The sequence below is a fragment of the Malaclemys terrapin genome, chromosome 10 (assembly GCF_027887155.1).
Source record: "Malaclemys terrapin pileata isolate rMalTer1 chromosome 10, rMalTer1.hap1, whole genome shotgun sequence".
Taxonomy (NCBI): domain Eukaryota; kingdom Metazoa; phylum Chordata; order Testudines; family Emydidae; genus Malaclemys; species Malaclemys terrapin.
Window position 1 is genome coordinate 54845068 of NC_071514.1, and position 568048 is coordinate 55413115.

The following is a 568048-nucleotide window of genomic DNA, read 5'->3' on the forward strand; positions in this document are numbered from 1 at the left end:
GAAATCACTTTGCCCACCACTGAACTTCAGCCACCTCTAGGGTGGAGCAGGGCAGCTGTTTAACACTGCACAGCAGCACCACCCAACAGTTCACAGCAGGAAGCAAAGAAGAATGTTGTCTCCAAATTGCAGCAGGAAGGGAACTGGAGAGGCACATACGATAACTAGAGCCAACTGAAAAACCAAACTCTGTGCCAAAAATACTGCCCTTGCGGCAGTGGTTCCATTTGAAACGGAGCCGTTTGACATTTTCTGCGTTTCCCTCCCTAATATTTCTATTGGAAAATATTATTGAAACATTTTGTTTGTTTGGAGAACCATTTGGCCGACGATTCTGGGGAAAAAACTATTTTTTTTAAATGGAAAAAAATTGTTCACAAAACATTTGGCCATTTCTTTTGCTCAACTTCTCTTTTCTAAACGTGGCCATTTTTTCATGGAAAACCTTTTTGCTGGATACCTTTGGCGCCGCTCTAATACTCCTCCGGGGTGGAATGTGTCTGGCCACTTAATCAGCCCCTCCGCTCGCGTGATCTGTGCTGGAGACCCCCTGTGAGACACGTGCTTAGGGAAGGTCAAGTTTTCTTAATCTGAACCAGCAGCCCAAGCTCTGCGAGCACCATCCCAAGGCACAGGAGCTCGCCGGTCAGACCCCAGTTTTGCCATAGAGCAACCTAGGCCAGATCTCCCTATGCCTCAGTTCTCCACCTGTCAAACGAAAATAATAGCCCTGGCCTGCTTTATAGTATTGACTTGAAGGGACGAGCGCCCCCAGTGGAATAAGCCACAGTAGATGGTGTACGCCAGGCCCAGGCCTGAGCAGTGCTAGGGTCTCAGGGCTTGGTGGCGGGGGGAGGGGAGGCTGGCAAAGGTTTAACAGACCTGACCCTTGGTGGTACGAGAGCCCTGGACTTGGCATAACCCGCTGCCATTTTGTGTTCTTCCTACCATAAGCTGAGAACAAGAAACCCACATAGTCAGAAAAGAGAATGTGGCCTTGCTTAGGCAGCCAGACCAGCAGAGCTGCAGCTTTGGTTAATCAGCCTAATAAGTGACAGCCATGAGAATGGGAGTGTGACTAGCTGACCTTGGAGCTGGGTGTCTGACTGTTACTGTTGTGGCTAGAAGTTGCTTTGCAGATTAGTAGAAATGATGAGGGGTTTTGTTTTTTTTTGCTGTTGCTAGGGAAATAGCCCATTAGGTGTTATTCGGGGTTCTTCGAGTGCTTGCGCGTGTCCATTCCGCATTGGGTGTGCGCACACCGCATGCCCAGTGCCGGCGAGTGTTCCCTCAGTGGTAGCCGTCGGGCCGGCTCAAGTGCACTCTGGTGCCGCTCGCTCATGCGCTGGTATAAAGAGCACCGCCGGCCCCGGACCCTCTCACTTCCTTCTTACCATCTGTGATGGTTGCTGGAACAACTCCTCTTGCTTAGGCAAGGAGTATTCAGTGGTTTTTCTTGTCAGCTTAGTTTATTAGTCTTAATATAGTAGTAGTATAAATAGTGTAAATAGCGTGAGTGTAAATAGCCCGCCTCCTTTAGTGGAGAGGGGCTCCCTTTGCCCCAGGGGCAGGGCATGCCTTGGTCCCCAGGCGTCAAACCTTGTGCCACCTGTGGCAAACCTATGCTGGTGAGTGACCCATGCGCCAGTTGGCCGAAGTGTCTGGGAGAGGCTCACAATCAAGAGTGCTGTCAGATCAGTCGTACGAAGAAAGAGAGAGGCTAGACTGAGGGCTCTCTGAATGGAAACTGCTCTTAGACCGGTGGCGGAGCCAAGCCGCTCGGATTCAACACTGAGCACTCCAGGACGAAGTACCCCTCCGGCACCGCGTGTCTCGATGCTGTTCTCCAGCTCCGGTGCTGAGGAAAAAAACCTCCGAAGGAGCGCGCTGAGTAGGGTTACCATACGTCCAGATTTTCCCGGACATGTCCGGCTTTTTGGGCCTCAAATCCCCGTCCGGGGGGAAATCCCAAAAAGCCAAACGTGTCCGGGAAAATAGGGACATGCAGGGCCGGGGGTGCTGGGCCGTGGCCCGGGCCGGGCCCGGCTGTGCGAGGCCGGGGGTGCTGGGCCAGGGGCTGGGGCCGGCGGTGCTGGGCCGGGGGCCGGGGCTGGGGGTGCTGGGCCGGGGGCTGGCGGTGCTGGGCCGGGGGCCGGGGCCAGGCCGGCGGTGCTGGGCCGGGGGCCGGAGCTGGGGCGGCGGTGCTGGGCCGGGGGCCGGGGCAGGGCCGGCGGTGCTGGGCCGGGCCAGGGGTGCTCGGCTGGGGGCTGGCCCGGGGCCGGCACCCCAGGGCCCAAGCCGAGCCAGGCTGGAGATGCAGGGGCCGGAGGGAGCCGCTCGGTTGGGGGAGCCAGACTGCTTCAGGCTTCCCGCAAATCAAATGTTCGCGGGAAGCAAGGGAGGGGGCAGAGTTGGGGTGGGGACTTTGGGGAAGGGGTAGAATTGGAGCGGGGCGGGGGCGGGGCTGGGGGCAGGGGCGGGGCCCCGTGGAGTGTCCTCTTTTTGGACACTCAAAATATGGTAACCCTAGCGCTGAGGGAGGCCCTGGTGCTGAGCGTGCAGTGGAGTGCGACCCACGTCGGGCCCCTCCTCCAGCCCCGGTCCCTTTTCACACTGTCCCTGCTGCTCCTCAGTCCCTGTGTCCTGTTTAGCCACTTGAACCGTAGAGTGCTAACCATTTTGCGTGTGGGTGTCTGTGGGAGTGGTGGAAGCTCCCACAAAGTGGGTGGGCCACCAGCACCCAAACTGTGGCCCTGCCCCACACTACCATTCCCCTTGAGGCCCCGTCCCTACACCACCCCTTCCCCCAAGGCCCTGGTCCCTGCTCGCTCCTCTCCTCCTTGCTTGCACTTATGGCCAGTAAAAAGTAATGGGGGCCATGGCCCCCTGGCCACTCCTGTTCCGGCACCCCTGGGTGCCTCCATGCCTCCCATGCCATCCTTACTTCTGCGCTGCTACTGGCAGCGGTGTGGCCTTCAGAGCTGGGTGCCCAGCCAGCAGCCGCTGCTCTCTGGGCACCGAGGTTGGGCTGCACAGGGAGGTGTTTCTGAGCCCGGGAGCTCCACCAGACATACACCTGAGCACCGTACCCATGGGAAGGGGGGATCCAAAGGCTGGCCTGCTGTAGCTCCAAGGGGCATTGCCCGCTCCCTCCCAGCTGGCCAGGGGTTCCAGCCCTGGACTCACCTGCACTCACACCCCCCCCCATGTGTGGCACTCAGACGCCCCCACACACACCCTGCACTGTGCCCTGGGCTGTCACCCACCCCTAAGGGTGGCCCTGTTCATGTGAATTGCACCAGTAGGAAAAAAACCCAAGATTTGAGAGTTCTATCACAGGATCCTGAATGAGGCTTAATTTTACTTAGAACTCACGTCTCTCATGATACATTTGTGAGAGATGGCATGTCTGGAAGTGTCTCTGCCCAGCTGGCGCTGGTGTCCTTGGGGCTCAGGGTCCTACTTCGCAGTGGGGTCACCGATTCCTCCCCATCACATCCCCCTGGTCATGCCCAGAGGCTGTGGGGCCCTCCCTGAGCTGTGAGCCCCTTGTGCCTCTCCAGCAATCTGGGGGGGGGGGGACTAACATCTTGAGGGGTGGGGGAGAGTGGAGGAGGGGGAAGTGGGGTGAGAGAAGCGGGGGTGGATGGGGTTGTAGGAGCCTGACCTGTCCGGTGACTCGGGGGGTGGGGGAGCTGTGCTGGGGCCATGCCCCCAGAAGCTGCACATGCTGGTGCCAGGAGGGCCTCATATGGGACAGGATTAGTCAGCGCCTCATTTGTGCCAAGTCAAACAGGCAGGAACGATGTGGCTACACCAGCTGGTTGGGCCACTCCCGTGTGGGCCGGGACGCTGTGCACCCCATGCTGCTCTCTGAGCCCGCGCCTCCCGCTCACTCGCGCCCTGGCACGCTCAGCTCTCCTGAGCGCCACGAGACATGGCGGGCACTGCTGGGCGAGCCCAGACACGCAGAGTGCACCTGATGAGCGGGGGCGGGGGGGTACACACAGGGGAAGGGAGAGGGAGGCACACTCGGAGCGGGAAGGACACACTATGGGAGGGAGAGCAGGCAGAGCAGCATGGTGCCAGTCTGTGGGTTCGGGGTTGTGTCCTGCCTGCAGCTACCAGGGGGGCTTTCCCTCCTCAGCCCTAGCCCCCCCCACCTGTGGCCCCTGCCCCAGCTATGTAGGGGAGGGCGAAGTGGGCGCCTTACACACATACCTCACACTGACCCACCAGTGCCCTCCAATACCCAGGGGCCTGTGTACTCCATTGTAGTGTGCCCTCCTGCATGGAGAGCCGCGGGGCGCTGACTTTTCGAGAGTCCCCCCCCCCCCCCCCATGCTGTTGGGCGGGCTGGATAGCCATGGGCTGCCCTGTCTCAGCATTGGGGGCATTGGGGGCATGGGAGGCCTACTCTCCAGCACTGGCAGAGATGGCACCAGACACCCGCTAATGGGGCCTTTCTTCAGCGAGCTGCTTCCTGCCCCGGGGCCAAGCTGGTGCCGCAGGCTACCTGGAGGGACAAGGCCAGCACGCCTGGCACCTCCCTGCCTAGCCCCACTTGGGACACTGAGCTGGGGAAGCTCCTGGACCTGACCCATGACATGGCCAAGGGGCCGAGACTCCTGAGTGATGGAGGGGCCCATTTGTGTCCCAGGCAGCCTGGCCCCAGGGCTGGCTCAGCCCACAGCCTGCTCCCCCGGGCTCCCTCTGGGCCCTGTCTCTGGAGAGGCTCCGGCCCAGTCCAGAGAGCTGAGCTCTCCAGTGGTGACTGGAGCTGCCCCCCACCCCCGAAACGACACCTATGCTGCCCGTCTCTGCTGGTGCCCCTCAATCCTGACCCTCATCTCCCCTGCTAGTCTAACCCTAGGCTGCCCCCCAGCTCCGCCAATACCCCTGAATCCTGACCCAGAGCCCTCCTGCTAATCTAGCCCTGGGCTCTCCTCTGTCCCCAGCTCTGCCCCTCAACCCTCACCTGCAGCCCCCCCCCCATCCCAGCCCAGGGCTCCCCACACATACAGCTCAGCTGCTGCCCCTCAGGCATTACAGGCAGCCCCTCGCCAACCCCTGCTAGTCTGGACCAGGAGCTGCCAGGTGCGCAAAGAGATGTGGGTCAGCTCCTGCTCACTGCTCTTGGTCCCACACTAAACCCAACCCCTCAAGGGGAAGGGGCTGTGCAGGACCCCACCGCGCTGCCCTGCGTTAGTGAAGTGGGGCGGGAGCTCAGGTCGGCCCCAGTCCCCAGTGGGATGTGCTCTGTGGGGCTCAGTTGTGGGGACTCCCAGCCCCATTCCTAGGCAGGGCTGGCCCAGCTAGTTCTGCCTGCTCTGCTGGGCTCCAGGAAGCAGCGCGTGAAGCTCAGCCAGCTCTTTCCTGCAAGTAGCTTAGCGTGACATTGCAGGTGACACGCTCATGTTCCCGGCCCCCGTCTTCTGCACCTGTCCCACAGCCCGGCAGCCAGGGGGTTAATCTGCCATTGTTCAGTGCCGGTCACGCACTGGTTGAAACTGCCAGCACCCACCCACTGGGCTCTGTTCCCGCTCGCAGCCCGCGCCTTGCAGGCCCGTGCGCTCGTGCGTGACATTCACGGTTACTGCCTGAGTGCAAACATGCCACCCACATTCCACCTGCCAGCCCCATGCAGTGAGCCCAGCCAGAGAGCCAGTCCACACGGAGGGCAGGGGAAAGGGCCCTACAGAGAGCCTGGGGGTGGGGGGAGGCCCCATGGGTCTAGCTGGGTTACAGCTTCCAGCACAGGTCCGTTATGAGATCCCCATCCCTTGGCAGAAGGGGGATCAGGTACCCCCATCCCACACACACACACTCCTGGGTCCCCAGTGCCCATCTGCCCAAGGGGGAACTGGGTATGGACTGCTCAGAGGAGGTGTGAAGGAAATGTGGGGCCCAGGCTGGCCTATCACAGGACCTCGGGCAGACTGTCCCTGGCAGCACGTGACCAGCTTGGGGGAATTGCCCCTGTGTAGGTTTGCGTGCCCCCCTGCCCCACAGGGAAGTATGGGGAAGGCCCAGCTGGGCAGGGCAGTTCAAATCACTGGGTGTGGGGAGCTCAGAGGGCCCCACAAGACAGCAGGTTGGGCTTCATCAGGCCCCACAGGGGCACTCGCCGCAGTCTGTAGGTTCTTGTGCCCAGAGCTCTGGGTGCCATGGGTGGGTCTGTGCCCAGCGTTAGGTGCTGAGATTTCAGCAGGGCTTGTACCCCCTTAGCCCCCCGCATGCCCAGCCCTGGCTCTCCACGCGCCTAGACTCAATCCAACGGATTATCAAATGGCACTGAAAGCAGAGATGCCCTAGCATGAGCCCCCCTATCAATGGGCGGGAGGCTGGCCCTGAGCCTCATGGAGGGAGTTTGCTGCGCTCCAACACCCCCAGGATGGGCAGGGCACCAGGCATGTGCTGGGTGAGGCCTAGCGATGGGGGATGCATGTCCCATGCCTGGGGCTGCCAAGGGTCCAGCACTTCATGTGGGCCGATGAGCATGGCAGCCCAGCCACGTCTGCTGCAGCCCAGTCGCAACATCACGCACTCAGCCATGGGTGGGTCTGTGCCCAGCGTTAGGTGCTGAGATTTCAGCAGGGCTTGTACCCCCTTAGCCCCCCGCATGCCCAGCCCTGGCTCTCCACGCGCCTAGGGACTCAATCCAACGGATTATCAAATGGCACTGAAAGCAGAGATGCCCTAGCATGAGCCCCCCCATCAATGGGCGGGAGGCTGGCCCTGAGCCTCATGGAGGGAGTTTGCTGCGCTCCAACACCCCCAGGATGGGCAGGGCACCAGGCATGTGCTGGGTGAGGCCTAGCGATGGGGGATGCATGTCCCATGCCTGGGGCTGCCAAGGGTCCAGCACTTCATGTGGGCCGATGAGCATGGCAGCCCAGCCACATCTGCTGCAGCCCAGTCGCAACATCACGCACTCAGCAGTGGGCAGGGTCGCTCCCCCCAGGCTGTAGGCACAGGTGTTACCAGAGAAGAGGCAGCAGCAAAGAGGGGGAGAATGGGGACAGGGGGCAGAGTGTGAAAAGGGACAGACTGGGGGGCAGTCACCCTAAACCTCAATCCCTCAGTGACCCCTCAGACACCCACTGCCCCCAGAATTTCCAGATCAGGCTGCGCCAGGCTGGCAGGGTAGGCAGTAGGGTAGCTTCCCAATGCCCTGCAGGGACGCAGAGGGCCGTGTTCACCAGGGCGGTCACCCATGCCCTCACCAGCAGGTACAGGTATGTGTCGGTTCATTTCAAATATGCAAATCAGCTCATTAAATTATTTACCTAAAATATCACCCATGGCACTGCCCAAAATGTGATCGCATGGGGCACCTACCTAAGCCAGCCCTCAGCCGGAGGGGGTGGGGGGCAGTGGTTAGAGCGGGCAATGGAAACAGCCTAGGCCAGTGTGATAAACCTCAGTGGTTCAGGAGGCAAATTAGCGCTCACCATTACCCAGAAGAGCCCCGGCACTGTGAATTCATTGTTTCTGGCACTCTAGCGCTATTCCTATTTAACCAGCATGACGGGAAATAGTGCGTTTCTGTATAGAGAAAGATGTCTCTATTATTCTCACAGCAAAATCACTGACAAGGTTTATTATTTGATCAGCTACAATTGGTTAAATTATATAGTAAATGGCTCCTGATTGGTTAATAACTCTGATCAGTTAATAATTAAATCACACAGGGGTTTAATATCATGGGCTGCACAGCGCAGCAGGAGACACATTAAGGAGCCACTTGAGGCTCGTGCGCCGCAGTCTGCGGCTCACTGGCCTAGGCCATCAGCCTTGCTAAGCAAGCTCAGCATTCCCAGCAATCTGACCCCAGCCAGCGCCCGCCCCAAGCCCCAATCTCTGTTCCTAGCCTGGCTCTGGGGACCCCTTCAGCAGCCCGCCCAAGTGCTGAGCCTCCAGGCTCAGCCCACTTCACATTGTGCTGAGCATTTGCTGATCAGCCCCAGGGATGGGGCGAGTGAGGGGGATTTGGGGCAGCGCTGCCCAATGGTGAGAGCAGCCATTGGCCCCCCCAGCTCCAGCCGGCTGAGCCAGCCCCACCACTCAGGGACCCTGCTAGCTGCCCTGGGAGGGACTCTGAGCCAGTTCCGGCTCATGCTATTCAGCCTCCTGCTTTAATTTACAGCTCCCAGTTTCGAAAGGCCGTGCCCACTGGGGCTATGCGGGCACAAGGGGCCTGGGCCGCTGGGCGCTTTGGCTTATGTGGGTCAGTGAGCTGTTGACTCAGTGACCCAGACTAACGCTAAGCTGGTTAGACTGAACCGTACTGTGGGGAGGGGCAGGGAGAAAATAGGGTTTTGCCTCTGTCCTGATTCCCATGGCATTGCTGCCGGGCTGGGGGTGGGGGAGACAGATAGAGCATGCAGCAGGCAGGCTGCAGCTGCAGCTCGGAGGGCACTGCCAGCTGGACTGAGGACAGCCCCAGCCGGATTTTAGCATGATAACTCTCAGAGCAGCGGTGCCATCTCCCGCAGCCCAGGGGCAGTCTCTGTGTCATGTCCCTCAGCCTGGGGGGGTGAGCTGAGTTGGCTAAAAGGGCCAGAACCCCCAGGAGGCCCCTGCCTCTCCCTGGGCAGGCTGAGCCCAACTGCCCTCTCTACTGTGGCATTGACACTAGGCAGAGCAAAGAGCTCTTTCCAAACTCCTCCTGGGCGGGCTGGCACAGCGACCCAGGCCCTGCACCTCCCACTGGCCCGAGCAGCCACCCCATGGGTTGAGCTTTCAGTGACAAGCCCCTTCCTCCGGTATTACTCCCTTCCCCTGCATCATGCCCCTTGCTGGCCATGGTCACCCTGAGTGGCCCTATGCTGTGCCCCAAAGAACTGTGGGGGGAGCAGGGGGCAATGGTGCGGAGCACGGCCCCAGCGAGGTGCCCAGATGGGTTTGAAATGGACAGTGGCTTTCGCCCCTTGTACAGAAGGGGCAGATGCCCAGGCAAGTGTGATGAGGCCCCCAGGGCCTGGCACCTGGTGTAGCCATGTGCCCCTGGGCAGCCTGAGTGCGAAACGCTCCCAGCTCACACCTCCCCCGCACCAGGCAGGGCAGCACCCAGCTCAAGCTGGTGGCACAACAGAGGTGCCAGAGTCACAGCAGGCTGGGGAGGCCCGTACCGTGCAGGCTTGTGAGGGGCAGGGTGAACTGTGTGGGGCCTGTGCTGCCCAGGGCTGGGAGCCGGGACCACCCAGCCACTGCGCAGGAGGCAGCTGTTCAACTCTGCTTGAAGGTCCAGCCTAGTGCTTAGCACACAGAATGGGGTGGGAGTGGGAGGATCATGGGGGCCAGCAGCCACCTGGCTAAGCCTGCCTTGGGCTGGGTATGGCGGTGCCAGGGCTCTGGCTGGTCAGTGCGGGGGGAGGCTCAGAGAGGGAGGTGGGGCTGGGGAGCAGTGAAGGGGGAATGACCGGAAGCTCTCTATGAGGAGGGAGGGGCTGGACTCCACCTGGCTGGAGGTGCTGAGCACCTGATTGCTGCCCAGACGGTTCAAGCAGGGTGAGGCCTGGCATCCTTGGGACACAGAGGCTCCTGGCGTGTTCACATCTGGAACGGGGAACCCTGTGCTGGAGGTTTGCACCCCTGGATGCAGCAATGCCCATATTAGCATCAGCCCTTCTCGCCACACCGGGCGCGCTCAGCTCGGCTGCCCTGCCACCTCCTACCCCGTCGGGGGTTAGAACTGCCTGGCACACCGATGGGCTGGTGTGTTCTCAGCCTGGCATTAGAAGCCGTGCCGCTGTGTGCTGGGGGGCAGCCAGGCACGATCCCAGCACATGCAATGGGCCATGAACTCTGAAACTGAACGCCATGCTGGTGGAGGGATCCATTTTTATTCTTTTTGTCTTTTACAATAAAAAAAAAAAAAAAAAAACCACCAAGGGAATTAGATGCAAAAAGCCACCCGAGTCTGAGAGTTCAGCATGCGGCTTGTCCCAGGAACCTCAGTGCCATGCCAGGCCCGTTCCCTGCACGCTCAGACACTGGCAGGGACAGAACACACTGTCAGCAGCGCCCAGCGCGTCATCCAGGGAACAGGCGCTGCCCGGTCCGTGTCACTTTGGCGCAGGTGCACTGAGCGCTGGTGGAGGGTTAGTCTTCGCTCTGACCTTAGCAACACGTATGTAGCTGTTTGCATGACGCTGTGTCCGAGGCCCAGGAAGAGCGGGGGATGCGAGGATGTGGGTGGAAGTGGGAAACGTTAAGTCAGACTCTCCTGACACGTGTGAATGTACATGTTTACAATTTCAGCCAGGTTGCAGGGCCATTGCAAGCCCAGCGATTTCAGGCTAAAGGCTACAAGGACGTGCTTCAGCCCGGCTCATTTGCCCTCCGGGTGCTCAGGCACGGCTCCCACGAGTTTGAGAAGACTCCACAGATCCATTGAGATTTTGTGCTTTGTTTTCTGTGTATTGCACCTTGAAATCTCCAAGAACGCCTGTGTCCTGGCCCTGCAGAGCTGGGCTGCCAGCTGAATCGCTGTATGGGGGGGACACAGCCGCAGCCACACGTTCTCCCTCTCACACCCTGCTTCTGTTCCCCCTTCATTAGGGATGTAAATATCCATTTAAAAAGTTAACCGTTTAAATGATTAAAATTAGGTCACTGAAACTGTTAACCAATAAAAGGGAGAGGGGCTGGGGCTAATGGGGTGCTCTGGCTGGCTGCCCATGGGGCTGGGGCTAATGGGTAGGGTCAGTTAACCAGTTAATCATTTAGTATTTTACATCCTTACTCTTAATACCATTGTTGAGCTAAGGATATAACAGCTCTAAGCCGATCATCCTCAACCCAGCTCCCACCTCCCTCCGCACGTGGGCACCTAGGGCCCTGGACAGGAGCTGGATCTCCCAGGAGCTGTTGTGTGAGGCCACCTCAGCCCCAGCTGTGGGGACTGAACAGGAAGGCAGTTCACGGTAAGCACTAGGAGCTGGCAGTACCAGCAGGGTCAAGCTCTCGGACCCCTCACCGCCACTGGCTTTAGCGTCTGTCTCTTTCGAGCAATCCTGCCCCCTTCCCAGCCGGCAGCATGGCCCCACCGGCTCCAGCAGGTGGAAAGGGGACCTGCAGCAGCAAGAGCCATGTCGCCCCCCGGCATGACTGTGGTGTTTCCCAGCCTGGCAGGGGCCACAGCTGCAATTGCACTGTGGGTGGTGCTGGCCCTGGTGGTGCCTGGGAAAGTTCAGCTCAGGGCATGGGGGCAGCTGTGATCATGGACCCACCAGGTGCATACTTGGTCAGTAAGCCAGGTAGATGACAGTGCTTCACCCCACCTGGTGGCTAGCCTGGAGCTCCCTGCAGCATGGGCAGGTCCCTAACCGGCCCCATGTTGCCACCATCCTCATACCTCCCAGCGGTAAGATCCTTGTCCTGCATGCTGCTGGCACTGCTCGGTGCATGGCCTCAGGGCTGGCAGCGCCATGGGACATCTGCCCAGTTCCCAGAACGCACCATCTCGCAGAACTGCAGCACGGTGGCAGCAGGGCCCCCCCTTCGGAGACTTTGCGAAGTTCCCATCTGCCCCAGTTACAACCCAGGCTGGCTCCCCATTGCCACTTTCTTCACTGTGTGGCCATCCCACCATGCTGCTGCGCCCTGGAGCAGGGCATGCTGGGAGCTCGGGCTGGCCTGTAGCCCCACGGGGGCTGTGGCCAGTGTAAACTCAGGCTCACTGCAGTGCCGAGGACTGCACTGCCCAGGCCTGCTGTGGGCTGGCCCCTGCCATCCCCTGCCTCTGTTCACTAGATTACAACATGAGCCCCGCAGCCAGCCTTGGGCCAGCCTGGGACATGCACGCCTAGCTGTGTGCTCAGCTGAGACCACAGGTGGCTCAGAGAGATACTCTGCTGAGGTGGGGCAGTGCCAGCCTGGCCCTGTGGGGCAGGCTGGACAGTAACAATGTCACTCACATGTGTGTGACAAGGGGGGCCAGCATCATTCTCCTCCTTTCACAGATGGGGAAACTGAGGCACCAAGCTGCACAGTGCAGGATAACAACAGAGGTGGGAGGGAACAGGACCCAGCTGGCCCATTTGCCTCTGCCCCTCGCTGGCTCCCTGCTCCAAAGGGTAGCACTGGCCACTCCCGAGGCAGGGTGACCTCTGCCATCTTCGCCCTGAGGGGGAGGGGAGGCTGCCATGCCTAGCAGCCAGCCCAGATGAGGCCCAGTGATCCTGGGGAGAGGCGAGCAGTGAAACTGGCTGGGGCCCTGCTGCAGAGCCAGGTGCTTCCCTCTCAGGCACAGAGCAGCCAGCCCTGGCTTGGAGCCACGCAGCCACGGGAGGCTCCTTTGGTTTGCCTGGCAGACCTGCAGCTCAAGGCTCAGCTACCACAATGGGCAAGTGCAGGAGGGGATTTCACTGCTGGCTCATGCCCCTCCCTGGCTGGGCATCAGCAGCTCCCAGCAGGAGTAGCGGCCGGGTCTCTGTGCCACTCGGCGAATACCTGGGTCCTAGCAGCAGGCCTCACGCCATGGCATGGCTGCTCCCTCCTAGCCCCTCCCTCTGCCAGGCTGGGGTGATCCCAGGAGAGGCCACTCCCAGCCCAAGGAAGTGGGTCACCCAGAGGGGTGTTGCTGGGGCAGGCTATGCAACTCTGGTGCCAGCTCTTCCCTCCTGCCCTGGGCCGTCCTGTCGTGTTACGGGCACGCCGCCATTCACGGAGCTCCCTCCAAGCCTCCTGTCCACCCCTTCCCCTCCCCTCCCCCACAGCTTCTTCAGCTGCCTCCCCAATGGTCCTGTCTCACAGCTGCTGCCCCCTTGCCCCCCCCCCCGCAGCCTGGGGGCCATGATGAGGCACGGAGCCTCCTGCGGCTCAGGGTCAGGGTCTGCCCTGCCCTGCCCTGCAGCAGTCACTGCCCAGCCGAGTCGCCGGTCTGGGACATTACAGCTTGCTGGGGTGTGGGGGGGGAAGAGACAGACTCCTAATGTGACCCCTGCCCAAGGGCTCAGGAAGCCACAAGCACTGGCAGTCAGGGAAGGACAGGGCCTTGCCCATAGAGTGCTTGGGAGAGCAGGAGGGACTCAGCCTACTTTCATGCCAGGGGGTAGGAGAGGGGCAGCAGCCCCAGAGAAGAGAGGGGGATCACATGAAGGTGTCGACTTTGTCCCAGGGCTGAGTCTCGCTGAGGAAGCCATCACAGAAGTTGAAGCCCTGCTCAAAGCCCCAGGGGTTGCCGAGCACCTCCCCCCTCGCCTCCTCCCAGGGGTGGTGGGGGGTGTCGGCGAAGGGGGTGAAATCCTCCCAGTGGGAAGCCCCTGGGCTGGGGTGATTGGTAGCCGGGGTGCCCCACTTGCTGGCAAGGGGTATGTACCTGCCTTGCATGGCGAGGTCCACCTCTGTGGCCAGCGAGCTGAGCGCTGCGTTAATATCCAGGTCCTCGAAATTGCTGCCGTTTCCCCGTAAGACATCGTCAAAGGCATCGGCCCAGTCAAAATTTCCTCGCAGGGCTTCTGCATCTCTGCCACTAGAGGGCAGCAGAGGGGACTGGGCAGTTCTGGCTGCCAGGCAGCTGCGCTTCGGCGGAGGGCTGGGGGCATCCAGCAGGGGGCAGCATTGGCCGTGCTGGTGCAGCGGGCGGTGGGCAGCCTGGTGAGGGGTGTGCCCTGGCTGCCCATCCCCCAGATGGGGCATGGGGGACAAGAGGCTGCACCCTGCCTCCAGGGCAGGCACGGCGGGGCGCTGCCGTGGCAGGCTGTAGGGCACGGCCGGCGGCCGTCTCCGCTTGAAAACACCATTGACGAACATATCGGCGTACTGCGGGTCGATCTCCCAGAAGCCCCCCTTGCCTGGCTCGTCCTTCTGCCGCGGCACTTTCCGGAAGCATTTGTTCAAGGACAGGTTGTGCCGGATGGAATTCTGCAGCCAAGAGAAGGAGGAACAGGCCCATGAAGGACACGGCGGCAAAAAGGGGCCAGCAGTACCTGGGCCTGCTGAGCCCTCCCAGCACCTAGAAAGTGCGTAGCATTAGCCCCACTGGACAGATGGGGCAACTGAGGCACTGGGCATTAAGGACCATGGGAGTTAGGCACCTAAAGATCTTTGAGGATTTGGGCCTAAGTGACTCACCTGGGAAAGAAACTGGATCAGAACCAGATCTCCTGACTCCCAGTCCCAACCATTAGCACCGTTTACCCCACCTAGCAGTCCCTTCACCTCTCCATGTCCCACTAACATGCATGGGGTGGCCCCATATCCCTGCAGGGTTGCCAGCTTTGCCCACTACCAATATCCAGGCCCCATTGTAGAGATGGGGCCAGCAGAGTAACATACATGTAACTCACTACGTGAGTGTCTGGGGCTGGGGGCCAGGAGATTCAGGTGCTATGGCCAGGCGAAGGTCTCAGTCACGTGCAGAGCAGAATCTCTGCTTTCAGTCCCGGCTGGGAAGAAATCTGTCCGGAGGGCGACCAACGCGGGGCACCTGCCGGAGTCTGCTGAGAGCCTGACCCCGGCGCTCTTTGAGACGGGAAAATGCCCCGTGCATCTCAATGGGGCCTTAATACCAAGCCCCTCTGCTCTGGGGGCTGCCCTGCAGAGGCTGTGCTGGAGCTGAAGCATCCTCCACCAGTCTGAGCTGTCCCTTAGCCTCCAGATATGGATACAGGGCCCTTCCCTGCCCCCCTGACAGGCAGTTCTGGGCCGAGTGCAGAGAAGGGCCTGTCCACTTGAGGAGTTGAAGCAGCCTTGGTCCCCGGTGCAGCGACACCTCCCCCCTCCCCCACTCCCCCCCCCCCCAGGGCTATGCAGCGGCTGTTGTGAAGGCATGGGCAGGTCCTGAACCAACCCCCCTATGTCACAAACAGACCCATCCAGCTGAATGGGCCACAGACGCTGGACTGCTCTTCCCTGCAGCTGGGCTCAGGAGCAAAGGGTGCATGGGCTGCAGCCAGAGAGATGCCCCGTCCCAGAGCTGCCCCCGGCACCTTTCTGAGCTTGAGGCTTATAAGACAACCACTAGCAAGCTAAGGTGCAGCCTGTGGGGGCAGCGCTGGGCTGGACATGCCATGTTGGCAGCAAGGGCTCTTTGGGACACACTGGGCAGGTGTCACCCGCAGTCTGCCCAGCTCCTCTCCTGTGACACTCCAGGCGTCCCAGCAAAGAGCCCCTGTGGGCATAGACACCATGGACTAGTCCTTTGTCTTTCAGAGGGTCTCTGTCCTGCCCCAGAGAGCCGGCTGGACAGTGCAGCACCCGCTGCAGGAACACCAGGGGAAGGGTCGTGTGGAGCCAGGACTGTTCGGGAAAGGCCAGGAGTGTGGCTGCATGGGCTTGGCTCCCCTTGGAGCCGGGGGATGGCTGGGCTGGAATTAAGCTGCAGCCGCCAGGGGGTCTGGCAGCAGCCCCGTGGATTAGCACTACTTAGTCCAGCCTGCCCTGACGCTGCCCAGCAGGCGCACGCGGCCTTGCTGTGTTGCTAATGGGGACCTCAGCTCGGTCTAAGAAGAATGTGTGTGGAGGGGGGAGGGGGGGAGAGAAGCTGGAAAACATGGTCCCAAGTGGCTCCCACACCCAGACGGGAAAAGACACCCACTATTTCCGGTGTTAGAATCACAGGCTTTTTCAGCCAGTCTCACGAGTCTTTGGGACTGGTGCGATGGTGTCGAAATGCTTGGGGTGGGTAGTATGGGTGCCCAGAAGCATTACGCCCTCTGCTTTCAGCTCCCAGGAGCAGGGACAACACGCCTGGGGTCAAATCTGCCCCTTCCTCACTTGTCAGCACGCTCAGAGACCTGCCAATGCCTCCTGGGACCTCTTCACGGCCCAGAGTCCTCCCTGCCAGAGCTCAGGTGGCCCCATTAGCAGCCCTGGGTCTAGACACACAAGCCAGGTTTGTTCATCCCCTGCTCTTTATCCTTGCTATAAAGGGGCTTTTGATGAACCCAGGGACCCTGGCTCTTGGACCCCCCCCCCCCACTTCCTGTCACTTATCCCTTTGAAATCCCAGCAAGCTCCTCTCCACACAGCAGAGAGTGGGGACGCGATTCACATGGCCATGACGAGCAGGCAGAGCTGACCTACTGAGCAAGGAGACTGCTGGGTAGGTTTGCTGGGAGCTCTCCCACAGCTGTGACCCGCCCCAGAGATGGCTGCATTTCAGTCCCAAGCAAACACCCTCTCTACCACCTGCAGAGTGAAAGGCCCCATAGAAACAGAGGGTGGATGAGTCACCTTTCCAGTATCCCCCACTCCAGAAGACACCTGGTGGAGGGGCAGCCCCACAGCTAAACACGGTGTTTGTTGGGGTCTTCCAAGAAGCAAGAGAGAGAAAGAAAAACAGTGCCCTGCGCTCCCCACCCTCACCCCTCAGCACGCGCAGTCTTGATGGGAGTGACCGAGGCAGAAGGAATCAAATACCACGGCTCATTTATCAGCCTGCGGAGCCCCGGTCCTCGTGGTGACAGACGGAGGCCTCCATTGTCCATCGCCTCAACAGGGCCGTTAATTATTCAAGCCACCGACTCACCTGCCAGCTGGGCTCAGCATGCCGGTAGTAGCAGAAGTTCTCCATGATCCATCTGTAGATGGCTGACAAGGTGACCTTGGCCTGCTTGCTGGCCCGCAGAGCCATGCAGATAAGGGTGGCGTAGGAGTAAGGGGGTTTCACCCCAGGGTTGCTCTTGTAATCAATCTCTGCAGCGCCAAGGCCAGGCAGGTAGCTGGTGCCAGGGGAGGTGGCTGCGGAAGTGGGTTTGCCCAGACACGGGGGCATCCCCTTGGCCGCAGTGTCTCCTGCTGGTGGGCTGGCCGGGGCCTCGGACCCTTGGAAGAGCTGCTGGGGAGGCTCGTGGAGAGGGTGGCTGGGGACAGGTGGTGTCTCCGGATCAGCGGTGACGATGGAAAAGTCTTGGAGCCACTGCAGGCTGGTGAGGCTGTCATCCAAGGTCACAGCCCCACCCACATTGTCCCGGTCCTCGGGGTGCAGCAGCAGCCACTTCTCCTTGAACCGGGCAGCGATGTCGGGCGAGACGAGGATGGGCATCCTCTGCGGACACGCTCCCTCCACTCCCACTGCAGGGCAGAGCAGAGGCACGTCAGCCATAGGCCAGCCCTCTCCCATGCCCTGCACAGCTCCTTGTGAGACGCACCCCAAGGGAAGACAGCTCGGGGTGGAGGGAGGAGAGACCCAGGCTGCAGGCATGGACAGCTAGGGCCAGGGCTTCCAGGAGCTGCTGGGGACAGCACAGCCATCTGGATCTTTCCCTGGGAGCACAGCCCTTCTGCCAGGTGGAGTTGGCAGCAACCAGGGGTCCCTCTTAACAATGAGACACAGAACTGGCTCGAGCCCCAACCCAGTAATCAGGGAAAACTAAACACCCCCCAACCCCGGTGCCTCTAAGAGGCAACATCGCCCCACTCACAAGCGGAGTCTGTGCCTAGCGGAGAAAACGTAATCCAAGGGGAAACTACCACAACTGTGATTTGAACATGTCTGCCCATGAGCAAAACTCCCACCCCAGAGTACAGGCAGTGCCCTTTGCCTCCGTTTCTCACCTGGCGGTGTGGAAGTCCAACCAACAAATGTCCCTGTAACATGCCATCCCCACCGCACCTCACTCACAGCTGCTGTCCTTGGTCAGCAGAGACCCAGAGTTCAGGGGTGCGTTCACATGAATTCACCTCCCACCCAGGGTTGGTGGAGGAAAGAAACCTCAAGCAATGTTCGTCCGCTGTACCTGGCCTCTTCCCTGTGCCCCCAGTGCTCAGTGATTTCAGCTCTCAGTGTGGGAATCTCACTGCTACAGGCTGGACAGCACTAAGACCTGATTAGCAGGAATTTCAGCTCTAGCGACCATTAAAAACAAAAGACTCTCAGTGGAGCCTGATCAGTTCTGTGTTTAAACAGTGGAGTGGGGCAGGTCACCTTAAGCAGAGCCAAAACCTACGGGCACAAACTCCTCCCCTCTGCTGGCAGAGGGCATCCAAACCCTCTGCTTAGTGAGTTCAGTTGAGGGTGACCCTCCCTCAATCAGGCCAGGCTATGCACAGTCCTGCTGCCCTTCACTCATACAAGGATAATGTTTCATGAGCCCTGTATTCAGCATTAAAGTGATTTGTACCCCAGCACCAGCCAGAACTGATAACTTGGGCAACACAGATAGACAGATTGGGTGTCTTCATGTTAATACAGTCTGGCCCTGAAGCCCTCCACCCCCAGCTCATTACCAGGTCTCAGGGGAGACCTCAGTCAGACCTTGCTGGAGGAGGCTCCAGCACAATATAACAAGCATATCTGTGGCACCTTCCAGCAGGGACCTCAAAGCATCTTCCAACCCTATGTTATCATCTGCATTTACACATGGAAAACTGAGGCAGTACAGGGACCTGCCCAGGGAGCGCCAAGGAGAAGGGCAAGGAATCAGCTGGTTCTCACTCTTGGAAAATGCTCCCTCAAATGCACATTCCCCTTTTGTGCTGAGTGAGCGCAGCGCCCAGGCTTGGAGTCCCCTGCTCCCCAGCCCCATGGGCTATGGACGGAGCCGTGCAGCCAGCACAGAGACAAAGGCCGAACAGTTGCCACCTGCAAACAAAACAGAATCCACCTGCTGCGAGACGAGTTACACTGGCACCTGGCTCTGCCCTGCTCACCTGGGACATGCAGTGTGGAAAACAAAAGTGCTGAGGAGGCCCCCAGGGAAGCATTCTCCTGTTACCACAGGTGGCCAGGTGCTGCCACTAAAGGGCTCACGTTGATGCTCATTAAGGTAGTGCACTGACAGACCGGGCGTGCTGCACAGCAAACGGGGAACACAATGCCACTGGGGAGGGCAGCCCAGGGTGGCCCCAGGCGCTAGCAGCTTGAGAATGGAACAGCAGCCATGTGTGTGGCAGAGAGCCTGGAGAACCAGACCCATCGCTAGCCGCCTGGCAGGCTGGAGCAGTGGGAGGATGGGGCAGCTCAGAAAGTCCCCTCTCACTCAATGGCGCCTGGGCTCCTCAGCAAACCTTACAGCAGGTAGCGCCAACCTGGGGCATCTACAAGAGGGGCCCTTGTACTCTATGTCCGACACAGCTGGACCCACAGCAGGCTTCATGAGAGTCCCTGACTGCCCTGCATTCAGGGGTTACTGCCACCTGGGAGGCAGGGCAACGTCAAGCATAGCCTGTTACAGACACGGAAACTGAGGCACGGAGCTAGTCTCTCCGGGTCACGCAGAGCCAGGACTAGAACACAAGAGTTCCCGGCCAAGCCCCAGACCCTCTGTCGAAGGCGATCCCCCCACTCCCCACCCAGGAAGGGGATGAAGAGCCCTCACAGCTCCTAGCGTCTGAGAGACCCCCTCTGCCCCAACCCACAAAGCGAACACGACACTGGTTAGAGGCACGGATGCGTGCGGATCCGATCGGATCCATAGCTCCAGTTCCTGGGGCCTCCAGACAGAGCCAGCGTTGCAAGGCCAATCCCCCGCCCCGGGACCTGCTCTCCCCACCGAGCCTTTCCTTTGGGGGCAGATCAGGAAAAGAGCCACGTTCAGACGAGATCCAGATCCAAACCCGATGCCCGCACATCTGCCCAGACCCATCCGATGCGCTCGTCGCGTGCCTCGCAGCCTGGGTGCTGGGGAACAGCAGCCTCTTGGAGCAGTGCCCGAGCGGGGGCCTCTGTTCCTCGAACTTGCCAAACCCAGGGTTGAATCGCAGAGGACTAACCCTGGAGAGGGGCGGGCGGGAAGACAGAGCCGGGCGCTTGCAGGGACAGCGGAGCTCTTACCTTTGCAGAGAGGTGCGGGCTGGGGGTGGCGTCCCCAGGGGGGCACCTGTCTGAACTGGTACAGACACACTCCGCGCCTCCTGCTACCGCCCCATCCGCCCGGCTGGCCTGGCAGGGCGCCCGCAGCACCTTTTGTAGGGCTGGAGGGGGGCCCTTTAAACAGATCCTGGGCGTCTCATTGGCTGCTGGTGTCTGGAGTCCCTTGTGCCTTCTGGCCAATGAAGCCCGGAGGGAGGCTCCCAGCCCGCTCAGCAGTTAGGGATCCTCTATAAATTCTTATGCTAGACAAAGAAAAGCGCCTTGATTTGAGGGGCCGGGAGCAAGAGCACAATTTGGGCCTCCAGACCATGAGGTTGGACTAAAGCTCAGGAGATTTTTAGAAATCCTACATCTGGCTTCTTCTCCCCGTTGGTCTCCTGGTCTCTGAGCCTTTGGGGGGAGGGTCACGTTTTCCAGCTTTTCTCCACAACCACCAGGGCTAGGAATGGATTTTAGAATACAAGCTGAGTCTCACATCATCACCTGACTCCAGGAGCCCAGGCTTTAAGAAAAACACCAGTTGTTGGGAGGCTCATGCTGAAATCGCCAAAGCTGGCCACCTGTGAAACTAAGGAAGAAGGGAAAGCGTCTTCTACATAGGTCCTTTGCCAGTGGCAAGGATGAGTCCGGCTTGCGTGGGAGGGCGAAGGAGTGGTGTGAGAGCTGGGGAACGAGAGATGTTCAACCACCTGCAGCTTCCAGAGCCTCAGGACCTCTGAAGATCAGCCCTTCAGAGGAGGCCCGGAAAGAGCAACACCAGCTGCAATGCATGTTGCAGCTCACAGAGCCTCAAATCCCAGCATGCAGCATCCCATATGGGCCAGAGCAGGGGCCATGGAGACCACAGGCACAGCTCCAAGCATGTGGGATGACAGAGGGTGTATATCCCACCCCAAATGAGGCCTTTGTGTTGCATGCCAGATGAGCTGGCTGCTGGCAAAGGGCAGTGTGACTGTATTTAAATGTGGCTCCTTCACCATGTTCCATCCACAGACAAAGCCCATGCTTTGAAAGCACACTATAGCTAGGGAAACTGAGGCATAGCTTCGGAGGGAAAGCTACTTGCCCAAGGTCACAGAGCAAGTCCAGGACAGAGCTGGACTGGAACCCAGGAGTCCTGTCTCCCAGTCCCCTGCTCTAACCTTCCATGAACAATGACAGACCCCAGACTTTTCTCAGCCCAGTTTAAACACCAGCTACAGCATTTCCCTCCCCATCAGATCACATGGTCCAGTCCTTGGATGTTATAGGTCCCAGCATGGTCTTCGGGGCTGCAAAGCTTGGACACCTTAGCCTCTGCTTCAGCACTTCCCCTCATCAGTCAGATAAACTAAACAGCCCCAGCCCTAGCTAGTCAGAGGCCAGAGAGGGGAGGTGCAGAGGGGGTCTCTTGGAAGGAAAGAAATCAAACTGCCTCAGGAGGCACCCACAGGGACCTCAATGCACGTGTACGCACACACTGCTGGCTCCCTCCAAGTCACACTGTACTTAGAGTCTTCTATTTACACCCATTCCCTGGTGAGCCTTGGCTCTGGAGCAGAGTAGGGTTAGACAGGAGTGCAACTCTGCCTGTCAGCTTTTATTTGACCCAAACTTATTGGAGCAGCTCCTGGGGCTGGTCCCAATGCCCGACACATTCACTCTCCCGTGGAGTCTAGTCCTAGTCGCTTCAACCCCAATATTCCCCTCTCTCCTCCCCACCCCAGGGCCTCAAAGGGGAGGCCAGATGCTGAGCTTTGGCCACCAGAGCTGAACTCTGAGAGCCACCAACAGCCAGCAAGGTCTGGGGAGAGGGAGGCAGGAAGGGGGCCTGGGCCAGGGACCCATCACCAGGTCACCAGTTCTGACCTAGCCCAGGTATGTTGCAACTAGGTGTTGTTGGCTTTCCAGGATGTAGGGGGAGCTCATGGGATGGGAATTCACCTCATGCTCTGCAGTGCTGGCACAGATGTGGCCAGGTATGCTGAAGGGCTTGTGAGATGCAGGGACAGGGATCACGCTGGGCTGGAATATGCTGGTGATTGAAAGGCTTTGGGTGTTAGCTGGCAGAACCCCCTGCCCCGCCCCATCCTGTTTGACTCTTGGCCTGTGTAGACTGCCAAGGATACCAGCAGCCACTGGACCTACAGGTGACCAACACTGGGGCCCCCAACCAAAGCTCTGCCACAGCATCCTGGGGACCTTTCTGCAGCCACAAATTCATCCCATGCACATGGGCCTCCAGAGGGGTACGTGACCCCTCACCCACGTGCCAACACACTGCTTTTATGGCTGTCACTTGTTAACAGGCCACCCCCCTGGCATACAGGCCAGTAGACATCACTAAACGTCCTGGCTATGGTGGGCTAAGGTCAGATTGCACTGTGGGATTTTGGGCTGAATAAGGTCAAGGTCTGAGTGGGAGGCAAAGAGCCATGGCCCTAGAGAGATCCTGGCAGAATCTACTACCTGCATCCAGGCAGGCTGAGTGTTAGGTAACCAATTCCCTTCTGCAAGAAACAGGCTGTGGAGCTAGCCCCCGAAAAGAGCTTGTGAAAATAAAGGCGTTTCCCGTGTGGGATTTCAAACAGTGTTCAGAAATCCAGACACTCAGGGCACACCGCAGGCTGAGCTGGTCTAGGGATACCTGCCAGACTGTGGTAGGAGGGGAGGGGGTCAATTCCTGGTGACTGTGTTGGCCCAACTCTGAAATACCTGCGGTGCAGTGCGTGGGTCACTCATTCCTCTCAGCACTATGGGAAGCAGCAGGGGTTGTTGATCCAAGGCTCTGACTCTGGGCGTGAGAGGTGCTAGAAGAACCTGCACAGCAGTTGTGATAGTTGAAGTCTCAAGCAAGTTTTGCACTAAAGCTTCATGGCTCATCACCAAAACCCTTCCCCAGAGAGAAAAGGCCAAAGCCCAGCACTTCAGTGCCCTCGGGCAAACATAGCACTGACTGCTTAGAGGTACCTGGTTCAATCCTGACTTTGGCAGGCCCATCAGGTGCCTTTGCCAAATGAGGCCCTTTTCAATGAGGACAGCTTCATACTCAGCTCCTAAGCGCACTCCCCACTTTGTGAAATAGGGAGGGTAAGGAAAGAGCTTCTGCCCCTACCTGGGGGTGGAAGGAAAGGAATCCTTATGGCCAACCAACCAGTTGCAGGAGTGCTCTAGGTGCCTGGCTCTGTGCCTGCTGCCTGGGAGATGTGGACCCTTTATGTTCCTGTGGTGGGACAGGACAGTTCTCACCCCTCAGGCAGGAAGGGGTTACAGAGCTCAGCTGGGCAGAGTCAGCCCCAACCTGGCACAGGTGGGAAGCCTGTCAAACTTGGAGAGGGGTGGCCCTTTAAAAGGGAGGATCCAAGCCACATGCAGGGTGGCACTCAGAGAGAAGAGCTCCCTAGCCCAAGGGGCTGCTTACCAGGATGTCTGAAGAGCCTCTGCTGCCTGCATCCCCTGAAGTAGAGGGACCATCCTTACTTTGTTTGGAACCCAGGACCCTCAGCCTAGGTCCTCAGGACAGGAGGGGTCAGGGAGTCAGGCCCCCTTCCCAGTCACCCCTGCTCTCTTACCTTTCAGGCAACTGCTGGGGGAGCCTGCACTCTTTGTGGGCTCCAATGTTGTTTGGTTTGCCCTTGCTGGTTTTGGACGGCTTTACTCCTGGAAGGGGGGCTGCCATCTCCCTCAGACCTACAGCTGGAGAAGCACACTCTAAACTGCAACATCTATAGCCAGAGAGGGATGTCTGGGACAGGCCCACCTTCACCCCATGGGATGCCCTCGAGGTACAGCCTCCACATTTCTATTCAGAGAAGGCCCTGGATGTCCTTGCTTCATCCTGTCACTCCTTCACTCACAGATCTCCTCACATCTCTGCTTACAAAGGGAAGCCTAAGGCTTTGGCAGCAAATGCCAGGCAGATATTAACATGCTTTGTGTGAGCGGCCATGGCACAGCTGTTTTTCAGGAGAGGGACCATTCCTCCCAGCTGGACTCAAACCAGAGATCTAAGGGCATCATTCCAAGTACACTACAGCACTTGCGTGAACCACTGAGCTATTGAAGGGCACCAGGCAGGGGAGCCCGTATATGTGCCTGTGCAATCTCTCCCCAGGCAGACTGCAGGCACCTTCTCTTGGTTAAATGGAGTAACTAAAGAGGGCAGTATCATCCCAGTGTCGGCAGGGCACTCTCCCCTACCCCGGCCCCCTACTCCCCCCATCCCCCTCAATCCCAGCCATTTGAGGGTTGAGTCCCACAAGAACCTCTGAAAGAACCCAACAAGAGGGGCTGAGCAGATGCTATCAACAATTTGGGCACAGAGCCAGCTGATCTGGAGACACTTCAGCCACGTCTGGCGCACCAGGGAGCTGGAGCTGGGCTTTTGCCTCTGATTTGTGAAGGAAATATCCACCTCAGTCTCCTCTGCCTCCAACGTTTTGATACCAACGTAGAGAAAGGAGCCTGTCCAGTTAGAACAGGCAGCTCTAGTCATACCCTTCCAGCACCACGATGTGAGCAAACAGGCTGTCCCCATGGCGGGGTGAACAGGATGGCTGGAGCTTTCCCACCTCAACTTTGCAATAACTGAAGATGGGGGGGCGGGGGGAAACCTCTGAAACCCCCAGCCAGGAGCAGACATCCACACCCCAGCATCTGCACAGCGCTGTCCAAGGTGTACAACAGGAGCGATGTGCTGGGCTGGAACAGGGATCTGGGGAGAGGGAGGGCAGCCCTCCAAACCCAGCTGCAGTCCCAGATGCCCATCTCGCCTTCTGGACCCTCATGTCTGTCATGTATACCAGATGTAGACGCCAGCTACAGAGCTCGCTCACTCCCCGGATGTGTTCGTCCCCAAAGCTTTGCCAGGGACAGCTGCGGGGAGCTCAAGTAGGATATGTTACATACAGCGCCACCTAATGGCTGAACCGTATAATGGAGATTAGCGGCCAGACCCCGCGGACATCCCCCACAAGACCCAGTTTTCTGCATCCAGCTACTTCCCCCACGCCCCAGACACCGCACAGCGCCCCTGGATTACAGTGCGGCCCCCCCAACCCTTCCCGGGGTCACTGTGCGGCCCCCCCAACCCCTCCCGCCCAGGGTCACTGTGCAGCCCCCCCCAACCCCTCCCGCCCGGGGTCACTGTGCGGCCCCCCAGCCTCTCCCACAAAGGGTCACAGTGGCCCCAATTCCTCCCCCATCTTCTCCATCCAGGCGCACTCGCTAGTAACAGGCCCGCGAGCTCAGTGAGTGACCGCCCCCCGCGTGACCTCGTCTTTCCTAGCTGGGATCCCCTCCTGTTGCCTGTTCTCACTGCCCCACCTCTTGGTCCCAGCAGCCAATCACGAGTGTGGGTAGCAGCCAGTGGTCACGGGGAGGGCAGAGCTAAAGAGCTCCGCCCCCGCCTGGTCAGCTGTGCCTGGGAGTGAAGAGCCCCTGCTCGCTCTGGCCTGAACCCAGCATGCCGCGCGGCCGCTCCTCGCGGCCCGCAGCTTTGATCTGATTGGCTACTAGGGCTATTGATAGCATTACAATGCCCGCCTCCTGGGAATGGCATTGGCCGGATTGGGTGATGGCTGTTGCATTGGTGTCACACGCCGTGTTGTGATTGGCTGGACGCGGACAATGGGCTCGATGATTGGCTGTTGCAGGTGTGGCCCCGCCCCGCAGCGCTGTGATAGGTCAGCGCACACAGTAGGGTTGGCCTCTCTCTGGTCGCGGCTCCGTGTGGTGATGGCGGCTCTGACGGGGAGCGCGGGCGCGGCGGGGCTGTTGCCCTCCCTCTCGGTGCCCGGCGTGACCGAGCTGAAGCCGCTGAGCCGCTACGAGGCCATGCGGCTCGGGCCCGGCTGGAGCCACTCGTGCCACGCCATGCTGTACGCGCCCAACCCGGGCATGCTCTTCGGGCGCATCCCGCTGCGCTACGCCGTGCTGGTCAGCGGGGCCTGGGGCGGGCCTCGGACGGGTTCCATGGGGCGGGGCCTGGGGCTGGGCTTGGGGGCTGGGGCCTAGGTCGGGGCCGGTTGGGCGTGGGGGGAGCCGGGCCTGGGCTGGGTTTGGGGTTTCGGGTAGGGCCTGGGGCGGGTCTGGGGTCGGGAGTGGGGAGCCGGGCGTGGTTGGGTGGCGATTGGGGCCTGTGGTGGGGAGCGGGGAGCCGGCCTTCAGGGTGCGGGAATGCCATGAGTCTCCTTGGCGGGACGGAGAGCTGGGACCCCCGCTCAGGGCTAGGGCTGAGGTCTTCCCCGCGCTACGGCACCAACTCCCGGCGGGCTGCCCGTCGCTACCCAAGCACAGATCTGCTAGTTGTACCCTGCCTGGCCGTGCCTCGCCCCAGCAGGGCGTGAGCAGCCGGCCCGAGGACAGCGGCTGACCCTCTTCCCCTACACACCACTAGCCATCCCAGCGTGTTTAGCAGAATCGCCCTAGGCCTGTGGATTCTATGCTGGCAGCTGCTGAAGAATAGGCCCTTTAATCCATAGAGAGAGGATGTGTGTGTGCATGTGTCTTTACCTAGTGTTATATGGCCCATATGGCGGTGAGGATGGCTTTGCAGACCTGAACCTCTGCAATGCTGTCTGCCAGAGTTTGCAGATGGGGTGTTCCATTGCCTGTGCTGTCGCACAGGGTTTTGCTGAGCAAGAACGAAGTGAACTGAACAAGACTGGCAGGTTTTGCTGTTGCTCTCCACAGTGCTGTAAGTGACATTGAAACTGACAAGAGTCATGTCTGTTTCACTCCGCTGCACCTTGGGAAGGGCTGAGCAGAGCCCGGAGGTAGTCACTGAGAAGGATCAAAACCCAGCTGTAGGGGAGGAGCAGAGCAACAGAAATGCCCCCTTCACAGCAGCCTGCAGAGGAGAGCTCAGTCTCCCTTCCTGCAGGTACAGAGGCTGGAGCTTCAGATTTTTCAACCATCCACTGTCTGAGGCGGATCCAAAACATGGAGCTCCGAAACTGGCACTCCACTCCTGGACAGTAGCTAGGAGGTGGGGACTGAACGTGCCCCTTAAGTTCACCAGTGGCTGTGTCTTTTCTGTGTATCTCTGGTTGGTAGGCTTGGTCCTCTGGCTGTGAGGTGCCTAATGCACTTGTCAAGACTTGGGGCTGGCTGCTTGCAGGTCACCTGGCTCCCAGCAGTGGCACTAGGCTGATGGGATTCCCTTTTAGGCTCTCCATATGGTCCAGTATTGATGTGTCAGGATTCCCCAGTACTGCTTTGCCATTCTTTGGGTATCTCATAAGAAGGCGACCCCCTGGAGGCTCAGCTTCATCCTGCGGAGAAGTAGGAATGGGTTTTCTGGGGCTACCACTACGTAAAAATTGGAAGGGTAGGCAAAATTGGAGGGGTAGGCAAACTGCTCCTTTACCAAGGGCAGCAGGATTTTCTGCTAAAAATGATCACCGTGAAAGAGCTGTTTGGCCTTCAGCACTTATTTCCTAGTGAGATGAGTGGGGCAGTTCACGCCACTCAGCTACAAAAACTGTCTGACAGCCCGGCACCGGGTCAAGTTCTAGGTTTTCCTTCACAAAGGCAATTAAAAAAAGAAGCTAATAGTGTGCCGAAGCAAATGGGGCAGTGGAAGGGGGGTACAATAAAGCCTCAAACCTCTCTGATTAGGGTACAGACTGTCTTGTGCCTCACGTGCTTTGGCCCCTTTGTCTTGGAGAGGTTTCCTGTGGTGGTAAGTGTCCAGCTCTTGGCTGGGGGTACCCTCTCCTCTCCCACAGGGTCCCTGGGGCTATGTACTGTGCCCCATTAACGTAATGCGCCTCTATTGCAGATGCAGATGCGATTTGACGGACTACTGGGCTTTCCTGGGGGGTTCGTGGATCGCCGTTACTGGTCCCTGGAGGATGGTCTGAATCGGGTGCTGGGCTTGGGTTTGGGCTGTGTGCGCCTGACGGAAGCTGATTATCTGTGCTCGCACCTGACAGAGGGGCCACATCGCGTGGTGGCGCACTTCTACGCCAGGCAGCTGACCCTGGAGGAGCTGCACACCATCGAGATCTGCGCGGTGCATTCCCGGGACCACGGGCTGGAGGTGGGGTATTCGGAGGGGGTGTCTGGAAGCTCTGAGACTTCACATCATCGGGGAATGAAACTTCCCTCACTAGGCGTGCTGGGCTGCTATCCATTGCAGCTGGGCGGGGGAATGCACCGCATTTAACAGCTACCAGTGGCGACTGGCGAGTGCTACGCACTGCTACATGGCAATCCCTAGTTGTGAGTCCTTGCCCTTCACTAGGGAGTTGGCAAGGACGTGGTAGCATAGGGAGGGCTTTGTGCTGCACTTTGAAGGGGAGTCCTGTTTGCTTTTCAGTCATAAAGATAGTGCCTCTGACATGGGGGTTGGGTGAACTTTAAGTAATCCTCGGCTCCGGTGGGCATCCTGTGAGGTCTGGATGTGTTGTCTCTGACTGGAACTGTGATCTTCTGTGTGGCAGTGCCTTGCTTTAATCAACAAGGTATTAGGCCCAGCTTGGATTGCACATAAGTTGGTAAGAAGTCAGAGAAAGAGACATGAGTTTCTTTCTGGGGAATCTGGTGCTACAGGATTCTCTGGCAGGGTTGGTGAGCTTGTGCCAGGTCATCTAATGCCCCTGATGTAGAACACAGATGGTGGAGGACCCTTTGTACAGCCTGGGTACGATGCTGTGATCTGCCAGGAGTGATGCTGCGTGTGCACTAAATGTGACCCTGGGTTGTGGCACCTGTTGAGGGGGACATGGAGCCACCGCATTCTTGCAGAGTGGTATGAAGGGCAAGGCATAGACCCAGAACATAGGTCATTCCTGGGGGCAGTTGGTGGTACACCTGGGGTGTTGGGGGTGTGGTGGTGGTGGTGGGGAATGGTAGGGAAAGGTGGGGTGGTAAGCTGTGGTGCTCCTACTGGGAGATGGGATGGGATGGAGCAATGGGTAAGGTGTGGTATGCTGGAGGGAAGAAGTGGTCTTCATTTGGGTCGGGGGGGGATGGGTAGGTAGGGTGGGTGGTCAGACTGGGGCTAGAGTGCTTGTGCAGAGGGTATGTGGGGCATCACGTGGGTTTGGTATGGAGTAATGGGCAGGGGTGTGGTATTCATGCTGGGGGTTGGGGGGGTTGGATGTGGCACCTGTGCTCATCCTGGGGAAGTAAGAGAGGCTGGCATGGGGAGGGCATGCATGGTCTGGGTGCTTGGGTGTGGTATGGCACCTTCATGGATCAGGGTGGCTGGTGGGGCTTGTGCTGAGGGTGGGCTGAAGGTGCAATTTGTTGTTACTGAATTGCTTGTGCTGTTGCAGGTGATGGGAATGGTCCGTGTCCCCTTGTACACCCAGAAGGACCGCATGGGTGGGCTGCCGAACTTCCTGGGGAACTCCTTCATCGGGACTGCTAAATTCCAGCTGCTCTTTGCCCTGAAGGTCTTGAATATGGTGCCTGAGGAGAAGCTGGCAGAGGCGGTGGCTGCCACCCAGAAGCAAAAAAAGCCGGCAGCTGTGACGGCCAATGTGACGACGGCAGCTGTGACGGCCAATGTGACGACGGCAGCTGTGACGGCCAATGTGACGACGGCAGCTGTGACGGCCAATCAGATGGTGGCTAAGCCAGCAAATGAGTTGGCAAATCAGCCTTTAGCTGTGGCAAAGGCTGAGCCAGCAGCAAAGCCCGCGACTGAGCCAACAGCAAAGTCTGCGACTGAGCCAGCGGCTGAGCCCATGGCTGAGCCAGCGGCTGAGGCTATGACTGAGTGATGAATTTTTCTTTTTCAACTTGGTTAAAAATGGGTAAAGAGACTAGAGACTTTCTTCTAACTTTCCAGACAGTCACTGGCTGCAAATGCTGCCCAGGTGACTCCACCTCCATGCTCCTCAGGTGGGATGGGATTAGATTTGCCTGAAGCAATGGAAAGCTATATTTTGTAAGGCCCATAAACAGTACCAAGCTTTCCAGATATCTCTTAACTGCCCCCCTCCGGTGTCCGTGTGCTTACCCGAGGACTCTCTTAGAATGCTTTAATTTACAGGGATGCTCTGCTCCATTCAGGTCCCAGCTTAGGTATTGTTTTAATGAACAGAAATGTTACTTTTTAAATTGTTCCAAGGAGGGTTTTTAGACCCCTGCTGCAGTATTGTGAACCCAATCACAGCTGTGTTGGGGAAGGGATGGGGGAATAAGTGAACCCAATTGAAAAGAGGCATGTCTGCCAGCTGTAGCTCCATGCCAGGTGCACAAATGAAACTGCCTCCTGTAGGAACAGTCCAGGGGTGCTCCTAGTGTTCCCAGGTTTCATGACTTTGGTATCACATGGAAGAGTTTAAGGTGGCAGCTTACCTGGCTAGTGGCAGTTCCCAGGTGGCTTTGTTGTTGGTGCCCCTGTGGGGTGCAGAAAGATGGTGTGTGGCTTTGCATATGGAGAGTTGGGGGAGCAGGAAAATGAAATAAATGGCTTTGCTGTAGTTGTTCGCTGTTGGGATCTTTTCTTTCGTATAATGAAAACTGGAGAGTAAAGCTATTCCCGCTAGCACGCTTTGAGTGGCTGTACACATTGGTGTCTGCATCTACATGGAATGGAGCAGCCAGCATTTGACTGCCGGGAGCTTCCCTTTGCTGAGTTGCCAGGTTCATAAGAGGTTAGTAACTTTTGATTTCATTGTAAGGTGATCCTGGGCTTTGTGCCCCCTCTGACAATAGTAATAGCACTTAACGGGCACCTTTCCTTTTTCCACTGGATTTGCCATTTTCAGTTTACCCTTAAATTTCTCACCCCCTTTTCCTTTAGTCCACCCTGGGCCACAACTGTAGTTCCCTTGCTCACTTCCAAACTCTTAGGTGGAACTGGAGCAGTCCTTGTTTGGAAATCCACAAGGCATCACCACTATAGGTCTGCTAACATCACCATGTCTGTGCTGGACTGTGGTTGCCACTCTTGGACCCACATACTGAATTCCTTCCCCAATACGGTTAGGAACTGTTCCTAGGCCTCCGCTTTGGCTGCAGCCAGTGCCTATGTCTCGTCTCTGTCTCTGGGGGTTGTCTGGAGCTATCTCAGTGGCCATGAACCACTGTCAATGTCTCGTAATTTGGTATTTTCAAAGAATTGCCTTCTTTGCTTCTGCGTAACCATTTACCAAATCCTTGCTGACAGCATGAGTTGCATCCAGAGCTTTCCCTGTCAACAGGAGAACCAACCAGATGGTCCCCTCCTCCTGTGGCCAGGCATGTTATTTCCATTCATTCACACCTGGCTCTGTCGTCTCCCTCTCAACAGATGGGATAATTTCAGCTCTCTCTGCACCATCCTCCAGCAGATTCTCACAGCCTTGCAGCCCAACCTTGCCCTACGAAGGTTCGTAGGGTGCAGCCTGATGCTGCCATATCCACGTTTCAGGTACTCCTACCAAGCCCTTTGCTTTGGTCACTGAACAATCACTCTGAGCCAAGGGAGTTCTCTAAACTGAGACACTAGCTCCCCACTGTGGGCCTGTCTCTGTATCCCTCTTTTCCTGACAGCTCAAATTGCTGTAACAGGATACTTGAGGCAGGCTTCAAACCCAAGAGTGGCCAGTCCCTCACTTTCTTCCCATTAATCCTCTTCTCCACTCCCTCTTTCTCCTGCCCCCTCTCCCTCTTGAAGTGGAAGATGGGTTTCCTCTAGCTTGAGAGCCAGAGTCTGACCATCTCCTGGTTTGTGCCCCACCAGGACATCCTACTGCTCACACCAAATGTCACCAAGCTGTTACCTGGTGGGCCCCCAAGATGAGCTGATCAGCCCCTCCACTTGTTCCAATTTCTACTCCTCAGGCTTCTGACTCCAGTCTCCTTGTCCAGTAAGTTCTAGTCCCACCTGTCCAGACTGTCTTCTCCCTACTCCCAGTCTCCTTGTCCAGTCAATGTTAGTTCCCTCTAACACCCTACTCTACCTCCTGCCCCATATTCTCCATTCCCCCAGCTTCTCATTCAATCTGTGCTCCTTGTGCCAGCCACTCAGTACTGCACCTAGCTCTTTGTCAGCTCCATCTCCCCCACACTCTGCTGGTTCCCAGGCTCCTCATCTGATCACCATTCCCTCCCCTGCCCTACCCACTGGCTTCATCTCCCTCCTCCCTGGCACCCAACCTCCAGACCCACTCTCTGCTCCCTGGCTCCTTGTTCCATCTACTCCCCCGAGTCCTCCTCCTGCAGCACCCTAGGTCTGCTAGTCACTTTGGTGTTTCAGTGACTTTACAGTGCCTGGTTGCCAGTGAGAGTGGGCAGGGGATGGCACCTAGCACACAGGAAGGACCGCTTCTCTACTCTCTGCTACCTAGCCCCATTGCCGCCAGGAACAGCCATTACAAGGAAAACTTGGCTTTGCTCCCATAGCCCTGGGCTTGAGCATGTTCAGTGGGGCTGTAGGGTTGGTGCATGCAGTCCGGTTGACATTAGGAGCTGGGAGGGTAGGGAACATGCACTATAAAGACAGTCTTTGGAGATATTTTCTCTCCAGTGTTGGTCCCAGATATTAGACAAAGTGAGTCACATTTTATTGGACCAACTTCTCTGGAGATTTTTGCAGTTAAACTTTAGCAAGTCTTCACAAACCATGGGCAAGCTCCTTTTCCCAAAGGCTTAAGTGGCCAAACCTGGGTAGATTTTCACAGATAAAGATGGGGGACTGCAACTTTCACAAAAATCTGTACTTTTCTAACATTGAAAAACAATGTTTTGCCCTTGCCTGCTTCTTAGAGACAGCTAGAATTAAAAAAAAAAATAAAATCACCTGGTGGCAGACAACCAGAAGGGAAATGTGGATTAGTCAATAGTTTCCCCTGAGAGATGTTAACTATCTGTGCTACAGCGGCTACACTACTTCTGGCAAGAGAGGAGCTTAGGTCTAGCTCCCCTGAAGTCACGGCAGGGCCCTTAACTAGATTGCTTTGGAGACTGGGAAAGAGGTCAGGTTAGCCTTAAAAATCATCTCACCACAGCCCAGCAGAACTGTATGTAATTTCAGGGAAGTCCCTATTAACCTTGATCACAATAACAATCCTGGACATTCTCTACACCCTGTGTGTCATCTCCACGCATTACAGTGATAGGTGTCACCCTATCAGTGTGTCCTTGTAACCTGCCAGATTCATTGCTATAGTTACATAATGCCAATGCTATGGGGCTACAATAACTGGCAGCCAGCAGGGCTGCACTCAGGATCTGGTTAGTTCAGATTGCTCTGGTGAGGCCTCACTGGAGGTCAGTGACAGCTACAATGGGGCTGAAATAGAGGCAGAAGCCTCCTCCCATTACATGTGTGCTGGTTAGGTAGGGTCAGCAAGGGAGGCTCCCCTAGGTTCTTTAAGGCTATTGGCTATATGTGCTCTGTCAGAGAGAGAAGATGGGAAGGTCCTGAGGTAAAGTGACATCAAGTATTACATCAGCCAGCCCCAGGGAGCTGGAGAGAGCAGATGCTGGGGTTATGCTTGCCCAGGAAGGGGGTAGTATGACTTCCACATATGATACCATCCCTCTCCCCTCCATCTACATGAGGTGGAGAGGCAAAAATAGGGGCAGCACCAAGGGATGTGCTTGGAGCAGCAGTAGTGAGATGCTTCTGTCAGTACAACCCCCTTTTAATGCAGGCATCCAGAAAGTGGTGGGGAGGAGAGGGTGAACTATGAATCTAACTACCCCCCTAGGAGAAAAACCTGCTGATAAAATGGTACAAATGGGCCTGATGATGAGACAGAAGAGCTGCTCTGCAGAGAGCTCTGACAGTGCCAAGAACACTACCATATGTCACTTCAACCAAAATTCATAGGTGTGGAGGATTGTGCTGACCCTGGGCAGGGCTCTCCCCAGCCACTTTCTGAAGGGAAATGACTGTTCTAGCAATAGGGTCACTGAAGCCTCTCAGCAATGCTCCCTGCTAGGGTTGACTGGGGCAAACCTTGTCTGGGAAGATGGCCTAGCCTTCTCACCCAGCGCTCCAAGAACAGCAGCTGCTTTTGGCCTTTGTCACCTCTGTTTATGGAGCACACTGTAGGGCACTTGCCATTGGCAAGAGCAGCAGTTTAAATCCAGACTTGTAGTTGAAAGCAAGCAGGAGAATCACAAAAGAAAAAATCATTTTAATTAAAGACATTTAGAGAGACAGGCTGACTGTGGCAGCAATATGCTCTTCAATAAATACAAGGGACAGGAGGGTTGGACAGGGTGATGTGTGGCTGACACCTTTGCAATGAGGACAGAGTTCATAAAGGGGTGTCGCAGGTGGGACAAGTAGCTTGGCTCCTCTGGACGTGCTCCATTGCTGGGGCATTGGGCATTAGAATAGACAACAGCCACAGGTACAGAAACAGTTGGAAGAGTTCAAACCTAAGCCCCCAGGAAAAACGATTCTGTATTGTACAGCCATTTCAGAGCGATAGTAAAGTGCAAGGAAAACAAACCCAATGCACACTGAAGCATGTTTAGCGACTAACTCCTCAAGCACTTTTTAAAAAATGAGCTACATAAGGGGGAAAAAATACAAAACCAGTTACTGCAAATTAGGTTAAGATGCTTTGAGAGAAACCACAGCCTCTCCCTCTGGAGGTGAGAAAATGGAATCTGCCAGCAGCCACTAGATCAAGGGTCATTTACATTGGTATAGTCACTGTCCTAAATACTACAGTGTAGGATACATGATTGAGAGCTCAAACAGAGCATCTGGCTAAGTCTGCTTGGGCAGGGAGCCAGGCTTGAGTAGGTACCCCTATAATTTCACAGCTGGGAGTCTCTATACAGCATTACCAGGAACAGTTTCAATTGGCAACTCCTTTTGGCCAGAGGCCTGGGCCAAAGCAGATTGTCAATGACTACTCTGCCTGGGAAGATCACTGGCACAGAAGGGAGCATTCAGGGGTTTTTCCACTGGGGACCCAACTCGTACAATGGGAAGAACCAACAGGCCCCATCTAAAAGCATGTTGAGAATAAAGCCATCTGTCACACGACTGTGAATGGCAAGGCCTCTCCACAAAGGGTCTATAATAGGAGTTCAAGCCAATCAGACCCCATCTCTCTGAGTGCCTCTGTGGCAGCCCCACAACTGAAGGATTGTTGGTGATCTTACTGGCAACTAGAGAACCTGTTCCTCTGTAGCACATGCTAATACAGTGGCTGCATCCCCAACAGACTGATCACTCCCCCTTGTGGTTCCTGTGTGTATAAGAGCAGGCTAACTCAGCCATGTGGCCCTGCACTTCTTTAGTATTAGGGCATGTGCATGGGGATAGGGCAAGGGAGTGAACAAGGAGGTTCCACAGGGTAACTTCCCCTCCCCAGGAAAAGCCCCTCAGTCCCAGGTTGTCCACATTTCCTCCACATCCTGCCCACAGAGGCTAGAGAGATTCCACTCAGGCCTAACCAGGAGCAGTACAAGTCTCATGGCAATCAGGAGAAAGCTGCATGGCACCCACTCTAACAACCCAGACAGCAGGGTGCCAGTGAGGGGCAGATCCAGTCTATTACAGAGGTCTCCAGTCTCCTCCCCCTCTTAGCTCCCATACCACCAACAGCACAGGTCCAACAGGGGAAGCAGGATGGCGTTTCCTGGCTAGAATGCAGATGGGCACCAAAGGGAGAGGAAACCTCAGGCTGCTGTAAATCAGCCTGAGTCTGGAGGGCTGAGCAGATCAGAGGGAGGCTGCCCTTCCCATTAGCATAGGGATGTACCCCACAAGGACTGCACCCCTTAACATCCCATGTGGCCCAGCACCTGAGTGCATAATGAATACTGGGTTAGAACTTCTTTACACTGATAAAATTTGCTAAAAGTTTCTGTTGGATGATTAGGAAACAGATCTTCCTGCCCCGCCCCAAATACAGAGCACACTGGTATCCATACCAGGCAGGTGGGCCAGGGAAACAAGAGAAAAAACAAGGTGACGTGAGAACAAGGCTGAGAAGTTCTGCTCTGGGGAGGTGTCAGCCCATCCCAAGGAAACAGGCTTGGCTCAGAGTAGCCCTTTTAAAAACCCGCTTCTAAGCAGCTTAACAGTCACCTCCTGACCAGCTACCAGCTGGATCTAAGACATTTCAGTGTCAGGAGGAGAGGACTGTCATGTTGCCCAGCCTGCTGGGTGGGGTGGCTCTGGCTGCAGAGCAGGGAGTGCACATACATTTGCAGAGATTCCATTCCTCCCTGGAAGGCAACTTCTTTGCAAGAGAAGGGCCCCCCAGCCAAAAGACTAGGTAGACGTGAGGTACATGCACAAAAATGAAGCACAGCTGGTGGGGGAGGAGCACTGATTCTCAGTCTAAATGGGTGAAGATCATCCCATTGCAGGACCTGGTGAGATCACTGCATGGCACTGGCTAGATCTCTTCTCCTCACTAAGAATGGGGGAAGTTTCCCCACAAAACTCTGGCCCCAGCCCATGCTGGTTGGTCACTGCCCTCTTTCTCAGGCAGGGGCTCTACCTGCCTCACTGCACTGAATTAGACACACAGCAATGGCTGCACAGCCCCAACACCAACCCATCCTCCAGTTTCCCCGCAAGGCTCTCTCCCTTTGAGTCATTAGCCTCCTTCAGTCCACGTGATCTACACAAAGTGAAGCCTCCATTTTGAAGCTCAGCCATTTCCCCACTGCACAGCAGCAGTTTATACATCTGTCCCAGCTCCACACCAGGCCCATTCCTGCTCCACACAGGGAAATCCCAGCTATCCTTACACACTATCGCTCTGACTGAGAAACAGTCTCCTTTGTGATAAAACAATCTATTCCAGCAATATAACAAATGAAGCTGCGTGTGTCCTGCTGAGCTGGGAAATGAACAGCACCTTCAACAATGATCCCCACCGCTGCCTCAAGGCAAGTCGCACAGCAGCATCCCAGGGCCTGATTGAAAAAGCTTCCTGGGCTTGGCTCCACCCCACATGGGACAGGGTTACAGAGTGCAAGCTGTATTTGCAGCACACATTCTGTATTAAAAACGGGCTTCTCAGAGCCTCCTGAAAGGGGGGCGGGGCTGCTAAGACTGTCCTTTATCTAGAATGCTGGCAGTGCCAGGCAGAGGCCCCTGACAAGATAGGAGCTATTCCCACATCACTTAGATAGCAGCTGGCATGGTAATAGCAAGAGGATAGTTATCCTCTACAGTTAGACATTGACCTGTCTTTAAGTGATATCTGGAGAGCTAATTCTTCCAGCAGATTTAAGTTACTTTCAGAGGCCAACTTTGTGCTGTAAGATCCCATCAGTCCCTGTCTCCGTAGTAACCTCCTAGTTACCTGCCACCCGCACTGCCAGCAGCAGGATACAACACACCAGCTTTAGTTCAAGACTTCCTTTGCCAACTCCCAGTTTCAAAGTGGGCACATGAACAGTGGGGATGGGGATGCAGAGCCAAGGGGGCACAGCCTCCGCCAGGGGACGGGGCTTGTTGACAATTGCTGGAAGGAGGCCAGGTATTTACTCAGTGTATGCTTTGCTCCTATTTGCTAGCAGAGCCGATGGGACAGCACTATTCCAATGTCCTGCTAACACTCTGGTGCCCCTCCTGTGGCTATGGAGTCTTTTTCCACACTAATTCAATACGTGGGGAGATCTGGGGCCTTCTGCCTCTTGAGGAGATCAATGTTTGGCAAGCTCCACATGGGGAGACAAGTGTCCTGCACAAGTCTTGTGCAAACAAAGCAAGCATTCCACTGCTGACAGTCACGTTGCAGCCTCTCCAGGGACTTCAATACCAGACTCCTGGCACGGACCCAGCAAGGCTGCCTATCAGCGCACCCCCTTCACACCTCTCATAGCCTGCAGTCTCTATAAACGCAAGTGGGGCAGCAGCTAATTTTCTTCAAAAGCAGCGATCTGTGAACAAATCTCATTCCTAGACAGCCTGGGGGAGTTAACTCCAGTTCCAACAGCAACAGTTTAAGGGAAGGGAGGTGGCTCACTCTTCCCTCTGGGGCTCCAACTACAGGAATAATTCTATACATCTCCCCCACTCCTATCCTGGTGAGCTCTAGCTCAGACTCAAGGCAGAAGGATCTATACAGTATATATATATATTTCACTATGAAACAGCAATTTCAATCCCTGTCTTCTACTTTAGAGCATCATGAATCAGATGCTTCTTTTTAAGTCATGGGGTGATGACTCTGGGCATATCAGCAGCAGTTTCCTTCCTGTGAGTGGGCAGGAGTGTTACCAGTAGCAACACAGACTCATCAGCAGGAGCATGGGAGCCCAAGAGAAAATGTGCCCCATTTCCATCTGCCCTTGGACTGAGAGGACATGGCGGGCCTACTCCAGCCCTGGCCCTCTGATGTACTGTGGGCTCTAACATGGTCAGTGCATGTTGATAGTCTTATCGTGCATTCCTGTCATTAGCTATGCTATGGCAAAGCAGATGACTGCATCCTTGTCCATCTCATGTACAACTATGTGTATCTACGTGAGTACTGGCCAAAAGCAAGGAGAGCGGGAGGGGAGGGGAGGTGTAAAACACAGAGCTGTAATGGGAAGGGCCACTTGCCTACAGCACAGTGACACCCCTTATAAGACAGCAATGACTGTCAATCCACACAGGATTCCTTGGGACTCTGGGCCAAGAAGATGGCAAGTCAGGGCTGCAACAAGTCAAGCATATGGTCTGCCAAATCTCAGTCAATCCACAGCTGAGTGGTCAATTTTAAGAGGCTGGGTTGTTGATAGGAAGCCCGCATCACTGGAATCAGTACAGAGCCAGATGATTCAGGAGATAAAAGGGAAGAATTATCCTATTAAAGACAAGAGAACAGTTGTCTGAAAACAATGGAAATGACAGGACAGACATTGTGCTTTACAGAACAAAGTGTGACCTCCTGCACTGAAGAGCTTACAGTCAGACACTGGGGCTTTGTGCATTTGAGCCAGTGGGAGGAGAATGGGGAGTTTACTATTCTGATTTCCAGACCCTGCGGAACCGGGGGGGAGGGGGGGGCGTGCGCAGGGGGGCGCACAGTCTCAAATGCTCAGGGCCCAGCTGAGCTGCTCTAAACGCTCAAGGAAAGGGGTCACCTGCAGCAGCAGGAGATTGCATTTAACAACATTCACTGGGCTCAAATAAATTACATCAAGTTAATTCTTGGGGGGGGGGGGGAATCAGGGCCTTAAGTCAATGGGCATTTGCCATCAACTGTAGCAGGAGCGAAGTCAATAACAAAAGAGGCAAGATTATTAAATAGTTGCCAGTGTACAGCCCTGCACAGAAGGATCCCGGGGTGCAACGCTCTCAGAAGCTGGGCTCTAGCCGTTTCCAAGAGGCTGAATTGTACGTTGAGGCTGAATTGTTGCAGTGAACCTTGCTTGAGGCATCTTGCCTCATGTGCCCCAGGCGCTACGGTGGGTCTGTTATGCCACTGGCTTGTTGCAGTGCAGGACTCCAGAGAGAAGATAAACCCCATTCTCACAGCTGCCTACCTCTCGCTTTGCCGACATCCTCTGACTGGGTCACGTTGCCCGGCTGTATTCAATGCCACTCTTTGCGGAAATGCCAGACCATGGCAGCAGGCTGCGGAGGAGACTCTGGGCTTGGCGGTATATCCGGTGAGGAATCGAACATGGGCTCAGGCTGGCAAGTGTTGAGCCAATATGCTGTAGGTAGTCAGTGAGCCTCAGTTAAGGACAACAGGGACATTTACAGTGAAACGTAAGAAAACCTAAAAAACACTGTATTGACAGCAGCTTGTAGGACAGTAGTAGGCAATGAGAGCTAGGCCAGGCAAAGCAGCACTGGCCAGCTACCTGCCCTTCATAGCTAACTGCTCAGGTACAAATAAGCAGGTCTGTACTGCACAGTAAGAGTAAGACACTTTGGGAACATTCCTTACAATATGCCCAGGAAATGCTTTAGCTGAAGAATCACTTTAATTCCACAGCACTTCAGCTGCTGGAGCCATGGACCGTCTGGCAGCACAGACATTTTGATTGCTCAGCTACAACTACATGTTACCATCAGGGCTTTGGAGCAGAGTCCGGAGCTGGAACGTGGAGCAGCTCTGGAGCAGTGGAGCTGCAGGTTTTTGCCTGGAGCTGGAGTGGAGCCAGAGTACAGCTCCAAAGCCCTGGTTACCATTAAGGAGTTAGGGAGAAGGGACTGCTTTACGCTCCCCCCTGACTGACTGACCTGAAGCATATCCTATAATTTAGTTTGTCATCTCTGTTCTGTACCCACCCTGCCTCCCTGAAGAGAGTGTGAATCCCTAGAGCCGTTCAGAAGAGTGGAGTAAGATACCTTACTGAATAGTATGCTTCCAGCTGCATTTGGAGCCCACCACCCCATTAGCGTTGGGAAGGTTCCACTGCATGACCCACAATAGTTAGCAAGTTTCTGATATACCCAACAAAGGGCAGACACTGCCTGTCTTGTCTGGACAGAAGGAGAACAGCTCACTAGCCCTTCATATCTGAGACCTGACTTCAAGTCCCCAATCACATCAGTAGTGAAACCATTTGGAAGGCACCTGGTGGAAGCCACCACACAATGGTGCGGTCTCTGCTCAAGCGGAAGCCAAGACCGGATCAGATGATGATGCTGTAGGTTGGGATTAAGGCTTTGGATACTAAGTGTTGCTAGCACAGCTATGTCAGCTGGGAGCGTAGGGGGTGGGAAATCACACCCTCTAGCCAGTACAGCAATGCTGGCAAACCCCCCAGTGTAGACATCACTATGCTGACTGAAAGGTGCTTCTGTTGGTATAGCTATACCAGCTCCCCGAACAACAACTGTTGGTTTGTGCTCCATCTTCACTAAGGGGCTCTGCTGGCATATGTAGTATATAGGAGCCCTTAGATACATTGACAGAGCCATGTGGGGAGCCCGGGACTGGAATAGCAGGGGAGGAGCTGCAGGTCTTGCCTCAGGTGCAGTCAGCAGAGCTGTGCTGAGGGAGTTTTGCACAGTGCCCATCCACACCACACCTAGTCCTAGCTAAACAGTTGCATTACCATCAGTCACCCAACGTAGAAAAGATATACACCCCTAACCTCACAAGAGACATGTACTGTTCTACTGAACGGATCCCATAGCACCCTTGAGGAAGTCAGGCACGAACATGTCTAAATCCAAATCTCCTCTGGAAAGCAAGGAATCCAGATCCTTAAATTGGGATCAGTCAATTGCAAACAGACTTGCTTTGCAGGGTTTGTTTTAACCAGACACATGGTATTTGGGATATCTCACTCTGCAGCTAATCAAGTCCAGGGTAAAGGATATAAGATTGTCCAAGGAGGATGTCCACCATTGATGTATAGAACATAGGTGAAGCCGTCTTTGAGGACCCCTCTGATAGAATAATAATAGGGCAGGTAGTGGTGCTGTCTAAAGTCTCTATTTTCATAGAAGTTAATTGCCGTGTTGTTGGTGGTGAGGACATGCAAGTAGATAGCTTTACAGTGGTCTTGGGCAGTTGTCGATATATGATCCTTCAAGCTTTCAAGTAAGAGGGAACCTATCAAAGGAAGGAAGAACAGCATTACACAGAGCAGCAGCGCTCTTACTGGGACAGGGTGGAGAGTGTAGTCAAGCCTCTGCACCAGCCATCAGTGCCTCTGAACAAAGCTCCTAGACTAAATTCCCTGTAAGCTGCACAACCACGCAGCAGGCTCCCAAGGGCCACGCAGACAGGCGGGGAGAGGTGCCCCTCGCCTGGCCAGAGGAGCCCCTCCCCCAGCCCAGAGCTGCTGCAGCGAGAGAGGGCTAGGTGAGTGTCCTTTTTCCCCCACTGCAGCCCCAGGGCACCCTGCACCCCAAACCCCTCATTCCCAGCCCCACCCCAGAGCTTTCACCCCTAGCCACAGCCCTCACCCCTCTGCACCACAACCCTCAGCCCCACCCTCAAGCCCCCTCCACACTCCAAACCCCTTGGTCCCACTCCCACAACACGTCACCTCTATATTGTTAGAGAACAAAATTCATTGCACACATGGATGTAAAAAATTAGAGGGAACACTGTTCTAGAGAGACAAGGTGGGTGATGTGATATCTTTTATGGGACCGACTTCTGCTGGTGGAAGGGATAAGCTCTTGAGCTACACAGAGCTCTTCTTCAGGTGGCAACGCTCAGTGTTTTAAAGTCATTTTGAAATTGTAAAGAGCAAAATGCAATTGACAAGCAGGTCACATGCACTTGTCTTGCTAAACTCTAGCTAAAAGATAAGGGAGGGCTTTAGCTCCCCATCAGCTCCTGGGAGTTTGGCTCCAGCCATCTAGAATCTTTCTTCTGGCACTTGTCAGTGAAGGGGCACAGTGCATGCACTTGGCCTTGGGAGACTGGGTCTGGAGGTTTATCTGAGCAGTCAGTACTGTGTGCTGGATCCAGCTTAATGTGCCTTCCCACACGCCTCTAATGCTGAATATCTAGCCTTCGATACGAAGAGGCTCCTTTGACCTGTAGTGGCTTCTACTGGTTCTGTACCCCTATGGACTATTTTAGGAGACCTAAGTGCCCCAAGCCTCATACGAACAGTCCAGGATACAGTCATGGGGCACAGCTTCCATGCACGATTTCCAATGTGAATCTCAGATGGCCACGTTACAATAACTGAACAAAATACATTTGTCCAAGTTAAGCTAGCGTTAACTTCTCCCATCAGAAATACCACTGGGCAATAATAAAGACATGATTCACTAGTACATGTTCAAACACATGGACCTCATTTGTGCTACAGTTTTACAATCCATGTGTAAAGAACCACATAGTGAATGGGATTTTTCAGAAGTGCCCAAGTAGTTTAGGAGCACAAGTCTCATTGAAAGTCAGGACTTGTACCCCTATGCCATTTAGGTGCTTCTGAAAATCCCTACCCAGTACATAACATTATCTCCCCCCGCCTAAGTACAACAAGGCCAGCTAAGGATGCTAATATAAAACAACAGGTCTCTTCTGGTCCTACACAACAGGTCATCCAGTCCAGCCCCTGGCACTGAGGTGGATTAAGACAAACCAGATATCAGCAACACAGAACCTGGTTTTGGGAATTCAACGTGGAAGAGTATTTAAATATAGAAGCTGCATGGTAATTTCTCTCCTGTGTACCTGGAAAGATAACTACTGCATTGCTAAGACTTTGCACACTTTCCCACCCATCCCAGGAAACCTAAATAAATAATAAAATAAGAGCAGTTTAAATTCTCAACAGTGTGTCGCATTTGTCTGCATCCCACACTCCATCCAGTTCCCTTCTAGCTTCGGGAGAAGAAAGAGCCAGAAACTGAAGCCAGGTAGCGTCTGCTGTAGAAATCAGAGCTCCAATAAAGGTGGGAAATGCCTGGAGCAAAAAGTCGCCTGCATGAAAGATTTTGCTCTTGAGTGGAAATGGAAGAGCTCTTGGATAAGAAAAGAAGAGCTCTCAAAACGTCAATCCCTTAAATGTTATGTAGCTCGAACATTTCAATGTACTATTCTGTAATAGCTATCTGATCCTGAACTCTGATCCAAGGCGATGGACGGACTTTAGAGAGGGTCTTTCAGAAAAATGTGTTATTAAATTGGGACAGAATTTAGGAAGTGCAAGAAATGTTGACCTTAATCGAGAAACTCCAGCAAGATACACCAGCCAGCTGGGGCATCTGAAGGTGACTCTGAGACCTTCTTATGAAAACAGGAGACCCCTCCCTTTACCAACTTCCCTGAATTCCATTCTCAGGATAACCTAGAGTCTGTCCCAAGACAGCACTTGAACCAAGGCTTCAGTTTGGTGCTTTCCCACATAGATCACAACCCAGATCATTTCTATGGCATATCATATCAGCCTGGGTCTGCAGCTCTGCAGATGTGAGTGCTCAGGGGAGGGCAATTATAATCCTATCTACTGAACAGATCAAATAAATCAAGTCAAGTCTAACATGTTCCCAGCTGCACAATACCTTAATGTGGTCACTGCTACCAGACTTGGCATTGTGTCCCAGCTGCTAGTGTTTGAATGGCACATTTCTTTCTATGAATTGGATGCTTAAGGACAAGGATGGTACATGCTATCACACCAGAAAACTGTACTAACCTGTTCTGTAACTGCTGTTCTTCGAGATGCGTGCACATTTCCACTCCACTCTTGGTGTGTGTGTGTGTGTCCCATGGACAGTTGTCAGAAATTTTTCCCTCAGCAATACCCATCAAGGAGGCATGAGTGCCCTCTGTTGCCATGTATCATTGCACGAAGGTATAAACCATGGAACAGGCCACAAACCCCCTCAGTTCCTTCTTGCTGGAAAACTCAGATGCAGAGGGATGGGAGGGCGGGTTGTGGAACTGACATGTAGAACATCTCAAAGAACAACAGTTACGGAACAGGTGACTAAAAGTGAGGTCACTAAAAGAAAAAACTATGTGCATTCCACTCTTGGTGGCTCACAACTCATGAAATCAGGAGGGCAGATTAGAGTGTATCTGAACAAGAACTGGAGGACAATTCGTCCAAATATGGCAGAATACTGATTGATGGCATAATGGGATGCAAACGTATGCAATGAAGACCATGTTGCCACCCTACAAATGCTTGGAACTTGCACCAGGAAGGCCACAGAGAATGCTTGCAATTTTGTCAAATATGCTGTCACTCCATTTGGCAGCATGTCAGCCAAATCATAGCACAAGCAAATACAGGAGGCTATTCAAGACAAAATCCACTGAGAAGAGAGTGGGAGGCCTTTCATCCTGTCTGTGACCACCACAAACAGCTAGGAAGACAAACGGAACTGCTTGGACCTGCTGAGGTAGAATGCCAGTACTCTCCTGACATCCAGAGTGTGCAGCTGTTCCCCATCAAGGAGAACAAAGGCAAGGCAAGTAAATCACTTGGTTGATGTGGAAGTTAGAAACCCACTTTTGACACAAACTTTGCATGAGGACGTGGGTAAACTGTCTTAAGGCTCAAAAGGAGTCCCATAAGTTTTGACAACACCAAGTTTAAGTCCCATGGAGAAACAGGATCTTGTACCTGAGGATACAACTGTTCCAGGACTTTCAAAAATCTTATTGACATCTTATTAGAAAAAAGAAAGTGATCACCAACCTGACAGGGGAAAGGAGAGAGAGCTGCTAGGTGGACTTTGATAAAATTAACAGTCAACCCTTGCTGTTTTAGGTACAGCTACGCCAAGATATGTTGGATTTTGGCCAAATTCTAGACTGTCAAGTCCAGACAGAGAAATGGCTCCACTTTGGAGAGGTAACTAGATCTAGTAGGTGGTTTCTTACTATTTAAAAGCACATCCTGAACCTCTTTTGAACACTACTCCTCCCTAGAGTCTAACCATGGACCATCAAGGTTGTTAAATGAAGTGCCTGCAGGTTTGGGTGGAGCAGGCGACCATGATCTGTGAAAATGAGCAGGCTTTTCCCCTTGATATGGAATAGGAAAGCTATCAGACTGGTGTCAGGCTTTCAACTTCCTGACGTTTATGTGCAGAGTCAAGTCCTGTGTGGACCATACACCCTCGCATTTGCAGGGAACCCAGATGAGCTGCTCAACACCCAGGGAAGACACATCCATCACCAACATCAGTGGCAGCTGATGGTGGACAAATGGAACACATATGTATATGTTGACAGGGTTTGTTCCCCAATCTACAGGGTAAAATATGAGAAGGCACCCTCACCACGATGTTTAGAGGACAATGGCTTGGCGAGAATATGGAGGACAGCCAACTTTGTAGATGCCGGAGATGTAATCAGTCACACCAGATTATGTAAGTGCAAGAAGCCATATGCCTAAGAAGCCTCATACAGTTGAGCGAGTGAACCTTGAAATCTAAAATAATGGATCAAATTGTCTGAAACTTTGACCTTGGAAGGAAAACTCTGGCTTGAGCTGAGCCCAATAATGCTATTGTAAATTCTATCCTCTCTCCAGTTCAGAGGATAGGCATCTGAGTTGATCAATAGACCCAATGCATTGAAAGTTGACTGGATACAAGAGACGCTGGACAGTACCTGAAACCACCTTTCACAAGCCAGTCATCCAGGTAAAGACAGACTTGCACGTCTTACTCCTGGGGTAATTCTGTGCCACTGCACCTGCGCAGAATTTTTGTTTCCCCCCCACAGAAAAATGAACGACAGGGAAGCCACAAAAGTGGTCATGTGACCCTCCCCCGCAGTAGGTTTTGAGTGCCCAGGGCAGCCAGTAAAGAGGTAAATCACTGTGGGGCAGGGACGGGACTGGGGACATGGCTGGTGGTTCCTACCTGAGCTGGGCTCAGCTGCTAGTCCTGGCTAGGCCAGGACGGACAGGACTTCCTCTTCCCCTGCATGGAATCTGGGGCTGGATCAGACCCTCCCCCCAGATTTCTTCCCCAGCTGCAGGAAGCTCTGCAAACTCTCCCCCCTCCTTCCCAACAGGTTTCCTGTGCCCATCAACATGCTTGTTTAGTGCCCCCAGGGTGCCTAGATGGACCAGGAGCTATTGCAGAAGAAGAAAATCAACTTGCACCTATAACTCCTCTTTTTGTCTGTTAGGTCCTGGTAAGGCACAAGAGTAGGGTATTGATGAGACTGCTGAGGATGAAAGTGTTTCCTTGACAGGCCAGAAGTACACATACCAAGGAGTTCAGAGTCATCTTGGAGCCGTGAAGTTTATCATCTGTCTGCATCAGGAAGAGAGATGACCCTTCAAATGGCAGGTCTTGAATAGTCTGCTGGACTTCTTAGGCCAACCCCCAAAAGTGCAACCATGAGCACCGATGCATGATGATGGCAGAGGCCAGGGTCCTAGCAGCCAAGTCAGCTACATCTAAACCATCCTGAAGTGAAGTTCTTATCACTAACTTCCCTTCATTCATCCACAAAAGGAACTCTTGTTTAGCATCCTCAGGCAGTTTAGCCTTAAATTTCAGTACATAGTCCCAGGTGCTAGCATCATATCACCCTACCAAAGCCTGCTGGGTGGTGATTCTAAGCTGTAACCCCAACATAGAACACATTTTTCTACCAAATAAGTCAAGCTTTTTGGCGTCCTTCAACTTAGGGATAGTCGCCTGCTGCCCTGGCGTTCCCTCTTGTTGATAGCTGAGACTACGAGGGACCCAGGAGGGGGGGTGGGAATAAAAAATACCTATCCTCCGCTTGTTTTTATGTGGGAGGGGAGCAGCAAGACACTGTGGTTGGGAGACAAGAGTCAGAAGATGAAGAATCACCTTCTCCTGACACCTGCTGAAGATTAGTGTCAAGAAACTGGAGATAACTGAAGAGAAGCCATCACCACCATCTTTCCTCAATGGTACTGACAGATAAGAGGTCCAGGACGCAGGAGATTGATGGTCTGCCAGTACCATAGGAACAATCTCCTGCACCTTTGGGGACACTGGCACCAACAAGCTCAACAAGTTCCTCGTCCCAGCATATGCCTCTGTCATGGATGGTAACAGAATTGTCTTTAACTGGTGTGCAAGAGACAAAAACAGTACTACTTTGGGCCCCAGACTCAACGGTGCCTGCCCTGGAGCCAGAGTCGATGGTGCTCTCTTGGCTGATGAGTGAGAGGAGGAAGGCTTCGATTTTTATTGCACCCTACTTGACCCTTTGTCCCCTTGCTTGGTGGATTTAGGAACTGATGATCTTCCTCTCCCAACAGCCACCGTGGAAGCCTTATGTTTCTTCCCAGCCACCAGAGAAAGTGAGCAGTGCTAGGACTCATCCAACATTGGAGGTGCACTTCTCTCAGAAACCAAAGCACTCAGTACCCTCACTACCCAGAAAGACTCTGAAGGTCATTTCAGAGCAGCCTACATCAAAAGAAACTTCAATCTGGCTTCTCTACCTTTCTTGCTCCTTGCCTTGAAGTCCTTACAAAATTGACACCGACCCCTAATACGAGACTCACCCATATACTTTAAACAACTAGAGTGTGGGTCACTCATGGGCATTGGTTTAGAACGGGGTGGGCAAACTTTTTGGGCCACATCTGGGTGGGGAAATTGTATGCAGGGCAGGGGTTTGGGGTGCAGGAGGGAGTGCGGGGTGTGGGAGGGGGTGCAGTGTGCAAGAAGGGGCTCAGGGAAAGGAATTTTGCCAGAGGAGGGGTGTGGAGTGCAGGAGGGGGCTCAGGGCAGGGGTGCGGACAGCGGGAAGGGGCTCAGGGCAGGGTTGGGGTGCAGCAGGGAGCTCAGGGCAGGGGATTGGGGTGCAAGAGGGTTGCAAGGTGCAGGCAGGGGGCTTAGGACAGGGAGTTGGGGGGCGGGGTGCAGGAGGGGTTCGAACTCCGGCCCGACGCCGCTTACCTAAAGCGGCTCCAGGGGCCAGGGCAGACTCCCTGCATGCCTGCCCTGGCCCCAGCCCCGCGCCACTCCAGGAAGTGCTGCGGCCCTGGGGGAAGCGGGGTGGAGGGCTCTGCATGCACTGCCCTTGCTGCGCCTCCAGGTACCTCCCCCAAAGCTCCCATTGGCCAGGGTTCCCCATTCCTGGCCAATGGGAGCTGCGGGGGGCGGTGCCTGGAGGCAAGACCAACGCATATGGAGCCCTCTGCCCCTCCGCCCGAGGGCTGCTTCTGAGGGGCTGGATCCAGCCCACGAGCCATAGTTTGCCCACCCCTGGTTTGGAACAGGAAAGACAGGCCTTGAAGCCCAGCGACTGAGGTATTCCTTGGTCCCAACAATGGAACCCCAAATTGGGGAACCAAGAAAGTAGTAAACTTTGGTTAGTGAAAGCTCTAACACTAAAGCCCATACAAACAAGTAACTATAACATGCTGAGAGTACTTATTAAAGCAAGACAAATACATTCCAACAACCGTCATGGGCAGTAAGGAGGAACTTACTTACCCAGTGGGGCTGGGGCAGCTCCCCCGTTTATACCTGCATGCAGTAGCGAGTGACAGCAGGGGAAGCTTGAGCTGTCCCAATACCAGATTTCCCCCAGATACCGCTGAGGGAAAATTTTCCCACCAGCTGTGCTCACTCCCCAAGAGTGGAATACACATGTGCAAATCACTTGAAGCAAAGCGTTTTATCTGGCCTTGAAGCATACATTCTGCCACATCAAAGAGGTAAGACTTGTTACTCTAGGATTTCCCCATGGCAGTGAAATTGTTGTGCTGTAGCTGGGGTTCACACTGATCACTGCACTCACTTGATGGACATATTCTGATCCACATTATTGTGCTATTTCTTGAATCCCCCTTGTTTTCTCTCCCCCCCCCCCTTTTTTTTTTTTTTAAAAACAGCTGGAGAAGATGTCACACATTTGCAGCCTCTGAGGCCAGTAGTTCCCCCCTCAGAGCACAACACAGGCACAGTATGAGCAATGACAGTGCCCGCTCCCTCTCCCCCCCCCCCCCATCAATATCAGCATGCCTGAACCCCATCCTGGAGGGACCAGCTTTGTGGGCTTGAGGAGTTCTGCCTCCATAGTCATTCAGTCCACAGCAGATCTGCTGGCACTGCTAGCAAGTTTGATAGTTATGACAGTGTTTTCAGCATGGTCAGCTATCCACTGCGAATGGGACTGAGATCTACCTACTGTTTTCAGAGGCCACTGAACAGCCACCAGATGGTAAGGACTCTCAATCACTGTATATGCAACAGTGAGCTAGTGTGATGTAATCTGTATCCTATTTCTAATTCTGTAAGACATGACAAGTTCTATACAAGCTTAGCATGCAAGCTAGTCTCTGAAGTGGGCAGAGTCAAGACATTCTTAGTTCTATAAGCTTCACCCATATACCAAACATGAGTCACAAGGGGTAAATAAACCACACAATGGATTGGGGCTCAGCAACAGACATAGAAAAGCTATTTAGAATGTTCTTACCTATTCCATGTTTTCTAAATTCTTTCACCACTCCTAGACTTAAAATGTAAGCAACTTGAGTATCAACCGGAAAATTGGAAGCTAGAATATCTCCATCCTGAGTAGAGACATGACAAAGCATTTAGTAGGATACATGTGTATAGCACAGTGTATAATGTCAAAACAAAGCAAGCATCTATTCACAGAAGAGTTTTCTTATCCCAGGTGCCTTTATGGAGCTGTTGGAAATGGGGAGATAAACACAGCCCCCTAAATGGAGGAAAAGGAAAGAACCTGTTTGGGCTGGGGGAGGCGTTTCTGCTATTTTCATATTTCTTGCCAGTTGGGGGATAGTAATCATTTAGTTCCTTTAACGTCTTCCACTGTTAACTAAACACACTTGTTTCATGTTTAGTCGTTTACTGAAAGGTGTTAAATGGCATTGTGGGGTTCCATGTTTGAGTGTCCAGATCAAAGATCCGCAGTTTACCAGCTAGAATGTGCTTTTTCTGCCAACTCTTCATAAGAATGGCCATACTGGGTCAGACCAATGGTCTATTTAGCCCAGCAGCCTGTCTTCAGACAGTGGCGATCCATGCCCTGTCGTCCACTCCCAGCTTCTGCAAACAGACTCTAGGCTTTGAGTCAAGCTGGGATCTTCTTTCTTACACATCAACAGTAATACAATGTTCTACAGGCCATGTTATGCCCTCAGTAACCAACTGGAGCTTAGTAAAATTAACTGCTGGTGGTGAATTTGGTCTTTTGACCGCTCAAATGAGTAGCCAGGCAATGAGAGAAATGGGCCCCAGAGCAGGTAAGCGTTTGGGGGTATACGCACATCTCATCTTAGACTATGGTTGCCTACCTCTTTATGCACTTTTGTTCTGCTCTTTATCTCAGCTACTATCATTCCCACAATGGTGCCTCTGTAGGTGGCTCCAAGGGAAAAGAACTTCTTGTTGGAAGTGATGTCCTGATACCATGAGTCAGGGTACCTGGGAAGAAAAAGAGCAATACCCATGAATGCTTAGGGAACACACAGCATTTCAAATTGAGCCATGAGCCTGCAGTCAGGCCACCCTGTGGAATCTGGCAGGGTTACAGCATAAGCTGGGCCAGAATAAGACTTCAGTGGGAGACCTGCAACAAACACTCAGATGCTGAAGGAAGTAGTGCTGGCAGTCTAGTAGGTGTCACTCTTCTACAGGAGTCATTAGCCAGGGCCGGCTCCAGGCACTAGATGAGAAAGCACGTGCCTGGGGCGGCACATTGTAAGGGGCGGCACATTCCGGCTGCCCTGCCGTGGTTTTTTTTTTTTTTGCTTCGGCAGCCCCCCCGGACTTCCACCTGGCTCCCCACGCTCTGCTCCCAGCCCAGCCCTGCAGGGGCACGGACCCCACCTGGGGGCGCAGGAACTAGCAATCCCTGCCGCTCACCATGCCTCCGGGCTCCCTGGGATGCGCCACTCCCTGCCGCCTGCACCGGCCTCCGATCCCCCGCCACTCTGTGCCTGGCCCGGCCGTGCCGCCTTTAAAGGAGCGGCTGAGCCAGCACCTCCTGCAGCCCCCGGGGGCTCTGCCTGCCCGGCCGGGAGAGACACCCCAAGGCGGGAGGGGGAAACCCTCTTGCCCGGCTGCGAGTGGGCTGCAGCACCTGGCTGCCCATGAGCGGAGGGAGCGGGCGGGCGCCGCCCTTCACCCCCCTGCGAGCCGCCTTGGCCGCCCTCCATGCGCTCCCTGCGGCTGCCATTTTTTTGTTTGTTTTGTTTTTTTTGCTTCGGCAGTCCGGCAACCTTTTTTTTTTTTTTTGGGGGGGGGGGGGGGGGGGGGGGGGCTTGGGGCGGCAAACAAGCTAGAGCCAGCCCTGTCAATAGATATCCAAGCTAGGAAGTTTTGTTGATGCAGGGAATCTCTTCTGGATGGAGTTAAAACTAAGGCCTCTGCATGTAATCATTAAAGATCCCATGGCACTTTTTGTAAGGGTGTGGGTGTTAACCCAGGTGTCTGGACCATATCCCAGCTTGGCTAATTTCATTCTATGCTATCAGTAACCCGACTGACAAGGATTCCATCCTTTCTTGTGGAAACATGACTCCCACCTCCCTCCCCCCAAAAGTATTCCCTTTAAAGAGGCAGCCCGCTCCAAGATTTCCCCCCTTTATTACAAAGCTCCTTGTAAGATGCCCACCGTTCCCTTGGTGAGGGCTTTGGGATTCTTTAGAAACAAGAGAGTTTATCTGTTTCTGCTGTTCATTCTCAAGACCCCCGAATTCTGATGGACCATTGGCAGTGCTGTATAGGTGACACAGGAATAGACAGGCAGTGTGTGATGGTCAGGACTGAAGTTCATCGGCATGTGGGGCACCTGTCACAGTACCTGCCTATGCTCTCAGCTCCACACTTTCACACTAATTGTTTAGACTGTCTCTCCGTGCGCCCCTTCCACCCTCCACAAGAGTGTTACATACTCTATTGGGAACCAGTCACCGCAGAGCTGTTTCACCACATCTATGTCATCGTGGCAGAGAAGACGCAGGTTTATGTCACTAACTGCAGTTGGGGGCACCTCCTCTGTCATTCACACCTGCAAAGGAAAAGGAAGCATATTAGGAAAGATGCACTGGAAAGCTTCAGATTTGAGACGTGTTAGTATCTGGAAAAAAGGCAACACTGGGGCTAGGGGGAGTCTTCACTGCCAAGCAAGTCATTCTTAGGCCAATCTGAGTTCTGTATGGCACAGGGAGATAAAAATCATGATTTAAAAAAAAAAAAAAAGGGGGGGGGGGGAGTTCCTCATTTAAATTACAAGTTTTTCCTTTAAAAATAATCTGTTTAAAATTAAATCTGACGTTAGTACAAAATATGTTAAATAAAAAAAAAAAATGCTGAATCCATGAGCCCCCACAAAAAAAGCTTTGGGTTAAAGGCTGCTTTTCTATATAAAAACAGAATTAGGGGGAAAATGTTCAAATTTGGAGGTCACGCTTTATAACTATGGCACAATAGGTCATGTACTGTATTAGGAGCTTGAGCCTGTGGAAGATCCAGGCCCGTGCTACTGGATGCAAGAGACTTGCAAAGTCATCACAGCATTGAGACCCAGCCTCTAACTCCAGGAGACACCATCTTTGTATCTCATCAGGATCATCCACTGAGCCCACCTGGGTGATCTCACATTCCTATGTTATAGCTTCTCCGTACCTGAGCTGTGACTGGCTCAGTTCTCAAATTATTAGTTTTTATGATTCCACTCATCATGGATACTTACTCTAATTATGGTGTACCCTCCTAAATGGCAAAAAAATGTATCAAATCCAGTGTAAAGGCTCTATTTAATTGTAAATTAACATGTTTTAACAATTCTCAACCAATAAGAAACACCTTTCTTTAGAAAATAAAGGAAGTACAAATGGAAATATTGATTTAAATCATCAGTTTTAATCAAAGTTTCCACTTAGTGATTTAAATTAGGATTTAAGTGACTGATGTAAATCAATCCACCCTGCAGGGAATGTTTAAATACAAACCTTGACACCCTCTCTTCCCACTCCAGAATCAGTGTAATTATAGAAAACTTTCATTATAGTTTTGCTATGACAATATTGTCAATGTATTTAAGTACTAGGGAATAAAGCAGCCAATAGGTGGCAGAGCAAACACACACTGGTATGCACAAAGGAAGCAGAGCCAGGTTACACTTGCTAGTCAGAACAAGTGTTCTCTACAAGATGCCAAGTGGTAGGTGGCCTAGAGCACTGGCTTTCAAACTGTGGGTTGTGACCCAGTACTGGGCTGTGGAATGTAAGGCACTGGGTCGCGGCGGCTCTTGTCAGCACCACCGACTGGGCCGTTAAAAGGCCCATTGGTGGTGCTGCCAGGCTAAGGCAGGCTAGTCCCTACCTGTTCTGACACCACGCTGTGCCCCGGAAGCGATCAGCAGCATGTCTGGCTCCTTGGGGGTGGGGGAGGGGAGGTCACGGGGCTCCACACACTACCCCCATCCCGAACACCGGCTCCACACAGGACTCCAAGCTGGGGGGTGGGGGAGGGTGCCTGCGGGCAAGAGCCGTGTGGAGCTGCTTGTGCATCTCTGCCTAGGAGCCGGACCTGCTGCTGGCCACTTCCGGGGCACAGCGTGGTCCACGGTGCCAGGACAGGCAGGAAGCCTGCCTTAACACCCCCACTGCGCCATTGACCGGGAGTCACCCAAGGTAACTCCACGCCCCAACCCCATGCCCCAATCCTCTGCCCCAGCCCTGAGCCCCCCCCAAAACAAGAGCCCCTTCCTGTACCCCAAACCCCTCATTCCCAGCCCCACCCCAGAGCCTGCACCCCCAGCCCAGAACAATGACCCCCCTCTCACACCCCAATCCCCTACCCCAGCCCAGATCCCCCTCTCATACCCCTGAACCCCTCATTCCTGGCCCTCACCTCTGCACCCCAACCCTCTGCCCCAGCCTTGAGCCCCTCCCACACCCCAAACCCCTCATCCCCAGCTCTGTTGAGTCGTGGGTATCAACAATTTTCTTCAACTGGGTTGCCAGAAAAAAAAATTTGAAAACCACTGGCCTACAGTAGTAAACAAGTTATGAGAAGCCAGAGAAACAACAGGTGAATGAACAGCAACTGTTAATCTGAATCCCCACAAGCCACCTTTAGTTATAAGTACCTCTGTTGGTCCCTCCCCTCTCCAGGATTCTATAGCTTCAGAGTTTTTCCCTATTACAGCAGCTCTTAGATGATCTGTGGAGCTCTCGGTCACAATCAGGAAGCTTTCCTTAGGACTTCAAGCAATGCCTTCTACTAGTTGTAATCCAATTCAGGACTCTCAGGATTTCCAAATGCTTGTTTGATGAATACTCAAAACCAGCCAGCTCCCTCTTTTTGTCTGGTGCTTCTCTGGGTCAAATTCAAGTGATCAAATATCAGAACACCAGAACTGGAAGGGAAAGCAGTGAAGGACATAATGGGGGCTGCAGGCAACCTGTAAAATCCAGGGGTATGTCTACACTTGCAGAGTTTTAGCTTTGGTTTGTGTACTCACTTAATTCCTCAGGCGTCAGAGTGTTTACATTAGCAGCACTTCCATCAGCAATGAGCAGCAGCAGTCTAGGGCAGCTATCCCACAGTGCAGCTCTCTCCAGTTTGAGGATGGGTCTTGTGTGAAGGGGACGCAGGTGATGGGGGAGGGGGAGAGAGAGAACATCCTGGGTCCCTGCACAGCCTCCTCTCCCCAAACACTGATCAGCTCCAGTAGTTCAGCATTGCTCCAAGCAGGGAATCATTTGCTCCGTGGAGCAGGCCTTGTCACCTGGCCAGATAAATGAGCATTTGCCAAGAATACAGGAAGGGGATTTTCAAAGTTCCCGGGGCTTTACAGGGGGAGGGGTCGATGTCTGTTTACCTGCTGAGTTTCACTGCACAAAGTCATTGGCAAGTGTAGACGCTCCCATGGTTTTTGCACAAAAAAGGGACTTTTTCTGCTTTAAATGGCAAGTGTAGACATGCCCCTAGAACAGGGGTAGGCAAACTATGGCACACGTGCTGAATGCGGCACGCGAGCTGATTTTCAGCAGCACTCACACTGCCCGGGTCCTGGCCACCGCTCTGGGGGGTTCTGCATTTTAATTTAATTTTAAATGAAGCTTCTTAAGCATTTTAAAAACCTTATTTACTTTACATACAACACTAGTTTAGTTATATATTATAGATTTACAGAAAGACCTTCTAAAAATGTTAAAATGTATTACTGGCATGCGAAACCTTAAATCAGAGTGAATAAATGAAGACTCTGCACACCACTTCTGAAATGTTGCCAACCTACGCCATAGAGTCAAACAGATACACAAAACAAAGGGGAGTAGCCAAGCAGCCACACCCATCACACTGCTGTAAATTTATTTTCATCTGATCTCTCTAATCCTGTCCTACTGACTCAAATTGCCCTCAGGAAGGCATAGAGCTGGAGGGGAGTGGTGGTGTCCACCAGAGAATCTCTGTGTCAAGACGGTCTATAGCTACAGCATAAAATAGTCTGAGAAACCCTGTCCTATGGACTTCGATGTTTCATGAGCAGGCCCCACACAGAACTACAGCGCACACAGATTCAGAATGAGCAATGAGACAAGATGCAGACACTCAAGCCACTGATTGCAGTCACTCCACCCATCCATCAGATGTCATCCCATTAACTTGTTTGAGCCCAGTGATAGTGTAAAGACCAAAAACCCCAACTGCAAGACAGAAGCCCTTTTCCTTTTGTCTCATGGCTTTGATTGGTTACAGGTACATTACCACAGGTAATGGTATAGAGAAAAAGGTTATCTTTAGAAAGCATGGAGTTAAGTATAGGATTAGAACAAGGTACCCCAGAGACAAAAGCATCCCGGAGTCTGTATTTTGTTTTGCTGGAAATAGAATGACCACCATTAACCTTCTTGTACTGGGCTAGTCCACAGCACATGGTAGTTCAGTAACGAGGAGACAGATAACAAAACCAACTAATACTAAGAATCAGGAAAATTACTGATCAATCTGTAACACTGTGGGAAACCCAGGAGGATCATGCTCTCACATTCATAGATTTTAACGCCAGAGGGGACCATGGGATAATCTAGTTTGACCTAACACCGGGGTTCCCAAACTTGGTTCACAGCTTGTTCAGGGTAAACCCCTGGCAGGCCGCGAGACGCTTTGCTTACCTGAGCATCCGCAGGTATGGCTGCTCGCAGCTCTCAGTGGCCACAGTTCACCATTCCTGGCCAATGGGAGCTGCGGGAAGCGGTGCGGTGGACGCTCAGGTAAACAGTGTCTCGTGGCCTGCCAGGGGCTTATACTGAACAAGCCACGAACCAAGTTTGGGAACCCCTGACCTAACATTATCTTGATGATATCCCACAGAGGGAATCCCCAAAGCAGAAGGCTATGTCTGTGCTTCCCCAGCTGGGCCAGCAAGAGCAGAGACATGATCCCGCCATCCGGTGTGTTTCTCCAAATGAAGAGGTGTTTGTCTCACAGCCCTATGCACAGAATGGGTACAGCCAGAGCAGAAACACGAAGTGTCCCCAACCATGGCTCAACCACAAATTGGAGGGCTCATCTCTTTGGCAGAGAGGAGAGTACATGGTCTAGAGTCCATTGATCCTTGATGCGTCTGCTAAGAGGGGGCTAATTCAAGTGTGGTTTTTGTAATGTAGATATCTGTTTGATCGGAAGTGGAGAGAGGCCAAAAAATCATTTTGCACAGGCCACTGAGCAATCTTGGTCAGTTATACTGCTGCAGGAGGTGTGATTACCAACTCTGACAATTTTGCTGTGAATTTCACAATATTTGGTGTTTTTCTTAAAGACTCAGCTGCCAGGTTCATATAACCAAAAATCTCCAAATCTTTCAAAAAAGCTTTTAGCCCTCATATTTAGAGAAAAGCCAGGAACATGAAAAGAGTACAATCTAAATGCTCAGAAATCAGAAGACCAAAGGGGGGGGGGGGGGAAATCCGTATTTTTTTTTTTTTAAACAAAGATTTTAAACCCAGTTTTCTAATTTTTGGAGGGCTAACTCATGATTTTTGAATGCTTGGGGTTGGTGATACCAAAAAGAACAGTGTGTGAAAGCAAGTGCATAATCTACTGCTGAAGGGTGGGCTCTGCCCAATTTACAGGTGCTCCAGTAAACCTCTGATCCTAGTACTCTGAGAGGGAAGAGATTTAATTCCAGCCCATGCCGTGATTGTGCAGGGTGTATAATTTAAAACACTGTCATGATTACAAAATCACTTCAGTTACATAGAGCTCTCTAAGGCAGTCAAATAAAGAGAATAAAGCAATTGCAGCAATGATTTGGGTTTGAGCTGCTCTGACAGCGCATTCAGTGCTGACCAATTCTCCAGGGAGCTGGGAACAACACATTCCTTGAGGTCCTTGGGAACAATTTTGGAGAAAACATTTTCAAAAGTTGTGGCTGTAGCAAAGTATGCGTTCAATTCAACTCCCTGCTGAAGAGCCATTAAAGCTATCCAAAAATAACAGCTACAATCACAATGCAGAATATTTCCATGCAAAACCAGAAGATTCACAGGATACTTGGTCCTTGGAATACAGTGAAAAACCTGAGGAAGGGATACTGTTACTGATACTAATGAGAACAACCCTCAGCTAGGACCCTGACATTCTTCCACTGCACTTCCGCAGTCCACTGGCATGTTTCTGGAAGAGTACTTGGGAACAGTTGACTATACATCATTCTTCCAATAATATGGGGCTGCAGTGGCCTAGCAGACTGAGCACCATGCTGGGAACTAGGAGATCAGCCATTGGCTCATTGTGTGACCTTGAACAAGCCACAACACCTCTCTGAGCCTCAGATACCCCAAAATACAACAGGGATAAATGTATTTTCCTATCCTTTAAAATACTTTGAGATCCAAGGATGGTAAGCACTATACCAAACTACTGAGTATTATTTTTAGTGTTTTCTGCAGTTCTCACTTTTAAGAATAAAACTTTGCTAACCCTTTCCCCATCCAGAAAAGTCAGAAAAGCTTTCAACACTGGGGCAGTGTTTCCTAAACGGTGGCTCCATCAGTAGGTCACAGGAAGGGTCTTGGGTTGCCTGTCACTGCCCCTCCCATCACGTCCTGTGCATACCCCAGAAGTACCCTCCTCTGCCCTACCCCCACCCCAGCAGGGGCAAGAGGGGCAGTTTGACCTGGACCTCCACACTGAGCGGCATTGTGACATGGTGCACGGGGTTACAATGCCATTCAGGTTTGGCCCAGCTACTGCTCCATCATTCAGTCCCATACTTCAAGAATAAGAGGGCAGGTGAAATTAAAAACAACACATTTAAACAGATGAGAAACTACTTTTATGCAGCCTATAATTAACATATCTCAGGATATTAAAGGAAATAACTTAGTAAGTTTCAAAAGAGGATTGGTCACATATGAGCAGGAACAGCATAGCAATGACACCAGCTAGACTAACAACTACAAGACCCATCAAATCCTCAGACGTCATCAGATTACCAGTTGGAACAGCATTGTATTCACAGTTAGATACTTCGAAAGGTTTTACATCTACCTCCCATATTGCTATTATGACAGAAGGGACACTTGACTAGAAGGATCATTGGTCCTTTCTAGTCTGGCAGATCCTGTGCGTTTTGAAAGAGGACAACCTAACATGTCTCTGGGCCAAGATACCAAAGGTAAAAGAGATTAAGCTAAAGCAAGCATGGACATACTCCAATTACATTATTTCACAACATTCAGCAGCAGTCTCAAACGGAAATACTGTACAGTATTTGTATCTTATTACTACACCTTCTGGTTTGTGCTCTGTTTATGTAATTGTTCCCTGTGTATCTTGCCTCCTGGGAACTCTTGAAGCCAAGTTTAGTCTGGTCTGTACATAACCCTCAAGCTCCTTCTACAGCAGCTGGGAAGGGTTTCAATGTTCTCCAAGGACATGTAACTGGAGAGAAGAACAATTGTTTCCACTGGTGATGGGTCTGGAAATCCATAGGAAAGTATACTCAAGAAGAGCTACTGCCAACAAGGGAGAGAAATAAATAGATCAAGTTACCAGAAGAGGCAACTAAAGAAAAGCATGCCAGCATGATTTTGTTTTCTTCCAGATTAAATTTAAAAAATATTAACTAGCATAGAGCTAAGAACCAATCCCTGTGGAACCCTAATACACCCGCTCAATGATGATTCCCCATTTACAATTACATTTTGAGACCTATCAGTTAGCCAGCTTTTAATCCATTTAATGTGTGTCATGTTATTTTATATTGTTCTAGTTTTTTTTTTTTTTTTTTTTTTTTTTAATTAAAGTGTCATGCGGTACCAAGTCAAACGCCTTACAGAAGTCCAACTATATTATGTCAATATTATTACCTTTATCAACCAAATTTGTAATCTCATTGAAAAAGACAAGTTAATTTGATAGGATCTGTTTTTCATAACTGCATGTTACTTGGCAGTACATTACCCTCCTTTAATTCTTTGTTCTATATCAGCCCCTCCATTATCTTGCCCAGGATCAATATCAGATTGACAGGCCAATAATTATCTGGGTCATCCCATTTACTGGCACATTAGCTTTCTTCTAGCGTTTGGACCTTCCCCAGTGTGCCAAGGCTTATAGGGGGGGAAGAAGGGGGAAAAGAGGAACCACCACCATTAACAGTCCAACAAGCTCCTAAACCAGTTTGGATGCAAGTTATCCAGACCTGACAATTTTAAAATGTCTAACTTTAGTAGCTGTTTAATATCTTCCTGAGATACTAGTGGAATGGAATGAGTACTGTGATGTCATTAGACATTTCCCCCCTTCTCAAATACAGAACAGAGATATTTATTGAACATTTCTTCCTTTTCTCCATTATTATTGATATTCTACCATTTCCATCTAGTAACGGACCAGTACCATTGTTAGGATTTTTTGTTCCTAAAACTTTATCCTTAACTGTGCCAGCCATGGATTTCTCCTTATGCCCCTTTGCTTCCCTTATCAATTTTCTACAATTCCTAGCTTCTGATTTATATTCGTTACTCTCAACTTCCCTTTTCATCAACATTTTTTTGTTGTATGTCTGGATTATGCAGTTATGCATTTGAAAAAGACAATTAATTGTTTTCCTTCCCCTTATACCTTTGGGCAATGGCACTGATCTAAATTTTAGTGGAAGGGGCTTAATATTCCCCTAAGCCTACAGATGTCAGAAAGAGGATACAACATGTTATGGTGCCATTGAATTTTAAACAGAGTGCAGAAAAGCTGTGAAAAATACAGGAAGGGAAAGATCATGTGCATCTAAACTAATTTTATGCCTCCCCCTTCAGTGATATAAAAAGTTTAGCAAAATAACTCTGGTTTTAGGAAGTAGATTTTTGTCCCATCAATGTCCATTAGTTATAAGGGAACCCACCAAATAATTAATAAAGTAATTAATATATAAATAAATAAATAGTTGAATTTTATTTATTTATTTATTTAACAGGAATCAATTGCAGTTGGAGGGGGTTTCCTGAAGACAAGGTGATGGTGGCAATTTGCATCATCAACAGTGGAGAGGAAAGGAGAAGAGCAGCAAGCAGGGGGTCAGGAGATGGAGGAGAAGCATACGAGTCATCAAAGAAGCAGGAGCACAGGGATCCTCTGTAAGCACAACTCCCTGATCTGAACTATGCTGCTGCAGCGTAAACCCTTATTACAGCAGTGGAAGGGGTTTTTCCCCTCACTGAAGTAAGTCACCTCACCAAGAAGTCCTCCATTGACTTAGCTACATCTACAGTGGAGAGTTAGGTCAACCTAACTCTAGCACACAAGGTGTGAAATTTTTCACATCCCTGACCAATGTAGCTAAGTTTTAGGTGTAGACCAGGCCTAACAACTTTGGAAAAGTGGAACAGAAGTAACAGTGGAAGGAAATGAGGGTGGATAAAAGGGTAAAGAACAACTAGATTTCTTCAGATTAGTGGATCCTATAATTTAGGGAATGTTATCCTGATTTTCCCATGATCCAGCCATTCTGTTCTTATGGACAGTTGAATCAGTCAGTGCTACAAGTCATTCTCAAGTCTGGCACCCTCCACAAACTAAAGAATTACTGTGGATCTTCATTACTGGGCATGGCTGCTCTGGATGGGGAACATAACTGTTTAGCTGTTACCACTCAAGAAAGATCTTGGAGCCACCGTGGATAATTCTCTGAAAACATCCACTCGATGTGCAGTGAATGTCAAAAAAGCGAATAGAACCTTAGGAACCATTAGCAAAAGTATAGATAAGAAGACAGTAAATATCATAATGCCACTATATAAATCCATGGTATGCCCACACCTTGAACACTGCATGCCATTCTGGCTGTCCCCATCTCAAAAGAGGTATAGTAGAAATAGAAAAGATACAGAGAAGGGCAAGAAAAATGATTACCGGTATGGAGATAAAAAGACTGGGACTGTTCAGCCTGGAAAAAACAACACTAAAAGACAGATATGATAAGAGATCTAGAAAATCAAGAATGGTGTAGAGAGTGAATAAGGAAGTGTTATTTATTCCTTCATAGAACACAAGAATCAGAGGTCATCCAATGAAATCAATAGGCAACACGTTTAAAACTAAAAGGAAATATTTCTTCACACAATGAACAGTCAACTCGTAGAACTTGTTGCCAGGGGATGCTGTGAAGGCCAAAAGAATAGCTGGGTTCAAAAATGAATGAGAGAAGTTCATGGAGTAGAGGTCCATCAATGGCTATTAGCCAAGATGGTCAGTGATGCAACCCCATGCTCTGGGTGTTCCTAGAGCTTTGACTGCCACATGCTGAGACTGGATGACAGAGGATGGGTCATATGATGATTACCCTGTTCCGTTCATTCCCTCTGCAGCAGTTGGCACTCACCACCGTCAGAAGACAGGATACTGGGCTAGATGGACCATTGGTCTGACTCAGTATGGCCATTCTAATGTACAGCAGTTCACCCTTCCTTTAGTTTATCCCGCTTGTCCCTCCTCACTTCTTGTACACCATCAGGCTCAGCTAAAAATCCACGGAACATTTTAAGAGATATTCAAAAGGCAGGAGGAGAGTTTATGATCAGCTAAAACTGGTGAAGGGGACTTATTTGAGTTTGAGACAAGAGATATGAACTTAGTTATTCTCTTTAGAAGTGATTATTCCTTTCGAGAATCTCAGGAGTCTCCCAAGGCATGTCTACACTACAGGTGGGAGGTGTGACTCCCAATGTGGGAGGGTCGACTCGTGCTAGCTAAGCTTGAGCTGGTGCCTAAAAATAGCAGTGTGGACACTAAGGCACTGGCAGCAGCTCAAGCTAGCCACTCAAGTCCAACCCGACATGACCTCTGGGATCTGAGCATGGGTGCCTAGCCAGAGCTGCCGCCAATGCTGCAGCATCCTACTTATTGGAAGCTTCAACATATACAGAGTTAGTCAGTGCTTGACCTTTCTCTTAGAGATAGTTAATTTCAATCAGGATCGAGGCACTTGGGCTCACAGTCCTAGGAAACTTGCATTGCTTTACCTCTTCTCTGAATAAAAGCCTTCAGTGCTACCAAAACCAGTGTCTTTCACCAACATTAAAATCCCTACAAAACAGTTATACAAATAAGTAGCAGACACTTCTTTCCTCCTATTGCCCCAAACTCCTCTCTGCCAGCTCCAATTACAGTATGCACACAGCAGAACCTGGACCAAAACTTCAGAGCAGAATGCACAAAACCAGTCATTAACTCTCACCTTTGGTTTTCTTCCTGCCATGGAAGATCAGAGTTTGAAACTGACTTCAGAAGGATGTCAAGAAATACACATTCAAAAACATCACCCAATCTACACAGTAAGTGCCTCTTCACAGTAGTTACATATTTGAAGGCAAAACAATAGCCTTTAACCCTTTTTAGGCAAACCCCTGATACTTTGAACATTTCAAGCCTAGACTCCTTACACCAGAGGTGGGCAAACTATGGCCTACAGGCTGGATTCGGCCCACCAGCCCTTTTAATCTGGCCCTTGAGCTCCCACTGGGGAGCAGGGTCTGGTGCTTGCCCCACTCCAGCTGGGGAGCAGGGTTGGGGGCCGTTCCATGCAGTTCCCGGAAGCAGCGGCATGGCTTCCCTCCAGCACCTACGTGTTGGGGCAGCCAGGAGCTCAGCTCTGCACACTGCCCCCATCCCAAGTGCAGCCCCCGCAGCTCCCATTGGCTGGGAACTGCTGCCAAGGGGAGCTGCAGGGGCGGTGCCTACAGACGGCAGCGTGCAGAGCCACCTGGATACGCCTCTGCGTAGGAGCTGGAGAAGGGATATGCCGCTGCTTCAGGGAGCCACTTAAGGTAAGCGCCGCCTGGAGCCTGCACCCCTGAGCCTCTCCCTGCGCCCCAACCCCCTGCCCCAGCCCTGATCCCCCTCCCACCCTTCAAACCCCTCAGTCCCAGCCTGAAGCACCCTCCTGCACCCCAAACCCCACACCCCTAGCTGGAGCCCTCATCCCTCCCCCCACACCCCACTCCCCTGCCCCAACCTGGAGCCCCCTCCTGCACCCTGAACTCATTTCTGGCCCTGGCCCGGAGCCCACCCCCCCAACCACAGCCCTCACCCCCTCTCGCACCCCAATCTCAATTTTGTGAGCATTCATGGCCCACCATACAATTTCTATGCCTAGATGTGGCCCTCGGGCCAAAAAGTTTGCCTTGCCTTACACTGTTTTTCAATGGAGCAAAATATCAGTGCCACTGACAATGTGAATTATCTTCCTGTCTCATCTCTTTAAACCAAAACTTCACCAGCTCTTCTGCCCTGTGGCTACAGTTTTAAACTATATTACTGTTTAAAATGAAGTGAAGTGGTAGGTTCTGCTGGAGTCTATACTCCAGTAACATTCTGTCTTCAAAGCAGGCTGCATGTGGCATAACTTTCTGCTGTCCCACATACAGCATTCCCTCAGGGAATGATAAACAAGAGTCACTGAGAGGGTTTTTCTGTTAAATCTATTCTGGCTAGATGTGGAAAAGAAACGTACTTTGTGACAACTGGGTTAATGGGGGATGAAACAAGAGGGTCAGATTAAAGCCAAGTTTGTTGCACAAGGCCTGCCAACAAGAGGAGAAATTTAATGCCAAGGCTGAATATGGCAACTTTCCAATAAGTAGCTGCTCCTCCTCCAAGCCACTCATCATGTACGCTGGGCATGCTGGCATTACAAAATTAGAACAGGCAGTGACAAACAAACAAAAACAAAAAAGCAGCTAGTCTTAATCCAGTTAACAGTGCACACACTCGGAGGCTAGAACTTCATATCTGTTTAATGGGGACAGGATCTAGAAATTCAAGACAAACTCCTGAGGGATTATTTGTAGTGGTAGTTCTGGAGCACTACCTGTCAATTAATAAAATCCAGTCACTTAGCACACATGCCATAATAAGAGACACTGCCAAGTACTTGGTTATGGTTTTTAATACCTTGTTTGCAATAGCCTCCAAGAGGCTTAGAGAGAATATTTTCCCCCTTGGCAAACACATTCTTCTCCCAGATCCTGCATTTCAAATACAGTGTAAACCAAAATGGCTCCTCTGATTTCTTCCCTGATGGAGTTTTCCCAACATTAGTGATGTAGGCACAGTTCTGAGAGACTTTGTAGCTCTTCCAACACAGTAACATTTCAAAGAGAGTCTGGTACAGATTTGTGCCAGTGTCCCCAATAACCAGGCTAAGGGAGGAATTCAAAATAGAATGGCGATTTAGCTAGCTTTTAAAAACTGGATTATCTTGGTATTCCTACCTTTCCAGAAGAGTCAAAAAGACATTCTAGGATATCAAATCCCAGAAGCCTTATTGCAATTATTTGTATTTAAGGCATCACAGGATGGATGGTGCACTCCACATATCATCAGGAAACCAGGAATGATGTACGTAATTTAATGAAGGTTTTAGACTGTATTAAACTTTGAACTTTGCAGAAGTAGTATCTGGAATGCGAGAGAAGAATAGCAGAAAATAAAGCTAACAAGTTTCTCCAGTCTCTCTTCTTTATGATGTCCCAAACATAAAATCACAGAACTGGAAGGACTCATCTAGTCCAGTCCCCTGCACTCATGGCAGGACTAATTATCTAGACCATTCCTGACAGGTGTTTGTCTAACCTGCTCTTAAAAATCTCCAATGATGGAGATTCCACAACTTCCCTAGGCAATTTATTCCAGTGCTTAACCACTCTGACAGTTAGGAAGTTATTCCTAACGTCCAACCTAAACCTTACTTGCTCCAATTTAAGCCCATGGCTTCTTGTCCTATCCTCAGAGCTTAAGAAGAACAATTTTTCTTCCTCTGCCTTGTATCAACCTTTTTACATACTTGAAAAAAGTATGTCCCCTCTCAGTTTTCTCTTTTCCAGACTAAACAAACCCAATTTATTCAAATCTTCCCTCATAGGTCATGTTTTCCAGACCTTTAAACATTTTTGTTGCTCTTCTGTGGACTCTCTCCAATTTGTCCACATCCTTCCTGAAATGTGGTGACCAGAACTGGATACAATACTCCAGTTGAGGCCTAATCAGTGTGGAGTAGAGCAGAAGAATTACTTTTTGCGTCTTGCTTACAAAACTCCTACTAATACATCCCAGAATGATGTTCGCTTTTTTTGCAACAGTGTTACACTGTTGACTTATATTTAGCTTGTGGTCCACTATGACCCCCAGGTCCACAGTACTCCATCCTAGGCAGTCATTTCCCATTTTGTATGTGTGCAACTGATTGTTCCTTCCTAAATGGAGTACTTTGCATTTGTCCTTATTGAATTTCATCCTATTTACTTCAGACCATTTCTCCAGTTTGTCCAGATCATTAGGAATTTTAATCCTATCCTCCAAAGCACTTGCAACTCCTCCCAGCTTGGTATTGTCCGTAACTTTATAAGTGTACTCTGTATGCCATTATATAAATCATTGATGAAGAGATTAAACAGAACCAGACCCAGAACTGATCCCCGCTCGTCATGCCCTTCCAGCATGACTGTGAACTACTGATAACTACTCTCTGGGAACGGTTTTCCAACCAGTTTTGTACCCACCTTATAGTAGCTCCATCTAGGTTGCATTTCCCTAGTTTATTTATGAGAAGTTTATGCAGGACAGTATCAAAAGCTTTACTAAAATAAAGATATGATTTTATCATAAGAATGAAGTACTAATGGTAACCCTATGGGTGTTAGAGGTCAGTAGAGGCACTAAAGCTCACCTACCAAAGTTTGCTTTCACTGAAGCCCGCACCTCTAGTCTGTACAATATGGTGAAGATAGGCACACTGAGGCCTATGTGGGCTGCTTTGCAGATTGCCAACAGGTCGTCTCTGTGCTGTGTGCATAGAATACCACCACTGACTGGGTCAAAATATATTTATTTGTGCAGCACCAGTGATCTCAGTACTGAAGAACACCCAAAAGTAAACACAATCCCCACTCCAAAGAGCTAACAGTAGGCCTAAAAGAAATGTCGGACTGTTCCCTGATACAAAAACAAGCATAGGTGATTCGGTCTTTTTCATATGCATAATATTAAGTTGAAGGCACCTTGTCCTTCCACAGGCAGAGACAGATGCTTTGAATTCCATTGTCACAGCACCTCTGACTTAGCAACATCTGAGCAGTGTAATCTAGACTCAGACTTCCATAAAGAAGGTGATAATACTTCTCAGTTTAGATAATGATAGGAGGGTGAGGAACTCCAAATCTTTAAAGTGGTATTAATAGAAGACAACCTTGCAAGCCAAATGCTTTTTCAGTTTCTCTGCAAGATCTTACAATAAAATAATAATATCACACAATAAAAAACCCTTAATTTTTAGTAACAAGTAGCCAGCTAAAAGGTACAGAACAGAAGAGCTACTCCAACAATGGTATGCCAGAGTAACGTTTAATATATCACTGTATGATTCTTCACTAATTACCAGTCAGACAAAGACTTGTTAAAGAAGGAGTAATCTATTTTTTGTCGAAGTACAAATTTCTTGGTCAAGGTATTTAGTCAAGATGCAGACTCCAGAGAAAATAATACAAAACATAATAATGATAAGTAGTAAATAAAAAGATTTCACGGTCCATTCAAAAGCATTTGGCTGTCTGGATTTGGCCTGCAGTCTACCTATTGACTATCCCTGGGTTAAAGCATTGATTTGCAAGGCAAGACACAGATTATCTGACCAACTGTAACTAAAATCATCTACTTAAGATATTATTTTGGAACCCACCTGAAGACCAAGGAATCATCAGGGCTCTACTAGAGAAGAAGAGGTTATGAGATCTGATTAGTCCACAAGTAAATTCACTGGGAGAAGCTATTCCATACCAGAGGGCTCTTTAATCTAGCAGACAAGGCCAAATGAGATCCTATAGTTAAAAATTAAGTCAGTAACATGCAAACTAGAAATAAGATGCACATTTTTAACAATGAAGGTAATTAATCATGGGAATAGTTTACCAAGGATTTTTTCTGAAAAATATGCTCCAGTTCAACAACTGGTTGAACTGGATACAGGGATCACTGGGTCAAAACTATGGCCTGTGTGATGCAGGAAGTCAGACAAGATCATAATGGTCCCTTTTGGCCTTAAAATATGAGACATGAAGCTACTCAACCCTGCACAGGAAAGCAAAGACATGAATTTGAAACCCTGGAAATGGGCTAAGTATTCGGAGATGAAACTGGATGCTCGTGCAGAATGTATAACAGTGTACTTGCAGAATCCTTTTTGAATAAAGACACTCTGCTGATGCCAATGCACTGGACATTTTCTGTGCTGTTCAACAAGCAAAAGGGGGGAAAAATCAAATCACTGTACAATCCACTGCTAAAAGAAAAGCTGACATAACCTATTATTCTAATGCAATAAGAAATGGGAAAGCCTATTCAATATGCAAGTTATATTGTAAACTCTTCAGAACAGGGAATGTTTTTTTTTTTTTTAAATGCTGTACTGAAACTGCGTATGTTTACAGTGCTAGAAAACAGGTTGCTCTAAACTTCAAGAAGAGAAAGTTGCCGGTTATTCTGTAGATTTTCCAAGTCAAAATTGAGCAAGTCCCTCCCATCCTGGTGCTGGTAAGCACTATGCTGAAGTGCTATCTTTCAGATGAGATACAAAACTGAGTTTGACCTATTTTGATTAAAGATCTCATGACACTTTATGAAAGAACGTGGTGTTCACCTAACATCCTGCTCAAATTCCAAGTTGTGTGACTACCTTCTCCCAACTGAAACTTCCACCTGCAATTTCAATTGGACATGATATTCTTCTTCAATCCTTGTCCTAACTAGGGATCTAAATAGCATTTAAAAAAGTAACCATTTAAACTATTGAAACTATATCAGCTAAACGTTTAATTCTTAACAAGTTCATAATCTACCCCATGTATATATTATCTTTGTCAAGTGTCTTAACTGTCTATTTTTGTTATTAGTAACGTATAAAACCCACTTTTTTGTTTAACGTTTTACATACTATCCCGAGCCGTCCAAAACCACAAAAGGTCCGATTAGAATTTCAACTCTACTGCTGATTTTTGTTAAGAAAAATTAACATGTTTACATGCTCTGGTGTCAGTCTTCTGCGCAGATAATTAACAGTAAGGCCAGCACTGGAAACATGTTCTATAGCAGAGGTGGGCAAACTTTTTGGGCTGAAGGACACATCTGGGTGGGGAAATTGTATGCAGGGCTGGGGTTGGGGTGCGGGAAGGAGTGCAGGGTGTGGGAGGGGATGCGGTGTGCAGGAAGGGGCTCAGAACAAGGGATTGGGGCAGAGGAGAGATGCAGGGTGTATGAGGGGGCTCAGGGAAGGGGGTTGGGGTGCAGAAGGGGTGCGAGGTGCAGGCAGGGGGCTTAAGGCAGGGAGTTCAGGGGTGGTGTACAGGAGGGGTTTGGGCTCTGGCCCGGCACCGCTTATCTAAAGCGGCTCTGGGGTGGCAGTGGCGTGCATCGGGGCCAGGACTGCCCTTGCCGCGCCTCCAGGTACCTCCCCCAAAGCTCCCATTGGCTGGGAAAGGGGAACCCCGGCCAAAGGGAGCTGCGGGGGCGGGGCCCAGAGGCAAGGGCAACACACGGAGCTCTCTGCCCCCCTGCCCGGGGACCACAGGGACCTGGTGCTGGCTGCTTCTGAGAGCGGCGCGGGGCCCACGAAGGGCCGGATCCGGCCCACGGGCCGTAGTTTGCCCACCCCAGTTCTATAGGCGGACGATCCTGGAATGCACAGATATATGCATTCTAAGCCTTGGAAAATGCTGTGCATTGACCTTCCATCACGCCAGTGGACTGCATTCCAATGAAGGACAAGGCTCCCAGAAGTAATTTTCCAGTTTATTTTCTACTGCGTTCTCCTCATTGGTATAATCTTCACCTAAAAGCTTCACTACAGCACTCCTCAGTTTCACGCATTTTTTTCAGCACTGGCTCTACTGGCTCATCCAGTTCAGCCATGGCACTTGGAGGTTCTTCTATTTCTAACATCAATACAAGTTGCAGAAGCTTTGATTTAGCAGCTATCTGGACAACCAGCGATAGAAACTGCATGTGTTTATGCTGTGGATCTAACAAGGAGGCAATAAGTGCAGGTTTGGCAGTTATGGCAGGATCATTGGGTTTCATGCGATGCTCCAGAGAGTGACGAACAGCACCTTTGAAATCAGTGACCTTTCCATTTTCAACGGGCGCTTCACTTCTGAGGTGAGTTTGGATAAGATTAACTGTTCAGCAGACACAGCAGTGGTAGCGCATTTTAAAGTGGAAAGTAGCGATAAGATATCCTCTACTAATTACCAGTGCTCATCTTGCAGCTGAAGTGTTTGGGTATCAGATTGTTTTGTTACAGGGCTATCTGAAAGCGCAGCTGTTATGCCCACCTTTGCTCGTTGAGTCATATATTGAGCATGCCATATAATGAATTCTAGTGAGTTTTACATGATTGGATCAGGTATCAGAGGGGTAGCCGTGTTAGTCTGAATCTGTAAAAAGCAACAGAGGGTCCTGTGGCACCTTTGAGACTAACAGAATCTGTTAGTCTCAAAGGTGCCACAGGACCCTCTGTTGATGATTGGATCAGACAGTGTCACTTACTCTGAAGCTGTGTTTGTTTTCTTTGAGTGCTTTTGCAGCCACGGTGCTGTGGTGGCAGTGTGCAACTAGTCTACTTGCAGCTGCAACAGCACGATCCACACTACTTGAAGAAAACTCATGATTTATGGTTAGCTGCAATGTAACATACCTCCGTGTGTTGACGAGCACAATGTTGCTTGCATTATTGTGTATACATGCCAAGACACAGCCTGCCAGATCCTATCTTTCCACTGTAGTGTTTAATTTTTCAGCACGGTTTTCCGCTATACGTCATTTTGCCATATTTTTGGTTTGTAGAATCACGGATTGAATCTCCCAATTTTCAATATAATAGCAAATGACAGTCATGAAGCTTTCTGTAGTGAATGCTATCCAGCAGTCGGTGGTGAAAGCTACTTTAATGGCATTTTCCAATTTTTCCTGGACAGACTTCACACAGTCCTCATAGCACTTCTCTAGTCGCGAGGTTATAGTCTGTCTCACAGGCACACAGTATTCAGATTCTACCAAACTTAACAATGCACGAAAACCTGTATCCTCAACGACACTTACAGGCAGCATATCTGTAGTGATCATGGTGCACAACAACTCAGTTTTTCGTCACACTAGGTGTTGCATTTTCTTGAACTGACAGAAACAAACACTGTCAGTGTTGTTTGATTTTTTTACCTTCTTTTTCACATGAAACAGAGGGATGTTTCAGCTTCAAATGCTTCAGCATTGCTCCAGTGCAGTTTGCATACTTCAGCTCTGTCTTACACAGTTTACATTTAACTGCATCTTCTGTTATTTTTGTGAAATGATTGTAGGCATTACTCCTTTTCGATTGCTCCATCTTCACTATGGAAAAGTAGTTACCAAAAATCACAATAAACCTACATGATGCTGTTTGAAGGTTTAACGCTACCAAAGTGTTACATCAGTTCCATAGCAATGGTCCTAACAATGCAGAACCTAGTTCCATATACACTTTGAAATGGTACTGCTGCAGCGTTTCTAATGTGCACATTAGGTATTACAACGTCATGAAATTATTTTACCAATCTGTTTTAAAGGTTTACTGAATACATTAACAGTAAGACTGATACTTATTGGTTAACCATTTAATATTTTACATCCCTAGTCCTAAACTGTTGTAGCATTGCTGTGAACCATTAAAAAAAATGCAGCAGTGTACCCCAGATGGCTGCATTTCAATAGAGGGTGAAATTCTTGCATATATGTATAGATGTATACAAAAAGCACCTGTGTATTTGCCATATTAAAATACAATCATACTAAAAAACAGAACAAATGCAGTGGAGGGATCTACTCCAACCCCAAATCCCAGGCTCAGCAATGTCTGAAAAATTGTAAAATGCTATGAGATCCTTCAGACTGAAAGACAATAGACAAATAAAACTGCTTCACCTCAATATGGCCGGGGGGTGGGGGTGTGTGAGCCCTTCAGAATGAGAATATACCTTAAAACTTGTAGGTACTGCCTAATGTAAATTTTAAAAGCACAATATTATAGGTAAAATAAAGTTGCACCTTATAGCAGGTACCAAAGTATAGCCTGGTAATCTAGAGCAGCAAACAGTACTTCCAACCAGGAATCAATGTTTAAGAGTGACTATACAGGAAACAGTAGGAAATGCTTAGTTTAAAATCAGTTCCATCCTCTTTGCCTGAATAGTTAGCCATGAGACAAGGTGTAATTCCCTTTAAACTTGATTTATAGATCTTTTCTATTTCTCACACTAAAGTTTATATTAGACAATAAGGATTTAAGTTGTCACACTCATACCAGATAGACTAACACAGCTACCACTGAAACCTGTGTCAGGAAAAAAAAAAAAAAATACTAGGAGTCCTTGGCGCACGTTAAGAGACTAACACATTTATTTGGGCATAAGCTTTCATGTCATACCAGATAGCTAATCAATTATGAAACCGAACCATGGTAAGTAAAAAAAAGCCACATCCACTATCACAAACATTAAGTAAACAAACCCCTCTAGGGCAGGGAAGTAGTATTATTACCAAGTTTACAAATGAGGCAAGGCACACAGAAATTAGCTTGATTTTCTAAGGAACTAGACCACTGCAGTCAATGGGAGCTGTACGTGTTCAGCACCTCTGAAAATTGGCCCACAAGTGATTTGCACAGGGCTACATAGTGACTCAGTGACCGAGTTGGGATTACAACTCAGGCATTTCTGTCTCAAACCACTAAAGACCTGACCCACATTCATCAGCCCAAGTCTTTCCATTAACTCTAGATTCCAAGATACTTGTATCACAGCAACAAGTGTCCCAGTTAGACTAGGCTAGTTAATGCTACCAGAAAAAGCTTACAAATTACAGCAATAATTTCCATGAAATGGTGACATCAAAGGAGGAATGGATTCCAGGAAGTGTGTGATCCTTGAATTCTCCGCATCAGACCACTGATTTGATAAAATCTAGAAGAACAAAGCTGCCTGACAGGGGACTCTGCAGGGAATCAAGAAATCCCAGTGCCGGCACTGAAGACATGGGACTGTTTCACCACAGATGATTCGGAAGTCACTTCCTTTACCTCTTCCCACAGCACAAGAGAAACATTTGGAACCAAAACTAAGGGCGTGTGTCCACACGGCGTCACTCTCCCCGAACAGGAGCAAGGCACTAGAAGACGCGAGGTCGGTCAGGGAGAGCTCCGTGTGCAGACAAACCACTAAGTGCTTGGAAGCGGTGCCACGAAACCGCGGCGCTCCGGGCCGCCCCTTGCCCCGCAGGGCGGAGGGTGTGAGCGGCGAGGGACGCGCGGCTGCGGCGCAGCGGTCCGCGGGAGCACGGGCTCGGGGCCGGGCAGCGACCCCCGGGGCGGACCTCAGGGTCGCTGAGGCAGGGCCGAGCCTAGCGGTCCCAGCGGCCGGGGCTCCAGCTCCGCCTCACTCACCTCGGGCGGGGCGGCGGCTGCCTCGGCCTGCGGCGGGAACGCGGCGGCGTCACTCAGCACATTCCGGGCCGGCGGAGGCTGCGGAGCCGCCCCGAGGAACCAGCAGGAGCCGCGGCCACAGGCCCAGACACCTCCTCCCGGCGACCCCGCAGCAAGCCGCCGCCCCATAGGCTCCCCGGCCCCACGTGACACCTGGACCGCCGTCCAGGCCGGAACTGTTTGCGCATGCGTACCAGCTCATTCTCAGGCCCGCCAGCTCGGGTTGGCTAGGGGTCCGGCCAGTGCTGTGAGCGCCCCGCCAGTCAGAGGCGGCTGTAGGCCTGGGTCCGGCCCGCTACAGCACTAGCCTCGAGGCTCTGCCCCTATCCCCGGGGGGGCCGGCCTGAGCAGGGTCTGGTTCCACCCCCCGAGCTGCCACGTGCTTGGTTCGGGAGCTGGCCCTGGCAGGAGCGCTGGGTGCCCGGCCCTTGGAGTCGCTCCCTGCAATGCGCCCGGCCCCAAGCGGCTGCAGCTCACGCCTGGGCGAGGGCCCCGCCAGAGTGTATTTAGAAGGATTAGTGGTAGATTCTCCTTCCTGCCCCATTTAGTGCAACTAGCTGTAATTCGAAATCATAGAATATCAGGGTTGGACGGGACCTCAAGGATGTCATCTAGTCTAACCCCCTGCTCAAAGCAGGAGCTATCCCTAAATGGTCCCCTCAAGGATTGAACTCACAACCTTGGGTTTAGCAGGCCAATGCTCAAACCACTGAGCTATCCCTCCCCTCCCCCCCCCCCCATTTAGAAAAAAAATCACTTGTCCTCAGCCCAACTTCTTCTCAAATGAGGAATCAGTCCCTGCTGCACAGCATGAACTCATGACTTTTTACCAGGCAACAAGCTGTTTCCATATTTACTTACCTAAAAATCATGTTGGGCACATCTTCACTAGCAACGTTAAAGCGCTGCTCCCAGCGCTATAAAAACCCCACCTCTAGGGAGAGAATAGCTACCAGCACTGGTGCACTGTCTACACTGGCACTTCACAGTGCTGAAACTTGCAGTGCTCAAGGGAGTGTTTTTTCAAGGGGGTTTTTGCCCACAAAGGCTTATGCCCAAATACATCTTTAATGTAGCTCTTACATAATTCAGATTTCTCTCTAGGTCCAGAGACAAAATCATGCATTCATCTAGAATTTTAAGATGAATATCTCCTCTTCATGCCCATGCACTGAGAAAATACAGCCTGACAGAATTTCTCTGGTGAAAGAGCTGTGCTATTGGAACTTTGTAAATGTACCTTGGAAGAATTTATTACAATCACAAAGCTGACATACATAAACTCTTGCAGTGAGATAAGCCAGTGCATTTTAACTTCAACAGAGACTCTTTTACTAGGGTGACCAGATCACCCAGGTCAAATAGCAGGGGGCGGGGCAAAAAACAAAAAAAAACCAAAACACTCCTCCTCCACAAGCGCTGGAGGGAGGCCCGGGAGACACAGGGGGAGCACGGTGCCGTGAGTGAGAGTCCGGCCTGGCCCTGAGCAGGCAGGACTCAGTCGGGCGGTAGGGAGAGGAGGGGGGCGGCCTGCGGGGCCAGGTCGTGGCTGTTCTCCCCCCCGGGCAGTGGAACTCGGGAGCAGCCGCTGCTGCAGCTCCCACCCACTGCTGCAGGGGGAGGAAGTGGCTGATGGCCACACTCGGCGGCTGCGGCTCTGGCGCCCGGGCCTGCTGCGGGGACCCAGCAGCGCGCACGCTGCGCCCAGCCTCTGGCCAGTCGCGTCTGTTCCCCTGCGCCCCCCTACTCTCCCTACCGCCCGACTGAGTCCTGCCAGGCCGGACTCTCACTCATGGCACTGCACTCCCCCTGCATCTCTGGGGCCTCCCTCCAGCGCTAGTGGAGGGAGGAGGAATGGTGAGCCTGGGGAAGAGGCGGGGATTTGGGGAGGGAGGGGATGGAGTCGGGGCAGGGGGGGAGGGCGCAAGCACTTCCGGACTCCGGAGCATTTGCTTGTTTGTCCTATGTCCCGACCTAACATCGGTCGGGACGCGGGACAAACAAGCAAATATCGGGACAGTCCCGATAAAATCAGGACATCTGGTCACCGTACCTTTTACTAGCCACTTGCACCCCATAAGCCTCTGCTCCAGTAGCCATAGTGCTTCAAAGGTGGCTCTATGGTGATCAGTGCAGAGGTGTATGGGACAAATGACAGGATCCTATTACGAGTGAGCAAATGGGCAGATGACTATGGACGACTGCTAATAACAAAAGGGTCACCATGCACAAACTGAGCACTGCTGCTGTAAGCTATCTTGCTGGCTTTTCTAAGAACTGTGCAGATCACTACATAACAAACAGAAGATGATGTAAGCCCTTCCTGTGCCAGATGCAGTTTGATGGTGAGAGCAGCTGCTGTCACCATTCTACTTCGTCTACAGTAAACTTTGCCTTTTAAAGTTCAGCCACTGGCCAGAATGGTCCCCAAAACACAGCAAGAATCCATCATGCACATTTTGGTTTTGAATGGAGAGAGCATCACTGGATATTCTACACTTGTTGAAGACCATCAACAAAATTACTACAAACTTCACTGACATAAGAGATGTGTAAATATGACATGCCAACTGGCTTAACATAGGAACTAGAGCAGGGGTTCTCAACCTTTTCCTTTTTGAGTCCCCCCAACAGTGCTATAAGAATTCCACGGCCAACCTGTGCCACAACTGTTTTCCAGCAAATCTAGCAGATTAATAGCCAGGGCCGGCAATAGGTGGTAGCAAGCAGGGCAGTTGCCCAGAGCCCCATACCACGGTGGGCCCCCGTGAAGCTAACTTGCTCGGTCTTCAGCTTCAGTCCCAGGCTCAGATTTTAGCTTTCTGCCCTGGGCCCCACTGTGTCTAACGCCGGCCCTGCTCTCTGGTTTATTTGATGGCCCCCTGAAACCTGTTCGTGCCCCCCCCGGGTGCCCCAGACCCCTCATTAAAAACTGCTAGAGTATTTAAATTCCTTCTAGAACCATTTGACAGCAGCATGGAATCCAGGCATGCATCATCATGCTATGCATATCCAGGACACCCATTCTCAAACCCAAATCACCAAGAGGTAGAGGTTAATGGTCCCTCCACCATAACAAAAGTCCCCATTCATTTGGTAGGTTAATTGTCTGCTGACACCATCTAATTTGAAACTATACTCCTTCAAAGCCATGATGATAGAAAAGTTTTAAAGTGAGGTTTTTAATTTGAGTGTCTGAAATAGGTCAGATACACAAAACAAGAAAGAAATCCAAGAGTTTTAATTAAACAAAAAAAAATGGAGGCCCATCCTTGAGCACAAATTTTGGAAAACAGGGTGCAGACAATTTAAAATCAAGTAACTACAGGTAAAAACAAAATAAACATGGGTGTTACACATCAGGATTATCATCACCTCCACTTCCCCCTTTCAAGTAACCTTTCAAAGGAGATATGGTACAATGAGTATTGATAAATAACTTTTCATACTCCTTTATGCTCAGTAGTTCTTAGATTCAGGACCTTTCATCTTGTTGGAGCTTCTACCAAGTGATTAATTTTATCTTTCCAGGGAAAGAGAAGTAGACAAACATCAGGATTACTCTCCAGTTGTAATTTATTGAGTGAATTACAAGTGCCAAGCCCCAGCTTCCATCTCTTTGTCCTTTGATTTTAATGTGTAATTGGATAACTATTATTGCCACATGTCTCTCTGTCCATTAGCATGACATCTGAAATATGTATAAAGAAATAAAGTGATTGACTCCTAGAAAAAGGATGCCCTTGCTTTCTCCTAAAGCCAATGAAAGGGGCTTAGAGAATTGCATTATTGTCACTGTGCTAGAAAACGACCCAATTCTGAGTGGGGATACATTATATATTTCACGGCAGTAATATAGAAGACAAACATATTATCTTGACTAGAACACTTTTCCACAGAGTACACCATTTCTAATTAAAAGCCTGTGGTACTGGGAACCTACCTTCTCTGGAACAATATTGGTATGTATTTTTTGTGTGGCTGCAAATTAATTGCAGTAAAAGGTTAAACTGCTAAACATCAGTAACTAATTTGTTGCAGTAAGCCGTTGATCCGTTTTTGCCAACGGGCATTAGTTAGTGATACCAGATTTGATCTCTAAATTTCACAAATTTGTTGATTTGAACATGTGAAAAGGATATTCCAGAGGCCTACCAAAAAACCAAGGATGTTGCAATTGCAAAGGAAGTTCCTTCCTAGCACAGGCCTAATAAAAATTGGATTTGCTGAACACCATTTGAGAGATAAAAGTGAGGCAAGCGATCACTTCTCACTCTTTTCTTTAGTGGTTTCCTCTCAGAGGAAGTGCTACCCTCCCCTACCTTGTGCTTCAGAAGCAAGCATTCGCAGTACCAAAAATATACAGTGTACACACACTCTATTGGCATGGGTACAAACGTTTACAAAGAGAAAGAACAGGGGCAGGGGACTAACTTGCAAGTCTGGGTATGGTTTTCCTTCTGTCCTTCACAAATGAGAAGGAGCAAGAAAGTAGCTGGTCTCACTAGAGTCAGACAGATGTGTACCCGTGAGAAACACCAGACCACGAAATACAGTGGTACTGCTCATTAGATGAGTTATTTGATATTAAAAAACCCCGTACATTCCAGAGGGCTTGTTTTTTTCTTTCATCCATAAATATGGATTAATAAGAAATTGTCCATGTTTAGGGCTAGAGCAGCCTAGCATCTGCCTCTCCCCTACTCCTGAAGAAAGTCCATCTTTTAGACACTACACAACACAATATTAAAGAGGAAAATATGGTTCCATAAACGTTGGGTTTCCTCTGTAAGGCTTCCCCAGTCAGGGGGAAATGGGTGCACATTGTACAGTTTAAGTTAGGTTCTTTAGCGAATAGGCCTGTATGGGAAAGTCATGCCTGGTATAAATGTCTGCACAGGATGGGCTGGGAGTGCTGGATGAGCCGGATGCGCAGGCAACGCAGGGTGTGCTGCATGTGCAGGATAGCCCAGCGGAGGGGTGTGGATATGAGGATAAAATCCTGGTGGCAAAGCAGCATGGGTTGCTTGTTGCACTGGACCTGAAATCACCAGCTGGAGTAGGCTGTGAAAAGAAGATCCAGATAGATGTAAGTATTACTCCAATAATAAATTGTCCAAACAAGGAGCAGTTTGGTAGAAGGCCTGCTCCGTGACAAGAGTCACTAAAAAGTCCTTGCCAATGCGTAGCAACATTCATAAGCTCAAACACTGGAAAGCGCTTTAGGGAGAGAAGGTGGCAATTATGCTTATGACATCCTGCAGACTGATGTGTATAGTGCAAGGTACATGCACAGTGGTATTTTTCAAAGGAGCACTGTCCATGACAATCAACAGAGTTAAGTATTTTCAGTAATCCTGGTTGAACAGCTGGCTTGTCAAGAAAGAGGGGGCTCTGGTTACCATCTCTCCAAAGGGCAATGCTCTGTGAGGCTCTATAGCCAGGCTGCAGGAGAGAGGATGAGGGCTCAGGTTTCAGAGGGATGATAAAAAGGAGTGAGACTGTCAACGGTTTATATAAGCTAGGGTTAAATACCCAAAATCGGCAAGGGTTCACTTTTTAAAAACAAGCAAATGTTAAGGCCAACATTTTCAACCCCAGGTGCCTAAAGTTAGACTAAATCCGCACTTAGAAACCTAAATAGAAATGGCCTGATTTTCAGATATAGAAGCCTACCTTTAGACACCCAGGTTTTAATATTTTGGCTAATATTAAAAAGATAGAAAATAAGTAACGGTTATAACAAGAAACAAAAAACAGCACGGTTAAGCATGGAGTCTAAGTACAATAGGTGGGAATTAGGGATGGGGCAGAGGTAATTTTTAAAATTGCATTTCACTTTCACTGTTTTGTTAGTCTAATTGTCTTAATCCAGGCTCTCATCCTGCAAACTGATCTGCGTCGGTGGAGGAGCCTCACTGACTTTAATGGGGTCTGCCTGGCTTGGGGATTTGTACATATTTTAAGGCCAGAAGGAACAATTAGATCATTTAATATGACTTCCTGTATACCAGAAGTCAAACTATCTTGAATTATAGTTGGGAATCATTTAAGAACTTAATAGATTCCCAAAAAGCCATAATTCCACAACTGAGGAAGAAGGCTATGCTGGTTTAGAGGGGACGTGAAGGCAGTTATAATATATATATATATATAATAAAGGGAAAAAAGGGGAGCTTGATAGTAATGAATACAAATCAGAAGTTAGGAATTGTAGAAAAATGACAAGGGAAGCAATGGGACACAAGGAGAAATCTGTGGCCTGCAGAGTTAAGGACAATAAAGAGTTTTTAAAAAATGTATTAGGAACAAAAAGAATCCTGAAAATGGTATTGGTTCATTACTAGATGGAAATGGTAGAATTATCAGTAATAATGCAGAAAAGGCAGAAGCCTTCAATAAATATTTCTGTTCTGTATTTGGGGAAAAATAGATGATATAATCTCATCATATGGTGGTAACACTCCAATATCCACTAGTCTCTGGAGGATATTAAACAGAAGCTAGTAAAGTTAGAGATTTTTAAACTAACAGGTCCAGTTAACTTGCATCCAAGAGTTTTAAAAGAGCATCCTGACGAGCTCGCTGGACCATTAATGTTGATTTAAATAAGTCCAGGAAGTTCCAGAGGACTGGAAGAAAGCTAATGTTGTGCCAATTTTTAAAAAGGGTAAATGGGATGACCCAGGTAATTATAAGTCTGACAGCTGGACTTGTATCCTGGGCAAGATAATGGAGCAGCTGATACAGTAATCGATTAACAAAGAATGAAAGGACAGTAATGTAATTAATACAACAAATCAACACTTGTTCAGGGAAAATAGATCCTGTCAAACTCTTTTTTTTTTAATACATAAGAGAGAGAGATTATAAAGTTGGTTGAGAACGGTAACAGTGTTGATCTAATATATTTAAGACTTCTCTAAGGCATTTGACTTGATACCACACAACATTCTGATTAAAAAAAAATTGACTATAAAATTAATATGGCACATATTAAATGGATGAAAAACTAGCTCACCGATAGGTCTCAAAATGTAGTTGTAAACGGGGAATCATCATCGAACAGGTGCGTTTCCAGTGGGCCCCTGCAGAAATGGGCTCTTTGCCCTACGCTACTTAACATTTCTGTCAATGGCCTGGAACCATTTGCAGATGACCCAAAAATTTGGGGAGTGGTAAGTAACGAAGAGGATAGGTCAGTGATTCAGCACGATCTACATTGCTTGGTAAACTGGGCACAAGCAAGCTATATGCGTTTTAATATATCAAAATGTAAATACATACATCTCCGAACAAAAGAATGTAGGCCATTCTTACAGGATGGGGGACTCTATCCTGCCAAGTAATGATTCAAAGATATTTGGGGCCGTGATAGATAATCAGCTGAAAATGAGCTACCATTGTGACACTGTGGCCAAAAGAGCTAATGCCATCCTGGGATGCATAAAGAGGGGACTCTCCAGTAGTAGAGAGGTTAATTTACCACTGGTGTGACTGCTGCTGGAATATGGTGTCCAGTTCTGGTGCTCGCAAATGCAAGAAGGATGTTAAATTGGAGAGGGTTCAGAGGAGAGCCATGAGAATGATTAAAGGATTAGGAAAAACATGCCTTACTTATAGTGTTTGAGCTCCTGGAGAGTGTCTATTTAGCTTAACAAAGAGAAGGTTAAGGGATGACTTGTCACAATCTACAAGTACCTACATGAGAAACATATTTAACAAAGGGCTCTTCAATGTAGCAGAGAAAGGTATAACACAATCCAAGGGCTGGAAGCTGAAGCTAGATGAGTTTAGTCTGGAAACAAGATGTTAAATTTTTCACAGTGCGGATAATTCAACATTGGAACAATTTACCAAGGGTCATGGCAGATTCTCCATCCCTGACCATTTTTAGATCAAGATTGGATGTTTTTCTACAATATATGCTCTAAGAATTATTTTGGGGGTAGCTCTCTGGCATGTGTTAAACATGATCACAAAGTTCCTTCTGGCCTTGGAATCTATAAATCTGTGAAATTTCACGCAGTTGCCCCTGTTTTGATCCCCAAAACTTGTGTTTGACTAAAGCACACCTTCCAAAAAAACACACTCACATTATTAGCTCTTCAGGGTAGAGGTCTGCTTCAACAAACATGTAAGAAATGCCTTGAAATATGCATTAAAATAAATACAAGTTTAGAAAGGTCCCTTACTTGTTGTGTGGTAGCCGAGCGCACACTGTTCTCAAGTCATCTGAAATTCAAGAGGATAGAAAAACAAACAGTGTGGATAAAGCAAAATAAAAGATTTTTCCCCTCTACTCTTCATTCTGGGAAGTTTTAGTCAGATTTCATAAAATGACTAGTAGAGACCCAAAATTTCATCCTTTCATGCATAAGATATGTATAGAGAACATTTCCCTGTAACTTTTATGTCACAAACCATTTCGCACATCATCCACCTGCAGTTGAGCATTCTCTCACTTGCCTTATATTTAAGTTAAATGGACAGAAATTCACATCTGTTGCAAGGCAGACAAACCCCAGCACAAAATTCTCAGCGGATTAAACAGATAGAACTTTGCCCAACTGGGGCAGCCACATTGGCAACTCAACTAGAGCCAGGAGAGCAGCACCCAATTCATATAAGGGAAGACTGCTATGGTCATCTCATCTTTAACAAGAAGTAGAGTTAAAAATAGGAAGCCTGAACACTACATGTCCCATCATGCAATACTCCATCCTGAGCAAGACAAGACAAGGAATGGAGACTCAAAGTAGCTCTTTATCAAGTATTAGACTGCTTCAGGTCATGCTGAGATAGAAGACACATGTTTGGGAATGGTTCAGGCAAGAAGGAAGAGCAAATCTTCAAAATCCCCGTTATCAAAGGCTAGAAATTGGCTAGTTGTACTCTCAAGGGATTCCAATAACAGTCACAGGAAACAGGCAGCCAAGATGTAGGCAACACCAGAAATATCATTGCCCAGTGCAAAGTGGCGCTTACATTTCGTAAGGCACCAGCCTCTGCTTTTTCCCACTGTTGTACCAGAACTCCGCTTGCAGCCCTTTCTAACTGGTTTTCTAATTACAACTCAGGGGTGGGCAAACTATGGCCCAGGGGCTACATCCAGCCCTCCAGATGTTTTAATCCATCCCTCAAGCTCCCGCCAGGAAGGGGGGTCCGGGACTTGTCCTGCTCCGGTGCTCCAGCCGGGGAGCAGGGTCAGGATCTTGCCCCACTCCGCACAGCTCCCAGAAGCAGTGGCATGTCCTCCCTCTGGCTCCTAAACATATGGGCAGCCAGGGAGCTCCACACACTGCCCCAAGTGCTGCCCCCACAGCTCCCATTGGCTGGGAACTGCAGCCAATGGGAGCTGCAGGGGCAGCGCCTGCAGACAAGGCAGTGCACAGAGCCGCCTGGCTGCACCTCTGCATAGGAGCCGGAGGGGGGACATGCCACTATTTCTGGGAGCTTCTTGAGGTAAGCACTGTCCAGAGCCTGCCACCCGACCCTCTCCCGTGCCCCAGCCCTGATCCCCCGCCCATAGACTCATAGACTTTAAGGTCAGAAGGGACCATTATGATCATCTGGTCTGACCCCCTGCATGCTGCAGGCCACAAAACCGTCCCTACCCCTTCCCTTGACTCTGCTGTTGAAGTCCCCAAATCCTGTGTTTTAGTGACTTCAATTGGCAGAGAACCCTCCTGCTAGCGATCCCTGCCCCATGCTGCGGAGGAAAGCGAAAAACCTCCAGGGCCTCAGCCAATCTACCCTGGAGGAAAATTCCTTCCCGACCCCAAATATGGCGATCAGTAAATCCCCGAGCATGTAGGCAAGAGTCTCCAGCCTGACCCTTGTTAGCCATTATACTATTTACCTGCCATTGCTCGGTATTCCTTGGCTAATATGTTTTTCCATTAAACCATTCCCTCCATAAACTTATCTAACTTAATCTTAAAACCAGACAGGTCCCTCGCCCCCACCGTTTCCCTCGGAAGGCCTTTGAACTCCTCAGTCCCAGCCCAGAGCACCCTCCTGCACTCCCAACCCCTCATCCCCAGCCCCATCCAGAGCCCGCACCCCAAGCCGGAGCCCTCCCGCACCCCAACCACCAATTTCATGAGCATTCATGGCCTGCTATACAATTTCCATACCCAGATGTGGCCCTCGGGCCAAAAAGTTTGCCCACCCGTTATAACTGAACTTTATGTTGTCGTATCAAAGTTTGTTATTGACAAACAAGTGTGCTACTCCTTCCTTCCTCTTCCCCAGTTGTTACCTGGAGAGTAGGACACCAGTCCTGGCACTGTTTGTACCTTTATATGCCCCATTCCTCTGTGTACGGCTTCATTTACCCACCAAGGAAAGCTGCACCCTGCCGAGCAGGCTTGGAGGTGAAACGCTCCTCAAGAAGTATTTTAAGATTTGTGTTAAAAGACTCCAGTAACGGAATCTGGGACACCGGCTCTACTGGGGAAAACAGTTTCCAACCAATTTAACCAGAATCCTACTCTAAAGAACATACAGTCGTGAGGTCCTTTTAATGCTGCTTTAAACAAATTCCTCCCAATTCCATAGAAAACGGAATGCCCAAAAATGTGATTAGCAGCTATTTATACTGAATTCCCTTCCTCTTCTAGTATAGCAATCCCCCCACAAGATGGGCCAAGTAAGTAGTTAGGAAATAAGGAAGTTTAAAGGGACAGCTTTAAAAAAAAAAAAAAAAAAAAAAAAAACACCTCATGTTTTGGCTTGCTACTATTACAAAACAGACCTAAGATTACTAGAACTAAAATCTTAGAGAAAAACCTTATTTATAGTTGGCTTTGTGCACTTGATATACTGTGTACAGTCAGTGTAACAGGTGCTGAGAGGAGTTGGTCCAAGTTCACACAGGCGCCTCAGGGAGCAAAGGCTGTTCCCTGAACCTTTGGGTCTGGGTGAGATGCCCTGAGCTGGGGAAGGTTTGTTAGATTTCTGGTGTTATATTAACGGATGTTCTGTTATAAAGTTTGCTCTGAGAAAATGGTATGATTGGCTGACCCTGCATTTGGGTTGAATCACTTGACCAGCCATTTTTACTTTTTGTTTGTGTGGGTCTTTCAGACATTTTTGGGCCACACAAATTGGTAGGGGGACTTTAGTTCCAGTTATTACACCTGCCCCACTTTTAATACAGCTTTTAGAAGTTGACTGGATTTTCAAGTTGGTGTCTCTTTAATAAATTCACCAAGATTCCTTAACAGGCCTCAGATTTATAATGATCCAAATGCTTAGCTAATGAAATAAGTTTACCATCTTGTGCAAAAAGTACTAAAAATTATAGGCCAGGGGACATCAAAAAAACCCACCCAAACAAATCTTGCTTCTCCCATGATGAAAGACTAGAAATGTAGGCTTCAAAAATGTTTCAGCTAAAACCACCACCTGGATTATTCTCCATTTCATGTTTATACACTATGCTCTAGTTCATGGGCCCTCATCCATTGCAGAGAAACCACTGAGTTGAACAAACAGGATGCCGTTTCCTTTTAAACAACTGAAAATGTGTCCTTCCCCAGAGCTCCTTTAGAGAACAGTGGCCCTGCCAGAGATTGTGTTGGGAGCAAACCGGTAATTCTTTTCAGTCATATGGGCCCACCTACACAGAGCCACAAACTGTGTTTTTTCCTACTCTGAAATTTCATGAAAAACTGTCTCCCTGTACCCAGAGTCAGATATGGCAAATTTCAGAGTAGCAGCCGTGTTAGTCTGTATCCGCAAAAAGAAGAACAGGAGTACTTGTGGCACCTTAGAGACTAACAAATTTATTAGAGCATAAACTTTCGTGGACTACAGCCCACTTCTTATGCATCCGAAGAAGTGGGCTGTAGTCCACGAAAGCTTATGCTCTAATAAATTTGTTAGTCTCTAAGGTGCCACAAGTACTCCTGTTCTTCTTTTTGCAGATATGGCAAAGTAAGATTTGACTTCTTTTAAAACTGCAGAATCAATATACCGGCCAAACAGCAAACTGGATTCTACTCTGGCTCATGAATCAGAATTGTTTACTAACTTCTAATTGAAGTGCAGACCTCTGCCTCAGTTAATACTTTGAAGGCATGGGCTGTACAATATAACTCAGGGCAGAATCTTTATTATATATGATTCACGTGCTCACAAGAACCTGGATCGACTTTCACATTTCAGGGTGTTGGAAGGGCTAGCACACATTTTTAATGTATGTAAAAGGGCAAGTTTACCCTGGAGTTATTGGGGCAAAATTTACACACGCACAGCCATCCCCTCCCCATAAAATGGCATACTGTTGTAATGAGCCATAAATTCAATCTGTAACCCACCTAACCCTCCCATTCCAGCCACTCCCCTTCATGACTGTAGGGGTGCTAATGGGCCACTTCACCTTGAACAGTTCCTTGAAATACATGAGACACAAGGTGGGTGAGGTAATATCTTTTATTGGACCAACTTCTGTTGATATGAGAGACAATCTTTCGAACTTACGGAGCTCTTCTTCTGATCTGAAGAAGAGCTCTGTGTAAGCCCTCTAATATCCTGAGATCAATATGGCTACACCACCACTGCACACCTTGAAATATGTTAACTACTTATGCTAAACAATCTGTTCCACTTTGTATTTAGCTGTGACACTCTGACTCCTTTTCACAGACCCAACGAAAAGCCCTGTATAGTTTGAAAGCTTGTCTCTCTCACCAATAAAAGAGATTACCTCACTCGCCTTGTCGCTCTGATTTTCACTGTATCATTTTTCAAAGGAGAATCATAGCCTGAATCCTTCTCTAACCTATGCTGCAAGGATGTACTATGGACGGCTACACTGTAATTCTTTAATTTGACAGTTTTAAACCAGTTTAGGAAACAGGGTTTAAAGACATGTATCTGGAACCATAATTATCTAACTGTGTAGGACCTAAATCAGGCCACGGACCCATCATCTCTGGAGTGTTTTGATGTCAGCTGTACCATTCAGGCTCTGTTTATGGGCCCAGAAGAGGACAAACATACTCCCATGTCAAAAAACAAACTACAAACCATCAACACAGCCTGGCAGCAATGGTGCAAGTATGAATAGAATATTCCCTCCCAAATCCCCAAAGCAATAAGCTATCTTAATATTCCATAGCCCTTATTTTCATCAATGGTCTTTCCTTTCTTACTCTCTGTCCTGAGCTGTTTGCTACACCCAGCTTGTAGCTCTAACAATCTCTTATTTCCTAAGACTGGTGGAATATTTATTCTGTTAATGCATTTACCCATGTATTATCCCTCCCTCACCCAGGGATAGCCTACCCACATACTGGAGAAAAGTGATCTCAGGCCAGGCTCTTCACAAGCTGCTTTCAGCAACGTACCTCTAGTGCACAGCAATGCTCCTGATGCCATGGCCACCTGCAGAGCCTGAGCCAATCTGTCTAGAGCCAGTTCAATCTCTTTGGAAGCATTGAGTGGATTGAGTTCGTCAGACAGTCTGTTAATTTCCTCAACAAGTGGAACCACGTGGTCAAAGGGCACTAGACCCAGTCGGCCATATAGGTTCTTCTCTGTTAAGTGCCCCTGAAGCATCATGAGAACCTGTAGGACGCTTAGATGCAGTTTGGAATACAGCAGGTGGCAGTCTTTGTCAGCTCCAGTGGTTGAGTCCTTGGCAATTTTATTGGTGAGGTGGCCATTTGAGAGAGAGGCCTTCTTTTTTCTTTTGTAAGCCAAGGGGGCCTTCACACACCAACGGATCAGTCCAGTGAGGGGGGTGAGCTCTAAAAATCCTATTGGCAGGTTGGCTGCAATAGGAGTGTTTAAAAAGGTGATGAGTATCAAACGGGGGTCCTCAAAGATCCAAGAGACAACCATCTCGAGCAAGTCCGAAGGGGGGATGAGATCATCTGGAAAAAAATATGAGATACTGCTCAGCAAGTCCCCTTCTCTGGCATAGGGACAGCAATTTCATTCTCCTCCCCCTCTCCTTCATCCGTAAGTCTGGGCCCAGCCTCTGCTAAAATCTTTATTCATGCATCACTCTCTTCCTATCACAACTACTGCAATTCTTCTTTTATTGTCTTCCTAAATCCCAGCTATCTAACCTTCAGAATGCTAGTCAGATACCCTTACTCCAGGAAGTCTAGGTCAAATTACCACCAGCTCTAGTCCCTTCACTGGCTTTGTAACCACATCTGAACCTAGTTCAAGAAGACCCCTTCATTCCTTGCCCTTCATCAAAACCGTCAACAACAGGGCCAATCGTTACATGGACAGTTGTCTATTACAAACTGGACTGAGGTCACTCATCATTGCGTTGTACGTCTCAGCTTCCCACCCACACCAAAGGATAAGTGCTGCACCCAGCACCGTGTCTAGCAAAACTATGGTGCTGAATGCCATTAAAATGCCAATAGGTAGCTGAGAACACAAACATGCCCATAACAGCCAGCGGGCACTGCTGCATTTGTTTTGAGAAGAGAATGCTGCCTATTTGCAGTTTACCTGAAGAAAGGTCGTAGAGTGCGGTAACCGACGTTATAAACTGGCAGCAGAAGCGAGGACTGGCGCTGAATATTTGTTTCAATGTCTGAATGGAACCTGGCACCAAACAGCAGTAGTCATCCACTAAGGCACGGGCTAACCTCACAGAGTAGATTGCAGGTGTTCGCTGAAAGAGATTTGCAGTACCAAGTGGTGACAAGTACGTCAAACCAGGACATAAGAAATTTTGCAGAGCCCAGCCCATGGGGAGATGCAGAATTTTTCACTAAGGCTCTGTTACATGAAAGGGAGGGTAACGTCATTAAAATGGATACAAACACCATTTTGGAACAAGACAAACATTTTTTACCATGACCGTCAATTATTACAAACCCATCTATAAGCCACTTTTTAGCTTTACTGCAGTAGACTATAATAATAATTCTGTGCCAAAAAAACAATATTAAAGAAACACTATCAACTTGAAATCTACTATCTATTCTAGTCAAACACGATTTAAAAGGTGTTTCAGACACTACACCTGCCCATATCGCCCTGCCAGGTTTTTTTTATTTCAACTATTATGCTGCCCTATTTTCTAAAAATGTTTTCTCGTTCGTTACTGTATGAAAGATCGATCTGTAAACTGACCATTCCCAGACAAAAAATATTTAAGGTCTAGGGTACAAGTCAGTAACTGAATGGTAAAAACCTTCGCAAGAATTTCTACAGCTGGCCAAAGTTACACATATCTGATACTGAGCATGATGTTTAATCACCACGCTAACCTTTGCTCTTCGCATGAAAGTTTTCTACTTTTATGAACTGAGTACAGCAATGTCCTCTGTCCACTGCTGTCCTCTTAACCACAGTCCCTCACTTGACACTCCTCCTGATTCTGAAGACCACCTGGCCCAGAGGAAGAAAGCCATGCTCCCAGGGATTTCAGAAGGGGATCAGGATCAGGGCTTCCCTGCCTAAGGTTCTCAGGAAATGAGTGAGTGGGAAGCATGTGAGAAATATGAGGGCAGTTCACCAGGCCAGCACCATCCCTGCAATGTCTTTTAAGCACCAAGTTTTTAACATGGAAACCTTTATGTACTTAAGTGATCTGAAGGAGGCAGTGCACCACAATAAGCCACCCTCTCAAAGTCTCCTGCCACCCACATTACACCCCTTCCTGTTCCTGCAGCCTTTAGGAGACCAATATGGAGAAACAGTTACACTGCAGATCTTAGGGAAGTGGGGGGATTCCCCTCTGCTGCCCTTCTCCACTCCTCCCATCTCCCTGTCTGCAGAACAGCCTGCTTCTGCACATCTCCTGAAGGGTGCGGGAATGAAAGCTCACTCCTGTGGACCTTAGGAGGCACATCAGGGTGGGGCTCCCCTAAGGCAGACATTAAGAAATCCACAGGAGCAGGGGCATGAGACCTTGAGAGGCTTCGAGAGCCACGAAGTTTTGCCTGGCATAGACCTCAATAGGGAGAATAGTATCAGAGGGGTAACCGTGTTAGTCTGGATCTGTAAAAAGCAACAGAGAGTCCTGTGGCATCTTTAAGATTAACAGATGTATTGGAGCAAAGGCTTTCGTGGGTGAATACCCACTTCGTCAGACGCATGTAATGGAAATTTCCAGAGGCAGGTATAAATGGACACAAGTCAGATATCAGGAATGGCAATATACAAAAACCTGTAGAACACTTCAACCTCCCTGGCCACACAATAGCAGATGTAAAGGTAGCCATCTTACAGCAAAAAACACTTCAGGACCAGATTCCAAAGAGAAACTGCTGAGCTTCAGTTCATTTGCAAATTTGACACCATCAGATGAGGATTAAACAAAGACTGTGAATGGCTAGCCAACTACAAAAACAGTTTTTCCTCCCTGGGTGTTCACACCTCAACTGCTAGCAGAGGACCTCACCCTCCCTGATTGAATTAACCTCGTTATCTCCAGACTGATTCCTGCCTGCATATTTATACCTGCCTCTGGAAATTTCCATTACATGCGTCTGACGAAGTGGGTATTCACCCATGAAAGCTTATGCTCCAAAACATCTGTTAGTCTTAAAGGTGCCACAGGACTCTCTGTTGCTTTTTAGTAGGGAGAATGTCCCTCGCTGCACTGCCCTGTCGACTTTCCTAAGCTGCATGGGAGTCTGCAATTGGAGGGTCCACGACGGTTGCACTGCAGGTATGAGTTCTGTGAGCTGAATTCTAGAGCCCACCTCTCAGTACTAAACCTGTACTGTTTTGGCCACTAAACAGCCCCTTTTCTTCAGTTCACCCACTTGCACACCATGTTCACCTAGTCAGCTCTTAGGGACTGTACTATCCATGCACCAGCGTTACCTGCAGCCACGATGCAGCACATTCCAGAACAGGAACTCTGCACACAGCTACTGCCATGGAAACCAATTTTCCTAGCAAGACCATCCTGCCGTCATCTGCTTTGTTTCCTTGAGGGCTGAAAAGGGCTGAGAAAATGATCTGCCGGACTGAATCCTTGGTTTGCTCTTGGAAATAACTGCACATGATCTCAAGGAGTTGAAGCTCCTGAAGAGAATTCAACCTCTAAAACACAAAGCCAGAAAATAACAGAGTAAATCCCAATGTAGCATGTCCAGAAACAAAAGGAAGCATTATAAGAATATGCCTCTTTCTCCCTTCCCCATCACACTTCAATCTCCTGCTCGTGGGCAAGCCTGGCCATACTTCTCCATGAACTGCCTGTAGAACAGGGTACACACACTAACCAGCAATTTCGGGGACCATATAAATTCCTTGTCTGAAAGATCAAACAGCAGCAGTGGAGTCTGAGGGCTTCTGAGCAGTAGCAGAAATTCTGGCCCAGTATCACATGTGTAGCCTGCCTTATCACCTTTCAGTTCTTGCATCCTCTCTGGTACAGTGTGCAAATGCTTGGTTCTGAGACAAACATTACATTTACTTATCAAGCTAGAAAGTTTATTAATCATATTATTTGCAGGGTAATTGCATGGAGCTTGTTGTCAAGGCAAAGGATAAAGTCTAAAGAGGGACCCAAGAGAACTCCCAAAGAAACTAAACCAAAAATTAAAAAGAAGGTCTAAAAGTGACTCCTTTCCCTGGTTCTTCCAGTGCCTATTATCTTTCTAGGCCCTGATCTAGCACCCAGATCTACATGGGTGGACCCTTATACCTACATGTAGCCCCAATTTAAACAGTGGGCCTCTACAGAGATACAAGATTCCAGCTGTGTAGATTTGATTGCAGGAACAGGGCCTAGATTGTAAGTACAAGACAACATCAAAACATTACCGGACAATTCAAATGCAGTTGTATTTTTGCTCACAGGACCTGTTACCTACTTTAGGCTGGGAGTTGCGCTCTTTGGGAACCTGAAATATGAATTCTTCCAGCAACTCAATTGGGCCTTTGTCCACAATGGGAAGAGGTGCATTTTGGAGCTGACTGCTGAAGTAGATGTCCAAGTGATACAGCACTTCTTTGGCAGCACTCAGGGCATCCCGGCGGAGCAGGGAATGGCGAATGTCACTCATTGTGCTCCTGCAAGAAGAGAGACAAAAAAGTGATGAGTAAACCTCAATATCAACAACAATTGCATCTGTCTCAGTTCTTCTGCCTCAAGTGTTAGGCTCACTCTGCGGTCAGACAACGAACCTTGCCGTCTGGGTTAAAAAGTCCCCGACACAAGGAAATGAGAGGCTTCTGCTTTTTATGTGCTAGTTCTCTTGTATTTGCATGTAGGGACTCTTGAGCAGAACAGCTGGGACTTAGACGACAGGGGTCTGTCACCCTTTCCCAAAAAGCCTTTGATTTCAGTTTTCTTTGGCCCACACCTCACTCTACTTTTATTTGAGTAAACAAGCAAAGCCAAGAAACACAAAAGTGTTTCTCATACTGAAAGCATTAATGGCACTGGCTCCTGAATATGCTTAGGACGCTTGGGAAAACAATGAGCAATCCCTGAAGGATGTAGAATGAACTGCTGTCACTAAGTCAGTATCACAGCACAGAGGCAGCACATAGATATATATGTGCCTCGAATACAGCCAATTTGTGGAATGGGATGAGAAAAAAACCTTCATTGAAAACTAACCTAGGGCAGCACAAAAATGTGACCCTATGTATATCTGCAACAGTGGTTCCACTCGAAAAATTTATCAGACACCTAGCAGCCTGAAGCCTCTGTGTGTGGGGGAGAAGACCAGGACCAGTGGCTCCAGATCTCCTTCTGCAGCCCAGCACTTTCACAAACTGCTTTGGAATGAAATATACCTGGTTCTTGAATTTCACTGCTACAAAGTTCTAGAGAGCCACCGTGAAACTGATCAGTCATGTTAGCTTCAGTCTGGGCAGCTCTGCAAACCTCCCAGGAGCAGGCCAGGCCAGGAGCCCTGTCTGCAGACTCAAGATGACATCAAAGTGCCAGTTACACACAGGCCCCATTGGAAAAGTTTTCTGGGCAACTGCAAGGGCTAGGGACCTTGCTGGTAAATGAAAACTCAGATACTGCAGAAAGTGCTGGCATTGCCCCCCGCCACTGCCAGGGCCAATCATGTCAAAAACCCTGTAATGTTTCTGTGCCACCCCTGCCCTGCTTCAGATTCCCTACTGGGATGCCAAGCACAGCAGTGTCTCTCCAGCTAGGGGTAGGAGGCTAAGGCAAGGTAGAGCAGCATTGCGCTTGCTGGGCACAGTTACAGGCCCAGGTCATGGGTGTGTGATGCCCCCACGTTAGGAGAACAGGCACGAAACCTGCTGTCCCGTAGGTGCCCCCTCCCTATACCCAGGCCTCCGAAATCCCCTCCCCCCATATCTCCTCCTCACCCCGGCCCCCAGGTGCCTCTCCCCCATCCTCTCTCCGTTCCCTGCCCCCAAATCTCCTCCTGACCCCGGCCCCCAGGTGCCTCTCCCCCATCCTCTCTCCGTCCCCTCCCCCCAAATCTCCTCCTCACCCCGGCCCCCAGGTGCCTCTCCCCCATCCTCGGCCCCCAAATCCCCTTCCCCCCAGGTGCCCCTCCCCCGTCGAGGCTATTAGCAGCTCCCGGGAAGCCACGAGGCCGCCCCAGGCCCGGCCCCAGAGGCCCCGCGCGGCTGTGGGGCTCGGTCCGGGACTAGCTGAGCGCGCACCCGCTCCCGGCCGTACCTCCTGCCGGGCCCGCTCAGGCGGGCATATCCGGGCGGCCTCCGCGGCGGGGCCGGGCTGAGGCGAGGGGAAGCGGCGGGGCCTTCCGCGGCCCGGGGCGGCGCAACGCGGGCGGGCGACACGGCGGCCCGGCCCGGCCAAAAAGGGGGATGGTGCGCGGCCATCCGCCCACAGCGCCACCTGCTGGCCGCGCCGCGCGGGGCGCCCGAGAGGGGCGGGGCCAGGGGAAGAGTTTGTGGGGTCGAACCCGGAGAGAGGAGGTGTGTAGGGCTGGTGGAGAGGGTGTGTGGGGCCATTGCCTGGGAAGGGGAGAAGGAGGAGGGGCTGGTGCCCAGGGGAGAGGGAGTCGTGGGCCAGGTACACCTGGGGGAGAGGAGTGTGTGGGTTGATGCCTGGGGGGGCAGTGCTCAAGGGGCCAGAACCATGCTATAATGTGAGTGGGGGATGCACAGAGGGCTGGCAAGAGAGTGCTCTTTATTTCCCCTGTGCTGGGTTGGTGTTAGGAAGGGCTGGTGCCCCTCGTGTATGTGGGGTTGAGAGCAGCGGGGTGTGTCAAGTTACCTCCAGCCTTGGGCACTGCAGTGCCATGCTCCCTGCTGACTCTCACATGGACCAGAGCCAGCTGCAGACCCTGAGGCACCATAGGGTCTGTTCTTTTACGTTGCACATGAAAGTCAGCTCAGCTAACCCGCAGTGAATACTGCTAGTGTAGGGCCCTCCTCCGCTAGCATAGGGCTGAGCCATCCCCATGTCAGCACAGGGGCGCATCAGAGGTGTGGCTGGAGCAATGCTGCAAACTGGCTAATCTCAGTTACTGGAATGGCCCCTAGGAGCCATCGCAGCCCAGCCTAAATTATAGAAGCCCTGGGAGCGCCCCTTTTTTATGGGGTGGGCTGGGCTGGCACCCACCCAACCCCAGAATCCAGTGGCATCAAAAAGGGCATACAGCCTGCAGCTCAGAGCTGGTGCTTGAGGATTTAGTCAAGGTAGGATACAGCACCATTAGTGCTTGGATTGCAGGCTCTTCAGGATAGGAACTGGCTCTTTGTTATATTTTTACACAGTACCTAACACAGTGGGTTTGGGGCCTGTAGGTGTGACCACAATACAAATAAAGAATAATACGAGCACGGTGTTTACTGTATCACATATTTCTTGTTGTTAGTTAATCAGCAAATAATACTCAAACCTGCCTCAGTCATCACAGAGATACAGCCCAAGTGTTACATGCCAAAGCCCATAGACACACTTTCTAGTAGCTGTTCATACAACTTTCCTCTTTTTGAAAATGTAAAGGAAATATTGTAGCACCTAAAAGAACAACATCAGACCAATACAGCCAATTAATTAAATACAGCCCTCCAAGTGAGACCTCCAGGAAGGGTGGAAAGGGAGTTAGCCGGAACCCATTGCCAGAAGTAAAGATTAGCCTCTCTTCTGGGACATAGACCTCCCATCTCCAAACCCTGATGGCTTTCTGATCACATGGCCACTTCTTGTTCTCAGAGTGGCTCCTTCTGCACTAGCCTGTCCGGCTACCAGCCGGAGCTGGCTTTTGCTGCTCCTGGTGGAGTTGTGCTTTCTGAATTTGAGGCCAAGTATCAGAGCAGCCCCTGCTTATTTACAGCAGCTCCCCCACCCACACCCCACAGCCATAGGCGCGGCACTGCTTTCAGAATAACTACAGTGCAGAATGCTCTGGCCTCCCTGAAATGGCCCTTCCCATCCCTGGCCTGCGCCTATGCTGTCTGGATAACCCCTGTGCATCATTGGAATTCCTAGCTGGGGCCCCTCAGCCTCTTTCCAGGCCCATACGCCTCAGGAGTGGAGTAAAGGGGTCAGATTGCAGTTCATACCTGGGCACCCAGTGTCCTCCTTGGTTTTGTTCAGATATCTAACATTCTCTAACTTGCAAGTTGCTGGACACTCTTGTCCTAATATTTCTTCTAGTTTCCTTCTAGAAGCTTGTTAGATGTTAGCACCACTGGGGTGGTGCTGTGTCCCTAGAGACAGTGATCCTACCTCCCACCCACACCAAGATCTTCAACCCCATCCCCATTTGTCTTAAGACAAATGCAAAGTGCTCCACTTAGGAAGGAACAATCAGTTTCACACATACAGAATGGGAAGAGACTGTCTAGGAAGGAGTATGGCAGAAAGGGATCTAGGGGTTATAGTGGAGCACAAGCTAAATATGAGTCAACAGTGTGATGCTGTTGCAAAAAAAGCCAAACGTGATTCTGGGATGTATTAACAGGTGCGTTGTGAGCAAGACACGAGAAGTCATTCTTCCGTTCTACTCTGCACTGGTTAGGCCTCAGATGGAGTATTGTGTCCAGTTCTGGGCACCGCATTTCAAGAAAGATGTGGAGAAATTGGAGAGGGTCCAGAGAAGAGCAACAAGAATGATTAAAGGTCTAGAGAACATGACCTATGAAGGAAGGCTGAAAGAATTGGGTTTGTTTAGTTTGGAAAAGAGAAGACTGAGAGGGGACATGATAGCAGTTTTCAGGTATCTAAAAGGGTGTCATAAGGAGGTGGGAGAAAACTTCTTCATCTTAGCCTCTAAGGATAGAACAAGAAGCAATGGGCTTAAACTGCAACAAGGGAGGTTTAGGTTGGACATTAGGAAAAAGTTCCTAACTGTCAGGGTGGTAAAACATTGGAATAAATTGCCTAGGGAGGTTGTGGTATCTCCATCTCTGGAGATATTTAAGAGTAGGTTAGATAAATGTCTATCCAGGATGGTCTGGACAGTATTTGGTCCTGCCATGAGGGCAGGGGACTGGACTCGATGACCTCTCGAGGTCCCTTCCAGTCCTAGAGTCTATGAATCCCACAGCCACAACTTTTAGGTTACATCTACACTACAAGCTAGGGGGTGCGATTCCCCAGCTCATGAACACATACTTTCGCTAATTTTAATCGAGTTAGCATGAGTATAAATTGAAGTTTAGCAGCAATAGCACAGGAAACGGAGGCGCCGCTGAGCTGTGCTGAGTACATGTCCACTGGATTCATCCCACTTGCCCTTTTTGAATATTGGCACATCCAGGCTTCTGGAATTTTCTCAGTATTCTAAGATTTATTAAACATTAACATCAGCAGGCCAGAGATCTCCTCAGCCAACTCTTTTAGGACTCTTAGGTGCAAGATACTTGGGCCTGCTGATTTAAAAATGTTTATCATTAACAGATAGTGTTTAACATCCTCCTTGGTTACTAATAGACTGGAAGGTACTTCATCTTTGTGTGATACAAGCACATCATCCTGCTTCTTTTCAAATACAGAACAGAAATGTTTATTGAACACATCTGCCTTTTTTGCAACATTATTATCAATTTTACCATCTCCATGTAATTATGGGCCTGTCACAGGGTAGCTGGCCCTTAAAGGGAAGTTGGGCCAAGCGTCACCTGTGATGGATCAGTTACCTCCCAGCTGAGACTGATCATCTAGGGATCAACTGGTTATGAAAACCTGCAAGTGGCTTAGCTGGGGGTGGAGAGTTGCAGGGACTTGGCTAGCTTATATGACAGGCCCTGGAGCAGTGGGTTGCTCTGTAATCAAACTGGTAGAGAGCTGTAAAGAGTAGAAAGGCTCCTCCAAGAGAACTGGTTTTCCGAGCTAAAGGATTATTGATGTGCTGAATTGTGTTAATTAGAAGAAATAAAGTCAAAACCCTGAGAAAAGGGGCCTGAAACAGTCTCTCAGGGTGGGGGGTCAAGCCTTTCTGGGTAGTAGGGACAGAACAGCAGTCTGCAGGGTTTATATCATTGTTAAGGGTATATCAGCAACAGAAGAAATTCTAAAAACTCCTTATTGCTGTTAGCGATGAATTTTTCCCCTGATGACTTTAGCTTCCTGTATCAATCTTCTACACTTTATAACTTCTAATTTATATTGACTGTTATTTCCCCGTTTTTCCTTTTGTTATATATTGCTTTTTTAATTTCTATTTGCAGTCTTTAAATTGTCACTGAACTGGGATGGGTTTTTAGCCAAAGCTGTCCTCTACTGCTTTTTGGCCATTTAATAAACTCTTCCTAAAGCACTCTCAGAACTCTCAAATTTCATTTATATTTTTCTGTCTACATTTTTCTACCCAGTTAACTTTGCTCATCGTTTTCCTCTGCTTTGGGAAATTAGCCCTTTTGAAGCACGAAGTATATAATAACCATTTGGGAGTGGCCTTCATTTTTGCCTGTATTGAATGTAGTCCAGGCATGGTCCCTGGACAGTGGCAACCACCAACTTCCAGTCCAATGATTAATTCATCATCTTTATCTGTCATAATGAGGTTCAAAATGGTGAACTTTTTGTTGGAAAGTCATCCTCTGTTGACCCAGGCTGGATATGAATCAGTAACATAGCTATGAAAAGCTCCGGTTCAAATTATAATCATGCCCCTGTGTACTTTGCAACAAGCTGGGCCTCAATCAGCAACAAAGTCCCCAGATTCCTTTTCCACTAGAGGAGGCAGGATGGAAGTTCTGTGGCAGAATCAAGTCATTTTAAGCATGGAGGCTTATGGAATGAAACCTGACAGTGAATATTGCAGTCAGCACTGCAGACACTTTGTTACTTATCCAATGCAATTCATTCCATGCTACACCCACATTTTCAAAGGGCTGCAGATTTTTGTGTTGTCCTGGATCATGATCATTATTCAAAACTAACATTCCATGGCAATTAATGGAGCTGCTCATACCGCTTACAGCAAGTGTTGCCAGCTCCCTGGAAGCTCCAGCACCAGCAGCCAGCTCTGTGTTCTCTCTGCATGGTTGGAAGATTTTCTTCCCACTTGGCTGTTTCAGGAAGCATGCAATGCCCTCTAGTGGCACCAGTTTGCACAGGCACTATCACAGCCCAGCATCCTATTTTACATTCTCCTTTCAAAGTAGGATAACAATGGTGAACAGCGAGCAAGGGAAGTAAGAGCCAGATGATGTTCTCAAGCCCTGGCCTGAGTTGTGAAGAGGATGTAGGGGAGCCTTGCTGCAGCAGAAGCCTGTGACTCAGCCAAAATTCTACCTGTGGAACTGGGAAAGAGCGTCCTGACGTTGCAAAGAGCAGTTATGCCACCTCTTGCTGCATGTGCTCCCTGCTGCACTGGCTCTACTCTGCTGCCAAACAGAGGATCCAACCCCACCCTTGTGAGAAACTCACCAGCTGCAGTTCAAGGATGAAAAGCTCTTGGCAGATAAAGGGGTGTAAATAAAAGCAGCTGCTCCAGTCAGAGCGGCACTCACAGTGACCAAAGGAGAGGCAAAATGGGGACAGCTGTAATGTGGCAGGGCTGGGAGCAGTGCAGAGAAGCGACATGCAGAGCCCAGGGGAGATGAGTTCCATCATGTTGCATAACTGACCTACCCAGCCCAGACAAGCCTCCACAGCTGCTGCCCTCGGAGATTCCACAAGCTTGGGGGTGGTCCAGCTATGGAGGCATCTCCCACGCCCGAGGTGGTGGGGCTGTGGGGAGCTGCACCACATGGGGAGGCTCTGGGCCTTGCTCTGCTCCCACTCACATTGGTGTGCATGAGAGCACAGAGAGAAAGAAGAATCAGGTCCTGCCACTACCCAGAGCCTAGGGAATGAGGCCGGGGGAGGGGATAGACACATCCTCCGGGAGATGAGTTCTTTCCTGACCACCATCTCAGGGGGGAAGATTTATAAATGGGGCCATAGAGGCTGAGGTCTCCCTAGCTGACAGTGCCACTCAAAGAGGCATTTGGGGCTAAAGATTCACCCCTCCTCTAAAAAGTAGCAAGTGGGGAGGTTGGAGGGTCCTGGCTAGGGACCGGGGAGTAAGCAGCCTAGAGTTGCCAATTTGGGTTGGCTGTATTCCTGAAGATTTCATCACATGAGGTAGCCTTTAATTAAAGATTAATCTTTAATTCCTGGAGACTCCAGAACAATCCTGGAGGGTTGGCAACTCTAAACCAGCTGGGCTCTAGGTCTGCAGGCGTAGGAGTTGCAGGTGTGGGTGGAGACTGGGGCGATTGAGCCCCTTGAAAAGGGTGCAGTAGATCAGGTGGGCACCTGCCCCCTGAGTTCTGTGTAGGAGCTGAAAGGGATGAACAACCCCTCCCCAGCTGCCTCTTCCTGTCCCTGGAACAGCTGGCAAGCCCAAGTCCGCTCAATAGCTGCCAGAACTCCCCATGACTTCTTCAATGGGGCCAGGAATTCCCTGCTGGAGTGGGGTAAAACCTGGGAGGAGATGGGAATGCTCCGAGTTGGGATAGACTCTCCTAGTTTATTTTAGTGACAGTATGAACACAGTTCCTATTAATGCTTCTCACAAGGAAAGAAATGAGTATGTGTCTTATCCTGCCTTCACCTTCCACAGAGCAATAGTGGAGTCCCTATTGGATTTTATGGAGTCTCTGGCTCTTCTCCCTTTCCAGAGTTAAAACTCTGCTTGGGGTAAGATGTGTTATATATACACATTTAATTTCCTTTGTTGTTGATTGAGGTTTAGGGGCATAAAGAGGTATCAGTGGCAGCATCAGGCTTTCCCAAATGGAGCTCTAGTTCAGGGCTTCAGCTCTGTGTTGAAAACCCCCAGGGCAACTGCTTCTCCCCCCAGACGCTACTCAGAAGAAGTGTGCACATCTCTGTGTGTCTTACCGCCCCTCAGACATTCAAATTCTTTTACATGAACATGGGCTTGGTTTGCTCCCAGCCACGAGGTACCATGGAGCTGGTTTCACTCTGTATCTCTGGTTTAAACTAAGCAACCCACTTTTTATCCTGTTACATTTGGGAAGTGACAACAACATTTTCGAATGATTGAAATACTCCACTCATCTGCCTTTAACAGGGCATTGGGAAGGAAGCCTGGCTCATTCAGACTGTGGGGATGTTGCCAATCCTACACATTCAAAAATCATGTGTCAGGCCCCAAAATCTCATGAGATTATTCTTTAAAAATCATGAGATTTTTAAAGAATAATCAATGCTAGGTTCTTTCTATTGACGTTGTGATTTTTGAGCCTTCTGGGTTTGTGTTTTCAAGTTTTTCTCTGCCACCACAAGGGCTGTTGCTATTGATTAGCATCGTTTCCTAGAGTTATGTTGGACCCCATGGCTGCAGATATCGTTATCAACTCCGATAGGAAGAGCTATTTTTTCACTGAGCAAACCTTTGCTTTCCTGAAAATGACCATATGGAGCCTATACCAGCCCTTGAGCAAACAGTGGAGTCCCCCCTTGGCAAAGTCAGGACTTCACAAACTTTCATAAATAGGGGCCAGGGAACTTCTGCTTTCCGTGGGGCGTACGGAGCAACATCAAAGGTAAGTTGCACTTTCATTTCTTTCTTACAGATGTAGACTTCGGGTGTACCAACTAATTTTCTGGAGATCAGATTTTTCTCCACAGACAGTATCTAAGGCCAAATCTTCAGCTTGGGTAAACCAGCCAATTAACAGTCGTTGAGGAGATATATGTTTTCTGGATTATAGTACTTCCCTATAGGCCCTGATCCTGACCTCCTTACTTCAGTGGAAGTTTTGTACTGAAAAGTTAGGTCTGTATATTTACAGCACTCAGGGGGTGTGTGTGAGAAATTCACACCCCTGAGTGCTACAGCTATGATGACCCAATCCCCGGTGTAGACGTTGTTAGGTCAACAAAAGAATTCTTCTGTCACCCTAGCTACTGCTATGCAGAGAGGTGGATTCCCTACAGTGATGGAAAAACCCCTTCCGTCGCTGTAGGAAGCTGCTCCACTACAGTAGCACAGCTGCAACACCATAGCTGTGCCATTGTAGCACCCGTAGCCTAGGCATGGCCTGAATAAAGAGAGTAGAAAAGGGTGTGTAGCATTTCTCTTATATTTACAAACACCTTGGGTGAAATCCTAGCCCCATCGAAGTCAATAGCAAAATTCCCATTGATTCAATGGAGCCAAGACTTCACCCTTTATGTGTAAGAACCACGTGTACCATCTAGTGTCTTGGGACACCAATCAGAGGGCCAACACAAGGTGGTGGCAAAACAGTGGTGATCTTCTACTGAAGGTACCACACAATTGTCAGGATGGAAGGGTGCACGGGGAGGGAGCTCTCTTATAGAGGTGTCGAAAGCAATGACCTTTGAATGAGCGTGTGAGATATTTTAACGGGAGCATGGGGAATCATTCCCCTGACAGCTGTGTAGGTGGAAGTGACAGTGCTGGCATAGGGTGCTGGGGGGTATGGCTGGGTTTACTGGAGTCGGTGCATCAGGATTGGCTCCATGAATTTCAATGGGCATTTCACCTGTGTAGGATGTTCAGGGAATGACCCTGTGTTAATCCAGTGGCACAGGTGAACTGAGAACTGCACGGAAGTATCCTGCAGCATCAGCCAGCACTCCCCCTCCCACCCCCATCCCTCTGCTAAACAATCGAGCCTTTCTCTCGGGCTGAGTGACATTGGGAAGATGAATCCAGGGAGTCTCAAGGGCAAATGTTGGTGAGGGCGAACTCCAAGGAAGGGGGAATCTCAGGGACTGCTTTCAAGATTGTTACCTGGCACAGGTAACATGGCTGCATGGCACAGTGACTGGGGACAGGCGAGGCAGTTCTTACTGTAACTAACCTCTCTGCCAATCCTTTGAGGCTTTGCTTCCCTTCCTCCCTGCAGGATGGGGGCCATGAGGCCAGCACTGGCCTTGCTGTCCCTGGCCTACGTGCTGCACACAGCCGCCACCCTGAGAATCTGCGCTTTCAACATCAGGACTTTTGGAGACAGCAAGCTGTCCAATGAGACCATTGCAGGCATCATCGTGAACGTGAGTGCTGGGGGGTTGGGGAGAGGTCCCACATACCAGCAGTTCTTGGGAACTGGGGGTGCCCAGGATTCTATCAAACAGCTGGCCCAGGGGCTCTCAGAAGTGTGTTTTCTGTGGGCCTGGAGAGTATGCTATCACTTGGGCTGAAGGCTACTTAGAAACCCAACTGAAAGGGCAGTGGTGAAGGGCCAAATGCTGGGGTTGTTTTTCTGCATACTCCAGCCTGATTGGCTAAGACATGGTAAAGCTGGTTAGTGGCTCCTCCATGGTGGTTATGCCCTAGACCTCTCGGTTACAAGTGGAGACAGCCTATCTGAGCCCTGCCCAGAAACCCCTGTGGGGAGACACTTTCCAGCTACACTGTGCCCTATAACACTGAGAAGTGAAAGCAAGGTCCTGGATAGATATATAGATTGATCAATCATCTATCTGTAAGGGTAGAGTGACCAGATGTCCCATTTTTTGGGACTTTTTCTTATATAGGCACCTATTACCCCCCACCCCCTGTCCCATTTTTTCACATTTGCTGTCTGGTCACCCTATGTAAGGGGACTGTTGTCCCCTTACTAACACTCAGTGGGGGTGTTTTGGTTGCTAGCTCCCAGCACTAAAAGGGGAAGGGTCGATGGGAAATCAGGACCCTGAGACTGACAGTCCCCAGGAACAATGGGGAGAGGCAATGCTCCAGGTCAGCCTGATTGACAGGGTGGGCAGCTAATCAGAGAGTCAGGAGGCCAGGGGAATCCCATCCTCTAGGTGAGCTGCAATTGCCTGGGTCAGAGAGTGGGGCCAAGCTAAGGGGAGAGCAGGGGCTCAAGTTGAGCTGGGGAGCATAGCTGTGCCAGCCAGAGGGGCCAGAAAAGCAGCCCGGGAAGCAGAGTTACAGAAGCAGCCCACAGAGCAGACCTGTGCTGGGGGCAGAGCTGCAGCAACCAGAGCCAGAGGGGCCAGAGAAGCAGCCCTGGGAGCTGGAGGCAGAGCACCAGCAGTGCTGAGGCAGAGTGGAGCTAGAGCTGAGGCTGGGGCAGTCCGGAGCCGAATGTGGTGAGCAGCTGGGGAGAGCACCGGGGACCCTGGGCAGTGGGGCCAACACAGGGAGATGCCCCCAGCCAAGAGGCGGGGGCGATGCTGGGAAGAAGGGTCCTGCCACCTAAAGCCTGAGGGCGTGTGGCCACCACCAGAGCAAGTGTCCGACCCGCAACATCCCTGCAGCACAGCCAGGGCTTGAGAAGGAGGCCTGGGACTTGTGAGAAACAGACTGAACTTCTCTTACATTCCAGAGATGCTGGTTGTGATGCCCCTGTGCCACAGAGCAGGGTGACATGTTTTCCTCTAACCTTTCCCATTTTTTCCCCTTATAATTGATTGCTGTTTAATAAACTGTATTTACTTTGAACTGTATGCAATGATCAGTGGGTCAGGGAAGCATCCAGTGCAGAGAGCACCCCAGAGTGGGAACACCCTAGCCCCTGCCCTAAGTGACCACAACAAGGTTGGGGGATCAAGACCCCCAGGAATTCTGGGCCCAGCCTTGTTGGGGTTACGAGGACTCTGACACACAGGAGAGTGGAAGCGGAGCCCTCGAGGTCAGGCAGGCCTCTGGGTAAAGGAAGTGGGAGCGAAGACTCAGATCCTTTCGCTAGTCCACTTCACTGGGGTAATGTATAAGCCAGGAAAGATCCCTCCAATAGCGGGACCATTCCCCTGCTTACATATCTATCTGGGACCTTGGTTTCACTTCAGTGTTATAGGGGACTGTGTGGCTGATGACTGCCAGAAACTGGGATGGATCACTCAATAATTACCCTGTTCTGTTCATTCCCTCTGAAGCATCTGGCACCAGGATACGGGGCTAGATGGACCATTATCTATATCTATCTATCACCACTTCAGATTCCAGTGTTTTTAGAGACAGACAGAGGGTAACCCTGGCAGCCTGGTTGGCATTCCCCATGGCAGTGAAACTCATCCTCTGCAATCACTGCTGGGTTGGTCTCTGCTCTGTTAGGATCCTGCTGGCTGATTTCGAACCCTTCTGGAACAGCTGCAGTCTGAAAGCTGCCATTTCCTCCTGTTCTCCTCTGTTTCCCCATCTAACTCACCCCAGGGCTCACCTCTTTCCCCCCAGCTCATGCACTGCAGCAGAAGAGAGGTAAATACCCAGCTCAGCTGGTGGTTGAAGTGGCATGTCAGCCCTGGGGACACCACCCTTCTGGTGGCTGGCTGCAGCCTGGGATTTTGCTGGGTGTTCTCACTGATTTTCACAGTGTTTGTGCATCTCTAAGGGAAGCTGGGGAGAAAGGTGAGGGGTGTTAGGCACTGCACACGCAGCCTGCACCAGGCTCAGCTTCACAGCACGGCGCTTTGTGTTTCCCCCAGATTGTGCAGACATACGACATCGCTGTGGTGCAGGAGGTCCGTGACTCTGATCAGAGTGCCATCAGGAAACTGATGGACCAGCTCAACAGGTGCTTTCCAAACCTACATGGAAGAGGGGGAGGAGCCTAAAACATTGCTGTGGTCTGGAGTGTTTTAGAGCAGGTATAAACAAGGCCCCTTCGGGTGCAACACCCAGCCAGCCACACAGGGAAGGCTCCATTGCTGTCCGCAGCAGCTTAGATGAAGCGAGTGCTGGAGCTGTGGCTCTGCAGGTGGTTCTGGCATAATTGACTCAGTGACAGTGTCATGGGGAGCATCACTCACCACTGGTCCAGCACCTCCTCCTGGTCACTCTGAGGATTAGCTCAAGGCCAACACCCCCATCCATGGTCTGCACCCCTTCACTTCAGCCACAGTCCACCTGCAACCCCTCTTGCAGCATCAGGTACCACAGCATCTTCTTTGTGGCTCAGCCCTCCAGCCATATCACTATCTGGGTTCCCCCTTTCCAGAAGAGGTTTACCTCCTCAATAGTCCTGCCACTTTCCCAGTGGTGAGTGGAAGGACCCAGACTCACACTCTGCTCTGGGTCCCAGCCCAGGGACCCTCCAAACCACAGTCACTTACTGCATTCCTTTGCCTTTACTATCCCTACATTTCCCTGGGCCACTTCCCTGCAGCCACAGCCCCTTCCTCAGTCTCAGCAGCCTATCCGGAGCTCCTTCTCTTCTCCCCAGGTTCCTGCCTGCACTGCTGTGTCCAAGGTGCTACCAGGTTGCAGCCAACTCTAGACACAGTTCTCCCTCCTCAGGTTCCAGTCAGCTACTGACCCTGCTCTGCTCTGAGGTTCTTTTATATGGGCCTGCCAGTCCCTGACTGGCCACTCCTCGCAACCCCTCTCCTATTGGCTGCTTTTCATGCAGCATCCCTAGGGCTCTGTTAACCCCTTACTGGCCAGTCTGGGGCGAACACCACATCACAGACACCTTCATGGGCCTCTGGAACTTTTCACCACCAAAAGGCACATACACGAGACGGGACCTGGGGCATCCCTGCCTGGTGCCACACGCCGCCATTCTCACAAAGCGAGCATGACACGGGGTACAGTGGTACCAGGGTGGCACATTTCAGGGCAATAACCCTATATACAAAAGACAGCACAAACAGAGGAGCGCAGAACTCCCTGAGGACATCAGCAAGGTGCAGATATGGAGCAGGGCATGGTGCAGCCATTTACACCAGTGCAAAGTGACTGTATACACTGATTCTGATCTCACGTACTCAGGTATAAATGAGGGGTAACTCCATTACAGCCAATGGAGGCAATCCAGTGTGAAACCGGTGTGAGGTCAGAACTGGACTCTACCATATGGGTGTGAATTGGTGACCAGGGACAGGGGCCACCAACCCCTCAGGAGAAGCTTGTCAAAGGGGCGGAGAGGGTTGGAATGGGCTTGGGAAGTACAGCGGACAGATCTACAGCTTCAGGCCAGGGGTAATACGACACCAGCAAGGTCTGATTCTGTTGGTGGTCGTATGAGAGCTGAGGCCACCTGCAGATGTCCCTGACGTGGAGGGCGTCACAGGCGCTCAGGACCTCTGTGGTGGAGGGGTTCCCATAAGACCTCTTCCACTCAGCTTCCCAAGAACTCAGTTCAACTCCATTCCCGCCACTCAGGTCTCTTTGTTGGGCCTAAAGCGAAGCTATGCTGAGTTGATCAGACTCAAGTGGAAGGGGTGAGGATGGGGCGTACCAGTACCACCCATCCAAAGTGACCCAGCAACCTTCCTTTTTATAGACATGTACACATGCCATTGCATCACCCGTTTGGGGGACCCAATCCCTGTACAGCATGCACTGTCCTTGCACAACATTCTCTTTGCCTCAGCTCACCTTCCAAGCTTCGCTTACCCATTGTTATCTTGTCCTTTGTCAGTTGTTCCCTGAGGGTCCCCCCTTACTTTAGCCAGCACCAACAGTCTGTTTCCAGCCTGCTGCTCCATTTACCTCCCTAATCCTGTCTCCCAAGAAATAAGGCCTCACCCATGTCCAATTACTCATGTCAAGCCAGCCTACATATTGAAGGGGCCACATGGGAAAGATGCTCCCTGAGGCACCCCCCCTCCCCCAAGCCTGGCTTCCTGGAACAGAGTGGCAAGGGGCCTGCATGGAGGGAGATGTCTCAGCCGTAAAGCAGGCAGGGTCATTCCTACGCTGGCTGGGAAATCAACTAGGGGTGGGATGGGAATGGTGGGAGGTGGTGCAGAGCAGGGAGATGTGCTGGACGTGTGCACGGCCCTCCCTGCTCCGGCATTGGCCTCACTGCTGGCTTCTCTGACGCCCTCACTCTAGGGCATCTCTGCAGCCATACAGCTACGTGGTCAGCGAGCCCCTGGGCCAGACCTCCTACAAGGAGCAGTACCTCTTCATTTACAGGTAAGGATCCAGCAAACAGTCAGAGCTAGTGACAATACTAGGTGTTTTCACCTCAGGTGATGTCCAGGGCATCCCCCACGCTTTTGCGTCTCCTGCCCAGCCACTGCTGCTCTCTGCATGCAGGCCCCTGGGCTAGGGTTGCCAACTTGGTAATATTTAAAAAATGGAACCTCCCCAGCCCCGCTCCTTCCACTGAGACCACACCCTGCCCCATCTCTTCCCCTGAGGCCCCACCTCTGCCATGCCTCTTCCCCAAGGCCCCGCCCCTTCCATGTCTCTTTCCCCTGATGCCCTGCCCCTGTCAACTCCTCTTCCACCCTCCCTCCAGTCACTCTGCTCGCTGCTTTTCCCCTCCCACCCCTCTACCCGGGTCAGGAGGGACTCACTTGCTTTGCTGGTGCTTGGAGCTGCAGCCACCTGATGCAGGTAGGAGGTGGCCCTGGCTAAATAAGGGCTGATGTGGGTGATGACTTGGCGCCTACCCGGCCTGCAGTAACCAGACATTGGGTGTCCGGTCAGTAGATCTGACCGGATTCTGTCAGGTCCCCTTTTCAAACGGACTTTCTGACAGAAAACCGGGCACCTGGCCACCTACCCTGGGTGCACCAGGGCCCATCCCAGAGTGGAACCACGTGACTGTGTGTGCTCATTCCATCTCTCCTCCTGGCAGGACGGATATGGTGTCGGTGGTGGACAGTTACTACTATGATGATGGCTGTGAGCCCTGCGGGAACGACACCTTCAGCAGGGAGCCCTTCATCGTGAAGTTCTCCTCCCCCTACACAGGTAAGCGGGGCCCAGGGATCTCTCTGCCCTATGGCACTGGGAGCAGCAGCACCCCAGGCCATCCTGCAGCTAGCTAGAGAAACCCCTGCTCCCCCACACGCTGATCCCTCCCGCCAGGAAACAAAGAACATTACCATGGAGAGTTTGGCAAAGTCTTTGGGAATGATGCTTCAACTCAGAGACAGGCCTAGATCCAAATAGGGGGAGCGTGGGGCTGGATCCGGGCCTGGGGACTTATTCTGACTGGTATGTAGGCAGCCTGACCTAGTAGTCAGAGCAGCATCGGGCATCAAAGCCAGTCTGATACCAGGAGGTCAACATCTGCAACAGGTCCAGAGGGCAAACCGAAGTCTGGGGTCAGGCAGGGCCAGGTTACCAGGAGCTCATTAGCAGGTAGCAGAAACAGATATGGCAGGGAAAGCAGCCCTGAGCAGGAAGATCCTGGCTGCACGGGCAGTTTCCTGTTCCTGTGCTGGGTTTATATAGTTGCAGTGAAGCAGGGAGTCCAGGACTGCGCGGAGTTCAGTTCCTACTCTGACACCACTTAGCAGGTCAGTGGGGGGTGGGTTGGCGCTCACTGGTGCTGAAGCCCCCTGTGGACCAGGGTTCAAGCCCTGCAGTCCCCAATGGGTGTGGGTCTGGGTGCTGGCTTGGGGAGTGCGTGCCTGGGCTGGGGGTCAGCAGCCAGGGATCAGTTCAGCTCACTGTAGAGCCAGGTGCAGTTGGGACCCAGAGCTCAGCTTGGGGGTCACGGGGGTTCACCGGGCTGAGAGTATACCCACCCCTCCTCCAGCCCATGATCCCATTGCTCCTTGGGGTACGGTTTGGTCACAAGGCCGAGGGAGGGGAAGGGTGGCTGTGCCCTGACGTACAAACCCCACGGCAGCCATTCTCATGGGGGCTGAACTCAGAGCAGCTGGGGAGAAGCAGCGACAGTCCTGGCCAGTGGCAGCCCAGCCCAGAGACTTCACTGGCAACTAACCCCCTGCTCTGCAGCTTCCTTTGACAGCTGCTGCTTTGGCACAAAACCAACCAGGAGCACCTTTGTGAGTGGTGCTGACCCAGGAGGGCAGCGCCCAGGTGCAGAGGGACTGGGAGAGGCTAGTGCAGCTGACTGGAGCTGCTAGCACTGTGGGAACTGCCAAGAGACAATAGAGCGAGCATGAGTAATGGAAGACCCCGGTTCAAGTCCCAGTCCTGCCTGATTCTGAGTGGGAGGGGAAATGTCCACACGGAGAGCATGGTCTTGGGAACCCCAGAATGGAACAGTGCCGTGTGTGTGTGTGTGTGTGTGAGAGAGAGAGATAGCAGGGGTGATGGGTGACAGCTCTGTGTGCGCACAGAAAATGGCTGTCTGTGTAACTTGTGTCTCTGCAGAGGTGCAGGAGTTTGTCCTGGTGCCCCTGCATACACCCCCCAGCGAGGCTGTGGCAGAGATCGACGCCCTCTACGATGTCTACTTAGATGTCATTGACAAGTGGGGGACTGACGTAAGCAGATGTATCCGGGTGCAAACCCAGCGCCTGCCGGGTGAATGAACTCACTGGTGTTCCCTCCCCCCGCTTGTCTTGTCTGAGGCTGCTGCTGCCTGGATGGGATGTTGGCTGTAGAAGGTGCTGGCTAGTCTATTACTCATGCTGACCCCCCACTTCCAGGGCAGAGCCGCTCTGGCTGCCTGGGCCAGTGCAGGTTACCGGGAACAGCCATGCCCACTTGATGCGGCTGGGCACTGAGCTCTGGAGCTAACCATCAGGGTTCCCCTCTGGGGAAGCAAATCCCCCTTCGTCCATATCCACATGCTGATTTGTGTCAAACAAAGCTGTGGAGCAGAGAGGCCCATCTGCACTGCCCCCAACCCCTTCAGCCCTAGGCCTGTAGGCCTCAGAGCCACACCCCTCCCCATCACACAACCCCTCTGGGACCCTTGTCTTCCCATGGTCGCTGTTTGCTCAGCCCCAGCCCCACCGTGGGCAGAGTGCCCAAGGGTGGGGAGATGCGGGCTCCTTCCCACTTCTCTGCCAGGGTCTCATCACATGGATGGCGAACGAGGATCCTGGACCTGCTTCCAGCTAAATCGATGGGTTCTGCCACTCAGCCTGGACAGCACAGTCCCAGTGTGCCGATGGCTAGAGCAATCAGGAATGGGCTGTAGGCCCTTTCGCCTGCTGGCACCAGGTCCAGGGCAGTGGTGACCGAAGCCAGCTGTTCCCTGATGACATTGAGCCAGGGAGGTGCACACAGCACGTCACCCTAGGGGTGGTCTTGGTACCAGAGCCCGGGCACCTGCACTGTGCTGCCTCCCCAGAGCTGCTCTCTCCAGGGCAGGGCTGGGTACATCAGCAGGAGGCATGGGGGCCCAGCCTATGCTGCCCCTGCTCTGCAGATGAAGTGTCAGCCCCACAGGCTCAGGTCATTGCAGTGCCGGGACCTCACAGTGTACCTGAGCGCAAGGAAAGCCTCATGACCCCGGCCCCAGAGAAGACAACCCCGCTGTGCTGAGAAGGAACCAGCAGAACGGCGAGAGGGAGTGACAGACCCCCAGACCATCCTGTGTCAGCTCCTGCCCCTGCCTTAGCCACAAAGACAGCCACAGCCAAGGAGAGCAGTGGTTACCAGCGAGACAGCTTGTGGCACTGGCGGGGCTGCCTGAGACACTCCAGAGTGAAGGGCTTGGGGAGGCTGCCATGTGTGAGGTTCTTGCCTTGCACATGTGCTAGGTGTGGGGGTTGGTCTGGCTGGGTCCCCCCTCACTGGCACTTCCTTGGCAGAACATCCTTTTCCTGGGAGACTTCAACGCCGACTGCTCCTACGTTGGGCCACAGGACTGGCCTTCAATCCGCCTGCGAACCAGCGACGCCTTCCAGTGGCTCATCCCGGACAGTGCAGACACCACCGTGTCGTACACAGACTGCGCCTACGACCGGTGAGGAGAGCTGCTGCTGCTGATCATCCCTAGTGCCACTACTGTGCCTGTGCTTGGCAGCTGTATGGAGAAGCCAGGGCCGGCTCCAGGCACCAGCTTAGCAAGCAGGTGCTTGGGGTGGCCACTCCGAAGGGGGGCGGCACGTCCAGCTATTCGGCGGCAATTCGGCGGAGGGTCCCTTACTCCCACTTGGAGTGAAGGACCTCCCACTGAAGTGCCGCAGATTGCGATCGCGGCTTTTTTGGGGGGGCTGCTTGGGGCGGCAAAAATCCTGGAGCCAACCCTGGGAGAAGCCCAGGGCTATATGACCCAGGGGGGTTCTCGGTCAGCCCTTGGGGGTTGGGCCGGTGCTGAGGCAGATGGGCAGTGGGGTGTCAGGGGAGCCTGCGCTGCCACTGCCAAGGCTGTGTCTGTCCCACCAGCCAGTATGGGTTTCAGTCCCTGGGGCTGCCGGCCTCTCAGCAATGCAGTCACCTGGCAGGAGGGTACCTCATGAGCGCCACGGTGCCTCAGATATAGGAATAACAGCAGCCCCAAGAGACAGACCAGCGCAGCCAGTGTCAGCCCTGGGGACACCAAAAAAGGGACAAGGAGAGGGCTGCAGGTGGGCAGTGCCCTAGCACAGAAGGCCATCACTCATAGGACCACATCTGGGAATACTCAGAGACCACCTCAGCTGTGGAAAACCACAGCCTCTGGCACAGACCCCAGAGAGCCTGTCTGTAGTCCAGCCAGGGCACTCATTAACCCTGATTGCCATGTGCAGTGCTGTGGGCGTGCTCCCCACACACCCAGGTGCGATAGGCCGCCCCACTCTCTCAGAAGGTTCTGGAATCAGGTGCCACTGGAACTTGGCCCTGCATATGGCGGTTTCCTGTCAGTTTCACTTCCCCACATTCAGCTGTCACCTGCCTCCACTGAGCGCAGGTCCTGCACCAGATGGAGCTAGCTGAGAGCCCAGGGTTGCTCTCGGGGGTCTGGCTGCTGGGGAGATGGATTTCCCCCCCAGGACTGCACAAACTAAGCCACCCTGTCAGCTCCCCCCAGCACTCTCCCTGGCTCCGCTACTCAGGGAAGCTGGTGAGGAACCCCACCAGCAGCGCTGCCATCGCTGGCCCTGGGCTCCAGCCTGGCTCTGGGGCAGGCGAGGGCATTCCCTGCAGGGTGTGACCCTGAAGCCCAGCTGCCCGAGAAGTGCAGTGTTTAACCCTAGTCCCTTGTGGCGTGTCACAGGATCGTGGCGAGTGGCTCTGAGCTGCAGCGCTGTATGGTGGCCAGATCTGCCAAGGTCAACAACTTCCAGGAGACTTTCCACCTGCAGCGCGAGGATGTAAGTGAAGCTGACAACCTGCCTGCATGCACACAGAGCAGCTAGCTGTGAGCAGAGACAATAGCTGCTAGCTAGCCAGGGGACAGCGACAGCTGGTCAGGACTGGGGCCAAGCTCAAAGATCACTGCACCGAGCTTTGCAGGGAGTCTCCCAGAGTTAAAGGCTAGTCTAACTCAGCTACACTAAGGCCTGCTCTACAAACAGGTGTCCTGCTATAACTGTGTGGGTTTGGAGTGTGATTTTTTACTGCTGTAGTTACAGAGGCAGGAACTCGTGTGGATGCACTTATACCAATATAAAGGGGCTGGATAGCTTATTCCCCTTCCCAGATGGGAAGAGCTATCCCGGGGTAAGCACTTTTAGACCAGTCTAACTCCATCCACACTAGGGGGCAAAAGGGGTGCGGCTTGTGGGTGTAGACGAGGCTGGAGACCCTACAGGCCTGATTCTCCATTGTCCTGCACCTTGTGCAGAGCGAGTGCAGGGGCAGGGTAAGAGCGCAGGATCTGCAGGGCAGCCATTCACATGCATTTGACTATGGCGTCACTGACTGCCCAAAGGGCAGGATGACGGGACCCAGACATAGTTACATCGCCCCCTGGCCAGGACACAGCATTTCCACCTGGAGGGCCCTGCTGGCTCTATGCTGTACAGCTCGCTCCGCCCCAGCTGGTGGTGGCTAGTGGCCATGGACATTGTGTATAATTTCTTATGGACATTGTGTATAATCTCCCCACACCTGCAGTTAGCCCCTGCCATTGGTTAAAACCCCAGGCCTGATCCTGCTCTCTCACTGGGGTAACCATTTTTCTTGGCGGACCAGCTGTAAACTGGTATAGCCATAGGCGCCGATTCCGTGGGTGCTACGGGACTGGACCACCCATGGAAAAAAAATAGTGGGTGCTCAGCACCCACCAGCCACAGCTGTTCGGCGGTGCCCCCATTCAACTAATCCGGGGCACTGCCAAACAGCTGATGGAGATGCCGCCAAACAGCTGATAGGCGGTGCAGCCAAACAGCTGTTTGGCGGCTGGAGGAGAGTGGAGAGCAGCGAGTGGCAGGCGGGTGGGGGCCTCAGAGCAGGGGTGGCGTGGGGGCAGGAAGAGGTGAAGTGAAGGCGAGGTCTTGGGGAAAGGGGTGGAATGGGGGCAGGGCTTCAGGGCAGAGCAGGAGTGGGGGACCCCTTGGGAAAAATAAAAGTTGGCGCCTCTGGGTGTAGGTGAGAGAGGAGACTCTGGCTGCTCCTTTCACAGCGCTGGGGAATTAGAGGGTGAATTACACTGAGGTCTTGGCTCTCCTCTCGGCAATGCCATCCACTGCAGCTCATGCATCCTGTGCTCTTACCTGATTGGATGCCACCACTCAGGCGTCACGCAGGGGGCTCACTGCACAGAACCATTCAGCCCCTCGGGAGGCCATCTCCCCTGGGGACTGTGGCTGTGTTTTGTATGCGTGTAGGCTGCATAAAGGAGGCAACGCTCTTGGGGGCGCTGTGTAGGCAGCATGGCTCAGTGGCTAGGGCGCAGGAAGGGGCGTCGAGAGGCCGAGGGCCTGGCAGCCCAGGACCTTCTCCTTGTGTGGTTGGTTAGAGTGGTTGTGTGAAGTGACGGTAACACGCGCCAGGCCAGCTCAGGCTGGAAGCATTTTACACAATCTTTGCACTGGTCTGAATGACTCCCCAAGGCGCAGGGCAGGAGACAGTTAAGCCTTACGCTTGAATTGCATGGCCAAGTCTCCTCACCGCTCCATACCTCAATTTCACCTCTGTAGAGGGCTCTGAGCTCGAGGGAGGAGCTGTGGAGCCTTGGCTCATTCTTGCATTGGCCTCCTGTTCGGCGCGTGCTGCTGGCCTCGATGTCCATGGGATGAGCACAGGCCAGGCTTCCCCTGGTTTGCGCTCACGCTCCTGATGGGAATGCCGCCTGGGAGCTAATCTAAAACCATGCAGGGCACTGTCCTCCCCAAAGGCAGGGAGCTAACAGGAGCCCTGCATTTGACAACGAGTCACCTTGCATAGGAGGATCTCAGACCACCTCATTAATGTTAATTGACTCACCCTGGCAGAGCCCTGTGATAGGGAAGGTCAGCATTATCCCCATTGTACAGTTGGGGAAACTGAGGCCTGGAGAGGTTGGATGATTTGCCCAAGGCCATGCAATGAATCGCTATCAGGGCACGGAAGAGATCTAGACACATGCTCTGTCCATTAGCCCATTCTGCCTCCTGCTGCACCTCTGGAATTGCCAGGATCCATGTGACAACAGGAGCCATGACACGAGGTCATGGACAACCTGTAGCTGATGCCTGCTGAGCAGCCCCACAACTTAGGCTCTGTGATTTCTCCCGTTTGTGTCCAGGCCCTTGCCGTCAGCGACCATTTCCCGGTGGAAGTGACTCTGAGGGCTCGCTGAGGCTCACCTGCTCCTGCCTTGCTCCATCCCCTGCTAAGCCAGGAGAAGTAGCTACCAGCAAAGCAACTTCTACCACATTCATAGTCCCTTTGGCTGCTGCTGGCTGCAGCACCAACGCCTTCAGACGAGCTCCCAAGACTGAACCTCAGCATCTACGATTATAGCCAAATACCAGCCTCCTGGCATCTACCTGCTGCTCCTGGCACATCCTCATGGCTGGTCACAAACCCATCTCTCTAGGTGCTGCATCGAATGGCCCACCAGTGTCACTTACTGGGTACTTGGATAACTGGCACATCCATGCCATGCCATTGGGAGATTCGTTCATGCAATGTAGTTAGTAAGCTTTGAAATCTTTGGTCTCGGGGCATCCTGGAGTGTTATGCTGGGCAACAGGGCTGGGGGGGAGCTGATTTTGTGGCCAATGGGTATGTGCAATTGTCAAGGCTCCTTCCCCTCTCTGAACTTTAGGATACAGATGTGGGGGCCTGCATGAAAACTTCTAAGCTTAACTACCAGCTTAGATCTGGTTCGCTGCCACCACTCCCAATGTGCTAATTCCCTTCCCTGGGTAGCCTTGAGAGACTCTTCACCAATTCCCTGGTGAATACAGATCCAAGCCCCTTGGATCTTAAAACAAGGAGAAATTAACCATCCCCCCTCCTTTCTCCCACCAACTCCTGGTGGATCAAGATCCAACCCCCTTGGATCTAAAAACAAGGAAAAATCAATCAGGTTCTTAAAAAGAAGGCTTTTAATTAAAGAAAAAGGTAAAAATCATCTCTGTAAAATCAGGATGGAAAATAACTTTACAGGGTAATCAAACTTAAAGAGCCCAGAGGACCCCCCTCTAGCCTTAGGTTCAAAGTTACAGCAAACAGAGATAAACACCCTAGTAAAAGGTACATTTACAAGTTGAGAAAACAAAGATAAAACTACCACGCCTTGCCTGGCTGTACTTACAAGTTTGAAATATGAGAGACTTGTTCAGAAAGATTTGGAGAGCCTGGATTGATGTCTTAGTCCCAAGAGCAAACTCCACCAAAACAAAGAGCACAAACAAAAGCCTTCCCCCCACCAAGATTTGTAAGTATCTTGTCCCTTTATTGGTCCTTTGGGTCAGGTGTCAGCCAGGTTACCTGAGCTTCTTAACCCTTTACAAGTAAAAGGATTTTGGTGTCTCTGGCCAGGAGGGATTATAGTATGGTACACAGGAGGGCTGTTACCCTTCCCTTTATAGTTATGACAGCAATTAACATAGAATGAATGAGGAGCAGTTTTATAAATGCTTGATTGGCTAGAGGTCAACTCTCAAGTCGCGTGATATCTGCTGTTTTTCATAAAGCCCTAGCTCTTGGAGTCATGTGATTATAGAGGAATCTTGGCTTTCATTAAAAGGGCCAGGGTCCTGCCTTCATGCATGTGGAGAAAAGCTGGAAGATGTGATTGACCTCTCAGTGCTCAAACCCCACCAGGCCAACAAACGGAACCTACCACTGATTATTTTTTCTCTCTCATGATTTGGGAGGCCTGGCTCATGAACTCTGAACACTTAACATGGAACATAAGAATGGCCACACTTGGTCAGAACAATGACCCATCTAGTATCCAGTATCCTATCTTCAGACAGTGGCTGGTGCCAGATGCTTCAGAGAGAATGAACAGAACAGGGCAATTGTAGAGTGATCCATGCCCTGTTGTCCAGTCCCAGCATCTGGCAGTCAGAGGTTATGGGACACCTAGAGCATGGGGTTGCATCCGTGACCTAATAGTCATTGGGACCTGTCCTCCATGAACTCCGTGAACCTGACTGTTCTTGTAACTGTCTGTCTGCATGGAGTCATTCCCTACAGGACAGCGTTTGTGGTGGTGTCCCATCCTGATTTTGTGGCAGAGATTCTATTCTGTGTCTAATACTGCCTGCCTTTTATAATCCCCCACCTGCACTAATGACACTATGTATATAATATGGAATAATAAGGGGGAGTGCTGGTCATCTGCACTTTGATTCTATTACATGCAATCAGTATGTAATCAAAGGGCCCGGAGAATCAAATGGATCCATCTGTATCTGATTTGGAGTGTTTTTTGGGGGGTCATTTATGCTCTTGAAGGCCTCTGCCATCTGAACTGCCAGATTCTGTAATGAGGGGCATTTCTCTGCTCATGGCAGGGTCCCTATTCAACAAATGCTTCTGCAACTGCAAGACTACAGCTCAGACCCAGGAGGGAAGGGACTAGACTGTGACTGTGGGAACAGGACAGGATTTGGGATGGGGGAGGCATGTGGCTCACTGGGCATGTAGTGGGAATGCTTCTGTCTATTGCAGTCAGTCACTCAGCTCCCCAATGCATGGAGAGCCCCCAGAACAGCTCAGCGGTGGCCCTGAGTGAATGAAACCAACCTCCGTCTAGGCTGCTGTGAGCATCCTGTTTATTTGGGGGTTACCTAGCATCTGGGAGAGCCTTCGGGGTGCTAGGGGAGCTGGAGTTCATTAGTGCAGTGTATGTGTGGTGCAGTGTGTGTGTGTGTGTGTGTGGCCACACAGCTGCTAGGGTTTTACTGCCATGTTACAAAATGTTTTATTTTAGAACAAATTAAACCATGACTGATGATTCTTCTAATATATTAAATAAGGCACCAAAATATCCCACTGAGCCAGGATGGGCAGGGATGCAACCCCATGCTCTGAGTGTCGCTAGCCTCTATTTGCCAAAAGCTGGGAGTAGACAACATGGGATGGATCACTCGATGATTGCCTGTTCTGTTCATTCCCTCTGAAGTATCTGGATTGGCCACTGTCGGAAGACAGGATACTAGGTCAGCTGGACCATTGGTCTGACCCAGTGTGGCCATTCTTGTGTTCTTTATTCCTTGTGACAGGAAAAAATGGGAAAAAACTAGTCATTTCTTCTCTCCCATGTCCATGATCTTTGTTACTGGAACGAGTTTCCTGCTACATCTCCCTTGCCCTCTAGGTGGCAGTGGAGACTGTTCGCATTCGGCTATGGCAGACTTGGACACCAGCACATAACCCTTGTGCCAGGGGGTGTCAGTAGCACCAAGGGCTGGGTTCTATATCTAGGGGTTCTTCTAACATTACAAAACCAAATCTGGCTCAAGCCCCTACCTAGAAATCTGGGGAAACTACCTCCACACACACACGCTCCCGGGCCCGTAAAGAGGCAAAGCAAACATTCATTAATAGGGAGAGGGACCTCTGCATGAATTTGGGGAAACCCCGCACCAATGAGTCAAAAGCGTGCAAACAATAAGTAACCTCCCACCCCACCATATCCTTGCCTCTGTTTTCTACCTTGCCGTGTGGAAGTCCGACAGACGAATATTCCTTTAACACAGCACTCCGCTTTCCCTCTGCTGTTCCCCATTCACAACTGGTTGTCCCATGTCAGCATAGTCCCAGAATTCAGGGGAGCATTCACATGGGTTCACCACCCACCCCTGATGGGGTCAGGGGTCAAGCAATGCCTCTACTGCTACCGCTGCTACTGCTGCCTGCCACTCACTGCTGCCCCTGTGTCTAGCTGCGATGCCACGTTCTGAATTTCCACCACTTAGCCCAGTTCTGAGTGATTTCACCAGGCGGTAGGGAACCTGACTGCTGCTGCAACCTCTGGGCTGTCTGTCACACCAGGTCTAAGGTTAAGCCCCCTGGACCTATTCATCAGTGATTTTAGCCCTAGCAATCACTCAGGAGAAACAAAGACTCTCGATTCATTTGGATGAGCTCTATCTTTAAACACTGGAGGGGGGGGGGTGTCAAATATGATCTAAACTACCTACACAGAATCCCCACCACCACCTAAGAGCATCTGTTCCCATCTCCCTCTGCCTTTCACTTGCATTTAGCATCACAACCCCCTGCTACAGTTAGGGTGACTGCCTTAGTCAAGGCATGATAAATACAGTTCTGCTGCCTCTTATTCATACAATCAGGATAACAACATTTCCTCACTCCTGCGTTCAAAGCTAAAGTGAATTTTAAACCAAAAGAGCTAAAACTGATCACTTTGGCAAAGCAGGCCTAGCTGCTGATCCCCTAGGCAGAGTAGGCGTGGCTATGCAAATACAGGCTATTCCTGAGGTCTTTCCCCCCAAGTTCATCAATAGATGGGAGGGAGAGCTCATTCAGACCCAGGCTTTTACACACCCTGTAATGATGCGGTTCTGGCGGGACCCAACTGAGAGGGCCAATTCAGGACAAATCACTTAAAACAGGGCAGTTACAGCCCAAGGCTGGGGTTTTTCCACTTCTAAGGCAAACCAAACCAGCCAGACTAAGAGGACTTTGGTCTCACCCCACTGGCTAACCACAAGTCACACAAGCAATTCCCTTATACACTCAAGTTTCCCAGTGTCACCACTAGTGCCACTCGTTATGGGGACAAATGGTTATGAAAACCAATACCCCAATAAAAGAAAAAGGTTCTCTCAATCCCAAAGGACCAAGCCCCAGACCCAGGTCAATATACAAATCAGATCTTATTCACAAATCACGCTGTAGCAAATCCTTTAGAATCTAAAATCTAAAGGTTTATTCATAAAAGGAAAAAGATAGAGATGAGAGTTAGAATTGGTTAAATGGAATCAATAACATACAGTAATGGCAAAGTTCTTGGTTCAGGCTTGTAGCAGTGATAGAAACTGCAGGTTCAAATCAAGTCTCTGGAATACATCCCCCGCTGGGATGGGTCCTCAGTCCTTTGTTCAAAGCTTCAGTTTGTAGCAAAGTTCCTCCAGAGCTATGAAGCAGGATTGAAGAAAAGATAGAGGAGCTGCAGCAGCCTTTTATAGTCTTTTCCAGGTGTAAGAACACCTCTTTGTCCTTACTGTGGAAAATTACAGCAAAATGGAGTCTGGAGTCACATGGGCCAGTCCCTGCATACTTTGCTGAGTTACAAGGCGTATCTGCCTTCTCTCAATGGGTCAACTGTATAGCTGATGATCCTTAATGGGCCATCAAGCAGGCTAGGCAGAGCTAACACCAACTTGTCTGGGATGTCACCCAGAAGCATAGCATAAGTTTGCCATACAGACAGTATAGAGCCAATATTCATAACTTCAACTACAAAATTGTTACACACATATAGACAGCATAATCATAACCAGCAAACCATAACCTTGTCTACGACAACTCATTTGACCCCCTTTATATAAGATTTGGTGCCACTACAGGACCTTGGTTGCAACCATGTTCTATATGGTCCCAGATTATATCAATAACGTCACACACCCATACACACCTATATACATACACACCCTCACACACACACCTAGAGCCTGTCTGTACGTGTTTGATGCTGGCAGTAGCACCTGCCTCTCAGCGATGTTGCCACATGCCCACAGCCAGCCATGTGGTGGTGCCTATGTTGGGTACCGAGCATCCCAAACTGGGGACCACACAGATCCACAAATGCTCATGTGCCGGTAGCTTTGAGACATTGTCCCCACTCCAGGGCAGCCCCTGCTGCTGAAAGACGTTGGTGCCAAAAGCTTTCCATCTCCCAAGGACAAGCTTCCTCCACATGAGCCTCAGTCCTGCCCTGTGGGAGACTCCCTGAGGAGTCAACACTTACCCATGTCTGGCAAAAAGGGTCTGTTAGTTTTGCATCATTGAATGAAAGATTCAAATGGATTTTTAGTGGTATTATTTAAAACAAAACCAAACCAATTAATCTTAAACCTACAAAACAAGAGTTTTACAAACCAGGAGTGTTGATTTAGGTCCTTAAATAGGGTTACCATACGTCCTCTTTTCCCCGGACATGTCCGGCTTTTCGGCACTCAAACCCCCGTCCGGGGGGAATTGCCAAAAAGCCGAACATGTCCGGGAAAATGGCGGCTCTGCTCCTCCCCTGACTCTTTGGCTCTGTTTAAGAGCCGGGCTGCCCGAGCACTACCGGCTTCGGGCAGCCCCCATGCCTCCAGACCCTGCGCCGCCGGAGCCTGGGAGGGGAAGTGCCCAGCTGGGGGCGCAGGGTCTGGAGGCAAGGGAGCTGCCCAAAGCCCAAGCGCTACCGGCTTCACGGTTTGCCGGGCAGCCTCCAGACCCTGCGCCCCCGGCTGGGCGCTTCCCCTCCCGGGCTCCAGCTGCGCTGGGGAAGCGCCGGCCGGGGGCGCAGGGTCTGGGGGCTGCCCGGCAAACCGTGAAGCCGGTAGCGCTCGGGAAGCCCTTTCCGCGTGGCTGGGAGTGGGAGGGAGGAGGGGGCAGAGTTGGGGTGGGGGTGGGGGTGGGGAAATGGGCGGGGTCGGGGCCCGTTGAGGGTCCTCTTTTTTTATTTGTTAGATATGGTAACCCTACCTTAAAACCTCACATATTTACACAATATATTTACACACACGTTCTCTTTTTCTTAACATCCCTTGTACTAGCTGCTGATCCCCTAGGCAGAGTACGCGTGGGTATGCAAATACAGGCTATTCCTCTTAATTTAGACACACACCCTTACCCTTCCATGGGCTCAGGCATAACCTTACACTCCTTTACCTTACACAGTAATATCCTACTTACCCTCTATTTATTAATAATCACCAAAAAACAGAATGCACATGCTACACATACAGTGCTCACCACTTCCAATAAGACAGATGAACTTTTCTTGATGGCCAGTCAGGATCCAGTCCATCTGCATGGTATCATTGGCAGAGTGTTGAGGTCTGGAAGCTCTGGTCTTAGGGCTGTGTCCTGGAGTTGGTTCCCGACGAACTTCTGTTTGGATCTCAGTTTATATAGTGAAAATTGAGTCCTGCTTAGCTATACCTTAAGCAATCATTATACTAAAATTTTACTAACCAATCCTAACATATTTTAACAAAATTCTCTAACCAATCCTATCCCACCATCTTAATTAATTTATACCTAGCAAAATTAATTATGTAACAGACAGAATCTATCAAAGAACCAGACAAGATCATACAGACAAACAACAGAGAAGTGACCATAAAGATAAAACAATAAAGAAGTGAGGATTTCACAACCACAACTATTGATAAGTGATTTCTTGCCAGACTGAATGCTGTCAAACTAAGTTTTCTTTAGCCATCTTAAGATCTGTTTCTTTAGCTGGTAATAGTGGGTACTATTAGGACAGGATCTCCTTTTTACAGCCTGATACTACATTGTTTTAATGTAATTTAGATGGAATGTGAAGATGTGACTTCCTGCTTCTCATGGTATGTCTTCACTAGCCACGTTACAGTGCTGTCCTTAATGTGACTGTGTAGTCCCAGCACTGTAAAAAACCCACCCCCACGAGGGGAGTAGCTACCAGCGCCTGTGCACTGTGAACTGCCACGTTACAGCACTGAAACTTGCAGTGCTCAGGGGGGTGTTTTTTCACACCCCTGAGTGAGACAGTTGCAGCGCTGTAAAGTGGCAGTGTAGACAAGGCCTCAGCTAATGGCTGCTGCTCTCCTAATATGGCTGCAGACAAAGGCTTTAGGCTTTAGAATATGGCTACAGGAAAAGGCCTTATCCTTATACCTGGCCCCCTCCTGGAAGGCATCAGTGATGCCTTCCTCAGAGGGGGCGAGCGGCTGGCGACAGCTGTGGGCAGGTCTCTGCTAAAGAACCCAGCCCTGGCCTCTAGAATCCCAGCCAGCTGTCCCCCCAGCCACCTCTAGCAGGGAGGGACCTTGGGGCTGGGTGTGGCAGGCCAGCTGCAGCAGGCCCACAGGACAGGAGCAGCACTAGTGCCAGAGAGGAGGAGGGTCCTCTCCAGATGCTGGGCATGGCTAGGAATGCTGAGCTCTCTGGTGCTGCTGACACACCTGCAGGCCCCAGAAGATGGGCAGGAATTGCAGTGCTCTGTGGCATGGGCCTGGGTGGCTGCTCCGTCCCTGTGATGCCTCTCAGTCTTTTCCCTCCTCTGCTCAGCAGCTCTGTGCAGCCAGGAGCAGAGCTGGGCAGAAGGGTGAGGCTCCAGTGTCACCATCAGCCTGATGAAATCCAGCTCCACCCTAGCACCAGCCCCAGGTGGAGCTGGCACTGGGATCCCCCACTTTTCTCCCCTACTGGGGCCTGGAGGCAAGCTGGCGGAGAGGAGCTCCTCCTGGGGGGAGGTAGCAGAGAGGTTGATTGGTAGGGGACGCTGACACCTGGTGATACCGTAAGTCCTCAAGCAGTTGTGGAGGGTGCCTGGCCAACGTCAACGTGAGCCACAGTCTTTACTCACCATGGCTCCTAGACTCAGGGCCGGCTCTGGCTTTTTTGCCGCCCCAGGCAAAAAAGCCTCTGGCCGCCCCCACCCCCAACGCGGCAGGGGAGGGCGGCCGGAGCCCCGGGGGGAGGGCAGCGAGCCCCGGCCGGGGCTCCGCTCTCCCCAACGGCCAGAGCGCCGGAGGGAGGGCGGAAAGCCCGGTCGGGGCTCCGCTCTCCCCGGCGGCCAGAGCACCGGGGGGAGGGCGGCGAGTCCCCGTCGGGGCTCCACTCTCCCCGGCGGCCAGAGCGCCGGGGGGAGGGCGGCGAGCCCGCACGGGGCTCCGCTGTCCCCGGCGGCCAGAGCGCCGGGGGGAGGGCGGTGAGCCCCGGCCGTGGCCCCGCTCTCCCCGGCGGCCGGAGCACCGCGCCACCCCCCCTCCAGGTGCCACCCCAAGCACAAGCTTGGTGGGCTGGTGCCTGGAGCCGGCCCTGTCTAGACTCACTGTAATCAAATCTAACCTGCCCCTCTCCGTTATTCCTACGGCATCCACCACTGTGCCTGGCTGGCATCAGTAGCTGGCAGAGCAAGGCAGGCACAGAAACCACACCCCATCTCCCCAGGCACTGACCATGCCTTAGCAACCCACTTCCTTGCCACACAGCCCTGACGACGGCCCAGGGCTCTGGCTGTGCCCAGCCAGGACCGTCGCTCAGGCGGGTGGGTATTATCTGCCCCAGTTACAGATGGGGTCGCCATGCACAGAGAGGAATTGACTTGCCCAAGGTCTGTAGCTGAGCTGGAGGCAAGATCTAACAGCCCCATCCCGTAAGCACCAGCCCATCCTTGCTTTGAGGTGTTGTATGTGCATAGGCTTTGCAAGCACCAAGGGCAGGCACCTCCTGGAACCTCCGCCAGGAACCTTGGCCCCAGATGTTGTCTGGGCCTGTACTAGATGGCCAGCCAGCACTACGCAGTGCCAGACTGACAGCCTTCTGCCGCCCCTCCCTTCCCAGGGACATGCCAGCGTCTCGTCAGCTGTATTTGTCAATGATAATTGAACCCTGTCCTGCGAGTGTTGCCTGGGAAAGCACCCACACCTACAAGCATTACAACACCTCCTGGGCTGCTCCATTAGCGGATGAGTAAGAAAGGACGTGCTCAGTGGACACGGGGTATGTTCTATCCCTCCCTCCCCTGGCTCTTGTATCTGTTCAGCTCCTTGGGGCAGGGACTTGGTGGCCAGGGTGGCTAATGGTTAGATCTGGGCACAGGAGTCCTGGAGTCTATTTCCAGCCCTGCCCGGATTCACTGTCTGACCTTGGCTAAGTCACTTAGGTCCAAATTGTCACAAGCGATCTCTCACTTTGGTGTCCAGCTTTTTGTGCCTCAGGCCTGGGCTGAGTGGGAGCTCGTTCACTAGGAATCTAGGTACCTGAACATAAAAATCAAGGTGCCAAATTAGAGGCCATTTTAACAATGTGGGTGGCCTCAGCTCCTCCCTGTGGCAGTGGGAACAGCTTCCCCCTCCCTCACGTGGGGCACATTAACATGCCCAGGGACTCTCAGGTGAGGTGGGGGAGAGGCAGAGCATGGTATGGCTCTGGCAGACTCACCAGATTTGGAGCCGGCGCCAATGGCCCTTTCAGAGGCTGTCCCATCCCAAGCGGGACTAAGGATCTGAGCTGTGAGCACGTTACAAACCTTAGCAACTCAGCCCTGGGGTAACCCTCCAACTTCTCTGAAACTAGGCATTGAAACCCCTCCCTGGCTCCCAAAGTTCCTGGCCAGCCCGGGCTGGTCCTGCGGGATTCACGGGTTTAGAACAGATTCCCCTCCTCTGTGTCATGGGCTTTACTGCAACATGGAGAAGCACAAGCAGGACCCAATGCAGTGAGGAGGGCACTTGACCCTGCCGGACCAGGCCCCAGGTGAGATGGTGCTGGTGCTTGGCGCTTGGCACAACAGTCCCAGTACATGCAACTCGCAGTTCCTGCCTGACCAAAAGAGAGTGCACATGGACCAGCAGCTAAAGGAGCCACTCTCAGGGTGAGCAGGGAAGGAGGTGGGTGGGAGGATGTGGGTCCTTTTAAGTTGCTCACCTGCAGAGACCAGATACAGGGCAAGTATTTTCCTTTCTCCACAGGGACGTCTCTGTAATAGAATCCTTCCACTCTAGGAATGCTATAGGGGTGTCTATGACTCCATAGGCCAAAGGAAAGCAGTTAGTGCACACAGGGGCAGAGGGTGCCCGATCCGCAGCAGGTGCGAGTCTACTCCAGCCCCAGCTACAGAGCAAGCTGCCAGGAGTGGGGCGGTTAGCTCTGGTGGTCCCGGGGGGCAGCCAAGGTGGCGACAGTCGTCACACACATCATAGGGGATTGTGGTTTACAGGTGGGATTGTCAGACTCACTCAGCGTTGGCCTGACGCTGCTCCCCTTGGAGTTCCCGTTGGCTTCCACAGGAGCAGGATGGGGCCATATGTCATCAGAGGCAGTGGCGCTGATCGGAAGCTTTGCATACCACATCACAAACTGTGTGTCTACAGCAAAGGCCTGGAGCCAGACTGACTCTGCAGCCCTTGTCAAACGCTAGCCACAGGAATATGGGTCAGGGAGCCACAGGCTGGGGGAAAACCGTTCAGGAAGGAGCCCTAAAGCTTCACCACTAGCCTGATGTGATGGTGCGGAGCCAGCCCTGCTTTCTTCCGAGCACGTGGTGTCTCTCAGAGCCCTTGGGAAGGGAGAGTGCAGAAGGGAGGGATGGAGATTGTGGAGATGGTGAGAGGCGGGTAAAGCAACTGATGGGGACCTATGGCCAATTCTGAGCATGGTGAGAGGCTAAGAGGAATGTGAGTGGGGTCAGGACACTCGCAAGCAGCCTGCCAGAGCAGTGACTGGTGAGCTGATGGGACCTGCTGATGGCACAGTCAAATCTAGTAGAAAGCAGGGAACCCAGCAGGGCCCAACCCCAGTAGGGAGCAGGGCGACATGCCAGGAGGTGCCTGGCAGAGCCAGGGAAGAAAAGTGAGTGTGTGCTGGTTGGAACCGTGCAAGTTACTTGGAGGTACCTGCGTTCTGCCTCCTGTGAGAGGTAGTATAGCCTAGTGGATAGAGAGCACTGATCTACCGCTCCTCTGCCACTGGGCGACCTTTGACAAGTCGCTGTAGCCGCTCTTTGCCTCAGTTTCCCCACCTGTAGCATGGAGCTAATGATACTCCCTTTGTAAAAGCTCTACAGAAGAGCTAGGTGTTACTATTACACTGGATGTGGGAAGTGAGTGTTGGTCTCCGCTGGGCAGAACGAGGTGGCGAATTCCCCAGGGAGTGAGCGACTCAGAGCTCTCCATGTGTGATGTGTGGAGAAGAGCGCCACTCAGGTGTCTGTTCCCCTTGCTAGATGGAAGCTGGCAGGCTCACCTGAGGAGCGTGAGGCCCTGGGCATGAGAGTGTAAGAGTGGGTTTCTCCCGGGGTTTTCCACCCCCTCTCCTCTAGTGATGATGGTGCTGGGCTGAGCCAGCGGCACTCTTCTCTTTGGAGCAATCAGGGAAATTCAGATATTTCAATAGTCTCAGAGCTGGGTGGCTAATTAGCAGAGAGTAATTGTCCTGGTGGATTTGGCCTTCTGTTCAGCCTGCGGAATAACCACAGTCAGAGGTTGAGCTCCTTGGACTTAGCCTGTTGCTAGGGTTTGTGGGGGCCCGGGGCAGAACAAGTGGGGGCCCCTCCCCATCCCTTCCTCCTGCAGTCCCCCCGGCCTTCTTCCCTGCACTCCTGCCAGGCAGTAGGGTTGGGGCACAAGGGCTTCCCCTGCTCCCCAACAGGAGTGGTGGGGCGGAGCAGGGCAAGCCCCTGTGCCCTGACCCCATTCCCTGGCAGGAGTGGCGGGCAAGTGGAGTGGGGTTGGGGTGCCCATTTTTCTGGGGGCCCCCAATTGGCCAGGTTGGCCCAATGGCTAATCCGCCACTGCCCGGGATTACACCATCATGTTTGCATTAGAATTGTTCCCTGCCAGGGAAGCTCCAGGTTCCTGATCAAGGCTCCCTTTGCAATACCAACTGGTACAGTCTTGGTTATTTGTCATTGGGCAGCTCAGGCACATGGTATTGTTTCTGTCCCTCCACCCCATTGGAGGAGTATGCCAGTGCTTTAGACACAGAAGAGGCCTGCCTGCTCAGGAGAGTTGGAAATTTGCTGTGTGTCAGTAAAATTAATCTGTTGCTCCAATGCTACCAGAATGTGATTTTTTTGAACAAATTCCTTTGCATGAAGCTGTGACAATAAATAGAGAAATGAGTGCGGTTCCTCCAGGGAGTGGCACCTACCAATAGAGAAACAGCCCATCTATGGGTGTATCTGCACTTAAAATGCCTCAAGAGATTTTTCACACCCCTGATGGATGTAGTTAAACGGATCTAATTTTCTAGGGTAGAGAGGCCTAGGTGTGGCAGATTGGCTCATTAGAGGAGATTAGCAAAATCTCTGGTTCCTCTACTTTGTGAGGCTAAGGCCTTGGCTACACTTGCGAGTTGCAGCGCTGTAAAGCCGCCCCCAGTGCTGTAACTCACTCCCCGTCCACACTGGCAAGGCATTTGCAGCGCTGTATCTCCGTGGTTGCAGCGCTGCATGTACTCCACCTCTTCGAGAGGAATAGCGAGTGCAGCGCTGCCGTTGCAGCGCTGCGGCGCCAGTGTGGCCGCCCAATGCGCTGTGAATGGCCTCCAGAATTATTCGGCAGTATCCCACAATGCCTGTTCTAGCCACTCTGGTCATCAGTTCAGACTCTACTGCACTGGCCTCAGGTAACCAACCATGTGACCGACCCTTTACATGCCCCGTGAATTTTAAAAATCCCCTTCCTGTTTGCTCAGCCCGGCGTGGCGTGGAGTGCTATCAGCGAATCTTTCCAGGTGACCGAACCTCCACGCGCCAAGCGAGCCCCAGCATGGAGCAATAGCGAGTTGCTGGACCTCATCAGTGTTTGGGGGGAGGAAGCTGTACAGTCCCAGCTGCGCTCCAGCTGTAGGAATTACAATACCTTCAGGAAGGTATCAAAGGACATGATGGAAAGGGGCCATGACCGGGACGCCCTGCAGTGCAGGATTAAAGTGAAGGAGCTGCGGAGTGCCTACCGCAAAGCCCGCGACGCAAACGGCCGCTCGGGTGCTCCCCCCGCGACCTGCCGATTCTACAAAGAGCTGGATGCAATACTTGGGGTTAACCCTACCTCCACTCCGAGCACCACCATGGACACTTCAGAGCCGGTGTGGGGGTGGGGAGGAGGAGGAGATGGAGGAGGAAAACGGGATGGTGGTGGGCCGGATGGAGACACCCCGGAATCCCTGGAGCCATGCAGCCAGGAGCTCTTCTTGAGCCAGGAGGAAGGTAGCCTGTTGCAGCAGCCGGTACTTGGTGGAGGACAAACAGAAGAGCAGGTTCCTGGTAAGCATTTTTTTTTCTTCGGGAAGGAATTTTTTCGGTGCGGGCTCTTTGGGAGAGGAGGGTTAGGCATGCATGCCTAGATGCGGAATAGTGCATTGATGTGGTTTATCACATCGCAGTAATCGGACTCGGTAATCTCCTCAAATGTCTCATCCAGAACGTGTGCAATGTGCTTGCGCAGGTTTATCAGGAGAGCCACCGTGGTCCTTGTCCCAGCCAGGCTAACGTGTCCGCGCCACTGTGCCGTGAGGGGCGGGGGGACCATTGCTGCACACAGGCAAGCTGCATATGGGCCAGGGCGGAAGCCGCATTGCAGTAGAAGACCCTCCCTTGCTTCCCAGGTCACCCTCAGCAGCGAGATATCATCCAGGACGAACTCCTGTGGAAAATGTTGGGACAGTGTTCAGTGTAGGTGCCCCCTGAAGCTATTGGCTCTCCCCAAGGCACAGAAACCCAGAGGACAGTGCAGCCCTGAAACAATCAGTCCCCTTTACTCACCATTTTGAGGCTCCCATGGGATATGTGTGCTCTGTTTCGGATGGGAAAATTATGCTACTGTGTAGACCCTGTGTGTTTTCTACTCCTTAAGTGCGGGGGGAATCATTACTCTGTCTGGTATAAACAATGCTGCCTCTGTTAAATGTTGCATTTTACCTATACAGCTGCATCAACCTTGAGACCTCAGCCGTCCCTCTTATCGCCTGCTCAGAGACTGCAAAGACTCAGGAAGAGACCACGAAAAAGCAAAGAAGACATGCTGCAAGAAGGGATGTGGCAATCTATTAAAGAGAATGAGAAAGCACAGAACTGGAGGGGGAGAGAAAGCAGGATCCGCCAGGAAAACGCAGCGCACCGGCAGCAAAGCACGGAGCACCGGAAGCAAAGCATGGATCGGCTCATAAGCATCCTGGAGCACCAAGCAGACACTATCCAGGAGCTCGTAGCCATGCAGAAGGAGCAGTACCGCAAGCGCAAACGCCACCCCCCCCCCCACAGCCCTTGTCCCAAAACTCTTTAAGTTGTGCCTCACTATCACCTCCAACCTACTTTCCCCAACTTCCGTGTTCTTCACACCACCAGCTGCCTCCAACACCAGTATCTTCACCACCCAGCCCTGAAAACCACGACCCTTACCCTCTGCACTCAACCCCCATCACCATGCAGTATAGCTGTCCTGAAGTGCAGCACTCACTGCACAGCACACCAGACAGGACATACGCAAATCTGTGATTGTACTGTTCCACACTCCACCCCCTTGTTTCTTTTCAATAAATATTTTTTTTTCTTTTCAATAAATGGATTTCTTGGCTCTGAAAACATTCTTTATTATTGCATAAAGTAAAAGACTCCTTAGCCCAGGAAATAAACAGGCACTGCAAGTCTGCTTGTCTGCTAAGCAGACACTGATTCCTAAAGATTGGAACTATTGTACTTCACTCCTGTGCAGGGCACCAGATATCACAGCTGGTTTTCAGCCTCAAATTGCTCCCTCAAGGCATCCCTAATCCTTGCAGCCCCGCGCTGGGCCCCTGTAATAGCCCTGCTCTCTGGCTGTGCAAATTCAGCCTCCAGGTGTTCAACCTCGGAGGTCCATGCCTGAGTGAAGCTTTCACCCTTCCCTTCACAAATATCATGGAGGGCACAGCACGCGGATATAACCGCGGGGATGCTGTTTTCGGCCAAGTCCAGCTTCCCATACAGAGATCGCCAGCGGCCCTTTAAACGGCCAAAGGCACACTCCACAGTCATTCAGCACCGGCTCAGCCTGTAGTTGAACCGTTCCTTGCTGCTGTCAAGGCTCCCTGTGTAGGGTTTCATGAGCCATGGCATTAATGGGTAAGTGGGATCTCCAAGGATCACAATGGGCATTTCAACTTCCCCTACCATGATCTTCCGCTCTGGGAAAAAAGTCCCGGCCTGCATCTTCCTGAACAGCCAAGTGTTCCGAAAGATGCATGCATCATGCACCTTTCTGGGCCAGCCTGTGTTAATGTCAATGAAACGCCCACGATGATCCACAAGCGCCTGGAGAACCATAGAGAAATACCCCTTCCAATTAACGTACTCGGATCCTAGGTGGGGTGGTGCCAGAATAGGAATGTGCGTCCCATCTATCGCCCCTCCACAGTTAGGGAACCCCCATTTGTGCAAAGCCATCCACTATTTCCTGCACGTTACCCAGAGTCACGGTTCTTCTGAGTAAGATGCGATTAATGGCCCTGCAAACTTGCATCAACACGATTCCAACGGTCGACTTTCCCACTCCAAACTGGTTTGCGACCGACCGGTAGCTGACTGGAGTTGCCATCTTCCAGATTGCAATAGCCACCCGCTTCTCCACTGGCAGGGCAGCTCTCAATCTCGTGTCCTTGCGCCGCAGGGTGGGGGCAAGCTCCTCACACAGTCCCATGAAAGTGGCTTTTCTCATCCGAAAGTTCTGCAGCCACTGCTCGTCATCCCAGACTTCCATGACGATGTGATCCCACCACTCGGTGCTTGTTTCCCGAGCCCAAAAGCAGCGTTCCACAGTGCTGAGCATGTCTGTGAATGCCACAAGCAATTTTGTGTTGTACGCGTTACGCGGCTCAATAGCATCGTCGGACTCCTCACCCTCACTCTCACTGTCACTTTGGATCTTAAGGAATAGTTCAACAGCCAAACGTGACATGCTGGCGAGACTCGTCAGCATACGCCTCAGCAGTTCGGACTCCATTTCCCGCAGACAGATCGCGCTGCACAGAAACCGTTGAAAGATGGCGCCAAAGGTGGACAGAAACAAAGGGATTTCTGGGATGCGAAGCGAAGCATCACGGGGCGTTGGGACAGGACCCAGAATGCCCCGCACCCACGCCCCCTTCCCACAACCCATGGCGCCAGAATGGGAAGAGGTGCTCTGTGGGATAGCTGTCCATAATGCACCGCTCCCAATGGTGCAGCAAATGCTGCAAATGTGGCCACGACAGTGCGCTGGCAGCTGTCAGTGTGGACAGACTGCAGCGCTTTCCCTACTCAGCTGTACGAAGTCAGGTTTAACTCACAGCGCTGTACATCTGCAAGTGTAGCCAAGGCCTAGAATACACCTGGTGCAAAATCTGTCCCTGTTCCATAGTGATATTGTTCTCACTGAACTATCTGCACTGTGATTTGTCTGGCTAAGAGAAAGGCCATGATGGGCCTTTAAAAAAGCAAAGCATGATGGGATACACTGACAGAGTATAAACAAATGACTAAGAAACACCATTTCACTTCAGAACTGGATCCAAAATGGGAAGGGTCTGGAGCCGTTTCCTGACAGTAGAAGGGAGTCTCATGGCCTGATTCTGCTCTTCCTTCTACCTGTTTTGCATCACTGATTCCAATAGAGAAGCTCCTCATTTCCACCTGGGTCAATGGGATCAGAATCAGGCCAAGAGGGAGGGCCCACCACAGGAGATGTTTTATGTCCATTTTGCACAGGACTCTGACAGTTGCAGGGCCAGGGTTCTGAGTTTGTGAGCCAGAGGTTGCAGAGTGAGATTGTCTCGTCTCACTTGCAAAGAGTGTCTAACAACAAGCTCAACATCCTTAGGCTTCCAGGAATGAGACAATGACCAACTGGGGGCTGGGTCAGGAAGGAATTGGGAATGTATAGCAGGGATTTGACACCTTAGAGAGGAGAGAGATAAGAGAGGACACAATAAATGTCTATAAAGTACTGACTGGTCTAGAGCCAGGAGATGGGGAGCTTCTGATCTTCCTGTCTCCTAGCATGAGAACAAGGGGACATTTGGTGATATTTCAAGGTGGGAAATTCAAAACTGGGAAAGGAAATGCTTTTTCACACAATGTTGAATAATTAGACAGTGGAACTCCCTGGTACAGGAAGTAGTTGAGGCCAAAGAATGTAGCAATATTTAAAGAGGGATTGGACATTCCTGTGGACAATGGGAATATCCAGAGTGAGCATCATTAATGACAGCAGATGCTGGAAAGGATATTAAAATAATCTATAACTGTTACAGACCAGGATGAGACCTAATATGCGGGCAGATTATCCCACATCTGCCATGTCTGGGGTTCTTACACCTTCCTCTGCAGCATCTGGGGCTGGCCCCTGTCAGAGACAGGCTACTAGACAAGATGGACCTTGAGTCCGATCCAGTCTGGCAATGCCTGTGTTCCTCTGGAACTGGTCACAGCTGGGCCAGGACACTGGGCTAGGGGGCCTGGCCCCGTGTTGAACCCCAGTGTCTCTGAGTCCCTTCCTCGCCCCGGAAAGGAAGAGATTTGCAAAGAGGAATAAGATTAGATGGGCTTTTTCTGGCTCCCTCTGGTGCGTCCCTCCTCCCCTCTCAGACACACTAGCCCCTCTGCTGTCATCCTGGGCTGGTGCATGCTGCTATCAGCCCTTCCCCATTGCTCTCCCCATCTCTCGCAGGCATGTCTGACATTCGGTGAGCTGCAGCATCCTGAAGTCTGTGGTTGATTTCCTATTCCTTCTCAACTCCTACCTGCTGCGGCCTCCTCTGCAGGGGTCTGTTACCCTGAGCCAGTACAAGAGGCTCCTTCACTCCACAACCAGGAGACAGCACAGGAGAGCAGGCAAGGCTGAGATGCTCTGAGCAGCAGTGGGCAGCGCTTGGCCCCATCCATTCCTGTGCTCTCACTCAGTCTCCCATTCTTAGCCAATGGGGCACTGTCTAAAATTGAAAGTGTGTTCTCCCCTGCATTCCCTGATCCTTGAGCGCTGTGTCACTAGCGTTCATAGGACCCTGCCCACCGCTCCTGTGGGGGCGCGAGCTGTTCCGGAGGTCACTAAGTGCCTCTCTGTAGAGTTCTGAGCTGGGTTATGGCATCTCTGCTGGCATCTCCTGGGACTAGGGAAAGCCCTGGGGCAGATGGGGAGGGAAATGTTTGCGCTTTAAAAACCCTGCTGCCATGCTGATGATGTGTCATTGCTAGAGCACTTTAGGATGCATAGCACTTTGCAAAAGTGGGACACGGGGGGCCTTGCTCTGCGGGGTGAGTCGGATACACAGGACAGCAGCTGCAGCTCAGGGTGGCACAGCTCTAGGGCGGGGTCCATGTGAAGCTGCCCTGCAGTGGCTCACGAGCGTGAGGATCAACTTCAGGGCAGACTGGGAAGAAGCAGGGCACAACCCCCAATTGGCTGTGAGTTCCATGCTTAGATTTCACCAACCAATTATCAAGTATAAACCCCTCAGGCACTATAACAGGTTTAATCTGGAGTCACAGACAGTCTCATTAGGTCCTCCGATGTATCTCACCTCACAGGTAAGCCTACATTTGTAATAGATGGTCCCTAACACAGATTCACAGCATTATTCAGGTTATTCCCAGTCCCACAGAGCTGATCAATTGCACCTTAGATCTCACACCAAACAGAGCTGGTCTGCCAGCATTACCGTCCAATCTCATCTCACCTCTACCTCTATCTATCCCCTATTAATCCATGCATCCACCCTCATCTTGGTCTATCCATTTATCTATCCAGCCAGTGTGTGTCCGGTTTATGATTTTATATAGCACCTACTATGGTACTGAGCACTGAGCAAAAGAACAATGCACATAAGCCTTAGAAAGAAGAAAAAGCATTTTCCTCTCTGTCGCTCCAGTGCAATGTAGTAGGGCTCAACATGTAGGATTTTGTCTGAGGAGGATAGTTATCCCCTTCTCACAGTTCTTCGTGGCTGGGACAGAGCAATGGTGCCAACCCCAAGCATTCAAAAATCTTAAACCAGGCCCCCAAAATCATGAGATTTTCTTTTTAAAACATTTTGGAGGTTCTTTTTTTTTTTTGCATTCTGGTTTCATAGCCTTTATGTCGCACGTGAATCACATCTCCAAGTTTTTCTCTGCACCAGTGAGGGCTAGAAACAGACTTTGTTTGGTTTTGAATGCAAGCTGAGATTCTCATGTAATTTCCTAATTCTAGGAGCTGGAGCTTCAAGAAAACCATCAAAAAATTCGAGATTCACAATCCTGTCCGAACACTGATGGAGCCCTGAGGCCTTGGCATATCTCCTTTAAAGAACATGGACTTACCAGAACACTACAGAGATCTCGAACGAGGAGATGAATTTTGGTGTAAGCATTGTTATGTGCTAGGCAGGGAGCATGGCTCAGGGTGGGTGAGACTTGCCTCCCAGGCAGAGTTGGTGCAGCCAGGGTTGTACGGGGAGATTTTTGGCAAACCAGTAAAGTTCCTGAAACCACTATGGCTTATTGCTAAAAGCAGCCAAGTCAGCAGGCTGTAAGCTTGACCAAGGCAGGAGGGGAGGGGGTTTTGGGTCCCACAGAAAGAGCAGCATGACCCACGTCCTTCCTGGTAAGAATTGTGTTGAAGCTGCTAATACATGCATTTTACAAGAGCAGGATGTGCCCTCAGGAATGTGTCTAACAGGGTCTCAAGGCTGCAAACTCTGGAAAAACCCACACCTGGTTAATCAATAATCAGAAGGAACCTCTTGCTTGACCATTGAAACTGCTTGCTTGACAAGTTTTCTTTAAGGACATGTCATTCTATTACTAATGTATAAATAAGGGGAAAAAATTTGAGGTAGTTGGACTCTTCTGGACTCTCCTTCTGGATACATCTTGCGATCCCCAGTGGCAGACGGGCTGCTGCTGTGCCACTCGAGAGCTACACTCACCTTTGGTAATTATCGAGGGTTGGGGATGTTTTACTAACCTGTTGCGGACGTGTGTAAGTGCTTGAGACTAAGTAAAGTTTAGCTTTAAGTGAAAGCACTCTTATGTTGCCCTGTTTGTGCCAGCCATCTATCGGTCAGACAGCTGTGTCTCCCCTGATTTATTTCCTGACACTACCTCGCATAGAGTAAAAGTTACCAACAGCTTTGGGTAAAAGAACCCTGGGTAACAGGGTGTGAGCACAGCAAGTGTTTGGGGGCTTGTTAGTTGGATTATGATGAGTCATTTCTCAGAGGGGGTACCAACAACACAGACACTCAGCCTGACTAATACCGAGGAAGGAGACACACCCCATATGGCTTCACTTCCTTGCTCATCTCCCTGGGCTTTGAAAGGGAGCTTTCAGGGCTGAATCACCTTTAACAAGCTCACTGCCTTTTGATGCTAGACATTCTTTGCCATTGGCTGAGTGGCCCTTGCAAAGCTGGGGAATTCTTTTCCTGGCTTTGAAACTGTCAAAGACAAACCAAGTCATAATGATTTCCAGCCTGACCCTTGTAAGAGGTCAGGATGATGGAGGGAGAAACACACATTGTGGGTGGCTTTTGGAAAACCACTCTGAGGGGTCAACACAACCCAGTCGAGTGCTGCAGCGAGCCAAAATGACTGCATCTCCTTACTGAGAGGAGCGCTACGGAACTGCTGTGTCAAGGAGTGGCTTGTTATCATCTCTGCAGCCTCAGGACTGCCCTGGTGACCCATGCTTATGGACTTGTTCCCAGCAGATTGTCGGGTAGCTGATACCCCCACAGTAGGTTCTTGTGGTTTGGGCCACTCCCGGATTGTTCATAGGAGTGTTTCCTTCTCGCTCTCCTCTGCTCTGGGCCTGTGGTCCCCTTTGTTTTCCACTCTCTGTATTTTCGTTCAGAGAATTTCACCACACTCCATAGCTGCTGACTCCATGGGTGGTCTGGGGCTGCAGCACCCACAGAAAAAAAATAGTGGGTGCTCAGCACCCACCAGCAGCCCTGCCAATCAGCTCCTTCCCCTCCCTCCCAGTGCCTCCCACCCGCCAGTGATTAGCTGTTCAGCAGCATGCAGGAAGCATGGGGCAGGGGAGGGGGTGGACAGTCCCCTGAGGGACTGTTCTTTCTCGGGGACCACTGCAAGAGCCCCTCCCAGCAGCTTCCCGCTGCCTTTTGCCCTGGGATCAACACAGGCATGACTTGCCCTGGAATCAGGGCTGGCTTAGCTCCAGGTCTCCATCCCCTGGAAAGCCATTCCTGTTACACTCTCCCTCTCTCCTATAGTGATCAGACCCCACTGATGCCCGAGTGATGAGATTCACCCCGGCTTTCACTGGACTCCCCAGATCACAATGTCTCTTCCAGGTCCCCCTCCATGTCCCCAATTCCTGGCCACAGTGCTTGGGTGCCTCAATACGTCAATCCTCCTCTGCTTGGTGTCTCAGAACAATACCGTCTCCTGCTTCGCTGGGGAAGTTCGTTTGTCCCAAGAGCCAATGCCTGAGGCCTCTGCCCAAGTGTCACTCCGGTCTTATGATGCCAGGGTGACTTTGCTGCCGAAAGGCTGAGTAAAAGCTGAGTAAGATCTTTATGATTTCCCCCCATGCTAGTAGATTTAAGCCACAGCTTCCCTTCTCCTCCTTGCTTGTCTGGTTTGCAGCCCATCAGGGACCATTGGCCAGCTGGGAGCTAGCAGGCTGATGCCCCTTCCCTTTGATCTGGGAAGGATGGCCATGCATGGAGCTTGTGTTCCCACAATACTATGACAAACACCATGAGCAAGCAGCTCTCTCTGCTCTGCCTAGCTCGCACGGAGTTAGCGTTCCCATGATACTATGACAAACACCATGAGCAAGCAGGTCTGTCCACTCCGCCTAGCTAGGGATCGTCCTGGTGCTCGTCTTGCATTGTTCTCGTGGTTCTGTGCCACCCCCGAACTAAATTAGCTGCTCCTGATTAGGCAATGTATCGGTTTTTCCCTTGAGCGCTTCTTTATTTAATTCTATTGTAAGAGAGAACTTATTAAAGCAGCCCCACCCTTCCCAGGGATGAGTGTTTGCTTCCCTGTCTACAGAGAAGCATCTGTCCAGAGCCAAAACATACACCGAAGGGTCCATCTCGTCCCACCTGCCCCTGGCCTCCTGTCTGTGCTCCTGCCGGGGCAGTCGCAGCAGCAGAATAGTGGGCCGTGCGTTATCAGCCACGAGAGCAGAGCGGCTTCCTGCAAATTCTCCCTCCAGACCCATGCCTGGGAGCTGCTTACAGAGTAAGAGCTAGCCTCTCTTTTTAAAGCATGCCTCTTCCTTTTATTTTTCACAGGTAACATGATCTTTGTAGCGTTGGACTGGCTGTTAATGAAAGCAGAGATTTGTCTGCACTCTTGAACATGAGGTGTATTGTTATTAGCAGAGATCAGCATGACGAGGTGGGATCAGCTATGAAAGTCCTAGAAAATTTGGAGTCAGATGGCATGAAAGTTTAGGGGGAGACATAAGAAAGGCAGAATTACTGTGGATCAAGGCTGAGACCTGAGCATTGGGATTTGCGATAGACACTCAAAAAAAACAAAACAAAAAAAACCCCCCAAACCTAACCCACAATAGGGAGGTGGGATCAGAAATTGAAAATGCGGAGAAGGCGTTGGGGGATAATGCAGATTCAGCTTGGAGACATTTGCAAGAGAGTAGATGGAGGCTGCCGAGAGATCCCCATCCAGTGTCCCTGCTACGGACAGACTGGCGGAGAGTAAAACTCGAGAGCAAAGGGACAGCTCACCTTGGATCTTGCTGGGTGCAGAGAAAGCGCATGGCTGCACCATTAGTATTATGCCCAGAGTAGCATAGCTCTGCATGGTGCCTTAGTACAGTGCTTCTCACAGTGGTGGTCCGCGGACTGAGCCATCGGCTGCCGGTCCGCAACGAGTTTCCTCATAAGAGCATCAAATAGGATAATAATATGGCACCAGTCCCTGGCACATTGGGGAAAAAAATTGCCGGTCCCCCACATCAGATAGCTTGAGAAGCACTGCCTTAGTAGATACCATGTGTGGAAGGAAGGGTTCCCTTCCTTTGAGAGCTTACAGACTAATGGCATCAGCAGCACAGAATCATATCACACTGGACAAATTCTGGGAGCCGGCAGTTGTTATAGCAAGAACCCTTCCTACGGGTTCCAGGAGTGTTTTGCAAGTGGTGCTCTATGACAGTGCTTCTCAACCAGGGGGACGCGTACCTGTGGAGGTATGCGGAGGTCTTTCAGGGGGTATATCAACTCATCTAGACACTTGCCTAGTTTTACAACAGGCTACATAAAAAGCATTACCAAAGTCAGTACAAACTAAAATTTCATTCACACTATGACTTGTTTGTACTGCTCTATATACTATACACTGAAATGCAAGTACAATATTTATATTCCAATTGATTTATTTTATAATTACATGGTAAAAATGAGAAAGTTGGCAATTTGTCAGTAATAGTATGCTGGGACACTTCTGTATTATTATGTCTGATTGTGTAAGCAAGTTATTTTTAAGTGAGGTGAAACCTGGGGTATGCAAAACAAATCAGCGGCCTGAAAGGGGCACATTAATCTGGAAAGGTTGAGTGTCACTGCTCTGTGGGCAGATGAATCAGCAGCATGTTGTTGGCTGTCTTGTCTCCCATCAGGAGAATCTGAGCACAAAACACCAGGAGGAATTTGGTGATTAGATTCACACCCTCAACTGCAGGTGCGGGCCAAGGGGCAGAGGTCTCTCAGTTCTGCTGAAAGCAGAGACCACGTGCCAGGGACACTCCCCAGAGATACTCCCAGAGAGGGATGACTGCCCACCTTCAAGCAGAGCCATCCCTTAGCGCTGCCCATTAGCCCGTAGGAAGGCCTGGTGGAGACTGGCATTATAGTGGAGATGGTAGGTCAGCCTCTAGACCCTATAGTCTCCTGCCCCCTGTGGGTTCCTTACAGACCCCACTATAGATTGCTAACAAGTCGGGATTATCGAACACCTTAGGAGAAGCCAGGACATTGCCCTGGGTTGTGCTACCCTGGAGCTGATTGAGTTCTTATGGGCCACAAGGACCTTTGCAAATGGTCCCAGAGGCTCAAGCTAAGCAGTGCAGACCCTGGTCTTTTCCCGGGAACTGTCCGCAGCAGCACTTCGCTTGAGAGCTATAAGACAGAGTGCCAGTGGGGCGCTGCCCAGCTGCCCACTGGAGGGAAGGAGAGCTGTGTGGAGGCAGTATGCTCAGCCCTCAGGTGTGCCTGGCATTACTGTACACAGTGCCCCGGGAGGGAGGGAACCAGGCCTAGCCTCCCCCAGCTGGGGCAAGCTCTGGGAGGTGACTGTGGGGAGGCCAAGGGGGAAACATGTGTAGGAGAGGGGAGGAAGTGGGAGGGTACCAAGGAGACCTGTAGGCAACATGAGCCCCAACAGAGGGGACTGGCTGGTCCAGGGCAGTCAGCAGAGATGAGTCCAGACTGCAAAGCTCAACTATGGAGCATTTGTTCCAGGGGCTTGCACGGAACCTGCCAGAAACTGGGCAGCTTTGCTCATCGTTCTGGAGGCAAGTTCACACAAACACTCCCGCCCGCTGACCTGGGAACCAGGCTTGTCCAGGCCGATTGCTGGGCTGTGAAGCCGCCCTCCCCCTGCCACCTTGAGCGTCATGCTATAAAGGGAAAAAAGACCAGATGGCTGAAAAGAGGAGAAAGATGCCATAACCCTTAACACAGTGTTCTGTCATTCTGATTTCACAAGCAAGGTTTCACCACAATCAGCAGCACCCTATATATTGTAAACATAGGCTGACAGGAAGGGGCAGATGTCTAAATCAGGGACTCGGAACTTTAGGAAATGTACCAGAACAAGATGTGTTTTCCTCTAGCCTGTGGAAAGAGGAACTAATGGATTTGTCAGCAACCTGCCTATAAGTACCAACCAGGTATAAGCAAATCGCAGAACCAAACAGGGCGAGGTACCTGTTGCCAGCTGTAGAATCAGGCTCATGGACTGTGGTAACTATACTCTTAGTCTTTCTGCTGTCTAGTTAATTAATTATTTAATAAATCCAATCAAGCTGACTGATGCGGAGGTCTCTTTAATCACTGAATAAATTCGAACCTTACTAAAACCATTGTTGGTAACGAATTGGTGGCCCGGATGGGCACCTTGATTCGCAGTAGTGTTTGAGAGCGTATCAGACAGGAATGCTCGGCCTAGTATAGTGGCAGTGGAGAGCTCAGCACAGGGGTGGGCAAACTACGGCCCAGGGGCTGCATCCGGCCCTTCAGACATTTTAATTTGGCCCTCAAGCTCCCGCCGGGGAGTGGGGGCCGGGACTTGCCCCGCTCCAGTGCTCCAGCCGTGGAGCAGTGTCGAGGGCTTGCCCCACTCCACGCAGCTCCCATAAGCAGCAGCATGTCCCCCCTCCAGCCCCTATGCGTAGGGGCAGCCAGGGGTCTCTGCACACTGCCCCTACCCCAAGCACGCCCCCACAGCTCCTATTGGTCAGGAACTGCAGCCAATGGGAGCTGCAGGGGTGGCACCTGTGGATGGGGCAGCACGCAGAGCTGCCTGGCCACACCTCCATGTAGGAGCTGGAGGGGGGACGTGCTGCTGCTTCCAGGAACTGCTTGAGGTAAGCGCCGTCCAGAGCCTGCACTCCTGACCCCTCCCCCCCCCCCGGCCCGACTCCAGGGTTTTGGCCACCCCAAGCAGCAAAAAAAAGCCAAGAAGACACCTAAGATTAAGGAGTTAAGAGAGGGAGCAAAATGGGGAACTAAAAATGCTGCTTGAGAATATGAATAGTGTAAATGTGGCTCTGGCTCAGAATGGCCCTGAGGAAAGCTCAAGGAATGTCAGATCGATTGTGGTGAGATGAGGGTAAGGAAGTTAAGTTGGTGCAAAGAACCTAAGGAGTTGAGAAGTGCTTCCCGGGTGGCACAGGAGCAATTCATTGTGGCAAAGCAGGGTGTCCTGGGAATCGTGGTAAGTGCTGGAAGGAACAGGAGGACTTGAGAGAGCAGGTTCATGATTGAAGGGGACAAATTGCAGCGTTGAGTGAGAGAGCTGAGGAGTATAGAAAGCTAAGAAAATTAAATGAGAAAGGGAAGGAAAAGATGCAGGAATTAACCACAGACTCAAACGGACTCAGGTGCTCATTAGATGAAAGAGAGAATGCAGCTATGCAGGTCCCAGAAATATCAGTGATCTACAAGGTAATTGTGGGTGGTTGTCCTGAAGGAGAAACTGAGAAGAACTAAATGAGAGAGATTATCTGGGGAAACTACCAGCTTGGAATAAAGATAAAATCAGCCTGATGGTAGATCCAGACCAAACCCCTAAAAGGAAATTGTAATGTTAACCCTAATGCAACCAAAATTACTAGTTTAAAAAGGAAAGCATTATGATTTTAGCAAATTTTAGACTGACCCCCAAAATATAGTTGGCTATTGGCTACAAAGCAGGTAAAAAAATCCTACTACACGACTGCATGATTTGGAAATTTGAATGTGCCATAAGATACTTTTGGAAATTTGCATATTGGTGTGATTCATGCCCCTCACCCCACTTCCTGGGGGCATGGGTGTGTGTGTCCATGGAATCACATGAGCCTGAATTAAGGGAATGGAAAAACCAGCTCCATTAATTAAAATTAATTCAAATTTTCAGCAAAAGGTACTTAAAGTTGTGCGATTTTGAAAGGTTTAAAGGACCTAAATGAACACTCCCTGTCAATACAACCCTCTTTAAAAAGGAAGGTGTATGTAAAATGTATGTGTCAAATAAATTGGCTTTCAAAGGATTCTTCTAAAAATCTATTTGCTTCAATAATGAAAGAGCTAACAAATTTTATTTTGAACATGAAATGGTAAAGGTGAGACAAGTTAGCCTTGTTAAAGTAAAAGTATTATTCAAGTAATTCCTGGGATAATTTAAAGTTAAAGGTATTAGGTCTTCAATTGTTGCTGTGCTTTTAAGTTATGATATTTGGTTCCAAGTGAAAAGCTGACAGGGGAGTCTGAAAAGCAAAAGGCAGCAACATCACTTGGACTCTGAGGCTAGCAGCCAACATGTTGCTGTACATAAAGAAGGAATTGCCTTTCCTGGCAGGCACTGTTAACTGGTTTTGTCTGTGAATTGTTGCCCATCGACGCTGGTCCTAAAACAAGACAAATGTCCAACAAAGCAATTAATTTTTTAAGTCCTCAAACCTTTGTTTTATATTTAAACAATGGATCTTGGACTCTGAAGCTGAACACAAGTAACTAATGTCAGCTGGCTTTGTTGTAGCAATGACACCATGCCTTTGAAATAGATGCCCCTTTAAACAAGGTGATACCTGATGTAAATGTCAAAATGAAATTAATAAATGCAAATAGGGGAAAACAAAACCCTACTCACCACCCTTCTAACCTGCAAAAAAGTGCAGGGGGGGAAGGGTAGGAGAAAAAGTAAAAGGAGGTAAATCAAAGTATTAAGCATATGTATAGAATGCTTTGTTGCTTGCTTATTGTCATGCGGGCTATTAGTTAAATGTTGTTGGTTTAATAAGTTAATAGATACAGGAGTTGTTATTTTTATGCTCCGTGAAGACAACCCTTATTTCTCCCCATCTCCTCTAGAAAACATTTCACTTCTGAAACTTTTGTAAGTAACCCTGTTTCCTCTATTCTTTCTGAACTGCTGCTCGAGAGCATGGTGATTTGGCTCCACTGCTTTGTGCTAACTTGTTTATCGGAACCATGGAATATGCTGGGGTCTGACCATATGGTTCACCAGGGCTGCATTGTTGTGGTTGTTCTCTGGGAAATGATCCCGTAGCAATAACTGATTGCCATGTCGCTGCAGCAGTTGCAAAGTCTGCCTGTTACGATCTGTCAGGTCTTTATGAAACTCACCCTCTTCCAGATATTGTGCAAACTGGGGTTGAAGCAAGAGCCCCAGCCTTGCTCAGCATAAACATGACTGTGACAGAATGCCTGTCATGGTTACTGTTCCAGGTCCTAACCCAATAGCATCCATACCCAAATCATATGCAGCTGAAAGCATGAATTCCTTACTACAGCTGGGTGTCCACCAACCCTCTGTCTCTTGAGACAGATCCCGCCAGTTCCTGCTCTATCCTGGGCAAACCTCGCTGAATTAAGTTAAACCTTAAACAATGTTGCAAAATGTTAAAGCTGAGGGGAAAAAAAACCTTTCAAAAGATTTCTACCTATATTGCCCAAGGATAAGCAGTCAATGAAAGTTTATTATCCTCAGAGGGTTTATATAAACTCAAGGGGGCTATATTTTATTTAATTGTTATATTATTTTCCTTTCTACTATGTGTAAAAATGTACTGGATATTAGAACGTATGCGGTGTATAAATATTTGAAAAAGTTTAATTGATATAACACACAAATTAACCCTAAAAAACTTGGGGAAAATTCTGTAACTAATTTTCTTGCTAAAACAAAGTGGTCGGGGGAGAAAGCAGTACATTTTTTCACTTAGAGAGGGAGCACCCCTGTCTTTGGAGTCAACCCCCCTGTTTTAGCAATTAACCCTATAAATGCAGGGCCGTATGACCTTAGCAACCCCTATAGCAGACAGTCCAACAATCTGTGACATGCAGACACCATACAAATCTGTCACCTTAGTGGTAGGGGATCCTCCAATTCCTGAACCAGCCATGCTTGCTACAATGTGGAAGAAATTGCAACTGTCCCTGCCCCTTTTGGGGAAGTAAGTGGGGAGATGCGTGTGAGTGGGGAGGAAGTGGGAGGGTTCCCAGCTTTGAGTATTAGTGGATCTGTAGCCAACATGAGCACAACAGAGATGACTAGCAGCTTGTTCCCTGTCCCAGCTTCTCTCATCCTTCTGTGTCCAAGTTCACATTAATGCTATTTAATGCAATCACTTGCTCTGGGCTATTTTCAGATATACAGGCATGCAGGGAACAGACAGAAAGGCTGCCCCATACCTGTGGTAACTTTACAGACAGTTGTCTGGGGGCTAAAACAGGTAACTGGGAGCCAGGACTCCTGGGTTCTTTTCCCAGCTCTGTTGCTGATTCACTGGATGACATTGGGCAAGTCCCTTCCCCTTTCTTTGCCTTAATTTCCTTATGTGCAAATTAGGGATAACGACACTGACTGACTTCCTGGAGGGTTGTGATAGGTGCACTTTAGTTTAGTACATGCATCCTCTGTCAGCAGGCTACGCACATCACAAGGCCCCCCCATCATTCCAGCCCAGCCAGCACTCCTAGGCGGTTTCCTGCTCCTTGCCAATACACTAACCTCTCCGCTGATCCCTACAGATGCTGTGTCCCTTCCTGCCTGCAGGATGGGGGCCATGAAGCCAGCACTGGCCTTGCTGTCCCTGGCCTACCTACTGCACACAGCCGCCACCCTGAAAATCTGCGCTTTCAACATCAAGAGCTTTGGAGACCGCAAGCTGTCTGACGAGACCACTGCGGGCATCATTGTGAAAGTGAGTAGTACAGGCCGCCGGGCTCCAGGCTGCCTGGAGTTACGGCTTGACAGGGGTAAGGGCTGAGGCACTGGCAGTGCTGGTTCTAGGGCCAGCTCAGGAACTCAGCGGCAGCCAGGGATGGTTTGTGTTGGCAAGGTTTTAAAAGGGCCCTGTCTCAGGGATGACAACAGGCAAGTCCCAGGGGGATTCCAGAGGATTGGGGGTTCATTCAGGGGGTCACGGAACTAATGATCTCTCTGCTGGGGGAACAGGGGTGGATCCAGGCTGATCACACTCACCCCCCACACCCTGCTGCCTTGGGACTCAGCTCCCCCTGCCCTTGGATGACCAGATGTCCCAATTTTATAGAAGCTGATATTTGCAGCTTTTTCTTATATAGGTGCTGTGAGAAAGTTACTTCTCTATCTTGGTGGGTCCTGCGCTTATTGGCGGATTTTCTTGCCTCAGAGATTCACCATGTGGGTTGGGGAACAGCCCAGAGACCTTCCCCTCTGGAAGAACCCACCGTCCAGGTCAGTTGGGAGGTTTGGGGGGAACCCGGGCCCACCCTCTACTCCGGGTTCCAGCCCAGGGCCCTGTGGACTGCAGCGGTCTATAGTGCCTCCTGTAACAGCTGCATGACAGCTACAATTCCCTGGGCTACTTCCCCATGGCCTTCTCCAAACATCTTCCCTATTCTCACCACAGGACCTTCCTCCTGGTGTCTGATAACACTTGTGCTCCTCAGTCCTCCAGCAGCACACCCTCGCACTCTCAGCTCCTTGCACCTCTTGCTCCCAGCTCCTCATACTCACACCACAAACTGAAGTGAGCTCCTTTTAAAACCCAGGTGCCCTGATTAGCCTGCCTTAATTGATTCGAGCAGCTTCTTCTTAATTGGCTCCAGGTATCCTAATTAGCCTGCCTGCCTGAACTGGTTCTAGCAGGTTCCTGATTACTCTAGTGCAGCTCCTGCACTGGTCATTCAGGGAACAGAAAACTACTCATCCAATGACCAGTATATTTGCCCTCTACCAGACTCCTGTACCCCACTGGTCTGGGTCTGTCACATATCCCTCCCCACTGCTCAACGCCAAGGGGTTGGGCAGCTTGGGACGCCAGACAGTGCACACGTGACAAGCCATCAGTGTTGCCATGACAGCTCCCTGCTCTGTGTTGCACACTGAGCTGGAAAGGTTGGAGGGATAAGAGCCATCTGGTCACCCTTGTGTCCTTCTCCTTGTTCCGCTGCATCCATTGAAGAGGGGCCTGGTCGGTCACGAGGACAAATCTGCGCCCGAGCAGGTAGTAGCGCAATGTTTCCATGGCCCATTTTACAGCGAGGCATTCTCTCTCCACCACTGCATATTTTTGTTCCCTTGGAAGGAGTTTTCGACTGAGGTATAGAATTGGGTGTTCCTCCTCCCCGACCATCTGTGATAGAACGGCCCCCAACCCTACTTCCGATGCATCCGTTTGCAGGATAAACTCCTTGGTGAAATCAGGGGCTATCAGTACGGGGTTACTGCAGAGGGCAGTCCGTAGGTCTGTGAATGCTTCCTCTGCTGCGTCAGACCATCTCACCAGATCAGGTCCACGGGCTTTCACTAGGTCTGTCAGGGGGCTTGCCCTTGTGGCAAAGTGGGGGATAAATAGTCGGTAATACCCCACCACACCTAGGAACGCCCGGACTTGTTTCTTGCGACTTGGTCGGGGCCAATTTTGGATGGCCTCAAACTTGTTCACTTGGGGTTTTACCAGACCTTTTCCCACAATGTAGCCAAGATATTTGGCCTCTGTAAACCCTACAGCGCACTTGGCAGGGTTTGCTGTAAGGCCAGCTCGCCTGAAGGTATCGAGGACTGCCTCCACCTTCTCCAGGTGGGTGTCCCAGTCTGGGGTATGAATGACCACATCGTCCAAGTAGGCAGCAGCATAACTGTTATGCGGGCGTAACAGCTTGTCCATGAGGCGCTGGAAGGTAGCTGGGGCCCCATGTAGTCCAAAAGGGAGGACAGTATATTGAAAAAGACCCTCTGGTGTAGAGAATGCATTTTTTTCCTTTGCGTCTTCTGCAAGGGGAATCTGCCAGTACCCCTTTGTCATGTCTAGGGTAGTCAAGTACTGGGCATTACCCAGACAGTCCACTTGCTCATCTATGCAAGGTATGGGGTACGCGTCGAACTGGGATACTTAGTTTCGTCGCCGGAAGTCGTTGCAAAATCTTGTGGTGCCATCAGGTTTGGGCACCAGCACGATTGGGCTGGACCACTGACTGTGGGATTCTTCGATGAACCCCAGCTCCAGTATTTTTTTTTTTTTTTTTACTTCTGCTTTTATTTCCTCCCTTTTTTGCTGCTGGCACCCGATAGGGCCTCATTGTTACTCTGGCCCCAAGGTTCGTGACGATGTGGTGATATGTCTCGGTTGTTCGACTCCGTTTTGTCGAGAACACATCTTGGTTCCAGAAGATCATCTCAGACACCTCATTCTTCTGGTCTGGTGTTAAATCGGGAGACACTCTCACCTGTTTGGAAGACTTGTTTTCCTGGGTTAGGTCTTTTTGGACCATTGTGCATGCCTCTTGTGCATGCCAGGGTTTCAGAAGGTTAATGTGATAAATCTGTTCATGTTTTCTGCATCCTGGCTGCTGCACCTTGTAGGTTACTTCCCCCACAGGTTCAACCACCTCATAGGGCCCCTGTCATTGGGCCAGAAGCTTGCTTTCTGCCATGGGTACCAACACCATAACCCGATCCCCTGGTTGGAACTGTCGCAGTTTTGCCTGGCAATTGTAATGGGTCCGCTGGGCCTCCTGTGCCTTCTCCAAATGTTCCCGTACAATAGGGGTAACCCGGGCTATCCGGTCTCGCATCTGCATTACATGCTCTATTATATTTCTCCCCTCATTGGGTTCCTCTTCCCAGATCTCTTTGGCGATATCTAGTATGCCACGGGGGTGACGCCATATAATAACTCGAAGGGGGAAAACCCAGTTGAGGCCTGAGGTACCTCCCGGATAGTGAACATAAGGTAGGGTAGTAGGGTGTCCCAATCCTTCCCGTCCCAACTTACCACCTTCCTTATCATAGCCTTGAGGGTTCGGTTAAACCTTTCTAGCAACCCATCAGTCTGCGGATGGTAGACTGAAGTTCTCAGGGTATGTATATGGAGCAGCGTACAGAGGTCCTTCATTAGCTTCGACATAAATGGGGTTCCTTGGTCGGTTAATATCTCCTTCGGTAGCCCCATTCGGGCAAAGATCCCCACCAGCTCTTTGGCTATAGTTTTCGAGGCTGTGTTCTGCAAGGGGATGGCTTCTGGGTAGCGAGTAGCATAGTCCAAAACAACAAGTCTATATTGGTGGCCCTGAGCCGTCTTCTCCAGGGGTCCCACTAGGTCCATGGCTATTCGCTCAAAGGGGACCTCTATGATGGGAAGGGGTACTAAAGGTGCCCTTAAGTGGGGACGGGGACTGTGCAGCTGACACTCTGGGCAGGAGGCACAGTACCTCCGTACTTCATGTACTCCAGGCCAGAAGAACTGTCGTAGGACTCATGCCAGGGTCTTCTCTACCCCCAAATGCCCCCCAAAAAGATGACTATGAGCAAAACTTAATACAGCGTTCTGGTGTTTTTGAGGTACCAGGATCTGCTGTACCTTCTGCCCCTGTACTGGTGCAACCCGGTATAAGAGATCCTTCTTCATTAAGAAGTAGGGTCCTGGTCCCTGGGTTTTCCCTTCCACGGGGACCCCGTCTATTTCAGTCACCTCCTTCCTAATGTTGTCATACCTTGGGTCTTCTGCCTGGTCCCATCCAAAGTTTCCTCTCCCAGGGCTAATCTGCCCAAGATCTAGGGGCCCAGTCTCTGTTGCCTCTACTGGTTCAGAAGCATTAGGGTGGGGGTCAGACTCAGGTGCTTCTCCCTCCTGCGTGGCCTCCATTTCAGCTGCGCGGGTCCGCCTACCTACAAGAGTGACCCTCTGGCTTTGGGTCAGTATTCGGGTTCCCAAGGCCTTAGCTGCCCTTCTTTCCCTTTTTGTCTTTCTACCCTGTCTGGGAGAGGAGAACAAATCTGGGGATATTTCAGAGAAGATTGGGGGTTGACAGTCTGCTGTGGATGCCTCACCAATTTTAGGGTCCCCATCTTTCTCCAATCCCCCTACTGGGAGTAAGTTTCCAAATCCTGGGAAGTCCCTCCCTATGAGCACCGGGTATGGGAGTTTAGGGACTACACCTGCTGCTACCTCAGTAGTGTTCCCTTGGATCTCAATTTTTACTGGGATGGTGGGGTAGTAACTAACTGTCCCATGGACACGTTATTCCCGTATGTTTAGCCTGCAGCAGCTGACTACACTTCATGAGCTTCCCTGAGATAAGCGTGATAGCACTCCCCGAATCAACCAGTGCCGTGGTCCCTACCCCATTTAGTTTCACTGGTCTGGTATACATATGTGGGGTTAGTGAGACCCCCACAAGGTGGATTAGGGAACATGGATCTGCCCAGTTCCCCAGGTTACACTGCATAGGCTCCTCAGCATTGGGACACTGTGCAGCTATATGTCCCCACTCCCCGCAGGCATAACATCTGTATGGAGCCCTAGGCGTTCCCCGGTCTCTTGGTTTGGGCCGTCTAACATCACGATCCTCTTCTCCCTCAGTGCTCCGACTCTTTGTGGCCTCTGATGGGCCTTCAGCCTCTCTCATTTTCCACCTGGGCCCTCCTGGTGGCCCAGTCACCCGAACTTTAGGGCTTGGTGCTGCTAGTTTAACCCGGGGTGCCTCTTCCTTAACTGGTCAGGTCAGCTCCCTCACTGTCCTTCGCCTCTCTACCAGAGCAACAACCTCGTCATAGGTGGAGGGTTCGTTCTGGCTTACCCAGGCACAAAGGTCTGGTGGTAGTCCCCTCATGTATCGGTCAATGACCAGAACTGCTAGTATCTCTTCCGGACTCCGGGACTCTGTTTGCAACCACTTTCGTGCGAGATGGATGAGGTCATGCAATTGGGACTGCGGGGTTTTGTCTTCCTGGTACCTCCAACCGTGATACTGCTGGGCCCACACTGCTGTTGTTACCCCAGATCTGGCCAGGATCTCTGCTTTCAGCTGGGGGTAGTCTGCCGCAGCCTCTTCAGGCAGATCATGGTAGGCCTTCTGGGCCTCCCCACACAGGAATGGGGCAAGGATGCCAGACCACTGATCTTGAGGCCAGGCCTCCCATAGGGCTGTCCTCTCAAAGGCCAGAATGTATGCCTCTACATCCTCCTCCCGTGTCATTTTCTGCAGTCAATGGCTGGCCCGTATGAGCCGCGTCCCATCATGCCGTGATTCAGCTCTGTAAGGAACTTTACCTGGTTTACCAGTTCCCGCAACATAGCTCGGTCTTGAGCAGCCTGGTCCATCAGCAGACAATTAGTCTCTTGCTGCAGCCGCCCTGCCTCCTGTTGGGCAGCTGCCTGGACACGGGTAGCCTCTTGCTGGGCCGCTGTAGCTTGTATCAGTGCCCGCACTACGTCATCCATTGTGGTGAAAAAAAAAAAAAACCCTCTCCTTTTTTTTTTTTTTTAAATCACCCTCCTTCTTTCGCCACGCTGTGCACCCCAAGACCTCCCCTCCCCCCCAACACCAGTGTGACAAAGTTCCTTCTCTATCTTGGTGGGTCCTGCGTTTATTGGCAGATTTTCTTGCCTCAGAGATTCACCATGTGGGTTGAGGAACAGCCCAGAGACCTTCCCCTCTGGAAGAACCCACCGTCCAGGTCAATTGGGAGGTTTGGGGGGAACCTGGGCCCGCCCTCTACTCCGGGTTCCAGCCTTGGGCCCTGTGGACTGCAGCTGTCTATAGTGCCTCCTGTAACAGCCACATGACAGCTACAATTCCCTGGGCTACTTCCCCATGGCCTCCTCCAAACACCTTCCCTATTCTCACCACAGGACCTTCCTCCTGGTGTCTGATACGCTTGTGCTCCTCAGTCCTCCAGCAGCACACCCTCTCACTCTCAGCTCCTTGCACTTCTTGCTCCCAGCTCCTCACACTCACACCACAAACTGAAGTGAGCTCCTTTTTTTAAAATCCAGGTGCCCTGATTAGCCTGCCTTAATTGATTCTAGCAGCTTCTTCTTAATTGGCTCCAGGTATCCTAATTAGCCTGCCTGCCTTAACTGGTTCTAGCAGGTTCCTGATTACTCTAGTGCAGCCCCTGCTCTGGTCACTCAGGGAACAGAAAACTACTCATCCAGTGACCAGTATATTTGCCCTCTACCAGACTCCTGTACCCCACTGTGGGTCTGTCACAGTGCCTATTACCCCCACCCCTGGCCCCATTTTTCACACTCGCTGCCTGGTCACCCTACACCCCACTCACCCAGGGCATGGTCTCCATGTGGAGGTGGGCCCTCACCAGCTCCCAGCTGGCAGAGGAGCGGCTGGGGCTGGGAGAACACATTAGTCGGGCTAGTGGCTGGGGTGGGCAGCCCCTACAGTCCCTGCCCCTGCTCCATATGTCGTCATGCTAGGTAACGGGGGGCACTCGCTGCTGGGGCAGGGCAGTGGGGACCTCCCAGTTACTCCAGCCAGGCTCCGCTGGTGACACTTGCCCTGCTGGGGGGACTTTCAGGGCGGATGAGGCAGAGCGACCGCTGGGATCCTGGATCTCCTGCTGGAGACAGGCAGGGAGCTGATATCCCAGGATCTTGCTTGGTTCCAGCCCTTTAAAGTGGCTGTGGGCAGAAAACGACTGTGAAAGGCTGGGCCAAATCCATCCCTAGGGTAACCTCACTGCAGATGGTGGAGTTACCCCAGGGAGAGCCAGGCCCCATCCTGGCAGCCCCTCTATAGTCTCCCTCGGGAGGGGCCAGTGGCAGTGAAGAAAGGCTGGGGATGCCAGGGCTCAGCAGCCAGGTACACTGGCACCTCCCTGAGCCCAGTGTGCCCCTCCCCCATTCCTCCCTCCCCCTGGGACAGATGCCACTTGGCTAGTCACAGGGCCCTCTCACCCTGGGAAATGGCTGGAGGTTGCAGGGCCACCCCAGCCTGGCAGCAAGCGCCCTTGCTCAGAGCCCAGCCAGCTCAGCGTTGCAGGGTCAGCTGGCCCGGCCATTCCTCTGGTGCTGAACCCAGCCCACGGCCTGCAGACACGGCCCCTCTGACTCCCTGACCCCCTTCTCCTCCTCCCCCATCCCCACTGCTAGGAGCAAAGAGACCCACCAGCAAGGCGTCCCTGGCTCTGAGCACCAGGGAAACCAAATAGCACTGAGCCAGGAGGTGCCCAGGCTGTGGGCTGGCTGGGTGCACTGCAATTGCACCCTGCCCAGGGCTCTTTGCAGTCCTGTAGCATGACATGCTGGCTCAGCTGCCTCCTCTCTGGAAAGAGAGCGACTTTCAAGCCAGAGGAGAGGCACCGCCATTCTTGTGCTCACCTCTGGGGGAAGCCACAGAGATGGGCCCAACCCAGCCCAAATCTGGGCCTGGACTCCTGACTGCAGTGCTCTGCGCTCCTACACAGTGGCTGGGCTCTGGTGTGTGGAGCAGGCCCAGGCAGAGACAGGCTCCGCTGTGACCCAGGCCAGGACCTGGAGCAGGACCTGGGTTTTGCTGCACAGTGCCCCCTCCTTGTCTCTTAGCTCCAAGGGGGTGCTGAGGCTGTGCATCAAGAGGCCAGGCTCTTCACTGTTCTGTGACCCCAGGCAAGTCCCTCCCCCTCTCGGGGATGACATCCATGCCCTGGTGAGACTGGCAGGGCACAGGCACCTGCTACTACCTTGATTCCCCAGGTTGCAGAGTCAGGGGGCTCCGTCCATCCCCCAGTGGGGCTGTAGCCCTGTCCGTGAGGCTGGCCCATTGCACACATACAATTCGAATGGCGCGTCCTTCTCTGGGGCTGCGCATTGTACCGTGCCGGTGTCCACTGACCGCAGAGCCCAGCGCTCTGCACCCAGCCCACAGCTGATCCACATCAGGGCAGGGAACAGAGCTGCCGTTTGCTCCCGGCTGTGCGCTGACAGCTGCCCCTGTGCCGCCCGCAGATCCTGTCACGGTACGACATCGCCCTGGTGCAGGAGGTGCGGGACGCCGATCTCAGTGCCGTGACCAGCCTCCTGGACCAGCTCAACAGGTAACCTCCGGAGTGGGTGGCAGGGACATGTCTCAGTCCCCATCAGTGATTGTGACGAGAGTCCCAGGGGAGCCAACTGAGGTCACTCAATCAGGGTGAACTGCAAAGAACGGGGCAGACAATCCCCAAAGCTGGTGGATTTTCCAATACTTAGAGTTACCAAACCATCACAAAACTGCTTCTATAATACCTCACTGGCTACCCAGAAGTCAATAACACAGTTCCCTTAAAGCAACCCGGCCTCAGGCCTCCACCCAGAAACCCAAGTCAGATATGATGAGAATTACTGAAAATCTTATTCATCATATAAGAAAGTGCTTAATCCCAAAGGATCGGACACATCACCTCCCAGGTTAATGAATATTCCAGATCTTACCCAAATACATGCTACAGCCAATTCTTATTCACTGAACTAAAATTTATTAAAAAAAAGAAGAGAGTATTGGTTAAAAGATCAATATACATACAGACATGAGTACAGTTCTTGAGATTAAATTCATAGTAGAGATGGTGAGCTTTGTAGTTGCAGAGTTCTTTCAGAATGAGTTCATAGGTTATAGTTCAATGTTTATATTCAGGGTGTTCCAGCTTAGGACTGGGATCTCAGCCTTACGACTTAAGCTTCCCCTGCATGAAGCATCATGCACGTCAGAGATAAAAAGGATTGGGACCCAAGGCATCTTTATACAGTTTCAGGCCTTCTTGTGATAGCTCAAGTCCTTAGGCAAACAATAGGCACTCAGGCGGACTTTGAAGTGGATCCATTTCCTAAGCATCGCTGGTAATTATCTACACAGATTAACGTAAGGCAAATGCCCGTTTTCCATCATTCTCAGGTGATTTGCTGTACATTTGAAAGAGAGACGAACAAAGTGATATCCTATGTTTACAGTTCATTTAAATATTAATTCCCTTTTGATCTCTGAATCAATAGCTATAGTGACACACAGGAACTGTCTGTTTTCCTGGCTAACATTTACAAGATATAAGGATACACATACAATTACCATCCCCTCCATTTCTCTAACAATACAGGTTTGCATTTCAAAGTTCTAGCCTATCTAGTATGGAGTGGCCCTAAGTACCATTCAAACGTCTCTAATGGTTGACTCTGTGTCATTTATCCTGAAGGATGCTTAACGCTTTCTGGCCATACATCACACTTTGTATAAGATTTGTTGCAATTATATAACAGTGGTAGCAACAATGATTTGAATGGTCATATTTTAATTAGACAATGTCACAGTGATAAACGAGGCCATAGAGCAGCCACCAGGCAAAGGGGCTGACTCCATGCTCCAGGGTCTGGGAGGCTGAATCCAGCCTTGTCAGCACAAGGTCCTCAGCACAAGGTCCTCAGGACGGGGCCACGTATGCGTGCATAGGGCTGTGTCAGTGTCAGGAGGGGACTCATGCCCTGTGCAGCAGCAGGTGGCGTGTAACCATGTGTCCTAGGCCTGACAGTGAGAGAGTCTCCTTCAGCTTCTGCAGTTGGTGGGCGCGCAGAGGGCCCACACAAGAGTGCAAGCTGGAGATCAGCTGTGAAAGGTGCGAGCACAGGGCGCAGGAGCATTGTGGGCTGCCTAATTAGCTGGTACCTGTAGGGAGAAGACCTGAGTGCCAAGTAAGTGCCTAGTGCCAGGACCCTCCTCCACCCCACACAAAGTGCAGGGCAAAGGGAAGCAGAGGGAGAGTAAAGTGGGGAATGGCTCATGAAGGACTGAAAGTGTTTATCTGTCAGGTCTGCGCCCAAGGCCTGGTTCCATTGGCACTTTCGCTGGGTACATTGGGGGCACCCCACTGACACTGTTGGAGAGGGAGGCTCAGACCCGAGGCCAGCCTGTGAGGTCATCATCGCTGTTCTTCTTTGTGTCCCCCCACAGTGCATCAAAGCATCAGTACAGCTATGAGATCAGCGAGCCCCTGGGTCGGGAGAACTACATGGAGATGTACCTCTTCATCTACAGGTAACGGGGCTCATGGGAGAGGCTGCATCAGCAGCTGCCAGCCCGGAGACAGGCCTGGCTTGCCTCCCCCTGTGTACATCAGCAGCAACTCCTGGGGAACCTGACCCACGGCATCTGTGGTGCTCCTGGCCTCACACAGAGTGGCCCCTCATACCTCCTCTCAGGCCCCTTTAAGCTGGCAGGGTGGTGTAGAGGGGTCTTAGTTTAAACAAGACTGAGGCCCATAGTGTTTGGGCACAAGGCGATCTCATGGTCTGGGGAGAGTGAGGGCTGGGACCTGGGGGTCAGAGCTAAGGCCCTTTGCGTCACAGTAGCTGTGTATTTCCATGCTTCTAAACACATCCGTTGGGCAGCATGTCCCACATGCAGCATTTCCTGCCTGGGCAATATTTGCTTGGGGGACGTCATGGGACAAGCACCCCCCATCCCCTCTTGGGGCAGGGTGAGGTTTATTATTTCCCCGCAGCTGAGTCTGTACGATCACCCCTTGTCTTGGGACAGTGTTGCCAAGGGGCAAAAATCAATATGAGTGCCCTCCCTCAGGGCTGTGTGCTCCAACGGCCAGATTTAGTATATCTGCCCTCAGGGCCGCCCAGAGGATTCAGGAGGCCTGGGGCAAAGCAATTTTGGGGGGCTCTTCCATAAAAAAAAGTTGCAATACTATAGTAACATATATTTGGAAATGTAAAAAATAACCAGTGAAATACATTCAAAAATTAATTTGTAATAATTTGAAAATACACTAAATACATTATTTAAAAACATTAAATGCTTTAATGGTATGTATGCATTTGCAGTTACATAATGGGCTGTTGCTGGGTGATGGTGATGGTTGGTGCCAATGGGCTGTAGCTGCCTGGGGGTGGTGCTGCTGTTGCCCAGGGCTGGGTGGGGAGCTGGGCTCTGGGTTGGGGGGTGCCTGGCTCACAGGGGCTGGACTCAGGGCTGTGAGGGGATGGGGTCGGAGGGGGGTGTCCGGCTCAGAGGGGCTGGGCTCGGAGCTGGGGGTCAGGGCTGTGGGGGGGATGGGGGTCGAGGGGTGTCCGGCTCAGAGGGGCTGGGCTCGGAGATGGGGGTCAGGGCTGTGGGGGGGATAGAGTCGGGGGAGATCCTGACTCAGAGGGGCTGGGCTCAGAGCTGGGGGTCAGGGCTGTGGGGGATGGGGTCAGGGGGGTGCCCAGCCCTGGCCCCTTACTATGCCGCTTACCCCCTCTCCCGGAGTCTCAGCGCGCCGCATCCAGCGCTGCAGTGGCGTGGTGTTTCCAGAGGGGCCTGAGCTCCCGCTGCTCGCAGCCCCACCCCCTTATCAGCTGAGATGCCAGGGGATGGGGGAAGACGGAGGCAGAGGGAGCCTCCGACATACTCATGGAGGCCCCTGTGGGGCCTGGGGCAAATTGCCCCACTCGCCCCCCCCCGGCCGGCCCTGTCTGCCCTCTCCTTCAGGCCTGTAGGGCCTAATGGCCAGTCAGGGGTAGGGTGACCAGACAGCAAGTGTGAAAAATCGGAATGGGGGTGGGGGGTAATAGGAGCCTATAAAAGAAAAAGACCCAAAAATCGGGACTGTCCCTATAAAATCGGGACATCTGGTCACCCTAGTCAGGGGAGTGGGCCACCACCCAGGGTGGGTGGCAGCCAGGTAGGGGGACCCAGTCCCTCCCTGCTCCACCAGGTCCCAGCTCAGTGCCAAGTATGTTTGCCACTTTGTCAGAAGGGCATTCATCTGAAACACACTAACACCATCCAGCACATTGACTAATTCCCCTGAGCTACTTCCTACACTGTCCAGGTGCAGTGGTCCTGGCATCTCCAAGGTATTTGGGCTCCTCAGCCTATGGGGCTCTCAGCAGCTCTGTCACTCCTTGGGCATCCGCAGGATCTTGGGCATTCACCTGGGTCTCAGGCTAAATCTTTTGTGGACTCCTTAGACATAGTCCGTGGACCCCCAGGGGTCCGTAGACCACAGGTTGAGAATCACTGCTCTAGAGGACATCAGTATCGTGCTGTATCCGAGCAGTCCTGATGTGTTAAAACCCGAGTCAAATAACAGAGAACAGAGTCATGGACGAAAATGAACAAAATGTATAGTGACCCATTGCTGCCTGATGCTCTCAGCACCCTGGGGCTGGCTTAGCAAGTAGCTCTGAGATGGACCAAAGGGACTCTACTGCCCCAGACCACCCCACTGTGTTCAAACAGCTGAACAAATGAACTAATGAACAACGGGCTAGAGCTGCAGCTGGTGTTGATGGGGGCAGCGCCATTGAGGGCCATGGAGCTATATCAACTGACACCAGCTGAGGATCTGGCCCATTGCCTCAGGACCAACGTCTCCTGTGTTGACAAGGAAGGTCTCAGCACTGAGGAGCTGTAGCAGCAGGTGATCCACTGGGCATGAGAGGTCTGCCTTCTGGTGACACATTAGGCTGGAGATGTACTGACAAAGCTGCACTGTAGGAGCTGGGGACCAGGGTGCAACAGGCTGGGATTGAGGGGCACCGGCACAGCTGTGGGTGGGGAGCCCAGGGCTGGGAAGGTCGGGGGCTGTGGGTCATGATTGAGGGGTGCTGGCAGAACTGTGGGTGGGGAGCCAAGTGTTGGGACAGTAGGGGGCTGTGGGTCAGGATTGAGGGGCACTGGCACAGCTGTTGGTGGGGAGACAAGGGCTGGGACAGTAGGGGGCTGTGGGTTAGGACTGAGAGGTGGGGAACCCCTACCAAGCCAAACTCTCTGGCATGAACAGCCAGAGCTCCCTTCCCATCCTCTTACTGATTCTCTCCTCTCCCTGCTGTTTCTCCCCAGGACGCAGGTGGTGTCTGTAGTGGCCACGTACCAGTACCCAGACCCAAGCAACACCTTCAGTCGGGCGCCCTTCATCGTGAAGTTCTCGTCCCCCAACTCGAGTAAGCAGAGCCCACTGGCAGGAGTAACCTCAGCCCTGCTGAACCCCCGCCCAGCCCCACGCAGGGCCCTGCCGCCGGTTTGCACCATCCTGGAGCTCAAGGCACCAGTTAGAGACTCAGAGTAGCCGTGAGCCCCACTGAGCTGGAGCAGGCTGGCGAGCCGCATCCCCAAGTAGGGTGAATGTCTGGGAAGGGGTAGCTCTGAGCGATGCAGGAGCCACGTGCTGGCTCGTGTGCTGCGCTGAGGGGGTGACAGATTCATGGCCCCAGGACGGGTGCATTGTCACTATCTCCGGCAGGGAGGGACCCAGCCCTTCTGCTCTGGGCTCAGGCCCTGCTGCTGGAGGACAGGGAGACTCTGCTAGGTCTGGGAAGTGTGGCTGTGGGGGTCCACTCCCCCCAGCAGAGGGTACTGGCTCATACAGTACGCGGGGGACTGAACCCTGCAGTCACATTCAGCTACAACCTGGCGTATGTGCATAGTGAGAGCTGCACAGGAGGGATGTTGTGAGATGCTCGGATCTCCACTCCAGATTCCCCATTCTCACCCACGCAGTGGGGCACAGGGCTCTGGCTATGTTGGCTAATAGGGGACAGGACACTCATGGATGTAGACGAGGGGAGGGCAAACTACGGCCCGCGGGCTGGATCCGGCCCATCAGGGCTTTCAATCCGGCCTGTGGGACTGCCAGCCCCATGGCACGGCAGGTCTAAGGCAGGCTCCCTGCCTGCCCTGGCCCCGCACCGCTCCCGGAAGCGGCCAGCACCACGTCTCTGCAGCCCGGGCGGAGGGGGTGACAGAGGGCTCCGTGTGCTGCCCTTGCCTGCAGGCACCGCCCCCCACAGCTCCCATTGGCCGGGAATGGGGAACCGTACTCAATGGGAGCTTCGGGTGTGGTACCCGCAGGCAAGGGCAGCACATGGTGCAGCTGCCTGCCCCACCCCACCCCCAGGAGCCACTGCTGGACATGCTGGCCACTTCCGGGAGCAGCGCAGGGCCAGGGCAGGCAGGGAGCCTGCCTTAGCCCCACTGTGCACTGCTGCCACCCCGGAGCCACTCAAGGTAAGCGGTGCTGGGCCGGAGCATGCACCCCAAACCCCTCCTGCACCCCGCACCCCAACCCCCCGCCGCACCCCTGCCACACCCCAACCCCTTGCCCTGAGCCCCCAACCCCTTGCCCTGAGCCCCTTCCTGCACACCCCGCACTCCCTCCTGCACCCCAACCCCCTGCCTCAGCCCTACATCCATAGTCCTGCATGCAATTTTCCTACCCAGATGTGGCCCTTGGGCCAAACGTTTTCCCACCCCGATGTAGACGAAGGGAGAGAGCTGAACATGACCCCTGGGCGGGGGCACTTTTGTCCCCACTAGGTCAGTGCGCCCCAGGGCAGCGCTGCTGAGGGTGTTACTGAAGCTGACGGACAAACTTATGGTACAAGACTGCGTATGTATGATGGCTCTGAGTGTGTGTGTATGATGGCTGGGTGTGTGTGAGTGTGAGGTGTCTGTATGAAAGCTCTGTATGTGTGCGAGATGGCTCTCTGTGTGTATATGTGCAATGACTAGGCGAGTGTACATGTGTGATGACTGTGTGTGTGAAAGTTCTGTGTTCGCGCGCCATGGCTGGCTGGGTGTGTGCACGTGTGCGATGACTGTGTGTGTCTGTGAGAGCTTTGCATGTGTGCGAGAGGGCTCTCTGTGCACGTGTGTGATGACTGTGTGTGTCTGTGAGAGCTTTGCATGTGTGCGAGAGGGCTCTGTGTGCACGTGTGTGATGACTGTGTGTGTCTGTGAGAGCTTTGCATGTGTGCGAGGGCTCTCTGTGCACGTGTGTGATGACTGTGTGTGTCTGTGAGAGCTTTGCATGTGTGCGAGAGGGCTCTGTGTGCACGTGTGCGATGACTGTGTGTGTCTGTGAGAGCTTTGCATGTGTGCGAGAGGGCTCTGTGTGCACGTGTGCGATGACTGTGTGTGTCTGTGAGAGCTTTGCATGTGTGCGAGAGGGCTCTCTGTGCACGTGTGTGATGACTGTGTGTGTCTGTGAGAGCTTTGCATGTGTGCGAGAGGGCTCTCTGTGCACGTGTGTGATGACTGTGTGTGTCTGTGAGAGCTTTGCATGTGTGCGAGAGGGCTCTCTGTGCACGTGTGTGATGACTGTGTGTGTCTGTGAGAGCTTTGCATGTGTGCGAGAGGGCTCTCTGTGCACGTGTGTGATGACTGTGTGTGTCTGTGAGAGCTTTGCATGTGTGCGAGAGGGCTCTCTGTGCACGTGTGTGATGACTGTGTGTGTCTGTGAGAGCTTTGCATGTGTGCGAGAGGGCTCTGTGTGCACGTGTGTGATGACTGTGTGTGTCTGTGAGAGCTTTGCATGTGTGCGAGGGCTCTCTGTGCACGTGTGCGATGACTGTGTGTGTCTGTGAGAGCTTTGCATGTGTGCGAGAGGGCTCTGTGTGCACGTGTGCGATGACTGTGTGTGTCTGTGAGAGCTTTGCATGTGTGCGAGAGGGCTCTGTGTGCACGTGTGTGATGACTGTGTGTGTCTGTGAGAGCTTTGCATGTGTGCGAGAGGGCTCTCTGTGCACGTGTGTGATGACTGTGTGTGTCTGTGAGAGCTTTGCATGTGTGCGAGAGGGCTCTCTGTGCACGTGTGTGATGACTGTGTGTGTCTGTGAGAGCTTTGCATGTGTGCGAGAGGGCTCTCTGTGCACGTGTGTGATGACTGTGTGTGTCTGTGAGAGCTTTGCATGTGTGCGAGAGGGCTCTCTGTGCACGTGTGTGATGACTGTGTGTGTCTGTGAGAGCTTTGCATGTGTGCGAGAGGGCTCTCTGTGCACGTGTGTGATGACTGTGTGTGTCTGTGAGAGCTTTGCATGTGTGCGAGAGGGCTCTCTGTGCACGTGTGCGATGACTGTGTGTGTCTGTGAGAGCTTTGCATGTGTGCGAGAGGGCTCTCTGTGCACGTGTGCGATGACTGTGTGTGTCTGTGAGAGCTTTGCATGTGTGCGAGAGGGCTCTCTGTGCACGTGTGCGATGACTGTGTGTGTCTGTGAGAGCTTTGCATGTGTGCGAGAGGGCTCTGTGTGCACGTGTGCGATGACTGTGTGTGTCTGTGAGAGCTTTGCATGTGTGCGAGAGGGCTCTCTGTGCACGTGTGTGATGACTGTGTGTGTCTGTGAGAGCTTTGCATGTGTGCGAGAGGGCTCTCTGTGCACGTGTGTGATGACTGTGTGTGTCTGTGAGAGCTTTGCATGTGTGCGAGAGGGCTCTCTGTGCACGTGTGTGATGACTGTGTGTGTCTGTGAGAGCTTTGCATGTGTGCGAGAGGGCTCTCTGTGCACGTGTGTGATGACTGTGTGTGTCTGTGAGAGCTTTGCATGTGTGCGAGAGGGCTCTCTGTGCACGTGTGCGATGACTGTGTGTGTCTGTGAGAGCTTTGCATGTGTGCGAGAGGGCTCTCTGTGCACGTGTGCGATGACTGTGTGTGTCTGTGAGAGCTTTGCATGTGTGCGAGAGGGCTCTCTGTGCACGTGTGCGATGACTGTGTGTGTCTGTGAGAGCTTTGCATGTGTGCGAGAGGGCTCTCTGTGCACGTGTGCGATGACTGTGTGTGTCTGTGAGAGCTTTGCATGTGTGCGAGAGGGCTCTCTGTGCACGTGTGCGATGACTGTGTGTGTCTGTGAGAGCTTTGCATGTGTGCGAGAGGGCTCTCTGTGCACGTGTGCGATGACTGTGTGTGTCTGTGAGAGCTTTGCATGTGTGCGAGAGGGCTCTCTGTGCACGTGTGTGATGACTGTGTGTGTCTGTGAGAGCTTTGCATGTGTGCGAGAGGGCTCTCTGTGCACGTGTGTGATGACTGTGTGTGTCTGTGAGAGCTTTGCATGTGTGCGAGAGGGCTCTCTGTGCACGTGTGTGATGACTGTGTGTGTCTGTGAGAGCTTTGCATGTGTGCGAGAGGGCTCTCTGTGCACGTGTGTGATGACTGTGTGTGTCTGTGAGAGCTTTGCATGTGTGCGAGAGGGCTCTCTGTGCACGTGTGTGATGACTGTGTGTGTCTGTGAGAGCTTTGCATGTGTGCGAGAGGGCTCTCTGTGCACGTGTGTGATGACTGTGTGTGTCTGTGAGAGCTTTGCATGTGTGCGAGAGGGCTCTCTGTGCACGTGTGTGATGACTGTGTGTGTCTGTGAGAGCTTTGCATGTGTGCGAGAGGGCTCTCTGTGCACGTGTGTGATGACTGTGTGTGTCTGTGAGAGCTTTGCATGTGTGCGAGAGGGCTCTCTGTGCACGTGTGTGATGACTGTGTGTGTCTGTGAGAGCTTTGCATGTGTGCGAGAGGGCTCTCTGTGCACGTGTGTGATGACTGTGTGTGTCTGTGAGAGCTTTGCATGTGTGCGAGAGGGCTCTCTGTGCACGTGTGTGATGACTGTGTGTGTCTGTGAGAGCTTTGCATGTGTGCGAGAGGGCTCTCTGTGCACGTGTGTGATGACTGTGTGTGTCTGTGAGAGCTTTGCATGTGTGCGAGAGGGCTCTCTGTGCACGTGTGTGATGACTGTGTGTGTCTGTGAGAGCTTTGCATGTGTGCGAGAGGGCTCTGTGTGCACGTGTGTGATGACTGTGTGTGTCTGTGAGAGCTTTGCATGTGTGCGAGAGGGCTCTCTGTGCACGTGTGTGATGACTGTGTGTGTCTGTGAGAGCTTTGCATGTGTGCGAGAGGGCTCTCTGTGCACGTGTGTGATGACTGTGTGTGTCTGTGAGAGCTTTGCATGTGTGCGAGAGGGCTCTCTGTGCACGTGTGTGATGACTGTGTGTGTCTGTGAGAGCTTTGCATGTGTGCGAGAGGGCTCTCTGTGCACGTGTGTGATGACTGTGTGTGTCTGTGAGAGCTTTGCATGTGTGCGAGAGGGCTCTCTGTGCACGTGTGTGATGACTGTGTGTGTCTGTGAGAGCTTTGCATGTGTGCGAGAGGGCTCTCTGTGCACGTGTGTGATGACTCTGTAACTTGTGTCTCTGCAGAGGTGCAGGAGTTTGTGCTGGTGCCCCTGCATACACCCCCCAGCGAGGCTGCGGCAGAGATCGACGCCCTCTACGATGTCTACTTAGATGTCATCGACAAGTGGGGGACTGACGTAAGCAGATGTATCCGGGTGCAAACCCAGCCCCACCCATGTGAACGTATGAAGGGGCTTTAGATTCACAGCTGTTACGGCCAGAAGGGCCCGTTCTGACCATCCAGTCTGAGCTCCTTCATCGTCCAGGCCAGAGAACCCAGCTCCCTCTCACCCTTGCTTAGAACTAGGTTGGTATTAACTATACAGTTCCTGTGGAACCCACAGTGTCCATCGGCTGCTGCCTCTGGGCCACACATTGGCTAGGAAGGAGCCTGCTGCGCAGGCGATCAGCTGAGATCTCATTCCCAGAACAGCTGGCTGGGACACTCCATGGTCTGGAGTCTGCTCCCAGACAGCTTCAGGGTGATGCTGGCATAGTTCCACTGACAGCAGCCTTACTCACCCCCAGTTAGGGTGACCAGATGTCCCGATTTTATAGGGACAGTCCTGATTTTTTTTGTCTTTTTCTTTTATAGGCTCCTATTACCCCCTACCCCTTGTCCCGATTTTTCATACTTGCTGTCTGGTCACCCTACCCGCACTGTAAATAGACGTCTGTGTCTCCAGCTCCATGGGACGGTGTCTAAATGCCACAAAAATGCCCACGTTTCTCTGACGCAGACCATGTGCCATCACCACCTCCTGCAGGCCTGGCTCTGTGGGGCACAGACCGGGCAGTTTATAGACAGACTCAGACTCATAGACTTTAAGGTCAGAAGGGACCATTATGATCATCTAGTCTGACCTCCTGCACAACGCAGGCCACAGAATCTCCCCCACCCACTCCTGTAACAAACCCCTAACCTATGCCTGAGTTACTGAAGTCCTCAAATCGTGGTTTAAAGACCTCAAAGTGCAGAGAATCCTCCAGCAAGTGACCCGTGCGCCACACTGCAGAGGAAGGCGAAAAACCTCCAGGGCCTTTGCCAATCTGCCCTGGAGGAAAATTCCTTCCCGACCCCAAATATGGTGATCAGCTAAACCCTGAGCATGTGGGCAAGACTCACCAGCCAGCACTCAGAGCTCCCCTGGTTCCAAGAGGCTGCTCCTGCATGGACAGCCTCTGCTGGCAGAGTGCCAGAGCTCTGTGCCTAGTGCCTGGTTCTGCATCAGTAGCACGTCTCTGGGAGGTTGGTGGCTGGTAAAATGCCTTTTTGATGGAAAATGCAGTTTCTGCAAAATCAACATTTTCTTTGGGGAAAATGTTGATGGAAAAATTTTGATTTTCCTGCAGGAAAATAGAAACGAACTATCTGATGTAGGGTCATGTTGACCCGAAGCACAGGGGTTTGGATTGTTGAACGGCATCAAAACATTTAATTTTGAGGAGGTTTGGCAGTGAACGGCATCTGCCAGCTCTGCAACAGAGCCTCATGGGGGTGGTAGTTCAGGTGCCTCATTACCCATTCTCCCCTATGGGATATCTGGATAGACTACATCTCCCATGATACACCACAGTCTCCCCTCTGCCTGATCCATGGTGTGTTGCATCACAGGAGATGTAGTCTGGTCAGGGAACATGGCCCAGTGGGTGAATGGGGGTATAAGGCCCCTGAACTACAACTCCCATGAGGCAATGCAACATCTTCCGCACATGCCTTTTAACAACTGACCCAAAACAAAAGGTTTAGACGTTTCCGAATCAAAACTTTCCACTCCATGTAAAACTTTGATATTTTGACTTTTCATCCCAATATAAGACAAAACCAAACAGTGAAATTTCAGCCCTTCCCCGGGATGCAAATTCTGCTTTTCACTCAGTCCTCACAGCGCAGTCCAAAGGGCCCAAAGCCCGTACTCAGGCACAGAATGCCTAATGGAGCTATTGCCTGCATGCTGGTCTCTTCCGTGCCCGGTCCCAGTGCCTGCCAGCATCAAACACCAGCCCATTCACGCTGTTCCTTCCACAGAATATCATGTTCCTGGGAGACTTCAACGCCGACTGCTCCTACGTCAGGAAAGGGGACTGGGGGTCCATCCGCCTGCGCACCAGCGAGGTGTTCGAGTGGCTCATCCCTGACAGTGCAGACACCACCGTTGGGAAGTCAGACTGCGCCTACGACAGGTGAGATGCCGCCTTTCCGAGCGTCGCAATGGGCAGGCCTCTCTTGGCAAGCGTGGCGCAGCCCTGGGGCCTTAACATTCCTCTGGCCCTGCAGGGAGAGACCCCGGCTCAGGCAGAGACCCACCTGTGGACGGGGGAGATTTCCAAGGGTTCTCTCTGTATTTCCTGGTGGGCTGTTAACAAGTCTCAGAACAGGCAGAGTGGCTTTGGCCTGTCAGGAGAATGGCTGTGTGTGGGAGGGTGTGTGCATGACAGTGAATGCAGCTGCTGGTGGGGATCCTCCGTCTGGTGGATCCACAGAGCAGTTGTGATCAGGACTCACAGGGCATTCTGCCTTTGCTGGCTGCCTGTGCCTGCATTCCCTCTTGTGGCTGAACTAGGAGAGCTCCAGTGAAAGCCTTGGGTGGGGGCTTCTTTGCCTAGGGTCTTAGCTCTTGTTTCTCAGCAGAGAGCCGCTCTCAGAGGCCAGGCACAGACAATGGCAGACAGCATTTGGTGGCCGGGAAAAGAAGGGCTGAGGACTAGCCTGGCACTGAGCTCTCTCTCAGACCCACTGATACTAACCCCAGATCCCCAGAGTCAGGGCTTTTCCTTGCTGTGTTTGAATCTGAAAGACCCTGGAAAGTGCAGGGTTTAACCCTGAGTCCTGTGTTGTGTTCCAGGATTGTGGTGTGTGGCTCCAAACTGAAGAAAAGCATCAAGCCCAAGTCTGCTGCTGTCTATAATTTCCAACACACTTTCAAACTGGAGGATGCCGAGGTACCGTGGGCTGAAACTGATCCCCAGAGAGCAAACATTTAATTCCTTTAGACAGCGAAGCTCTTCCTGCCTGTTAAATTCCAGGGTAGACCCCTGGCTATGTGGGACAGTCATACTAGGGGCATCCTTAAGGACCAGACAGGGCCTCTGGCCAGACCCAAGCATCCTCGTTTATAAAACATTTTGAAACAATGACAGGGATGTCTGCAACTCAGCCAGGAAAAGGTGAGCTCTCAAGGTTTTATCATTGGGAGTTTTGGAAGCCTGCAGCACTCACAAGTGATGAAGCAAACAGGTCACCGATGAGCTCCGTACACCACAGCTCCCCGCCCCACTCTCTGTGTGCGCTCCATGCTAGCCCAGCAGCATCCGAGAGTTGTTGCAAAGGTGGTGGGAACTATTTTTTACGTCCCTTCCTGGGTAGGTGTCTTTAGTGGCCAGGAGTTCATAGCTATACAGGGCACCATAGATAAGGAAAACAATAACTAGTGCATTTAAAACTTCTCTAAACAAGCTCTTCTCTCCCTAGAAACATACAGCTTGAAAGTCAGGGGTGTCAGGCCCTTCCCCTAGGAACCTCCAGCTTGGGGACAGTTCTAGCTCTGTAAGGCTAAGGGAGATCTTCACCCTTTCTGAGACCCAGCTGGGGATGTTGCTAGTCTCGAGGTTGGGCAAGGGAAAGGCCCCTGGGAAGGTTACTCGCTGCACGTCGCCAGGTGGATCTAAGCTGGCAGAGCTGTTACACTGTGTCCCCACTTGCTGTTCCCATGCAGGCCCTGGCTGTCAGCGACCATTTCCCCGTGGAGGTGATGCTGAAGGCTCACTGAAGCTCCAGGCTGCCTTCACCAGCACCTGCTCAGAATCCTCTCCCGCTGCAGCAGTGGAGCCTGGCTGCCCAGCCCCACCAACTGTAACTATCAGCCCAAAAGGACCCTCAGCACCAGCATTTGCCATCCCTTCAGGACAACTGCATTGGCTGAACCAGCCCTCCTCGTGCAGTCAGGGTTTAAGTCAATGCCACGTTAGCAAAAGATGCCGGCGTGGCAGCCCTGATGCCTGATGTCCTTACCCACAGGACAGCCAGCACAAGCAGCTGGCAGGCCCATCTGCCACCCATCATAGCCTGGCTCTGCAGCAGCCCAGTTGTAAGCAGGGTTCAATCTACCAGGCCCATTCAGCCCTCGGCAGCACCCTCCATCTATCAGACCTTCAGCTACTATGAACCTGGGCTGGACTCCAACTGCAGCCTGATTTCCAAGCAATACTTGCCTGGAAGGATGCACTTGGTCCCAGGGTTTCCTTATCCAAAATTACTGTATGCGTAAACACTGTAACTTGTGGCCTCAGGTGAAGGGAAACAACCCCTTTGCCTGTAGCCGCTTGGCTCTTACAGTCACACTCCCCAGCCTGGAGGAGCTGTAACCTTTAGTTAGTGCAGTAGGGACAGACAAGCCCATGTGGAAAACAAAGCGTCCCTCTCTCAATTGGCCTCCTTTCAAGACATTTTATTGACAATTCACATTTTTAACATTCACGCTTTTCGGAAGGCAAATATCTGAGCGCCAGGAGGCCCCAGCCATGCCAGCGGATGATGTTTCACAGTAGCAACGGGCTGACCACTCATTTATTTATTTGGATCATCCAATCAAACATTTCCTGCAGCCCTTCAGGAAGAAGGCATCAGTATTAGGCACCATAAGACAAGGCACTAGCGTGAGAGGGCTAGAAACAGGAGGCTAAGGTGACAGTCAAGATAAATCGGATTGATTACACTGAAAAATATTTCATTTTAAAAATCTAAAGCTATTGCAGGGTGTTCAGAGGTTGGCATATGGCTCTTCAGTCTTCTAGGCCAGTGACCCCATGTGGAGGCAGGCCGCTTCCTCAGCCTCTCCTCTGCTTTAGCATCTCCATGTACATGTGGAGAGACTTTTGAATGGCGTCTTTTGAGATGAAGCTGACAAAGTTCTGAATGTCAGATTCGCGGTGGGCGAGCAGACGGTCCACAGTCGGCTTCCTCATCATGGACTTGGTGATCTGACGGGCGTGGTCTGTGGAGTAGAGAGAGACAGCATGTTGGCTGCGCAGGGTCAGTGTACATTACAGCCAGAGGTCTCAGCAGTAGGACCACGGGGTGTAATTACCTTCCTGGGGAAAAGAATACTGGGTCCTAACGCACTCTTGATTCTAACAGGGAGCGACAGACCAAGAACCAAGAGCTGGAAGCTGAAGCCAGACAAAGGCAAATTGGAAACAAGGCACAAATTTTTAATAGTGAGGGTGATTAACCACCACAGCAACCTCCCAAGGGAAGTGGTGGACACTCCATCTCTTGGTGTCCCCAAAGCCGGACTGGACTCCTTTCTGGAAGATGCTTCTGTCAAACACATGTGATGGACTCAGTGCAGGGATAACCAAGTGAACTTCTCTGGGCTGCTGTACAGGAGATCAAACTAGAAGATCACAGTGGTCCCTTTTGGCCTTAAAAATCAATGCCCTTTGTCGACACAAGTGATACCACCATGGACAAATGTTAACTGCCCCATCCCCTGGGGCATGTCCTCTGAATCAGCTCCCAGAACAGCACAATAAAGCCAGTTTCCCAGCTGGTGACACTCAGCATTGCTCCATGGACTTCAAGGAATCTGCACCAGTGTACACCAGCTGCGTGAGGACACGGCCCTGCATTCCAAACACAGAGAATGTCATTATGTATTAAGGAGGTCCATCCCCACCACACTATGGACACTCTCCATGCACCTCACTTCCAGGACAGCCTGGGTCTTGCATTAGCCACTGCTGCACTCACTGTGAGAGCCTTGGCTGAAAGGTGCTATTATGAACATAAGTCGTTCCAGTCACAGAAACTCTCCTGAAGCCTATCCCAGACCACAGACATTCTCCAAGACATGACCAGCCACATCCCCATCAGGAGAGATCCTTGGGAGCATGGCCAAGGAACCCTCCAGTGGGGAATCTCTGGCTCAGACACGCGGCAAAGGGAAGAGTAAGCTCTCAAGTGGGGAACAGATCAATGAAAGTTAGAGAGCACGAAAAGCTTGTCTGCCACCAGTTGCATAAACTAAACCCCGCAGCAGGGTCCGGATGGCAGCCCACCACCTCCGTTTCCAAAACTGTCCAGCCCTCCCCTGCTCTGCCTCATACCTTCCCTCTAAGACCCCACATGCTTTTAAAGCTTTCCTCAGAGAGACTATACTTCCAGCGTTTCCTCTCCACTGAATCCTCTCCTATTTGTATGGAGCTCTTGTAAAAAGCGATGTGCAGAAGTGAACCTGGCTCTGAAAACCAGAGCAGTCACCAGAGCAGAATTTACTTGCTTGTGCTGTGCTCGATACTCCTAGCCAAATGTTTGCCTTTCCTGCACCAGTGTCCGATTGCTATAATGCACACTGATTATGAGACAGTAATTAAATAAGTGTTCTCACAAGGGTTAAAGTCAGTAAATGTAAGTTAGCTCTGCCAGCAGCATTATACAGAGCAAGCACCGTCATTCTAGCAGGTCTGCCTTTCGTTTTACTAGTGCAACACAAGAGAATACATTAGTGCAACACACATTTCATTTTCCAGGTATTTGGGCAAGTGTAAATCTGGGAAAGAAACAGATCAGCTGCCCACACATATACTGGAGGCTCCTCTCGGTGATAACCCACCAGGGCCCCTGTGTAGCACATACTCTAGTTAATACACATGCATTTCAAGGACCGGTACTAGGTCAGGGCCCTAGTGTGGGGATTGCGAGATCTGCACTGGAGCCTCCAGGAAGCCAGACAAGAGGGGACTGGTGACTTGCTCCCCTCTGGGATAAGTGGCCAGGGACTGATGGGCATCCCGACACCCTCCCTGTCCTGGGAGTGCAGAGCCCAAGAGATGCTTGGGGACCTGCTCCCAAGCCAAGGATGTGTGGGAGCATCCTGGGCATCTGCCTGTCAGTCCCAGATTACAAAGGTTCTAGAAGGCAAAGGAATCGGGAACGGAATGCGAGATCCAATGATACATTACACCCAGCTCTTATGTGTAGGGGGGAGGGGCTCGGAAGGCCCAGACTTGGTTTGTCTCTCTCAGTTCATTCCCTGAGTGGCAGGCACACCCAGAGCGCATCTCACGCTGGCTGGGCACCTTCTGTTTCAAATGCTCAGATCTGTGTTAAATCCCACCCAACGGCTTTCAGGCGTAGGACAGCACATGCCCCTCACATGGACTCGTTACACGCTGAGCTGAAAATTGCCACCATTCATACACGAGCCAAGTCACACAGCGAGCTTCCAATTTCTTCCCCCTCCACGCCCTGTCCTAACCCAGCACTGGCTCACTGACCTCATGGCAGCAGCAGCTGTGTGAAGCTGCGTGTCTGAACCCCACGCTAGCCAGGTGAGATGGCCGGCCTGCCATCCGTGGCATTTCAACCCCAATATGCTCATTGCACTGCCTTCATTCCTGATCTCACGGGAGCCAATGGCAGCTTTGCCACTCATTTCAGTGGGAGCTGGCTCTGGCCAAACACAGTCAAGGGGTTGGGCCCCTTGAGCTCACTAGAGCCAAAGCATGCCAGGCTATTTGGCACTGGATTCTCCCATATGTGCTTACAAGCTGGCCTGTTCTAGTTGGTTCCAGAGGCTGCACTGAACCGTTATAGTCCAATTGCCTGGGTCTCTCTGCCGTTCACCTTCCCTCTGGGACTCGCCCGCCCAGGGTTTCTCAGAGGTTTGCTAGTGGATCTGGTCCAATACTATTCTGCCTCATTTTTAATCAATCTAGGATAAATATTGCTGACATTACCACATGCAGATGAACTGGGCACTGTTAAGCCTCGCTCTCCGATTGCATCTCATTCCCCTCCCTCACGCTCACTGTGCTACGCCAGGTGACCAGCACACTCCGGCCACGGGCTCTGCTCTTTGACAGGAGCAGAGAACGGCAGCAGCCTCCTGCGGCCGGAAGTCTCTTACCTGGAATAGCTAACCACTGTGACATCACAGCAGCAGCCGTGCTCTGTATCTTCTCCTCTGGTACTAACTGATCTACAAGGCCTATTTTATGGGCCTCAGGCGGGGAGTACAAGAGCCCCAGCTCGAGGGAACGCTCTGTAGCTCGGTTTCCAATAGTGTTCACCATTGTATCCTTAAACCTAGGAGAGAGGAGAGGAAACTCTCAGGCGGGGGAACCACAGAACAACCAGCAAGCGTAAAGAGAAGCAGTGAGACAGCAAAACAAAGAGCTGATGTTAAGTAACCATCCTGTCCTCCCTCCAATCCCTCTTTAGAACTCACCTCTGCTGGGATGCCTTCAAACCACTCAGCAATGGTCAGGCAAGCATGCTGGCTGCTTTGCAGACTGACTGGTATCATCTGTGTCGCCTTGCGGTCCCCCTGTCTGCAGCCACCCATACTCTCATCTTATACTTTCATTGTAAGCTCTAAAGGGCAGGGACTGTCTCTCTGTTACATGTATGTACAGCACCCAGCGCAACGGGACTGGGACTCTATGCACTACATCCATACAAATAAACTCTGTCCTGTCCGTGACTCTGGTGCCTCTGAATACGCATTTCAGAGCAGCACTGCTCCTGTCCCCTCACATAAATACACTTGTCTGATTACAGTGTAACCTTACCAGAAAGGTGCAACAATACCCAGCTGCGTTTCGTTCAGTCCAATGCTGTATTTTGGGTTCTCCGCCATGATTCTGTAGTCACAGCACATGGCCATCAGACAGCCCCCTGCCGGGCTGGACCCCTGGCGCAGGAAGGAAGAGACTGGGTCTAGTTAAATCTCCACAACGTGCTTCCAGGTCTAAAATACTCAGTCTCCTCTCACCATAACAGCATCATTCTATCGCACACAGGACGTGCTTAGAACAGCACTGGGGATAAGGCTTTGAAGTCATGTTCCTATATATCTTAAAAGGGACATGGTCAGAGTAAAAAAAGGCATTAAAACAATTCCTGACCTATATTAATTTTTTTTTTTAAATTCTTTCCATTTTAATCCCTCCCCCATTTATGCTGTTCACTGTTTGAACTTTCCCAGCCTGGGAAATGAACTAGCCAATTTCACCTCTATTCCTTGTCAGTGTCACTCCCAGGTTCTCCAGCTCTAGCAGGCGGCTGCCTTGTTTGGGTTGCAAACTCTGCAGTGGAGTGGGGTGGGGCTTTCTTTTGTTTTTTTAAACCAAAAATATTTTTCCTAGGGGAATTTATATTTAAAAACTCCAAGGAAACATTTCCATTGGCCTAGTGCTTTGGGAAACCTACACTTGAGACCGTACATGACCTGATGGTGTCGCTAGCTGCCTCTTTTCCTCATACATTCAGCCTCAGAGAGAAAGTCAAGAGCACTTGCTAGTCACAGATATATGGCTGGCGTCAGCAGTTATTTTGTGGAAAAATAAAAGTGAGTGACCAACCAATACACAGAAATCGCATGTCTAAATACACAAATTCAGAATGCATTTCTCCCTTGGCCAAGAATCACCAGATGGGCCAGTGTAACCCAAGAAACAATAACCAATTACTGCATATTAACTTATGCCAGTAGACATCTGAACTGCCCTTGCTGTGGGTCTAACAGCAGAGTGCAATCACTTCTTCCCTCCACAACACCTGTAACATAGGAATGGCTTCTCCCCTCCTGCAGAGAAACCCTAGCAAGGAGCCAGAGAGGCCAGGAAACAAATCAGAGCTCATTTGGTGGAGTTTCTAGGCAACCGTCCCCTCTAGTGGGAGGGTTTTGGGGGAGGTGAGGGGATGGAGGAGAGCTGGAAAGGAGGGAGAACCAAGGATCTAAGGAGCTGTCTGCTAGCTTCTCCCACACCCTGGCAACATGGCTTCTTCGGGTGTGCTCCCACCGCTGACCATGTCCCTCAGTAGCTGGGCAGCAGTAGCCCAGAGCTAATGCTAGTCCAAGCAGCGTGAATTCCCAACCAAATTGCCACTTGCAAGTGTGGGCTGCGTCGGGGACAATAAAGCAAGAAGTACCAAGAATGGTGCTCCAGCCTCTCCTGTCCCTACAGTCCTTGGACTCAGGGACTCCAAGAAAGGAGGGTCTCAGGATGGGGGAGAAAATCATGACAACACCACGAGTAACCACTTTTTCCATGGTGCCCTCCCCAGCTAGCCATCAAGCCCTCCTGCACACACAGCATCTGGGATAATCCTGCTGTTAGACAGGGCTTCTTGGGGCTGGGCACACTCTTTGCTATGTCTGTGCAGCAGAAACAAAGAATTCAATCAGAACCAGCAGCCTACAGGAGATTCTGTTGCGACCTGTCACTTTAAGAGGCTGCTAAGGCCGCTAGCGAGCTGCATGTGCAATTGTGCGAGGCACTGTGGAGCTCAGGCTTCCTGTGCCGTGCTGAGCAAGTCCCACTCGAACCAGAGGGAGCTGAAGATGCTCAGCACCTCCGAGGTGCAACATATGGCCGGCAGTGCATTAGCGTATGGAAGCCGTCCACCCATTGAGATACACAAAACCATCTCGAAGCAACTGACAGTCTAAATCCCTCTCATTCATGCCTGTATCTGAGAATCAGGTACAGAACCAACCTGCAACAGTAGGGACCCCTGCATATTTCTGTGTGGAGGTGCATGTGAAACATACACGTGTATATTTTACACACACACGTACGCACACACAGACCCTGTACACATTCTAGTGTTCCTACATAAAGCCTACTGCCTTTCCTGTCCCTGCCCCCACAGTACTAATAAACCAAGGCAAGCGACTGACAATTGAGAGCCTCCTATGAAGTCAGGTAGAAAGATGACTTGCATTGATAGCGGCTATTGTCACCATGTTGGATTGGTACAGCCTGAGCCACATCTCCTGAACGGCTTTCCAGAACTCTGCATAGTGCTCTGTGCTCTTCCCGTACATCTCCATAATATCCAGGCCAGCTGAGAAGATTTTGGGGGCACCCTAAAATAATGTAAGAAAAACATCAAATGGACAATATGTAGTGACTGACCTTTCAACTTGTTAGCAACATGGTCTGGTAGAACCTAACCTGATCACGTGTGTACAAAACTGTGCACACAAATATTTTGAATATTTTGCAAACTTCCTAAGAGTTACATTAACGGATAACTCAAGGGATCTAACCAGCAAGAAAAATAACAAAGATACATACGAATAAAGGGGAAATTCATTTCTTTGGAATAATTATTTTTACTTAGCAATGCTTGTGGTTTATGTCTAATTTGATGCCAGAAAATGCCAGGTGAATTTAAAAAAGAGAGAGAACAGAGTATTTCCCTCCCAAATCAGCCTGTTTTGTAGCCCACTTTATTTCTTTCCATCCTTGAAGGCCCCTGTAGCAATGACCTCCCTCAGGCAGAGGTGGCTCAATGCCATGCTCTGATATCGCCTGAACTAGATTGCTAGAGAGCAATATGGCTAAGCATGAAGCAAAGGAACAAACCGGGCTCCGGCACTCGCACCCTGCACATAGCAACACCTGGCACTACCGGCCATCCGAGACCGGCCCTGTAAAGAGTATCCTCATTTCAGTGCAACACGTACTGACGTCAGGATGACCCCTCTGCAGCCTCGGTCGTTCTCCAGTTTCTCCAGGCTTATTAGAAACTCTGTTAGAAAGTCCAAGCTCAGGCTGTTCACAGGAAGGTTCTCCATCTTCATCACAGCTACCCCTGCACCACAGCAAATAGAGGAATTAGAACCCACTGGAGATGACCACAGCAATGTCTGCCAGGCTGCTAATTAGCACACTCCAGATCTCTAAATGTTCCCAAGACCAGACTAGATCAGGCCTGGATGCTAGCGTCGTTGAAGTCCCCCCATCACCACCAGCCCAAGATTTGGTGGTGATGGGGGACTTCAACTACCCAAATATATGTTGGGAAAATAACACAGCGGGCACAGACTATCCAATAAATTCTTGGAAGCATTGCAGATAACTTTTTATTTCAGAAGGTTGAAAAAGCTACCGGGGGGAAGCTGTTCTAGACTTGATTTTAACAAATAGGGAGGAACTCGTTGAGAATTTGAAAGTAGAAGGCAGCCTGGGTGAAAGTGATCATGAAATCATAGAGTTTGCAATTCTAAGGAAGGGTAGAAGGGAGTACAGCAAAATAGAGACAATGGATTTCAGGAAGGCAGATTTTGGGAAGCTCAGAGAGCTGATAGGTAAGGTCCCATGGGAATCAAGACTGAGGGGAAAAACAACTGAGGAGAGTTGGCAGTTTTTCAAAGGGACACTATTAAGAGCCCAAAAGCAAGCTATTCCGCTGGGTAGGAAAGATAGAAAATGTGGCAAAAGACCACCTTGGCTTAACCACGAGATCTTGCATGATCTAAAAAATAAAAAGGAGTCATATAAAAAATGGAAACTAGGACAGATTACAAAGGATGAATATAGGCAAACAACACAGGAATGCAGGGGCAAGATTAGAAAGGCAAAAGCACAAAATGAGCTCAAATTAGCTACAGGAATAAAGGGAAACAAAGACTTTTTATCAATATATTAGAAGCAAGAGGAAGACCAAAGACAGGGGAGGCCCTCTGCTCAGTGAGGAGGGAGAAACAGTAACAGGAAACTTGGAAATGGCAGAGATGCTTAATGACTTCTTTGTTTCGGTCTTCACCGAGAAGTCTGAAGGAATGCCTAACATAGTGAATGCTAATGGGAAGGGGGTAGGTGTAGCAGATAAAATAAAAAAAGAACAAGTTAAAAATCACTTAGAAAAGTTAGATGCCTGCAAGTCACCAGGGCCTGATGAAATGCATCCTAGAATACTCAAGGAGCTAATAGAGGAGGTATCTGAGCCTCTAGCTATCATCTTTGGAAAATCATGGGAGACGGGAGAGATTCCAGAAGACTGGAAAAGGGCAAACATAGTGCCCATCTATAAAAAGGGAAATAAAAACAACCCAGGAAACTACAGACCAGTTAGTTTAACTTCTGTGCCAGGGAAGATAATGGAGCAAATAATTAAGGAAATCATCTGCAAACACTTGGAAGGTGGTAAGGTGATAGGGAATAGCCAGCATGGATTTGTAAAGAACAAATCGTGTCAAACCAATCTGATAGCTTTCTTTGATAGGATAACGAGTCTTGTGGATAAGGGAGAAGCGGTGGATGTGGTATACCTAGACTTTAGTAAGGCATTTGATACAGTCTCGCATGATATTCTTATCGATAAACTAGGCAAATACAATTTAGATGGGGCTACTATAAGGTGGGTGCATAACTGGCTGGATAACCGTACTCAGAGAGTTGTTATTAATGGTTCCCAATCCTGCTGGAAAGGTATAACAAGTAGGGTTCCGCAGTGGTCTATTTTGGGACCAGCTCTGTTCAATATCTTCATCAACGACTTAGATATTGGCATAGAAAGTACGCTTATTAAGTTTGCAGATGATACCAAACTGGGAGGGATTGCAACTGCTTTGGAGGACAGGGTCATAATTCAAAATGATCGGGACAAATTGGAGAAATGGTGTGAGATAAACAGAATGAAGTTTAACAAAGACAAATGCAAAGTGCTCCACTTAGGAAGGAAAAATCAGTTTCACACATACAGAATGGGAAGAGACTGTCTAGGAAGGAGTACGGCAGAAAGGATTCTAGGGGTTATAGTGGACCACAAGCTAAATATGAGTCAACAGTGTGATGCTGTTGCAAAAAAAGCAAACATGATTCTGGGATGCATTAACAGGTGTGTTGTGAGCAAGACACGAGAAGTCATTCTTCCGCTCTACTCTGCGCTGGTTAAGCCTCAACTGGAGTATTGTGTCCAGTTCTGGGCACCGCATTTCAAGAAAGATGTGGAGAAATTGGAGAGGGTCCAGAGAAGAGCAACAAGAACGATTAAAGGTCTTGAGAACATGACCTATGAAGGAAGGCTGAAAGAATTGGGTTTCTTTAGTTTGGAAAAGAGAAGACTGAGAGGGGACATGATAGCAGTTTTCAGGTATCTAAAAGGGTGTCATAAGGAGGACGGAGAAAACTTGTTCACCTTCGCCTCTAAGGATAGAACAAGAAGCAATGGGCTTAAACTGCAGCAAGAAAGGTTTAGGTTGGACATTAGGAAAAAGTTCCTAACTGTCAGGGTGGTTAAACACTGGAATAAATTGCCTAGGGAGGTTGTGGAATCTCCATCTCTGGAGATATTTAAGAGTAGGTTAGATAAATGTCTATCAGGGATGGTCTAGACAGTATTTGGTCCTGCCATGAGGGCAGGGGACTGGACTCGATGACGTCTCAAGGTCCCTTCCAGTCCTAGAATCTATGAATTTTCCTCCAGGTCAGATTGGCAGAGACTCTGGGGGGTTTGCACCTTCCTCTGCACAATGGGGCACCGGTCACTTACAGGTTTAAACTAGCTGTGAATTCTCTGTAACTTAAAGTCTTTACATGATGATTTAAGGACTGCAGTAACTCAGACGGAAGTTAGGGGTCTGTTACAGGAGTGGCTGGGTGAGGTTCTGTGGCCTGCAATGTGCAGGAGGTCAGACTAAATCAGAGGTCTCAAACACAAGGCCCGGAGGGGATGGGAGGGGGGGTATTTTCTGCGGCCCACGAGCTCCTCGCGGCCCCCCCACATTTACCTAGAGCGGTTCGGGCCTGATGCACAGCGGGGGCAGGGCAGGCTCCCTGCCTGCCCTGAGCCCCATGCCGCACCTTGCACTCTGACCCCCTGCCCTGAACCCCCTGCTCCACCCCGCACAGCTCCCCCCACTGCCCTGAGCCCCCTGCCGCACCCCTCCTGCACCCTGACCCCCTGCCGCACCCCTCACCCCTCCTGCATCCCAGACCCCAACTCCCTGCCCTGAGCCCCTGCCACACCCCTCTTGTACCCCCTGGGGGCAGGGAGGGGGCGGAGTTGGGGTGGGGAGTTTGGGGAAAGGGTTGGAATGGGGGCAGGGAATGGGCGGGGCCTCATGGAAGGAGTAGAGTGGGGGCGGGTACGAGGGCGGCACGGAGGGAGGTGTCAGTAATGCGGCCCTCGGGCCAATGTACTAGTTCTCATGTGGCCCTCATCATCATTTGAGTTTAAGACCCCTGGACTAGATGATCACGATGGTCCCTTCTGACCTTAAAATCTACGGATAACTGGCCATGCCAGTTTACATAACTAAGTTGCTGGATTTTCTCAACCCGTATCATGCCTGTTAGGGTATCTGGCATCTCTCTAGCTCCTCCCATACAAAGATCTGTGCACTCCACTAATATCATTTTAGTCTCACAATACTCTGTGAAACATTGTTCCCCATCTGCAGATGGGGAGTGGAGGCACAGAAAGATATAAAGCCGCAGTCACAGTGTGGCAGAACCCAGTTCTCCTGACTGCCCATCTTGTGGAAGAATCCCCTGAAATGCAGCTCTACATGAATTACACTAACGAGAAATAGGGTGTTTCAAGCTCTGGCAGCTACCATCAAAAGGAGTAAATAGCACATCCCATTGTTTCTAGCAGGTGAAGCTATCAATGGCTTTCTCCAAAATACCTACTCAACATTCCTCCTGGACCACAAGCAGCTACCCACTGACTTCAGTGCAGTCTGGGCAGCAGGATCAGGCCCTTTAATCACCGGGACTGGTATGGATTGTATTCAAGAGGGCTAAAACAGATTAGACAGGAGCTGGAGTGGAGAGGCTAGATTTTTCTTTTAAATATTGTTCCCTTGATTGTGGTTGCGTTCCACTGACAGGCATCCAAGTGGGACTGGCAGTGCTCACATAGAGAAGTGACACGCACTGTGTACTTTAGATATAGATTATTTGAGGTGTGCTTGTGAAGATCAGCATGGCAAACTGTGGTAGGGCTTAAGGCCTATTCCTTCATCCAAATGAGTGTACGTGCAGAAGCCCATAGGCCTAAGTCACTGCAGGAGACAAGTCACATGCATGTTAAAACAATCACAGCAGCTTTTCTGGATCCATTACCAAGTGTCAGCACTTTGTACCATAGGCATCGTGCATAGCACTGTTACAGAGAGCCTAGCGCACTGTACACGCACACACAGACAGACCCTAGAGCACCGTATCTGTAAAAAAAAAACCACCCCAGTGTGCCATACACGTACACACCCGGCGTGCCATACACACAAACAGCCCAGTGCACTGTACACACATACACACACCAGCAGGCTGTACACGTACAGCACGCTATACATGTATACACACAGCCCAGCGCACTGTACACACATCGGCAGGCTGTACACGTACATACACAAAGCATGCTGTACACGTACACACACACATCCCACCAGGCGCTGTACCCCCCAGCACTGTACACACACACACACTCAGGCCGCCCCTCACCGGCGCTGCTGTCCAGCTCCACCGCTACCCGGCCATGGCCGATCGCTCTGCGCGGGGCGGCCCCCAGCTCCCGGCCTCTGGCTCCGCACAGCCCCGGACGCGGCCCTGAAAGACACACACGAGTCAGCGGCGGGGCCCGTCCGGGGCAGGGGCCAGCGCACGCCGGGAACGGCCCCGGGCGGCTCCCCACGCGCGGAACCAGGCCGCACCTGAGCGGAGCAGCCGCCAGACCATGGTCACCGCCACCGCCGCCATCTTCCGTCTGCCGGCCCCCTACAGCGCCGCCTAGCGCCGGGGGCGGAGTGGAGCCGGGCCTGGGCGAACTGACACACCTAGAGACATTGACTGACACACAGACACCGACTGACACCCAGAGACACTGACACACACCTAGACACTGGCTGACACCCAGAGACACTGACACACACCCAGACACTGACACACCTAGAGACATTGACTGACACACAGACACTGACTGACACCCAGAGACACTGACACACACCCAGATGCTGACACACACCCAGACACTCACAGACACTCAAACACACCCAGACCACTGACACGCACCCAGAGACACTGATACACCCAGACATTGACTGACATCCAGAGACACTGACACACACCTAGACACTGGCTGACACTCAGAGACACTGACACACACCCAGACACTGACACACCTAGAGACACTGACTGACACCCAGAGACACTGACACACCCACCCAGACACTGACACACCTAGAGACACTGGCTGACACCCAGAGACACTGACACACACACACAGACACTGATACCCAGAGACAGTGACACATCCAGAAACATTGACACCTAGAGACAGTGACTGACACCTAGACACTGACACCCACAGATACTGGCACCCAGAGATACACAGGTACTGACACATACAGAAGTATTAGCACACATATACTAACACATACTGACACACAGAGACACTGATATACAGACCCTGACACACACAGAGTGACACACATTCACATGTGCAGACACACACACATGCACTGACTCATATACACACCATTTCACACACACTGACACACTCTCAGTGCAGAGACACTCATGCACTCCATTGACACACAAGTGCACAGTCACATACAGACACTCCATTGACACACACACACCTGCACAGACACACTCACGTGCACAGACTCTCTCACACACACACTGACACACACACTCACAGATGCACAGACACACATACACATATTCCATTGACACATACTCACACATGCACAGACACACAGACACCCTTCATAGGCACACATGCATGCACAGGCTCACACACACACATCCACAGATACCCACACTGACACACACACTCCATTGACACACACACGGAGCCATGTGAAGCAGGGCCTCTCCAGCAGTGTGTCCGCAGCCCCACCTGCTCCATCCTCTACCAGCCAGCAGCAGCGCAGAGATAGAACAAGTGGCCATGTGGGGGCGAACGAGCAGGCGCTGGTGTCCAGACTTAGTAAGTGGGATGGTGGGAGCCTCTCTGGGTGGGGTGGGCAGGCAATAGAGGAGGAGGGAAGTTGGGGAGAGCTGGGCCCACCAGGTAAGCGAAGCTGCCAAGCACCTGAGCCACCTGACTCAGAGCCTGGCTGGGAGGGGTGACAGGGCCAAGTCCCAGTTCCCTGCCCTGGGGAAGGGGAGAGGCCCACAGGGAGGCATTGACTGACAGCTGGTGGCGTCCCAGGCCTGCACCACCCACCCTGTCACCATGACAGGGAGTGATACTGCCCCCCACCTCAAGTGTGAGGCTGCAGTTACCCCCACAGTATCACGCAAATACACCACCTGGCACCCCCCAATTCTCCCTCCCAGTGCACACACACCCCTCATGCACCCCCAATACTCCATCCCAGTGCACACACACCCCTCTAGCAACCCCAAATACCCCCCTCCCAGTACACACACACCCCTCCCGCACCCCTCAAATACACCTCCAACACCCTGCAACTCTACCTTACCAGCAGTGTCCTCTTTTTGGGAACTTGAATTATAGTAACCCTAAACTGGGGGTGGGGGGCATCAGGGTATTAGGGGAGGGAAGCTGAGTGGGGGGCAATCAGGAGGTTATATACCTACAATAATTTTATTTGACAAAGCCAAAGTTCATACTCTTTGTAAACTCAAAACAAATCCAAAACTTAAAGCAGTTGTCTAAAAGTGTTTTAATGCCAATATTTGCATCTATTTGACATTTTATTTATGTACTTTCTCAAAGTCTCCAATGTAATTTATGACATCTTTCTTGGGGGTTATTTTTAGCTTACACAGTGGCTTGATTTTATTTTTCATTTAATGCACTCAAAATATAAGCAATAGGCCCTTGGTATGTTACACAGCATTGGATGTGTTTGTTGAACAGGGCATTTGCGGGGTGAAAAATGTTTCTCTGGAGTCTTGACCTTTGACCCTTGACCAAGAAATTTGGATCCTGACAAAAATTAATTGACTACCCCGTCCATCTGGATCTCTGAATCATCCTTCCAAAGAACAAGAGAGACCCTATTCCCTCCCAAGATCACTCTGGAAAGGGACCTTATACACAGCTGTCCCTCTTCCCCAAATTCCTGGCTAGCCCTGGTAGTTCGTTTGGACTACATATCCCAGAATCCCATTGCTCTAAACTGAAATCAGCCTCAGATTATGGCCTTGTCTATACTAAAAAATTAGATCAAGCTAGCTACATCTCTAACGCTGTCCTCGGGAGCCAAAAAATCTTATCGTGTTATATCGAACTTCCTTTGATCCGCCGGAGTGCGCAGCCCCCCCGGAGCACTGCTTTACCACGTGATATCCGAATTCGTGTTATATCGGGTCGCGTTATATCGGGGTAGAGGTGTACTTCGCTCAGGGGTTGAAGCATTTACACTTGTGAGCAGGGTCGTCCCTAGCCATTTTGGTGCCCTACACCTCTGTGGAGGGAGGGGGCTGGCCCTGGCTTTGCTCCCCTGGCTCCCAGCCTTGGGCCTGGGGGGGGCAAGGGGAAACAGCCCCCCAGCAGTCACCGGTGCCGGTGGCGCAGCTGGGAGCCAGCGGTGCGGAGCGGGCTGGTGCCAGGTCACTGCACTTACTTGCCGCTGCACCAGTGAGTGCAGGCCCGACCCCTGTTGCAGTCCTCAGGGAAGTGGGGGCGGGGCTGGGGCAGAGGTGGGGCTGGGGCAAAACAGGGGCAGGGGCTTTGGGGAAATGATGTGGGGGCGGGGCTGGGGCGGAGCAGGGGTGGGAAGAGGCGGGGCTGGGGCGGAGCAGGGGCAGGGGCCAAGGGGAAGAGGTGGTGCAGAGGCTGTAGCAGTACGCAGCTGCGTATGGTGCCCCAAATTTCCTGGTGCCCTACGCAGCTGCATACTTTGAGTATGGGTAGAGACGGCCCTGCTTGAGAGTGCTGAAGTTCGGTTGACCTACCCCCCAGCATAGACACAGTCAGGTCAATGGAAGAATTCTTCCATTGGTAGGCGGTGTTGTTGGAAGTGTAATTTCCTCCTTTTTAATCAGCTGTGTTTTATGGGGTTTTGTTTTAGCACCTTGAAAATACGCTTCGGTTCTGTGCTGTCACTGCCCACTTAGTAAGAACAGCACGGGACTGCAAAATTAAACACACACACACAATACTCTGGCAAACTAAAGCATTGATTTGGCTTCTTGGTCTTGTAATGTCACTGCATTGCTTGTAGAAGGGTGTAGGACGGGGCAGCAACAAGGAAGGGACCAGCATGTGCATGATCTGTTGGTTACACTCAAAGGTGGATTAGGGGTTTGTGGGGCCCTGGGCCAGAGCAAGTGGGGGCCCCACCCCACCACTTCTGCCTGCAGTCCCCCCCGCCTCCCTCGGCGCTCCTGCTGGGAGCGGGGTCGGGGCATGGGAGCTTGCCAAAGAGTGCAATCGGCGCACGGAGGCTTCCCCAGCTCCCCAGCAGGGGACCTGGCGGGTGGGGGAAGCCCCCGCGCCCTGACCTTACTCTCCGGTAGGAGCAGCAGGAGGGTGGGGGGAGTGGGGTAAGCCCCCGCGCCCCGACCCCACTCTCTGGCAGGAAGAGTGGGTTGGGATACAGGGGTGTGCATTTTTCTGGGGGCCCCCAATTGGCCAGGGCCCCTGAGTACGGGTCCCATTGGCCCAGTGGCTTATCCGCCACCGATTACACTGGAAAACAATTGCTTTTATGTTTTGCACATGCAGTCTTGGTTTCTCTCTCACCCAGAGACTCTGACAAGGAAATGCCTGCAAATGAGATGGCAGCTGAAGGCCCTTTGATCCCCCAGGCATGATGGGACTGGGATCAGAGGCTGCAAAGGGGCAGGCCAAGGATCACCGGCTCTATGATGTCTGGCTTTGCCATCCCTTTGAGAAAAGAACCCTTAGAACTTGTGTAATGGGGTGGGGCGGGGCGGGTGGGGGGGGAAGACAAGCCAATCATACGGCTCTGGGAGTCAGCCGCAAAGGAGAGGCAGTTGGCTGGACCTATTCCAGGTCTCCCTAAGGAGAAGGGATCAGAAGTCCTCCTGCACAGCAAAACAGACAGACATACTTTGTAGGTATGTCTATGCTGCAAACAGGTATGACTGCAGCCTGGGTAAACATGACAGTGCTAGCATGGCTAAAAACAGCCATGTAGATACAATAACTCCTCGCTTAACATTATAGTTATGTTCCTGAAAAATGCTACTTTAAGCGAAATGATGTTAAGCGAATCCAATTTCCCCATAAGAATTAATGTAAATATGGCGGGTTAGGTTCCAGTGACATTTTTTTCACCAAACAAAAGACTATGTACACACATATACACAGTATAAGTTTTAAATAAACAATTTAATACTGTACACAGCAATGATGATTGTGAAGCTTGGTTGAGGTGGGGGAGTCAGAGGGTGGAAGAGGGTGGGCTCTTTCCCAGGGAATGCCTTACTGCTAAATGATGAACTCGCACTTGGCTGAGCCCTCAAGGGTTAACACATTGTTGTTAATGTAGCCTCACACTCTACAAGGCAGCACAAATGGAGGGAGGGGAGACAGCATGGCAGCAGGGCTGGCGCTTCCACTAGGCGACCCTAGGCAGTCGCCTACGGCGGCAGGATTTGGGGGCGGCATTTTGCCGACCTTGGCGGCAATTCAGCGGTGGGGGTCCTTCCGCTCCGCGTCTTCGGGGTGCTTCGGGGGCGGGTCCTTCACACTCTCTGGGACCCGCCGCCGAAGCGCCCGAAGACACGGAGCGAAAGGACCCCCGCCGCCGAATGCTCTGAGGAGGAGCGCTGCTGCCTAGGGCGGCAAAAACCCTGGCACCGCTCCTGCATGGCAGTGGCTGCAAATATTGGAAACTGAAAGGGGTGATGAACCCACACTATCCCTCTGGAGCGCACCACTCCCTCCACTTTCCAAAGTGCAGGGGATGGGGGGTGCATGTGTGTGTGTGAGAGTGAGACAGAGAGACACACCATGTGTGTGTGTGAGAGAGAGAGACACAAACGCGTGTGTGTGTGTGAGAGAGAGAGAGAGAGAAAGTGGGAGAGACACACACCGTGTGTGTGTGTGAGAGAGAGAGAGGCGCATTCCCCCTTTAAGTACACTGACCCCACTTTAAGTACACTGCCTTTTTAAGTAGACCAGCAAGTTGAGACAGCAGCTGCTGCCAGCAAGCTCCCTCTGTCCTGAGCCCTGTCATCCCCCCTTGCTCTGTAGAGATGAGGTACGGGAGCGGGGGGATGGGGACACCCTGATATTAGCATTCCTCTTCCCTTCTGCCCAGCAAGCAGGATGCTCCCAGGAGCAGCTCCAAGGCAGAGGGCTGGAGCAGCACATGGCAGTGGGGATAGGGACACCTGAACTGCCGGCAATTGATAGCCTGCTGGGCGGCTGCCACACAGGGGAACTTAGGGGAGCTGATAGGGGGGCTGCTGGCCCACCCTGCTGCCAAGCCTGTTGCCGGCACAGGGGCCCGAGGACAGCAACAGTGGGGTTCGTTGCCCGGTGTGCTTCATGTCAATAAACATACCGGGGTGGAGAAACAATCCAAGTTTATTTGAGATCTCAAAGTGGTGCAAGGAGACAGGCAAGTCTCAAATCAAGCACCCCAGCAAAAACAGTTTCTCTCTTCTTTATACATTTTACAACTAAGCCCCCCCTCTCTCCCCCTCCCTACCACCACCCCTCTATTCCCCCTCCCCTCTCTACCGAAAGCATGTTTATACATTCTAGGGCTATAAATCTAGCTTGTTAGTAACTTCTCCCTAAACTGTTATTTGGTTCTGTTTATGCTTAGTTTATTACCCCTTCCCCAGCTAGAAACATGCAAACCTCATCATTATCGTTTGGTACCTGGTATGAGCAAGGTTGTAATTGCTAACTGACTGTTTACACATTCCAATTCCTGTCCTTGGTTGTTGAGGTTGATCAGAGTTAAACATGGAAGAACTTTGGCTCAGGCAGGCCTAGTAACCCCAACAGTTCCCTCCTTTGAGAATACTCAACAAGCTTTTGACTGAGTTTTCTCATATTCTGTAGACAAGATACGATTGAGTGCCATAGAGCTGGGGTTCTCAATGAGAGAATATGCTGGGATTTCTGGGGAACGGGGGGCACACAGCTTACGGAGGAGCAATTTAAAACAAGCAATCAGGAGGAGGGTGACCAGGCACAGTACCACACCTGTGAGGAGGAGATGCACAAGGCTATTTCCCAGTCCTCCCAGGTTGGGCAACCAACTCCAAAGGGAATCAAAAACTGTGGTTTCCCTTTCCTGAGCCTTCCACTGCTCAAAAGCCTGTTCAGCTGACAGGATGTGCCTGTTAATGTCCTGTGAGTTTTCTGGGACATAAGTACAACATTCACTCCCAATAAGGACACACACCCTGCCCTGGGAGGCTAAAACATAATCTAAGGCCTGTCTATTTTGCAGGGACAGCAACCGGAGCTGGTAAAGCTCTGAGTTAAGGCTTTTCTCTATGGCCAAGGTCTCATTGGCATACTTGGTGAGAAACACAGAGAGCCTACGATAAAATTGAGCCAGTTGTCCTACCCCATAGGATGGGAGAAAGATCATACCCAATCTGTCTCCTTCTGTAATGGGCTCTGGGGTGGCATACAAAGATCTACGCTGCCTGGCGCGGCCAGGGGGCAGTTTAGGGAGGACACGAAGGGGAGGGACAAGATATCCTAGATAGCAGCTTCCATACCACCGATGCGGTAGCCACTTATAGGCAGAGGTACCGCAAATATAAAAGGAGTGGCCATTCCCTACCAAGCCATTATAACCGCTACTCCACCTATTTACTTGTCTGTCATTAAACGATCCGAACCGGGTGGTAGAGTCGGATTTGCCGTTAACATAGACAGGGATGGAAGCATCACTGTCAGGGGATAAATAATACTGACAGGTGCTATTCCCAGCAAACCAGGTGTGATTACTGGACTTAAACTGTCGATAGCACACCAACCCAGGGGCCACTGGCCGTAACCTAATAGGGGAAGGGATATATGTTGAGTTGGCCTGCGGCTTCCAGGGGTCGTCCCTTAATGCATACTGGGACTCAATGGTACAGTTCTGCGACAAGGGGGTACCCGAGGCATTTTTCCCCCTACTGAACCATCCCCAACAGATATCTGACCAATTCTGGGGAACCACCCTCCAGGGTAACCCTGCAGCATGGTGTGGGATTTGGGAGCATACCCAGCAGTTGGAGAGGTTAAACTCTTGGGCAAACAAACCTTCAGGGACTCATATGTGTTTGTCTCTAAGTTAGTAGGGATTCCTTTCCATCCCGCATGTGCCTGGGGGGAAACGGGAGTTAACAAGAGGAGTGTCCCTATGGCAAAGAGCACCACTGTGGCAGACCCTGGATCTGAACTCATATTGGGCAGGTGACCCTAGGGCCTAACAATCACAATTCCCCAAATACCCACAAAATAACAATTATCAATAGTAAGCAGATTAAAAACAAAAGGGACCAGGCCACCAGGTTAGGCCGCTCCTTTGAAAACAAACACAACCAACGCTCAGAGGTCTCGCGGGGAGTGCGCTGTGACTGTCCAAAGAGATCACAGGGCATTCCCAGCAGACACTATTGTCGTCTGAATAACAGCTTAAGTCCCAAATCGTCGCTGGCAGTCTTCTCTGCAGGCTGGACGGTCCACCGTTCAGGAGCAGGCACTGCTTTCACACAAGAGTGATGAATCCAGTTTTTGTGTCCCTCAACCTTTTCTGCTGTATGGGAGACCAGCAGGACGGTGTGGGGTCCCTTCCACTTCTCTTGGAGAGGCTCGTCCTTCCAGGTCTGGACGAGTACGGAATCGCCTGGCTGCAAGGAGTGGATCGGGGCATCCAGCGGGAGAGGTTGCAAATCTTTGGTATACCTGTGGAGAGAACAGAGAACAGCAGACAGAGAGCACATGTACTGAGATAAGAAGCCACACCCCATTTTCCACTCCCCTGCCAGAATCGGTGTACCATTCAGAGGCCATGCCCTTCCAAACAATCTCGAAGGGACTGAGCCCTAACCTGCCCTTATCGAGAGCGCGAATGCGGAGCAGAACAAGGGGCAAAGCATCAGGCCACTTAAGGGAAGCCTCTTGGCAAATCTTTGAGAGGTGCCACTTAAGTGTCTGATTTGTACGCTCCACTACCCCACTGGCCTGTGGTCGCCATGGCGTGTGAAGCTTCCAGGGGATCTGTAGGGCATCCGGAACGACTTGGGATGTGAAGTGTGTTCCGTTGTCAGATTCCATCCACTGGGGGAGCAATCTGAGCCTTACTCTGTGCTACTCGATATCCTCGGAGTCCAGCAAAGTTCAGGAGGCTCACAGTGGCTTTAAGGCAAGAGGTTAGACCCACTGCAGCAATTAACAAGTCATCCACATATTGCAGGAGGAGGACTTTGTCCTCGTTGTCCCACTCCTCCAAGTCTATAGCCAGGGCCTGGCTGAAAAGGGTGGGGGAATTTTTAAATCCCTGAGCCAGCACTGTCCAGCAAAGCTGCTTTCTAACCGTCCTTTTGTCCTCCCACTCGAAGGAGAAAATCTCCTGAGACTGGAGGTCAACCAGAATCGTGAAGAAAGCGTCCTTTAAATCCCCTATAGAGGCAAACAGTGTATACGGATTTGGAACAAGGGGGTGTAGAGTCTTAACCCGCTCATTAACTGCTCTCAGGTCCTGGACCAGCCAGTATGTTCCATTGGGCTTTTGTACAGGCAAGATAGGAGTGTTCCAAGCTGACTGGCATTCTCAAAGTACCCCGCACTTTAGGAACTGGTCTATAGTTTCCTGCAATCCCTCTCCGGCTTCCCTTTTGATCGGATACTGCTTAATTCGCACTGGACCTTTTCCTGGCAGGAGCTGAACAGTAATAGGAGTATGATGGGCTGCCTTTCCTGGGATCCCTGATGCCCATACCAGAGGAAAAACCCGCTTCTCCCATTGAGTCCACTCTGGGGCTTGCATGGCTGAGGGCTCAATTGCAAGTGTCATTATCCAGGCATTCTCTGGACGTAAGGTGAGGCTTATTTCATCTTGAGTGAAATGCAGGGTGGCACCTAAGCGACAAAACAGATCCCGTCCTAATAGTGGCGTTGGACAATCGGGGAGGTAAACCAATTTGTGAGATAGAGTTCTGTTTCCCAAAGCACATTCCGCTGGAGCATATACTGGGCACTTAGTTCCTTTCCCTGTGGCTCCCACCACAGTGAGGGAATCTGCCACAGGCAGCTGAAGGGGTTGGTTTACAGCAGTTCGTGCAGCTCCAGAGTCTATTAAACAGTCTATGTCTGAATCTCCCACCCGCATGTTTACTCGGGGTTCCGGGGGCAGGATAGTCCGTCTCCCCTGACACCCCTATTCTTGATCCTCCGCTGCCATCATAGGGGTACCTTCCCTTTCGGGGCACTCATTTTTCCAATGTCCCTCCTTTGGGCATATGGCACACTGGTTGCGACCCAGACACCTTTCCTGTGAGCCAGGGCGCCCACGCCCATGTCCTCTCATTCCCCGGCCCCTTCCACCTTCCTGAAATCTTCCCCTGCCACCAGCCCGTACTGCTGCAACCATCATTTTCACTTGCCTCTTTTCCTTTTCTCCCTCCCTAAGGCTGTAAGCCCTGTTCGCAGTCTCCAAAATCTGTGCCATTGTCATGCCCATCAAATCCTCCTTTTTCTGCAGTTTCCTTTTAATATCAGGGGCAGCACGGTTGGTAAAGATACCCTTTATAATTGCCTCAGTAGCCTGATCATCGGGGTTTGCATTAGTAGTATGCCTGATGGTATCCCGAATACGCTGCAGAAAAGCAACCGGACTCTCTTTTGGCTCCTGTACTAGCTCATACGGCTTAGCCCAATTGTTATGTCGGACAGCTGAGTGTCAGAGACCATGTAATAGGAGCTCCTTGTATACAGTGAGACAGGTGAGATCTGCCAGCACGTTGGGATTCCACCGGGGGTCTGCTGTAGGGACCTGAACTGCAGCAACAGGACCGTTTGCTGCGTTTGCCTCATATCTAAGCTGTGCCTCCTCTCGTGCCTTAGACACAACTGATTACGCTCCACCTCAGACAGCAGGGTCCGCATAAGGACATTACAGTCATCCCAGTCAGGCTTATGGCTAACCAGACACCCTTCAAAGACTGAGATAAACTTGCTTGGATTCGTAAAGAATTCCCCTGCCTGTGCCTTAAAAGCTGCTAGGTCCACTGGGTTAAAAGGCACATGGGTATAAACCTGCATTGTAATGGCTGGGCGATTTTCTGCTCCAGGACGGGCTATCCGAGTCTCAGTAATCAATGGATAGAATCCCACCGAGGGGGCAATCTCTGGGACCTGAGGCACCCTATCTTTATACGGTGGGGGTGTTGGAGCCGAAGGGGACACTGACTCTGCCATTACAACCGGGGGAGGGTTCTGAGGACTAACAATGGTTACTACCGAACCTGTCGGAGTCAAATTACACTTTTGCCAAAGATCAGATCTATCTCTTAACAACATAAACAACTGTACATACATATGTTCATTCCATTTACCCGTATGCTGACAAAACAAAAGCAATTGAAGGATCGTATTATAATTAAGTGATCCCTCCGGTGGCCACCTTTCCTGGTCCTCTAGCTGATATTGTGGCCAGTCTACTGTACAGAATCTTTTCAGTTTACTTGTAATCAACGGATCCGATCCAAACACTTTCCAGTTCACCAGAATGCATTCTAAGGGCGTACACCTCGCCCTGCCTGCAGTACTCTATCCCTGCCCCAAACTCTAGGGAGACACTGGGCGTCCCCAGGTCAAAACAGGTAAAGTCCCCACTGGACTGTTCCTACCTTATCCAAGGGTCCGGTTCTGCACCGTCATCCGCAGCTGCTTCTCCACTAATCGAGCGCATTGCACCGTTGTACCCTCCGGGGTCGACCAAACCACATCTCCGCTGAGGCCCCCGATGAAGTCACTGGTGAGCGCTCTGGGTGTCAGTCGTCGTTGTAATCCGTCGGCCGCCAGGAGGGATCCGGGCAAGGCTAAATTTCAGCCTCGAGCCCACCCAGGGACGCCAAGACTGTTGCCGGCACAGGGGCCCGAGGACAGCAACAGTGGGGTTCGTTGCCCGGAGTGCTTCACGCCAATAAACATACCGGGGTGGAGAAACAATCAAAGTTTATTTGAGATCTCAAAATGGTGCAAGGAGACAGGCAAGTCTCAAATCAAGCACACCAGCAAAAACAGTTTCTCTCTTCTTTATACGTTTTACAACTAAGCCCCCCCCCTCTCCCACCTCCCCCTACTCCCCCTCCCCTCTCTACTGAAGGCATGTTTATACATTTAAGCAACTAAATCATTCTAGGGCTATAAATCTAGCTTGTTAGGTGCTCTGGGTGAGTGCAGGACGGTGGGGTGTAGGAGTGTCCGTGTAGTAGATGGTTGGGGGTGAGGGCCTATGTGGTGCTTTTCCCCAGCCAGCCATAGAATACAAGGCACAGGGAGGAGGAGGGGGAGAATTCCATTCCCTGCCCGTGTCCCTGAGCCCCTCCCAGGCATCCACGCGGGGCTAGAGACCTCCCACTCCCCACCCTGTAGGCTGATGCTCCCCTGTGGAACTACAACTCCCATCGTGCCCCGCGCTGCCCCGCCCCTCCCAGCCGGGGGGCTGTTTAACCCTCTGGCTGCAGGCGAACAGTGCGAGCGGGAGCTCAGGTATGCGGCGGGGTCTGCCGGCCGGTTCTGTGCTGGGACAGGCTTTGGGGGACCCGGAGCGGGGGGGACAGGTTGAGGGGAATCTGGCCCTGTGCTGGGGTTGTGGGCGGGGACTGCCGAGCCGGCCTGCTGCGGTGTCTGGTTGTGTAACTGCTCCAGCCGCGCTGCAAACCCGGGCGGGAGCGTTATAAGGGGAAACTGGCTGGGGGGAGCCGGCCCTGTACTCGGGGGGGGCGGCAGGTTGGTGTGTGTGTGTGTGTGGGGGGGGGAATACTGGCTGGAAGGAGAGCTGTGCGGGGGGGGGGGGAACACTGGCTGGAGGGGGAAGCTGGCCCTGTGCAGGGGCTCCTGAGGGGAGCTTCCTGGCTCACTGGGACCCAGGGCCCATCTCCGTTCCTGGTCCTGGCCAGCTTGGTGGTGCCCATCTCCTGGCTGTGCACTGGCTCCTCATGGAAGGGGTTGGTGGCTCAGCCCATGGCCAGGTGGTCCCTAATTCCCAGGGCCGGCTCCAGGCACCAGCTTACCAAGCAGGTGCTTGGGGCGGCCACTTCGGAGAGGGGCGGCATGTCCAACTGTTTGGCGGCAATTCAGCGGATGGTCCCTCACTCCTGCTCGGAGCGAAGGACCTCCCGCTGAATTGCCGCCACAGATCACGATCGCGGCTTTTTTGTTTTGTTTTGCTGCTTGGGGCGGCCAAAACCCTGGAGCCGGCCCTGCTAATAACCATCCTCAATGGTATCCTTGTTCACTGGCTCAGCCTTGCTATTGTCCCCTGCACACCTGCAGTTGGGTCCATGTTCACAGGCCAGGAGGGCCCGGCAAAGCCAGGGACTGAGAGAGCTGCCCGCCCTGATTGGTAAGATGCACGTGCTACAGTAGTTGCTCTGCCTTATGCCTGGGTCTTCCCTTCATTTGGGCAGGTGTCTAAGATGCCAGAGGGCCCAGAGCTGCACCTGGCCAGCTGCTACATCAACACGGTATGTGCAGGGCTCATCTTCTCGGGGAAGGTGGAGAAGTCTGAAGTGAGCAAGAACCCAGAGGTGCTGTTTGAGAGCGACGCGTACCTGATCTCTGCCACCTCACAGGGCAAGGAGATCAAGCTGACCCTGACACCACTCAAAGAGAAGAAGAACTTGCTCCCTGGCAGAGGGAGGGACAGGGAGGGGCTGAGCCAGAATGGTCTCCAGCAGCCCATAGATCTTGTCTTCCGCTTTGGGATGTCAGGCAGCTTCAAGCTCGCTTCCGGGGCCGAGCTGCCCAAACACGCCCATCTTCGGTTTTACACCAAGGAGAGCCTGCACCGAGCCCTCTGCTTCGTGGATATCAGGCGCTTCGGGAGGTGGGAAGTGCACGGGACGTGGCAGCTGGATCGAGGGCCATGTGTGATGCTGGAGTATGAGAAATTCAGGTGAGATCCACCATGACCTTTCACCTCTGCTTGAGAAACTGACCAGGAGTGTGTGTCGAAGGGGGTGGGGGGAATGAATGATAGACACAATATTCTAACAGTGAATTCTGTGGGGAGCCTGGTGATAGAATATGGGGCCTTTCACCATTACAGGGACACTTGTAGCTCACGTTTATGGAAACTCTGTCTTGGGTTGAAGACTGTCTGGTGCTTTGCATTCCCAGAGATCTCGCTATGAACAAGGGAACAGGCTTGGTTTAAACATCCTCCTGTGTGGCTTTTTCTTATATAACAAGCGAACAGCACAAAAATAATTCTTAAGTATTGCAAAAGCGAAGAGCACAGCTGAGAAATTTAAGCCACACAGCAATGGTTCTCCAGTGGCTATGCAGACCACCTTGCTATCCACTCAGTTCAGCATGTTGAGAACCAAGCGGGGGGAGGCTGAATGGTTGGGAATGAGGTAGGTCCATGAGGAGATGTCTGTTATGCAAAGTGAGAGGCTGGAAAAAGCTGGAGATCCCCTGGGCTAGGACCTGTTAACTGACTATGACAGAGACCAAGCGGGCTTTGGTTGAGCTCTTGTATTATTTTGTACAAGTTAATGTTTCACTCTTAATATGTGTCTGTTACAGTCATGAAACAGTGCAAGAGAGCAAGAACCCTGCTGTAGCTACTTTAACACCTGCAAACTACCATGGCAGGCAAGGAGGGGCTTGTAGCTTGGTGGACAAAGGGCCAGGTCCCCAAAGATAATAAGGGTCCTAACTTCTGTTGGAAGAGCCTAAATACCTTAGAGGTTGTGGGCCAAAGTGCCTACTTTGTATTTCACAGGTAGAATTCATAGCTGAAGGGCGTATCACTGACTGATAGAGGTTGGAGATTGAAAGGGGTCATTGGGTTGTCTGATGCACACACGCATGCCTGCCTGTCCAGGTACCATGTGGTATGTTCATTAGTGGATTTTCAGGGTTAGTTTTGAATTTGCTGAACATCGGGATTTCCACCGCTTCCCTTCCAATCTTTTCCCCCCCTCATATTCTCAAATTTTCCTTTCCCTAATTGTATCCCATTCAGTCATCAGAGGCTTGGTGAGTTTGTTAGTTGGTTCCCTGAGCACCTTGTCAAAGGCAGATTGCATAAAAGGATTCCAGAGTCTCAGGCATTGAGTCTTTGTTAATTTCATCCCCCTCCTCTTTGATGAATGAGCTTCTCCCTCTTCAGTGCATTTCTGCATGGCCACTTATATTTATTTCCCTTTGGCAGCATTCCTTGAACCCTTGTCTCTCCACTGCAAGCCTCACCTGACTCTACATGTTGGTGTTCCCTTATCTCTTTGCTCTTCTATGTCAAGATCTTAGAGCAGGCCTTCATAAAGCCACTCTTCAAAGGCTCCTTCTTGTTCTTTGTATTTGTCAGTTTCGGAGGACTCTTAGACTGCCTTCAATGCCTTAATGGTGATGTCTCTTGCTGTTCCTCCAGCCTTCTTTATGCTGTGGTGGGTCTTTAATGCTTCCTCTTATCACACTCAATTTCTTAATTTGCTTCCCTGCAATCAAATACCTTGATAACTGCTGCATTCCGGGAACCCATTCCCTACGGGGCTGAATTCAAGTAGCATACAGCACTGGAACTGCAAGTCCGTGCGCTGCTCCTTCTAAGGAAACAGCGGGTCATCCCTGTACCTTTACCCAAAGGGTTTTGCCGCTACCTTTATCGTTACCTGTTTTATTGTAATGCCTCTTGATGTCTAATGCTGCCCCCTCTTCTCTCCTGCACAGACTGTCTGCATCTATATTTACAGTCTTGCTATAAGAACCATCCCCCAAGGTTTCACTTGTGCCCGCTAGACCATAACCTCCATCATTTTTAGTTTTACTTCTCCCTGCTTGTGTCTGGAGGCAGACCCTTCTGCAGCAGAAAACCCCACTGGAGAACAACCCCACCTCCCATGTTGGTTACCGTGTTGGAAGCACATCACAGGCTGAGTGAGGTGGTCGTTTCCCCAGCCCCTCCTCCCTAGCTGACCGGCCCTGCTGTCTTCCAGGGAGAACGTGCTGAGGAACCTGTCTGACAAGGCTTTCAACAAGCCCATCTGCGAAGTCCTGTTAAATCAGAAGTTTTTCAATGGGATTGGCAACTACCTCCGAGCCGAGATTCTCTACAGGTGAGCAGGGCGAAGAGCGGAGAGGAGGAGGCCTGGCCCGATGGAGATGTGGGTCCAATATCCTATTCCACCCCAGGTTCAAGCCAGGCCTTGTTTACGCAGGGACGCTGAGGAAAGTTCAGATGAAATAACTAAAGCTGTGAAGTTAATGTGCGGGACTTCGAGTGCATTAACCCCCTGAGGAGGATTCAGCTACAGCAAACTAAGGCCACTTTACTTCTGAATGAGCCTCTCCAAATGTGGGTTTATGATGCATGTTTACTGATGTGCCTTAATTTCACAGCTTCAGTTAACTGGTCTGAACTCCCTATGGAGACAAGCCCATAGCCTCTCTGTGCCTCAGCTTCCCTATCCGTACAATGGAGATATTAGCACTGCCTTAGGGGTTGGGAGGATAATTACATTAGGAAGCATGAGGTGTTCATGTATGTATAGGGTCCGTTTTACATAGTAGACAGCCAGACCTTTTGATTCCCATCCCTGTAGCTACGAGACCAGCACCATGTAAGGGTCCAAACTGTTGAGAGGCCACCCATTTCCCTTGCTGAAATGCAGCCGGCCTGTATCCATTCCAGCGCTAAGCACCTACAGACAGCACTGCCAGTGCACCTCAGCTTTGAGCACTTTGCTGTTCCTGCACTACACTCGCTACCGACACAGCCCTGACCTTTATTTTTTTTCCCGAGTGCCCTGTATATGCTGGGCATCTCCGATTTGGCCTGCGATGACACTTTCAGTCTGGGACCTTGCCTGGGGAGCTGAATTACACCCTACTCACGTGCCATAGTCTGAATGCACCAATGTTTTACTGTGTAGATTACATCCAGCTCTTCAGAGGTGAAAAGCCAATGCTTCCACCTGCTGCGTCAGCAATCTCCCTCCCCTCCCTTAGGCCGGGACTCCATATGCATTGGCTGGCATCTGTGTTGGGGTCCTCACATAACAGATGGACTCTCCTAGGCTAAAGATCCCTCCCTTTGATAAGGCTCGGACGGTGCTAGAGGCTCTTCAGCATCGGAAGCAGGTGAGGAGGGTGGAGAAGGCTCACGCACATGCACAGAAATGTTCCAGCTCATCACATAGAACTCGGGGTTCAGTGCTCGCCCTGTAGCGCCTGAGGATCTGCAGCCCCAGTTACGAGTTGTAGCTTTAACCTTAGAACTTCCACCGCTTCTGGTTCGGGTCCTGTTGCTCTTTCTTCTTGTTAGAAGTGGCTGCTGTCTTGGAGGTGGATCCTCACCATGAATCAGGAGGCCAGACACTCTGACTTCAGAGCCTGTTCTGTGTCTCACAAAATCCCTTCTTACGGGGGATTCTCAGTTTAATTCTTCAGCCTTTACCTCCCCATGACGTGTGGCCACGCTGCCATGGCCTGGAGTCTGTCAGATCGCCCTGCTCAGCCATATCATTATGTGCATGGCTTGGATAGGGGACCTGTGCAGACAATAGTGCTGCCCATTTAGTAGCTGGCTCTGAGTCAGGCCTGGAGCAGGCAATGCCCCAGCATGGGGTTTGGAGGGGTGGTTTTCTGGAGAGCTGTGAGACAGGGCCGGTTCCCATGTGGTTGTTAAAGCTCCTCTGGCACCTTGTCCAAGCAGGAATGTTAGCACCAGAACTCGCCAAATCCCAGCTCTGCTGACTGCATTCTGGCTCCTCAATTAGCCACGCAGCTTGAGCAGGAGACGGAATTCTTCCCTCCCCGTGCTCAGACTTGCTGTGGGCTCTTTAACAGTTCAGTGATTGCGTTTGGCTCCTCCATGAAGGAATCACTCGCTTCCTCGTGTGTTCTACAGCACGTGTATGGTAAGTTTATAAAGCATGGTGGGGTCCTTTGGGATAGGGTTACCATATTTCATCAAGAAAAAAAGAGGACGGGAGGAGCCCCGCCCTAGCCCCGCCCCTGCCCCTCCCACTTCCCGCCCCCCCAGAACCCCCAACCCTCCCCCCGTTCCTTGTCCCCTGACTGCCCCCTCCTGGGACCCCTGCCCCTAACTGCCCCCCAGGACTCCACTCCCTATCTAAGCCTCCCTGCCTCTTGTCCCCTGACTGCCCCAACCCTTATCCACACCCCCACCCCCAGACAGACCCCTGGGACTCCCACGCCCCATCCAACCACTCCCCACCCCCTGACAGCCCCCCCCCAGAACTCCCGACCCATCTAAACCCCTCTGCTCCCTGTCCCCTGACTGCTCCGATCCATCTCCCCACCCCTGCCACCTGACAGCCCCCCCCCAGAACTCCCAAACACTCCCCCCCTGCTCCTTGTCCCCTGACTGCCCCCTCCTGGGACCCCTGCTCCTAACTGCCCTCCAGAACCCCACCCCCTACCTAAGACTCCCTGTTCCTTGTCCCCTAACTGCCCCCTCCTAAGACCCCCCCCCCAACTGCCCACCAGGACCCTACCCCCTACCTGTACCCTGACTGCCCAAAACTTTCTCCACTCCCCCCAAAAAGCCCCCCCCCCCCCCGTTTCTTGACTGCCCCCTCCAGAACCTTCCTGCCCCCGGTCCCCCTTACCCTGCTGCTCAGAACAGGGTGTTGGGCTCTGTGCAGCCGAGCCGGACACGTGGCTGAGCTCCCCAGCACAACAAAACCCGGTCCCTGGCCCTGCACAACAAAACCCGGTCCCTAGCCCTGCACAGTGCTGCCGGACTGGGCTGCAAGGGAGCTGCCGGCTCAGAATGCAGGGCGGATCCGGCTCCTCTACAGCTGCTCCTGAGTCCAGCCCGGGACTTCCCTGCAGCCCTCCCAGCCGCTCGCTCTGCTCTGCCGGGGGGAAATCCCGGACATTGTGAGTGCTTTACAAATTCCCCCCGGACGCTATTTTTAGCACAAAAAGGAGGACATGTCCGGGTAAATCCGGACGAATGGTAACCCTACTTTGGGAGGACAAATGCTACGTAAATGTCTGCTTATCCTCCAGTGCCTTTAACTCCTAGGAGTTGCTCTGCAAAAGTGCTGCATGTAAAACTTGTTTGCAAATCTTGAGCCAGATGGACCATGACTGCCTATCATGGCATATACGTCTATGGCTCCTGTGTTGTGTATACATTCTCCTTTGCTGAGGGGGACTGCACTCTGCCTTGTACAGTAGCCACTTGCATATTTTGGTCACTTGGCCATTCCCTCCCCCTACCAATCTCAAATATACTCAAAGGTATTTAGGCACCGAACTTCCACTGATTTCAAGGGAAGTTAGGAGTTTAAATACCTTTTGGGGATCTGGGCCAAAGATCCTAGTTCGCTGTGAAAATAACCCATAACTAAGAGGACCACAGTAGTTTAGGCTCCAAATCTGACTGTTCTGGTCTAGTGCTGTGTGGCTTCTGGAGGGGAAGTAGCTATTTAAAGAAAAACCCAAATACTGTTTTTGTCTGACCGGCCTTTCTCCCTCCCCTCCCCTCCTGTCTCTGTAGCAGCAGTTAAGTTACAAACACCTGCGGCGCAGTTAGTGATGCGTTCCAGCCGTAAGAGATCTTTAGTCTTCAGATGCTGTCAGGCTAAATTCAGCCCTGTGTGGAGTGGTAAAGTGACTGATGTATACAAGCGGGTACTTTACAGAGGCAGGTCAGATTCCCACTCAGCAGGGGCAACTGCATCAAAGTCTATGCAGTTAGCCCTGCTTATGCCAGGGCTGAATTTGGCCTGGCATCTGGAAACAGGGAGCATTTAGCACCTGGAGGGAGAGGAAGCTGGGTTGGTCGGAGCACATGTCAGGGCAGGTTTAGGCCTCTGGTAAGGGAAATGTTGGGGGGGGGGGGGGGAGCAGGATGGCTTGGCAGCCGTGGAGGAGTTGCCTTATAGGAAGGGCTGGACAGCTGGGAGGGGACTAGGCTGGTTGTTTTTGGAGTGGGACCAGCAGCTACAAAGGGCTTGGAGTAGGGTCTGCACCGCAGTCAGAGGTGTAAGTGCAGCCCATGTCGACATAGCCAAGCTCCCTTTGATTCCGCTGGCTCGCTAAAACTAGCAGAGAGGCTGTGGTGCCCGGGCCAGCCACCCGAATACAAGCCTGCCTGGGACGCGGGGTGTGTATGCTGGTGGCTATTGGCAAGCTGGCTCGGGTATGTCTGCACCTGCTGATTGCAGGGTTGGGCCTACCCTTGCTGGGAGGAGGAAGGGCTGGATGGCTGGGGAAGGGTTGCATAGGAGAGGGTTGGCTTGGGCTGTGATTGGGCTGCCTGTTTGAATCTCCTCCTCTCAAACCCAGCAGAGTCCGGACCTGACCTTGAGCAAGAAAGTGAAGTTAAAGCGGGAAAATCCAGACCTGCTGGAGCTCTGCCATGCAGTGCCCATGGAGGTCATTCACATGGGTAAGGAGGCAGCTCAGGGAGCACAGCCCCGGGTTCCTGCCCTGCAACGGGCCATGGAGCCTGTGGGTGGGGGTGACTCAGCCGCACCAGCAGGAGGAGATGCAATGAGATGTTGAAGTTGGGATTGGATCCCTGCTGCCTCCAGCTGGGCAGACACTCAGCGACGGGGGAGGGGTGGGACAGAGCCCTGCTGGGGTGTCTTGGGGTGGGGGTAGCAGGAAGCAGGGACGCTGTATGAAAACGCTCGGGCTGGGCATTTAATGCCAGTGGGAGGAGGCTGGGCCTTTGTGTGAGCGGCAGGGTGACACCAGATGTGCCCTTTGTGCTGCGTGGGGCGCGCCAGTGGCCCCTGCAAAGCTACTTCCATCACGCTGAAATTGTTTGGATTTCAATGGGTAACTATTGTCATAGGCCAGTAGCAAAAATCCCCAGCAGCCGGAGACTGGGCACTCGATGGGGAGGGCTCTGCGTTACTACAGAGAATTCTTTCCCAGGGGTCTGCCTGCTGGGTCTTGCCCACTTGCTTAGGCTCTAATTGATCACCATATTTGCGGTCAGGAAGGAATTTTCTCCCAGGTTAGATTGTCCAAGATCCTGGGGATTTTTTGCCTTCCTCTGCAGTGTGGGGCACGGTTCGCTTCCAGGTTTAAACTAGTGTCAGTGGTGGATTCTCTGTAACTTGAAGTCTTTAAATCCTGATTTGAGGACGTCAGTAACTCAGCCGGTACAGGAGTGGGTGGGTGAGGTTCTGTGACCTGCAATGTGCAGGAGGTCAGACTAGATGATCCTGATGGTCCCTCCTGACTGTAAAGTCAATAATAGGAGAGACCCATGGTGGCCCTGTTCGCTGAAGAGCAGAGAGCAGGTGCATGTACTGTCCCCCTGCTCAGTGTTCCCGACACAACAGTTGATTGCACAGGACAGACCTCACTCCCTGTCCCAGCTGGGATGTGTCTCTGACTCCGTCTCTGGGACTAAGCGAGGAGAGGCCCCATGGCCCATCCATTATTTTCCCTCTCTTGCATCCTTTTTGGGTCTGCCTCTGCTTCAGCCTGCTGTAGGTTTTGCCCAGACTTCCCCTGAGGATTTCAGCAGACAGACCCCCTCCGCCCCGCCAGAGCTAAGTGCATTGCACTCTGACTGTGGTGAGCGAGCCAGACAGCTGCAGACATTGGGGGAGATGCAAAGGAAAGACGAGTGAGCCCGGATACAAGAGAAATCGACCTCTTGGCTTATCAGAGCAGTCGATGTCTCCAGCTGGTGTGGAAATAGAGGCACTCCCTTAAAAACACCAAGCTTCAGAGAGCTGAATGCTTTCAAACTGCGTGTGTGCAGGCTGGAGAGGTGCAAATCCATCTCCAGGCCATCCCACATAGGGTACGTGAGAGGGAGCCCCTGGAAGGGTTCAGAAAGCTGTAGCTGAGCATTGCTGCTGCCCCCAGCAGGGGTCGCTGTAGCAGAGAGCAAAGCCCACAGCTGATCAGCCCCTCACTTCTGGAGTTGCAGGGGGAACCCTGTAGCTGAGAGTTTTCCCTGATGCTCATTTTTGTGTCATACCAGGGGGGAAGGGTTACAGCCCGGAGCCCTCTGATGATGCCGCGGCCTTTGAGGAGTGGCTGCAGTGTTATTGTGTCCCTGGCATGAGGTCGCTGCGTGATGGCAATGGCAGGACCATCTGGTTTCAGGTATGAACTGCGGTGGTCTTGCATTTGGCGGGGCTTGACTCATGATTGCTGTCCCTACCGTGGGGCTTGACCCTGCTGCAAGAGGAGACCGGCAGGACGCCTACTCCAGGGCTGGACTAATGCAGGGGCTTTTGGGGCTGCAGCCCATGGCCTCGGGCTAAGGGGGGCTCTGCGGGCCAGGTGTGGCTCACTGCTTCTTTTAATCCGGCCCACGGCAAGTCTCGGTGCCGCAGGCCGGACACCTGTCCCCTAGCTTCGGTGCCCCACCCTGTAGCTGCGAGCGCCAGCTAGCCAATGTGCCCCTGCGGCCCCTAGGTGGGGGTGTTCAGGGAATCTCTGTGCACCAGCTCTGCAGCTCCCATTGGTTGGGTACTGTGGCCAATGGGAGCTGCGGGGGCAGCACCTGCAGGCACGGGCAGTGTGCACCGCGCAGAGCAGCCTGGCCCCTCTGCCTAGGGGCTGGACATGTCAGCCACCTCTGGGAGCAGAGCAGCATGGAGCCAGGGCAGGCATCCTGGCAGTGTGGAGCCAGGGATCCTGCCTTTGCCCAGTTTTGCCGCCGGCCAGAGCCTACACCCTGCACCCTAATCCCCTGCTCCAGCCCTGAGCCCATTCCCCACTCCAAACCCCCAGGAGCCCCACAAAATCTAATAGCCTCAGGCCCACAGGAGAGAGAATCCAGCCCGTCCCGCTCTGCATCACCAGGAAACATTAGCTAAGCCTAGAACAAAGTCTGTCCCTTTGTTACCCGCACAAAATTCTCTGTCACTTGCACACTCTAGAGAGCACCCACCTCTACCTAGTTCCTACGGCTCAGGTGTAACGCTCTTAATTTAGGCACTCTAACTTTACCCCTCTGTGGGCTCCAGGCTCTACTCCTCCAGGCTCAGAGCAAACACCCATTCCCTCTGGACTCCGGGCCTAATCTTTTGAGGGTTTACAGGGTCTTTTACCAGTGAAAGAGCCTTACACAGTAATATCCTTAACCTCTATTTCAGGGGTAGGCAACCTATGGCACGGGTGCCGAAGGCGGCACGCCAGCTGATTTTCGGTGGCACTCACACTGCCCGGGTCCTGGCCACCGCTCTGGGGGGTTCTGCATTTTAATTTAATTTTAAATGAAGCTTCTTAAGCATTTTAAAAACCTTATTTACTTTACATACAACACTAGTTTAGTTATATATTATAGACTTATAGAAAGAGACCTTCTAAAACTGTTAAAATGTATTACTGGCACGCGAAACCTTAAATCAGAGTGAATAAATGAAGACTCGGCACACCACTTCTGAAAGGTTGCTGACCCCTGCTCTATTTATTAAGTCACCAAAACAGAATGCACATGCTACACATACAATGCTCACCACTCCCAATAAGACAGATGAACTTTCCCTGCTGGTCAATCAGGATCAGGTCATCTGGGGAACTCCAGTTTCTGCACGGTGTGATTGGCGGTGTGTTGAGGTCCGGCAGCTCTGATCCTGGGGCTGTGTCCTGGAGTTGGTTCCCAAGAACTTTCTTTTGGACCCCAGTTTATATAGTGAAACTTGAGTCCTGCTAAGCTATACCGTAACCAATCATTTTACTAAAATTTTAGTAACCAATCCTAACATATTGTAACAAAATTCTCTAACCAATCATACCCCCTACCTTAATTAATTTACACCTAGCAAAATTAATTATGTAAGACAGAAACAATCAAAGAACCAGACAAAGATAATACAGACAAATAATAGGGAAGTGGGGACAATAAAGACAAAACAATAAAGAAGTGAGAATTTCACAACCACAACTATTGATAAATGATTTCTTGCCAGACTGAATGCTGTCAAACTAAGTTTTCTTTAGCCATCTTAAGATCAGTTTCTTTATCTGGTGCTAGTGGGTGCTATTAGGACAGGCTCTCCTTCTGAACAGCCAGATGCTACATTGTTTTAATGTAATTTAGATGGAAAGTGAGGATGTGACTTCCTGCTTCTTAGCTAATGGCTGCTGCTCTCAATATGGCTGCAGACAAAGGCCTTAGGCCTTACCATATGGCTACAAGAAAAGGCCTTATCCTTAAATGTTGAGACTCAGAGATCTCTCCCGCTCACCAGCAAGGAGACCGGATGAGCTCAAGAAATCCTGTCACGCTCACCTGGGCAACTTGGAGGAGGGGGTGGAAAGAAATGGATGAGACAAACACCAAGTCTAGGGTGCCAACATTTGAGCTTTTACACTACTTTGAGTGAGCTACTGCTGCTCCAAGACGCCATTCTGTCACTGCCTGTTGCTCTGGCTAATTTACGGGTGCCCCTGCTGCAGGGTCTGGCAGCATTGCTGAGACCTTTGATGCCTGATGGGGGTTTGAACTGCCCTTTGCATTGGGCTAAGGCACTGTCTAAAAGCTTTTTCTTCCTTTGCAGGGGGAGCCTGGACCTATGGCCCCGAAAGGTGAACATCAGCTTTACTCTTCCATGCTTTGCAGGGTTCTCTTGCTTCTGGTTGGGTTGGGAGAGGCAGGGAGATCCGTCGCTTGCTGTGGAATTATTAAGGTTAAGGAAACAAGCGATGCTCTTCTCAAACTCTAGCTCACTGCCCTGAATCCAGTAGTGGTTACGCATCATTATCCCGGGTGACCGTTCAGCAGCCCGGGTGAAAGGAGATAGTGAGTCTCCAAGGGTCCCATTATTGTTGGCAGCCCAGTATCAAGTGGCCTGTGTACCCTACAAGTGTCCTTGCACGTGAACATGGGGAAGCTAGCACTGTCCTCTCTGTGCTATACCTGTTCTGTGGAGGGAGAGCTATGCAAACCAGCCCACTCTGAGCACCCTCAGTACACTCAGGTCATGTATAGTCCAGACAAGATGTCCCCAAAACCAGGCCAGCTGTGTCCAACCTCTCTCAGAACCATCTCCAAGCTTTCAGACCAGCTGGGGGAGCTTTCTTCCTTGGATGGCTTCCCAGAGGGAAAGAGGGCTGGGGATTAGACCTCTGACTCAGCTGCAGTCAGGCCCCTTTCTCGCCTCCAGAGTTAAACTGTCATCTTAACATTCTCTCCTGCAGGAGAAAAGTCCCGCAAGAGGCGCTCGCGGGTGAATGCTGACCCTGAGCCTCCAAGTCCAAAGGTACAGAGCCTTTGTCTAGACATCTCCTGTATCTTAGTTTTTATGGGGGCTCCTCTACTCCGAGTCATTCTCCTGCTGCCCCATTGTGCATTTCATTGGATCTTTGTATGGAAGAAGTTAAACACCATCTCAGCCCCCTCATTATTCCCAGATGAGAGAACTAGAACAGAGAGAGACCAATGTGTTGCCATTAGGATTTGGTGAATCGGGACTAGAACTAATAGACCCCAACCTCGCACTCTTGTCCTCTAAACACTACCCTAGATAATACCACCTCTCAACTAGCCCCCTAAGTCATGGACACTTTACTGGTGTGTATCCTGACACTAGGCACGTGTGTGCATGTTTGTACACACATTTGTACACCTCTGTAGAGAGGCTCAGCATCCCAGAGATATTCTGATAGCTGGGATCTCAACCCCACGCTCTCCGGTATTGAAAAGCTGAGTGTAATAAGAGGAGACATAGCCGGGGAGATGAGATTGGACATAGGAGGGACAGGGGGGACGAACACAAAGAGGCCCGCAACATACAGTGCTAGTAATGGGAGACAGGCTAAACGACATACATTAGGCTGTTTGTACACCAATGCGAGAAGCCTAGGTAATAAAATGGAGGAATTGGAGCTCTTGGTCCGAGAATTGAAACCGGATATCGTAGGAATAACTGAAACGTGGTGGAATGGCGGTCACGACTGGAACGCAGGTATGGAGGGGTATGCGCTGTTTAGGAAAGACCGGGATAAAGGTAAAGGTGGGGGGGTGGCATTGTATGTCAATAGTGAAATAAGCTGTAAAGAAATAATAGTGGATGGAATAGATAACACAGAGTCCGTCTGGGCGATACTCAAGCTGGGTAAAAGTACTACTAGAGCCTCTCCGGGGATAGTGCTTGGGGTGTGCTATAGACCGCCGGGATCGACCCAGGATATGGATAAGGAATTGTTTAATGTATTAAGGGAGGTAAATACTAATAGAAACTGTGTAATTATGGGGGACTTTAACTTCCCGGATATAGATTGGGGAACAAACGCTAGTAGCAATAATAGGGCTCAGATGTTCCTAGATGTGCTTGCGGATCAATTCCTTTATCAAGTGGTAGCTGAGCCGACGAGGGGGGAGGCCATTTTAGATTTGATTCTGGTAAGTAGTGAGGACCTTGTTGAGGAAGTGGTAGTGGGGGACAACTTGGGCTCCAGTGATCATGAGCTAATTCGCTTTAAACTAAATGGAAAGAGTACCAGAATTAAGTCAAAGACTAGGGTTTATAATTTTAAAAAGGCCAATTTTAACAAATTAAGGGGACTGGTAAGGGAAGTGGATTGGGCAAACGTATTAAGGGACCTAAAGGCAGAAGAAGCCTGGGATTACTTTAAGTTAAAGATGCAAGAGCTGTCAGAGGCCTGTATCCCCAAAAAGGGAAAAAGATTACTAAGCAAGAGACTTAGACCGAGCTGGATGAGCGACCGGCTGAAAGGGGCGATTAGGAAAAAACAGAAAGCGTACAAAGAGTGGAAGAGGGGAGGGATCAGTAAGGAAACTTACCTTAGTGAAGTCAGAGAATGTAGAGATAGAGTGAGAAAGGCCAAAGGCCGGGAAGAGTTGGACTTAGCGAGGGGAATTAAAAGTAATAGTAAGAGGTTTTACAGCCATATAAATAGGAAGAAAGCAAAGAAAGAAGAAGTGGGACCGCTGAAGACTATAGCCGGAGAGGAGATTAAAGATAATCTAGGCATGGCGCAATATCTCAATGAATATTTTGCATCGGTGTTTAATGAGGCCAATGAAGGTATTAGGGATACTAGCACCGTTACAGAGGGGCATACGGGATGGGGGATTACCGCATCCGAGGTAGAAACAAAACTAGAACGCCTTAATGGGACTAAGTCGGGTGGACCGGACGATCTTCATCCGAGAATATTGAAGGAATTGGCGCGGGAAATAGCAGGCCCATTAGCGACTATATTTAATGAATCTGTAAACTCGGGGGTAGTCCCGTTAGACTGGAGAATAGCCAATGTGGTTCCTATTTTCAAGAAAGGGAAAAAAAGTGACCCGGGTAACTATAGGCCTGTTAGTTTAACATCAGTAGTGTGCAAGGTGCTGGAGAAGATTCTGAAAGAGAAACTAGTAGAGGACCTTGAAGTTAATGGCAAATGCGATAAATTACAGCATGGTTTTACAAAGGGCAGATCGTGCCAAACGAATCTGATCTCCTTCTTTGAGAAAGTAACGGACTTATTAGATAAGGGAAATGCGGTGGACCTAATATACCTGGATTTCAGTAAAGCGTTTGATACAGTACCCCATGAGGAACTATTGGTTAAAATGAAAAACATGGGGATCGATATGAAAATCCAGAGGTGGATAGGGAATTGGTTAATGGGGAGAATGCAGCGGGTCGTATTAAAGGGTGAATTGTCGGGTTGGAGGGAGGTTACTAGTGGAGTGCCTCAAGGTTCAGTTTTGGGACCCATCTTATTTAATCTATTTATAACTGACCTCGGGACCGATTGCAAGAGTGGGCTGATAAAGTTTGCGGATGATACGAAGGTGGGAGGAGTTGCAAACTCGGAGGAGGATAGGGATACTCTGCAGGGAGACTTGAATGAGCTTGTGAATTGGAGTATCAGAAATAGGATGAAATTTAATAGTAAAAAGTGTAAGGTGATGCACTTGGGGATGAATAATAACAATTTTAGTTACAAGATGGGGACGCATTGGTTAGAAGTAACGGAAGAGGAGAAGGACCTAGGGGTCCTTGTGGACCGCAGGATGACTATGAGTCGGCAATGTGACGTGGCGGTGAAAAAAGCCAATGCGGTCTTGGGATGTATTAGGCGAGGTATATCTAGTAGAGATAGGGAGGTCCTGCTTCCGTTGTATAAGGCGCTGGTGAGACCTCATTTGGAGTACTGTGTGCAGTTCTGGTCTCCAATGTTTAAAAAAGATGAACTCAAACTGGAACGGGTGCAGAGAAGGGCGACTAAGATGATCAGAGGAATGGAAAACCTGTCGTATGAAAAGAGATTAGAGGAGCTTGGGTTGTTTAGTCTGACAAAGCGAAGGCTGAGGGGGGTATGATTGCTATCTTTAAATATATCAGAGGGGTTAATACAAGGGAGGGAGAGGAATTATTCCAGTTTAGTACTAATGTGGACACGAGAACGAATGGATACAAACTGGCCGGGGGGAAGTTTAGGCTTGAAATTAGACGAAGGTTTCTGACCATCAGAGGGGTGAAATATTGGAACGGCCTTCCGAGGGAAACGGTGGGGGCGACGGACCTGTCTGGTTTTAAGATTAAGTTGGATAAGTTTATGGAGGGAATGGTTTAATGATAAAACATAGTAGCCAAGGAAAACCAAGCAATGGTACATGAACAGCATAATGGCCAACAAGGGTCAGGCTAGAGACTCTTGCCTATATGCTCGGGGTATTACTGATCGCCATATTTGGGGTCGGGAAGGAATTTTCCTCCAGGGTAGATTGGCTGAGCCTCTGGAGGTTTTTCGCCTTCCTCCGCAGCATGGGGCAGGGATCACTAGCAGGAGGGTCTCAGCCGATTGAAGTCACTAAAACACAGGATTGGGGACTTCAACGGTAGAGTCCAGGGAAGGGTCTTGCGGCCTGCAGCATGCAGGGGGTCAGACCAGATGATCATAATGGTCCCTTCTGACCTTAATGTCTATGAGTCTATGAGTCCATGAGTCTCTCATTGAGCTCATCTCAGGATGACACGAACACAGTATAAGAATAACAGGTTACTTTACTTTTTAGTAGTCTCTGCTGGTTCAGCAGTTCTAACTCTTATCCGCTGGCCTCAGGGATGGGGTTAAAGAAACAGACTTCTATTGTCCAGACATTATTTAATCTCACGTTTGAAGGTGAGCAATGTACTGCAAATGTCTGTTACTTGAATAAGAGACAAATCAGCTAACAGGGTCATGCTGACCAAGGGGTGTCTTTGGAACAACGGAAGTTGTGTGACTTGGCGAAAGGAAGCATCTTAAGGGTGGGTACAAATGCAGCTTTTTTTAACTGCTTAAGTTCCTGCAAAATGTTTAATCAAAATACAGCTATTATTGACCCGAGGCTGTGGCATATGTTACTGGTACTACTGCCCTTGTTTGGGTTAATAATGAAACAGCTAATCTAGTCCCCTTTGTTAAACTGTGCAAATCCGCAAACATCCCTACGCATCTCTGACTGTCAGACTGTCAAATACCTGTGTCTGTTTGTCTGTGTAACATAGGCACTATCAGAATAAATATGATTCTTTCTAAGGGCCAGCCAAGAACCCCACCGCACTAGGTGTGGTACAGACAGAGTAGCAGATGGTCCCTGCTCCAAAGCCAATGATGTGAGCTCTGTCTTTGCCTTGCACAGCACCAAATGTTCTCTCAGCATTTATTGTAAGAGTTAGTAGTGGCTGCGTGAACAGCTGGTGATGTGCATTCCTGAAGTGGAAAACTTTAGGGAGAACAAGGCCAAATTTTCACATTTGGTGCCTGACTTTAGGCAGGTTAAGTTTTAAAACTTGCCCCAGTTTGCTCCCAGCTGATGTGTGTGGAGTAAACTCCATCGAACAGATGGTTCAAACTGTGCATCTGAAGGTTGATCCCAGAACAGCTACAGCACTTCCCACAACAGCGTTTGCTCCCGGTTCCCCTGAACTTTCTAGTGAGATCCCCAAACAGACAGAGGAAGCTAAAGTCGCTTCCCTGTGACTGAGAGCGCACGTTTCAATCATCTGCCTAGGCCACAAAGCCGGTGCCGAAGAGACGTTCTAAGGGCAGCAGCAGCCAAGAGAAGGTAGCAAAGCGATCTGGCAGGAAGAAGGGGAAAGAGCTTGTCCAAGGAGCCGAGAACGCCAAGGCAAATGAAGCAAGAAAGCCAAACGCCAGGTCCAGAAGGAAAGCATCCGCAAGTCAAGGGTCTCCCATGAGCGAAGCTCCTGCTGCAGATAGGAAGAGGCAGGCATCTGCTCGGAGAAGCACAGGTTAGAATGCTGCACTGGCTCCAACATAAGCATGGGAGGGGGATAGGCCCAGATGGCTTATGCTGGTCCAGGTCAGTCTGGCATTTTTTCAAAAGTGGAATAAAAGAGCTAGTGTTCTGCAGGGAAAGGGAAGCCCCACCCACCACCCACGCTCTGTAGGATTGTTAGAAACTCTGAAGCTAATTCTCTGTGCACGTGTTGTGTGACCAAATCACTGACTGTAGGCATGGTGGGTCCACAGCAAGCAATTCCTTAATGGACACCAGGATAGTCTGCTCAAGGCAGGGTGCGTATTGAGAGAGAGAGAAGGGTTAATTGTGAGGTGATGAGGATGGCTCTGAGGACCCCAGCTGCAGTAGAGGGGAGGAAGGAGAGGATCTGGCCAGGACTGAGATCTGAGTTCTATTAGGAGGAAATTGGCACTCCCCCCAGCACCCCCAGGATTCTCAGGCAGCAGAGGTAGCTTCCTGCCCCCTTCAATGTTCCCGTGGGAGAAAGTGAATTTCCCTTGCTGCAGGGAACAGGGAAGTTGACTGTCAAACTTTGCCCTCTCACTGCTCTGACTTTCTCCCCTGTCTTTTTAGGAGCAGCTACTGCTGCCCCAAGATCCAGGCGGGTGAAGGCTGAATGACTGGTCTGGCACAGCATCTGTCCTCGCTCCAGCCTGGGGTAACTCAGATGGGAGCTCGCTTGCTACTGCTGCACGTGCTGAGGGAGACGCACTGGGAGCAGCTGCTGGGGTGACTCTTCTCTCAAGCGGGCGTGCCCGCTGCATTGTTTCTTAGATCCTTCCTCAGAGGGGCTTGCTGCAGGGGCTCTAAGCAGCTGACGCAAGAGCCATGTCCCATGAAATGGAGAAGGTGATGCCGTGGCGTCAGCCTCCCTGCTCGGTTACGGGGTTTTATTCCTTTTTAAATGCGGCTCCAGAACACCGCAATTGGGTGACTTTGTATCGAACCCCTTGGAAGTTGCCGGGGCACCCGCTGGTGATTGCAGCTGAGAGCTGGCGGCTCTGGGCAGGGAGGTGGGAAACGCACCGAGTAGGGGAAGTCTGAGGTTGAAACAGTTTCCTGAGGGTCAGGTTAAAAATCCTCGGAAGACCCTAGCTCTTCATTCCCTCTCCCTGCTCTCAGCTGTCCTTTGCAGCCTCCCTGCCCGCTGCCACGAGATGGCTCTGGCTTCAGAGGCTGTGTTTGGCCCAAGTTAGTGAGGACAGAGCGGAGTTTGCAAACGTTTTTATTGCCCTGGCTGATTCCAGAGTCTCTAACCCTTGCTCTGCAGGAGGGCTGAGCTTTGCAGATCAGCAGCATTTTATCTCGTGTAACTCAGGAGGAGGGTGGCAGTGGCATGTCTGAATAAGGGATCAACTTTGCTACCAGAAACATGTGCAGTCTCTCGGCAGCTGGCGTGCAAGCTTTTCCTTGCTGTCCCGCTCGTATGCCTGAGCGCTGGTGGGGATCAGAAGGTAGGACAGCCCCGGTGGCTCTGTCAGAAATTCACCTCTGCAGACACTTAGCTGTTGTGTGGAGTGAGTCCATCATTCAGTCACTCCTGAGCTGGGCTGCCCAGAAACCAGTGCCCTGAGTTTACTGGCTCAGCATCTGTGCCAACCTGCCCACCCTCCCCATAGTGTGGTTCTCTGACTCAACTGCCCGTGCTTTTAGCAATCTGATTTTAGTACTAACAATAAAACTTTTCCATAAACAATCCCTTGTGTGGCTGCTTTGCTATCACTGCAGAAGACTCTCTGCTGTTCTGGAGGCCACGTGTTAGGGCAAAGCAGCAATACAGTAGCAGTATGGCTTACAGCCAGGTCCGGGCATTCTACTGGGACCTGCCCTTTCTGGGTGCTAGTGGTTCGGATGTGTCTCTTTTCCAGCTAGGCCTGGTCTACACTACGGGTTTAGGTCGACTTTAGCAGCGTTAAACCGAATTAAGCCTGGACACGTCCACACAACGAAGCCCTTTCTTTCGACTTAAAGGGCCCTTTAAACCGGTTTCTTTACACCACCTCCGACGAGTGGATTAGCGATAAAACCGGCCTTTGCGGGTCGGAATTGGGGTAGTGTGGACGGAATTCGATGTTATTGGCCTCCGGGAGCTATCCCACAGTGCTTCATTGTGACCGTTCTGGACAGTGCTCTCAACTCAGATGCACTGACCAGGTCAAGAAAAAGGAAAAGACCTGCGAAGGTTTGAATTTCATTTCCTGTTTGCCCAGCGTGGAGAGCACAGGTGACCACGCAGAGCTCATCAGCACAGGTAACCGTGATGGAGTCCTCCCAGGATCGCAAAAGAGCTCCAGCATGGACCGAACGGGAGGTACGAGATCTGCTCGCCATATGGGGAGATGAAGCAGTGATAGCTGAACTCCGTAGCAGTAAAAGAAATGGAAAAGTATTAGAAAAGATCTCCAAGGCCATGAAGGACCGAGGCCATAACAGGGACACACAGCAGTGCCGCGTGAAAATTAAGGAGCTAAGGCAAGCCTACCACAAAGCCAGAGAAGCAAACGGAAGGTCCGGGGCAGAGCCGCAAACTTGCCGCTACTACGCGGAGCTGCATGCGAGCCTAGGGGGTGCAGCCACCACTACTCCAACCGTGTGCTATGACTCTCTCACTGGAGAAACACACAGGGAAGACGGTTCGGGGAACGAGGAAGATGACGATGGAGGTACTGTAGGTAGCTCACAGCAGCAAGGAAGCGGAGAAACCGGTTTCCCCAACAGCCAGGATATGTTTGTGACCCTGGACCTGGAACCAGTAACCCCCGAACTCACCCAAGACCCTCAGGGCACACAGGAGACCTCTGGTGAGTGTAACTTTGTAAATATTTGTAAACATTACAAAAAAAAAGCAAGCAAGTCTGTTAACGTGTATGGGGATGGAGTGGAAATCCTCCAGGGACATCTCCAGAAAGCTCTCCTGGTTGAAATGGGGTGATTTTATTAAGGGGGACATTCAGAGGCACCCGTTCCTGCTCTTCTGACCAGAAATGTTCCCCGCTGTTAACCACGCGGTGGGGGGAGGGGTGAAGTGATCATCCCAGAGAATCGTGTGTGTGTGTGTGTGTGGGGGGGGGGGGTTACTTGTGTTTGTGCCGCATGTTAACCGGGAAACCGCAGCCCCCTCCTTTTACATTGAAACTCCATTTTAAATGGACAACCCAATTCATCCTTGATATGGGAAATGCGCTGCTGTTTGCAACCTTTCCCGCATGTTAAGAAGGTTAAAAAAGCCAAAACACTGTGGCCTACGATGGCTGCCTGCAAGCCGAAATATGCGACCTTGTAATGAAAGAGTGTACCCATTGTTCCCTAAAATGTGTCTTTTTTAACCACCTCTCCCTTCTCCTCCGCCAGCTGCAAATGTTTCTCCTTCGCAGAGGCTCGTGAACATTAGAAAGAGAAAACGTAAGACGAGGGACGAGATGTTCACGGAGCTGCAGATGTCCGCCCAGGCTGATAGAGCACAGCAGAATGCGTGGAGGCAGTCAATGTCGGAGATGAGAAAAGCCCAATATGAACGAGAGGAGAGGTGGCGGGCTGAATCGCGGGATGAACAGAGCAAGTGGCGGGCTGAAGACGATAGGTGGCGTCAGCTTGCAGACAGACGGCAAGAGGCAATGCTCCGTCTGCTGGAGCATCAAAGTGATATGCTCGAGCGTATGGTTGAGTTGCAGGAAAGGCAGCAGGAGCAGAGACCGCCGCTACAGCCCCTGTGTAACCAACAGCCCTCCTCCCCAAGTTCCATAGCCTCCTCACCAAGACGCCCAAGAACACGGTGGGGGGGCCTCCGTCCACCCAGTCACTCCACCCCAGATGATCGCCCAAGCATCAGAAGGCTGGCCTTCAATAAGAGTTAAAGTTTTAAAATGCAGTGTGTCCTTTTCCATCCCTCCTCCCCCACCCATCCCAGGCTACCTTGGCAATTATCCCCCTACCTCTGTAAGGAACTAATAAAGAATGCATGAATGTGAAAAAACAATGACTTTATTGCCTCTGCAAGCGGGAGGGGAGGGTGGGGTGGGGTGGTTGGTTTACAGGGAAGTAGAGTGAACCGGGTCGGGGGGGGGGGTTGGAGGGTTCATCAAGGAGAAACAAACAGAAGTTTCACACAGTAGCCTGGCCAGTCACAAAACTCGTTTTCAAAGCTTCTCTGATGCGCACCGCGCCCTGCTGTGCTCCTCTAACCGCCCTGGTGTCTGGCTGCGCGTAATCAGCGGCCAGGCGAGTTGCCTCAACCTCCCACCCCGCCATAAATGTCTCCCCCTTACTCTCACAGATATTGTGGAGCGCACAGCAAGCAGCAATAACAATGGGGATATTCTTTTCGCTGAGGTCTGAGCGAGTCAGTAAGCTGAGCCAGCGCGCTTTTAAACGTCCAAATGCACATTCCACCACCATTCGGCACTTGCTCAGCCTGTAGTTGAACAGGTCCTGACTCCTGTCCAGGCTGCCTGTGTACGGCTTCATGAGCCATGGCATTAAGGGGTAGGCTGGGTCCCCAAGGATCACGATAGGCATTTCAACATCCCCAATGGTCACTTTCTGGTCCGGGAAGAAAGTCCCTTCCTCCAGCTTTCGAAACAGAGCAGAGTTCCTGAAGACGCGAGCATCATGTACCTTTCCCGGCCATCCCACGTTGATGTTGGTGAAACGTCCCTTGTGATCCACCAGGGCTTGCAGCAGCATTGAAAAGTACCCCTTGCGGTTTACGTAGTCGGTGGCTTGGTGCTCCGGTGACAAGATAGGGATATGGGTTCCGTCTATGGCCCCGCCACAGTTTGGGAATCCCATTTCAGCAAAACCATCCACTATTGACTGCACGTTTCCCAGAGTCACTACCCTTGCTATCACCAGGTCTTTCATTGCCCTGGCAAATTGGATCACAGCAGCCCCCACCGTAGATTTGCCCACTCCAAATTGATTCCCGACTGACCGGTAGCTGTCTGGCGTTGCAAGCTTCCACAGGGCTATCGCCACTCGCTTCTCAACTGTGAGGGCTGCTCTCATCTTGGTATCCTGGCGTTTCAGGGCAGGGGAAAGCAAGTCACAAAGTTCCATGAAAGTGGCCTTACGCATGCGAAAGTTTCGCAGCCACTGGGAATCGTCCCATACCTGCAGCACGATGCGATCCCACCAGTCTGTGCTTGTTTCCCGGGCCCAGAATCGGCGTTCCACGGCATCAACCTGCCCCAGTGACACCATGATTTCCACATTGCTGGGGCCTGTGCCTTGTGAGAGGTCTATGTCCATGTCAATTTCCTCATCACTCTCGTCGCCGCGCTGCAATCGCCTCCTCGCCTGGTCCGGGTTTCGCCTTGGCATGTTCTGGCTCTGCATATACTCCAGGACAATGCGCGTGGTGTTCATAGTGCTCATAATTGCCGTGGTGATCTGAGCGGGCTCCATGATCCCAGTGCTAGCTATGGCGCCTGGTCAGAAAAAAGGCGCGAAAGTAGTATCTGATGGACCAGGAGAAGGAGGGCGGGAGGGAGGGAGGGCCGAGTGACGACATGGCGTACAGGTACAGGAACAGGGAGAAACACAAACAACTGTCACATAGAATGGTCCCCCCAAAGATTAAACTGGAAACCCTGGGCTTAGCAGGCCGTTGATTTCACGGAGGAAGGGGAAGCAAATGAACACAGAACAAATCTATTTTTTACATCTTAAGGTGGCAGCCGACAGTGCAGCATGAGTGACAGCCATACCAGTATGACGACGATGGGTACCAATCATAATATACCATCATCTGCCAAAAGGCAAGGGGCTGCTGCTGTGTAGCAATGCAGCCCCACGTCTGCCAGCCCCACGTCCGCCAGCACCCAGCATCGCCCTCGGCCTCTTCTGGGTGCTTAGCAGACAATACTGGGCAATTGGCAGAAAATAGTATATTACGACTGGTAACCATCATCATCAAAACAGTAGCATGTCTGCCCAGGTGGCCATGATTGACAGCCATACCAGTATGACGATGACGGGTACCAGTCATAATATACCATCGCCTGCAAGGGGCTGGTGCAATGCAGCCCTACGGCTGCCAGCCCCACGGCTATCACTCATGCTACACCGTCTACCGCCAAAAGGCAGTTAGCAGCTGCTGCTGTGTAGCAATGCAGTCCCACGTCTGCCAGCACCCAGAGGACATATGGTGACGGTGAGCTCAGCTGAGCTGAGCGGGCTCCATGCTTGCCGTGGTATGTTGTCTGCACAGGTAACCCAGGTAAAAAGGCGCGAATGTATTGTCTGCCGTTGCTGTGACGAGGGGGGAGGGGCCTGACGACATGTACCCAGAACCGCCCGCGACACTGTTTTGCATCATCCGGGCATTGGGATCTCAACCCAGAATTCAAAGAAAAGGCGCGAACCGCTTCTCGGCTCTCTGAGCTGTGGCGCAAACGTAGTATCTGACGGACTAGGGGAAGGAGGGAGGGGGGCCGAGTGACAACATGGCGTACAGGCACAGGGAATTAAAATAAAGAACGGTGGCTGTGCATCAGGGAGAGACACAAACAACTGTCACAGACTGGTCCCCCCCAAAGATTAAACTGAAAACCCTGGGTTTAGCAGGCCGTTGATTTGACGGAGGGAGGGGGAAGCAAATGAATACAGAGCAAATCTATTTTTTTACATCTTAAGACGACGGTGCAGCGTGACTGATAGCCCTCGGCATCTTTCTGGGTGCTTGGCAGCAAATACGGGGCGGTGTATGACGATGGTCTTCAGGCCTATTGCACAATCGGCTGCTCAGGGAAGACTCTGCTAACGTACGATGACCCGACTTGTAACAGGATGGCTAACAGTCGTAATACACCATTTACTGCCAAAAGGCAAGCCCCACGGCTGCCAGCACCCAGATCGCCGATGAAGGCTACCAGTCTACTGCACCGTCTACCGCCAAAAGGCAGTTAGCAGCTGCTGCTGTGTAGCAATGCAGTCCCACGTCTGCCAGCACCCAGAGGACATATGGTGACGGTGAGCTCAGCTGAGCTGAGCGGGCTCCATGTTGTCTGCACAGGTAACCCAGGTAAAAAGGCGCGAATCTATTGTCTGCCGTTGCTGTGACGGGGGAGGGAGGGGCCTGACGACATGTACCCAGAACCGCCCGCGACACTGTTTTGCATCATCCGGGCATTGGGATCTCAACCCAGAATTCCAAGGGGCGGCAGAGACTGCGGGAACTGTGGGATAGCTGTGGGATAGCTACCCATAGTGCAATGCTCCGGAAGTCGACGCTAGCCTCGTACTGTGGACGCGGTCTGCCGACTAGAGCACCTAGAGCATTTTATTGTGTGGACACACACAAGCGGCTGTATACAACCGATTTCAATAAAACCGGCTTCTATAAATTCGAACTAATTTCGTAGTGTAGACATACCCCTAGTTAAAGGGAGTTCCTAGTGGCCATAGCTAAGCTGTACTGGATTTCTGTTGTGAGCATTCACCTGAGGATTCAAATGGGGAAGGAAGCTGTAGAAATACCTGTCCATAAATGGAGTGGTTGCTCTCACAGCGAAGTAGTGTAAAAGGCAGCCCATGTTGGAGAACTAAGGAGATGCAGCTGTCCACAGTCCAGATTGTACCCTGGACCGGTGAAAGTGAGCCAGTACGGCGTACCGGTAGGAAGCCAGTCCGACCCGTATGCAGCCCACATTAAAGTTCTAGAGGCAGTGCTTTAACATTCCTGCCCCTTTTGCCTTCCCCGTCGGCCCTGCTGGTAGGGTCCATACCGGCAGGGCCACTGACGGCGGAGGCAAAAAGGGCAGCGTGCTTTAACGTCGTTGCCCCTTTTGTCGCCCCCTCCCCCCCCCCCCCCCGCCCAGGTCGGCAATTTAAAAGGGCCAGGGGCTCCCAGCTGCTGCTACTGCAGCAGTGGCCAGAGCCCCGGGCCCTTTTAAACCATCGCCGGAGTCCTGGGCAGTGGGGGCCAGGCAGCATGGATGGGCTGGCTGTGGGAGGCGGACCCCTCCCCAGCTCTGCCCCTTCCACCCGAGGCCCTGCCCCTTCTGGAGCTGGCCCCCCTACCGGTAAGAATTTATTATTACTTTCACCCTTGACCCTGAAGAATGTCACAACCCCCAACCTTTTCACTTCGTCATCTTTAGCAACACCCGAGGCTCCTATGCTAACAGGCAATGGCGAAGTCTTTCACCTAGGAAACAAGTGACCAAAGCAAGTTGCTACAGAAATGCAGCTGGCTTTTCATAGGAAATACTTCTCTTGGTCTGACGAGTGATAGCACAGCTAAACTGGGCCATGATGAGAGGTAACATCCTATCCCCAAAACACTGTTTTTAGAAGTGACTCCTCCTGGTACAGGGCATGGTAAGGGGATTCGTGGCCCAGGGTGTCACCTACTGCTACAAAACTCCCAGTTGAGCAGGAAATGCCCCCTGCACCTTGATTCCTTTCTTTCACATTTATTTATCAGTGACCTCACATGCATGTGTCTCTTGCCGTAAGTGGGGAGCAGGGAGACACCTGGTCCAGTGGATGGCCCGCTGGACAAGGATTCTACATCTAGCTCACCCACTGGCCTGCTGGGTGATCTTTAGTCTACTAGCCAGATTTAAAAAGGGGTCTTATTAGTGACCTGTCAGCTAGAAAAGTGTCATTGTTATCACGTTAGGTGCATACCTGGTGCTCATCCCCAGGGTGTATGGAGCTGCGGAAAGAGGGTCAGTTTTGCTATATCATGTAATGCTTAAATGTTATTAGATAGCCAATTTGGAAAAGTCACAAAGAGCAATAACTTGAAGCAACATAATGTAATTTTGACCAGAATTGGCAGAAAGCTTCTAAATACAATTGATAATGTAACTATACACTCAAACTAGTATTGGTTGGGAAATATTTAGCCCCAGGTGATAACTTACGCATTTTCCCTTACTTTTTTGCCTTTGGTTAAAGCAAAAGTCTGTAGTCACATGACAGCATGAGCTTGTTTGACCATCTGTTACATTGTTGACTGGATTTATATGAGAAGATTTTCTGCCTGATATTTTATGACTATTGGCTACTGTCCAATGGTTCCTGCACTGGCAAATGATGATAATACAATGTATACCATGATGAATTATTTTCAGGCTATGTTCTGCTCTCTGGACCAAGACTGGATGTATGTTGTGTATGATGAAGCAATCTACTGCAAAGCACAGATTATTAAATAGAGGAATCAAAAGGAATTTGACCATGACCACCTTGATGTGGGAGGCAGCATCGTGCAATGAAGTTCATGGGTGGTGTAAACAGTATGATGCAGGAAACTGGATGTGAAGACCTCTTTGTTAAAGCCAGCAACTATGGTGCTTCAGTCAGCCATACACTAAAACGGACAGCATTAAAATCCACAAACTTATAAATGAGGCAATGAATCACTTGAAATGGATGGCACTTGGCACTTCCACGAGCTCCCAGAAGATGAGAAGAGATGCATGTTGGAGAAAACTTGAACATGCTTTGACACTGTGGAGAAGGCACCCAGAGAAGACAGAGTGGAAGCACAGAATGCTGTGGCAGACTTCATAAACAGACCCCAATCAGCTCATGGACTCTTATGTTACTAAAGGAACAATCTGTTCAGATACATAGCTCTCCCAGAACAGAAATGTAACAGAATTCTCCCACCTACCGATGGATTACATAGCAGCAAAGAGAGACGATAACAAGTCTATTGAACTTGAGACATCTGTAGTGTGATCACGTGAATTATGCTAGGTGGGGATGTGTAACTGTAGCAGAAGCCAGACTTCTGGAGGAGCAGAAGCCAGCTATATATCATGTCCTAGCTGATAGCCAAGGAGCAGTATCTCAGACTGCCAAACCCTTCAGTGGCATATGGCGTGACATGGCCATCGAGCAATCTCTCAACAAGGACTGTGGGAAGCATCATCATCTTTGCACAAAAGATAAGGCTCTGACCAAGTATTACCTGATTGCACATTTTGAGACAGTTGTAACAGCTATGACAAAACAAATGTGTGGAATGCAGCCTTCAGCAACAGAGTTCCACCAAGAAGCTACCACACAGTGCATGGCTGCAGATGAAACTGCTATCCCAGATATTAGAAAAGTTGTGACAATGACAAATCCTTTTAGCCCTGAACACGTGTGAACATTGCAATGTGTATTGGGGCCCCACCTGAAATTGCAGAAAGTTTGTGCGTGAGAAGTGAGAATGGCCTACAAGAAAGGAAGCAGTTTGTAACCAGTAGGCTGCAAAGGGGTGAGGTGGATCTCTCTGATCCCATAGAAAGGTCTAATCTCAAATCATCTGGTAATCTCAACAAGACAATCAAACAAAAGAAGCAGCAGATAGCACAAGGGAAAGCTATTGATCATCAGATATTCCACAAGCTGACAGTTATTGCCTAGCTCAGAGATGTTGGTAGCCAGGGTGATATGAAGTGTGAGCTGGCACCTGTTCCACTTTCCCTCTTCAACTTGGATGGAACTCTAAGGGCTTGTCTATGCTACCCACCAATCCAGCGGGTAGTAATCGATCCAGCAGGGGTCGATTTATTGCGTCAAGTATAGACACGATAAATCGACCACTGAGCGCTCTCCCATCGACTCCAGTTCTCCACCAGAGCAAGAAGCATAAGCGGAGTCGACGGGAGAGCGTCAGCTGTCAACTTGCCACAGTGAAGGCACCACGATAAGTAGATCTAAGTACGTTGATTTCAGCTACGCTATTCACACAACTTCAGCTACGTGATCTTAGATCGACCCCCGGCGGTAATGTAGACAAGCCCTAAGAAAGAACCCAAAGAGCAGCACATGGTCTTGGCTGGAGAAAAATCTATCAATGGTTGAGCTAGCAGCCTCCTGTGAGCCAACGTTAGCTATTACTGACATCACGAGGATTCTGCCAATGGTGTGCACAGACCCTACCAAGTGAAAAACTTTTGGGGAGCTGTCTGATCAGCTACTGAACATTTATCCTTGGCCTAAAATGTCAATACCCTGCTGTTGGTGCAAATGAAGAATCAATGAAAACTGGCGAGGGAGTCCACAAGGGGAATGTCCAAATGCAAGAAATTTGGAACTAGACTGTGATAATGCCATTACCAAAGCAAGATTTGAAGATCATATCAAAGAAATACACGTAACAATGCAAACTTTCTCCTCAGTCATGGGATTGGGGAGCATGAACAGAGATGATCAGCTGATTGTGAAGTATACCTTGCTGGTGGGTTTCACGACATCGCACAAGCAGTGAACGTAGTGCCTGGCACCTATTCTGCAATACCAGAACTTGAGACAGATCACAAGGAAGCAGGTTCGTGAGCCACATGCAAGAACATGCTTGAAAGTCTCAGGGAAGGAGAATACCAAGTTGGAGTGGAGGGAAACAATCCCAGAGTTAGGAGCCTCCTTCCAGGTGATGACATGGTATCCTCTCACATTAAGGATACTCCTCCATGGGAGGTAACCTCAGTTATTGGGAAGAGACAGGTAATTATAGGACTAGAAGGGACCTTGAGAGGTCATCTAGTCCAGTCCTCTGCACTCATGGCAGGACTAAGTATTATCTAGATAATGGGGATTTGATTATTAGAAATATCGATAGGTTTTGTGATGACCGGGAGAACTACATGGTGAATTGCCTGCTGGTTGCAAAGGATGTGGACCTGTCAAGACATCTAGATTGACTTATGTGCAGAGCTGGGGAAGGAGCCATTGGTTGGGGTATGTGTTAGTACCAATGACATAGGGAAAGGTCGGAGAGAGGTCCTGCAGGCCAAATTTAGGCTGCTAGGTAACAGTTTGAAGTCCAGGACCTCTATAGTCACATTCCCTGAAATGCTTCAAGTTCCACACACAGGGCCAGTTAGACAGGAAGAACTGCAGGGCCTCAATGCAGGGATGAGATGCTGGTGTTGGGATTTAGGTTTATTGGGAACTAGGGAACCTTTGGGGAAAGGAGGAGCCTATACAGGAACGATAGGCTCCAACTAAACCAAAATGGAACCAGATTGCTGGTATGTAAAATTAAAATAGATCATAGTTTTTAAACTAAGGACTAAAAGCTGCAGAAGAGCATAGAGTTTGGACAGAGACATCCCTTAGGGGAGGATTAATTTAAAGAGGATACTCTATATCCTAATAAAGAGGAGAGGATAGAAGCTGATAAAGTGCAGGTAGGAACTGGAGAGTCAAACAAAAGAGAGTCCCATTCAGTTACATCACATGAAGGCAGACAACTAAATGTGACATTTTATAAGTGCTTGTGTACAAATGCTAGAATTCTAAATACAAAGATGGGTAAACATGAGTGCCTCATTAAAGGAGGCTATTGATATAAGAGACATCACAGAAACTCAGTAGAATGATGATCAATGAGACACAGTAATACTAGGGTACAAAATATATAGGAATGACAGTACATTGTGCTGGTGGGGGCGTGACACTATATTTGAAAGAAAGCATAGAGTCAAATATAGTAAACATCTTAAAGGAATCAAACTGTACCACAGAATCTCTAGGGATAGAAATTCCATGCTTGAATAATAAGAATATAGCAGTAGGGATATGCTACTCCCCACCTGACCAGGATAGTGACAATGACTGTGAAATACTGAGGGAGATAAGAAAAGCTATAAAACCAGAAAACCCAGTAATAAGTGGGAGATTTTAAACTATGCCCTGTTGACTGGGTCCATGTCACTTCAGGAAGAGATGCAGAAAGAAAATTTCTAGACACCGTTAAATGACTGCTTCTTAGAGCAGCTAGCCGTGGAACCCGCAATTCTTGATTTCGTCCTAAGTGGTGCACAGGATCTGGTCCAAGAAGTGAATCTAACTGAACTACTCGGTAATAGTGACCATAATGTAATTAAATTTAATGGCCCAATAGGGGGAAAATACCAGAGAAACCCACCACAGTAGCATTTAGCTTCAAAAAGGGAAGAACACACACACAAAGGAGAAGGCTAGTTAAATGGAAATTAAAAGGAGCCACAAGAGTGACATGCCTGCAAGATGCATGGAAACTATTTACAAACACTGCAATAGAGGTTCCAATGAATTGTACTGTATACCCCAAATTAAAAAAAAAAAAAAAAAGGAGGACCAAAGAAATGCCACTGTGGCTAAACCATAGCATAAAAGAGGCAAAAAGTCATCCTTTAAAAAATGGAAGTCAAATCCTTCTCAGGAAAATAGAAAGGAGCATAAACTCTGGCAAGTCAGGTGGAAAAGGTAGGTCCAGAAAGAATTTGAAGAGCAACTAGCAAAAGTAACTGGTTAAAAGATTGAAAACTGACAATTTATTCCTACCCTTTGTTTTCTAAGTGGAGAGAGGTAACTAGTGGGGTCCCCCAAGTATCTGTACTGGGACCAATGATGTTCAACATATTCCTAAATGATCTGGAAAAGGAGGTAAACAGTGAGATGGCAAAGTTTCCAGACAATAGACAATTACTCAAGCTAGTTAAGTCCAAAGCTGACTGTGAAGAGTTACAACTAAATCTTACTAAATTGGGTGACTGGGTAACAAAATGGCAGATGAAATTCAATGTTGATAAGTGTAAAGTAATGCACATTGGAAAGCACAATCCCAACAGTTCATCCAAAATGATGGGATCTAAATTATCTAGTACCACTCAAGAGAGAGATCTTGGAGTCATTGTGGCTAGTTCTTTGAAAAACAGCTGCTCAGTGTGCAGTGGCGTTATCAAAAAAAATATGAGGAACCACTAGGAAAGGGCAAGATAAGACAGAAAATAGCATCATGCCACTTTTTAAATCTCTGTACCTCCACATCTTGAATACTGCATGCAGTTCTAAACTAATCTCAAAAAGTACAGAGTAGAATTGGGAAAAGTATAGAGAAGGGCAAGAAAAATTATTAGGGGGGATGGAACAGCTTCCATAGGATGAGAGATTTTTAAAAAACTGGTCCTGTTCTGCTTAGAAAAGAGGTGACAGGGGTGGGTGATAGAAGTCTATGAAATCATGAATTGTATGAAGGAAGTCTTATTTACTCCTTCACATAACACAAGAATCAGGGGTCACCCTATTAAATTAAACAAACAGAAGGAAGTGCTTCTTCACACACACAGTTAACCTGTGGAACTCATTGCCAGGGGATGTTATGAAGGCCAAAAGTATAACTGGGTTCAAAAAAGAATTAGATCAATCCATAGAGGATAGGTCCTTCACTGGCTATTAACCAAGATAGTCAGGGATGCAACCCCATGCTCTGGGTGCCCTTAAACCTCTGATTGCCAGATGCTGGGACTGGATTGCTTAATAATTACCCTGTTCTGTTCATTCCCTGTGAAACACCTGGCATCGTACACTATCGGAAGACAGGATACTGGGCTAGATGGACCCTGGGTCTGACCCATTATGGCTGTTTGTATGTTCAAAGCAAACACTCGAAGTAAGCAGGGTGATAATGTGGAGCTTGGACTCGGATAGTGCATGTGTGCACTTTTTAGGTTTTTTTATGCTTGGGGGTTCCTTCACTATAAACTGATATCTTCTAGTGTCTTTGGTCTGTGGGATGCAACTTTAAATAGCTAGTTAGTTAACATAATAAAGTTTTTTTTGTTTTACATTTCTTCTGGTTTTTAATAATGCAAATTTAATACACATATTAACTTTGTTTACAGTGTAATGGGGACCAAGTCTTTTATAACACAAGCTATACTTTTGCAATTGTATAGATATTCATTTTTATTTAAGGTGCATTACTAATATTTGATACTAAATGTAATGCTTAATTGCTAGAACAGATGCTCACAATCTTCTATTAGAACGTGTATTGCTTTCCCTTGCTGAGCACTCTGTTTTAGCAAAAGAGTTAGTAACATAATTTTTACCGCATTTTAGAGTTAATTTGCTTGTGATACCAATTCCACTTTCAAGTATTTAGAAACACAAACTTTAACAACAATTACTTCCTTGTAACAGAACATAAAAGAAAAGCGTATAAAAATTAAACCATAATAAATTTTAAATGCAAGTTCATGCAAACACTTTGAGGGTATTACATTTTTATGACACTTTGTGTTTGGGAGCCAAAGGTGGAAACTTGCTGAAACTGTTTGGTTAGCTTTATGCATAAAATTGTTATTTTAAAACCTTTTTGCCATGACATTTTTATAGGGATATTTAAAATTGCAAACAAGTTCATAAAAACCCCAACAAGAAATTGACATTTTAATATTACCTTTACCTTAATGTTGAGATTTCCCCTTACATTTTTTCTTTGAATAAAAAATAAAAATAATAAAAAAAAAACTGATTAATAGAAGGATTCTTTTGGTTTTTAATTGTACATCGATTTCTGCCTCAACAAACAATGCATATATTTGTAACTGAGACCTTTTTGAACTTTAAAAAAATGGTGGTAATAATACTATGATGCTTATACCCCAAACATAATAATAAAATAGTGTGGTTGTCACGGAGTATTGGGGAACTCAGGGCCCTGCACCCCCGGTTTCCTGCGATTCACCATGACTCTCAGCCAGCCAGTAAAGCAGAAGGTTTATTTGGATGGCAGGAATACAGTCCAAGACAGGTCTTGCAGGCACAGACAACAGGGACCCCCTCAGTTAGGTCCATCTTGGGGTCCCAGGGCATCCCCGCCCCCTTGGGAGGTCAGAGCAATCTCTGCCTCCCCACCATCTCACCACCCAGCTTCCAAGACTCTGCCTTCAGCGACCCCTCCCACAGCCTTTGTTCAGTTTCCCGGGCCACGGTGTCACCTGGGCTCTCATGTTACACGCCCAGGTATTCGCCTTCGGGCAGACTATCCTAGCCCCACTCCCCTGTCAGCATTCACAGACCACAGTAAGAACAGTCCCAGTTCGTCACAGTGGTACCACTTATATTTTTTAAAAAAGGTATAAAATTGACTTTTGTTGCAACAAAATAAAAATAATTAAAAAAAAAGTGATGTTACACACACAACATACAAACAGGACAGCATACATGACAAACTTACAATTAAAAACAAATGGCGCCAGACTTCTTATTTATAACTATATGAAATAAGACCAAAAATAAAAAATATTTTAAAAAATAAACAAAATGGTTAACCATTTAAATAAGCAAGTTATTACCTTCATTTTTAATAAAATGAATTCATATTAATATTTGCAAAAATATTGTATTAATTTAGTAACAAGGCATTTTCCATTATTTTCTATTTTATTTTAAAACTCTGTGATAATAAGGAAAGCCCATGTTTCAAATATTAGTTAGTGGTTAGGATTAGAAGCAGAGTGTGCATTTCTGTTGCTTGGCAACCTTATCTTCAAGCAAATTAGGAGTAATTCCATCTATTGCATTCCTGAAGAGTTAAATTTATTTATTTACTGGAGTTTTTTAAAGTAAAATGTTTACCTTATTTTTTAATTTGTTTGATTGTTGTTTTGTTCTATTTTTAAGCTTTTGGAGGTTTCTGTAAAAACTATAACTTTTAAGGGGGGGGGGGGATGAAGAGCAACCTAGGAAGGTAGTGAGACCTGAACATTAACTCTATAAAGTTATCTTAAGTACAGGCAGCAGCAGCAAGTTTAGCAAACTGAGAAAGGAGATAAAGGAAAACTTAACTATATGTAAAAATATTTGAGCAAGAAGGTTGCGTTTTTAGCCATGAGCAAGGAGTGTAACTCCAGGGGTTAAAGCACTTGGGAACCCGCACCCCTAGTTTTTATCCTGGCTTTGAAAGGGAAGTGAGGATTGTTACCTGTTCTTGCAAAACCTCTATTTGTTTCCCCCCGTGTTTGTTGCTTTTGTCCACATGCCAAATGGAGTGCAGGAGTGCTCTTACATGCTCCAGTTAACTGTTTTTGGGCAACGCCATCTGTTAATGCATCTCTTAATTTTGCTAGGGCCACCTTTTTCTATTTCTGTTCCCATTCTTCAGGCACAGGGTAGCTCACGCTTCCTGATGACCACAAATATTTATAACAGGACAGCACATCTCTCTTTTTTTTTTTTTTGGTAGGTTTTTTACAGCTGTTTCCACAAAGTTTTATTCTGTTCCCATGCTTGCTGTCTCTGGACTGCTTGCCACCCTGTTAGGAGAACAGGAGCATTCCAGAGCTCTGTGGCTTCTCCTGCTTTCTTTTAACTCTTTCTTTGTTTTTGTTATTTGCCCTGCCAATTTTGTGGCATGTTGTCTTAACTATAACAGCCATGGTTATAGTTTGCAATATTCTACATTTGAAGGCTAGTCTCTGCCCTAGCCTTACAGATTCCATTCCATGGTCCTTCCCCACCTATGTCTCCAGCACAGCAGATAACCTCAAAATATGTTTTATAATTAAGGAATAGTGGGGTCTTATCTGCATAACTTCAGAAAAATAGCATACAGAAAACCTTTTCTGAGATGAGTACATTCTACAAATAATGATGCATATTTTGATGTAGTACATGGTACAAACAAACTCATAATGTTGTGTGACTACAGACTTTTGTTTTAACCAAAAGCAAAACAACACAGGCCTATGTATAAAATATATCATTGGGGGCTAAATATTTCCCAATCATTCCAAACCAGTGTTATTTTGAGTATGTAGTTCCATCACCCTGGTGATGAACACTAGATAGGTGCCTAATGTGGTAGAAATAACTTTTTTCTAGCTGATGGGTTACCCCTTAGCGCTCACCCAAGGGCCAAGCTAGTAGACTACTTGGGCAAGCCACATCACCGCTCTGTGCCTCAGTTTCCCAGCTGTCAAGTGGGGATGATGATACTGAAAGCGCTAGGGCCTGAATCCACAAAAGGGTCTGAGGCATCACAATGTTTAACATTTAGACACCTAGAAAATCACAGGAACAACCCTGCGGTAGGGGCCTTCACAGTGAATGGGGTGAGACAGGCGCCTTTGACAACAATTCACAAAGCCAGCAAGGTAGGTGGGGAGTCAATGGAAGAGGCCAGCAAGAGGGATGTGCTAAGTTCCACCAGGCCCCTCTCTGAGTTCAGCCCCCAATTTTGGGCTGGTAGAAAGCACCTATTGTTGGTAGCAATCCACAAACCAGGAGCAGACAGGGGTTTGGCTGCCTAAGTCACAAGCAGGGCCCAATCCAGTGAGTGTACTCAGAAGCTGCCTAACTCCACAAAAGAGCAGGGACAAAGGGGGTTCAAGTCCCTCCTCTGCCAGATGAGTAGGAATTTGAACAGGCCTCTGCCACCTCTCAGGTGAGTGCCCCAAGCAGAATCATTCTAACTTTCTCTGCCCTTGTTAATTATTCAATTATTTAATTAAAGTGAAACAACTTCAATAGGAGAGATTGAAAGAGACTACATGAGAATATCTCATTCTCAGGGCCCTGACCTGAGAGGTAGCAGATCCCTGCTCAAATCCCTTCTCCTTATCTGGCAGAGGGGAGACTTGAACCAGTGGTCTCCTCCCAGCACTCTAACCACAGGGCTACAGCTGACAAGGGAAGGCCTCCCCCCACCCTGGCTGTCCTGTGGAGCTAGGCAGTCTCTGAGCATGCTCACTGGTCCCATCCATGACTCAGGGGAACACCAGGCTGTGGCTCACTCACTCTGGGGTGTAGGTGGGAGACAGGTGCCTAGACACCTGAAGTGAGGCAACGGCATGCATGTAGAGAGGCAGAAACCCAGCACCTACTGCAGAACCTGAGGTGCCTGCAGGGTTAGATGGCAGCTGAACAGGAGCTTTGAGGGTCACAGCTGAGCCTAAAAACAGGACTTAGGAGCCTAGGGAGCTTTGTGGCTCCTACACGAGGGATTTTATTATCTGCCTGGCGCTGGTCTCAGTGAAGGGCAGCGGCCCCATTTCTGATGCCACAGGCAAGAGTCAAACAGTCAGAACTTTACTCAGCACGTGATTCAGTGTTTAATGCTCAGTTTTTACAGAATGACCAGGCAAAAAGACGCTGCGTGTCTGCAGAAACAGTAAAGTGCCTGCAAACAGGGAAGCACAGGACTGTTAGAGTTGTAGGACACGCAGTAAAAGGAACCGATTCTGCCATTATCAAGGCTCAAAGCCCAGCACCACTCCCCTGAAAGGGACAGGATTCTATTCAGGATGTCCACTTGTGGGTTAAGCCAGTACACCACCAGCTCTGTGATCCCCACCCCCCAGCATTACTAAGCCCATGGCCCACCGTCAGGCATTTACACTCAGAATCAGCGCTGACTTGAGCCCAGATGCTTCTGATCTCTGTCCTGACACCGACCCTTGGTGCACATTGAGAAGGCGCAACTCCTTACTATCCCACTGGGTAGCCACAGTGCTGGAATCGACGTGTCCATGATTGGAGAAGCTAGTGAATCGCCCAGAGCACGGTGATTTCTGTCTGGTTCCGGGACAGGGGCTGGGCTGCCAGTAGCAGTAGCCCTCTTACTGCCTCAAGATCAAGAGGACAGAGCGCACTTGGAATGGCGTAAAGGAAAGCTTCAGGCCATGCTCCTCCAGCGGCAGATTACTGCTCGGGTCTGGCCGTTCCAGGAGGTCACAGCTGGGGAAGGAAGAGAAAGAGAGAATGAAGCTGAAGCCCCAGAATACAAGGTCTCACAGCAGTCTCTCCTACTTACCTGATTGCTTCCTTCACAGGAAGGGAGGTCTGGAGCCACGTGACCACAGTGCTGCCATGTGACTCATACAGCCTGACCACCAGCCCATCCAGCCTGTCCTCAGTCTTCATGGACAGAGAGAAACATTCTCAGGATCAGCCAGATGACTGATGATACCTGATCTCCAAATGCTTTACAAAGGGGGGGGGGGGGCAGTATCATTACCCCATATTAGAGACATGGAAACTGAGGCACCGAGAGGGGAAGGGACACACACTGAGCAGGCCTGTGGCAGAGCTGGGTCTAGAAGCCAGGTTAGCCAAGTCCCAGTCCAGTGCTCTAGCCACTAGCATATGCTGCCTAGACGGCACGGTGCCTCCTCCCAATCATCAATGTGCAAGAGCAGCTTTGGTTCACCATTTGGACTAGAGGATAGCCAGCAGGAAGAGGTCAAACTCTGAACCTGGCTGGGTTGCCCCGTTTAGAACAGACAGACCCTGAGTTCTGTAAGTCCCTGCAGGAGGCTGTAATGAGGAGTAATGCTTTGCAATTCTCTTCCAGAGCCCTCAGAGTGCTGACACAGGCAGGAATTGTTCAGCCCATCTGGGCAACGGAGATACCAAGGCCTGAATTTCCAGAAGTGGCCACTGAGTTTAGGTGCCTGCACTGTGAATGTTCACATTGGGCCTGATCTCCTGAGGAGCTCAGCCCCGTCCCCACCCAGCAAAGTACGCTGGATGTGTGGGCACTCAGCAACTCTGAGCATCAGGCCCAAGGCACTATAAGCTGGGGGGCCTAAAAATGGAAGAGAAGCTGCCACTGCTATGGGTGCAAGATTTTGGCTAGTGTGATTCTCCCAAGTCCAAACAGTGAGCCAGGCTGCCTGACTCCCAGACTCCTGCTATAACCACTAGCCCACACTGCTTGCCCTGTCAGTGTAGGAAATTCCTGCTCAGCTCAGCTGAATGTCAAAGATCTGGGAGGTGTGGGCAGATGAAGGATGAATGGAAAGGTCCAATCACTGGACTAGGACTGAGAGCTGTAGCTAACTCTCCTGCAAGGCACTTGGCTTCTGTCAATCCAAAGTGCTGTAACAATGCATAATGCTAATACAAGAGCTGCCAGTGCTGTGTGTCTGCAGATACCGCAGCTGGCGCCTTTCAACACACCGCTGCCCCCCTTGTCTCTCTTTGGGGCACGTGCCTGTTTGACGGTTTCTAGCACAACAGCTGGTGAATGCACAGAGAAGGCACTCCAGGCTGGACACTGCGCTGACACAGCTGGCACGGTGTGCAGAGGGAAGTTCAAGTTGTAAGCATAATGGATCACACCCGCCTCCTGGAAGGAACCTGCACAGAGAATACAACAGCAGGTGTCAGGAGTTAAGCGCTCAGCACAGTTAGAAACAGCAGCAGCGCCATCCCCTGTGAGACGGGAGCAGGCACTGTGCCGCGGTCCCACACGGGAGAGAGCTATTTTCTTTGCCCACATGCTCCCCTCAGGAATTGGCAGGCTCCTAGGGGGCATATCAGTGCTGTGCTGCTCAGCCCCCGAAACTCACCCCTGTGAGGCATCACGGCATAGGTGAACTCATGGGGTCCAATATCTGCAGTGGCATCTGGTGACTTTGGCGCTCTCAGCCTGGAGGAGAGGGATGAATTAAGGGGGTGGAGCCTCTTCCACTGGCAGTGCCTAGAACCAGCCCCACTTCCTTTAAACACTAGTGCACAGGCACTACCGGTGTCAAACCACCCTGCTGTTCCATCACGCAGCAGGGACCCCTGCAAACTGCACCACAGTCAGGCTCCATGGCCGTGCCCCATTGGGGGAGGAGCTCCTGCCACAAGACTGCGAACGCCCGCTGCACTCACACGCCAGAGGCCTAGGGTCTGTCTTGACTTGTCACCAAACACTGACCCAACAGTTCGATCAAAGTATTCAAGAAACTGATCCCACCATAGAGAGCAAGGTGCTGCAAGCTCAGTAACTAGATCAGTGACAGCCAATCCTTAGTGGCATGAATTCCTGACCACTGCAGGAAAGGGTTAAAACCTTATCATCTCCGTACTTGACGGGACGGGGCAGAGAGCGGATCCCGTTATAAATGGGACACATTCTAAAGCACAATATGCACTAGAGTTTCCATTTCCAGTCCAATCCCGCTGCTATATACAGGGTGCAGACCACAGCGTTTGCAAAGTTAAACGATAGTGCACATGGGACTGCAGCATCCCCAGCGAGCAGAATTGTAAACCCAAGGCATCCATTGCCCAGCCCCGCCCCCCACCCACTCACAGCGAGAGGCTCATCACGTTCTTGTGCACCGACCCGCCGTATTTGCAGTCGTTCAGCAATGCCACCCCGAAGCCGTGCTCAGACAGGTCCATCCACTTGTGACTCCACACCTTGGGGAAACAACTGGCCTGGCATTAGGGGGCTGTCACCCGGGATGGTTATTTGTGGAGCAAGGTGGGTGCCACGCAAACTGTCTTACTGACCAAGAACACAAAGGGTGGCTGGGGGAGGCAGACGATATCCCCTTGGGCTCTGCAGAGGGCCAATCCCTGTGAACAGCCTAGATCACCAATCAGGAGCGTAATTGGAAAGCTAGTCCCCATGAAGGAAAGGCAGATCGGGTTCCTTCATCAAACTGACCGGCAGCTGCAGTGAGGCCAGGATGCAAATTCCCTAGCTCTGGGGAACTGCATGACCCACTAACACTGAAATGCAACTTCGTCTGCCCCAGGCTGGCTCCGCACAACAGCAAACCACAGGACATTCCGAGACAGTTGAGCGTCCATCTGGATCCCCCGGAGGGAGCTTGTGATTGGGCAGTGGGAGGCTGGTACTGTGCTATGTCAGTGTACAAAGCCATATCTGTGCCCTGGCTGGGAAGGATTTGAATAGCGACACTGACTCAGCGACCCAAGATTTTGTTCTCACTGAGGTCCCTGCTTAAAGCTCTACTCTCTTGGGATATGGGGACTCTGCTCCTGCCAGGTTCACCTCCCCGCAGGAGACAGCCTATCCCTGCAGCAGTTCAGCGAGCAGCTGTGGTCCGAGGCGAGCTGTTCTCAGAGGGCACGCGGGGTGGGGAAAGAAGGGACGGTGTCTATCTATCAGGGATATTTCTACCTAGAGAGCTGGGGCAGTGGCAGGGCCCAGCCTGCTGCCCTCCTACCTTGAACCGAGCCCAGTCCCAAGACGTGTTCCAGTGCGTCGGCCTCTGCAGGTGCCCAAACTGAATCTCATACGTTGCATTCATGCTCCGAACCTGCAATGGGAACTCCACCTTCAGGAATCGGTGAGCCTCATTCCAGTCAACCTAGAGCAAACGGAGCGGCCAAAAGGAGGCTCAGGTCACTGTGGGGGAGACGGGAAAGATGCCATCATCTTCACCACAGTGGCTCCCCTGTTCTAGCTTCCCCAGGAACTCCCCATTGTCTAGTTAACCCCACCCAACAGGGACCTGGTTCCCTGGTAAAGTATTGAGCAAGGGCTAAAACTGGCCCTGGGACGGTACTCTATTGTCTCTGAACGTGGGAAAACACGATCACATCAATCCATCCCAGTGGCTTTAAACAATCCCAAAGCTCTTCCGAAGTGCTTCGTTATATGCCGGGGTGGCCAAACTGTGGCTCGCAAGCCACATGCGGCTCTTTTACAGTTAAAATGCAGCTCACTGAGCCCCCCAAGACCTCCTCATTTTCCCCCTACCAGACTGGGGAGGAGAAGTAGGGGGAGGCTCAGGGCTTCTCCCAGAGACGACTGGCACTTGCTGAGTGTGGGGGGCAAAATTAAAACATTCGCCCCTCCAACAGCTTGAGTGATGCCCTCCCAGGCACACATACCCCTTACCCTCAGTGGCCCCTGCCTGCAGCTCCCAGGTGTTAGCTCCTTGTGGAGACACAGCGGCAAATGGTTGGGAGCTGCAGCAAGGGGCTGCTGCTTTAGCTCCATGGGGAGAGGCAGCAGCAAAACACTGTCTCTGCAGCTCCCAGCTGTGTGCCGCTGCCTCTCCCCATGGCCGCAGCTGCTGTGCAGGGAAGGGGCCTGGCAGCACCATGTGACTGAGTGGGGCTAGCAAACCCTGGCAAATATTTGGAGGGGCATGTAACCCCACGTGCCCCCCCAATGTTGCCTCCGGCTTCTGCCCAGCAGGGTGGGGGGTCTTGGGGTTCCAGTCCCTTGGAGCATGCCTGCCAGGGTGCAGGGCTTCAGCGGGAGTGGAGCTGAAGCTCCAAGCCCCAGGAGGCATGCCCTGCTCTCAAACTTCTGAAGATTGTTGTATGCAGCTCAGACTCTCGGTAAGTTTGGCAGTATATGCAGTAAAGGCTAGATGGGAATAGGGGCATCCAGGAGAGGCAGCAGAGGTGATGGGTGTTGCCTCCAGTGAGGAGACGCGCCTGTCTTTGGTTACGAATGTTCACTATCCTGGCTGCTTCTTGACTCTCCTCCAGTTCCGGTCTTGGCTTGCCTAGGATGCAACCTTTCCTTGGACCTCGCCCCAGTCATCCACCTTTGCCACCTCTATGCTCCATTCCTACAACACACACATCCTTCTGGGATTCTCTCCTCCCCCCACAGCAGTCTATATAAGGCAGGTGTGGCCTGCACAAGCCTTTCCAAACCTGGGTCAGGAATCGAAGATAAGGACACATGGCATCCAGGATGACTTCTTGGGTGATGACACTCCGCTCGCTGATCTGCAGAGAGAATTTCACACTTCCTCGCAGGCCCCCAGCCAGGACAATCTCCAGAGGCTTCAGAAGGGTTGTGATTGGCTTCCTAAAACAGATGTCAAGCATAAGGGTTAAGATTTGGGGGTGACAGCTCTGTGTTCAAAAGGTTAACGTAAGGCTCCTACACTCGGAAGACAAGAGGGGAGCAGGGATACTCCCCCCCCACCACCACCTGAGGCTGCATTTTTCTCACCAGAGGAATTCTTAGAACCCCTCCCAGGCGCTGTGTAATCTTACACTATTCTACGCTACTCCCCTGGACACGAAGAGCTGGAAAGAACAAGCACATAGTTTTCCATTGCAGAAGTTTTGTCCTCTCTCTGGGAAGTTGGTTCTTTGCTACAATCCCAAGAGGCAGAGAGCTTTGCAGAGTCCTAAAAAAGTACCAGTACCCACAATGCACTGCTCACTTACCTGGTTTCCAGGTGATAATCCATCACGTCCCAAGCATCCCAGTACAAGGGAACATCATCAAATATCACAAACTGGTTAGCGCAGTGACCATCCTGGACTGACTCTCTGAAACAAAGCAGCGAGGCAGAGGATCAGCAAGGGAACAAGAAGCTGCAGTGGATGACATAAGAATTCTGTGACCTGAAACAACATTCCAACAGCCTGGAAACAGACACCTACCTAGGGTTACCATACGTCCGGATTTTCCCGGACATGTCCGGCTTTTTGGGCTCCAAATCCCCGTCCGGGGGGAAATCCCAAAAAGTCGGACATGTCTGGGAAAATCGGGACATGCGGGCGGTGGTGCTGGGCTGGGGGCCGGCGGGGCCGGGGGCACCGAGCGCCAGCGGGGCCGAGCGCCGGGGACCGGGGGCGCCGAGGGCCAGCGGGGCCGAGCGCCGGGGACCGGGGGCGCCGAGTGCCGGCGGGGCCGAGCGCCCGGGGCCGGCGGGGCCGAGCGCCGGGGGCACCGAGCGCCGGGGGCACCGAGCGCCAGCGGGGCCGAGCGCCGGGGGCCAGGGGCACCGAGCGCCGGCGGGGCCGAGCGCCGGGGGCCGGGGGCACTGAGCGCTGGCGGGGCCGAGCGCCGGGGGCACCGAGCACCGGGGGCACCGAGCGCCGGCGGGGCCGGGGGCCGGCGGGGACCGGGGACTGGGGGCGCCGAGCGCCAGGGGCCAGCGGGGCCGAGCGCCGGTGGGGCCGGGTGCCGGGGACCGGGGGCACCGAGCGCTGGGGGCCGGCGGGGACCGGGGGCCGGCGGGGCCGGGGACTGGGGGCGCCGAGCCAGGGGGTGCTGAGCGGGCCGGGGGGCCGGCGGGGCTGGGGGGTGCTGAGCGGGCCGGGGGGTGCTCGGCCAGGGGCCTGGGGGCCGGGCCGGGGGGTGCTGAGCGGGCCGGCGGAGCTGGGGGGTGCTGAACGGGCCAGGGGTGTTCGGCCGGGGGCTTGCGGGGCCAGGGGGTGCTCGGCCGGGAGTCTGGGGGCCAGGCCGGGGACCGGCAGTGCTGGGCGGGCCAGGGGTGCTCGGCCAGGGGCCGGGCCCAGGGCCGGCACCCCAGGGCCCAAGCCGACCCAGGGTGGAAACGCCGGGGGTCCAGCCTGCGCCGCGCCTCCTCCCCCCACACCCTCCTTACCTGCTTCAGGCTTCCCGCAAATCAAATGTTCGTGGGAAGCAGGGGAGGGGGCGGAGTTGGGGCGGGGACTTTGGGGAAGGGGCGGAGTTGGGGCGGGGCGTGGGCGGGGCCCGGTGGAGTGTCCTCCTTTTGGAGGCACAAAATATGGTAACCCTACACCTTCCACTTTAGCTTCTCTGGGAGGAGACTAGGTGGGAGAAATGAACCAGCCTTTCATTTGGCCGACTGATGTTCAAGCCCCATAGGCGGGCTTAGTTATGATGAAACTGAGGAGGAGTGGAGGCCTCAAAATTAGTTCCCACTGGGTTTCACACCCCAGTCTGTCCAGGCAAGATGGAATCATTGGAGATGATGATTTCAGTGAGAGCAGATCCATATTCTACGAACGTTAAGTAAACCAATGTAGACCATCAGCTCTTTGGAGTAGGGTCAATTTGCTCCTGTATTTGCCCAGTGCCTGGCACAGCGAGCCCCAGTCTGGATTGGCCCTCAGGCATGGCTGCAATAAACACGATGAATAATCGTCATAACTCCCCGAGTGCACTAAGCGAAGCGACATCACGCGCCCCATGGAGTCCAGGTGAGCCGCGATAACCCCATTCTCCATGGTCACAGAGCCATCTGCCTGGTGAGAAAGAAGAAAGAATCAGAAGAGAACACAGGCTCTACACCAGCCAAAGAGCGAGTGTGTGTGTGCGCAATGCTACAAGTTACTGAAAACGGTGTTGCAAATCCAGTTTAGGAGCTTGGCCCATGGAGCTTTCTGATGTGCAAGCGAAGAATCCAACAGGGCAGCTCACCTGTTTCGTCACCGTCACGGGATGAGGGGGTGTTAATGAATCCCCCACAGCAGAGCAGCCCATGCTAGGCACCTTCACCAGGGCTGAAAGGAAGAGAGGCAGAGCGGTTCACTCAAAAGCTTTTCCCTTTAGGAGATGTCTTCTCTCTCACTGCGTGCCATTGGGCCCCCTCTTCGCTAGGAAATACCTCCCCCGTGCTCTGATGTCCAGGAGCTTCCCATGTGATGCTGAGGGAGATGGAACCTATTTCTAGAGATCATGGATAACCCTGATCTAGAGATAATGGATAAGCCAATGTCTGTCTCAGCTGTGCGAGAGGCAAAGGCTCTGTATCCTCCATGTGACTGGAATTAGACAGCCATCACTTTGTTGGTCTATTTTTCCTGGTCCACCTCCCCTGCTCTGCTCCTGTCCCCCGCACCAGAAGATTTAGGGTGCATCTGTGCTTTGTGGGGGATGAGCTGCAAGTCTTTAGATAGGCAGGACAATGGCACCTAAGGTCTTTGCTCCAGTCCTGGAGACGACTTCAGTCCGTTCCCAGGGCAAAGTGTTCAGAACAAGGAGGCTTTCTGCTGTCTCGGGACCAGTCGGCAAAAGTTCTCCAAACAAGGACCAAATAGCATCTTTAATGAGGAGACCACCCATGCTACGGATTTCTGGACAAAGAAAAGGCATTTCAGTTCAGAGCAGACTATTATTAATTATAGAGCATCCCAAAGTTGGCTAGGCCCTTTAGAGACAAACAAAAAAGACAACGGAGTGAGAGAAAGGATGTAGTACACACTGGCCTCAGAATTGCTTGTCCATTTGCCCCATCATGCCTAATCTTATTAAGCAAGTTCTCTTTACTCTTAACCCTAATTCCCCCAACTCCCTTCCATTCAACTGGTGTGTTTAACTCTGGGCTGCATTTTTTCCAGTTAAACTCTGGATTCCCTCCTTGCACCATCCTAACATTCCTCTGTCTTCCATGCAAATTCAGACTGGCCATAAAACATACAATTTTTTAACAGTGAGGGTAATTACCCCTTGGAACAACCTACAAGGGTCGTGGTGGATTCTCCATCATTGGCAATTTTTAAATCAAAGCTGGATTTTTTTTCTAAAATATCTGTTCTAGGAATTATTCTGGGGAAGTTCTCTGGCCTGTGTCATACGGGAGGTCAGCGAATTCTTTCCCAAGTGTCTGGCTGATGGGTCTCACCCACTTGCTCAGGGTCTAACTGATCTCCACATTTGGGGTCAGGAAGGAATTTTCCCTCCAGATAAGACTGGCAGAAACCCGAGGGGGGGGGAGGGGTAGTTGCCTTCTCTGCAGCATGGGGCATAGATCACTTGCTGAACTAGTGTAAATGGGGATTCTCTGTAACCTGAAGTCTTTAAATCATGATTTGAGGACTTCAGTAACTCAGCCAGAGGTTAGAGGCCTACTACAGGAGGGGGTAGGTGAGGTTCTGTGGCCTGAAATGTGCAGGTCAGACTAGATGATCATGATGGTCCCTTCTGGTCTTAAAGTCTACAAGTCAGTGAGATGATCACAATGGTTCCGAATAGCCTTGGAATTGATGCATCTCTGCAGCCATTCCTAGCAACCTCCCAACAATCCTCCCCATCCCCACTGCTCAAACCAACCCTTCACATGCACAGTCTCTTCCAGTGTCACAGGACTCCTGAGGCCACGGTGTCTCCACCTGTGGGAGGGGGGGGTGTCCTCTGCTTGCCAGACTCTGACTTTGTAACTAGATACAGTTGGGGCTTGTTTTTTCTGGGTATCGACAAATGGCATAATGCAGACTGGCTGAGTGCAGTGGGGCCACGGCCCAGGGCACTATGGGCATCCTTCCTCCTACCAGCCTCAGTGGAAGCAGGATGCGCAGGGCAGGAAAACAGATTGGGTCCCATTAGTTATTACCAACACCAAGAGCACCACTTATTAATGTGGAGTCTCCGATGCCTGTAGGGCTTGTAACAAAACCAAACCACAACCAAACATTCACCAAACCAGGCAAGGAGTCAGATCAGAAAGCAGGAACACCACCTTTCAAAGCCCACCTGACAGAGGGTGTTACAATGAACCCAACCCACTTGACAGGAAAAGCCTCTTAGCACAAATCACTCCTCACCTGCGTAGTATCTCATGGCATCCTCCACAACTAGCTGGATACAACTGCCTGGCAACACGTCATGGAACTGATTCAGGAGCAGCAGCCTGAGCACGGGGGACCGAGGCAAGAACCAAAAGAGAGCTATGGATTAGTATCACTATGAATGAACTATGCCATCCTCATTCTAGAGGACAAAGCCCTTTGTATCTTGCTGCCGGCTGATGGGGACTGCAATAGCCAGGCAGTTCTCACATGCACATGGTAACTGTGGCCTTCTGGCTTCAGGTCACCACTTTCACTCCATCCATCAAAAATGTGAGTTCTGATGGACCCTGCTCTGCTGCTCTTGGAGACAAGAGAGAGTGCAGCCAGCTCACAGACCCTGAACTCTCTTAGCAGTCACCCAAGCCAGGCATTCCTAGCCTTTTTCTGGGAAGATTCCCTGGGCACAGGTTTGGGAATTCACAGAAACAAATATACTTGTTCCTTCAATTCCCTACCTTTGCAGCAACCTTGGGCATTGGTGGCATCTCAGTGTCTCCTGGTCTCTGCCTGTGGCACACAATAGTTCAGCCTCCTGAGGACCAGAGGGGTATTTCTAATAGCCTGTGATATACAGGCAACTATGACATACTTGTCCATAAAATGAATTCTTCTAAATCAGTCTGTTGAGAGACTGTCTGGGGTTTGGTCTAAGCTATAAATGAATGAGGCTATTTTTTGGTTTGCTACTTAATATATTGTTTGTTACTATCTCATCTAATGAAAACACTGTGTCCGCTTGTTTTTTATATACCTGAATGTGCTTAACGCTAGAGTCCTGCAAATCTGTGGTTATCCACTTATATCTGCAGATATCTGCATCTGCGGAGGCGGTTGTATTGTTTACCATCTTTGCAGATCGCGGATTGGATGCTGATCCAAATTTTTGTATGTGCGCAAAGCTCTACCAGTGAGGTAGGGTGCAGATGCAGATGCATATAAAAGGGGGAGTGCGGATCGCAGGTCAGATACAAGTTAATTATCACAGATGCAGATCCAAATTTCTGTATCAGCGGAGGGCTCCGATTATCACTGCAGCTTTATCCAATCAATGGTGGCACTCGGACGAACTACTTTACCTCCAGAGATGCTGCAGTTTGATGGAAGGATACTGGAAAGTATTTTTCTGGGTCAGAGCAAAACTACTCAGTACTTCAGCATCATGGAGTATCCGCTCGCACTCCCGATTCCCTTTCTTTATCTGATCCCAAAGTAGGAGAAAACAGGGTTTTAGGAAGAGCTATATCAGAGGAGATTTTTGCCATCTGTAGCAAAACATTATATCAGACATTAGGATGTAGACAGTATCTATTACTGGGGGTAGGGATAGCTCAGTGGTTTGAGCATTGGCCTGCTAAACCCAGGGTTGTGAGTTCAATCCTTGAGGGGGGGCAGTTAGGGAACTGGGGTAAAAATCTGTCTGGGGATCAGTCCTGCTTTGAGCAGCAGGTTGGACTAGATGACCTCCTGAAGTCCCTTCCAACCCTATGATTCTATTATGTATTCACAAATAGCAATGAGATTCTCTTTTCCCTGAGGGTACCTTCTCCAGAGCCCCTCCCACTGTAACAGCAGAGATTACAGTCGCTCAGAAATTAGCTAGCTGTTCTGAAAGATGGTACTTCCCACAATGCTCTGTTAATCGATAGCAGCACGCAATGCTGCCGTGTCAGTTTTGGAAACAAGGGGTTTGGGTGGCAGCCTCTCTGTACCATGTTTACAGAGGTCAGGCAGAGAGAGACACTCAGCTGAGGGCTGAATGCCCCTTCCTACTACGGGGAAAACCCCCAGTGGCTCAGCAATCAACCCGAGATCCAATGAGCAGCTTTTGCTCATCTCTGGCTCAAACAAGAGCATCCCTCTTGTTTTCAAACGCAGTTCAAAGAGACCCTGTCAAATAGTTTAAAGCTGAGACTTAAGGCCTGTAAAGAAGAAAACCTGAATTAACCAAAAGCAGTGCTAAAAACGCCAACCCACCAATGCTGTGCCAGTGCATGAGACCTAGAAAGCAGACCGACTAGAAACAGGGTGTGTCTATGCTGGAACAAGGCTAGCAGAAATGGCATTCAAAACGGACCATCTGCAAGAGCCTTGTCTACACTAGGGCACAAGCTGATGGGAGTTTTCTGTAAATTTTCCTGGTGCAGTCAGAGCACCAATCATTGTAGCACGTAGTGCTCTGTCCTGATAACTTCTATTGGACTAACTGTGAAAATGACATGGGCTCACAGCTTTAGAGAATCACAAGGTCTTTGTCAGGTCCTACTATGGCACTAAATTGCACCAATGACGGCACACCAAGGAGATGGATTCAGAGTGGAAGTCTCCCCTACTGGTCAGAGTTAACCTGATCTAGATAGTTTCCACCCACTGCCTTATCTCCCCTCCCATCCCGGGCATGGTAACCTGGGTCTGGGTGGTATAAGTGCCGTTGTGTAGCTCCAGGAACAGTTCTCCTAACCAGGTGAACAGCTGGGTCTTCTCCTTCTCCAGCATAGAGAAAAACCGGTCAGGTGTGGACATCTGAACCCTATGGGGGAGAAAGGCAGATAGTGACAATACAGGCTCAGCAGCTGCTGCCCACTGCAGAGGGAACGAGGAGCCCTGTGGTTCCTTCCCTAGCAAAAGTTGATGGATTGCAAGTGGGAAAGCAACAGCCCCAGCTGTGAATCATCAGCTCCCTCCAGCCCCACTCTCCAGAATGGTAGGATCAAAGGGGTTAGCAAAAAGCTCTCAAGAGTCGGCAGTCAGCACCGAGCTCTGAAGGACACACAAGGAGAAAGGGTAGAGCCTCCCCAGACCTGGGTAGCCCATCTGTATCACTCATTCTCTTCATCCTGTCCAGCATCTTCTGGGTCGGGCCACCTCCTCCATCTCCAAACCCAAAGAGAGCGGCGCTGTGGTTCACACGGCCTTTGTCTCTATTGTTGTTCATGGTTTTCAGCATCTAGAGAAGATTACATATACACATGACAAGTAGTGTCAGGCCTCCCCATAGTCAAGCCAAGGAGAGCCCTGCAGGCGTAAAGATCAGGCACTAGCTTGTTGTCCTCTTCTCACCATGTTCATTCTCTTTTCAGCTCTGCCTCCCGGGACACATCCACCGGGGCCCAGGGAGACAGGAGAATCTGGAGAAGTTGAGAGCCCTCCTGCAATGACTCATCAACTCTCCACTCCCCCGTGGATTTAGCTTTAAAATGCAGCTCATTATAAAAAACTCAAGGCTCTGACACATTGCATGGACAGACAAATCTGGGCTTTACTCCAAACACCCCACCTGCTTGTCCTATCACCTTTCCCCACCTCCTCGTTATGTGGCACTCCCCTCCAACAGCCATTGTTTACAGCCCAGATGGCGGTGACATTCCCTTGCAAGCTGGGTACACTGGGACAGAAAGACAGAGGCAAACCCATCTGCCTACAATGTCATATCGCTCACCTCCTCCACTCGACCTTTTAGGGCATAGGAATTGCCAGGCGGGAAATGGGTCAGAACTTGGGAGCCATCGATGCCTTCCCAGAAAAAGGTGCTATGCTGGAAGAGAGCAAAATGTCACCAAGGGGGAGTCTATTACAGCCTCACAGGGGGACACCGCAGGGACAGCCAGAGTGGGGCGCATTAGTCCAGGGAGCTACTGAAAATAAACTTCTGGTTGCCCACCATTAACTTTTCAAAGCTGTTGGCTTCATACTTCAGCACCTTACCATGATATGATCAGTAGCCAAATCTTCTCTTGTTGTGGGCTATGAACTACCTGATCCAGTCAGCCTCACGTAAAGCTCTGGTGAGCTCTCTGAATGAGGGCCTATGCCCAGGGAGCCAAAGGAACAGTTCAGCTAGTACGAAGATTGGTCACATGCAAGCCCACTGGACAGACTCCCATACACACATGCACGCCCCCCACAGCAGGAAAGGCCAGCTCACCGGGAAGGTGTTCACCAGGCTCCAGCTGAGTTTCTGAGTGAGGAACCATTGTATCCCACAGCCACGCATCAACTGGGGCAGCTGGGCTGAGTATCCAAAGGTGTCTGGCAACCAGAACTGGGAGCAGAGAAGAGAACGTGCGAGAGAGAGAGAAAGAAACACAACCCCGTCACCTGCTCAGGTGTCTCTCAGACAATGTAGCCGGGTGCACCTATCTCCCCACACATCTCTAGGGCAGAGACGGGAACAGGCCCAAATTCTGGATACCCTATATAGTCAGTCACGTATCACTGCGGCCCTAGTGCTCTCCACAGGGCCCCTCAGCCTGGAGGAAATATTGCTAGGTAGTGGGTGCTATATGAACTGGCCAAGGCCTATGTACTAGGGAGTAGGAAGAGGTACGCTGCACTAATATATCCAAGGCCCTAGCAGCCTCCGGCTGGAATTTCTTCTGGATGGTCCAGCGGTTCAGGCACTAGTTTAGGACTTGGGAGACCTGGAATAAAGTCCCTGCTCTGCCACAGACTTCCTGTGTGACCTTGGATGAGTCACTGGGCCTGTCTGTGCCTCAGTTTCCTCATCTGTACAGTGAGAATAGCAGCACTGCCCTTCCCCACAGGGGCGCATGAGGTTAGATACAAAAGAGATTGAAAGAACTCAAATATGATGGTGATGGGCCACATACATACCTTAGATAGATCACTCCTAAGTGAGCGTGTCCCACCAAGAATGAAGCAGAGACACTGGGAATATCAGCTCTAAAAGGGACCACATGGATCACCTCCGCCACCCCCAGAGAAGGAACATGTAGAGGGGATCCACCGAGGAGGAACACGTACCTCCGAGCAAAGCTTCCCAAACTGCTGCTGGAAAAACCGCTGTCCCTGCAGGAACTGACGCACCATTGATTCACCACTGGGAAGATTCCCATCCTGGAAGACAATGGCAACTCTGAGGAATTCTGTGCAGATCCCCTGCCCCACTTGCCAGCAGAGAAAGGAGAGTGGCCACTCCAGTAGCATGCACCCCATGGCAGGCCCAATCCATACAGCTCCCAGCTGAGACACTGCAGTCATGTATGGACATGATACACCCTCCAGAGGGGTGGGGGAGGGCAACAGAGTCTGGGGAAAGGGAAGAGCTTGTTGACAATACAGCTGAGGGTGCTACTGGGTTATGGTTCCAGGGTATAAGGCTGCCTAATCTAGAGTTAGGGGTACACAGCGTAGGACTCCCTGGAATAGGATTAGAATTACAGTTGGTAGGACTCCCAAAGCTAGTGTTATGGTTCCAGAGGGTCAGGCTCTCAAGGCTAGCGTTCACATGGATACGACTCCTTCAGCTAGGGTTGAGTTCCAGAGGGCAAGGCTCCCCAAGCTAGGGTTAGATTTCCAATGAATAGGATGCCCCGACTAGTGTTAGGTTTCCAGAGGTTAGAGCTCCCCAAACTAGGGTTAGTGTTTCAGAGGGTAGGGCTGCCAGGGTTAGGGTTCCAGAGGTAGGGCTCCCCAAACTCAGATTAGGATTCCATCAGGTAGGGCCAGCCCAAGCTAGGGGTAGGGTTCCAGAGGGTCAGGTGCCACAAGCTAGGGTTAGGGTTCCAGAAGGTAGGACTCTACAAGCTTAGGTTAAGGTTCCAATGGGTAGGGCTCCTCAATTTTGAGTTCTAGAGGATAGGCTTCCCCGGTTAGGGTTCCAACAGGTAAGGCTCACCGAGTTAGGGTTCTAGCAGGTAGGGTTCCCTGGGTTAGGGTTCCTGAGGATAAGGTTCCCTAGGCTAGGGTTAGAGTTTCAATGGACAAGACTCCCCAAACAAGGGTTAGGGTTCCCAGGGAGAGGACTCCCCAAGCAGGGTTAGGGTTCCCAGGGTAGGGCTGCTGTGAGAGAACTGGATGTGATATAACTCGCAGCCATGTTGTTCACTTAGGCCCCCATAAGCTGTAAGCGAGAACACCAGATAGGAATAATCTGGCCTTGCTTAAGCAGACAGAACAAAAAAACCTGCAAGCTGCAGTTTCACTGGCTGGGACAGATAAAGTGAAAGGACAGATTCATGAGAAGGTGTGTGGGTGAGGGAAACATGGAAAACTGACTCTGATTCTGGTTGTCTGTTTGTGTCAGTGTTTTTTGCTGAAGCTGCTTTGCTTACATGGAGAATAATGAATTGTTATTGAATTGTTATTGGCTGTTGCTAGGGAAATTGTTAGCCTATTAGAGGCTATTATGAGTTATGCGCTTTGTCTGGAGAAAGCATAGTTAGAAAGCATGCTTTGGAGCAGTCAGAGGAAGCTTTTCTTCAGGCAAGAAGCCGACACCTAAACTCCCCATCAGCTGGACAGAAAGGCCCCCAGAAGGCTGGCTGGTGATCACTCAAAACCATTTCAGACTTCGGGTAAATATAAATGTTTGGAATGCTCTAGTCCTACTGCTGAAGTATTTATATGTGTGTGCACTTCAGACCTAATAAAAAAGTAGTTTTAGGTAAAAGCACTCTTGTTCGTGCCAATCATTTATCAGATGGAAGAGCTATGTCCCCATTGATTTATTCCTGACACTGCCTGGAGAGAAACAGTTAAGTTGCCACTGCAGTGCTGTGGGTTCTGAAAACCCAGGGTAACAGGGCTGCCCAAGCAAGCATTAGGATTCAAGATGGTATGACTCCCCAAGCTAGGGTCGGGGTTCCACAGGGTAGGGATCCCCAAGGTAGCATTAGGGTTCCAACAGAGAGGGCTCCCCACACTATATTTAGGTTTCCAATGCATAGGACTCCCCTGGCAAAGGTTAGGGTTTCAGAGTATAGGGCTCTCCAGGATATATTTAGGTTTCCAAAGGGTAGGGGTCACTGTGCTAGGCCCCAACACCTAGGATTAATGTCCCAAAAGTAGGGGTCCCTGAGCTAGGATAAGGGTTTTAAAGGGTAGTGGTCTTCAGGTACCATTAGTGTTCCAAATGGTAGGGTTAGGGTTACGTTTCCAGAGGGGAGGGATCCCCAGGCTAGGGTCTGGGTTCCAAAACCCCTCCCATGATTTCCCTTGAGGGTCTGAGCAAAAGAATATGTTAAGAGAAGGCATCTGAGACTCAGTAACTGATCTGTTAGAGAGAAGACTCAGAGGGCGATGCAGAAGGGCTGCTGTGATCTTACCATTTCTACCCAGGTGCCACCAACAGGTATGAATCGTCCCTCTTTGGCATAGTCCTGAATCTGAGTGTACAACCCAGGATACCAGTTCCTCACCCACTCAAACTGCTGGGCCTGCAAAGAAGACCGAGCCATAAAGCACCCGGAGACTATTCTAGAGATTATCCAATTTGTCTAAGGCTTCTGGCTCACAGCAGCTGCAAACCTGAATTTTTAGCAGGCATTGGAGCTCAGTGCAAATAGGACTGGTCCCAGACCTGGCAGGACAGCTCTCTGCTGCCAAGTAGGAGGCTTGGGCTGAAATCTGCACCTGGCATCTGGGGTTGGGAGCATGGTAGAAGCAACTTGGAGACCAGGGATAGAGAAGTCCCTTGCATAGCAGCCCTCCTCCCAGCCACTTACCATGCTCCTTCGAATATGCACTAACCTTCCTTTTGTCTTTGCTTCAAGCGTTTTGCTGCCCACCTGGGAGCGGAAGATGACAACTCACCTGCGAGCAGACAAACGTGAACTTCTCCATCAGGCGTATGACGGTCACCCAGCTGCGAGCACACTTGCGGATAGACTCCTCGTATGGCCACAGCCAGGCTGCAGGGACAGAAGCAGGCTGAGCTCACTGTGGCCACATGGCCTTTCCATTTTAAATGGCCATTATTTTATATACACACACAGCCTGCCACCTGCCAATGCCCATTCTGTGCTGCCTTCTCCTGGCTGGAAAGACACAGCTGAGCCTTATCACAGCTATGAAAAACGTGTCACAGACCATGAAATCTGGTCTCCCCCGTAAACTTCGATCTTTTGTGTACTTTTACCCTGTACTATATTCTTTTATACTATAGGGCAAAAGTATATACAAGTACATAGCATTTCTCAAATGGGAGGTCCCAACCCAAAAGAGGGTCTCAAATCTGTTATATAGGGGTTGCAGTATTGCTACCCTTACTTCTATGCTGCCATCAGAGCTGGGTGGCCGGATAGCAGCAGCTGCTTGCCAGACACCAAGGTCTGAATGCAGTGCCGCTGCCAGCGGCAACACAGAAATAAGGATGGCATAGTATGGTTTTGCCACCCTTACTTCTACGCTACTGCTGCTGGTGGCACTGCCTTCAGAGCTGGGTGCTAGAGAGCAGCGGCTGCTGGCCAGGAATCCAGCTCTGAAGGCTGCGCTGCTCCAGCTATCCAGCTCTGAAGGCAGCCAGAAGTAAGGGTGGCAATACCGCGACCACCCCTACAATAGCTTTGCAACCCTATTTTGGGTTGGGACCCCCAGTTTGAGAAACACTGACTTAAGGGCTTTACATGTTTGTATTTTGCCGTTTTTCCATACATATTCATGCTTTGTTACAACTCTGTGAAATTTAAGATTTAAATATCTGAAATCGTGACATTCAAGATTTTTAAAATGCTATGACCGTGAAGTCATAGCTAAGTCCACAAAAATGGACTGTGAATTTGATATGGCCCTACTCATCCGGGATCCAAGCTGTGCTGCCTTTACAAGAATCAACCACTGCGGGATGTGAAGACATGGGAAAATCACACTATTAAAATGTCAATGGATTGAAGCCTGGCAGTAAGTCCTGAAGAGTCCTCAGCTCTCGGGGCTGCTGCCTGTCCTGGATACCTCACTTCCTTTTCCCACAATAGCGGGACTAGGGAAAACCCCACTGGGAATTTGAAATCTAGGGGCCAGGCAAAGGAAGTAAGGAATGGGCATGGAAGGCTTTGACATGCCCCTTTGTAAAGGATGCTTTCCAGCCCTGTGGTAAGTCACCATCTCCAGCCAGGCTGAAACGGCTACATACATTTTGTAGCTGATAACTGAGATTTCCCTGTCCCTTCCCCTAGAGGCTCAGAGCATCACTTCTACAGAACACTCAGTGCCTGCTCAGCTGAGAACTGCTCCCCTCTGGCAGTACCCAACATCACTGGCCAGCCCTAACCACCCACAGGCCTTTCAGTAAGCACGCATCCCCTGGACCCATTCTTACCAGAATCGATGTGGCAGTGGCCCATAGCATGGATGGTGTGCTGGCTCTCGCCATTCTTCTGGCTGAAGATGGAAGAGGCGAGGTGACGCACTGCAGGGAAGGTACAGGAGTCCGTGACATCAAGCAGGTTAACCATCTGATTGGCCACGTACAGTGCCTGGAAGCTCCGCTGGTTTTCCTCCCCAAGGAGCTGAGGGAGGGCAAGAGTGAGAAGAGAGAGACATTAGCTCAGCAACTCTCATATTGGACAGGTTGAGAGTCTATACGAGGTGACGGATAGCACACTGAACTGCTGCACATGTGGACAGCCCATTAGCTGTGTCCTACCAACTTCCCACCTCTCTACCAATGACACGTGTAGCCTGAGGCAATATAGACGCAGAGGTGGTGTTTCCTTCCCCTAGTGTACGAATTTCGCTTTTTTGGAACTCAGAGGCTGCAGTTGTTAGCTGGCATGATGAGACAAAGGAGACACTTCCAGTTGTACACAAGCTACAATGGCAAATGCTTACTCCTTCAGGTCTTTTTGGTAGAGCTGGGGGAAAGAGGCCAAATCAAGGGAAAGTCATGAAAAAAGGAAGAGGAGGGAAGTAGAGGAGCTGGAGAATAAAAGAGACAGCGGACTAAAGTATTTACCTTGGCCATGTCCACTAGTATCTCAAAATCTACCAGCAGCTCATGGACATCCCTGTTAAAGACCACAAGCTCTGCCTTGTTCAGGGTGAACTTCTTGTCAGGGTCAGGAGGTGCAATCAGGCTGCCTTTTCCAGCCCCAAAGAGACCATTGCAGGCAACTTCCACGTAGACAGTCAGACTGTAGAAATGAGAAAAATGGAAACAGAAGTCACCAGAGATCAATGAGCAACTCACTGTGTTCTCTGCGTAGAGACTAGGAAACAAGATCTGCCAAAAGCACAGGAACGGTCGGACCGGGCCAGGCCAGTGGCCTGTCTAGTCTGGTATCCTGTCTCTAATGGTGGCCAGTGCTTCAGAGACAGACATATTACACCTACCTAACTGTGCAACACTATCCCACATGGGAGAAATTTCTTCCTGATCCTAGCTAGTGAGTAACTCACACCCTGAAGCACAGCAATCAATAAACCTTGTCATTGTATCCTGCCTGATGTTACCTCACGAGCTGAGCAGCCAATAGGTGACAATGCTGCATCACTGGTCCTCACAGCTCTGAGCAGAGAGGCCTGGGCACTTTCCCTGTGTGGTGTGGCTGTGCCAAGAGTACCTCATAGGCCCTCCAACCAGTGCAGGGCGGGTGTTTCCCTGAATTTCAGCAAACATCAATGCTCACCTGTGAGGCTCCGTCTCCTTGAGGCCATCTGTCAAGATATAGCTGGTCTTCTCCCCTTCTTTAGTCAAACCCTGTGTGTCATGACAGGGAGGAGGGACATTAAAATAGCTCCATGACAACACTCACATCAGAGATGTTAACACAGGTTCAATGGGAACAGCTGCCATTCTGCATCACTAACCCATGACTTGTTGATACATATCCGCAGAGGGGCCCCTTCTGACACATGGCAGATTACCATGGAGTTGTGCGTACTGAGATTGTGCTCACTGTTTGCCTATGGAACTAGTACAAAGACCATTTGCAGCACCCTGCTGAATGAAGATTTTGCTCAAACTCCCTAGGACATGTCTCCATGCCCCATCAAACACACACGAAAAACATTGTGGAAAGGGTCGGCTTCTCCTGGAGAGCTGCTGCAATCCCAGCGTTAATACCAATCCCATGGGTATTCCATGCCACAGACCAACGGTCAGGAATATTGGATTAAAAACCTCACAAAACAGGGAAGTGCTATATAATTAGAGGAAATTAAAATCCAGTCTGATTCAAACCATGTAACAAATGGCAGGGAATTCCTACAGCCCCGTTATAAGGGGCTGAGACAGGACATGTCATGGAAACAGCATTGATTGCAGCACTGCCTACGACGTACTTCATAAAGATCTAGCATTGGCACAGGCACTTCCTCTTACCTGAACCGGCTGCGCATCCCTCCACACCATCCCTTCCCCATCGCTTTCCCACAGGAGATGCACTTCCTTCCCCGCCCATGCTCTGGGGATGCTAAGCTCCACTTTCAACCAGCAGGTCCACCACCTAAAAATGACAGGCACATACACTTCTGAACTGATGTTGAGCCATTAATGATTAAGCATTTCTCTATGAAAGGTTAACATGCACAAGACACTACAGCCTCAGCAGAATCTCTAAGGAGGTCTGTGGGGAAATCACGTAGTATGTACAGACACCAATGCACAAACACACACAGGAGACAATCCCTCCAGGGCTTGCTTTTATTTTTTCCTAAGAGTGAAAGATGCTCAATTGACAGCCCCATAAACAGAGATCTGCTCTGTATAGATCAGGTACGATAGGGCATGGTCAGCAGCAGTACAAGTACGCTCAGCCTCCACCCATACACATCAAGCCAGACCCGCCAGGAACATCGACAGGCAGTTTGTTCTCCATGGCTCATTCAGTCAGAAGATCATCAAGGGGGGAAAGTTTAGAGGCGCTTTTACAGTACAGACACCTGTTGCCTAGGAACTGGATTGAGACACCCACACATTCCACCCAGGTCCCAAAGAGCCAGGGCATCTCAGACAGCTGTTGGGTGGATCAGGCAGCTATCTAGAAGTAGTTTGACCTGCTCTCTCAGAGAAATCAGGACACTGAGATCAGCTCTCTTTTCCACAGCATTCCCCAGTGCAGCAGGGCTTGGCAGTGTTGTAGGTGGCAATTCCATGAGGACAAAGGAGCTGCCATGCTGGAAGCAGAAGAGGTGCACAAAGGGGGTCTCACATTACCAGCATGGAACGAGAATAGAGAGAATTGTGACTGCAGGGATAGAGCAGCTACCCACCAGGCAAAGAAAAGGCCTCAGAAGGGGAGAAAAGGGATGAAATAAACCCTATTTCATGAAGGCCCAAGTCTCAAAGATCCACTCCCCGCACCTCCATAGCCTAACATGAAGTATTCCACAGGGACTGCTGTCATGGGAGTCAAGTTGAAGGAGAGGGGCTCAGGATGGACAGAGACAGGTAATTAGCTTCCAGAGATTTTGGGTCAAGTTTTAGTCTGGAGTTTATTTTTATAACCAAATTACAAGCACTCAAGAAACAGGTATTTATGATACCTCCTTTAACTGCCCCAGCATTATCACAGGCCTTCTGTTCTGCCTGGAGATTTGCCGATAGGTCCAACACATAAATCAAAATCAAAGTTCTAAACATGGAGCTGAAAGAATCCAAAAGAGTGAGGTAGATGGCTGAACAAAGAGATTTCAGAGTGCCTGGCTCGCAGTCTAGTCCTGCCTCTGACACTGACTTGTCATGCGGCCGCAGTCACGTTACTTAACTTCTCCGTCCCTCAGTTTCTCCCCAAATGTAAAATAGGGAGGATTATATATCTTCTGTCCTACTTCATCCGGGGTTTGTGAGGATCAGCTAATATGCATACAAGTAACCTGAAGTTAAAGTGCTAAAGATATCTTTAGGTGTAGAAAAAAATAAGTTGTATACACACAGATGTTGCACACAGTCCTACTGATTAATCTGCAGCACCTGGGGAGTAAAGATGGAATCTCACACACAGAGCTCATTGTGTCCCTCAAGGGGAAAAACAATAGCGACTTCACATTACTTCCTCATTTAAATAAATGGCAGTTAAAAATCAATTCACATCACTTTGTTCCTCTAAGGCTGGTGTTTACGTGGGTCCAAAGGAGTCCCCAACTTTCTGAATTCTTGTCTGACAGCTTCATCATGTGGGATTCGCTGAGGGGTCTGGAAGCAGGAGAGAGACACCAGGGGGCAGGTGTCCCCGAACAGCCTGCAGTAAAGATGACAGGCAATAAAGCCAATCAATCACCCCAAGGTACGAGGATTTTTTTAAATTAATTAATGGAGATATCCCATCTCCTAGAACTGGAAGGGACCTTGAAAGGTCATCGAGTCCAGCCCCCTGCCTTCACTAGCAGGACCAAATACTGGTTTTGCCCCAGATCCCCAAGTGGTCCCCTCAAGGATTGAACTCACACTCCTGGGTTTAGCAGGCCAATGCTCAAACCACTGAGCTATCCCTCCCCACCCTTATCTGTCTCCCAATCTCCCGATGAAGGCTAAAGCTTTGTCACGCTTGTTTTTTCCCCAGTGGTTCACCATTGCAGAAACATTCAGTTTAAAAAAAACCCAATGTTTTAAAAAACTAACAATCCTGTTTCTTGTTAGCCTGATAATAAACCTGGGTGCCCAGCGTGGCATGTGGTCACCATCAGCAGCAGAACACCTGTATCTGCCTTGTATATTTTCACTACCACAAGTGCCAAGCCATGGAGATTTTCTTCGTTCCCACAAATCACACAATCATAGAAATGTACGGCTGGAAAGGACCTCTAGCCCAGCCTCCTGTGATGAGATAGGACCAAGTAAACCTAGAAGACCATCCCTGACAGGTCTTTGTCCAAGGTGTTCTTAAAAAACCTCCAGTGATGGAGATTCCACAACCTCTCTAGGTTACCTGTTCCAGAGCTTAACTATCCTTATAATTAGAAAATTTTTCCTGGTGTCCATCCTAAATCTCCCTTGCTTCAAATTAAGCCCGTTACTTCTTGTCCTATCTTTAGTGGATGTGGAGAACAATTGATCACCATCCTCTTCATAACAATGTTTCCCTTTTGTTCTTTTCTATTTAAATGATAGGAGCCCCCATTCAAAGCATTACAAATACCTTTGCAAGCAAAGGTTACAGCAGTATTCCCCATATTAGCACTGGATGAAGCTATGACAATCTACACCAGCTGAGGATCTGTCCCTAAGTGTACTCACATGAACTACATATAGCGATACCATGGTACAGTTATCTACTTGTACAGATTTTACAGACACTAGCTGAGCAGTAATAGTCACATTATGATTTAAAGCATCAAGAGGAAATTTATAGTCCAGACAGAAATTCCACTCCTGAAGCAGCAGAGTGACATAGTCTTAGGCCTGGTCTACACTACGATGTTAGGTCGAAATTAGCAGTGTTACCTCGATTTAAGCCTGGACCCGTCCACACGACGAAGCCCTTTTTTTCGACTTAAAGGGCTCTTTAAATCGATTTCTTTAATCCACCTCCAACGAGGGAATTAGCGCTGAAACCGGCCTTTTCGGGTTGGATTTGGGGTAGTGGGGATGCAATTCGACGGTATTGGCCTCCGGGAGCTATCCCAGAGTGCTCCATTGTGACCGCTCTGGACAGCACTCTCAACTCAGATGCACTGGCCAGGCAGACAGGAAAAGGCCCGCGAAATTTTGAATTTCCTGTTTGCCCAGTGTGGTGGAGAGCCCAGATGAACACGCAGAGCTCACAGTACAGGTAACAATGATGGAGTCCCAGGATCGCAAAAGAGCTCCAGCATGGACCGAACGGGAGGTACAGGATCTGCTCGCCATAAAGGGAGACGAATCAGTGCTAGCTGAACTCCATAGCAGTAAACGAAATGCCAAAACATTTGAAAAAGTCTCAAAGGGCATGAAGGACAGAGGCCATAACAGGGACGCACAGCAGTGCCGCATGAAAATTAAGGAGCTAAGGCAAGCCTACCACAAAACCAGAGAGGCAAATGGAAGGTCTGGGGCAGAGCTGCAGACATGCCACTTCTACGCTGAGCTACATGCCATGTTAGGGGGTGCAGCCACCAGTACCCCAACCCTGTGCTTTGACTCTGTCAATGGAGAATCACGGAACACGGAAGCAGGTTTTGGGGATGAGGAAGATGATGATGAAGACATTGAAGATAGCTCACAGCAAGGAAGTGGAGAAACCGGTTTCCCCAACAGCCAGGATATGTTTTTCACCCTGGACCTGGAACCAGTAACCCCCGAACCCATCCAAGGCATGCTCCCAGACCCTGAGGACACACAAGGCACCTCTGGTGAGTGTACCTTTGTAAATATTACACATGGTTTAAAAGCAAGCATGTTTAATGATTCATTTGCCCTGGCATTCGCGGCCAGTACAGCTACTGAAAAAGTCTGTTAATGTGTATGGGGATGGAGCGGAAATCCTCCAGGGACATCTCCAGAAAGCTCTCCTTGATGTACTCCCAAAGCCTTTGCAAAAGGTTTCTGGGGAGGGCTGCCTTATTCCGTCCTCCATGGTAAGACGCTTTATCACGCCAGGCCAGTAGCACGTAGTCTGGAATCATTGCATAACAAAGCATGGCAGCGTACGGTCCCGGTGTTTGCTGGCATGCAGACAACATCCATTCCTTAATTCTCTGTTATCCTCAGGTGAAGGATATCATTCACGGTCACCTGGTTGAAATAGGGTGATTTTATTAAGGGGACGTTCAGAGGTGCCCGTTCCTGCTCTGCTGAACAGAAATGTTCCCCGCTGTGGGTGTGGGGGGGAGAGAAGGGGGGGTTAGTTGGGTTTGTGCTGCATGTTAACCCGGAAACCGCAGCCCCTCCTTTTACACTGCAAACCCATTTTAAATGGCCAACCCAACGGCCGCTTGGTATGGGAAATGAGGGTGCTGCTGTTTGAAACCATTCCCACATGTTATGAAGGTTAAAAAAGCCAAAAGACTGTGGCTTACCATGGCTGCCTGCAAGCCGAATTCTGTTGCCTGGCACTGCGTGAGTGATCTCACACACCAAACCGGCAGGCCCTCAATATAAGAGGAAAAATGCGACCTTGTAACGAAAGCACGTGCTGTGTAATGTGAACAGCAAGATTTAACGTTAAAGAGTGTATCCATTGTTCTCTAAAATGTGTCTTTTTAACTACCACCTCTCCCTTCTCTTCCACCAGCTGCAAATGTTTCTCCTTCACAGAGGCTAGTGAAGATTAGAAGGCGAAAAAGGCGCACTCGGGATGACATGTTCTCGGAGCTCCAGATGTCCTCCCACGCAGACAGAGCACAGCCGAATGCGTGGAGGCAGACAATGTCAGAGTGCAGGAAAGCACAATATGAACGCGAGGAGAGGTGGCGGGCTGAAGAGAGCAAGTGGCGGGCTGAAGAGGATAGGTGGCATCAGCTTGCTGACAGAAGGCAAGAGTCGATATTCCGGCAGCCAGAGCATCAAACTGATATGCTCCAGCACATGGTTGAGCTGCAGGAAAGGCAGCAGGATTACAGACCGCCGCTACAGCCCCTGTGTAACCAACAGCCCTTCTCCCCAAGTTCCATTGCCTCCTCACCCAGATGCCCAAGAATGCAGTGGGGGGGCCTCCAGCCACCCAGCCACTCCACCCCAGAGGATTGTCCAAGCAACAGAAGGCTGGCTTTCAATAAGTTTTAAAGTGCAGTGTGTCCTTGTCCTTATCTCCTCCCCCACCCCACCCGACGCTTCCCTCCTCCTCCACCCCTCCCGGGCTACCTTGGCAGTTATCTCCCTATTTGTGTGATGAATTCATAAAGAATGCATGAATATGAAGTAACAATGACTTTATTGTCTCTGCAAGCAGTGATCGAAGGGGAGAGTGGTTAGCTTACAGGGAAGTAGAGTGAACGGGGGTGGGGGGGAAGAGGGGAGTTCATCAAGGAGAAACAAACAGAACTTTCACACCGTAGCCTGGCCAGTCATGAAACTGGTTTTCAGAGCTTCTCTGATGCGCACCACGCCCTGCTGTGCTCTTCTAACCGCCCTAGTGTCTGGCTGCATGTAATCAGCAGCCAGGCAATTTGCCTCAACCTCCCACCCAGCCATAAATGTCTCCCCCTTACTCTCACAGATATTGTGGAGCGCACATCAAGTAGTAATAACAATGGGAATATTGGTTTTGCTGAGGTCTATGCAAGTCAGTAAACTGCGCCAGCGCGCTTTTAAAGGTCCAAATGCACATTCTACTCTCATTCTGCACTTGCTCAGCCTATAGTTGAACAGGTCCTGACTACTGTCCAGGCTGCCTGTGTATGGCTTCATGAGCCATGGCATTAAGGGGTAGGCTGGGTCCCCAAGGATAGCTATAGGCATTTCAACATCCCCAACGGTTATTTTCTGGTCTGGGAAGAAAGTCCCTTCCTGCAGCTTTTGAAACAGACCAGAGTTCCTGAAGACGCGAGCATCATGTACCTTTCCCGGCCATCCCATGTTGATGTTAGTGAAACGTCCCTTGTGATCCACCAGTGCTTGCAGCAGCATTGAAAAGTACCCCTTGCGGTTTATGTACTCGCTGGCTTGGTGCTCTGGTGCCAAGATAGGGATACGGGTTCCGTCTATCGCCCCACCACAGTTAGGGAATCCCATTGCAGCAAAGCCATCCACTATGACCTGCACATTTCCCAGAGTCACTACCCTTGATCCGGCAGCTCTTTGATTGCGTTGGCTACTTGGATCACAGCAGCCCCCACAGTAGATTTACCCACTCCAAATTGATTCCCGACTGACCGGTAGCTGTCTGGCGTTGCAAGCTTCCACAGGGCTATCGCCACTCGCTTCTCAACTGTGAGGGCTGCTCTCAACTTGGTATTCTGGTGCTTCAGGGCAGGGGAAAGCAAGTCACAAAGTTCCATGAAAGTGCCCTTACGCATGTGAAAGTTTCACAGCCACTGGGAATCGTCCCACACCTGCAACACTATGCGGTCCCACCAGTCTGTGCTTGTTTCCCTGGCCCAGAATCAGCGTTCCATGGCATGAACCTGCCCCATTAACACCATGATTTGCACATTGCTGGGGCCCGTACTTTGTGAGAGGTCTATGTCCATGTCTGTTTCCTCATCACTCTCGTCGCCGCGCTGCCATCGCCTCCTCATCTGATTTTGCCTTGGCAGGTTCTGGTCCTGCATATACTCCAGGATAATGCGCATGGTGTTTAAAGTGCTCATAATTGCCGTGATGATCTGAGCGGGCTCCATGATCCCAGTGCTATGGTGTCTGGGCTGAAAAAAGGCGCAAAACGATTGTCTGCCGTTGCTACGCAGAAGCCCCGTTAACTTCAATGAGGCTCAGTCTCCACGCTGGGGTCCTCCTGAGCAGAGCCAGTTGCAGGAGCAAGGATTTACGTGACAGATGCCAGGAACAGATGCAGTCATGGTAGGGTCTATGAAAATAGTATTTTTGTTTAACTATGTGAGAGCTAAATAACACGAAGATTGCGGTGCTGGTAAGACAGATGGGTCTGTGAGAGGATCTCTGCTAGGAGTGCTCCACAGGGTGAAAAGGAGAACCTCCTCCTACACTGTGAGAAACCCAAAAGAATTGTCAGAATGGGAGAGAAAGAAGCAGCAAACCTGAAACTGACCAGCCTAACTGCAGATTGAAACAGCAAAGGGGAAAGAAAGAGCAGCATCCTTTGATTTTTAAAGCCTTTAATTTTAAACGCACAATAAAGGATCTTACAAGTATCCCTTCGCACACCCAGACAACCCAAGCCTGCTCCAAGCTTTCAGAGCAGTGACACCCAGACAACCCAAGCCTGCTCCAAGCTTTCAGAGCGGTGACACCCAGACAACCCAAGCCTGCTCCAAGCTTTCAGAGCAGTGACACCCAGACAACCCAAGCCTGCTCCAAGCTTTCAGAGCAGTGACACCCCTCCCGATCGCCCCCCTCCCCGGGGCACGGCTGGAGTCACTGCGACTCTCAGGCAGACCCACAGCCGGGCCAGCAGGAACCAGGGGCCGGTGGCGGCTCGGGTCCCCGCCGGCCAGCGGGGCTCGCTCCGCCGCTCGATCGCGCGCCCCCCCGCCAGCGTCCCGATCCAGCCCCGCGCCCACCTCGCTCCACGCACCGGAGGGGGGGGGGGGGCGCTAGAAGTGACGGCGCTGAGTGGGGGAGGGGGGCAAGCCCCGCCGCAGGGGCTGGGGGCGGCCGGACCCTGCCCCGAGCGGGAGCGCAGGCCCGGCCCGGGGGACGCCCGCGGGCTGCTGTTTCCCGCCCGGAGGGGGCGGAACTCGCAGCGGACCGATCCGGCTCCCACCTGCCCCGGAGTTTGCAGTCGGGGAAGCAGTGCTCGGAGAGCAACTTCTCGGCCCGCTCCAGCGCGGTGCGCCGCCGCTTCAGCACCAGGGACCCGGCCATGGCCCCGCGGAGCAGCTCGGACACGGGCCGAGCCACAACTCCGGAGCCCGGCAACGGGGAGCCTGTACCTGTGGGCTACTGCGCATGTGCGGGGCCGGCGGGGTACGGTGGGGAGTGAGCACCCCGGGGGCGGGGCCTGGGTCCCGCCTCTCCCTGTCGCCCAGCAACGGGCAATCCGGCTCCGCCTCCGCTCCTCTGTCCCAGATTCCTGGCCCGGGTTCCCCCTGCAGACGCTGCGGGGAGAGAGCAGGACGCACACCCCTGTGGGGTCCCTCACACTGCTCTGGGGAAGGTTCCCCCAGGCCCAGCTGTCAGGGCTGGCCTTATAGATTCATAGATTCTAGGACTGGAAGAGACCTCGAGAGGTCATCGAGTCCAGTCCCCTGCCCGCATGGCAGGACCAAACACTGTCTAGACCATCCCTGATAGACATTTATCTAACCTACTCTTAAATATCTCCAGAGATGGAGATTCCACAACCTCCCTAGGCAGTTTATTCAAGTGTTTAACCACCCTGACAGTTAGGAACTTTTTCCTAATGTCCAACCTAGACCTCCCTTGCTGCAGTTTAAACCCATTGCTTCTGGTTCTATCCTTAGAAGCTAAGGTGAACAAGTTTTCTCCCTCCTCCTTATGACACCCTTTTAAATACCTGAAAACTGCTATCATGTCCCCTCTCAGTCTTCTCTTTTCCAAACTAAACAAACCCAATTCATTCAGCCTTCCTTCATAGGTCATGTTCTCAAGACCTTTAATCATTCTTGTTGCTCTTCTCTGGACCCTTTCCAATTTCTCCACATCTTTTTTAAAATGCGGTGCCCAGAACTGGACACAATACTCCAGCTGAGGCCTAACCAGAGCAGAGTAGAGCGGAAGAATGACTTCTCGTGTCTTGCTCACAACACACCTGTTAATACATCCCAGAATCATGTTTGCTTTTTTTGCAACAGCATCACACTGTTGACTCATATTTAGCTTGTGGCCCACTATAACCCCTAGATCCCTTTCTGCCGTACTCCTTCCCAGACAGTCTCTTCCCATTCTGTATGTGTGAAACTGATTTTTCCTTCCTAAGTGGAATACTTTGCATTTGTCTTTGTTAAACTTCATCCTGTTTACCTCAGCCCATTTCTCCAATTTGTCCAGATCATTTTGAATTATGACCCTGTCCTCCAAAGCAGTTGCAATCCCTCCCAGTTTGGTATCATCTGCAAACTTAATAAGCGTACTTTCTATGCCAATATCTAAGTCGTTGATGAAGATATTGAACAGCGCCGGTCCCAAAACAGACCCCTGCTGTACCCCACTCGTTATGCCTTTCCAGCAGGATTGGGAACCATTAATAACAACTCTCTGAGTACGGTTATCCAGCCAGTTATGCACCCACCTTATAGTAGCCCCATCTAAATTGTATTTGCCTAGTTTATCAATAAGAAAATCATGCGAGACTGTATCAAATGCCTTACTAAAGTCTAGGTATACCACATCCACAGCTTCACCCTTATCCACAAGGCTCGTTATCCTATCAAAGAAAGCTATCAGATTGGTTTGACATGATTTGTTCTTCACAAGTCCATGCTGGCTGTTCCCTATCACCTTACCACCTTCCAAGTATTTGCAGATGATTTCCTTAATTACTTGCTCCATTATCTTCCCTGGCACAGAAGTTAAACTAACTGGTCTGTAGTTTCCTGGGTTGTTTTTATTTCCCTTTTTATAGATGGGCACTATATTTGCCCTTTTCCAGTCTTCTGGAATCTCTCCCATCTCCCATGATTTTCCAAAGATAATAGCTAGAGGCTCAGATACCTCCGCTGTTACCTCCTTGAGTATTCTAGGATGCATTTCATCAGGCCCTGGTGACTTGCAGGCATCTAACTTTTCTAAGTGATTTTTAACTTGTTCTTTTTTCATTTTATCTGCTAAACCTACCCCCTTCCCATTAGCATTCACTATGTTAGGCATTCCTTCAGACTTCTCGGTGAAGACCGAAACAAAGAAGTCATTAAGCATCTCTGCCATTTCCAAGTTTCCTGTTACTGTTTCTCCCTCTTCACTAAGCAGTGGGCCTACCCTGTCTTTGGTCTTCCTCTTGCTTCTAATGTATTGATAAAAAGTCTTCTTGTTTCCCTTTATTCCCGTAGCTAGTTTGAGCTCATTTTGTGCCTTTGCCTTTCTAATCTTGCCCCTGCATTCCTGTGTTGTTTGCCTATATTCATCCTTTGTAATCTGTCCTAGTTTCCATTTTTTATATGACTCCTTTTTATTTTTTAGATCATGCAAGATCTCGTGGTTAAGCCAAGGTGGTCTTTTGCCACATTTTCTATCTTTCCTAACCAGCGGAATAGCTTGCTTTTGGGCCCTTAATAGTGTCCCTTTGAAAAACTGCCAACTCTCCTCAGTTGTTTTTCCCCTCAGTCTTGATTCCCATGGGACCTTACCTATCAGCTCTCTGAGCTTACCAAAATCTGCCTTCCTGAAATCCATTGTCTCTATTTTGCTGTTCTCCCTTCTACCCTTCCTTAGAATTGCAAACTCTATGATTTCATGATCACTTTCACCCAGGCTGCCTTCTACTTTCAAATTCTCAATGAGTTCCTCCCTATTTGTTAAAATCAAGTCTAGAACAGCTTCCCCCCTAGTAGCTTTTTCAACCTTCTGAAATAAAGAGTTGTCTCCAATGCAGTCCAAGAATTTGTTGGATAGTCTGTGCCCCGCTGTGTTATTTTCCCAACATATATCCGGATAGTTGAAGTCCCCCATCACCACTAAATCTTGGGCTTTGGATGATTTTGTTAGTTGCTTAAAAAAAGCCTCATCCACCTCTTCCACCTGGTAAGGTGGCCTGTAGTAGACTCCTAGCATGACATCACCCTTGTTTTTTACCCCTTTTAACCTAACCCAGAGACTCTCAACACTTCTGTCTCCTATGCCCATCTCTACCTCAGTCCAAGTGTGTACATTTTTAATATATAAGGCAACACCTCCTCCCTTTTTCCCCTGTCTATCCTTCCTGAGCAAGCTGTACCCATCCACACCAACATTCCAATCATGTGTATTATCCCACCAAGTTTCAGTGATGCCAACAATGTCATAGTTGTATTTATTTATTAGCACTTCCAGTTCTTCCTGCTTATTCCCCATACTTCTCGCATTTGTATATAGGCATCTAAGATACTGGTTTGATCTTTCCTCCCAGTTTTGTCCTGACCCTCCTTTCTCTCTGACAATATAGCCCACACTCCCTCTCGTTTCTGACCCATCTCCCCGGTCTCCATGTTCCCCACTTACCTGTGGGCTTTGCTCACCTGTCCCCGTCGAACCTAGTTTAAAGCCCTCCTCACTAGGTTAGCCAGTCTGTGTCCAAGTAGGGTCTTTCCTCTCCTCGAAAGGTGAACGCCATCTCTGCCTAGCAGTCCTTCCTCAAATAGCATCCCGTGGTCTAGGAAGCCAAAGCCCTCCTGGCGACACCATCTTCGCAGCCAGGCATTCACCTCCATGATGCATCTGTCTCTGCCTGGGCCCCTACCTTTGACAGGAAGAATTGAAGAGAATACCACCTGCGCTCCAAACTCCTTCACCCGTACTCCCAGAGCCCTGTAGTCACTCTTGATCCGCTCAGTGTTACACCGCGCAGTATCATTTGTGCCCACATGGATGAGTAGCATGGGGTAGTAGTCAGAGGGCCGGATAATCCTCCACAATGCCTCCGTAACGTCTCGGATACGGGCTCCCGGCAGGCAGCATACCTCCCGAGATGTAATGTCAGGGCGACAGATGGGCGCCTCCGTCCCCCTCAGCAGAGAGTCTCCGACCACCACTACCCTACGTTTTCTATTCGCAGTGGTGGCAGCAGACCTCCCAGCCTTAGGGGTACGAGGCTTCTCCTCCTTTACTGTAGGGAGTGATTCCTTCTTTCCTGTATCAAGAAGAGCATAATGGTTACCTATTACCACAGCAGGAGGGTTCGGAGCAGGGGTGGAGCACTGCCTGCTGCCAGAAGTAACCAGCTGCCAGTGTCCATCCTGAGCCATCTCCTCCTCCACCAGTGGTGTATCAGCAGTCCTGTGTACTGGGACAGCTACCTCAGCTGTCTCCACATGGACACTGTCGAGGAATTGCTCGTGGATTCGGTTGCTCCTCAACCTAGCCACCTCCTCCTGTAGCTCTCTCACCTGCTGCCTGAGAGATTCCACCAGCAGGCACCTCTCACATTGGATGGTCCCCCCAGCCTGGATATCAGTAAGTGGAAATTGCAAGTTACAGTCTCTGCAAAACCACACCAGGATCTGGGTAGAAGCATCCATGCTCAGGCGCTCTGTCTGGCTACAGGCACAGGTGGAGGAGACAGAAGCAGTGCTGGCACAGGTGTTGCGGGTCTTCCTAACCATCGTAAGCCTCTCTCTGTCAAACTCCCGTCTGCAGCCCCCTGTCCGCTGAAAGGGTTGTTTAAGCAAGAAGTTTTGAATGTAGTTGGTTTATAGGTATTAAGGGGAATAAAGAGAAAACAGATAGAACCGGCAAGGGACCCTCGCCCCCTTCCTAACTCCCTTGCGAAACTCCCTGTTAGCAGCCCCTGGTCGCAAAAGCTCCCTGGTCGCTTGTGCGCTGCTTTATAAAGCCCTGGCCTGTATGAATGCCCCGCCCACTGATTAAGGCTCAGCCACTTACCAGAGGCTTCTAGCTTTCAAGCCTTCCTTTGAAGCTCACAGCTTCCAACTGCCAGCCACAGCACACGGTCCTTCAAACAACCAAAACAAACAAACAGACTGACAAACACAAGCTCAGCACACAGCAAGTAACCCTCAAACACAAACAAACACACACTACAGACAGTCACTTACCCCAAAAGGGTGCTGTATTGCTCCTCCTTCACCTGGAGAACTCCCTTGCGAAACTCCCTGTTAGCAGCCCCTGTTCGCAAAAGGCCTTACTATGAGGCGAGCTGAGGCGGCCATCTCAGGTGCCAGATGGGGTGGAGGGTGCCACTAGGACCCAGAGTGTAGAAAATTGTATCTGCTGCTGGTGCACAGAGATGGTGGAGTGCTGTGGTGGAGGAAAGAGGGCACATGAGACATAACAGGCAGGCAGGAGAAAAGGTGAGAGGTAATAACAGAAAGCAGCAGGAGCTACAGGGAGAGAGAGGAGGAGGAGCCTCTTATCTACCTCTCTAGCACCCCCAGGAGCCTGGATTGATTACACTGCTCTACAGCCAAAATGCTTCTGAAATAAATGTAGTCAAACTTTACTAATTCTGGGTCACTGAGAACGAAAATGATGCTTAAAATAGTTGATTGGCTCTAGTTTTCAAGATATGCTATTGGGTCAGTATATACGACCATTGACTTGGGAATGGCGGAGGATAAGTGAGTTATAAAGGGAAGGGATCTCAATTTAAACCAGAAATGACTAAAATACATCTTTAACTGGATCTATGAATAAATCTATGACTGGGTTTGGACAGTACTTGCTTTTTAGGCAAAACAATGAATGATGCAATCTGAAGCTGGTATTGCGTCATACATGATATGAATTGCATCATGTTATTCCTAGAAGTAATGTTTTGCCATCAATTCCAGTTGGTCATGCAGTCCATATGAAGGAAACCTATGACAACATGAAACAACTTTTGAGGTGCATAAACTATGACCAACATCAGTGGCAGCTTTGTGGCAATTTGAAGATTGTTGCTCTCTTGCTTGGTCTGCAGACTGGATACACAAAGTACTGCTGTTTTCTCTGCGAATGGGATAGTCGTGCAAGAGATTCCCACTACATCAAGAAAGATTGGCCACTCTGACAGTCATTGGAGCCTGGGAGGAAAAGTGTTCAGCATCCACCACATGATGAATCAAGGAAGATTTTGTTACCACCCTTACATATCAAGCTGGCTCTGATGAAGAACTTTGTCAAGGCCATTGACAAAACACAAGCAGCTTTCAAGTACCTTCGTGGAAAATTTCCAAGGTTAAGTGAAGCTAAGATAAAGGAAGGTGTCTTTGTTGGTCCTCAGATTCGTGAACTTCTTCGAGATGATGCATTTGACCATGCACTACGTGGCAAGGAAAAGACGGCATGGAAAGCCTTCCAGTTAGTGGCAATACATTTTCTCGGAAACAACAAAGCAGACAACTACAGGTTGTTGGTGGAAAACCTCCTCAAGGCATACAAAAGCCTTGGTTGCAACATGTCACTAAAGATACATTTTTTGCACTCTCATCTAGATTTTTTCCACCGAACTGCGGAGCAGTGAGCAACAAGCACGGCGAGCAATTTCACCAGGACATTGCAACAATGGAGAAACACTATCAGGGCAAATGGAGCCCATCAATGCTTGCAGACTATTGCTGGACAGTGACAAGAGAGGCTCCATTTAATGAATACAAGAGACAAGCCAAGAAGCACCAAGTAGACACTGAATAGGACTAAACTATGTACATAATAGTTTTTTGCCTTTTGTTTCATAATAAATTTTATTTATATAACCCTTTTGCTGATTTTTAAAGTGTTACATAAACAGGACAGGTGAAATATTATCATGTAAAGCAACCATAAACATATGAAAAGACCTAGGTTTACAATTTATGATTAAAACTCTACTATCTTCACAATATACATAGACATAAAATGTAAAAACTTAAATATCTTAGAAACAGTAGCCAATCAGTTGTTTTAATTGTCATATTTGAATTCAGCACATCAAAATACATAATAAATAGCACATTTTATCTCTGAAGCAGACGACTTCTCAAAAATTGTAGACCAGTGTTAACACCAGCTTCTCAGGGAGCTTCCTGTTTCCTGCTGCTTCCCTGAACCACTTAGGAGAACAGGCAGTCAACTGAAGTAGTAGGTAGGGTTACAATATTTTAAGTGTCCAAAAAGAGGACACTCCACGGGGTCCCAGCCCCGCCCCAACTCCGCCCCCGCCCCACCCCTTCCCGGCCCCGCCCCAAGTCCGCTGCTTCCCGCGAATCAAATGTTCGCGGGAAGCCTGAAGCAGGCAGCAGGTAAGCTGGGGCTGGGGCTGGGTAGGGGGGGTGCAAGGAGGCGCGGCCCAGTCTGGCCCCCCCAGCCAAGTGGCCGGCCGGTCCAGGCCAAGAGGCTCTGGACCCAGCGTCTCCCGCCCGGCTCGGGCTCTGGGGCGCCGGCTCCTGGCCTCGCACCGCCGGCCCCCGGCTCCTGCCCCCACACCGCCGGCCCCTGGCCCCGGGCCGAGCACCGCTGGCCCCTCCCTCCCTATTTTCCCAGACATGTCCGGCTTTTTGGGATTTCCTCCCGGACGGGGATTTGAGGCCCAAAAAGCCGGACATGTCCGGGAAAATCCGGACGTATGTTAACCCTAGTAGTAGGAGCCAGTTAGGCCCTTAAGATGCTGATATCTTCCATCACTCAGGCCCTGCTACCAGCCTGCTTATTTGTCTCCTTCAATTGAGTGTTAAGAGCCACTATAGCTGGCACAGAACAGGAGTCATGAGTGAAAGAAGAAAATGCCCCTCTGGGGCAGCATTCAAAAAAAGAAAGAAAGCAAAGGAAGCTTTTCTAGCTAAGCAGGAAGGAGCTCTCCTGAGATACATAGACACAAATGTTCACGGTGAGCCTTCTGGCCCCAGTGAGGATGTGAGTGCAGAGGAGATGCCTGATCTTCCAGTTAGAGTGCAGGTGACCTGGCATCTACTTCAGAATCCATATCTCCATCTCAAATGGATGTAACCATGCACATTCCTGAAGAAAAGTGTAGATCAGAGAAGAGTGTGGTGGAGGTGCAAGAAACAGCTGCTGCTGAGTTTAGTTCCTTAGGTCTAGATGATCCAGGACTGTGGACCCACTTGAGCAGTAGCCTGAGGGACTTCCTTGTACTGCATGGGCCACAGCAAGTGAAAAACTTCATGTTCCCCAAAGACAATGAAAATAGAAGTTTCCATCCAACACATTACTGGCATGAAATCCCCAATGGTGACAAAGTGGAGAGGCCATAGCTTATGTGCTAAAAAACCCAGAATGCTGCATACTGTTTTTGTTGCAAACTCTTCCAGTCTAATGTTCCAGCCACATTGGGTTCTACAGGAACAAAGGACTGGAAAAATCTGGCTAGAAATCTGGCATGCCATGAGAAGGCAGCAAATCACCAGAGAGCATCCCATAGGTGGAAAGAGCTTGAGATGAGACTAAGGTTAAAGGCCACCGTAGATGATCAGCATCAAGAGAAGATTGCATCAGAGTCTCTTTACTGGCAAAATGTTCTGAAAAGGCTCATTGCCATTGCGAGAATGCTTGCTACCCAAAACCTAGCACTGCATGGCACTTCAGATCAGCTGTATGTGCCAAACAATGGAAACTTCCTTAAAATTGTGGAGCTGATGGCTGAGTTTGATGCTGTACTCCAGGAGCAGCTAAGAAGAGTCGCCACCCAAGAAATGTACACACACCACTACCTTGGAAAAACAATTCAAAATGAGATCACATAGTTACTGGCAACAAAAGTCAAACAGAAGATTGTGGCAGATTTGAAGTCAGCAAGATATATTACTCTGTTATTCTGGACTGCACACCTGACAGCAGCCATACGGAAAAAATGACTTTAATGGTGCGTTTTGTAACAACAACAGAACCTAGTGAAAATGTCCCTGCAATGGTGACTGTTAGCATTTTCTAGACTTTATTGACATTGATGATACTACAGGAGCTGGTATGACAAATGTGCTTCTTAAAAAGCTGGAAGATACGGGAATTGCGATAGCTGATGTGAGAGGTCAGGGCTACGATAATGGTGCCAACATGAGAGGAAAGAACAGAGGAGTGCAGACACGGATCCGAGAGTTAAACCCTCAAGCTTTTTTTGTCCCATGCAGTTCTCATTCATTGAACTTGGTGGTCAGTGATGCAGCATCAGATTCTAGTGAGGCTGCTGAATTTTTTAATGTAATTCAAAGCATCTATGTATTTTTCTCTGCATCAACTCATCAATGGCAAATTTTGAAGCAACATCTGGGAACATCCTCTCTGACACTGAAACCACTGAGTATCACACGATGGGAAAGTCGAGTGGAGGTGATAAAGCCTATCAAACACCAAACTGGGAAGATAGATGAAGTCATAGTTGCCATTATGGAGGATAATGCTATGACAGGAACTGTTCGTGGGAGAATAGTGGCAGAGGGAAATGGAATCACCAGAAACATACATAACTTCAAATTTCTGTGTGGCTTAGTGTTGTGGCATGACATACTGTTTGAAATAAATGTTGTAAACAAGAGACTCTGAGGTGTTGACCTTGATATAGCTGGAGCAATGGAACAACTGGACAAAGCAAAGTCATACCTACAGTCTTCCCGGTCAGATGGGGGGTTTCAAAACGTTTTGAAGAGTGCACAGAAGTTGGCAGAGGAACTTCACACTGAAGCTATTTTCCCACCCATTCAAAAAAACAAGAGTCACCGAAGAAGAAGACATTTTGATTATGAGGCACGGGATAATCCCATAAGAGACCCAAAACAACAATTCAAAGTTGAATTCTTTAACCAGGTACTAGATTGTGCAATACAGTCAGTTGAAGAACGTTTCATTCAGCTCAAGGAACACAGCATTATATTTGGGATGTTGTATGATATTCCAAAACTCCTCACTATACCTGAAGAAGATCTACACCAGCAATGCAGGGTACTAGAGACTGTGTTGACACATGATGACATGCACGATATTGATGCAAGTGATTTAGGTGATGAACGGAAAGCCCTTTCAAGATACATTTCAGCAGGATCAACTCCAAAGGCTGTTCTGGAATATATGTGCACAAATAAGATGAACACCCTCTTTCCAAATGCTTTTGTTGCTCTGCGCATACTTCTAACACTTCCTGTAACAGTTGCCAATGGAAAACGCAGCTTCTCCAAGCTGAAGTTAATAAAAATACATCTATGCTCCACAATGACACAGGAGAGGCTGGTCGGCCTTGAAACCATCTCAATAGAGCATGAGCTGGCCCAGACTGTGGACTTTCAGCAGGAAGCAGTTCAAATCTTTGCAACCAAGAAGGCACAGAAAGCACCACTTTGATCATTCAAACAGATAAAAATGCCCGTGTTTACTATGCAGACAAGAAAAGTTACATTTGCTGTTCAGGTGTTTGAAAGTTAAGGGTTACTTACAATTTTTGAACAAGGCATTTTAAGTTGTTAGTTCTCCTTTATTGGGGTAGGTAGCAGAGCAGTACCAAGAGAGGAGTAGTATAGGAAGAAGGCAGAATTGAGACCTTTCAAAATTTTGGCCCAAGCGAGGGGATATGGGGGCGTCATTTGAGCTCCCCGCCTCAGGTACCAAAATATTGTGGGCTGGCCCTGCCTGCTGTGAACAGCCATGGGGTCAGCCCCAGGATTGCCGTGGGAACCAGGTTCTGCTGTGCTGCAGGCTCCCAGTGTCAGGGTGGGCCAGTCACTTGAGCCCAGATCCTCATGGGTTTAGGCACCTAAATCCCATGAAGTCCTACCTTTTCTGTGCCTCAGTTCCCCACCCCTGCAGTGGGGGTTACAGCCCTGCCCTGCCTCCCAATAGTGGTGTGAGGATAAAGACCTTAAAGACTGGGAGGTGCTCAGCTCCTACAGTAATGGCGCCACAGGAGTACCTAAGACAGACTACAAACAGGCAGAGATATGAGAAAATACACACACACACACACAGATGTGAAACACATACATTCCAAAACAGAACCATGCAGGGTAATGTATGTTATAAAAAACACCAACAAACCAACCACACACAGCTAGCCCATGGACCAGGCTGAACTTGTTCCTGTCACTCTCATTTCACAGGCCCTTTCCTCCTAGTGTTTGTCACACTCACTTCTTGCAACACTGGCCAGGATTTCAAAAGCTGCCCTGCGCACTCGAGTCCTTACACCTACAAGGAGCTCCATGGAAGCGAAGGAGGGTCTGCCACATGCATGCAGGGATCCACTGAAGTGGACCCGTTTGTGGGATTGTGTCACTTCTGTATGAGTTTGCTCATGTGAATAGTTTAATTGACTTCACTGGGGCTCTGCACATGCACAAAAGTCCTTCCATGTGGATCAGTTAGAGGATCAGGGGCTTTGGCCCCCAACTTGTTTGAGCTCCGTACAGCCGCAGGGGTCCACCCACACTCATCTCATTGTAAAACTGGGACCTTTGAAAGAATACGGCTTTTTCATCTCAGCATTTACAAACATCTCCCTTTAATGTGCTACTTTATAGTCATCACTGCATGAAGAGAGATGATTAATCCATTTTAATTAGTGATAGCACTGGGACTTCGACTGAGTTTGACCCATTGCATGGCAATTTTACACCTTCAAATATTTTCACTCACACCACTATGTTGTCACTGTTACATCAGCTACATTGTAAATGAATCCTAGGTAGAAAGAGGACTCCATTTCACACACTCTCAGGCTCAAACCCTGCTAGCAGCTCCGTGTAGGTGGACGCCCGCAGAGTCTTCGGTGAGCTTCATCCTAGGTGCAGTGAGCCACCCACAATGATCAGCCTGTAACATCAGGGCCTTCGTTGTGACAACTTGTTTGATGATCAGAACAGTTGCTGAAATCATTCCCAGAAGTGTGAGCAGCCAGAGAAGCTTGAACTCAATAATGCTTTAAAATATACACTCTCTATCTCCACTTCTGCAAATGTGCTCAATGGGCATTCACGTTGTTCCCTAAGAGTTTAATAAGCTTGGGCTATTATGGGGCTAGAAATCAGACAAGGGCAGTCATTTAAAGATACATCTCTGTAAGAGAAGAATTTGGGCCCTGTGAATTTCCCATGTTGCAAAATTTGGCGTCCAGAAAGTAGCAGAGTACAGAAAGTTCCACACCGCTGTTGCTTGTTCTCTCCATTCACTCATACTGCACCGTGATCCTTTGTCCAATGAGGGTTTTGATCTGACCCGAATTGTTTTCAGGATGCAGTTCCTTGGGATTCTGTGGCTAAGTCATCCCACCCCCATGGTCAAAGCCATGGTAGAAGGCTCTGCAGGAGGAAATCTCCATGAGGAGACCCTAGCTGAGATACCTCCACATCATCCTGGTAGGGGGCAAAGAGGGAACAAAGCCACAAGGCCCACCCTCAAGCCCTGCACATCCCCAGAGCACCGCAGAAGGCCAGGGCTCTCCATGCAGAGGCCTTTTACCTCCAGACCAGCTCTATCCCCAAATTCAGTTGAAGGCAATAGGAACACTGGCTCCACAGCCCCACTGAAAATCAGCCCTCAGGTGTCCCCAGTTGGGCACAAGAAATGAAGGCACCCAAAAATCAGTAGCTGTTTTTGAGAACATTGACCTCCCCCTCTCCGTGCTTCAGTTTCCTCGTCTGTAAAATGGAGATAATACTCCTCACCCACCTTGCTAAAGCACTTTGAATGACAAACGTTTGGTAATGCTTGTTGGAGAGACCGTAGAGAGAGAGGAACTTTCCTCACACACGGATCACAGACCTAGCAGCAGCCATATTGCTTCCCACCCCTTTGACTGAGTCCCTGGAATGCCCAGTGAAAATATGCGTCCACTGAACAATTCTAGACTGCCTTTGCATCTCTCATGGTCACTAAACGGCTCCTCAGTGGTACATTGGAAGAGCAGATGCCCCTGACAATACTGCCTGGGGTTGGGGGGACAAGATACTCTCGTTACAAAGGAACATTGAGATGATCAGAAAGCCGAGCCAGGGACCATCCTATAGTTTGGCAGCTTTTCCTTAAGAGAGTCAAGAGCTTTGATTCATTCTAAATTAGACTCCTCCTCAGTCACTCTGTGTGAGTGTGTGGATAGAGAGAGAGAAAGTACATGGGTGTGTACCTATATGGGTAGGAAAAAGCAGGGAGAGGCGGCAGGGAGCAAAGACAGGGACTAGGGAAAGACACCCATGGGGAATGGGGAGCAAGTGGGTTGGGGAAGGAAGAGCCAAAAAGGGACAGAAGGAAAGAAAGGGGGGGGGGAAGAGCCCACAGGCCCCAGGGAAAGGGGTTGGAGGAGGTGCAGAGGAAGAGAATAGAAAAGAATGTGAGCAAGAGAGGGAGAAGATGAAGGGGGAATAAAAATCATAGGGAGAAGAAGGGATAAAGAAATGGCTCAAGGAGAGGAGAGAGCAAGACAAGCCACCACGTTATGATCCAGCCGGGTTAGTGGAGCCTGTTGTAATAATTTGGGCCTCGTACGCCTAACCCGATTGTAAGCTTAACTTTGGGTGAGTGGATAAAAAGTTGATCAAATGTTCCAATAACTCATAACAGGGAATGTTGAGGAAAGGGAGACAGACTGAATGAGCCCAAACAGAAAGGCCAACTAGTAACTCAAGGGCACTGTTAAGATCGTGCTTGGTCAGCAAGAGAACTGTGGGGCTGGAAATCAAGGGACCAAAACTGGTGTGTCGGAAATGAGGTCTAATTGGTAGACAAAATAATAAGGGGAAGGACTATTCCACCCATCGCTCCCTTTGGGGTCCATTAGAAAAAAGACCTTTGGGGAGAATGAAGCGCTCTGACTAGCTGGGTGATGGGTGGACAGGAAGAAGTGAACTTCACTGCATGGCTGCCACATCCACCATCTCCTCGGGACCTCAGGATCCACCGTAACACTGTTGGGCCTTCATGATCCTGATCCTGACGTTGAGAAATGTCCTGTCCAGACCAGGCCTGAGAGAGAGGGACTCAGATGACACGGCCACCTCCACTGGCTCCAGCCAAATCCCAAACACCACCTGGGATGTAAGGGGGTGTTTGCTGTGGGACTGAGCAGACCAATGTCTGTGTGTTCCAAAATCCCAAGCCTTGTTTCACTGTTTAGTGCTGTACAGTGGCAGGAGTCATGTTAACACCTTTCAATCTCTAGGCCAATATATTCCATTAAACCGAATACAAAAACCTTCCAGGCTGTGGCTGCCTCTCTGCCCCCAACTCATACTAGCCCTTGGGAGAGCTGCATTGCCCAGCTGCCCCACACCCTCCCCACAGCCACCCTCCTCTCCATCAACCCCACGGTCTCAACCTTGGGGTCAGCTACAACTCTACCTCTCCCCCTCGCCCCACCCCACATCCAGGCTGCTGCCCAATCTTGCACTCATAAAATCATAGACTATCAGGGTTGGAAGGGACCTCAGGAGATCATCTAGTCCAACCCCCTGCTTAAAGCAGGACCAATCCCCAACTAAATATATCCCAGCCAGGGCTTTGTCAAGCCTGACCTTAAAAACCTCTAAGGATGGAGATTCCACCACCTCCCTAGATAACCCATTCCAGTGCTTCACCATCCTCTTAGTGAAAAAGTTTTTCCTAATATCCAACCTAAACCTCCCCGACTGCAACTTGCGACCATTACTCCTTGTTCTGTCATCTGCTACCACTGAGAACAGTCTAGATCCACCCTCTTTGGAACCCCCTTTCAGGTAGTTGAAAGCAGCTATCAAATCCCCCCTCATTCTTCTCTTCTGCAGACTAAACAATCCCTGTTCCCTCAGCCTCTCCTCATAAGTCATGTGCTCCAGTCCCCATATCATTTATGTTGCCCTCCGCTGGACTCTTTCCAATTTTTCCACATCCTTCTTGTAGTGTGGGGCCCAAAACTGGACACAGTACTCCAGATGAGGCTTCACCAATGTTGAATAGAAGGGAACGATCACGTCCCTCGATCTGCTGGCAATGCCCCTACTTATACAGCCCAAAATGCTGTTAGCCTTCTTGGCAACAAGGGCACACTGTTGACTCATATCCAGCTTCTAGTCCACTGTAACCCCTAGGTTCTTTTCTGCAGAACTGCTGCCTAGCCATTCGGTCCCTAGTCTGTAGCAGTGCATGGGATTCTTCCGTCCTAAGTGCAGGACTCTGCACTTCTCCTTGTAAAACCTCATCAGATTTCTTTTGGCCCAATCCTCTAATTTGTCTAGGTCCTTCTGTATCCTATCCCTACCCTCCAAAGTATCTACCACTCCTCCCAGTTTAGTGTCATCTGCAAACTTGCTGAGGATGCACTCCACGCTATCCTCCAGATCATTAATGAAGATATTGAACAAAACAGGCCCCAGGACCGACCCTTGGGACACTCCGCTTCATACTGGCTGCCAACTAGACATGGAGCCATTGATCACTATGCATTGAGCCCGACGATCTAGCCAGCATTCTGTCCACCTTATAGTCCATTCATCCAGCCCATACTTCTTTAAATTGCTGGCAAGAATACTGTGGGAGACAGTATCAAAAGCTTTACTAAAGTCAAGGAATAACACATCCACTGCTTTCCCCTCATCCACAGAGCCAGTTATCTCGTCATAGAAGGCAATTAGGTTAGTCAGACATGACTTGCCCTTGGTGAATCCATGCTGATTGTTCCTCATCACTTTCCTCTCCTCTAAGTGCTTCAGAATTGATTCCTTGAGGACCTGCTCCGTGATTTTTCCAGGGACTGAGGTGAGGCTGACTGGCCTGTAGTTCCCCAGATCCTCCTTCTTCCCTTTTTTAAAGATGGGCACTACATTAGCCTTTTTCCAGCCATCCGGGACCTCCCCCAATCGCCATGAGTTTTCAAAGATAATGGCCAATGGCTCTGCAATCACCTCCGCCAACTCCTTTAGCAGGGCTGGCTCCAGGCACCAGTGCAGGAAGCAGGTGCTTGGGGCGGCCAATGGAAAGGGGCAGCACGTCCGGGTCTTTGGCGGCAATTCGGGGGCGGGTCCCTCAGTCCCTCACAAAGTGAAGGACCCGCTGCCGAATTGCCGCCGAAGAATGAAGCGGCGCGGCAGAGCTGCCGCCGAAGTGCCGCCGATCGCGGCTTTATCTTCCCCCTCACACTTCACCGCTTGGGGCGGCAAAAAACCCGGAGCCGGCCCTGTCCTTTAGCACCCTCGGATGCAGCGCATCTGGCCCCATGGACTTGTGCTCGTCCAGCTTTTCTAAATAGTCCCGAACCACTTCTTTCTTCACAGAGGGCTGGTCACCTCCTCCCCATGCTGTGCTGTACAGTGCAGCAGTCTGGGAGCTGACCTTCTTCATGAGGACAGAGGCAAAAAAAGCACTGAGTACATGAGCTTTTTCCACATCCTCTGTCACTAGGTTGCCTCCCTCATTCAGTAAGGGGCCCACACTTTCCTTGACTTTCTTCTTGTTGCTAACCTACCTGAAGAAACCCTTCTTGTTACTCTTAACATCTCTTGCTAGCTGCAACTCCAAGTGTGATTTGGCCTTCCTGATTTCACTCCTGCATGCCTGAGTAATATTTTTATACCCTTCCCTGGTCATTTGTCCAATCTTCCACTTCTTGTAAGCTTCTTTTTTGTGTTTAAGATCAGCAAGGATTTCACTGTTATTTACTATTCTTTCAACACATCGGGATGATTTGTTCCTGCAACCTCAGTAAGGATTCTTTAAAATACAGCCAGCTCTCCTGGACCCCTTTCCCCCTCATGTTATTCTCCCAGGGGATCCTGCCCATCAGTTCCCTGAGGGAGGCAAAGTCTGCTTTTCTGAAGTCTAGGGTCCGTATTCTGCTGCTCTCCTTTCTTCCTTGTGTCAGGATCTGAACTCAACCATCTCATGGTTACTGCCTCCCAGGTTCCCATCTACTTTTGCTTCCCTACTAATTCTTCCCAGTTTGTGAACAGCAGGTCAAGAAGAGCTCTGCCCCTAGTTGGTTCCTCCAGCACTTGCACCAGAAAATTCTCCCCTACACTTTCCAAAAACATCCTGGATTGTCTGTGCACCGCTGTATTGCTCTCCCAGCAGATATCAGGGTGATTGATGTCTCCCATGAGAACCAGGGCCTGCGATCCAGTAACTTCTGTTAGTTGCCAGAAGAAAACCTCGTCCTCCTCATCCCCCTGGTCTGGTGGTCTATAGCAGACTCCCACCACGACATCACCCTAGTTGCTCACACTTGAAATTTAATCCAGAGACTCTCAGGTATTTCTGCAGTTTCATACCGGAACTCTGAGCAGTCATACTGCTCTCTTACTTACAGTGCAACTCCCCACCCTTTCTGCCCTGCCTGTCCTTCCTGAACAGTCCTTCCTTTACCATGTCTCTACAATTCCCCTCATCCTCTCCAGCCCACCTGCTCCAGGCCTTGATCACCCATCCCATTAACTCTGCCCTCCCCCCACATCTCCTCTCATTCCCCTTCAGAGCCCGCTGTAAAATCATCTAACCCATCAGACCAGCCTATTCTGATCCCTCCCCTGGCTCCCTCGCAGGTCCTACGCTAGAGCTAGCAAATTCCCCAAAAATGCATCTCTCAGGGCCATCCAAACCAGGTGCGAATTCAGCAAATCCTTTCAGCCACACACAAAAAGGGAATGTTTTGTTTTAAAAGTCAAACCAGTCTGTTTGGACCATTCCACAGCAAAATGTTGTCACTTTTCATTTTGAAATTGAGGCAACTTTAAAAAAAGTGGGGGGAGGGTTGAAAAACACCCACAAACAACCTGAAACGAAAAACCAAAACAATTTTGTTTCAGGCCAAACTGAACCAATATTTATTTTTTTTTGTATTTCTCCAACTGGCCCCCAAACTGAAAAGTCACTGATTTGCTCAGCTCCATTCAGCACCCAAGTGCGGCTCCTTGTTAAGTCTTTGCAAACTTCTTCCCCACCTAGCTCTCCGGGCTCATTCCCCCGCCACTCTCCCAGCCATTCCCTTTGTGTCCTTCCCTGGCTCTCCCTTGCCAACCCCCTGCCATCCTGCTCCTCAGGCTCCCTTTCTCCTGCCCCAAACTTCCCTCTCTTCCTTCAAGTTCCTGCGTAAACAAGATCCTGCTCAGGAGAATGGGAAATCAAATAAACCAAGCAAGAGATTCGCTGCTCTTTGGGGTCAGGCCTGTGCCCTCCCCTGTATTGTACAGCCCCCAGCATGCTGTTGGGACTCAATAAATACCCACGGGTCCTGCGCTCTGACTGCCTTTGATTGCAGACTTTAGGAATGGGATTTAGTGTCTGTGTGTATCCTTAGGAAAGAATCTTCTCAGCCCTTTTATTCTCTCAGCCCAGGGCACCGATGCAGCTGTGGCTGGACTAACAATTGGAGCGCCTCACGCTGAGACGGACGGCCAGTCCAATCTCATGCTTCAGGGATTCCATGGTCACTGAGGGGTGAGGAAGGAATTTTTTACCCATATGTCAGAGAATAGCAAAGCTGGCCAGGTGCATTGTGGGGATTTCACCTTCCCCTTTGCTGATGCAAGAGGCAAGATACTGGAGTGGACTGACACAAAATGATTTTGCACCTTGTGGTCGAATCTCCTTTTCTCATGACACATTATACAAACAGGGTTTGTGGGGAGGCCCCGGGGCTCCCTTGGATTAAAATTCCCAACAAAAGCCAAGAGCAATCCTCCCTTAATCCAATCTGGGGGATGCAAACCCCAAGGGCCCTAGCCAGACAGCCCCAGCCCACCTTGCCTCTGTGATGTCAGCAGTGGCCCTGTGACACGAAGGGGGCAGGCAGGGGCTCTTTTACATACCTTAGAGGACACCGTGATTAAAGCCAAGCAAAATAATCACTGTTATTAACCATGGCTATTTAAAGAAAAGAAAACACTAAACAAAACAACAAAAGACAGAACACAAATGATAAAAGGCTGATTTCTGTCCAGTCTCATCTGTATGCTTCTCTCTGGAGAGCTTTTAACAGATTACACCTTTGTGAGCAGGCTGGCCTTTGATGGGGTACTTTTCTTTTGGTAAATTGAAACCAGGTCTTATTTCCCAAAATTATTGTGAGTCATAGATACTAAGACTGTTTATGGATGGGCAACATAATTTTAAGAGCAGGCGGATCCTATTAATAACTAGACTGTTTATATAGATGGGCAAAGTAAGCAATTTTAACTCAATCCTCTGAAATAGAAGAAAGTAGTTACATTACTTAGTTAGAAGAAACCATTTAAGGAGCTGGCTTGAGACTGGCCAATTAACAAAATATTTAGAATCTTAAATTCAGTTAAATCCCACTATTTCTCCGTTTCCCAATGATTAGCCCTTGTCTCTTTCCCAAATGCATGGTCTAAGCATTTAGTGGTTAACAGGAGAAACTGTTAACATCTTAAATTACAACAGCATTTCCATATCACAACAAAACTGTTGCAAGAGTTTATAACTCTAATCCCTTGGCAGGGTTTTAGTTAACTTCTCTTACCAGCACATGCTGAAGTTTTGGGGAGGTTTCCTTGGGCTGGTTTCTTCCCGAGTCTTTTCTCTTCTGTCTGTGTCAACTTGCTTGTAGAGAGGGAGAGGATGAGTTGAGTTTGAGCAGGGTAGCAGAGCGTGTGCAGGGTGCTCACTTAGAGTTTTTATACTCGTCTCTTCCCTATTTCTGTGCAATTTTAGAAAAACACACCTCTCTCGCCCTTTCATTGGCTCCGTACATTCATGGAGCCTCTTCATCTTATGGACAGGTAGTTTGTTAATGTGTATATGTGTTAGGGTTGTACGTCTTTCTTAACAGTTATATTTCCTTTGTTTTTGTTGGAGAGATTCTCAGAACATCTTCAAATTTAGTCTTTTAACTCTTAACGTATTCAGTTCATTTCTTCAGTTTCATTAGGGTTCAACAGGAAATGAAATTCTGTTTTTAAAAAGTCCAAACCTGTGGTTTATGTACAGGTTTTTAGTTCTCGAAGCAGTCTTTTAAAATTAAATCATTCTTAACGAGTCTTTAGCTTAAATACGATTGAAGAAGTTGTTGATTCTCTAGAACAATTGTTGATGATGATTCTTCTTATCTTTCTGAGTTGGGGGAAGGAGTGGCTAGAGCTCTGCCAGTAACTAATTACTTCCCCATTAATATAATAAATAGTCTAAACTTAAATGTCTTCTTATAATCAGCTGAGCAAGGTCATTAGATTTCATGTTAGTACATAATGCATTTTACCACATGTAGTAATGTATTAGAAAACCAATTAGATACTTTGCATTCAGTTAAAATACTTTGCAAATATGCAAATATGCAAATATGCCCTCCAAAACAGTTTCCCATTTCAATATTTTAGAAATCAACTAAGGTTTTCTACAAAACGTTTTCTCAACTACACGCATTCTTCTCTAAAGTTTTAAGGACACAAGCAGAAGGTTTTCTTGCAAAGAGGGGCTGGTAGAGCCCACTTTACAGCCTAGATTTATTGTTCTAACACATCCCTACATTCATTTTGGAATATCCAACATAAATAACATCCTCACCTTCTCCTACAGGGCCAGATCTTTCCTAAAACATTTCTCTTTATAACATTTCTTTTATTGAGATAAAGGATTAGATCTATAATAAACTGGCAGCTTATAGAAGAGGGAAGTATTCTGCTGTGGATAAAACACTCTTTTGGTTGGTTTGACTCTTGACCCAAGCGGTTTGTTATAGCAATTAAACTTCTCTTAAATATTTTGTGCAAAGCACAAATGCCAATAATCAACACATATTTTAAACATAGCACAAAAAGAAACTAGTATAAAAGTTAAAGCAGATTAAAATGAGCACAGCTGCCTTTTAAAGTTTGTACAGACACTCTTGGGGGACATAAACAGTTTTGTGGTCAAGGAGATGTTATTTTCCGGACATTTGCATGTTTCTGGATGACAGAAAGCTGAAGACTTCTGCAATGTCTTTGATTAGCGTGAACATTTTATAACCTAGCTAACTAAAACTGGACTACTGTTCTATTTTCAAGCCTCCTGGTGACAATATACTTATAGCTATGTTTGAATGTTCAGTAAAGGCACAAATATGTTTGTAATGACCTAACATTATAAAAAGAAGTGATAATAATGCTATTCATAAAATTTTACATCAATATTGAGGTCTCACAACCTCAAAGCGGTCTTGTCTCTCCAGCCAGGCAGGCAGCAAAAGAACTATGCCTGGGTCCCTTTGGCCCACCTAGAACCGTGTGTGAGTATGGTGGGGTCTGTGTCATGGGAAGGAAGCCCCAGGGACTCATTCATGTTGGTTCTTGTCTTAGGAGCCGATATGGATCTTTACGGCCACCTCCGCCGACTGCTGGTCTGGTCTGGAGGTGAGTAGGAATTCTCCCTAGAAATGGACCCTCCTCTCCCCCCATTGCTGTCCTGTCCAGAGCTACCTGCAGGGGACCACTGGGAATCTGCATGGAATCTCCATGTGCTTGGGGAGTCAGGGTCTCCTGATGGAGGAGGTTTGTTTTCTCCAAGGTTCCTTGCAGCATTTTAGCTTTATTTAAACCCCCAGACATTTCTAGCCCTTCTGGACTGGCAGGGAATTCTCTGGTGGGACCCCAATGCAGCACTGCCATCCCGGCCTTGTCTGCACTCTCCTTGTCTCCTGAGGGAGATCTGTTATTAACTAGAGAAGCGGGGACAAGCAGAGCTGGGGAAGTCCTGGCCTCTTGGGCTAAAATCTCTAATGGAATCCTGCTGGTTAGGGAAAAATTGGGGGCAGATTCTCCTCAAATTTCCCCCTGGCCCCTATTGCCCCTCCCCATGTTATCTCAGCTCCCTACCTGTGGGGTGAGGTGTTTGTCAAATGCCTTGGCGATGGGTGTGCAATATAAATGCTCTGGGCTGTGACTGGTGGAAGTCCCTCTCCAGAGGTGCCCTGCAGTGTGATTAGTTCCCCACACAAATGTATTGTCTACCTCACCCCCCTGGGATTTCTATCAATGACCAGGAAAGGAGGAAATGACCCCTACCCCTTTGCACTTATCCACAGCCACAGACCAGGGGAAGGAGGATACAGCAGCAACTGGGTGTTGCAGCCCTTCCCTGTCTGGGCCTGCTTCAGGTAAGTAGGAAACAGGGGTACCGACTCCTCAGATTCACCCCTTTTCCTGCGTAACCTTCTGGAACCTTCATGTTGAAATGTTTCCAATTCATAGTAAGTTGTTACAGATAAGGCTGCAACAAAACCCAGGTTCAAGCCACTAGGTCAGTTACAGAAAATGTATTTAGGCGACACTATGAATGATAAAACCAAACTTCATTCCAAAATAAAACGATTAGTTAAGCAAACAGGTGCGCAATTACCACCTACACTGTCAACACTAACTGTTGTATTGTGGATCAATGCGGGATCAGTCCACTGACAACAGCGTGAAGTACAGCCTTAGAACCCTGGGACATAACGGTACCCTTGGGGCGTTCATTGGAGCGCTCACCGAATTAACAAAACAACTCCCAGGAGAAGCCATTCTCATACCATTGAACGTGCAACAGCCCCTTACACTAATTATATTTCCATCGCCTCCTTATTGACTCTTTACATTACACGTGGTGTACATTAACATCTGCACCAATCTCCTTCCCATACTATATTAGTATAGATAACATTTTAATAAAACAGTCACAATTCTCAAAAACACTCATTAAAAGCCCTGCTTAAGCCAGTTATAACCAAAACCTAACAGTAGCATAATCCCGGGCCATGTCCTTGCTAACTCTTATTTTCCCATAACACGATCTCCAACTTATGGCTAACTTTCCTCACACTAATAACTTCAGTTTTCTAAACTCTTCTACACTTAAACTGACTTAGGCCCCAGACCTATTTTCTACTTATTTCTTAACCTAAACCATCCCATAGGTAGGCCAAATTCACAGCCATGAAAAAGTCATGGACCATGAAATCAGACCTCCCCCATGAAATCTAGCTATTGAGGAAGGGCAGGCTATTGCCATGCCCCTGACTCCAGCTGCTAGTCCCCTCTGGGCTGGGGAGGGATGGAACTGGCACTTCCCCTGCACAGCCGCCCTCGCCGGGGAGATCAGACCCCCCTCCGGGTACATACCCCGGTTGCTCGGAAGGCAGCGCAGAAGTGAGGGTTGCAATCCCACAACCCCCCTACAACAGTTTTGCGACTCCTCTGCAACTCCCTTTTGGGGCAGAACCCCCACTACAACATTGTGACATTTCAGATGTAAACATCTGAAAACCTGAAATTGGGTTTCAAATCCTATGGCCACGAAATTGATCAGAATGGACCGTAAATTTGGTAGGGCGCTACCTATAGGCTATACCTGCCCTTTGTCAACTCCCTCCAGTGGGTCAGCCCCCTCCTTCCCATTACTGAGGTTCTGCTTGTGCCTGGCATTCGACTTTTCAAGAGGCCTTGTGGTCTGCACTGCCTGAATGAGGAGGGCTCTTGGAGTCTCCATCTCCCTGCGGTTCTCCCTCCCCAAGCACTGCACGCACTAGATTTCTAAATCCTCCAAGCTGTGTTTGCTGCAAACTAGTCCCCACCCCCTGCACTGCTGAGACCCCATTGTGTACTGTGTGGAAGTCAGGGGCTGTGATTGTTGGCCCCAACCTGTGACAGTGAGAAGGAGAGCTGGGGTGCTTTGCCTCTGTTTAGAGAATCGCTCCTTTCTGGGTCACACAGGTGTTCTCTGTAACTGAGAAAGTTCTTTGGTGACCTAAGTGGGACTGTATTTGTTACTCAGTGAAATCAGGTTCATTGAAGTGTCACAAGAGGACTGGAACCTGCTGCTTTGGGTACAGAAAACTCCCTTCCCCTCAGCACTATCATTCACATCATTCCCCTGGCGGTTCAACCAGAGACCTTTAATGGAGAAATTTAACCCTTCTCTTCTATTGACAGACACAGCAGTGCAGGAGACTGCAGTGTCAGCCAGAGATGGCAACCCACCTGTCACAGAGTCTCCTGGTCCAGGTAGGCAGAAAGCGGCATGATACACAGCCAGAATTCCTTTCCAAGGCCAAAGTTGCTGTTCATCTGCACTGTCTTTTACAGAATCAACATAATGTTTAGTATCGGGGGCAGCCATGTTAGTCTGTATCCACAAAAACAACAAGGAGTCCGGTGACACCATAAAGACTAACAGATTTATTTAGGCATTATTTTCGTGGGTAAAAAAACACTTCTTCAGATGCACAGAGTGAAAATTACAGATGCAGGCATTATATAATGACACATAAACTAACATAATGTTTAGTTCTAGCTTGTGCAAACAGTATACTTCCCATGGGATCCTTCGGGGTGAACAGTGGTATATTAATGCAGGGTGCTATATTAGAGAATCACAACAGTTATTATGAGAGTAAACGTCTCATTAGCCTCAAAATTCAGAAGGATGTCCATGACTTTAAACTAGCTTTGATGGGGACAGGTGAGCAAAGCCCACAGGTAAGTGGAGAACATGGAGACCTGGGAGATGGGTCGGAAATAGGAGGGAGCGTGGGGTATAATGGCAGAGAGAAAGGAGGGTCAGGGCAAAACTGGGAGGCAAGATCAAATCAGTATCTTAGATGCCTATCTACAAATGCGAGAAGTATGGCTAACAAGGAGGAAGAACTGGAAGTGCTAATAAATAAATACAACTATGACATTGTTGGCATCACCGAAACTTGGTGGGATAATACACATGATTGGAATGTTGGTATGGATGGGTACAGCTTGCTCAGGAAGGATAGACAGGGGAAGGAAGGGGGAAAAGGGAGGAGGTGTTGCCTTGTATATTAAAAATGTACACACTTGGACTGAGGTGGAGACGGACATAGGAGACAGAAGTGTTGAGAGTCTCTGGGTTAGGCTAAAAGGGGTAAAAAACATGGGTGATGTCATCCTACGGGTCTACTACTGGCCACCTAACCAGGTGGAAGAGGTGGATGTGGCTTTTTTTAAACAACTAACAAAATCATCCAAAGCCCAAGATCTTCAACTATCCAGATATATGTTGGGAAATTAACACAGCGGGGCACAGACTATCTAATAAGTTCTTGGACTGCATTGCAGTCAACTTTTTATTTTGGAAGGTTGAAAAAGCTACCGGGGGGAAGCTATTCTAGATTTGATTTTAACAAATAGGGAGGAATTCGTTGAGAATTTGATAGTGGAAGGTAGTTTGGGTGAAAGTGATCATGAAATCATAGAGTTCACAATTCAAAGGAAGGGTAGAAGGGACTACAGCAAAATAGAGACAATGGATTTCAGGAAGGGGGATTTTGGTAAGCTCAGAGAGCTGATAGGTAAGGTCCCATGGGAATCAAGACTGAGGGGAAAAATGACCGAGGAGAGTTGGCAGTTTTTCAAAGGGACACTATTAAGGGCCCAAAAGCAAGCTATTCCGCTGGGTAGGAAAGATAGAAAATGTGGCAAAAGACCACCTTGGCTTAACCACAAGATCTTGCATGATCTAAAAAATAAAAAGGGTCATATAAAAAATGGAAGCTAGGACAAAGTACAAAGGATGAATATAGGCAAACAACACAGGAATGTAGGGGCAAGATTAGAAAGGCAAAGGCACAAAATGAGCTCAAACTAGCTACAGGAATAAAGGGAAACAAGAAGACTTTTTATCAATATATTAGAAGCAAGAGGAAGACCAAAGACAGGGGAGGCCCTCTGCTCAGTGAGGAGGGAGAAACAATAACAGGAAACTTGGAAATGGCAGAGATGCTTAATGATTTCTTTGTTTCGGTCTTCACCGAGAAGTCTGAAGGAATGCCTAACATAGTGAATGCTAATGGGAAGAGGGTAGATTTAGAAGATAAAATGAAAAAAGAACAAGTTAAAAATCTCTTAGAAAAGTTAGATGCCTGCAAGTCACCAGGGCCTGATGAAATGCATCCTAGAATACTCAAGGAGGTAACAGCGGAGGTATCTGAGCCTCTAGCTATTATCTTTGGAAAATCATGGGAGACAGGAGAGATTCCAGAAGACTGGAAAAGGGCAAACATAGTGCCCATCTACAAAAAGGGAAATAAAAACAACCCAGGAAACTACAGACCAGTTAGTTTAACTTCTGTGGAGTCATAGAATATCAGGGTTGGAAGGGACCTCAGCAGATCATCTAGTCCAAACCCCTGCTCAAAGGGGGACAACTCCCCAGACAGTTTTTTTTTTAAACTCTAGTTCCCTAAATGCCCCCCTCAAGGATTAAACTCACAACCGTGGGTTTAGCAGGCCAATGCTCAAACCACTGAGGGAGGTATCCCTGTGCCAGGGAAAATAATGGAGCAAGTAATTAAGGAAATCATCTGCAAACACTTGGAACGTGGTAAGGTGATAGGGAATAGCCAGCATGGATTTATAAAGAACAAATCATTTCAAAGCAATCTGATAGCTTTCTTTGATAGGATGACAGTCTTGTGAATAAGGGAGAAGCGGTGAATGTGGTATACCTAGACTTTAGTAAGGCCTTTGATACGGTCTCGCATGATATTCTTATCGATAAACTAGGAAAATATAACTTAGATGGGGCTACTATAAGGTGGGGGTATAACTGGCTGGATAACCGTACTCAGAGGGTAGTTATTAATGATTCCCAATCCTGCTGGAAAGGTATAACGAGTGGGGTTCCGCAGCGGTCTGTTTTGGGACCGGCTCTGTTCAATATCTTCATCAACGACTTAGATATTGGCATAGAAAGTACGCTTATTAAGTTTGCAGATGATACCAAACTGGGAGGGATTGCAACTGCTTTGGAGGATAGGGTCAAAATTCAAAATGATCTGGACAAGTTGGAGAAATGGTCTGAGGTAAACAGGATGAAGTTTAATAAAGACAAATGCAAAGTACTTCACTTAGGAAGGAACAATCAGTTTCATACATACAGAATGGGAAGAGACTGTCTAGGAAGGAGTATGGCAGAAAGGGATCTAGGGGCTATAGTGGACCACAAGCTAAATATGAGTCAACAATGTGATGCTGTTGCAAAAAAACCAAACATGATTCTGGGATGCATTAATAGGTGTGTTGTGAGCAAGACACGAGAAGTCATTCTTCCGCTCTACTCTGTGCTGGTTAGGCCCCAATTGGAGTATTGTGTCCAGTTCTGGGCACCGCATTTCAAGAAAGATGTGGAGAAATTGGAGAGGGTCCAGAGAAGAGCAACAAGAATGATTAAAGGCCTAGAGAACATGACCTATGAAGGAAGGCTGAAAGAATTGGGTTTGTTTAGTTTGGAAAAGAGAAGACTGAGAGGGGACATGATAGCAGTCTTCAGGTATCTAAAAGGGTGTCATAAGGAGGTGGGAGAAAACGTGTTCATCTTAGCCTCTAAGGATAGAACAAGAAGTAATGGGCTTAAACTGCAGCAAGGGAGGTTTAGGTTGGACATTAGGAAACAGTTCCTAACTGTCAGGGTGGTTAAACACTGGAATAAATTGCCTAGGGAGGTTGTGGAATCTCCATCTCTGGAGATATTTAAAAGTAGGTTAGATAAATGTCTATCAGGGATGATCTAGACAGTATTTGGTTCTGCCATGAGGGCAGGGGACTGGACTCGATGACCTCTCGAGGTCCCTTCCAGTCCTAGAGTCTATGAATCTATGAAAAACTGCTTATTAACTCCTGTGCACGGTTGCAGCAATTAGCTAAGCAGTTGCAGTGACTGCTTGTGCAAACGATCATTGTGATCTGTAACTGGCTGACTGTGTGTCAAGCGACCATGGCTGTGGTTGGAACTGTGGGTGCTACTGAGCACACACGTTCCATTCCTGGAAACAGACACCAATGCATTTTTCGTCACTGAGATGCCCACGTTTTTCATATGTATATTACAAATGGCTTTGTGAGTCATGATCAGATTCTGTCTCAAGCACTGCTGGTTTGGTGGCTGTGCAGTGAGGTGGGCCAGAATAGGTAACTTCTTGGTCAGAACATACCTCATAAACTCAAATACCTCATGGAACCAAATGCTGTAGGTGATAGAGCCGCCTTGCTGAATCCCAAGGAAGAGGAGAGGTACCACAAAGATTTTATCCCCAAGGAAGGGGGATCCCACATTTCAGTGCTGCAGCTCTGTACATCTACCTCCATCCGAGCCTCGCAATGTCTCTGTCTCCTTGGGGTTCTCCATCTCATGTGTTACGTCCTTCTGGCTGAGGGGGACTCAATGGAATCCCCTTCAAAGCCCCTAGTCAGGCAGAGAGCCTCCCCATGTAAATGGAGGTTCCCCCCACCTGGAGCAATTCCAGCCATCTTGGGAGCCGCAGACCAGCACAGAGAATTGAGCCTGGGTCTCATTCCACATGGCAATGCAGGGCACCGAGCACCAGAGCACTAGCTTGGCCTCCCAAGAGTGAGGTGTGAATGTTCTGAGGTCTGTGCAGTAGAAGAGAAACTCCTGTGATCTGTTTACATTGCTTCTTGTCTAGGAGTCAATATGGGGGTTTTGGACCGTCTCTGTCAAAGACTGATTCAGACTATTGGTGAGTAGGAATTCTGCCCAGAAGCGTCCCCCACGATACAGATTTACCCCAGTTCCTCTCTGATTCCTATTGCCCTTACATAGAATCAGTCCCACGACACCTCACCCCACCACTGCCCTTCTGAATTACAGGATGGACACCTTTCCGAACGGACAGGACAAATCTGGACTCCAGCCAGCCAGGCCCCACTGACTCTCCTGTCCCAGGTAGGAGTCAACAGCCTTTCGCTGTGACAAATCACCACGTCTATTTCTGTCCCATCAGGAAGTTCCATCCCAGTGCACACGGGATCATTCAGTGCCTCAGTTTTCCTAGCTTCATAATGGGGCTAACAAGACTGACAATCTTCACTGGGGTCTGGAAGGTGTGGGTAATGTTTGTAAAGGGACTGGAAGAGGAAATGCCTGATCTCAATGTTAAGTAACATGACACTGTCTGGGCAGTGATTGGTGGAAATCCCTCGCCAGGGGTTCCATAAGGTGTAGACAGTTCCCACACAGTTGTATGTCCCTGTCGCCCCCAGGGCATTCTATTAGTGACCATGATTGCAGGAAATTAACCCAGCATCTGCCTGTATCCACAGACACAGAGGAGCAGAAGGCGGCCCAAAAACAAGACCCGGCACCACAAACCCTGGCTGCAGGAACGGGCAGCCACTGCAGCACTTTCTGTGCTGAGCCTCCTGATCCAGGTAGGCCCATGCCCAGTATTGAGTGCCAGGAATAAAGCCGGGGAAAGTAGCCACAGTGACAGCCAAACCCCAGTGCTGAGAGGGCAAGAAGAGACTCCACCCAGGCTCTGTGCCCTGCTCTGCACATGCCCATAAGCCACTGCCCTCTGCTCCACCTTACACGCCAGCCTCCGTGCCATCCCACGCTGGGCTAAAGCCCTGCTGCCACAGGGCAGCACTGGAATCATCACCGGGCAGCCTGGGTGCCAGTAAAGGGGGAACTGACCCACCAGGAAGCTCCCTCTACCAGCTCAGCTCCCCAGTGGCTCTTCATAAGAATATAAGAATGGCCATGCTGGGTCAGACCAATGGTCCATCTAGCCTGGCACCCTGTCTTCTGACAGTGGCCAATGCCAGGTGCTTCAGAGGAATGAACAGAACAGAGCAATTATCAAGGGATCCATCATCCCCTGTCATCCAGTTCCAACTTCTGGCCATCAGAGGTTTAGGGACACCCAGAGCATGGGATTGCATCCCTGACCATCTTGGCTAATAGCCATTAATGGACCTATCCTCCTTGAATTTATCTAGTTCTTTTTAAACCCAATTATACTTTTGGCCTTCACAACATCCCCTGGCAATGAGTTCCACAGGTTGATTGTGCATTGTGTGAAGAAATACTTCCCTTTGTTTGTTTTAAATCCACTGCCTATTAGTTTCATTGGCTGACCCCTGGTTCATGTGTTCTGTCAAGGGGTAAATAACACTTCCCTAGTCATTTTATGATATTATCGGTCTTATTATCTATCCCTTTCCTAATGATTCCCAACATTCTGTTAGCTCTTTTGACTGCCGCTGCACATTGAGTGGATGTTTACGGAGAGCTATCCACAATGACTCCAAGATCTCGTTCTTGAGTGGTAACAGCTAATTTAGACCCCGTCATTTTGTATGTGGGATTATGTTTTCCAATGTGCATTACTTTGCACTCATCGACACTGAATTTCATCTGCCATTTTGTTGCCCAGTCATCCAGTTTAGTGAGATCTCTTTGTAACTCTTTCCAGTTTACCTGGGACTTAACAATGGTGAGTAATTTTGTATCATCCACCTATTTTGCCACCTCATTATTTTACCCCTGAACAGCAAAGGCCCCAGTACAGATCTTTGGGGACCCCACTATTTACCTCCTTGTGAAAACCGAAAATGTATTCTTACCCTGTCTTTTAACCAGCTACAGTCCATGAGAGGACCTTCCCTCTAATCCCATGGCTGCTTACTTTGCCTAAGAGCAACCTTAGTTTCCTGCTGTTCATTTTAGGCACCAAGCGAAAGGCCTATTTGTCACCCAGGGGACAGCTCGCCCCAATCAGCGAGGAGGAGGAAACACCAAGGAAGACCAGCGTGAGTGAGGAGAGAGCGGGAAATCCACAGCACACTGGGGAAGTGCCCATGGCACAGATGGTACAAGGTTCCCTCCATCACCAACTCAGCCTGGACTCCCGCCCGCTACTGCCTTTCCCACGACACACTGACCCTCTAAGGCTCTGACTCCCTTTCCTCATCTCTTGCTCCCAGATTCACTGCCATTCTCTGGCCCTAGAGAACATGCTCTGACCCCCCCTTGCCAGGGCAGGTGTTGCAGACGGGAGGAGAGAGGCGACTCCATTCCCAGCACCTGGCTCTGCTTTCTTTCTTCTTTGCTGGCTGGTCAGCAATGGGCTGCATTAGGGAACCAGGGAGAGAAATAATCCTGAGCTTCACCTCTCCCTAGAGTGTCCCGTGCACTCACCTCTCCCTGGGCCCGGGGCAGGGTTAGCTGTTAGCCCAGCTATACCTGTGGAGAGCAAGGCTCCGGGAGGGGAAGTGGCTGGCCCAAGGCCAGAAAGCAGGAGTGTACATCCCTGGTACACTCTGGAAGTGACCATTGTAGGAGGTGAGCAGGCAGAGACAATGGGCCAGATCCTTGGCCCCTGGTAAGGCCGCATGAAGGGACATTAAGCTCTCCCTTCCAAGCTCCCGTGTGGTTTCCTCAGCCCAGCACGGGGGCAGGGAGGAGCCCTTGGATGTTGTCTCCCCATCCCTGACCTGCCTGCGTGGGTCTCTAGACTGTCAGCCCTTCAGGACAGACATTGTCTCTGTCTGCGTTGTGCTGCACCCAGTGCAACAGGGCCTGATCCTGACTGGAGCCTCTGGGCGCTGCCATAACATCAGTAGTGATAAGTAATCAGGGCAGGCCCCGCTCTTCCAAACCGGGCTCCGCCATCCCTGCCATCCTCTCAGCACACACTACCCCAGCTGGCGCCCGGTACAACTATCCTGTTGAACCAACCCTAAGTGATACTAGGCTAGTGCAAACCAAGGGGTCAAATGCCCCTTCCAGAGAAGGAAGAGTCCGGCACCAGCTGGAAGCTGCTCTCCACCAGGCCATAACTTTATTCCTTCCAAGTCTGGGTAGTGGTAACCCAGCTGCTGATGGAGACTCTACACATTGGGGCTTGTCTGCCTGACACGTCATCGCCATGCCCTGTGTCTTTTCTCTTGCACAGGGCCTTGCTTGTGTGAGGGACATGGATGAGGCTGCCCTGAGGAAGGACATTGGCACCCTCTTCCCAGCACTCCACTCCATGGTAAGAGATGCTGGGATCACTCAGGCAAAATCCCGGGGCCTGTTGCCTTAAACTGGGTAGGCTGTGGGAAGAGCTGTCCCTGCCTCATCCTGTTCCCATTGGGGGATGGATCCTAGAGAACTCTCCTTTGGTTTCTTTTCCTCCCACTCATCCCACCCCCTTTGACCGGGAACATCAGCATCCCGCACCTTGTTCCAACGCTCCACATCTTCGGTTCCTGACCCGTCAAACTCTGCTTCTACATGAGCCATGGCCCCCGAAGCCTCGGCGTCACTCATAGACTGATCCAGCTTGCTGGCCTGTTCTTTAGATGGGAATTAGAATCTGCCTCTCCACCCTCACCCCTTCACTCTGCCATCCGAGGGCTTGGCCTGAGAGACACTTGATCTAGTTTGCCTTTGCTGGTGTTGCTTTCTTCCCCTAGGTGTGTCATCTCCCCAGAGAGGCCCTGGAGGAGCGGAGAGAGGCCCTGGACTCTCTGATCCATCTGGGTAAGAAACCCATTCACCTTTCCCAGAGAAGGAGATTTCCCAGAGCCTGCGGAATTTCAGAGCCCAGGCATAGAACTATATTCCCTTCCCCTTTATGATTCACTCACCCCAGTCTGATTCACTCCTCTTCCTGTAGCTCGCTTGTTCCTGGTGGAGCTGCTTGTGTTCCTGTTCAGGAGGCTGAACAAGGACGAGGAAGAGGAGACCTGTGCCAGTCTCTTCATTCTGGACCGGATAGTCCAATCCAACAGTAAGTGACCCCACAGCGAGGTCTTGTCTTTTGATGTCTTATGGCCTCTTGTGCAATTAGCAGCGCTTAGCACTGGGCCTCATTGGGGTCCTTTATACCTGTCTGCAGTAGATAATCCAAGTCCTGCAGCCAGGGCCGTAGCAACAAAGAACGTGGCCCCCTCCGAACGGTGGCCCCCTCCGAACATATGTCCGGGCGGAGCCCCTTACAATGCAGAAACTGGAATGTGGTATTTATTTTGCCACTTTTAGGGGCCCCCTTCCTTGCGGGGCCCCCTCCGGTCGAAGGGTACGGAGAGCGCTCGCTACGCCTCTGCCTGCATCCCCTCAGCCGATGCTGCGGCAATGAGAGAGGACAGTCACTGCTGGAACTGCAAGCGGGGCAGATGCAGCTGGTTACCCATGGGGGTAACCTGCCAGGAGGGTCATGTAGGGACATTGAGGTTGCTCTAAGGTTCCTGAGATCTCAGGTCCCTGCACACCCCAGTTTAACATCAACCCTGCAGAGCTGTGTGTCTGTGTCTCTTACAGTTTCCGAAATGACGCACAATACCGAGAAGCTGTTCATAGCCCTGGGGCCACTCCTGCAGAGCACAAGCATACGGGTGAGTCTGGAACCATGGCCAACGCAGCCAAAGCTAGTGAATGTCTGTCTGCCAGTGCAGAGCCTGCCGGGACCCTGTGCATCGAAACACATGACCCATTGGTGCTCCATAGTGTAGGGCAGAAGGTGGGGGAGAGAATCCCTGCAGGGCTCTGGCTGCATTGTCATCTCTGGGCTGCCTAGCAGTATTTCACCAAACCCCCAGCTGAGAAAGGATCCCAGCCTGGACTGGGAGGGGACAAGGTCCCTCCACACTGTGTGCAAATCATTTCTGTTTCTCTCTGGGTCTGGCAGGTCAGAGAAGCCCTTGCTTATTTTATAAGGACAATGGGGGCGCATGGGCTCTTGGAGAAATCTGCCTCAAGACCCTTCATTGACTTCTTGGTGCGTCAGTGCATCCTGACCCTCGACAGCACGGTAAGAATCCGCAGAGACTTGGTGACGGGAGTCCGTGAACAGGGCAGAACATGGGGTCAAGGGATAGGGAAGGGGGGCAGCTGCAGATGGGGATGGGTAGGCGATGGGCAGCAAATAGGACTTGGGAAGCAGATGGAACTGGGGACGGCACCCTCCGTCTACTGATGGAAGATGATGACAAATAGAAGACAGTGTTTTTTCCTCCCAGCCCATTCTCTCTGATCCCTCTCCCAGCTGCCATCCGGGCTCTGTCCCTCGCGCAGGGAGGGCAGGACCCCTGGCTTCCTCCTTCTCTCGCCTCACTGTGATCATCCACCTTAGGAGACTAAGCCATGATGGATCTGGTTTTCACCAGGCAGAGGGGTGGAGCCTAGAACTGGCTCCACACAGACCCTGGGCTGGTTATGGCACAGTCACAGCCAGGGTTGCGCCTTTTCTCTTCAAGCCCCATTTTCACCCCCTGCCATGCCCACTAGAGTTACCGTGCCACGAAGCTCTCCACCGAATCTAAATCTCCCTGGTGTCTCCCTTACTTCTCACCATCAGGAGGAAGCAGACGGGAGGCGCACTATGGAGCTCGAGGTCCGCCAGCTCTGCTCCAGCACCCTGCAGTCCCTGGCTGACTCCCCCAGAATGGCCAATGTAAGTGACCCTGCCCCTCTCCATTGGACACAGGCCTCTCTGGGTCTGAGCTTTTCGATGAGACAGGCCCCAACCAGACTTATTTATCTGAGCCTCCCCGCTCCAGAACATCATGGGGTTGGTTAAAATGGACCCCGGATCCGAGCCAGACCTGGGTCTTTGGAACAGGGAACACTCACCGGCTGAGTGCCCCTGCACGCCAGCGTTTGGTGTCAAAGGGGCTCTTCCGCTCGAGTATCCCCTGTGGTCAGTCATGCTGGTTCTGCAGCTTCCATAGCTCAGTCCCTCTTCATTGGTCCTTCTGTTAAATTTCCCTGGCTGTTACAGGCTGGGGTCTATACAGCCCAGCACATTCTTGTTTTGCAAAAGCCAACCCTAGCCCAGGAGTTCCTGCCTCTCACCCACACTACCCTGGTGCCTACAGGAGAGTCCACTGAGCTGGGAGACACTACATCCAAATCTCATCTCTGCTGACTATTGCTTAGGTTTCCACACACTGCACAGACCTGATTACTGACCCAGGCGTCAGAACGCAAGCCTAAGCAGTCAAGTATTAGCCAGCCCCCTTCCCACACTGAACAAAATAACAGCGAGGTTGCGCACGGTCACTTCAGGCAGAGCTGAGACTAGAAGCCACATTTCTAATAAGGCAGACCCAAGTATTGTGCACTCAGCTACACTGTCTTTCAGATTGAGCATGCCCAATATATGTGCTTTAGTTACTACAGGTGGGGATAGACCCCCGGGGATTCCTGATCTCCACTCTTCTATACTGTCTAGCAAAGAGTTGTGTAACCCTCTGGCACAGTGTGTGTTAAGTCCCCCTCTTGTCCACACAGCAGACAGCAATTGCGTCTGTGCTTCAAGTGGTGCAGGTCTGTGTGGGGATGTGAAGGTCAGAGCTCAAACCTCCCTGAGCGCCTGTCATGGTTTCACTTGATAGTATTGGGTTTCCTAGTCTCCTCTTTATTTATCAAGCTGGTGTATTGCATTCCTGCCGTGAGAACACAGCCTTTCCCAGTGGGACTGGAGTTAGGAAATACTGTGCTGTCAAGAGGATGCTACACTCAACAAAAGGCGGGGGGTCAGTCATGTGTCACTTGATTTGGTGCTGGAGGCAGACACTGATAGGTGTGAAGGGGGAGGGAGTGGGGATCGCTGCATGGTTCAGGCTGGGTAGAGAGGTCTGGCTGGCGGTGGCGAGGCCAGGGGTCCTGTCTAGTGTAGGAAAGAGAGAGCTGGTGCAGGAAGAGGATATTTCCCTACTGAGATGGCTTTTCTCTGCTCTGCAGGTTTTATGGCCTGGGCTGCTCCTTCAACTGAGCCCAGCAGCCCATGGGCCAGCCCTGCCTCTCCTCCTGCAGACCTCGGTCGGGGTGGTAAAGAGGATGCAGGAGGAAGGCAGGCTGCCCTTGGCCAGCAGGTGCGGCAAGGCGAACAGAGGTGAGTCCCAGTATTTTATCCACCCGCTCTTAGTCCTTCTGTAGCGAGAGGCGTCTGCCCCCAGGTGAGGTGGGGATCAGCTCTTGGCTCTGGTTCCGGCTCACTGCAAGGACACAGCCAGCCGTCAAGGGCGCAGGCCGAGCTCAGAGACGAATGCAAAAGATCCCTCCAGAGCCTGATGGGATGCCCCCCCTTTCTGTTCACAGGGTGTCGGTCAAGCCCCAAGTCCACTCTACCCCAGGAGCTGCTGGCTCGGCTGCTGGTGAGTAACCCGCAGCCAGGAGGTTCCTTATGCTCAGTGGGAAGGAGCCGCTCCTGGAGCTGGCATGCAGTGTGTGGTGGCTCTTCTCCCCGCAGCCCCCAGAGGAGCTGGCTCGTCACATTCCTCGCATTCATTGCACATCGACCCAGCGCCTCTCGGCATTTAACAGAACCAGCGAGCTCTCTGAGCCAGCCACCTTCCTGGCTCCCCTGATCCTGGGGCTGGACCGGGTCCCCCAGCACCAGTTAGTGCAGCCCTCGGATGGCTCCAATAGAAGCCAGCTGGAATGAGCCCTTAGGGACTGTTGTGCAGGCCCCCTCCTGCCCCCTGGCCTCCAGCATCCTCCCTTACCAAGGGGCAGCTGGGGATTCCCTTTATGGCCCAGCTGCCTCTTTCGGGCTGCTTCAAGCTCCCCTTGTGCTGCTCTAACCTAGGCCAAGGATCTGACCCAGCAGCTGCCTGACGGCCTCTGGATAATCCTGTCTCCCTTCATCTGAGCTAGAGCCAGCCCAGGAGTGAGAGGATGGAAGGAGCCAATAGCTGGTCCATGGAGTGTCCCTGATCAACTGAAATATCCATCTCAATCCTGTCCTGGTTGTCAGTTCCACCTCCCTGCTGTCTCCTTCCCTCCATCACTGAGCTCTCCCCCTGCACCTGTAGGGAGCTCCCTTCTCACACTGCCTCGCAAGGGAGGGCTACAGCCACCTCTGCCTCTTTGTCCGCCAGGTGCTCGGTGCGTCTTCGTTTATGACGGTGCAGGTCAGAAGGGCAGCCATGTTCCTCCTCTTCGAGCTGATGAGCATGTTCCAGGCCGGGTCGGGCCGGTTCTGGAATAACTACAAGACGGAAATGCTCCTCTACGTGGAAGGTGAGGAGGGAGTGTCTCCCCTTGCAGGAGCAAAGGGAGGGGCACCGTGATGCTGGGCTCAGAGAGGGAGAGGCCAGGGCCTCCCTCTGAATCCAGTATAATATGATGCTGTGACCTTGGAATCCGAGAGGATCACGTCAGGATCATATCCCTTGGTTCATCTAGCCCAGCCCCCCATGCCTAGACAGGAAGGATCCTTTCCAGGACCGTATCTAACCTTCATTCGACATCTCACACCCTAGGGAAGGATCTTGGCAAGCAGAACTCCTGGGTATTTCACATCAAGGGGTTTGGGTCTGAGGAGCATTGTTGTCCATCAGCAATTTGCAAAGAGCCATGGGTCCCCTCGGGGCCCGTGAGTCGGCAGCTCCTCCCCACCCCCTGCCAAACAAGAGCCAAGTTGAAGGCTGCTCCTCAGTAGAAGGGTCTAAACACAAAGGAAACTGACCTGCCCGTCTCTTCCAGATCACAAGACCTGCTTCTGCCAGAGGGAGTGGGAGCAGCAGCTGCTGCAGGTAAGGGTCAGAGAAATGGAGGGCTGGAAAGGAACTCAAGAGGTCATCTAGTCCAGCCCCCGCCCACGCTGAGGCAGGATTAAGAGGCCCCTCAGCAGCACTACATTGTGGGACAGAGGAAGCAGCTGAGTCCAGCAGATGCAATTGGAGAAGCACCAGGGGCAGCTCACAAGGATTCACAAGCATTAGGAGAGACGTGGGGGGTGACAGTGCACGCTCCCTCTTCCCCTCCCCTCCCAGCTGTGGTGGGTTCCTGGCTGGAGCTATTGAAAGGACCAGTTTCTTGGCCCCTCTTGGTTCTAACTGGCTCTTCTTTCCCTGGCAGTTCCTGGAAGACCTTCTCTTTTTCATCTCGGACCACACCTGGCTGGGTTCTTTCATCACTAGTATCAGGCGCCAGCTGGCCTACGGTGATAAGCGGCCCGGTGACAAGGTCAGTGACCTGGAAGGAGTTGGGGTTCAGTGCCTAGTTCAGAACAGCAGTCGCTAACCAGGGGCAGCTTGGGGTCAGTGAAACAGACAACTATACCCAGTGGGCTCTGTGCATGCCCCAATGCATCCAGCATGATGGTGTCTCTTTCACAGAGCTTTCTCTACAAGTGCTGGGGCACCGTGATGATGTTTTTTCCAGCAGAGAGCATCAAGCCCCAGCTATGGCTTCTGGTGGAGATGGTCGATTTCCGAGAAGAAGAGGAAAGAGAGGTGAGGTCTTTGCTCCTCCACTGTCAAGTGATCCCTCATTCTTTGTCAATCCCCTGATGCTACATGTGTATGTTCTGCCTTGGACAAGGTCCAGTGGATTGAAAAGATCTTCCTTATACCCATGCCCATGGCAATGACTTTGAGAGCCCATCTTGGCCCCTTGGCTTGTTGCTCAGCATTCCCAACCTCCATCTTTCTGTCTCTCAGGGATTCGCCCGAGCGCTTGGGCTGTGTGCCAGGCAACAGCTATATGAGATTTTCGCCATCCTGGAGCACTGGGAAGAGTTTGTCAGCAGGGTGCAGCTCCAGCCTTCTGCCGGTGGCTCTCTGGAGGTACGGTCCCACCTAGCATCTCTGTTCTTTCATCCATCCCTTCACCAGCCTTTGCAGGTAAAGGGACCTGCCAGGGAGGACCCTGCTTCCCAGAAGCCTGTTCAGCGAAGAGCTGAATTTCCAAGCAGTGGCTCAGCCTCCGTGCAGGGAGCCCTTTCCTTACTCCTCCGTGGAGTTGCAATCACAGCACAATGGGATGGATCCAGGGGGGAAGGTGGGTCCTGTTGTCTAAGCTCTCCAGGATATCTCCTGGCAGACTCACCAGGGCTGGCATGTCTGACATTAACCTGCATCCCCCCCTTCTCCCGCACCACTGCCACCACCTTCCCAGTAACTCTCTGGGCCAGTGCAATCCACTGTAGTCCCAGTGACATCTCTGGAGCTAGGCTGAATTAAAGCAGCTGCTAGTGCGTCCCCTTCGGCTGCCGGGTCACCTCAACCACCCAATCCTGGGGAGCTGGGAAGGGCCTCGGAGTCCAGGCAATTCAGCTCAGCAGAGTAGCCTTTGGTTGCTAAGCCGGCTGGGTGAAAAATCCTCCCCTGGCCCCATTTGTAAGTTAGGAGCAGCTGGAGGCCATCCCTTCTCCTCACTCTTTCCTTTGCAATTCTCAGGAGCCAGCTTCCATCGAGCAGCTGAGAAGCCTCCTGCTCCTCACCTATGGGCACGTGGTCCACTCAGGTCCCACGGATCTCATCCTAGAGACCATAGGCTTCAATATCCTGGCTCCCATGCGACAACATTATTTTCTGAGCCCACACGTAAGTCAGAGCCCTCCCCTGACCGCCCACACAGCACCTACCCGGGCTATGCACAGCAGCACAGAGCTATGTCTTTGCATAAACTCAGCTCAGAGGGCTGGCCCTTTGCCCCAGGAGGGACAGGAGACATGGGAACAGCACCATTCTCTGTGACTGCCCCATCTCAATTAGCTTCTCTGATTCCAGGCCCATGGAAGGACTCCTATCTGGGCCTTGTTAGAGTGTAACTGAGCATCACTTGGTGCTATTGTCCCAGAGACGACTGTACCCTGTTTGGTACCTCTAGGCTTGTGCTGCACTCACGGATCAGAAGATAAAGATTTAGGGCCTTTTTCCCCACACACTGCCGTCAATGGTGTAGCTGGACACAAAAGGCGCACAGGGGGATTCAGGCCCCTAGCCTGGTTGACAGGCTCTGGTGCTGAAGGGGGATTTTTGAGATAACTCTAGGTTGTTTTCTTGCCATCGGAGGTTTGAGGCCAACGTTCAGTCCTACGCTGGTTACAATGCCCCTATGCGCGTCCCAGCGAAAAGGAGAGGGGATGCTACTTTGGTTTAACTGAATGTTCTCTTTGGAGAACGGATGCCTTGGTAGGGAGAGCCCAGCCAACTGCAGAGAGCAGCAGATTCCTGTCCCAGATCGACCAATTACGACCTGATTGTCAGGGGAGCTGAGCAGTCCCAGGGCCCACTGACAGCTCTGGGAACTGCAAGTGCTCAGCACCTCTGGGAATCAGCCCATTCCTTGCATTCATCTCCAGAGATATTCCCCTAGGCCAGGGGTTCTCAAACTAGGGGTCGGGACCCCTCCGGGGGTCACGAGGTCATTACATGGGGGGGTCGCGAGTTGTTAACCTCCACCCCAAACCCCACTTGCCTCCAGCCCTTAGAATGGTGTTAAATATATTAGAGAGGGTGTTTAATTTATTAAGGGGGTCACACCCAGAGGCTTGCTGTGTGAAAGGGGTCATCAGTAAAAATAGTTGGAGACCCACAGCCCTAGGGAATGCAAAGATGTTCCACTCGGCAAGCCAGGTCCTTTCCCTTAGGGCGTGAGGGCAATCCCGCCTAGGACAGCAGCTCCCTTGTAGAGACTCGCCCTGTAGCCTTGTGTCTCAGCTCTCTATTGCCTGTGGCTGTTTCCTCATTGTTCTCTCCCCCTCCTGCCTGTGAGCCCAGGACCCACTGGTGAGATCTGCTTTTCTGAGAAGCCTCGCGCTGGTGGGTGAAGCTGTCACCCAAGTGAGCAGGATTCCCTTGGTGAGCCAGGACACATACACCGTGCTGTCCCCCCTGCTGGTGAGTGAGCACGCTTGGGTCCTGGGAGGGGTCCCTAGGGCAGATGCACGTGCCACAGTCTCTAGCGTTTAAAGGCCATGTGCTGTGTTTGCGACCCGGTGCCCAGGGTTCTACATTGTGCACTGCAAACCCAGTGCTGATGCCAGATTCTTCTGGTGCGATTCCAGCCCAAGGAATTCAATGACACTATTTTCCATTAGCGGATTCATGCTGCTTATACCTGGGACCATTCCCCATCCCACTTCTCAGGGATCTGCCTGGCAGCCAGAAAGCGCCCTGGGGATTAACTCCAAGGGTTTTCACTCCAGGACATGATCCTGAGGAGTTAAGAGGCGCAGCCCTCCCTTGGTTTGCAGGAAAATATTCGACCTCAGCTGTTCAGGACTCTAATGCTCCCCGTCACAAAATCGCCTCTGCCCAGATCCCCCTTCCCTGCTCCGTGGCAGATGCTGAAGTTTCCAGATGTGCCGTCAGGAATGGCGAAATAGGGGCTCTGGTGAATGTCTCCTGCATTCTGGCCACATGGCCGTTCCCAGGCCATCTTCCCAGCTCCGTGCCCCAGTGCACTGCACGCTGGGGCTGAGGGTCCGTGGGGGCGTCAAACTGCGTTTGGAGATTCCACCTCTTGCTGAGGAACCGGGCTCCCCCAAATTCTTTTGCCTTTGACTCTCTGCTTTGTGCTGCAGGAGATGCTCAGAGGCAAGGACCGGGCCCGGCTGCAGAGCCCCGATCACCAGCTTGCCCTGCTGGCCATCTCATACATAGGGTACGTCCATGGGGCCTGACTCAGCTGCGGAGCCCAGCAGCCGGGGAGGGGCAGATGGAGGGAGAGGAAGTGGGGGAGGGACGAGCTGCAATAAGAACCGGAGGATATTTCTCCCTGGTGGCTCACTAACGGGCCATACCCTCCTCGGCCTCCGGGTCTCTTTATCCAGCCCCCATCTCTGCGTCTTGCCTGGTAAGAGGGAACCCCTCCCGTCAGCATGAAGTGCTGTGAATGGGTGCAGCCGCAGAGCAGGGCCCAGGATCAGCCCCGGAGAGCAGCTTCCCCAGCAGAGCCCCTGCCGGGCCCAGGGGCAAAGGCATCTCCAGACAGGACCATTCCCTAGGCGGTGGCTCTGCTGGAGATGCCCCCTGGAGCTCTGCTGCTAAGGGAGGGAGCTGTCCCTCGAGCCATCAAACTCAACCTGACTCATGCCAGGACCTGTCTCCGGTCTAATGGCCCCGTCTGCTCCGTTCCTTCCAATCAGGAAATTTGAGCCTCGCCTGTCTAAGGAACAGGAGGCTGAGACCATCGGGACTTGTATCACCAGCGCCATGATTCAGCGCCCAGCCCTGGCGAAGCTGAGAGGGACTGAGGTGGCAAAAAGCTCCGCTCTCCGGGCAGAGGTTAGTGAGGCATGGACAAAGCTGCAGCTTCCACCTGCCTCCTTGGCTGGGAAACTCAGCCACCCCCCTGCTGAGTAGCTGGACCCTGGCCCGATGCAGAGAGCTGCATGTCCAGCCAAATCCAGCCCCTCGGTTTATTTTCCAAAGGGCTGGTGACAAGTGGCTACGCAGTTAACTCTGCAGTGGGGTTGGCAGGGAGAACAGCTGTAGAGGTGAGTGTCTGTGAGACTGTATAGAATTACCCTGGATTCTTGGCACAGAGATCTAGAAGCTACCCCCGTTTACACCAGCTGAGGCTCTGGCCCAGAGCGTTAAATAGCATTTGGTGCAGAGGGAGCAAAGCATAGATTCGGGACAGCCACACGGCCAGGCCATGACTCGCCCTGCCACAGAAACAGAGCTTGGCTGGAGCGGGATGAACAGCTCAGCCCTTGGGGAGCCAGCGGGGTGTTGGGGGGCAGCTGGGGCCCCTCCAGAGCGGGAGTGAGGAGGCCTTCCCTCCAGAGCCCAGCTCAGTACATGTGTTGGGGAGCCCAGGTGGGAGGAAGGATTCTTTGGGGAAGGGCAGCCCGTGGTCCAGGTGAGACCCATGTCTATGTGCAGGGGGATCAGTATCACCTGGGTAAAGGGACCCCGAATACCAACAGCACCTTGCTCCAGACGGGGGGATCCACTCGTCCCCCTGCCTCGTGCACCCCACCTCCCTTGTTATTTACTTCCCTGCTTCTCTCTGCTCCAGTCTCTCCAAGAACTGCCCTGGGATGGCCTGGATCTTGTGCTGCAGACATTCCTGGAGCAGCACCTGACCCCCACCACGCTACTGCATCTCTTTCTGGTATGATAGGGCGGGGGGAGGGGCCCATTCGCACTGGCCATCTGGGGATGGGCCGGCTGGTCAGGTTCTACCCGAACCACAAGAGGGAAGGCTCCAGTTGATCCCGAGGGGGCTGAGCAGGCCTCCCAGCTGCTATGAACTAGCCAGTCCCCCTGGGGCATACACCCAACCCTGGGATCCAGCAAGACAATCCTAGTCCTGCTCCAGGGGTGTCACTTTGGCCTCCTACATTTGGCCTGGAGCCCCTGTTCCCCTAAAGGAAACAGCCCCGAGACCCTACAGGATCAATGGGGAGAATCCTCAAAGCGCTGAGCCCAAGACCCTCAGACCTGTGCCAACGCCCCCCAGACAGGAGAGGAGCGCTGAGTTCCAGTGTCCGGAAGTGGAGGAGAAGAGGTTAAATGCTCCATGTCCTCTCCCTGCTGGGGCGGGAAGCAGGTTCTGGAGGTCGCCCCGGCATTGCTGCCGCTCACACGACTTTCTCCCTACTCCCCAGCACTTGCAGCCGTGGATCTGCTCTCCCCGGGCCCAGGAGAGGAGCCGAGCTGTGAGAGCCAGCGTCCGGCTCTTCATGTTCTACCGCTTCAAAGCCATCACCGAGGTGAGCAGCGCAGAGCCTGCTGCCCCCCCACCCCTCCCCAGCACTCACGGGAAGTGGGGGGAATACAGACAGAGCTGGGCTCGTCCCGACCTATGCCCTCAATTTCTGTTTGGTGGCCCATTAGGACCTGAAACCCATGGTAGAGCAGGGCTACATGGCCGGGCTGCTGACAAGCCAGGCCTTCGATGCTCAGGAGGCCACCAGATACTGGGCATCTCAGGCTCTCTACTGGCTCTTCACGCCTTGCAAAGGTAAGATAGAGCGGAAGCAGTCGCCACTCCTCAGCCTTCACAGCCCCGGCCGTTACCTAGCGAGCAGGGCTGCAGAGAGAACATGGCACCTTCATCGCAGCCCTGACCAGAGGGACACAGAGCAGAAGTGGGTTGGTACCTCCCGGGCTGACCTGGTATCTGCCCTTCACCAGGTGCCTGGGACCATCTGGGACCTCCCCTGATCCCACCCCAGCCCCAACACACCTTCTACATCAGGGTGAAGAGTGGGCAGTTGGCCCAGAAGCCAGCTGAGAGCTCACCCTAGCTGGTCGTTCCCAGCTGCGGCCGGAGTCTGGCTCTTTGACACCTCTGATCTGGCTCGAAGGGGAGGGGGAAGAATCCGGCCCTGAGAGCTCTGCCTGAGCACTGCTGGTTTCTTGTGCAGCTGTCGTGTACACCAAGACAGGGGCAGTGGTGAGCGTGCTGAGCAAGACGCAGAAGGATGCCAGCTGCAGAAAGAACCCTGTCCATGTTGCTATGGTGAGTAAAAGACTGTGGCTGGAGAGACAGACACACACATGGGAAAGGGGGGTTATTGGCTCCTTCCCTCGATGAGGAGCCGGCAGATGGAAATTCCTGGGTATGGGCTCCAGTGCCCACTCACATAGCCCTGGGCACAGGCTGCCAGTGCCTCTGTCCCCGTTCCCCGAAGAGCAAACCCACCTCCCCGGGCCGGGGCTCGCTGCTCACACTCGGCCTGTGCCTTTCCCTGCAGCTCATCGCGAAGCACCTGCAGTCGAGTGACCTCATGCCCTTCAGCTTCACCCTGCTGGTGGGCCTGCTGGAGAAGGAGGAGTGTGCAGACCAGCTGGCGGGCGTCATGGAGGCGGTGCTGAGAGAGCAAGAATCAGAGCTGCAGGGCCAAGTAATGGCTGGGCATTGGAGGCACCATGCTGACATCTCGGGCAGCTCCATCTTGCCCCGTGCCTAGAATTCCTGGGGCACGAGGGAGGATGTGGAGGGGAGATATCCCTTCTCACCATCATTGATCAATGGGACCCATCCATGCCCTGTCTGCAAGGGGGCCGCTGGGCATGGCCCTGTAATGGTTTTCAGGCTTTGATCCCAGGAGTCTGGCTTGCCCAGCTCACTCCCTGGGAAATGTGCCCTATCTCCAGACCCATCCCCCAGCTGGAGGAACAGAGCCTGCGGTGGGGTCCCCCGTGTCCACTGACTCTTTGCCCAGTGGGCATGGATTGACGTACAGGATGGAAATGCATCCCAGATGCTTAGACCCCACTCTGGTGCTGAAGCAGCCCAGGCATGTTGTCACAAGGGGAGGTACAGCCGGGATATCCGGGGGGTGGGGTGTCACTGGGCAGCGGGATTGGGACCCTTAGTTCTACGGTGCTGGATCACGGGTGGGGGTTTCAAGGTACCGAACCCAGAACCCCCCTGGGCTCAGTCACTCGCTAGGAGAGTTTATCCATGGCCTCCGCCGGGCCATGTGACCGCTGCCTTGTTTCTGAGCCTGCCCAGTTCCTCCTGGCCCTTGCCTGCCACCCACCCACAGCGGGGGTAGGTTCTCAGCTCCTGCTTTGCCTCCGCAGGTGCAGGATCTCCAGGCGGCTCTTTCCTACACACTGAGCCCACCCCGGGGGGGGCGGCTGAGTGAGGGGACGAGAGACATTCTCCACCTACTGGCCAGACAACACACCAAGACCGCGGTCAGCATCCTCCTGAAGATGCCCTGGCCTTACAAACGGTGAGCGCCGGCCCCAGGGAAAGGATAGAACACCCCCCTCCGGCCTCCAAGCCCCCTCTTAATGGGATCACTCCACAGCACCACGGTTACATGCAGCACAGCCCCTCCCCTTGCACACAGGCCCCCAGGGAACAGCCCTGCCCCGGCATAGCCTCCCTGTCCCTTGGAGGGCTCCGTGTGCTCTGGGACCCCCGGCTCAGGGCTCCCCCAGCTGAGCTATTCCTAACACAGCTGTCACCCTCCCCCACTTCGTTCTGTGCACTGCTAACCAGTCCCCCCATCCCGGTACGGCTGTGCAATGGCTTGGCTGGCTGGAGGCCAGAACAGTCTTCCAGCCCCCACTCCCCCCATCACTACACAGACCAGGAGAGACCCCATGTGAGCAGGGTCACCTCCTCTGTCAGCATGGCCCCCCGCTCCCGGCAGGGCATCCCTCCAGGCTGAGGCAGGAGAGGGGCCAACCTAACTGCATTGCCCCCACAGACGCCCCTACACTGAGCATGTCCCCGCAGGGGCACCCCCTACCCCCAGCTGGGAAATGCCCTCTCCCCCATGGAATCCCAGCCTGGTATCTTCCCCATCACCGCACGCTTTTAGACGTCTCATCCCACCCCTAGATTCACCAGCCTGCCAGGTTCCCCTGGGCCAGCAGCGCCTTCCCTGCATCCTGCCCAGAGCCGACAAGCACAGAGCCCATTTTACAGCCTTCTCCAAACCCCGCACCCCAGAGCCATGGCGTGGCCAGAACTGGAGCCTTGTTCCTCCTGAAACCCCCACACTGCCCCATGGGGAAGGAGCTCCTACTCTCCTTGGCCGCAGCTCCCACTCTGTGCCCCCCGCCCCCAGTTCAGGAGATCCAGCCCAGCACCTAGCCCTAGCCCCTCCCAAGGGTGGGCACCTCCTCACACCAGCCTCCACCCCTGAGCCCAGAGTCACTGCTTTCCCCCATGGGGGCTCTAACCCCAGCCCCTCTGGTTCCCATCAGGAGAAGGCAGCAAGGGAGGGAGGGGGCCCCCAAGCTGGGAGAAGTGAGTCTGGCCACGTCCACCCATCCCTTTCTGTGACACAGCACCCCCTGGCAGTGCCGGGGCAGAAGGGTATGAACCCCTTAGGACTGGACAGTGCCTGAAGGGCCTTGAGGTCAGCCACCAGCAGGCTCAACCTGCTGCTTCTGGCCCGTCACCCCTCGGAGGGCATCATCCCTGGTGTGTACAACTGGGCCCGTCCTCTGTGTGAATTCCTTACCTGCCGTCCCTCTGTCCGTCACAGCCCCGCCAAGGCCATCTGGAGATTCCTAGGTGCAGACCCCATGCTGACCAGGGAGGTACTGCACATCCTGCTGTACGACAGCCCAGAGAAAGGCCGGGCTAACCCTGGGCAGACCCAGGACAGGAGCTGCCCCCAGCCAGCCCGGCTGCCCCCGGCGGTAAGTTCCCATCGCTGGCATTCAGCCCTCTTTCCCGGCTGCATTCTGCGCACGGCCACGGTCTTCTGACTGTATCTTTTCCCTTCCAGACGACATGCGGCCTGTGGGAGCTGATCGGGGCCTTGGGGCAAGCAGACACGCTGGAGGGACGCGAGGACGACCTGTTCGCCTCTTGCTTCCTCGCCATCGCCTGCCCCCCGGCACGGCACCTCTCGGGAGCCCAGCAGGACTTGCCCAGTGACACCAGTCCACGCAGGTAATGTGTGGGGCCGATGGATCCCAGCACCCACGCAGTGTCTGGGCTAGCCCCTAGGAGGGGGAAGCTTCCTTCTTGGACCTTCATTGTCCAGGGACCCCCGACACCTTCGGGGGACCGAGGGTTCAGATCAGCCAGGCTTCTCGTGCTTAGGAGCGGGCAGAACTGCCCCCAGATACTCAGGGAGCCAGAGAGCTCCTCAGAGTGGGCAGCACAGCAGGGTGATGAGGGAGCTGAGCCGGGGGCGGGGGGAGGGGGAGCAGAGCTGGGGAGCAGGGCAGAGCTGGCTGCTGTCTCTATTTACTGTCTACTTTGAAGGCTTTGGGACAGGCCCGGCCTGTCACTGAGCCACTTCACCCCTTTTCTGCAGTGGGCCCTGGGGGGCAGGGCTCAGGGCAGCAGGGCATTCGGGGGGGCACTGCATGTACTTTTCTCCCCAGGGTCAGTTTCCTGGGCGGGGCGGGGAGGGGCAATTTTCACATCTTTGGAGGAGAGCGAAGGTCACAGTTGCGGGGGGAGAACCAAAGGCAGAAGTGGGGCAGCTTCTAGGCTCACCCTGATCCCTTCAGTGCTGCAGCAAGGGAGTCCTGCCCGCCCCCACCCCGCCCAGGGAGCAGGAATCCCTGCATCACCATCTCCTGCCTCCTTCTCTTCCCAGCATGGCCGTGCAGGCCCTGGCGCGGGTGCTGCGCCTCAGGGGCAGTCAGCCAGCTGTGGAGCTAATGGACCAGGAGCGAGGCTGGCAGCTGCTGGAGGAGGCCCAGCCTGAGGGGTTCACTCTCCTTAGCAGGTGAGGACAGAGGCTGGAGGAGTCACGTTCTCGCTCTGGAGCCCAGTGGGGCAGAGATGGGAGGGGGTGGCCGGGACCGGGCCGGATTCCGGCATGTGCAGGGTTGTCATGCACACGTCAACACGAACTCTTGTTCTCTCCCAGGGCCATAGTGACCCACCCAAACCTGGCCCTGAAGAGCATCCCAAAGCTTCTCCTTCCCAGCCTCCAGGCCAGCCAGGAGGGCGAACGCATGGCCTGCACCGCCCTGTTCGCAGAGGTGAGCCTGGAAGACCAGGGGGGAGGGTTAGCCAGGCCCAGAAGCTGATGGAACAGGGGGCCAATAGCTGGTCAGCCAATGAGAGATGGTCCCGGTGGTGTATTGCTTGTAAATTAATCCCTCTGCTGGGGGCTCTGTGGTGGGATTTGGGAGCACCCCACTGGAAGCAGAGGGAGCGTTCTGCCCTGCACATGTCACTTCTGTTAAGCTCAGCTGAAGACAGCCCCTCGTGAACAGCAGTCGGTACGGATCTATGTCACCTCCTGGCCCCTGATCATACTCCCTTCCCCTTGCTCCTCCTGGCCTCGCCCAGCCCTCTCTGACAGCTCCTTTCGGTCCCTTTAGTTCCTCGGCAGCCCCCTGCTGATGGAGAATGAGCCCAAGGCGATGCGGAAGCAGGTTGTGAAGGCCATGCTGCAGCGGACAGAGGACAGCAACATCCACGTTCGAGGCAGAGCGCTGCACGGCCTCAGGAACACAGTGACCGAGTTCCCGGACAAGGTGGGTCTGGAATGGCAGGAGACTAGGCAGAGAGGGCTGGGTAGGAAGCGCCTGGTTCCCCTTCTCCCCAGCCTGTGGCTCCTATGGAGCAGACTAGGCTGTAGGCTGACTTGCCCGGACTCTGCTTACACTCAGGCTGACAGAGCGTTGCTCACCGAGCGGCGTCCAACCCCTTCTCTGCAGGTCAGGAAAAAGCGAGACAAGATCCTGGAGAGCTTTGTCCGCGCCGTGTGCGAATGCTGCGACCCCCGCACCGTTCTGGAAGCCATGGAAGGGCTCTGCTGGATGCTGCAGGACCCCAAGGCGCCTCTGAAGGCTCACGTCGCCGTCCCACTGGCCCTGCAGGCGAGAACGTTCTTTGAGGATGTAAGTACCAAGCAGGGCAGGCCCCATGGCGCTATAGGGCACCCCACAGGGGAAGGTGCTCAGGACCTGCCTTCCCGTGGAGGGGGCTCAGTGTCCGATGCAGGCACATTTCTGGATTTGTGGGGCAGCTCAGCTCCTCTGCTAGGGAAGGCAGGGATGCAATCATTCTTGGGCCCTGGGCCCACAATTGTTCAGCAGCCCTGGGGCCCAGCAGGAAAGAGGGGAGTTTGCAGAGAATTGTCCTGTCGTTTGAACTAGCTGAAACCTCTCCGGGCTCCGCAGCTGCCAGGCTGATTCCCAAAGCATGTGAGGGCCTGAGCCTGTCCCCTCTAACCACCCTGCGCCCCCTGTCTGCAGGAGACCAGCGGCCTGAGGCGGGCCTCCATGGAGCTCTTTGGCCACCTCAGCAAATTTGTTTCCAAGAAGTCATCCCTCTTTGGGGCTGAGGTGGAGAAGAGCATGGGGACACTGCTCATCCACCTACAGGACGGGGACCCCCAGGTGGCCCAGGTGAGTGCAGCTGAGGGCTCATAGGGGCAGGGGTGGCTGGGGGCATTCTAACAACATGGCAAGGATGGTGCAAACTCCCCCCTCCAAGCCCCAGATCTCCTCAGTGCTGCCCTGTGGCACCCAGGACCCCCCACTAATCCAGCCCTCCCCCACCCCACACAGAGCTCTGCCAGCCCTCAGAGTGTAGCTGTGGGGTAGATCTGTGGGGTTTCCTTCTCCTCCTCCATTCCCCACAGGCACCTCCAGTCTCCGTGCCCAGCCAGCCTCTCCGTGGCTGTGGCTCCATTTTACAGCCTGCCCTGTTTAGTGGCCAGGTCCAGGTCTATCTCTGGCCCCTAGCAAGTGACCTAACCCAAGCAGGGCCACAGGGAAGGGCAGGTCGCTGAGGCCGATTGGGTCTCCATTGCTGCTGCCCTGCCCTCACTTGTGTGCTAGCTCCTGTCTGGGAATGACCAGCCTCCTGCAGCAATCCCACTTCAACCCACGCCCCAGCCGAGTAGCAGCCCCCGATAGTGCCTGGGATTGAGGGGAGGCCAAGTACGTTGGTCACCAGGCAGTGCTGTTAACCGCCCACCGGGGACCCACAGGGAATGGCCCCTTCCCTGTTCCAGGAGTGTACCTCCCCGGCCCCAGCACTCGGGCCTGGCTCCCCTCAACCCAGCCAAGCTGGAGATGGGGGCTGTGGGGGCCTGGGGAACAACCGTCAGGCCAGAGGAGGTTCTGCAAAGAGGTGGCTCCTTGCTGCTCCGGCACAGCAGAGTCTCCCCAAGCCACACAGAACCTGCAAGTTGGCAGCCTGTTGCGCTCAGGGACTCAACCAGTTTCCTTCTCGCCCTCTCTGGCAGGCGTGCAGGGCGGCATTGTTGCAGTGCGCACCCTTCCTCAGCTACCAGCCCCTGCGTACGCTCGTGCGGAGCCAGCTAGCCGAGGGGGCGGCCCCTGCCATCCCCGCCTTCCTGAGCGAAGCCTGCAGGATCCTGGTGAGTGAGCTCTGGGGTGTGGGCCCTGCAGGATAGGGGGGTGGGAGGACCTAAGCACACAGGGAGCTTCCCTGCTCCAGGGAGCCCCCTCACTGACTCAGCCCCATCCCCCACCCTTGAGGATGGCTCCTGTACAAGTCATCTCTGTCCCATGGGAGGAATCAAGGGGGAGAGGGCTCTGACAGCCAGGGGTTCCTCACCTCCCTACCAGGGGAGGATGTGTGGCTTGGGACTAACTGGGTTCTTGGCTTCCCAGCTCCAGGACTGCCCAGGGAGACTGAGCAAGAAGGCTGCCCTGAGAGCAGCAGCTGCCCAGCAGCTGATAGGTAAGAAAAGAGCTGGAGCTCTTCTTCCTATTATCCCTCTGACTCTCCACCCAGCTCCTTCCCCTCCTCTGCCTGGATGGATTGGGGGTGGGGGGCATCTTGAAAGACAGAAATCCAAGTGGTGGCTGTGTGACAATGCGGTTCTGGCGGAACCCAACTGAGAGTGCCAACTCAGGGCAGATTGCTTAAACAGGGCAGTTGCAGCCCAAGGCTGGGGTATTTTCCACCTCTAAGGCAAACCAAACCAGCCAGACTAAGGGAACTTCGGTCTCACCCCACTGGCTAACCGCAAGTCTCTCAAGCAATCTCCTTAGACACTCCAGTTTCCCAGTATAACCACCAGTGCCACTCATACGGGGACAAATGGTTATGAAAACCAGTACCCAAGTAACAGAAAAAGGTTCTCCTGATCCCAAAGGACCAAGCCCCAGACCCAGGTCAATATACAATTCAGATCTTACCCATAAATCACGCTGTTGCCAATCCTTTAGAATCTAAAATCTAAAGGTTTATTTATAAAAGGAAAAAGATAGAGATGAGAGTTAGAATTGGTTAAATGGAATCAATTACATACAGTAATGGCACAGTTCTTGGTTCAGGCTTGCAGCAGCGATGGAATAAACTGCAGGGTCAAATCAAGTCTCTGGAATACATCCCCCGCTGGGATGGGTCCTCAGTCCTTTGTTCAGAGCTTCAGTTTGTAGCAAAGTTCCTCCAGAGGTAAGAAGCAGGATTGAAGACCAGATGGAGATGAGGCATCAGCCTTATATAGTCTTTCCCAGGTGTAAGAACACCTCTTTGTTCTTACTGTGGAAAATTACAGCAAGATGGAGTCTGGAGTCACATGGGCCAGTCCCTGCATACTTTGCTGAGTTACAAGGCGTATCTGCCTTCTCTCAATGGGTCCATTGTATAGCTGATGGTCCTTAATGGGCCATCAAGCAGGCTAGGCAGAGCTAATCTCAGCTTGTCTGGGATGTCACCCAGAAACATAGCATAAGTTTGCCATACAGACAGTATAGAGCCAATATTCATAACTTCAACTACAACACTGATACACACATATAGACAGCATAATCATAACCAGTAAACCATAACCTTGTCCTAGACACCCCATTTGACCCCCTTTATACCAGATTTGGGTGCCACTACAGGACCTTGGTTGCAACAATGATCTATACGGTCCCAGTTTATGTCAATAACATCACAGGCTGGTGCCCTGCATGCTGTTAAATAACCAGGCCCGCGTGCCTCCCCTAGGATACATGATGGAGAATTGAAGCCAGAGAAGAGGAGGAGGCTTGGACCGCCCACCCTGCTGTGAGTCACGGCTGAGGGGTATTGCTGTGCTGGGAGGAGGGGCGGGGGGAAATCGGGGCAGGGTTCTAGGGTCAGGGGGCAGCAGCCACATCGCACGTGGCTGGGAGCCAGAACCCAGTTGGAGTGACCTGCAGAGCGTAGGAGCAGGGAGAAAACCCTTGGGGCTGGTTCTGGGGTATCTTCTCCCCGGCTATAGTTTGAAACTCCCTGCCCTGTGGGGTGTTCCCATCCTGGCCCAGGCAGGAGCCATGGCTGGTCAGCAGGGTCTGGGAGTCAGAAGTGAGTTATTCCTGGCAGGCAGGGGGCAGTGGCAAGCAGAGGGGGGGTGTACTCCACAAGAGGGAGGGAAACCACCTCCTATGGGAGACCCAGCTGCTGGAGGAGACTTTTCCCCCTAATACCTCACCAGCCGCGGTGCCGCGGGCAGGGACTTTGAGCAGCCCCAGCCAAGGGCGAGGCCGGGGGTTCCTCTGAGCCTCATTTGGTGCTAACTCTGAAGAACCCAGCCTGGATTGCTGCCTGCCCCCTGCAAGTGGCAGCTCCAAGAGCCCCTGCACGCACGGAGCAGCTGACACCACCCCAACCCCCCACCCCACCCCACCCCAGCCCCAGCTATGCTTATGGGGATATGAAATTCTACCTCTGAGTCTCCCTGCCTTCAACAGCTGATCATGCCCCAAAGGGGCACCTGGAGAGGCTGCAGTCAGCCCAAGAAGGGTAGGCAGGGGGTGGCGTAGAGTCGCAGGCTGAACTGCAGGCCGCAAGCAGACCCAGCGTCACTTCTCACAGCCCCAATCCACTGAGCAAGAGGGGAATAAGGCTGCTGCAGCCAGAATTTCCTTCACTCCAGTAAACTCCTCTCCCCACATTTCCTGACACCCTCCCTATTTACAACCAATGCAGTTGGCTGCTTTTTAAAGATAAGTGCATGTTGCAAACTCATGTTTTGTTATCTATTTCCTTCTTTGCAGACAAAGATTCAGGCGGAGAGAAATTCCGGCATAGTTCTTCCCGCAGGTCTAGCTACTTAGATGCTCTGCTCACACAGGCAGGCTGATCATATGGGCTGGACCACGCTGCTGTGTGGATGAGGGAAGCCTATGGAAGGTGGGGTGTAAAACAGCAGCTGACGTAGCCTAGATGGGCGCATACTCACTGAAGATGCTCAGACCAAACGTGGGTCAGGATGCAATGCTGAAACAGTCCAGCAGAGGGAGCCACCGCAGGAGTAATGGGCAGGCTGCCAGTAGATGTCCCCATATAGGCAAGAGAGCACTTGCACAGACCTGTGAGAAAGCAGGAGGATACCCAGGTTACTGCCTTGCAGAGTTCCAGAAGGGAGGGGTCTCTTTCTCACCAAGACCTACCCGAGCTCTGATCTCTAGGGCAGGAGCCTTTTATTTGGCTCCACAGGCCTCACTCATACACCTGCCAACCAAGCAAGGCTTTCGAGCTCAGTTTGCACCATACAGAATGAACGGGTGGTCAGACTCACTCACCTCTCGGGCGCCCTTTTTGTATGTCTAGGACTTTTCCATCTTCTCCTCCTCCACTGAGGGGAAGAGGATGGAAGCTCCAGCTCTTGAATTGGGCTATTAGGGACACACACTGATCACCAGTGACTTATTAGGGAACTAAATAGGGAACCCTGGAGACAAGGGTATTTCCCCAACCTGCCTATGGTGGAGAAACATTAAGATTCAGGTCCCAGGAGTCCAGAACCTCTCGGGTTTGCCCTCTGCAATCCGTTATCTCTGGATGGAACCTAACAGAAAAACAAGAGATTAGTGGCCAAGGGCACAGAGGGCTGCCACGTATACCCTCCGGGAACCAAGGCTCAGGAGAAAAGGCTAGTGGCCTGCCAAGCAGCAGCAATCAGGCTTGGCCTTCTCTGGCCCCTCAACAAATCTTCCCCAGAACCTCTGAGCTACATGCAGGCTGCCCGGAGGGTATCGCTCAGTGAGAATTCACCTCTGGCAGGCAGCCCTATCAAGAGGGGGCGGGATCAAAATTACATGAGCCCAGGATGAGCTTCCTCTCTTGGACAGTAGAGCTGGGCAACCTGCTGCAGAGGCGAACGCTGCAAATCCAAAAAACATCATCATCATGTTCAGCCTCACCTCCACGAGCAGACGCCTGGCATGTAATCAAGGCTCCATTTTGTCCTCATCCAAAACCTGAAATCAAACTCTTACCTTCTCAACATTAAAGACAGTGATAGATGTCCTTATTGTGTCAACAGGCAGGGAGGTTATGCAACTTGGGCGGAAACAGGCACTCAAATACTGCACTGATGGGGGCCTTATAAAGATGTAGACAGATGATAAGTAGCATCTTTATATAGGAGATCCTTGAACAATGCACCAAGCTATTGGACTCAAAGCAAGAACAAACTTCTCTTGTTCACCTCTCAGTAGGAGAGCTCAGGGAAGAGAAGAGTGAAGCCACAGCTTGTATCGAATCTGCTCTTCAGCAGACTACACGCTGCACATCAGACGTACAGCAGCAGTGTTGGTGAATTAATCTAGTACAGTGGTTCCCAAACTGGGGTTCGCGAAATGTTACAGGTTGTCTGCGGGGAACAAATTCCCTAATGGCGGACAGAGCTGTCCCTAGGAACCCCGGGCAGCATGGGGCCAGCAGCCCGGAGCCCCTGGACGTCCAAGAGCGAAGAAGATCAAAGCAAGCATCTCTATCACACTGAGATTTAAACTTCAAAACTCCTTATAGGAAATGCAAAGGGAAGTGGATATTTTTTCCTGTTTTTAAAATTAAATAGGCAGCTAATATTGTTTTTAAAATTATTAGGAAGAACAAGTTTAAGCTTTGTTGTAACGTGCGTTGTTTGTCTGGACTGCTCAAGACCTGAATGCTTGTGTAGAAGGAGCTCTAAGTTGACTTCTTAAATACCTTCATCAAGGAGTATCAGGTGTGAAACAGCATGAAACGTAGGAGCCTTGTCTTATAACAGACTTATTCAAAGTGATACAAACTACGAAAGTAAGATCTTGGAAGAGTGTTGCCGTTTTCATAATGTAATAAAATACTGTAATGATAAATAATAATTAATAATGAAGTGTGTAATAAGCTTGTCATCAAAACAAATTTTATATTTCCCAGATTACTGTTTTTATAATTTATACTCAGGTAAAGGAGAAAATCCCTGGAAATATTTATTTTGAGGAAGGGGTTCGCGAGACTTGACATTTTAGTGAAAGGGGTTTTGTCATAACTATAAAGGGAAGGGTAACAGCCCTCCTGTGTACAATACTATAAAATCCCTCCTGGCCAGAGACTCCAAAATCCTTTTACCTGTAAAGGGTTAAGAAGCTCAGGTAACCTGGTTGACACCTGACCCAAAGGATCAATAAGGGGACAAGATACTTTCAAATCTTGGTGGGGGAAAGGCTTTTGTTTGTGCTCTTTGTTTTGGGGGGGAGTTCGCTCTTGGGACTAAGAGGGACCAGACATCAATCTATGCTCTCCAAATCTTTCTGAACAAGTCTCTCATATTTCAGACTTGTAAGTACAGCCAGGCAAGGCGTGTTAGTTTTATCTTTGTTTTCCCAACTAGTAAATGTACCTTTTGCTAAGGTGTTTACCTCTGTTTGCTGTAACTTTGAACCTAAAGCTAGAGGTGGTTCCTCTGGGCTCTTTAAGTTTGATTACCCTGTAAAGTTATTTTCCATCCTGAGTTTACAGAGATGATTTAGACCTTTTTCTTTAATTAAAAGCCTTTTTTAATAACCTGATTGATTTTTCCTTGTTTTTAGATCCAAGGGGATTGGATCTGGATCCACCAGGAGTTGGTGGGAGAAAGGAGGGGTGGTGGTGGTTAATTTTCCTTGTTTTAAGATCCAAGGGGTTGGCTCTATGTTCACCAGGGAGTTGGTGGAAGAGTCTCTCAAGGCTACCCAGGGAAGGGAGTTAGCCCATTGGGAGTGGTGGCAGGGGACCAGATCTAAGCTGGTAGTTAAGCTTAGAAGTTTTCATGCAGACCCCCACATCTGTACCCTAAAGATCAGAGTGGGGAAGGAGCCTTGACGGGTTCACAGGTTGTTAAAGTTTGGGAACCACTGATCTAGAATGAAAATACAGTATCTGCACCATCCGGGTGTAAAATAGGGTAAATGCACACAAGGCAGACTTTTAATAATGCTTGGACAATACAAAGCCAACTCCCTCCTCCATGCAAGTTCTGCTGGTTGGATGTGAAGATACGAGGGTGGGGTTGCAGTCGTGGAGGTGATGATTTATAAACATGCTCCTGGAAGACCAATACACTGCTTCTACTACACAGCCACTTCCTAGGGGAATCCAAAGAGACTAGGTTTCATTTGGGACACCTTCCAGAAAGCAGCTTAGGAGAGAGGTGCTACAGCTGCCTTGGGAACATGTACTTCCAACAGATTCTCTACCACCCAACTGGGAAAAGTCTCCATGTGTGTCAAAGACGGGCCTGCTTACGGGCCGAAACGTCAAATTCCTGGAAGCTGAGAGTGAGAAGTTTTAAATCACCCCATGGTGAAACTCCTCTGATTACCAGACAGTGCCAGGATTAATTGCCTCAAGTACCATGTCACTAATCCAGCATGCCAGGGCCATCCCAGAGTGCAAAGGCAAACACGGTGGTTTACGAGCAGCTGTTTTGCTTGACCTAGATACAGAAATCTGGTTTTGCCTGGGAGGGGAAGGAACAACAGATTCTTTAGAACTTTTGACAGCGCTGCAGCTTTAAGCACCAGAGAAGCAAATGCTTCCTCAGATTTTCAGCCTTCAGTAAGATGTGGCAGCCCTTACAGAGACAAGCAAGAAACTGCCTGGAGACACAGAATGGCTACCCTGAAGTCACAAACCTTTGCTGACCTGTCCCCAACTGCTGGCGAAGGAAGCTGCACACGCTGCAGTGCTCCTGGTCTGGCCACACAAACACGCTTGGCAGCGTCACTGAGTCAAGACAGCACTCACCAGATCTTCTGGCTCCCTTGAAAGTACTCCAACGGCCCAGCTTTCCAGACATGCATGTGGGGCAGTGGGCTGCACTTCTACACGCATCTTTTGGGGATTTTTTTCTTTTAAGCTGCAGTTCCAAAGGAATGTTTTGGGGGAAGTTCTGGGTTATACAGGCAGTCAGACAAGCTTCTAAGGCCAGAAGGGATCATCATTGTGCTCTATGACCCTTGCTAGCTGGCATCCCTAAATTCAGAGTCCAAAAGGGGTGACTTCAAAGGGAGGCTCAAAGCACTGTTGAAAACCAGACAGGCTATCCAGTAACTTAGAGCACCTTCAGACATTGCCACTATTTGCATCTCTCGGGTCCCCCGATTCGTTATTAATAGACTTACAGTCTGTATTCAGTGCTCCTTAGCTTATGGCTTTGGATACCCAGTGACAGCTGGTTGAGCTTTTCTGGTAGTTCTACCTGTGTATTTATACAACACAATTACCCAATGGGGCTTCCTCACCCAACGGGAAGAGACAGAAAGCAGGGAGGAAAAACTATTAAACTCTTCCACAAAATACTGAGCCATATAAAGTGCAATGTTACCATTTAGGCTAAAAAAATGCAACGTTCGCGTCAAGGGGGCTGGGGGTTTAGTGGCCCTAAACACCACGACTGTGTTTGTGATAGACCTCAATCTCCAAGCACTGGATGTAGGTAAAGGGAGTGCTGAAGACAGCTCTAAATCAAAAAAGAATCAGGCTAAAGAGAACTGTTAATTTGTTAAGGAACCAAAAAGGATTGGTTTGTTATTTAACAGCCCTGCTGCTAACAAGACGGAGGGATAGATTTTTTTTTTTTGACATTTCCACTGATTGGTAAATTGTATTACCCCGTTTCCCAGAATGATTCAAGGGATTTGGGGGGGAGGGGGGCAACCTCCCAACTCCAGTGGAAGAGGTGGCTAATTATTAGCTCTCGACCACCACAGAATGTTGCAACTGCTACAAAATAAAAAGAGTTTATAACCTCTGAACAGGAACTGGGAATTGCTTACAAATTAGTATCTGGAATCCAGAGGCGATACCCTTACATTTATCTGATAGGGTAAGTCAAACATTGGTCATTTGTGAAGGTCCTAAACAGAGATCAAACTTTCAGGTCTACTACTATCTTCTCCCACCACCTCTACTTCTGTTTTTATTAAAGGATTGATTCCATCAGATTCAGCTTCCTCCCTTTCCTCAGGAGAGTGTGTGTCAAAATCTCATTGTGTATGATCAAGACGGAAGAAAAATCTGTACACAATGATTAGCCCTGATATTTTAATGGAAATACTGCACTACAGTCAAGTTTACATTTGTATAGAAATCATCACATGGATAGGTGGCCAAGGATCACATTACAGAATACAAAAAGCAATTTAAAGTAAAAAGAAATCTTGCTATTGTACAGGCTGGGATCAGAGCATGGAGCTCAGAAGTCAGACATCGGGAGGGATGAAAGCTTGTCGGAGAAAAACAGAGTTCTCATTCGTTTGTTTAGGTACAGCAAGTCAGATGCTTTATTACCTCTCACAATTGTGCAGAGGGAGAGAGCTAAGCAGGTCTCTCTCAGGTAACTAATTACAGCAAGCATTTATACCTTTCATTACAGAAATAATGAGGGACAGCTGCGTTTTGTTTATACATAGGCCATGTTGATATCTTATTTCCTCACTTGTTTTGACTCTAGCCAACATACAATATTTTCTATACCTTATCTATACAAGGTCACAACGACTTCACACACAGTTCTTTCCCACCCGCCTCACACAATCCTCGCTTCTACAAATCTCGCGTTATTAGGGTTACAGTTAGTCTGACTCTTGCTAACGAGCTGTCATGCATTGCAGTTCCTTTCTGTCAGTTCTTTCTCTGCTTCCACAACCTGTAGGTGAAAACCCTGCTGCAGGAGGAGATCGCCTTGTGTTTTATTGGGTTTTTTTCCTGGGTACCTTGAACAGCAGGAATCCCGCCATGTTAATCCCATTCCGCTCAGATAACATGCAAGCACAGACTCTTGGACAAAACACCCACAAAGCAGCAGCAGCTGTTACTTCCAAGCTGGTAAAGTCTAAATCATCCTGACTTCCACTTCCAGATCAGCTTTAACATATATTAAAAAGAAACACCTGAGGGTGGGGTGAGGCACAGGGGAGCGTGTGTAAAACCTTTGAAATGGAGGAGGACACAATAAAACCCCCTTCCTGTCTGAACACAGCAAAAGGAGGAGAAACGGGACAGGTAACTTATTGCTGGCAAACACTGAAAACTCCCCCGTGGGCTCTTTACTCTCTTTTCCTCTCTCCATAGGAGGCTCCCATTCATCACAATGGCTGGAATTACTCTCTGTACATTGGCTGCCAATGACTAGTGACCCTTATAGGCCATGCATTTTCACCACTCTGCTCTCCCAGCTGCACAAAGTCTGGAGCGATTGCCCTCCCCCGACCCTCTCTCCCCAATTTCTCCATCTCTCTGCCGGGGAAGGGAAGAGAACTCAGTTCTGAGGGGACAACCAGCTGTCTTGAAATCCCTGGGACAGATTTCAGAAGTGGACTTTGAAAAACAGCAAAGCTGCATTCACAGCTCTCCAGCTGGGACACGGAAGCTGTTCGGGCACAATTGGGAGCATTGTTTTGTGCAAGGAAAGGATGCCTCCTTCGAGGAGAGACAGTGCAGTTGGGTCTGTTGTGGCTTACGAAGTCCATGCCAACTTGTCTGAAAACCAAAATCTTCCAATGCTTAAATATCTGCCAGCACTAAACTTCTATGCTTAAAAAATATATATATCCCATTTGTGGATTTCACTAGTGAAATGCATCATGCAGCCTACCCGCCTCACCGTTCTCTCTCTCACACACACACACACACACACACACACACACACACACACACAGACATAGACACAAAGCAGCTCTAATGAAATACTGGTTTGGTACTTAGGATGTTTTCTCCAATACTGAGAGGGAAAATACATAAGCACAATCAACCCCAGCTAGGTAGCTCAGCAACACTTCAGATTATGAAGCCAATAATAAAATGGTCAAATGTCCCCTCTCCGCACTGCAAACTGCATGGTGCCTTTCAGAACAGGAACAGGGCCGTGGGTGAGCGAGTGTCTTCCTCAATAAGAACCAAGATGTATTTTTATTTACAAAAGAAAGGAGAGAACAATTTCCACACAAAAGCACTACAACGATAACTCCCTTTGGTAAAAAGTGTAATAAATATCTCCATAGGTCTGTTTGTTGGTACTAACTCTCAAGCCACCTGGTACTATGGTACACAAGAAGCTGGTACAGTTATACTAGCACATCAAGCATATTTCCTTTAATAAAAAAAGGGAAAAAATTGACAATATGTACATTTATTTACAAAAAAGGAAGGGGAACATGTTAAAATTGTGTTGTTTCTGCCGAGAATCCAGTTGTGATAGGCACCTCTGGTTTCACGACATATCTGAGCATATAACTTTAAATGCACCACTCAGGTCAGGATGTATGCAACATCCAGTTCTCTTCCCTTGAAGTTCAGGCCATTGAGGAGTTAGTCTCAGAAGTGCTGGAGCATATGAGCTAGCTGCATTTCTCTAGGATCACTCAGTTCTGAAAAGGATCCTTCCCTCCACAGTGCACGCTGAAGTCAGAGGCCTGTTGGCAACATCCAGCTTAGGGTTGTAGAGATCCGTTTTCCTAAACCGAATCCCGCTGGTGACAGGATGTACCAGCTGTGCACTAGTCAACTGGCCACGTTACGGAGATACACAGTGAGGGGAGAAAGGCATCTTCCTCGTTTCCTTGATACGCACACACATACACACACCACGTGATCTTCCCTCACTCAGGGACTTTACGGTGTCTTGAATATTGTGCCGTATTTGACACTGTACTTGTTAATGCTCACAAAGTGCAGGGTCTCTGTATCACAGGTAGTGGTACAGGGCACCAAACCCTCCAACCCTTCTCCCATTAGCCACTTGTTTGTCTCAGCTGCCATTTCACGGGTCACATGCTCCTTGGTCCATTTGTCCACCCAGGCTTGGAATCGCTGGTGCAGCCGCTTGCTCACTCTTTCATGGGACTACAGAAACGGGAGAGACAAAAGATCACGAAACACTTAAAAAGTGAAAACAAATCCACTTCCCTAGACCCACAGATTTGGCATGTTTAGCACTGCTGGGGAACTGGGAATACAAACACTGACCCTTGCCGACTGATCAAGGGAAAGCATCAGTAAATTGGAGGCAGTGTATGAACAAGCAGGCACAGCCATCCTTATTCCCAACTGGAAATCCCCAAAAGCCTAGTGTTCGTGAAATCAAGTGCTCAGAAGTCATCAAAGTCAAAAATCATCAAATGTTTGTTGAACTCTGAACCAGAATGTTAACTCTGCCACAGTGTATATCCCGTATATTGTATGAAATGGATTCAACACTCTGCTAATGATCAAAACAGGGACACACAAAACATACATGTGCACCAGAGCAGAATTAAACACCCAACAGAAGTAATTTCCAGAAGTTCCTGACTTGACTGCTTGATTAGAACCCTAAGGCTGCAATAATGCTAAGCTTCTCATATCTTTTCCCTGATTAATGGCAGTGTCAGGTGATGCAAGACTGTGTTCAGCCTTCAATGCAGGGGTTTATACAAAACAATACAGAAACAGTCTCACGTGCGTGGAAGAATTCCAGCTGGAATAGAAGAGGGAAGTGCTGAGATGGATATATTTGTTCCCAACCTCTCACAGCACATGCGCGCATGCACACGGCACCCCCACTAAAATAAAGTTATTTTTGGACCGAAACAGAGCCTAAGAAATTTCAAACCAAAAAGGAATCTGAGTTATGAGTAATTTAAGAAAGAGTTAGTTAAGTTTAACACTGACTTAATTACAGTAGTCAGTCCCAGTAACTACTACACATATTCCCATAGCTGTGCTATTCTGTTAGAACCTGAACTTCTGAGTCCTGGGAAAATATGCATTGTGACATTTCCAGGGTGGACTGATTTAAATCAGCATTTGTATTTCAGCTGTTTTCTAAAGAAAGATGCACTCATTAGTTGATATACCCATTAAAACACCTTGACTTACAACTAAATAGACACTTTACAGTAGATTTGGTACATCTGTTTGCTACCTAGAAGTGTACACCATAACTATATTTTCAGATTCTTATTAACCAAACACTTTTAGTATGTTAGAAAATAGTGGTTTTGTTTTTTGTTTTTTAAGAGAGGGTCATGGATTCAGCATATTTATTTCTCTTATTATAATCGTCTAAGTTTAGGCCTCAACATATTTTGTATTAAATTCTGATTTCATTTTAAACTGGCTCATTTTTAAAAAAGAAAAACTTATAAGTAACAAAAAATTTTAAAAAGGAATTTTATTTAATTTTTAAAAAAGTCTTCCAATTTTTATCCACCTTGGACCTTTCTGTAATTATGACATCACTGCGGCTATCCTAGTCCCACACCCAGCACTTTCAAGCAGCTGGTATATTCGTTTGCAGTGCTCCGCTGCACGGGAGCAACCCTAGACTCCCATTCTCAGTGACTGCAGGGTCGAGGCACAGCTCCTTGATGAGATGAGCTTGGAGGGCTATGTCAGAACACGGGTCAGTTTTTCAGCATTTCAGTTCTTTGCTATCCCCTTTTTTAGGCCCACCCTAACAAGGGGGATTAGCAACCAATGTGAGGTGCCCCTAGGCAAGAAACCTACGAGTAAAAGGATGCTAAGAGCTGCCTACTCTAACAGGAGAGTTTGGGAAATGGAGTGGGAGGAAAGGAAGGGTTACATCTCAGGAACATTCAGAGGAAGTTTACAGCGTCCAGTGGACTAAACTATGTCGTGTCCAGTCCTCAAAGCAATATGAAGACTACTAAATGTTACAGGAGAACAACCCCTCCCCCCCCACCCCAGACACTTTATCTGACTCTCCCCAGATGCCCTTTGGGAGCAAGAGGTTCAGGGAAACACCAGCTGCTCATCCCATTCCTTTCACTCAACTCCTACCTGCTGAGCACGCAGCAGAGCAGTCCTTCTGTACATGTAATCCCCCGATTTGATCATGTACACCAGTAGTCGGCAATCTCTGGCACGCGGCTCGCCAGGGTAAGCACCCTGGGGCCGGGCCAGTTTGTTTACCTGCTGCGTCGGCAGGTTCGGCCGATCGCGGCTCCCACTGGCCGTGGTTCGCCGTCCCAGGCCAATGGGGGCTGTGGGAAGTGGCACGGGCCAAGGCATGTGCTGGCTGCGGCTTCCCGCCGCCCCCATTGGCCTGGAGCGGCGAACTGCGGCCAGCGGGAGCCGCGATCGGCCAAACCTGCCGACGCAGCAGGTAAACAAACTGGCCCGGCCCCAGGGTGCTTACCCTGGCGAGCCGTGTGCCAGAGGTTGCCGACCCCTGACGTGCACCATCTTATAGGAGTTCAGTTTGAATTTACACTCCAGCTTGTCCAAGCTCTCCACATTCTCCATGGACTTCTTACTGTTTCCCTCCTTCCCTTCCTTCTCCTGCTGCTCCCGACCACGCTGACACTTACGGATCCGCCTCAGGTTCCTGTAAACCAGAGAATCCCTGCTGGGATTAGTGCTCATCCTCTGTCCACTAGGCTGGGCATATCTGGTGGCTCCAGGCCAGCCCTTCGGAACCCAAAGTATTGCTCAGAGTGGAATGGTCACAAATTAAAGTCGGTTAGGCTCATGTGTCTACCATAAGCCAACCCACTGATCTCAGCTGTTTACAGAGAGTGAGGGCCTTTCAAAGCTGTTTTGTAACCAACTTCCTGCTAGCGCAAAGCACTGACTCAGCACCTTCTGCACTCAGCTAGAGGGCTATTGTAAGCAAAGGCAGGATTGCCAAGAAAAAAAAAAACGGGGCTGGTGACTCCCCAAACCCTGACCTCTCTGCAGCCTGTGGACTATGCTCTCTCTCAGTCACTGGAGAGCAGGAGCCCAGGGTGGGCTCTTGGAATAAACAGCAGCACTGTGTCTCTATATGCTACTCCCAGGTTAATGTATTCTAAAGTGGCAGAGTACTAAAAACAAACAAGAGACTGCAATAGCCAACACTGTGAAGGAGTAAGATTTTCTCCCTCTGCTGACATGGGTACTCGTGGTCTGTGTGTCACTTTTCACAGCCACAGCTTGTTCACTCACCTTGGCAGGAAAACCGGCTTCTGGGCCATGTGTTCCCGAAGTTCGGGAGAGGTAGAATCAGAGTTGACGTACCGCTCTACGTAGTCTGACCAACGCTGAAATTGGGCACAGAACACAAGGGGTTAACCAACATCTGCCAAATCAAACAATTCAAACCCAACTCTGAAGGGGTTTGGTTGGAAGTGGATGAAAGAAAAGCAACCTTTGGAGACTCCATATATTTCACACAGGTCCCACTCACTCTCCTCCCATGGATGGATATACCTATATCATAGAACTGGAAGGGACCCTGAAAGGTCATTGAGTCCAGCCCCCTGCCTTCACTAGCAGGACCAAGTACTGATTGTTGCCCCAGACCCTTAAGTGGCCCCCTCAAGGATTGAACTCACAACCCTGGGTTTAGCAGGCCAATGCTCAAACCACTGAGCTATCCCTCCCCCTATATGCACCTGCACTGTCTGGTTTTTGAAATTCTTAATAAGAGATGCCAACAAGGCTTGTTCAACCCAATTCACTGAGTGCACTGTGTCACAGAATGAATGTGTCCTGTAGGACGAGAAGCAGGTCATAAACTATAGCATCTGAAACACTGACAGCTCTGCCATCTTCATCCAGTTATACCCCCATTTAAACTTTACATGCTTAATAGCTGCAGCTGAACTCCAAGGACAATCGGCTCTTACCTCTGCCTCTACAGAGTCATCCGAGTTCTCCTCTTCGGTGTCCAGCAGCTCGATGGTTAATTGGACCTGGCCTCTGCTCTGAATGAACATCAGCTACAAAGCAGAATGCGGAAGGAGACTTAGTAACCAATTATTCAGAAAAATAAATCCAATAAACTTTATGCAACTCTCCAGCATAATACTGTGCCTTCCACTTTGCTGGGAACAACGGGGCGATACTAGCCCCAGTTACACAATCTGAACACAGAAGGAGTTTTGACAATGAGTGGAAAGTTCTAGATCACTAAGGAGCTAATCTAACAGAGGGTAAAAGGATAAAGAAATTATTCTACATATATGGGCAGAAGCGAATTCCTGGATAGAGAACCATGACATACTTAAAGAGAGGTGGAAGAAAAAAGCATGAATTGCTGCAGTGAACAGTTGGTATTTTATTAACGATCAGAAAAAATCTCTCTGTTACCCACAGAGTTTGCTCGAAATTGGGATGTTTATAAAGGCAAAGCAAGGAGCTGGACCCCTTTTAGCAGCATGCTGTTTTCTGATCAATTTGTGCAGTTTCAATTCTTTGCTTCCCTGCTTATTTTGAGACTCTCATCGGGAACACAGAGACGCCCTATAAATATCAAAGCCATTATCAATGAATTTCACTAGTTCAAGATGGGCCCGGCCACTTCTGATTTCACAGCGACGAGAAGTATGAATTTGATTTGAACTGAGAGTCAGGTTTATTTAACGCAGAGGTGACAAATATTAGTAAGAGACCGTTACAGTCTACAATGGATGAGATGGAGAAAAAGGTGGAAAGCGTCAGTGACCCACCCCACGGGAGGGAGGGAGAGACAGAGATTAAAAGCCTAGTGGCAGCAATCACTCAATACAGTATTACTCTGGCTTTGGGACACTGAGAAATACAGGGACAAATCCCAGCTTTCCTTCAGGATACGTATTTTTCCATCTTCCTTGCAAATGTCCCATTTCCGAGGAACTCTTTATAGAAATATTCTTCTGTTTTTCCTGTTCGTTCTACAGTTCCTGTCTGGATGGATGCAAGCCCCGCCAAGGGCTATATTAAGACCGACAGTCACAGAGCAGGTACTCGGCAGCTCCACCAGGCTAGAATGCACAATCAGGTCGCCCTCTCAAGCTCTAGGAGAGCTGCGGAGCACACAGGTGTCCAGAGGTCCTTGGGATATTTGGAGAGTTACGTAAAATGAAAAGCTGAGCCCATTCTCCTTTCTCAGCGAGCCTTCGTACTTCCCCTCCTCTCTCAGCAAGCTCCTCCAGGAGTCCTCCTCCAAGCGTCACTGCAGGCAGATATGGTTTTTACCTTGAAACAGTTCTCGTCTGACATGGGCTGCTCGGCTTTGCGCTGGTACTTGGCCTCCACAAGGGCCCGAGATGACTGTGAGGACAGCAGGCCTCCGGTAGCTCCGTTGCTATTCTCCGACAGGTAAAGCTCTGTCACCTGCATGCAGATCTCATCGCTCACTGTGTGCTGAAGCTGGGAGCAGGAAGGACACAGAGGAGAGGAGTTAGTGAAGTGGTTTTAAATGTCTCTGGACTTGGTGCACTGTATACTGCAGTAGCCCCCTCTCCCCAACCCAAGTCAGTCAGAGGCTTTGCACTAGTGTGCACTATGGACAACCTGCCTTCTGCAGTCAGGCCGTAGACAAAACAGAACACTAAGAAAATCTCCAAAATAAACTTCTCCATGTGGCAACAAGCAGAGTTTGACATTAATCCAAACAAGCCAGGCTGAGCCTTCGTCATTTGCCTGCACTTCTAGACTTACATGTTTGCATGCAAACACTTATGTCAAAAGCTATAATTGATGAGAAACTATTTTATCTCCCCTGCATACATATACGCTGTGGCAGAATTGGTCAGATTTCCAGTTCTTCTCCACTATGCACCACGCAAGTCTCAGAACCAGCTAAAGAATATGTCCATCAATGCAGATTAGAAATGAACATTCCCTTCAAAATTCCTGCTTCAAACCTCTGTCTGGTCAAACCACAGCAAAAAAAAAAAAAAAAAAATGCTAGCCATCTAAGTTTTAAAACTAAAAAACAATTATTTAGGTTATGAACATAGTAGCCTCTTCTACTGTGAATTACTACTACACCCATTGGAAAACATTGTGTCCTTTAAAATAAATAATGATGCTGGCAAAGTACAGTTACACATACAAAGTAAGTACGGATTAAGAACCTTTAAGTGAGCGTTATGAAGGAAATGCCTGACAGCTGGCAAAGATTTAGACCATCGAGGTACGCAGGAAGGGCTTGTTAGGCCGTTCTCTTGCCATGGAATCGCTACACCAAATCCAAAGGTTGATTAGTTGGTTGTTTGTGGAGGGGAAATTAAAAATAATTAAATCAAATTCTAAATATTAATTATATTCCCAAATTTAAATAAAGAGCCGGTTGACTGCCGATTTCCTGTCAAAACTGAAATTAAGAACTTGTTTTTAGCCCTGTCTTTATACTCTAATTTGTGCTTAACAATTCTCCATAGAAATTGGATCATCGAGGTAGCCAGCATGTGAGAGTCGACACTTGGGCTTACAGAGTTCAAGTGACAACAAGCAGCTAAAAGCCACAAATATACCAGCTTCAAGAGCCAGCCAGTGTGTGTGAAATCCAGAAGCAAGTTGTTATTCAAAAGAAATACAGAACCTTTTCCAAGAGTCCTTACAGTTTTGGTCCTTGTGTTTACAAATGCTTCAGGTTTTCTAAGAGCAAGAGAACACTTCAAATGTGGTCCCACCTGACACTAGGCATCTCTTGGACAGTGGAGGACAGTCTGCACTTGGTAAGGCAACTCCCATCTTTTCATGTGCTGTATATTTATACCTGCTTACTGTATTTTCCACTCCATGCATCTGATGAAGTGGGTTATAGCCCACAAAAGCTTATGCCCAAATAAATGTGTTAGTCTCTAAGGTGCCACAAGGACTCCTCGTTGTTTTTACTGATACAGACTAACACGGCTACCCCTCTGAAAGCTGGGTAGTAATCCTCCACAACACTATCCACTAGAGGAAGAGAAGGTGTAACATGAACTACATTGTAACACCCTTCAAAGGCAGTTCCTACAGGCCCACTATGAGTTCTGGGAGCAAAAGGGCCACATGTTGAAGGTCTCAGACAAATTGATGAATTACCAGAACGGTCAATAAAATGAGGAACAACGTTGTAAGACTTTAAATGAGAGCTTTTCAAATTAATGCCAGGTCTGTAACCCGTCAGAGGCCTCACGGAGGAGGGCAGAGGTGGTAAAATTCTCAGAACTAAAAAGAACTAAAGAGGTTCTTGCTACCAAAACAACATTATGCACACCATTAAAGCAGAGACCTCACCAAAAAGATATGAACGCAGATATGTCCTAAGGCTCTTATGAAATATACGCATTGCACATTATTATTAACTTGTATTTCACTAGCACCCAGAGGTCCTAAACTATATCTGCGACCCCTCTGTGCTTGCCACCATTCAGACACACAACCAACTAGGCCCCGCCTTGAAGAATGTAAAACAGAGACCAAGGGGATTGGGGGAAGCAACTTGCCTGAGGTCACATAGTAACTAAGTAGCAGAGCTCGAACTAGAACCCAGGTCTCCTGTTTCTCCAGCACCTTATCCAGAGCAAGCTACACAGACAGTTACCGCCTTTCCAAGCTGAATGTGCTAATGTAGCTTCTAAAAGGTTTTGTGGGCTGTAGCAGAAACATAGTAAAAGGGGGAGGAAAATGAAAAAAGCCATTCAGGGTACACCCAGTTTTGAACTAACACTCATCACTGCGGTATAGGCATCAAGGGAAGATGAAAATAAAGTTTTTAAAAATACTGGTTAAGGAACAATGCCAATTTAAAGGGAATTTGAAAAGTTCTCTGTGTTTTCTGTTTGTTTTTAATTGTTATAGGTTCAAACACCTCTGCATCCCTCAAGGCCAACAAAGACTGTCCACACTTCCTCCTTTGCTTCAATCCAAATTAGCTACTTTACTCCGGTTTTAGCTGGCAGGAAACAGGCAGCCATAGGCAGTTTAGTACTGTAGCATTATCACCACTAAGGAAACCAGCCCTTGGAGAATTCTAAATACATATATTTGCTGAGACCACTCAGATTACACGGACATTGTAACAGAAAATGGAAGATCAAGGAGGCTCTTTACTGGTCTACATAGGACTGCCTGGACTTACTTGGGTTTGGCCTGCCCTGCTTTCTTTAGTCGGTAAATCATTTGAACACCAGTTTAAAAGGAGACACACTTTTTAATACCAGAGCCAAAACTGACTGCTTTGTCAATTGCCAGGGGCTGACTCCTCCTCTGAGATATTTTATAACAAGCTTGGGGCAAGAGAAGATTTTTATCCAACTTGTACATTCATGAGGTAGAAAAATAGCGCAACCCAAAATTAAGAAATTCAGCTGGCAAGGAGTGTTAAAGCAATACAAAATACCACGCCTCTCCCCCACAGCCCCATGAAGTAGGATGTTCCAAGCCCCAGGGTCAGGTCTAGAGATCTCCTCCTTGATAACATGCTGTGCTACATTCAGTACCCACCAGCATCCTTATATTTCACATTTTGGAAACTACCAAAATGCAGGTACCGGATTTTACAGAGACAAGACCTAAAGGCAGGTGAGAGGGAGGAACACAGATTCCTCAAGACACCAGGAAACAGATCAAGTACCAGATCCACACACTGGGCTGTCATTCTTGTCTCATTTTATGCCTAGCACTTCCCGCTCCCATTCCCTTTCCCGGTTTCCTCTTCGATTTGCCGCTCAGCCTGGGTGCAAATCCTCAGCAGCAGCAAGCATAGGATTTGGTGAAGCCGCATGAAGATGTACCAGTTGTTGTTGACATAGAAGAGATTGTACACTTCATCCCCCCTCCGCCCCCCCCCCGGTCGCTTCTGGGCCGCTGTGTTGCTGAACAGCAGCTTGGCTTTAGGGAGGCTGCCCCCAACTCCGTTGTGCTTTTTCGCAGCCCCAGTGGCTTCATCCACATCCATTTCCTCCTCCACGTCTGAGAGCTCGCACCACCCAGCAAACAGCATGTCCGGAATGAAGTGGTACATGATCTGCTTGATTTTGTACTTGTCCTCTTTCTGAATTCCTGTCTGCTGTTTCACATGGTGGATGATAAAGAGAAGCAGCATCCTCCAGGATTTGCCTGTCCTCATAGGCTAGTGACAGGTGTGGGCCTATGGGTACTCCAGATGCCTGCTCTTGCCTCTGAGGGAGGAAGACAAAATACACAGAGCATGGGTGAGTCTCACATATGCAACCTACCATGTCTTTAAGACCCTTGTACAAAGCACTGCCAGTGAACTGGATTTCCTCTTTCATTACAACCCCAAACCCTATGGGGGAAGGGCCAGAGTTCACATTATCCATCACAACAACCCAAGTTCTGGTGTCAAGGGCCTACACATATTGCATACAGGGCCTTGGTGTCATTCTATTTGAAGCTGATGCCCCCCCTGGTGATCCAGGGATTTCAGGTAATGTTTCTCATTCTGCTCCCTCCAGACCTTGTTGAATCCTCTCTGGGCTTCTCGCCACTCTTCCTCTTTCATCTTTAACCTTAGCAGCAACAAAAAACAAAACAGAAGCTACGAGATGCTAAGATACCACATTGATGGGTGTAGGATAAAAACCTAGACCAGACAAGCTGGAGGCAGTAAGGCTTCTGCTCAGTGCCCATTGCCCACTGAAACAGCAGAAAGTTTCAGAAGGACTTCAAATGAGGTACAACGTGCATAGCAAAATTCTCCAGGAATGGCCATGAATCTTTAGATTGGTTTTGTGGCTATGTTATTTTACAGAAGGTTAAATAGGCCACAAATGCATGGCTATACCCCACTAACCAGGGTGATGATGAAGGCATTCAACAGAACATAAACCAAACTTTTTTTCCCCCCCCGTATACCTCCTACAGAGTCCCAGGACTGGGTCTGGGTTCATTGTCAATATCCCAGAATTCTGCTTTGTGAGAAGTTACAAATAACAGAAATCTCAACTATTGTAACCAGCTGCCCCAAAGAGTCCCTGGTATCTGTGACATCCCATAATTTATTTAATACATGGATTTAACCACTTGCCAGACATTTCAGAGCTCTCAAACTTCTCTGATACTTGTTATGGTCCTGTAACTAGATATTCTTTTCACCCCATGCAACACAGGCATACACAAAACTCTGAACCTCTCAGCCAGCTTATACCTAGCTTAGAAGAAAGAAGTCCATTCTGTCACTTCACAAAGAGTGCACTGTAACCAACTTGATCATGTTTAAAGGAAAAACACCACAAGTTGGGAATCAGACAACCCTCGTCCTCTCACATCTTGACATAATGGAAAAAACAGCTCTTTCTCTTCACTGAGGATTAAGGAATCACAATGTACATCTAGGCAGCCTACATACTTTTGATAAGACATGGGAACTTTGCAGAGATATAATTGCTGAACATTCCAGGAGTCTAGAAGCACACAGATCCCAGAAGTACCTCTTACTTGGCAGTCCCTTCGCAAACCTATATCCCTCCTCTAATCTAGTTTTCATACCATGTCCATACCCTGGTGTCTAAGAGCACCTTCTCATAGTCTTACCCCTCTCCTTTCATCTCTCGTTTCTTTACGTCTAGTTCTCACATTATGCCCTGCCTCAGCAGAGAACCTGCTAGAGACTGCAGATGTCCTCAACATGATGCAACATAAAAGCAAGTCCTTCCGGACATGAGTTCTCTTTCTGCATTTGTATAACGGGGCCCCAATTCTGACGGGGACATTAGGGAGCCACCATAATAAAGATCTGACAATCTGCAACTACAATGCTAAAGGGAATTACTTTCATTTCTAATTATCCTTTGTTCTACATTGTTAGAGATGTATCGGGAAAGTGGAAAAGTATGATGACACGGTTCCATCAAAATGCTGTTGTAGCCTCTTGCTGTGTAAATCCAGAACCAGCCAGGAGGACAGAGAAGCTATAAAGAACACAAAGGTTAGTTTCCATTCATTTATGGACTATCCCCTTCAGCCGGTTTAGTAGGGGCACATTCCGCACATTCTTTGAATACTGTAGTTCAATTTCCACCTTCTCTTTACAGCTCACTGACCATGCTCAACAAGGAACTGGGTGGAAGACAGCACTTAAACTCAAGAGTGACACGTGGTAACCACTAGGGGGTTGGCTCTTACTCCACTCTACCATGGCTGCCCTCAAGGGTAAAAAAAGGAAGAGCTAAGGAAGTTTGGAAAGTCTTGTGCTAAGATTCTAAGACACAAGAGAAAACGTCCTACACAGATGGTACTAGAGAAGAGAACTTCCTTTCATCAATTTTACATTTCCTGCCTTTCATTTTCACATTTTCATATCCCCTTGTCCGTATATGAAAAGGTAAATAGCAGCAGCAATCAGATTTTGTATACCTCTGTAAAAACGTCTCTGATACCACTATCTCTCAAACCTAAACAGTCTCATTACCATCAATCACTTCTCACAGTCTTCCCATGCCTCATCTTTCCCCCCATGCTCATTTCTGAGTCCTTTATTACTGAGATGTCCTTCTTAAGATAGGGTGACCACTACACAGAATTCCAGCTAGGTGGGGGATTTGTTAGTTTTTCAATATACAGTAATGGCATATTTGCTTCAATTCATAGCAGAGATTGAGGCTGTATAAGAAGATTCTGTCAACCACCTCTCTTTCTATTCAAGACCACATTGACGACCTGTAGTCTATAGATCAGGAACCTATGCTTTAAAGATTGTAAAAGTGTCCAACTTTTGACTTAGCTTCCACTTTCCTACGTCTCATATCACAGTACTAATTTTTGGTATGATCCCTTCCACCAAGGATGCTGGACTGATATATATTGTGATCGCTACCACTCAATGGTTTGACCATAGTTATTTCTTGATTCAGAATCTAAGTGTTATTCAGGGCTAAATCAATAACCTCTCCTCTTGTGTAGCTACAGACTAGCTATTACAAGAAGCAATCATTTAAAATATTGAAAAACTCCTTCTCCTCACCTTCTCCAGAGGTTAACATTTTATATGTGGGGAGTTGAAATTGCCCGTTATAACTATTATTCAAGAGAGTGGTCTCTGCCCCCCCCCCCCCCTCAATATTGTGCACTCACTTCCTTTTTCTGACCAGGAGGCTGGCAGTAGAACATAGTAATTTTTGAGTTGGAACCTGAATCCAATACAGACTCTACACTTCAAAGTCTTTTTCACTTTCACAGATGGGATTTATAATGGGATCAAACTCAGTTGTGTCCAAAACTGACAATACGGAACCCCACTCCAGCTTGATTTTTGAACTCAAGACTGCCCTATCTTGGGTAGGAAAAATAAAACATCCTTATCCTGCCAGCAGGGCCAGTGATGTTTTGGCTTTACTAGACACAATAGTAGCTGGGTACTATGAAACGCAACCACTTATTAGAACATAAAAAGCATCTGCATTTCTCAGACTGTATGCTTTCCTCAACTGGAGCCTCTGTGTGTATTATACGTTTGGATAGTGCCTAGCATACGATGAGTTTTACTCAAACACAAGTAATAATGCCGAAACCTGGGAAGTACCATTTCAACACAATAGGAACAGCAACAAATGAATTTTTCCTCAGCCCGTCTATGATGTCGGCCGCTTTGTCAGCATATATCCTCTGCAGCGCCTTGCGATGGATCACCTCCGACGTGCCACCCAGAGTGTTGTCCAGCTGGAATTTGGCTTGCTCCTCAGCAGACAAGCGGGGAGTTTCTTTGGATTGCCTCTAAGACTGATTGTTGCCAGGGTGGTCTCCAAGACAATATCCAGATGAAGGGGAAAATGTGTTAGCCATAGTACAATATTACTTTCTGGAAATAAAGGTTGGGTCTACACTACAGACCTATATTGGTGTAACTATGTTGCTCAGGGGTGTGAAAAATCCACACTGAGCAATGCAGTTACATCGACCTAATCCCCTGTGTAGACAGCGTCATGTCAACGGGAGAGCTTCTCCCATCGACACAGCTATCACGTCTTGGGGAGGTGGATTAACTAAGCTGATGGGAGAAGCTCTCCTGTTGGCATAGGAGTTTCTTCACTTAAGCACTGCATCAGCACAGCTGCAGTGTTTTAAGTGTCCACTTACCCGAACATTTAAGTGAACCAAAACAAGAACTTAATACTTCTGTAACGCTGTGCACGTAAAACAGGAGGCACTTGAGAAATGGTTTAATATTTCCACATCTGCTTATTCTAATCTACCTATATTTCATCTGCTTCCTATACAGTATTGCATCTTTTCACAAGAAGTTACAGGCTACTAAAATGCTTCCTTCAGGAAATAAGATTTTCCATGGGTGGGAGGTACACAATTGACAGCATTACTACAAAAGAAAGCGATAAATCTTAGCATAGGCAAATAATTGCTGTGCTGAGTTCCATTTGGAGTGTCAATCATTTAACACTCTGTGAATGTCATTCCTCAGATTTTTAACAGAAATATATTTCAGCCTCTATGTACTAAGAAAAGGAAGCATCAATTATGCACCTGCCATTGAACAGTTTCATTTGGAATGAGCTAAAGAGAAGAGAAAGAAAGCTGTGCCAAAGCTACCGACCACGATAAAGTCAATGGGCTGGAGGGGAAGGAGTTGGTCATCAGAAGCAGTTACTTGGATTTTGATTCTTGTATTCACAGAGGTTGAACAGTCCTTAGGTAGAAGCATAACCATGTCCACCAAAGGCAGGACAAGTAGTAATGGGCTAAATCTGCAGCAAGGGAGATTTAGATGAGATATTAGGAAAGCTTTCTAACTATAAGGGTATGTCTACACTACGGGATTAATCCGAATTTATATAATTCGAATTTGGGAAACAGATTGTATAAAGTCGAATGTATGCGGCCACACTAAGCACATTAATTCAGCGGTGTGCGTCCATGTTCCGGGGCTAGCGTCGATTTCTGGAGCGTTGCACTGTGGGTAGCTATCCCATAGCTATCCCATAGTTCCCGCAGTCTCCCCCGCCCATTGGAATTCTGGGTTGAGATCCCAGTGCCTGATGGGACAAAAAACATTGTCGCAGGTGGTTCTGGGTACAGCCTCACCCCTCCCTCCCTCCCTGCATGAAAGCAACGGACGGCAGACAACCATTTCGTGCCTTTTTTCCTGGGTGAACACTGCAGACTCCATACCACAGCAAGCATGGAGCCCGCTCAGCTCAAGACAGCAGTCATGAACATTGAAAACACCTCGCGCGTTCTTGTGGAGTTTATGCTGAGCCAGGACCAGAAAAACGAGGCGAGGAGGCAGCGGCGGCGGCAGCGCAGTGACAAGCGTGATGAGAACATGGACATGGACATGGACACGGACACAGAATTCTTCAAACTGCGGGCCCCGGTGCTTTGGAGATCATGTTGTTAATGGGGCAGGTTCTATCCATGGAACGCCAATTCTGGGCAAGGGAAACAAGCACAGACTGGTGGGACCGCGTAGTGTTGCAGGTGTGGGATGATTCCCAGTGGCTACGGAACTTTCGCATGCGTAAGGGCACTGTCATGGAACTTTGTGACTTGCTGTCCCCTGCCCTGAAGCGCCAGAATACCAAGATGAGAGCAGCCCTCACAGTTGAGAAGCGAGTGGCGATAGCCCTGTGGAAGCTTGCAACGCCAGACAGCTACCGGTCACTCGGGAATCAATTTGGAGTGGGCAAATCTACTGTGGGGGCTGCTGTGATGCAAGTAGCCAAAGCAATCACTCAGGTGCTGCTACGAAAGGTAGTGACTCTGGGAAATGTGCAGGCCATAGTGGATGGCTTTGCTGCAATGGGATTCCCTAACTGTGGTGGGGCAATAGATGGAACCCATATCCCTATCTTGTCACCGGAGCACTAGGGTACCACTAGGGTACCCACTACATAAACCGCAAGGGGTACTTTTCGATGGTGCTGCAAGCACTTGTGGATCACAAGGGACGTTTCACCAACATCAATGTGGGCTGGCCAGGAAGGGTTCATGACGCTCGCGTCTTCAGGAACACTACTCTGTTTAAAGGGCTGCAGCAAGGGACTTACTTTCCGGACCAGAAAATAACCGTCGGGGATGTTGAAATGCCAATAGTTATTCTTGGCGACCCAGCCTACCCCTTAATGCCATGGCTCATGAAGCCATACACAGGCAGCCTGGACAGGAGTCAGGAGCTGTTCAACTACAGGCTGAGCAAGTGCAGAATGGTGGTAGAATGTGCATTTGGCCGTTTAAAAGGTCGCTGGCCATCGTTACTGACTCGCTCAGACCTCAGCCAAATCAATCTCCCCATTGTTATTTCTGCTTGCTGTGTGCTCCACAGTCTCTGTGAAAGTAAGGGCGAGACCTTTATGGCGGGGTGGGAGGCTGAGGCAAATCGCCTGGCTGCTGATTACGTGCAGCCAGACACCAGGGCGATTAGAAGAGCACACCAGGAAGCTCTGTGCATCAGAGAAGCTTTGAAAACCAGTTTCATGACTGGCCAGGCTACAGTGTGAAATATCTGTTTGTTTCTCCTTCATGAAAACCCGCCACCTTTATTGACTCATTCTCTGTAAGGAACCCACCCTCCCCCTTCCCCCAGCTTGCTTTAAAACCAAATAAAGTCACTATAGTTTAAAAATCATTTATTCTTTATTAATACATTATAAAAAGAGAGAGGGAACCTGGGTGGGGTTTGGGAGGAGGATCGGGGGGAAGGAAAAGGCCACTAAAAAAAGGTTAAAAAAATGACAGCCTTTTGCTTGGGCTGTCCACTGGGGTGGAATGGGAAGGTGTACGGAGCCTCCCCCCCCGCGTTCTTACACGTCTGGGTGAGGAGGCTATGGAACATGGTGAGGGGGGAGGGGGGTTATACAGGGGCTGTAGCGGCACTCTGTTATCCTGCTGCCGTTCCTGAAGCTCCACCAGACGCCGGAGCATGTCTGTTTGCTCACGCAGCAGCCCCAGTGTTGCATCCTGCCTCCTCTGATCTTCCTGCCACCACCTCTCATCTCGAGCGTCTCTCCTCTCCTCACGTTGGTCCCTCCTGTCCTCACGTTCACTGTCTTCTTTCCTATACTTTGAAACCGTGTCCTTCCACTCATTCAGATGAGCTCTGTCACTGCGGGTGGATTCCATGATTTCTGCGAACATCTCGTCTCGCGTCTTCTTTTTCCGACGCCTTATCTGTGATAGCCTTCGGGACAGAGGAGGGAGGCTTGAAGAATTTGCAGCAGCTGAAGGGAGGGAAAAAAGGAGAGAATTTTTTAAAAAGATACATTTTGCAGAACAATGCTTATACTCTTTCACGGTGAACAACACTATTCACATTACATAGCACATGTGATTTCTGTGCAAGGTCGCATTTTGCCTCTTAATATTGAGTGCCCGTGGCTTTGCTGCTAGAGATCACAGACGCAGGTCCGGGCAACAGAATTCGGCTTGCATGCGGCCATGGTAAGCCATTGTCTTTCGGCTTCTGCGCCCTCCTTTCCCATATACCAAGCAAAGCCCGTTGAGTGCTGCGGTTTTCCTGTTAACATTCAGCAGCAGAAAAACTAACCCCCCGCCCCCATCCAATTCTCTGGATGATCGCTTTATCCCTCCCCCCACCACGTGGCTGGTATCAGGGAAGATCCCTGCAGGAACCAAACACCCCCCACCCCGCCATGAATTCTCTGGGATGATCGCTTTACCCCTCCCCCCACCACGTGGCTGGTATCAGGGAAGATCCCTGCTAGCCAAACACGAAAAGCTCTGGGCCAATTCCCCCCCACACACACACCCTGCACTTGGGTAACTGCAGGGAAGGATTTCTTTTCAGCCACAGGCAAACAGCCCAGTAGGAACTGCAACCTCTGTCCCCTTAATTAAATTCCCGTATTTCAACCAGGTTACCATGAGCGATATCACTCTCCTGAGGATTACACAGTAAGATAAAGAACGGATGTTGCTTAAATGCCAGCAAACACCGGGACCATACGCTGCCAGGCTTTGTCATGCATCGATACCATATTACTTGCTGCAAGCATGGCGCGGTCAAGTGTCCTACCATGGAGGACGGAATAAGGCTGCATTGCCCAGTAACCTGGTGGCAAGGCTTTTGGAGTATCTCCAGGACAGCTTCATGGAGATGTCCCCGGAGGATTTCCACTCCATCCCCAGACACGTTAACAGACTTTTCCAGTAGCTGTACTGGCTGCGAATGCATCCCAAGTCCTCAGGGCAAAGTAATCATTAAAAACCCTTGCTTTTAAAACAAGTTTTATATTTTAAAAGGTAAACTCACCTGAGGTCCCTTCCATGGGGTCGTGGTTTGGATACTGGGTTGGGAGGGTACTTCAGTCAGGCTGAGAAAAAGATCCTGGCTGTTGGGGAGAACGGAGTTCTCGGTGCTCTCTGCAAGCTCGTCCTCCTCCTCCTCCTCTTCCCCGTCCACAGAATCCTCAGGTGTAGCTGATGAGATGATCCCCCCCTCGGAATCCACAGTCAGAGGTGGGGTAGTGGTGGCGGCCCCCCTTAGAACTGCATGCAGCTCGTCGTAGAAGCGGCATGTCCGCGGCTCTGACCCGGAGCGACCGTTTGCCTCCTTTGTTTTTTGATAGGCTTGTCTGAGCTCCTTGACTTTCATGCGGCACTGATCTGAGTCCCTATTGTGGCCTCTCTCCATCATGCCCTTGGAGATTTTTTCAAAAGTTTTGGCATTTCGTCTTTTTGAACGAAGTTCTGCTAGCACTGAATCCTCTCCCCATATAGCGATCAGATCCAGTACCTCCCGTACGGTCCATGCTGGTGCTCTTTTTCGATTATCGGCCTGCATGGTTACCTGTGCTGATGAGCTATCTGTGGTCACCTGTGCTCTCCATACTGGGCAAACAGGAAATGAAATTCAAATGTTCGCGGGGCTTTTCCTGTCTACCTGGCCAGTGCATCCGAGTTCAGATTGCTGTCCAGAGCGGTCACAATGGTGCACTGTGGGATAGCTCCCGGAGGCCAATACCATCGAATTGCGGCCACACTAACTCTAATTTGAAATGATAAAATCGATTTTGGCGCTACTCCGCTCGTCGGGGTGGAGTACAGAAATCGATTTAAAGAGCCCTTTATTTCGAATTAAATGGCTTCGTTGTGCAGACGGGTGCAGGGTTAATTCGATTTAAATTCGTAAAACTACAATACCCACCTGGGGAAGTGAGGAAACAGATTGAAAGAGCAAGACGGGTACCCAGAAATCACCTACTACAGGACAGGCCCAACAAGGACAATAACAGAACACCACTGGCCATCACATACAGCCCCCAGCTAAAACCTCGCCAGTGCATTATCCACGATCTACAACCTATCCTGGAAAATGATCCCTCACTCTCACAGACCTTCGGAGGCAGGCCAGTCCTCACTTACAGACCACCCCCCAACAGGGCCGGCTTTAGGAAGGGCGGGGCCCAATTCGAACATTTTTGGCGGGGCCCCGGCAGGGATGACTAACAAAAAAAATAATGTAAAAAAAAGCCTTTCATTTCTTCCATGTATTATTTACTTTCCATAACTCTATAAATAATAAAATTATATATTATGGATGTAAGCAGAGTCAGGATGAGCTCTACCCTGACATCTGGTGGTGAATTATGGCGAGTGTGGAAAAGAACTCCAGGGGCTGATCTGGTTTGCATAGGCACACCCACTCACCTGGCATGAAACAACAGCAACTCAAAGTGGTTACTTTGGCTGGTGTGGGATCCCCAGTTTCTCTATTATTGGGGCAGGAAGAATAAAGTTTTGTTACCCTGATTCTGTGAATCAAGGCCAGTGGAACTGTTGTATGACAGAAGGACTGAGTGAGTCCTTCACCACTACCTAAGTAGCACTTGCTTGAAAAGGGGCATGGGTTACAAAACCCAGTGAATTGAGAGAGGATGGGGACAGGTATTTATACCTGATGGTATGGGTCCTCTTTGAGGGTTTGAAACACCAATTGTACTATCTCCTCTCTCCACTGTTGAATGTCAGAGCTACCTTTGATTCCATTAGGAGTCTAGTTACAGACTGCTGAGCTGAATTGACTTTGGGCCAATGGTGCACTAGCACTGGGGCTCCCCTACTATGAGCTGAAATTGCTAAGAGCTGAAATCACAAAAGAGCTAATGTTATTAAGAGCTGAGATCACTGAGACTGTGTTAACTAGTGGGGGAGCCTGAAGCTATATTGCTAAGCGGCTGGCGGAGCAGCTAGCAGAGTGGAGCCTCATGGGGACGGTTGGAGTGGAGCTGAGCGACTCCCAGGTCGGTGAGCAGAGCGGAGCAGCTGCCAGAGCAGTTCGTGGACGGCGGGAGCGGCTCACGGGACAGCTGGTGGAGTGGAGTGGAGTGGCTCGTGGAGAAGGCTGCGGCGGAACCCCACGGAGAGGCAGCCAGTCGGCCTCGGATCACGTAAGGTGCCCCTTAACACCCTGCGTGCCTCCCCCCCCCCCCCGCTTGAACTCTGGGGCTGCACTGACCAGGGACAGAGACTTTGGGGGGTTGTTGGACTTTTGGGACTTTGGTGATCCTTGGGTTGCTGGACCCAAGAGACTTTGGGGTTGTTGGACTTTTGGGACTTTGGTGATTCTTAGGTTGCTGGTTTAAAGAACCAAAGGGAAAGGACACAGCCCAATTTGCTGGGGTGGGTTTTTTGCTCATGTGTTGTTTTTCCAATTTAATGCTGATGTCGTTTACCTCATGTTATTAAACATTTTCTGTTACACTCAGACTCCGTGCTTGCGAGAGGGGAAGTATTGCCTCCTAGAGGCGCCCAGGGGGTGGTGTGTAATTGTCCCAGGTCACTGGGTGGGGGCTCAAGCCGGTTTTGCATTGCGTTACTGAAACGGAACCCCTAGATACAGAACCCGGCCCTTGTTGCTGCCAACTTAGATGGGCAGAAGGGTTACATGTACATTGCATCATATATGCTGTTGATCGGTTATTAATGAGCTCCGTTTCACATGTGTGGGTCCCCGCCACTCCCTGGGGGTGTGCTAGGGTGACCAGATGTCCTGATTTTATAGGGACAGTCCCGATTTTTGGGTCTTTTTCTTATAGGATCCTATTATCCCCCATCCCCTGTCCCAATTTTTCACACTTGCTGCCTGGTTACCCTAGTGGTGTGCACATGTGTGGGTCCCAGCTGCTCCCTGCCCCCCTCATTGAAGCAGGTGTGCAGGGTTACTGCCCTGGGAACTGCAGGGCACCAGTGGACATGGGGCTGGCTGGAGGCAGGGCAGGGGCTCACTGGAGGTAGGGTCTGGCTGCAGGCAGGGCAAGGAGTGCGGGGCTGGCTGGAGACAGGGGTGTGTGGGGCTGGCTGGCTTTGGGCAGGGCTGCAGGGGGGTGCGGCAGGGGTTGCCTGGAGACAGGGCAGGGGGTGCGGCAGAGGCTGGCTGTGGGCAGGGGGTGCAGGGCTGGCTGCAGGCAGGGCAGGGGGCGGGGCTGGTGTGGGCAGAACAGGCGGGGCGGGGCTGGAGGTAGGACAGGGGTGCAGCAGGGGCTGGCTGCGGACACGGGGTGCAGGGCTGGCTGGAGACGGGGCTGGCTGCGGGCAGGGCAGGGGGTGAGGGGCTGGTGTGGGGACGGGGTGCACCAGAGGCAGCTGGAGCCCCGGCCCTTTAAATAGCCCCCGAGTCCCCCGCTATCCCAGGGCTCTGGGGGCTATATAAAAGGCCCAGGGCTCCCCTGCTTCTACTGCCCCGGCCCTTTAAATAGCCGCGGGAGCCCTGGGGAAGCAGCGGGGCTCCAGTGGCTATTTAAAGGGCCGGGGCGGTAGAGGCAGCGGGAGCCCTGGACTTTTTAAATAGCCCCCAGAGCCCCGCAGCCCTACCCCAAGGGACCCTGGGATCTTGGGAGCCAGGGCTTCTCTCAGCAGCCTGGAAGCCCAGACCCCCCATCAGCCTGTCAAGCAGGTGGGCAGGCGGGCGAGCTGGCAGGGAGCCAAGCAGCTTTCCGTGCGAAACCTGCCTGCTTTCTGTCTGAAGGTTTGTCCAAATCGACGTGTTCCCACGAAACGTTTGGATTTTGACAAGCTGGCAATTTCTGATGGAAAAACAGTTCCACTGGCAAATTCTGACCAGCACCTCTCCTGACCGCATATCTCCCTGCATCTTTGCTGAGCGTGGAATCCGAATGGACTTGACACAGGTGGTTGTGCCCTGGGATGCCATCTCAGCCCAGCTCCCCCAGTGCTCCGGCGCTCACATTCTCCTAGTGGTGACGTCTGACCCTGGGAAGATGAAAGGCCTCTGCAGGTTGTTTCCTGCAGTGTGAGCTTTGGCTGCAGGCTTCTGTCCCCAGCCATGCCAGGAAGGAATCTGTCTAGCCAGGCTGGGCGTCCTCCCTCATCTGTGGTCAGAGGTCACACGGGCCCTTCCAGTGACAAGGTGGCAGCATCTGGCCCTGGAAAAACAGACATCTGCTGTGTGCTCACCCCAGAGATTTCTTTCTTTCTGCAAACTGAAGAGGCCTCTCTCCTGTAGCCTCAGCAGAGGCTGCGAGGAGGCCAGCAGGCCCTGTGCCCCCCCCCGCAGACCGGGGGAGGCCCTGACCAGTAGCTCTAAAGGCCAGAAGACCCCACAGGACAGGTGGGGAACGGGACTGTAACGTTACGTTGCTGTTCCATGGTTCCTTTCTCCTCAGCTGAACAGTGAGGCTGGTGGGTTCCTTCTTCTAAAAAGAAAACAAATCAGAGCATGTTTTTACATCCGGCTTTTGACTCCCCGGCCAACGGGTGTGAGCAAACCAGGTAGAAAAGTCAGCCTGTAATGCCCGGCTCCTGCTGGCTGCTCCGATGGAGACTCCACTTCCCCTCTCCTCCCCGTAAGGCAGGGGAACTGCCAACCACTGCCTGTTACTGTCTGCACCCAGCAGCAACACTCCTCTGCCTCCCGCCGCCCTCTCCTCTGCTGAGGTCCCCCGTGCCCTGCCCTGGCACCCTCTCTGCTATGGGGTCAGACACGCGGGGAGAGCAGGGCAGGTCTGTGCCCTCAGCCCCGGGGCTCTCGCACAGAGCTCTGCCCGCAGGCCCAGCCCTGAACATCACGGCGTCAGAGGCGCTTCTCCCACTATCACGGCAGCTCCTCCTGTTGGTGCCCAAAGCCCGGGACTCGCACTCAGCCCCTGAAAGCAGGGCCAGCTCCAGGCACCAGCCGACCAAGCACGTGCTTGGGGCGGCACCTGGTAAGGGGCAGCCAATCTTGGGGTGGGGGGGATTTTTTTGGGGGGGGGAGTTTGGTCGCTGGGGGTGGGGTGGGGTGGGTTGTTTTTGTTTCGTCGGCTGGGCGTGTAGGGGGGTACTGGGGGGTGGGATTCGGCAGCAGTGCTCCGGGGGGGGGTGGCGGCACGGCGGGGCGCTCCGCGGGGGCGGGGGCACTGTTTGGCAGCGCGGCTCAGCGGTGGGGTGTTTGGCGGCGCGGCGCTCGGTGGGAGATATGTGTGGCGGTGGGAGGGTTCAGCAGCACGGCGCGGCGCTCCGCAGGGGGGGGTGTTCGGTGGCATTTGGCGGCACTCCGCGGGGGGGGGTTCGGCTACGCGGCACTCCACGGGGGGCTGGCGGGGTCGGTGGCGCTCCGCGGGGGGTGAGTGTTTGGCGGCGCTCTGAGGGAGGGGGGTGTTTGGATGCGTGGCGCTCCTCGGGGGGCTGAGGGGTTCGGCGGAGTGGCACTCCGCGGGGGTGGGGTGTGTTCGGCAGCGCTCTGCGGGGGGGGGTGTTCGGCGGCTCTCTGCGGGAGGGGGTTGTGTTCGGCGGCGCTTCACGGGGGGGCGGGGTGTTCAGCTACACAGCGCTCCGCGGAGGTGGGGTGGCATCGCGGTGCTGAGGGCGTGTGTTATGGCGGCGCTATGGAGGGCGGCACTCTTTTTTTTTTGCTTGGGGCGGCAAAAACATTAGAGCCAGCCCTGCCTGAGAGTTGGGAACGTTGCAGCACGGCCCAGCCCCGGCTGCTGGGAGAGGAAGGCCACCCCATCTCCCTGGCTGGGAGAGCTGCCATGATCCCCCCATCTGCCAGCCCCAGCACTGTCCTCTGCGCACAAACCTTAGCCTCTCCTCTGCCCCTCACATCTCCCTGAGCCTCCCTCCTGCCTCCCTTAGCCTCCTTCCTGTCCCCATCCCCCTGTACCTCCCTCAGCCTCTCTCGGCTCCCCACACCCCGGCCCCCTTAACCTTCCCCCACATTCTTCTGCCCCCTGCCCCCACATGCCCCTGCACCTCCCTCAGCCGCTCTTATATCCCATATGATCACCTCCAACCCCCTCAGCCTCCCCTCTGCCCCATCCCCATGCCCCCCTCAGCCATCCCCCTGCCCCCCACACTCCCTGGCCCCCTCAGCCTTCTCCCTGCTCCCCACACCCACTACCCCTGTCAGCGTTCCCCCTGCACACTCTGTCTCCCTCATGCCCATATCCCTCTGTCCCCCTCAGCCTGGCCCCTATCCCTGCCCCCACATCCCCCTGCAACCCGCTCAGCCTTCCCCCCACATCCCCTCACAGTCCCCATGCGCTGTCCAGGCCCTGAACCATGGCCTCAGCCAGTCTGCCTGTGGGCTCGGCTTTAGCCTCCTGGAGCCCAGCGGGAGGTGGCAGCCAGCATCAGGAGGGCAGCCTGCCTGCCACATGCAGACAGAGCGTGGGGACGGGGCGGCCCTCGCGCAGGCCTCAGCCCCGCTGGCAGCAGTGGGAGATGGCGCCATTTTGATGAAGGGACAATTGGCGCCTTTGGCCACGTTTCCATGGGACAGGTGAGAAGCTTCCACAATCCCGAGTCACAATCAGAGCGTGAGGGTGGCCGCGCTGCTGCCCCTGTTGTGCATGGGGTCAGCCCAGCACGTCCAGCTGATGGGGGTGATCCTGTCACGGAGTGTGGGGGGACTCAGGGTCCTGCACCCCCAATTTCCTGCGATTCACCATGACTCTCAGCCAGCCAGTAAAGCAGAAGGTTTATTTAGACGACAGGGACACAGTTCAAGACAGGTCCCGCAGGCACAGAAAACAGGACCCCCTCAGTTAGGTCCATCTTGGGGTCCTCGGGCACCCTAGCCCCCTTGGGAGGTCAGAGCCCTGTCTGCCTCCCAGCCATTCCACCAGCCAGCTCCTGAAACTCTCCCTTCAGCGACCCCTCCCACAGCCTTTGTTCAGTTTCCCGGGCAAAGGTGTCACCTGGCCTCTAACCCCTTCCTGGGTTCTCATGTTACATGCTCAGGTATTCTCCGGTCAGTCTCCCATCCCCCAATGCAGACTATCCCAGCCACACTCCCCTGTCATCATTCAAAGACCACAGTAAGAACAGTCCCAGTTCGTCACAGATGCGTAGGCAGAATCAACCAGAATCCACTGGAAGCTGCTTTACCAGTTTGTTGGGGCAGCCAGACTTATGGGGCCGGCTGCAGCTGGCATTCGGCGTGTGCGGGTGGCGGGGGGAGGAGGCAGCATGAATTGCATGTGGGAGATTCATTCGTTTTTTGTGTGACAGCACAAACTCCCCCTCATCCCAAAACCTGGTCCCCAAATGAGCAGACTGGAGCACATCACACTAAGCAAACTGGTGCCACGTGCAACAAAATAAACAGGTCCCATCTCGTGTCCTTTGTTGCACATTTCGATGGCGTGTGCCAGGTGCTGGCAAGTTGCAGGGTCGAGAAGCGTGCATGCGGCTGAACCGCCTGGATGCTCTTTTCCAGAACTATACGGACGTGGAGCTGTTCCCTCTAATGCACCAGTTCCTGCCCCCTGTATCCCAGCCAGAGAGCTGGGACACAGAGAGCAGCTGCCTTCACAGTCACTGAATGAATCCAGTTTGATCCTCTTCCCTGTGGGACAGATGCAGCAGCAGCGCAGTCTCGCTCCAGCCCATCCCACTCAGGTATCTCCTCACCCGGCCGTGACCTGTCGGGACAATGGCAGGAGCGGGGGTTCAGTCTCTGTAACCCCACGTGCTAAGCAGGGGTTAGTGATACCAAATGGAACTGAAAGTCCGAGGGGGGTGGGGAGAGGGGTTCCCACCGTGTGTGTGGGTTTGGTGAAAGGCGCCTACAAAACGTTGGGTCTGCCCAGTGCTTAAAGACAGAGCTGACTGGACTCAGCTGGAAGTCCTGGTTTCTTCTCAGTGATCCCTAAACACTGTGAAGCCGGTTTGCCTGGGCACCATAGAGCCGGTGCTGTGGTGAAAGACAGTACAGGGGGGAGCAGCAGCGAGGTTCCCCCTAGCCAGGGAAGTCACTAAGAGCTGGACTCACTCCGGGCTGGAGGCCCCTCACAGCATGGCATCGCAGCTCCAGGCAGAGACGCAGCATGGAGCAGCAGCGGTGCAGAGCAGAGGCAGAGGCATCCCTGGCCCACCCCTTCTCTCCCTGGGGCAGGAGGCGAACTCCCCGCCCCCCGAACCTCCCCTGAACTCTCAAACTCTGCTGAGCTGGGCCCGTAAACTGGGTAAGGGGACAGCAGAGGGAAAATGGGAGGGGTGTGCCAAAGGGACATTCGTCCATTGGACTCTCTCATCCCAAGCTGGGAAACTGAGGCAAGGGGCTGCTGCCCAATAGATTGTAGGGTGGGCGTTTCACTCACAGTTCACATACTGCTGAGTCACTCTTGTGATGGTTTCCCCAGTTCATGCTGCGTTTCTTTCTCCTCTAAATAAAAGTTCTCCTGTGTTAGACTCAGACTCAGTGCTCCTGACGGGGGAACAGCTGCCTGTTAGGGGCGTGCTGGTCAGTTTCCCAGATTTCTGGGAGGGGCGCTCCAGCTGGTTCTGCTTTGTAATGCTAAGAGGAACCCCGAGATCCTGATTCTCGTCTTGACACTGCCAATACCACCTGGCACAAGCGTTACACCCCCATTGCGTTCTGCACAACCCCCGTTCCTGCCATCTCCTCTGGCTTGATCCTCTCCATTTAGTGCGTCCTTCGTCTGGAAGGCCGATGATACGGTAATGCCGCAGAGTCCCACTGAGAAATTAAATCCCTGGCTCACACCTGCCCGGCTTCAGAAACGTTGGCATTCTCGGCGAGGAGGGAGGGAGCCCAAGAAATCTGGTATCTGCGCTAAATAAAGGATGGGCAGACGTTCCGGAGGGGGCTCCCTCCCTGCCCACACACCAGGCTTGAGGCCAGCAGTTGAGAAAGCAAGATAAGCTGGGTGTGGAGTGGCGCTTTCCCCATAAAGGCATGGAGCCCCGGCTCTGGTTTCTGATGTGGAAGTGGGGGACGCTTCAGGTTGCTAACTCGCCCGCTCAGCTGCAGCGTCGGGATAGGTGAGTTTTATTGAAATGCCCAGTATTTCACACAGCCTGGAGATGTAGGGCCAGAGCCTGGTGGTGGGCACCAAAGCCCCAGGCGGTGTAGGCACGTGGGGGAGGTGCAGTGGCAGGGCATGCTATGTGGCCCCTGTGGGACACCATGTGCCCTGAGTGCCCGGGCACAGGAAGGAACGTGCCCAGACAGACGCAGTAACTACCGCATAGAGAGGGGCAGCCTGCACTCCTCTCAGTGCCGCCCCTCAGCCCGGGCAGGTGCACAAGGGGGAGGGGAGCCCTGGTGCATCCTCTGCTTTCCCAACCCTGCCTGGCTGAGGCACAAGGGATGGGGGCGCAGTGAGGTACATGCTGCTTTTCCTTTGAAACGGAGCAGCATTTCCCCCAGCAAGTGGATGCTGCAGCATGAGCCTGGCTAGCTAGGAGTCTGGCAGTGCCTCCTGGTGAGTAAAGAGTGCCCCCGGGGCCATGGGGTACCAGAAGCCTGGCGGGGATCCCCTGCCCAGCGTTCTGCTGGACCCTAGGCAGGAATCCTCCCGCCCTGCCCCAGGTACCTTTGGGCATTGGGGCCAAAGTACTTTAGAACACAAAGGAACTAGCATAAACCATGTTTTAAAAATGGGGAAACTGAGGTATGGTGCAGTGTAATGAGTTTTCCAAGGTCACAGGTCGAACTCAGGCCCTCTGTGTCTTAGACTATTACAGTGTGTGAACGGCTGCTAGCTGGCAGCGTCCCCGCTCCTCTTTGGCATCAGGAGAAGGGGAGGCGTGTTTTCAAGGATGAGTGACTCCAGATTGGTATTTCACTTCAGTTCCAAACATTGTAGTTCTGGCTTGTCAGACTCACTGAAATCCTTCTCCTTTAAAGCTTTAACCCTTTGCCTGCCATGGGGTTACGCCTCTCTCCTCTCTCTCACAAGGATACCTGAGATTGCTGGCAGCGTGTCACAGTTACTTGGGATGTGACATTGTCTGAAGAATTTGGGGTCCAGGCAGCTCCAAAAAGAAGGTGTTTCCAATGAAATCTGTCTGGGGATCATGTCTGGGCAAAGTGTTTCCATTACAACAGTGTGTTTCGGTGTGTCGTTTACACGGTGTTCTCTCTCTCTCTCTCTAATTCATTTGCACGTTTGTATCACGGTCACTTTGGGGGTTAGTTGTGGACTTTCTAACTTTGCAACACCACATGAATACAATGATGGCTGACAGAAAGCATCAAACTTGGGACCTCTGGAGCTTCACACGTGAGCCTCTGCTGTAGGGTTCTCAACCTATTTACCATTGGAGGCTGCATATGCCGTGCTCTGCGTTATGTGGGCTGTAGCTACACAAGATGTAATACCAGGGCCGGGATAGATATACCTGGGGGGTGGGGTGAATGAGCCGGTTTCTGTCCAAGAGTCTGGATTGCTCTGGGCTGCTGATCCCGGCAAGGTCATTGTGAATCCCTGTGCTGAGTGCTGAAGGTGGCCTGGGAAAAGCATGTGTGGGGACGGGGAGGGGTGTCTATGTTAATCCCGGCTGAAATAAATGGCCATGCCCTTGCTAGGGCAGCGCTTACAGTGCACCCCTCAGGGACCAGGCTCCATTTTGAACTCTTTTTGGCCAGGACTGTGGCCCCTGGCGACTCTGCCCACTTTAAGCCTGGCCTGAGCTGGGCCCACAGAACAGCTGCAGTGTCAGCAGCGTGTCCCCCTCTGGGCTGCTGGGCTGCAGTGCAGGGGGCAGCATGCCTGGCGTGGGGCACACAGCAGCTCTGTGCCCTGGGCCCCTCACACCTGGCACTTATCTGAGGGGGGAAGAGCCCTGCCGGAGGCTGCCCAGTTGCTGTCTCTGTATGGGTGAGCGGGCACTGCCCTCCAGCTGGTGGTAGTGACTGTGGGCGGGGGGAGCTGGGACAGAGGGGGTTGCTCCGAGCAGCACTCCCCTTGCAGCGGTGCAGCGCGGGGAGAGAGGAGGCAGTTCCTTCCCCACTAGGGTTACCATATTTTGTGCCTCCAACAGGAGGACACTCCACGGGGCCCTGGCCCCGCCCCAACTCCGCCCCCTCCCCAAAGTCTCCGCCCCCTCCCCTGCTTCCCGCGAACATTTAATTTGCGGGAAGCCTGGGCAGGTAAGGGGGGGTGTGGGGGGAGGAGGTGCGGCCCAGGCTGGCCCCCCCGGCGGCTCCAGCCTGGGTCGGCTTGGGCCCTGGGGTGCCAGCCCTGGCCCCCGGCCGACCACCCCCGGCCCGCCCAGCACTGCCGGCCGGCCCCCGGCGGCCCAGCGCACCCCCCCCCCCCCCCGGCGGCCCAGCGCACCCCCCCGGCGGCCCGACCCCGGCGGCCCAGCGCACCCCCCCGGCGGCCCGACCCCGGCGGCCCAGCGCACCCCCCCGGCGGCCCAGCTCCCGGCCCGACCTCCCGGCCCCGCGGCCCAGCGCACCCCCCCCGGCGGCTCGGCCCCGCGGCCCAGCGCACCCCCCCGGCCCCGCGCACCCCCCCGGCTGCCCAGCTCCCGGCCCGACCCCCCGGCTCCCGGCTCCGCGGCCCAGCGCACCCCCTTGGCGGCCCGGCTCTGCGCCCCTGGACCCCGGCCCGGCACCGCGCGCCCGGCCCCGTGACCCCGGCCCAGCCCTCCCGATTTTCCCGGACATGCCCGGCTTTTGGGGATTTCCCCCCGGACGGGGATTTGAGCCCCCAAAAGCCAGACATGTCCGGGAAAATCCGGACGTATGGTAACCCTATTCCCCACCACAGGGAGCGCTCCAGCCGGCCCTGACCCGCCCGGGACCCGGGAGCCAGGCAATTGGAGCCGCAATCTTTGAATGGTTTTTACCATGCAGCTGGGTCCCAGCTGTGTGCTAATCGGGCCAGCTGCAGAGACGGAGACAGTGGCCGGGCCGGGGGAGAGGTGAATGGTGGGCTTCACCCCGTCTCCAGAGACTTGGGCCCACCCCCCCCATGCTGAGCCCCTTTGAACATCCAGCCATGTCCTGCGGTGCCTACCTGGGAGCTGAGCTCTTCTGAAAATCTAGCCCAGTAGTTGAGCCCTCTGAAAACTCTGGCCTTAGCGTCTAAGGGTAACATTTTCAAGAGTGGCTAAGTCACTTAAGTGCCTAAATCCCAGTGACTTCTAGTGGGATTTAGGCACTTGTGAAACTCTCTCCTGGTCTCATGTCCAGCGGTTTCTGTCCCCTGCAGAGTTCCAGTCCAGCTCTCTCCTGCTTCTGTCTGCGCTGTCCATGATGGCGCTCCTTTGCGTAGCCCCCGTGCAGGGCAACGGGGCCCTGGCCCACAAGAAGGTCGAGAGGGGTGAGTAGAGAACCCGTCGGAGAGCTTCTATCATCTGCCATATCCGAGATCAGGGCATCGTGGGCCTGATTCTGCTCCTCTCCCCCATGCCGGGGTCACCCCTAGATCCACTTATCCACTGAATGCACCTTCCCGCCCCCCCGCCAGCGCTGGGCCCAAAGAAACGCTGAGTTCTCCAAAGGGATCGCAAGGCCGGCCTGCGATAGTGAGCCCACTACTCCCATTCGCAGGCCTCCAGCGCCTGGGAATGGGCCAGCCGGGGTGGGGGAGGTGCTGCTCGACTGCCTGTTTGCTTTACACAGCTTCGTTATCCCTTTCTCCGGTAACGGCTACCAAGCCGCCGGCAGTGACTGAAGAGCGCTGGTGCCAACCGCAGGGCAGCGTGTGAGAACCAGGCACCCCCCCCCCAAATTGGCTGGGAGTTCTACCCTTCCATCTCACCAACTCCTATACTAGGGCTAGCCCCGGCTAACAGCTGGGGATCTCTCGCTCATGCCTAGAAGCCTTGCCCCCAGAGTCCAGGCAGCAGGGAGAGCCAGTTCCTCCTTGTCAGCGGTTTTCATTCCCTTCTCCCCACACCTCCAGCGGCTCTGGGAGCTGCTCAGGGGCTTGCCCAGGCAGGCCAGGGGCCGAGCCAGCTCCAGAGGTGGCCCTGAGCCCCTGGCCCCGCAGTGCTCAGCAGCTCCTCCCCCTCGGCTCAGCTATGGGGGAGGGGCACACAGGGGGATTGTCTGGGGGGTAGGGGAGCTGGGGGGCTCAGGCTCGAGGGAGGACCCTGGGGAGGGGAGGGGCAGTACAACCACAGTGCTCTCATTCTACCAGGATAGTTTGGGACAATTTCCGCCCCAAAGACAAGCCCCTCGATAGGATGTCTGGAATTTTCAAAGGCACCACAGGGAGTTGGGGGTCTAAATCCCACTGAATTCCAATCACAGTCGGGTGTCAAACTCCCTTAGGCTCTTTGAAAACTCCCATTTAAATTGTCACTGATGGGTTTCATAATTGACATTCGCTGAGATGGATCTGGCAGCGTCTCCCCCACCCTCGCCAAACGATTTCTTCAGCAGTACGGACTCAGGAAGGATACAGAGCCTTGGTTTATACTTGATTCATCTCTTCAAGGTTTCTTCAAAACCAGCAGAGCAAGAAACTATTCTTATTTTATTTTATTGGTAAAATGAAAGTGTAAGATCTGGAGCCGGATTTTGTGGCCAGGAATGGCCGGGGCGGATTCTGTGGCTGTAGTATTGTGAAATACACAGGACCTGCCTCTAAAACCCAGCCTCCAGTTACCCCAGGCTGATTTGATCGAGCTAGCTAGCGCTCACTCCCCCACCCCCACCTGCCCCCTTAACCTGATGTTCGTGGCATTTCAGGGTTCCCCAAAGACTGCAGCAACATTCCCAGGGACAGTCCCAGCGGGGTCCATGTCATCCAGCCGGCAGGCTCTCCCCCTCGAGTGGTGTGGTGTGACATGGACACCGAAGGCAAAGGCTGGACCGTTGTCCAGAGAAATTCTTACAACACAGAGATCACCTGGAGTCCTGGAGCACCTACAAGTACGGCTTTGGGAACGTGCAGCAGGATTACTGGCTGGGCAACGAGTACCTGTCCCTGCTCACGCGGCAGAACACCTACAAGGTCCGCTTTGTGGTGGAGGACAAATCCAACAACACCCGCTACGCACAGTACGACATCTTCAGTGTCAAGGATGAGCCGAGCGGGTACCCGCTGAGGCTGGGCAGGTACTCTGGGGACGGCAAGGCCTATCTCACCACCTACCACTCCGGCCTGGGGGGCATACACGACAACATGAAGTTCAGCACGACTGACAAGGATCAGGACCAGGCCAGTGGGAATTGCGCAAGTAGCTATGGAGGCTGGTGGTACGACAAGTGTCAGAACGTCCTGCTCAATGGGAAAGGCTACATCTACTGGGCAGGGTTCTGTAAGAGTGAGGAGTGCAAGTCTTCCCTCATCCTGGTTAAGCCAACAGACGTGTGCTGGGTCCAGCAGGAGGAGCCCATCCTCCTTGGGAGCCGGCGCCGCTGAGAAGGGGAGACAATATTAGATCAGACACGGCGCGCCATCCCCCACCTAATCAGTGCAGTCCCTGCAATGCCTCCACTCTGCTCACCCCCTTCCCTGTTGGCTTCTGCACGGTAAATCCCCTGGAATAAATGCTGAGAGCCAACCCCGGCGGTGCGTTCGAATGACACGAAGAGTGTGATTGGTGTGTATAACTGGACCCCCGCTTCCACTCTGCCTCGCTGGAAGCCATGTCACTCACTACGACTTTAGACCCACATTAACCTCTGCTTCTCCCAGCCCTGCCACTGCCCCTTGGCATTAGTGATCAATGAATCATGACACTGGATTTCTAGCAACTGTCATTGAACATTTAAATGGGGGATGACTCAAAGCCAGGACTTTACATCTGAATCCTGCATGTATTAGCAGTGGTGAGTTTGGGTTCAAAAACCTGCCCTCTGTGTTTTTAATAAATATGGTTATTACATGAGAAAACATTGCAACAGAATTAGTTGCTGATAAACCACTGAGATTAGATAGACGTGCAACGAAACCACACAATAAAGATATTGGTGTCCCTCTTCAACCCAAGGGGCTTGTCAAAGTTTGGGGCCCCGGGGATGTTCCAGTGGGGAGCAGAAATTGGCAGTGGAGTCTGGTAATTTTTTGATGTCTTGTTTATTGACAAGGAACATACAGAGTCCTGCTTCTCCAAACACAGCAGGAACCAACAGCAGGGATTAGCCTCCCTGCTCTCAGCTCCAAGCCTCTTTAGCCAGCACCTGGCCCAAAAGCTCTCTATGCTCCTCCCAAGATCACACCATGTTCACAGGCTCTGCTCGGCTTTCCTGCTCTGCCTCCGTATCCTGGCTGCACTGCCTGGCTTGTCTCTGTCACACACGCACCAGCTCAGAACGATACTCGGTGGCATCCTCTGCCCACCTGGGGCTAGTTTCTGGGCACACGCCATCATGGCTTGTTCTACACGAGGCCCCCTTACCTGTTGCTTCCAGCTGTCTTAAATGAAGAGTGCATCCTCACAGCTGTGTCAATGAGATTTTAACTCCACCCATAACATGGTATAATCCAGCTCCTAGCAGTGTATTTATCTGTCAGGCTGACGTCCTCTGAGCATCTCTGAGCATTTCCTGCCTGTTTGGCTTTAGTCTTCACTTCAATCAAAGTTCATTGTGACCAGATGCTGAACACCATTAATGCTAACAGCCAGGGGCAGGAGCACCCCCTCTCCCCCCCCACCCCCCCGAACAGGGAAAGAACAGGCTAAAGAACAAGTCAGCTGGGCCTGATGAAGTTCACCCTCGGGCAGAGCTCCCAAATCGTGGGCTGTAGCCCAAAGATGGGCCATGACGTAGTCCTGGCTGGTCCACTGGCAGGGGTGAAGATGGGGGGGGATGTGAAGGGGCATTGCCCCCCCCCAAACTGCATCTTTCCAGTACCCTTCTGACCATGGCCCTTCAGTGCATCCCCAGGACACAAGGCCCTGTCTAATTAGCCTTCCTGACAGAGCCTGTGTGGAGAGCGTGCGTAGGGGGGAGTTTGGGGGGCAGGTTTGGAAAGAGGGATGTTTTCAGGGGGAGGGAAGCTGGGAGCCGCTGAGGTGCAGCTGGAAGGTTTCCTCCTCCCTCCTCAGCATCTGGGGTGCAGACAGGGGGGAGGGGGTTGCTATTTTGCAGTTGGGAGTATCAGGGACCCCGCCCCCCCGTGCACTAAGCTGTCCCCTCCATCTCGGTTGCGGGTGGTGAGGTGGGGGTGTGCTGTTTTGCAGTGGGGGAGCGGGGGATCCCCCTGCCCAGGGCACTGACCTCTCCCCTTCCCGCCTCCCATCTCCGCTGTCCGTGCTGGGAGCCACCCCCACCCCCCACTCTGCCCATTGCAGGCTGCACTTGGTGCCCTCCCCAGCCAGCCATCCCTCGCCAGGCTGGAGCATGACGCTGCAAGCGGGGACATCCTCAGCCTGTCCCGGGCAACCAGCTCGCTTAGCCGTTTTGCTGACTGGGGGCTCCCTGCCAAACCCAGGGTTCCCCTGCACCATTTCCCCCAACTTGGGGTCCCACCCACACCCCAACTCCCCCCTGAACATGGCTACCCCTCCCCTTCCAAAACAACCTGAACTCTTCATATGCCACAGCCCACCCCTGCCCCTCCCCATAAGCCACCTGGCAACAGTGCCCTCCATCGGATCAAACTGCTCTCCGTGTCGCCCTCCCACCCCCACCCCGCAGGGCCAGGCTGGCGGTCTCTGGGGCTGGACCCCGTCTGTGACTGGGGTTTCAGCACTCCTGCTTCACAGATGTATACAGAGCACTGTATAACCAGAGTTGTCATAACTATAAAGGGAAGGGTAACAGCTCTCCTGTGTACAGTACTATAAAATCCCTCCTGGCCATAGACTCCAAAATCCTTTACCTGTAAAGGGTTAAGAAGCTCGGATAACCTGGCTGACACCTGACCCAAAGGACCAATAAGGGGACAAGATACTTTCAAATCTTAGTGAGGGGAAGGCTTTTGTTTGTGCTCTTTGTTTGGGAAGTCATTCGCTCTTGGGACTGAGAGGGACCAGACATCAATCCGGGTTCTCCACATCTTTCTGAACAAGTCTCTCATATTTCAAACTTGTAAGTAAACAGCCAGGCAAGGTGTGTTAGTTTTTACTTTGTTTTCTCAACATGTAAATGTACCTTTTACTAGAGTGTTTAACTCTGTTTGCTGTACTTTAAATCCGATTTCTAACGCAGCGTTTTGCTCTGGCCTATTGCTCTTTAAGTTTGATTACCCTGTAAAGTTATTTTCCATCCTGATTTTACAGAGATGTTTTTTACCTTTTTTCTTTAATTAAAAGCCTTCTTTTTAAGAACCTGATTGATTTCTCCTTGTTTTAAGATCCAAGAGGTTTGGAACTTGATCCACCAGGAGTTGGTGGGAGGAAGGAGGGGGATGGTTAATTTCTCCTTGTTTTTAGATCCAAGGGGGTTGGATCTGTGTTCACCAGGGAATTGGTGAAAGGTTTCTCAAGGCTTCCCAGGGAAGGGAATCCACTTGGGAATGGTGGCAGTGGACCAGATCTAAGCTGGTAGTTAAGCTTAGCAGTTTTCATGCAGGCCCCCACATTTGTACCCTAAAGTTCAGAGTGGGGAAGCAGCCTTGACAAGAGTCTAGTGACTCTGGCCAGCACACCTTCGAGCAGGCAACCCGAGGGGGCTGCAGCTAGTCAGCTTGACTAAGCAGTTCTGAGGTCTGTCATTAAGGTCTATAGTCACCCAGCAGGAGGAGGTAGGTGCATTTCAGGTTTTTGCTCTAGCAGACAAAGGTGTAAGGAGAGCTGGCAAAGCTGATGTTAGAAACATTGACATTGGAAATCCATGTAAGTGTAGAAGAGTGACGGAACCAATCGTGCGGGGACGTGGGAATTCACTCTCACCTGGCCTCTGGGGATGGAGGCAGCACGTGGCTGGCACTTCTCGCTCCTGCCGTACGAGGGGCAGGTGCTGCTACCAACTGCTCCCCCTAACCCCCGCCCTGCTGCGCTCTGGGGATGCTGCCCTGCTGTGGAGCTCTCAGGTGTCTTGAACTGGAATTTGTTTGGAGAGAAACTGCTAAGAAGCCTTATCAGCCCTGAGCAGAGAGTACCTGGGAGCCTGCCTGGGTCGGGCGGGTCTGGTACAGCCTCCCCCAGATAAGGCTCTTCCCTGGACCTGCCACCCATTGGAATCTGGAACGATTCCCTCCGAGGTAACACCTGGGGCAGCCAGGGCAGGGCAGGGCACGGCCTGCTCCCCTAGAGCGTTAGGGCTTTCAGGAGTCAGAGGTGCCAGCAGAGCAGGTTGTACATTAAAGCAGCGAAGGCAGTTGGGGGGCAGAGGAATTGGGTGCTTTGCCATTGCACTTGATCAGCTCAATTTGAAAATTCTTTCAAAGGAAATCCAGATGTATACATCTGACTGGGGTACATGTACACACATACACACGCACACTCATATGTGCACACACTCATGTGCACATACATGTACACACATGTACACATACATATATATACAGACGTGCACATACGCTGTCCCTGGAGCGCCCCAGGATGCGACTGACGGGGTGGCTGGCTATTATGGAGACAGAAGGGGGTTGGGAGAAAATAATCAAGAAGAACTTTTGCTGAAAATGCAAACCTAAGCTGGAAATCTGTGCAGGGCTGGGCTCAGCGAAAATGATCTTTTGAGCTGCTCTTATAGTCCTGTACTTCCTGGTTTGCGTCGGATCCAGGCAGGAGACTGGGCTGCTCTCAGCTGTAGAAGCCATTGGAATGAGCCAAGTCGGAATGAGCCAGGCCCTCAGAGCCTTCTGCCACCAATCGCCCCAGCAGTCACTGATCCACACCAAACCACGTCCTTCCAGTCAGGCAGTTTCATATGCATACGTCAAACCCTTGGTTTGCCACTCAGACACCACGGTGATGGGCACAGTAAGGACCGAGAGACGCTAAACAGGCAGACAGACAAGGAAATAGTGGCCCTGCCTACAGGTGTGTGTGTGGTGCAAACGGATGAACACCAGTTGCTGGCTGAAGGCACAACCTTAATTCCTGCATCTCCTGTCTGTCAGCTATCGTTCGCTTGGCAGCCTGAGCTCCGATTTCTAACGCAGCGTTTTGCTGTGGCCTATTGTGGTTCTCATGTCCGGGGGCGCCTTGGCCCCTGGTATCAGGAGCGGTGCTAAGGAGGCTGCTTTTCAAAGGTCCTTAAGTAGAGTTGCCAACTTTCTACTTGCACAAAACCAAAAGCCCTTGACCCAACCCCTTTCATGCTCTTCCCCAAGGCCCCACCCCCACTCACTCCAGCCCAGCCCACCTCCCTCAGTCGCTGGCTCTCACACCCTCACTCACTTTCACTGGGCTGGAGCTGGGGGTTGGAGTGCAGGGAGGGGTGAGGGCTCTGGTGGGGATGCGGGCTCTGGGATTGGGCTGGAGATTAGGGGTTTGGGGTGTCAGAGGGGGATCTGGGCTGGGGCAGAGGGTTGGGGTGCGGACTCTGGGAGGGAGTTTGGGTGCGGGAGGGGGCTCAGGGCTGGGGTACGGGATTGGGGTGCGGGTGGGGGTGTGGGGTCTGGGAGGGATTAGGGTACAGGAGGGGGTTCCGACCTGGGGCAGGGTGTTGGGGTGCCGGGTGTGAGGTCTGGGAGGGAATTTGGGTGTGGGAGGGGGTTCCGACCTGGGGCAGGGTTTCTGGGTGCGAGCTCCGGCCAGGCGGCGCTTACCTCAGCCAGCTCCTGGTCAATGGCACACTGGTGCTAATGCAGGCTCCTGACCCCTGGTCTCCCTCCGCTGGCAGGCTCTGAGCAAGGCCTGCCCAGAGAACATGGATGACGAGCTCTCGATCCTGCTGACAGCACCCCCGAGCACAGACAAACTCCAGCACATCTTGGAGGTGAGCAGAATGGGGAGGGGCAACAGGGGTTTTACCTTAGCCCTGGGAACTCCTAGAAAGAAGAGACTGGAAAATCCATGTTTCTATTGGATCCTTCCGAGTATGCATTTGTGATATAAACTCACTGGGTGACCTTGGGGTAACTCACTTCCCCCTTACGTAGGGTGACCAGATCACCCAAGTCAAATATCGGGACGCGGGGGGGAGGGCGGAGGGTAACACGGGGGGGGGGCGTGGCGGGGGAGGGGGGCCAAAAAAAAACCCTTCCTCCGCAAGCGCTGGCGGGAGGCCCGGGAGACTCAGGGGAAGCGCGGGGCCGGGGAGAGTAAGAGTCCGGCCTGGTCCCGAGCAGGCAGGACTCAGTTGGGTGGTAGGGAGAGGAGCGGGGCGGCCCGCGGTGCCAGGCGGCGGCTGTTCTCCCCCCCGGGCAGCGGGACTCGGGAGCAGCCGCTGCTGCAGCTCCCACTGCCGCGGGGGAGGAAGCAGCCATGGCGCTCGGCGGCTGCGGCTCTGGCGCCCCCGAAGCCCCCGAGCCTGGGCCTGCTGCAGGGACCCAGTAGCGCGCACGCTGCGCCCAGCCCCTGGCCAGTCGTGTCTGGGCTGCTCCCCAGGTAGTGCTATCACGCGGCGGCCCCAGAGTGGGGGCAGCAGGCCCCAGCCCCCCCGTCCCGCTCGGGTCCCGCAGGGGAACGAACGGGGCTGGCCTGCCGATGCCTCCGCCCCGGGGCCGCCGCGGGATAGCACCACCGGGGGAGCAGCCCAGACACGACTGACCAGGGGCTGGGCGCAGCGTGCGCGCTACTGGGTCCCCGCAGCAGGCCCAGGCTCGGGGGGTTCGGGGGCGCCAGAGCCGCAGCCGCCAAGCGCCATGGCCGCTTCCTCCCCCGCGGCAGTGGGAGCTGCAGCAGCGGCTGCTCCCAAGTCCCGCTGCCCGGGGGGGAGAACAGCCACCGCCTGGCACCGCGGGCCACCCCCCTCCTCTCCCTTCCCTACCACCCAACTGAGTCCTGCCTGCTCGGGGCCAGGCCGGACTCTTACTCACCCCGGCCCGGCGCTCCCTCTGAGTCTCCCGGGCCTCCTTCCAGCGCTTGTGGAGGGAGGAGGAACGGTGAGCCCGGGGAAGAGGCGGGGATTCGGGGAGGGAGCCAATCGGGGGAGGAGAGGGTGGAGTCGGGGCCGGGGGGGGGGGTGCGAGCACTTCCGGGCTCCAGGCTCCGGCGCATTTCCTTGTTTGTCCAGTGTCCCGACCGCACGTCGGTCGGGACGCAGGACAAACAAGGAAATATTGGGACAGTCCCGATAAAATCGGGACATCTGGTCACCCTACCCTTACGGCATCAGTCTTCTCCACTATCAAATCTACACTGGGGAAGAAGGACAGAAGCCCCAACAATCACCTTCACCTCTGGGTGTCTGGTCCTGGGAGCCGAAACCAACTGGACTATCTGCCCCATCTCCTAAACTGCCCTGTCTTTCCCTCCTAGGGCCTGGTCCTTAGTGCTCAGCCTGGCCCCTTCCCAGCTTGTCCCTGACCTTTAAAGGACACTCCAAGCCCCTCCCATGCCTGCTTCCCTTGGGGTCTCTCTCCTGGCTGAGCACAGGCTGCCCTTCTATCTCTCAGGAGGCCTGGGTCCTAGTCACAGGCTGCGTCTTGTCACGTGACCCCCACACTTATTCCCTTCACCCTTGGGAGCTGCATCACCTGGGCTAGGTGCAGTTGAGCTCCAACCCCTTTCCTGGCCATCTCACCCTGGGACAGGTTGAAACTGGAAGTGGGCTGTAGTCCACGAAAGCTTATGCTCTAATAAATTTGTTAGTCTCTAAGGTGCCACAAGTACTCCTGTTCTTCTTTCTGTGGGTAACAGTAACTGGTTGCTCCCAAAGATGCTGTAGACACAATGGAAGAGGAAATCCTTTGGCCTGGATTGAAATTATTCCGACTGAATGTGAATGAGAGAAAATAGGTTCATAGTTCTCTTCCTAGCAGCAGAAAATGTAGCGATTGATAGAGGTTCAGGTCAGAAAGGACCATTCTGTGCATCTAGTCGCCCCTCCTGTATAACTCAGGGCCTAGAATGTGACCAAGTGGTTCCTTCAGCCAACCATAGCATGGGACTGAACCAGAGCACGCCTTTTGGAACGACATCCACATGCAGGAGAGCCAGCTGGCTACCAGAAAATCTCTCTTCTGCAGTGACATGGGGTTAAGGGACACGGGGGAAAAGACATGGAGGCTGTGACTAAACTTAGAGCAGCAAGGCCAGGAAAACCAGGGTTAGGTCCCAGGCCTGGCTATCAGATCTGCTGTTTTCTATTCCTGGCTTTGGGACCATGAGCGAGTCTCTGCACCGCTGGGTGCCTCGGTTTCCCCAGCTATCAAATGGAGCTAATCAAGGTTTTGTTTGTTCTCCCCATTTTACAGGGTGGGAAACCGAGACACAGTTGGGACCTGTCTACACTACAGGTCTGTCATGCATTTGTAATCTGCTGACCCCCACATTTTGTTCAGAGCCTATGGACAACACAGCTCCTAAAGGTACGGTTGTTCTGTGCCTATCCCCTATGTACCAGCAGGGCTGGACAGCATTTCTCACTGTGATGTGGGGAGCAGGTCCTGGGTACTAAGGGTCTGAAGAAGCTCTCAAGGACTAATTTTTTAAAATAATTGTTATCAATGAATTGAGAGAAAACATACAATCACTGCGGATAAGATTGGGGGGTGACAAAATACATGCAGAGTGGTAATTCCTGATGGGGAGAGGGCAGTGATACAGAGCGATCTGGCTCATTCGGCCAGCTGGACCCATTCAAAGAAAACAAGTTTGAGCAGAGCCCAATGCAAGGTCCTATGCGTGGCAACAAGGCACGCCGGCCACACCTCCAGAATGGGGACGTGTATCCAGGAAAGCAGTGACTCTGAAAAGGACTTAGGGGCCAGAGTGGAGAAGCCACTCAACATGAGCTCCCAGTGTGATGCTGTGGTGAACAGGGCTAAAGCCATCATTAGACGTAGGAGCAGAGCCGTGAGTAGGATAGGGAGGTGACACAGCAGCAGTGAGACTGCTATTGGAATACTGCCTCCAGTGTTGGTGTCCTCCTTTGAAAAAGATGGTCCTAGAAATTGGAGCTGGGGCAGCAAAGAGCCACCAAATGTTCTGAGGGCTGGAGAAAAATGCCTTCTAGTGAGCTATTGAAAGAGCTCAACCTGTTTAGCTTATCAAAAGAAGATTGAAGGGGACTTCATTGAAGTGTTGAAGTGCCTTAATGGAGAGAAAATACTGGGTATTAAAGGGCTCTCTAGTCTAGCAGAGAAAGGCAGAACAAGACCCAATGGCTGGAAGGTGAAAAGAGACAAATTCCTATGACAAATAAGGCACAAATATTCAACAGCGAGGATGATTGAACACAGGAAGAAGCTACCAAGGAAAGTGGTGGATTCTCCATCTCTTGATGTCATTAATAAAGACTAGATGCCTTTCCGGAATGTGTTTGCCCCAGAAGTAGCTATTGTGGTAGACAGGAGGCCTGTGATATGCAGGGGGTCAGATTAGATGCTCTAACTGTCTCTTCTGTCCATAAAGTCTACTCATTTCTGAGAAACCGAGTGTAGCATTGGGAGCAGCTTGTGATGTTTTACTGTCTAGCCGGCTTGCTTTCTAGAATGAACACTCATTGAGTGTGGTGATCCACAGGGAGTAGCTCAAACCTCCAAAGGGTCTGGCCTGCGGCAGGACATTAGCACTGCAGGGGAGGGGTGGGTGTGGCAGTGACATCACAAAGGCCTTTTTCAGGACCTCAGCCTATTGGCCAAAGGTGCAGGGGAGGTGGTGACCTCACAGAGGGATGCTGACATCAGCCAGGCAGGACAGGGGCGCAGGGCCAGGGAAACCTCAGAGACCCCTGTGGCTTTGCTTCAGCAAGTCTCCTTCTCAAGATCTCTCTTTGAGGTCTGAGAGAGTATTTGGGTTCATGTATGTGACCACCAGGAGGAACCTCTTTTGAGTTTTCTCCTTTCTTTTTCCTGATTTCACTAGAAAACTGATGTCCCTGTTTAGAAGGTAAGAGCCTCCGAGAGGTTTGCAACCTGTTCAGTCTGCTGCATCTGGCGCCAGCTGAATTTTAGGCATGGAAAACACTAGCTTAACGTGGCCAAATTTTATTCCCCACCTGGGATTTTGTCCCTTAGAATCTCTGGGGACATTAAGGTTTGTCCTTTTTCTTTTACCTTTTCCTCCATCCCTCCCTCCTTTCTTTTCATCTCTTACTTCTTTTGTCCTTTCCCTGTTCCCCTCCCACCACCAGGAGGGGTGTGTGTGTGTCGTGGGGGGTGCTCTACAACTCCCATTGTGGGAGGTCCACCGAAAAATGTGGGGCTGAAATAGTGCTCAGACAGTGATCCCGAGCGGTGACCTGGGCCATCCTTTGGGCTCTCTGGTGTGAACCCTCATCCTCCCGCCCCTCGGTCTCTACCCTGATTGGCTGAGCAGGGGGTTATTGACAGGGAGGAGACTCAGGTCCCTGTTGTTTTCTTTTAAGACCAAGTAAATAGTCATAACCAGTCATATGTTCGACAAATTTTGCTGCTTCTCTGCAGTTCATTATTTTCTCTACCATTCCAGTTCTCCTAAAATACTTGCTGAATAATTACTATGAACTCTTGCTGGTCTGGAACTCACTTGAGAGCACTTTATTCAGGTCATTCAATGTCTGAAATTCAAGATCTGATGGTTAGTTTGAAAATCAGGGCTCTTGGGTCCTATTCCCAACTCTGCCACGGACTGGCTGTGTGACCTAAGACAAGTCAATTCTCCTTTCTCAGCCTTAGCTTCTCCCTCTTTCAAGTAGGGATAACAATCCGCCCCTACCTACCTCCCGGCAGGTGGAGGATGGGGATCTATTGGAGAGTGTCACTAGGAGCAGTGCATAAGATGAGGTGTCCTATCATGTTTACTCAGATCAGATTATGACATAATAGAATGGCTGAAATAGTCTATTTTATTTGTATTTTATTATGTTGCAATCGTTAAGAGCAGCAACTACTTAGCTCAGACTGAAACATCTTATCTAATTTTTGAGATCTAAGTGTCTCCTCTTTATGTAGCTCAAACCTCCAAAGTGTCTGCCCTGTGGCAGGACATTAACACTGCAGGGGAGGAGTGGGTGTGGCAGTGACATCACAAAGACCTTTTGCAGGACCTCAGCCTATTGGTCAAAGGTGCTGGGGAGGTGGTGACCTCACAGAGAGATGCTGACATCAGCCAGGCAGGACAGGGGCGCAGGGCCAGGGAAACCTCAGAGTCCCCTGTAGCTTTGCTTCAGCAAGTCTCCTTCTCAAGGTCTCTCTTTGAGGACTGAGAGAGTATTTAGGTTCACGTACATGAGCACCAGGAGGAACCTCTTTTGAGTTTTCTCTTTTCTTTTTCCTGATTTTACTAGAAAACAGACGTCCCTGTTTAGAAGGTAAGACCTTCCGAGAGGTTTGGAACCTGTTCAGTCTGCTGCATCTGGCGCCAGCTGAATTCTAGGCATGGAAAACACTAGCTTAAGGTGGTCGAATTTTATTCCCCACCTGGGCTTTTGTCCCTTAGAATCACTGGGGACATTAGGGTTTGTCCTTTTTGTTTTACCTTTTCCTCCATCCCTCCCTCCTTTCTCTTCATCTCTTACATCTTCTGTCCTTTCCTCTGTTCCCCTCTCAGCACCAGGAGGACTCTGTGTGTATGTCGTGGGGGGTGCTCTGCAATGGGAACAGGGACAATTCTCCAACTTTGGGCAGTCGAGAGCCTGGGTGAGATAAGGGGCGTTAAAGCCCTTTGTGAAGGAGAAAGGGGAGTTTCACGGTGTTGAGCACCAAGGAAGTCTAAACTTTGCTAAAACATCTAGTCTGCAGAAACCAGAAATGGTCGGGGCCACATTGTAACCATTGTCTTTTTTAAAGCCCATTGAGGGATGTGAGTCCCACCCTTTTAGGTATCTGGGGTGCTGGGAGGCGAGAAGAGGTGCCTGTCTCCATTTTATGGTCTCAACAAACTAAGTGCTGTGCCCCAGTTCTCGTCAGAGATCCCTGAAAAAGAACGTCTTCCCATCCATTAACATACCTGGAAAGATACTGGAACTCCTTATTAAACAATCAGTTTGTCAGCACCTACAGGATAATATGGTTCTTAGGACTAGTGAGCATGGACTTGTCAAGAACAAATCATTCCAAACCAATCCTAGCTCCTTCTTTGGCAGGGTTACGGGCCTAGTGGAGGTGGGTAAACAGTAGATGTGATCCATCTTGGTGTTAATAAGGACATTCTCACAAACAAACTAGGGAGATGTGGTCTAGATGCAATTAGTATAATATGTGTGCACAGATGGTTGCAAGCCCGTACTCTAACAGCCCAGAACCAAACACTCCTCCTCCTGGGCTGTGCACTCCGACCTCTAATGGTCAGATGCTGCTTAGCACTGTCAGAGCAGCTTTTGCTGGGGGATTCTCCCAGCACTTTCCAATAGTGGGAAAGTATGAAATCCCCATTTGACTGCTGGGGACAGAGCCTAGAGCAGGCAGCAACTTACCCAAAGTCCCACAGGTCAATAGGAAACCAGCAATGGAACCCAGGAGTCCTGACTCCCAGTTCCCTCCTCCAATCACTCCAGCAGAGCACACTCCCTCTCAAAGCAGGGGGACCGGACATGAAGGCCTGGTTGTAATTGCCAGCTATGGGAGGGAGTGTGCAGCAGTGGTTAGTGAAGGGGCCTGGAAATAAGGACTGCTGGGTCCCATCCCTGGCTCTGACACTTGGTGTGACCCTGAGCCAGTAGCTTCCCCGCCCCAGGCCTGTTTCCCATCAGTAGGGTTGGGGTCGCAGCCCCTACAGCCCAGGGGGGTTGGGAGGCTCCAGGAAGGTGTGTAAAGTGCCGGGATGTCAGCATCCCAGAGGCGCTGTCACCCCTGCACTAGGCCAGTGTTCTGCACCCCCTGCTGCTGGCCGAGTTTCTCTGTCCCTTGGCAATAAGACAGACTCTTGTTTTCACAGCCAGTCGATCGCCCAGTGCTATCACATTGCCTGCTGGCTGGGCAGGGTAACTCCTCAGGTCACCACCACCCTCTCCAGCCTGCCTTGGCTCTGGGGAGTGAGGAGAAGGGCGAGGGATGACACTGAACATCCTCCATCCATCACTCCGTCAGCAGAGCAAGTGAGTGGCATTAGGGTTCCCCGTTGGCGTCCCCTGTCTGTCTGGGGAGAGGCAGAAAGAGGGGGAAAGAATCTCTCCCAAAGGAGATTGGATTTGCAAACCGCCCCCAGGAGCCCCTCGCTCTCAGATCGGGGAGGCGCTTCTCCAGAGCCGTCTCCAGTGTGTTTGGAAAGGTCCCAGCAATGGGGATCCCAACCCTTCCCTTGTGGGAGACCGTTCCCCAGGCTGAGCGTCTCTGAGCTGGGCCAGACCCTGTGAGCTGCTGAGCATGGAAATCAATGGGAAAGGCAGGGGTCCTGGCCTTGCTCTGCCTCGGGACTTTGACGTGGGGAATGGTTTCCCAGGAGAAGTCCGGACTCCTGGGTTCTGTTCCTTCTCTAGCCTGGGGGGGAGTGTGGCCTGGGACGGTAGGAGGGAGCTGCTTGTCCAAAGTGACTGAACCCAGTGATGGAAAAGGAGGAGACTCCCCGGGCATTGCAGCCCCAGGGGTGACGAGGGGGAATGCTGGGAGCAGATCATGCAATGAACCTCTTCCAGTGCAGGTAGATTGCATTACATGCACCCCTGTGCAGGGAGGAGGAGCTGCTCTGGCTGGGGCAGGGCTGGGGAGGGACCAAACAGGCTGGTTAGTCAGAGGCTGCCTTGACCCCAGACTCACGCCCGCTCCCCGCTCGGTTCCAGGATGGCCAGGCTCCTGAGGATGTTCAGGAAGAAGGCTCTGCAGGTGGCCCCAGAGCCTGAGGGAAGCAGCTGCCATCTTCCCCAGGAGCACAGCAGCTCCTCCGTCCCCACTGGTGGGGAAGGAGCTCCTGGCCAGGCCAGGAGGTGGAAGTGCCCAGCCTTCTGGCAGAGAAAACCCGCTCCCAGCGAAGGCGCCGAGGTGGGAGAGGCCAGGTCGAAATGGAGCTGGGCCAGGCTGCCGCTGGGCAGGCAGGACCCAGCGCAGGAGGGGAGCCAGGCAGGGTGACTCTGGGGCATGTTGTGTGGGCAGCAGCGGCCCCAGGAGCCCAGCCCTGATTCCCAGCAGGAGGCATCGCCCTGCCCGGTCACTGAGGACCTTCCAGCCTCCCCAGGGCAGGAGGTGGAGGATCCCTGTCCCACCACCAGCAGCTCGGCCCGCTCCCCATGGGACAGCAGCAGTTCCTGGGACTCGGGCAGCCGCGAGGCCAATGGGCGCCTCTGCTTTGTTCCAGGTGAGGAGTCAGGCTGGGCTCAGGGAGAGGTGAGGGCGGGGCTGTGAACACCCTGGGCCCAGGCCCTCGATCAGTGCTATTGGGGGCGGGTCCCCAGCCCAGGGGTCTGACCTGAGCCACATGAACCCCACTGACATTAGATGCTGCCACTTTGGTCCTTGGTGCTCTGGTTGGGGGGAGGCACGTCTCAGGGAGTCCAGGACAGTCTGGGGGGGGGGTCTCTTTGCTATGGGCTCCTGAAGGAGTTGGGGGCTGAAGGCATCACTGAGAGGGGAGAGTGTGGGGCCCGATCTGCCGTGGGACCCGGTGGTGGGAGGGGGACACATTGCCCCACCATGCCCCTGTCCTTCACCCGAGTGGCAGCAGGGGTCACCCTGTCCCCTTTTCTCCCTGGTGCAGGGACTGCCAGGGACTCAGGGGACGAGGAGGAGGAATGGGTGGACGTGGCCACAGAGGAGGCTGCTCTCAATAACAGCCGAGAGCAGCTCCAAGGCGGAGAAAAGGTACAAACGTACCCCAGCTGTGCTGGAACCGAGACTGTCCTGCCCCTTCCCAGCACCTGACCCCCTGCAGAGGGTCTTGTCCCTGATGATCCACCAGCCCTAATGGGGACCTTTCTCCTCCATGATCTGGGACCCCAGAGGTGGGGGTGTCTGTCACACACCAGCCGGGTCTCCTCCCCCCACAGGCACTGTCCCAGTTCCTGACCCTGCTTGTGGTGGAGTGGTGGGTGATTTGGACAATGGGCGAGTCCCCACTATCCCCCATTCAGGCCTGAGTCCTGCAGCTGCTGTGTGGGGGCAGGGAGGTCCCTGGCTAACTGGCTCTCTCTCCCCTAACCCCACTCCTGGTGGGTGCAGGAGGAGGCCCAGCAGCTCGTGTTCCTGTACGCCATCCACCCCGCGTCTCGCTGCACAGCAGAGAGGGCAGGACACATTGGAGCCACACTGCTGCAAGGCGGCTGTGGCGGAGAGGATTGTGGTGAGCGAGACACGGTGCCCAGCAGCTGGAGGAAAGACAGAGACATGGGAGGGGCAGGGGTCTCCCCAGGCCAATGGATGGGGGATTGTTGGTGCTGGAGGGGCAGCAGAGGGCAGGGATTGCTGGGACTGAAGACTGGGGAGAAGAGACGGGAGAAATTCGGAGAGTGGTCACTATTGGGCAGGAATCGGAGGAGCGGGGGGCAGGTGGGGGGATCCTGCTGGCTGTGTGGGGCCCTGGCTGTGTAATCTCCTCACTGGGAAGTATCAGTGTGGCCCGAATCTCACACGCTCCTTTGTCTCCTTTGGGTCTCACAGGAGCTCATTGAGGAGCTGCCTGATAACTCTCCACCCGGCACCGTCCTCGCTAACTCCCTGATTGCTGTGGGCAACCTCAGGTACCGAGACCCTCCGGCCCGGTTCCCCTAACCCCAGTGCTGCTCAGACCCAGGGCTGGGAATCACTGCCCCTCCCACTCCCAGGTCACCGCCCAAGGGTGGCTCCTCTGGCAGAGGTGCGGGGAAGGTTCACTCTCTCCTGGCTGGGCTGTTCTTTTCACTCCAGTAACATTGCAACGGCTTTGGGGAGAGGCTCACTCCCAGGATCAGATACAGGAGGGGCAGCAGGTCCAGGGAACAGGTGCTATTCCTGCCCTGCCACTATCTGTCTGAGAAACCTTGGCCTTGTCATTCCCTGGCTCGGTGCCTCAGTTTCCCTTCTTGCCAGCCTGTGCCTATTTCCCTGCAGTTTCACCTGCGTGTTGGTGCCAGTCCCATCCCCGCACTGCACAGTCTAATACCGGCTCCTCTCTCTTGCCAGCACCATGACACCTGCCCTGGAGCCAGAGCTGGAGACCCACCTCCTCCGAGCTGCCCTGCACGCCGTCTTCACCCTGGGCACGGAGAAGGACACCGCCCAAGTGCAGGTAGATCAGCTAAAGTCATGGATAGAAGAGCCAGCTGTCATCCTGCCATGAATCCTGGCTAATTGCCTGCAGTGGGAAGTGAATGAGAGAGGCCAGGATATGTGTTTGGGGGTCTCACCAGTGCTTCCCAGAGACCCCACTTCCCATCCTGTGGCAGGTGTAGCCCCAGTTTCCCTAACTCTGACCCATGGCTCTCCCTTGCTTTCAGGATCTGCCTAGGGTCTTGCCAGACCTCCTGGACGCCATGCTGGGGAACCTGCTGGCAGAGTCCCCAGACACCGACAGGCTCCAGTACATCTTGGAGGTGAGCCCGATGAGAGAGGTGGAGACAATTTTACCTTAACTCTTAGATCCATTTTCCACTCTGTCCTCCTAGCCGGGCCCCAAGTGGGCATCCTTGGTCAGGGCAGTCAGTGCAATGCCTCCTTTCCCCACAGCACATTAACTACTGGATTGTGTCCAGGGTGCCGCGAGAGAGAGCCAGGGCCGTTAAGAGCAGCACGGCCCTGCTCAGATTCACCATCACCCTCCCTTAGTTTGACATAAGTGACCTCTGACCCCAGCTTCCTGACTCCAGGCGTAGGTGATCTGGCTCCGACGGGCTGTAGGATCTGCTGCTGCAGGGGCTGTGGGTTAGGAGTGTTCCTCTTGGGGAGGCAGAGGCAGAGCAGAGAGTGAGCCTGGCTTGAGTCAAGTTCTTCTTGTCCTAGTTAAGTGGTGACTCTGGGCTTTTAAGGGGACTGTGCTCCAGGTTCATGCCTCCCTGTCATCCTGGAGCAGCTGGGGAAGCAAGTCCTCATGGAGGGCCCTGCCCACAGCCCTGTGCTCCAGGCTTCCTTGGGGGCAGAGGAAATTAAGGGTCTGGCTCTAGCTCCTATCCTCTAGTATCTCCTGCAGAGGGGCTGAGGGGAAGGAGAGTCCTGGCCCGGGGGGGACGGGGAGCTGACAGGAAAATGCTGATGGAGTCCCCTCTCCCTCTCCCGTCCATTAGAACTCAGCGGAATTCCCCAGGATGGGTCACCACATGGCACAGCTAGCTCTGTCCGTCAGTAACCCAGCCAAGGACATCAGCCGGCAGGACAGGGAGGGGGTTTACCGGCTCTACCAGCTGCTGCTGCACCAGAGGGGTAAGGAACCCAGCTGGGAAATGGCACCCGCTAGAAGAGTGAGACTGGGACCCCAGCCAAGTTCTCTCAGACTGACCCCGGCTGGAGGATGAGTCTCTCTATCTCTTTCTGTGTTCCACACCACGCCCTGCAATTCTGTTGGGCCGGGCACGCAGCGAGGACTCTGCCCACTGTGCAGCCACCAATGGGATTGGAAGGACACAAGCCCTGCAACCAGAAGGACAAATGTGTGTGTGTCTCTCTCCCTGTCACCTACTCCCTCCTGGGGGAAACCCAGCAGCTGATGGGGGACAAGGTGAGCAGCTGCATTAGACTCAGGAGATTGGGGCAGGGCCCAGGCCGCATTCCCATCCTGTGGCCATTCACTGGCCTGGCACAAGGAGCCTGGTGGGGAATGAAAGGGAGAGCAGGTGCTCCTGGGAAGGGAGATGAATTCACCTCCATGAGCAGGAGCGAGCCAGCTTGTCCCCGGAGCAGCTCCACCCAGCTCTTTAGCCGGGCTAATTAATGACAAGCTTTGCCTCATCCCAGACTTATGTTCTTAGGACAGGGTGCTATCGCTCTTGGGAAGGGCAGGAGAGTCCCCCAAGTGCCCTCTGCGAGACTCTCCTGTCCCACAGGGCCGCACCCAATTCCTAGTGGTCTGGTGTCTGTGTCACCCGAGCCACCACCCAGAGTTGCTCCCATCACTGGCAGCCTGGGAGGCCAAGGACTGACGGGTAATGGCGTCTGACCAGGCAGGGCTGAGGCACTTGGGCAGGGGACGCTTGTCCTGCTGCTGGCAAGGCTGGACCCGTTCTGGAGAGAACAGGAGGATTCAGTCAGCAGTAGGGTTACCATGTCTAATAAATAAAAAAAGAGGACTCTCCTCGGGCCCTGGCCCCGCCCATTTCCCCACTCCTAGCCCCGCCCCAACTCCGCTCCTTCCCCGCCCTAACTCCACCCCCTCCTCCCTCCCACTCCCAGCCATGGGGAAAGGGCTGCCCCAGCGCTACCGGCTTCACGATTTGCCGGGCAGCCCCCAGACCCTGCACCCCCGGCCGGCGCTTCCCCAGCGCAGCTGGAGCCCGGGAGGGGAAGCGCCCAGCCGGGGGCACAGCGTCTGGAGGCTGCCCAGCAAAGCGTGAAGCCGGTAGCACTCGGGCTTTGGGCAGCCCCTATGCCTCCGCATCCTGCACCCCCAGCCGGGCACTTCCCCTCCCGGGCTCCGGCGACACAGGGTCCGGAGGCACGGGGGCTGCCCGAAGCCGGTAGCGCTGGCTCGGGCAGCTCGGCTCTTAAAGTCTGAGAGGGGAGGAGCGGAGCAGCTCAGCTGGAGCCCGGGAAGGGAAGTGCCTGGCCGGCGGCTTGGGGTCCGGAGGCAGTGGGGGCTGCCCAAAGCCGGTAGCGCTGGCTCGGGAAGCTCGGCTCTTAAAGTCTGAGAGGGGAGGAGCGGAGCAGAGCAGCCGTGGGAGGGGAATTGCCCAGCCGGCATTTTCCCGGACATGTTTGGCTTTTCGGCAATTCCCCCCGGACGGGGGTTTGATTGCCGAAAAGCAGGACATGTCCGGGAAAAACCGGACGTATGGTAACCTTAGTCAGCAGGGGCTGCCAATCCGTCCCATTCACCAGGGCTGCCATCCTGCGGCTTCAGCATTAGTGGCTGGGGTGACTTGGGGAAAGGTCTCAACCTCCCCACATCCCACTTCACTGCTGCCAGAATCCCTCCTGCCCCCCCGCTACAGTCCCCTCCCTACCCAACCTGGGTGGGGCTGGAGTAGAGGGGTCTGAGAACTTGAGTTGTGGATTAGAGGTGGAACAGCTGTCAGGGGCACTGAGGGGGAAGTGGCAGGAGCTCCCCGTACAAGGAGGGGGGTTGCCACTGGAGGTCACTAGGAAGGACAACAAGACTCCATCCTGGGGGTCAGGAGGGGAAATCCATCCCTCAGAGGTGGGCAGGGGCTGGGTGGAAATGCTGCTGGTTCCAGGGGCCGTTAATCCCCCCTGATTCCTCGGAGGCGTCTGAGTCTCAGACAGGTTCTCGTTCCCTTGCAGCAGGAGGACGTCACGGCCAATGTGATGCACCAGCTCCGTATCATGCGGCACTTCCGCCAGGTGCCCGAGGCGCTGCAGGGCCTGTGCCTCTGAGGCCACCAGCAACTCCCACTCTCTGCTGCAGGTACTGCTCTGGCTCTCTGTAAATGGGGAGCTAGCGGAAGGGGAAATGGAGCCCCCTGGCACTCACAGAAACCCTCTCCCCTCTCTGTGGAGCAGGGTCCTTTCCTCTGCCCCCAAATTCCTTCATCTGGGACAGGAGCTCTTTCCCTCACACCCATTCCCCTCCCCCCTTTCCTTGATCTACCCCCATCCCATTCCCCCTGCGCCCAGGCAGAGCTCTGCCTGCCCCATATGGTGCAGAAAGGCCTGTGATATGCAGGGGGTCAGATTAGATGCTCTAACTGTCTCTTCTGCCCATAAAGTCTACTCATTTCTGAGAAACCGAGTGTAGCATTGGGAGCAGCCTCTGCTGTTTTACTGTCTAGCCGGCTTGCTTCCTAGAATGAAGACTCATTGAGCGGGGTGATCCACAGGGAGTAGCTCAAACCTCCAAAGTGTCTGACCTGCGGCAGGACATTAGCACTGCAGGGGAGGGGTGGGTGTGACAGTGACGTCACAAAGGACTTTTGCAGGACCTCAGCCTATTGGTCAAAGGTGCTGGGGAGGTGGTGACCTCACAGAGAGATGCTGACATCAGCCAGGCAGGACAGGGGCACAGGGCCAGGGAAACCTCTGAGTCCCCTGTAGCTTTCCTTCAGCAAGTCTCCTTCTCGAGGTCTCTCTTTGAGGACTGAGAGAGTATTAGGGGTCACGTACGTGAGCGCCAGGAGGAACCTCTTTTGAGTTTTCTCCTTTCTTTTTCCTGATTTCACTAGAAAACTGACGTCCCTGTTTAGAAGGTAAGAGCCTCCGAGAGGTTTGGAACCTGTTCAGTCTGATCCACCTGTTCCACAAGTCCTTCAGTCCAATCCACTTCCCTAACTAATTTCCTTAAGTTTTTAAAGTTAGCCCTTTTGAAAAAAAAACCCTAGTCCCAGATCTATTTTTGTTTACCCTTCCATTTAGTTTAAACTGAATTAGCTCATGATCGCTCAAATCAAGGCTGTCCCCTACAACCATTTCTTCTAAGAGATCCTCACTACTCACCAAAACCAAATCTAAAATGGCATCCCCTCTTGTTGGTTCAGCAACTACTTGGTGAAGGAATCCATCAGCTATCACATCTAGGAAAATCTGAGCCCTATTATATTAATAGCACTTGTCCTCCAGTCTATATCTGGGAAGTTAAAGTCTCCCATGATCACACAATTCCCATTAGTATTTACTTCATTAAAAACATTGAAGAGGTCTCTATCCCTATCCAAATCAGACTCCTGTTCTAACAGACAGCAACCCAACCCCCCCCCCCCGAAAGGCAGAGATAGAGCCCAGGAATCGAGATGGTGGGGAAATTTCATTGAAACCGTTTCTGACTGAAAATCCTATTCAAACTAAACCAGTTTGTTTCTTGAAATCATAACAAGTGGCAATGAAAATTCTTTGTCACAATGTGTTAAATTGTCTCATCGCACTCAAAGAGGAGACACTTAGATCTCAAAAATTAGATAAGATGCGTCAGTCTGAGCTAAGTAGATGCTGATCTTAACAATTGCAAAATAATACAATACAAATAAAATAAACTATTTCAGCCATTCTATTATGACCTAATCTGATCTGAGTAAACATGATGGGACACCTCATCTTATGCACTGCTCCTAGTGACACTCTCCAATAGACCCAGCAGTCCTTATTTCCAGGCCCCTTCACTAACCACTGCTGCACACTCCCTCCCACAGCTGGCAATTACAACCAGGCCCTCATGTCCGGTCCCCCTGCTTTGAGAGGGAGTGTGCTCCGCTGGAGTGATTGGAGCAGGGAACTGGGAGTCAGGACTCCTGGGTTCCATTGCTGGTTTCCTATTGACCTGTGGGACTTGGGGTAAGTTGCTGCCCCCTCTAGACTCTGTCCCCAGCAGTCAAATGGGGATTTCATACTTTCCCACTATTGGAAAGTGCTGGGAGAATCCCCCAGCAAAAGCTGCTCTGACAGTGCTAAGCAGCATCTGTTTGCTTGTGAGAATGTCCTATGGGACTGTGTCAAAAGCCTTATTAACACCAAGATAGATCACATCTACTGTTTACCCACCTCCACTGGGCCCCTAACCCTGCCAAAGAAGGAGCTAGGATTGGTCTGGAATGATTTGTTCTTGACAAGTCCATGCTCACTAGTCCTAAGAACCAAATTGTCCTGCAGGTGCTGACAAACTGATTGTTTAATAAGCAGAGGCTGCTCCCAATGCTACACTCGGTTTCTCAGAAATGAGTAGACTTTATGGGCAGCAGAGACCGTTAGAGCATCTAATCTGACCCCCTGCATATCACAGGCCTCCTGTCTACCACAATAGCTACTTTTGGGGCAAACACATTCCGGAAAGGCATCTAGTCTTTATTAAATGACATCAAGAAATGGAGAATCCACCACTTTCCATGGTAGCTTCTTCCTGTGGTCAATCATCCTCGCTGTTGAATATTTGTGCCTTATTTGTCATAGGAATTTGTCTCTTTTCACCTTCCAGCCATTGGGTCTTGTTCTGCCTTTCTCTGCTCGATTAAAGAGCCCTTTAATACCCAATATTTTCTCTCCATTAAGGCATTTCAACACTTCAGTGAAGTCACCTTTCAATCTTCTTTTGATAAGCTAAACAGGTTGAGCTCTTTCAATAGTTCACTAGAAGGCATTTTTCTCCAGCCCTCAGAACATTTGGTGGCTCTTTGCTGCCCCAGCTCCAATTTCTAGGACCATCTTTTTCAAAGGAGGACACCAACACTGGAGGCAATATTCCAATAGCAGTCTCACTGCTGCTGTGTCACCTCCCTATCCTACTCACGGCTCTGCTCCTTCGTCTAATGATGGATGCACACAGCATCACACTGGGAGCTCATGTTGAGTGGCTTCTCCACTCTGATCCTTTTCAGAGTCACTGCTTTCCTGGATACACATCCCCATTCTGGAGGTGTGGCCGGCGTGCCTTGTGGCTACGTATAGGACCTTGCATTGGGCTCTGCTCAAACTTGTTTTCTTTGAATGGGTCCAGCTGGCCGAATGAGCCAGATCGCTGTATATCACTGCCCTCTCGCCATCAGGAATTACCACTCTACCTGTATTTTGTCACCCCCCAACCTTATCCGCAGTGATTGTATGTTTTCTCCCAATTCATTGATAACAATTATTTTAAAAAATTAGTCCTTGAGAGCTTCTTCAGACCCTTAGTACCCAGGACCTGCTCCCCACAGCACAGTGAGAAAGGCCGTCCAGCCCTGCTGGTACATACGGGATAAGCACAGAACAAACACACTTTAGGAGCTGTGTTGTCCATAGGCTTTGAACAACATGTGGGGGTCAGCAGATTACAAATGCACGACAGACCTGTAGTGTAGACAGGTCCCAACTGTGTCTCGGTTTCCCACCCTGCTCTAAGTTTAGTCACAGCCTCCATGTCTTTTCCCCCGTGACCCTTAACCCCACGTCACTGCAGAAGAGAGATTTTCTGGTAGCCAGTTGGCTCTCCTGCATGTGAATGTCGTTCCAAAAGACGTGCTCTGGCTCAGTCCCATGCTATGGTTCGCTGAAGGAACCACTTGGTCACATTCTAGGCCCTGAGTTATACAGGAGGGGCGACTAGATGCACAGAATGGTCCTTTCTGACCTGAACCTCTATCAATCGCTACATTTTCTGCTGCTAGGAAGAGAACTCTGAACCTATTTTCTCTCATTCACTTTCAGTCGGAATAATTTCAATCCAGGCCAAAGGATTTCCTCTTCCATTGTGTCTTCAGCACCTTTGGGAGCAACCAGTTACTGTTACCCACAGGTTTCCAGTTTCAACCTGTCCCAGGGTGAGATGGCCAGGAAAGGGGTTGGAGCTCAACTGCACCTGGCCCAGGTGATGCAGCTCCCTAGGGTGAAGGGAATAAGTGTGGGGGTCACGTGACAAGACGCAGCCTGTGACTAGGACCCAGGCCTGCTGAGAGATAGAAGGGCAGCCTGTGCTCAGCCAGGAGAGAGACCCCAAGGGAAGCAGGCATGGGAGGGGCTTGGAGCGTCCTTTAAAGGTCAGGGACAAGCTGGGAAGGGGCCAGGCTGAGCACTAAGGACCAGGCCCTAGGAGGGAAAGACAGGGCAGTTTAGGAGATGGGGCAGATAGTCCAGTTGGTTTCGGCTCCCAGGACCAGACACCCAGAGGTGAAGTTGATTGTCGGGGCTTCTGTCCTTCTTCCCCAGTGTAGATTTGATAGTGGAGAAGACTGATGCCGTAAGGGGGAAGTGAGTTACCCCAAGGTCACCCAGTGAGTTTATATCACGAATGCATACTCGGAAGGATCCAATAGAAACATGGATTTTCCAGTCTCTTCTTTCTAGGAGTCCCCAGGGCTAAGGTAAAACCCCTGCTGCCCCTCCCCATTCTGCTCACCTCCAAGATGTGCTGGAGTTTGTCTGTGCTGGGGGGTGCTGTCAGCAGGATCGAGAGCTCGTCATCCATGTTCTCTGGGCAGGCTTTGCTCAGAGCCTGCCAGCGGAGGGAGACCAGGGGTCAGGATTATGGAACCTGGGGTGACACCTGCCAGGATGACAGCAGGCTCTGTAGTCCTTGCCCAGAGCAGCTCTCTGCAGAGGGCCTGGTGCACAGCAGTGTAGGGAACAGCCAAGCTGCTAGGGATGGGAGCTGGGCTTCCTGGCAGAGTCCAGCACCCAAAGCCCAGCATCTGCAAGGAAGGGATTCCCCACAGAGGGGCAACATCATCTCCCACACACAGGGAGTCTCCCCCTGACACTTGATTCATCCTATGGCCTGTTCCCATCTCTGCCCACCACACTCCCAACTCAGCAGTTCCAGCTACCGAAGGGAGCACGAACCAGAGGTCTTCCTGCTCCTGGGACAGAGGAGTAGGTTGATGATCTACCTGGATGTGAGCGTTGGCCTTCCCCATGCCCAGGGTCTAGACTCCATTCAGGGCAGCGCACAGGAACTGCGATTCCTATTCTGGATCTAGTGGCAACTTCAGTTTGCTGGCAGGAGACTGTACATGAGACCTTGCAGTTGCGGGGGTGACACAGGCACTAACATGTGCATGGGAGTTTGAGCAACAGGGCAGAGGCCTGTGTGGGGCAAGGAGGGCAGGGATTTGGGAAGCAAGAGCAGAGGATAAAACCCTTTCTTAATGTGGGTCGGGATGATCCCCATTTCAAAGATAGAGAAAGTGAGGCACCAGGTGGGAGAGTGACCTGGCCAGGATCACGTTACCGCTCAGTGGCAGGACTGCAAACAACCCGTTCCCTGATCTCCTCACTGGACGCTGCTGCCCCTCCTGTATGATCCCTCCAGCCATCCTCGCCCACAGGCCATCCCCACCACTCTCCAATACCAGGCTGTTTCCACAATGGAAGCAGGCTTGTAACAGAGTTCACTCACCGATAGGTGCCCCTTCCTTCAAGGCCTGGGGTCACAGATTTCTTGGGTTAGCACGCCCGCCAGCAGGTTTTTGGCTGGGAACTCAGCCCTTCGGCCAGGCGACCATCTTTTAGTCCACTCATTCCTGGGTCGCGCTCATCCCAAACGAAAAGTCAAAAAATGTCTTTGACTGAAACAAGATCCTCTGTCCCTTCAGGGCTTTTCCTCAGCCTGACTTTGTCTCGGCCTGCCCTTGCTGGCCTTGGTAGCCCTTTCTATGGCCCTGTACATCCCCTTCCTTAGAGACCGTGGCAGAACCAGTCCTACCCTGGATTCTAGGTTCTGCCCCAAGGCCCTGTACCTTGTTGCGGTTTCCCCTGGTTTCCCCTCAGCTGGAGCTCACTCTGTAATCCATTTGGCCTAGCTCCAGGCTTTATAGCCCACAGGCCAAGCGCCCCGTTATATACCCTCCTCCTTAGAACCTGGCCCACGCGGGGGCAAGTTCTATTCTTCTCCAAGCTTCATCCCTCGTCATCTCATCGCTGTCACCGGCTGCGCGCTTGTACAGCCTGTGCGCAGTGTCTGCAGCTCCACCGCCAGCTCGCTCAGGGCAAACCTTCTCTTCTGCAGTATCCCGACGCTCTTCCTGCAGCCACTCAGTCTCATGAACAGCTGCTTGCAGAGCCTGTTCTGAAGCCTTTAGCGTCTTCTGTTGCCTTTTTGCTACTGCCGCTGCATATGCCAAAACCTTTTCGGTCAGGGTCTGAGAACCCACCATGGACTGCTCCACCCTTGTGTTTGTCCCTCCTCCAGTCTGCTTCATCTCTGGACCAATCATTTCGTCCTTCATCTCCCTGCAGCACCCGACAGGGTGTGTTGGTGGAGGGTCTGCAAGGTCCATGGCCACCCCAGCCACCTCCACCTTGCCTGCCTCATGGGGGTTTGTGTCAGAGGATACCTTCTCCTTTCTTTCTAGCTGCTGGAGAAACCCCTAGATCTGCTTTGGCTGCTTAGCCAGTCCCTGGAACTGAAGTGGGAAATCCAGCGACCAGCTTGGTCCCTTGATACACCTGCTTGGGGGAGGGATTGCTCAGTGGTTTGAGCATTGGCCTGCTAAACCCGGGGTTGTGAGCTCAATCCTTGAGGGGGCCATTTAGGGATCAGGGCAAAAAACTGTCTGGGGATTGGTCCTGCTTTGAGCAGGGGGTTGGACTAGATGACATCCGGAGGTCCCTTCCAACCCTGATATTCTATGATTCCTTCAGCAACCAAGACTTCCCTCACGGATCACAGGGGGAACTCAATCTTGCCAACTATGCCAATCATAAATGAATCTACTCATCGTTAGGTGCCCCCCGGCGGCCAGGCATGGCATCACAGCCCTCTCGCTGGGCTAGTGTCCCCCATCCATGGTCGCTCCAGCACCACGGCAGTTTCTCTGCCTGGTAACTCCGGCCAGGTCACCACCTTTAGTCCACCCTTCTGGGGCCCAGCTTGCCTCACACTAAAAGTCCAAAGAGGTCTTTCCACAGACAGAAGTCCTTCTGCCATCGCTGGGGCACTCGCTCAGCCTGTAGCCCCCTTGCTGGGCTTGGGAACCCTCTCCAGGTGCGTGTACGCCGCCTCCTCTGGGGCCGGTAGGGGAACCCAGTCCCACCCTGACATTGATAGCAGCTCAGGGCCCTGGACCCAACAGCTAGGTCTGCACCTTTCTCTTTGCTGCACTTTTCCAACCTCTCTTTTCAAGTTCCCCTGCAGGCTTTCCTTGCTGCTCTGAACTTCCTACCTCGTTCTCAATCCTGTTGCTACCCCAGCTGGGGTGTATCACCACTGAAGTCTGGCTCTTTACGGGGGCGGATATGGTGCCTCTCAGTTCGGGCTCATTCTGTAATCAGCTTTCTGTGAGTGCCAGGGGGCTCCATTTCCCCTTCCACTAGCTTCCCATTTACAGAGAGCCAGAGCAGTACCTGCAGCAGGGAGCGGGAGTTGCTGGTGGCCTCAGAGGCACAGGCCCTGCAGCGCCTCAGGCACCTGGCGCAAGTGCCACATGATACGGAGCTGGCGCATCACATTGGCCGTGACGTCCTCATGCTGCAAGGGAACGAGAACCTGTCTGAGACTCAGACGCCTCCGAGGAATCAGGGGGGATTAACGGCCCCTGGAACCAGCAGCATTTCCACCCAGCCCCTGCCCACCTCTGAGGGATGGATTCCCCCTCCTGACCCCCAGGATGGAGTCTTGTTGTCCTTCCTAGTGACCTCCAGTGGCAACCCCCCTCCTTGTACGGGGAGCTCCTGCCACCTCCCCCTCAGTGCCCCTGACAGCTGTTCCACCTCCAATCCACAGCTCAAGTTCTCAGACCCCTCTCCTCCAGCCCCACTCAGGTTGGGTAGGGAGGGGACTGTAGCGGGGGGGCAGGAGGGATTCTGGCAGCAGTGAAGTGGGATGTGGGGAGGTTGAGGCCTTTCCCCAAGTCACCCCAGCCACTAATGCTGAAGCCGCAGGATGGCAGCCCTGGTGAATGGGACGGATCTGCAGCCCCTGCTGACTGAATCCTCCTGTTCTCTCCCCCAACCTGAAGCAAATACTCACCAGCAACTACACACCACACCACACCACAGAAACACCAACCCAGGAACCAATCCCTGTAGCAAACCTCGTTGCCTACTCTGTCCCCATATCTACTCTGGCGACACCATCAGAGGACCCAACCACATCAGCCACACCATCAAGGGCTCATTCACCTGCACATCCACTAATGTTACATATGCCATCATGTGCCAGCAATGCCCCTCTGCCATGTACATTGGCCAAACCGGACAGTCCCTCCGCAAAAGAATAAATGGACACAAATCGGACATCAGGAATGGTAACACACATAAGCCACTAAGTGAACACTTCAATCTCCCTGGTCATTCTATTACAGATTTAAAAGTCACTATCATTGAACAAAAAAACTTCAGAAACAGACTTCAAAGAGAAACAGCAGAACTAAAATTCATTTGCAAATTTTACACCATTAATCTGGGCTTGAATAGGGACTGGGAGTGGCTGGCTCATTACAGAAGCAGCTTTTCCTCTCCTGGAATTGACACCTCCTCATCTATTATTGGGAGTGGACTACATCCACCCTGATTGAATTGGCCCTGTCAACACTGGTTCTCCACTTGCGAAGTAACTCCCTGCTCTCCATGTGTCAGTATATAATGCCTGCATCTGTAACTTTCACTCTATGCATCCGAAGAAGTGAGGTTTTTACCCACGAAAGCTTATGCCCAAATAAATCTGTTAGTCTTTAAGGTGCCACCAGACTCCTTGTTGTTTTTATACTATATAGCTAACCAGTTCATAGAATCCCAGGCTTTCCAAGAAATGATTTTGGAAGAATTCTACCTCAAAACGCTCATCCTCACATCTGTAGATGTGTTCTTCGTATTGTGTCTTCTTGAAGCTAACGAAGGTAGAATCCTCAGACCGGGAAGGGAAGGAGACCCAAGTATCATTCAAAACCTTAGGTGAAGGAGAAAAGCAGAAGACTGATGGATCTTTTCTCTGAGCCATCAGAGCAGACACCCAAATTTATATCATCACATGTTTCTCTGACAAGGAATCTCAGATTCCCAACATCCATTGTCTCTTTTCCTTGGTGAACATTCTCTCCTGTACATACCACAGGATCCCTTATAGCCAAAACTCGACCTTCTGGGCATGCTGCAAAAGCCATTGATTTGACACTGTCTGGGGGAAAGCTAGTGGCTTTTCTCCTAGAGAAGTCAAAGAGAAGGGTGAAAGTAGTTTTTCTGCTGCTTTGGATTTATTGGCTGGCTGAGTTAAATCTGTTCTGTGAATATGATTGTTTAATGATGCTGGGTGGTCTCACTGGGTTATTGTAAGCATAATTAATTGTTACGGTGCCTATGGCTTTATGTAGGGACTTTATATTCAAATATAGATACAGTAACTCCTCACTTAAAGTCATCCCCGTAAACGTTGTTTCATTGTTATCTTGCTGATCAATTACGGAACATGCTCATTTAAAGTTGTGCAATGCTCCCTTCTAACGTCCTTTGGCAGCCGCCTGCTTTGTCCACTGCTTGCAGGAAGAGCAGCCCGTTGCAGCTAGCTTGTGGGGGCTTGGAACCAGGGTGGACCGGCAGCCCCCCGTATTAGCTCCCCGCTCCTCTAAGTTCCCTGTGCTGCAGCCACCCAGCAGGGTATCAATTCCTGGCAGTTCAACTGACCTTCCCACAACTGCCATGTGCTGCTCCTGCCCTCTGCCTTGGAGCTGCTCCCAGAGACGCCTGCTTGCTGTGCAGGGAAGGAAGGGGGCCTAATATCAGGGTGTCCCCCTCCCCCCTGCTCCCCACTTACCCCTTCTCCATATAGAGCAGGGAGACAGAGAGAGCTTGGGGCAGGAGCTGCTGTCTCAACTTCCTGATCCTTAAAAAGACAATGCACTTAAGAGTGGGTCAGCTTACTTAAAGGGGCAGTGTGCATCTCTCTCTCTCTCCCACACACAAGGTGTGTGTCTGTCTCTGTCTGCTATGCTGTCTCCCCTCCCTCGTGTTCCTGCTGCCTTGTGTGAGAGGCTACATTAACAATGTGTTAACCCTTGAAGGCTCAGTCGAGTGCTAGTTCATCATTTAGCAGCAAGGCATTCCCTGGGAAATATCCCTCCCTCTTCCACCCTCTAACTTCACCACCTCAACCAAGCTTCACAATCATCATAGCTGTGAACAGTATTAAATTGTTGGTTTAAAACATATACTGTGTGTATAGCTATATAATACAGTCTATAGTTTTTTGTCTGGTGAAAAAAATTTATCTGGAACCTCACCTCCCCATTTACATTAATTCTTATGGGGAAATTGGATTCGCTTAACATCGTTTTGCTTAAAGTCGCATTTTTCAGGAACATAACTACAACGTTAAGCGAGGGGTTACTGTATCGCTCTGAGGCTGGTTGGTTCCCACTTTCTCCCACCCAACGCAGCCTGACTCCTTTGAGCCCCATGGCAGGATTGGAGGGGGACACGCACATGTGGCAATCCTGTTGATCTCACATCTAGCTTCCTGTGCATGCATAGATTCAGGCCCCAATCGTGCAATTTATTTTAAGTGGACGGGCTGTGCGTCTACACAGAAGCAGGGCCAGCTCCAGGCACCAGCTTCTCAAGCAGGTGCTTGGGGCGGCCACTCTGGAGAGGGGCGGCACCTCCAGGTATTCGGTGGCAATTCAGCAGACGGTCCCTCACTCCACCTGGGAGCGAAGGACCTCCCACCGAATTGCCGCCGCAGATCGTGATCGCAGCTTTGGGGGGGGGGGGGGGCTGCTTGGGGCAGCCAAAACCCTGGAGCCAGCCCTGCGCAGAAGCCCCATTAACTTCAATGAGACTCAGCCTCGACACTGGGGACCTTCTGAGCAGAGCCAGTTGAGGAGCAAGGATTTACGTGACAGCTGCCAGGAACAGATGCAGTCATGGTAGGGTCTATGAAAAAAGTCTTTTTGTTTAAATATTTGAGAGCTAAATAACAGGAAGATTGTGGTGCTAGTAAGACAGATGGGTTCGGATCTCTGTTATGAGCTGCTCCACAGGGTGAAAAGAAGAACCGCCGTCCTACACTGTGAGAAACCCAAAAGGCTGATCAGAACTGGAGAGAATGAAGCAGCAAAATTGAAACTGACCAGCCTAAGTGCAGAGTGAAACAGCAAAGGGGAAAGAAAGAGCAGCAGAGCCTTTGATTTTTAAAGCCTTTAAACGCCCCCAAAAAATTTTGCAAGTGTCCCTTCTCCCCACCCCCGTCTCCCCCCGCCTGCTCCAAGCTTTCAGAGCAGTGACACCCGGGCTGTAGCAGGTGGGAACACCCCACCCAATCGTCCCCCTCCCCGGGACAGGGCTGGAGTCACTGCGACGCTCAGGCAGACCCACAGCCCGATCCCGGCACGTGCTCACAGCCAGGCCAGCAGGAACCAGGGGCCGGTGGCGGCTCAGGTCCTCGCCCCCACAGCGTCCCGAGCCAGCCCCGCGCCCACCTCGGTCCTGGCACGCCGGGCTGGGCCGCTCCAGGCACCGGGGGGGGAGGGGCGCTGGAAGTGAGGGCGCTGAGTGGGGGAGGGGCAAGGGGGCCGGAGGGGGAGCGCAGACCAGGCCCGGGAACGTCCGCGGGCCGCTGTTTCCCGGCCGGAGGGGGCGGAACTCGTGGCGGATCGGTCCGGCTCCCACCTGCCCCGGAGGCTGCAGTCAGGGAAGCGGGGCTCGGAAAGCAACTTCTCGGCCCGCTCCAGCACTGAGACCCGGCCATGGCCCCGCGGAGCAGCTTGGACGCGGGCCAAACCACAGCTCCGGAGTCCGGCAACAGGGGAAGCCTGTACCTGTGGGCTACTGTGCATGTGCGGGTACGGTGGTGAGTGAACGCCCCGGGGGCGGGGCCTGGGTCCCGCCCCGCCCTGTTGCCTAGCAACGGGCAAGCCCAGATTCCTGGCTCAGACTGCCCCCTGCTGCCCCCATGCGGCCGCTGCGGGGAGAGAGTGGGGCGCGCACCCCGGCGGGGTCCCTCGCACCGCTCTGGGGAAGGGCCCCGGGCCCGGCGCTGAACAGTCATTGGGTCAGCCCCGGGATTGCCGTGGGAACCAGGCCCTGTTGTGCCGCAGGCTCCCAGTGCCAGGTGGGCCAATCACTTGGGCCCAGATCCTAACGGGTTTAGGCACCTAAATCCCACTGAAGTCCTACCTTCTCTGTGCCTCAGTTCCCCACCCCTGCAGTGGGGGTTACAGCCCTGCCCTGCCTCCCAGTGGTGGTGTGAGGATAAAGACCTTAAAGATTGGGAGGTGCTCAGCTCCTACAGTAATGGCGCCACAGGAGTACCTAAGACAGACTACAAACAGGCAGAGATATGAGAAAAAACAGACACACACACACACTCCCAAACAGAACCACATAGGGTAATGTATGTTATAAAACACATACACACATACAGATGAGAAACACAGACACACCACTCTCAAACAGAACCATGCAGGGTAATGTATGTTATAAAAAATACCCACAAACCAACCACACACACCTAGCCCATGGACCAGGCTGAACTTGTTCCTGTCACTCTCATTTCACAGGCCCTTTTCTCCTAGTGTTTGTCACACTCACTTGTTGCATCTTGTTTTAAATCAGGCCCTGTCCCTGCAAACACTGGTCTGGATTCCACAAGCTGCCCTGCGCACTCGAGTCGTTACACCTACAAGGAGCTCCATGTAAGGGAAGGAGGGTCTGCCACATGCATGCAGGGATCCACCGAAGTGGACCCGTTTGTGGGATTGTGTCATTTCTGCATGAGTTTGCTCATGTGAATAGTCTAATTGACTTCACTGGGGCTCTGCACATGCACAAAAGTCCTTCCATGTGGATCAGTTAGAGGATCAGCGGCTTTGGCCCCCAACTTGTTTGAGCTCCGTACAGCCGCAGGGGTCCACCCACACTCATCTCATTGTAAAACTGGGACCTTTGAAAGAATACGGCTTTTTCATCTCAGCATTTACAAACATCTCCCTTTAATGTGCTACTTTATAGTCATCACTGCATGCAAGAGAGATGATTAATCCATTTTAATTAGTGATAGCACTGGGACTTCGACTGAGTTTGACCCCATTGCATGGCAATTTTACACCTTCAAATATTTTCACTCACACCACTATGTTGTCACTGTTACATCAGCTGCATTGTAAATGAATCCTAGGTAGAAAGGGGACCCCATTTCACACACTCTCAGGCTCAAACCCTGCTAGCAGCTCCGTGTAGGTGGACGCCCGCAGAGGCTTTGGTGGGCTTCATCCTAGGTGCAGTGAGCCACTCACAATGATCAGCTTGTAACATCGGGGCCTTCGTTGTGACAACTTGTTTGATGATCAGAACAGTTGCTGAAATCATTCCCAGAAGTGTGAGCAGCCAGAGAAGCTTGAACTCAATAATGCTTTAAAATATACACTCTCTATCTCCACTTCTGCAAATGTGCTCAATGGGCATTCACGTTGTTCCCTAAGAGTTTAATAAGCTTGGGCTATTATGGGGCTAGAAATCAGACAAGGGCAGTCATTTAAAGATACATCTCTGTAAAAGAAGAATTTGGGCCCTGTGAATTCCCCATGTTGCAGAATTTGGCTTCCAGAAAGTAGCCGTTGCTTGTTCTCTCCATTCACTCATACTGCACCGTGATCCTATGTCCAATGAGGGTTTTGATCTGACCCGAATTGTTTTCAGGATGCAGGTCCTTGGGATTCTGCGGCTAAGTCATCCCACCCCCATGGTCAAAGCCATGGTAGAAGGCTCTGGGGGAGGAAATCCTAGCTGAGATACCTCCACATCATCCTGGTAGGGGGCGAAGAGGGAACAAAGCCACAAGGCCCACCCTCAGGCCCTGCACATCCCCAGAGCACCGCAGAAGGCCAGGGCTCTCCATGCAGAGGTCTTTTACCTCCAGACCAGCTCTATCCCCAAATGCAGTTGAAGGCAATGGGAACACTGGCTCCACAGCCCCACTGAAAATCAGCTCCCAGGTGTCCCCAGTTGGGCACAAGAAATGAAGGCACCCAAAAATCAGTAGCTGTTTTTGAGAACATTGACCTCCCCCTCTCTGTGCCTCAGTTTCCCCGTCTGTAAAATGGAGATAATACTCCTCACCTACCTTGCTAAAGCACTTTGAATGACGAACGCTTGGTAATGCTTGTTGGAGAGACCATAGAGAGAGAGGAACTTTCCTCACACACGGATCAGAGACCTAGCAGCAGCCATATTGCTTCCCACCCCTTTGACTGAGTCCCTGGAATGCCCAGTGAAAATATGCGTCCACTGAACAATTCTAGACTGCCTTTGCATCTCTCATGGTCACTAAACGGCTCCTCAGTGGTACATTGGAAGAGCAGATGCCCCTGACAATACTGCCTGGGGTTGGGGGGACAAGATACTCTTGTTACAAAGGAACACTGAGATGATCAGAAAGCCGGAGCCAGGGACCATCCTATAGTTTGGCAGCTTTTCCTTAAGAGAGTCAAGAGCTTTGATTCATTCTAAATTAGACTCTTCCTCAGTCACTCTGTGTGAGTGTGTGGATAGAGAGAGAGAAAGTACATGGGTGTGTACCTATATGGGTAGGAAAAAGCAGGGAGAAGCGGCAGGGAGCAGAGACAGGGACTAGGGAAAGACACCCATGGGGAATGGGGAGCAAGTGGGTTGGGGGAGGAAGAGCCAAAAAGGGACAGAAGGAAAGAAAGAGGGGGAGGGGAAGAGCCCACAGGCCCCAGGGAAAGGGGTTGGAGGAGGTGCAGAGGAAGAGAATAGAAAAGAATGAGACAGAGAGAGGGAGAAGATGAAGGGGGAATAAAAATCATAGGGAGAAGAAGGGATAAAAAAATGGCTCAAGGGGAGGAGAGAGCAAGACAAGCCACCACGTTAGTGGAGCCTGTTGTAATAATTTGGGCCTCGTACGCCTACCCCGATTGTAAGCTTAACTTTGGGTAAGTGGATAAAAAGTTGATCAAATGTTCCAATAACTCATAACAAGGAACATTGAGGAAAGGGAGACAGACTGAATGAGCCCAAACAGAAAGGCCAACTAGTAACTCAAGGACACTGTTAAGATCATGCTTGGTCAACAAGAGAACTGTGGGGCTGGAAATCAAGGGACCAAAACTGGTGTGTCGGAAATGAGGTCTAATTGGTAGACAAAATAATAAGGGGAAGGACTATTCCACCCATCGCTCCCTTTGGGGTCCATTAGAAAAAAGACCTTTGGGGAGAATGAAGCGCTCTGACTAGCTGGGAGATGGGTGGACAGGAAGAAGTGAACTTCACTGCATGGCTGCCACATCCACCATCTCCTCGGGACCTCAGGATCCACCGTAACGCTGTTGGGCCTTCATGATCCTGATCCTGATGCTGAGAAATGTCCTGTCCAGACCAGGCCTGAGAGAGAGGGGCTCAGATGACACGGCCACCTCCACTGGCTCCAGCCAAATCCCAAACACCACCTGGGATGTAAGGGGGTGTTTGCTGTGGGACTGAGCAGACCAATGTCTGTGTGTTCCAAAATCCCAAGCCTTGTTTCACTGTTTAGTGCTGTACAGTGGCAGGAGTTATGTTAACACCTTTCAATCTCTAGGCCAATATATTCCATTAAACCAAATACAAAAACCTTCCAGGCTATGGCTGCCTCTCTGCCCCCAACTCATATTAGCCCTTGGGAGAGCTGCATTGCCCAGCTGCCCCACACCCTCCCCACAGCCACCCTCCTCTCCATCAACCCCACGGTCTCAACCTTGGGGTCAGCTACAACTCTACCTCTCCCCCTCACCCCACCCCACATCCAGGCTGCTGCCCAATCTTGCCAGTCATAAAATCATAGACTATCAGGGTTGGAAGGGACCTCAGGAGGTCATCTAGTCCAACCCCTGCTCAAAGCAGGACCAATCCCTAACTAAATCATCCCAGCCAGGGCTTTGTCAAGCCTGACCTTAAAAACCTCTAAGGAAGGAGATTCCACCACCTCCCTAGGTAACCCATTCCCGTGCTTCACCACCCTCCTAGTGAAAAAGTTTTTCCTAATATCCAACCTAAACCTCCCCCACTGCAACTTGAGACCATTACTCCTTGTTCTGTCATCTGCTACCACTGAGAACAGTCTAGATCCACCCTCTTTGAAACCCCCTTTCAGGTAGTTGAAAGCAGCTATCAAATCCCTCCTCATTCTTCTCTTCTGCAGACTAAACAATCCCAGTTCCCTCAGCCTCTCCTCATAAGTCATGTGCTCATATTTGTTGCCCTCTGCTGGACTCTTTCCCATTTTTCCACATCCTTCTTGTAGTGTGAGGCCCAAAACTGGACACAGGACTCCAGATGAGGCCTCACCAATGTCAAATAGAAGGGAACGATCATGTCCCTCGATCTGCTGGCAATGCCCCTACTTATACAGCCCAAAATGCTGTTAGCCTTCTTGGCAACAAGGGCACACTGTTGACTCATATCCAGCTTCTAGTCCACTGTAACCCCTAGGTTCTTTTCTGCAGAACTGCTGCCTAGCCATTCGGTCCCTAGTCTGTAGCAGTGCATGGGATTCTTCCATCCTAAGTGCAGGACTCTGCACTTGTCCTTGTTGAACCTCATCAGATTTCTTTTGGCCCAATCTTCTAATTTGTCTAGGTCCCTCTGTGTCCTATCCCTACCCTCCAGCATATCTACCACTCCTCCCAGTTTAGTATCATATGCAAACTTGCTGAGGATGCAGTCCACGCTATCCTCCAAATCATTAATGAAGATATTGAACAAAACCGGCCCCAGGACCGACCCTTGGGGCACTCCGCTTCATACTGGCTGCCAACTAGACATGGAGCCATTGATCACTACCCGTTGTGCCTGATGATCTAGCTAGCTTTCTATCCACCTTATAGTCCATTCATCCAGCCCATACTTCTTTAACTTGCCGGCAAGAATACTGTGGGAGACCGTATCAAAAGCTTTACTCAAGTCAAGGAATAACACATCCACTGCTTTCCCCTCATCCACAGAGCCAGTTATCTCGTCATAGAAGGCAATTAGGTTAGTCAGACATGACTTGCCCTTGGTGAATCCATGCTGATTGTTCCTCATCACTTTCCTCTCCTCTAAGTGCTTCAGAATTGCTTCCTTGAGGACCTGCTCCATGATTTTTCCAGGGATTGAGGTAAGGCTGACTGGCCTGTAGTTCCCCAGATCCTCCTTCTTCCCTTTTTTAAAGATGGGCACTACATTAGCCTTTTTCCAGTCATCCAGGACCTCCCCTGATCACCATGAGTTTTCAAAGATAATGGCCAATGGCTCTGCAATCACCTCCGCCAACTCCTTTAGCAGGGCTGGCTCCAGGCACCAGTGCAGGAAGCAGGTGCTTGGGACGGCCAACGGAAAGGGGCGGCACGTCCGGGTCTTTGGCGGCAATTCGGGGGCGGGTCCCTCTCAAAGTGAAGGACCCACCGCTGAATTGCTGCCGAAGTGCCGCCGATCGCGGCTTTATCTCCCCCACACACACACTTCGCTGCTTGGGGCGGCAAAAAACCTAGAGCCGGCCCTGTCCTTTAGCACCCTCGGATGCAGCGCATCCGGCCTCATGGACTTGTGCTCGTCCAGCTTTTCTAAATAGTCCCGAACCACTTCTTTCTTCACAGAGGGCTGGTCACCTCCTCCCCATGCTGTGCTGTACAGTGCAGCAGTCTGGGAGCTGACCTTCTTCATGAGGACAGAGGCAAAAAAAGCACTGAGTACATGAGCTTTTTCCACATCCTCTGACACTAGGTTGCCTCCCTCATTCAGTAAGGGGCCTACACTTTCCTTGACTGTCTTCTTGTTGCTAACCTACCTGAAGAAACCCTTCTTGTTACTCTTAACATCTCTTGCTAGCTGCAACTCCAAATGTGATTTGGCCTTTCTGATTTCACTCCTGCATGCCTGAGGCCTGGTCTACACTAGGAGGTGTAACCCTTCTGCCCATCTAAGTTGGCAGCAACAAGGGCCGGGTTCTGTATCTAGGGGTTCCGTTTCAATAACACAATGCAAAACCGGCTCGAGCCCCCACCCAATGACCTGGGACAATTACATACCACCCCCTGGGCGCCTCTAAGAGGCAATACTTCCCCTCTCGCAAGCACGGAGTCTGAGTGTAACAGAAAATGTTTAATAACATGAGGTAAACGACATCAGCATTAAATTGGAAAAACACCACAACTAGAGTTCTTAGACCAAACCATGAGCGAAGACCCACCCCAGCAAATTGGGCCGTGTCCTCTCCCATTGGTTCTTGAAACCAGCGACCCAAGAATCACCAAAGTCCCAAAAGTCCACCAATCCCAAAGTCTCTTGGGTCCAGCAACCCAAGAATCACAAAAGTCACAAAAGTCCGACAACCCCACAAAGTCTCTGTCCATGATCAGTGCAGCCCCAGAGTTCAAAGGGGGGGGGGTGAGCAGGGTGTTAAGGGGCACCTTACGTGATCCGAGGCCAAGCGGCTGCTTCTCCGTGGGGTTCCACCGCAGCCTTCAACACGAACTGCTCTGGCAGCTGCTCCGCTCCGCTCCGCTCCGCTCCGCTCCGCTCCGCTCCGCTCTGCTCTGCTCTGCTCTGCTCCGCTCACGGACCTGTGAGCCGTTCCGCTCCGCTCCGCTCCGCTCCGCTCACCAACCTGTGAGCCGCGCCGCTCCGCCCTGCTCCGCTCACCGACCTGTGAGCCGCTCCGCTCCGCTCCGCTCCGCTCCGCTCCGCTCCAGCCATCCCTTGGGCCGCTCCCACAAGGCTCTGCTCTGCTAGCTGCTCCTCCAGCCGCTCCGCTCACCAACCTGTGAGCCGCTCCGCTCCGCTCCGCTCACCCCTGCTAAATAGCTTCAGGCTCCCCCACTAGTTAACACAGCCTCAGTGATCTCAGCTCTTAAATAGCTTTAGCTCTTTTGTGATTTCAGCTAGTAGTAGGGGAGCCCCAGTGCTGGTACACTATTGGCCCAAAGTGAATTCAGCTCAGCAGTCTGTAACTAGACTCCTAAGGGAATCAAAGTTAGCTCTGACATTCAACAGTGGAGGAGGGTGGTGGTGGTGGTGGTGGTGGTGGTGCAATTGGTGTTTCAGGCCCACAAAAGGGACCCACACCACCAGGTACCAATACCTCCCCCCAACCTCTCTCAATTCACTGGGTTTTGTAACCCATGCCCCTTGACAAGCAAATGCTACTTAGGTAATGGTGAATGACTCACTCAGTCCTTCTGTCATACAACAGTTCCACTGGCCTTGATTCACAGAATCAGGGTAACAAAACTTTATTCTTCCTGCCCCAATAACAGAGAAACTGGGGATCCCACACCAGCCAAAGTAACCACTTTGAGTTGCTGTGGTTTCATGCCAGGCGAGTGGGTGTGCCTATGCAAACAAGATCAGCCCCTGGAGTTCTTTTCCACACTCGCCATAATTCACCACCAGATGTCAGGGTAGAGCTCATCCTGATTCTGCTTACAGAGGTTATGTTGAATTTAGCAGTGTTAAATCAAATTAACCCTGCACCCGTCCACACAATGAAGCTATTTAGTTCGACATAGAGGTCTCTTTAATTCGATTTCTGTACTCCTCCCCGACGAGGGGAGTAGCGCTAAATTCGACATGGCCATGTCGAATTAGGGTAGGTGTGGATGGAATTCGATGGTAATAGCTCCGGGAGCTATCCCACAGTGCACCACTCTGTTGACGCTCTGGACAGCAGTCCGAGCTCGGATGCTCTGACCAGCCACACAGAAAAAGCCCCGGGAAAATTTGAATTCCTTTTCCTGTCTGGCCAGTTTGAATCTCATTTCCTGTTTGGACATTGTGGCGAGCTCAGCAGCACTGGCAACGACGCAGAGCTCTCCAGCAGAGGTGACCATGCAATTGCTGAATAGAAAGAGGGCCCCAGCATGGACTGATCGGGAAGTCTTGGATCTGATCGCTGTGTGGGGCGATGAGTCCGTGCTTTCGGAGCAGCGATCAAAAAAATGGAATGCGAAGATCTACGCGAAGATCTCCAAAGCCATGATGGAGAGAGGATACAGCCGGGATTCAACGCAGTGCCACGTGAAAATCAAGGAGCTGAGACAAGGGTACCAGAAGACCAAAGAGTCAAACGGACGCTCCGGATCCCAACCCCAGACATGCCGTTTCTACGAGGCACTGCATTCCATTCTTAGGTGCGGCCGCCACCACTACCCCACCACTGACCGTGGACTCTGAGGATGGGATATTGTCGACGGCCGCTTCCTTGGAGATGTTAGCGGACGGGGAAGATGAGGAAGGAGATGAGGAGGACGAGGCAGTCGACAGCGCTTACAATGCTGATTTCCCCGACAGCCAGGATCTCTTCATCACCCTCACGGAGATCCCCTACCAATCCTCCCCAGGCGTTAACCCGGACCCTGAATCAGGGGAAGGATCAGTCGGTAAGTGTTTTAAACATGTAAACATTTATTTTGAACAGAACAGGAATATTAACAAAGGGTTTTTCATGATTAGTTTGCCCTAGGCGCTTAACGTTTTAGTCCTTGGCAGTGCAACTACTGCAAAAGAATCGAAAAATGTCCGGTTTATCATGATTAGTTTGCCCTAGGCGCTCTACATTTTAGTCCTTGCCAGTGCAGCTACTGGAAATAAGATCTATATGTCCGGGGATAGAGCTGAAATCCTCATGGGACATCTCCATGAAGCTCTCCTGGAGTTAATTGGAAAGCCTTTGCATGAGGTTCCTGGGGAGAGCAGCCTTATTGCGTCCTCCGTGGTAGGAAACTTTTCCGCGCCAGGCTAGCAGCAAGTACTCTGGGATCATTGCCTTACAGATCATGGCCGCAGATGGCCCTGGTTTTTGCTGGCATTCACGCAGCATGCGGTCTTTCTCTGTGTCAGAAATCCTCATCAGAGTTATGTCGCTCATGGTGACCTGCTTTGAATTAGGGGAATGTTAATATTGGGACTGCTTGCCTGTTCCTTTACATTACTGTAACCGGCGGTTTACAGCCACGCGGTGGAGGCGGGAGAGGGGCAGCATACAGGGATCTTTCCTGGGGACAGCCGCGAGAGGGTGGGACAGGGGCAGAGTTCCTGCTTGCCGGATTGCCGGCAGCAGGAACTGGCCAACGCTAGGAGCATTGCTTTGAACGTGAAAGGAGGGCACTGCTATAAATTACGTTTTAAGCAGCCAAAAGCCTACGGCTTACCATGTCAGCCTGCTACCCGAATTCCGCTTCCTGCTCCGCTTGTCTGATCTCCACTGCAAGACCCCAGGCACTGAATGCGAAGGCCGAAAATTCGACCTTGTCCTGAGTGCACATGTGATAGGTGCTGTGCATGGTCTTCTTCACAGAGAAAGACTATGTTCATTGTTCACAAAAATGTATCTTTGTGAGAAATTCACTCCCTTTTTCCAATCCCACAGCTGCGAATGTCTCCCGACCTACCCCGGCATCCCCCTCCCAGAGGCTGGCGCAGATTAGGCGGAGAAAGAAAAGGACACGGGACGAGATGTTCTCCAAACTTATGGGCTGCTCCCGAGCCGAGGCAGCCCAGCAGACCCAGTGGAGGGAGAACATGTCGCAATACCAGCAATCACACAGCGAACGGGAGGAGAGGTGGCGGCAGGAAGACCAGCAGGCGACTCAAACGCTGCTTGCACTTATGAGGGAGCAAACAGACACGCTCCGGCGCCTTGTGGATGTTCTGCAGGACCGGAGGCAGGAGGACAGAGCCCAGCTGCAGTCTATCTCTAACCGCCCCCACCCCCCCGCCACAAAGTCCCATCCCCCACTCACCCAAAGTCCCAAGAAGGAGGGGCGGCAGGGGCCGTGAAAACTGTCACTCCACCCCTGCAGACTGCTCAAGTACCAGAAGGCTCTCATTCCCAAAAATTTGATAAGTCCTTTCCTTCCTGCCTCACCCAAGGCCCCGTCCCAGTTTCATCCCCTAACTGTGTAGTTGCTAATAAAAAATATGTTTCTGTTAATTACTGTTTCCGTCATGTTCTTTTAGAGGAGAGTGTGTTTGAAGTGGGGAAAGGGGGTTCGTAATTGGAGAGGACAGTCACCTTTACCAGGGTACAGACACAGGGGCAGTTTCAGCAGAAGGTCACACACACATTGCAGTCACTAGGCACCCTGGTCAGTCTGGGAGGTGGTTTTCATGTTCTGGGGGTGGGGGGGGGGCTATGTGACTTTGTGGTGGGGGAGGGCGGTTAGAGATCTTATGCAGCGGTCCTTAGCCTGGATCACAGAGCCACGCAGCAGGGGATCTGTAACTGTCCTCCCCCGCCACAAAGTCACATAGCCCCCACACACAGAGTCCCGAAAAGGAGGGGTGACAGGCTCCGTTGAAACAACCAGTCCACCACTACGGACCACTCTAGGAGCAGGAGCCTGTCATTCCTCGAGTTTAGAAGCGTTCTTTCCATCACTACGCCCGCTCCCCACCACAGTCTGCGTCCCAGTTTCAACAATTTACCATGAAATCCATAATAAAGAAAACGGTGTTAATTAACAAAGTTCCATTTATTTTATTTTTAAACATGTGTTGGAAGGGGGGAACAGGGTGAACGGGGTATATAACTGCAGAGGATAGTCAACATTAAGTGGGTAAAGAAACAGGGGCAGGTTCAGCTTCTCTTTAAACAAACTTAATAGTCACAAGTTACCCTGCTCACTGAGGAACCTAGCTTTCAAAGCCTCCAGGATGCACAGCGCGTCCCGCTGGGCTCTTCTAATCGCACGGCTGTCTGGCTTGGCGTAATCAGCAGCCAGGCTATTTGCCTCAACCTCCCACCCCGCCATAAAGGTCTCCCCCTTGCTCTCACAGAGATTGTGGAGCACATAGCAAGCTGCAATAACAATGGGGGTATTGGTTTCGCTGAGATCAGAGCGAGTCAGTAAGCTTCTCCATCTCCCCTTGAGACGTCCAAAAGCACACTCCACCACCATTCTGCACTTGCTCAGGCGGTAGTTGAAGAGTTCTTTTTCAGTGTCCAGGGCGCCTGTATAGGGCTTCATGAGCCAGGGTATTAGCGGGTAGGCAGGGTCCCCGAGGATCACTATAGGCATCTCCACATCCCCAACAGTTATTTTGTGGTCCGGGAAGTAAATACCTTCCTGCAGCCATCTAAACAGACCAGAGTTCCTGAAAACAAGAGCGTCATGAACCTTGCCTGGCCATCCGACGTTGATGTTTGTAAAACAGCCCCTATGGTCCACCAGTGCTTGCACTACTCTCGTAGTGTGGACATACCCTGAGCAATATTTTTATACTCCTTCCTGGTCATTTGTCCAATCTTCCACTTCTTGTAAGCTTCTTTTTTGTGTTTAAGATCAGCAAGGATTTCACTGTTATTTACTATTCTTTCTACACATCGGGATGTGTTGTTCCTGCAACCTCAGGAAGGATTCTTTAAAATACAGCCAGCTCTCCTGGACTCCTTTCCCCCTCATGTTATTCTCCCAGGGGATCCTGCCCATCAGTTCCCTGAGGGAGGCAAAGTCTGCTTTTCTGAAGTCTAGGGTCCGTATTCTGCTGCTCTCCTTTCTTCCTTGTGTCAGGATTCTGAACTCGACCATCTCATGGTTACTGCCTCCCAGGTTCCCATCCACTTTTGCTTCCCTACTAATTCTTCCCGGTTTGTGAACAGCAGGTCAAGAAGAGCTCTGCCCCTAGTTGGTTCCTCCAGCACTTGCACCAGAAAATTCTCCCCTACACTTTCCAAAAACGTCCTGGATTGTCTGTGCACTGCTGTATTGCTCTCCCAGCAGATATCAGGGTGATTGACGTCTCCCATGAGAACCAGGGCCTGCGATCCAGCAACTTCTGTTAGTTGCCGGAAGAAAGCCTCGTCCACCTCATCCCCCTGGTCTGCTGGTCTATAGCAGACTCCCACCACGACATCACCCTTGTTGCTCACACTTCTAAACTTAATCCAGAGACTCTCAGGTTTTTCTGCAGTTTCATACCGGAATTCTGAGCAGTCATACTGCTCTCTTACTTACAATGCAACTCCCCACCCTTTTCTGCCCTGCCTGTCCTTCCTGAACAGTCCTTCTTTACCATGTCTCTACAATTCCCCTCATCCTCTCCAGCCCACCTGCTCCAGGCCTTGATCACCCATCCCATTAACTCTGCCCTCCCCCCACATCTCCTCTCATTCCCCTTCAGAGCCCGCTGTAAAATCATCTCACCCATCAGACCAGCCTATTCTGATCCCTCCCCTGGCTCCCTTGCAGGTCCTACGCTAGAGCTAGCAAATTCCCCAAAAATGCATCTCTCAGGGCCATCCAAACCAGGTGAGAATTCAGCAAATCCTTTCAGCCACACACAAAAAGGGAATGTTTTGTTTTAAAAGTCAAACCAGTCTGTTTGGACCATTCCACAGCAAAATGTTGTCACTTTTCATTTTGAAATTGAGGCAACTTTAAAAAAAGTGGGGGGAGGGTTGAAAAACACCCACAAACAACCTGAAACGAAAAACCAAAACAATTTTGTTTCAGGCCAAACCGAACCAATATTTATTTATTTTTTTTGTATTTCTCCAACTGGCCCCCAAACTGAAAAGTCACTGATTTGCTCAGCTCCATTCAGCACCCAAGTGCGGCTCCTTGTTGAGTCTTTGCAAACTTCTTCCCCACCTAGCTCTCCGGGCTCATTCCCCCGCCACTCTCTCAGCCATTCCCTTTGTGTCCTTCCCTGGCTCTCCCTTGCCAACCCCCTGCCATCCTGCTCCTCAGGCTCCCTTTCTCCTGCCCCAAACTTCCCTCTCTTCCTTCAAGTTCCTGCGTAAACAAGATCCTGCTCAGGAGAATGGGAAATCAAATAAACCAAGCAAGAGATTCGCTGCTCTTTGGGGTCAGGCCTGTGCCCTCCCTGTATTGTACAGCCCCCAGCATGCTGTTGGGACTCAATAAATACCCACGGGTCTTGCGCTCTGACTGCCTTTTATTGCGAACTTTAGGAATGGGATTTAGTGTCTGTGTGTATCCTTAGGAAAGAATCTTCTCAGCCCTTTTATTCTCTCAGCCCAGGGCACCGATGCAGCTGTGGCTGGACTAACAATTGGAGCGCCTCACGCTGAGACGGACGGCCAGTCCAATCTCATGCTTCAGGGATTCCATGGTCACTGAGGGGTGAGGAAGGAATTTTTTACCCATATGTCAGAGAATAGCAAAGCTGGCCAGGTACATTGTGGGGATTTCACCTTCCCCTTTGCTGCTGCAAGAGGCAAGATACTGGAGTGGACTGACACAGAATGATTTGGCACCTTGTGGTCGAATCTCCTTTTCTCATGACACATTATACAAACAGGGTTTGTGGGGAGGCCCCGGGGCTCCCTTGGATTAAAATTCCCAACAAAAGCCAAGAGCAATCCTCCCTTAATCCAATCTGGGGGATGCAAACCCCAAGGGCCCTAGCCAGACAGCCCCAGCCCACCTTGCCTCTGTGATGTCAGCAGTGGCCCTGTGACACGAAGGGGGCAGGCAGCCTGTGGTTCAGTGTGCTCTGGGAGCTGGAGGAGGGAGCACACGGCTGTCTGGGCTCTGCTTTTCAGACAGTTGGGAGCGTTTTTTGGAGCGCATAGCACCTGTTTACACAGAACTCGTGGAGGAATCCACATCCTCACTGTCATCTGCGATTATATGTGAGACATCAAAATTCTTCTGTGGCTCGACCATCCCAGCACAGGGGTGAGGGACCTTTCCTAGTGTATCCTCAGGGTTAGGAAAAAGAAGTACGAAATTATACCAAGCTCTGAGAATCAGCCTTTCTTTAGGTAAATATCTAAAAAGCAAAAATGGAAAACAAGTTTAAAATCACTGATTTAAATCAAGATTTCCTGTGCTTGCTGATTTAAATCACAATGAAAATCATTGATTTGACTCGCTCTGATTTAAACCAGTCCATACTGCCGTGAACTTGGTGTGGGGTGGAAAGGGGTCATTTTAAATTGTGTTGGATGTCAAGTAATTTTATCCCAAAACTTAGTACAAATATTTAGTTTAGAGAAACAAGAAATGCTAGGCTAGTTCTTACTCTCTCTTTTTCTGACAATTCAGGGTGTGACTCCACTATTTTAGTCACAGGGGCTCTTTTACATACCTTAGAGGACACCGTGATTAAAGCCAAGCAAAATAATCACTGTTATTAACCATGGCTATTTAAAGAAAAGAAAACACTAAACAAAACAACAAAAGACAGAACACAAATGATAAAAGGCTCATTTCTGTCCAGTCTCATCTGTATGCTTCTCTCTGGAGAGCTTTTAACAGATTACACCTTTGTGAGCAGGCTGGCCTTTGATGGGGTACTTTTATTTTGGTAAATGGAAACCAGGTCTTATTTCCCAAAATGATTGTGAGTCATAGATACTAAGACTGTTTATGGATGGGCAACATAATTTTAAGAGCAGGCGGATCCTATTAATAACTAGACTGTTTATATAGATGGGCAAAGTAAGCAATTTTAACTCAATCCTCTGAAATAGAAGAAAGTAGTTACATTACTTAGTTAGAAGAAACCATTTAAGGAGCTGGCTTGAGACTGGCCAATTAACAAAATATTTAGAATCTTAAATTCAGTTAAATCCCACTATTTCTCCGTTTCCCAATGATTAGCCCTTGTCTCTTTCCCAAATGCATGGTCTAAGCATTTAGTGGTTAACAGGAGAAACTGTTAACATCTTAAATTACAACAGCATTTCCATATCACAACAAAACTGTTGCAAGAGTTTATAACTCTAATCCCTTGGCAGGATTTTAGTTAACTTCTCTTACCAGCACATGCTGAAGTTTTGGGGAGGTTTCCTTGGGCTGGTTTCTTCCCGAGTTTTCTCTCTTCTGTCTGTGTCAGCTTGCTTGTAGAGAGGGAGAGGATGAGTTGAGTTTGACCAGGGTAGCAGAGCATGTGCAGGGTGCTCACTTAGAGTTTTTATACTCGTCTCTTCCCTATTTCTGTGCAATTTTAGAAAACACACCTCTCTCATCCTTTCATTGGCTCCGTACATTCATGGAGCCTCTTCATCTTATGGACAGGTAGTTTGTTAATGTGTATATGTGTTAGGGTTGTACGTCTTTCTTGACAGTTATATTTCCTTTGTTTTTGTTGGAGAGATTCTCAGAACATCTTCAAATTTAGTCTTTTAACTCTTAACGTATTCAGTTCATTTTCTGAGGTATTTCTTCAGTTTCATTAGGGTTCAACAGGAAATGAAATTCTGTTTTTAAAAAGTCCAAACCTGTGGTTTATGTACAGGTTTTTAGTTCTCGAAGCAGTCTTTTAAAATTAAATCATTCTTAACGAGTCTTTAGCTTAAATACGATTGAAGAAGTTGTTGATTCTCTAGAACAATTGTTGATGATGATTCTTCTTATCTTTCTGAGTTGGGGGAAGGAGTGGCTAGAGCTCTGCCAGTAACTAATTACTTCCCCATTAATATAATAAATAGTCTAAACTTAAATGTCTTCTTATAATCAGCTGAGCAAGGTCATTAGATTTCATGTTAGTACATAATGCATTTTACCACATGTAGTAATGTATTAGAAAACCAATTAGATACTTTGCATTCAGTTAAAATACTTTGCAAATATGCAAATATGCAAATATGCCCTCCAAAACAGTTTCCCATTTCAATATTTTAGAAATCAACTAAGGTTTTCTACAAAACGTTTTCTCAACTACACGCATTCTTCTCTAAAGTTTTAAGGACACAAGCAGAAGGTTTTCTTGCAAAGAGGGGCGGGTAGAGCCCACTTTACAGCTTAGATTTATTGTTCTAACACATCCCTACATTCATTTTGGAATATCCAACATAAATAACATCCTCACCTTCTCCTACAGGGCCAGATCTTTCCTAAAACATTTCTCTTTATAACATTTCTTTTATTGAGATAAAGGATTAGATCTATAATAAACTGGCAGCTTATAGAAGAGGGAAGTATTCTGCTGTGGATAAAACACACTTTTGGTTGGTTTGACTCTTGACCCAAGCGGTTTGTTATAGCAATTAAACTTCTCTTAAATATTTTGTGCAAAGCACAAATGCCAATAATCAACACATATTTTAAACATAGCACAAAAAGAAACTAGTATAAAAGTTAAAGCAGATTAAAATGAACACAGCTGCCTTTTAAAGTTTGTACAGACACTCTTGGGGGACATAAACAGTTTTGTGGTCAAGGAGATGTTATTTTCCGGACATTTGCATGTTTCTGGATGACAGAAAGCTGAAGACTTCTGCAATGTCTTTGATTAGCATGAACATTTTATAACCTAGCTAACTAAAACTGGGCTACTGTTCTATTTTCAAGCCTCCTGGTGACAATATACTTATAGCTATGTTTGAATGTTCAGTAAAGGCACAAATATGTTTGTAATGACCTAACATTATAAAAAGAAGTGATAATAATGCTATTCATAAAATTTTACATCAATATTGAGGTCTCACCACCTCATAGCGGTCTGGTCTCTCCAGCCAGGCAGGCAGCAAAAGAACTACGCCTGGGTCCCTTTGGCCCACCTAGAACCATGTGTGAGTATGGTGGGGTCTGTGTCATGGGAAGGAAGCCCCAGGGACTCATTCATGTTGGTTCTTGTCTTAGGAGCCGATATGGATCTTTACGGCCACCTCCGCCGACTGCTGGTCTGGTCTGGAGGTGAGTAGGAATTCTCCCTAGAAATGGACCCTCCTCTCCCCCCATTGCTGTCCTGTCCAGAGCTACCTGCAGGGGACCACTGGGAATCTGCATGGAATCTCCATGTGCTTGGGGAGTCAGGGTCTCCTGATGGAGGAGGTTTGTTTTCTCCAAGGTTCCTTGCAGCATTTTAGCTTTATTTAAACCCCCAGACATTTCTAGCCCTTCTGGACTGGCAGGGAATTCTCTGGTGGGACCCCAGTGCAGCACTGCCATCCCGGCCTTGTCTGCACTCTCCTTGTCTCCTGAGGGAGATCTGTTATTAACTAGAGAAGCGGGGACAAGCAGAGCTGGGGAAGTCCTGGCCTCTTGGGCTAAAATCTCTAATGGAATCCTGCTGGTTAGGGAAAAATTGGGGACAGATTCTCCTCAAATTTCCCCCTGGCCCCTATTGCCCCTCCCCATGTTATCTCAGCTCCCTACCTGTGGGGTGAGGTGTTTGTCAAATGCCTTGGCGATGGGTGTGCAATATAAATGCTCTGGGCTGTGACTGGTGGAAGTCCCTCTCCAGAGGTGCCCTGCAGTGTGATTAGTTCCCTACACATATGTTTTGTCTACCTCACCCACCTGGGATTTCTATCAGTGACCAGGAAAGGAGGAAATGACCCCTACCCCTTTGCACTTATCCACAGCCACAGACCAGGGGAAGGAGGATACAGCAGCAACTGGGTGTTGCAGCCCTTCCCTGTCTGGGCCTGCTTCAGGTAAGTAAGAAACAGGGGTACCGACTCCTCAGATTCACCCCTTTTCCTGCGTAACCTTCTGGAACCTTCATGTTGAAATGTTTCCAATTCATAGTAAGTTGTTACAGATAAGGCTGCAACAAAACCCAGGTTCAAGCCACTAGGTCAGTTACAGAAAATGTATTTAGGCGACACTATGAATGATAAAACCAAACTTCATTCCAAAATAAAACGATTAGTTAAGCAAACAGGTGCGCAATTACCACCTACACTGTCAACACTAACTGTTGTATTGTGGATCAATGCGGGATTAGAAGTACAGCCTTAGAACCCTGGGACATAACGGTACCCTTGGGGCGTTCATTGGAGCGCTCACCGAATTAACAAAACAACTCCCAGGAGAAGCCATTCTCATACCATTGAACGTGCAACAGCCCCTTACACTAATTATATTTCCATCGCCTCCTTATTGACTCTTTACATTACACGTGGTGTACATTAACATCTGCACCAATCTCCTTCCCATACTATATTAGTATAGATAACATTTTAATAAAACAGTCACAATTCTCAAAAACACTCATTAAAAGCCCTGCTTAAGCCAGTTATAAGCAAAACCTAACAGTAGCATAATCCCGGGCCATGTCCTTGCTAACTCTTATTTTCCCATAACAGGATCTCCAACTTATGGCTAACTTTCCTCACACTAACAACTTCAGTTTTCTAAACTCTTCTACACTTAAACTAACTTAGGCCCCAGACCTATTTTCTACTTATTTCTTAACCTAAACCATCCCATAGGTAGGCCAAATTCACAGCCATGAAAAAGTCATGGACCATGAAATCAGACCTCCCCCATGAAATCTAGCTATTGGGGAAGGGCAGGCTACTGCCATGCCCCTGACTCCAGCTGCTAGTCCCCTCTGGGCTGGGGAGGGACGGAACTGGCACTTCCCCTGCACAGCTGCCCTCGCCGGGGAGATCAGACCCCCCTCCGGGTACATACCCCGGTTGCTCGGAAGGAAGCGCAGAAGTGAGGGTTGCAATCCCACAACCCCCCTACAACAGTTTTGCGACTCCTCCGCAACTCCCTTTTGGGGCAGAACCCCCACTACAACATTGTGACATTTCAGATGTAAACATCTGAAAACCTGAAATTGGGTTTCAAATCCCATGGCCACGAAATTGATCAGAATGGACCGTAAATTTGGTAGGGCGCTACTTATAGGCTATACCTGCCCTTTGCCAACTCCCTCCAGTGGGTCGGCCCCCTCCTTCCCATTACTGAGGTTCTGCTTGTGCCTGGCATTCGACTTTTCCAGAGGCCTTGTGGTCTGCACTGCCTGAATGAGGAGGGCTCTTGGAGTCTCCATCTCCCTGCGGTTCTCCCTCCCCAAGCACTGCACGCGCTAGATTTCTAAATCCTCCAAGCTGTGTTTGCTGCAAACTAGTCCCCACCCCCTGCACTGCTGAGACCCCATTGTGTACTGTGTGGAAGTCGGGGGCTGTGATTGTTGGCCCCAACCTGTGACAGTGAGAAGGAGAGCTGGGGTGGCTTTGCCTCTGTTTAGAGAATCGCTCCTTTCTGGGTCACACAGGTGTTCTCTGTAACTGAGAAAGTTCTTTGGTGACCTAAGTGGGACTGTATTTGTTACTCAGTGAAATCAGGTTCATTGAAGTGTCACAAGAGGACTGGAACCTGCTGCTTTGGGTACAGAAAACTCCCTTCCCCTCAGCACTATCCATCACATCATTCCCCTGGCGGTTCAACCAGAGACCTTTAATGGAGAAATTTAACCCTTCTCTTCTATTGACAGACACAGCAGTGCAGGAGACTGCAGTGTCAGCCAGAGATGGCAACCCACCTGTCACAGAGTCTCCTGGTCCAGGTAGGCAGAAAGCGGCATGATACACAGCCAGAATTCCTTTCCAAGGCCAAAGTTGCTGTTCATCTGCACTGTCTTTTACAGAATCAACATAATGTTTAGTATCGGGGCAGCCATGTTAGTCTGTATCCACAAAAACAACAAGGAGTCCGGTGACACCGTAAAGACTAACAGATTTATTTAGGCATAAGCTTTCGTGGGTAAAAAAACACTTCTTCAGATGCACAGAGTGAAAATTACAGATGCAGGCATTATATAATGACACATAAACTAACATAATGTTTAGTTCTAGCTTGTGCAAACAGTATACTTCCCATGGGATCCTTCGGGGTGAACAGTGGTATATTAACGCAGGGTGCTATATTAGAGAATCACAACAGTTATTATGAGAGTAAACATCTCATTAGCCTCAAAATTCAGAAGGATGTCCATGACTTTAAACTAGCTTTGACGGGGACAGGTGAGCAAAGCCCACAGGTAAGTGCAGAACATGGAGACCTGCGAGATGGGTCGGAAATAGGAGGGAGCGTGGGCTATAATGGCAGAGAGAAAGGAGGGTCACGGCAAAACTGGGAGGCAAGATCAAATCAGTATCTTAGATGCCTATCTACAAATGCGAGAAGTATGGCTAACAAGCAGGAAGAACTGGAAGTGCTAATAAATAAATACAACTATGACATAGGTGTGTTGTGAGCAAGACACGAGAAGTCATTCTTCCGCTCTACTCTGTGCTGGTTAGGCCCCAATTGGAGTATTGTGTCCAGTTCTGGGCACCGCATTTCAAGAAAGATGTGGAGAAATTGGAGAGGGTCCAGAGAAGAGCAACAAGAATGATTAAAGGCCTAGAGAACATGACCTATGAAGGAAGGCTGAAAGAATTGGGTTTGTTTAGTGTGGAAAAGAGAAGACTGAGAGGGGACATGATAGCAGTCTTCAGGTATCTAAAAGGGTGTCATAAGGAGGTGGGAGAAAACTTGTTCATCTTAGCCTCCAAGGATAGAACAAGAAGTAATGGGCTTAAACTGCAGCAAGGGAGGTTTAGGTTGGACATTAGGAAAAAGTTCCTAACTGTCAGGGTGGTTAAACACTGGAATAAATTGCCTAGGGAGGTTGTGGAATCTCCATCTCTGGAGATATTTAAAAGTAGGTTAGATAAATGTCTATCAGGGATGATCTAGACAGTATTTGGTTCTGCCATGAGGGCAGGGGACTGGACTCGATGACCTCTCGAGGTCCCTTCCAGTCCTAGAGTCTATGAATCTATGAAAAACTGCTTATTAACTCCTGTGCACGGTTGCAGCAATTAGCTAAGCAGTTGCAGTGACTGCTTGTGCAAACGATCATTGTGATCTGTAACTGGCTGACTGTGTGTCAAGCGACCATGGCTGTGGTTGGAACTGTGGGTGCTACTGAGCACACACGTTCCATTCCTGGAAACAGACACCAATGCATTTTTCGTCACTGAGATGCCCACGTTTTTCATATGTATATTACAAATGGCTTTGTGAGTCATGATCAGATTCTGTCTCAAGCACTGCTGGTTTGGTGGCTGTGCAGTGAGGTGGGCCAGAATAGGTAACTTCTTGGTCAGAACATACCTCATAAACTCAAATACCTCATGGAACCAAATGCTGTAGGTGATAGAGCCGCCTTGCTGAATCCCAAGGAAGAGGAGAGGTACCACAAAGATTTTATCCCCAAGGAAGGGGGATCCCACATTTCAGTGCTGCAGCTCTGTACATCTACCTCCATCCGAGCCTCACAATGTCTCTGTCTCCTTGGGGTTCTCCATCTCATGTGTTACGTCCTTCTGGCTGAGGGGGACTCAATGGAATCCCCTTCAAAGCCCCTAGTCAGGCAGAGAGCCTCCCCATGTAAATGGAGGTTCCCCCTGTCACGGAGTATTGGGGGACTCAGGGCCCTGCACCCCCGGCTTCCTGCGATTCACCATGACTCTCAGCCAGCCAGTAAAGCAGAAGGTTTATTTGGATGACAGGAATACAGTCCAAGACAGGTCTTGCAGGCACAGACAACAGGGACCCCCTCAGTTAGGTCCATCTTGGGGTCCCCGGGCATCCAAGCCCAGCCCCCCTTGGGAGGTCAGAGCCATCTATCCCCCCAGCCCTCTCTCCCTGCCTGCTTCCAGCCCTCTCTCCCTGCCTGCTTCCAGCCCTCTGCTTTCAGCGACCCCTCCCACAGCCTTTGTTCAGTTTCCCGGGCTAAGGAGTCGCCTCCCCTTCAACCCCTTCCTGGGTTCTCATGTTACACACTCAGGTATGCGCCCTCGGGCGCCCTCGGGCAGATCCCATCCTGCAATGCAGACTATCCCAGAACACTCCCCTGTCAGCATTCACAGACCACCGTGAGAACAGGCCCAGTTCGTCACATCTCTCCCCCCTTCGAGACCGAACTGAGCAGGGTCACTTTAGCCAGTGACCCGGGGAAGTTCGAACCTACCCCCGTTCCCATGGATGCCCCCGCATCCCTCCAGTTCCTTGGTGGGAATTACACCAGGCCCCTTCAGTTTCACGCCCCCCCTTAGGTCGGGGTGCTTGATGGCACTCGCAGTTCGCATGTGGGAAGGTTTATGCGGCCTGTGCCCTTTTCCCACCCCCATACCTCTGGGGTTCCAACTGGGCTGTGGTCTTCTCCCAGCGCTCCAGTCTGGAGGTCTGTGCTTTGGGCTCTCTTGGTTTAGAGCCGCCCTTTTGACCTTGGCCACCCTCTGGAAAGGATCCTTTATGCTGGGCAAGGGTCCTAAAGCTGTTTTCCCCTTGTCCCAGGCCTTCCTCCCCCTCTGACAGGGGTCACAGGATCCGCAGTACTGTCGGACAGTAACAAAGACCCCAGGCCAGTAAAAGCTCCGTAGCAGCCTCTGCTGGGTACGCCAGGTTCCCTGGTGCCCTGAGAGGGGAATATCATGGGCCCGGCACAGCAGCTGTCGGCGATACTTCTGGGGTACCACCAGCTGCCTCCTGATCCCCCCTGACTCCATTTCCCCTGGGGGAGCCCATTCTCGGTACAGGAACCCCTTCTCCCACAGGAACCTTTTCCGGCCACCTCGTCCCATGGTCTGTACCGCATTGAGGTCGGCTAGGTCCCTTATCTTCCGCAAGGAGGGGTCTCTCTGTAACTCGGCCTGGAACTCAGCAGCTGGGACAGGGATGGCCACCTGCTCTTCCTCGCCCGCTGGGCCTGAAGCTGCAGCCTCCCTGAGCCGTGTCCCTGGGCGTTCCCTCCCCACCAGGTTAGGGTCCTGCGCCTCAGGCAAGGCACCCCCCCCAAGGCCAGGGCGCAGTGCCCCTCGCCGGCTCTGACTGCGGGTCACAACCAGTGCCTTTTGGGGGTTGCTTGGCCAGTTCTCCAGGTCCCCCCCCATCAATACCTCAGTGGGCAAATACGGGTGTACCCCCACATCCTTGGGGCCCTCCTTGGCCCCCCACTTCAGGTGTACCCTTGCCACGGGTACTTTGACTGGTGTTCCGCCCACCCCCGTCAGGGTCAGGTAGGTGTTGGGCACCACCTGATCTGGGGCCACCACCTCGGGCCGGGCCAGCGTCACCTCTGCGCCCGTATCCCAGTATCCACTGACCTTCCTCCCATCCACCTCCAGGGGAACAAGGTACTCTCTCCGGAGGGACAGCCCCGCGCCTACCATATAAACCAAAAACCCTGAGTCTGGAGCATCCAGCCCCCTAGAGGAGCTGGCCTGGAGCTCTCCTCCCTCCTTAGCAGGTGGTACTCTGCCAGCCCCTCTTCCCTGGGAATGCTGCCTTTCGCCGGGCTGGGTCTCTACCCAGTTAACCCTCTGTGGGTTCGGTCTGCTCAGTCTGTCCCTGAGCCTAGGGCACTGGGCCCGTATGTGGCCCTTTTGGCCACAGTGGTAGCAGCCCATGTCCCATGGGTCCCCTTGAGTAGGTCGGATGGTCCTGATGCCGGATGCTCCCCTCTGATGGGTTTTTTCTGTATTTTCCCATGGGGAGGTCCCATGGTGACTCTCTCTCTGCGTTGTGGTGGGACTGTTCCTTTGGGACTCCTCCCTTTTATCTCCTGACCGGCTCTTTACAAACTCATCAGCCAGCTGCCCGGCGTGTCGCGGGTTCTCTGGCTTTCTGTCCACCAACCACAGCCTCAGGTCGGATGGGCACCGGTCATACAGTTGCTCCAGTACCAGCAGTTTAATCAGGTCCTCCTTCGTCTGGGCCCCACCAGCCCACTTGCTGGCATATCTCTCCATGCGGGCGGCTAGTTGCAGATATGAGATCTCAGGGGTTTTATCCTGACTCCGGAACCTTTCCCGGTACATCTCAGGAGTCAGCCCAAACTCTCGTAGCAGGGCCCTTTTGAATAGTTCGTAGTCCCCTTTCTCTGCCTCTCCCAGTTGGCGGTACAATGCCACGGATTTGGGGTCCAGTAAGGGGGTAAGGACCCGGAGTCTGTCCGCGGGGTCCACACGGTGCAGCTCGCAGGCCGTCTCAAAGGCCTCCAGGAAGTCATCCATGTCCTCCCCCTCCTTGTATGGGGCCATGATGCACTTATCAAAGCTCCGTGCAGTCCTGGGTCCCCCCTCACTCACCGCAGCCGGGGGTTCGCTGCCCTTCAATCTCGCCAGTTCCAGGTCATGCTGACGCTGTCTCTCATTCTCCTCCCGTTCATGCTGTCTCTGTCTCTCTTCACGCTGATGCTGTCTCTCTTTCTCCTCCCGTTCACGCTGATGCTGTCTCTCTTTCTCCTCCCGTTCATGCTGACGCTGTCTCTCTTTCTCCTCCCGTTCACGCTGATGCTGTCTCTCTTTCTCCTCCCGTTCATGCTGTCTCTGTTGTTCACGATCCTCCAGCTCTCTCAGTTTTAGCTCTTTCTCCCATTCCAGCCAATTCCGCTCCCCGGATGCCGAACGTCGCCGGGAGGATCCTCTGCTGGCCGGGGGGGTCACGGCGCCCTCGGTATTTGCTGGGCTCCTCCCCACCCTTCCCCTAGGCATAGGAAGGAGGGGTCTCGGGAAGCCCTCAGCAGCCGGCTGACCACTCCCAGCTGGGACAGACACTGGTGCCTGCGCTGCATTTGCCAGGCTGCTTCCCTGAGACACAGGGATCAGTTCATTCGCGCGATCTTCCGCCTCCAGCTGGGCAATGAGCTGTTCTTTGGTGAGCCTCCCAATGCGCAGCCGCCTCTGCTTGCACAGCTCCACCAGGTCGCTCTTAAGCCGCTTGGCATACATCTTCCTGCTGCCCACTCACCGGCCTGTGTGCTCACAGCTCCCCACAGTTCCCAGGGGGACCCCTAGTGTGCCAGCCCTTCTCGAGGTCACCGCCTCTCTGCCAGGGTCGAGCTGCAGACTCCTCCGCCCCTGGGACCACTCGCTGCGATCCCCTCGGGGGACCCTGTTACTGCAAAAGTCCTTCTCGCTGGTCACACACTCCCAGGGGTAATAACCGTCTCTCTCTCACTCTTCAGCACGCCTGGTCCCCGTCAATCCCCCTTCGTTTTACTGCTCCCCAGTCACTTACTGCAGGAAGCGCCGAGGAAGCGCCGTCCACGGGGTGCAGTAGATCCCACCGCTGCCACCAGTTGTCACGGAGTATTGGGGGACTCAGGGCCCTGCACCCCCGGCTTCCTGCGATTCACCATGACTCTCAGCCAGCCAGTAAAGCAGAAGGTTTATTTGGATGACAGGAATACAGTCCAAGACAGGTCTTGCAGGCACAGACAACAGGGACCCCCTCAGTTAGGTCCATCTTGGGGTCCCCGGGCATCCAAGCCCAGCCCCCCTTGGGAGGTCAGAGCCATCTATCCCCCCAGCCCTCTCTCCCTGCCTGCTTCCAGCCCTCTCTCCCTGCCTGCTTCCAGCCCTCTGCTTTCAGCGACCCCTCCCACAGCCTTTGTTCAGTTTCCCGGGCTAAGGAGTCGCCTCCCCTTCAACCCCTTCCTGGGTTCTCATGTTACACACTCAGGTATGCGCCCTCGGGCGCCCTCGGGCAGATCCCATCCTGCAATGCAGACTATCCCAGAACACTCCCCTGTCAGCATTCACAGACCACCGTGAGAACAGGCCCAGTTCGTCACACCCCCCCACCTGGAGCAATTCCAGCCATCTTGGGAGCCGCAGACCAGCACAGAGAATTGAGCCTGGGTCTCATTCCACATGGCAATGCAGGGCACCGAGCACCAGAGCACTAGCTTGGCCTCCCAAGAGTGAGGTGTGAATGTTCTGAGGTCTGTGCAGTAGAAGAGAAACTCCTGTGATCTGTTTACATTGCTTCTTGTCTAGGAGTCAATATGGGGGTTTTGGACCGTCTCTGCCAAAGACTGATTCAGACTATTGGTGAGTAGGAATTCTGCCCAGAAGCGTCCCCCACGATACAGATTTACCCCAGTTCCTCTCTGATTCCTATTGCCCTTACATAGAATCAGTCCCATGACACCTCACCCCACCACTGCCCTTCTGAATTACAGGATGGACACCTTTCCGAACGGACAGGACAAATCTGGACTCCAGCCAGCCAGGCCCCACTGACTCTCCTGTCCCAGGTAGGAGTCAACAGCCTTTCGCTGTGACAAATCACCACATGTCTATTTCTGTCCCATCAGGAAGTTCCATCCCAGTGCACATGGGATCATTCAGTGCCTCAGTTTTCCTAGCTTCATAATGGGGCTAACAAGACTGACAATCTTCACTGGGGTCTGGAAGGTGTGGGTAATGTTTGTAAAGGGACTGGAAGAGGAAATGCCTGATCTCAATGTTAAGTAACATGACACTGTCTGGGCAGTGATTGGTGGAAATCCCTCGCCAGGGGTTCCATAAGGTGTAGACAGTTCCCACACAGTTGTATGTCCCTGTCGCCCCCAGGGCATTCTATTAGTGACCATGATTGCAGGAAATTAACCCAGCATCTGCCTGTATCCACAGACACAGAGGAGCAGAAGGCGGCCCAAAAACAAGACCCGGCACCACAAACCCTGGCTGCAGGAACGGGCAGCCACTGCAGCACTTTCTGTGCTGAGCCTCCTGATCCAGGTAGGCCCATGCCCAGTATTGAGTGCCAGGAATAAAGCCGGGGAAAGAAGCCACAGTGACAGCCAAACCCCAGTGCTGAGAGGGCAAGAAGAGACTCCACCCAGGCTCTGTGCCCTGCTCTGCACATGCCCATAAGCCACTGCCCTCTGCTCCACCTTACACGCCAGCCTCCGTGCCATCCCATGCTGGGCTAAAGCCCTGCTGCCACAGGGCAGCACTGGAATCATCACCGGGCAGCCTGGGTGCCAGTAAAGGGGGAACTGACCCACCAGGAAGCTCCCTCTACCAGCTCAGCTCCCCAGTGGCTCTTCATAAGAATATAAGAATGGCCATGCTGGGTCAGACCAATGGTCCATCTAGCCTGGCACCCTGTCTTCTGACAGTGGCCAATGCCAGGTGCTTCAGAGGAATGAACAGAACAGAGCAATTATCAAGGGATCCATCATCCCCTGTCATCCAGTTCCAACTTCTGGCCATCAGAGGTTTAGGGACACCCAGAGCATGGGATTGCATCCCTGACCATCTTGGCTAATAGCCATTAATGGACCTATCCTCCTTGAATTTATCTAGTTCTTTTTAAACCCAATTATACTTTTGGCCTTCACAACATCCCCTGGCAATGAGTTCCACAGGTTGATTGTGCATTGTGTGAAGAAATACTTCCCTTTGTTTGTTTTAAATCCACTGCCTATTAGTTTCATTGCCTGACCCCTGGTTCATGTGTTCTGTCAAGGGGTAAATAACACTTCCCTAGTCATTTTATGATATTATTGGTCTTATTATCTATCCCTTTCCTAATGATTCCCAACATTCTGTTAGCTCTTTTGACTGCCGCTGCACATTGAGTGGATGTTTACGGAGAACTATCCACAATGACTCCAAGATCTCGTTCTTGAGTGGTAACAGCTAATTTAGACCCCGTCATTTTGTATGTGGGATTATGTTTTCCAATGTGCATTACTTTACACTCATCGACACTCATTACTTTACACTCATCTGCCATTTTGTTGCCCAGTCACCCAGTTTAGTGAGATCTCTTTGTAACTCTTTGCAGTCTACCTGGGACTTAACTATGGTGAGTAATTTTGTATCATCCACCTATTTTGCCACCTCATTATTTTACCCCTGAACAGCAAAGGCCCCAGTACAGATCTTTGGGGACCCCACTATTTACCGCCTTGTGAAAACCGAAAATGTATTCTTACCCTGTCTTTTAACCAGCTACAGTCCATGAGAGGACCTTCCCTCTAATCCCATGGCTGCTTACTTTGCTTAAGAGCAACCTTAGTTTCCTGCTGTTCATTTTAGGCACCAAGCGAAAGGCCTATTTGTCACCCAGGGGACACCTCGCCCCAATCAGCGAGGAGGAGGAAACGCCAAGGAAGACCAGCGTGAGTGAGGAGAGAGCGGGAAATCCACAGCACACTGGGGAAGTGCCCATGGCACAGATGGTACAAGGTTCCCTCCATCACCAACTCAGCCTGGACTCCCGCCCCCCACTACCTTTTCCACGACACACTGACCCTCTAAGGCTCTGACCCCCTTTCCTCATCTCTTGCTCCCAGATTCACTGCCATTCTCTGGCCCTAGAGAACATGCTCTGACCCCCCCTTGCCAGGGCAGGTGTTGCAGACGGGAGGAGAGAGGCGACTCCATTCCCAGCACCTGGCTCTGCTTTCTTTCTTCTTTGCTGGCTGGTCAGCAATGGGCTGCATTAGGGAACCAGGGAGAGAAATAATCCTGAGCTTCACCTCTCCCTAGAGTGTCCCGCGCACTCACCTCTCCCTGGGCCCGGGGCAGGGTTAGCTGTTAGCCCAGCTATACCTGTGGAGAGCAAGGCTCCGGGAGGGGAAGTGGCTGGCCCAAGGCCAGAAAGCAGGAGTGTACATCCCTGGTACACTCTGGAAGTGACCATTGTAGGAGGTGAGCAGGCAGAGACAATGGGCCAGATCCTTGGCCCCTGGTAAGGCCGCATGAAGGGACATTAAGCTCTCCCTTCCAAGCTCCCGCGTGGTTTCCTCAGCCCAGCACGGGGGCAGGGAGGAGCCCTTGGATGTTGTCTCCCCATCCCTGACCTGTCTGCGTGGGTCTCTAGACTGTCAGCCCTTCAGACAGACATTGTCTCTGTCTGCGTTGTGCTGCACCCAGTGCAACAGGGCCTGATCCTGACTGGAGCCTCTGGGCGCTGCCATAACATCAGTAGTGATAAGTAATCAGGGCAGGCCCCGCTCTTCCAAACCGGGCCCCGCCATCCCTGCCATCCTCTCAGCACACACCACCCCAGCTGGCGCCCGGTACAACTATCCTGTTGAACCAACCCTAAGTGATACTAGGCTAGTGCAAACCAAGGGGTCAAATGCCCCTTCCAGAGAAGGAAGAGTCCGGCACCAGCTGGAAGCTGCTCTCCACCAGGCCATAACTTTATTCCTTCCAAGTCTGGGTAGTGGTAACCCAGCTGCTGATGGAGACTCTACACATTGGGGCTTGTCTGCCTGACACGTCATCACCATGCCCTGCGTCTTTTCTCTTGCACAGGGCCTTGCTTGTGTGAGGGACATGGATGAGGCTGCCCTGAGGAAGGACATTGGCACCCTCTTCCCAGCACTCCACTCCATGGTAAGAGATGCTGGGATCACTCAGGCAAAATCCCGGGGCCTGTTGCCTTAAACTGGGTAGGCTGTGGGAAGAGCTGTCCCTGCCTCATCCTGTTCCCATTGGGGGATGGATCCTAGAGAACTCTCCTTTGGTTTCTTTTCCTCCCACTCACCCCACCCCCTTTGACCGGGAACATCAGCATCCCGCACCCTGTTCCAACGCTCCACATCTTCGGTTCCTGACCCGTCAAACTCTGCTTCTACATGAGCCATGGCCCCTGAAGCCTCGGCGTCACTCATAGACTGATCCAGCTTGCTGGCCTGTTCTTTAGATGGGAATTAGAATCTGCCTCTCCACCCTCACCCCTTCACTCTGCCATCCGAGGGCTTGGCCTGAGAGACACTTGATCTAGTTTGCCTTTGCTGGTGTTGCTTTCTTCCCCTAGGTGTGTCATCTCCCCAGAGAGGCCCTGGAGGAGCGGAGAGAGGCCCTGGACTCTCTGATCCATCTGGGTAAGAAACCCATTCACCTTTCCCAGAGAAGGAGATTTCCCAGAGCCTGCGGAATTTCAGAGCCCAGGCATAGAACTATATTCCCTTCCCCTTTATGATTCACTCACCCCAGTCTGATTCACTCCTCTTCCTGTAGCTCGCTTGTTCCTGGTGGAGCTGCTAGTGTTCCTGTTCAGGAGGCTGAACAAGGACGAGGAAGAGGAGACCTGTGCCAGTCTCTTCATTCTGGACCGGATAGTCCAATCCAACAGTAAGTGACCCCACAGCGAGGCCTTGTCTTTTGATGTCTTATGGCCTCTTGTGCAATTAGCAGCGCTTAGCACTGGGCCTCATTGGGGTCATTTATACCTGTCTGCAGTAGATAATCCAAGTCCTGCAGCCAGGGCCGTAGCAATAAAGAACGTGGCCCCCTCCGAACGGTGGCCCCCTCCGAACATATGTCCGGGCGGAGCCCCTTACAATGCAGAAACTGGAATGTGGTATTTATTTTGCCACTTTTAGGGGCCCCCTTCCTTGCGGGGCCCCCTCCGGTCGGAGGGTACGGAGAGCGCTCGCTACGCCTCTGCCTGCATCCCCTCAGCCGATGCTGCGGCAATGAGAGAGGACAGTCACTGCTGGAACTGCAAGCGTGGGCAGATGCAGCTGGTTACCCATGGGGGTAACCTGCCAGGAGGGTCATGTAGGGACATTGAGGTTGCTCTAAGGTTCCTGAGATCTCAGGTCCCTGCACACCCCAGTTTAACATCAACCCTGCCGAGCCGTGTGTCTGTGTCTCTTACAGTTTCCGAAATGACGCACAATACCGAGAAGCTGTTCATAGCCCTGGGGCCACTCCTGCAGAGCACAAGCATACGGGTGAGTCTGGAACCATGGCCAACACGGCTAAAGCTAGTGAATGTCTGCCTGCCAGTGCAGAGCCTGCCGGGACCCTGTGCATCGAAACACATGACCCATCGGTGCTCCATAGTGTAGGGCAGAAGGTGGGGGAGAGAATCCGTGCAGGGCTCTGGCTGCATTGTCATCTCTGGGCTGCCTAGCAGTATTTCACCAAACCCCCCGCTGAGAAAGGATCCCAGCCTGGACTGGGAGGGGACAAGGTCCCTCCACACTGTGTGCAAATCATTTCTGTTTCTCTCTGGGTCTGGCAGGTCAGAGAAGCCCTTGCTTATTTTATAAGGACAATGGGGGCGCATGGGCTCTTGGAGAAATCTGCCTCAAGACCCTTAATTGACTTCTTGGTGCGTCAGTGCACCCTGACCCTCGACAGCACGGTAAGAATCCGCAGAGACTTGGTGACGGGAGTCCGTGAACAGGGCAGAACATGGGGTCAAGGGATAGGGAAGGGGGGCAGCTGCAGATGGGGATGGGCAGGCGATGGGCAGCAAATAGGACTTGGGAAGCAGATGGAACTGGGGACGGCACCCTCCGTCTACTGATGGAAGATGATGACAAATAGAAGACAGTGTTTTTTCCTCCCAGCCCATTCTCTCTGATCCCTCTCCCAGCTGCCATCCGGGCTCTGTCCCTCGCGCAGGGAGGGCAGGACCCCTGGCTTCCTCCTTCTCTTGCCTCACTGTGATCATCCACCTTAGGAGACTAAGCCATGATGGATCTGGTTTTCACCAGGCAGAGGGGTGGAGCCTAGAACTGGCTCCACACAGACCCGGGGCTGGTTATGGCACAGTCACAGCCAGGGTTGCGCCTTTTCTCTTCAAGCCCCATTTTCACCCCCTGCCATGCCCACTAGAGTTACCGTGCCACGAAGCTCTCCACCGAATCTAAATCTCCCTGGTGTCTCCCTTACTTCTCACCATCAGGAGGAAGCAGATGGGAGGCGCACTATGGAGTTCGAGGTCCGCCAGCTCTGCTCCAGCACCCTGCAGTCCCTGGCTGACTCCCCCAGAATGGCCAATGTAAGTGACCCTGCCCCTCTCCATTGGACACAGGCCTCTCTGGGTCTGAGCTTTTCGATGAGACAGGCTCCAACCAGACTTATTTATCTGAGCCTCCCCGCTCCAGAACATCATGTGGTTGGTTAAAATGGACCCCGGATCCGAGCCAGACCTGGGTCTTTGGAACAGGGAACACTCACCGGCTGAGTGCCCCTGCACGCCAGCGTTTGGTGTCAAAGGGGCTCTTCCGCTCGAGTATCCCCTGTGGTCAGTCATGCTGGTTCTGCAGCTTCCATAGCTCAGTCCCTCTTCATTGGTCCTTCTGTTAACTTTTCCCTGGCTGTCACAGGCTGGGTTCTATACAGCCCAGCACATTCTTGTTTTGCAAAAGCCAACCCTAGCCCAGGAGTTCCTGCCTCTCACCCACACTACCCTGGTGCCTACAGGAGAGTCCACTGAGCTGGGAGACACTACATCCAAATCTCATCTCTGCTGACTATTGCTTAGGTTTCCACACACTGCACAGACCTGATTACTGACCCAGGCGTCAGAACGCAAGCCTAAGCAGTCAAGTATTAGCCAGCCCCCTTCCCACACTGAACAAAATAACAGCGAGGTTGCGCACGGTCACTTCAGGCAGAGCTGAGACTAGAAGCCACATTTCTAATAAGGCAGACCCAAGTATTGTGCACTCAGCTACACTGTCTTTCAGATTGAGCATGCCCAATATATGTGCTTTAGTTACTACAGGTGGGGATAGACCCCCAGGGATTCCTGATCTCCACTCTTCTACAGTCTAGCAAAGACTTGTGTAACCCTCTGGCACAGTGTGTGTTAAGTCCCCCTCTTGTCCACACAGCAGACAGCAATTGCGTCTCTGCTTCAAGTGGTGCAGGTCTGTGTGGGGATGTGAAGGTCAGAGCTCAAACCTCCCTGAGCGCCTGTCATGGTTTCACTTGATAGTATTGGGTTTCCTAGTCTCCTCTTTATTTATCAAGCTGGTGTATTGCATTCCTGCCGTGAGAACACAGCCTTTCCCAGTGGGACTGGAGTTAGGAAATACTGTGCTGTCAATGAGGATGCTACACTCAACAAAAGGCGGGGGGTCAGTCATGTGTCACTTGATTTGGTGCTGGAGGCAGACACTGATAGGTGTGAAGGGGGAGGGAGTGGGGATCGCTGCATGGTTCAGGCTGGGTAGAGAGGTCTGTCTGGTGGTGGCGAGGCCAGGGGTCCTGTCTAGTGTAGGAAAGAGAGAGCTGGTGCAGGAAGAGGATATTTCCCTACTGAGATGGCTTTTCTCTGCTCTGCAGGTTTTATGGCCTGGGCTGCTCCTTCAACTGAGCCCAGCAGCCCATGGGCCAGCCCTGCCTCTCCTCCTGCAGACCTCGGTCGGGGTGGTAAAGAGGATGCAGGAGGAAGGCAGGCTGCCCTTGGCCAGGAGGTGCGGCAAGGCGAACAGAGGTGAGTCCCAGTATTTTATCCACCCGCTCTTAGTCCTTCTGTAGCGAGAGGCGTCTGCCCCCAGGTGAGGTGGGGATCAGCTCTTGGCTCTGGTTCCGGCTCACTGCAAGGACACAGCCAGCCGTCAAGGGCGCAGGCTGAGCTCAGAGACGAATGCAAAAGATCCCTCCAGAGCCTGATGGGATGCCCCTCCTTTCTGTTCACAGGGTGTCGGTCAAGCCCCAAGTCCACTCTACCCCAGGAGCTGCTGGCTCGGCTGCTGGTGAGTAACCCGCAGCCAGGAGGTTCCTTATGCTCAGTGGGAAGGAGCCGCTCCTGGAGCTGACATGCAGTGTGTGGTGGCTCTTCTCCCCGCAGCCCCCAGAGGAGCTGGCTCGTCACATTTCTCGCATTCATTGCACATCGACCCAGCGCCTCTCGGCATTTAACAGAACCAGCGAGCTCTCTGAGCCAGCCACCTTCCTGGCTCCCCTGATCCTGGGGCTGGACCGGGTCCCCCAGCACCAGTTAGTGCAGCCCTCGGACGGCTCCAATAGAAGCCAGCTGGAATGAGCCCTTAGGGACTGTTGTGCAGGCCCCCTCCTGCCCCCTGGCCTCCAGCATCCTCCCTTACCAAGGGGCAGCTGGGGATTCCCTTTATGGCCCAGCTGCCTCTTTCGGGCTGCTTCAAGCTCCCCTTGTGCTGCTCTAACCTAGGCCAAGGATCTGACCCAGCAGCTGCCTGACGGCCTCTGGATAATCCTGTCTCCCTTCATCTGAGCTAGAGCCAGCCCAGGAGTGAGAGGATGGAAGGAGCCAATAGCTGGTCCATGGAGTGTCCCTGATCAACTGAAATATCCATCTCAATCCTGTCCTGGTTGTCAGCTCCACCTCCCTGCTGTCTCCTTCCCTCCATCACTGAGCTCTCCCCCTGCACCTGTAGGGAGCTCCCTTCTCACACTGCCTTGCAAGGGAGGGGTACAGCCATCTCTGCCTCTTTGTCCGCCAGGTGCTCGGTGCGTCTTCGTTTATGACGGTGCAGGTCAGAAGGGCAGCCATGTTCCTCCTCTTCGAGCTGATGAGCATGTTCCAGGCCGGGTCGGGCCAGTTCTGGAATAACTACAAGACGGAAATGCTCCTCTACTTGGAAGGTGAGGAGGGAGTGTCTCCCCTTGCAGGAGCAAAGGGAGGGGACACCGTGATGCTGGGCTCAGAGAGGGAGAGGCCAGGGCCTCCCTCTGAATCCAGTATAATATGATGCTGTGACCTTGGAATCCGAGAGGATCACGTCAGGATCATATCCCTTGGTTCATCTAGCCCAGCCCCCCATGCCTAGACAGGAAGGATCCTTTCCAGGACCGTATCTAACCTTCATTCGACATCTCACACCCTAGGGAAGGATCTTGGCAAGCAGAACTCCTGGGTATTTCACATCAAGGGGTTTGGGTCTGAGGAGCATTGTTGTCCATCAGCAATTTGCAAAGAGCCATGGGTCCCCTCGGGGCCCGTGAGTCGGCAGCTCCTCCCCACCCCCTGCCAAACAAGAGCCAAGTTGAAGGCTGCTCCTCAGTAGAAGGGTCTAAACACAAAGGAAACTGACCTGCCCGTCTCTTCCAGATCACAAGACCTGCTTCTGCCAGAGGGAGTGGGAGCAGCAGCTGCTGCAGGTAAGGGTCAGAGAAATGGAGGGCTGGAAAGGAACTCAAGAGGTCATCTAGTCCAGCCCTCGCCCCCCCCCCTGCCCACGCTGAGGCCGGATTAAGAGGCCCCTCAGCAGCACTACATTGTGGAACAGAGGAAGCGGCTGAGTCCAGCAGATGCAATTGGAGAAGCACCAGGGGCAGCTCACAAGGATTCACAAGCATTAGGAGAGACGTGGGGGGTGACAGTGCACGCTCCCTCTTCCCCTCCCCTCCCAGCTGTGGTGGGTTCCTGGCTGGAGCTATTGAAAGGACCAGTTTCTTGGCCCCTCTCGGTTCTAACTGGCTCTTCTTTCCCTGGCAGTTCCTGGAAGACCTTCTCTTTTTCATCTCAGACCACACCTGGCTGGGTTGTTTCATCACTAGTATCAGGCGCCAGCTGGCCTACGGTGATAAGCGGCCTGGTGACAAGGTCAGTGACCTGGAAGGAATTGGGGTTCAGTGCCTAGTTCAGAACAGCAGTCGCTAACCAGGGGCAGCTTGGGGTCAGTGAAACAGACAACTATACCCAGTGGGCTCTGTGCATGCCCCAATGCATCCAGCATGATGGTGTCTCTTTCACAGAGCTTTCTCTACAAGTGCTGGGGCACCGTGATGATGTTTTTTCCAGCAGAGAGCATCAAGCCCCAGCTATGGCTTCTGGTGGAGATGGTCGATTTCCGAGAAGAAGAGGAAAGAGAGGTGAGGTCTTTGCTCCTCCACTGTCAAGTGATCCCTCATTCTTTGTCAATCCCCTGATGCTACATGTGTATGTTCTGCCTTGGACAAGGTCCAGTGGATTGAAAAGATCTTCCTTATACCCATGCCCATGGCAATGACTTTGAGAGCCCATCTTGGCCCCTTGGCTTGTTGCTCAGCATTCCCAACCTCCATCTTTCTGTCTCTCAGGGATTCGCCCGAGCGCTTGGGCTGTGTGCCAGGCAACAGCTATACGAGATTTTCGCCATCCTGGAGCACTGGGAAGAGTTTGTCAGCAGGGTGCAGCTCCAGCCTTCTGCCGGTGGCTCTCTGGAGGTACGGTCCCACCTAGCATCTCTGTTCTTTCATCCATCCCTTCACCAGCCTTTGCAGGTAAAGGGACCTGCCAGGGAGGACCCTGCTTCCCAGAAGCCTGTTCAGCAAAGAGCTGAATTTCCAAGCAGTGGCTAAGCCTCCGTGCAGGGAGCCCTTTCCTTACTCCTCCGTGGAGTTGCAATCACAGCACAATGGGATGGATCCAGGGGGAAAGGTGGGTCCTGTTGTCTAAGCTCTCCAGGATATCTCCTGGGGAGCTCAGACATGCTCCATGCAGCCCCATAAACAAGGCTCAGAGAGGGCCCAAAAGACACTGCCAAGCCATCAGCTCCAGCTGACACATTTCTAGCAGAACAGACCCTTGGTCTTCCCCTGAACTGGGCTATTTCACAGACCTTCCTGGCAGACTCACCAGGGCTGGCATGTCTGACATTAACCTGCATCCCCCCTTCCCCCACACCACTGCCACCACCTTCCCAGTAACTCTCTGGGCCAGTGCAATCCACTGTAGTCCCAGTGATATCTCTGGAGCTAGGCTGAATTAAAGCAGCTGCTAGTGCGTCCCCTTCGGCTGCCGGGTCACCTCAACCACCCAATCCTGGGGAGCTGGGAAGGGCCTCGGAGTCCAGGCAATTCAGCTCAGCAGAGTAGCCTTTGGTTGCTAAGCCGGCTGGGTGAAAAATCCTCCCCTGGCCCCATTTGTAAGTTAGGAGCAGCTGGAGGGCATCCCTTCTCCTCACTCTTTCCTTTGCAATTCTCAGGAGCCAGCTTCCATCGAGCAGCTGAGAAGCCTCCTGCTCCTCACCTATGGGCACGTGGTCCACTCAGGTCCCACGGATCTCATCCTAGAGACCATAGGCTTCAATATCCTGGCTCCCATGCGACAACATTATTTTCTGAGCCCACACGTAAGTCAGAGCCCTCCCCTGACCGCCCACACAGCACCTACCCGGGCTATGCACAGCAGCACAGAGCTATGTCTTTGCATAAACTCAGCTCAGAGGGCTGGCCCTTTGCCCCAGGAGGGACAGGAGACATGGGAACAGCACCATTCTCTGTGACTGCCCCATCTCAATTAGCTTCTCTGATTCCAGGCCCATGGAAGCTAATGGAAGGACTCCTATCTGGGCCTTGTTAGAGTGTAACTGAGCATCACTTGGTGCTATTGTCCCAGAGACGACTGTACCCTGTTTGGTACCTCTAGGCTTGTGCTGCACTCACGGATCAGAAGATAAAGATTTAGGGCCTTTTTCCCCACACACTGCCGTCAATGGTGTAGCTGGACACAAAAGGCACACAGGGGGATTCAGGCCCCTAGTCCGGTTGACAGGCTCTGGTGCTGAAGGGGGATTTTTGAGATAACTCTAGGTTGTTTTCTTGCCATCGGAGGTTTGAGGCCAACGTTCAGTCCTACGCTGGTTACGATGCCCCTATGCGCGTCCCAGTGAAAAGGAGAGGGGATGCTACTTTGGTTTAACTGAATGTTCTCTTTGGAGAACGGATGCCTTGGTAGGGAGAGCCCAGCCAACTGCAGAGAGCAGCAGATTCCTGTCCCAGATCGGCCAATTATGACCTGATTGTCAGGGGAGCTGAGCAGCCCCAGGGCCCACTGACAGCTCTGGGAACTGCAAGTGCTCAGCACCTCTGGGAATCAGCCCATTCCTTGCATTCATCTCCAGAGATATTCCCCTAGGCCAGGGGTTCTCAAACTGGGGGTCGGGACCCCTCCGGGGGTCACGAGGTCATTACATGGGGGGGTCGCGAGTTGTTAACCTCCACCCCAAACCCCACTTGCCTCCAGCACTTAGAATGGTGTTAAATATATTAGAGAGGGTGTTTAATTTATTAGGGGGATCACACCCAGAGGCTTGCTGTGTGAAAGGGGTCATCAGTAAAAATAGTTGGAGACCCACAGCCCTAGGGAATGCAAAGATGTTCCACTCGGCAAGCCAGGTCCTTTCCCTTAGGGCGTGAGGGCAATCCCGCCTAGGACAGCAGCTCCCTTGTAGAGACTCGCCCTGTAGCCTTGTGTCTCAGCTCTCTATTGCCTGTGGCTGTTTCCTCATTGTTCTCTCCCCCTCCTGCCTGTGAGCCCAGGACCCACTGGTGAGATCTGCTTTTCTGAGAAGCCTCGCGCTGGTGGGTGAAGCTGTCACCCAAGTGAGCAGGATTCCCTTGGTGAGCCAGGACACATACACCGTGCTGTCCCCCCTGCTGGTGAGTGAGCACGCTTGGGTCCTGGGAGGGGTCCCTAGGGCAGATGCACGTGCCACAGTCTCTAGCATTTAAAGGCCATGTGCTGTGTTTGCGACCCGGTGCCCAGGGTTCTACATTGTGCACTGCAAACCCAGTGCTGATGCCAGATTCTTCTGGTGCGATTCCAGCCCAAGGAATTCAATGACACTATTTTCCATTAGCGGATTCATGCTGCTTACACCTGGGACCATTCCCCATCCCACTTCTCAGGGATCTGCCTGGCAGCCAGAAAGCGCCCTGGGGATTAACTCCAAGGGTTTTCACTCCAGGACATGATCCTGAGGAGTTAACAGGTGCAGCCCTCCCTTGGTTTGCAGGAAAATATTTGACCTCAGCTGTTCAGGACTCTAATGCTCCCCGTCACAAAATCGCCTCTGCCCAGATCCCCCTTCCCTGCTCCGTGGCAGATGCTGAAGTTTCCAGATGTGCCGTCAGGAATGGCAAAATAGGGACTCTGGTGAATGTCTCCTGCATTCTGGCCACATGGCCGCTCCCAGACCATCTTCCCAGCTCCGTGCCCCAGTGCACTGCACGCTGGGGCTGAGGGTCGGTGGGGGCATCAAACTGCGTTTGGAGATTCCACGTCTTGCTGAGGAACCGGGCTCCCCCAAATTCTTTTGCCTTTGACTCTCTGCTTTGTGCTGCAGGAGATGCTCAGAGGCAAGGACCAGACCCGGCTGCAGAGCCCCGATCACCAGCATGCCCTGCTGGCCATCTCATACATAGGGTACGTCCATGGGGCCTGACTCAGCTGCGGAGCCCAGCAGCCGGGGAGGGGCAGATGGAGGGAGAGGAAGTGGGGGAGGGAGGAGCTGTGAATGGGTGCAGCCGCAGAGCAGGGCCCAGGATCAGCCCCGGAGAGCAGCTTCCCCAGCAGAGCCCCTGCTGGGCCCAGGGGCAAAGGCATCTCCAGACAGGACCATTCCCTAGGCGGTGGCTCTGCTGGAGATGCCCCCTGGAGCTCTGCTGCTAAGGGAGGGAGCTGTCCTTCGAGCCATCAAACTCAACCTGACTCATGCCAGGACCTGTCTCCGGTCTAATGGCCCCGTCTGCTCCGTTCCTTCCAACCAGGAAATTTGAGCCTCGCCTGTCTAAGGAACAGGAGGCTGAGACCATCGGGACTTGTATCACCAGCGCCATGATTCAGCGCCCAGCCCTGGCGAAGCTGAGAGGGACTGAGGTGGCAAAAAGCTCCGCTCTCCGGGCAGAGATTAGTGAGGCATGGACAAAGCTGCAGCTTCCACCTGCCTCCTTGGCTGGGAAACTCAGCCACTCCCCTGCTGAGTAGCTGGACCCTGGCCCGATGCAGAGAGCTGCGTGTCCAGCCAAATCCAGCCCCTCGGTTTATTTTCCAAAGGGCTGGTGACAAGTGGCTACGCAGTTAACTCTGCAGTGGGGTTGGCAGGGAGAACAGCTGTAGAGGTGAGTGTCTGTGAGACTGTATAGAATTACCCTGGATTCTTGGCACAGAGAGCTAGAAGCTACCCCCGTTTACACCAGCTGAGGCTCTGGCCCAGAGCGTTAAATAGCATTTGGTGCAGAGGGAGCAAAGCATAGATTCAGGACAGCCACACGGCCAGGCCATGACTCGCCCTGCCACAGAAACAGAGATTGGCTGGAGCGGGATGAACAGCTCAGTCCTTGGGGAGCCCGCGGGGTGTTGGGGGGCAGCTGGGGCCCCTCCAGAGCGGGAGGGAGGAGGCCTTCCCTCCAGAGCCCAGCTCAGTACATGTGTTGGGGAGCCCAGGTGGGAGGAAGGATTCTTTGGGGAAGGGCAGCCCGTGGTCCAGGTGAGACCCATGTCTTTGTGCAGGGGGATCAGTATCACCTGGGTAAAGGGACCCCGAATACCAACAGCACCTTGCTCCAGACGGGGGGATCCACTCGTCCCCCTGCCTCGTGCACCCCACCTCCCTTGTTATTTACTTCCCTGCTTCTCTCTGCTCCAGTCTCTCCAAGAACTGCCCTGGGATGGCCTGGATCTTGTGCTGCAGACATTCCTGGAGCAGCACCTGACCCCCACCACGCTACTGCATCTCTTTCTGGTATGATAGGGCGGGGGGAGGGGCCCATTCGCACTGGCCATCTGGGGATGGGCCGGCTGGTCAGGTTCTACCCGAACCACAAGAGGGAAGGCTCCAGTTGATCCCGAGGGGGCTGAGCAGGCCTCCCAGCTGCTATGAACTAGCCAGTCCCCCTGGGGCATACACCCAACCCTGGGATCCAGCAAGACAATCCTAGTCCTGCTCCAGAGGTGTCACTTTGGCCTCCTACATTTGGCCTGGAGCCCCTGTTCCCCTGAAGGAAACAGCCCCGAGACCCTACAGGATCAATGGGGAGAATCCTCAAAGCGCTGAGCCCAAGACCCTCAGACATGTGCCAACGCCCCCCAGACAGGAGAGGAGCGCTGAGTTCCAGTGTCCGGAAGTGGAGGAGAAGAGGTTAAATGCTCCATGTCCTCTCCCTGCTGGGGCGGTGTGACGAACTGGGCCTGTTCTCACGGTGGTCTGTGAATGCTGACAGGGGAGTGTTCTGGGATAGTCTGCATTGCAGGATGGGATCTGCCCGAGGGCGCATACCTGAGTGTGTAACATGAGAACCCAGGAAGGGGTTGAAGGGGAGGCGACTCCTTAGCCCGGGAAACTGAACAAAGGCTGTGGGAGGGGTCGCTGAAGGCAGAGTGCTGGAAGCAGGCAGGGAGAGAGGGCTGTGGGGCAGAGATGGCTCTGACCTCCCAAGGGGGGCTGGGCTGGGATGCCCGGGGACCCCAAGATGGACCTAACTGAGGGGGTCCCTGTTGTCTGTGCCTGCAAGACCTGTCTTGGACTGTATTCCTGTCATCCAAATAAACCTTCTGCTTTACTGGCTGGCTGAGAGTCATGGTGAATCGCAGGAAGCCGGGGGTGCAGGGCCCTGAGTCCCCCAATACTCCGTGACAACTGGTGGCAGCGATGGGATCTACTGCACCCCGTGGACGGCGCTTCCTGCAGTAAGTGACTGGGGAGCAGTAAAACGAAGGGGGATTGACGGGGACCAGGCGTGCTGAAGAGTGAGAGAGAGACGGTTATTACCCCTGGGAGTGTGTGACCAGCGAGAAGGACTTTTGCAGTAACAGGGTCCCCCGGGGGGATCGCAGCGAGTGGTCCCAGGGGCGGAGGAGTCTGCAGCTCGACCCTGGCAGAGAGGCGGTGACCTCGAGAAGGGCTGGCACACTAGGGGGCCCCCTGGGAACTGTGGGGAGCTGTGAGCACACAGGCCGGTGAGTGGCCAGCAGGAAGATGTATGCCAAGCGGCTTAAGAGCGACCTGGTGGAGCTGTGCAAGCAGAGGCGGCTGCGCATTGGGAGGCTCACCAAAGAACAGCTCATTGCCCAGCTGGAGGCGGAAGATCGCGCGAATGAACTGATCCCTGTGTCTCAGGGAAGCAGCCTGGCAAATGCAGCGCAGGCACCAGTGTCTGTCCCAGCTGGGAGTGGTCAGCCGGCTGCTGAGGGCTTCCCGAGACCCCTCCTTCCTATGCCTAGGGGAAGGGTGGGGAGGAGCCCAGCAAATACCGAGGGCGCCGTGACCCCCCCGGCCAGCAGGGGGTCCCCCCGGCGAAGCTCGCCGGCCAGCAGAGGATCCTCCCGGCGGCGTTCGGCATCCGGGGAGCGGAATTGGCTGGAATGAGAGAAAGAGCTAAAACTGAGGGAGCTGGAGGATCGTGAACAACAGAGACAGCATGAAGAGAGACAGCGTCAGCATGAACGGGAGGAGAAAGAGAGACAGCATCAGCGTGAACGGGAGGAGAAAGAGAGACAGCATCAGCGTGAAGAGAGACAGAGACAGCATGAACGGGAGGAGAAAGAGAGACAGAGACAGGAGAATGAGAGACAGCATCAGCGTGAACTGGAACTGGCGAGACTGAGGGGCAGCGAACCCCCGGCTGCGGTGAGTGAGGGGGGACCCAGGACTGCACGGAGCTTTGATAAGTGCATCATGGCCCCATACAAGGAGGGGGAGGACATGGATGACTTCCTGGAGGCCTTTGAGACGGCCTGCGAGCTGCACCAGGTTGATCCCGCGGACAGACTCCGGGTCCTTACCCCCTTACTGGACCCCAAAGCCGTGGCATTGTACCGCCAACTGGAAGAGGCAGAGAAAGGGGACTACGAGCTATTCAAAAAGGCCCTGCTACGGGAGTTTGGGCTGACTCCTGAGATGTACCGGGAAAGGTTCCGGAATCAGGATAAAACCCCTGAGATCTCATATCTGCAACTAGCCGCCCGCATGGAAGGATACGCCAGCAAGTGGGCTGATGGGGCCCAGACGAAGGAGGACCTGGTCAAACTGCTGGTACTGGAGCAACTGTATGAGCGGTGCCCATCTGACCTGAGGCTGTGGTTGGTGGACAGAAAGCCAGAGAACCCGCGACAGGCAGGCCGGCTGGCCGATGAGTTCGTAAAGAGCCGGTCAGGAGATAAAAGGGAGGAGTCCCAAAGGAGCAATCCCACCACAACGCAGAGAGAGAGTCACCATGGGACCTCCCCGTGGGAAAATACAGAAAAACCCCATCAGAGGGGAACATCCGGCATCAGGACCATCCGACCCACTCAAGGGGACCCATGGGACATGGGCTGCTACCACTGTGGCCAAAAGGGCCACATACGGGCCCAGTGCCCCAGGCTCAGGGACAGACTGAGCAGGCCGAACCCACAGAGGGTTGACTGGGTAGAGACCCAGCCCGGCGAGAGGCAGCATTCCCAGGGAAGGGGGGCTGGCAGAGTACCACCTGCTAAGGAGGGAGGAGAGCCCCAGGCTAGCTTCTCTGGGGGGCCAGATGCTCCGGATTCAAAGTTCTCCGTTTACAGGGTTGGCGCGGGGCTGTCCCTGCGGAGCAAGTGCCTTGTTCCCCTGGAGGTGGAGGGGAAGAAAGTTTATGGTTACTGGGACACGGGCGCAGAGGTGACACTGGCCCGGCCCGAGGTGGTGGCCCCAGATCGGGTGGTGCCCAACACCTTCCTGACCCTGACCGGGGTGGGCGGGACCCCATTCAAGGTTCCCGTAGCGAGGGTACACCTGAAATGGGGGGCCAAGGAGGGCCCCAAGGACGTGGGAGTGCACCACCATTTGCCCACCGAGGTGTTGATGGGGGGGGACCTAGAGGACTGGCCAAGCAGCCCCCAGACCGCCTTAGTTGTGACCCGCGGTCAGAGCCGGCAAGGGGCACTGCCCCCTGGCCTTGGGGGGGGTGCTTTGCCTGAGGCACGGGACCCTAAGCTGGTGGGGAGGGAACGCCCAGGGACGCGGCTCAGGGAGGCTGCAGCTTCGGACCCAGCGGGCGAGAAAGAGCAGGTGGCCATCCCTGTCCCAGCTGCTGAGTTCCAGGCCGAGTTACAGAGAGATCCCTCCTTGCGGAAGATAAGGGACCTAGCCGACCTCAATGCGGTACAGACCATGGGACGAGGTGGCCGGAAAAGGTTCCTGTGGGAGAAGGGGTTCCTGTACCGAGAATGGGCTCCCCCAGGGAAAATGGAGTCAGGGGGGATCAGGAGGCAGCTGGTGGTACCCCAGAAGTATCGCCGCCAGCTGCTGTGCCGGGCCCATGACATTCCCCTCGCAGGGCACCAGGGAACCTGGCGTACCCAGCAGAGGCTGCTACGGAGCTTTTACTGGCCTGGGGTCTTTGTTACTGTCCGACAGTACTGCGGATCCTGTGACCCCTGTCAGAGGGGGAGGAAGGCCTGGGACAAGGGGAAAACAGCTTTAGGACCCTTGCCCAGCATAAAGGATCCTTTCCAGAGGGTGGCCAAGGTTAAAAGGGCGGCTCTAAACCAAGAGAGCCCAGAGCACAGACCTCCAGACTGGAGCGCTGGGAGAAGACCACAGCCCGGTTGGAGCCCCAGAGGTATGGGGGTGGGAAAAGGGCGCAGGCCGCATAAACCTTCCCACATGCGAACTGCAAGTGCCATCAAGCAACCCCGACCTAAGGGGGGGCGTGAAACTGGAGGGGCCTGGTGTAATTCTCACCAAGGAATGGGAGGGATGCGGGGGCATCCATGGGAACGGGGGGTAGGTTCGAACTTCCCCGGGTCACTGGCTAAAGTGACCCTGCTCAGTTCGGTCTCGAAGGGGGGAGAGATGTGACGAACTGGGCCTGTTCTCACGGTGGTCTGTGAATGCTGACAGGGGAGTGTTCTGGGATAGTCTGCATTGCAGGATGGGATCTGCCCGAGGGCGCATACCTGAGTGTGTAACATGAGAACCCAGGAAGGGGTTGAAGGGGAGGCGACTCCTTAGCCCGGGAAACTGAACAAAGGCTGTGGGAGGGGTCGCTGAAGGCAGAGTGCTGGAAGCAGGCAGGGAGAGAGGGCTGTGGGGCAGAGATGGCTCTGACCTCCCAAGGGGGGCTGGGCTGGGATGCCCGGGGACCCCAAGATGGACCTAACTGAGGGGGTCCCTGTTGTCTGTGCCTGCAAGACCTGTCTTGGACTGTATTCCTGTCATCCAAATAAACCTTCTGCTTTACTGGCTGGCTGAGAGTCATGGTGAATCGCAGGAAGCCGGGGGTGCAGGGCCCTGAGTCCCCCAATACTCCGTGACAGGCGGGAAGCAGGTTCTGGAGGTCGCCCCGACATTGCTGCCGCTCACACGACTTTCTCCCTACTCCCCAGCACTTGCAGCCGTGGATCTGCTCTCCCCGGGCCCAGGAGAGGAGCCGAGCTGTGAGAGCCAGCGCCCGGCTCTTCATGTTCTACCGCTTCAAAGCCATCACCGAGGTGAGCAGCGCAGACCCTGCTGCCCCCCCAGCCCCCCAGCACTCACGGGAAGAGGAGGGAATACAGACAGAGCTGGGCTCGTCCCGACCTATGCCCTCAATTTCTGTTTGGTGGCCCATTAGGACCTGAAACCCATGGTAGAGCAGGGCTACATGGCCGGGCTGCTGACAAGCCAGGCCTTCGATGCTCAGGAGGCCACCAGATACTGGGCATCTCAGGCTCTCTACTGGCTCTTCACGCCTTGCAAAGGTAAGATAGAGCGGAAGCAGTCGCCACTTCTCAGCCTTCACAGCCCCGGCCGTTACCTAGCGAGCAGGGCTGCAGAGAGAACATGGCGCCTTCATCGCAGCCCTGACCAGAGGGACACAGAGCAGAAGTGGGTTGGTACCTCCCGGACTGACCTGGCATCTGCCCTTCACCAGGTGCCTGGGACCATCTGGGACCTCCCCATATCCCACCCCAGCCCCAACACACCTTCTACATCAGGGTGAAGAGTGGGCAGTTGGCCCAGAAGCCAGCTGAGAGCTCACCCTAGCTGGTCGTTCCCAGCTGCGGCCGGAGTCTGGCTCTTTGGCACCTCTGATCTGGCTCAAAGGGGAGGGGGAAGAATCCGGCCCTGAGAGCTCTGCCTGAGCACTGCTGGTTTCTTGTGCAGCTGTCGTGTACAGCAAGACAGGGGCAGTGGTGAGCGTGCTGAGCAAGACGCAGAAGGATGCCAGCTGCAGAGAGAACCCTGTCCATGTTGCTATGGTGAGTAAAAGACTGTGGCTGGAGAGACAGACACACACATGGGAAAGGGGGGTTATTGGCTCCTTCCCTCGATGAGGAGCCGGCAGATGGAAATTCCTGGGTATGGGCTCCAGTGCCCACTCACATAGCCCTGGGCACAGGCTGCCAGTGCCTCTGTCCCCGTTCCCTGAAGAGCAAACCCACCTCCCCGGGCCGGGGCTCGCTGCTCACACTCGGCCTGTGCCTTTCCCTGCAGCTCATCGCGAAGCACCTGCAGTCGAGTGACCTCATGCCCTTCAGCTTCACCCTGCTGGTGGGCCTGCTGGAGAAGGAGGAGTGTGCAGACCAGCTGGCGGGAGTCATGGAGGCGGTGCTGAGAGAGCAAGAATCAGAGCTGCAGGGCCAAGTAATGGCTGGGCATTGGAGGCACCATGCTGACATCTCGGGCAGCTCCATCTTGCCCCGTGCGTAGAATTCCTGGGGCACGAGGGAGGATGTGGAGGGGAGACATTCCTTCTCACCATCATTGATCAATGGGACCCATCCATGCCCTGTCTGCAAGGGGGCCGCTGGGCATGGCCCTGTAATGGTTTTCAGGCTTTGATCCCAGGAGTCTGGCTTGCCCAGCTCACTCCCTGGGAAATGTGCCCTATCTCCAGACCCATCCCCCAGCTGGAGGAACAGAGCCTGCGGTGGGGTCCCCCGTGTCCACTGACTCTTTGCCCAGTGGGCATGGATTGACGTACAGGATGGAAATGCATCCCAGACGCTTAGACCCCACTCTGGTGCTGAAGCAGCCCAGGCATGTTGTCACAAGGGGAGGTACAGCCGGGATATCCGGGGGGTGGGGTGTCACTGGGCAGCGGGATTGGGACCCTTAGTTCTACGGTGCTGGATCACGGGTGGGGGTTTCAAGGTACCGAACCCAGAACCCCCCTGGGCTCAGTCACTCGCTAGGAGAGTTTATCCATGGCCTCCGCCGGGCCATGTGACCGCTGCCTTGTTTCTGAGCCTGCCCAGTTCCTCCTGGCCCTTGCCTGCCACCCACCCACAGTGGGGGTAGGGTCTCAGCCCCTGCTTTGCCTCCGCAGGTGCAGGATCTCCAGGCAGCTCTTTCCTACACACTGAGCCCACCCCGGGGGGGGCAGCTGGGTGAGGGGACGAGAGACATTCTCCACCTACTGGCCAGACAACACACCAAGACCGCGGTCAGCATCCTCCTGAAGATGCCCTGGCCTTACAAACGGTGAGCGCCGGCCCCAGGGAAAGGATAGAACACCCCCCTCCGGCCTCCAAGCCCCCTCTTAATGGGATCACTCCACAGCACCACGGTTACATGCAGCACAGCCCCTCCCCTTGCACACAGGCCCCCAGGGAACAGCCCTGCCCCGGCATAGCCTCCCTGTCCCTTGGAGGGCTCCGTGTGCTCTGGGACCCCCGGCTCAGGGCTCCCCCAGCTGAGCTATTCCTAACACAGCTGTCACCCTCCCCCACTTCGTTCTGTGCACTGCTAACCAGTCCCCCCATCCCGGTTCGGCTGTGCAATGGCTTGGCTGGCTGGAGGCCAGAACAGTCTTCCAGCCCCCACTCCCCTCATCACTACACAGACCAGGAGAGACCCCATGTGAGCAGGGTCACCTCCTCTGTCAGCATGGCCCCCCGCTCCCGGCAGGGCATCCCTCCAGGCTGAGGCAGGAGAGGGGCCAACCTAACTGCATTGCCCCCACAGACGCCCCTACACTGAGCATGTCCCCGCAGGGGCACCCCCTACCCCCAGCTGGGAAATGCCCTCTCCCCCCTGGAATCCCAGCCTGGTATCTTCCCCATCACCGCACGCTTTTAGACGTCTCATCCCACCCCTAGAGCCTGGTCTTCTCCGATTCACCAGCCTGCCAGGTTCCCCTGGGCCAGCAGCGCCTTCCCTGCATCCTGCCCAGAGCCGACAAGCACAGAGCCCATTTTACAGCCTTCTCCAAACCCCGCACTCCAGAGCCATGGCGTGGCCAGAACTGGAGCCTTGTTCCTCCTGAAACCCCCACACTCTGCCCCATGGGGAAGGAGCTCCTGCTCTCCTTGGCCACAGCTCCCACTCTGTGCCCCCCAACCCCCAGTTCAGGAGATCCAGCCCAGCACCTAGCCCTAGCCCCTCCCAAGGGTGGGCACCTCCTCACACCAGCCTCCACCCCTGAGCCCAGAGTCACTGCTTTCCCCCATAAAAACAACAAAGAGTCTGGTGGCACCTTAAAGACTAACAGATTTATTTGGGCATAAGCTTTCGTGAGTATAAACCTCACTTCTTCGGAAGAAGTGAGGTTTATACTCACGAAAGCTTATGCCCAAATAAATCTGTTAGTCTTTAAGGTGCCACCAGACTCTTTGTTGTTTTTGTAGATACAGACTAACACGGCTACCCCCTGATGCTTTCCCCCATGGGGGCTCTAACCCCAGCCCCTCTGGTTCCCATCAGGAGAAGGCAGCAAGGGAGGGAGGGGGCCCCCAAGCTGGGAGAAGTGAGTCTGGCCACGTCCACCCATCCCTTTCTGTGACACAGCGCCCCCTGGCAGTGCCCGGGCAGGAGGGTATGAACCCCTTAGGACTGGACAGTGCCTGAAGGGCCTTGAGGTCAGCCACCAGCAGGCTCAACCTGCTGCTTCTGGCCTATCACCCCTCGGAGGGCATCATCCCTGGCGTGTACCAACTGGGCCCGTCCTCTGTGTGAATTCCTTACCTGCCGTCCCTCTGTCTGTCACAGCCCCGCCAAGGCCATCTGGAGATTCCTAGGTGCAGACCCCATGCTGACCAGGGAGGTACTGCACATCCTGCTGTACGACAGCCCAGAGAAAGGCCAGGCTAACCCTGGGCAGACCCAGGACAGGAGCTGCCCCCAGCCATCCCGGCTGCCCCCGGTGGTAAGTTCCCATCGCTGGCATTCAGCCCTCTTTCCCGGCTGCATTCTGCGCAGGGCCACGGTCTTCTGACTGTATCTTTTCCCTTCCAGACCACATGCGGCCTGTGGGAGCTGATCAGGGCCTTGGGGCAAGCGGACACGCTGGAGGGACGCGAGGACGACCTGTTCGCCTCTTGCTTCCTCGCCATCGCCTGCCCCCCGGCACGGCACCTCTCGGGAGCCCAGCAGGACTTGCCCAGTGACACCAGTCCACGCAGGTAATGTGTGGGGCCGATGGATCCCAGCACCCACGCAGTGTCTGGGCTAGCCCCTAGGAGGGGGAAGCTTCCTTCTTGGACCTTCATTGTCCAGGGACCCCCGACACCTTCGGGGGACCGAGGGCTCAGATCAGCCAGGCTTCTCATGCTTAGGAGCGGGCAGAACTGCCCCCGGATACTCAGGGAGCCAGAGAGCTCCTCAGAGGGGGCAGCTCAGCAGGGTGATGAGGGAGCTGAGCCGGGGGCGGGGGGGGGGGGGGGAGCAGAGCTGGGGAGCAGGGCAGAGCTGGCTGCTGTCTCTATTTACTGTCTACTTTGAAGGCTTTGGGACAGGCCCAGCCTGTCACTGAGCCACTTCACCCCTTTTCTGCAGTGGGCCCTGGGGGGCAGGGCTCAGGGCAGCAGGGCATTCAGGGGGGCACTGCATGTACTTTTCTCCCCAGGGTCAGTTTCCTGGGCGGGGCGGGGAGGGGCAATTTTCACATCTTTGGAGGAGAGCGAAGGTCACATCTGCAGACACTCCCCCCTGCCCCCAAAGTTGCGGGGGGAGAAACAAAGGCAGAAGTGGGGCAGGTTCTAGGCTCACCCTGATCCCTTCAGTGCTGCAGCAAGGGAGTCCTGCCCGCCCCCAGCCCGCCCAGAGAGCAGGAATCCCTGCATCACCATCTCCTGCCTCCTTCTCTTCCCAGCATGGCCGTGCAGGCCCTGGCGCGGGTGCTGCGCCTCAGGGGCAGTCAGCCAGCTGTGGAGCTAATGGACCAGGAGCGAGGCTGGCAGCTGCTGGAGGAGGCCCAGCCCGAGGGGTTCACTCTCCTTAGCAGGTGAGGACAGAGGCTGGAGGAGTCACGTTCTCGCTCTGGAGCCCAGTGGGGCAGAGATGGGAGGGGGTGGCCGGGACCGGGCCGGATTCCGGCATATGCAGGGTTGTCATGCACACGTCAACACGAACTCTTGTTCTCTCCCAGGGCCATAGTGACCCACCCAAACCTGGCCCTGAAGAGCATCCCAAAGCTTCTCCTTCCCAGCCTCCAGGCCAGCCAGGAGGGCGAACGCATGGCCTGCACCGCCCTGTTCGCAGAGGTGAGCCTGGAAGACCAGGGGGGAGGGTTAGCCAGGCCCAGAAGCTGATGGAACAGGGGGCCAATAGCTGGTCAGCCAATGAGAGATGGTCCCGGTGGTGTATTGCTTGTAAATTAATCCCTCTGCTGGGGGCTCTGTGGTGGGATTTGGGAGCACCCCACTGGAAGCAGAGGGAGCGTTCTGCCCTGCACATGTCACTTCTGTTAAGCTCAGCTGAAGACAGCCCCTCGTGAACAGCAGTCGGTACGGATCTATGTCACCTCCTGTCCCCTGATCATACTCCCTTCCCCTTGCTCCTCCTGGCCTCGCCCAGCCCTCTCTGACAGCTCCTTTCGGTCCCTTTAGTTCCTCGGCAGCCCCCTGCTGATGGAGAATGAGCCCAAGGCGATGCGGAAGCAGGTTGTGAAGGCCATGCTGCAGCGGACAGAGGACAGCAACATCCACGTTCGAGGCAGAGCGCTGCACGGCCTCAGGAACGCAGTGACCGAGTTCCCGGACAAGGTGGGTCTGGAATGGCAGGAGACTAGGCAGAGAGGGCTGGGTAGGAAGCGTCTGGTTCCCCTTCTCCCCAGCCTGTGGCTCCTATGGAGCAGACTAGGCTGTAGGCTGACTTGCCCGGACTCTGGTTACACTCAGGCTGACAGAGCGTTGCTCACCGAGCGGCGTCCAACCCCTTCTCTGCAGGTCAGGAAAAAGCGAGACAAGATCCTGGAGAGCTTTGTCCACGCCGTGTGCGAATGCTGCGACCCCCGCACCGTTCTGGAAGCCATGGAAGGGCTCTGCTGGATGCTGCGGGACCCCAAGGCGCCTCTGAAGGCTCACATCGCCGTCCCACTGGCCCTGCAGGCGAGAACGTTCTTTGAGGATGTAAGTACCAAGCAGGGCAGGCCCCATGGCGCTATAGGGCACCCCACAGGGGAAGGTGCTCAGGACCTGCCTTCCCGTGTAGGGGGCTCAGTATCCGATGCAGGCACATTTCTGGATTTGTGGGGCAGCTCAGCTCCTCTGCTAGGGAAGGCAGGGATGCAATCATTCTTGGGCCCTGGGCCCACAATTGTTCAGCAGCCCTGGGGCCCAGCAGGAAAGAGGGGAGTTTGCAGAGAATTATCCTGTCGTTTGAACTAGCTGAAACCTCTCCGGGCTCCGCAGCTGCCAGGCTGATTCCCAAAGCATGTGAGGGCCTGAGCCTGTCCCCTCTAACCACCCTGCGCCCCCTGTCTGCAGGAGACCAGCGGCCTGAGGCGGGCCTCCATGGAGCTCTTTGGCCACCTCAGCAAATTTGTTTCCAAAAAGTCATCCCTCTTTGGGGCTGAGGTGGAGAAGAGCATGGGGACACTGCTCATCCACCTACAGGACGGGGACCCCCAGGTGGCCCAGGTAAGTGCAGCTGAGGGCTCATAGGGGCAGGGGTGGCTGGGGGCATTCTAACAACATGGCAAGGGTGGTGCAAACTCCCCCCTCCAAGCCCCAGATCTCCTCAGTGCTGCCCTGTGGCACCCAGAACCCCCCCACTAATCCAGCCCTCCCCCACCCCACACAGAGCTCTGCCAGGCCTCAGAGTGTAGCTGTGGGGTAGATCTGTGGGGTTTCCTTCTCCTCCTCCATTCCCCACAGGCACCTCCAGCCTCCCTGCCCAGCCAGCCTCTCCGCGGCTGTGGCTCCATTTTACAGCCTGCCCTGTTTAGTGGCCAGGTCCAGGTCTATCTCTGGCCCCTAGCAAGTGACCTAACCCAAGCAGGGCCACAGGGAAGGCAGGTCGCTGAGGCCGATTGGGTCTCCATTGCTGCTGCCCTGCCCTCACTTGTGTGCTAGCTCCTGTCTGGGAATGACCAGCCTCTTGCAGCAATCCCACCACAACCCGCACCCCAGCCGAGTAGCAGCCCCCGATAGTGCCTGGGATTGAGGGGAGGCCAAGTACGCTGGTCACCGGGCAGTGCTGTTAACTGCCCACCGGGGACCCACAGGGAATGGCCCCTTCCCTGTTCCAGGAGTGTCCCTCCACGGCCCCAGCACTCGGGCCTGGCTCCCCTCAACCCAGCCAAGCTGGAGATGGGGGCTGTGGGGGCCTGGGGAACAACCGTCAGGCCAGAGGAGGTTCTGCAAAGAGGTGGCTCCTTGCTGCTCCGGCACAGCGGAGTCTCCCCAAGCCACACAGAGCCTGCGAGTTGGCAGCCCGTTGTGCTCAGGGACTCAACCAGTTTCCTTCTCGCCCTCTCTGGCAGACGTGCAGGGTGGCATTGTTGCAGTGCGCACCCTTCCTCAGCTACCAGCCCCTGCGTACGCTCGTGCGGAGCCAGCTAGCCGAGGGGGCGGCCCCTGCCAGCCCCGCCTTCCTGAGCGAAGCCTGCAGGATCCTAGTGAGTGAGCTCTGGGGTGTGGGCCCTGCAGGACAGGGGGGTGGGAGGACCTAAGCACACAGGGAGCTTCCCTGCTCCAGGGAGCCCCCTCACTGACTTAGCCCCATCCCCCACCCTTGAGGATGGCTCCTGTACAAGTCATCTCTGTCCCATGGGAGGAATCAAGGGGGAGAGGGCTCTGACAGCCAGGGGTTCCTCACCTCCCTACCAGGGGAGGATGTGTGGCTTGGGACTAACTGGGTTCCTGGCTTCCCAGCTCCAGGACTGCCCAGGGAGACTGAGCAAGAAGGCTGCCCTGAGAGCAGCAGCTGCCCAGCAGCTGATAGGTAAGAAAAGAGCTGGAGCTCTTCTTCCTATTATCCCTCTGACTCTCCACCCAGCTCCTTCCCCTCCTCTGCCCGGATGGATTGGGGGTGGGGGGCACCTTGAAAGACAGAAATCCAAGTGGTGGCTGGTGCCCTGCATGCTGTTAAATAACCAGGCCCGCCTGCCTCCCCTAGGATACATGATGGACAATTGAAGCCAGAGAAGAGCAGGAGGCTTGGACCGCCCACCCTGCTGTGAGTCACAGCTGAGGGGTATTGCTGTGCTGGGAGGAGGGGCGGGGGGAAATCGGGGCAGGGTTCTAGGGTCAGGGGGCAGCAGCCACATCGCACGGTGGCTGGGAGCCAGAACCCAGTTGGAGTGACCTGCAGAGCGTAGGAGCAGGGAGAAAACCCTTGGGGCTGGTTCTGGGGTATCTTCTCCCTGGCTATATTTGAAACTCCCTGCCCTGTGGGGTGTTCCCATCCTGGCCCAGGCAGGAGCCATGGCTGGTCAGCAGGGTCTGGGAGTCAGAAGTGAGTTATTCCTGGCAGGCAGGGGGCAGTGGCAAGCAGAGGGGGGGTGTACTCCACAAGAGGGAGGGAAACCACCTCCTATGGGAGACCCGGCTGCTGGAGGAGACTTTTCCCCCTAATCCCTCACCAGCCGCGGTGCCGCGGGCAGGGACTCTGAGCAGCCCCAGCCAAGGGCGAGGCCGGGGGTTCCTCTGAGCCTCATTTGGTGCTAACTCTGCAGAACCCAGCCTGGATTGCTGCCTGCCCCCTGCAAGTGGCAGCTCCAAGAGCCCCTGCACGCACAGAGCAGCTGACACTACCCCAACTCCCCACCCCAGCCCAGCCCCAGCTATGCTTATGGGGATATGAAATTCTACCTCTGAGTCTCCCTGCCTTCAACTGCTGATCATGCCCCAAAGGGCTGCACCAGAGCTGAGGAAACAGAGCCAGGTGCTGAGGAAACACATCCCAGGGCTGGAGTGTGCAGTCCAACCCCTCCCTCGCATCACGGGCATTCGTTCTGTCAGAGGCTGACCCTGCCAGCTGCTCACTAGGCAGAACCCAGCCAGGTGCTGAGCAGGCTCTCCTAGGCCTGGTGCTTAAATACCTGGAGAGGCTGCAGTCAGCCCAAGAAGGGTGGGCAGGGCGTGGCGTAGAGTCGCAGGCTGAACTGCAGGCCGCAAGCAGACCCAGCGTCACTTCTCACAGCCCCAATCCACTGAGCAAGAGGGGAATAAGGCTGCTGCAGCCAGAATTTCCTTCACTCCAGTAAACTCCTCTCCCCACATTTCCTGACACCCTCCCTATTTACAACCAATGCCGTTGGCTGCTTTTTAAAGATAAGTGCATGTTGCAAACTCATGTTTTGTTATCCATTTCCTTCTTTGCAGACAAAGATTCAGGCGGAGAGAAATTCCGGCATAGTTCTTCCCGCAGGTCTAGCTACTTAGATGCTCTGCTCACACAGGCAGGCTGATCATATGGGCTGGACCACGCTGCTGTGTGGATGAGGGAAGCCTATGGAAGGTGGGGTGTAAAACAGCAGCTGACGTATTCTAGATGGGCACATACTAACTGAAGATGCTCAGACCAAACGTGGGTCAGGATGCAATGCTGAAACAGTCCAGCAGAGGGAGCCACAGCAGGAGTAATGGGCAGGCTGCCAGTAGATGTCCAAGAGAGCACTTGCACAGACCTGTGAGAAAGCAGGAGGATACCCAGGTTACTGCCTTGCAGAGTTCCAGAAGGGAGGGGTCTCTTTCTCACCAAGATCTACCCGAGCTCTGATCTCTAGGGCAGGAGCCTTTTATTTGGCTCCACAGGCCTCACTCATACACCTGCCAACCAAGCAAGGCTTTCGAGCTCAGTTTGCACCATACAGAATGAACGGGTGGTCAGACTCACTCACCTCTCGGGCGCCCTTTTTGTATGTCTAGGACTTTTCCATCTTCTCCTCCTCCACTGAGGGGAAGAGGATGGAAGCTCCAGCTCTTGAATTGGGCTATTAGGGACACACACTGATCACCAGTGACTTATTAGGGAACTAAATAGGGAACCCTGGAGACAAGGGTATTTCCCCGACCTGCCTATGGTGGAGAAACATTAAGATTCAGGTCCCAGGAGTCCAGAACCTCTCGGGTTTGCCCTCTGCAATCCGTTATCTCTGGATGGAACCTAACAGAAAAACAAGAGATTAGTGGCCAAGGGCACAGAGGGCTGCCACGTATACCCTCCGGGAACCAAGGCTCAGGAGAAAAGGCTAGTGGCCTGCCAAGCAGCAGCAGTCAGGCTTGGCCTTCTCTGGCCCCTCAACAAATCTTCCCCAGAACCTCTGAGCTACATGCAGGCTGCCCGGAGGGTATCGCTCACTGAGAATTCACCTCTGGCAGGCAGCCCTATCAAGAGGGGGCGGGATCAAAATTACATGAGCCCAGGATGAGCTTCCTCTCTTGGACAGTAGAGCTGGGCAACCTGCTGCAGAGGCGAACGCTGCAAATCCAAAAAACATCATCATCATGTTCAGCCTCACCTCCACGAGCAGACGCCTGGCATGTAATCAAGGCTCCATTTTGTCCTCATCCAAAACCTGAAATCAAACTCTTACCTTCTCAACATTAAAGACAGTGATAGATGTCCTTGTTGTGTAAACAGGCAGAGAGGTTATGCAACTTGGGCGGAAACAGGCACTCAAATACTGCACTGATGGGGGCCTTATAAAGATGTAGACGGATGATAAGTAGCATCTTTATATAGGAGATCCTTGAACAATGCACCAAGCTATTGGACTCAAAGCAAGAACAAACTTCTCTTGTTCACCTCTCAGTAGGAGAGCTCAGGGAAGAGAAGAGTGAAGCCACAGCTCGTGTCGAATCTGCTCTTCAGCAGACTACACGCTGCACATCAGACGTACAGCAGCAGTGTTGGTGAATTAATCTAGTACAGTGGTTCCCAAACTGGGGTTCGCGAAATGTTACAGGTTGTCCGCGGGGAAAAAATTCCCTAATGGCGGACAGAGCTGTCCCTAGGGACCCCGGGCAGCATGGGGCCAGCAGCCCAGAGCCCCTGGACGTCCAAGAGCGAAGCAGATCAAAGCAAGCATCTCTATCACACTGAGATTTAAACTTCAAAACTCCTTATAGGAAATGCAAAGGGAGGTGGATATTTTTTCCTGTTTTTAAAATTAAATAGGCAGCTAATATTGTTTTTAAAATTATTAGGAAGAACAAGTTTAAGCTTTGTTGTAACGTGCGTTGTTTGTCTGGACTGCTCAAGACCTGAATGCTTGTGTAGAAGGAACTCTAAGTTGACTTCTTAAATACCTTCATCAAGGAGTATCAGGTGTGAAACAGCATGAAACGTAGGAGCCTTGTCTTATAACAGACTTATTCGAAGTGATACAAGCTACGAAAGTAAGATCTTGGAAGAGTGTTGCCGTTTTCATAATGTAATAAAATACTGTAATGATAAATAATAATTAATAATGAAGTGTGTAATAAGCTTGTCATCAAAACAAATTTTATATTTCCCAGATTACTGTTTTTATAATTTATACTCAGGTAAAGGAGAAAATCCCTGGAAATGTTTATTTTGAGGAAGGGGTTCGCGAGACTTGACATTTTAGTGACAGGGGTTTTGTCATAACTATAAAGGGAAGGGTAACAGCCCTCCTATGTACAATACTATAAAATCCCTCCTGGCCAGAGACTCCAAAATCCTTTTACCTGTAAAGGGTTAAGAAGCTCAGGTAACCTGGTTGACACCTGACCCAAAGGATCAATAAGGGGACAAGATACTTTCAAATCTTGATGGGGGAAAGGCTTTTGTTTGTGCTCTTTGTTTTTGGGGGGAGTTCGCTCTTGGGACTAAGAGGGACCAGACATCAATCTATGCTCTCCAAATCTTTCTGAACAAGTCTCTCATATTTCAAACTTGTAAGTACAGCCAGGCAAGGCGTGTTAGTTTTATCTTTGTTTTCCCAACTAGTAAATGTACCTTTTGCTAAGGTGTTTACCTCTGTTTGCTGTAACTTTGAACCTAAAGCTAGAGGTGGTTCCTCTGGGCTCTTTAAGTTTGATTACCCTGTAAAGTTATTTTCCATCCTGAGTTTACAGAGATGATTTAGACCTTTTTCTTTAATTAAAAGCCTTTTTTAATAACCTGATTGATTTTTCCTTGTTTTTAGATCCAAGGGGATTGGATCTGGATCCACCAGGAGTTGGTGGGAGAAAGGAGGGGTGGTGGTGGTTAATTTCTCCTTGTTTTAAGATCCAAGGGATTGGCTCTATGTTCACCAGGGAGTTGGTGGAAGAGTCTCTCAAGGCTACCCAGGGAAGGGAGTTAGCCCATTGGGAGTGGTGGCAGGGGACCAGATCTAAGCTGGTAGTTAAGCTTAGAAGTTTTCATGCAGACCCCCACATCTGTACCCTAAAGATCAGAGTGGGGAAGGAGCCTTGACAGGTTCACAGGTTGTTAAAGTTTGGGAACCACTGATCTAGAATGAGAATACAGTATCTGCACCATCCGGGTCTAAAATAGGGTAAATGCACACAAGGCAGACTTTTAATAATGCATGGACAATACAAAGCCAACTCCCTCCTCCATAAAAAGAAGAACAGGAGTACTTGTGGCACCTTAGAGACTAACAAATTTATTAGAGCATAAGCTTTCGTGGACTACAGCCCACTTCTTCGGATGCATATAGAATGGAACATATATTGAGGATATATATATACACACATACAGAGAGCATAAACAGGTGGGAGTTGTCTTACCAACTCTGAGAGGCCAATTAATTAAGAGAAAAAAAAAACTTTTGAAGTGATAATCAAGCTAGCCCAGTACAGACAGTTTGATAAGAAGTGTGAGAATACTTACAAGGGGAGATAGATTCAATGTTTGTAATGGCTCAGCCATTCCCAGTCCTTATTCAAACCGGAGTTGATTGTGTCTAGTTTGCATATCAATTCTAGCTCAGCAGTCTCTCGTTGGAGTCTGTTTTTGAAGTTTTTCTGTTGTAATATAGCCACCCGCAGGTCTGTCACTGAATGACCAGACAGGTTAAAGTGTTCTCCCACTGGTTTTTGAGTATTTTGATTCCTGATGTCAGATTTGTGTCCATTAATTCTTTTGTATAGAGACTGTCTGGTCTCTACGCAAATAAATTTGTTAGACTGTAGTCCACGAAAGCTTATGCTCTAATAAATTTGTTAGTCCTGACAGTCTCTACAAAAAGCAATTTAAAGTAAAAAGAAATCTTGCTATTGTACAGGCTGGGATCAGAGCATGGAGCTCAGAAGTCAGACATCGGGAGGGATGAAAGCTTGTCGGAGAAAAACAGAGTTCTCATTCTTTTGTTTAGGTACAGCAAGTCAGATGCTTTATTAACTCTCACAATTGTGCAGAGGGAGAGAGCTAAGCAGGTCTCTCTCAGGTAACTAATTACAGCAAGCATTTATACCTTTCATTACAGAAATAATGAGGGACAGCTGCATTTTGTTTATACATAGGCCATCTTGATATCTTATTTCCTCACTTGTTTTGACTCTAGCCAACATACAATATTTTCTATACCTTATCTATACAAGGTCACAACGACTTCACACACAGTTCTTTCCCACCCGCCTCACACAATCCTCGCTTCTACAAATCTCGTGTTATTAGGGTTACAGTTAGGCTGACTCTTGCTAACGAGCTGTCATGCATTGCAGTTCCTTTCTGTCAGTTCTTTCTCTGCTTCCACAACCTGTAGGTGAAAACCCTGCTGCAGGAGGAGATTGCCTTGTGTTTTATTGGGTTTTTTTCCTGGGTACCTTGAACAGCAGGAATCCCGCCATGTTAATCCCATTCCGCTCAAATAACATGCAGGCACAGACTCTTGGACAAAACACCCACAAAGCAGCAGCAGCTGTTACTTCCAAGCTGGTAAAGTCTAAATCATCCTGACTTCCACTTCCAGATCAGCTTTAACATATATTAAAAAGAAACACCTGAGGGTGGGGTGAGGCACAGGGGAGCGTGTGTAAAACCTTTGAAATGGAGGAGGACACAATAAAACCCCCTTCCTGTCTGAACACAGCAAAAGGAGGAGAAACGGGACAGGTAACTTATTGCTGGCAAACCCTGAAAACTCCTCCGTGGGCTCTTTACTCTCTTCTCCTCTCTCCATAGGAGGCTCCCATTCATCACAATGGTTGGAATTACTCTCTGTACATTGGCTGCCAATGACTAGTGACCCTCATAGGCCATGCATTTTCATCACTCTGCTCTCCCAGCTGCACAAAGGCTGGAGCGATTGCCCTCCCTCGACCCTCTCTCCCCAATTTCTCCATCTCTCTGCCGGGGAAGGGAAGAGAACTCAGTTCTGAGGGGACAACCAGCTGTCTTGAAATCCCTGGGACAGATTTCAGAAGTGGACTTTGAAAAACAGCAAAGCTGCATTCACAGCTCTCCAGCTGGGACACGGAAGCTGTTCGGGCACAACTGGCAGCATTGTTTTGTGCAAGGAAAGGATGCCTCCTTCGAGGAGAGACAGTGCAGTTGGGTCTGTCGTGGCTTACGAAGTCCATGCCAACTTGTCTGAAAACCAAAATCTTCCAATGCTTAAATATCTGCCAGCACTAAACTTCTATGCTTAAAAAATATATATATCCCATTTGTGGATTTCACTAGTGAAATGCATCACGCAGCCTACCTGCCTTGCCGTTCTCTCTCTCTCACACACACACACAGACATAGACACAAAGCAGCTCTAATGAAATACTGGTTTGGTACTTAGCATGTTTTCTCCAATACTGAGAGGGAAAATACATAAGCACAATCAACCCCAGCTAGGTAGCTCAGCAACACTTCAGATTATGAAGCCAATAATAAAATGGTCAAATGTCCCCTCTCCGCACTGCAAACTGCATGGTGCCTTTCAGAACAGGAACAGGGCCGTGGGTGAGCGAGTGTCTTCCTCAATAAGAACCAAGATGTATTTTTATTTACAAAAGAAAGGAGAGAACAATTTCCACACAAAAGCACTACAACGATAACTCCCTTTGGTAAAAAGTGTAATAAATGTCTCCATAGGTCTGTTTGTTGGTACTAACTCTCAAGCCACCTGGTACTATGGTACACAAGAAGCTGGTACAGTTATACTAGCACATCAAGCATATTTCCTTTAATAAAAAAAGGAAAAAAATTGACAATATGTACATTTATTTACAAAAAAGGAAGGGGAACATGTTAAAATTGTGTTGTTTCTGCTGAGAATCCAGTTGTGATAGGCACCTCTGGTTTCACGACGTATCTGAGCATATAACTTTAAATGCACCACTCAGGTCAGGATGTATGCAACATCCAGTTCTCTTCCCTTGAAGTTCAGGCCATTGAGGAGTTAGTCTCAGAAGTGCTGGTGCATATGAGCTAGCTGCATTTCTCTAGGATCACTCAGTTCTGAAAAGGATCCTTCCCTCCACAGTGCACGCTGAAGTCAGAGGCCTGTTGGCAACAGTTCCAGCTTAGGGTTGTAGAGATCCATTTTCCTAAACCGAATCCCGCTGGTGACAGGATGTACCAGCTGTGCACTAGTCAACTGGCCACGTTACGGAGATACACAGTGAGGGGAGAAAGGCATCTTCCTCGTTTCCTTGATATGCACACACATACACACACCACGTGATCTTCCCTCACTCAGGGACTTTACGGTGTCTTGAATATTGTGCCGTATTTGACACGGTACTTGTTAATGCTCACAAAGTGCAGGGTCTCTGTATCACAGGTAGTGGTACAGGGCACCAAACCCTCCAACCCTTCTCCCATTAGCCACTTGTTTGTCTCAGCTGCCATTTCACGGGTCACATGCTCCTTGGTCCATTTGTCCACCCAGGCTTGGAATCGCTGGTGCAGCCGCTTGCTCACTCTTTCATGGGACTACAGAAACGGGAGAGACAAAAGATCACGAAACACTTAAAAAGCGAAAACAAATCCACTTCCCTAGGCCAACAGATTTGAGATGTTTAGCACTGCTGGGGAACTGGCAATACAAACACTGACCCTTGCCGATTGATCAAGGGAAAGTGTCAGTAAATTGGAGGCAGTGTATGAACAAGCAGGCACAGCCATCCTTATTCCCAACTGGAAATCCCCAAAAGCCTAGTGTTCGTGAAATCAAGTGCTCAGAAGTCATCAAAGTCAAAAATCATCAAATGTTTGTTGAACTCTGAACCAGAATGTTAACTCTGCCACAGTGTATATCCCGTATATTGTATGAAATGGATTCAACACTCTGCTAATGATCAAAACAGGGACACACAAAACATACATGTGCACCAGAGCAGAATTAAACACCCAACAGAAGTAATTTCCAGAAGTTCCTGACTTGACTGCTTGATTAGAACCCTAACGCTGCAATAATGCTAAGCTTCTCATATCTTTTCCGATTAATGGCAGTGTCAGGTGATGCAAGACTGTTCAGCCTTCAATGCAGGGGTTTATACAAAACAATACAGAAACAGTCTCACGTGCGTGCAAGAATTCCAGCTGGAATAGAAGAGGGAAGTGCTGAGACAGATATATTTGTTCCCAACCTCTCACAGCACATGTGCGCATGCACACGGCACCCCCACTAAAATAAAGTTATGTTTGGACCGAAACAGAGCCTAAGAAATTTCAAACCAAAAAGGAATCTGAGTTATGAGTAAGAGTTAGATAAGTTTAACACTGACTTAATTACAGTAGTCAGTCCCAGTAACTATTGCACATATTCCCATAGCTGTGCTATTCTGTTAGAACCTGAACTTCTGAGTCCTGGGAAAATATGCATTGTGACATTTCCAGGGTGGACTGATTTAAATCAGCATTTGTATTTCAGCTGTTTTTTAAAGAAAGATGCACTCATTAGTTGATATACCCATTAAAACACCTTGACTTACAACTAAATAGACACTTTACAGTATAGTTGGTACATCTGTTTGCTACCTAGAAGTATCAGAGGGGTAGCCGTGTTAGTCTGAATCAGTAAAAAGCAACAGAGGGTCCTGTGGCACCTTTGAGACTAACAGAAGTATTGGGAGCATAAGCTTTCGTGGGTAAGAACCTCACTTCTTCAGATGCAAGTAATGGAAATCTCCAGAGGCAGGTATAAATCAGTGTGGAGATAACGAGGTTAGTTCAATCAGAGAGGGTGAGGTGCTCTGCTAGTAGTTGAGGTGTGAACACCAAGGGAGGAGAAACTGCTTCTGTAGTTGGATAGCCATTCACAGTCTTTGTTTAATCCTGGTCTGATGGTGTCAAATTTGCAAATGAACTGGAGCTCAGCAGTTTCTCTTTGGAGTCTAGTCCTGAAGTTTTTTTGCTGTAAGATGGCTACCTTTACATCTGCTATTGTGTGGCCAGGGAGGTTGAAGTGTTCTCCTACAGGTTTTTGTATATTGCCATTCCTGATATCTGACTTGTGTCCATTTATCCTCTTGCGTAGTGACTGTCCAGTTTGGCCAATGTACATAGCAGAGGGGCATTGCTGGCATATGATGGCATATATAACATTGGTGGACGTGCAGGTGAATGAGCCGGTGATGTTGTAGCTGATCTGGTTAGGTCCTGTGATGGTGTTGCTGGTGTAGATATGTGGGCAGAGTTGGCATCGAGGTTTGTTGCATGGGTTGGTTCCTGAGTTAGAGTTGTTATGGTGCGGTGTGTGGTTGCTGGTGAGAATATGCTTAAGGTTGGCAGGTTGTCTGTGGGCGAGGACTGGCCTGCCTCCCAAGGTCTGTGAAAGTGAGGAATCATTGTCCAGGATGGGTTGTAGATCACTGATGATGCGTTGGAGAGGTTTAAGCTGAGGACTGTAGGTGATGGCCAGTGGAGTTCTGTTGGTTTCTCTTCTGGGCCTGTCTTGTAGCAGGAGGCTTCTGGGTACACATCTGGCTCTGTTGATTTGTTTCTTTATTTCCTTGTGTGGGTATCGTAGTTTTGAGAATGCTTGGTGAAGATCTTGTAGGTGCTGGTCTCTGTCAGAGGGGTTGGAGCAGATGCGATTGTACCTCAGTGCTTGGCTGTAGACGATGGATCGTGTGGTGTGACCGGGGTGGAAGCTGGAGGCATGAAGGTAGGCGTAGCGGTCGGTGGGTTTTCGGTATAGGGTGGTGTTAATGTGGCCATCGCTTATTTGTATGGTGGTGTCTAGGAAGTGGACCTCCCGTGTAGATTGGTCCAGGCTGAGGTTGATGGTGGGGTGGAAGCTGTTGAAATCATGGTGGAATTCTTCCAGGGTCTCCTTCCCATGGGTCCAGATGATGAAGATGTCATCAATATAGCGTAGGTAGAGAAGGGGCATGAGTGGACGAGAGCTGAGGAAGCGTTGTTCCAGGTCAGCCATAAAAATGTTGGCATATTGTGGGGCCATGCGGGTGCCCATAGCGGTGCCACTGGTCTGGAGGTATATATTGTCACCAAATTTGAAATAATTGTGCGTGAGGATAAAGTCACAGAGCTCAGCAATAAGTTGTGCTGTGTCATCATCAGGGATACCGTTCCTGACAGCTTGTATTCCATCTGTATGTGGGATGTTTGTGTAGAGAGCCTCTACATCCATGGTGGCTAGGATGGTGTTTTCTGGGAGGTCACCAATGCATTGTAGTTTTCTCAGGAAATCTGTGGTGTCACGGAGATAGCTGGGAGTGCTGGTGACGTAGGGTCTGAGTAGGGAGTCCACATATCCAGACAGTCCTTCAGTGAGAGTGCCAATGCCCAAGATGATGGGGCGTCCAGGATTTCCAGGTTTGTGGATCTTAGGTAGTAGATAGAATAACCCCGGTCGAGGCTCTAAGGGTATGTTGATTTGTTCCTTTGTTAGTGTAGGGAGTGTCCTGAGTAGATGGTGCAGTTTCTTAGTGTATTCCTCAGTGGGATCTGAGGAAAGTGGCCCGTAGAATTTGGTATTGGAGAGTTGTCTGGCAGCCTCCTTCTGGTAGTCAGACCTGTTCATGATGACAACAGCACCTCCTTTATCAGCCTCTTTGATGATAATGTCAGGGTGGTTTCTGAGGCTGTGGATGGCATTGCGTTCTGCACGACTTAGGTTATGAGGCAAGCGATGTTGTTTTTCCACAATTTCTGCCTGTGCACGTCGGCGGAAGCATTCTATGTATAGGTCCAGACTGTCATTTCGACCCTAAGGAGGAGTCCATGTGGAGTTCTTCTTCCTGTGTTGTTGGTGGGAGGGTATCTGTGTATCAGTGCGCTGTTCAGTGTTATCTTGAAAGTATTTTTTGAGTCGGAGGCGGCGAAAGTAGGCTTCCAGATCACCACAGAACTGTATCATGTTCGTGGGGGTGCTGGGACAAAAGGAGAGTCCCCGAGATAGGACAGACTCTTCTGCTGGGTTGAGTGTGTAGCTGGATAAATTGACGATATTGCTGGGTGAGTTAGGGGTTGTTGTGGCCCCATGTGGCAGGTAGGATTTTAGACAGCTTACGGTCCTTTTTCCTTTGTAGAGAGGTGAAGTGTGTAATGTAGATCTCCTGTCTTATTTTAGTAAAGTCCATTTGACTTTACTAGGAACACAGGAACAAATCAACATACCCTTAGAGCCCCGACCGGGGTTATTCTATCTACTACCTAAGATCCACAAACCTGGAAATCCTGGATGCCCCATCATCTCGGGCATTGGCACTCTCACTGAAGGACTGTCTGGATATGTGGACTCCCTACTCAGACCCTACGTCACCAGCACTCCCAGCTATCTCCGTGACACCAGATCAGCTACAACATCACCAGCTCATTCACCTGCACGTCCACCAATGTTATATATGCCATCATATGCCAGCAATGCCCCTCTGCTATGTACATTGGCCAAACTGGACAGTCACTACGTAAGAGGATAAATGGACACAAGTCAGATATCAGGAATGGCAATATACAAAAACCTGTAGGAGAACACTTCAACCTCCCTGGCCACACAATAGCAGATGTAAAGGTAGCCATCTTACAGCAAAAAAAACTTCAGGACTAGACTCCAAAGAGAAACTGCTGAGCTCCAGTTCATTTGCAAATTTGACACCATCAGACCAGGATTAAACAAAGACTGTGAATGGCTATCCAACTACAGAAGCAGTTTCTCCTCCCTTGGTGTTCACACCTCAACTACTAGCAGAGCACCTCACCCTCCCTGATTGAACTAACCTCGTTATCTCCACACTGATTTATACCTGCCTCTGGAGATTTCCATTACTTGCATCTGAAGAAGTGAGGTTCTTACCCACGAAAGCTTATGCTCCCAATACTTCTGTTAGTCTCAAAGGTGCCACAGGACCCTCTGTTGCTTTCTACCTAGAAGTGTACACCATAACTATATACATTTAAGGAATTATATAGCTTAATATTTTCAGATTCTTATTAACCAAACACTTTTAGTATGTTAGAAAATGGTGAATGATATATTGCTTATTTACTAGATAATTAACTTTTTGCTCATGTTTTGTGTCAATCTGCATTAGAATGGTGACTGGAATTTAAACAAACAAAACAGTATATAAAATGTATTTGTATTAAACAAGACAACCTTAAATGTTTTAGACACAAACAAATCTTCTCTTATCAAAAGATGCTTCACATTGACAATTAAATAATTTATTAAATAGAGAGATTAACTGTAGTCAGTGAATTAAACTGATTATTTCAGGTTGGTCTGAGCAAATTTTCAAATATGCCTAAATGAAAGTAACTGCAGCTTAAATTTCTAGTCTCGCCTATGTCTCTTGAAAAGAAATTACCTAAATTACCTAGGCCAGAGGTCAGCAACCTTTCAGAAGTGGTGTGCCGCGTCTTCATTTAATCACTCTAATTTAAGGTCTCGCGTGCCAGTAATATATTTTAATGTTTTTAGAGGGTCGCTTTCTGTAAGTCTATAATATATAACTAAACTATCATTGTATGTAAAGTAAATAAGGTTTTTAAAATGTTTAAGAAGCTTCATTTAAAATAAAATTAAAATGCAGAGCCCCCCAGACTGGTGGCCAGGACCCAGGCAGTGTGAGTGCCACTGAAAATCTTCTTGCGTGCCACCTTCGGCACACGTGCCATAGGTTGCCTACCCCTGACCTAGGCTAACCAACTGTACCATATTTTTGAAACTTGACCTAAAAAGTTAGATGCTTTCCCTGACTCTTTCTTTATATAGAAAAGAAGCTTTTAATTCAAAGTGGGTTTTTTCTTTTTGTTTTTTTGTTTGTTTGTTTTTAGAGAGGGTCGTGGATTCAGCATATTTATTTGTTATTTAAATGTCTTATTATAATCTTCTAAATTTAGGCCTCAACATATTTTGTATTAAATTCTGATTTCATTTTAAACTGGCTCATTTTTAAAAAGAAAAACTTATAAGTAACAAAAATTTGTAAAAAGGACTGGTATGGATTGTATTCAAGAGGGCTAAAACAGATTAGACAGGAGCTGGAGTGGAGAGGCTAGATTTTTCTTTTAAATATTGTTCCCTTGATTGTGGTTGCGTTCCACTGACAGGCATCCAAGTGGGACTGGCAGTGCTCACATAGAGAAGTGACACGCACTGTGTACTTTAGATATAGATTATTTGAGGTGTGCTTGTGAAGATCAGCATGGCAAACTGTGGTAGGGCTTCAGGCCTATTCCTTCATCCAAATGAGTGTACGTGCAGAAGCCCATAGGCCTAAGTCACTGCAGGAGACAAGTCACATGCATGTTAAAACAATCACAGCAGCTTTTCTGGATCCATTACCAAGTGTCAGCACTTTGTACCATAGGCATCGTGCATAGCACTGTTACAGAGAGCCTAGCGCACTGTACACGCACACACAGACAGACCCTAGAGCACCGTATCTGTAAAAAAAAACCACCCCAGCGTGCCATACACGTACACACCCGGCGTGCCATACACACACACAGCCCAGTGCACTGTACACACATACACACACCAGCAGGCTGTACACGTACAGCACGCTATACATGTATACACACAGCCCAGCGCACTGTACACACATCGGCAGGCTGTACACATATGTAAGCAGAGTCAGGATGAGCTCTACCCTGACATCTGGTGGTGAATTATGGCGAGTGTGGAAAAGAACTCCAAGGGCTGATCTTGTTTGCATAGGCACACCCACTCACCTGGCATGAAACAACAGCAACTCAAAGTGGTTACTTTGGCTGGTGTGGGATCCCCAGTTTCTCTGTTATTGGGGCAGGAAGAATAAAGTTTTGTTACCCTGATTCTGTGAATCAAGGCCAGTGGAACTGTTGTATGACAGAAGGACTGAGGGAGTCCTTCACCACTACCTAAGTAGCACTTGCTTGACAAGGGGTATGGGTTACAAAACCCAGTGAATGGGGGAGAGGATAGGGACAGGTATTTGTGTGTGATGGGCTGGGCCCCTCTCTGAGGGGTTGAAACACCAATTGCACTATCTCCTCTCTCCACTGTTGAATATCAGAGCTAAATTTGATTCCATTAGGAATCTAGTTACTGACTGCTGAGCTGAATTCACTTTGGGCTAATGGTGCACTAGCACTGGGGCTCCCTTACTACAATGAGCTGAAATTGCTAAGAGCTGAAATCACTGAGGCTGTGTTAGCTAGTGGGGGAGCCTGAAGCTATATTGCTAAGCAGCTGGCAGAGCGGCGAGCAGAGTGGAGCTTTGTGAGCGGAGTGGCGAGCAGAGCAGAGCCTTGTGGGAGCGGCACAAGGGACAGCTGAAGTGGAGCAGAGCTGAGCGGCTCACAGGTCGGTGAACAGAGTGGAGCGGTGAACAGAGTGGAGCAGCTGCCAGAGCAGTTCGTGGGACAGCGGGAGCAGCTCACGGGGCAGCTGGTGGAGTGGAGCGGCTCGTGGTGAAGGTTGCGGCGGAACCCCATTGGCCTCGGATCACGTAAGGTGCCCCTTAACACCCTGCGTGCCCCCCCCCCCCCGAACTCTGGGGCTGCACTGACCAGGGACAGAGACTTTGTGGGGTTGTTGGACTTTTGGGACTTTGGTAACCTTGGGTTGCTGGTTTCAAGAACCCAAGGGAAAGGACACAGCCCAACTTGCTGGTTTGTGTTATGAATCCTGTTTGTGGTGTTTTTTCCAATTTAATGCTGATGTCATTTACCTCATGTTATTAAACATTTTCTGTTACACTCAGACTCCGTGCTTGCGAGAGGGGAAGTATTGCCTCTCAGGGGCGCCCAGGGGATGGTATGTAATTGTCCCAGGTCACTGGGTGGGGGCTCGAGCCGGTTTTGCATTGTGTTATTGAAACGGAACCCCTAGATACAGAACCCGGCCCTTGTTGCTGCCAACTTAGATGGGCAGAAGGGTTACACGTACATACACAAAGCATGCTGTACATGTACACACAAACATCCCACCAGGCGCTGTACCCCCCCAGCACTGTACACACACACACACTCAGGCCGCCCCTCACCGGCGCTGCTGTCCAGCTCCACCGCTACCCAGCCATGGCCGATCGCTCTGCGCGGGGCAGCCCCCGGCTCCCGGCCTCCGGCTCCGCACAGCCCCAGATGCGGCCCTGAAAGACACACACGAGTCAGCGGCGGGGCCCGTCCGGGGCAGGGACCAGCGCACGCCGGGAACGGCCCCGGGCGGCTCCCCACGCGCGGAACCGGTCCGCACCTGAGCGGAGCAGCCGCCGGACCATGGTCACCGCCACCGCCGCCATCTTCCGTCTGCCAGCCCCCTACAGCGCCGCCTAGCGCCGGGGGTGGGGCGGAGCCAGGCCTGGGCGAACTGACACACCTAGAGACATTGACTGACACCCAGACACCGACTGACACCCAGAGACACTGACACACACCCAGACACTGGCTGACACACACCCAGAGACGCTGACACACACCCAGAGACGCTGACACACACCCAGAGACGCTGACACACACCCAGAGACACTGACACACACCCAGACACACCCAGACCACTGACACACACCCAGAGACACTGATACACCCAGACATTGACTGACACCCAGAGACACTGACTGACATCCAGACACTCAGAGACACTGACACACACACACCCAGACACTGATACCCAGAGACAGTGACACATCCAGAAACATTGACACCTAGAGAACAGTGACTGACACCTAGACACTGACACCCACAGATACTGGCACCCAGAGATTCACAGGTACTGACACATACAGAAGTATTAGCACACATATACTAACACATACTGACACACAGAGACACTGATATACAGACCCTGACACACACAGAGAGACACACATTCACATGTGCAGACACACACACATGCACTGACTCATATACACACCGTTTCTCACACACTGACACACTCTCAGTGCACAGACACTCATGCACTCCATTGACACACAAGTGCACAGTCACATACAGACACTCCATTGACACACACACACCTGCACAGACACACTCACGTGCACAGACTCTCTCACACACACACTGACACACACACTCACAGATGCACAGACACACATACACATATTCCATTGACACATACTCACACATGCACAGACACACAGACACCCTTCATAGGCACACACGCATGCACAGGCTCACACACACACATCCACAGATACCCACACTGACACACACACTCCATTGACACACACACGGAGCCATGTGAAGCAGGGCCTCTCCAGCAGTGTGTCCGCAGCCCCACCTGCTCCATCCTCTACCAGCCAGCAGCAGCGCAGAGATAGAACAAGTGGCCATGTGGGGGCGAACGAGCAGGCGCTGGTGTCCAGGCTTAGTAAGTGGGGTGGTGGGAGCCTCTCTGGGTGGGGTGGGCAGGCAATAGAGGAGGAGGGAAGTTGGGGAGAGCTGGGCCCACCAGGTAAGCGAAGCTGCCAAGCACCTCTTGGCTGGGCCACCTGACTCAAAGCCTGGCTGGGAGGGGTGACAGGGCCAAGTCCCGGTTCCCTGCCCTGGGGAGGGGGAGAGGCCCACAGGGAGGCATTGACTGACAGGCTGGTGGCGTCCCAGGCCTGCACCACCCACCCTGTCACCATGACAGGGAGTGACACTGCCCCCCACCTCAAGTGTGAGGCTGCAGTTACCCCTCAGTATCACGCAAATACACCAGCTGGCACCCCCCAATACTCCCTCCAAGTGCACACACACCCCTCATGCACCCCCAATACTCCATCTTAGTGCACACACACCCCTCTAGCAACCCCAAATACTCCCCTCCCAGTACACACACACCCCTCCCGCACCCCTCAAATACACCTCCAACACCCTGCAACTCTACCTTACCAGCAGTGTCCTCTTTTTGGGAACTTGAATTATAGTAACCCTAAACTGGGGGTGGGGGGCATCAGGGTATTAGGGGAGGGAAGCTGAGTGGGGGGCAATCAGGAGGTTATATACCTACAATAATTTTATTTGACAAAGCCAAAGTTCATACTCTTTGTAAACTCAAAACAAATCCAAAACTTAAAGCAGTTGTCTAAAAGTGTTTTAATGCCAATATTTGCATCTATTTGACATTTTATTTATGTACTTTCTCAAAGTCTCCAATGTAATTTATGACATCTTTCTTGGGGGTTATTTTTAGCTTACACAGTGGCTTGATTTTATTTTTCATTTAATGCACTCAAAATATAAGCAATAGGCCCTTGGTATGTTACACAGCATTGGATGTGTTTGTTGAACAGGGCATTTGCGGCGTGAAAAATGTTTCTCTGGAGTCTTGACCTTTGACCCTTGACCAAGAAATTTGGACCCTGACAAAAATTAATTGACTACCCCATCCATCTGGATCTCTGAATCATCCTTCCAAAGAACAAGAGAGACCCTATTCCCTCCCAAGATCACTCTGGAAAGGGACCTTATACACAGCTGTCCCTCTTCCCCAAATTCCTGGCTAGCCCTGGTAGTTCGTTTGGACTACGTATCCCAGAATCCCATTGCTCTAAACTGAAATCAGCCTCAGATTATGGCCTTGTCTATACTGAAAAATTAGATCAAACTAGCTACATCTCTACCTTGATATAACGCTGTCCTCGGGAGCCAAAAAATCTTACCGCGTTATAGATAAAATCGTGTTATATCGAACTTCCTTTGATCCGCCGGAGTGCACAGCCCCCCCGGAGCACTGCTTTACTGCGTGATATCCGAATTTGTGTTATATCGGGTCGTGTTATATCGGGGTAGAGGTGTACTTCGCTCAGGGGTTGAAGCATTTACACTTGTGAGCAGGGTCGTCCCTAGCCATTTTGGTGCCCTACACCTCTGTGGAGGGAGGGGGCTGGCCCTGGCTTTGCTCCCCTGGCTCCCAGCCTTGGGCCTGGGGGGGCAAGGGGAAACCGCCCCCCAGCAGTCACCGGTGCCGGTGGCGCAGCTGGGAGCCAGCGGCGCGGAGCGGGCTGGGGCCAGGTCACTGCACTTACTTGCCGCTGCACCAGTGAGTGCAGGCCCGACCCCTGTTGCAGTCCTCAGGGAAGTGGGGGCGGGGCTGGGGCAGAGGTGGGGCTGGGGCAAAACAGGGGCAGGGGCTTTGGGGAAATGATGTGGGGGCGGGGCTGGGACGGAGCAGGGGTGGGAAGAGGCGGGGCTGGGGCGGAGCAGGGGCAGGGGCCAAGGGGAAGAGGTGGTGCAGAGGCTGTAGCAGTACGCAGCTGCGTATGGTGCCCCAAATTTCCTGGTGCCCTACGCAGCTGCATACTTTGAGTATGGGTAGAGACGGCCCTGCTTGAGAGTGCTGAAGTTCGGTTGACCTACCCCCCAGCATAGACACAGTCAGGTCAATGGAAGAATTCTTCCATTGGTAGGCGATGTTGTTGGAAGTGTAATTTCCTCCTTTTTAATCAGCTGTGTTTTATGGGGTTTTGTTTTAGCACCTTGAAAATACGCTTCGGTTCTGTGCTGTCACTGCCCACTTAGTAAGAACAGCACGGGACTGCAAAATTAAACACACACACACAATACTCTGGCAAACTAAAGCATTGATTTGGCTTCTTGGTCTTGTAATGTCACTGCATTGCTTGTAGAAGGGTGTAGGACGGGGCAGCAACAAGGAAGGGACCAGCATGTGCATGATCTGTTGGTTACACTTAGAGGTGGATTAGGGGTTTGTGGGGCCCTGGGCCAGAGCAAGTGGGGGCCCCACCCCACCACTTCTGCCTGCAGTCCCCCCCGCCTCCCTCGGCGCTCCTGCTGGGAGCGGGGTCGGGGCGTGGGAGCTTGCCAAAGAGTGCAATCGGCGCACGGAGGCTTCCCCAGCTCCCCAGCAGGGGACCTGGCGGGTGGGGGAAGCCCCCGCGCCCTGACCTTACTCTCCGGTAGGAGCAGCAGGAGGGTGGGGGGAGTGGGGTAAGCCCCCGCGCCCCAACCCACTCTCTGGCAGGCAGAGTGGGTTGGGATACAGGGGTGTGCATTTTTCTGGGGGCCCCCAATTGGCCAGGGCCCCTGAGTACGGGTCCCATTGGCCCAGTGGCTTATCCGCCACCGATTACACTGGAAAACAATTGCTTTTATGTTTTGCACATGCAGTCTTGGTTTCTCTCTCACCCAGAGACTCTGACAAGGAAATGCCTGCAAATGAGATGGCAGCTGAAGGCCCTTTGATCCCCCAGGCATGATGGGACTGGGATCAGAGGCTGCAAAGGGGCAGGCCAAGGATCACCGGCTCTATGATGTCTGGCTTTGCCATCCCTTTGAGAAAAGAACCCTTAGAACTTGTGTAATGGGGTGGGGCGGGGCAGGGGGGGGAAGACAAGCCAATCAGACGGCTCTGGGAGTCAGCCGCAAAGGAGAGGCAGTTGGCTGGACCTATTCCAGGTCTCCCTAAGGAGAAGGGAACAGAAGTCCTCCTGCACAGCAAAACAGACAGACCTACTTTGTAGGTATGTCTATGCTGCAAACAGGTATGACTGCAGCCTGGGTAAACATGACAGTGCTAGCATGGCTAAAAACAGCCATGTAGATACAATAACTCCTCGCTTAACATTATAGTTATGTTCCTGAAAAATGCTACTTTAAGCGAAATGATGTTAAGCGAATCCAATTTCCCCATAAGAATTAATGTAAATATGGCGGGTTAGGTTCCAGTGACATTTTTTTCACCAAACAAAAGACTATGTACACACATATACACAGTATAAGTTTTAAACAAACAATTTAATACTGTACACAGCAATGATGATTGTGAAGCTTGGTTGAGGTGGTGGAGTCAGAGGGTGGAAGGGGGTCGGCTATTTCCCAGGGAATGCCTTGCTGCTAAATGATGAACTAGCACTCGGCTGAGCCCTCAAGGGTTAACACATTGTTGTTAATGTAGCCTCACACTCTACAAGACAGCACAAATGGAGGGAGGGGAGACAGCATGGCAGCAGGGCTGGCGCTTCCACTAGGCAACCCTAGGCAGTCGCCTACAGCGGCAGGATTTGGGGGCGGCATTTTGCCGACCTCGGCGGCAATTCAGCGGCAGGGGTCCTTCCGATCCGCGTCTTCGGGGCGCTTCGGGGGCGGGTCCTTCACACTCTCTGGGACCCGCCGCCGAAGCGCCCCGAAGACATGGAGCGAAAGGACCCCCGCCGCCGAATGCTCTGAGGAGGAGCGCTGCTGCCTAGGGCGGCAAAAACCCTGGCACCGCTCCTGCATGGCAGTGGCTGCAAATATTGGAAACTGAAAGGGGTGATGAACCCACACTATCCCTCTGGAGCGCACCACTCCCTCCACTTTCCAAAGTGCAGGGGACGGGGGGTGCATGTGTGTGTGTGAGAGTGAGACAGAGAGACATACGCGTGTGCATGTGTGAGAGAGAGAGAGAAAGAGGGAGAGACACACACTGTGTGTGTGTGAGAGAGAGAGACACGCATTGCTCCTTTAAGTACACTGACCCCACTTTAAGTACACTGCCTTTTTAAGTAGATCAGCAAGTTGAGACAGCAGCTGCTGCCAGCAAGCTCTCTCTGTCCTGAGCCCTGTCATCCACCCCCCCCCCCGCTCTGTAGAGATGAGGTACGGGAGCAGGGGGAGGGGGACACCCTGATATTAGCATTCCTCTTCCCCTCTGCACAGCAAGCAGGATGCTCCCAGGAGCAGCTCCAAGGCAGAGGGCTGGAGCAGCACATGACAGTGGGGATAGGGACACCTGAACTGCCAGCAATTGATAGCCTGCTGGGCGGCTGCCACACAGGGAACTTAGGGGAGCTGATAGGGGGGCTGCTGGCACACCCTGGTGCCAAGTCCCACCAGCTAGCTCCAATGGGCTGCTCTTTCTGCAAGCAGTGAACAAAGCAGGCAGCTGCCAAACAACGTTATAAGGGAGCATTGCACAACTTTAAATGAGCATGTTCTCTAATTGATCAGCAACGAAACAACGTTAACTGGGACGACATTAAGTGAGGAGTTACTGTACAGGAGCCCGGGCTTCAGTGTGTGCTGTGTAAGCACACTGGGGAGGGGACCCTGGGTACGTACTCACAACACTTGCTGGTTTTAGCTACGCTAAGGTGGGAGAAGTTGGCATGGGTGTGTCTACCCAAGCTGCAGGCTGAGGAGCGATTGCAGTGTCATCGTGCCCTGTAAGAGACGGCTGCGGGACGAGTGGGCAAAGCAGAGCCAGGAGGGCCTCTCCCGGACACACCGAATTCCCCTTCCCATGAAGAGGAGTCTCTGCTTGCTGAACCATGTCCCGGCCAGGGAAGAGAGAAGTCACAACCTGCCACAGGAGAGACCTTCCACCCAGCCCCAGCTACCAAAAGCCAGCTGATGCCCCAGGGGACAGAGAGGGACTGGCAGCTGGGACCATCACCGCCTCAGCAGTCAGTTGGCAGTTTGCCTGCCCATGGACTCCAGAATTAAGGCCACTAAAATACCCGACCCCTGAGAGAGTCCCAGTGAAACGCCGCTTGACAACCTCAGCTGAGAAAGGTCACAGGTCAAGTCCTGCAGTGGGGCTGATGTGCTCCAGGCTGCAGGACCACCTGCTGCCAAAAGGAGGCTGCTGGTGGGATGGAGGTGCTCCATGCCCTCTCCCCGACCCCCCCCCCAAGTTGCAGAACCCTTGGCTCTCACTGATGAGTTCTGGCCTCAGAGCACAGAGATAGGAGGAGGCAAGGAATACAGGTTTCTATGGTGCCGGCCCCACACAGAGTATAGTGCTCTTTGCCTGTCCCCCTGCAGCATGTGGAATAGGCATTGGGCCCAATCCTGTCCCTAGTGCTGTGAGCAGGAGGAAGCAGGGTTTACACCCGCTAGCTGATTCGCTCTTGGTCCATGGAAGGGTTGCTCTGCCTTCAGGCTTCTCAGCCTTGGGCCTGCTTATCACTGGTTCTGGCTGGTGTGGCAGATTTCCCCTCTCTCCCTTGCTGCTAGAGTTGGCTCATTGCTACCGCGCCTCCTCCCTTAATGGTTAGGGAGCTCAGCTCGCATTCCCTGGTCACTTCTCATGGGCTTGGTTTCAAAGGCAGGGCCCTTCCTCACAATGCAAACAGGAAGCAAAGAATCTTGGGCCATAGCCCTCCAGCAAGGGTCCATATTGTCCATGGCAGCTGATGTGACTGTACAGGAAGTCTCCCTCAGGGCCGGCTCTAGGCACCAGCAAAACAAGCTGGTGCTTGGGGCGGCACATTTTTAGGGGCGGCATGGCCGGCGCCAGAATGCCGCCCCTAAAAATGTGCCCCGGCCGCCCTAGCTCACCTCCGCTGCTGCTGCCATGGCGCGCGAAACAGCTGATTCGCGCGCCGCTACTCGCCCTCCCTCCCAGGCTCTCAAGCGGCACGCGAATCAGCTGTTTCGCGCGCCGCGGCGGCTCAGGGTCTCCCTCTCCCTCCCAGGCTCTCAAACCTGGGAGGGAGGGGGAGATCCCGAGCGGCCGTTTCGCGCGCCGCTGCTCCCCCTCCCTCCCAGACTTGAGAGCCTGGGAGGGAGGGGGAGAAGCAGCGCCCGCTGCGGCCACTCGGAGTCTCCCCCTCCCTCCCAGGCTCTCAAACCTGGGAGGGAGGGGGAGACTCCGAGTGGCTGCGGCGCAGGCGCCGCTTCTCCCCCTCCCTCCCTCCCTCCTAGGCTTGAGAGCCTGGGGGGAGGAGGCAGGCCTGGGGATTTGGGGAAGGGGCGGAGTTGAGGTGGGGCCGGGGTAATTAAAGAACAGGGGGGGGGCAGGGGAGCAGCCAAAATTGGTTTTGCTTTGGGCGGCAAAAATCCTAGAGCCGGCCCTGGTCTCCCTGCTTTCGTATCATCGTGTTTCTTTTACCCCGGCCCACCAGAAGAGGCGATGGTGGTCAGCTAACATGAATGATTGTTATCCCCAGGCAGGGCAGCTCCATTCCTTGGCTTCCCTACCCCCCATCTCCCAATAGAGGAGTTGGTTTTTATTGCAGTCTGGGGAATTTGACTGCACCAAAAAAGACTGCAGCTCTGCCTGAAGATACATGTGAATCTTGTGCTTTAATGCCTGCTGAACCTGTGCTGGGAGGTGCTGAGCATCTGCCGCTCCTCCAGCCTCCAGCTCCCAGGACATGCTCAGCAGGAAGCAGTGCCTTGATCCCGGGCAGGTGGGAGGCCCAGCAGGCCTGGCCTGGAGCCTTTGCAGTAGGGTTACCATATTTTGTGCCTTCAAAAGGAGGACACTCCACGGGGCCCTGGCCCTGGCCCCGCCCCCAGCCCCGCCCCCTCCCCCTCCCCAACTCCGCCCCTCCCCAAAGTCTCCGCCCCCTCCCCTGCTTCCCGCGAACATTTGATTCGCGGGAAGCCTGGGCAGGTAAGGTGGGGTGTGGGGGGAGGAGGTGCGGCCCAGGCTGGCCCCCCCGGCGGCTCCAGCCTGGGTCGGCTCGGGCCCTGGGGTGCCGGCCCTGGCCCCCGGCCGACCACCCCCGGCCCGCCCAGCACTGCCGGCCGGCCCCCGGCGGCCCAGCACCCCCCCCGGCTCCGGCGGCCCAGCGCACCCCCCGGATCCCGGCCCCGCGGCCCAGCGCACCCCCCCGGCGGCCCGACCCCGCGGCCCAGCGCACCCCCCCGGCGGCCCGGCTCCCGGCCCGACCCCCCGGCTCCCGGCCCCGCGGCCCAACGCACCCCCCCGGCTCCCGGCTCCGCGGCCCAACGCACCCCCCCGGCGACCCGGCTCCCGGCCCGACCTCCCGGCCCCGCGGCCCAGCGCACCCCCCCGGCGGCCCGACCCCGCTGCCCAGCGCACCCCCCCGGCGGCCCGGCTCCCGGCCCGACCCCCCGGCTCCCGGCCCCGCGGACCCCCGCGGCCCAGCGCACCCCCCCGGCGGCCCGGCTCCCGGCCCGACCCCCCGGCTCCGCGGCCCAACGCACCCCCCCGGCGGCCCGGCTCCCGGCCCGACCCCCCGGCTCCCGGCCCCGCGGACCCCCGCGGCCCAGCGCACCCCCCCGGCGGCCCGGCTCCCGGCCCGACCTCCCGGCTCCGCGGCCCAGCGCACCCCCCCGGCGGCCCGGCTCCCGGCCCGACCCCCCGGCTCCCGGCCCCGCGGCCCAACGCACCCCCCCGGCGGCCCGGCTCCCGGCCCGACCTCCCGGCCCCGCGGCCCAGCGCACCCCCCCGGCGGCCCGACCCCGCTGCCCAGCGCACCCCGCCGGCGGCCCGGCTCCCGGCCCGACCCCCCGGCTCCCGGCCCCGCGGACCCCCGCGGCCCAGCGCACCCCCCCGGCGGCCCGGCTCCCGGCCCGACCCCCCGGCTCCGCGGCCCAACGCACCCCCCCGGCGGCCCGGCTCCCGGCCCGACCCCCCGGCTCCCGGCCCCGCGGACCCCCGCGGCCCAGCGCACACCCCCGGCGGCCCGGCTCCCGGCCCGACCCCCCGGCTCCGCGGCCCAGCGCACCCCCCCGGCGGCCCGGCTCCCGGCCCGACCCCCCGGCTCCCGGCCCCGCGGCCCAACGCACCCCCCCGGCCCCGGCTCCCGGCCCCGTGGCCCAACGCACCCCCCCGGCGGCCCGGCTCCCGGCCCGACCTCCCGGCCCCGCGGCCCAGCGCACCCCCCCGGCGACCCGACCCCGCTGCCCAGCGCACCCCCCCGGCGGCCCGGCTCCCGGCCTGACCCCCCGGCTCCCGGCCCCGCGGACCCCCGCGGCCCAGCGCACCCCCCCCGGCGGCCCGGCTCCCGGCCCGACCCCCCGGCTCCGCGGCCCAACGCACCCCCCCGGCGGCCCGGCTCCCGGCCCGACCCCCCGGCTCCCGGCCCCGCGGCCCCCCGCGGCCCAGCGCACCCCCCCGGCGGCCCGGCTCCCGGCCCGACCCCCCGGCTCCGCGGCCCAACGCACCCCCCCGGCGGCCCGGCTCCCGGCCCGGCACCGCGCGCCCGGCCCCGCGACCCCGGCTCAGCCCTCCCTCCCGATTTTCCCGGACATGCCCGGCTTTTGGGGGATTTCCCCCCGGACGGGGATTTGAGCCCCCAAAAGCCGGACATGTCCGGGAAAATCCGGACGTATGGTAACCCTACTTTGCAGGGAAAACAGGGTTGGTGCGGATATAGCCCTGCTCTGGTGCATGTAGACAAAGATCTACTGGTGACAATGGCTGCTGGGTCTGTTATTAATGTCTTGATGAACTGTGCTAAGTGGAAGCCATCGGTAAACATTGCTGATTCCGCTCAAACCCTGGGGAGCACTAACAGGAGACAGCAGGGCGGGATATGGGCCCCACGCACTTCTGCAAAACCCATCTGGCCTCCTGCATGCAGAGATTTTCAACAGGTCATAAACCAGCAGGGCTGACTCTGGGCCAGGGGGTGTCAAGTGCTTGTATAAACAGGAGTGGTGCAATCACTGCCCTTCCCTCAGTACTAACCATCAGCAGAGCCCCTGCGCCAGCCAGCTTGCTCCTGAAGAAAGCGCTGGTTTCCGTGCTAAATGTGGCTCCTGGGGAATGCTAAGGGAGTCTGCAGATCTCATCTATTTTGAGGAGAAACCACAGACTCCTTTTTGCCTGGTGGGAGGAACATGAGCCCCTTGCATCAGAGGGGGAAACCAGTGAGATCAGCCACAAAAAGCCAAGAGAGAGATGCAGAGGACAATACAGAAGTCAGACACTGAACCAAAGTCATTCTTCCAATTCAAGAGCTACCAGAAGAATCTGCGACGCCCGGCTCTCTCCCGCCGAACGCGCTGGGCGAGGAAAATGCTGCCTGTTTGCCTTCTTCTTGCTGCTGTATGTCTGCAGGGGAGCCTGCTGCAGGAGGCCAGGACCAAGGACCAGAGAAAGCCATTCTTTGAAAGGTTTAGGAGACTCGAGGAGCAGGTGAATATTCGTGACTCTTTGCTATTGAACAGACGGGGCCAAATCCTTCTAACTTCAGTAGGAGTCAGACCTACTTACTCCAAAGGGTCTGCAGTGTATCCCTCCGATATCAATGTGTCTACCCACGTGCAGGGCCAGCTCTAGGTTTTTTGCCGCCCCAAGCAAAAAAAATTTTGGCTGCCCCCCGTCCCAGCCCTGGGGTCCTCGCCGCACCCCCCTGCAGCCCCAACCCTGGGCTCTCCCCCCCGCAACCCACACTCCCCTGCTGCCCCAGCCCTGGGCTCTCACCCCCCCACCTACACCCCCCTGCCACCCCAGCCCTGGGCTCCCCCTACCCCCCCACCATTGCCCCCACACACACCTCCTGCCACCCCAGCCCTGGGCTCTTCCCCCCCCCCCGCCCTGCACCCTCCTTCCACCGCAGCCCTGGGTCACTGGTAACTCGCTCCCAGGGCAGGTCATTCAGCAGGAATTTTGGGTGTGCACAGAACACAGACAGGATTGGTTCCCATATGGTTACAGAACTGCAGTAAAGTGGAACAATTTTCAGCTTGTGTGATTGGAGGATATCTGGATGCATATTATAAGACTGTCATACATAAATGAGGAAAAGTTGAGGTGCCTTTATTCTTTTGTTCCACTCTTTCTTTCTAGGGGGAATTTGCCAATGCAATATCACTGTCTTCCTTTTAAACAAACAAACAAAAGGCAATGGTTGTTGAAAATAGCAATTCCAGTCCTAATAACCACTGGGAAGCATTTCTTGCTCAATTTTATCCTACTTTTCTATAGCAAGTTACAGTGGATCAGTATATTTGAATTGGGAGAAATGAAGTAACAGCCGCCCAGGGGATCGCATGAGCAAAGAGTCAGGGTTGCAGTGACCAAAGTGTAAATGATCCAGTTTCTACGATGTGTGCATGCATCACATGTACGTAGCGTCCCAAAAGCTAGAAATGGGAGAACACTGACTAGGTCATCAAATCCAGTCTCCAGCGAGGGCAGGAGAGAGTCCCCAGTCAGAGAGCGGGCTGAGTTCCTGGGAAGTGTCTGGGTTAGCGGCCTGCGAGCTATAAAGGGCAATGCAGACCTGAGTTACGGAGCATTTTGATATTATTTTGCATTTTCCAGCAGGCAGTCCTGTGTGAAGGCAATACCTGGTTTCTCTAGACTCCGTGGCACATGGCTCACCCAATGGCTGAATTTCAGCTGGAGAGGTCTGGTTATGTAGATAAGGGCCGGATTCCAGGCCCAACTCTGCTACTGCCACACTGGGGGGCCTTCGGCCCTAGATTCTGGCCCTGAGTTACAAAAGTCGCATCAGATTTGGGGTGCCTCAGGGTGAGGGTGCTCAGTGTGAGACCCCTTGGGGGTGGTTCCAATCTGCAGTCAGTGGGAGCTGACCACAACCAAAACAACCACAATTAGAGGCCCCTTGTGAAAGTTTAGCCCTTAATGCTTGTGTGTCAGTTTCCCCAGTGGTCCAAGGGTTGCGTAAGTCCCTGGGGTTGTGGAGGGTTGATTTGCCAGAGTTCGGCAGCCCTGCCCAGAAACGATCCCTGAGCTAAGTGCTGGGAATCATTCAGGATTCTGGGTGTTTTGCAGTTTCGTCGGTTTCAGGAGGTGACACTGCTGCGTCTCCAGGGGATCGCCGGGAATTACAACATTTCCTACAACATCGACACCAGGTTCCGGCTCCTGGCGGAGCAGTACGACACCGTTGCGGCTGCTCTCAATGCGTCACATGCCGCTCTGCAGGAGGACCTGGGCTCTTTGAAAACCTGGATGAAGAAGCTACAGAGAAGAACCAAAAAGCTGGCTTCTAAACTCTCGTCGTTGGCTGAGTCCCTGAGCGAAAGCCGCAAGCAGAGCTCTGGGGAGAGGCTGCAGCTGAGCGCTCTTCTGTCCAACCTAACCCTGCAGACTGCAGGCCACACGGCGGACCTCACTGCCCTGCGCGCCAGCAGGAACACCCTACAGAAAGAGCTGGCGAGCCTGCGAGAGGCCAGTCGGAGCCAGGGAACCAAACTGGAGGCTCTGGAGCAGCAGCTGAAGAACAGGCTGCACAAGGAGGTCCTGGCATCTGGGCACCATGAGCTGGCTGCGGCCCAACGACTGAACCAGACACCCCAGGACAAGCTGCCGGAGGCAGGGGGAAGCCAGGGACACCGCGTGAAGAAGCTGCATGCCAAGCACAAACAAAGGAAGAAGCTGGGGGAAAAGAGGCAGCAGCTCCTGGCCCAGGCTGCAAAGAGGAGGCTGCAGAGTAGCCTGTTCCATGGCAATAAGACCCTCGGGCAGGAGAGACAGCCAGAGACACCCACTGTGCCAGAGCCACAAGCTGCCAGGCAGCAGCTCCGCAGGGTGGCCAAGATCTCACAAGAGCAGCTGCAGTCACCGTCACCTGAGAAGCCAGGCACAAGTATGTTGAGATGTTTACATTCTCTCTGTCTCCCCAGCACACATAGCCACATGATGTTATGCTAGGGGGTGCTTTTGTAGAAGGAAAGCTCAGCCCTCCATTGCTTGCAGCGGGCCTTTGATCGTCAGCAGACCAAAACCCCTCAGGCTAGAGAGGTGCCTTTTCTTTGTCCCGGGAAGAGAGAGAGCTTGGTTGGACTCCTTCTGACCGTCCCCTGAACACAACACATGGTGCCAACAGACCATTCTCCCCACTCTGGGATTACAGCCTTCTCTTGCTGCTAGCTAATGTAGTTAGACTTGCATGTCGAATGGTAGCAGGCTGTGGTGTAGTGCTGAAAGTTTAGGATTCAAACTTTGACACTGATGCATGATGGGGAGCTTGTGTTAGTTGCACATAATAGAATCTGGCTTTATTTTGCCTTTTAAAAATAACCTAGGATATTACATACAAAAAATTATGTTAAAAGACGTACATTATTTAGGCTGCAAAATCTAGTTAGGAAATGCCAGGTCTGTGGTTGCCTTTGCAAACTTAATTCACCCCTCTGTCCATATGCCTTAGAATCTTTGATTACATGATTATGTACTATTTTTCTGCACATGGGGCCAAATTAAGGTTGTGTGGGCAACTCTAAATCTGATATTTCCTAATTTTCAAGTGCTAGGTTTTACAACCTGAAGAACGTTATGATAGAGGTGTATAAAATCATGCATGGGCTGAAGAAAGTAAATAGAGAAGTGTTATTTACCCCTTTACCCAATGCAATCAATAGGTAGCAGATTTAAAACAAACAAAAGGAAGTACTTCTTCACACAGTGCACAGTCAACCTGTGGAACTCATTGCGAGGGGATGCTGTGAAGGCCCAAAGTATAACTGGGTTCAAAAAAGAATTAGATAAGCTCACAGAGGATAGGCCCATCGCTGGCTATTAGCCAAGCTGGTCAGGGACACAACCCCCATGCTTTGGGTGTCCCTAAACCTCTGTCTGCCAGAAGCTGGGACTAGGCAAAAGGGGATGGATCACTTGATAAATTGCCCTGTTCTATTCATTCCCTCTGAAGCATCTGGCACTGGCCACTATTGGAAGACAGGATACTGGGCTGGATGGACTATTGGGCTGACCAAGTACGGCTGTTCTTATGTTCTTTTAACATTCTTTTTATACATAATTGTGCGCATGTGACACGTGCGATATAGGGCACATACGCTGCATTACAGCAGGTGCCTGGGAAAACCTTCTAGAGGTGATGGGCGCAACGTACAACTTCCATTCTAACTCCCCTTTTGTCAGCTGCTCATAATTTTGGCAAACAAATTCCTTTGGGGCTGAACTTTTCCATGGCCAGGCCTGAATTCTCAGTTGTGCTAGGGCACCCTTATACCATTCTGGCAGCATAAAGGAGCTGTGCGTCAGTGTAAATGTAATCCCCCAGCCCCCTTCAGGCCCCTTTACACTGCCAGAGTGATCTAGATGGCTGTAGTGTCAGTGAGAATTCAGGCCCTATGCACTGTGCAGAGATTTTTGGAAGGTTTCAGCAGCTGAGCTGGTCAGTTGTGTTGTCATTCTTAAAACACCAACCATAAATAAACCACCTTACTCATCAGAAAGGTTGGCCACACATCATCCAACAAGTGCTGGACCAACACTTCTTCTTTTATAGAGCAGGCTGGGTTTTAAAGCACCAGCCGAGCTGGCTGGGAATTGTGCCGGGGGTGGGGCGGGGTTGGAAGTTGGGAGCGTTGATATTTTCCCACATGCATTTAGCAGGATTTTCTATTGGTTTCTATGCTCCATCTCAGCCTTAGCCTCATTCTGATCCCACGTGCACTGGACAGTGCTGTTCAGGATCTCTCTGCTCGCCCTGACAGGTCTGAGACTGCTGAGTTCTCTTCCCCTCTGGCATTGACTGGCCTCAGTACTGCTTTGCAACTCTGCAGCATGTCCCCATCATCACGGAGCGAGGAGTGGAGAGCCCAGAGGGGGAAGAGTCTCAGGGGGGCTGTGCGGGAAGCCCTGGGGGAGAGGGGATGCTTAGCGGATGTAGCAATGGAGCCGGCAGGCTCTGCTGGAGAGGGTCACTCAGGGGTCTCACCAGCAGCATTGCTACGGGGGCTCTCCCTGGAATCCCAAGCTCAGGCTGGCTCTGTAAGGGGGATCTCCAGTGCACAAGGCAAGCTGCTCTCTGGGCCTTTCGGAATCCCGCTCTGCTGGGAGTGGGCACTGAAGAGGGTGGGCTGGACAAGAGATGGTGTGAGCTTCTCCCCTTCCCCAGTCCCTCCCCCTCTCCTTCTGGATCCTGCTCATGGACTCTGAGATCTCTCAGTTACTCTCCACTTCTGACCCCCATACATAGTCGCCCTTGCCCCCAGCCCCTGCTCTCCCTCCCTCCCCCGGTCCTCTCCCTCAATGGACAAGCCCCTGGCAGGATGCGCCATCCACCAAAAAACCCATCCCAACCACCCAGCCTCTGACTCCTGTCTCTCCTACTAGTCTAAGCTCCTTGAACGGAGTCTTTGCTGTTGCTGCATCACCTCTGGGCTTCTGTTCCTTCCTCAGCCTCCCTCATCTCTCTGCACCCTTGAATAATCAGGGTCCTCTGCTGCCTCCCCCTTGTCACCTGTATCAAGTTTAAACTTATTGTCCGGGCCTTTGGCTACACCAGAAACAGATGGCCTCTGGAAGGGCTGGGGCCAGTGGACAGGTGAGCTCAGAGGTAGCTATTCCTGGTGATGCTTTCTTGTTAGGATGCCTGCAGCCTTTGGGGATCTTTCTTTGGCCGCCTTGGCAGGGACTGAGAGATCATCCCGTCTCCCCAAACTCCTGAGCTATTGCCATGACCGAGCTGCGTCTCTTCTTTTGCATCCAAACAGGTGTCACACCCCTGTTCCCTCCATCCCCACGGCCTCTCCAACATCAAACAGGACCGTGACAGATCCGGCCAGGGAAGCTTTCCAGAGGAAGGGAAGGCAGCCGGCCGAGTGGAGGGTTCATTGAGCCAGTTAAACCCAGGAGGCTGGGTGGATCCACTGGCATGAGACTCTCAGATGAGGCCCTGCGCTGTCGCCCCAACTAGTGCAGCATCATTGTCAGTCAGAAACAGAGCAGGTCCGAGGGATTGTAGAGCAGCCACTGGATGGCACTGTTGCTCCACAAAGGTTCAGCCCCTGCCCTGCTCTGGGCCGACATCGGTGTGGTCACTGGTGGTGTTGCCATGTGGGTCCCAGAATCTTAGGGCTTGGCTACACTTGCGAGTTACAGCGCATTAAAGGAGCCCCGGATCCACTAGCTCACTCCCCGTCCACACTGGTAAGGCAGGTAGAGCGCTCTGACTCCACGGCTAGAGCGCTCCTGATACTCCACCTCAGCGAGTGGAATAACGTTTGATGCGCCCCTGCCGGAGTGCCGCAGCACCAGTGTGAAAGGGGTGTTGCATTACTGCGCTCTGATCAGCCTCCGGAAACATCCCATAATCCCTTAAGTCAAGTGGCCATTCTTGTCATTGTTTTGGATATGCCCTTTGAAAGCTCCGTTTGACAGCTGGCTGCTTATCTGCTCTGAGACAAAGCAACCATTACTGTGGAATGCTGTGTGTGTGAGAGAGAGAGGCGGGAGGGGGGGAGGTCTGCTGCTGTCTGAACTACAAGACAGCATGCTGACATGCTCTCAGCCCCCCAAAACCCACTCTCTCTCCCCCCACATACATACACCACACTCCTTGCCACGCTCCCCTCCCCCCATTTGAAAAGCATGTTGCAGTCACTTGCATGCTGGGATAGCTACCACAATGCACTTCTCTCTGTGGCCGTTGCAAGAGCTGCTAATGTGGCCACGCCAGTGCGCTGTCAGCTGTCAGTGTGGACAGACTGCAGCGCTTTCCCTACTGCGCTCTCCAAAGGCTGATTTAACTCAAAGTGCTCTACATCTGCAAGTGTAGCCATGCCCTTAGAGAGACATGGTGGGGGAGGTGATATCTGTTATTGGGCCCACTCCTGTGCGTGAGAGAGACAAGCTTTCAAGCCACACAGAGCTCTTCCTCTGGGCTGGAAAAGGCACTCAGAGTGTCACAGCTAAATACAAGGTGGAACAGATAGTTTAGCAGAAGTAGTTGGCACATATTGTAAGGGACCATTCAAGGGGATGTGGCCCGTTAACACCGCTGTAGTCATAGGACAAAAACGGGTGGGGGGAGAGGAAGAGCGAGGGGGGGGGATTAGTGAGTTACAGGTTGTTGTAATAAGCCTCAAATCCAATGCCCTTTTCAAGTCCATGATTTTTAGCCCCTAGCAAAGTTATGAATTGAAGCTCCTAGCACAGGCACCGACTTTCTGATTTCCACGGGGGGGGGGGGGGGGTTTCGACCCCCACTCCACCCCTTCCCCCAAGGCCCCACCCCAACCCCACCTCTTCCTGCCCTCGCTCTGCCTCTTCCTGCCCCTGCTCCCCCCCCCCCACAGTGCTTCCAGCCCGCCGGTGGGAGGGAGGCACTGGAGAGGAGTGGGAGGAGCTGATTGGTGGGGCTGTCGGTGTGTGCTGAGCACCCACTATTTTTTTCCGTGGGTGCTCCAGCTATGGAACACCCATAGAATCGGCACCTATGGCTCTTGTCTTTGGAAGGTGTGGTGCGGGTTTCCTTTGAGGACGAGGCCTGAGAGGTCAGACATGGAGTGATTGCTTTGTCGCCGGGTGGGGCGGGGTCTTTTGTGTAGATCAGTTGGAAGCACGAGTTCATTCCAGGGCATAGTGATTGTCTAGTTCCAACCACATCATTGTTATAACGTACACAGAGGCGTCATTCCCACCGGAGTGACTTTCTGAAGCTGCATGCTGGCTGTCCATCTGCACCTGAGCCTACACTCTCCTGGGCTGATGAGGTACAAGCTCAGGGAACTTCTGGCCGGCTCTGGGTTGTTGGCATGGCTCTCTGGGGATTGCTCTGTTGAAAACAACAGGCCCTCATTGAAATGCTGCAGTTCTGCGGGGGGAAGTAACAACTCAGCAGGGGTTTGCAGGACAGCTCAAGGCACCTGGGACCCCGCAGGAGACAACCAGACAGGTCCTGCAAGGAGGGTGCAGCCTCTTCCTGGGTGAATCTTTAGTGCAAATAACAATATCCATGGCTGCATCCTGTCTCCACCGGCCAGCCTAGCTCACTGCCTGCTGACGCTCGAGGTGAGGGAGAGGTTAGTGATAGCCATGCTACACTGTGCTGGTGGGGTTTGAGTGAGGGGGTGGGGCTGAGGGTGCTGCCCCCCAGCCAGCTCACTCACGTCACCCCCAGCAGTGCCATTCTGGGACAAGGACCGATAGCCCCAAATTCTGTGTCATGCAAGGTGCTGCCATGCCTGCAATTGTGCCTCCTAGGAGCGGGAGGGCGGCCTGGGGGCTCAGGCCCCGGCTGGGGATCAGGAGAGCTGGGTTCTAGCTAGGTCCAGCTCTGGCACAGACTCCATGGGTGACTTGGGGCTAGTCACCCACTGGCTGATTTATCTGAGTTGCGGAGCGGCCAGAATGACTCAGTGCCACTGAAAACCTGGCCCTTTGCCTCCCCGTGTGTCATGTTCATGAAGCACCTGGGATTCCCCAGATGGAGGCACTAGAGATTATTATCTAGATGGGGTGGGGGGGAAAATACGTGGGGCTGCCTGCAGGGCAGCTCCTATGACAGGTGAAAGGGAGAGTGCCTAATTGCGTGATCACTGTGCTCAGACAGCTGGGGGGCAGGGAGAGCTGTCCTTGACTGACCCTCAGGTACAGTGGGGTCACCAAACAGTAATAAGTCACCAGAACCAGATGGTATCACCCAAGAGTTCTGAAGGAACTCAAATGTGAAATTACAGAACTACTAACTGTAGTTTCAGAGTAGCAGCCGTGTTAGTCTGTATCCGCAAAAAGAACAGGAGTACTTGTGGCACCTTAGAGACTAACAAATTTATTAGAGCATAATCTTTCGTGGACTACAGCCCACAGGCTGTAGTCCACGAAAGCTTATGCTCTAATAAATTTGTTAGTCTCTAAGGTGCCACAAGTAACTGTAGTTTGTAACCTATCATTTAAATCAGTTTCTGTACCAAATGACTGGAGGCTAGCTAATGTGACACCAATTTTTAAAAAGGGCTCCAGAGGTGATCATGGCAGCCCGTAAGCCTGACTTCAGTACTGCGCAAACTGATTGAAACTATAGTAAAGAACAAAATTGTCAGACACATAGATTAACATTATTTGTTGGGGACATGGTTTTTGTAAAGGGAAATCATGCCTCACCAATCTGCTAGAATTCTTTGGGGGGGCCAACGGGCATGTGGACAAGGGGGAATCCAATGGATATAGTGTACTTAGATTTTCAGAAAGCCTTTGACAAGGTCCCTCACTAGAGGCTCTTAAGCAAAGTAAGTTGTCATGGGATAAGAGGGAAGGTTCTCTCATGGATTGGTAACTGGTTAAAAGATAGGAAACAAAGGGTAGGAATAAATGGTCAGTTTTCAGAACGGAGAGAGGTAAATAGTGGTGTCCCCCAAGGGTCTGTACTGGGACCAGTGCTGTTCAATGTGTTCATAAATGATCTGGAAAAAGGGATAAACAGGGAGGTGGCAAAATTTGCAGATGATACAAAATTACTCAAGATAGTTAAGTCCCAGGCAGACTGTGAAGGGTTACAAAAGAATCTCTCAAAACTGGGTGCCCGAGTAACAAAACGGCAGATGAAATTCAGTGCTGATAAATGCAAAAGTAATGCACATTGGAAAACATATTCCCGACTATACATATGCAATGATGGAGATCTAAATTAGCTGTTATCATTCAAGAAAGAGATCTTGGTGTCATTGTGGATAGTTCTCTAAAAACATCCACTCAATGTGCAGCAGCGGTCATAAAAACAAACAGAATATTGGGAATCATTAAGAAAGGGATAGATAATAAGACAGAAAATATCATATTGCTTCTATATAAATCCAGGGTACGCCCACAGCTTGAATACTGCATGGGCAGATGTGGTTGCCCCATCTCAAAAAAGATATATTGGAATTGGAAAACGTTCAGAAAAGGGCAACAAAAATAATTAGGGGTATGGAACAGTTTCTGTATGAGGAGAGATTAATAAGACTGGGACTTTTCAGCTTGGAAAAGAGACAACTAAGGGGGGATATGATAGAGGTCTATAAAATCACTACTGGTGTGCAGAAAGTAAATAAGGAAGTGTTATTTACTCCTCATAATACAAGAACTAGGGGTCACCAAATGAAATTAATAGGCAGCAGGTTTAAAACAAACAAAAGAAAGTATTTCTTCATACAACACACAGTCAGTCTGTGGAACTCATTGCCAGAGGATGTTGCGAAGGCCGAGACCGTAACAGGGTTCAAAAAAGAACTAGATAAGTTAATGGAGGATAGGTCCATCAACGGCTATTAGCCAGGATGGATAGGGATAGTGTCCCTAGCCTCTGTTTCCCAGAAGCTGGGAATGAGCAACAGGGAATGGATCACTTGATGATTACCTGTTCTGTTCATTCCCTCTGGGGAACCTGGCATTGGCCACTGTCAGAAGACAGGATACTGGGCTAGATGGACCATTGGTGTGACCCGGTATGGCTGTTCTTATGTTCTTATGGCAGGGGAGGGGGGCCAGGAGGTTGGTGAGCATGAGCAGCAGCCCCATGTGCTCGGGACAGGCAGTGACTGTGGCTCTCTCTCTCTCCCCTCTCCAGTTTGCAATGTGGATTCCATGCTGCTTTTCCCCAACAAGTCCACTGAAAACTTTGCCACCTTCGGCCAGGGCTTCCAGACCGGCCTGCACGAGCTGTCGGTCTGCAGCTGGGTGAGCACCCACGCTCGCTCCCTGGGCACCATCCTGTCCTACGCCACGGAGGAGAATGACAACAAGCTCGTCCTGCATGGCCGGAACACCGCAGCCCTGGCCTCCATCCACTTCGTCATCGGTGACCCAGCTTTCCGGGAGCTGCCGGTGGAGCAGCTCCTGGACGGGGGATGGCACCACATGTGTGTCATCTGGTCCTCCATCCAGGGCAAGTACTGGTTCTATGTGGACAGGAGACTGGCATCCACGGGCTCCAAGTTCCAGGAGGGCTATGAGATCCCCCCCGGCGGGTCGCTTGTTCTGGGTCAGGAGCAGGATGTGGTCGGGGGTGGGTTTGACCCCTCAGAAGCCTTTGTGGGACGCCTGAGCGGCTTTGCCATCTGGAACCGCACTTTGATGCCTGGAGAGGTGTCCAGCATAGCGATCGGGAAGGGCCTGCCCCGTGGCACCATCCTGAGGCTGGCTGATGTCTCCTCCCTGAATGGATCAGTACAGAAGGTGAATTGCACCTGCCTGGAACACTGTTTGTAAACCAAGCACGCCCCCTTCTGGGCTGTCCCCAGTAATACAGACTGTGGGCAGCCCAGAATCCAAATGCCAGGCAGTTATCGACATCAACCTGTGGTGCCTGTTAGCCAGAACACTTCCTCCGCCCTGCTAAATAGGCACAATGCCCTTTTCTCCATCGGATGAGAGCCGCGGGGCTCTACTGACACAGCCATCGCCATGGAGATCCCGAGAGGCATAAAAGCGTCACTCAATTCTTCCCATGCCAATTTAATGGAAACTTCTTCATGTGATTGCTCATGTTTCCTCATTGAGTCCAGAAATCAGTGCGGCCGTGTCGAGGGTCCAGCCATGCTGAGATGACTGTGTCCAAAGGGATAACCAGCCAGAGGTCAGCTCATATCATACTTCAGCGTCATATTGCTTTTCCTCCTGCAGCACTTTTCCAGACCCTTAGCAAAGACCCAGCAATCACTTCTCCCACCAGTGAAATGCAGCCAGCTCTGGGGAGGATTGGGGGGGGGGGGAAATGGCAGCTGTTTAACAGTGCACAGCAATACCACACACCAGATTAGGACAAGAGATGATAGCCTCAGGTGGGATTTAGCTAGAATGCAAGTATTCAAACTGGAACACAGCCACCCTGCACTTATGGAAATTGTCATGGAATTTTTAATTTCTAGCGATGGTCGGACCTTAGTCTTAGATCTCATCCAAGAGACAGCCCCGTAATATCTTGCTGGGCATGGGTGTGGCCCAGAGATGGAGGGAAGCGGGCTGTCTCCCACAAATACCGCTTCTGATAAGTCCCACTTTTCCAGGAAGGGCTCCCCTCCAAATACCGACCTAAGCAAACCCCACGGAGCTAACACCAGCCCAGCCCAAGGTGCTGTAGCCACATATAAGCACAGCACCCTGGGGGAAAGGCTCTTGGATTCTGTTTCCAACCTGAGGTGCAAATGACTACAGGTCTGTCGCATCTTAGGCGCATTTAACATGTGCTATTTCAGCTTTACGCGGTCGGCAAAAACGAAAAAAGAGGGAAAAATAACAAATACTGTTGCTATAGTGCGGGCGATTCCGCCCGCCATTACACTCAATGTAATTTTGACTATACGCGATTTTCGCTTTAGGCACTGACTGAGGAATGTAACCCCAGCGTAAGATGAGACAGACCTGTATTGCAGTTAGTTTTCACACTGAAATGACAATGAGGGAACTTGCCTTCAACACTTAATTCTTCCCAGGAGAGCCCAAGGAGGAGGGCAGGGGGAAGGTGGTCCTGGTAACGCAGCCCAGGCCTGCAGTCTAGGTTTGTGAAGTGCTCTTTGAAACATCAACAGTAACTGTGTACCAGACGGTACGTACCCTGGTCATAGAGGGTCAAGCTTACCCCTGGGGATGGGCTTAATGACTAACTCAAGGAACAGTAACAGAGTAGAAACCTCCACCTAAGCTTTCTCCCCAGGTTGGATTGTTCCTAGGGCTCCCTGCAAGACCTCCCTGGCTCTGCCCCGAGTTCCCTCTCCCTAAAGGGCCACGCCCCCTCTCAGAGTCCGATGAAGTTCAAAAACGGCATGTGCCGCAGTGAAGCAGCAATTCGTGCAGGGCTCTAACCTGGTTAACAGGGCAGGTCAACAGCCGATCCCTGCCTCTTTGTTCAGCCCTAGTCCTGGCTACATCCCCCCGTGGTGCCAAACACCCAAACCAAACGGCCTTGATCTAATCCTGAATGAGAGCTGGACAGTTAAACTGGACAGAAACAGCAATGGTGCCTTTCCCCTGGCCCAAGCTCTTCCTGTGAAACGGCCTCAAGTCTAAAGCGCCTTGGAGAGTCTGGCTGCTGTGGTTGCAGCCTCAAACAGCTCCAATAAGCTACCAACCTGCTCCAGTATAACAGGTACCCACTGCATCCAACTTGGCCTTGGGAAGCCACAGGAGTGTGTGGAGAGGGGAGTGTGGAGGCTCTGTGTGGGCTGGTGGTTTAGCTGAGGTACCTCCACAATAACCTGTACGTGGTACTGCAGCTGGCTGGAGCAATGCTGCATCTCTCTCGTGAACGCGAGGCCTGTGTCTCTTGCAGCTGGGATCTGGCAACATTTCAAATAAAGAAGGAAACAATCAAATGGGTCTGTGTGTAAAGCACAAACTGCCCAAGTAAACAGCAAAAATGGGGACAGGCAGGGGAGATTTTTAAAATCATTTCAACTTGAAAAGGACAGCATCAGCTTGACATTTAGTCAGTTTCAGAACATGCTGTCGAAAGCCTTTTGGGTTCTGTCCCCGCTGACCCCAGTGGGTTTCACTGCCACGTATTTTCTGCTTTAAAAGAAATTGTTTTCTCCTGTTGCTGGATGAAAATCTCACCCAGGCAGTCCTGGAAACTGACTGTTGTGGAACGGTGAAATTGATAATGCACAGAGTGCTGTCAAATGGACACTGTACACAGAACTGGGAAAATAGAAAAAAGCCTCATTTTCTGGCTAATCTCTCGCCATTACGGTGACATTAGCTGCCACTTCTAGCAAGCAGGTAAAACATTCAAGAGAAAAGTGATGGGTCTAAGTTGAGCATGTCCCTTTAATCATCTAAGGTGTTAGTAACATGCCCGAGAAGCGGTGTCTGCTTTTACATTGACCCTGCCCCTTTCCATCATGTTTACAAGCTTGAGGGTCATTTTATTACTAAAATCAAAAGGCCAGTCAGAGGCATGTTCCAACCCCAAGAACGTATGGTCATGGGCTAACTCCCCAGCCAAAGGCTCTGTCCTGCAAGGTGCTGGCTGGGTCCCTTTAACTCCTGTGAATGTCAGTGGGAAGTGAAGGCACCTGGCACCTCCAGAAATTGCTCAGCACTGTACAAAATCAAGCCCTAAGCCGTGTCACTGGCGGGTGCTTGTCAGGTGCCCCATATGGCCTGTCAGTGATATGATTCACTGATGTATCAGCAATGGGGGAAGATCATCAGGATGGAAACAGGCAGCAGTGACTGGGAATGACCCAAAAGACTTGGGGCCTTTAGTCACCATCGCTCCTGCTCTGCCACTGCTTTTCTCCTCTTTATTTCTCTTCTCTCCTCAGTGGCACTAGCTCAGCTCCCAAAACAGCGATTCTGCTCTGGCCCCCACATCCTGCCCTGCCCTGCCCTGGAGGCAGTGCCCCTTCTCCTACACTTTTATTAAACTGTCTGCTCTCTCTATTTCCCCCACTGGCTCGGTATTGCTGCTTAAAGGCAGAGCATGGCAATGCACAGGGCTGGTGCTACCATTAAGGCAAACTAGGCAGTTGCCTAGGGCGCAAGATTTGGGGGCACCGCTTTTTGGTGCCCCCAATTTCTTTTTTATAGCGCTCCTACACCCCCTCCCCGAGCGCGCGGTCGCCGCTCCACTTCTCCCGCCTCCCAGGCTTGCAGCACCAATCAGCTGTTTGGCGCCGCAAGCCTGGGAGGGGAGGAGAATTAGAGCGGGGGCAGCGTGCTTGGGGAGGAGGCGGAGCAGAGGTGAGCTGGGGTGGGGAGCTGCCGCACAGCTCCCCGGGGGGGGACAGAGCTGCCGCGGGGGGGGGTGCCTCAGGGCGGGGGGGGCAGCTGCTGCGGGGGGGGGCGCCTCAGGGCGGAGGGGGGGAGCGGGGAGCTGCTGCAGGGCTGGGGTGGGGGCGCAAGGTGGCCCTGGCAATGCAGTGGGCTAGTGCTGGCCAGCTCCAGCTGTCTCACTCCTAGCTCTCTCACCTTGCAGGCCCGGGTCGGAGTCTCCTGCATGTTTAAATGCAGCTTGGAGTCACCCTGATGTTCTGCAATAGTCACTGGCACCTCAGGAAATGTTTGTCACTGTGGGAAAATGACACCCCCTCAGAAGCTATTACATTCATGGCATCCAAGCAGCCATACCCAGAACTGCTCTGAGGACCACGGGCGGAGGGGGGGGCTTAATAGCCGAGACGGAGCAGGTCCGTGGGAGGCTTAATAGTCGTCCCCCGAGCGCTCCAGGGGGCAGGCTTAATAGTCGTGCTTTACGGCCACCAGGTCAACCCTCCGAATCTACTGCATGAGAACCAGGGCTTGTGATCTAGTAACTTCTGTTAGTTGTCCCCTCAGACTGTTTTTTTCTGACAAAACTAAGTTTCTTCTGAAAAATTCTAACTGCGCCTATTATCGAATGCTAGAGGCTTTTTTGGAACTAAAGATCCTGGTTTCCATCTCTGCTGATCATTGAAATGTCTGTGGCCATAGCCAGGGCCGACAAGGGGGGGGGCGAAGCCGGTACAAATTACCGAGGCCCAGCAGTCCGGAAGGGGGCCCGGGGCCTGGCTTCCCCCACCATTGTTGGCCCTGTTTAGCCGGTCCGCCCTTGCTGGGGGGCCCGAAAAATTTTTTTCACCAGGGCCCGAACCCGCTCTTGGCGGCCCTGGCCATAGTTTGTTACAGTGTTTCCTCCCATCTGCCTTCCTGCCTGCACTTCTCAGTTTCTCTTCCTTGGCTGTTGTTTTGGTTTCTTAGACAGTGTATTATGTAACTCTGCCAAGAGTTCGGGGTCAGTGAAGATACTGTGCAAAACACAGTTGTATTGAACTGTATTGCACAGATGATGCAGAAGAAAACTGTTGGGATAATTTATAACATTGCTGCTTGTGTGAGACCTGACTTGTACAGTAAGGCAGAGCAAAAGAGAATGCATCAAATGCCCTCAACTCTTCCAGCCAAGACAAGAGCATTTTCTTTAGTCCTAGTTTTGTGTGTTCTGCTGGGCTCTTAACATGCCCTAACAATTACTTTCTGCTGGATTCACTGAAGACCTGGTCTTGGGTTGCCATACTGTACTAAAGGATCATGCACAACACGGGGACTGTAGTGTTGTTTAAGCACTGTAGTCCTGATTCTGAGCTGTTACACCAATATGGATCTGGAGTAATTCCACTGAGGTCAGTGAAATCTCTCCAGATTTACTTTCCGCCCCCTCCCAGGGGTGTTACTTTGGATTTACACCAATATAACAGACATCAGAATCAGGCCCCCTGTCTGTAGGATTTTCTGAAAGGTCTTGAAACTGGTTGACATACTTTCAGAGACTGAAATGTCGTTGGCTTCGTTCCTGGTGTAGTGTGACTAACATCACTGAAATTACATCAGGAATGAATTTGTTCCATGATTATTTGAAGGAATTATGCCAGGTATACACACAACACAAGCCACACATGAAGGGGCAAATTCTGTGCTCCTAAGTCAAGCAAACCTCCCGTTAACTCAAACTAGAGGCCTGGTTGGGTAAGGCCTGCAGAATTGCACATGCACATCCCGTAGGTAAATTTATAATTTTGTTAGTCTCTAAGGTGCCACAAGTACTCCTGTTCTCCTGTTTCCATTTGATCTCCCTTGGGAACATATCCCTTTCATCTGCCCCATGAAGCCCTTTGCTATAGAGCTGTTTGTCAGGTGTGCTACTCTGGACCAGGCATTGCACGGCTCCCATTGACCCGAGTGCACACACACAACGAATGGAAGTTACATTGCATGACAGAGACATGAGACACCGACCTGCATGAGACACCTACACTACAGGCACCCTCCGCGCGCGCCAACAGGGGGAAGCCGCCAGACTACAACTCCCATGATGCAACGTTCCCATAGTCTCGGCCGCCGCCGTAGTGCCTGTCACGTGAGCGGCGGCGCTGCCTGCCCCTCGGGGTCACATGAGCAGCCCGGATCCCGATGCGGAGCCCCGAGCGGCAGCTGCCCCTGCCGAGCGCCCCCGGCCCGGCCGCATGGCCAACGTCGCCAAGAAGGTGTCCTGGTCCGGCCGGGACCGCGACGAGGAGGACGAGCCCCCGGCCGCCGGGGAGGCCACCCCGCTGCTGAACGGCGCGGGTCCGGGGGCGGCGGGCGGCCCCCCGCACTCCCGGCCGGTGAGCGAGTGGGGCCGGCTCCCTGCGGGGGCTTCGCGTTGTGGGGCTGGTGTCGGGGGGGTCAGGGGCTGCAGGGGGGCTCGCTGAGGGGCCGACCCGGCCGGGGTCAGCGGGGCTGCGCGGCGGGGAACAGGCAAGCCCAGATCCGGTACGGGTCCCGCTCATCCCGCCCTGGGGAGGCTGGGCTCGCTCTAGCTGGTGCCCTGCATCCTGCCGAGCTCGCCTGAATGTCCACTGAGCTCCAAGCCTAGCTGTGTCTCTGCCTCTTGCCCCCGACCCATCCTTGCCTGTTAGCTTCGCTCAACCTATTGCCCTAGCTGCGCTCTGCTTATAAACCTCCGTGCTCTAGCCCTGCAGCCCCAGACACACTTCTTGTAGCTACTTCTCCTCGGTTCTGGGAGCTGCTGTACATCGCAGAGCCTGTCGGAGCTCTCTGTGCTTCCTTTGCTGGAGTTCAGCCAGGGGCTGCCCTAATCCCTGGTGGTGTAACCGAATGGAAGCGCCTATAAATGGGTGAAATCTGGCGGAGCCCTGAGATGGGCGTTGAGCTGTACAGGTAGGATCTGGACAAATGCTGGAACATTGCAAAGACAGTGTAGATGGTGAAGTGACAAGGGTCCAGGGTGAAATAAATTCTCCTGGTGGCTTATTTGGAGAATAAGTGGTTGCTACAGGATCTATGCAGCCCTGAGTGTGGGGGAGCTTTATGTCCTTAAGAGGGGATTTTGTGTTGAGTGAGTTTAGGGTGCAGAGAATTCATATGGGGAAGGAGGAAGGGTTAGCGATCGGGTTCTGCCTCCTTTAGTCTTGTTGTTGGCTTTCACCTCATGCTGTCTCTCTGGAGAGAGCTCCTTGAAGTTTTCCTTTAGTATTGGAACATGTCTCCACAGCCTTCAGTGGAATTGGAGAGACCGGGAAGTACTGGGAGCAAGCCGTGACTAACTGGACAGCATCAGTTAGGTGTCAAAATGATTTGGTGGGTAGCTGAGGAGAGGGACTGGCTTACTGGTGGCATGCAAGGTGTCTCATTTTGGGTTTCCAGGACTCTTGAATGTGCACTGACCTCTGCAAATGGATGGGGATCTGAGCTTTGCTTCCCAAAGGGGCCCCTGCCCTTGTTGTAGGGCAGGGGTGGGCAAACTTTTTGGCCTGAGGGCCACATCTCAGTATGGAAATTGTACGGAGGGCCGGCTGGGGCAAAGGATTTGGGTGCACGGGGGGGTTGAGGGTTCTGGCTGATGGTGCAGACTCTGGGGTGGGGCTGGGGATGAGGAGTTTGGGTTGCAGGAGGGTGCTCTGGGCTGGTATGGAGGGGTTCGGAGTGTGGGAGGGGGCTCTCGGCTGGGGCAGGGAATTGGGGTGCACGGGGGGGGTGAGGCTCCGGCTGGGGATGCAGACCCTGGGGTGGGACTGGGGATGAGGGGTTTGGGGTGCAGGAGGGTGCTCTGGGTTGGGATCAAAGGGTTTGGAGGGCGATGAGGGCTGGGGCAGGGGGTTGGGGTGCAGGGGTGGTTCGGGGTTCAGGATCTGGGCTGTGCTTATCTGAAGTGGCTCCTGGAAACAGCGTCCCTTCCCAGCTCCAGCTCCCACATGGAGGCGGGTCCACGCTGCTCTGTGTACTGCCCTGTCCGCAGGCACCGCCCCTGCAAATCCCATTGGCCATGGTTCCTGGCCAATGGGAGATGCAGAGCCTGTGCTTGGGGCAGGGCGGCGTGCGGAGCCCCCTTGCTTCCAGGAGCTACACCGAGCTGCTGCATGCGTGGAGTGGAGCAAGGCAAGCCCTGATCCCGCTCCCTGTCTGGAGTACTGGAGTGGGGAAAGCTCCCAAACCTGCTCCCCAGCGGGAACTCGAGGGCCGGATTAAAAGGTCTGACGGGCTGGATGCAGCCCGCGGGCCGTAGTTTGCCCACCCCTGTTTTAGGGTCACTCTCTGTCATCCTTGGGAGACTGTACTCGGATAATTATTGAAGAAGGGGTGTAGAATTCCTTGCTGCTTAAGATTTGGATCCATATTCTCATTAGGGTGCTCAGCCAGCGACGGCCTGAGGGGTTGGGGAAATCAAGCAGAAATTGTGGAAATATCATGGTAGAAGAGCAACTCTGCTATGCCCACCCTTCCTCAGGGAAGAGAAACTTTATGCCTTCAGTTACAGCACAGTCCTGAGTACCTGTCACTATTCACTGATCAGTCTTGGACAGGTCATTCTTTCTTGTGTCTGAGTCAACCAAACTGAATTAAAAAGCAGAACTTTACAGGTCACCAGATAGTGAGCTGAGATTTCCTATTGCAGAACGATACTGGAACAGAGCTGTAGACAGGCTACGGATGACTAGGACAACCAGCAAGGAAAAACACAGCACATGGAGCTGATTCATACAATGTGTTTCTCATGTCACTGTGACAAGTGCCTAGCTGATCGCTGTACTTGGTGAGCACAGCTGATGAGACAGGCTGTTGACCCCCCAAGAGGAGCAGTGTTGCTGTGAGGGGTTGCTGTGGCATGGCAATAAAACAAATGGGGTGGGTGGAAGAGGAATACTTTCAGGAGCTACTAACCATTTCTTAGTGATTATCCTTTTTAAATATAATGGATACAGGCAATCTTCATTTCAAAGTCATGGTCTCTGGTGATGTGTAACCTGTGAATCTTTGGCTGATCAAGGTGTGACCAGTAAGAAGTAGCAGGGTCTATAACAGGGATCGGGAACCTTTGGCACGTGGCCCATCAGGGAAATCCACTGGCGGGCCGGGCTGGGACGGTTTGTTTACCTGCAGCGTCCGCAGGTTTGGCTGATCGCAGCTCCCACTAGCTGTGGTTTGCCGTTTCAGGCCAAGGGGGGCTGCGGGAAGTGGAGGCCAGCGCATCCCTCGGCCCGCGCCGCTTCCCGTGGCCCCCATTGGCCTGGAATGGTAAACCGCGGCCAGTGGGAGCTGCGATCAGCCAAACCTGCAGACGCTGCAGGTAAACAAACCGTCCCAGCCCGCCAGCGGATTTTCCTAATGGGCCGCGTGCCAAAGGTTGTCAGTCCCTGGTCTATAAGCATGGAGAGTGGGACCAGTACGTTACGTACAGCCCTTTTTAATGGGCTGCTTATCCTCCCCATTACTGTTGGGCCCCGCCAGCTTTCTACAACACTCTCAGCTGCAGGCCAGAAGCAATGAACTGTGGAGATTACCCCAATTCTTACTTAAAAGCATATGTTTGTGTGGGAGTGACCTAGCAGGCTGGTTCTGGGCCTGCTCTCCAGGGTGAGGCAAGGGCTTGAGCAGCTGAGCACAGGAAAATTGAACTCTTTAAATGGCGACTCATTTAATTTCATGCAGCACATGGGGTAAAGGAAATACTGTCGTTTTCTCAAGACACAACTAACTGCCATAAGATCTCACAGAGACCATGAGCTGTGTGGGATTAAAAGGGATGAGCTGTTTAGGGATATGCTTATCCATATAGTTATAGAATGAATATGCACATGTTGAATTCAACGGAGATAAACTCTTCTGTTTCAGAGCAAGAGCCATTCACTGACTGGCAGGGTTAGGAAGATACTCTGTGTGAGCTGATTATTCCATAACCATCTTCTATGAAGCTTCTTGCATTCTCCTGAGGGCCCTGGTACTGGCAATCATCAGGAGAATACTGAGTGAGGGGGCCCTGGGGTCTGAACTGGCATGGTGGTTCCCATGTTCTACATCTCTAAGCACGTGCACACGATTCAGATCCTATGAATATGCTCATAATGCTGAAACACTTGAATCTTGGGCACATCTCATCAATCTGGTGATTTCAAGATACCTGAGAAGTGCTTGGACAGTTCAGCTGGATGTGCTTAACACCTGATACTAGGATAAAGGGATCTTTTTATAAAACACTCCTCTTGTTTCTCCTTCCTTGCCATTCAACTGGATCGGCTCTGATATTTTTCCAAGCTAGCTCACAAATTGAATATTAAATATTCAAACACGCTGATGCCCAGGCAGGAAGCAATCCTAATTCTCAGGCAGGAAGCAATGTTATTCTGAGAAATGCAGATCAAGAGTCTGCCTTCTAACCCACATGGATAAAAGCAAACTTTATGGTTGTGATGACTTGTCATGTGCCTGCTGTACCTTTCATTTTGTCTTTTTGCTTTTCTTGAGAGTAACTTTTTTGGGGAGGGGAGAAGGGTAGGTTGGCAGATGGATTTGTCAAACGATGTGTGGGATCCTTGGTCGCGAATACTCAGCCTACCTTGCAACAGATGCAAAATTGTTGTATGAGTCTGTAGGCTGGTGGGATGCTAATATCTGTATTAATCCGTGTATGCTTATTTTGATTAGCTGCATGCTTGTTTAGAAGCTCAGAAAGCAAGATGTAAAATGCTGCAATCAGGGAATAGCACCAGAGGTCTTCCTGCTGGCTATAATTAGAGGCATCCTGGATGTGTCTCCTCCCGGGGGGGAAGGAAGAAAGGTCTGTACCTGTATTAGAGAAAACAAAAATTCTTGAAGAGTCTTGGAGTAGTTCATGCCTAGGACTGTTAGCCTTTAGGGTCAACGGGGCTGGGGAGTATACCTGCCTACTCACCTGTTGGGAGTGAGCGCTTAGCCTTGAGCTGACTTCTTGAGTCTGCAGACAGTTTCAGGGTTGCTGCACATAATTTCCCGAGGTGATATTAACAAGACTCTGGTCAGTTTCACTTCAGCCTTGTAGGCAGCAATATCTTGTCTCTCATAGACTCCGCCAGTCTGTATGATGTCTGTGTGGTCATTCAAATTGCTGCATGGAGGTGTATGGGGACACAGCTTCTTTTTAATGTTCTGTGTGATCCAGAGCCAGGCTGTTGGCATGTGATGGTGCAGAGGATAAGGAAAGGAAATAATTCATGTCTTGTGACCCTTCTCTGGAAATAAAAAAACCCTCCGATAACATTTCCCAGGCAGTGGCCTAGTTTACTCATCAACAACAGAAGTTGAGTCAAGTGCTTCTTGTTTGTGGTTCTTCAGAGCAAAGTTGGGAGCCTATAAAAAGTTTGCTGTGTACACAGTCGTAGTGTTTGTTCTGTCAATGTTTTTGTTCATTAGCTCTGATTGAAGTCATTCACAGGCAGGGATTGCTTCATGGCTAGTCAGCCTGGAAGGCAGAACACTGGTACGGTAGCTACCATGCATGGTGCATATATTCAGCCAAACTATATTATAGGCCATTTACTTCTGCCTACATCTAATCTTGTGGATTCTCATTATTGGGGGTTGTAACCCATCTGCCTGGCGTAGCGCTCACTAGCTCTGCTCCTGGGTGAGTCAGTCCTTGCTGGGCAAGATGCTGCTAGCTATGTTGGTCTCCTTGCCAATCAATACCACACTGGTTCAACCATACTGTAATAGTGGGCCCTTTGTCATTGCTCATATGTCATCATATACAGCACATCCTGTGGGGTAGGAAATTATTTTTGAGTGCTATTTACTGTATATCATGGCTTGGTGTGCCTGAGCCCACTTATCACTGACACTTTAAAAACCCTTGCACCCCAATCTGGGTCTATGCTGGTTATGTGATATGTATATGTATCTCTTCACCCTTGCAACCGATACCTGTAATCCCTCATAAATCAAGCCTGACCCCAGATGCACAGTACCTTCCCTCTTAATTTGTGGATATTTAATTTTAAACATTAACTTTAATAAAAATTTTAAACTTTAGCCAAACTTTTCTTTCCAATTAAAGTTGCTACTCTGGGTTTGCTACAGGTCCTTTCAGAGAGGTTGTTTTCATTGCAATCAGCCGTTGGACCATGTCCCAGAATGATGTCGCCTGAGTCATCTCTTTCTAGAACTTACAATTAGAAATAAATGAACTGGCCACTGCGCTAGAAACTAGCAGCACCTTACTTGGCAAAATCGGCCAACTTCAGAAGTCTGCATAGTGAGTGTCTTTATACCAATGAGCTATGGCAGAAACTATCCCAGCTCTTCAGAGATGGTTACCAGGTGCAGTTGCTACAGTTATTCTTTCAGTAAATGCACTACAGAGAAAACATTAAAAAGCCTACCTGCATGCTAATCACCTTCCCAGGGATCCGCCCAACCTAACATGAGCTCTGGTAGGAGCCATCCATCAAACCCCCACTGAAGGGAGATTCCTTAAGGTTACCTGTTCATCACAGCTTCAGCTCAGAACAAGCCCACAGTCAGGCCCAGTCCTTCCTACCCTTCCCTAAGGACTGGTGCTCTATGTGGAGCAGAAGGCCTGTCCCTTTGCTGGATCAGGAAGAAGGCCCTGAGCTAGTTTATCCAAGAGTCCTTTCTTTGTGGGTTGGTCCGTGGAGAATCCAGTGTGAACCAATATATGCACCTTTCCTGGGGGTGGCTTCAAAGGGCTGGTAAGCAGGGAAATTACATTAGTATCCCCATCCCTGCTAGAGAAGGCACATCCAGTGCCACAATAACACACACACAGCGAACCCCAACTTAATTCCATAAGGTTTGCCCAGGATATTACAGAATAGTGTCAGTCTTTCGCAGTAACATCATACCAGCCAAGTCAGTCATATTTGCTCTCCCCCACCTCTCTTGCAAACATCTGTCCACATGCTGTTCAGGCTGATGGAAAAAGTCCAGTCTGGGCTTAGCACCACTCTAAGCATTACACTGCCCCTAGAATAACCTAGAGGAGAATTCTTCTTCAGAGGGATCCTTTAGTCTTGGGGTTGGAGCCCCAAATGCTGAAGGATCTTCTCTCAGTCTTAATCTGGCCAATGTGCCAGCTTTCATATGGACCCGACATGATTGAACTCCAGAGTATGGGAGTTCAAACTAGCTAGTGCATAGGGTCTCACTTGCATTTACCTAAAGTTCTTTGTGTGTGTGTTTTGTAATTTTTTTTTTTTTCTCATAATGAAATTTGGAGGTGGAAGCCCAGCTCACCCTTTCTCAGTCAGAGGCCCCTGCAGAAAATACAATTACGTCTTGGTGCTTCCAGTCAGATCAAGAGCACTTGAGTGTCTAGTCTTTCTACCCTACGCTAAAGCCCCCTCCCCTTTACACTATCAGCTCTTTAGGGCAAGGATTGCGTTGCCCTCTCTCTGTTCAGCACCTAGCCCAACAAGGCCTCAGTCCAGATCTAGGTGCCTCACTGATCTAAATGCTGCCCACATGCAAACGAATGTTTGTTGCAAAGTCGAGCACTTAAAATGTTTATGGCTGCCTTTGCAACCTGAGTTTTGTCCCCTGGGGGAGTCTAGCCTGTGCACTGAGTGAGGCAGGAGTTCTGTTAAAGAAAAAATAGTATGTGGTCATGTAATTAAAGACAGTCGTAAGGCATACGTGTGTGTGGGGGGGTCAAATTAAGGCTACACAAGCAACCTTTGTTAAAAGTAGATCTTACATAACTTCAGTTCCTTTAAAAGAAAAGAGTTAAAAACGACTAACCACCACCTCCCCCATCGTGCATCAGCAGCAGATTTGAGCTACAAGATTGACTACATTAGCAACCTTTTCCTGCTGGCAGCTGTCCCTGGGCTGGGCTGCTGGTGCCATGGGCTGGGTCTAGGGGAGGCCCCAGCCCGTCATTCTTTCTCCCCTCTGATAAGTGCTGGGGGAGTTGCTGCCCCATGTGATGCCCCTGGTGGGAAGAGGGGATGGGCTGCTGGGAAGATGTGCCAAGTCCAGGGAGGCATGTGGGAGGCCCAGCTCTTATCTCCTCTCCCACTGCTACAGCTCCCAGGTCATTCCAGCGCAGTGGTGGCGTGGGCCCAGCTGTAGAATGTTCATTCAGTTATTTTGGTAGGCTGCCAACATTTCCCTGGGGAAGCAAGCGAGAGAAGGAAAGAGTGACTTCAGTTTGTATCAGTGAGCACAGTGTCTGTCTCAGCCAAACCCAAATGGAATCAAGAGAGAAAGGAAAAGCACTTCTGTAGCCTGGGGATTTTCTTCCAGCCAAATTTCAATTTAAATACAGTTCAATTTGTATCCTGGAAAGCAGGGACTTGAAAAGGATTTAGGGGTCATGGCGGACAAGCAACTCAACAGGAGCTCCCATTGTGATGCTGTGGCAAAAAGGGCTAAGGGGACCCTTGGAGGAGGGGTAGATAAAAATTGACTTATACACTGAATACTTTTCCTTTTAAATAATCTGATTGCAATTACATTTGACATTGACAGCTAGTTTTAGGGACCACAGTTCACTCTGTTAAAATCATTTAAATAAAGTCAGTGAGTCCCCAAATTTTAATTTAGTAAATGGTGCTGCTTTTTTAATTATTTACTGGTTCCCAGGAAAACCATCTCACTTTCTTTATGTCCACTCAAGCTTTATAAATGTCACAATGTCATGTTCTGCTGATGTATATAAATTACTTTGTAGAATGGAGAAATTCTGGTATTTACATTTTTCTAAATGTAAATAACTGTCAGTTTCTGTTGCCCAGAAAAACTTTTGCCTTAATTACTTTTGGTTTCAGTTTAGCTAGCAAGTGCAGAGAGCAAATGAGCGCTTCATTTGGGCTAGTAATTCATTCAAAGCTGGCTAAAAATGAGAGGGACTTGAACTAGCAGGAAAACTTGTTTTCATCTTTCAAAGTATGAATAAAACCAGGTTGGAGAGGATGAGTGAGATCTATTAAGCATAAAAACACGAAGGGCATGGGGCAGATATTTCAAAGTTACTTAAGCACCAAAACATTTTGAACAAGGCACCTGGTAGGAATATAATTTCTATACTGTATCCTCCTGGTTAGCCAAAAGTACCCTTTTTTTTTTTATAAGGACTACATTTGGTTTCAGTTCAGCATGTTTTAATGGTTAACCACCTATAAAAATGCACCTTTCTTTGTTAATTTTCCTAAAGTGCAAATAAGAACATAAGAACAGCCATACTGGGTCAGACCAATGGTCCATCTAGCCCAGAGTCCTGTCTTCTGACAGTGGCCAATGCCAGGTGCCCCAGAGGGAATGAACAGAGCAGGTAATCATCAAGTGATCCATTCCCTGTCACCCATTCCCAGCTTCTGGCAAATGAGGCCAGGGACAAAACAAAACAAAATTAAAATTGATGATTTAAATTCAGATTTCCTCCTTGAAGACTGAATCATGATTAAAATGGATTTGACTCAATCTGGTCCTGCAGGTATATAATGAGTAGGAGGAGTATGGACGTCATTTTTACCTCCGTGTATGGCATTGGCCAGACAAATGCTGGAATGTTGCTTACAGTCCTGGTGTTTGCATTTTAAAAAAGGTGTTGAAAATTGCAGAGGGTGCAGAAAAGAGCCACAAAAATGATTTAAGGTCTGGAGAAAATGTATTACAGTGAGTGACTTACAGCTCAGTCTGTTTAGTTTAGTTTATTACCAAAACCCCCTCAAAAAACGGAGCTGGTTGATCATGGTGTGAAAGCACCTTCCTGAGGAGGAAACACCAGGTATTAAAAGGCTCGTGCATCTAGTGAAGAAAAACGTGCCAAGAACTAATAGCTGGAAGCTGAAGCCAGATAAATTTAGATGGAAATAATGGACGCATTTTTAACAGGATGATTAACCATTGGAAGAAACGACCAAGGGAAGTGGCAGATTCTCCATTTTTGATGTCTTCAGATCAACACTGGATGCCTTTCTGGAAGAGGCTTTAGTCAAACAAGGTCTTGGGCTCAACACTGGGGTAACTGGGTGAAATTCTGTGCCCTGTGACATACAGGAAGTCAGGCTAAATGATCTAATGATCCCTTTTGGCCTTTATCTTGTCATCAAAAGCCTCGACCAGCAACGGAGGTGACAACTTTCGAAAAAAGGTCACAAACATTTCTTGCATTATGCAAGGCACTGCATTTAAACATTTCTTGCCGTGGAAAGTGTTAGGCAACCAAAGTACAGGGGTTGCTACTGGCTCCCATGACCTGTGTTTTGGAACGCCAAATTGAGTAACTGTTTGAGATAATGTAGGAGAATAAGCTAAAACTGGCTAGTCTTGGCTTCCTCCCCAAGTTTATTAAAATGATTTTGCTTGTGATCAGTCGTGAAGAGGTGACTTCAGGCTTCTTGTTAAGGTATCAAAGGCTTAAATAAATCTAGGCTCAATGACTAGGTGGTACTGGGGTGTGTGTGTGTGTATATGTGTGTATGTATGTATATGTGTGTGTATATAACATATTTTTAATGTATTCTCTTTGTATTCTAGAGATACACAAGCCCAGAGTTGGAGGAGTCAGGGCCTGCAGAGTAAACTCTCCTGGTGTGAAGGAGTGCGCTCCTGTTTCAGGTTAACACTCCAGACCTGGTGCCAGTTGCAGAGGTTGTTTAGATCCAGCCCAGGGCTGGATTAACCTTTTGTGGGCTTGGCACCAAACATATTTGGGGGCCCCCATGCAGGCAATGGAGCATGGCGGGGGGGGGGGGGGGGAGTGAGGGGCTGGCCAGGGGTATGGTATGGCAGGAGTGGCCCCACTCCACTCCGCCCCGTGTGAAGGCACTATTTACAAACTGGCACACTGTGCCCCTCCCCCCAACTGGCCAAGACTGGCCAGGCTTCTGCATCAGTCCCAGGCGGTTCAGCTAGGGAGACAGGTGGGACCCCACAGGTGGTGGGAAGCAGAGACTGCCTGGAGCTGGAGGTGCACTGGGGTCTGGCCAGGAGGCAGAGAGAAGCTGGAGGGTGGGGCTGGGGGTGGATAGGAGCCCACGGCCGGCCAGCGGGCAGGCTGAGAGGAGCAAGTGGTGAGCACGGGGGGAGCCAGTGGGGTCTCCGGGCACAATGCAAGCAGAGCAGGCTGGCCACTAGCACTATTGTAAACCCGACACTGATCCAGCCTTGTGAGCCACTGCGTTGGTTTGGACTCCAGATGGGCAGTTGCTTTGCTCTGTCGGTATTAGGATTTCAAGCAGCGCCCTTCGGCGGGGGGGAAGGTAGGGTAAGTCTACACAGCAGCGGGAGCGAGCCACCCCGTTCAGGGCAACAGATTCAAGCTAACACGCTAAAAATAGCAGTGTGGACGCTGCGGCTCGGGCGGAGACTCATGCTCGCCTTGCGGGTGAGGTGGCTAGTTTGAGTCTGTCGATCTAGGCTGGGGGGCTTGCTTCCAACTGCAGGGTAGATGTGCCCTTAGTGGCTGGCAAGGGAGCCTGAGTGTACAGTCTTGTGATCCTGCTAACAAGCTGATTGCATCTTGGTTCCTGTCTGCTTGCAGACATGACCACACCGCTTGGAGACTGAAGAGAAGGGAGGGGCCTGCTTCTATCTGATAACGTGCATGTTGCGTGGCCAGCACTCTAAACTAACTTCGTCCCCCTCCCAAAGCTCGCAGAGAGGAGTGAGTTTCATGGTCTGGGAATCTGAGCACTTTCATGGTAGCTCCTCCCGGAGTGGGTGTGAATGTTAAATGAGTCTGGGGAGGGCTGTGAAGGGAAGCGAGGGTGGCTCTTATGGGAAAGGTAAATTACAGCAGCGGTGGGACAGGTCTGGCCCTAAGTTGGGTCTGACAAAACCAGCGCACAAAGAGCTGTTTGTGAAGTCAGGCAGTGCCACTTTCCCGATGGCCTCTGAAGAGCTCCTCATGCTGCCACTTTCTGGCCATGGAGACTCATCGCCTCGCAAGGGACGACTTGACATCTAGCCCTGTGCTTGGTACCAAACCAGCAGGGCTGCAGGATCTGGAGATGTGGAGTCAGTCTGGGTCCTGTTTGAGAGCCGGCTCCGTTTTGGCCCAATCACACTTGTCTGGGTGCCTCTCCCCCTTTGGGCCCTCATCTGCCTCTGCTCCTCTTGCAGCCGCTCACTGTGACCTGGCTGTAAAACGGGCATCGCCACCTCTGTTCTAAAATGGGATCTTGCACCTCCTCTTCAAATACTTCTGATATAGGTAGGGAGAGCTTGGCCTTAGACCCTCAGAGGAAGAGGAAAGTGTCTTGTAGGCAGGCCCCTGTTCCTGTAGTCTCTGAACACCTTGCTGTCTCTAATGGAGCTATACACCCAACACCTCCCATTTTACAGCGGGAGAAGGGCCTTCAGTTCCCCATGACTTGATTGCCTGGGCTATTGCAGTGAATCCTTTGAGACAAGTTCGAAGTGGCTGCCTCCCTGCAGTGGCCAGTTGCATGAATGACTAGTACAGAATGACTAGTACTAGCCCTTTCCCGGTGACTGCTTCTCTCAGTCCAGCCGGAAAGACTGAGAGAGTCCAATGTGCCTGGAGCTGCCTCTCTTCCCGCGTTCCAGAGGCTCCTGGCTGGCACAGGGGATGGCGGTTTCTTTGTTTGTCTTTGGCAGGCCATGCTAGTCTCCTGACCGCAGGGATGGCTCCATCCTGTGGTGTTGCTCACAATAGGCCTCTTGGCCCTGCAGGGCCGAGGTGGTCTGTGGAAAGGGGCAGATGTCAGCTCTGGGAAACCTCATTTCCATTAAATGTAAATTAAAATAACTCCAGTGTCCAATGGCTAGTTGTCGTGTTCCCCGTCCCCCCACCCCCCTGCCAGGGCAGTGCTCCCTTCTGCGGGGCAGTGACACTTCAGATACCAGGGTAGATGCTTTCAGCCCCAGCAAAAACAACGAGGAGTCTGGTGGCACCTTAAAGACTAACAGATTTATTTGGGCATAAGCTTTAGTGGGTAAAAACCCCACTTCTTCACCAACAAAGTATCCGTCCCCCGCTTTGGAGCGGGACGTCATGTCTGGTACTGTGTGCTGGGGCCCTTTAACACCACAGCACCACTGCAGACTAGGTTATAGGCCCAGCCCTTGCTCATGTTGAGTGACTGGAGAAGTGCCCAGAATAGCTCTCAAACTCCTGTATTAGGCAACTCTGCTGACAGTGCTCGGTTCTGGGAACTTGCCCTGCAGAAGAACCGGTCCTCCCAGATCACTCTGTCTGCTGGAGAATGCACTGTGGTTCATCCCCGCCTGGTACGTGTCTAGGCAGCAAAGTGTGGCTGTGACAAACGCTCCCTGAACCTGGCTTTCTATAGCCACTGTGGGAAACGCCTCGTGCAGCTTCGGTTGCGCTCGGTCTGCAGGCTCAGAGCTGTCTCCTACCTCCAGCTTGCTTGCTTGTTTCTCTGTGTTGCTGTTTGCAAATAGCAGCATGTCCTCCTGGGCCTGAGCGAGCTAAAAGCTTTGGTGGGGATGAGATTAAATAGACTAATATGCTCATTTCCTCTGGCCAGGAGTGGGTCATGTGGAGTAGAGGACGGAGCAAAATGCACAACAAACTATCTGTTTGTTGTTAACTGATCCCTTATTCCAGGCCAGGAAATAATTATTTCCTGATCATGACCAGAGGGTGTTCCTGCAGTGCAGCTGCAGATTTTGCTCAGGCAGGCAGGTGTGTTTAGTTATCGCTGTCCTGAGCTATGTAATGCTGTTGAATTAGGGAAGTCTTTGGGTGAGGTGAGACGTGAGCTGTGGTATCGGTGCCAGCATTCAGGAGGGAGGGAAGGTGGATTTGGGGAGCGATCGGTTAACAGCCAGTCTCTCCAAAGTAACTCGGAGCCACGAGGCACAAGCAGGTTTCACGTGGCTGTGGCACTTCCTCATTGGAGAGCCCCAGCGCACTGAACAATGCGCGGTAGAAAGGCCTGTCTCTCCATGGTGACTGGGGGTGAGGTGTGCGTCGTTGGAGCGGCCCTCCCAGCAGGGAAATGTGCAGGGCAGGGCTGCACCTGGGGTTGTGTGATGCATGGGGAGAAAAGCCTCTTGTGCAGTATCCGGTGAGCTGGCCCCAGTACTGGGCCAGCTCAGTGCAGCACAGGGGTGCTGCTTTGGCGCAGCTGATGCGAGGTGTCCCCCAAAGCAGGCAGAGAGCAGAGCCTCCTGCCTGGCTGGAGCTGGCTGAAGCCTTAGGTGACAGCTCCTATTGCCTGAGCTCCAGGGAAAGGAGATGGAGGTGGCATAGCTCCAGCATCCCTCCCTTGTGCTGCTCCTGCCTCTGTTCTCTAGGGGGGCTGCTGGATTTACCCTGGGATTTAACCAGGACGTCTTCAAGTCTGAATGGCTGCAGGGGGCCTTGCAGTCTTGCTGGGAGTGGAACAAGGGGTGTCCAGCAACTCCCAGCTTCTCTCCCTGTGCTTGGGCAGCATCCTGGCAGTGGTGTGGGGTAGGAGACTGGCTGCAATAGGCGAATGAAAGGTAGGATGGAGGGAGAGGCCCTGGCTAAGATCAGCCCCTTCATGCTGGGCTCTAGGTACCATGAGAGAGACAGACAGACGGCCCCTAACTCTCTGGGCCTCACCGGCTGGCTGGTGGGTTGGTTGCCACCAATGGCAGCATGCTCTTTTCTGCTCCATGAGGCAGGCCGAGAGCTCACTAGTAAAAAGCGTGCACAGGGGCTAACCCCTCCCGGCCTCGGAGAGACCCTGTCACAGCATGATACGGTGCAGTGTAAAATTGAACGCCCCCTGCTGCAGCAAGTGGGTCATTTCCAGCTCTGGGCTCGTCTGCAGAGCTTTATCCATGATGCAAGAAAATGACCCAAATGCAGCTCAGGTGTTCCTCCGACAAACACAGCCGAGGAGCATTTGGCTTGTGGAGGGGAGTAATTTATCCAGCCTCTTGCAAGGTAGACTGTTGTTAATACTATTAATAATAGCTGCTGACAGGGCTTCAAATTGCCTTCTGGGCCTGTCATTGCTGGCTAAGTGAGCCTAGCCCTGGGACAATCAAACTTTGTCCACCAAAGGATTGCAACCAATTTGCCTAAACCAGAGCAGTTGCAGCTGCCATGTGGTCACTTTGTGGCAAGTCCAGAACCTGGTGTACCAACTTCCATCTTGACTGGCGTGGCTTCTGCATTACAAACTAGTGGCCCCTGTCAACATCGAACTCCATGGGTTGCATTAGGCCTGGCTCCTGCATTTGGCCACTGTTGGCCTAGAGCACGGGATGCCCTGGCCTGGAAGGAAGCTATTCCCATGTGCTGCAGCAAGTACAACAGGGTGAGTCTGCGTGAGGAGATCCTGGGCTGCTGACACGGCAGGCAGAGCACAGCCACACCCGGCGAGGGGAGCCTGACCAATGCAGGCGGCATATGAGACGAGAGAGGGAGAGTGCCCCAGCTGGGCTGAGTGCAGCATGAACTTGAGGGCAGGCAGCTGTCAATCTCACTTCCCTCCTGCCCTGCCCCCCTTGCGTATCAGAGTCAGGAGGGCAAAGCGGGGGCACCCAGATGTCTCCCTTCTAGTGTCGGGGCTTGCTAACCTGCGGCCATGTGGAATATTTGTGCATTAATCTAGTTTTCCATTCTCCTCTCAGATCACCCATTCGCCTTTTCTGCGCCTCGGGCAGCTGAGCAGCGTGGATCTCGACGACGATGTCCGCGAACTGGTGAGTGGCAGAGAAAGGAGCAAACGTTACTCTGACAGTTCCCCTTCTTGGTAACCAAGGCCAGGCTGCAGCAGATGGCTCCTCGCAAAGCAGCAGCATGGGCCTCAGGAGGCAAACCCACTGCCAAGGGTCTGTCTTTCCATTATAAGTCTGCCTAACTTCTTCTAACTTGCCCATCTTCCTCTTCCCCACCAAAACCAGCTGCCTACTTCTGCCTGGAAACTATCATGTGTGAGCCCCTGCCCCAGGAGGCGCCTCTTGGAAAACTTGGGGTGAGCGGATGATGTGTCTTGGAGAAATTAGTCTGTGTCTTTAAGACTCCCTCCCTCCCTGCCCATACCCCCTCTGAGCTCCCGCGTGGCCACAGCCAGTGCTCTGGGCTCTGTTTGGAGCACTCACTCGACGGGTACGCATAATGGAGGAGGGGGTGTCCCAAAGAAGGGCATGGAAGTTGCACTTGGTGCCCATGCGTGGCATTGCCGAGTTGGACCGAACGGCTAGCGCAGCCGCGTGGGAGAGCAGCTCATGGCAGGTCAGTGAGCACCCGAGGCTGGAGCTCCAGTCCGGCTCCATGGAAAACTCGCTTTCGCTGTCTGACCCAGATCACGGGATTGTAGGGCTGCTGCTGGACAGGCCACTCGCCTGCCGTGCTGTCACCCTCCACCCCCACGTGGGCAGCTTCCTGAACTCCCCTCTCACACTCGCTAACCTCACCATTCCCCGCTGCTGAGCCCTGGTCTTGTGCTCTCTTCAGTGTGTCCTTGCGGCTCTGACCCCACGCAAGAGACACAGGCAAGAGCCGCATCCTCTGGCTCAGAGCATCCCCCGGGTGTGTACGCAGAAGGTCCCTTCCATAGGTGGATCTCCCCCTTCCCCCACACATGTACTCTCCATGTGGAAGGGGGTGTTCAGCTGTCTGCTGACCACTGTCCTCCATGCCTGGCCCTACCGACCTGTTAGTCTGGAAACTGAGGTCCATGTGGAGAGCAGGGGATGGGCATTGGGTGCCAGGATTGGGCTTTGGGGCCCATTGTGCTGGCAGGATGCTCTGTGTGACTGGATTCTCGTGGAAAATTCCTGCCCCCGGCTTCACCTTTGTGAGAGGTTGATCCTGGGTCTGGGGGTGGAAATCCGTTCAGAACATACCCTGCTAATGGGAAAACAGCCCTCTGGGTACAAGAGGCGCCCGAGCTCTGGCTGGGAGGCCGCGGTCTGTCCAAGCCCCTCTGGGATCACAGTTGTTATGTCTCCTCTCAGAGCAGTGCGTGCTCGCTTGGTTTCCCTTCCCCTCTCACATCCTGTATCTGACTTTCGCTTTCCTCAGCTCCTGGACTTCTCCCTCCATTTCCGTTGGGTTGCTGTTTGTTTGCGTTACAGTGGCACCAAACGGGGTCCCGCATAGACACCACAGGACCGGGGGCTCTGCCTGAAGAGTGGACAGGCTGAGCGGGCGCTGAGCGGTCATTCATTTCTGACAGGTGTAACCCTACGTAGTGGGAGAAGTCCTGTCACCAGTGACTGAATCTCTATTCTCCAGATGGGTTCTGCGCGTGCGCGCGCGCGCTCTCTCTCTCTCTCTCTCTCTCTCTCACCAGTCAGATCCCATGGGCCAGAGAAGTGTCCCCCATCCCCCACCCCTTCATGAGCTGCCCCCAAGCCCCTCCGGAACCTCACATACCCCAGAGGGTGGGGCTGGCCCTCAGGGAGATTGATCTAGAGTAACCCTTATACACCATTTCACGTGGCACCTCTGAGTGGGAGCCACCGTCAGCAGGCCTGGGGAGCAGGAGTGGGTGGATTGTGGTCACACTGCTGCTGGAGCCTGAATTGCCTCTAGACTCGCTGGCATTCAGGTTTGCTGAGCTACAGTGATCTGACACTCAAAACCCTCTTATCTTTCTAGCTGCAGTGGTCTGAACTAGGACACACATTCTGTCTTCGCTTGTGACTCATAGCCATTCTCTTGTCCTGTAGTAGGGCCTTGGTCACTCTCTTATTAGTTGTATTGCTGGTCCCCACCTGACATCAGGGCCCAGTTGTGCTAGGTACTGTACCAACACCCCAGCCCTGTCCCTGCCCGGCAGCGCTTGCAAACTCACTAGAGGCTGGATACAAGTGAATGTAACAAATGGGGCGGGCAGGAGGAGGATCAGGGTAACAGAGCTACGATTCCCCTATTAAGTAGCAATTTCTTGCTCTCTGCAGCCCCGTGCTCCCAGCTGTGTGCTCTGCAGGGATTTGTAGGGCCAAGGACAACAGCGGAGCACTGGTAAATGGACCCCACCCCTTCCCTACGCACGCAGTCGCTGTATCAACTAGCTCAACGAAGGCTGTGCTCCCTGCTCCTGCAAGGAAGGGGGATGGGTGATGATATTCTCAAGACCTACGACTGGATCATAGTTCTTGATTGTTCTCTTAAAGCCCTTTTCCTCTCAGTGTCTGTCTGTGCAGTGCCACAGGCCCCTAGGCCATGCGCTGGCATGCTAGGGGAGACCTCACAAAGCGTGTTTGAGCCAATGATGTAGCCAACTGTCATGACTATCACAACTCCTGTGGTATTGGGTGGTTTTCTTCAAGCCCCAGCTCCTGGGGTCATGTGAATACATGAGACTCTCATCTCTCTTTTTAGAAAGAATTTTAGCTTTCATTGTCTTTCAAAGAAAAGCTTAAAAATGTGACCCCCCTCTCAAGGATCTAGCACCCGAAGGCAAGTAAAAAGACCCCCACACGTCTTAATCTTAATGGCTCATGATTCTTAAGCCAATCTCACGATTTTGGGGGCCTGATACCGGATTTTTAATGTCCAGGGTTGGTGATGTAGTTGAGGACAGTAGGACAGAAATTTCTGTGGAGCTTGGTGCTTCTTGGTGCTTTCCTGCCTGACTTTTCTCCAAACCCTCTGAAGCAAATGGAGTTCTAGCATCTGCTCTCAAATCCCACCAGATCTCAGTGCCTGGGGACAATGACCATTTCCATGAAAACGGCTTTGCACGCTGTTGGTAACTTGCCAGGGGTGTCTTGGAGTCCTTGGAAGCGTATCATCCGGCTGCTCTGTTTCCTCTTGCCCCCTTGTTCCCCAGCTAAAGCAGATCTCCCCTTCCCATTGGACTCTCTAATTGGGAGCCTGCTTTGCTGTGAGGTGGAGGGAGAATTTCCTTGCCCTGGGAATGTGCCTGCCCTGTGCCAAACGTCACCAGTGACCCTTCCAGCCTTTGCTCGCTGCTGAGCATGAGTATCTCAGGCAAAGGTCTCGGTCAATGAGATCTGAACAAACGATGACGATAAAGGCTTGAACTGTTCCTAAGAAACACTCCCGAGGGACCAGGTCATCTGGTCCGCAGGCTGGAGGTCTTAGAGCATCAATTGCTATGAATGTGTAGCTATAATAGTGCAGCTCCCTTATCACCTTCCTATTCTGGGCAAGGGAACATGTTGGAGTAGCTGTAGCACCTCCACATCCAACGTGCCACCCTTCCCAGCGTGCTGGGGCCGGCGGCGCTGTACAGAGGGGGGAGTGCTCTTCCCTGCCACAGGGCGTCCAGGCTCGAATCTCGCCGCACCAGGGGTGGCTTTGGTGCTGAGCATTTGAAAAGCTCCCCCTCTGCCTTCCTGAGTTAAGGACGTCTCATTACGGAGTTGCCTTGTTACCAAGGTGTTTAAGTCACATTTAACCTGTACTTAATGGGCAACTGGGGGAAGGTACAGCAGGGGTCCCCCTCTGCCTGATGAGTTGAGCAATAAAAGCTGTCAGCACACCCGTCCTGGGGGGTGTTTCTGGCTGTGGCGTTGAGGCCGTTCCCATAGCTCCGTGGGCAGAGTGGTGTTGGTATTGGTACACTCATGCTGAGCCAGTCCCATCCTCTTTAGTTCTGCAGGAAATCCCCCGGGATCAGACAGCATCGTGCTGCGTTCCCAGCTCTCTGCGCAGGACTCTCGGTGCCTGAGGCAGTGGTGTGTCCTGCTTCATTAAGTAGACTCTGTTTATAGCCAATCAAAGTCAACAGCTGTAAAGAGGCTGCTTCATGGTGCCATCTAGGACGCTGGTGCGAACAGCCAGAGCAGACGCTGTCCTACCCCTGTCTCTGCCTAAAGCCCCTGGCAGTGAACAAACCCCCCTGTTGTCTTTGTGAAAAGCTTCCTGGCAGAAGCTGGTAGTGGGAACTGCATGGAAGCAGGCGATGTGACGTGTTGATGCGTGTTGCGAGCACCCTGGCCGGTCCCTCGGAAGAGTAGCTGAGCGCTGCTGCTATTGGCTGGGGCTGGAACTTGGGGGTAGCTGCTGCAAATGACAAACTCCAGCAGCCCTGCTTTGGGGCAATGTTTTGGCTGATCTAACGCCTGATCTTTGCCTCCCCCAGGAAACGGAGGCCACTAACCAGTTTCCCAGTGAGATTCCTCACAACGAGAAGCTGCTCTCGCTCAAGTATGAGGTAGGCACCCCAGGAGATGTCTATTTAGTTGGGATTAGAAGATTCTGGTTCAAACTGATTTGAAAACTGGTGGTGCTCCAGCCAGCGAACGAGTGGCGCTGGGTGTGGGAGGAGGCAGTGGGGTTGAGGAGTCATAACCTGGTGCGTGGAAAACCTCAGCACCAAGGCTGTTCTGGTGCTGTAGGGCAGGAAAGTTCCTGCGGGACAGCAGGACACCGGTCTCCAGAGTAATCTGTGGGGTTCCAGACAGCAGGGGGAGGTTTCAGTGGAGAAGAAAGCTGGGACTGGGGGCATGAGCACAGTGCAGGTGAAGTAGTTTTCATTGGGAAGGGGCGGAGCAGAGCTGAATCCTCTGCTGTGTTACCTAGTGAAAGCATTTCCCTCTCCCTGAATCTAGAGCCTGGACTACGACAACTGCGAAAACCAGCTGTTCTTGGAGGAGGAGAGGCGGATCAACCACACAGTGAGTCTGGCTGTGCCCACAGCACCGGCCTGTCAGCCCGAGCCCTGCCGAGACTTCAGCCACCCCTGTGGAAACTGGTCAAATGTCACTGCGGGCCAAGGGTCCGAGATGTGGCTTCTCAGCAGCATAACCCATTGCTTCTGGGAACCGCTGGCCCCCCAGAGGAGAGAGACTGCTCACTTAGTTTATGAGCCCACTCCTCTACATTTGGGGCCACTTCTAGCTGAGCCAGTGAGTAATAGTGACCATGGCCTAATTAATGCCAGTTTGCTTGGGGGAGACCTGGCATGGGACCCTTTGTCAGCAAGGGGGATTTTAAGGAAGGAAGCTGGTCCAAAGGCCCTAACATCCAAAGTGATGATAAATTCTGCAGTCACTGTGCGGGGACGCTACCATTGCCATCCCAGAAGGCGACTCCCCCTAACAAAAATGAAAGCAGGAAGGCCAGGTAGTGTGGCTAAATGCCTCAAGATCCAAACCAGGTCTCCTCCCAGACAAGACTAAACCACCAGGAAGGAGCATGCACCATGGCTGGTGATGTGTGAAGAGGCCTAAGGGCATTGGAAGAGCAAATAACCAAACAGGGAAGAACAAGAAGAAAGTCTTTAAGTACTTCAGCTGCCAGACTGGGCGGGGGTCTGCTGGACCCCTGGGGAGTAACAGGAGTAAGGATAAGGGCACTGCAGAAAGGCAAAACCACTTCTTTGCATCAACCTCCACCACAGAGGATGTTGAGGAGATAAGTGTCAAAACAGGATGCACTATGGTACCGACTGATAAGTAGGGTGCAGGGCTGCAGAGTAGCTCCTGCCCGCACTCCTAGGGAAGACGCTCTCTCAACCTTCTGGCCATCTTAGAAATGGGACGGGATAGAAACTATGATGATGCTGTTACATGAGTTGATGGTACATTCTTAGAAACATCCTGTGCAGGAATGCAGTTCTAAGCCTGTAAGCGAAGGGGCTGGAGTGTCAACTCTTTAGCTCAAACATCCAAGGAACGCTTGGGGGAGAAAAAGTCTTTGTTAATACCAGTTTAGTGAACACAGACCGTTTTCAATTGTGTGAATGAAAATCCTTTCCCCTTCAGTGAATCTGGTGTATCCTACCAGTTGTCACCAGACTGCCAGGAAAAAGAGTAGAACAGATCAGAGCTTGTAATGTTCAAAAGAATAAATAAAGCCCTTCCAGACTGTAATTGTCCAGTATCAGAAGAGGGCATGTATCTGATCAGCTTTTCTCTGGGAGCTGCCCTGCCCTGAGTACATTGTGCAGAACTAAATCACTATGGGAACAGCACTGCCGAGTAAGTCACGTTTCTTGGGGAAGAGGTGTGTGTGTTAAGGTGCGTGACACCATCCTTCACCCTGTGGGTGCGTTTGGATAGCTAATCTGCTGTGTTCAGGAGCAGCCGAGGTCCTGGGGTATAGGAGTCTGATCTCTGTCTCTCACAGGCATTCCGAACGGTGGAGATCAAGCGCTGGGTCATCTGTGCCATGATTGGGATTCTAACCGGCCTCGTCGCCTGCTTCATCGACATCGTGGTGGAGAAACTGGCTGGGCTGAAGTTCAGAGTGGTGAAAGACAGTATCCTTTGGCTGTGCCGCGGCTGGGGGAGCGAGTGACATGGGGGCAGGTGCGGACAGGGTATTGCAGTGCTCTCTGGGCGATGGAGCAAGAGGTCATCAGCACAGAAGTGAGCAAAGGAATTTACCCACCAGGAAACTCCCAAAGGAAATGTCTGTGTAGGGTCGGGTGCATGTGTGTTGGCACTGAGTGAACTAACCCTGCAAGAACTCTATCCGTGGAGTAAGCTGAATCTTTGGTTAGATCTGTGAATGCCCTGGGCCAAGAGTAGTGTGTGCACTTGTGATCCGTGTCAGGAGGGGAGGTTTGATCTCACAGTGGCCGTACCATAAGGAGCCCAGCATGCTGTGAGTCCTGGCTCATTAGCGCCCGAGAAGCGAGGTTTCCCATAGCAGACAGGCCTGCTGAGGGGTTCCCAACCCTGATTGGATTCTGTCAGAGGCAGAGATGTGCCTGACAGAATCATGTGATTGATTCCTGGCTGCTCCCTGGAGAGTAAGGAGGGTCAAGTCCATTACTCACTCGAGTAGATAGTCCAGCCTACCCTGGGTACCTTTCAGATGTTCTGCACAATTGATTCCTATCATGTTTGCTGCTTACTAAAGCAATTCATGGTCAGAGAGCAGTTCTGCTCTGCAAAACGGCAGCCCATCGCTCTGCAGACTAGCCCCATGTGCTCAGCGCTGGAGCTGCCGCGCTGTTGACTGAAATACATGTCAGCTTAGAGCTGGCCAACGTCTTTCAGACGTCCAAACACCGGAGCTATTTCAATTTAAAAATTGTGCCAGCATTCTTCACCCCGCGGTCTTCTGTCCCTGGTCGGGGGAGCAGGGAGAACTGCGGCCTAACTGACCTCACGCATCTTCAACAGAGTAGTGTAATATCCAGTTACCTAACCCCACGGCAGGCCATGGCTACTCATCGGGTTGTGAGCGCTTCCAGGCGGGGACTGCCTCTTTTCTGTCCTTATGGCACCCAGCACTGTGGGCTGCCCCATCTCAGTTGGGCCCTCCAGGAGTTGTTGTAGCAGCTACTTGGAGAAGCAGGCAGATCCACTCTGGGATTTTTCAGGATGAAAGTTGCTGTATAACGTGGTCTAAACACTTTGAGAAGGCAAGAACCCAGTTTGACTCCCTGCTCCCTCGAGAGCAGGCCCTGGCAGTTAGGGAAAACCTTCTCGTTCTGGCTGGTGGGTCGTTGAGAGTATAAACAAGGAGTCCCACCACGGCCTTGTTAGTGACTTTGCATAGTCACACTGCACTTCAGCTATTGTCCGAGCCCCGCATCGGTGCATCTTGGTCTCTCGCTTTGCCCTTAAAGTGAAGAGCTAAAATCAGCCTGAATCCGAGATATCCCAGTCCCTTTTGGTGCAACACCCTGTAATGCCAGAGCTCAAGCATCTGGTCCCTGCGCTGCTCAGCTGGGGAGAAGCTGCCCGGCGGAGGGGAGAGCTCAGGAATTAGCACTAGTGAAAATACAGCAGAAACACACCAGCCAAGTCACCTGCTTTCTATATTGAAAGCTCCTTCACCAGGCTTGGTGCAGTGTGAAAATTCTTTAACTCTTTGATGCCTGGAGCCTGCAGTTTCCCCTGTGATGTGTTCAAATGAAAGGTGCGTTAGCGTGTTCACAAACTGAATCACCGGGTGGGAAGAATTTCCTGCTGTGTTGCATGACAGCTTGTCAGGGAAGCTGTTTAAACACTTCCTTGAAAGATGTGCTGCTCTGTGTGTATGTGTTTGCCTTGCAGTGTGCGGCTGTCTCCCGTGAGATGGTGCAGTAGTAATGGGGGGGAGGAGGCGGGTTCTCCTACCAGTGATATTTGAGGTTCTTGACTGTCCCTCCCAGATATTGACAAGTTCACTGAGAAGGGGGGACTGTCCTTCTCCCTGTTACTTTGGGCCATTCTGAACTCGAGTGTGGTGATGGTTGGATCCGTTATTGTCGCTTTCATAGAGGTAAGAGTTAAGAACCAGCTGTGGGCAGGTTGGTTTGCTCACTTCCCCCTGCATCAGTTCTGCAGTGAAATATGCAGACTCAACAGCCAGTTAAACATTCTAGTAAAATCCCCCTACTTGGGGGAGTGGGAAGTCACTTAGTTTCTTTGCCTGCGTTTGCCTGTCTGTGCTCTGCTCCCCCTGCTGGATCAGGTGGCTTCACAAATCATCTGGGCCTCAAAAATTCTTTACTGCAGGTAAAAGCAGCAAAGAGTCCTGTGGCACCTTATAGACTAACAGACGTATAGGAGCATGAGCTTTCGTGAGTGAATACCCACGAAAGTTCATGCTCCTATATGTCTGTTAGTCTATACGGTGCCACAGGACTTTTTGCTGCTTTTACAGATCCAGACTAACATGGCTACCCCTTTGATACTTTACTGCAGGTAGTGCTTAAATGAGGCACAGTCTCTTTCCAGTGTGATCCTTTATTTGCTTCATGAGCACAACTGTAGGTAACAGCATCAACACGGCAGGTAGAAGGAGCACAGCAAATAGTCAAAGCCCAAGGAGGTGAGGTGTTAAGGAGGGAGCTTTTTGGAATGCTGACAGTAACGGTTTGCCTACTGGATCGGATCCTCAGCTCGGGAGATGGTGCAGCTCCCTCGACATGGGTTGACCTGCATCTGTTTACACTAGTTCTGGTCTTGGCCAGTCTCTAAATTTCCTGCGTGTCCAAATTTTTAAGGATGAAAAGCTCGTAGGCAGAACAGTGCAATTCTGAGACAAGCACACAGCAGCCCCCTTAAACTGCTGCCCGTCCGGAGGGGGCCTGTAATCAGGGGGAGTTATTGTGAGATGAAGGGAACAAATCACAGTAACAAGGCAAATGAGCAGCATCTCCAGTGGGGAATCAGGGTAACAGTACCTTAAAGCACAGTGGAGTCCGACTTGACTAGTGTGCTAGACCTGTTCTGCATTGAGGAAGTTGAAGATAAACGTCCGGCCCTGTCTAACGTGGGGGTGGGGCCTTTAGCCACGAGGCAGAATGGATGCAGAAATAGAGATTCACACGGCACTCGTAGGCCTCCCAAAAGAGGCGGCCAGCTTTGCTCTTTGTCGTGCCCTCCCCTTTTGGAGCAGGTCCGGAATAGCCTGGACTATGCGTGGTGCTGTGGCTGTTACTCAGTGCTGACATGTGCTGGCCTGTGCCCTTGGGGCAATCCGGCTGCCGGCTGAGTGTTAGTTCCCAAGTCGTATTGAATAGCAGCTTGGTCTAGCGGGATCTCTCGCTTTCAGCTAGGCTGTCGCTCTCCTGTCAAAGCGCCCGGCTCTTTCTATAGAATTAAAGGAAGCCAGGCAAATATAAACCCTTCTGTGGCCCTGCTCCCGTTCAGCCCCTCCACCAGAGAATCTGCTGAGCTGGTTGCAGTGGCTTCAGTAGAGTCGTCCTCTCCTTGGAGTTGGTTTCTGGAGAACATCTCCCGGGGCATGTTGCTTCTGAAGAGGGGAACTGCCTCGTCTCCTATGAATTGATTCAGTCCACCCTGCTTCAGTACTCCTGGCAGGTCTGACTAGTCTCAGCCAGTTGGGTTTGCTTGAGGACAGCTAACAAGTTACCTGTAAAAGCACAATAGAGGTGATGCCAGAGGAATAATCTCTCCCTGAGATTCAGGTGACTAATCGCAAGTCCCTCTCCAGGGAAGGAGCGGCTGACTAGACGGGGCCTTGCTTCTGGAACGTGCCTGGCCAGCTGTAGGGGTTGGGGGGACGGACGGGGTATGATCTGTACAGGAAGCAAGGCTCAGACTGCCCCAAAATAGCTGTCATGTTTTCCCCCTCGCAGGGGGTAGGGTGCTGAAATGGTCAGGGAGCGGCCTCCGGCCCTTGCTGCTGTCTGGGATGACGGAAGCCACTGTGTAAGGGCTGATGCTAACTAACTCTCCCCGTGCTTCTAGCCTGTAGCTGCCGGCAGCGGGATTCCCCAGATTAAGTGCTACCTCAATGGCGTGAAGGTTCCTCATGTTGTCCGCCTCAAGGTAAGACACTGGGTTTTGGTGCGAGTGCACTTGGCAGTCCCATGCCCCATCATCCCTCCCCCACACCAGCGTGGTAAGGCTGGTAGCATGCAGGAGCTAGGACTTCCCCCTCTGGCATTCACCAGCCTGGTCTGCCTCCACACCATGCCGGTGCCCCCGTGCGCTGCCAGCTCCCCGCGCTCATCCTGGACGTGCGCTCCTGTCCCAGCTCTGCGAGGATGTCCCTTGGCCTCCCATCTGCAGTTGATAGTGGCACCTTCTGAGGGAGAGGAAGCTGGCCTGAGTCACCAGCTCATGACCCCAGCGGGCGCCATCCTGCCCAGCTTTGTGACTCATCTTGGGCAAGTCCCTTCACCTCCCTGGGGCTCTGTCTAATAAACACACCAGTGCAGATCCCTTTGGGGTCGTCTGGGGCGAAGCGCTAGGTAACTGCAGTATCACTGCTGGTATTGATTGTACACAGGGGGCTGCGTGTGCATGCTTGCGTCTCGTAGCCTCCTGTACTCTGAGCCCAGCGTAGGCTGCTGCTCTCCCACTCGCTCCCTTCCAGTGGCAGTCAGTCATCGCGTGCACCCGTTGGCAATGGGAATGTTGTCTAAAGGCACTTTTCCGGCCTGCAGGCCCTACAAAGCAACCTGGGGGCTCAGCGTTGGCCACGAGATCTCTCACACAGCAGAGCTTTGCAAAGTAAAATGGCTCCCCTGGGTTGGATCTGAGCACTCAGAAGGGCTCCAGTAGGCGCATGGGGGAAGCTGGTGCTGCAAATACTTGCTGACCCCTGGATGCAGGGGGGGCAGTTACTGGACTGCCCAGTCCTCTGTAACGACCGTGACTTCTGCCCTGCAGTTCCTTCAGAGAGCTGGTGCTCTGCGCTGGAGAGAGGCTGCTGCAGCGGAAGTTTAGACGGTACAGCTGCAGCAGTGAAACAGCAAGTCAAAGACAAGAGCCAAAGAACTCTTTGCCATCACTGGCTCCTGCTGCTATAGCTGCTAGCTTGCTAGCTACCCGCCTCACCTATTGCCTTGTGAGTGTGATTTCCAGGGAAAAGAGGCTGTAACCATCTTCCCCTTTGCTCTCTCCCAGGTACCTGGATTGCGGGGAGCAGCCGTGTCTGTTTTGGAGCTCTCTGCGTGTCTCCCACCAGCCCGGCGCTGAGAGTGACTGCCTCGTGACTTGCGCTCTCTCTCCTGTGCTAATCAGGGACTCTCTCCTTCTTTTCCAGACCTTGCTGATCAAAGTCTGCGGGGTCATTCTGTCAGTGGTCGGAGGTCTGGCTGTCGGGAAGGTAATTTACCCAGGAAGTGAATCTAATTCAGTCACCTTCCCAAGCTCGCTGTCGGTGTGTAGTCACCCCTCTGTGCTGCACCCTGGCCCCGGGAGCTGCTGCTGTCACGCTCGTGTGTCTAGCTTGAGCGTTCCTGATGCCTCAGTTACCGCTAGCATCTCAGAGTGGCTCCATCCTAAGCGGTTTGTTTAAACGGATACATGTATCCACGTGATCCTGGGTCAATGACTTTGCCACTTTCCCCTTTGCTCTGATGCCCCTCATCAGTGGGCTGCCTGGAGGTGCCTCCCAGAACAGCAGGGCTTCTCAGCCTTTTTCTTTCTGAACCCCCCCCCCAACATGCTATAAAAACTTCATGGCCCAGCTGTGCCACAACAACTGTTTTTCCACATATAAAAGGCAGAGCCAGCGCTGGGGAGTAGCAAGGAGGGCAATTGCCTGGGGCCCCATGCCACAGGGGGCCCCACAAAGCTAAGTTGCTGAGGCTTCAGCCCTGGATGGTGGGCTCAAAGCCCAAGACTTCAGCTTTCTGTCCTGGGCCCCAGTGACTCTGTCAGCCCTGCTTGGTGGGCCCCCTAAAATCTGCTTGCAGCCCCCCGAGGGGCTCCAGACCCCTGGTTGAGGACCACTGCAGTACAGCACCAGCAGTGTGCTGTGCTTTCCTGGGGGACTGGGGATCAGGAGACCCTGGGTAGTGGTGATGTATCCCAATGACATCTGCTGACCTGCCAGGACTCGGAGGAGATGGGCACGGGAGTTGCAGTCCCTGCGGCTGTCTGGTTCTTTCAGTATCTATGTTAGAGGCCATCTAGAGACTGAATCCTACAATGCTGTCACTGCACCGTTAGGTGGCCTTCCAGAGAGTCCTGCTGGAACGTCGCCGGGCAGAGGTGCAGTCACTGGTACAGTCTGGGATTATGACTGGAGCTTGGGTCCACTCTGACGCAGTCCTGGGGATCCTCTGCATTGATAGAGACAGCTCTTCAGGAGTTCACGCTCCGTGCTCTAGACAGCGTGGTGGTTTGTCCAGGCCTGCTGGATGTTATCTTTAGAGCCACTTGTTAGAACTAGGAAGTATGGGAGTAAGGTGAGGCTTCCACTTCCTGCAAAGAAACCTCCCCTGCTGGAGCTGAGGCTGCTTCGGCCATAGAATCCCCGTGTGGCTGCACTCCCTCGCCAGCTGTGCAGAGTGGCTTTGGAATCGAGCTGGGGGGCGTGGACGAGATGCACAGAGTTCACACTCTGAATGCCCGTGTCTTCATGGCGAGGCTCCAAAAAGCGAAGCTGCCTTTCTCCTCTAACGTCCACTTTCCTGCCTTCAGGAAGGGCCAATGATTCATTCCGGAGCGGTCATTGCAGCTGGGATCTCGCAAGGAAGGTCGACTTCTTTGAAGCGAGACTTTAAGGTTGGTTAGCTCGCTCCCAGAGTCTGACGGGAGTGTGTCCGTGTCCGCGCGTGTGTGTGTGTGTGTGTGTGTGTGTCCGTGTCTCTCTTCCCCCCCCCCCCCCGCATGTGCTGGGGAAGGAACTGTGGTTACTGGCTCATGACATCTTGGGAGGACACAAATCGGTCTCTGGTCCAGTGGATAGAATCAATATAGTGAAGTGCTCTTCACCTTCCTAGTGCAATCTAGGGCCAGTCAACTAGCTCAGCTGAATCCAGAAGAGCCTGCCCTACTGAAAAGGTGGGGTAGGGTAGTGAGATGGAGATGGACCTGCTGCAACCATGAGTGCTGTGGACTTCCATGCAGACAAAGCTCTTGGCCTGTTGTGCTCCGCAGGGTGGCAGGGGCCAGGAACCCTGCTCGAGCAGTCAGCGGTAGGTGGCTTGGAAGGAGTAATGCTGGCCTATCCTGAAGGTGGCTCCGTCCAATCCTATTTGCCCTAAACTATTCCAGTTGCAGTCCTCTCTGGGTACTTATCCCACAATTCCCAGCAGCAGTGCATTCTGGGAGGAGCTTGAAATGAATATATTCTCCCCCCTCAGCACCCACTGCAGCTGTGCTGGAGAGAAGGATTGTGTGCACTAGGAAGAGCACAGAGGAGCGGTGGAACGTCCCTCCCCTCTGGGTCCGGCATTGCTAGTGAGGAGGGCAGGGAGCAGTGCAAGGCAGGCAGGCAGTGAGAGGCTCCCCACGTTGCTACACTTAATTCAATTGGCCGCTGATGTAACCATCTAAGTGGTCTCAGCAGACTGAACACGCTGCCGCTGATCTGTATCAGGAAGCGAAAGCCTTGATGGCAACCCCGTGATGCTGCCATCTGGGCTAGGTGGCCCTTGCGAAGGGGCCCGCTGGCTGGCACTGGTCCTGCGTGCGCTCTGTTTGCACTGCTACGTGAGGGGGACGTTGGCTCTGCGGCTGGGGGAGGAATCCAACTCAGGTGGACGGATACACGCTAGCCCTGCTCCAGCTAGCGCACTAAAAATAGCCGTGCGGCCGTGGCATTGCAGGCGGCAGTTTGGCTAGCTGCCCGAGTGCATCATCAGGGGGTTGGGTGGGCAGCACAAGCTGTCACCGTGTGGCTGTGGCCACACTGCTGTTTTTAGCACCCTGGCATGAGCAAAGCTAGCCTGTATCACCCTGCTGGAAAACGCGCTCCCGGTGGCTCTGTGACATACCCCCCTAGGGGAGCAGAGTGCACAGTGTGTCTGCTTTTATTGGTTCACATCCTGGCTGCGATGAGTCATCTGCTGCTGGGCAGTGTAATGAATTGTTCCAGGGGTATAACACCCCTCCACGCAGCACGGACAAGGGTACGGGGATAGCTGCGAGCAGCGTCTTCTGCATGGGAGGAGAGCAGCCAATGTCAGCCTGTTTAATTCTCCATGCTGATGGGGGCGCTCTTGGGCTGCTAGCAGCCGGTAAAGCCGCTGTCCTCGTGTTGTTTCAGATCTTTGAGTACTTCCGCAGAGACACGGAGAAAAGGGACTTCGTCTCAGCCGGAGCGGCTGCTGGCGTCTCAGCCGCTTTTGGCGCCCCAGTTGGTAAGATGTCTTCTGATGCTGTGTGTATCCCTGCAGGCCAGACCCTGCCCCAGGAGGGACGCTCTCCCCCCCCCCCCCCCCCACTAGGGGCAGCTGGCAGAGATCTCGTGACTTTCCCAGCCCTCTTGGGATGGGTGGGTTAGTTAATCACGCTTAGAGGGGAAGTGATCTGTGCTGGATAGAGCTTGGAGCGTCAGCTTTGGGTGCTCTGCATGTTTGTTCTCAGGCAGTGCTTGAAACTGCTGCTTTCAGAGCCATGTTCCCATGTAGCGCGTCCAGACTAGAGAACAATGGCTGCTCTGTCCGTCTGTCCCTCTGCTCCTGCCCATTGAGCTTGGTGGCAAACAAAAAAAGCAGCATGCAGGCTGCCTGTCTCTGCTGGGCTTCTGTCTGATGCTGACGGGAGCCCCTGGAGAACAGAGAGAGGGAGCTGGATCCTGACATGCAGATACAGCCAGAATGCCTGGCTACCATCGGGCCCTGTTACTGCTAAGTCCGTGAGCCAGCCAAGAGAAACCAAGACAGAGCCAGTGAAGCGGAGGGGGTCGTGCCTGGGTGGGTAGGGCTGGGAGAGCTGTTAACCCCACCCAGGGACTGCGGAGCCCTCCCAGGAGGGGTGTCGGTATCGGTCGCTACAGGAAAACCCGTGCGTGTTCCCTCCTCCGACGCGAGCCTGAAATCTAGGCGTAAAGTTGAGTGTTAAGGAACGAGTTAGTCCCCCAGAGAGTCGTCCCTGCCACACACACCCCACCCCCCCCAGCAGCCCTTATCCAGGGTGAACCCATGCCCAGCATTGCTGCTCCTCCCTGCTGAGTGACTGGGGAAGTGGCAGGGTGTAGGCTGAGCACAGTCACCAAAGGGCACCAGGCTTTGTCTCCACAGCAAAACCTTCCCACTGCCATGGAGGCAAGTGTCAGAATGCTCAGCGTTTCCGTCTCTTCGACAAAAGCGACTGTGTGAGATGCTCCCCCAAAGCCTCCTGGCTCCAAGTGTGATGGTGGCATGACCGAGGGCTGCTAGCACAGACGTGCATTTGCAGCTGTGACCCTCCCCAAGGCTTGGCCAGCCACTGGCCTGCTTCCCGGGCTGAGCTGGTGGGGGTGGTCCCCTGTGTCAACAGCCACAGCCAGGCATCGGTTCCTAGTGCGGGTGTGAGGTCTCCAACCCCATGAAGCTGTGTCCCTGGTCTCTGCACACCCGAGGGGCAGGTTCCTTCCAGCCCATGTAACTGGGCGATCGGAACTCGCCCTGAAAGACCCAGCCGCTCCCAAGCAGAGAGGTGGTAGCTACCCGAGCTGATCCATTACAATGGCCCCATGGCCTTTTGTGTCCTTAGGGGGAGTTCTTTTCAGCTTGGAAGAAGGTGCTTCCTTCTGGAATCAGTTCCTGACATGGAGAATCGTAAGTGTTAGCAGCCTGAGGCAGAGGCTGGGCACCAGCTTCTGAAAAACTCAGCCGCCAGCTGGGGGTTTCACTGGGGGTTTCACTCAGGCCGGGGAGGGTCAGGATGCCTTGTCGAGCAAGGGGCCTGCACTGGGTAGACACCCCCCCCATCAGAAGGGGACTGTCGGGTGAATCTAGGCCTTGACTGGTGTAAGAGTCTGAGACCAAGACAGAGGATGCTGATGGTTCCCCTCCCAGAGAAGCTGCTTGGAGTCCTGCAGTGGCCTGTGCCGGAGAGGTGGCAAGAGGGAGATGGGACGTAAAGGGAACAGCGCAGAAGAGGCGTGAGGCACTTGTGTATAAGCACAGAGCGCAAGGTGCTGCATGACCCCCAAGGAAGCTATGGCTCCTGCCTGTGGAGCTCACAGCGTAATAGACATGCTGATTCGGCACCAGGCACTGGTTGGGGGTGTGAATTAAATCCTGCCCCTCCCTGCTGTAAGAACACTTTGGGGAATGAGCAGGGCCGAGGTAGGCCCCTGGCGAATGGAGTGGGGTTTGGAGGGGTGTGACGGCAGGCAGCCGAGGTGGCAGATTGTCTCGTGCCATGATGCTCTCTTGCTTCTCTCTGCAGTTCTTTGCCTCCATGATCTCTACGTTCACACTGAACTCCATCCTGAGCTTTTACCACGGGAACCCCTGGGACCTCTCCAGCCCGGGTCTCATCAACTTTGGAAGGTTCGACAGCGAGGTAAAATTGCTGGCCTTGCTGATGAGTTCGTGCCATCACTGGGCAGGCACATGCCCCGTTCCGGGCATGTTCTGCAGCCTTGCAAGTAGTGGCAGGACCTGAAGGCAGCAGATGGGGCCATTCACTCCCTTTATACCCTTCCCCTGAATGTTTGACAGTAGGAGGCACCTCAAGTTGGGGGTGTCATGCTGGGGCGGGGGGGCTCTGCAAAAGCCAGATACACCCATTTCCAAACTTCCTGCCGAGCAGCCTCTTGGAAGCATTTGTCCAGCTGTTGCTGGGCTCTGGTTCTGCAAGCGTGGGATCTGTGGGGCCTGAGAGTGAGAAGTCCTGCTGCAGCCATTGCTCTAGGCAGCTGCCAGCTGTAAAGGCCTTGAGCAGAGGCAGTGACTTGGCACCGAGTGAACTGCTGTGCCGAAAGGTCTCCAAACCCATTTCTCCTTGTTTACAGAAACTGGGATACACGTTCCAGGAAATTCCGATCTTCATTGTTATGGGAGTGGTTGGTAAGATTGGTCTGCTCGTTCAATTGAGTTAACACCTCTGAATAATCCCCTGTCCTGGAAAGCTGCCTTAGCCCACTTCCTGAGGAGAACAGGAAAGACATTAAAAAGCACAAAAACAGAGGGCCCTCAGGGAGCCTGCTGCTGCTTGATGCTTTCAAGGGCCACAGCTAGATTCTCTGGCCAATCTTGATCTTCCATGGTGAAGGCGAAACCCCTTAACTTTGTTCTTCCCCCTTAGAGCCTGTCAGGGTGACATTGGTCTGAGGTCTGGCCCCCTGAGAGGCTGGGGGAAGGAAACTGGTGTTCTAGGCAAAACTCCCTGCCCGCTAGGAGTCTGTGAGCAGGGTGTTTGGAATGTGAACCGTGTGAGAATTATTTTCTGATCACGGTTTCCGTACAGCCCTCTCCTGCTGCGCTGGGCACAGCACACATCTAGAAATCTGACTGTCAGCTGCAGCCTTGCCTGCCTCTACTTCAGTGCTCTGTACAATCAGGTGGCTGCTAACAATCTATCACTGGATTTAACAAAATGACCAGAAGTGCAGGGAAACGCCAGGCTGGAGTCAGCGAGGAATTGCTACTGACTTTCCTCGTAGATAACTTTTCCTCGTAGAAGCTATCCTTTGGATCGGGCTGGACCCCAGCCAGGATGCTGATGTCACCTGCTTCTTTCACTGCCCTGGGGTCTGGATGGTGGTTGGATCTCAGACCTTCCGGCCATTACTCCCTGCTCAGAACAAAAACAGAAATACTGTGGTCTCCAGTAGGCTGGCTGCCGTAAGGCGACAAACTCTCCTAAAACCATGTTGTGTCTGAGCATTGAAACACACGCGTTGGAACAATGAAAACTACCATTACCACAGCAACCCTGATGTAGCCACATTGCACATCCCAGTATACACTGGAAAATGTGGCAGTTATAGTCTACGTTGGGCCTCTGAATAGCCTGATGTGCTGTTAAAATTCTCAATCCTAATGTTGCATTAATGCATCATGCCGATCTATGACCTTCGTGTTGTAGAAATAAGATCGGGCTCAGGCGTTGATTTTCCTTTAGTGAAGAAACGAGAAATAAAGGGGGAGGCCAGGTGTGTGGATGGATCTTTCTCAAGGATGTGCGCTCGCTCTCATTCTTCTCTCCCCCTCCAAAGCAGTAGAGTTAAATTTTGACTCTTTCAATTTTGAAGTCTCCGTAAACTGGAGATTTGTGCCCATAGGGAGAAATGGCAGCAGCTTGTGCAGTTTCTTCTGTGACTTTCGGCTTGCTCTCCTTTGTGGCTTGACACTGAGTATTACAGTAGGAAATTGCTGCTTTTCCCTGGAAGCTGCTGCTGTCAATGGTTTAAAAACATTGTGCTATTGATAACATGTTGCTGACGAGGCCAGAGAACTGTCCAAAGGCAAACTGAGTCTGGAGAAATCTTTTTTTTTTTTTTTTTAAGACGTGTTTAACTCTGCATGTAGGAAAATCCCGAATGTGGCATAAAGGAATATCGGCTTCTTTCAAATCCACTCAGGAGGTTTTCAGCTGTTTTCCCTCTTTCCTGCTTGCAGGTGGAATTCTCGGCGCGATATTCAATGCCTTGAATTACTGGTTAACCATGTTCCGAATCAGGTAAGAGCCCAAGAGGTGCTAAATAAAACAAAATCCCTCAGTATTATAATGGGTTGTGTTCAGGTTGGGGCCGATTAACTGAACCAAAGGGCGTTCCTTTCATTCCTGTAGCCCTGCAGCTTCAGATCTGGTAAGTGACATGTGGTGTTAGCATGTGGTCACTCACAAAACTCAAGTGCTTAGAAGCAAGGAAGTGGTAGCTAAGGATGCCATCGCTTTATAACGCACTAGAATTGACAGCTACTATCACAAAGACATCCATGTTTCATCACAGCTATAACTCTGACCCAAAGTAAATATCCCTTCCATCATCTCCTAAAGCAGAAACCCCTCTGAGAAAGGAATCTTCTATTATATGTGCCCCTTCACAGTACAGTAATCCACCTAAAATACATATCTAAATTCAATGACTCTTCCATGCTTTCCTATTGAACTGTGTATAACCACAGTTTCTTGAGACGCGTTGGATTTCATTAGATTCTACATATGACCTGTAAGTATACCAACTGATGCTGCAACTCCCATGTAACAGTATCTTTTTGAAGAAACACGTCGGTTCTGAAGGCTGAGGATCGACTAAAAGACTTTAGAACAAATCCATGGGTCAGAGTTCAGGTGATGGTGATCAGATGAATTTCTTTGTTCTGATGCAAATACTTATGTGGACAATGCGATTTTCTTAACCATCCATTTCTTTGCTGTTCAGTATTTGGGTTATGTGCTATGTAAATGCATTGGGGAACATTTTCAAAAGCTCAGGTCCCAGTGAGCTTCTAAATCACTTAGATGCTTTTGAAACTGTCCCCATAGTCACTTTGCTTCAAAAATCAGTTAAAATGGTTAAGCTTTCTGTGTTGGAATACCTCCCTCCCCCCTCTTGGGACCTGGCTTCTCATTTATCCACCACAGCTCATCTTTCAAGGGCAATTAGTTCAGACAAATAACAGCCCGTGCCTGCTGGGAGGATGGGGGAGTGCTTGTAGCTTTTGCAGATGGAACAGACGGGAGTTGAGGGATTCAAAGCAGACGGTACATTCTGTGTTCAACGGTACTGTGAACGTGTTCGTGGAGCCAGAAGTCTGCAGGACTGTTAAAAGTATAAAGGGCGATTTCCATGCAGCTCCTCGTTCGTACAGCCACAGTAACGTTCAGACGGCCTTCCGCAGGGCGGGATAGCATCCAGGAGCAGAGCTGGGGAAGGGGATTATTTACTTTCTGTGGACAACTTGGGGGGAGAGCGAGAGAGAGGAGAGCAACAAAAATGATCAAAGGTTTAGAAAATCTGAGCTATGAGGAAAAGTTAAAAATAGCAGGTGTGATTAGTCTTGAGAAAAGACAACTGACGGGGGGGAGGGGGGTGGAAAGTCTTCAAACATGTTAAGAGCTGTTATAAAGAGGACAATGATGAATTGTTCTCTGTCCATCAAAGGCAGGACAAGAAGTAATGGGCTTAATCTGCAGCAAAGGAGATTCAGGCTAGGTGGTAAGGAAAACGTTGTAACTAACTCCAAGGATAGCTAAGCACTGGGACAGGTGACCAAGGGAAGTTGTGGAATCCCCGTCACTGGAGATTACTAAGAACAGGTTGGGCAAACACCTATCCGGGATGGTCTAGGTTTACTGGGTCCTGCCTCAGTGCAGTTCGCTGGACTAGATGAGCTCTCAAGGTCCCTCCCAGCCCAACATGTCTATGATTTCCCCCTTCATTTGGGCCTGTGAAATCCTGCTGCTTGTCTGGTGCCTGCCCCTGAGAGATGGCAGCCTGCACCAGTCACTCCCGCGCCCCCCAAGCCACCAGCAGTGGTTGCAACCAGTCTGAAGAACCAGCTGACCAGGGGGTGCCTTTGGGAAGCAGCGAACAGCCGGGAGGTTGCTCCCTGTTCACACGGCTTGTGTCTGACTCTGCAGGTACATCCACCGCCCGTGCCTGCAAGTGATCGAGGCCATGCTGGTGGCGGCTGTGACGGCAGCTGTGGGGTTTGTGATGATCTACTGCTCTAGCGACTGCCAGCCCTTCCAAGGGGATTCTGTGGCCTATCCCTTACAGGTAGGAAACATGGCTGTGAACCCCCTGTCCCCTGCACAGTGTCTGTTCCTGACTGCCCCCTAGAGCTGGATCAGGTCATAGCACAGTCAGGTGCTCAGAGCTCAGGGATTTTCCAGGCCTGATCTGTGCTGCCTGGCTTGGGAGCTGGCCTCAAAGGGGCCAGGCTAGGCCCAGGCATGGGGGAGTCTCTGTAGTTTTTTGACAAGCCAGGGGGCTGCAAGCACTGAGGGAGTAGGAGCATCCCCTGAGATGGGCAGTGAATGAGACAGGGCTCCATACATAGCTGAGGAACCCTGCCTCATGCAGGGCCTGAGCTTCCTTGGCTCCCATTATAGGCAGTCTAGCAATGCTGGGCAGGGTCACGCAGCACACATTGAATGAGGCGAGGCTCTGCTGGGGGGGCATGGTTCATGGAGTGCATGGCCAGCAAGGGGGGCCTGTCAGAGTCTGGCCAGAGACTCTCAGTTTAAGGGACTACAACAGAGAAGTGGGTAACTTCATCCAAACTGTTGCTGGAAGATGCAATCTGCAAACCAAGCACTCAGTCGGGGAATGACAAAGGTAAGGTCACCTGTGCAGCCTGAACTCTGCCCTTGTGCATGCCCAGAGTAGCACAAGATGGCATGTGTGTATCTAAGATTGCAGAGAGAGCTGTATGCTTGAGGGAATAGTATGCGATCAGCTGATCGGATAAGACTGGGGTGGGGGGCTGAACTAAAGGTCTATGCGAGCTCAGTGGCCTCAACACAGGTTTCTAATGGAATCTAGCTGGGATTGATGATCCATCCTAGTGCACCAACAGAAGTGAAGGCTTTGAAAATAACATGAGCCTTAGAAGAATCATCGAAGTGTAGGACTGGAAGGGACCTTGAAAGGTCATCGAGTCCAGTCCCCTGCCTTCACAGCAGGACCAAGTACAATCCCTGGCAGATTTTTGCCCCAGATCCCTAAATGGCCCCCTCAAGGATTGAACTCACAACCCTGGGTTTAGCAGGCCAATGCTCAAAGCACCGAACTGTCCCCCCCCTTCCCCCTTTTGGTAAAAGGGTCACATATTGCCGACTGCTGTTAAGGAACATCTAAAACTACTAGAAATCTGTTAGTCTTTAAGGTGTTCCTCGTTGTTTTTGTGGATACAGACTAACACGGCTACCCCCTGAGACTTAAAACTGCTAGAACGGCTAGAGATGGGAGAGAGATGTCTCATCACCCTTTCTGCTTTCCCCGCTCCCCTTTATAGCCAGTAAGTGTACTCCATTTGTGACAGTCGTTCAGCTAGTAAAGGGGAAGAGGAAAAATAGTAATGTCCCAAATTCTCAGCTAAATTTAGCTAGATTTCAACTTGACCATGACCCTCTACATTTCTGAGGTGGGTAACACTGTACAAGTACTGAAGTGAGAGGCTAGGCCTAGTGTGCTCACCATTGCAACACCCAACTGATTTTGGAGTGTAAATCTTTTCAAAAGTGATTTAGGCATTCTTAATTCCCAAGTGCCTAAATCCCTTTTGAAAATATGTGGGCTCTTAAATCAGTGACGCTTTGCACCGATGCATACAGAAATAGCTAAATACCTTTAAAATGTTGGGCGTAAAAGTCTACCTAGCTGAAGGCAAATGTACCATGCTAGCAATGCATGTGGCTCCATGAAACTCTGCACATCTGCTAGTGGGGTGTATTTCACCAGGTGCCCAGGAGCCCCTTTCACTCCTGCCTTCTCGCTCTCTGCCAGCTCCTCTGTCCCCATGTGCCACACGTCCCAGCAGCGATCGTCGTGTGGATTCTACCAGGTCTCACAAGCCAGCCTTTGTTTTTTCTCCCCAGCTGTTCTGTGCGGATGGAGAATATAATTCGATGGCCACCGCCTTCTTCAACACGCCTGAGAAGAGTGTCGTCAGCCTCTTTCACAACCCCCCAGGTCGGTTCTGGCTCGGCTGACGGGATGCTGAGCTGCAGGCAGAACGGGGCTGGGGCTCGGGTCTAGTGGCAGGTCCGGGGCAGCAGACCCAGAATTAGGAAGCAAGTCGCATTGCTCGGTTTGTGGTCAGACGTTCTCGTGTTAGCCCAGCCCTGCCGGCTGAGCTCTGTTCAGTAATGCTCATAGGCTCAAGGGACCATTGCAATCATCTAGTCTGACCTCCTGCACATTGCAGGCCACAAAACCTCACCCAGCCACTCCTGTGATAGACCCCTAACCTCCGGCTGAGTTACTGAACTCCTCAAATCAGGGCTTAAAGACTTCAAGTTACAGAGAATTCACCATTTACCCTGAGCTCCTGTAAAAAGATCCTCCCTGCCGGCGAATAGCAACCCTCCGCAGCGCCTGCTGGGTGTACAGGCTCCAGGGCTGTCCAGTGTGTAACACATTAATGGTGGTGGTGTCACATAGGAGCCTTAGGGTATGGACTAGGGCCTATTGTGCCGGGTGCTGTACAAACAGAACAAGGACAGTCCCGGCTGTGCAGTCGTGATGGTGAGCTAAGCGCTTAACCGGGGCAGTGCCTGCCCAGCACAGCTCCCAATCACAGGGAACGGGAACAACCCACAGATCAGCCCGGGCCAGATGGTGCTAATGCAGAGCCATTCACACTCGCCATGACGCGCCCTCCACGCCTCTCGGCAAAGCTTTAAGAGCAGAGGCAGCAGGAGCCCCTCATAGCGTTTACAAATACCCTGCTGTGCGATGTCCTAAATCTATCAGCCTGACCTCCTCAGAGGAACAGAGCCTAGCTTTGTTCATACTCACTAATTCATAAAGTGCAGTTGTTTGCGAGGCACCCGCCGTTCACTAGCGTGAATCGGGTGATTTGCTCTTGAATATGCATTGAAACAATCTAGTCTCTAGCCGAAGGTGAATAGGTCAGGTCTGAGTAGGAGACCTGTGTCAGAAGACTTGTGCTTTTATGTCAGTGGCTGATTTGGGGCTTTTAAAAGTCAAGATCTGGATTTGGATCTGCAAAGTGGTGTTGATACGTTATTGATGCTCCCACAAAAATTCCCCCTCCCTTAGCCTGTGATAAGCACCCTGTCCGTAGGCACATGCACTCAGACAGGCAGGATGAGAGCTGGGGTGTGTTAGATTGTGTGTAGATGGGACCTTGACAAGGAGGCTGCAGTGTCCCATGAGCACTCCTGTTAAATGTCAGCCAAGCATTTTCCATTCACCACCTTCAGTCTCTGTTGAGCCGTTCTCCTTTGTGTGCTCGCTCCGAAAGCTGGAGTCTGTTCTGGAAATGTTCTTGGCTGCTTCCTGTTTGCTAAGGTCTCTCTCCCCTGAACGACTTTCCCTTCTGGTCATGTTTGGAATGTGGATTTTACTTTTTGGGTTGCTAGAAATGAAATCCCATTTCACAGTCCCCCGGAGAGTCCTGTCTGGGTTTGCATTTCTCGGCTGATGTAATGCCTGGGTAACTTTAATTGAAAAGGCACAAATTCCACCTCTACCCCAGTAACGGTCTCCTGGAACGGCCGCTTGAATCTCATGCCTGGTCTTTCACCGGCAGCTGATGCACAGAGATGGCTGTCCCTTGAGTGCACTGAACTGGCAACTTCAGCACTGGTTGCACTCAGTGGTGGTGACTTTCCTGTGGAGATAGGATGGGACCCAGAGAACTTGTGGTGCCCCAGACCTTTCCCTCTCCTGTCTCAAATCTTGGTTGACAGTTGCTGTGGAAATGTTCAAAGGGGGTGGGGTGGGGACGCTCACCTTCTTGACACTCTTTAAACAGCTGTCGCCTGAGGACGCAGATCCAGGGAGTGCTGGGGGGAGGACTTCAGGGCACTGCACAAGAGCCTCTCTACACAGGTGATGTCCACAGCTGGAGTATGGCTGGCGAGACTTCTGTGGGAGGCAGCACGCACAAGCAGCAGGGGGTGTCCCTGGTGAATATAGAGCAGGAAGGTTTATTGCTCTGTCTGGCAACAATCATGGCACAGCACTGTAAAGAACACGATATGCTGGGTCGAATTGTCTTGGCTTCCGCAAAGGAAAACGGGGCCTCCCCAGTGGATTAGACTTCTGTGGCCTTCTCCAGAACTAGCTGTGCTAAGTTATCTGGGCTTTCCAAAGTCTTTGAAGTCCCTCGCTAGAGGCTGTTAAGGAGAGTACATCCTCCAGGGGGAGGGTCAGAGTATCGTCCTGCGGTAGAAACTCTGAGAAGCAAAAAGCCAAGGCTAACGGGGGAGGGGAGGCAGGTCCTGGAGTTCAATATGCAATTAACAACCTGGAAAGGGGGGTGAGCGGTGAGGGTGATTCATAGAAAGGATGATTGAGAGACGCATAGAAGGGGGAGTGAGCTGCATGCGGGCGGGTGAACTGCTTGACAGCTGGTGGGTAACCCAGTGGGAAGAGGAATTGGACCTGCTCCTACAAGTGTCTCAGTCTGAATTAACCCTGGCAGCTCACCACAAACCTCTGCTAACGAGCAGAAATCAGTTTAGGAATGAGAACGAACCCCCTGAATGAGTGAGCCGCTCCCCCAACATAACGGTGCCAGAACTGATCAGCCCTGACTGAAGGGGCAGGGACAGGCGGGCACAGGGAGGGGCGATGAAGACTTCCCTGCAGAGACTGACCCAACGAGCAGTGTTTCATGAAGAGATGAATCAGGTCTGGGAAAGGCCTGCTGGCTACTGAATGGGGTGGGGGAGCATTCATGGGTGCCTTTGTTCAGAGCAAGGGGATTTGGTGCTATTGAAAGGCAACGGGTATAAAACAGCTGCAAGGAAAGCACAAGTAACCTGCGGCGCCCCTGGCCAGAGAACATCGGGGCCAAGAGCAGAGCAGGGTTTGGAAAGGCCTGGCCCTTGTATGGACCATGAGAACAGCTGCAGTTACAGGATTTTTTTAAAGGTTTTAGGGCTGTGAACCGTCCTGCTCCAGGGCATGAGCTGGCTGCTGGGATCGGGGCAGGCTGTCTCAGGTCGGGGCTGCGTTCCGAGTACCTGCCTGCAGAGGACTTGGCGATTGGAGCCAGACAAGGGACGAGAGGGGGAAAGATCTTGTTCTTTGAGGGGAAATACCATCTTTACTTGTGAGACGTCTACAGTGGCTAGGTGGGTCCATCCCGCTGCCATGACCATTAATGGAGGGGGATTGGAGCAGGGTGGTGAGGAGCTTCACGGCATCCGGGGGGTGGGGGGAGGGTTGTACCATCGGCTCTGCCCTTTCTCGGCCCCCTCAGGGATGCTGTTCTCCAGGGTGTGTGATGACAGACAGATGCGCCTTGCTCTTCTGGTCTGACAGGCTGGTGGGGCTGGTGTGCATTTGCAGGCGCCCATCCTCTCAGAGCCACGCCGTGGCAGTAATGGGGGGCTGCTAACGAGCTGGAATGTGCCATTTAACATTACAGCTTGACAGGGGAGCTGCCAGCAGCTGGTCTAGAACAGCAGGAATCTCTGAGGTGTAGAAGGGGTGAAACCAACCACCCGGGCTTCTCCTCTCTCTCCCCCCCCCCCCAGGTTCTTACAATCCCATGACCCTGGGGATGTTCACCCTGATGTATTTCTTTCTGGCCTGTTGGACCTATGGGCTCACCGTGTCGGCAGGTGTCTTCATCCCTTCCCTGTTGATTGGAGCTGCCTGGGGACGACTCTTTGGCATATCGTTGGCCTACCTGACTAGTGGAGCGGTGAGTTACCCCTTCTCGGGGTGGGAGCTCTGACCTCCAGAAATGGAGCACTGACAGTGAAGCCACGTTTTGCTTGCAGATTTATTAGTGCTCCGTGTCTGGAGGTCAGCTGGGGAGCTGTGGGGGGCGGAGGTCGTGCTGGAGTTTTAGCTGGGTTAGTGGGCGAAGGAAGAAAGACCAGCTTAGATACTGCAAAATGCCAGCGAGAAAGGGAGTAGATCTTGTTTGCTGCCCTTCACTGACTCATCCAGCAGCAGCAGCTCCTGAGCAAGGGCAGTATAAGTCCTCCGGAGTGGCTACGGCTCCCTGCAGAGCATCCCTGGGGCAGTGCTCGCTGGAGCTTGGCGAGGCTGTTGTCAAGGGGCCTTTGCCGCTGTGCAGTGTATTGGATGCTCCAGCAGATGGGTGGCTGCGGCTTTTGTTGTCCGGCCTGTGGCTGGCACGTAGGGTGACTGCCTCTGCCGCTGTGGGGGTACAAGTTGGATGGCTCTGACCCACCCTGTGTAACTCGCTATTCCTGTCTCTCCTGTTCAGATCTGGGCCGACCCCGGGAAATACGCTCTGATGGGGGCCGCAGCGCAGCTGGGTGAGTTCAGCTCGCCATTAGGAAATGCCCGGTAGGAGGCGTTTGTTGCGTTCCATGGAGACTGGGCTGTGTCCAGATGTCTCCCCGCTGGGAACATCTGGTGGAAAACCCAGCCTCTCTGTGCTCGGAGTGCTGCTGGTCAGCTCCAGGCAGCGTGTCGGCAACTGACTGCTGTGGGGGAAAGCCTTTCGTTTAACGTTGAAGGGAATCGTGCACCTGGCGTGTCAGGGGTTCAGCTTGTCCTGTGAATTGGAGACTGAAGTGCAGCCGCTGGGAGGGGGGTGCTGTGAAGGGAGGGGCTGTTAATGGAGAGCAGGTCTCCCAGAAGTGGCCTGGGCCTGTCTAGTTATAGGGCAGCTGGCAGCATGGCACAAAGTACCTGGTTACGCACGTCAGACTTTGCAGTGCAGGCTTGTCTGTTCGCTGCCTGATCGTGTCCTGTGTGGAACCACAGAGCTCCCGTGGGTCCCCTTGCGGCCCGTGAGTGGCTCCCCACAGAGCAGCACCAGCTGTGGGCGCTGCCCCTCGCTCTGTGCTGCCCCTCACTGCTGCTAATGTTAACTCCCGGCATGGATGAGACCCCGGTCCAGCAGCAACCCAGAAAGCAGAGCTCTCCACACAGGCACTGAAGAGCCCTAGCAAACATGGCGTCGTCCTGGGCTGCAGGTAGCTAGGCAGGGTACAGCCGATGGGAGCCAGCTAGCGTCCTGCCCTCCTGCTAGGCTCTGTGCCTCCATTCCCCACCCACACACAACGCAGGCACTGCCCCACCCCATACGCCCTTCATGGAGCCATCATCCCCAGAGTTCAGGTACATGCAGCAGCCATGCTAACGCCCCAGCGCAGGGGCTCAGAGCCTTTGTGGGAACCTCCCCTTGCTCTCCCTCCTGGGTCCTGCCAACGTGTGTGCCTCTCCTTCAGGGGGGATAGTGAGAATGACCCTGAGCCTGACCGTCATCATGATGGAAGCGACGGGCAACGTCACCTACGGATTCCCCATCATGTTGGCGCTGATGACCGCTAAGATCGTGGGCGACTACTTCGTGGAGGTGAGCAGCCCGGGCTGTTCCCGTTCTGAGTGAGGGCCAGCAGGCAAGACAGCAGCTGCAGGAGCCAGCACCTGCTGTCTGGTTTGGAGCTGGATGCGAGCATAGGGCCGGCGGAGCTTCGGGAGCCTGCTGACTGGTCGTGGCTCGGCACCGCCACCTAGTGACGCAGCCTGGCTGGGCTTGCCCGGGGAGACCACTTGATTGGTGGGGATGTTGGGGTCTTTGCCAAGCTCCATTAGCCTGAGTGGAGCAGAGTTAACACCTCCTTAATGGGCTGTGGCTGGGGTTAGTGACCTGTCAGCTGAGCACTGAGGGGCTTTGGCAGCGCTGCATGTGGGAAGCCCAGGGACCAGACCAGTCTCGAGCAATTTGGAGGAAGCTTGCCATGCCTGCCCTGTGGCTGATTGCTTTGCCTCTCCTCCTGCTGCAGGGTCTGTATGACATGCACATCCAGCTGCAGAGCGTTCCTTTCCTGCACTGGGAGGCTCCAGTGACGTCTCACTCCCTCACTGCCAGGTAAACGAGCTGCCGTTCTGCAGAGCTGCTAGGCCCCTGGCCACCTTCCTTGGAGCCCTAGTGGGTGCGTTGGACAGAACAGCCCCTGGCACCGCAGCGAGTGGGGCTGCAGTCTGGCAGGGGAGAGCAAGTGGAACTCCGTGCCCTGGGCTGCAGAGCTCCCAAGACTGGCTAGTAACAGAGCAAACCGCGCAGGAGGCGTCCACCAGTTCAAATTCCCAGTGCTGCTGGGTCTGAGAGCTTTGAACATGTCTGCCAATAGGTCTGGTGGGTCTGTCCCATCCTGCCCCACCCCACTTTAGTGCGGTGGCACCAGGACAAACCTGAACTCTCTTACCACTTCTTGGACAGTTTGATTAGAAAGGGAAGGGGGCAGAGTGGCAAGGGGTTCTGGGGATTGGGACTGATACAGGGCCCCCCACTGCCGGACCCAGGGCCACAGAGGCAGAGCTTTGGTCGGTCTGATGGTGTCTGGGTGTCAGCCAATTCTTATTAGCTGAGTGACTGCTTCACAACCCAGGGGGTTGTATTCCCTGCGAAGGGGGTCTGCCTCCCCAGCGCCCAGCTCGAACTGGCGGCAGGCGTAAGAGTGGTGTGGGGGCGAGGCCTCTCTCAGGCTGCAGGGCTGTGCGCTTGGTACTCGCTGCCTGGGATCTGGGAGGTTCCTGTGAGTAGAAAACTCCTAGGGGAGGAGAGGTGGTGCCAGGGCTGGGCAGACCCCCCAAAGGGAGAGCCCACACAGTGCTCTATGGAGCGGGGTGGAGCTGGGTTCTCAGTCACTGCTGCCCATCGGATGCCCGGGCCTGCGTCCGCTCGCTGGATAGTGTCTGGTTTCTAGAAGTAGAGGCTGCCCCCTAGTGACAAGCGAAGGAAAGTAGCTGTCTGGAGCCACTCTCATCCAGAGGCAAACCCATAGTGATGGGTTTGTGCACAGAGCCTGCCAGGCCCTGGGGAGGGCAGATCACAGCGAGGGCAGCTGTGCCATGTGCGGACCCCTCCGGCCGCTTTCCTGTTTGTCCCGTTACGCTAGCTAACGTAGTGTTCCTTTGGGGGTTATTTGTGGCTGTGGTCAGATTGGCTGCGACCTTGGGGGTTTATCCCCTTTTTCTGCAGCATGGGGCACTGGCTGGGATCTGGGCATGTCTCCCCAACCAAATTCCCTGCCTTGGCAGGGGTCCCAGGCACTGGTGGCACCTCAGCCCCTCCTGTTCTCTGCCTGTGCACACGACAGCTTAGTCTTCGGTCTAGCTAGGGTGTCTGGGCTCAGCGCAGGGGTAACTGCATCTGGCCCTGGCTGTGCAGGAGAGCAGACTAGATCCCCGATCTGGCCTTAAACTCTGGGACACTGGAAGGCTGCTGCTAAGTGGCTCTCCTGGGCTGTAGCATGGGGAGAATGTAGGGAACTCGAAAGGAGCTGCAGACCCAAAGGAAGAACCTGGCCTGCCTAGCAAGTTAAATAAGGTCCACGTGATAATGTGGGGACCAGGGCCCTGCCTGGGATAGGGTGGGGAGTCGACTTTTGGGTGGGGTGTTGGGCACTGCCCTCTGTCTGGGCCGGGCAGCACACTTCCCATCCCCCCACCCCTCCACCGGTGGGGAAGAGGCTAGTCCCAGCCCCGTCACCAGGCGCTCTGTCCCCTGCAGGGAGGTGATGAGCGCGCCCGTGACCTGCCTAAGGAGGATTGAGAAGGTGGGGACGGTCGTGGACATCCTCAGCGACACATCATCCAACCACAACGGCTTTCCCGTGGTAGAGAGCAGCCCGGACCCCACGCAGGTGGGCAGACCACTGGCCAGCCGCCAGCCTTGCCCCAGGACCATGGGCAGCTGAAGTAACACCCACAATGGGGGTGGGGGTTGGGCCACTCTGCCGCGCTTTGGGTGCAGCCCGAACCGCTGAATCGGGCCAATATTTGGCTGCCAGCGCAGGGCCCCAGCCGGCCGGAGACCTGGCAGCTGGAGTGACATCTCCCTGACCCTTGTGGGCGCTAGGGGGCCTTCCCCAAGCCTCCTCCCATGTGCACACCGGCCCAGCCCCCGTGGTGCCCTAGGAGCCCTGGGTTCATGGGCACCGGCTGCTCCTGGCGTGGTTCTCTGCACCGACGTGGTGCTCTCAGGCTGGAGGCTTCTCTGCCCTGCAGCTCCCAGCATTGCTGCTGCCACCAGTGAGGCCAACCCAGCGTGAGCAGTGATGGGGAGAAGCTGCAGGACCTTGCTGAGCTGGCTGGGGCTCAGTCGTCTCTGGGGAGACAGTCACACCTTCCTCATCTCTAGCTAGGACTCCCCAGTGCCTCCTGCACTGATGGGCCCCTTGACCTGCTGGCTGGCTGGCAACTAGGAGCCAAGGGGATGGTATGGGGGTGACCCAAAGTGCCAGCACTGTTCAGAGGTGCCGTGGCCGGGCACGTGTGTCTTGGGGGGGCTAGACACCAGGAGAACGCCCCGCTCCCCAGCTAGCCCCATGGTGCGCGCAGCAACATGTGTCCCATTGCCAAAGCCTTGGTGATGCATGGCCCTGCATGCTAGCATCTTGCACCAGCTGGCACTGGGGAGCAAACCCTGACTCTCTGTCAAAAACCGGCATTCCCCGCTGATCCCAGCCCCTGAGTTCCCCACCTCCCCCCTTGCCCTTTCCTGGCGGCCTCTCACCGTCCCCGGGGCTGGACACTGCGTGGCGTATGCCCACCCTGGGACTCTCGGCTCTGCATTCCAATAGGCCTGCCTGCTTGTAACCTCGGGGCGATGAGCAGCCAGGGCCTGTCTCTGGCCCGTCGGGCTGATTGCTGAGCTCTCCTCGGCCCCTGCCCATGCCTGGCACTCTCTCTTGCAGGTGGCGGGACTGCGAGGCCTGATCCTGCGCTCCCAATTGATTGTTCTCCTGAAGCACAAGGTAAATGACTCTGTGCGATCGGGAGCCTTTCTCCTCCCAGGGGACTCGCTGTAATGGCCTGGACGGGCACCGTTGGATGTGACCCCCTCTGTCCCTCTAGTGGGGTGCGTCCGGCCCAGCCCCTCTCCTGTCCTCTGCCCGGAGCTAGCTCAGGGAGGTGGCATCAGCCTGGTTCAATGAACCAGGAACCGGACTCCCCTTCCCTGTCGTATTGCAGGGGCTAAACTGTCCTGGATGCCCAGGTACCACTGGGCGTGATGCCCATCACTTCCCGTGGCAGCTCCTGGCTCCTCTCCCCCGCTGCTGTTGAGCGGGGCAGGGTGTAGCTAGGCGGGTTGCCAGCTCTCTGTTGGGGGACTGCTGTTCCTACAGGTGGTGAAAGGTCCCCCCTGACTCGCTGCCCAAGGGCAAGCCGAGCATGTCGGTGCTGTGGGGTGGACCCACCGTCCACTAGGAAATGCTTGTGAGCACCATTCTGCACAAAGGAGACAATCTGGCCAAACAGACTGGGAGCCTGGAGATCGGGGTTCTGTCCCCGGCTCTGCCAGCTCTGGGGCAAGTCCCTCTGCCCACCGGTATGGTGAAGCCCGCGGCCTCCCTCGCAGAGGCTGTCGGCCTGCCTGCCGCGCCCCAGTGCTGGGATGCAGTGAAGTGGGCTGGCCCAAGGGGTGTTCCGGGGCGAAGGACGCTTCTCAGTTTGCTTCATTACGTTCTCGCCCCATCAAGTGGCAGCTGCCCAGTTTTACCCCAGACTAACTGGATCTGCGCAGTGCTGGGATTCCTGCTGCCCGTGGACAGTTGCTGGCCGCTGCTAGTGGGGAGGTGGGCCTGCAGGAGCAGAGTGCGACCTGTCGGGGTGGGAGGCAGCTGATCTGCCAGGTCAGGACCCCCGGCAGGCGAGCAGGGCACTCCTGGCCGGCTTGGAGCCACGGCACCTGTACCACGGGTCTCCCCTCTCCTAGGTCTTTGTGGAAAGAGCCAACCTGACCCTGGTTCAGAGGCGGCTGAAGCTGAAGGATTTCCGGGACGCCTACCCCCGCTTCCCCCCCATCCAGTCCATTCACGTCTCCCAGGACGAGCGCGAATGCATGATGGACCTGACTGAGTTCATGAACCCGTCGCCCTACACGGTGCCCCAGGTATGGCTTGCTGGGGGCAGGGCATGGCGCTGCAGATCCAGCTTTGGGAATGACCCAGCGGGGGGAGGGCGGGCAGAGCCCGGGCTGCTCTCACGGCTTGGCTGAGCCAGGGATCTCCTCCCAGGGGCCGAGTCAGGCCCACTCCGAATGGGAAGAAAACACCACTCCCCCGGGGCGAGTGGGGCTCAGTCCAGTGGGGCTCCCTGCCCCATGAAAGGGGAGATGAGAGCCTGTTACAAAGGGGCTGCTCAGCCCCCTAGGCCCTCCCGGGGGGCTGGCACCATGAGGGCAGTGCTCCCTGCTTGGCCCCATGACCGGCAGCCTCCAGGGCTCTCTGACCTCCCGGCCTTGCTCTGGGTTGCAGGAGGCGTCTCTGCCAAGGGTCTTCAAGCTGTTCCGGGCGCTGGGCCTGCGGCACTTGGTGGTGGTGGATAATCACAATGAGGTGAGTGGCTGGCGGCTCCGGGGCAACGTAGTGCCCTGGTGGTTTCCCCGGTTCCATATGGGGCAGCTGGCTGTGGCAGAGCCCATCACCGCAGGGCCGGCGTCTCTGTCCACCAGACACGCGCCCTGGGGTGAGCTGTGCGGGGCGCTCATTGGTCGCTCTGCCTCCCTCCCTGCAGGTGGTCGGGCTGGTGACCAGGAAGGATCTGGCGAGATACCGACTAGGAAAGGAAGGGCTGGAGGAACTGTCCCTGGCGCAGACATGACGCTCCTGGGGCGGTTGCTTTGCCGTGGTGAGCCCCGTTCCCCTGGAGGCGTTGGCAGGGAGCTGGTCCCCGCAAGCTGCCATGCCACCTGGTGCATTCGGCACGAATGCCCAGCCCCTGATTGTGCGTCTTGTCCGTCGCCGTGTTCCCGTTTTACTGGCTGCCTGTCCCCTGTGTCGGCTGGGCGTCGCTGCAGCCTCCTCTCCTGACACCCGAGGGAGCAGGTGCTGGGCAGGTTCCTGGTTTTCCCCCCTCTGCGCGCTGGGCCCTTGGAGCAGCTTTGAGGCTAGAGAGCAGTGGGGTGGGGAAGCCGAGCCCAGTGCTCTGGGGGAGCAGGAGCATGCTACGAAGCTGGGCAGCAGACGTCCCACTGCTAACCCCCGGCCGGCACATTACAAGCCAGAGCCTCCTCCACATCCCGCGCCGCCTCCTGGAATATGTGCTCCAGACTTCAGGAAACAGAATCATGTGGATCTGACCCAGTCTGCAGCCACCATGGACCAATGTCCATTCCGCCTGGGCCTCCTCTGCACCAAAGCCTTTACCCGGGACACGGGCATGGGAGCTGGCAGGGCCTGGTCCAGTATCTTCTAGCAGGGACCTTGCCAAGCAAAGGCTCCCTTGATCCACGGGCCACCATCTGGGGACCAGTGTCTTAACGCTGCCCACAGCTGAGGTGGCTTTTAACCCTGCGTGCGAAGGGAGCAACGTACCCCAATTCCACAGCCCCAGCCTTGCAGCTCGGCGGGACTCCGATGACACGGACACACACAGACGACTGAGCAAACGGGCTGCCAGGGACTGGGTGCGGCTGGCTTTGTCACGTGCTGCCGCCAGGCCCCGTTTTGGCAGTGGCGTGTCTGGGCCTGTCTGCGACCCTGGGCCAGCCTGTGGGCACAGCCCCTCCTGGCACTGCCTGTGCTGTGCGTCTCAGACATGACGCAGCCCCACCCCCCGCCTCTCACGCCCTCTTGTCTCTCCCAGGCGGGGGTCACCCTGGGCGTCCTGTGCCTGGCTTCCCTTAGGCAGGGGGCTCCGGGAGATGGGGCAGGGGGATGAAAGGAAGAGGGATCTGCCTTGTGAATATTTATGGGATGAAGTGATGCCATGTGGGACGCTGAAGTGGAGCATTTACAAACAATCCCCTGCTCCTGGAGAGGGGTTCGCCCCAGTCAGGCAGCCTCTGTCCCTAGCTCCTGTCCATTGTGCCCACTCTCTTGGGCTCCACTCAGTGACGGCAGCACAGGGTGGGTGCCCGAGGTGCAGCTCATGCTCCTGGCGAGAGGGAGGTGGGGCCGAAATGCACAGAGACCATAAGAAATAAAATCACTGGAACCAAACCGCTGCTGCCCGATCTGCTTTTCCGTCTGTGCCCCGTCCCGGCCGCACTGCTCCTGGGCAGCCCGGTGAGATCTAATGGGGTCAGGCCGGGGCAGGGAGCAGTGTCCGGTTCCAGGGGGTAGACTCAGGAAGAAAGAAATGGCTCTGCACGACTGGGGTTTAGCGTGAAGTCATCCCCACCTCCGCCTCGCAAAGCTCAGCTCCTGCCCAGGAAGGATGCCCCGTGGCTGAGGGGAAAGGCCCGGCCGCTGTGTGCGGAGCCGTGGCTGGCCAATTGGCACACCTGAGCTCGCCGCATAGCGGTCCCAACCTCGTGCAAAGCCTTTACAAATTGGGGTGTGAAAGTCTGGCCTGAACTCACACTGCTTGGCACTGAGAGCAGCCAAGTGAAAGATGCTGCTGGTGCCAGTTCCCAGAGGGGGCAGGGAACGTGACAGCTGAAAGGTCTGGGGCACCAGCTCATCACACTGCCCTGAGAGCCAGCTGCAGGTGGTGAGACAATGGGACAGCCAGATGCCATCTTGTCTGCTACCTCCAAGCCAACCACTGCCTGCTGCAGGTCAGCCATTGCTCCAGCCCCCAGGTTCCTGGAGCAGCCTTGGGAGAGGAGGTTTTGGGCCTCTGGTCAGTGCAAGCCTTGTTCCTGCATCCCCTTCCACGGGCCCTGCTCCCCTGCTGGCACAGTCCTGGGCCTAGTACTTCACCCACTGCTAGAAACGAGAGCTAGTGACCAGCCCTTTGCATCCGTTGTAAAGCTGGGCTGGCCTGGCAGCAGGCTGTGCGTCGCCGGTAATGTACAGACTGTTCATCAGTCAGCATCTCATGCTGGAGTCTGAAATACCAGCCCCAGTGCGCTTCCCAGTGTCCCAGTTACTCGGGGGTGGAGCAGTTTGTTCTTGAGTAGTTTGCAGGTCACAGCCAAGGGCTCAGTCATCACCAGATGTGAGGGGGTGGGGCTAGAGATTTTACACACCTGTGTCTAGCAGAGGGCTGAGATCAGCCTCCCCAGAGCCCTTGGAAACAAGGTAGGATCTTTCCAACTGAGAGGACTTGCCCCCTCCAGGCCGAGTGCATTCCAGTGTCTCCTCGGAGAGCTGCTCTAAACACCCAGGACTCGAGCCCGCTCGCGTTGTAGACGCAGACCTCGCACAGTCAGCTAGCGCTGCTCAGGCAAGCGTGTTCCTGTACCTCTGGGGCAGGATTGGGCTCTGAAGGGGGGCACGCAGGGCAATGGATACCCTCCCTCTGGGACCCAAATGATGTTCTCACAGAGCAGGCCACCATCTTCTCTGCCTCTCCTCTCACCTTGGTAACTGAATCTGTAAAAGGAGCAGTTGCAAACCCCAAGTGTCTATTTTGGAAGCCTTGAGATTTTCTATGGGGAGATGACCCGTGGGAGATATTTTTGTGCTGAAATAAAGGCTGTTTATACTTTTATCCCGGCATTGGCTCCTTTCTCTTGCCACGGCATTGGTTGGGGCGAAAGGCCAAGGCCATGCAGGCTGGGCAGCATTCGCCAGTGTGTACAGGGGCTTGTCCAGGCAGTTGGGCGAGGTGGGAGGGGGGCACTCAGGTGGAGGGTTAGGGGAGAGAGGCAGCTTTGGAGTTCTGTTCCCAGACCGAAGGGGCTGAGGTGAAAGTGTGTCTGCTGGGAGCCTGTTTGCCCTGGGCCCTCCTGCCCCAGCTAAGGCAGCCGGTGATGGTCCCGTCTCTGGGAAGGAATTGGGAGGAGTCCAGTGGAGAGGGTCCAGAAGGGCGCACATGGGCCAGCGTCTGGCTGGTGAGCATCATGCTGCCCCTTGGGTCCCATCAACCTCCAGGACTCGTCAATGGGGCACTGAGGTTGTTACTGCCACGTGCACCAGGGAGTTGGACATGCAGAGCTGCTGGGGCCTGGCTGGCAATGGGAGAGCGCTGGGTAGAGCGAGCCCCCCACCCTGGTGATACCCCTCAAGGAAACCAGTTGGGTGATGCCAAGGGCTGTGACCAATCTGCAGGGTCCTGGCTTTGTGCCAGGCACAGCATCACCCCCAGTGGTCAGGAAGGACAGTGCCCTGTCCATGCTGCCCATTTAACCACTAGAGAAACAAACTTGGACTATACAACTGGAACCGATGAGGAAACAATGTCCCATCCTTCCTGCTTGCCTCCCTGGTGATTAGAGAGGAATCCTACAAGGGGGCAAATTTCAACCCCCCTGGCTCAGCGCTGCCCTTTGTGCCTTGTGCACAGCATAGCTAGGGGGCTGGTGATCTGGTTGGGGTCATCAGTGGTGCTAGGCTCAGCCCAGTCTGCCCTGTGGAACACGGGCCAGGACAAGCCCATACCAAGGGTGCCAGGACCAGCTCCCCCCACCCCCTGAAATGTGCCAGCAGTAGGATCCGTGCGACATCCCCCTTTCCCCTGGCATGTGGCAAGAAACTGCAGGAGGAGCCTGCCAGAGACTCAGCAAAGCACAAGGAGCCACTGCAGAGCCAGCTAACGCAGGGTGCTTGGGGCTTTCCCTGCCTCGTGCTGACTGGCAGCCTCACCAACACCCTGCTGCCCTCTGTTCTAGTGCCCCCCCTTCACCTTCATATCACTCCCCCCTGCCACCTTACCCTCCTCCTTGTTCCTTTCCTGCTAGCTAATCCCCTCCAACCTAAACCACACCCCCTACACCAGGAAGGGAGCCCTGCCGGTCCCAGCCCAGTGTTCACACTGCAGCTGTGGCCTGGCCCTACCCCTGCCCTGCCTCTGTCTGCTCTAGTTAGACTTTAAGCTCTGCAGGGCCATGGCCGTCTGCTATTGCATGTACAGGGCCTAGCACGACGGCCCGAGTCTGTCGGTCCCTAGCTGCCATAATAAATGTGAGGATAGATTTATTCTCCCTAAATGCTGCGACACTGGCTGCTCCCATGCGGGCTCCTATTGCTTCTCTCCCTTCCCTAGCTTTCCCTACCTTGGCATTTCCTGTCCAGCTGCCTTCACGCTGCTGCCTTTGATGGCTGTCTGGAAAGGATAACAGGATCTGCAAGGCGATACTTAAGGCTGACGTGTAAATTTTCACAATCTCTTTTTACTAGCAACACCCCAGTGACATTAAGGGGGCAGGGCCCCACTCGGAGCTGTCCGTGCAGGGGGCCGACAGCACTGCATTGGCTTCGCTTGGGCCACGGAAGAGTTCATCACAACCACGAGGGCTAGAAACTGACTTTTATTAAAACTCCAACTCGGCAGAATGTGCGCTGGCCCTAGGTATATCGGTGGGGCTGGATCGGGCCTGGCGCCCGGCTCTCCGACTCCCTGGCTATGGCACTTTCATTCTTTGATGTTTTCGGGAGCAGAAGTCACAGCTGGTGTTTTGTCACTTAAAATTTTAATGGCTCGTGTATGTGCCACTAGGGGGCAGCACTAATTGCTCACCCACCCTCAGTCTATGACCACTTCCATTGCCTTGCATCATATTGGAGCGGCGGTTCCATTTCGAATGTCGTTCTGAGATTGCACTATTCCCATTTAATGGCTGTCTCAGCTCTACAAGGACGCACTCCCTCAGTGCACACAAGGACAACAGCCGCATGGTGCTTTTGCTCTTGAAAGGAATATGTGAGAACACTCTCCTTTCTTTTATGTGTTGGAGCCCAACCTTTGCAATCTCTAGTGGCAGCCCCCAAGAACAGACTGGGAGTACTTCACACCTCAGTAATCATAAGCCAGTTAAACGTAATGCAACACAGTGAAACGGATGTTTACAGTTCTCTGGGGGTTTTCACTCGTGGAAATGGTAAGGAGCGCAGACTGGCATGGTGCGAATGCCAGCACACGAGATGGATCCTCTCCCCAGCAGTGGGGTCAGAGACCCAGTACCGTTGACTCCGGTACCCGCAAGGGCAACACTGGCACCAGCTGTTTCCACACCAGCAGTGTACCAGGCAGTAAGGGACCTCCTCTGCCTTTCTGTCCCGCCCTCTCCCTTGGCCCAGGACTTTGCCAGGGCTGTGTTGTTTATAGCCCCATTGGCTGGGAGGGCTGCTGAACCTATGGGTCTGTCAGTACCACACCCCGGGGTTTCCCTTCCACACTCAATGGAAAAGGAGCCAGTACTGGACTTGGCACAGGGGCCCTCCTTGGCACCGGGAACCTCTTCAGTCCCCACGTGGCTGGTGCTGCCAATTTGCCTGGCAGCAGGCACCACTCTGCACTTTGGCACCGGTTGTCATGTCAGTGCTGATGCTGACATTGGGGTTGCTCCTGGCCCCAGAAATGACCCGGCTGGACTCAGTGCAGGTGGGACTGTCTCCACTGGTGGCACCAGCTCCTCGTTACTCTGGGGCTGAGTCAGACTAGCTGCTCGCACCCTCAGGGCTTGCCCCATTGCTGCCCTCCGAAGCCTGGGACTAACAGTGTCCAGGTCAGGATCTTACTTCTCCCACTCTCCGTTGCCTGAGCGAGGGCCATTAATGGAGTGATGTGGGTACCAGCACTGGCACTCATCTCGCAGTCAAGATGGGGGCCCCTGGCCCAGGGCCTACTGGCCACCAATGCCCTTTCCATACCAGCGGCCTCCATGGAATCTGTGGGCCACTCTGTTGTCACGGAGCTCCCACTCAAAACTGAGAGAGCCGGCCAGGACCAGGTGATGGTTGTGGTCGTTGATCCATCACAGGTCCAAGTACCAGTGAACCTTTCTCCCAAGGAGCCTCTAGCAACGTCCCACCTGGGCCTGTCACAGTTAACTGCCTCATCCTCATCCCCAGACAATTCCATGGTGCAAGGCTCTTCCTTCCCATCAGTACTGGAGGATTTCAAGGAGTACCAGGACCTGTGGTGGCATGTGGCTGCTTCCCTGGTATCCAAGTGGAGTTCCTGCAGGAGAATACCCACAAGTTAGTGGATGTCCTTCAACCATCTGCCCCGGGTGAGTCGCCCTCCCTACTAACGATGCACTGCTTGAGCCTGCTAAGGAGCACACCAGCTTTGGTACCGCCTGCAGCTAAGCACATGCAGAAGTTCTACCTCATTCCCACGCATGGATTTGAGGGGGTTTTCCCATTCAGCCCCAAATTCCTCCGTAGTAACCATGGTGACCAACAGAGCCCGGCAGGACAGGCCGCTCCCAACCTCATTCTCATTGCCCTGGCGTGGCCGAAGCAGTGCTGGTTCCCCGACCTTCTTGCACTGCTAGTTCAGCCTCTCCATTCCAACCTACTCACCCAGAATCACAGCTGCAACTTGCACCCCGGTGTGGCTGCTGCATGATTGGCTGAGGAGGAAGAGTGGTGTGCGGTGGTTATTCAGCAGGTTCTGCTCAACAGTAGAAAGCCCTCTACCAGCATGGCCTAGTCAGAAAAACAGGAATGGTTTGCCACGTGGCCATTGGCCCATGAAATTCATCTGCTGCTGGCTTCCATCCAGGACATCCTGGAGGACTTGCTTCACCTTCAGCCGTCAGGAAGTGCGCTTAGTTCACAGAAAATGCACCGGGCAGCGATACTGGCATTTCATCCACCCATTCAGGGAAGATCAGTCGTCTCCAATCCCATGGTACAAAGATTCTTAAAAGGGCTTCTTCATCTACATCCTCTGTGGGACCATAACACGGTCCTAGCGGCACTGATGGGACCTCCATTCGCATCCCTAGCATCTTGTCTCTTTCCACTTCCCTGGTAGGAATAACATCTGCAAGGAGACTGAGAGAGTTGCAGGCTCTGATGGCAGAATCTCCTTAGACACAATTCTCCAAAGACAAGGTGACTTTACAACCACATCCAAAACTTTTGTCAAAAGTGACCTCTGTTTCATTTGAACCAGGCCATATATTTACCTGTGTTCTTTCCTGAGCCGCATTCATCTCCAGAGGAGCAGCATCTCCATACATGCCATGTCTAGCCTTCTGTCAGGGCAGGACTAACCTGGTTCATGCTTCACCTCGCCTGCTCGTGTCATATGCAGAGCGTATGAAGAGTCACACGGATCCTTCACCGATGAGCTCTAGATGGAGAACATCCTATATCAAGACTGCATGTGAAATAGCTTCCGCTACGCCCCCTCAGGGGGTTTGAACTCATTCGACAAGAGCGCAAGTGACATCAGAAGCGTTCCTCGGTGATGTCTCAGTATTGGACACTTGCTGCTGCACGGTCATCCACAGATACGTTTACGAACCATTACGCCATTACTGCATCTTCCAGGGTGGACGCAACCTTCAGGAAAGCGGTCCTGCGATCCTTGCTTGGGTAGACTCCAAGCCCCGCCTCCTGGGGGGGTACTGCTTGTGAGTCATCTATGTAGACTACACGGCTGCATCTACTCGAAGAAGAAATGGTTACTTACTGTAACTGTGGTTCTTTGAGACGTGATGCACATGTGCGTTCCGCGATCCACCCTCCATCCCCTCTGCATCGGAGTTTCATCTCTGGGTGTTCGGTGCGATGGAAATGGAGGGGGGAGGAGGACCACGCGGCCTCATGTAGCTGGGGAAGAGCTACCATCTTGAGGTGCGAGCACTGCCCCCTACAGGTACTGCTAGGCAAATTCTCTGGTAAGCGGACACACACACCACACACACACACATCTAAATGGAATACACAGTAAGTAACCATTTCTTTCCTCACCGTCACCTCTTCACTTGACCTGCAGCCCTGGGTCACGTCACCACCAGAGCCGGTCTGGACTAGGTCTGCACCGAGCCCCGCTCTCTCTGATCTCTCTGTTTCTGAGTTCCCCCTCTCTGACCATCTCCTGGTCTCCTTCACCATGGCCCAGCAGCCCCCTCCATTGTGCCCTGGCACTTGGCCTTTCCGTGACCTCCAGTCCATTGGAGCTGGTGACTTCTCGTCTGCTCTCAGCCCTCCCCTCCCTCCCTTCCATTCTCTCCATGCATCTCTCTCTTCCACCCTGGACTCTTTTGCCCCTCTCCCATTGTAAGGTCCAGCCCTGACTCACTCCCCCAACCTCCCCTTGCTCTGCGCCTGCCCTGGCGCTGCAGAGCAGCTCTGGTGTAACCCCGTCACCAGGCTGGCTTCCTCCTCCAGTTCTGGCATCTTCCCTGTGAACCAGCTCTGCAGTCTACGCCACAATCCCAGCTGCCTTCTCGCTGTTCCTCAAGCCCTCCCCTTCTCCGGCCTCCGCACTCTCACCACACAGGACCTCGCTGATTTCTTTCAAGAGAACTGACAAAGTACCCCAGGACCTTCCCATCCCCTTAGCTCACCCTCCCTTCCCCCATCCCCTCCCACAATCTCCTCCTTTCCCCTCTCCCCAGTGCAGAAGTGTCTGTCTGACCCCACTAACCTTTCTGCTGGTCCCCATGACCCCATCCCACCTCCAGATCTCCCTCGCACCCTCTCCCTTACTCCTCTCCTAACCACTCACTCCCCTCTGGCTCTTTCCCCTCACCATACAAACATACTCTAGTTTCTCCCATCTTAACACTGCCCCCCTTGACTCCACTTCTCTCCAGCCACTGCCCCGTCCCCCTTTCAGCTCTAAGCCCATTGAGTGCACTATCTGCAATTGCTGTCTAAGGTTCCACTCCTCCAATTCCATCCTAGACCCTCTCCACCTGCCTTCCCAGCCTTCACACTCCTCTCACCAAAGAATCTGCCTTCTTTATAGCCAACACTCAGAGCCAGTGCGCCTGGGACGCCATCACCCCGGTTCATCCTGAAATCTTGGCTTCCCTGACTTCCCTCCCTCTCCTGGTTCCCCCTGGACCTTTCTGATGGCTCCTTCAGTGTGTCCTGTGGAGGTTTCTTCTCAGCCCCTTTTCAGCTTGCTCGGAGGGTTCCCCAGGGCTCTCTTCTTGGGCGCCTTCTCTCACTACAGCTCAGCTCTGGGTCACCTCATCCAGCCCCCGTCTCCCTGCTGATGACTCGCAGATCGGCCTCTCTGTTCCAGACCTCTGTCAGCCAGATCTGTCTAGCCATGAGCTCACGTTCACCACAACCGAAATAGAACTTCAGCTCTTCCCTCTCTCTCCTCCCTGCATCCTCTTTCTCGATCATTGTGAACAACACTACCAGCCTGCCTGGCACTCAGGCCTGTGACCTGGGCCTCATCTTCAGCTGGGACCTCTCTCTATCTGCTCACATCCAGGATATAGCCACATCTTGCCAATTCTTTCTGCAAAACATCTCTAAGATAGGCCCCTCCTATCTCACCCAGGCTTGTATCGACTTGTGGCCTAATGATTGCTGTAGTCTTCTCTTACCCTGCTGCTGCAAAGATGGTCGTTCTCGTCCGCGGTGCTGGCTATACCACCCCTCTGTTTGCATCCCTTCACCGGCTCCCCCTTCCTCCAGAGCACACCAGCCTCCCATGCAGGATGCCTTGTGATCCTCCAGGCACCCACAGCCTGCCCAGCACCCACAGGCTCCAAGGGCAGCAGCCAGCCAGCCCTGCCAGGCGCTGTGAGATGCCCCAGGCACAGCACCACAGAGGGAGAGTCACCAGGCCCATTGGGGGCAGGAAGCAGCCGGGGGCTTGCTGGGTGCAGCGGCCCAGGGGTGGGGAGTAGTAGCTGAACCTATATCCCTCTTCAAGGGGTCTCCATGTGGATAAGGAAACGCTGTGGCTTTGGGCTCAGCCCTCAGCTGGGTGAGCTCCATGTGGCTCTAAGCCATCTTTGCAGCTCCATGATCCTGGGGCCAGCTAGAGACCAGTTTGGCTCTTAGCAGAACTTAGAGTAGCCTTAAGGCTGCCGCAAGTGCTAGAGGCTGTCTTGTAGTGCTCCAGGCCCATCCCCTCCCGCAGAGGCTGTGATGCAGAGAGGGGGTAGTCCTGGCTTTGCACTCCCCACGTGCACATAAAAGGCCTGACATGCAGGATGCGTCAGCTGGTGGTGCCGTGCTAGAGCTCCCCAGTGACCTGGCCCAATCCCCAAAGTGGTGACGTGACCCCATAGCTGAGGGGGTTCTAGACCAGGCTTGTGTCTGTAAGCTTGCCACAACTCGCTCTCCCTCTGATTTTGGTTTGTGATGCCGAGCTACCAGGGGTAAGTGCTACACCGATCAGTGTGTGTCAGGAGGTTCCCTGGGCTGTGACTCCCAGCACAGCCAGGGAAGCATTATGGGAATCCAGCAGAGACGTGGGGAGGACAGAGCCCCCCCTCTAGTTCCCCTCCCTTCTTAGTGGGTGTACTCTCTCTGGTGCCAGCGCTGCAGGAGGAATGTTAATGCAGGGAGTCGCTGAATATTTCTGAAATGCAGCCTCTCCAAGTCTGCAAATAGAGATGCTGGCCCTTTGCTCTCACTGCGAGCCCCGGCGGGTGGCACGGAGCAGGAGGTGTTAGTACAAGCTTTAAGCATCCATAAACAACCCCCGAACGCACAGCTCTTCTTTGCCAAGATAGCTCCGCTGCTGAGTATCCCTGGAGTTCCCCTCGCACGGTGTGCCACAAAACCTGGGGGCTGGTTGCTGATGACAGACTGACTGCCCAGCTCAAGGGCTGGACTGGGAGCGGTGGGCACCAGGCCAGGGCATGTCCTAAAGGTCAGGGAGGCTGCATTGAAATTAGCACTAAATACAAGAGGCCGGGACTCAGCATGATCTGCTGCGTCCTCTCCCCCTGGAACCCGAAGCTTAGGGGCTGGTGTTCCAGGCAGATTTCCTGTTGTCCTGAGCGCCATGCACAGGACAGCGCTGCCCCTACTCTGTCCATGCTGCTGGGAGCAGGCACTGAGACGCCTCCCCCTCCAGAACCACTCGGGCCTAATGCCAGCCTAGCCTGAGACAGCGCGGTCCTGACACCCAGATCTCAATTATGGCCACAAAGAAATCTGGGGCTGCAGCATGTGCTGATGATTACTCACTACTACCTGTCTTCTGGCAGTATTCCCATTACATCCATGGCACTCGGTGGAGTCTGAGCGCTACTCGCCGGGAGTAAGGGAATCCGCAGGTGCCCTTAATGCTGGCTGGAGATTTCATGTGCCCTGCATTATAAAATGCACCCAATGGGGCATTCAGTTCCACAAGCGGATAATGAAGATGGAAAATGCTTGGTTGGAGACCTGCCAGAGCCTGATGTTCGCCAACCCAGCAAAACTGGCAATGGAAACCTGCCTGTGCGCGCTCATGCATTCATCCATCCTCTGAGGGTTTGTCTAGCCCAGGGGTGGGCAAACTTTTTGGCCCGAGGGCCACATCTGGGTATGGAAATTGTATGGCGGGCCATGAATGCTCGTGAAATTGGGGATTGGGGTGTGGGAGAGGATGAGGGCTCTGGCTGGGGATGTGGGCTCTGCAGTGGGGCTGGGCATGAGGGGTTGGGGATGGGGGGTTGGGGATGTGGGAGGGTGCTCTGGGCTGGGACCGAGGGCCGGAGGGGGATCAGGCTGGAGCAGGGGGTTGGGGCATTGGGGGCGGGGGGTCAGAGGTGCAGACTCCAGGCAGCACTTATCTCAAGCAGCTCCCAGAAGTATATGGAGGCGCGGCCAAACAGCTCTGTGCACTGCCCCATTTGCAGGCACTGCCCCTGCAGCTCCCACTGGCTGCTGTTCTTGGCCAATGGGAGCAGCACTTGGGGCGGGGCAGTGTGCAGAGCCCCCTAGCTGCCCCTACACATAGGGGCTGGAGAGGGGACATTCTGCTGCTTGCGGGAGCCACGTGGAGTGGGGCAAGCCCTCAACATTGCTCCCCGGCTGGAGCGGGGCAAGCCCTGGACCCCGCTCCCCAGCAGGAGCTCAAGGGCCAAATTAAAATGTCTGAAGGGCCAGAGGTAGCCCCCAGGCTGTAGTTTGCCCACACCTGGTCTAGACTATGTGTTAAGTTGTGACTGAGAGGAAATTTCACCTGCCCAGAACAGGACAAAGGCAGAGAACAATGATTTCACAGGAACAGGAGATGGTTTTAGGCTGATACCACAGCACCCTGTGCTGCCTTGTTAGTTAATTCACTGCTACCCCTGGGGTTTTGCTTAGACTATACATACCTGTTACAGACTGGTGGTTCTCTTCCCAGACCAGCTGGAAGGACAGCTAATGTTGAGGCCCTGTCCAATTCAAAAAAGGTCATGTTTACATCAAAGTGGCTAACCTGAGGCAGTTTAGGGTTGCCAACTTTCTAATCGCACAAAACTGAAAACCCCTGCCATACCCCTTCTTCAAGGCCCTGCTCCCGCTCCCTCCATCCCCCTGCCTCCATTGCTTGCTCTCCCCCACCCCCTCACTCACTTTCACTGGGCTGGGGCAAGGGGTTGGGGTGTAGGAGGGGGTAAGGGCTCCAGCTGGGGATGCAGGCTCCAGGGTGGGGCCAGAAATGAGGGGTTCAGGGTGCAGGAGGAGGCTCTGGGCTAGGGCAGGGAGTTGGGGTGCAGGAGGGGGTGAAGGCTCCTGCTGGGGATGCGGGCTTTGGGATGGGATGAGGAATTTGTCATGCAGGAGGGGGCTCAGGGCTGGGGAAAGGGGCTGGGGTGTGGGAGGAGTGCGGGCTCCAGGAGGATGTTTGGGTGCGGGAGGGGGCTCAGAGCTGGAGTTGTGGTGTGGGAGGAGGTTCAGGATGCGGGCTCCGGGCAGCGCTTACCTCAGGCAGCTCCTGGAAGCAGCTGGCATGTCTGGCTCCTAGGCTCAGGGACCACGGGGCTCTGCACTCTGCCTTCACCCGCAGGCATTGCCCTGGCACCTCCCATTGGTTGCGATTCCCGACCAATGGGAGCTGCGGAGCTGGTGCTTAGGGTGGGGCTGCACGTGGAGCCCCTGTGGCCGCTCCTGTGCTTAGGGGCCGCAGGGACATGCTGGCTGCTTCCGGGAGCCGCGCAGAGCTTAACCCTGCTGTGCAGCTAACCGAACTTTTAGTGGCCTCATCAGCAGTGCTGACTAGAACCACCAGGGTCCCTTTTTGAACGGGCGTTCCAGTCGAAAACCAGATGCCTGACAACCCTAAGGCAGCTCCCTCCACCCCAAGTCCTAGAGCAACCCTGGCATGTTTACCGGGTCGTAGCTAGTCCAGGTGACTCCAGGAGGGGACACTAACGTGCACCAGGACTAGCCATGTGGCAGTAAGACCCACCTGCATCTCGTTCGCGAGTGAGGATGCTTAGTGTAAACACACCCCTTTCAGCAGTGAAGCCACAGCCTGGGAAGCCAGGGAGGCTGGGATCTGCTGGGGGTGGGGGATCGGGGTCCTACCCTTGCCTCCTGTGACCCATGGCAGGCAACGGGGGAGGGGTTTCTACTAGGGTCACATCCCTGCTCATTACACATTCCCGTGGTTACACCCAGGTCACTCCATCACCACAGGCCGGCGCAGCCTGGCCTGCAGGTTTGTGTGCGGCTCAGTGTGGGTGGGCCAAAGCACGCCCTTCCCCACAGTGAAGGGTGTAGTCATGCTGGCCGGGGAGCAGGGCTGCTGGATCTCAGCTGCCCTCCCCTGCACGGAGGGATGGTTTACCTAGTCTGGCAGGAGCTATTGACTCGCTGTGGAGGAGGGAGATAGGGGGTGTTCCTGGCAGATAAGAGATTTGCTCAGAAGAAGACAAATGACTTCATTTATTGTTCTTCCTAATCACTGCCCCTGGGTGGGTGGTCCCAGACATTCCTTCCAGGAGCCCCTACCCCCTCTGCTCTGCGCTCCCCGGTTAACCCCAGCCGGTCATGTGGCAGGAATCGCCCATCCCCGGGCTGACCTGCAAGGTGGGGCTGGCCCTGGCACTGACACTCAGGAGTGGAGTGATGCCCACAGTCCTTGGCAGTTCCTTATCAGAGGAGGGGGTAAGGCAGAAAGCCCAGAGATAAACACATGGGGCCTCTCGCAGGGGCCAGTATGTGCGGGGGGATGGGGTAGGGTGACCAGACAGCAAGTGTGAAAATCAGGACGGGGGGGGGGGGGGGTAATAGGAGCCTATATAAGAAAAAACCCCAAATAACGGGACTGTCCCTATAAAATCGGGACATCTGGTCACCCTAGGAGGGGGACTGTACCCAGGCCAACAGGCCCTGTGCTGGGGAACAGCCTGGACTGCCTGGCTTGCCCTTTCCAAAGAGAGAGAGGGTCAGGCATAGTGAACACAACCCAAGAACCCCTGCACAGAGTGAGTGCCCGCTCCCCTGCAGCCAGCTGGCCACCTTACCTCTACCCAACCCATCTGATGCCTTCCTGACTCGGACCGTGTCCAGTCCACACTGCTCCCCTTCCCCATCACAGCCCTCCTTGATCTCCCTCCAACCCCCCCTGCACTCTTCCCGGCCCCTTGTGCCCCTGCTCCTCCTACTGTCTCTTTGTGCCTTTGTTCAGCCTGTCTCTGTGCACGCACCCGGCTCCGGCTGCCCTCCACAAACCGCAGGCCCTTCCCTGAAGCAGTGACCGCTGGGCCGCCCCAGTCTTCTGCATTTCTGACCGTGCGAGATAGCAAGCCATGGCGCTCTTCTGACTCTGTAGTATGGTCACAGGAGCCGGCTCTGGGCTGGGCATGTGTCTGGCTTCATGTTTGTAACTAGAGCCGAGACCTGTTTTTCAGCTGAAACTTTTTGGGAGCAAAAAATGTAGAGTGGGTGACACCGAAATGCTTCCCCAATTTGTGAGACAAGGTAGGGGAGGTAATATCTTTTCTTGGACCAACCTCTGGTGAGAGAGAGAAGCTTTCAAGCTTCCCAGGGCTCTCCTTCTGGTCAGATTCACCAAACTCTTCCTTTAGGAAACAAACAGAAGTTTTGGATTTTTGTTTTTGTTTAAAACAATTTTTTGTTTCCAAATTTCCTTTCCTTTTATTTTCAGAAATGTCAAAGCCCTTCAAACACGGTCAAAAGCAAATGCACCATTTCGTTCAGCACACAATGAAAACGTTTCTGACTCAGTCTGGCCCAAACCAATTATTTGTCAATGTCTTGAAATTGTCACAGAACTGGAAAATCCCTTCTTCGCCAAGCTGTGTTCATAAGGGTTCGTGTACGCAGGGAATGGTCTGGTATTGGGCTTTAACTTCACACCCTACCTCCTTCTGAAATAGCTTCTCCCCAGACAGCCCTTACGGGACTTCAGAGCTGGTATTAGTACTGCTGCTAACCACCCTACAACTCTTCCAACTGCTACCTGGACTCCGACACTAAACTAAAAGCTGGCTGCTATTAATCAGTGCTCAAATGCCCACACACCAGCCAGCAACTCCATTGGTAAAGAGCTGGCCCTGCTCTATAGAGAGCCAATGCCTGGCTGGCAGCTCCCTCTCATCTAACCAATGATGATCCAAGATCCTTTGCCTGATGAGCCATCCAACAGTGGGCGGATGCGGGAGAGGGGGGGATCTTCAACGATTCACCCACAAAATAAGCTCTGCTCAACTCAAGCCACCAGCGCGAGACAGCACTCTCCAGAGACGATCAGAATCGATCGTGTGAGCTCTGCAGGGCGCCGGGGGCTTGGCTCATCCTTTGGGGGGCTCAGCTGTCTCCTCCTTGATTGAGGAAAATACAAGTCGTATCTTCCAGGCTCACCCACTCATGGCACTAGTAGTAGCAGCCACTCCGAGCAGGTGTATAGTTCTTCGTAGTCTGATACTCCCTTCTCCTTCCTTATGTACTTGGGCAGTGAAGTTAGCAGTGGTGCCATCTGAAGGATCGCCCTTGACATTAAAGGATCATCGCTGAGTTATGACCCATTGATATGAATGGAAAAATTATCCCTCTCACAGCTGTTGGTTCAGGCTCTCTGCAAACTCAGGCAGACACCCAGGGGGACTGGGCCCTGCAGCCAACTCAGCCCTGTACTCAGCAGCTGAACATTGGCTGATGGGCCTGGCTTATTAACTTCACCTGGGACATGGAGGGGGTAAGATCAGCATCCTGGGGAGGGGACTAGGCCAGGGCAGACCTGGATGGAAACTCCAGGGACAACTACACCCAGGCAGTGACCAGCAGCCAGGCCTCAGGCAGGTACTGAAGTTGGGTCTGTGTGTACTGCAAGGCCGGGACATGGAAAGTACTCTGCCTGCTCCCAGTCAACAATGAATGCTCATTTCATACCCTTGACTCTGCCTGCTCCCTGCAGGGAGCACTGTGGCTGGAGCCCTGGAGGAGCTCCTGCAGGCTCAGCATGAGACCCCGGGGGCTTCTGGAAGGTGCATGCCACAGTATCAGCTCTCCAGCCTTGGACGGGGTGCACCATGTGCAAGAGGAGGGACCATGGCAATGACCCACCCCCTCTCCCCAGCCTGCCCACGGGCACAAGAGAAAGAAGGTTCTAGCACCTTCCTGTCCCAGCCCCCCTGTGGTGTTTGGTACAGAACAGCTGACTTCCAGGGCTCGGGGATTGGCCCTGTTCTGAGCAGAGCCAGCCAGGGGCTCAGAGGCTTTAAGGTCAGAAGGGACCATCAGGATCCTGTCGTCTGACCTCCTGCACATCACAGGCCTCAGAACCTCATCCAGCCACTCCTGTAATAGACCCCTAACCTCCAGCTGAGTTACTGCACTCCTCAAATCAGGGCTTAAAGACTTCAAGTTACAGAGAATCCACCATTTACACTAGTTTAAACCCCTGGACCTCCTGCTGCAGAGGAAGGTGAAACCCCCCCAGGGTCTCTGCCAGTCCTTTACTGGGTGGAGTTTGCTTGTATTTTCAGTGCCCAGTAGCAAACTGCAGTTTTCTCACATTTATTCATCATTGGAAATCGTTTGCAGATAACGTCACTGAATCCCCCTTGGACTGCAGCACGTTGATTCCAACTCTCCCTCAAACCAATGGGGGTCGGCTGCCTAAAGACCTCGGGGCCACCGGCCCTGTAGCAAACAGACAAACGGAGCAATGGCAGGGAGGGGAGGAGAAACAGGGTGACAGGTTTTCTGGGGTTGATTTTTGTTTAATGGATTTAACAACATTTATAACAAACTACAGAGGCCAGGAGTGGTGGAAGCTCCCTAAAAGTGTGTGTGGGGGACACTGATGCCCAAACCATAGCCTCTGTGCTGCCCCACCCCTTCCTGTGAGCCCCACCCCCACTCACTCCTCTCTGTCCCCCGTTGCCCTTACGGCCGGTAAAAAGTGGGAGGGCATAGTGATGTGATGGGGCCATGGCCCCCTGGGCCACCCTGCCTGAAACATGGCTCTTCCCATCAGCAACCGACCTGGGTTGAGACCAGCTCCCCCTCCTTAGCCTGTGAATTATCATCCCAGGGACCCTACAACACGGTCAGGATACATGCCCCCAGGCCAGGCCCCTAGGGGCCTACACTTTCCCTGGGGTCCCTCCTTCCCACTCTGCTAAACAGAGGATGACCACAAACTTCCTCAATCCACTCAGGCTGCATGGCCTGTCTCCCATCAGCCATGCCTAGACTGATGGTGGTTTCCCAACCCGTCTAGAGGTGATGAGACATTGGATGACTTTGTTTCCTTTCCGCACAAGGGAAATGCCTAAATCCAGCCCCCAGGAACAGATCAGGGCTTAGCAGCTCCTGAACTAGCAGAGGTTTCACGTGCCGGGTAATGTGAACATCGCCCCAGGCAGGCTCGGACCAGGAGGCAGCGGAAGGCTGGGGGGGGGTGTTGTGGAACTGCATCACACACAAACACACACCCCGGCAGTCAGTGTGCACCACTGGTGGGGGGGGGGAGGGGAGGTCAGAATGGCATTTCCTGGGGGGTGACAACAGGCGGCACAGCCCTGCCTGGATGCATGGCAGAAGGGCGGGTACGGTGCTTTGTGCCTGACCCCACCACAAACTTCCTGAATGACCCTGAATGGGGCTTGGGCTGCATCCCCATACGTGGGCATCAAAGGAGCAAAACCCTCCTCCAACCTCTGCACTAGTACCCAGCCCTTGGCTCTACGTGTCTTCCTGCTCCCCTTCCTCTGGCACAGGTGGGTGGGAGGTGTGGCATCCCACTGTGCCAACCAGCAGCCAAGCCGTGGTTCCTGCTGTAAGACCAGATCCTTAGAGCAGGGAGTGATGGTTGCTCACAACAGTCCTTGGGCGCTGGGCCTCTGCGCTGCTCCTTGCTATGGGCATAAGGCAGACCCATTCCTGGCCTGAGGACTCATAGCGGCTGGTGGATGATGATACGTGCCCGTCTCTGTGCTCTCTGGTGTGGAAGTGCTGTCCAAGCGCTGTGTGCCGGGAGGCAGTCACACCATCCCTAGAGATGAGGCTGCAGCCAGGAGCCCCTTAGGATCCTGCTTTCAGACCCTTCTGTCATCCACAGAGGACTGCTGGCCCCAAAGCTGGCAGAGAAGTGATCTGCCAGACTGGAGGTTAGTTCCCCATCTGATGTCCTGTGCTGGGATGTCCTCCCCACACTGGCTGGGAGAGGGCTGAGGCAAGCCAGATGGGCCAATTAGCCAGTTAGGCTGCAAACTGGGGGAATTAAGGGTGGAGAAAGCCCTTGAAAAGTCATCAAGTCCAGCCCCCTGCCTTCACTAGCAGGACCAAGTACTGATTTTGCCCTAGATCCCTAAGTGGCCCCCTCAAGGATTGAACTCACAACCCTGGGTTTAGCAGGCCAATGCTCAAACCACTGAGCTATCCCTCCCCCCAGAGGAAGAGGAAGTTCACCTGAGCAGAGGTGGGCTGGGCTAGTATAAACCCAGGAGGCTGGCAGAAGTAACAACAGCAAAGGCTGCTGGGAGGATGCTTGTGGTCACTGTTTGCTTAACAGAATGGGGGAGCATGTACTCTGAAGAGAGTCAGTGGGAAGTAGCAAGGCTGGGGACTCAGCAGGCTTTGGCTGTGTGTTGTAGGGTCCCTGGGCTGGGACCTGGAGTAGGGGGCTGGCCCAGGTTCCCCTGCCCATCAATGGGGCAGTGGCAGTGTGGGGTAGTGAACTGGAAGGCTGCCTGGGTTGCACTGGGAGTGATAGAGGCTGAAGGACTGTACCCCAGAGGGCGGAACACTGAGTGACCCAGGGACTGAGTCATGAAGCGGCAGTAGAAGCTCCTGGAGTGAGAAAGACTGGGAGAGAGAAACAGAGATCTGGCATGCAGGTGCAGAAAGGGGCATTGGCCTCCTGGAGCTAATCCCCAGAATGGCCAGGAGGAGGTGCCATCCTGCAGTGAGTGAGCATCCCCATCACATGCTGCCCCCCAAAACAAGAGGTGTTTGCTAACACAGGGGGGATGACTGTAAGGGTGGGAGCTGCTTGGGAGAGATTTAAAAGCCCCCCTCACCTCCATTCCAGGAGAGTAGGATATGGGTGCTGGGTGAGTCTCTTTGGGAGGGAGGCACACACAACCTCCTGGGGCCAGTGGCACATGTGACATTCCCCCTCAGTGTGCTCTGGGAGAGGCCACTCCCCGAGAGGCCCTGTGGGGGTGTGTTCCCTGGGCTGTTTCTTGTAGATAGGTTTGTCTCATTGCTGAGGACTGCTTACAGTGCCTCAGGGAGCAGGCAAAGGTGGCATAAGGCTCTCCTCTGCACTCCCTGCCCCATTTTAGAGCCGCCTATAGGCTACTCTAACTTACGCTGGCTGGAAAGGAGGGGCTGAAAACACAGTTGAAGCTCAGCACTGGGGAGTCCAGGCCACAACTACTTTCTCCAGCCACGCCCCCTTTCCCTGCTACACCCGCATAGAGCCACTATAGAGGATGCTCGTGGGCACCCCCCGCCAGAGAAGCTGGCCCTCCCTGGAGTCGAATGGGGAGTGAGAGCCTCCCCCCACAATCACACTGGAGTGTCTGCCTCCTCGTCCCCTCTGTTCACCAGCCCTGGAAGTGAAATGCGGGTGGGTTGAGTGTCGACGGTGAGACCCTCAGGCCTGATTTTCTTCATCGGTACTGAGTGCCTGCAGGCCCCCTTCCCTCCCGACTGCCAGCGCAGTGAGCACTCAGCACTGCTGGAGTACAGTGCGTCCGACAGGGCAGGGATGGTGCTGAGCGCCTGCAGCCGTTCTCTTTCCCCCCACACACACACTGACTGCCAGCGCAGTGAGCGCTCAGCACCGCCGGAGTACTGTGTGCCCAATGGGGCAGGGATGGTGCTGAGCGCCTGCAGCCCGCACTTCCCTCCCCCGCCGCCCCCCACACTGACTGCCAGCGCGGTGAGCGCTCAGCACCGCCGGAGTACTGTGTGTCCAGTGGGGCAGGGACACACATCCCATCCCACCTGCCTCCAGCCCGCAGTGCACAAGGGGCCGGATCCAAGCCTGAAATCAGTGGCACTAGGGCAGGATTTGGCCCAGTCTGTGAGCTGCCCTTGGGTCCAGCCTCTGTCTCAGCACCGTGGACCCCTCGTGCCTGGCTGAGATCAGAGGGCATTGCTGATACACATGCGCTCAAAAGAAGTGTTTATTCGCCCTAGCCAGTGCCATGGCAATCTGAGGAAAATAAACTCAAACACCCCCATTGCCACAGCCCAGGTCTGGGCTGCTGGTAAATCCCAGGTGATGCGTCTCCCAACCCCCACCCATGGCATCAGAGCCCTGTCTCATAAAAAGGGAGTGAGCTTTATCATTAACCAGCATGGCACATGGTGGGGATGCAACTATCAGATGGCAGCAGCTGCAGCCTGACACTGCCCAATATCCCTGCAGGACACACAGACGTGGATGGTTTTACAGGATGGGCACAAAGGCTGGTGCTGCAGCTGGGAGGGACTCAGAGCCTGTCAGGTTTAAGGGGTGAGAGCAGGCTAAGGCCCATGGTACATAGGCCAGGTGTCGGTTTGGGGGCTTGGTTCCGTTTGGAGTCAGAACTGCGGGTGGGCATGGTGCTCCCATCCTCAGCACTTTATGGGCATAGAGCGTCTGTCCAGCACAGGGGCCCCTGGTGGGGCTGTCTGGGTTCCCAGTTCCTCTGCCTCACAGCACACTGAACTGATCGGTTTCCATGGCCGGCCTGGCCAGCTCCCCGGCCAGCTCCCTGCCAGTGCTGGGCAGCTCCTGCCCAGGCTCTGATGTCCAGTTGGCCAGGAGGTCGCTGAAGTCAGGCGGGTTTGTGTTGAGGATGCACAGGGGGCCGGGTGACGGTTCCTTCCAGAAGGACTGTGGCAACTTCCTCTTGTGCATGGGCATGATGTGGGCATACTTCTTCTCCAGCCGCAGCTTCCTGCCATCAGCCGCCCTCCGCTTGAGGAAGCGGCGCAAGCCGTATTCGAAGAGCTCCGCTAATGGCCCCAGCTTCTGTGCCCCGTCCTTGTTACAAATGGACCTCCAGACCCTCTGGTCGAGCTGCCCCGGGGGTGCCGCAGGGCCCTGGGCATCCTCGTCATCCAGCTCGCCACTCTGGGCGAGTCGCATCAGGTCTGCGTAGTACAGCTCCCGCCCCAGCTGGCGGGGAGAGAAGCAGTCCTCGTAGATGTTGCAGGAGTCGGGGTCCTCATCCTTGGCCTTCCTTCCAAAGTATCTCTGGATGTCGCAGCTGATCAGCTCGGAGAACTTCAGGAGCTGCAGGGTCATTTCTGCATCATTCTGGCTGCAACCAGCTGTGACTTTCTGCCCCTCTGTGCCAGGACTGTGACAGGGAGGGCTGTCCTCTTCCACATCGTAGTCCTCTTCCACCTCCTCCTCCTCCTCTTCCTCTGACAGGTCTTGGAAGTCCATGTCCTGGGATGGGATGGGGTGGAGGAATGAGCGTTGGAAGGAAGCGGGCAGCCTGAACTCTGCCAGGTTCCTGATCACTCCTGCAGCCATCTTGCCTCGCTGTGTATGGATGGATGCTGCTGGGCCATGCAGTTACGCTGGAGGACACAAGGGAAAATGCATGGTTAGGGCTGTGCGGGTAGGACCCGGTGGAGGGCTAAGGCTGATGCAGTGATACTTCTGCTCCCCTCTGTGTGTTAACTCCCCACCCCAGCTGTGTAGGTGCTTTCCTCCTGCGCAATGTCAGTGTCTCCCAGCTGAGCAGGGCCATGGAACTGCAGTGCTGAGAGCTGGAGGATCCTGCACTTTGTTCTCCACATGCCTGGGGGCTGCCTGTCTGTCTGTCAGTCTGTCAGTTACGGTGGGAATGGCTCAAGCAGCTCTGTATTCATGCACTCCCCCCACAGTCTTGTTCTGCACCCCTGCCTTTGCGCACAGCCGGCCAGGCGCGGTGGCTGAGGTGTGCTGCAATATGGGGCTAGTGCCTGTTCTCTACAGCTCAAAGGCGGTTGCTTTGCAGTACGGAGTCGTGGTGACCCCGACTCCGTGACCGACACTCGTAGCAGGGCCCCTGCCTGCTGGAAGCAGCTCTGGGGGCAGCAGCGCTGGCGTTACCAGAGCCCACAGGCTGTTGCCATGTGCGGAGCAGGTCGGATCCAGGATAACAGCTTTATTGCACAACTGGAGATGGGATTTATGCTGCTTAAGCAAACAAACAACCCCCCCTAACATCTGCCGGGCCTGAGAAGCACAAGGCCAGCCAGCCGGGGGCAGGGAGAGAACCTGGCGTGCAGCTGGGCACATTTTCCAACCAGCAGCTTGGGGCATTCTTTGTCAGCAGGGTCTGGCAGGAGCAGGAGGCAGAGTCTCCCTCCCACAACCCAGGCCAGGGATCAGCCCCTGGTTTGGATCTCAGTCGCCCTGTGTCAATGGGGAGTAACTGCAGAGAACCCGGGTAACAGATCAGCATCTCCCCTCTGTGTCTGCTTGCCCTGCTATAATGGTCTCGCCATGCCTCCCCTGGGTGTGCTGAGGGGGTGGGGTGGGGTGGGGTGGGGAGGGCATTTAGCTCTTGTGCCATTAAGGCCCAGGGCTGTGCCAGCCCCGGGAGAGCGCTGGGAGGGAGGCACCGATCGCCCAGGTGCAGCTGGAGCGCCTGCTTAGAACTCAGCCCTGGGCTGAGACAGAGCACGGCCCAACCCACATCCCATAGCCAAAGCACTGGGATCTCAAATCTCCAGAGCTAGCCGGCCCGGGTGCGGGATTCTCAGACCCAGGGGCTGGGTTTGGCCCCTCTGGGGCTCAAGCCAAAGCTGCTCTGGCTCTGGCTCCTCCCAGTGCTGATGCCCATTCAGTGGCTTTGCACTACCTGCCTGAGCCAGGGCGGGGCTGGAGTGGCTGCTGAGCTGGAAGAGGAGAAAGGCACAGGGCTGTGACACCCCACCCGCATACAGCCCCAGAGAGCAGTGCCGGGAAGGGCCACTATCCAGGCATCCAAAAGTACATAGCCGACCATCCCAGCCCTGGGAGGAGACTACATGGTCTGTAGGCATTTAGAGTCATTTCTATAGGGCCTTCCAATTCCAATGGCACCACTTGAAATCCTTCCTGTCCCGCTGGGACACGGGCTGCTGATCAGAAGGCAGGCGCGTGGCCGGCGGCGGGTGCTGAGGAAGCCCTGGTCTGTGGCAGGTGTAAGGAGCTGTACACAGCGTACTCCCCCCTACAATCCCTGACTCACCGTGCTGGTGACTTCCCCACATAGCTGGGCGCCTCACTCCAGCCATGCGCTCCCCTCCCCAGCAGCTCTGCCAGGGGAGCTAGGGAACCATCTGCCCTACAGACGCTCCCTCTCCCTCAGGTTGCACCCGCTGGCTGCACTGGCTGGGGCTGTATCGCCCCACTTGGGCCTTTATCTCCAGGCCCTACGCTAGCAAACAGCAGCTCTGACAGGGCTGGAAGGGTGTGGGCACATAACAGGCATTCGTACCGCAGTGTATAAACCCCCGCCGCGCCCTGTCTGCGCTACAGCTCTGCTGCCACTGCCCCAGGACTAACCACCCGGCCGGGGAGATACAGCTGGGGACCTGCGAGTGCTGACTCAGCCACTGGGACACGGGCATCTCCTGCTGGGCACCCCCCACCGTGGGCGTTGCTTGTCCTGCCCAGCTAGTTCTCCAGGCATGCTGCTGGTGCCAGGGCATGGCCCCCCTCTGTTCCTCCCCACAGGCCCAGCCCTCACTGACAGCCGCAGCCCTTGCTGCCCGGTCCCCCCAGCCACATGCATGGGGCACGGCATTTACCAGTGCCTGGCTTCCTTCACCAGTGTAGAGAGCACCCATCCCCAGCTGCTTTATAGCTGCACCATCCGGCCCCTGACCCCCCACCCTCAGGTGCTGGAGCTCAGGGACTGCCCCTCCCTGCAGCCAGAGCACCGCTGGGAGGTAGAACAGGCACAGCTCAGGGAAGGCACTGGAGCCCCACCCAGGGGTGGGGAGGGCAGGCAAGAGGCCGGTAATGCAGGTGGGCAGGGCCCCACAGCAGTGTTGTGCAAGTGGGCGCCACCCTCCAGAACACCAGTGAGACCCGCCAGCGTTCCTTCATTCCCTGCACTCACCCCCCTGAGCAAACTGAGCAGAGAGGGCCGGCGGCATCCCACCCAGCAGCAGGGCAAGATGTGTGTGCCACCTCCCCGTGTCTAAGCTCGCAGACTGCGGGCTGGGGAGCTCCACGGGGCCTGAGGCTGGTCCAGCCCCAGTAGCTGCTGCGTGCCCCTCCACACCTAGATTCAGCATAGCTGCAGATCCCCATCCCCATCCCCTGCAGGCTGGAATGCAGAGACAGCTGCAGAACTGGGCTCCCTACACCCAGCGCAAGCTTCCTGCAGCCTGTCCCCTGCAGAGCAGCCCCCGTTGGCTCGCTGCCTTCAGGGCACTCCATGCCCATTCAGTGTGGGGGGCCATTCCCCTCATCAGGCAAAGCCGCTAACAACCCTTTGCCCTTCTCGGAGAGGATCTTACAGCAATTGGCAAACAGTCCCAGCACCTCAGCAGTGCCCTGGGAAACAGGCAACATTTCTACATCCTTGGAGGAGAAACTGAGGACAAATCACTTGCCCTGTGCCTAGGTAGAGCCAGAAACAGAACTCAGGAGTCCTGGCTCCAGCTCCTCATCTCTTACCAATACAGCACTCCCAATACAAAGGAAGCTAGGAGAGCCACAACAAACAGCAAGGCCCTAGGAGAGGAACTGATAGGTAGTGGCTAGAGCAGGGAACTGGGAATCAGGAATCCTGGGATCGATTCCCAGTTTTGCTAATGCCTTGCCATGTGGTCTTGGGCATATCACTTCCCTGCTTGGTGCCTCAGTTTCCCCATGTGTAAAGCAGGGGTGACACTGCTGTAGCATGCGAGGCACATTGTGCTCTGTGGATGGAGGATGCTAGAGAAGGGCAAAGTATGACTGACACACACACAGCCCGCTGCCAAGTGAGCAGCCTCACCCCTTGGCCACATGGATCCAAGGGCCTGGCCGGTGTGCTGCACACTGGCAGGACCATCCCATTCAGCGTGCATGCAGGGGGGATGGGAGGGGATGGGGAATGGGAGAGGATTTAGCAGGGGCTAGAGAAGTGTCCCAAGCCTCCCCCACGGAGCAGGAGCAATGCTCTGGCTGGGAGCTGGGCAGGCTGCTCCACACTACAGCACCCTGCTGGGAGCCAGCCCGTGGGTCACCCCTGCACTAAATGGTGCTGCCCCGGGAGAACAGGGACCCATGGGTGTACTGAGGGATGCCCCATTGTGGGGGTGAGTTCAGCTCCTGGCAGGGCTGGCTCCAGACACCAGCTTAACAAGCAGGTGCTTGGGGCGGCCAAGGGAGAGGGGTGGCAATTTGGGGGCGGCAGGTCCCTCACTCCCTCTAGGAGTGAAGGACCTGCCGCTGAACTGCCACCACCGATCGCGGCTTTTTTTTTTTTGCTTGAGGCAGCAGAAATGCTGGAGCTGGCCCTGGCTCCTGGGTGGGGGATGCTACAGACAGACGCAGAATGGGCCTGAATCTGAGCTCCAGCTCCTGCAAACCAGCACACTCCACTGATAGCAGGGGGTCGCTCTGACCTACAGCAAACGAGAACAGGATCCCGCCCCACCCGGGCCGTCACCCAGCAGCCGCCCCCACCCGCAGGCCGTGTCCTGTCCCGATGGCGTTTTCATGAGGGGATCACACAGCAGGAAAGTCCAGCCAGCCCGGGAAAGCAGGACTCATTCACACCAGCCCCTGCTCACCCACCTCCAACTGACCGCAGACAGCCTGGCCTTGCTGTCCCCAGACACCTCCCCCATCCAGCTGGGATCTCGCATCCGCGGGGCCCACACGTGTTCTGCGCCAGCACTGGAAATGCAGAGTGACCAAAGGCTGGGGAGCACCGGGGGCTGAGCATGCCCAGGCAGAATGTCCCTTTTCTCCTTGGCCCGTTCAATGCACCCTGAGTGCCAGTCTCTGACCCCAGCTGTCCCTGGCAGCGCTCAGCTGCTGGGGAGAAAAGGGACCTGGGTGCTAAATAGGGAGTGGTTAGAAAGAAGCCTCTGACTCTACAGCTTCTCTTGCAGCTATGCATGGGGAGGGACACTTCTCGCCCCCCGAGCAGTCAGCCTGAGGGGGAACAAGGCCAGCTTTGGGGCACAAGCGACAGTAATACCATCCTGGTGCCTTAACAAGCCAGGTGCCTCCTACCCAGTCCCCAGCCGCTGGGTGTCATCAGCACCAAGCCACTGTACTGCACCCTCCTCCCTGAAGCCTCGGCACTTACCTCGCTGCTGCAGCCGTGCCATGCGTAGCATCCCAGGCTCTTTCTCTCCCTGGCCATCCCTCCACCTGGGGCTGAAGTATTTATAGTGGAGCTGGACTGACGGCTGGCAAATATTTGGTAGCTGTATTGTAATAGTAGACTCAGTAAACAGAGCTTTGGTTTGCTTTAGCGCCCAGCAACCAGAGAACACTGCAGCAAGGGAGCCAGTGGGACGGAAGATAGGGCTCACCTTAATGGTTGACTTCCCAGGGGATTTTCAAGTGTTGTTCCTGTAGATTCACCTATTAAATCTGCAGTCACAGCTGCCAAACCGCCCTGCACACTTGTGCAGAGGGCTCTTATCTCCGCTGCTGATTGGAGGCGAAATCAAGCTTTGTCAAACAGGCGTAAAATTAAATTTCATGCTATTTTGACTCCTGGAGTAGGCATCTTCTGAAGAACATAATGCTCATCAAACAAGCCCTGTGCAAATACTGGCCACACTGGGCAAGGGACATGCCCTAGATGGGGGCCTCCCCATTTAGAAACAGCCTCTCAAATCAGCTTCAGGACTAGAGACAGCCCAGACGCCTGTGATCTGTTGTGTTCGTTTAGATGGAATAAGGGGCCCACAGGTGCTAACACAACCCAGTCACTGTCCAACATTAACAGTGTTAAACAAGGTTTGGGGTTTGGCATATGGAGACCTCTGCCTGCTTAGTGCCATGGTGCAAACACGCCATTAAACAGCCTTTGAACCTTTTTTTAAAAATACAGATGGAAAACCAGTAAAAGGGTCTGAAATGTAAAATATTAAGAAAGGCTTTAATTTCAGCAACATCCTTAGCTGGCGAGAGTCTTTCGAAGAGAGAATCCCTTCTCTGGCAGTGTTTTCATTGGTCTTTTTGGGGAAAGGGAGTTCGCTGAGCCCGCTGGAGCTGTCGTTGCTGTTAAAGTCCAGTCCTGTTTCCTAGAAGACAAAACAAGACACGCACCAGGGGAGAGAGAAGAACAGCAGAGAGAAGATGCAGCTTTGGGCACTGCTATTGGCTTTCACGTGCAGCATTAGTGCGGGAAAACACGGGCCATGCCCGCAGCCTGATCAGTCACCCCTAGAGCTGGGAAATGGGTACCAGAGGCAGACTGTTTAGGGCAGGGGTTGTCAACCTTTCAGAAGTGGTGTACTGAGTCTTCATTTATTCACTCTAATTTAAGGTTTTGCGTGCCAGTAATACATTTTAACGTTTTTAGAAGGTCTCGTTCTATAAGTCTATAATATAGAACTAAACTATTGTATGTCAAGTAAATAAGTTTTTTAAAATGTTTTAGAAGCTTCATTTAAAATTAAATTAAAATGCAGAGCCCCCTGGACCGGTGGCCAGGACCCAGGCAGTGTAAGTGCCACTGAAAATCAGCTTGCGTGCCGCCTTCGGCACGTGTGCCATAGGTTGCCTACCCCTGGTTTAGGGCATTGCTGTCAGCTTACGGCAGGGTTGCAAAACAGGCCGTCCCCCAGGAGATGGCTGCCATGATGGTGAAGTTTGCTCCTTCTCCTGTCTTCCAGTGTCACCACAGCCAGCTTTCCCCCACAAAACCTCTTGGTAAGAAGGCACGGCCGGCGGAACAGCCCATCCCCTCAGGGTTATGTTCACTCATTAGGCCTAATTACTGACACACCAATTTTGCTCCATTGATTTCTGGTCCCGTATGTCTCGTTTCCCAGGCATGATCATAACACAGCTCTTGAATTATCATGAGACCTTTTGGTTTAGACTAATTCAGCCCGCCTCCCTTTTGCCCGTCACCATTTGTTATCAGTTCTTGTGACGGTTTGTGGACTTTCCCTCACTTCTTACAGTGGAGCTCACACTTCGAGTACACGGGTAGGCCCAGTTATCACAGCAGAGCTACAGACACAGGGCTCCATTCATCTCTCCCTACACCAGGGCAGCTCTACTGATGTGAGTCCGCTCACTCCAGAGTAGCAGGGAGCATCCTGCAGCCTTTCTAGACGCTCCTGGTTTAACCAGATGACACCCTGGGCATGGGGGCCGCAGTGGAAGTGCCAGGCTAGGCCCAGAGTCAGATCTTGGCTCCCGGCTGCGAGCGACTCTCACCCTTTGCCATCATATTCCCACTGCCCGAGACACTGGCTCTGAAACGTTCCAGATAAAAGCGAGGAACTCATTTATCAGTTCCCTGCACAAGAATCATTTCACCCCCAAATGTACTGGGGCTAATTAGCCGCTGAAGTATTTCGTTAGCTTGTCCGGCTTGCGCCCACACAAGCTGGTGTGATCGGAAGCCCAGGACTAATGGTTTAGTAAGTGATTACTGGGAAAGCTCAGCCCCTGGTGTAATTGATTTATTGGTGGGAGTGGCTATTGTAAATCACAGATAACAGCCTCATAATTTTAATTAGTAAACACCCAGGTGGAGAACACTACAGCAGCTTTGTTATCTGGCCTCGGCCTAGTCTTGTGTTGCAAACCCTCCGCTGGGGGAACACCACCGCCCTCTGCTGGCAGGGCACAGCACAGCTCCAGAGTGTGCTGAATTCCTGGGGGACTCGGCCTTCTCCAGCAGCATGCACCCTCACCACAGCCCCCGGCTCCCCAGCCCAGCCTAGGAACGGACAGGCCTTAATGAGCTGCCCTGACTGGGGGGCACAGCGGGCAGCCAGCCCCACAATTCCTGGGATTAGCACAGCCCCCCCTCCCCTCCACGGCCTCTTCTAAGAAGCAGCGTGGCAGACAACCCAGACGCAGGAGGGGGACAGTCCCAGCGGGGACTCATTGCTTTACAGATGAGGTGTTTGAGTTAAAGGGCTCCAGTTTCCAAGGGCATCCTGACTTCAGGACTGGGACGTTAACATTTCCCCATGTTTTGGGCCCAGAGATTGCCATTGGCATGCTGGGTACACAGCCCCTCCCACAAGGCCCCACTCACGTTCAGGGCCAGGTGCTGGGTGCCTGGGTGCTGCGTGCGCACAAGCTACAGGGAGCCTGGTGTCAGGGAATCCCATGGGAGAATCTCTGCAGGAGGTTAGCCCAGCTCCCAGCTCTGCACGCAGCCGGCTTCCCACTGTCTGTCTGCTCCTGTCTTCCCCGCTACCCACAGGACCTGCTGCCTACAGGGGTGGCACTAGCCTGGTGAAGCCAGCCAAAGCCAGCAGGCAGACAGACAGACACAGACACACAGGGATGGATAGTCTGCTTAGGGAGCAGGGGGCTGAGGCTGCAGGCGCCAGCCTTAGCGGGCGAGGCCTCCTGGGGCTGACTCTGCTTTTCTTCTCTCTTTCTTGCTTGTTGGTGTCATTCGACTTTCCCATCCGCCCCGTGGGTGAGCCAGGCTCTGGGCACCCCGAGAGATGGGTAGGTCTCTGCTCCCAGGCTGAGCCAAGGCAGCGCACTGCACAGGGCGTCAAGGACAAACTGGTCGTGCAACACGCCGGTACAGTTGAGGTGACTCCGTGGAATCCAGCTGCACTCGTGGGATGGAAACGTCGCCTCGGACACAAACACACTGCTACGGTTAACACGCAGGCTGGCCCTGCGGTGTTGAGCGCCAGGGTAAACCCTCAGATCCCCAGACAGACCCAGGGCATGGGAAGTGGCTGTGAGGCTGGCAAGTCGCAGCCCCATTAAATGCTGATTGGGACTGACCTGAGGCCTCTGGCCAAATGAGGGCTGTGCCCAGTTTGTGCAGTGCCCTCCTGGCCTTTGCTAAGCCCCCGCAGCCACTGGGGCCTGACTCTGCAGTGACCCTGCTTTTCTGTGCTCCACCCCAAGACAGGGTGCTATCCTGAGTGGGCAGTGGTTCATATCCTGGAGAGTAGCAGGGGGTCAGCCCCTCAGCGGGGAGCACCGGCCAGGAAGTGCAGCAGCTTAGGGAATCGCTGAGCTGCCTCCAACAGCTGGTGGGTTGTAAACAGCCAGAGAGGCCCACATAGTGGTGCTAGCAATGATTTCATGGGAGCAGGCCCCCTCCCTGCCTAACTGCCCGTCTGTCACTGATGAGCCCAATTATTCCCCACACCAGAGCCGGGAGCGCTCTCGTCAGGACCCATGCCCAGGGGAGCAGCCTGCACACAGCTGTGACCTCACACAACAACACACACACACAACCCTATTGCAAGGATCCACTCACACTGAGCACCACTCCCTGCAGTAAGGTGGAGTGGCCTCCCTCCGAACTGGAGAGCAAGGGACCACTACACTCTCCCCTGGTGGACGGAGCCAAATCCACCCCACCTCCCTCGCCAGAAGTACCAGGGCGGGACAGGAAGTATAAAAGCAGAGCCCTGGAGCTCAGTTAGGGATGGACTGCTGGAGGGAGCAGACATCTCTTCCAGGGAGCTGAGCTGCCCTCTTCTACAAGATCCCAGACCAGCCCTGAGTGGAGCAGCACCCTGCTGTTGGAGGAGACAGAAGATCCTGAGGAGGGGCTGAAGCGGCTGCCGCCTGACTGCGAGGCGATGAGACAGAGCTCCCAGCTCAACGGAGCACCAGCAACTAAGTGGGGTAGGATGTAGCCAAGGGGAACCAGACCCTGAGCCGGTTGTGCTGCCGGGAAGTGAGGTAGTGTGTTTCAGTGGTTTCCCCGCTGATCCAGTGGCGGGACCACTCGCCATTGCTAGTGCCCTGGGCTGGAATTTGGGGGAGTAGGATGGGCCCAGGTCCCCCTACCCCTTGCTGCCATCCCACACCTGGAGTGACTGCAGACTCATTCTAGGCCAAGAGATGCTGGGACTGCTGTCTGCTCCAGCCCAAAAGCTGTAAGATAAAGGGCCAGGAATCCCCCATAGACTATTGGTTACTGTGTGCCTGTAATGAGGTGGAGTGGCCTCACTCCCCACTCCAGAGCAAGGGACCACTATGCTTTCCAGGGGGTTAGGCATGTGCACAGGGGTCCCCCCACCTTTGCTGGGGCAGGGGCTCTGTTGGTTCCAAATACGCCCTCACCGAGGGAGACAGGGACCAGCCCCCAGGACTCAACTCTTGGGCATGCAGTCTGCCCTTAGGGTGGTGGGGTGGATTGAACCCGCCCTCAGAGACGCTGCAGCACCAGGGGACCAGGCTGGAATGGCCCCACAGAGAGGTGCTCCTATCTGCTCTTTGCTACCCCTTTATCGCCAGCCCCAAAAGGGCAAGAATCAGGGGTCTGGTTCCTCCAGGAAAGGTTAACAAAGAACTGAATGGTGGTTTTGGGTCTGGCTGCCTGTTGAGCTGTCCCTGCTCCCCCTCCTGCCTCTCAGCATGTCTGTGCATGAACTTTGTTGCCAATCCTTGCACATTCATTGTGACTAAGGCAATTTTGGCCTCTGCTGCCGGCATGCTTGCAGCTGAGCTCAGGGCCCCATTGTGCTAGGTGCTGTACAAACCAAGGGAGAGATGAACCCACAAGCTAGTGCAAAACGGAGTTTGTGACGTGGGAGCTTGAGCAAGCACTCACCACTCTCATCCCACACAGGGAGCTATTCCATAGGAACAACGCTGGGCAGGACCCTTAAGCACAGCTTGAACCATAGACCTAACTATGTTAGCTGGCAGCAGAAGAAAGTTGTTATCCTGAGGCAGGGGAGAGAGCTCCTTCCCCCATGAGGTCCACTGGTGCCATGGGCTGGGTTGGGGGTGCCCAGCCTGGCATGCTCTTCCCACCTCCCAGAGAGGCTGTCTGGTTCTGGCATTTCCAGTGCAGTGTGTGCTGCTGCTGGGGCACCAGGAGCCTGGCTTTAGATTCACATCATCATGTTCCGTTCTTTTGACAAGCTGCAAAAACATTGCTGACAAAGCAAGCAACCAGTGGGGAAAGGGCCCTTTTCAAAGGATTACATCTTTGCCACATCTGAACAGAAGTTCCCCGGACAAAGAAAAGGCACTTCTCTGGCCCAGGGGCTTCTCACTGCTGAATTTCAAAGGCCCTGCTGCTAACAATGGTGGCATTAGCGAGTATCTCAGAAAACACAAAATCACAAGAATCTTTTATAATGGAAAGTTTCTGGCAACCTAATTACAATCCCAGCTGCCCCTCTAATTAAGGGATATTCCCCTCTGCCAGGTGTCAATGGCAGCAGTGATGTTTGAATCTAATAATCAGTCTAGGGGACCCTTTCTAAACAAAATACAAGGCTTGGCTTGAGGCCCCGTCCCCCACTGAGACAAACTCCCACTCTTAGCTTCAGGGAGCTAAACAATCTCCCTTTCCAGGTACTTCCTGCACACACAGGAGCCCTCTGGATCATTGTTACGTGGAACTGCAAGGAAAATGAGCACAGCCAGGAAGTGAGAGGACTATGCAGCCTCCTTGATCCCAGGCATCACGCTGCCCTGCTTGCTGGGGGCCCACACTCTCTGGCAGACACCCCCTCCCATCAATTCAAACAGGCTCAGCAGTGCTTGAGTGAGCACCAGGATGGAAGCTTTGTACGCCTCCCTATGTCAGTGCAACCCTTCCAGACCTGTAGTTATTCTGAACTGCAGCTGCTTGGTCCAGTCTCACAGAATCTACTCTGCATCCCCAGCCTAGACCCCGGAGTCCACACAGCTGGGGCAGCTACCACCATTCCAGAACAGGGTCCTCATCATCTTCTAGCAGTCTAGCCACAAAACTCTATTCCACACACAGTCCAAAATTTTGGCTGAGAGATCCTCAGTACAGCAGAAGCCTGTTTCTTATCAAACTTTCCCACTTCTAGCCCCTCTTCTCTTATTGGTGAGCTTTGTTGCATTACCCAACCAGACTCTGCTGACTCTTAGCTTGTGGTGACCTTCTTTCTGCAGGTTGTACCTTTCAGACTTCTTCCCCCCACTTCCTAGATATGTTTACACACATCATCTAATACCAGAACGCACCAAACTCCGAACACTCAAGCATGAAACTCTGTACAGAAATGCACTGGGGTGAAATGCTATTATGTAAATGAGCCTGCCAGAGAGGGCTTTTCCCCTTTATCCCATAGGGGGCAGCAGAGAACTCCAACCATCTCAGCCTTGTATCTCTGAGGGTTATGGAGAAAATAACAAAGCAAGAAAGAACCAACGTCAAGTCCCCAGGAGAAAGAGTCCTGCTGGGGTGTCTCCTCCAAGCCAGGCTGCAGCTGCCTTCCAATACTACGACCACTGCCCTCTGCAGATAGCAGGCTGCTGGACAGGTACAGCGTGCAGGAAACAAGATTCTATAAGGCACATAGCTGTGGAGAGCAGAGGAAGCCGTCCTCTGTCGCCCAGTCGCAAAGGCCTGTTCATGGCCTCCATTCTCTGTACCCTTCGCAGTGTGGCCCCCGCCCGTGGGAGCACTTACTGTTCTCTTCTCCAAACATTCACACTGGCAACCGTCCTGCCGGAATAGCAGCCATCTAGCCCATTTGCCTGCTCAGCAAACATGATTAGTTCCAGCCAGATCCCAGCAGCAGCTGATAAGCCTTCATTATGGTCCCATGACGTCACTGTTGCTTCGCCTCCTTGGGCTACGAATGCTGTGGGGACTATGCAGCCAACCTCTGCTATTTGTGCCCATGCCCTGTGGGACTCTTCTTGGCACTCCCTTGGCACCAGTCGATCCTGAGCATCCTGGAGCTGACATTTGTGCTTCCACAGCTGGAAATGCCTGAGCCCCCAACACTGAGAATTCCCCCCACCCCTGCCACAGGGACCACGCCCCACCCCAGATGTGGTGCATTTCAAATGTAGGGCCTGTAACAGGATGCCCCCATCACGTAATGGGCTCCTCAGATCTGTACTAAGGTGCCTAGACTGGGCCCTGACACATCTCGGGGTGTGCCCATTTCTGTGTCCAAAGGCAAGAGCTGGAGGCCATATTAAAGTTCCCGAGTATGAAAATCAGCATGTTCAAGCTCTGTGGAGGGCTCGGGGACCCTGCAGGAAGGATGACACCAACTGACCAGAAGTGGCTGATTTAGGACATCCCAGCCACTCTGCCGCAGTTGAAGAAGCTGCTTGGGAACAGGGAGAGGGAGAAGTGATGCTGGTCCTGCATGCACAGCCCCTGAGCTCCATCAGTCGCCTTCCTCTCCCCCGAGCAGGACCTGAAGGCTCTGTCACCACTTGCAGCTGGGGGATGGCTCCCAGCCCGAGGAGATGTACTCTGCTAAATCTCGCCGGGCTAGTGTGCTAAAAATAGTAGGGGAGCCACAGTACTGCAGGCAGCGGCTAGAGGCACGTAGCCAGGGGGTTGCGGTGGGTTTGTACTTTGGATGGCAAGTCCCTCTTGCCGCTGCCCATGGGCCCGCAGCGACACTGCTATTCTCAGTGCACTAGTGCAGGGAGGTCTAAGCTTCTCCCAGTGGAGTAGTGATAAGGTACTTGCTCCTCACCTCCCTCCCTGAGCAGCAGGCTTCCAGGCTGCCTGCAGGAGCTTTTTGATAGCCAGGCCGTGGTTTGCAATGTGCAGAAGGCCACTGCTGATGCCCAGCACCCCTCTCCCCACGACACTCTGCTGGGGCACGTCTCAGCCCCTCCTTCCCCCGTCACCAGAACTTTCCCCCTGAGTGGTTCTCAGGCACGTACTGACCAGCACCGCCCCACCGAGGGGCACGGCTCGCGGCGTCCTAGCTGCAGTCTCCAACGCAGGGCTCTCAGGAAGGTGCACATGGAGCACAGGACTGGGGTTGGAGTCATGGTGTGGCATGGCTGGGATTGGTGCTGGGCACAGGGGCGTTGCACAGCTGTGGCCGGGTCTAGGCATGGGGCCATGGCGTGGCTGGGCATGGGGCCGCAGTGCAACTGGGGCCAGGTCTGGGTACAGGGTTGTGGTGCGACTGGGGTTGGGGCTGGGCACGGGGCCACAGCACAGCTAGGGCATTGTGAGCCATGGTTTAGGCCAGATTTTCAGAAGCTGTCAGGTTGGGGGCTAAGAGGGCTGTGGTGGGTGCCCAGGTGACTTTGAAAAGGACAGGTGGGTGAGCACAGAGGATGCTGCGTGCCCCGGGGAGGGTGGGGACAGGTCATGGTTATGGCATGGCCACTCCCCTCACATTCGCAAAGCCCTACCCAGGCTCCCTGCCAGCTGCCAGGGCTGCCTCAGGCAGAGCTCAGCAAGTGGACATAAGGGGTAACCCAGCACCCCCAGCCACAGCCCAGCTCACGGTGCTTCCAAAGACAAGCAGCACCCCGGGAGCCTCTCTGCCTGGCTCCCCAGTCAGCCCCACCATCCTGGGTTCTGGCTGCTGAGGCCTTCCATCTATGCCAAAGGGACAGGGAACTCCCTCCATGCCAGCCCCACACCTGGTGCAGTGGAGGGGCAGGGAGTGGCATTACCTCACTCTCCCCATCTGTAAGTCTGAGGTGGTCTCTTCCTCTGCCCACCCCCACAACGCCTGGAGGCACAGGTGCAAGGGGCTGGGGTGAAGGCACCAGCGGGATCCAGGCACTGGCCAGAGATGAGCTGCCCCACAGCGGGCGCCAGGGGCTGGACATGGAGCAGCATCTCTGGCAGCCCTGTGGCACGGGGAGAGGAGTGTCCCCTGGAGGAGCCTTGCACACCCACCCTGTCCCGCAGGCAGGGGGCTCAGAGGCCATTGGGCCTGCTGGGGCAGGACAGAGGAGGCCGACTCAGGGATAGCAGCCACCAGTCTATTCCTGCTGTGAGCATGGCAGCCGTGGTGTGGATCTGAAGGAATGCAGGAGCTGAGTACGGGGCGGGGGGGGGGGGGGAGCCTGCTCGCCCGAGGGCAGAACAGCTGGGGTGAGAAGAGGCCTGGGGAAGAACATCCACTGGATGCCCCCTCGCCTGGTGTGATGGCTCCAGGGCCCTCCTTTCTCAGAGAGCCAATGCCACCCCCCACCCCCACTCCACCCAAAAGCCTGCAGCAGACTGAAGTATCACAGCTCACAGGAGACTAGCTTATCCCCTGCCACATGCAGAGCTCAGGGGGACCAAGGTGCCCAGTGCCCGAGAGCGAGAGAGACCCAGATAATCCGGGCCCATGACCTGCATCCACATGCTGCAGAGGAAGGAGGGTGGGAAAAACAAACTAAACCAGTATATGGGGGAGGAGGGGGGAGAATCCCTCCCTGACCCCTGCCGAGAGGGGCTGAAGCTCTGCCTCTAGGAGAGGCAGTGGATGCTGGCTGCACAGGCAGGAGCTGGGGGTGTGGCTGGTGGGGCAGAGTCATTGGGTAGCGATATATACGACTGACGTGCTCCAGTTGCTGAGACTGAGTTGGGATTAAGGCAGGAGCCCTCAGTGGCCTGGGCTCCCGAACCCCCCCTCTCGGCCAGTGGCTATGCTGGCTGTCCCCTGGAGGAGCCTGCTCTGCTGGGAGGGAACCTGTGTGGCCTCAACACAAATGGGTCTGGCTCCTCTGGAAACTCGGGGGCTCGTGGCCAATATTGCCAGGCCCCCAGTGCCAGGAGAAGATGCACACTCGGGCTTTCAGCTCCCGGCACCCCACCGATCTGGTCAGTGAAAGCCCAGAGTCTCCTCCACATTTCTAGGCCCCCAGTCAAAGGAGTCTGGGGCCGTGGGCTTTATCAAGCCCAAAGTCTGGCTCTGGGGGAGGAGTGGCCGGGCTGGAGGGACATCTTGCAACCTGTTCCTCGTACAGGGTGTTTGATTAGGCGCCTAGTTGGCTGTTCAATAATAAAGCACCCTGATGATGCAATCAGGGAAGATGGAGCATATGTCCCGGCATATGCTTCTGCAGGATGGCCTCTTCTGCCTCCTCTTTCCAATCAAAACACAGCTCCCTGCCAACCTCGGCCTTATCACCCCCATCAGGCTGGAAGCCTGGGCCCTGCTCTGGGCCCTGCCTGATCCATCCCTTTGGGAGGATTCGGAGTCTCTGCTATTCTCACACCTCTTATTGATCTTCCTGCAGGAAAATCAATAGCCCAATATGTTAGCACTCCAGGGGAGCTGCAGGAAATGACAGCAGCCACTCAGCACAGCAGCCCACCCCAAGCCATTAGAAGAACATTAGGCCCTCGGGTGAGATCTTTCTGTGTGCTTTGAGCTAATCAAAGCCAGGGGTTAGTTCATGTGTCCCTGCCGCAGGGAGGAGTGCTGGGGGGGGGGGGCGGACCATGGAGCCACTAAGGGGCTTGGAGCTCCCCTCTGCCACGTCACAGGCCACCCAATGCATTGCAACCCTGGCCCTGAGCCATGAGGCAAGGCCATTTGGCTTGATTCTCTTCTGAGAGCTGCAAAATCAAATGCACCAGGTGCATTTATAAACAGGAGTCAGGTCCTCACTGGCTGTGACTCACCCCAGCTCTGATGACTTCAGTGGCACTACACCAGCAGGGGGTCTGGCCCACAGAGAGTCCTGAGTTCCAGAAACTCCCCCTTGAACTTGGCCACTAGCTGCCCACCAGTGCCAAAAGCCTTCAAGCCAGATCATATTGCCACCCTTGCTTGGCCTTAGAGGCACCAGGACCCTCTCCTCCCCTTGCATGGCTGCTGGCTCCTGCTGGGTCTGGGGAGCCAGGTGGCCCAAGAGGCAGAGAGGAGCTCATCAGCCAAGAGTTCGTGCAGCCATTCTCCAGCCGGACGTGCTCCTTGGCCTGGGACACAAGGACTCCATTCTATTAATGGTCAGGTTATTGTGCTTCCACTTCCTTTTCCTCCCTCACCTGGCATGGTGATTGCAATGGCCTCGAGTGGTCAGAACCTCAGCTGATATCTCATGTGAAGTTTGGCACAATAGGCTGGGCATTGCTCAGGACTGACTCAGAGGAAGGAGCGACCTCTACTGAGGCCACACCACTCACACCCTTTATAATGTCGTAGAAATTCCTGTCCGTTCCAGCTGAGGAATAAGGAGAGACGGACACAGCTAATCAAGCAAGGAGCCCCGGGAGGGGTGATCCATTTATTTCAATTGCAATTGGGTTCGAGCTCATAAGTCAGCAAGAACCCCGAACACACTTACACCAAAGTATTATATGCAGTTGACTATAATAATGTATTGCTCCATAATTGGCCCAAATTTGCTATTATTACCATACATAGTTAGCAAGCTACGTGTATCCGCCCCTCGTGACCCCTTATTGTTTATCTACTTCCCCCCCCACCTTGCGTTATTTTGCAAGCCAAGCAGTTAGTTATCTACAGGACGCAGGCACAGAAAGTTCCACTGTCTGCAGGTTTGGAGTTTGACTACATTTCCTTCCGAAGGAACTTTCTGAGTTAAGACTACCCATAGCTGACACTGCATGTTGCCCTTTTTCTATCTCCCATGTGTACGTGACAAATTTGCCCCCTAGCAGTTAAGTAGAATAATTTTATTTTATAATGATGCTAGTGTGGCCATGAGAAACAAAACAAATGTTAGAAGAACCAGGAAATACAGCATTAAAGTGGGGTGACTGCCCCTACAACCTTAACTCTGCCCTTGTGGATGACACAGCCTCTATAATCTTAACTCTGCCCTCATAGGGATGGCAGCACCTTGTTTGATCGCTCTTCAGTGGGTGGTGAAATCTGGCTACATGTGGCCTATGTGAGCAGCAGGGCAGAGAGGGACGGAGACTCCCTCCTGCTCTGCTAACTCTCCCATTGTGACTGTCCAGCTAGGACAAAGGGGAACAGCTCCCTTCCCAAATCTCCCAGCAACTGACCTGCGCCCACAAGAACCTGCCGGCTTGTCTAGAAAGAGCACCCTCTCCAGCAAAGCAGGAGAAGTTCACTGGATCCAAGGCTAGCTTAGGACTGGACCTCAGAGCTCTGCTTCACTGGGCACCATCCCTACTGCTTTCCCCCTCGCCCTGCCCCAGCCATTGTTAGGGGCAGGGCCCTGTTAAGAGACTCCCAGCCCTGCCCACAGGAGTCCATTGATGGGCGGTTCATGTCTGCAGCCCTATGCCCAAAGTTACAAAACAAGCAATATGAATGTGCAAGCTGTGAGCACCTGGCAGATAATGGGGGGCTGCAGCCTCACAACCCTCCTTTTGATTTGCATGAAACTTGGTAAAAAAATGACACAGGCACCACTCTAGCGGCTGTGATGGGGGGGTTCACACCCACCCTGGCCCTGAGGGGGTTCAGCTGGCTCAGAAGGGGCCAATTAACCTTATAGGCTGCACCTGGGGGACAGCCAGGCTTGATTGATGAGGCTAATTGATGATGAAGCCCAGCTGGATGGGGCAGGCTGAGCTTGTATAAAGCCAGGCAGTTGCAAGCAGAAAAGGGCTACTGGGAGAGAGGCTACAGTTGCTCTGGGGTGGGGGTGAGGAGTGGAGCATGTGCACACAAGACCCCTGAGCTCCCAGCCCTGCAGGAAGGGTTTACCAGAGGAGCTGTGGGAAAGAAAGCATGTAGAAGGCAGGGTGAGAAGAAGTCCAGGGAAAGAGCACTGAGGTTGTGCAGACCTTTGCTGCTGCTCATTGGGTCCCTGGGTTGGAAGCTGGAGTAGTAGGCGGGCCCTGGGTTCCCCTACCAGCCTCTAGGAAGTGGCAGAGGACTGGTGAAGTCAGCATCCAGGTAGCTCGTGTGGTGAGATGCCGATACTCCAGAGGAGAAAAACTCTATAATGGCCTGGCCAGAGGGCTGAGCCAGGAAGAGAGAGCACCCCAAGCCCTGTGATGGAAGGGGGGGCTAGACCAGATGAGAGCTGATCCCCCAGACCCAGTCACCAGGGGGCGCTTCCAGTGGTGAGTGAAACCTGTTGCAGAGGCACTCGTCTAATTTTCAGCCCCATACATCTTTATGTACAGATTCTAGAGGGGAGTGATAAATAGGGCTCTGCCTGGGAACTGGTTAACTATGGGGCAGCTGCCATGATAGAGGCTTCATGTCCAGCTTGCCAGCGGTAAGGGAACTTGAGCTCACACCTGGTTAATCTGTGCAAACCAAGGAACAGGCACCCATGTTTGCAGGAGCAGCCACTTATTTGGGCAGCTTCCATTTTTGGGTGCCCAGCCTTAAGGCGCTTGAACCGGATTTTCAGAACCACCGAGTGCCTGCTGCTGCACCCGGCTCAGGCTTGCCAGTCCCCAGCATTCACAGAGCATGACTTATGCCCCCCAGAATTACAGACTGACCTAACACCCAGGAGATGTCTCCATCGTGGGTTCTTGGATTTGTCCTTTGTGCACATGCAGGCCCTATGGTCGGGCTTCTCCCCGCAGTGGGGTGGGGGGCTCGAAACTATCTACAAAGGAAAGCAGAATTGCTCCCCTAATCTAATCACTGCAGGACCGGACCGGGCTTTACAGTACAGACCAAATAGCAACAAAACTTGCGATAAAACACACATGAGCTGGCAACTGGGCCCTCCCGCCACAACACGACCACTGCTGAGTGCGGGCTGCCAAGTTGGGCAGCCAAAAACTGAGGCAGCCAAAATCAGCAGCCACTTCAGAAACTGTCAGCCCTACCACGCACATGAATCCCAACAGCCACAACCTGTCAGCCATGGGGAGGTGGAATGTGGGTGGCCTCTAGTGGTCACCTTGTGACACAAGTGTTACAGCTGCTCCGCCTCACAGGGACACAACCCTCCCTAGCTGGAGCAAGCTGTCCCAACAACTCTTCAGCTCCTCCTGTGGGGTGCCGTGCACCTGGGCCGTGTGGGGTCCAGCTCCTGCAGCCAGTCCCTAGTGGGTGTTTGAGAGCTTGCGGCATGGGGGCGCTGATGAGCTGGGCTTTCCATGGCCACCTTGCTTTCTTCTGCTCGTCCTCTGCCTCTGCCTGGGGCTGGCGCTCCCAGAACAGAGGGGAGACTGGGGAGGAGCGGCTGAGGGTTGCAGGTCTAGGAAGGATCAGGGGAGGGGCCCCTGGCGTCCAGAGGAAAGACAAACCCAAGAGATAGACGAGGGCGAATTTCCAGAAGAGCCTCAGGGGCTGGAAAGACTGACTCCCACTTTCCCAAGTCACAGAGCAGCTTAGGAGATACAGACTCACAGGCCCTGAACAGGGAACTGCCCCTTCTCAGCCTTAACACACGGATCCTCCTGGGGAGCTGTGGGGTGGGAGGGGGCACACCCTCCTGGGGACCCACAGAGCTCTGTTAATTTTTCCCCATAAAAATCTCTTTGGCCCTGGCTCATTCCCATGGCTTTGCCCAGGCGATGGTGGTACCAATCTCATACCTAGGGCCCTACCAAATTCATGGTCCATTTTGGTCAATTTCACGGTCATCTGATTTTAAAAATAGTCAGTTTCACAGTTTGAGATTTACATCTGACACTTCATGGTGTTGTAACTGTGGGAGTCCTGACCCAAAAGGGGACTGTGGGGGGTCGTAAAGCTGGTGTGTGTGTGTGTGTGCGCGTGTGTGTGTGCGCACACTTGTGCTTCAACTGGTAAATTTCTAACCTGTGGCATGAATCTGGTGTGTCTGCTGTGGTACTAAGCAGCTGAGGGCTCTGTATGCCAAACCCTGCACCTTGTTGAAAACTTTATGTTGGACAGTGACAGGGTCATGTTAACACCTTTGACTCTTTAGGCCCAGATCTTCCATCTGAATTAATAGAAGAGGTCCCTCCTTCACCCTGCCACTCCAAGGGCTTGGTTCCCTTCTGTCCTCCTCCTGCAAGCACACCAGAGTTCCCCGTTCTCCCTACTATGCCAAGGGCTTGGGAAAGGGCTTCATGGCCAAGAAGGACCCAAAAACCTTGGCCCCTCTGGGTTGCAGCTAGTTGTTCTCACCCTGGCTGCATCCTGCTGCAAGAGGAGATCAGCCCTAGGCCACTATGGAGATTCTCCTGGGCTTGGTCATCTCAGTTGTCTAAGGAGAGAGAGAGAGATGCACCACCAAGGGTCATCGGGACCTTACTGCAGACTCTGAGTGACTTCCGTTCTGGCACCAGAGCATCGCCCAGCACCGCTGCCTCCAGGGGGTAAAACCTCTCTCCGCCTCAACCTGACCTGCTGCAGCACAGCCAGGTAGGGTTTCAGGCTGAGCTAGCAGGGCCTGGGAGTGATTCCAGACTGTGGGGTTGGAGGAGACCTGTGCTGGGGGCCCTGGAGCATGCGGCATTTGGGCACCTGCATTTCTCCAGTGTATACAGCCACTGCCCACAGCCTCATTGGTGCCTTCTGTGCCCTCACGGATCAGTGTTGCTGTCAAGCTGTACTGCAGTACACAGGCATGAGTACCAACGGCAGGGAGGACTGTTAAGAGCCAGGGCACAAACCCCAAATTGGTTGTGAGTTCTGTACTTTGATTTCACCAACCAATTACTAAGTGTAAAGTCCTCAGGCACTATAACAGCTTTAAGAGAGAGGCACACACAGTATCCCTGGGCACTTCGATCTATCCTGGGCCCTGTCTCGCTCTGGAGTCACAGACACCGGAGGAGCAGACAGCCGCTGTGTGTTCCCCACCCTCCTGTGTGCAGTGGGGCTCAGGCTTCCAGCTTCAGCCCTGGGGTGGTGGACGGCAGGCTCCAGCCATGGGGCGGCAGGCTCTGGCCACAGTCTCTGACCCGGGGCTGCAGGCTTTGGCTGCGCAGCGGTGCTCCCTGGCTGCAGGGCTTCAGGCTCACCGCCCCGCTGCCTCCTCACCCATCCACCCCATCACCCCGGCCCTTGGTGCCTCCTTACCCACCTCTCCATCCAACACTTAATTTGTCCCCCAGTTTGACAGGGCTGAGTAAGTCTGCTGTGAAAAGTGATATTTGTAACTCTTCTGCCAGGTGGAGTCAGCAGCAACAAGGGCCGGGTTCAGTATCTAAGAGGTTCCTTTTCAACAATACAACACAAAACCGGCTTGAGCCCCCACCCAGTGACCTGGGACAATTACACACCACCCCCTGGGCGCCTCTAAGAGGCAATACTTCCCTGCTCGCAAGCACAGAGTTTGAGTGTAGCAAAAACTTTTAATAAAAGGAGGGAAGTAACTCAGCATTAATTTGGGAAAACACCACAATTAGGATTCATAAACATAAACCATGAGCAAAAGACCCATCCCCAAGTAAGTTGGGCAGTGTCCTTTTCCCCTCAGGTTCTTAAGTCCAGCAACCCAAAAGTCCCTTTAATATGCCCATCCCTTCTCTGTATCCCACTCACAGTTGCTGTCCTTGGCCAATGCAGCCCCAGAGTTCAGAGGTTCATCCGGAGAGTTCACTTCTCACCCTGTGTGGAGGGGCGGCAGTAAGGAGGCACCTTACACACTCCACTGTTTGGGCACTTGCTCATTGCCCCAACGGCCAATTGCCGTGCCTCTGTGCAGGGCTCTGCTCTGGCCCTCTCCACCAGCCTCCTTGCTGGCCACTTGCCACGCCTCTCCACCAGCCACCCCGCTGGCCACTTGCCACGCCTCTCCACCAGCCACCCCGCTGGCCACTTGCCACACCTCTCCACCAGCTGCCCCGCTGGCCGCTTGCTGCACCTCTCTGCCAGCTGCCCCGCTGGCCGCCTGCTGCACCGGCCACCATGCTGGCCACTTGCCCCGCCTCTCCACCAGCTGCCCTGCTGGCCACTTGCCCCGCCTCTCTGCCAGCCACCCTGCTGGCTGCTTGCTGCACCTCTCCACTAGCTGCCCTGCTGGCCGCTTGCGGCACCTCTCCACTAGCTGCCCTGCTGGCCACGCCTATCCACCAGCCACCCTGCTGACCGCTTGCTGCACCTCTCCACCAGCTGCCCGGCTGGCCACTCACCAAGATATATTGAAAGATACCCACTTAACACAGCTCTTAGTGATTTCAGCAGTTAGTGGGGGAGCTTCACTGCTGGTGCACACTGGGCAGTCTCTTACAATAGCGACACTGTCCCAAAGTAGGTCTAATATTTAGACCTAGGTATCAGTGATTTCAGTTCTGCAGCATATAATAAATCTGTCAATTGAATCTAAATTAGCTTTTGTATTATACAATGGAGAGAGGAGGAGTCAAATGGTGTCTGGACACCTACACCAGTGCCTACCTTCCCTCAACTCATTGGGGTTTGAAACCCATGTCCCCTGCCCAGCGAGTCCCTCCATCGGGGTATGCCAGGTACAGTTCTGCTGCCCTCAGGTCACACAACCAGGATAACAACGCTTTATTACTCCTGCCCCAATAACAAGGAGACTGGGGATCCAACACCAGCCACAAGTGATTATTTGGCAAGCAGTCCCATCATGCTGAGCACCTAGGCAGGGTGGATGTGTCCATGCAAACGAGATCAGCTCCTGAAGTCTTTTTCCACAGCTCACCACTAGATATCAGGGGAGAGCTCATTCAGACTGCTTCCACACTTTTCACTGCCTCCCAGCTAGCTAACAAGTCTGCTGCTGTGAAAAGTGATATTAATATACAAATATCACTTTTCACAGAAGCAGACTTACTAACCAGCAAGTCTAAAAAAAAAAAGCAACCAAAAAAGCAAAAGGAACAACAACAAAAGACAAGAACATGCAAAGCACCTTATTTGTGATTCTATTCAGTTTAGATCCAGTAAAGGAGTGGTTCTCAACCAGGGGTACGCAGAGGTCTTCCAAGGGGTACATCAACTCATCTATATATTTGCCTAGTTTTACAGTTTTTAGTGAGGTGAAACGGGGTATGCAAGACAAATCAGACTCCTGAAAGGGGTACAGTAATCTGGAAAGGTTGAGAACCACTGCCATAAAGAATAGAGGCAACTGTACATTATTTTTATTGAGTCTGCAAAATAACCCCTACGTAAATAAATTACTATGATTTGGACATGTATATGTGCATATTTATTTTTTTCCTAAAGTTAATTATTTTACGAAAAATTATCATAGCAGCCACCAGCAAGAGTTGATAGCCACACACTGAGGCCACCAAAAACTTTGTTGTGAGAATCCCTGGCCTACACTCCAAGCAAAAAAGCGAGAGTTTTTTCTTGTTAGGACTTTTTATTCCTTCCCTCCCAGGACACTCATCTGAAAACTCAGCTGATGAGAGGACTTTACTTAAGGTGACCATATTTCCCTAGGCTGAATACAGAACACCTGGTAAAATTACTCGTATAATCCCATTCTAACCCCATGTGTCTCCTCTATCCCCCCTCCCCACACACACATACACACCAGGGGCCTCCATTCTAATCCCATGTGTCTCCTCTACTCTTCCCCAACCAGGGGCCTCCATTCTAACCCAGTGTGTGTTCTCTACCCTCTGCCCCCCCCCCCCCCCCGGGCCTCCATTCTAGCTAGAGGAGACGCATGGGGTTAGATTGGAGACCCTGGCCTGATATGTGGGGGAGGGGAGGGGAGTGGCTGATAGAGACACACGGGATGGAATAAGAGGCTGTCAGGGTTCCCTCCCCACTCTGAACTCTAGGGTACAGATGTGGGGACCCGCATGAAAGACCCCCTAAGCTTATTTCTACCAGCTTAGGTTAAAAACTCCCCAAGGCACAAATTCTCCCTTGTACCTTGGATTAGGTAAACGCTGCCACCACCAAGTGATTAGACAAAACTCAGGGAAAGG

General features: G+C 52.2%; 13 protein-coding genes and 2 pseudogenes across 17 annotated transcripts; 7 read left to right on the forward strand and 8 right to left on the reverse strand.

The window, feature by feature from the left end:
- Positions 1-12798: 12798 nt before the first annotated feature.
- LOC128844586 (forkhead box protein J1-B-like) lies at positions 12799-19804 on the reverse strand. Its single transcript, XM_054042457.1, has 3 exons — positions 19727-19804; positions 16481-17025; positions 12799-13872 (listed from the first exon to the last, which is right to left on the reverse strand). Exons 2-3 carry the CDS (start codon positions 16994-16996, stop codon positions 13099-13101), a joined length of 1290 nt encoding a protein of 429 aa, XP_053898432.1. The 5' UTR covers positions 16997-17025; positions 19727-19804; the 3' UTR covers positions 12799-13098.
- A 5646-nt stretch (positions 19805-25450) lies between these two features.
- Positions 25451-30183, forward strand: NUDT16L1 (nudix hydrolase 16 like 1). Of its 2 annotated transcripts, XM_054041925.1 has the most exons (3): positions 25451-25681; positions 27528-27788; positions 29029-30183. In XM_054041925.1, the coding sequence occupies exons 1-3, from the start codon at positions 25481-25483 to the stop codon at positions 29476-29478; spliced, it is 912 nt and encodes a 303-aa protein (XP_053897900.1). In that variant the 5' UTR covers positions 25451-25480; the 3' UTR covers positions 29479-30183. The 2 variants fall into 2 exon arrangements, with proteins under 2 accessions (XP_053897900.1, XP_053897901.1); XM_054041926.1 differs by lacking the exon at positions 27528-27788.
- Positions 30184-33811: 3628 nt separating this feature from the next.
- Positions 33812-73159, reverse strand: NAA60 (N-alpha-acetyltransferase 60, NatF catalytic subunit). The gene is made up of 7 exons (XM_054041784.1): positions 73009-73159; positions 51926-52041; positions 50324-50453; positions 49477-49573; positions 40947-41181; positions 39152-39338; positions 33812-38469 (listed from the first exon to the last, which is right to left on the reverse strand). Exons 2-6 carry the CDS (start codon positions 52033-52035, stop codon positions 39182-39184), a joined length of 729 nt encoding a protein of 242 aa, XP_053897759.1. The 5' UTR covers positions 52036-52041; positions 73009-73159; the 3' UTR covers positions 33812-38469; positions 39152-39181.
- A 3111-nt stretch (positions 73160-76270) lies between these two features.
- Positions 76271-92784, reverse strand: INTS15 (integrator complex subunit 15). Its single transcript, XM_054042069.1, has 7 exons — positions 92663-92784; positions 90861-91059; positions 89863-90084; positions 87532-87697; positions 86406-86933; positions 81243-81282; positions 76271-78111 (listed from the first exon to the last, which is right to left on the reverse strand). Exons 2-7 carry the CDS (start codon positions 91050-91052, stop codon positions 77895-77897), a joined length of 1365 nt encoding a protein of 454 aa, XP_053898044.1. The 5' UTR covers positions 91053-91059; positions 92663-92784; the 3' UTR covers positions 76271-77894.
- Positions 92785-99873: 7089 nt separating this feature from the next.
- On the forward strand, positions 99874-115074 carry LOC128844716 (deoxyribonuclease-1-like). Its single transcript, XM_054042664.1, has 9 exons — positions 99874-99960; positions 101293-101440; positions 103820-103908; positions 106173-106256; positions 106927-107042; positions 108420-108532; positions 109811-109965; positions 111199-111295; positions 113653-115074. The coding sequence occupies exons 2-9, from the start codon at positions 101294-101296 to the stop codon at positions 113704-113706; spliced, it is 855 nt and encodes a 284-aa protein (XP_053898639.1). The 5' UTR covers positions 99874-99960; position 101293; the 3' UTR covers positions 113707-115074.
- Positions 115075-136102: 21028 nt separating this feature from the next.
- On the forward strand, positions 136103-165760 carry DNASE1L2 (deoxyribonuclease 1 like 2). The gene is made up of 9 exons (XM_054042668.1): positions 136103-136251; positions 143292-143464; positions 151472-151560; positions 153444-153527; positions 156327-156427; positions 161439-161551; positions 163444-163598; positions 164261-164357; positions 165131-165760. Exons 1-9 carry the CDS (start codon positions 136230-136232, stop codon positions 165182-165184), a joined length of 888 nt encoding a protein of 295 aa, XP_053898643.1. The 5' UTR covers positions 136103-136229; the 3' UTR covers positions 165185-165760.
- An 86-nt stretch (positions 165761-165846) lies between these two features.
- On the reverse strand, positions 165847-446091 carry ECI1 (enoyl-CoA delta isomerase 1). 2 transcript variants are annotated; one of them, XM_054042663.1, is made up of 7 exons: positions 446049-446091; positions 177660-177764; positions 172895-173022; positions 172145-172291; positions 169989-170110; positions 169325-169503; positions 165847-166408 (listed from the first exon to the last, which is right to left on the reverse strand). In XM_054042663.1, the coding sequence occupies exons 1-7, from the start codon at positions 446071-446073 to the stop codon at positions 166242-166244; spliced, it is 873 nt and encodes a 290-aa protein (XP_053898638.1). In that variant the 5' UTR covers positions 446074-446091; the 3' UTR covers positions 165847-166241. The 2 variants fall into 2 exon arrangements, with proteins under 2 accessions (XP_053898638.1, XP_053898637.1); XM_054042662.1 differs by lacking the exon at positions 446049-446091 and adding an exon at positions 177869-177947.
- On the forward strand, positions 189771-209826 carry LOC128844714 (endonuclease 8-like 1). Of its 2 annotated transcripts, none has more exons than XM_054042660.1 (10): positions 189771-189837; positions 190758-191245; positions 193293-193412; positions 194373-194436; positions 197620-197722; positions 199283-199407; positions 201813-201840; positions 202453-202514; positions 207275-207515; positions 208100-209826. In XM_054042660.1, the coding sequence occupies exons 2-10, from the start codon at positions 190767-190769 to the stop codon at positions 208144-208146; spliced, it is 1269 nt and encodes a 422-aa protein (XP_053898635.1). In that variant the 5' UTR covers positions 189771-189837; positions 190758-190766; the 3' UTR covers positions 208147-209826. The 2 variants fall into 2 exon arrangements, with proteins under 2 accessions (XP_053898635.1, XP_053898636.1); XM_054042661.1 differs by having other exon boundaries at positions 197623-197722.
- Positions 223996-255467, reverse strand: LOC128844720 (alpha-mannosidase 2C1-like). The gene is given in 27 exon segments (XM_054042667.1): positions 223996-226981; positions 227058-227161; positions 228240-228385; positions 228598-228677; positions 229332-229441; positions 230218-230361; positions 231668-231824; positions 232193-232301; positions 233896-233986; positions 234162-234244; positions 234656-234817; positions 236285-236370; positions 237388-237509; positions 238715-238838; positions 239110-239255; positions 239748-239843; positions 240234-240350; positions 241073-241165; positions 243376-243486; positions 243863-243960; positions 245367-245556; positions 246003-246180; positions 246676-246746; positions 247371-247494; positions 249110-249134; positions 249137-249228; positions 255307-255467. Coding segments are annotated over 27 exon segments (3078 nt in total). The 5' UTR covers positions 255408-255467; the 3' UTR covers positions 223996-226863.
- On the reverse strand, positions 315810-375347 carry LOC128844064 (paired amphipathic helix protein Sin3a-like; annotated as a pseudogene).
- Positions 331536-333140, reverse strand: LOC128844718 (capping protein-inhibiting regulator of actin dynamics-like). The gene is made up of 2 exons (XM_054042665.1): positions 333121-333140; positions 331536-332068 (listed from the first exon to the last, which is right to left on the reverse strand). The coding sequence occupies exons 1-2, from the start codon at positions 333134-333136 to the stop codon at positions 331572-331574; spliced, it is 513 nt and encodes a 170-aa protein (XP_053898640.1). The 5' UTR covers positions 333137-333140; the 3' UTR covers positions 331536-331571.
- Positions 341991-347916, forward strand: LOC128844717 (fibrinogen-like protein 1-like protein; annotated as a pseudogene).
- A 10162-nt stretch (positions 446092-456253) lies between the features above and the next one.
- Positions 456254-470147, forward strand: PTX4 (pentraxin 4). Its single transcript, XM_054042410.1, has 3 exons — positions 456254-456614; positions 458220-459036; positions 466747-470147. The coding sequence occupies exons 1-3, from the start codon at positions 456378-456380 to the stop codon at positions 467385-467387; spliced, it is 1695 nt and encodes a 564-aa protein (XP_053898385.1). The 5' UTR covers positions 456254-456377; the 3' UTR covers positions 467388-470147.
- A 2895-nt stretch (positions 470148-473042) lies between these two features.
- CLCN7 (chloride voltage-gated channel 7) lies at positions 473043-524868 on the forward strand. 2 transcript variants are annotated; one of them, XM_054041431.1, is made up of 25 exons: positions 473043-473260; positions 488472-488543; positions 492902-492973; positions 493371-493436; positions 494890-495022; positions 496871-496980; positions 498918-498998; positions 500221-500283; positions 501606-501689; positions 503176-503269; positions 504606-504670; positions 505287-505403; positions 505855-505909; positions 507464-507524; positions 509433-509571; positions 511395-511488; positions 515031-515200; positions 515735-515786; positions 516708-516835; positions 517266-517351; positions 518996-519128; positions 520182-520241; positions 521204-521380; positions 521745-521825; positions 522004-524868. In XM_054041431.1, exons 1-25 carry the CDS (start codon positions 473048-473050, stop codon positions 522088-522090), a joined length of 2493 nt encoding a protein of 830 aa, XP_053897406.1. In that variant the 5' UTR covers positions 473043-473047; the 3' UTR covers positions 522091-524868. The 2 variants fall into 2 exon arrangements, with proteins under 2 accessions (XP_053897406.1, XP_053897407.1); XM_054041432.1 differs by having other exon boundaries at positions 515118-515200.
- Positions 524869-542607: 17739 nt separating this feature from the next.
- Positions 542608-548911, reverse strand: PERCC1 (proline and glutamate rich with coiled coil 1). Its single transcript, XM_054042531.1, has 2 exons — positions 548723-548911; positions 542608-544013 (listed from the first exon to the last, which is right to left on the reverse strand). Exon 2 carries the CDS (start codon positions 543964-543966, stop codon positions 543136-543138), a length of 831 nt encoding a protein of 276 aa, XP_053898506.1. The 5' UTR covers positions 543967-544013; positions 548723-548911; the 3' UTR covers positions 542608-543135.
- Between the last annotated feature and the right edge of the window lie 19137 nt (positions 548912-568048).

What these genes read in the sequence shown, in the direction of transcription:
- LOC128844586 (XM_054042457.1), bottom strand. Translation starts at nt 16,996, where the DNA reads ATGCCCATCCTCGTCTCGCCCGACATCGCTGCCCGGTTCAAGGAGAAG. An exon ending in ATGCTGAGCCCAGCTGGCAG is followed by an intron (nt 13,873 to 16,480) that starts GTGAGTCGGTGG and finishes TCTTGGCTGCAG; the next exon opens with AATTCCATCCGGCACAACCT.
- NUDT16L1 (XM_054041925.1), top strand. Translation starts at nt 25,481, where the DNA reads ATGGCGGCTCTGACGGGGAGCGCGGGCGCGGCGGGGCTGTTGCCCTCC. An exon ending in CGCTGCGCTACGCCGTGCTG is followed by an intron (nt 25,682 to 27,527) that starts GTCAGCGGGGCC and finishes CCTCTATTGCAG; the next exon opens with ATGCAGATGCGATTTGACGG. An exon ending in CCCGGGACCACGGGCTGGAG is followed by an intron (nt 27,789 to 29,028) that starts GTGGGGTATTCG and finishes GTGCTGTTGCAG; the next exon opens with GTGATGGGAATGGTCCGTGT.
- NAA60 (XM_054041784.1), bottom strand. Translation starts at nt 52,035, where the DNA reads ATGACAGAGGAGGTGCCCCCAACTGCAGTTAGTGACATAAACCTGCGT. An exon ending in GAACAAAAGTGCATAAAGAG is followed by an intron (nt 49,574 to 50,323) that starts GTAGGCAACCAT and finishes GTCTCTACTCAG; the next exon opens with GATGGAGATATTCTAGCTTC. An exon ending in ATTTAGAAAACATGGAATAG is followed by an intron (nt 41,182 to 49,476) that starts GTAAGAACATTC and finishes TTCCTTTGATAG; the next exon opens with GTTCCCTCTTACTTGAAAGC.
- INTS15 (XM_054042069.1), bottom strand. Translation starts at nt 91,052, where the DNA reads ATGAGTGACATTCGCCATTCCCTGCTCCGCCGGGATGCCCTGAGTGCT. An exon ending in AGCGCAACTCCCAGCCTAAA is followed by an intron (nt 90,085 to 90,860) that starts GTAGGTAACAGG and finishes TTTGTGTTTTAG; the next exon opens with AGGTTGAATTCTCTTCAGGA. An exon ending in GTGCTGCATCGTGGCTGCAG is followed by an intron (nt 87,698 to 89,862) that starts GTAACGCTGGTG and finishes AATCTCTTTCAG; the next exon opens with CGAACACCTGCAATCTACTC.
- LOC128844716 (XM_054042664.1), top strand. Translation starts at nt 101,294, where the DNA reads ATGGGGGCCATGAGGCCAGCACTGGCCTTGCTGTCCCTGGCCTACGTG. An exon ending in GTTCTCCTCCCCCTACACAG is followed by an intron (nt 107,043 to 108,419) that starts GTAAGCGGGGCC and finishes GTGTCTCTGCAG; the next exon opens with AGGTGCAGGAGTTTGTCCTG. An exon ending in TTGACAAGTGGGGGACTGAC is followed by an intron (nt 108,533 to 109,810) that starts GTAAGCAGATGT and finishes CTTCCTTGGCAG; the next exon opens with AACATCCTTTTCCTGGGAGA.
- DNASE1L2 (XM_054042668.1), top strand. Translation starts at nt 136,230, where the DNA reads ATGCCTGGGAGCTGCTTACAGA. An exon ending in ATGTACCTCTTCATCTACAG is followed by an intron (nt 153,528 to 156,326) that starts GTAACGGGGCTC and finishes GTTTCTCCCCAG; the next exon opens with GACGCAGGTGGTGTCTGTAG. An exon ending in TCAAACTGGAGGATGCCGAG is followed by an intron (nt 164,358 to 165,130) that starts GTACCGTGGGCT and finishes GTTCCCATGCAG; the next exon opens with GCCCTGGCTGTCAGCGACCA.
- ECI1 (XM_054042662.1), bottom strand. Translation starts at nt 177,914, where the DNA reads ATGGCGGCGGTGGCGGTGACCATGGTCTGGCGGCTGCTCCGCTCAG. An exon ending in TGACAATAGCCGCTATCAAT is followed by an intron (nt 170,111 to 172,144) that starts GCAAGTCATCTT and finishes TTCCTGCGCCAG; the next exon opens with GGGTCCAGCCCGGCAGGGGG. An exon ending in GGTATTGTTGCACCTTTCTG is followed by an intron (nt 169,504 to 169,988) that starts GTAAGGTTACAC and finishes CCTCTCTCCTAG; the next exon opens with GTTTAAGGATACAATGGTGA.
- LOC128844714 (XM_054042660.1), top strand. Translation starts at nt 190,767, where the DNA reads ATGCCAGAGGGCCCAGAGCTGCACCTGGCCAGCTGCTACATCAACACG. An exon ending in CTGGAGTATGAGAAATTCAG is followed by an intron (nt 191,246 to 193,292) that starts GTGAGATCCACC and finishes GCTGTCTTCCAG; the next exon opens with GGAGAACGTGCTGAGGAACC. An exon ending in GCAGGACCATCTGGTTTCAG is followed by an intron (nt 199,408 to 201,812) that starts GTATGAACTGCG and finishes CTTCCTTTGCAG; the next exon opens with GGGGAGCCTGGACCTATGGC.
- PTX4 (XM_054042410.1), top strand. Translation starts at nt 456,378, where the DNA reads ATGCAGAGGACAATACAGAAGTCAGACACTGAACCAAAGTCATTCTTC. An exon ending in TTAGGAGACTCGAGGAGCAG is followed by an intron (nt 456,615 to 458,219) that starts GTGAATATTCGT and finishes GGTGTTTTGCAG; the next exon opens with TTTCGTCGGTTTCAGGAGGT. An exon ending in ACCTGAGAAGCCAGGCACAA is followed by an intron (nt 459,037 to 466,746) that starts GTATGTTGAGAT and finishes TCCCCTCTCCAG; the next exon opens with TTTGCAATGTGGATTCCATG.
- CLCN7 (XM_054041431.1), top strand. Translation starts at nt 473,048, where the DNA reads ATGAGCAGCCCGGATCCCGATGCGGAGCCCCGAGCGGCAGCTGCCCCT. An exon ending in CTCATGTTGTCCGCCTCAAG is followed by an intron (nt 498,999 to 500,220) that starts GTAAGACACTGG and finishes CTTCTTTTCCAG; the next exon opens with ACCTTGCTGATCAAAGTCTG. An exon ending in CCTCTTTCACAACCCCCCAG is followed by an intron (nt 511,489 to 515,030) that starts GTCGGTTCTGGC and finishes CCCCCCCCCCAG; the next exon opens with GTTCTTACAATCCCATGACC.
- PERCC1 (XM_054042531.1), bottom strand. Translation starts at nt 543,966, where the DNA reads ATGGCTGCAGGAGTGATCAGGAACCTGGCAGAGTTCAGGCTGCCCGCT.